This window comes from Penicillium antarcticum, assembly GCF_028974205.1.
Source record: "Penicillium antarcticum strain IBT 31339 chromosome Unknown utg000010l_segment0_segment0, whole genome shotgun sequence".
NCBI lineage: Eukaryota > Fungi > Ascomycota > Eurotiomycetes > Eurotiales > Aspergillaceae > Penicillium > Penicillium antarcticum.
In genome coordinates, this window is record NW_026695308.1 from 1 (window position 1) to 562054 (window position 562054).

The following is a 562054-nucleotide window of genomic DNA, read 5'->3' on the forward strand; positions in this document are numbered from 1 at the left end:
CTAAACCCTAAGCCCTAAGCCCTAAGCCCTAAGCCCTAAGCCCTAAGCCCTAAGCCCTCACCCTTACCCTCACCCTTATACTACTCACCCTCACCCTCACCCTTACCCTCACTCTCACCCTTACCCTTATACTACTCACCCTCACCCTCACCCTTACCCTCACTCTCACCCTTACCCTTATACTACTCACCCTCACCCTTACCCTCACTCTCACCCTCACTCTCATCCTTACCCTCACTCTCACTCTCATCCTTACCCTCACTCTCACCCTTACCCTTATACTACTCACCCTCACCCTTACCCTCACTCTCACCCTCACTCTCATCCTTACCCTCACTCTCACTCTCATCCTTACCCTCACTCTCACCCTTACCCTTATACTACTCACCCTCACCCTCACCCTTATCTTCCCCCTCTATTCTACCGACTCGATCTTCTCTATTACCCTCGACCTTATCCGTATTATCTACTCCCCTTATCCATCATTTTATATTCCCTACCTTATTCGTAACACAAATCTTGCTTATATTCCTTCTTACCTACCAATCTTATCCCAATTTGAATCACCGATATAATCCTTTCCGATCCGATATTCAATCTACATATATATCCTCGAATTGCAATTTGGAATATGTATTCAACCGTATAATATATAACTGAATCGAATTACACGAATATATATCTCCGACTATACCCTCGAATATCCTCGAATTTTCTACCTCGCGATCTACCGAATTGTCCAATCTAATCGTTCTGAAACCTTGACTACTATATCCCGATTTACCTCTACTATATCTACTACCCTTGTTATGTCTTTCCTATACCTCGGACTATAATTATACCCTTAATTCTATCAATCCCCCTTATCGACTTATAATCCTATTTATACCCCTCCTAATCTATGAAATAATCACTAACCTATATCTAACTACTAATCTTATATCTCTTATCTCCTTACTATCTACCTAATCTCTTTATTACTTATATTATACCTATACCCTATGTACTAACTAAACCTCTTCCCTATCTTACTATTTTAAACCCTCCCCCCTCTTATTATTATAAACCCTTCCCCTTATCACTATTATACACCCTTCCCCCTCTTACGTATTGAAACCCTCCCCCCTTGTATTATTATAAACCCTTCCCCTTATCACTATTATACACCCTTCCCCCTCTGACGTATTTAAACCCTCCCCCCTTGTATTATTATAAACCCTTCCCCTTATCACTATTTTAAATATTTCCCTTATCACTATTGCAAACCCTTCCCTTATCACTATTGCAAACCCTTCCCCTCTTACTATTATAAACCCTCCCCCCTCTTACTATTATAAGCCCTCCCCCCTCTTACTATTCTAACCCTTCCTTCGATCTATTCGGAATTCCTTCTACCTTATATATTGAATCCTTTATTATAATACTATGCTTAATACCCACCTTATATTATACCTTTTACCTCTATTATACTCCCTTCCCTTATTTATCTCACCCTAATACAATATATCCCTGGAATATATACCAATACTCTCGCTATAAACCCCTTACCTCGACTTATTACTCTTATCCTCTCCGAATTCAAAACTCCTCCCTTATTATAATACTAACCCTACCCTCTAACCGCTATTTGAATCCAATTCGCTTTACTAACTTATATATACTATGATATAAATTGACTATTACGGCTTGATAATACCACTTACCGCTATATCAATACAAAATATTCAAATCCCAATATTTGATATATCTATAACAAATATATATCTTACTGCTTCACCTATTACACCGTGATATATATTTCCGCCAACCTACAAAATACTCCGGAAAAAACCTCAATGTAAAACCTAAATATAAATGACTGATGGCGAAATCCGAACTTTTGACACTGGGCCTGCCTACCGCAAACCTCCGACTATACTATCCTATATGATGGGACTAACCCCGTACACCAAGCCGGTGCTATACGCTAAAATGGATAAAATCACTACTTAACCGATATATATTGGCGCTGTACTAGTTTTATACGCCCCCCCTTACGGGCTTCTACCCCGAAATATCTAACCTACGTACTTAAATACTCTACCTATCCCCTCTCCCAGCCTTTTCACACCTTATACGTCTCCTACTTCCTTACTATTACTTCTCTGCCTATTACTCTCTTACTATTACTTCTTACTATTACTTCTTACTATGACTTCTCCGCTTACTATACTCCCTACTCCTATTTTCTGACGGCCGTCACAATTTATGCTTTTTTTGACCTATCTATATAACGCAAATCCTATAACACTATATCCCTTACGTTCTACACTACTAACCCTGACCGTTCACACCGCTAATCCTTACCCTTCCACTACTATAACCCTTACCCTCTACACCACTAACCCTTACCCTCTATATTATCACTTCCAAGTCCACTATACTCTCTCTTGGAATCTTATATACGCCTTTTGTAAACCTCCTACACTCACTACCATTTTCTGACGGCCGTCACCTTTTATGCCTTTTTTGACCTACCTACAATAACCCTTACTCTCTATACTATTAACCCTCACCCTCTACACTATTTACCCTCACCCCTTAACTACTTATACGTGTACTATACTCTCTTATATTCTATATACACCTCTCCTAAACCGCCTACACTTACTACTATATTCTGATGGCCGTCATATTTTATGCCTTTCTTGACCTACCTATAATAACCCTTCCCCTTTTTATTAAAACCCTTACCTTCTACACTAAAACCCTCACCCTCTATACTAAAACCCTCACCCTCTATACTAAAACCCTCACCCTCTATACTAAAACCCTCACCCTCTATACTAAAACCCTCACCCTTTTACTACTTATACGTCTATTATACTCTCTCCTATTCTATATACACCTTTTCTAAACCTCCTACACTCACTACTAAATCCGGACTACTAGTATATTTCATACCTTTTGTGACCTATCTACAATAACCCTTACCCTTACCTTTCACTATTAAGCCTACCCTTTTACTACTTCGGATACGTCTACTATACCTTCTCGTTAATCCTTATAGCCGTCACTATTTCTATACAAATCCCCGATTCTTACTACTCCTTTTTGATTGCTATCACTACGATAACCCTCACCCTCTATACTATGATTTCTATATCTATTATACTCTCTCGTTAAATCCTATATACGCCTTTTCCAAATATCCTACACTAAACCTACCCTCTAAACCACTAAACCTTACCCTCTATACTACTAATCCTCACCCTCTACACCACTAGCCCTCACCCTCTACACTACTAACCTTACCCTTTATACTTATAACCCTTATCCTCTAAACCACTGATCCTTACCTTCTACACTCCTAACCCTCACCCTTTTACTACTACTTATACTCACTACTAAATTCTAACAGCCGTTACCCTTTATTACTTTTTTGACCTATTTATAATAACTCTCACTCTCTTCCGTTTACTACCCTATTACTACTTCTTATATAGCTACTATACTCTCTCTTTTATACCTTATAGCCGTCACTAGTTCTTTACTAATATTACTCCTCTCTGATTGCTGTCACGATTATATATTCTTTATTGGAATCTCTACCTCTTACTTCTGTCCTCTATATCTATTCTTATCTAATCCTTACTTTTATTCTTTTGATTGCCGTCACGCATTATATATATCTCGTATTCCAATCCACTACTGCAACCCTTACCTTCTATACCGTTGACCCTTACCTGAATATCCTAAGCCCTTACCCTCTACACCGGTAACCCTCACCCTCCACCCTAGCCCTTACCCTCCACCACTAGCCCTCACCCTCTACACTCCTAACCCTCACCCTTTTACTACTACTTATGCGCTTTTTCTAAACCTCTTATACTCACTACTAAATTCTAACAGCCGTCACACTTTATTGCTTTTTTGACCTATTTATAATAACTCTTACCCTTACCCCTTGACTACTAACCCTCACCCCTTGACTACGAACCCTTACCCCTTTACTACTAACCCTCACCCCTTAACTACTAACCCTCACTATCTACACTACTACTTATTCCTAATAACTATCCCTATATCTTATATTCCAATCCTCTAATACTACTCCTTTCTAATTGCTGTCACCTATGATCTCTTCTATAATAATACCCTATTCTTACTACTTTCTAATTGCTGTCACGCATTATGTTTATCTCGTATTCCAATCCACTACTACAACCCTTACCTCTATACCGTTGACCCTTACTCTCGAAACCACTAATCCTTACCCTCTACTACTAGCCCTTACCCTCTACACTCCTAACCCTTACCCTTTTACTACTACTTATACGCTTTTTCTAAACCTCCTATACTCACTCCTAAATTCTAACAGCAGTCACACTTTATCCCTTTTTTGACCTATTCATAATAACTCTCACCCTCTTCCGTTTACTACCCTATTACTAATTCTTATATAGCTACTATACTCTCTCCTTTATACCTTATACCCGTCACTAGTTCTATACTAATACCCTATTCGTACTACTTCTTTCTGATTGCTATCACGCCTTATCTATATCTCTTATTCTAATCCTCTACTTCTACTACTTCTAACTTCTATCATATATATATATCTCGTATTCCAATCTACTACTACAACGCTTACCTTTTATACCGCTAGCCCTTACCCTCTAAACTCCTAACCCTCACCCTTTTACTACTACTTGTACACTTTTTCTAAAGCTCCTATACTCACTACTATATTCTAACAGCCGTCATAATTTATTGCTTTTTTGACCTATTGATAATAACTCTTACCCTCTCCTTTTGATTACGAACCCTCACCCTTGACTACAAACCCTTACCCTTGACTACAAACCCTCACCCTCTATACTACTAATCGCTACTAATTGTTATCTCTTCTATAATAGTTCCTTATTCTTACTACTTATTTCTAATGGCCGGTACTATTTATATATATCTTATATTCTAGTCCCCTACTTCTAGTACTTATTCCTAATAACTATCACTATATATATCTCGTATTCCAATCCTCTAATACTACTCCTTTCTAATTGCTGTCACCTATGATCTCTTCTATAATAATACCCTATTCTTACTACTTTCTAATTGCTATCACTATATATATCTCTGATTCTAAGCCTATATATCTACTACTACTACCGTCCCTTTGCTATATTCCAATCCTCTAAACTATACCCTCTCGCCACGCTCGATCCACTGCTTTCGAAGCCAAATATACTCGTGTACCAATTTCACCGTGTCTCCGTCATGCCGTGACCCCAAAAACCGTACAAGCCCATTCTCGTCATCGATATAAACCCCCTGCGTACGTAACCGGCGTGCCCATGCTTCCTTGATCTCCTCACTTCCCTCGCCGTACACCATAACAGCCAGCCCCGATAACAATAACCCCCGATAAACGCAATGCCCCTGGCTCCCTGGATTGATAAAACGGCTGCAAATCGTCTGCGGCATTCCACACCCGTAACAGCCACTAAATGCGGCAAATTTGATCTGCCGGCGTACCCGAATCCACCAGTTCTTGGCTGAATCCTGACTAGTTCGGGGCTGGATCCCACACTCGTACAAATCATGCCGGTCATCGAGTCCACGCTGCGTACAAAACCAGCATCGTTCATGCCATAACTGGGCCTGCTGTTGCAAAAACTCTAGTTCACTAGCAATGTCTTGATGGGCTTCCTGGTATACGACTCGGGCCGCCTGTCTCTCTCGGTCCTGGCGCTGGAAACGTTCAATAGCTTGTGTTGGCACGTAAGTTGACGCTGGCTGTATTGCTGCTGGCTGTATTGCTGCTGGCTGTATTGCTGCTGGCTGTATTGCTGTTGGCTGTATTGCTGTTGGCTGTATTGCTGTTGGCTGAATTGACTGTATTGCCGCTAGCTGAATTGACTGTATTGACGCTGGCTGTATTGCTGTTGGCTGAATTGGCTGTACTGCCGCTGGCTGAATTGACTGCGTTGCCACTGGCTGAATTGACTGCACTGGCTGACGGCGTATCACTGGCTGACGGCGTATCACTGGCTGACGGCGTATTACTGGCTGACGGCGTATCACTGGCTCAATACTCCGGCGATATATCGGACTAACGGATCCGACTTGGGACCGAAATCCAATGGATTCGCTGTCACTTCGCTGGCCACTCGCTTCCGAATCGGCTGGAAACTGGCTCAGTTCTTCGACACCCTGACCTCTCTCCACGGAGCTATACTGGACGTCTTCCATGGGCTCCGTACATAATGCTTGCACGGGGGTCTCCGCTGACTGATTCAAAACATGGGACAAAACCATGGGATCCGATGCTGGAAATGGCCCATTCCTGTCACTCTCACGTTCACTGGCCATTTCACTGGCCATTTCACTAGCTGTCTCACTAGCCGTCTCGCTCATCACTTCTTCATTGACTTGCCAGTTCTGATCACACTGATCACACCGCTGCTCCGTAGTATCACAATACTGCCGTACGTGGCCATCCAAATACTCATCCAATATCACCCGTCGGCAACATCCTTGATATATATATCGGTTCAGTCGGTCTTGCTCGACATCCGCCTTCACTGGGTCTTCGTGAATGGGATCCCACGTTGGCCGTTCAAACCCGTCGGGTTGGATGATAATGGCCTCACTGCGTAGCCCGTCTCGGCCAGCTCGTCCGCTTTCTTGCGCGTAATCCAATAAACTCCGGGGAAGTCCAATATGAATGATACTCCGAATATTGGGGATATCCACGCCCATTCCTAGCGCACTAGTCGCCACTACTACCCCCGTAGCATTGGCCTGAAAGCGGGCAAGTACGCCCTTGCGGTCTAACGTGCGGCTGTGATACGCTTCACTGTCAATCAGCTGGGCTAGTTGCTCCACCGTCTTGGTGGTCGGCCCGTAAATCACGACTCGGCCTGTCTGCATACGCGCGCGCGTGATACGGTCTCTGATAAAGCTGATCACGTCGGGGCTCTCGATCCAATCGTAGCTGTTACGATATCGATTCGACAGCGTGGGCTGCCAGATCCGATATGCCACGTTTGTCCGATTCGTCCGCGCTCGAAACATATGGGCCTTCTCTCGCGTCGTCCGTAATCGCTGTAAAAGCTGATCCTCCGCGGTGGGTGGCAGCGTAGCGGTCAAGTATATCATCTGAGCCTGAGCCACGATTAAACGGCCTAGCTGGGCCATGGCGGGCCGGAAATTGGCCTGATCATTGAGCACCACGTGGCATTCGTCTATCACGATCCGATCAAGCCGATGGCCGAGACGCTGTCGATTCAAAAACGTCATAAAATCCTCTGTAATGGCCGATTCGGGTGTCACGAGTACGATGGATGCCTGATCGGCCGGCCGACGGCTCTCCCACTCTACGCACGAGATGCCGAGTCGCTGGCACCGCTGGACCATGTCTCCGCGTAATGCGATTAGCGGCACGACCACCACTGTTACCCCACGGGGGCTGATCCACGCGGGTAGCATGAATAGCAAGCTTTTGCCACCCCCTGTCGGCATCACCGCCACTACCGGACTCTGGCCCTGCTGAATAGCTTCCAACGCCGGTGCTTGCACCCCCCGAAGCCGCACCGCGCGATTCCCTATCATTCGTTGCATTTCGGGCTCTATAGCCGCCTAGGTCAGTTGCCATCGACGTTCTGTACGGCCCATTTCGGCTTCTTTTTGCCACGGCGAAAACTAGCCCAGTCCTAATGCGCTCTCGGCACCCCCGTCATCCGTGGACACAAACCCTAAAAACCGATGCCAATCGGTGCTGCTAAGCCGAAACATCTCTCGCCGGTGGGCCGTCGTACCGGGCTGTTCGGTGATCCCACGGCCGTAAATCATGCCGGCCACGTGGGATGAATGGGCCGCTTGCAGATCGGCAATGTGGCCCATCCATTGCTCCGCATTCATGCTCTCTTCGTCATCCTCTTGGGATGCCTCCGCTCGTACGTCCTGACGCGTGTTGTTCGGGAATACGCTGGATGGCCGCATAAACCGACGGCTAATGCCAATAGCAATATCACGATACGCGTTCAAATTGATGGCGTGCCCATTGAGTCCAATGGTGGTTTCACGCTTCAGCACTTCACGGAGTCTTTCGGATGACCAATCCCGGCCGGTACTGGGGTCGGGGGGCCATAAAAACGCCTGTCTCTGATGACTGATTGGAATTAGCATCGAAACGTGATATAACGGATCAGTGGCTAGTTGCCTAGTAATTCCGATATATAATGGAAACCCAGCAATTCCGATATATAATGGAAACCCAGTAATTCCGATATATAACACTTCAGTGGCCAATGGACCACATGACTTACACTTCAATTTCAGAATGGCCCATCCTCCGTACCTTCTCCACGTACGCCTCCAATCTCTCGACAAACGGCAGTACTAGCCACAAATACCAGACCACTAATTCACCGACTTCCCGGGGTAAATACCGATGAATCACCTTGGTGTCATTCGATGCGTAAAACCCTTTGTGATACTGCGTCACAAATGCCACTAGCCCATCCTCGATGAAAATATTGCGATGGCCGCCGCTATTCGTATTATAATGTCGAATACTTAATAGCTCTGGGGCACGTGCTGGCTGGCCCCCACTGACATGAACAGCAATAGCAAGCTTCTCCCGAAAATGGGCCACCCGTTGAAGATACACGTCAATCGCTGCAATTCGTAGCCGGCCTGTATTGCGTTCAATAAAACGATGCCGTAACAGCCCTTCTTGCCGTACTCGATTCATCATCCATTCACTGCCAGCCACGGGCCACGGCGTACGGGTGTCATTCAAAAAACTCCATCCCTGGGCCGTCTCTGTGGGATCATCGCAGATATCCCGCCACGGAATCGCGGGAACTGACCCAGTCTCCGTGCTCAATAATAGCTCGTCACGGAGTATTTGCCGTGTCGAACTAATCAGCCCGTGGACGAAACCCCGGAAGTCCCCCATGGAAAAGTTGTATTGCTGATACAATAGCTGGTCTTGATTCATCCAGCCAACGTGGCCTGTTGTCGTGCTGTTATAATGGATCTTCAAGCCGTAAGTACGGAGATCCAACAGCCATTGCATCGGGCTATTCGTTCCACGGACCATAAATTGACTGACCATCTCAGCCACCCACTCATGAAATGACCGCTGGCCCTGCTGAGCCTGGCTGAATTGGACAAAATGGGATGACTGGGTCGATACTGGAACTGGGCCAGTCTCGAAATTGTAAAAGTCATCGTTGGATGTCGGCGTCGGCGGCGTCAAAAATGCGAATTCAGGTGAATCTAGTGGACTTTCGGTATCCCATTCGCCCGCCATTTGATGCTCTGTAAGCTGAGACAGCATTATCTCCGCTGTCGGATCTAGCTTCAACGCCTTGTGGACCACCATGAACCGTGCGATCTTAATAAGCTTCGATAAAATGGGTGGATAGCTCTGCGCGGTACGCTAGCCAGCCTCGCCCTGACCAAGCACTGCCGTGGCACAAATCAGCGCACTTTCGTAGTCTTCCACCTTGGTCCGATGGTTCAGAAGCTCAATACAAAAGTCTAGACACGCGGTGTCAATGGGCGCTAGTTGAAACGGCGAATTGCTATTGATGCGTCGATTCGCTATTGATTCGCTGGCGATTCGCTGACTACTGTCATCTAAACTGGCCCTATCGAAACTAGCTCTATTGGGACTGGCCCTGTCGGAACTAGCACTGACTGGACTAACTGGACTGGCTGGACTGGCTGGCGCGCTGAATCCCGGCTGGGCCAGTTTCCAAAGCGTATTCCACGCTAAACGCTGCCGTTTCGAAAACCGGTAATATGGACTGGCCCATTCATGCGATGCCTGCGTGCGCACGAAAAACATCAAGATTTGCTGCCATGGGATCGTATGTCTCTCGATATTCTCGGCATCCATGTACGCTTGCAATGGCTGATGCGGCAATCGGTCCCGCTCCGTACGGACGGCCTCGGTGCGAATGGAATGGCTAGTTTTTGTACAAATTAACTGGCTGATTCGGGCTACTGTAGCCATCGAATCCCAAATAGCGGAAGTAGCTAATTCGGTCGGATCGGCCGATTCGGTATCGGGTGCCATGACGCTGTCTCGTAAGTCTTGGGGGTCGATTCCACGTAGATACACGGCCCACTGGGTCCGTCGAAGCCATGGATTCGCGTCGTCACGCTGACTAGCCTCGATCAACTGGGGCTGTTCTTGTTTCTCGAGGAATGCTTGTTCGATCTGGTCCAAAACCTGATCACTACGTACGGTCGGTGCTAATTCGGCTTCGGGGTCTACCTCTGCTCCGACCGTACGTACGCGGGTATAATGAGATCCGACCCCCTGGCGAAACACGCGCTGGCAGAATACTATACTCGTAAACTGCTGAATCTGTTGCTCGGCGGCTGAGAGACCTGGCTGCTTCTTATAGCCGCCACGGTTTATTGGTGCGACCCAATCATGATACTCACGCCAGTGGTATCGCATCGTGCCAATTGACCGAGCAGTAAATTCGCAGGACTGGCCCTTCCCGCATAATATACCGTCCGAATAAAGCGGTAAATTGGGGATTGGGTCTGTTACCACGGTCGGAGTTTGCCATTCGTCACACTCTTGGGCCCGCTGCCAGGTCTGAATAGCTTCGCTGATCTGCCGAGCAATTGGCTTCCCAATTCGGTGATTGGGGCCTTGAAGGTGTCGAAAAACCTCTCTTGGCCGAACTGCGTACTGGCATCGCTTACAGACAATAACTGGGTCTGTTGATGGCTGGTGAAAAAGTTCAAGTTCCATTCTGACGGCTGCAAGTGCGATATCTATTAATGTTGTTATAAAACGTCAAGTTCTATACCAAGAAACGTCAAGTTCTATAGCAAACATGAAATAAACCCCTGAATCAGTCGAACCCCGCTTTACGAATATGGTCCAAAACCCTACTAATGATGCCTAAGGCACCGATCGTACGTTAACCGGGCGCACCCCATCAAAACATCTTCGATTTTCAACCGCGAATTTCTCGCCACATGAATAACTCCTGGCTCTAAAATTGAAATGGGATATAAATTAGATAGTCTATTATAACGTCCTAAATTTATAGACCGATCGGCCATGAAACAGAACCTGGAGTCAGGCGATTGAAGTCAGGCGTGCGACCCACTTTTCCTGCCATAGTTAAGGAATAACCACAACCTGGAGTCTGCCAGACTCCACCACCCCCCGTGGGATAGGGTTATGGCTGAGACCTCCCCCGACATGCTGCCAAGTCTTACGTAGCTGGGGATCTAGTGCTAAGGTGTCGAGGGCCGGGTTTGTAAATGGGTATACGTCCCCTGCCGCAAAAACCTCCTTCACACTTGAATAAAGCTGCGTGTAGAGAAGGCCTGCCTGCCGCTGCGGGGCGGATCGATGCGTCTCTAATGTGAGGCTGCCAGAGTCGTGGAGGAGGCTGATCGGATAAAACTGCCGTTTTGGGCGTGGAGACTCCGGAGGATACTGCTGCCCAATCCACTCAGCATACGATTCTAAGCAGCATCGCCGCCAGAGGATGGTCTGTGGCACTAGTTGGTTTGCACCAGGCTCCCTGTCCGAACGGTGCCTGGATGCGAGGAGTCCAACGCCACCAACCTGTGAGGCCCCGGTAGGACAGGTCTCTTTCCCGATATCGATGTAGAATTGATCGGATAGATAAGACTCGTCGATCGTGTTCCCCCAGTGCTGGGCAAACTCCTGCATCATACCGTCCCACGTATTTGCTTTGGTCAATGTCTTGAGGTTTTTCCCTTGGACGAGGATGGTCACGTCCGAGAATTGCTGTAGTCCAGCGCTCTGGATGGTCTCTAAAATACTTGCCCACACAAGCGAGAGGGCATTTGGTGGGAGAAAATAGAATAGAAGCTGCTCCCGAGCGACCGGATCCGCTCGCTGCGAGCGTATCTCAACACCTCGGGCCGTAGCGTTCAGCCGGCTGTGGTCAAAGCTCGAAGGATAATGCTGGACGAGTGAGCTGTCGTGATGGCGGTAAATTGCAGGAAGAAGTATCTGGTCTATCCAGATCCGAAAGTCGTCATCACGGAGGCGACTAGATTGCTGCTCTTCTCGGTAGAGGCGCGGGAATAAGAAGTAAAGTGAGATATCCTCAAACCCAACCAACCGCCCAAACGTATAATGTGGGATCTTATGCACCGGCCGTCGGACATGATGAGCGCGACCATTGCTTCCAATATAGTGTACAGGAATAGGATTCAGATGTAGGCTTGAACGAAGGTCAGAGACAGGCATCTGAGTCGAGTTCCACCGCACTCCAAGTTTGGCCACTGCTAGACTATGCGCGAAGCCAACAATACTGTCGATATCAAAAGTCACCGCTGTCGGGCGTTCTGGCTGGTGGTCGGCTGCAAGGCAGAGGTGGACTGGACGAGTGTTAGGCGTGACTGAACTAATCCCGGTATAGATCTCGCGTTTTCGGGTTGCGCTAGTCTTTCCTGCCAGGTTTTCCTCGCGTCTAGCTATTGTTGCGGCACTAAGAACATCGGGGTATCCTCCATCTGCCTGGATCTGGTCTAGATACTCTCCTAGACCGAGATGCTCCGTATGCTGTATCTCATGTTCACTCTCCTGCTGCGTATGGCACTGGCGGCAGCAGCCATGGTGTTGTTGGAGCTGGTCAGTAAGAAGCTGGGCTAATTGAGAGATAGCCGTATTAGTTGTTGCGTCTTCGGTTTGATCAGGAGGTGGAACCACAAACGGCCCAGTCGCTTGAACCGGAATTTCAGTTACCCCTGGTATAAGACTGGCTTGGGTGGTCTCTTCTTGTGCACTCTCTGGAGAGATTGCTTGAGTAGGACTATTGGCTATATCACTCATGGATTCTAGTAGTACCCCGTTATCTATCGGCGGAATATTAGGTATCGATGAGTCCCACGGTAGAAGGTCCGGGCTGAGAGCTGGTAGAAGTTGCTCAACCTCGGTCGCGATGGAAAGTTCCCCCGGAGGAAAATAGCTTAACGATGGTTCATTGATATCAGTGGATAGGGGTATTGTGGCGGAATAGTGCTGGTCGAATTGCTGGTCACGATATACAGCGCGGGTAAACTGTCGCCGGTTCCGCCGTTGCGTGGCATTTGATATTTGTTTTGCCTGAGCAGACGTGTATATTCGCGGTCGTCCTCGTTTTCGTGTTGGAGCGTCTGATAGTTGTGCCATAATAAGCTAGTGGGGGTATTCTCGATGCGAACTTCTGCGGCGAGAAAGGCCTCTATTTTTTCAATGATACGAATAGGGGCCCCGAGAAAATCCAGTCAGCATAGCAATCGAACCTAAAATCGAATCTATCAGATAAAAGTAAGTTGTGTTCCGAAAGAGGTTTAGTTTTGACCACGAAATTCAAAAAGGGTTTAGTTTTGACCACGAAATTCGAAAAGGGTTTAGTTTTGACCACGAAATTCAAATAGGTTTAGTGTATGCTTATATCAGCGCATTGGCCTCAAATATGATCAGATTCAAACGACCATAACTCTATGAATATTCAAGTTATCAAAATAAACGTTGAACATTCGGCATGCCAAGGTAATTCTCTATAAGCAAAATATATATTTAAGCTCTTTTAATGCATGGTTGCGGTAAGTCGTGGTCATGATTTCGTATATGGTGATCTGCGAATTACATGCTGCAAATGGCTGGGGTGCTACGACTATTAAGAAGCAGCGCTTTCCCGACATTCCACGCTCAACCATCCAATATACGCTTACCCAAGAAGCAAAGCGTCAAAAGCATGAAAGCCTTCCACGCTCAGGCCAGCCGAGGAATAGACTTCCGCAAAACCCAATTTGGGTCGAAGACTTGGACCCAAAACCCAGTCATCTCAAAATATATAACCCAGTTTTTTGCATAAAAATACATAAAAATACCAAGACTTTCCTAATTAGTATCATTTATACGTGTTTATGCATAAAACTGGGTCGAAACTGGGTTACTGGGTTCTTGGCAATGCCAAGAATTGGGTCGAAAACTGGGTTCTGCGGAAGTCTACCGAGGAAGATTACTGAAGAGGATCGTGACCATATCTACGATATTATACAAGAAAAGCCTTCAATTTTGATCGAGGATCTACTTGGAGAGGTTGATTTTAAAGTCCACCGTATGTCAATTTGGCGTCTAACCCACGAAATGGGCCTTCGAAAATGGAGGAAGATGCAGCGGCCGGCATTGACGCCTATACACGCCGAGAAACGTCTTCGCTGGGCTCTTCAATATCAGCATTTTATATCAGAGGATTGGGCCCGCGTCTATTGGTCTGACGAATGTACGGTTGAACGTGGCATTGGCCAGCGTCAAGAATGGACTTTTACGCGTCCGAAAGATCAGCTTTTTCAGCATTCGGAAGAAGGCCATCAGGTTCAAATGGTTCTAGCGCGGGGGAAGCAAATTAAGCAGATGTTTTGGGCTGCTTTTTCCGGACTTTCACGTCGATCAGGCCTTATTCCCCTATTCGGAGATCCCCTATCTCGAAGAGGTGGCGTCTCTTCACGTACGATCGAAGAGCTCTATCGGCGCGTCTTACCTACGCTCCTTAATAGCATTGATTCTAATGCTATTTTTCAGCAAGATAACGCGCCTGTTCACACGGCATATATCGTACGGGACGCTTTAAATGAGCTCCAATGCGATATCATGGAATGGCCTCCCTATTCGCCTGATTTGAACCCGATCGAGAACCTCTGGGCGCTGCTTAAAGCGGAAATCCTGAAGCGTCACCCAGAGCTCATGCAGCTTCCTAATAATGAACCTACGCTAGAATTACTACTAGAAGCTGCGCAGGAAGCATGGGAAGCGCTAGATATCGATCTCTTTAAGCATCTATCGGAGACAATGCCTCATAGGGTAGCTGATGTCATTAAGTATGGCGGGTGGCATACTAGCTATTAAATTGAATTGAATTCCGAGGTTTCTGCCAGGCAGTATAACAAAGTGGGTCCTAGGCCGAAGTACCGGAGGTCAAATACTAATGTTACACCACTGTAAGCTTCGGCGTGTTACAACACCGTACTTCCGAATGTGCCCGGAATACCGTACAAATACTAGGGGGAATTGGGTGAACGATGAATAAGCCTGTCCCAAAGGGTCCTAGTGGTATTTGACCACTCTCTCAGTTCGTCACATGAGTAGTGCGTATCAGGGTGACAGGACAATATCATCGGTACAGGGGATCCAACAGACTGATTAGTAAAGCCTAGCGTAGGATCTTCCCGGATCCAGGGGCTGAAGGTTACGAGGTCCCACCCAATTCCATGGGTCCATCAATCGAGCCGCACCAATAGTAATCCTATTTCAACTTTATTTAGTTAGCCAAATCTGAGCCTGGAACGTTTAATAATCACTCCGATCGGACATACCTCATAATCCAGGTGAGACAGTTGAATATGTCATCAAGCCGAAAGGAGGCGATTTGTTCAGTAATTGAGCGAAATTTGTTCTTATATCTTGTGCGTGATATTGCTACTCTCCCACCGGCAACTCCAGTTGTCTATTCTCCAGCATTTTTTGTCCATTTGAAGTTCTTCTACTGTCAACGTCTGGCAAATCAGCGAATTCGAAGAACTACAACATGGAGGTCAATCGCGACCCCGAGAAAGCGATGTACCAGGCGAGTTCGCTCGGAAAGCCCTCCGGACGATCACCCTCCCCACTGGCGGACCCTATCGTCAACTCCAGCGCGGAGCAGCCAGACGACGAATCCGGCCAAAAGACCGACCCCCGAGACATCTCACAATGGCCCATCACTCCAGATATAGTACAAATACGACAACGTAACGAGACTAACGGTGGGAAATCGAAGAAGCTGGGTGTGACATGGCAGAACCTCACAGTAAAGGGCATCAGCAGTGATGCCCTTTACAACGAAAATGTTCTCTCTCAATTCAACCCATTCGGGAAGGGCAGTAAAAGCCCGCCCCTGAAGACCATTATCGACAACTCTTCTGGATGTGTCAAGCCCGGTGAGATGTTGCTTGTTCTTGGAAATCCAGGAGCCGGTTGCACGACACTGCTTAGCGTTCTATCAAACCACAGAAATGGCTTCGCAGAAATTACTGGCGACGTCTCGTTCGGTTCCATGACCAGTCAAGAAGCCAAACAATATCGTGGTCAGATCATCATGAACACCGAAGAGGAGATCTTCTTTCCAGCTCTTTCAGTTGGCGACACCATCGACTTCGCCACACGTTTGAAGGTGCCCTTCCACCTGCCACCGGACATCGAGAACGAGGAGGAATACGCCCAAATATACAAAGAACTCCTCTTGAAGTCTCTCGGTATCACACACACAAAGGATACCAAGGTCGGAGATGAGTTCATTCGTGGTGTTTCGGGTGGCGAGCGCAAGCGAGTGTCCATTCTCGAATGCCTTGCGACTAGAGGCAGCGTCTTCTCCTGGGATAACTCCACTCGTGGTCTCGACGCAAGCACCGCGCTAGATTGGACGAAAGCCATGCGCGCCATGACAGATATCCTTGGTCTCACTACAATTGCCAGTCTGTACCAAGCTGGTAATGGCATCTACGAGCAGTTCGACAGGATTCTGATTCTCGACAACGGAAAGCAGGTCTTTTACGGGCCTCGAGATGAAGCTGTGCCATACATGGAGGATCTTGGCTTTCTATGCGACCCTGCAGCCAACAAATCAGACTTCCTCACGAACGTCTCGGCACCTGCTGTACGCACAATTGCCCCAGACTTTGAGGACCGATTTCCTCGATCAACAGAGGAGCTGCTCGCTGCTTATAACAACTCGCCCATCAAGTCAAGGATGATGGCCGAGCTCGACTACCCCAATAGCCCCGAAGCTCAGCAAAACACGGCAGACTTCAAGGAACAGGAGGCTCAAGACAAGCACATAAACCTCCCCAAAGAAAGCTGCGGAGTCCGCAGGATATTTCCGTCAGGTGCAGACGGCTACCATACGCCAATTTCAAATCCTCTGGGGCGACAAGCAAACTCTGTTCATCAAGCAAGCCACAACTATTGTTCAGGCGCTGATCGGTGGCTCACTGTTCTACAATGCTCCGGACAACACGGCGGGCTTGTTCATCAAGGGAGGCTCACTCTTCTTCTCTCTACTATATCCTACCTTCATCGCTCTCGCCGAGGTTACGGATTCGTTCGTCGGCCGACCCGTCTTAGCCAAACACCGAGACTTCGCTCTCCACCATCCATCTGCCTTTGTCTTCGCCCAGGTCATTACCGACATCCCGATCATGCTCTTCCAAATCTCGCACTTTGGAATTGTGTTGTACTTCATGACTGGATTCCAGTACACCGCGCAGGCTTTCTTCATCTTCTGGCTCATCAACTTGATCTCGGCCCTGGCTATGACACAGCTGTTCAGGTTCATCGGCGCCGCTTTCCCGAATTTCGACGCAGCAACTAAAGCTTCTGGATTCACTATCGTCGCTGCCTTCACATATGCAGGATACATGATTCCCAAGCCCGACATGCACCCTTGGTTCGTTTGGTTCTTCTGGATCGACCCCATGGCCTACGCGTTTGAAGCATTGCTCGCGAACGAGTTCCACGACCAGGTGATTGCTTGTGTGGGCCCATTCCTGGTTCCAAATGGCGAAGGATACAGCCCCGAAACAGGGGGCGGACAAGCATGTACCGGCGTCCGTGGTGCCCCTCCTGGAGCAACCAGCGTTACTGGTGACCAATACCTGGCTTCCATGTCCTTCAGCCACAGCAACCTTTGGCGCAACTTTGGCATTCTCTGCGCCTGGTACGTTTTCTTCGTGGCAATGACCGTCTTCTTCACTTCCAGGTGGAAGCAGATGGGCGAAGGTGGTCGCGGTCTCCTCATCCCCCGTGAGAAGCAGAAGAAGGTACCTAAGGCCGTGGTTGCGGATGAGGAATCCCAGGCTGTCGAGAAGCTATCCGAGAACTCCGGCTCCGGTTCCGAGAAGTCTGACGCAACCATCGACAACCAGCTCGTCAACAATACATCGGTCTTTACCTGGAAGAATCTGACTTACACCGTCAAGACGCCGCATGGCGATCGTCTTCTTCTCGACAACGTTCAAGGATTTGTCAAGCCCGGTACGCTCGGTGCTCTTATGGGATCTTCGGGTGTAAATGCACTAGCAATACGATTGACAGATGGGTATATGCTAACATTTTCACTCAGGCCGGAAAGACTACACTGCTCGACGTTCTAGCTCAACGCAAGACTGATGGTACTATTCATGGCTCCGTTTTAGTTGATGGTCGCCCGCTCCCTGTGTCCTTCCAACGATCTGCTGGCTACGTCGAACAGATGGATGTCCACGAGTCATTGTCCACGGTACGCGAGGCTTTGGAATTCTCTGCTCTTCTTCGTCAGAATCGTGAAATACCCCACGAGGAGAAGCTCCGCTATGTGGACGCGATCGTCAAGCTTCTACAGTTGGAAGATCTCGAGTACACCCTCATCGGTCGTCCTGGTGCCGGTCTTTCTGTCGAACAGCGCAAGCGTAAGTCTGAATCTATCGAACAGAGTCGAGACAGACACTAACAACTTATCAGGTCTCACAATTGGTGTTGAACTCGTAGCTAAGCCCAGTATTTTGATCTTCCTCGACGAACCTACTTCTGGTCTCGATGGCCAAGCTGCAAACAACACGGTACGCTTCTTGCGCAAACTCGCGGAAGTCGGACAAGCTGTCCTCGTCACGATTCATCAGCCATCGGCCGACCTCTTTGCCCAATTCGACACCCTCCTCCTACTGGCGAAGGGTGGCAAGACCGTATACTTTGGCGATATCGGTCACCATGCAAGAATCGTCAAGAAATACTTCGCTGATCATGGCGCACCGTGCCCCCGAGAGGCCAACCCTGCTGAGCACATGATTGAAGTCGTATCAGGAAGCCTTTCTAAGGGCAAGGACTGGAACCAAGTCTGGCTCAACTCGCCAGAACACGAGAAGATCACTCAAGAGCTTGACACTCTTGTCGCCGATGCTGCCGCCAAACCGCCTGGGAGTGTCGACGATGGTCATCAATTCGCAGCGCCCATGTGGGAGCAGGTAAAGCTTGTCACGCACCGCATGAACATCTCCTTGTTCCGCAACACCGAGTACATCAACAACAAGCTCATCTTGCATATACTCCTGTCTCTTTACAACGGGTTTTCGTTCTGGTCGATTGGTAATAGCGTCAGCGATCTCCAGCAACGCCTCTTCACGGTCTTCAGTTTCCTGTTTGTCGCCCCCGGTCTCATCTCCCAGCTTCAGCCTATCTTCATCGATCGTCGCAACGTGTATGAGACGCGCGAGAAGAAGAGTAAGACCTACCACTGGGTGCCATTCGTCACTGGCTTGATCGTTTCTGAGCTGCCCTACCTGGTCGTCTGCGGTGTGTTGTACTTTGTGTGTTGGTACTGGACTGCTGGGTTGCCAAATGATACCAAGTGGGCAGGCAGCACATTCTTCGTCGCAGTAAGTTCTCTCTTCTTTGGTTAACTCCTCGCTCCAAACTAACAGACCTTCTAGATGTTTTACGAGATGTTGTACACCGGTATTGGACAATCGATTGCCGCGTACGCTCCCAACGCAACCTTTGCATCTCTCGTCAACCCGCTGGTCATCACCACCCTCGTATCATTCTGCGGTGTCTTCGTTCCTTACTCCCAGATCACGGCGTTCTGGAGGTATTGGTAAGCCTCATATGACTATCAACACCCTCGAGATCAATGCTAATATCACATATTAGGATCTACTACCTCGATCCCTTCAACTACCTCTTCGGCGCCTTCCTCACCTTCACCACCTTCTCCGTCGACATCACTTGCGAGCGGGGCGAGCTTGCGGTCTTCAATCCTCCTGCGAACGAGACATGTGGCGACTATCTCTCCACCTATCAGCAAGGCATGGGACGTGGCACAAACCTTCTGAACCCAGGCGCTACGGAGAACTGCGAGGTGTGCCGATACACTACTGGGCAAGACTACTTGAAGACACTCAATTTGAACGAAGAGTACTACGGCTGGAGGAATGCGGGGCTGGTTGTATTGTGGGCTGGAGTGTTCTACGCCCTGGTGTTCTTGATGATGAAGTTGCGAACCAAGGCGACGAAGAGGGCGTCTGCGTAGACGCATGGTGTTTATTGAAGAGTGAAAGATTGCCAAGATACCCTACTCGAAGAAGAGTAAAGACGGAGTGCGAAGTTGGGCGCGTACGTGTTGGCTTCAGGTGTGGTATTGAAGCTGCACAAAGGAAGATTTAAATCCTAGATCATAATATTGCGCACTTGCGCCAAGCCTAGACTGTTGTAATAGTTTTATTGGGTGATTAAGACCATATTGCATTCTCGAAGCGTCCTAGCTGTGGCGACTGGTGATCTGTTGGGGCGCGAGCTACCTGGGTTCGCCACCTGTCCTTCCAGCACATCGGCAGAGCAGAACATATTTGGTATTCTAGTCTGAGAGGCTCTTGGTTGATGACTTCTCTTGCTAATACATGTCATGATCCGCGCGCTTCGCTGCTCTCTCCTCTTGCTCGGCATACTTTGCTTCATCACCTGCCCTAATAGCTTCAGGAGGTGTTTCCAACCGTTTCCGCTTTTTAACGTCCTTAGCAAGAGATTGATCGCCCAGGGCTCGCTCTAATTTTCTATCCACCGCATCTAGATAGTGACAGAGTTGTATCCCAGAGATGGAGATATCCGTATCTTCATGTCCCATCTCCTTCTGGGCCCTTGTAAGTGAAATCGCTGAGGCGAAGCCGCAGGCCGGGGTGATCGACGGCGTTTCCTTCATCGTCACGGAAAACCTGATGGGAACGTCAGAACATTGCGCACGGTGTTACGAGGATTGAACCTACCTCATCCGCGACCACTTCTACAGCTCGTAATTCAGGTCCGTCAGCAGTATCGCAAAACCGGGGTCGCCAGATCGATAGAGTTGCCCCTGGGACAAAGAAACTTTCGCGTGCTGACGAATGTCGATTGATGTAACGTATTTCACAAATGAGCGGGCCACCCAAACGAGCCGGCCACCTCTCCGAAAATCCATCCCACATTCTTTTTACACCTATTTCTGCACCAACGTTTACACCCATCCCACGAAAATAATGCTAAAAACCACGCCGAGGACGGACCTACAGCGAGAGGGAAGACTCTCACTCCCTGTAAAAGCGATAAAAACAGGTCAACTCACGAATATCCGCGAAGCGGCGCGGCTTTACGACGTGTCGAGGACAAAATTGCAATCCCGTCTTCATGGGCGCCCCGATCGAAGCAATATACGTGCAAACAACATAAAAAATTATCCGAAACGGAAGAAGTCTCGCTGAAAAAAATGGATAATTTCAATGAATCGACGCGGAACTGCCCCACGGCCCTCTACTGTGCAGATTATGATAGAGCTCTTGCTTTCGGACCGCGGCGACGACGTAGCGGTACTTAAAACGGGTAAAAATTGGGTCGCGAACTTTCTAGTTAACTCATCACGCCGTAAGGAGGTGTTTTAATGCTGAGTTATGGACAAAACTTTCTGGTTACGCGACCGGCAAAGGATTCCCTTGCTGTATTGCACCGAAGCTATGGGACAGCGTGGAATTGAGGTCTGAATGCTCTGGGTCATAAAGCTCTATAACAGGCGTGATGCCACCGATTAATGCACTCTTTGCGTGAATATTGGTTTGACACATGAAATAAGGACTATCGTGCTAGAGCGACATGGTACATGGCCCCCGAATTGCGCCAGATCCAGGAACGAGATGAAGTCGGGGGCGAGAAGCCGAAAATGCTCGGCGTAACCTGGCAGAACCTCAGTCACGGGCGTTGGTTGCGATGCCACATTCAATGAGAACGTCGTCTCCAGCTTTTTTCCTTCCATCGCAGTAACAAAGGCAGTAAGACTAAGACCATCATTGACAATCCATTCGGATACGTCAAGCCTGGGGAGATGTTGCTAATTCTTGGACGGCCCGACGCGGGTTGCACGTCGCTGCTGAACGTGCTCTCCAACAACAATGGCTGGCATATTATTCAGCTATGTCTTGGGGAGCTACTTGGCAAGATGAAAGCGGTCCCAAAGAACAAGAGCCCGGAGACAGAATGGTGTGAGGAGGAACGAATTCAGCAGTTCAGGGGGAGACAGCGAACAAAGGATATCGTTGATACCCTTCGTAAAGTTAGTTCTATATCTTTATATATTTTATTTACGTACTAATATATTATTAGGTTCGAAACTTCGCGGTTTGGATTAACGCTAGTCCCCAGCGACTAGAGTCATTCGTAAACCTACAGAGCGAAGAGCCAAAGCTTTTTCCTATTCAAGATGTTAGGACTCGTTGGAATTCAACATTCCTAATGCTTCGACGTGCGAAAAGGCTACAGTCAATTTATACCCGGTTCTGTTCTCAGTTCTGCTCTCATGCCGACCACATCCAATTCAATTTCAACAATGAGGAATGGCGACAGATTGACTACCTCCTTTCGGTGACAGAACCCTTCTTTCGGTATACAAGCTTACTTTGTAAGACTAAGGACGTGAGCATACACCTCGTCTTTAGTATCTACAATAAGCTATCCAATCATCTCATCAAAGTGGGCGCCGAGCTTAAAAATAAGCGGGTAAAATGGAAGCGTGTTATGTATGAAGCTCTCGAAGCCGCGCAGGTAAAGCTCTCACGGTATTATGCTGATACCGACAATATTCCCGGTGATCTATTTGCAATTGGCACGATCCTTGCGCCGACACAGAAGCTTCAGTTCTTTAGCACGCCAAGCTGGAAGAACGACGAGATAGACTGGCATTCGCAGTATCGTCGAAGCTTCGAAAATTTCTTTCAGCGATATAAAGCTCGAACGAATCTAAACATTAGCGACGAAGGTCGGCAGTTTATAACCGGGATATCAGAGCTTGAGCTTGAACTTCAGGCCCAAGTTGGAGACTCACAATTCTCTTCGGTCACTGTTGAATCCGACGAGCTCACGAGATATCTCGAAGGGGGTAATTATATATAGTTCTATATTGAGTTATTAGCTAATCATAATATAGGGCTCGTGCGTTCGTCTCCTCGAGTCTTCTGGAGAGAGCATCAGAATGAGTTTCCAATACTTGCAAATCTCGCACGGGATATCCTCTCGATACCTGCAACTGGGGCAGGTGTTGAGCGGCTGTTTAACTCTGCGAGAGATATATGTCATTATCGTCGTGATTCCCTGAAGTCAAAAACTATTCAGGAGCTTATGATGTATATGTGTACATCAAGGCTCGACCTTCAAGAAGACTATCGCCTTTTAATGGATGAGTATCTCACGAAAGAGGAGAGACAGGCAGCATTAGATGAGAGAAACACGGAGACAGTGAAGTTCGATCCAATTAGTGACGATGAGCAGGTTGAGGATGAAGATATCAGCACTATAACCCAGCAGACTGAGCCGGAGACACAGGAACAGAGCGCAGTAGCAAGGGGGAAAAGACGAAGGAGCGTTGGTTCCGAGGGTGATGATATAGAGATCTATGATCCTGAGAATGATGACGATGATAACGGAAGTCATCCACTACCCGCAATACAACCTAGGCCACATAGCCAGAGGGTTAGGAAGCCATCAAAATTGCTAGAAGGATTTCAAGTTAGGTTAGAATAAGACATGCTGTATATAGTATTTAAATAGCATGTTTCACACCCAATTATTCTACTACAAATAAATCTTTTTTAATATAAAAACTATATAGCAAATACCTAATATTATAGCAAAATACTTCATAAGTTATGTAGTAAGTTAGATTCACAGCAGGAGCTAGCTGTGAGCCGGAGCCTGCAGGACTGTTAATCCAATGGTCTCCTAGACGACTCTAGGGCGTGAACAAACATCCATTACCCACCACGGCCACGTTGAGGCCTCGGAGGCCGTACTCCTTGTTCCATTGGGCAGTGTGCACGACGGGACCCTCAAACCGCCCCAAGCCAGGTAGGACGGGGAACTTGGGATTTGTATAGCCCCCGACAGCAGAGATCAACACTTTGGCTTCGTGAATGAATTCTTCTCCTGTCTTCAAATCGCAGAGATAGACATGCCATTTACTTGACGCTTCTACCCACTGGGCACCTTTCCATTCGATCTGAGATCTCACATGTTTAGTGACATGGTTAGCGCGAGCGACACGTTGGATATAGGATAAAATTTCCCGCTGGGAAGGGAACAGTCTGGTGAAGTCTGGATTCGGGAACCATGATAGCGAATATAAAGCGCCAGGTATATCAACATTGCATCCTGGATCTGCTGCTTGTTAACAAGTAATATGCAGACGGAATCAAGGAACATCACAATTATTGGCTGCCCACGCTCCACCCAATTCTCGAGCGCGGTCGTAAATCACATAGTCACTAACACGTAGTTGCCGTTGGAGCTGGCATGCCATGTCGATTCCCGACAAGCCTGCTCCGATGATAATGACATCGCCGTACAACGTCTTTCGTTTGTACATAGCTGGTCTGTTGTGCGATATCCAAACCATGCGAATACTTGCAGGGTGGGCTGGTTGGTTGTGGGAACTGCATAAAGATTACCTGAAAGATCTATCTGTCTCTTTAGTGTGGTCGGCTCAGAAAGGAAAGAAAAAGGAAATAAATCGGAATAATTTAATAAACAATGTACTGCCTAAAGAACCAGCCACCGAGCCACACATTGGGGCAACGGGATACAAGGGCTAGCAAGTCGCCGAAGTTATCTGTTCATTTTCCCCCTTAAACTCATCGTGGGTATTTTTCACCTTCTGTTTATTCTCTCCTTACCCAGTGTGAGATCGGAACTGCTCCGCATCGCTGAAAAATGAGTTTCCCCTGAGTGTGGCAAAAGAATCCCAGTCAAATTCATTTCGTGGTTGTTTCTCCGTTTAGGTCCAACCCAGGCTGACAGGAAATATCCAGGACGATATTACACCATGGAAGAGTCGCCTTTCAATTTCAACACCTTCGCGTTCCACCAGACATGGAAGATACGGCATCGGCCGTTCCAGATAATCTTTCCGTTGCGTTGGTATATTGCACTAGTTCTCAGGGCCGATGTATGTTGCCCACGAAGGCAATTCCCGTCTTGATTTTAACCCAAGAAAAAGTCGAACGCAATGGTTGTATGCTCAACCCAGGCAACAACCACACTCGCACGCCGATACCCTGCAACGTCACGGGTAGTCATTGTCATCTCCCCTACTGTTCCTAGGTACAGTAGACCTCATGTTTGGTGACCTTCTAGGCCAGCGGGTTTCGGCGTGCAAACACCGCAAGCCCTCGCTTAAAAAGACAGACCAATGAATGGATGCTTTTTACGTATCTTGTTCCTAGGAATATCGACCAACCCTGACTACAAAGGACATGAGAGTAATCGCAACCAGGGAATTTTCGCACTGCTTCAACCTTCATGGCGCAGTCAGTGCTATCCGCAGAATATAAAAGCCAGCTTTGCCCTCGCAATTTTACCATGCCTCTAGTTTAATCTGCATCTCTCCTTTCGCAAAGAACCGCCCTTATTCAACATCATCATGGTGGACCAGAAAGTCGTACTTGGGCCGCAAATCCTCACTTTCCGGCTATGTATGGCTTTGGAAGGTCATCCTTTTGTTCAACCAACAGAAGAAATTAAGCCCACGCCCGATTCGTCGAGAAAGTTGTTGCTGGCATCTGCCTTGGATGGCGGCCCATTTACTGAAGACAGAAGCACGAGAGATTCCTGCGCGTCCTCGCCCGATGTAAGTCTCATATAATGCACATTCTAAGGATTGGAACTGAAAGACTCACAGCTTCCAATCAAATCTCCTTCCTCGCTTGATGCCCGACCCGACTGCAAAGAAAAGACCGGACTTGCCGTAGCATTTACAAAGGGCCTCGCTTTTTGACTTGGAACGAATGGCGATGTGCTCTTTTTGGCGAATGTGGACAGTAAAAATGCATTGTTTCTAGAAGGGTGGCCCGGGAGCTACATGAGAATATTGCAATAGTCTTAGGTACATTACGTGGTCTTGCATCTATAGAGGCCTTCCTAGCTATCAAAGGTCTAACGAGTCAAGTCCATGCTTTAACTGTTTTCCGGACAAACATTTGATTTTTTTTGAGCTATTGTACAGCATTTCATTCATCCAAACTCTTCCCACCCTTCCTAGCTATCATCGTCTGCTCGTTCGGGATCCAAACATCTCGTTGTAAGCCTTGCCGGAGAAGCCCAGTTCGAAGCCCAAACGGCTTTTTTCCTTGATACTGTAGTTGTAGAGACGCCTGTCACAACGGAACAATGAGCGGCGTGGCTGTTGATACTTTTCACCGAGCCGTCAAACGATTTCTGGACATTGGATCTCATGAACCTTGCAGTCTTCACACAATAGAAAACTGGCGATCCTTGAGATGTCCTTCCGAGTGGGTTTAGAGATATTATCCCCCAAGGCAAGTAGCTCGGTGCTAGCGAGGTTGCGACTGTCCATCGAAACGTCATTAGGGCAGACTAGCCCATTTTCACTAACCCAGATACACTGCGGACGAAGCCGGGGATCTCCTATCGCTCTAATGAAAGACAGTTTGATTTGATCAGAAAGTAGCGATGTCATATTGTGGCTAAAGAAAGCTTCTCCAGAGGCGCATGCGCAGGAGAGTAAAGATGCAATTGTGAAGTGGCAGTAAACTCTCTTTATGAATAGGGGATATGGTTCCCGTTCAATAAGGGGTAAAGGCTGTTCAAAGCCACCTTCGACAGTATCCATGATGGTTCGCCCTTCCCCTTGTAGTCTCACCAGAAAGCATTAATTGCATCCAAACTTTCGTCGTAGCATTTGATATAGATAGCCTAAAGCCACGTAGTACGTTAGGACTCATTAAATGTCTCGCCGTGCAACAAGAATTAAGCCCTTCCCTTTTACAAGCCTCTATCTACCACGTTTTCTCAATGATTCGATCATGCATGATCCACGTCTACTAGCAACCTCAAACGTTTCATCTAACAATGCCGATGGCTGTATCCCATTACAGACCACCTCACCTTTGTCCCTGCTGCCCCCGAGGAGACGCTGAGCCTGAGGAGACCCACCTCACAGATACTGCTCTGATTGTCGCGTTGCTTCGATTGGCTGAGTTTCTCTTTCGTGACGTTCATAGATCAAAAAAGCGACAAAGGATGCAATGGCCATGAATATAACCAGAGACCCATAAGCCGCCTGACCAACCCCTCCAAAGAACATGATCTTGTAATACTGAAAGTTGTCATTACCGCTAACCCTTTCAAAGGAGGTTTGAAAGCCATGCACGTGGTCGGCCAGATAACCCCCGGTTGATAGAATTACCAGGCTCAGGATGCATTGGAAGCACCCGAAGTACATCCAGGTTCTGTCTTGCCCTCGTAGCCATCGGGGGTGGCACGCAAGCACAGCTCCCACAACAGCAAACGAGGTGGATATGACGACTGCAATCAGGACGTCGACGAGGACATTGTCCATCAGATTTCTGAATGTGTTGTCTGAAATGGATTTGTTGGGAGTGATGATATCGGCTTTTGCTCGGTCCCGCAGAATAATCGCGAAGCGCGCCATAGCCGAGTTGAGACTGGCAAAGGCCAGCCCTATGATAGCGAGGAACGCAATGGCAAGGCGCATCCGAATAGTGTATTTGGTAGACATTGTGGAGCGCAAGGTCATTTGGGCAAGTTGTGTTTAAGTAATTGCTTCGATGCTCATGGAAAGAAGGACACAACAAGGAATGATAGAGGAGAAAAAAAAAAGACACATTCTTTCTGGTCAAGCTTTATTCCTTATGAGGCTGAGCTCGGTCAATTTCCTGGCTCTGTAAACTCAGGGCTCTATCAGCCAGACGGTTTTGCCACATGGCCCGCCAGAGCGAACTATGCTATGTAATTGAATGATCCTGGGAGCAATGCGTCTCAATAGTAGGCAAGCCCAGGCTTCTACGAGTTGCCCGTTCTTACAAATACTGTACGAGGGCATCTTCTTTTTTCTTCATTTCAACCCTATAGATGGAAAAGGCGTTTCCCTGTATCTATGTATCATTGCGAAAGAAGGTATCAGCGGGTGTGGAACGCGAGCAGACAAAATCTTAGTCTCCTAGGAACAACTCTAGGAAACCAAGCTTTTGAGTCTCCCAGGTACGAAAGGTAACATTGTGAGGGTCTCACGTATACAGAGAGGTGGATAGTATTTCAAGATAAACAATCAATATTAAGAACAACTATAGTTGACTCTAGATACAAGACGTAGCGCGAGGAAGCAAAAGAAAGGTAGCTTCCTCGCGTTCAGGGGAACCCATGTACACCATGTGGGTCCCGTGCGGATCATATCTCCATCCGTTCCGCATGCTTCATCTATATCCTTGACAAGCATAAGCGGGGTTTCTAGGAGCGTATGTAGACGTTAAGGCTTCTAGCAAGGAATGGATGAGCTCCTAGGCACTAATATACCTTCAACAAATTTGTTATTGCCAAGGGTTGACGCTCCTGGGAGTGAAATGTAAGAGCATGTTTGACTCCTAGGAACGAGCATATAGAAATAAGTCTCCTAGGAGCAATTAAAAACGCTCCCAGGAGTCAATATGGGTAGAATGCAACTCCTAGGAGTAGGAAATAGCCCAGACGGGCTAGGACGGATACGAAGGTCTAGAACGTTACCAGGAGCATGTTCAACCCCGTTGATTTTACAAGGCATTTAAGTGCCTGCTTCTTCTAAGAGCCTACACTTTGGGTTCCTTCGATTGACATTTACCCACCTTCTTCCTAGGATGGGGATCCAGTTCTGTCAGAGTATTATACATGAGGCATATGTGGTAAGTGGAGCCCAAACATGACCGTGGGTTACTGCACTAAAATGCCTGCCTTTTGTGCAACTATTTTGAGGTGACCTCAGGATGTCTCCACAGCAAGCATCCACATTTGACCACGTCAATTGTTTAAACAGGTCAACCACTTCAGATCACGTCAGTTGTTTAAACAGGCCAACCACTTTAGTAACTCGCCGATTGCGCCCGCGTGAAATCAAAAGTTACGAATTAACTCCTCCATTGGCCACCATCGATTGACGACCCTCAACAACTGGAGCTGGAAATTGAAGCCTGCTGTACTGTGTTACTTTGTTCATTTACTTTATGTATTTTGTTTTACGGGTTGTGGAAGGTGCATGGTCCTGGTCATTTCTTGAGTATACACAATTCGACAGATGTACGTCGTCGTGGTCGCGCGGCACTATTCTTTCAGTGTATCGCCGTGTTTGTGTATTATTATGCAGCAACATTACATTTGACTACCAAACTCGACAGGACCCAGGGTGATCAAATGGCGCCGTTTCGATTCAATAATTACACCAATCTATTCACAAAGAGAAAGGCGACATGCAAAGAGTGTAGATGAAAGCTATCCCGCTCTCTCGTTTTACCACTGCTTGGAAACTATGACAGCCAAGGTGAAGTCAAAACGGCGAATGTTCAGTCCTGATGCGCTTCAGCTGCAAAAAGGGTAAGAAGCCAAGTGATGATCTATCTATAGAGACTAGCTAAGGATAAGGATCTCTTTTGAGGCCGTCTAAGCCGTAGTTGATTAACAACTTGCCCTGCCGGCGTCCCAGTCATCAGCCGTCAATCACTAGAGACTGCAGTAATATTACCGCGTGGAGCATCATCCCTTTTGTGAAATGCTAAATAAACGGCTGTTGAAATGTATATATTGGTGACGTTTCCTGATTTTTGATTCAGACACCTCAGCTATCAATGAGCTACAGCACCCATATACCAGAACAGGACCTTGCACTCGAATTAGGAATATAACCCTCCATTCCTCAAATCAACCAAGCCACCCAATCCTCTCCCAACCGTTTCAACGAGAGTTTGCCACGATGGATGCCAATCGCCCCAAGGCCAGTAGGCCTGAAACTATGTTTTTTCCCACGAAAGCCGATTCCGGTGGCAATGATAGTGTGTCCATCACACCTGTGGAGCGGACGAAAGACGTGGCTGCACCTACCACCCACACCAAGTCCAACCCAACCACCCTCCCGAAAACCAAACCTCCGACCAAGCCGTTGGTCAAATTTCGGAAGCGAAAGCGAAACTCAGAAATATCCACTTCCAGTCTCCAGACATTGAGCGAAGATCCTTGGTCGGTATATATCAAAGGCATTGAAATCTTTCCGCGAAAGGGAATATTTCTGGCCCAGAATAGAGAGGACAAAATGGAGCTGGTCCACATTCAACAGCTCAAGGCGGAGCCAGCCTCGATACAGTCGTTGGTAAAGACTGTCAACGATCTCTCTTACCGCAGTTTCCCACGGCTCCTGTGTCATTACCAACATGAGGATCACTCGTTCCTAGTGTGGGAGCCGGTCGAATGCTCCTTGTCTCAGGTCCTGGGATCCAAGTACGTCCTAAGTGAGACCGAGATTGCCTCGATTGTGTGGCCAGTATGTCTACCTACCCGTTTCTATTGCTCTTGGAGACACAAGCCCACTTCGAGACCAATTCTGACCCTCTGTAGATTCTTATCGGGATCAGGTATCTCCGCGATTGCGATAGAGCTCTTGCCACACTAACCAACGACGAGGTCTTGTTTACAGGGTCTGGTGGGGTCAGGATCGGTAAGCCAGCTCCCATATGTATGGGGAAGTCATCGCAGTCGCTAATACCACCGCATCTCAATAGCTGGCGTGGAACGAAGTTGCCGCATCGATCCTGAGGACATGAATGCGGCTACGCTGAAGCTGACCGCATTGTCAGAGATTGTCAAAAGATTAATAAAAAAGAACGAGAAATTCGACCCTGATTTTCCGTGGAGCGCAGAGGCTCGGAATCTCCCACAAAGGCTGGATACGGTCGAACTGGACGAATTGATGCTGGTAAGTCGGCCTGACCATATGCGAAGATCAAAGCTGAGCAACCAGGACGGCTTTTTTGCTTCCCTGAAAGGTGAGGCAGAACTAAAACTTATGGTGAATATCGTAAACAAGACCTCGCACTACGATATCAACTTTCCGGCACGCAGTTGAAGCGAAGCTCGCCTCCTGTCTTTCATATATTACACATTATGAGATGAGGGGGGTAGTACAGGAGGATGACCACTGCTTTTGTCTCTTAATAGTATTTCTGCCGACTGGCACTATTTCTGGTCTGCAATCATTTATGTTCTCGTCGAACTGGACAAAGAATATATGCCACCGCAATTTCTACGTAGACACTAGTTACGATCTCAATGCATATTTCTATTCTTGGGACATGACTACTACATACGATACAGAAACTTCAAACTTATATTATGCTACAAGAATGCGACAACATGCTAAAAGCATATGCAGAAAAAGGGCTTGGTTGCAGTAGTAAACCTAAGGCTTTATTAGGCATAGTAGGATAGCTTACTAAAACATTTGCAACCTTGAGCTCAAGAACAGAAAAATAGAAAACCGCCTGGTACAGTAAAGACAAGGCAACAGCACAACTGGTGAAAAACTATTTCTCTTCTTGTACGTATGATTGGCTTCCTTCTGGAAGCTGGTGGTCCTGCAATATCTTCATAGCTTCCGTAACACCCATTCCCACGCGAACCAGCTCGCTCTCCAAATGGTTCACCAAACGCCGGCTGGCGTCGAGTTCCCCGTCAATCTCTCGATACTTTACCTCCCATTCCAGCTTTTCCTTGAGCAAATCCTCCGAGCAGGCTTTGGCACGTACAAGCTCAGCTGCAAGTTCCTTGTTTGCGTTTTCAAGTCGTTGAATAGTGACCGTGAAAGAGCCACCCCCAGAAGCTGTCTCGCGTGACTTCGAAAGCTTTGGTGGGCACGGGCGCTTTGATCTTTCAGCATTTTGACATTCCGTAAATATGGGTGGCTCACCTTGGCGCTCATCTTTTTATCAAAACCTGTGTCAAGCTCCCGCAACGTCTGCGGGCTAACAGCTTCCATCTCACACACAAGTGCATCACGTATGTCCTGGTAGAAGCCAACCGTCCCATTGCTTAAATTTGTTTTCAATAGATGTTTTTGAGAATCTGACACCGACCATGCGTAGCCGTCTGCTGCGGAGGGCTGTAATCGGACCCGACTCGGTGCGACAGTCAAACCTAATCGCTCATCTAATTATGCCGTTAGCTGTTAAACGGTTCTGGTACTTTTCTGCCTGGGCATCATACGAATGTGAGCTGCCAGAGCTTCCCGGCATTGCTGCCTGGACAGAGCACGTTTCTCGTTGCTTGTGAGTGTCATTTGGGATCCCTTCCTGACTGGTAATCATTGGTCTATAACAAAGCGTGGGCTATATGCGTATCTATTTCTACAGTTGGCTATTAACGTTTATTGTCGGTACCCTTGTATTGGAGTTTCTTCGCACCATCTAGCATGAGGCTCATAACCACCTCTGTTTAAATGCCAGAATAACCACATTAGCAGGCGCCACAGCCCAAGGCTAAGGCGAGTTGGGACTCGGAATCTCCCACATTTCTGTTACTCCATATGTGTTTGGTGAATTATTGTTGGATGCCCAGGCTCTCACCTATGGTTGCAGTAGCCATGGGGTGGTTTTTCCCGCAGCTGGATTTGGCTGCTTTATGTACGCAATTAAAATATCTCTCATTAAGGAAAATGTAGTGCATATTACTGTAATGCAAAGCCCAGCAAAGCCTGACCCTTTTTTCCGTCGCCCATTGCAATCGGATGACGATTGCCGGTCCTCATATCTCGAAACGAGGCTAGCGGCCAACGATGGTAGTTCTACGGAGATGCAGACCCAGGCTTTCTAAGTCGGACAAAGGGCCGATTGTTGGAATGGCTCTTGTCAAACCTGAGGGCGACCTTCAATTTCTCGAAAGCGAAGTTATAATTGAGGGAAAGGCCGGCTCGTAGTAGCGCTTTCCCACAAGATAAATAGTCTGAGAATCCGCTGATGGCTGGTGTGGCGCTCGCCAGAGTCATTCATCTTCTCCAGTATAAAATCCAGCATAGATGGCGCAAATCTCTCCCAGGCGACTGCGCCAGAATAGAGCCATTTCTCCGGAGAGACTCAGCCTACTGGGCCATCCGCCCAAGATGCGATCTACATCAACCACGAGGAAGAAAAGAGTTCTGGGTCATTCGCGCCGGTTGGCGGAGAGAGCCATGGGAGATATCCCCATCAGCCCATCACGTGAACGCAGCCATATTACACTACGACTGCGTCAGCAGCAGCCTCCGGGGCTTGAGTCCGCGTGGTGGACTTCTCCCGAAATCCTCGGCCAAAAGGACGATAAGAAAAAGCAAGACCAGGCCATTACTAGCGAGGCGATTCGGCAAGCCTGGCTCCAACGTCTGCGCCCCAGAGCGTCTCATCAATGCTCATCGGCCGAGTCTAATGAGAAACGGAAGCGCAAACGCGAGTGTAAGGTCTAGGATGACTAAGACGTGTAATCAATATGCCACAATTGGGTTGTTGTTATAACCAAGTGTTCTACGAAAGCGGTTATGTAGCTAACTCAATCAATACGGTCATTTCCCTCAGACCCGATTTACACATAGGCCTGTGTACAATGTAGGAATCTGCAGAAATCCGATAGAAAGAAATATTGATCCACTTGCAGGCCTCGTTGATCTTCGGCGGGCTAGTAGAGTAGATAAAGACCTCTTCTCCCTCCTGGGCCTTCTGGCTTTCCATGAAATTATCGCGTAATGTTGATTCCACGTCTACCCGTCCTTTTATGTTTCTGTGTATTGATTGCGGCGATCCCAGCCCAAGACACTATGATCAGCTACAGGGCGATGCTTCAAGTAAGTCAATCCTTCTGTCCCTGAAGGACGTTCTGGTTCTGTGGCGAGAAGCTGATCTTAACCACCTCACCAGAACAGAATGTATGAGCTCGAGGGCAACAACGAAGAAACCGTCCCATCGGACCCAGCCAGTGGTCGTCAGAGAGAACTATATATGACCCCTCGAGGGGCAGAGTATCAGGGCAAAGGGAAAGGGTGAGTAATTTTTGCATTGAACGACAATCACAGCTTACCGTTTCGCGCGCGTGTAGTTGCTACACTCTCCCTGCAGAACAACTCGTGTGGAGTCGCGTCGGCAGAGCCTGGATGCCTCAGGAGGACGACTTGGGCAACATGATCAGGGTTCGTGATGGGAAAAGCTTTATTTGCTTCGAGCTAGTTTCGGAACCCGAGCTTTTTGCGTGCGTTTCTAAAATGAAGACCAGACAAAGAGCGTTCAGCTTGACAGCACAAGCCGCGAAATCGAAAGGCAACACAGAGCCTAAGGCAGGATCTTGGACATTCACGGCAAGATAAGACGCCACCGCCTCAGGTCGTTCAGGAATGCGAGAGGCGTGCACGGAGCTTCCAATTAGGCTGTAAGGAGGTGGCCATAACACAGGTGCTTTTGGAAATTCAGTTCTTGAACAAGAAAAAAAAAACCAGTATCGGTAGGACTCGAACCCCTGCCCTGCTGATCGAAAAATCAAGCACACTGGTGGGGCGGAGACATGCCTAACTATGTACGCTAAACTGGCAACATCAGAAATTTGGGTTGTCTATGAAATTTCAGTACTTTACAGTACCGACTTTAGCACTATTCGATTACCATCCCTAGCCAGGCACGTTTTCACGACAAAGTCCTTGTCCTGTGATGCAGTCGCATCAAAGAGTGGAAAGCAAACATCAGAATTCCAGAAAAGACGCACGATTTGGTGGATGTCGTCAATCAACGTTGAAATATACTTCACAATTGTTGTGATATGAGGCTGGTGCAGATCAGGAACCAAGCCGTACCGTCGGAATTAGCTCCGAAGTGTCTATATAGACGACTAAGTTGATTTCTAATCAACTTGGCTCATTGTTGTATATATAGGCTCATGTATCCCTCGGAAATAACAACTCAATTCATACCTCTGAACTACAACAGGTTATGAGCCCGGGAGCATAATCTCGGCTGCCGTCTCTACTCATCTGAGAATCATCTCATCAATCTTGATTATATATCTACCCCGCTTTCGCAATCATCACTATGTCTGCTCTGGTCCATGACTCTCCTGACCGAGCCGTCACGGCCATCGAACCTCTGACGGGAAGCGATAACTTCGCGACCTGGAAACGTCTCATGACCTCCTACCTCAAAGCCAGGCAGGTCTGGGATGTCGTGTCGGGCGACCTTCAGCGTCCCGACTGTCTCTTCAAGTACGCCAAACCTATTACGGCGGACATCCACCCCTTGGTGGAGCCCCACCTCAATGGGGCGGTGAGGCAGCGAGCCATTGAAGCGCGCCTCGAAGTGGAGGTCCAGGCATTCGAGCGCCACCGTGAATGGTCGCGCCGCGAAGCCGAGGCCTACCACACCATCTTCCGGTACCTGTCCCCCCACATCAGCATTCATGTCGCGGGACTAGAGACGTCCCGTGACCTTTGGAATGAACTTGAAGAACGGTACCGGCGAATGGAACTCGCCACTTTCTGCGAACTGTTTGCTCAACTTCGCGAGACAACCGGCGAACGATGTGCCAGTGCGCGTGATTTTGTTGATCGCGTACGGCTGCTTGTACATCGATTGAATGCCATTGCTCCAGGATCAATCGGTGACAAGACACATATTGCAATTCTGCTCACGCAGATCGGACCGGAATACATCCTGGTTGTGGATGCGATCCAGAATGACAAGGATCCGGTCAACCCGACCACGATCGGAAATCGGCTGTCCAACGCCGAGCAGACGGTCCGACGAAAGGAGTCTCCCGTGCCCCCGCAGGGAGTCCCAGGACCGTCAATAAATGCAGTGCAGAGAAATCCCAAGAAATGTACCTACTGCAGGAAGCGCGGCCATGTGGTCGCGGAGTGCTGGAAGAAACAGCGCGAAATTCACCCGCCTAGGGACCATGCCCTGAAGGCTGAACGGAGTGCTTCCGGCTCACCAAGAAACAACATGCAAAATATACTGTCAAGCCAGAGAGAAGATCGGCAGGGCCCGCCGACTTCCAAGAGACCGAGGATCAATATCGTGAGGGCGAGGGTGACGACCCTCTATACCCACGCACCGCAACCCCGGTGGATCCTGGACTCGGCCGCCACCAGCCACATCTGCTGGGACCGGAGCTGCTTCAGCAGTCTGCGGCCCCACCGCGAGATGCTGGACACGGCGGGCGATCCAGTGGAAGCCGAAGGGATTGGTACGGTGAAGCTCACGCTCCGGGGGAAGTTCAACCAACCCCTGGTGTTAAAGAATGTATACTTCGCGCCACGCGTCGGGATGAACCTGATCAGCGTGCCGAAGCTGTTGCGAGACCGCTACTCGGTGGTGGCGCACCCACAGAACGTCTTTGTGCAACGCCGAGGACGGACCGTGGGGACTGCCTACCATGCGGAGGAGGATCTGTTGATCCTGCGGTGCCATGTGAGCAGAAGATCTCGAGAGCGAGTCCAACTGGCGAGGGCGCCGGCGACCTGTGGCCATGCAGATTCCCTGGAACCGCAGGCGGTGGCCATGGACGTCGACGACCCTCAGGAGTCAAGTGACGCAGAATGCGCAACGTCAACCTCTGAACTCGGTGGTGAAGCTGTGATACTCGAGGAAGATGCGTGCAAAGGAGTGGACCAGGCCTCCGAAGCGTTGTGGCACGCTCGGATGGGACATCTGAACCGGGGAGACTTGAGGGTGGTCCTCCGGCAGACCGGCACTCCGTACCGACCGCTAACGCAGGCGCAGCTGCTGGCAACGCCGCAGTGCCCAGCGTGTATGTCGGGTAAGCAGCATCAGAAGAGGAACTCCCGTGCAAGACGGCCACGTCTGCATTCAACGAGAATCTTTGAAATGATCCATTCGGACATCATGGAGATGCCGATCGCCAAAGATGGCTCCAGGTACGTGATCACCTTTACTGACGATTATTCTCGTGGCTCGTGGGCATATGCCATGAGATGGAAGCATGAAGCGCTCCAGAAGTTCCGACTATTTGCGGCCTGGGTGCACCGACAGTTCGGTGCCCAGATCAAGAGGTTCCTCACCGACAACGGGAGAGAATACCTGCCGATCGGAGCACACCTCGAGACCCAGGGAGTTGAGTTTGACACCTCGCCACCATACTGCAAAGGACAGAATGGTCTGGCCGAACGCACGAATCGCACTATCCGGGAGCGGATCAACACGCTCCTGTCTGATGCGAACCTTCCTCCTTCCTGGTGGACCGAGCTTGTGGACACGGTGGTCTATCTGAAGTTGCGCGCGCCAGCATCGATTTTGCAGAAGAAGACCCCGTACGAAATCATTTACGGGAAGCCGCCCTCGCTGTTGCATCTGCGACGGATTGGCTCCCGCGCATGGGTGTTGATCCCGAAAGAGCATCGAGCCAAACTTGGACCCAGATCCTCCGAGTGCCGATTGCTAGGTTACAGTGAACCGAACCAGTACAAGCTGTATGAAATTCATTCAGGTAAGACAGTATTTTCCCGTGATGTCGAGTTCGATGAGAGGACCCCAGTGGCGCCACTCATCGAGGGGGAAACAGGCAACGACCTCCCGGACAACGCTCCTCCATCACCTGTCTTTTCACCAGTGGTGCCACCTCCATCTAGCGCACTGCCTACGCCACCAGCATCGCCTCCAGGTTTGGCTGAACGACTGAAAACGCCATCTCAGCATGTGGAAACACTTCCACCGGTCAATCCAATCGAACAGGAAGCAGAGTCCACACAGGACCTCGGCTATTCCATCTATGGCCGCAGAAGAAGACCCTCACGGCGCTTACTGGAATCACTTGGCAAAGTGTACACCGCAGGCGCACTGAATACTGCATCTGCGCGCACAGTCGATCCGTCGACTTTCCACGAGGCCGTGTCGTGCCCGAATCAACTGGAATGGTGGGCAGCCATCCAGAAAGAATATGCGTCTCTTCTCGAACACGGAACATGGGAAAAGGTTCTACGAACAGACGTACCCGCCGGAGATCATGTGATCGGCTGCAAATGGGTCTTTAAGACCAAAACCAACGGAACGCGCAAAGCGCGACTGGTCATCAAAGGCTACCGGCAGAAGCACGGCATCGACTACCATGAAACATTTGCTGCGGTGTCACGGATGGACTCGGTCCGCTGCATCATCGCCAGCGCCGTGTTACGAGGATGGAAGCTTCACCAATTTGATGCGGTCACTGCATTCTTACATGGTGACGTTGACTCTTCCATCTACATGGAGTTGCCTGAAGGCTTCGAAGAACCGGGATATGTTTGCCGGCTTCGTCGTTCCTTGTATGGACTCAAGCAGGCCCCGCGGATTTGGTACCAATGCGTCCACCGCGTTCTGGCCGCTCATGGCTTCACCATGGCACAATCGGACAACTGCGTGTTCTATAAATCCAATTGCGTGATCTGCGTCTACGTCGATGACTTTCTCGTTGCTGCATCAACCTCGCACGAGATAGACCAAGTGCAACGAGCACTGGAAAAAGAATTCCGATTGAACGACCTTGGAACTCCACGTTCGTTCCTCGGGATCCAATTAGACTACCATGCCGACGGAGCCGTTTCCATTCACCAACAACAGTACATCCAAAAGGTTCTTTCCGACTTTGGCATGGAAACCTGCCAGGCGAAATCTACCCCTATGAATCCCAAGCAAGACTTGAATCGCCGCCCAGACGAAGAACCTCCGGATGAGGAAACAAAAGCACGATACGCAACCGCCATCGGTTCATTGATGTATCTGATGGTCGGAACGCGGCCGGACATTGCGTTCGCGCTGGGCACGTTGAGTCGCTTCACGTCTCAGCCGCAATCGCACCATCAGGTTGCCCTGCAGCGATTGCTTCGCTATGTCAAAGCCACGCAATGCCATCGCATTACATACCGCAGTGGTCAGTTGATCGGATACACAGATGCCGACTTCGGTGGCTCCGTCGTCACTGATGGGGCATACTCCACGTCTGGCTATGTGTTCCAACTTGCAGGCGCACCAGTCTCCTGGTCGTCCAAGAGACAGGGGGAAGTGGCCACGTCGACGACTCATGCCGAGTACATTGGACAATACAATGCCCTTCTACATCTGCAGTGGCTCCGCACCTTCCTAGCAGAAACGCAAATGTACCGGTCCCCGGTCACCAACATCATGGCTGACAACCAGTCCGCTATTGCCCTCTCGCGCAATCCCGAGTTCCACAAACGGACCAAACATTTCAACGTGAAATTCCATTATCAGCGAGCAGTGCTGAATGCTGGCGAGATTGGTCTTCAATATGTTCCTACTCAGGAACAGGCCGCTGACGGTCTCACCAAGCCGTTGGGACCTACGGCTTTTGCCAAGTTCTGTAGTCTTCTAGGAATCGAAGCCTTGGAGACTCGGAGGCAACAAACGTGACAGCGCAGGCGCTCTTTCCACTTTATTTTCCCACGAAGGTTTTTGAGTGGTTTTACCGAGGCTTGCCTACACAGCGTTAATCCAGTATCGCCTTGCCAGCAAAGCGATCCTGAAGGGGAATGTTGTGATATGAGGCTGGTGCAGATCAGGAACCAAGCCGTACCGTCGGAATTAGCTCCGAAGTGTCTATATAGACGACTAAGTTGATTTCTAATCAACTTGGCTCATTGTTGTATATATAGGCTCATGTATCCCTCGGAAATAACAACTCAATTCATACCTCTGAACTACAACAACAACTTCTTGGGCGTGCTGGAATTTTGAGCCGCGTCGCTGAAGAAACAGAGTACCACCCCAAAGACTGTCCCTCCCTTGCGTCGCCGCTCCGAGCCCGTCGCTGCCACTAATGCCACACCCGACTCTTATGTGGAGCTCGGCCAACTGCAGCTTATGACGTTCCGTGCTACATTGCCGTTTCTCAAAGGGAATAGTGAATAAAAGTATACTTGGGCAGGCTCCACAAAGCTTAGAAAACTTTTACCCTGAAACCCCTCACTTGGCACCCGGATCCGTACTAGCTGCCATTGGTTAGGTACTTTGTCACCATATGATGGATATCGCTCAGAGTATATTAAATTTCGTTTTCCGTGCAACTCAGTTAACAGAAGTTTCAATTAGCCATATTTATGTGAGAAGTCTCCCCGGCCCGGCCAGATTTCTCACGGCAAGGCATACAAATCAGGCCACCTCATACCTTGCGATATATGAGGACTACGTATCCTCATCTCACGAACTTCGTTCTGCCCACTCATACCGTACATCTTCACCTAGAACAGAATGCAAGTCTAGAATTTATTGAATATACAAGACGAATGCTCGGTCTCCGTGCTAACTGTACGCAGGCCTCAACCAACCGTCTTTGTTTCAGTGAGAAATTGGTTCTGCGGTGCAAATAACAGCATTCTTGATTATCAAGATAGACCAGCGATCGCTGGAAATACGCCATTGAATCAAGAGGCCATTACCCCCCACTTGAGCGCTATACCCTGCAAATGTTGCCGAGAGAGCAACGCACAATGTGACAGAAATATCCCAAATTGCTCGTACTGTCGGCACGAACAGCTTATTTGTTTTTATGTCGAGTCTCAAAATAAAAAGAGATACAGTGGTCGATGACTGTTTGCTGGCTACGATATTTTTGATTGGAGATTGAGACTTCTTCATCCGATCGATACATTGTCTAATATCTTCGACTCTGTCAAGGTCTAGCTCCTCGTCCACTTTGAGGTCCCTCTCAAACTCAACATCTGTTGAAACTCCACTTCCGACTTCATCTGGTTCACTCAGTTGTGATGGTTTTGTGTTAACATAAATTCGTTTCCGGGGAACTAAGAGTGCTTTCACGACGAGAGAAGGCTTGTTGAAGATTAATGTCCTGAGCTTTACTTTGTATCATTCCAGTCGCTATGATTATTTGTTTTCTTTGACATCTTTTGAATTTTAGCTGAGGTTTTCTTTTTGCTACCAAAATCAAATGTAGTCCAATTATACTTTGCTCATTAATGTCGATAGCAGACTTTCACGAGATGGTTTGGGCTCTTTTATCTGAATGTTCGCTTCACAGCGCAAGAACGAAGATAGTGGTCATGATGTAGCATCTCAAACTGTATAGTCTATGTATTCAAAGGCCGCATAACAATTCAGCGCTGTGAATTAGACTGTACTATTTAGTGCTGGTAGATTTACCAAGGCGGTTAATAACATAAAGCGTATGTGCTGTAATTTTTACTACAGGAACTGCGCAAATGAACAAGCCCCTGAGAAGCTGATCACATATGCAGGTCTAATCAATATTGTTTGTCTCAAATGGCTTCATGAGGTTATACGCTAAACAATCGGAATGTGCGATACAAGCCATCCACTATCGCGCCAGATAAATGTTCAGCTGTGATCTATGAAGGAATGCGGTCGCTTTGTTCAAGATCAAGATTTTTGCTCTGCAAAAAGGATTTGAACTATTGAGTATAAGCAACTGCTCTATTAAGGTCGCCTGAAACAGTAGCTCCGCGCAAGCTGAGATATAAGTTGGACGCCAAACCAGATCAGCGTCGATGACTTCGCTTTGGCTAAAATATCATACCCCAGAAATCAGATCTTTGTGTGAACTTTGGGTTAAAATACTGTATCACGTAAGAAGCAGAAAACTAAATGTCGGACTCTATCGTTGACAGCATCTCCTCAAAAGCAGAGTCATCGAGGCCCCAAATACACTCTATCATATCAACATCACTATCAACTATAGCAGAATAATGTTGCAGATACTCAGAAGATGGTCGAGAATCAGCTGATCCACAAAACAGCTTGTGATCGCTCCCGTTACCGTCCCTAGTCATTGACTGCGAAGACGGCTGATCGTGACCAACCAGATCTGGCAGCAGCGATGGCAATCTCGTAGATGATTCCAATGAGGTTGGCTGCTGCTTCTGCGAGTAACCAAAATTGCTCGATTGAGCAGTAGTAACAGGTACACCGGAGAGATCAAGGTCTTTGTCAATGTCAAGGGCTATGCGCTGAAGAGAGGTACTGCAAAGCTCAAAGGCCCGACGAGCGGACTCATCAGTCATGCCAAGGCAGTATAGCCAGGAAAGTGCTTTTTTCACCGAAGCCAAGACGACATCAGGCGATTCAGTTGTCCCGGGGGAACCGGCACTAATCTTAGCTGTGGCATCATTCGATGCCTGAACAGAAACCGGGCCAGTTGACAGCTGCAAGAGTAAGACCGTAGTAGATTGCACGAGGAAATGAAGTAGCCACCACCGTGGCGTGACATTATGGGCCCAGCCTATATCTGGCTGGCGTGGCAATACGCGTAATAGCGCTAGGGACGCACGGAGGCAGACCAACGCGGTGTCGTTGGTGAAATGTGAGCGCTCAACCCTGGTTCCACTCTTCTGGTCAAATTTTGGGCGAGCGAAACATGGACGATTAAGGAGGATACGGGCACTGTAATAGTGAAGAGCCAGTGAAACTTGGAAATGTGAGCGCTCAACCCTGGTTCCACTCTTCTGGTCAAATTTTGGGCGAGCGAAACATGGACGATTAAGGAGGATACGGGCACTGTAATAGTGAAGAGCCAGTGAAACTTGGCTCTGTGATCTCGTCCCCGATGGTGGATCAAGCTTATCCTCAAAGGCAAAAAAAGGGTGCAAGCCAGACACCCATTGGTCCATCTTTTCGCTATAATAGATAATGCGGCTTTCAATGTGAGCGGATCCTTTTTGGAGGACGTTGGTGCTATACACTTGATTGGTGAAAGTCTGCGTCATGAAAGTGAGATCCATTAGATAAAAGAAATAGGTCGACTCGTTGGGTTCTACAGGTCTCAACCACTTCTGTTGAAGTCGTAACTGCTCGTTCTTCAGAGAAATAGACCAGCTTATGTCGTAATGTTGGGCCGGCGAGTCATATTCGGGGTGACAAGGATCAGGCAATTGGCCATCAAGGTTTATCAAGGGAACCGGTGGACCAACGGTACAGCATCCATCTCCAAGATAGGAGACTCGGCCCGTCATAGCGGAAAGAACGTGTTCCAAGTAGTATATCGACCACCATAGCCTTTTGCGGGCCTCATTTGCTTGCAAACCAATTCCCTTGTCCTTGATTCGGAGGTTAAGACCAAGGGCAATAGCCGAGCGTATGGCGATTCCAACCATTTTCCACGACCTACAAAATTAGTTAACATCGTTCATTAGCGTTAAAGCCGTACCTGTTGATTTGCGACAAATTCAGGAGGTAAAAAGCCATAAGAGCTTCCGCCTGAATTTGCTGCAGATCTGCATGGTCAAAAAGCACATTTTCGGAAATATTCAGGGCTTTTGCTCGGGCAAAAAATAACTTCTCGTTATCGTCATTCTGGGCCACTCGCTCAGAAAGCCTGCTGATTTGACTGCCAATCGCAAATATCATGTTTAAAACAGCCAACCACTTTCTTCCAGGCCGCAGCAGGTGCCTGGAGAAAACGCGATTATACTGTTCTAGGAATAGATTTTTTCGAATAATTGGCAAGGAGGGATGAACACGATTGAGGTATGTATGAAGCAGGTGGTCAGCCAGCGCTTTCGGTGGTAACGAGAAAGCATTCTTCACGTCCAGCTCAACAAGACGGTCATGGTCGAGATGATAATTTGCTGAAGAAATAGAGTCATCGACGGCGCCTTGGTCATGTCGATAGATTTGTTGATCTTTGAAAGCAGAACCTTGTTTCGTGGCCTCTGATACAAGCCGTTGCATCCACGCGACTTCCGAGTTTTTCCCAATGTAGCCTGTTGCCCTACTTGCTTCGCTCCGGTTGAGGTCTTCGTTGACGCTGTCAATATCGTGCAGTGATCCCACAGACGAGCAGGAATCACTAGAGGGGCTATCCGGACGCGTCTTTGTGGTCGGTTCTGGAAGAGAGCCCTATAACATGTCAGTACATAACGTGTTGAAAATATGGGCCGATGCAATATACCTTCAAGACGCGAATAATACGATTTCCAATGGGCTCATCGACATCACGTAAGATGTCCCTGAGCAATTCCTCGTAGACTTCGATTTTGACCAAGGACGCATCCAGTTGCTTACGCTCTGCGATACGTTTTGACTCAGAATATATGCAGGCTGCTTGGTCCAGAGATTGACATCGAGTGCATTTTGGCTTCTTGCCATCACATTTCCATTTGCGATGTCGACAGCCGTCACAAGCCCGGATAGTACGTATTCCTCGATCTTGTAGCTTTTTTTCGTTTGGTAAACGGCCAATAGGGACCTTCCTACTACTTTCATTCATGGTCAACACCCGGAGCAGCAATGCTCCTCTCGTTTTCGAACTGGCTCAAGTGCGATGGTTTGGGTCTCGGTGGTGGGCAAGATTCAATCGATTGCCAAGTAGCTGGAAACGTACAAGAAGAGTCCGACGAAAGAAGGATAAGGCAGAGAAAGAGGGGTCAAACGGTCGCACAAAACGGGCGAAAGGTGGTGAAATGGTGGCTTGTGATAGTCCAGGGGCGATCCAGTAGTCAGCAAAAGTGAATGCAGATTATGTACTCTCGGGAGCCCACAAAAAAGCGCTGGACATCCTTCCCGCCCCCCATTCACGACCCATCGAGGTAATTGCTGACCTGGGCAGGCACGAGGCAGGGGTTAAAGTGAGCGATAATGGCTTTCAAGCATCCTGTGTATGGCCTGTGTATGATGTGCAATCATCATAGCTCCCAGGCGTAACGGACGTCATGATTGAGTGGAAATCATTTCCTACACGCCGGCAACGCCCACGCTCTCGACTTCCTGCCATATACCAAAACCGAGACACTTTCATGCCATACAGCAGTATCAAAACTCTCACTGGCTTAACGGCCAAACTAGCCATTCCCATGTCTCAGTTGTGCTTCTGGCCGGGGCATGGGGCGAACTTTGAGCTTTTGCTGCAACTCCTGCCATGATAGGAAAGTTTTGTCCCAAACAGTGACCAGTGCTTCAGCTCTCTCTGCACAAGGTACATTCCTGTACTATACCGCTTCACAAAACAGTACGGCTAACCTTTCTGGAAATAACTTGTTGCGAGATGTTGATGAGATGACTAACATCCATAAGCCATGGTTGTTCGTTCGGTCGCCACAGTGATACCCTCCCCAACCGCGAACGCTCATCCATAATCCGTATCGACACTAGACTGTTCAAGAAGCAAGTGGCGCTATGGTAGCTCTCTTCCCGCTTCTTTCGCATCCTTGCGTCACACAACCCTGCCAAATGGCAGCCAGAACATCACCTGATCCGTCACGCATTCTTGCAATATCTGAAGCTTCTCGCTTTTGCTAGACAGCCTCAGCATCTGACCGTACAGATCTTGTAACACCCCCTTCCAGCAAGGAGCATTGCGATATGGGGCCAGGTTGATTTGGATCTCTAGCAGCGGAATCAGTTCGCCAACCTCTTCTCTGTGACTTTTCCATACAGTTTACCCGACATAGGCGGCTAAAACGTTTCTTCGCGTTTGTTGTTGTTGCTCTCGCAGAAAATCATTGCTCGAAACGAACGTGTTATGACCGATGCGCAGAATAGCAGCACAAGTTCAAGTCCATTCCGCACTTTCTATGGACCGAAGAGCCATACATCGACCGAATCTGCGGGTCATCTATTCGGGTATGGTCTGTATCCAGCATCACAGACATGAAACAGGTTAGCAAAATAACGTGCTGCTTAAACTATCCGCTCTTTCGTAACAGCTTGTCTGATTCGCTCAATTGCAAGTCCAAACACCACTTCGTTTTTGTCGTCTAGGAGGCAACATAGTCCGGGAGGCAATATGATCCCTACTTGATATACCCAAAGACGTCTTTTCCAGCGGACATCATTGGATCAACGGCATTCTCTATGCAAACATGGCTTCTCTACTCGAGCAATGGTGCATCGAGGCTTTCAAAGCTAATTCGGAACGATGGCGTGTCAGCTTGGTCGATAATACTCCCATTTTATGACAATGAAAGCGTTCATACATTGCGCCAACAGACTCAAGTAGGCCAAGTCGACCAGCTCCGTATCTTACACTGTCAACGGCGCATCGCCTGTTGCGTCCAGCTGCTTTGTGATGATTGGCTCTTTCGGATATGGACAGTCTCACGTTGCTGAGCGATGTTCACTAACTTGAATCGGTGAGAACGAGTACTCAACACAATAGCTGAAGAGAAGATCGCCACTCTCCAGCATTGTGTAACCGTGTGTTTTTCCACACCATGGGACCTCTAAAGAGACTCAATTCCAACGCAATCTCTTCGCCGTTCGTGTCGCGTTATCCCATTTCCTGGAAAGTATACGGCGTTTCGTCGATTCGCCGGCTCGAAAGGGATGTGGTTGGACGGAGGGACGATGATGACAAGTTAGCGAAATGTCACAAGGGGATGCGCCATTGTGAGCATCATCTGAAAAGTAAGCATATGACCTCGCTATTCAAGGCCGCGAAAGCGGCCGATAGGGGCGTGATGGACCGCTCAGAAGTACACCCCAGCTTTCGGACAAAAAACCCTGCGAGCCATTCATGGCATCGGACAGGAAAAAACCTGATAAATTTCTGCTGTGTTTGAGTCTGTCAGCCTTAGCCAGTACAGATGGGCAGGGTAGGAACGGATGGAGGAGGGGACACCAGCGCACGGGAAGAGTGCCATAACTTACTGGAGTTGCCTCGAGACTTTTCGCGGCCGGAAAAGGCGAAACGTGGGAACCTGCCGAGGAACCTGCCGACCAGTCCCCTATCAGCAAACAATTCGTCGCTGGAAACTCCGGTTCTAATCTCATTTCACCTTGCTGGCATCTTGCTGGTCCAAACGATGCTCCTTTCAAATGCCTTGGGCTCATGGAAAGTATTCGGCGAACTTTGTGGCATTTTCAGCCGTCTTGAATAAACCGTTCACATATCAGTAGTTGTATGCCTCCAATTCATCAATCCGAGGAATTCGCAGGACTGGTGGATTTCTGGCAGTTCGAGAATACGAAGATGCTCGACTGTTACATGCGATATCAAGATCGCAGACAGTACGCTTAAAAACCGCAGCGGAGGTGGCAAAACTCCACGGCAGATTCGTCCGCCATTCGCAGCACCCCTTCCATACATGCAAGCGAAACACCGAGTAAGAGGGCTACCTGCGCGGTACTGTTTGCTTGGTTAATTTCTGAAAGTATAAAATATTCGAAGACACATTTCTCACAGTTACCGTCTCGTCTCTACAACCCCGATTATAGCTGCTTTATTGGCTAGCGTCCCACCTTGTTCATCCGAACCACCAGTATTCTCGCACTATGAGTGAGAGCTCACATTTCCTGTCCCATTCAGCACATCGATCAGAGCCTGCATTTGACACATTGGAAGCATCTAATTACGACGGGCCCGTTCTAAATCCAGCCTGCCCTTTGCCCTCAAGCTCTTCAATTAGCACAACTTCACTTCAGGTCAACCCCGACCGATCGGTATGCAATCAGCACCATCCTTTCAGAGCGAAGGTTCCGATTCCCCGAGCAGCACAATCCGACTTTCATACTGGTCTCCATCGGGTCAGTCGAGCGTGTGGAAACTGCCGCCTGCATAAGGTCAAATGTAGCGGGGGTCATCCAGCTTGCCATCGTTGTCAAAATACGGGCGTTCCGTGTTCCTATGGTGAACACAAGAGAGAAAAATCTATTAGGTCAGTACTACCCTACGGCAAATTGACGCGCCATTGATTGAAATTTAGACAACTCAATGAGTTGAAGAACCACGTCGAAACACTCGAAAGCTTGCTGAGCGACCTCTACCCCACACTAGGCATCGCATTGGCCCAGCATGTCGACCAAACGCTTCACCAACTACGCAGGAACCACACGCACACCGAGTATGATGTTGCCATTTTCGACACTCAGCTTCCAAATAATGGCCTTCAGCTCTCTGGTCGCTTTTTGCCCTGCAATAACGACACTCTTGCGGTGTCAACGACAGAAAACAACCGTCATGGTGCTATATTCGATGTGACAGACCAATCAACTATCGGAGAACACTCAGAAGTTTTCTGGTTATACAGACTTAAATGCAACCTTGATCAAGATACTGCTAGCGTATCGAGAGAACTACCTCGAATTTTCGCAATATCACCATTTAACTATCTTCAGGATGAATCAGATGTTTTGCTTTGTTGTGATGTGAATGTCGCACAATTGCCAACACGACAAGTTGCGGATAGGCTTGTTGGTTGTTTCTTCCGCGCGGTTGGTGGTATGTTTCCGCTTCTTGAGAAACAACAGTTTTCAAGTCAATACCGGACAATATACTCTACAACGAGCTCAAAGGTGGAACAGAGATGGGTGGCAATGCTGAATCTGGTGTTTGCCATTGCGACGAGGCATACAATGCTTACAGGTCAGCATTCAGAAATCGAAGGCGAGCATCATGAGTTTTTTTCGCGTGCGTGGAAGCTAGGCGTACAAAATGCTATGCTCGCAGACCATATAGATTTACAACAAGTTCAAATCGAGGGATTAGTTTCGCTCTATCTGCTTTGCGTTGGCCAGGTTAGTCGGTGAGTTCTCTCCAGTTGTATTGAGTCACATGCCTCCTACTGACTCTTTTTTTCACACTCTAGGGCTTGGAGATACATTGGTTGCGCCATACGGTCAGCAATTGCTTTGGGTTTAAACTTGAAGACCGAAAGCGAAAGCAACTCTCATGCATATAAAGAACACGGTAATAGAGTGTAGTGGGCGCTCTTAATACTTGATAGCACGCTGTGTTCTATGACTGGTCGCTCACCTGGCATAAGTGATGTTTGCTGTACGACCACTCTTCCTATGCCAAACGGTGATGATGGTGTTTGGGATACGCGTGTTCTCCCAATTGCTGAGGACCAAAATCTTTACAGTTCACCCTCGTTCGCTTTGTTCTTCAACAGCCCAACTGTTTCACTTAAAAATGCTCTTCTCTGTTCTCATTTACCACAGCCTATATTGAAAGACAGTATGCTGAGTGCAGAATATTCGCAAACATTGTCCGAGCCGCTGACACTCAAAGTCTCGGCATCTTTCCCTTATGCCGTGGATTTATCTCTTCTGCTGAGGGGAGTGGTTGGCACTTTATATGCTCCGGGGACGATGCATAGGCCTTGGCTTGAGATGGAACTTATAATTTCCTCTCTGAACACAAGCGCAGATAATTGGCTGTCTCGAGTTCCTGTCGAGCTCGATTTTACTACGTCTAAAACGAACGACTCATTCGTCGACCAGCGCACTGGCCTTGCTTTCCAATTTTACACGACCAAACTTGTCATCTTACAACCGTGCCTTTGCCGTCTCGCTGAATGGCCACCCTCAAGATTGCATCTGAGTGATTTATGCAAGCGACTGGCAACAGAATGTGTTCAGGCAGCGGGTCACGTCATTAATCTTTTGCCAGAAGACGTTGGCGCAGTGCGGTTGAACAATATCGGACTATGGTGCTTTACCTTGCATCATATCATGCGTTCCACTGCCGTGCTATTGGTTGAGCTCCTAACTCGCACTCAGCCTGGTACTAGTGAAGCTGCCGCGCTTACGAAGAAGCTCAGAATCTCCCTTCGATTACTCAAAGACCGGTCGGAGGTAGACAATGCTTCGCAAAAAGCCTGGCACATATGTAGTAGTATTCTTTCCCGGCACGGTTCGATATTTGGCTTTGGCGACGATGAGTTCTAGATACTGAGTCCTCAGCGTGACATTTTGCAGTAGCTTGACGAAACGCGTCTCTGGCTAACATAATCACGTGTGAAGAAAGATCCTGTCTATTTCTCCGTAGAGCGTGACAGAACTTACATTTGGTCTATGTTGTTGTTGGCTGAGCTATCCCCCGGTCGGAAACAAAACTGCTGTGATTGCACAATTCGTGCTACTTTTCTCCATTTACTCCCTTGCTACCGAACTTCGGCTAATAGAAGCCTGCGCCACCCGAAATGGTGCTTTGTTTTCGTGATTGGGAGATGAGGAAGTGAATGGGAAGGGCTAGTAGAGGTTTAAAGACGGTGTTTGCTAGAGACTTGAACGTATTGGTGGAAGAAAATCAGCCGATTTAGGGCTCTTTGAAAATATACAGGGGATGTTACTAACGACGCAATTCTCAAAGGGGGCTGAGATGACAAGGAACAGGCGGTTATAGAATATGCACGGCAGGCCTGGTATTTTGTCAGTCAAGAATCCGCCCTGTCCTCATATGAACGAAGGCGCTCAGTAATCCTCACATAGTTTACATAGTACAGCCATTGAAATGGTACATGAAGAAAGAAGACAGATTGCCAGATCATTCTAGACACGTATCTGTTTGAAGTTTGCCTTGTTCGCAGCGGATCTTGTGGGATTCTTGATGTAACTTTATAACTATAGATGTCAGTACGGTGGAATTCCAGTAGGTTTAAGGAAAGAGCTTATCAATTGCCTCAAATCGAAAGCTAGCTGGACTTTGCGCAGCAAGTGACAGTATCCTAGAACATACTCTTGGGGGGAGAGGACGTATTTATAGGTATCTCGGCTCCTGTCGCATATGTGCTCTGCTAAGGAGCAAACGTTGGACACGATGCCTATCCTAAGTGAGACCTGTTGCAACCCATGCCTCGTCTTACCGCAACTATTTGCAGTGAAAGTCTAGTGTCATTCTAGATGCCCAGCGAGAAAAGGGAGCTAGAGTCGTGTTGTGAATGGGTCAAAGTGAGTCGGTCAAGAAACGTTGGCTCACTATCGAATCTACAGTCTTAATATTGAGGCAATGGAGACTGTTCATTCTTTGGTTTTACGAAGACGGCTCACATTTTCATCCAAGCGTCACAATACTGTTCTAGCCTCACTCGAGTGTTGATTGCCTGAGCTGTGTGTGGTTCTGTCCGTCTAGGCTGCGGAAAGCGTCAGGCCGCCGTCGCGGGTACTCGACACGTCAACCCGTTGAAGCTAGGCTTGGCCTTCAAGTGGACTTGAGTCAACTTTTGAACACGTGACCATCGTTCAGATAGATACCTTGCTCTTTGAATTTCCTTTTACAGTACTGTAAATTTCTGAGGCTTTCAACGAGTATGAACAAGTGTTATGATCAAATGTATAACATTATCTCCCGGATCTTACATCACAAATGAGCTAGCCGCTGGATATGACGCACACCCAACCATCAACACCGCGAGATTGGTCACCATCACCATCATTGAATGCGTTGCTAACAGAGCACTGAAAGCCTTTATATCCTGTTCGAAACCGCGTTGATTGAGTTCGCTGTAATATTAAGAGTGCGTAAATAACCAGCAATGTCAGTAGAGGTAGTCTATCAAAGTATCCGAGGGTTGATGGAGGTTGCATTACCTAGACCCTCGACTTTTTCTTATGGACAAAATGGATGTCCCTAACAGCAATTCAGACTAGGCGAAAGAAGGGAAACAGTAGCCGAGTGAATTGCCAATCCTTTGTGAAAAGACAATTCACGGGAAGCTCCTGGTCATGGCTCTCTATTGTTAAGTGAAATTAGTCAGCTTCCAATGCTCTTGCTAACCATCGCAGCTCTCTCTTTCGCAGCAGGCAGCAGAAAAACACATAACTTGGCGACCGAGCCCTTTCAACCCATCTTGCAGGTGCTAGCAGACCTCGAACGCGACGATCCTAAGTTCGCCTTTCACGCAGGCTAACTTGGCGAACTCTATTGACGCCTATGAGAGTCGTGCGTATTCAAACATATCGATGGCCAGAAGCTAGATCAGACTAATCGTATCTTGAAAGAGGCTAGTAGATACCTGATTAAAGAGAGGGATGGACTTCAGCTACGCTACGACAAGCAGCTATCTCGGCTGCGCTTCTCTGAGCAGGCACTGGAAACATCTCACGGTCGACTGACGATCTTTATGGCTGGAACCACCCTTTGAACTGAATCTCGTAGGTCGGCTAGAAATGTGAAGGACAAGTTAAATGATTACATAGTCTTGATTGCCCATGAGCTGCTTTTACAACATGGAAATACTACGAGACCGTTGCAATTGAAAGAGAATTACCGAATGTAAACCGGTTTATGTCTTTCCGAGTCACTGTGAATGGTGAAACAAGCCTACCCGCTAATTGAGAGAGGTAAATGGATATAAGGACGAAAGCCGTGAGCTTGTAATTAAAGACTCTATACATGTAAACTAACCTCAACGGTTGAGCCACCGGTAACCATGGTGGTCGGGATATCTGATATTTCAGCAATCATATCCTGTCCATCTGGGATCCGCTGAACAAAATCATCATCTATAGTGGTTTTCATCCCATTTTGGAATTGGAATAGGTGTAATCTATGAACCTGGTTAAAGCGTTTCTTGTGGGAGATTTTCACCTGTAGTTCCTTCGCAGTACGCTCTGTTAAATACACCGCTGTGTAGTAATTATCTCGATGTGCGCTCTGTTTCTGAAAGCAGAGGTAGAAACATGCAACTGCTTATGGATGATAAGCCAGGCTCAAAATTTATCCGAGTTAGGAAGACAAGCTTACCTGGTGCTTTGGCCTTCGTATTCATAGTTGCCCACAAGGCTTGTGGGGACTGATCCAACTTTGACTTGTCTCGGTATTGGCGCAGACTAGGTGAGCAGTGTTCCGTGGAACTAACGGAGAAGTTACTCGACACACTGCCTAATTTTGAGGGTGGAGTCAAGGGTTGCAGCGTCGAGTGGTCCACTCGGTCAATCCTTCGCGTCTCGTCATCTTCCATGGTAACCGGGAACAAACCAGGGTCATCTTTCAAACTACCGCGAAGACAGAAGTAGGTAACAGGTCGATTCGAATGGACTAGTTTTTGCATGACGGCCAATTCATTGTTCAGGTTTCTTTGCAGCTCATTCTTCCGCTCGTCTTCAAGCTTTTTGTTCCTCTTGTAAATGACTGTGTGTCTTCCCCGTTTTCGCTTTCCGAGATTCTCACATCCATTTTCGGCTTTGATGAGATCTTGCCTGCATCTCTCAATGGCTCGCTTCAGCTGAGAAACGTCATTGAACATTTTCCGTTCAGCCCCGTGTTCGCGGAAAAGTTTCACTTTGCAATAACTTATCTCGCCCCTAGTTGAGGTAAGACTTTCAGTTTTAGCACAAAGCTTAATAGGAGCTCCTTTCACTCCTTTTGCGTGGCTAAAATCGGTTGATAAAAAGTGAAAGCGGACCCCCATTGAGCAGTGTTGGTTCCCCGTAGTCGGGTCTGAGAGCCAGGTGACACAAAATCCGTCTAGAGAGATTCTTTCTAGCTGGATGTGACACGTTTGGCCTTCATTCTCTTGGGATAAATCAACAAACTCAATAGCATTTATGTTTCTCTCTTTCCGATAAGCCTCATGTCTCCGAGCGTTTCTCCACAGAGCCCAGGCAGCGGCAGGATTTGAAGCCTGTTCATCATCCTCGAATGTAACGCGGATCCAGGTACGATACAAAGCAGCTTCGTTCGTCACCGGCTGCGCCGTATCAACAATTGATAGAGAGTACGTTTGAGCTTTGTTGAGATAAGTTGTAGGTGGGTGTCTTGGATCTTTCATCATGGCTGTCGGTGTATTCAGTGTCACTTGATACCGAAACCTAGAAACTCGTTAGCTCGGGGCCCTACTGCGAAACAGAAAGGTCTTACTGGTTATCGCCGTGGCTTCGGTATTCCCTTTCTGGTGAGTCGCTGTCTTGGGAGGTAAGAAGCTGGTGGGGGCTCAAGTTCTGAGGATTGGCGTCGTCAGCCAGAAAGACTGCTTTGCTTGACCCGTTGACAGCATCATCAGCTAAGTGGGAGTGAACGAATGCGGTAGGTTGACATGAAACGTTCAGAATGCTGGGAGCTATAGTTTGGGGCTCGTGTGCAGAGTATTGCATTTTCGAATTATCCTGGAATGGGTCGATATTATTTCTATGTAGAGGAGTGACGGCGAATTGCTCAAGAAGCGTTCTTGGTGTCATCAAGTTTGGCTCCGGTTGTGGTGTATGCAAGTCCCCGGCCGGCTCATGGAAGACTGTGTTCAGACTGCCAGTATCGTGATACTGACGAGGGTTATGTGGATCTGGGGCAGGAATTGTATGATAATCAAGAAATGGCGTGAATCGGAGACCAGATTGGTCGCCGAACAACGGCGTGAAGCGAAGACCAGAGCTGTCCAGGGTAGACAGATAGTTCAGGTCATATTTAGTCGCTAGTCTGTGAGACGCTATATCAGCTGAGACCTATGGATCAAGCCCAGCAGCGTGGTATGATGAGGAGCATGGACGTCGCGAGCGTCACGGACGTCACGGTAAAGCGTGAGACATACCTAGAGGTATCGTATTTGGTAGACCGGACGACATCAGGAAAAGTTGCCCGGAACTTATTAATCAGACCGTCGTCAGGCTTCTGAGAGTTCCGTCTACATCGCAGCCCAATTAGCATACAGATTCATGGTCCACAGATAACAGCGGATTATGTCACCTGTTGTCAAACATCGAGAAAAAGTTTATAAGGTCAACGATTGAAGGAAATTGATAATGTTGCGAAGGAGATACAGTGGGGTATTTTCTGAGCTCAAAGGCGAACCACCTATGCAGATACTTGCAACTTTATCTTTCGAGAACGTCGGTTGTCTCACCCACCAACGATAGCATGGTGTGTATCGCCCTGCCTTGCATTGCGTTATCAACGGCGACGGCTCATTTCCACTAGTCGATCCACTGTGGCTCGATTCTCCAAATGCCCTCTCAACATGACATCAGTAGATGGTTGGCTAGCAACTGAAGATCTTGAAGGACTATCTGACTTATTGCCAATTGTTTGCTTTCATGATGTCATCTATTATTCAGGGTCGAAGGGGTATTCAGACATTGTATGTTGTATGTAGCAATAGGAGCTGACAGCATACCAGACGAGACCAGATATCCCCCATTCTAACGGATTCCAACTCGTCATACGTAAATTACAGTTCCGCATTCATCTGCTGGCAAGCGTGATGGGGCTGACCTCTGTTTGGTTTTTTTATATCGAGCCCATGATGTCCTTACGCGTAAATTGGGTCAGCGATGGACCCGTTGCATACGGGAAGCGATCGAAATCTAACATGCTCAAAGACAGTTGACTTCACACTACAGTATTCTAAAAGTGGTTTGAAAGGGTCTGTCAGAGTGATATGGTTACTTTTACCACCATGGTGCTATACACTAACATATATTAAAGCGGCAGGAAAGGACTCCGTTGGCTACGAACAACATGATTGCTCAGTCAAGATGTGGCAAACGTCTGTGATTCAACCATCACAGTCAGCGAAGAGTACCGCACCGCACAGTCTCAAAGCCAATGACGTATTCCACTGCGAGAACCCGGAATACCTGCGGGTATTCATTGCGCCCCACTCCGCAGATCACCTTACATTATTGGTGGTTGATACATCCGAACTAGTCGAGACCCCACGTCCCCTCTATGCGTCCCTTTGACAGCGGCAAGAGGTTGAGCGATAAGTAGGTACTTGATCTCTCGATTTTCAGGTTGACAGAACGCGTGTCTCGGTAGCCTAAGTCAGCAAAGATTCAAGGATGTAGACACGGGCCATTTTTGCATCAATCAAGCTAGGGAACTTTGTAAATGACTACTATCCTATTTAGTGCGTCATAAAGTGAATGGATATATACTCCTAATTATACTATTAAACGAGAGCCACATTACATGTTCGCTAGATTAATATAACAATCAAAGCTTTCGTTGCTAGTCACAGTGTCATGGTCAACAGACGCTAGCGAGGCTGTAGACAGGTCGGTGCTTCATCGTCTCGGGCCTTTCCAAAGTAGGAAACTGCAAAAAACCCCGATTTGAAGATATTTTGCGTCATTTTTGTGAGTTGTAGGTTGATCCGGTGATCCCCTCATTCTGCGTGCGCAAGGACCCCGTTTTTGAGCACCCAGACTTCTTCTTTCAGTTTTTTTACCTTAGCTAGGAGTTTGTCCCGTTTGATCGTCTCTTGGTGTAGGATATGCTGGATTTCCTCGCTCTCTTGTTTTTTCTTTAGGCGGCATCTGTTTGCCGCGACCCGATTCCGTTCGAGATACCGGGCTCTCTCTAGGCTGACAGCTTCTTGAGGGTGCTTGATTTTTGAGCCACGTCGCTTCTTTTTGTGTCCCACAGGTGGGCTCGATGTTTGATCGAATGGATGATCGGCTCTCGTTTTGCTACCTTGTTTGGTTTCCAAGGCATCGGAGAGAAAGTCACCTTTATCGCAGATACTGGGTGAATATTTCAACCACACTGTAGCTGCCGGATTCACACATTGCGTGTCTGTTTCCAAAGAATTGATGTTGAGTGAGGGCTGAAGCAGTGTAGTCATCATGCGACGTGTCCTCCAAAAAAATGAATGCAATTCAGGTGGTCGAAAAATCATAGATTAGGAGCTCAACAGCGTTGAAAGCAGCGGGGAAGTAAGAGGGTTGAATGAGGCATTGATTCATAGCTCTCACATGAATCACGGACCCGCGGTCTACAAGTTATGTTCAAGGTTCAGGGCCTGAACAACCAGAATCCGGATTTGGATCATAGTAGCTCAAAAGCCCAGCAGACTCAAATTTTCATAATCTGATGCAGAGCGTCGCCATTGTGGACCGCCGGGACCTTGTAGTCATCGCAGATCACACGTCAACAGGCGGAGATCAAGAACCGCCCGATACTTGCACTGGAGACATTTGCCAAGGGCGGCTCGCACGGGATACCACCAATACACAATCAGAGCATTTAGGATTGATGGACAGCGCCCAGACTATTCAACAGAATCTAGCCCGTCGGTCAAACGGAAAGAGAGTAGTCCGAGGTCTTAATCATAACCAGCGGTACATGGTATGGTCAGATTGAACTCAGCTACCAAGCCAGTTAATTTGAGTTCTTTATATCATGAAAGTTAGAATTTTGCGTGGAAGAGCGTGGTGATGACATGTTTCCTGAAAGGGATCAACGATATACCAGACAACATGCATAGACTAATCTGAACCATCTACACAACCAAATTCGCACACATCAGCCACGAACCGAGACTCACCCGACTTTATCGTCGAAAACGGCAAAGCACCGCCTGCAGTTTTACAGGTAGCAGGCCATGAAGCACAATCCCGACCAAATCCAGCGAGGAATAAATTGCAATGTACATGCTGCATTGCCGTTTCTCAAAAGGAATAAAAGTCTGTGTGGGGAGGCTCCACTACGTTTGGAAAATGTTCACCCTAAATCCTTTCGCTTGGCACGCGGATCCGTGCCAGCTGCCATTGGTTAGGTACTTTGTCACCATATTATAGATATCGCTCACGGTATATAAAATCCGGTTTTCCGTGCAGATCAGTTCGTACATGTTTCAATCAGCCAAATTAATGTGAGACAGTCTCCCGGACCCCGCCAGATTCTCCGCAGCAAGGCATACATATCAGGCCTTCACCAACCGTGTTTGCTTCAGTGAGAAACTGGTTCTTCGGTGCAAACAACAGCCATCTTAACCATGAAGATCGATCGGCGATCGATAGAAATAAGCCGTCGAACCGGGAGACCATCGCTCTCCGCTTGAGCACTATACCTTGCAAATTTTGCCGAGAGAGCAACGCCCAATGCGATAGAACCATCCTAAACTGTTCGTACTGTCAGCACGGACAGATTTTTTGTTTTTATGTCGAATCTCGATATAAAAGTAGATACAGTGGTCGACACCTATAAGCTGGCTATGACGTTTTTAACTTAGAGGTTTAGAATTGAAACAGATAACCCGAGTGGTATTACCTTGTAGTTATAGTTGACAGATGTAGAACCTCATGAGTACATGAACGTGGAGTTTCACCCCCTTAAGGCATCGTAATGGGGAGACTAGCCGTTTTGAGTTACTAGGCAATACCCGACCATATCCACAATTTAGCCAGAAATGCTCAAGGTTCTTAAAACATCACCATCTAGCTAGGCTGAGTAGGAGCACTAAATTTCTGCGCAGTGAGAGCTAGTAATTGTGAAGGCCACCTACGAATGTATCTGCTATGATGTATCTCGTGCCATCCATGCTATCACTCCGGGGTGTTGAAGTTACGATGTAAAACTTGTAGATGTGTGAAAGCTGTATGGCATAGAATGAGGTTGTTTAAGTCTACTCCCATCAAGGAAGTATCTTTACTGCTAATTATACTAGTAAAAGTACAATAGACGAGGGTCTAATGGGGATTTCCCATGTTTGTGCAGTGGGTAAATCTCCACAATAGCCCTATCAGGTGATGGTTGCATGAACCTCGTAAATTGAGGCATTGCTTGTACACCAAATGGTCTCATATCTCAACAAAAGAAACTCTATGTAAATGGAAGGATTTCCCCTGGACTATACTCTTTTTGAGGGAGGATTCACGCTGACTGATTCATGCCTGATATACCTGGTATACACTGTTGAAATATGAGGCCATTTGCCGTACGGGCAATGCATCAATTTCCGAGGTTCATGCAACCATCGCCTGATCGAATTATAGTGGGAATTCGCCTATGCCAATAACATGGGAAATAACCACCGTGTCCTCTTCAAAAGTACTTTTACTAGTATAAATAGCTAGAGAGTGACCTCTTGGAGGGACAGAGACTTAAACAACCTCATTCAATGCCAGGCATCTTTTGCACATCTATCCTTTTTACATCGTAACTTCAACATACACCATCTAGTCATGCAGGAATCTCAACAACATACTATTTTATGTAGTTGTGTGTACGTGCATGTATAAAATGGGATACTGTATCAAGAGATATATTGTGACGCCGAATGAAGTAAGTAGGGGAACCAAGGCGGCGGGCGGTATTAATGCTATTCCATATTATTTGTCCCAATAAAATCTTTGAAAGCTTGTGTCAACTTAGTGGCTTACTCGTAGGATTGCTTGTAGACGCGTTCCATTCCGTTAAGTTGAAGTATCCAATCATGATGCGCATGTGGATCAGGTTTTGCGGTTCGCTCCCGTCCAGTTTTCTGCGATGTTATCAATTTCTAAGATGCAGTTCGATTTCTTCCATGTTACAGCACCGATAGCAATAGTAGTAGAAATAGTAGAATTTTTTTTATCCTAACTCCTCGCAAAGGAATACGGATAATAACGAATGTGTATAAATACATCATTGTCTGATACATTAATGTTTATCTAGTTTCCTCAACGGTGATCGTTTAGTATTGCGGGTCACTTATCATCTGAAACCGCATCCATGGTTAGTATGTTGAAATATGAGGCCATTTGCCGTACGGGCAATGCCTCAATTCACGAGGTTCATGCAACCATCACCTGATAGGGCTATTGTGGAGATTTACCCACTGCACAAACATGGGAAATCCCCATTAGACCCTCGTCTATTGTACTTTTACTAGTATAATTAGCAGTAAAGATACTTCCTTGATGGGAGTAGACTTAAACAACCTCATTCTATGCCATACAGCTTTCACATATCTATCAGTTTTACATCGTAACTTCAACATAGTAGGATTGATGCTTGTCTTGTTTCAAAACCTCACTGACTTTGTTTTTCTCTTCATGCTTCTCACCAGTATAATGTGAGAACCCATTATTGCAGGCGAAGGATAAATGCTGATTGTGATGGTTTCTGGGGTATTCTGGCATGTTCTGCTTTCCATGTATTCCTCCCTGAATCTCAGATATTGGCTTTGCAGTCCCTTCTTTATAGACCTCGTTAGTACACGAAAGCCTCCAAAATGTTCGTAGAAGGAACGCACTGTTCTTCTCGTCAGGATGTGTACCATTTTGACGAGCTTTTTCCGAATTTTGGCGTTCTTTGATAGAATGAGTGTCGTGCTCATCACTTCGTCCCCTCGGGTCTAACTTGGTCAAATGGATAATAGGTGGCATGTTGGTCAGTCCGTATACAGATTGAAACATGTGGTACAAGAATAATTATGTCTACACCAGAATCTACTTGAGTAGAAGTCAACGTAATTATGACGTAAAGCTTCCAGTACTGATTAATCGTACGATTTTCGTGAAATTGAAATACGGCAGTTAGTCCTCCGGGATCACATCAGCAAGGTCTTCGCTCACAGCCAACAAGCTCTGGCGCGATACCGGAAATTTCCATGCTAAACCACTCGACGACTTGTACCAACTACTCCCCGGATCTGCCATATCACCACACGGGAGGGGAATGGCGGATGTTCGTCAGCATGATATCACAGGCTATCATACACAATTTATATACCCCTTTTCTTTCAAGCTCACCTTTGAGTATTCTTTTGCGCCGAAAATTTTCCAGCACAACTCCGTACTTTTCTACTCCTACAGTATCACCGATATGTCTACCTTTGTGAGACAGACGGAGAATGCGACGACGAGCAAGCAGCCGGGAAGGGGTAGCTCCTCCAATCATGAACCTCATGCTGCAGATTTAGATCCAGATAATAAGGCTGATACAACCGTAATGACGAGTACAGGTGTGACAGCCCTTTATCCTTCGATAAATGCAGCGCCTATAGTTGGGTTGCTAGAACTTCGTGGATCTAGTTCCAGAAGAACTCCAGACGATAATGGTCTTGATTCAGCCACCGGCCAGGAAAGCGACGACACCACTGGGCTGCATGACTCTTAAGCTCATCAATAAGCTCGACCCTCGGGTTGACACCAGCAAAGATGAGAACGTTCGGTAGCAGTCTTCCAACGGCAAATCCCTGGTTGGATGATCGCGTGAATGCTGGTGTTAGTGGGCATAGAAAAGCCGTGACAGGTATACTTGGGAGATTGGGTTTGCTGTCTTGCCACTGTACTGTTTGTGCTTCGCGGTCCCAGATGGTGGAGGTTGTCTTGGCTATGGATTTTGCCAAAGCATCGCAACGGTTTCAAAGCCGCGCTCTACTGCATGAGGGCAGCATGAACTAAACAACTGCACTGTCTCCCATGCAGAACCATTTTTAACGCGGTAATAAGACGGTTGCTGAGGACCTGTCGGGGATGATAAGCGCGGGAAGCGAGCTTTGGTAGACCCAAACAGGATGTGGACTTGCATTTATTACAGATGGTGGAGACGATGGAGAAATGGGACTGGTCTTTTAGAAGATAATCACTTACAGAAATTAATGTAATGGCACTGAATATGGTACTTTAGTATTAGCGAAATCTCCTTCCTCGACGACTGCTTTTCTTCCTAGGGCCCCACTGCCAAGGCCTTCATTGATCAGACCGCGCTAAATTGAGGGCCGCCGTAAAATGCTCCTTATGCTGGGGATATGTTTTCGGCCGACAACACGTCCACCAATTCATGGGAAAGCACTGCGTGGCGGGGCCCATTCTGGGAGAAGCTGTCAAATAAGGCGTTGTCACCCCGGCCGGCCGAGTCCTTTGCTGTACGTTACATGTACCATACTGTATACGACAGGATCTTTTTTGGTTTTTTTTTCCCCCACATAATATTTGCTCTTGGAGACCGAATTTTGACCGATTTGTTTTGGCCGTTTCCTTTTCTATCGACAAACGGGCTGTGGGGCCAATTAACCCGGATGAAATTTCGTGATGTCATTTCACTTTCGCTCCTTACAAGAAAACGTCACAAGACAGCCTCGAACTATTTATTATAGACTGCACCAGCTGGGTGCTTAAGTTCTTTGTATTGATACTAGAATTGACCCTTTGGCCTGTATGATCCACTTATGTCTCGGCCGTCCCTTGAGCTAAATGTCTTTGCCCTCTGGTCAGCTCAACAAAATGAATGTTAAACCTCAGCCTTGTACGCGAGAACAACTCTTTGACTCGACGGCAACTATTCTAGATACCATAGACAGCTTCAGGTCCACTGATGTGGCTGTTCTCGGCACGCTTGCGGATGGTTTAAGGTCACTACAGGATACATTATTGGGGTCCGGAAACATACCCTCTCCAATGTTCTATCCGTTCCCCGAGCTCTGTTTGCAACTTTGTGAGGGCTTTGGTGAGAAGCTTTCAGAAACTCATGGCGATGCTTCAAGGTTAGCAAACATTGCAATGTCCGGCTACAACCTGTGCCAGCTCCAGAAAGCGCTTTTGGCTATATTCCATGCATTTGCAACTTACCTCAACCTCATACGCTGGTATGTGCAAGCACCAATACTTGAAGTCTTCATTCTGAAGAAGGAAATAGTAGCACGGCAAAATTAGGAACAGCGGCCAGAAAAAGATGCATGGCTTGTGTTGCTTGTGCAATACGTGATCTTCATGATCATCTAACCCATCTGGAGCATATCGGCAAGCCCGAATTTGTATTATTCCAATATCATCTCACGAGGGATTGTCTTTTGATGTACTGTGAACAACTTCAGGACCTTGGCATTGAGTCTTACCCGCAAACATACTGTGACTGCATTAAGCAGAGAAGTAATCACGTGACTCGTTGCCAGGACGATATTGTTATCATCCGAGTTGGACAAGATGCGATGGAACACGTCTCTGGGATCAGCGCTCAAATTTTGGAGAACATAGCTCGGAGAAAAAGGCTTGGGGACAAGAAGGGGTACGAAGACTTTTCCAACAGGTATGAGGACGGAGAAGAGCGTCTCCGCACTGTTATCAGCCATCTCCGGAGGTGGCTGGTGGTCGAAGTGGTCGGCCGTCGGTTTGCGCCAAAGAGAGGTCTGGCGGATTGGGGTCCTGCCCACCTCTATATCAAGGCGTAGTAGGTTCGAATCCTATAGCCGCCAAATTCTTATCCTTCCGGGGGTAAGGATGACCACGTCGGAGGAGGGGAGGCTTAGATATCGCCCAGTGTATGGGAGAGTTTAGGGGGGTAATGGAGCATAGTTCTCATTCATGCCTCTCCCTTCGCATACTCTATGCTAAGTGTGGCACTGAATTTCCTAAGGTTTTTGAAACTTTTCCTTAGGGCCCGCGTTACCCCGGTGGAGCGGTACGGAATTGTGATTAGTGCGATCCCACACATAAGGAGAGCACCGCCTGTATCTAAGCCGGAGAAAGTCTGCATAGCGCCTAACAAGACAAGAGGGAAGCTCCACCAGACTATAATAGATCACATCATCATCATCAGCCATCTCCGGCATGACAAAGTTTTAGTGTCTTTTGAAATCTTGACTAGAGGGTATCGACTCGAGTTTAGTGATATGACTAGTGAGGCTGTGGAGCAGCTTGGATGGTGTTGAATAAGCCCGAATACTCAGTCCACTGCCAAGAAATAATCCGCAACTTTGTTGAAATATGAGGCCATTTGCCGTATGGGCAATGCATCAATTTCTGAGGTTCATGTAACTATCACCTGGTAAAATTATAGTGGGAATTTGCCTATGCCAACAACATGGGCAATAACGACCGTGTCCTCTTCAAAAGTACCTTTACTAGTATAAATAGCGATAAAGTGACTTCCTGGACGGATAGAGACTTGAACAACCGCGTTCAATGCCAGGCATCTTTCGCACATCTATCCTCTATACATCGTAACTTCAACACAATTTGTTAGATTACCCTGATAGGATATCTGTTTTGCATTTGCAGCCCGTAATCGCTTGATTTCCTCATCCTGAAAAATAAGCTTATGAATGATCTTGAGGGTCATATTATGATACCGCTTAAGATCACGCTTAGTAGGACTAGATATCTTATTTGACCCATCACTCAGTACAGCATCAATCCTAGCTTTGCGCTTTGCTAGTTGCCTAGTGTTCTGAGGTATACCAGTCGAGATATTGCTATTTGACGTTGAGCCTTGCGAACTAGGCCGATCTAGTAGGGGCAGGGATTGAAGACGAATATTGAGCTTAGATAGTACTCGATCAGGTTTAAATGGGACTAAGCCGGTAGCCGCAAAAGTACTATAAATAATAGTGTCTTTAAAAGCATCCGTACGAGCTATAGGGAATATATCGATAAAGTCATCTTTTTCGATAGAATTGATGCCTAATCAGGTATATTCTGCAACCCGGCTTCTATAAGACCTCTTCAAAACCGCAAAACAGCCTATATCAAGGGGCTGTAAAAGATGAGATGCATATGCAGGTATATAGATTGGTATGATATAGTTTTCCTCGCAAATCCTATCAAATTGAGCCGTCAGGTGACTGTTGTGACCGGCGAGAACCAAAAGACGATATTTTCCCTTCGTACGGCTTGTAGTATGCGGTATAAAGTGTTTTTGTAGCCAATCAACACGAATCTCATCATTCGTCTATCCATTAGGGCTATGCTTTATAGCCCATTGGTGAGGGAGGTCGTCGAATCATCTTTCCATGAAATTTTTCCCCTTGAAATAATGTACGGCGGTAACGCATATGTAGATGCATTAATAGCCTCGATTACAATAACCCATTCACGATTCCCAGCTTGTAAAATCCCTCTTCGACCGGTATAAAATCATTGGGTAATCACTTTAGTCGTCGCAATAATCCCCATCGCAAAGCCTGATTCATCAAAGTTGTAAATATCATCCGATAATACCCCATACTTGATAACAGATTTTTGAAAGAGATCGAACCACTCCATGATAACCTTTGGATCTTCCATGAAGGCCCTCTGATAGCTATATTTGCGAGAAAACCGGCTCGTAAACCCAGGATGTCGTTTAAGATATTGGGTTGGCCAGTTTTTACCAACAGTCTGGGGGGTATCATCACCCCGGCGCTGAAGTAATAAATTGGCCATATCTCGTAAAATTTCGATCGTAAGAGCTGCACCTCCCGAATCCATAGAGTATTAGCCAATACTAAATTGATTCCTCCTCATTTTGGTTAAATTTTTGGCCGTTTGGTCGAACATCAGACCGATTCGTTCGGTCGGTCAGACGGGCCCGTAAGGGGGAACGAGGGACGTCGAAAGAGCGTGCAGCAGCTGCGACCGAAGGAATTTGGCCATTTTGAATAGCTTAAATAGCTAATAAGATCCTGCCCTCTTGTTTGATGAATTTTTGGGCTTTTTCGGTGCGTTTTGGGGTATAGTGGATGATTGAAAACATAGGTTGCTCAGGAGATGGGAAATTTGGAGTGGGGTGGCCGCTCGGCAAGGAGTCACGTTAAATAGCGTGAACTAGGGGTAATTCAATATAGAGTCATCAATATCTCCAATCGGTTGGGTACTATACGAGAGTTGACAAAAATGGAGTATAAACTACCCAAAGCAACTTCTAAGTTGCCAACGCGGGGATAAACTGAAAAATGACATGCGAGGTGATGGTATAGTTGCCAGATCAAATATACATTTCTCACTCCACACAGTCCTGTAACGATCACTCCGACCAGAATCTATTTAAGTTACGACGTAAAGCTGATAGACATGTAAAAGGTGCCTGGCATTGAAAGAGAGTATTTAAGTCTACTCCCATGAAGGAATATCTTTACTGCTATTTATACTAGTAAAAGTACATTAGATGAAGATCTGATGGCGATTTCCCATATTTGTGCAGGGAAAATTTCCACAATAGCCCTATCAGGTGATGGTTGGTTGCATGAACCTCGTACATTTAGGCATCCCTTATACAGCAAATGGCCTCATATTTCAACAGAATCAACCACCAAGAGCCTGAACTTACTCTACTTAGGGAAACCTACAGTTTTCAATGCTGGACTATATGAAGGTAAAGTACATCAAACTTCGTGAGTATTGTCGCTCCATTCAACATTCAGTCATCTATCGCCCAAAACAGTGTTAAATGACAACGAAGTATTGAGGTGAGCAATCAATTTATCCATCCGAAAAAGGAAGACCTTGGCAAAATTATGCAATCGCGGCTCTATGAGGTTCGAACCGCAACAGAATCGCGCAGGACCGCACCATTTCGAGATCTACACAAAGTAGACATGTCATGTCTTGTTCGACCTACTGTCATCCTTTAACGTTAAACGTTACTGTAACTGTGTTTTTGATAGGTTCATCTACACGGAAATACTCTCCACGTCAAACTTGAACATGACGTCACTGACTTCATTTCTTAACATATAAGGGGTTCTAGTGTTTGCAGGATAGAGCCTGTCAACTAGGTAGGACGAAGATGTCTCAGGAACAGATGTATATTATAGAGGATACAGCGACTGATTCTTGGGAAACTCTCCGGTCCCCAAGGACGGACTATTTAACAAGGCCTGGAGCGGGGTAGAGAAGCGATCAAGGTACACTGCAAGGTCGACAGTAATACGCTTGTTGTGAACTGACTCATCTGCAGGACTCTGCAAGTCCAGGACTCACTCCGTTACAATTTTTTCATTTGATACATAAAAGAGATTACCGGTTCGAGACACTTCTTCGAACAATACTCAAGAAAAACAAAGACCCAACTTGCCACTATTCGAGCAGGGATGTCAATACTGTATCCCTTGCGGACGATCTACTTTGATGTCATTGATCTGGCATCCTTACTATCCTTGTTTCGCCCTACATTAAAGCTCTGATTTCTGTCTTCTCCTCTTTTTTTCTCTCATTTACTCATAAAATACGCAATAATCATGGCGGAAATGGGCATTGGAACGACAAAGGACCCTCTTCACCGTCCACCATTTACCAACAGACCCCCAGAAAACACCCTCAAAGACGAACAATGGAAATACCGTTCTCCATACCACAATCAGAGCGAGGAGGAATATGGACCCGCCAATTGGCGAGCCGAATGCTTCTGCGGAAAGAATATTTACCTTCTTAAACAAGGTAAACCTCTGAACACCAAATATTGTCATTGCCGTGGATGTCAGATCACCCATGGTACACCCTTCCAATGGGCTTGTATCTTCCATAAACATGATATGCTGTTTACCAGTGACCCTGGTGGATTGGTCTTATATTCTTCTACCCATAAATCTCAGGAATATGGTCTGCCAGCCAAGGTATACTGTTCCAATTGTCGCACGCCCATCATGGATGAAATGCGCAATGTCTGTCTCATCTTCCCTCAATTGATCGTACTTGAGGGAACGGATGATGAGCAGAGAGAGAAAAGAGAAGCGTTCAAACCAACGTATTAATATTGCCATTGTGTTGTCTACAACTTTTAACAACCTTGATAGATGTCATATTTTCTACGAACACCGCATGCTAGACATACCAGATAGTCTCCCTCAATGGAGCGGCATGGAGAATGAAAGCCATCTACTCGATGATCATGGAAAGCTGATCATGAAAGCGAAATGAAACAAGACGAATGAGACGAAGGCGTTGATGTATTGATGTATGGTTCAAAAACGGATAGCCTTGTTTGCATTTCAGTGTATGGATTGAACAAATTACGTGCCTCTACATCTCTATAAAGCATCACAGACACTAGGCTGTGCAGAAGGAGGGTTACTACTCGCTTTCTCCCAGTCTACAGGTCCAATGGCTTTATCAGCGTCCGTACTATCATCGGCTCGGATCTGTGTCATCAGTATAATCATCCAATGAACCTAGAGGTGGCACATACATAGTATTGAGGAGCGAGGAGCAACGAAATACCACCACTTCTGACTGCTAAAAATCTCCAACGACTGACTCGCGGGGTTATTCCATTCTGTCTTGCGCGTGCCGAAGTTGGCATGCTTAGGCCACGACACATACACCTTCGGGTGATCATTGTTCTTCACACCGTTCTGGTCCTTCGCGTCTTCTGCATTGGCTTCGTCGGCTGTCAATGTATTCTGGGTATCAACCTAGGCAAGGTTATTGTAACCAATGTGCGCAGAGAGAAGTGCACGCGATTGGCTTCACATATCATTGCTATCCTTCGAGTGGATGGCCACCAGACGCTCCCAGTCACTTTTTCGTGTGAGAATTGGACATTCACCCTTCTGGAAGCTGAAATCTGGACTTAATAGTCATGTCCGGTATTAATCTCTCTAAATTGCGCCCCATACTTCTCATAGAAGAGGTTTTACACAACGCGCACTTCATGATCGTTGCACTGCTGGTACATATATTAAACAGGGAAAGCAAGGCCAGTATTTCCAGTAGCAACACCCGAATTTTGGCAGTTACATCCGACACCGGGGTAGTCGCACTGCGCTGTTGCAGGCGTCTTGTGCGCATCGTCGTATAATCATTTATTGTTGGTGAGCCACCAAATGCCCAGGTTGGGTAGCAGGGTGGTTGGTTCTTGACTTGACCGAAGAACCATATTGACGCATACCGATCTGCTAGGTCTAATTCTCCTGCGTTGAGGAGGGATTGCATTTCATTATTGGTTATTTGGGTGACTACTGCCACCTGGCTGGCCAGGATCAAATCACCTGATTTTCATTGACTACATTACTTACTTATCCACATAAAATCAATGCTTGCTCCGCAAAGGCCACCAGACGAAAGTGGACCTCGATTCAAATCACATCATCTTGACGTACGAGACTTACGTCCAGTAAATTGGTGCTAAGAACGGGAAATTCAGCGAGGCCGAACCCGTTCATCAACCCGGGCTACTACCTCTAAAGATGAGGGGCATATGGATAGCGGTGCTTTGGCAAGTCGAAAGCTGGATTACTCGCTTCAAAGTCTACCGCCAAACTCACCACTCACACGCTCGGCAAAAAACGTTGGAAGCGGTAATGGCCCTGTAGCTGACCTGTCGCTATGTAGCCGGTGCCTATTCTTGGCTATCTTGTGATCTAAATTGATTCCAATGCCGGCAGTACATTCTGGACCATCAAACTTCTTTACAAGCACTGACGTCACATCTAGGTCAAAGTGCGTCTGCTACAGTAACTATCAATGCATGGCAATGCTGAGCTAAGCGCTATTACGTCAAGGTGAGGAAATTGTGAACGGCAAAACTTGAAAAAGTCATGGTCAAATGTCGGCTAATTTAGAGGAGAAAAGGCCACTTCTGCCGTCGAACCAATTGCATTTAACCTGCTTCTCATCAGGAATGTTTGATGCTCTCTCGTCATTTTGTCATTATAGCTAGTTGATACCAATCATGTTTCTCTACAGGGCCAAAACGTGTAGCAAAAGAGAGTGAAATCCCGCCCGCTTGTTCTTCGCTGCACTATAACTTTTCTCCCACGATAACTTCTTCCTCGCATCAAACCCCACCATGCCAGCGAGTCGTGCATCACACACATCGGAGAACTCATATCTCAACAGCAACGTCCGCAAGAGAGTATACCAGGCGTGCGATCGGTGTCGGCTCAAGAAATCTAAGGTGAATAGACCAGAGAAGAGCAATTGCCCCACAACGGGCTGACTTCAGACAGTGCGATGGATTCAGCCCCTGTTCGCGATGTCGAGCTGACAATGGCATCTGCGTTTTTGGAAGGCGGAAGCAAGCGTGTGATAAAGTGTATCCCAAGAGGTAAGCTCACTTAGTGGTTCTCTGTTAAAAGGTCGGGACTGATTATACTGAACTTTCTTTTTGTTCAGATACGTTGAAAAGCTCGAAAAGCAACAAAATTTGCTAGTTCACGGCCTCCAGGAACTCTATCGGCGCAGCGTGAAAGGCGAAGACTGTCCTAGCGGCCGCTTGGAGACTCAATGTAATGGCCAACCAATCATCCAAGACCTACTCGTGCGCCTCGGCGTCCTTGATGAGACCAAGGGCGAGCAATTTTCAGAAAATGAGGGCCTGCAGCAGGATCTCTCGCGCACCAACGCCGACACGCAGCGTCAACCGTCACCTATCGCCAGCTCGCGTTTCTCTTGTGATGCGCTCCATCGACAACACACCTCGCCCATGCTGCGAATGTATGGCTCGTTATTGGGTACTCGAATCAATCCCGAGCCCCAGATGCTCAAAGCTCCGCAATCGGCCGCGCCATCATCCATGCAAGGCGCGATCAATCCGTTGGAACTTCATTGCGGGCAACAACGGGCCAGCAACGGGTTCAATAATTTCAATCCGCTGGATAATATGTCTATGCCAGACTACTATAATATCTCCTTGGGTGATTCATACATACTTGATCGATTGGTTCCCATGAAGTGCACGGCCCAAGGGCTGTATCAAGATGTAAATGATGATCGCGGAGATTACGGAGACTGCGGAGACTTTAATCAATATCTTCATCCGAATACGACAAAATCGGCTTTGTCTGGGCTTGAGGGAGCATTTTCGATTCCTACCTTGTAATGAATTGGTCCTCGTCAGAAGGAATCATGGTTGGTATTTGCACTTCGAGTGGCTCTCAGTTGAAATAGAGCAACGTAGATTTGGATCGATGACAATTTACATCGTAGTCAAGCAGTTTTTTCTTGGCTGTAGAGCCCTACTTGCTGTGGCTTGCTGGGGGCTTGGGTTGGAAACTTAAATCTTCGCGAATAAGGTAGATTCCTAACGATCCTGTTTACATCCACTGCGTACAAAATATCATGTTTCAAGAGTGGTTCTGAATCTGAGCATAATTGCACTGCGCTAGTGTGGCTTTTCACTCGGTTGAATTGGTCCATATCTAAGTAGTTTTTGGCGCTATAAACAACCCTACCAATGTGCATGATCCTCGGTGAAGAAGTCTGCCACGGTACACATTGTAAGCCAAGGCCCCTTGCATGATTTGATTGTGATATTGAGCAGGCACGGCGCATTGTACGAACAATACAGTATGCGTGTGTGATTCATTTACGCTGACCTCTCGTCGAAGTTGAGTTCCCAGCTAAACTAATATACGACCCTGTACCCAACCTAGTGGGATATGGTTTAGGATCTAACTGTCGGAACGGAAATCATTTTCGAATTCTACTGTAACAGCAGAAAGAATTGGGAGGAGACATTGTGGCTGATACTATTGCAATACAACGTTATCGTTGTGTGCCGACCGGGAGCTAACGCCAGACAGATGGCAGACCCACCCACGTGGCTCCCGAGCCCCCTGCCACCACAAATGCCCGAAAAGGCATGGGGATCGACGTATGGGAGAACATTGCGCCTACGACCACGGTCCGGACCGGCAGGCATGCACGAGTGGAAAGCGAGCAGACCCACGCGGACTCCGAACCCGTGGAGCTGGGCAATACCGGAACCAGCACTGGTCGAGCGACAACCAAAGAAATTTGGCAGATTATCGTACACCTGCAACACACCATTGAAGAACAAACCACGCTCATTCATGCCACCCGGAGCGCACCGAGAGAAGTAAAAGATTAAAACAACAAGCTCCAACCCCAGAATGAGAAGCTACACGAAGAGATCCTAGCGCTGCGGTCGCAGGTAGGGGGACTGAACGCACCAGCCCGACACACTCGTGGGCGACTGTCGCAGCCGGCACAGATAATCCTCATCCGCGGAACACCCGGTGAAAAATGACAAAGACAAGATTTGCGTTCAAATCAGCACTGCTGATAACCCCATCCACCTAGGCCGCACAGGTTGCGAGCATTGGTACCACTAAGACTAGATATGTGATCCGGTTCAAGAACAACCCGGCATTAGCCGAGACTGCCCGTAACAACAAAGAGTGGCTGACCGATCTGGGCAACCACACTACCCTGGTGAAGCCACGTTTCGGATTAGCTGTCCACCATGTCCCGGCCTTTTGGCTGGACCTCGAAAACAGGGCAATTGAAGCCATGGAAATGATCACAAACGAGATGACCTCACAGACCACGGCTTTCGGATCGAGGAGCGGATTCACACCTTCTCTGTCCGATTCGTCGATCTACATCCCCGGCCATCGTAGCCACAGATAATCAGTAGCGCTCAGCCCTCGCAAAGCGGTAAGCCACCAGAGAACGGTGTCGCCTCGTATTTACCTTTTTTCTCTTTCACAGAAAGTGGCAGTCGGTTTGACCCAATTATGAGCCTCGATCTGCGGAAAGCTTGAACATCGTCCATTGTGTGCTCGGACGGTTGTTGGTTGGTTTTTTACTTTCAAAACCTAAAGCACGCCTGGAGAAGGTACTCAATCCAAGATGACCATTGCTCTCTACAAAATTCATTTCATCTATTTAAGCTCGGTAGGACTGGGTCTATTCGTCCGATATTCCTCATGCTCTATTACTAGGCGTGGGAGTATTAAGTTGCCCTTCGTCTCTATTGATATCGACCCGTCTGGCATGCCAGACCGCCATCGAGCATCCCCCATTTCATTATCTATCAGCATTACATCGTAACTTCGATACAATAAAGTCCAATGCAACATGTTATTCAAGGGGCAACTTGAATTTTGCATTACTGGTAATCCTTGGCCAAATCCTTACCAAATTCTACGTAACATTTTATGCATGTCTTCAATAGTCAATTCGTGACCTCTTCTCTGCATATCATGACGGATAGTTTAGCAACTACTATACTCTTAGTCTTTTTCCTCCTTATTTGCGAAAACTTCTAGCAGAGCCCCTTCTATTCGTTTCCGAAGAAAGTATAATCTAAGAAAATATAGAATTTACTTTCTACTTAGCGTACGCAGCGTTTGGAATTATAATCGGCAAGCGCCACGCCATCACTCCATTGGCAGGATCAGTCACATCTTTAACCAGATGGAAGCCAGCAACTAATTTGTGGAAGTAGCCGGACTCTTGATATATCAAGAATTTCCGGCGGTATCTAATCTTCATGGCCATGTGTCTTTCATTTGGATGAAATTCAGGAGTTGCTGAAAGTCGTGCAGGTAAATTACAGTTGAGATCAGAAGCATGCGTATCATACTGTAACGTACCGTTTGATGGCGGACAACAACTGTGAAATTATTAAATTATGCTGTAACAAGATCTTGTGTCCCGCGCGGTCTTTAGAATGTTTGTCGTTCAACAAACATCGTCATCCTTGTCTGATCTTCAAAAAATCGTCCATGCCTAGTTCATGAATAATCAGGATAGCTACGGTACTTAATTAAACAACGCTTTGTGTATCTTCAATGACTTTAACAACCCCGGTTTCGCCGAAGACCGCCGATGCGGGTATCATACGCAGTAAACTAAGATTAACTTCTAGAATTACCGCAGCAGAAAATGACAATTATGCGAGTAGGCTTCATTTAAATGAACGGCCTATCTCTGTGCGCAAGATTTGCTATCGTTAGAGCTACCAGCTGCCGGTGAATTGCCATCTCTAACCTTGGCGGACGATGTTGTGTCACAGTATAATATTCATGTTGTTAAACGCAAGTACGTATTATGAGGCAGTGCAAGTACGTGGATGATTCTCTCTTACTGTGTTAAGTTACCGGTCGAGACAGGATTTACTGGCAAACGTGGGTCATGTTACAGATTCGGTATAGGTACAACGAGGTCTACTGATGTAAGAGTACATATTATGTTGCAAATCCGAAGAAAATCCTTTTTATTATCACAGTTGAAACCTCGAACTAAAACGGGACGTATTCTTCCAGGCTAATAAACGTTTCTGACCGAAATTCTACAATTCGGTATATGAGCTCCTGCTTAGCATGCCTTTAATTTTATTGGAGCATCAGATTTTGACGTATGTTCCGTCATCCTGATATTTCCGTCATCCTGATATGTAGCACTGAAGCATTCGGCGTCAGACCTGTGTCCAACTGGATTGTGGTGCACTCCGTCACGTTTCATTAATTTAGTACCAATCAATGGCCTGTATGCCATGAAGGTATAGACGTCACCTATACGTCATAAAACCAACTACTTACACGAAGTGATATAATATATAAATCTTGCTGTTTACACAAGAACAGAGGATCCCAAGTATATCATGGTGAAACTGCCGGGCACTGATTTCATAATGTCTAATCAGTCGAGCAACGACGGCCCTCACAAATTCAAGCTTGCCAACATACTTGACCCTCGAGTCGACAGCAACAGACGTAAATCATTTCCCTTCTATTTACTTCTTCATTGGTCTGCATATTCACAAAATCTAATCAGGGTTTTAGGGAATCAGAAGGCTCCCGATGCCCATTTAGGATACGCACGGAATTACGGCAAAGGTGGTCTTCACGATAATGGGATTCTTAACAAGCTGGACCCTAGAGTCAATCTAGACCAGGATAAAAGTACTCTGGATGACTTCGCTGCTGGTAGCAACGCGCTCAGGGATAAAAAGCCTCGAAGCGGAGAAGCCTGATGAGGGGGTTGCATGAGATGGATTACAGCCACTCGAGTTCTTTGGCTGGAAACTGGAGCGTTCGCTGTGGACTTTCACTCATAATCCAAGTACTGCCACTGCAGACGCCTATGGCAATGCCAAGCAGGGGGTATCCACAACAGCACCTATTTACTTGAGCAGACATTGCTACACGGAGACATCTCATCTCAATTTGTATTTTGTGCCAGCTCTCTCGCTTTCCACACTCTGATCGTTATCCTTGGTCAAGCCAGCGAGTCATGGACAATGCTTCCAAGAAGGTGTAGGTGTCTTGTGGCTTGGAATGCGGATTGCAACTGGTTGTCTGACCTGGAGCATTGTATAATAACGTATTTCACTACCGAGCTGGCCACCCCACCAAACATGGTACCATGAAATTGAAAAAAAAAGCACAACAACGCCTGATAATTAATAATGAAGCTAGCCAGACCTCCCCTGGGTATCTATTTCTTTTATGTCCAAGCGTTTTACAAATACTGCATCGCTGTAGTCTCCTGTTGTTGGCCTGATTCGGCGTCGGTGATGAACCGCTATCACCACCTTGGCCTACTTCATCGGCTATACCTAGACCTGATACTATCTCCATAGCCTCCGAAACTGACATGCCACCTTTGTGAGCTATACGCTTCCTCATACGCTTCTCCTTTTGGGTGGTTCTCGCATTAGCGGCGCGTAATTCCTGGTTTTCCTGAGTAAAATGGCCGCGCCGTGTATAGCTTAATAGGCGCCTTTCACGATCTGCTCAAACGCTTCATCCGCGCGCGACGGGTTCTCTTCTTGCAATTTATTAATAGAAGAAGCCTGCCGGCGAACGTCCTTCACAGTACGCGGCGTCTTCGGCGTGAAATTGAGGCTTGATTCGCCTCACCTTCTCCTTGCACGCCGACTTAGACTCACAGCCTGCTCGCCGACGAAAGTAGGGCTCGTCCGCCATGAGCCAGACTGAAACATGAGCTCATCCCGGTACCGGTCGAGCTGCCAGGCATCGAAAGACGTGAGATGCGATCGAGGATAATGAGGATCACCCATCGGACATCAACTCTGCTCGGAACATCTGCCATTATCGTTGAGGGTCATTAAATGCCTCTACTATCCAAGAACTCATGATGTTCATGTGTACGTCGAAGTTCGATGTTGCAGAGGAGCAGTTTACCTTCATAAAGGAGTACCGTTCAATCCAAGAGATCGAAGCAGCCAACGAGGAGAGAGACACGCATACTCAGGATGATCTCGACCCAATCAGTGACAACGAGGAAGATGATCAAGTTGATGAAGTTGATCGACTCGGAGTGGCTATCCATGAACACCCTCCTACACAGCCACCGCTCGCACTTACCCAAGGTAGAGGACCAAGGATTTCCTTCGTAGGGAGGAAGAGAAGTGCTCAAGAAATGAATGGATCCGAGGATGAAGCTGAACCTCCTCTGCCTGCTCCAGGAGACAGCACCCAGGTGACCCGCTACTCAACGCGAGTTTCTAAGCGTCGCGAAGAGGATAGTGATTTTGAATACTATAACTAGATTTAATTATTTAATTCCAACATTCTAGATATCAACTTGCTTGGATGTAAATTCTCCTACATTCAGCATGAAAAGCCAAAAATATATAGTCGCAGGTTATCCAGCCTGTAACCTAATTACTTCAAAATTACAGCCAAAAAACGCATAAAATATCCAGGTCTCAGGCTCCCAGTTGTTTGACCTATTTGTCAAACCGCGGGTAACCCGCGGTTAACCATATGCGGTTTCCGACAGCGGCATAACCAACCGCAGTCAGGGGAATTCCTAACCCCAACAGCATTTTTGCGGTTACCTAACCGCACCGCAGCGGTCAGACCGCGGTTGATGCCGAGCTCTACCCGTGACACTGTTGTCTGTCACAGGTTCTACCGCTACAATCAGTTTTCAAAAATCTGTACGTGAATCATGATTAATTGATTGAATAAAGACATTGTGGAATTAATAATCTCGAACAGACGACCGACCTAAAGAGTCTAGAAGTGCTTGTACTTACAACAGAATTAAGCGGCCAAAATAGCAACCTACATTCGTGGCTTACATGCACACACTAGATTGAGATGCGTCGGAATATCTGAGAATGACCGTTTACTCGATTTCGATCTTCTTGGTAGCAGTAACATTTTCTTTAGGAACCTGGATTGACAAAATCCCATGGTTGAGGCTGGCCTTGACATGGTCTTTCTCAACTCGAGCCGGGAAGGAGAAGGTGCGCTGGAACTCGCCTACCGAACGCTCGCTAGCCCAAAAATGATGATTGGGCTCGTTCTTGGACTCGGTCTTGGTCTGTTCCTCTTCCTTATCCGGGCCCTTCACCTCAGTTTGGTAATTGGAAGAGTTGTATTCACGCTCAAGGCATCCCTTTACGACCAGTGTATGTGGGTCGGAGAACTCGATGTCAATATTCTTTTGGGAAACGCCGGGAAGCTCGCCATCAAGATGATAGGCACTCTCGCTCTCACGAACGTCAAAACGAGGAGAAAACGAGTGAGTAGCGCACTGGCTGCGACCAGACCGGTGGGTATCATAGTCGTCCAAGAGGCGGAAAAGAGGCACGAAGTCCCCAGAGCTTGGGGAGCTAGCGCGGAAAAGAGACATCTTAGATGGAGAATTGTTGGAAAGACTCGTGTTATGAGTTCAAGGAAGTAAAATAGCTCTAAAGATAGCCTTAGAAGATAAGGATGATGAGCAGCAGCTGGACAGACAGCAGCCTTATATAATTCATTCTGTCCCTAGGGATCTGCATTTTGTCTCTGATATCTAGAAGATACGACCGTATCCCTAAAGTAACACGAGGCACCATTTCTTGCTCGTAGCTTCTAAAACATGATGAATGCTTCTCCACGTTTCCACCACATGATATCGAATGTCGCGAACGTGCGATTATAAACCCGATAAGACTGCCTGCAAATACACTTGTTGGTGACACCCACAGCCCTTTTTTTCCTTTTTTTCCTTTCATCCCTAATTTGAGACTACTGAAATACCGTAATACTTTGACAGCAGTTCATACTCGTGTTGGAAACCCGGTAATTTTGCGCATGGCTGACGCAAGAACGAACACACCCGAATGCGTCTCATGATGAGCATTTAAAATGAGGGTTTCAGAAAAGGTGTCCCCGCTGTACTTTCCGGAAAGTTTACGCCTCTTTTTCTTTTTCTTTTCCCTCTTACGCCACATATCTCGTGCTGACGCATTCATGGAGTTACGAAATTGCCATATCGTGATAAAGGCTGATGAATTTATTTTAGGGAACCAAAATAAAACGGTCTTCTAGCGAGGCCAAGTTCCGCTGGAGAAACGCTTCATTTATGACGCGAAATTATATCAATTTATGTTCATGAGAGTGACACAGGTACTTTAGTGCATTGAAAGCAATCATACTGCTATTTCTTTTGGCTCGAGGTTAAAAATGGCATCGATGGACTGGTATGGACCGTAGAAAGGTTAACGGACTTCCTGGGCGAGCTCTGCCAAGCCCGAACGGAAACAAACTGGCGCGAGCGAGACTGAAACAGACGTTGCCAAGATGTGCATCGTCGCCAAACTGTGCCATGAAATCCGCGAGCGTCTTTCTTAACATTTCCACCGTAGTTTACAAATCCAGGCGCAGTGGATAATTAATCATATTTATCTGTATTTTAATACTGTCTTCAGCGTTACCATGTCACAGCAGTGTACGGCAAACCAGAGCGCATCTCTACAGTACATTACGCGAGTGAGGAGAACTGACCTGCGCGACCGCGATATGACATTGTCGTGATGCGTGCCGAGCGGCAGTAAATGCCAGACAAATGGCGCACCCACCCGCGGGGAAGGGGCATGTGGATTCCTGACATGTGACGCGGTTGCATTACAGGGAAAGATTGCTAGAAGTTGCAGAAATCAAGGCGGGTTCGGCTGCATTGCGATATCGAAAACAGAGTACTGCAAGTGAACGTCTAGTTGGCACAGTACATCTCTAGATTGTCAGTATGCTTGCTTGCGTCAGCGCACTAGTAATCATCCAATTAGGCTTGCTTATCCACTTTCTTCGTGGTACACTTACAATTTGCTGTTCTACGTCAGTATAAATTATCGTCGACCTCATGGTCTAACATCGGATTTGGGTGGATATTTGTCGGATGCATCTTAGTATGCCCGGTGAAATCGCTTACCACAATTGTGGAGTTATTTCCCTGCATGGCCTAAATTTTCACATTTCCTTGGTTACATGTCATGAAATCTGACGCGCAGCCAATCTAGTCAAATGCACCTTCAAGTCTGAGATCTCCCACCCGCCGCGAACTGTAGTCCGCCATATAAGTCCATGAAGTGTGTAAAATGGAAGCACTTTCAAGATGGAATAAAGTGTTTCGACACCAATTTATATCTTGCTTCTGCTTCCTACTGTTAGAGAGGGATTGCGGTACTGTGGTCAGAAAAATCACGTGAAACCAAAGCTTCCTTGAAGTCATTTTTCTTCACCACAACGAGCATTTTTGTTTCACGAGGCTGCTGCTATCTTCTCTCTATTGAACGAGAAAGATTCTGAAAGCGCTCATTCTGCCTGTGAGACAAATCCTAGATCTGCACATTGCCGTCTCAATCAATCTTGGGTGTCGTTCATAGACTGTGCAGAGACAGGTGACTATGGACAGAGTTCTACGATCATCGTAGTAAATAATAAATGTAGTAGGGTTTGGCTAGAATTTGTCAATTCTTTAGCGGGCGATCGGGTAGTCCACACGACATTCTGAAAGGTTTCAATGAGTCGGTAAGAACAATCCGATCGGGCCCACGTTGTTGTGGGTTAGATCATAGTATCAAAATCTTGATCTTGTGGACCATGGCAATCTGACAGTTGTCAAAGATCATTGATCCATCCGTGCTATTCGTGCTACCCCCGATACAGTAATCGTGTGGCGACATTCTCCACAGCATAATGAGGGCTCGGCTTTCAGCAGGGCTTACTTAAACGCCTTTAGCCGCTGCTGGAATTATCAGGCTGAAAAGAAACATTGTAAGTTTTGCAGCTTCCACAGATGTTTTGCAGGTCACAGTACGGAAAATACGGGATGAACCGCCACTCAGACGACTTTTTGTGTAGATGAAAGCTAATAAACAGGCAAAAGCGGAGTAACGATGCTGAAAACAAGATCAAGGTGTTGAACCCGTAGTTTTTGAACCTATTTATGACCCCCGTAACTTATTCAAGCTGTGTTGTCCGTCTATTTGTTTCTCATCCTATAGTTATACGCTATATCATTCCATTATGATAAGTTGGATGGAACTTATCGGCCTCAGTTGCAATCTGGTACATACGCTGGATACCAATAACTTGACGACACGGCGACCCTTTGAGTCCGATGTGATAGGCGTCACGCAAGTTATTACCACGGAACCTGTGAGAACTAACTCGACCAACCCATAAACCGCAAATATCATCTGCCGGGAATGTTGAGCCATGCTGACGAAACCAGAATCAATCTCATTCAATGAAAATGACCCTGCGCGGGGGAGGAGAAGGGGCAGAAATTTGCTGTGGGTTGTAAGTATTGTTCCAGTCACAGGCAACTAGGATACAGAAGGTAACAGATCTAGGTGCGCCGGCCTTGCTTGCTATGAATTCTGTGAATGCTGCTGTTGCTGCTGTTAGTTGCCACCCGTACATGTGGGGGTATAAACTGCATGACAAAATTGCTAGGTGGTCAGATCCAAGGCCAAACTGGATTGTCTCTTTACTTAGTAAGGGAAGATACTCATGAAACGTAAAAAGACATGCACGACGATACAGTACATAACTCATTTCTCGTAACTGTATAGGCAGATAATGGTAGCGAGATCTTTCGATGGAAATGCTAAGATTTCAGAAATGTCGAGCTAGAATTGATACCAGACTGTTGATAGCCATGCTTATCGTAGTTCATGGCTAGTCAGCCATCATTTTATCCTCGTGTTTTGCGATCTGTGTTGCCAAGAAAGCCCCATATTTAGCCGATAAATCCACTTAGTAAGGAAAACCCTATCTTACGTCCGTAGCTTCATTAGTAAACCTAGTTTCCAATACCGAGTAACGATCATATAATATTGATAGAGCCGAAAATGCACAATGAATCAATGGATAACGTATCAACTCCCCCGGACCTGAGTTTAAGCGGAATCAAATACCCAAGAGCTGTATATAAAATAATGATCATCTGTATGCGGGATCCGGTGCGACCAGATCTTTGTCCAACCCAAATTTCGACCCGTGCCGTGCAAGGATATCCTTGCAGACTAGCCATGCCCTTTGTGAGGCGGGATCTTTGACAGACATCTTTTTCAGCCATCCAATGGCTTTCTTGACCAAGTCTATAATTTTGGCAGCCTTAGGGGTGCCCGGATGAGTGCGGGCGAAGAGCTCGACTAGTAGGACAGTGGTCGATTGCATTACGTTGTGGAGGATGCACCACCATGGAGCGAGATGGTCCAGCCAAAGCTGATCTGTGTTCTCAGGTAGGAGGACGAGCACTTGACTTGCCGCTTTGACGCAAATTGCTGCCAGGTTGTCGCACCTTGCTCCGAGAGATCTTGCTTCGGATGACTGCACAGAGAGAGAGCGGAGAGAAGGTTGCGTGATTATCAGCCGAGTGGCGTAGAATTGAAAGCCAAGATTGGCACGTTGCTGTGCGAATCTATGGCTTGTATTTGGCGTTGTGAAATCGAAATCAGTCGGGAGGTGAGATAGCCAGTCGTCAGCACGGTTGTTCAGCGTGGTGATTGCGGGTTCGATCTCGTCCCACGATTGCTGTGCCACTCTAGAAGCATACAGATTTTCGATTGCCTCTCGTAAGAGGTGGGCTAAATCCACTGCGTACAAGAAGTATAGCGATGTGTTGATTCTCGGACTGTTACGCGTAACCGAGGTAGTCCGTTCCTGCATATTCAATATTCCGAGTTGACGTTGTGTTAAATGATTTCGACTTATACGCTCCCGTTATGAGTTTTTGGCGCTGTTCGGAAGTAAAGAATTGCAAAATGCATCCCGAGTGTTATGGTCGGCGATAAGCTGCACAACCCGCGCATCCCAGAAATGCTCTTCTTCGAATGGTAATGGAAGTGGTGTAGAGCAGAATGTCTCTCACATGCTGAATGCACGGCCAGTCATCTCACATAGAACAGTCTCCAGCATGAAAAGAGCCCACCACAACCGATACCGAAGCTCTTTTGAAAAGTGCGGCACGCTCTCGCTCTGGCTTCGAAAATTTAGACCCATGGTCATCGCTGATCGGATCGCAGCACCAATCATTTTCCAGGACCTATAAATAATTATTTCATTGAATCAGAAAACTGATTTTGTACACTATACAATTCCCTTGCAGGATACTTACCTATTGACTTGACCAACAGAGAGAAGATACAAAGCGGCCAAGCCCTCGACCTGCACCTGCTGTAGGTTTGAGTGATCTAAGAACGCAACGTTCCCAATCCCTAGCTTCCATGCCCGTGCGAAAAATGACCGATGGTCATCGCCGTCTATATGGGACTGATCAGTAAGATACATATGCCTGGCCGCAATAGAAAACACCAGGTTGAGTAAGGCCAGCCATGTTCTGTGAGGTCGCGAGTTTGTTTTCGAATAGAAGGTCCGATACTGGTCCAGGAAGATGGTCTTGCCAATTATAGGGAACGTAGGGTGTACGGCGTGGAAGTAAGCGTCAACAAGTACGTCAGCGATGTGTTGCGAGGGCCAGCATGAGAGATCGACATAATCGAGTATCGAAAGCTCCTGGTTGTCTTGGAAGTAGTCGGCGGAAGAGATTGCAGGGCTTCCGGGTGCCTGTTTGATTTCTGTGGAGCTGTGTTGATCAAGATCGCGTTTGAGTCGGTACAACCACGCTATTTCCGAAAATTCGCCCACATATCCTGTCGCTTGTACTTTTTTATCACGATTGAAGTCTTCCTCAGTGTAGTCTACACCCCTCAAAGGGAAAACCCTTGAAAGTTGGGTATGGCTTGGGGGAACAGTCGACGCGTTTGGATTGCGAAAATAAGCTTCGGGGAACGGACTGCGAGGGCTCATTCCCATTAACGTCCGGTCCACTAGTTGGGCTGACGACAAGTCAAGCTTGGGATAAAGACCGCGCAGTAATGATTCAAGGGTATCAATATGTGTGGTGAGATCGTCCAACTGGCTGAAGTACTTCATTAAAATTGTTCGGAAATGTTGTCGGCGTGTGGCACTCACTCCATCATCTTTTTCCCTTTCCGCTCGCCATAAAAACACCTAACGCCGGCTTTCTGACACCGGCGGCATGCTGGACGGTGTCCACTGCATTTTGCCTTTTGCACCTGACAATTTCGGCAAGCCTGGCTGACTCGGCCCCTAGAAATACAACTGTTGGACTGAGAACTTCGTGGGATAGGAACTTTATCGTTGACCCGATCGTCTTTGTAGGGTGTGAACAAATCTTCGCGGAAAGTGTTGGCGTTGGCGTTGGCAGAGGATTCAATCAGATTTTTTTGTGGGGAGCTGGACAGAGCCAAGTCATAATTGACAATTGCCGAGTTATCCACGAGTTCAGAATATTTGGAAGTGGAAGAGATACTATTACTTTCACTCATTATCAGGCATAAGTTATCTACACAAGTGAGACAGTATTCAAAGCTACACAGTAGGGAATATTCCAAGCCTCACCACGGGCGGATCACCCGTCCCTTCCTCCGGGTGTAAAACGATCTTAGCCAAAATGAGGCCCGTGTACTAATCCTACTGATACAGGTGGGGCTTTAATTTACGTTTAATACCCTGTGATAGGGTGGGAGTGGCTCCCGGTCTCCGGCGGCAGAAGCTGTCTTGTCGACTCAACGTGAAGGGTACTTTTGACACGGAAGATGTTCTCAAATTCCATGATGGATAGGCAAAATCCGACACGCTTGGCTCGTGCGTATTTCCCATGCGAGCTGGCCACCCAAGCGAGCTGGCCCTCCTCCCTTTCATTGTTCGCCAATTCCTGATACTTTACACATCACACCGTCTTCACTAAGACTTCCAGTTTAAAGGATATGGTCCCAAGGCTTTCCGTTTCATATCTTGGCCTCATCTTTAATATGTTAGAGTCAATCGTTTACCACGTCTCATATGGCCGCTGAGGCTGGATGCAACATAGTTGCGATCATTAATATTATGTTATGACTATTTTCGGGACATGACGGGGCCCTTCATCATGTGATTTTTCCTTGAAGTATATTTTTGTTACAGTAGATGATTAACAAGCTAGGCCATTAAAAGGCTAGGACGTTGTTTTAGAGCCGAGTTTGCGATGAACTAAGAGATAAAAGGGGGTGTAACTGAGTTCGAAGAACCCTTTACAGTAAATTTCCTTGCTTTCATCCTGCTTATACTTATCATACTGCCGATCCCCCGCCATCTGTCTCCAACATGCATTGCTCCACTGAGTACGATGTTCATTCAGCATCTCGTGGCAGTCAAAATTATCTCAGCAAATTTAAACCCAACGTCCACGCCGACGAAGACTGGACTCAAATCACCGATCTCGCAGAGCGTCGTCGCATTCAGAACCGCATAGCTCAACGTAACTATCGTGAGTACCGTTTTTGACTTGACAGCCTTGTACATGTTTCTCACTTGCTATGATCTTACAGGAAAGAAGCTAAAGCGCCGGTCGGAGGATCTGGAGCGACGAGCTCCATTTTCTACTACTCCAGAACAATCACACACAGAGCAAATTTTATCAAAGTCATCTCCCACCGCGACTCGAAGAGCGTCCGAGTCTGTTGCAGATGTCAAGCCTCACCTGGATTCGTCTGGCCGACTTGCGTCTTGTAAATACTACGCGATTTCCAATGATCGCCAAAGCGTTTTCGCTCAACAGTGCACTCCCCAGCTATCGGCATTCCACACACAAGCCCTTTACTATCCTTTCATGGCCCCCTGTGACGCCTACTGGCAATCAGACTACAACCATTCTCCTCTCTTCCACGCTATACCAAAGAATGTCAACTTGGTTGCCGCTTACCAGACGGAATACAGCGATTCAGTCATCTCAGTAGTCCCTGGGCTCCTTCCAATACACACGGCGGGCAAGATCGCCTACGACGAGGATCTCATCGGTCCGTTCAGCATGTGCTACCCAGTAATGGCTGGCAATGAACTATTTCAACAGCAGCAAGAAGCATATCCCCGGAGTGATCTGCCCAATGGATATCAGGTATTAATTCCTCGCTGAGGTTTCAGTGCTTATTTACACAAGTACAGGTGCCAAACTATCGCACAAGCCAGCTAACCGGGACTTTGTCTGCGCTTTCCCAGGTACCTTCGCTTGCATACAGCTACACAGAGAACCACCAGCGAGGACCTCTGACATCATCAGATGCATCCATCACATTCCCGCTCACGCTGTAATACGCCCAACGTTCAATGTGTGCCGTGCAGACCTGTACAAGCACGCTCTACTGCCGGACGTGCAGATCCAAAGGAAAGGAGACGCAAGAGCCTAAGCGATCTGCTTGCCCTGAGATACATCCACCCCATCTATGCCCTATTACGGACTCGAAGGGCATCGATCGGTCTTATTCCATCCGGTACTTGGTTTCCTACTGGAATTCTCTTTACTTTGTGATTGAGCCATTGAGGTCTCCTTTCTGCTTCCATCACGATTTTCTTACATAGTTTCTTGCTTTAGCCAGCGCAGATACCGTATGGACATGCGTGGAGAGACACAGTGGAGAATGATGGATTGTTGACTCCGACCCCTTGCTAAGGTTGGAAGCTAGTTGAAGATCCTGCCCGCTCTACAAAACACATATGGATGGTTCAATGTAATATCACGGTACCATAACAATGACCTATTGATGGTATTACTACCATTACTATAACAGTTCTGCCGCGATTTAAACTAAAACGGCTCAGCGCAGGTTACTGTAAAAATTGACATCTCAGTTCTGAATCGAGCAAACAAAATCGAGGACGGCCGAATCAAAGAGAAGCCCTATGACCCGAGAACCACGTCTGATAGAGTCCTCCTGATTACTCTTCCTCTCCGCGTTGCTGAGCTTGTCGACACGTGCGAGCGAGCGGGAACGGATCATTCGGACATACACATAACTGCATGCTATCGTGAGTGCTTATATGCTTCCCTGTTTGATAGAAGGCCGGTGAATGTGGCTCCTAAGCCTTCCTTTTTCCGTCCAAGCTCATACACGTTGAAGTTCACTGCAGCTCCCGGTGAGCCAAGCTATCATGCGCAAGCGGTCTTGCTAGCATTTCACCGACCGATTTACCTCTCGAAATCACTGTCCTTTGAGCATCGATGGTATTCCCTTGCCGCCTGTGCGTGGGGTCAGGGCCCCCGGGCTCTCGCTCCCGCCGTAGCTCTAGCCAGCGGTGACTCTTCTTAGTCCTGCGGATACATCCCACCTAAGGCATTCACAGGTTCCCAGCCGGCACCACGAGGAGGTGAGAGTCGTCGCCAGCCATCCCTGTCAACAAAAGGGGTCAAGAACGGTGTATTTTAAATGTACGGAAAACCAAGACTAAATAAAAAGAGTGGATATAGATACACGTGACAGAAGCAGATAGCAGGACTCGGCCTTTCTCTCCTTCCCTTCTCTTCCTCTGCCCAGCTTAGTGTCTCTGATGAAGGGACTTCTTTCGAAACTGCCAACTCACAAGCAATACAGAAAGACTTTCCATTTTATAGCCCTTATTCCAATAATAGCTAGTCTGAACAGCATCCATGTTCACGTAATATGTAACCAGCTAAATTCAGACCGTGGTATGTACCGCGGCTTGGGTTCCGCTAACTTGCATAAAAGCGACTCATTGTATCCATCATCACATTGTGGATGACCACATAATGCATCATATATTATCAAAACGACTATCTGCAAGAAACTTCTGCCCTAGTGAATACCAGCTATATGAGGGTTAGCTGCTGCTTCTTATGTACAAGGAGGGCCATCTGCTGGCCCCCATTGGTGCTTGATTTGACGTCGAACTTACAACTACAAAGTAGATGATGTTTCAGGCATTGCAAAGAATTATGTGTATTGTATCTTCAATGCTGGATGAAATGTAATTTGATATACGCGTCATACTCGGGATTGAGGGAGGATGGCTCCTAGTCACAGCTCATCAAAAGATTGACTTGGTGGCACGCCTAGTGAACTTAGTAACTCGCTCAACATGGAATCGGTTCGGTGTTGAATGTAACCTGACATATCAGAGTCACCAATCACTCCGAAGGGATACTGCAGATCGTCGAGAGCCACTCCTGGTACTTCTGACCATTGGCGAAATGCACTACTATTTTTCTTCTCAATCTGCGCATCCTCATTTTGGGGGGTAGGGCAAAAAGTTTCGAGGCCCTGAGAACTCGATTTGTCACTCAAGTCCCCTGAAATGCCGGATTGTGCATGAAGAGGGACAATAGTTGTCGTCCTATATGCATCTTTTAGATAAAAGCCATTCATATATAAGCCCTTCTGTGATTTGATGCGTTCGACGCAATCATTCAACCGCTCAAAAGCCCGTTTTGCCGCTTCGTCTGTCCTTTTAAGACAGTGCAGCCAATTCATAGCTCTTTCAGATGCTGTGATCACATCTGCAAGTATGGCGGTGTATTTGGAAGAGCCCTCGCTGGGTTGCGCAGTTTTGAAGTCCTCTACTGACAAATGCAATAGAAGTATTGTGGTGGCTTGAACAAGAAAATGTAAAAAGGCCCACCAAGGGGCAACATGATAGGCCCAGTCGACATCTGGCGAATTAGGAAGAAGAAAGACTATTGCTAACGAGGAGCGTAAGCAGAGCAAAGCAGTATTCCGCTCTAAGTGAGAGCGGAAGGATCTGATGCCGGTCTTTTCATTCGCCTTTGGCAGAGTAAAACAGGGTCGGTTCAGGACTATACGGATGCTGTAATAGTGAAGTGACAAAGAGACCTGGTATGGATCACTGGTAGTGGATGCCCTGTGGTCATCTCGAAAATGCATGCAGTCAGGCAAGCCAGAATGCCACTGGTCAAGCTTCTTGTTGTAGCGGTCAATATGCCTTCGCACTTGTTTCGTCTGAATGTGGACGTTGTTATAAACGTGGTCAAGTGATGTTTGTGAGATGAAGATCAAATCAACGAGACAAAAGAAGAAGAGAGAGTGGTTGGGAGCCATAGTCTTCAGCATTTCCTGTTGGGCTTTAGGCTGTTGCAGAAGAATTGTCCATTGTACGGAGCTGTTTTTGATCAAGCGTTCGTGACTTGATCCGCCAATCGCATTTGGGGAATATTCTAGGCCTTCGGATGGAGCAGGGGGAGGGACAGATGAATTTTTTCCGACACAAGAGACCCGGCCAGTCATTGTAGAAAGGGTGTGCTCTAATATAAAAATAGACCACCATAACCTTGCTCGGGACCCTAGGGATTCAAGATCGAATTGCTCGTGTGTGACTCGAAGGTGGATCCCTAAAGCTATGGCTGAACGGCTTGCAATTCCTATCATTTTCCAAGCTCTTTATCGAAGTCAGAAGATAGACACCAAGAAAAATGACGAAACTGTCGCCAATTGATAATGCTCAGACTCTTACCTGTTGACTCGCGCTGAAGCTAAGAAATAAAATGCAGTTAGAGTCTCCACCTGCACCTGCTGAAGATCCTCGTGATCATTCAGAATGCATTCAGATATATTGAGGGACTGCGCACGAGCAAAAAATATGTCACAAGGTTCCTGAACATCTTGTCCCCTCAAAGAGCAGTATTTACTGCCTATGGCAAGTATCAAATTGAATACTGCAAGCCACTTTTCCCCTGGATTTATTGAGTGCGTCGAATAGAGCCGGTAAAATTGGTTAAGAAAAAGATCTTGTCGAATGATGGGAAAGGAAGGGTAGACGTTCTTGAAGAAGAGGCTAATCAAACAGTGGGCAAGTTCTTTCGATGGTAGCGCATAAGGATTGCTTATTTCCAGTTTCGATACATCGATAGAGTCGAGATGGTAGTTCAAGGAGGAAACAGGCACCTTGGCAGATTCCTGGTACGGTCGGTTACCTTCCGAGAAAGGCCCTTTACCTCCTTGAATTTTAGTCTCCGAATCCAGCCTTTGCATCCAGGCCACTTCAGAGCTTTTTCCAATATACCCAGTGGCCCTGCTCTCTTTGTTTTGGTTGACATCTTCGTCCACGACGTCTATCCCATCTAACGAGTCGAGAGACGAGGATGAAGAGGCACTAGAAAGTCTTCTCCTGGTGGCTTTCTGCGAATGGAAGTGCTTTGTCCGTTAGCACGATCATGATAGGATATGTCTTGTGTTGCGAAGAGCACTACTCACCTGCAAAACGTCTTCAATTTTCCTGGAGGTAGATGCATCGACTTTCGAAGACAGTTCCCGAAGCACGTCTTCGCAGAGAACGAGTCTCTCTTTCGTTAACTCCAATTCCTTCCTCTCCCTCACGAGTTTGTGTTCAGAATAAATACATGACTCCAGCGAATGGGCTTTGCACTGCGCACATATCGGCTTATTACCGTCACATTTCCATTTACGCTGTCGACATGAGTTGCATGCCCTCATAGTGCGTGTGCCAGTGGATTTGCGGCGTTCGTTTCTCAGGCGTGGAATAGGAACTCTGCTAGACATTCTGAGACTCTCTGACGTGGTTTTCTCGCAACAAGACTAATCACGTTGATAGCCAGATAATTGCGGATGAGAAGTTGCAATCAGCCCTCTAATTTCGATCTAACGTCCAATTCAAGTGGACCGATCAAATGCTGTTCAGTTGGCCCTCGTTTCTAGACAATTTTTCGGCAACATGGATAATCACTTCACCTCTCGTTATTATCCGGTCTATGAGATTGTAGATAAGCTTGAATTGAATACAAGAGTAGTTAGGCCATGGAAAAAAGAAAAAGGACGCACATTATGGATGGTGCAACTGTTGGGTGTCCTTTTAAGATAGGTGCGGGGACGATCTCGTCTCTAATTCAACGATATTGTGGACCACTGGCTACGTCAATGGCTGCCAAAGCCCTCAGTGGCAAACCAGGGGCGTATTAGGTGCCTTTTGTTTCAAATTAGGCGATGGCCAATCACTTTTTCGAACGTTTGTACAATGATAGATGTCCACTTGGGTATGTGCAGATGTAGATGAAGGTAGATAGATCTTTATCGCCCAGTCCATTCCCGGAAAAGGTTTCCGCTATTCTCTCATTTGACGAGAAATATTCCCTCAAGTGGGCCAAGGTAAGGTGGGGAAACCAAAGAGATATCTCTCGGCTAGGCACGATAGCGCACAAGGTATTAAGTAATTTATATAAGAGGGCTCTATAAAACTCCAGAGTAGTGGAAACCGTGACTTATGCTTCCAGAGTTGGTCTGGCATTACTTCACGAATTGATCGCCCTGGGCCTGAGTTCGCTTATGCTCCTGGTTTGTCTTGCTTTACTACAGACGCATAAGACAACCAAGAGAGCCAAGTGCACAATGTAGGTGCGATGATCGATGTACTTAGAAGATTTTCTTTTCAAGTCTATTTTTCCATGGGTCTATTCATAAGACTTTTCAGAACGCGAACGACGTCCTATGTGTGAATATGCCGAGTAACGCAGCTGCGGAATCTGTGAATGGTTATCAATGCCTATCTAGCCCACTACTTTCACCTACGTTCTACGCTATTGCATCCCAGTCTCAAACCGTCCTGTTCCCCGCTGCTCCCAGTTTGGTGGGTCTGCTGAGAACATATCCCTGCCAAATGAGCACGCTGCGGAAAAGGTTTCCTGGTATGACGTAGTCGAGTGAATGAACCGCCTGCGTCCATTCTGAAATCTCACGTAGGACAAGTCCCAGCTCACTAATAATAGACGAGTGCTAGAAAACCTTGTGTACCCGAAATGCTGGACACAATGTTTCCGAACCCATGAGACTTCACTTGAATAACTTCAAACGTCTTTCAAGCTTACCAAGGGCAAATAACGCCTCTTCGGATCACCAAGGTATTTCTTAGCAAACAGTTGACGTAGCCTTTTCTGCGGCCAACGATATTGAGAGTACCGTCAATTTCGCGGACGAGGTGGAGTATAAGGAGTTTTCGTTTGAATCAGGTTCACATCCCTGAAAAGTTATGTGACAGTCACATCTCCGATTCACGTGGCACAAATCAGCACACCGCGAGCCATGCAGTCGTCTTTACACTAGCGTACGAGTAACAAAGCAATGGGAGTACTTGAGGGTCATTTTTCCACATTGCACATTGCTCTCTGGGCAAGACTTGGATGGTATAGTGCTCATGCGCAGAGTGATATCGGCCCAATGCCAAGAAATCGGATCTGCGACTGACGTTGGAGTGCGTGTGTGCACATGTACGCATGCACAAATGCTCATTGAGACATTAGGACTTGTTAAACCCTAAGAACTAGTGAGCCTATTGGCTCAAGGCCAATAAATAGACAGGGGTTCGGTATATTCGGACTCAGCATTGAGGTCGATCTTGATCGATGCCCTTGGATCATCAGTGAAGGAAGTCATCTAGGGAACTCGTCAATGAAGTACCGCAACTACTTCTAATTGCCAAGTCATGGTTTATGAAATGCCTAGCAGCTCAATCTATAATGAATCGCATCTAGAAACTGGAATCACGTCTTTGTAAACATGAAGTAAGTTTACTAAGGCTCCAGTGATCTTTTACCAAAAGCAAGTGGTAGCCTACTCACCTTTACCGAACTTTGGATTATAGTGTTACGCACGGCTCATCTGGTCGGCGCTATTTTCAGAAGGTTCCTGGGTTATACTTGCGTAATGCTTTTCTGTTTCCAATTTCCACGATCTGTCCCTCAACCGTACCGTTGCCTGACTAGCATTATACGGGCTAGACACTGTTGATTATAAGCATTCAACATCAGTATGTCGAAACTCGTGCAAAAGATAGAGAGGGCGATTACGAGCAAGCAGCCACAAGGGAAAGATCCTACAATCATCAATCTCGCAATCCAAATCCTAGTAATGAAACCGACACCTGTGATGAGTGAAAGAGTTGTGATAGCCTCTTACACAGAGATCGCTGGAGCTGGACAGATTGACATGTCTAGAACACCATGTGTCCAAGATCAGCAGATTTGTTGGCAATAATTATCACGGTTCAGCCGGGCCCTATGATAGTGACAAAGCTACTGGTCCCCATAGCTCTAGAGTCATAAACAGGCTCGACCTAAGGGTTGATTCTAGTCAAGATTACAACCCTTAGCAACGGGACTATAATGGCAAGTTCCTAGTTAGATGATCGCCTGAGTGCTAGCATTGATGGTACGAGACACATCATAGCATATACAGTGGTAGGCGGACTTCGCAATCACCAGCTCTCACTGAACTGAAATTAAGCGGCCAAGCTTTAGCCTACTAAGATAGTGAAGTTTTATAAATCTTGAACATTTGCAACAAAAATTCGATATAGTCTTGTATTGCCTAGTAACTCAAAACGGCTAATCTCCTCCTTTAGATGGTCCAAAGTTGTGAAATCATGTACATCAGAGTAATATGTCAGTCTATATTGGTCTTGGTGTGACTACCTGCTCAACTGACAGAATATGGACACGCCCAGCCTCGATTCTGGATTGGACGGTGACTGGACAATGCTCGATTGACTTGATGCCATGGCAAGCGATGTATTGTTTGTCGTTGCATTGGGGTCTTCGTATCCTACCTATGCTTCCCTTAGCTGTGCAGACGGAAAACTATGATTGGTATATGAGCTATGCCGAGATGGCTCTCTTGAAAAGACGGGCTATAGTCGCGAGCCACTATATGTTATCGAGTAGATCAAATATATCATTGATTCTGTAATTGCAGCTGATTCGTATTGCCTGGCCCACTATGCTTGCACCCGGTCTGTAGAGTGAGGAAGTTTTCAAGAAAGCTAAACTACAGTAGTGCTCAAGAATCGCACAAATGTAACAACCGATCAAAGATGGGTTGCGGGTATTGAAATACGATCCTTAGCGGTTGATACTCGCACGGCAGTGCCACATCTATCGACTTGCGATATCTCACTCAACGATAAACTGCGATTTTGGATTGAATTATATAGGAATACTACGGCAGGCTTTGGCTGAATGCCGAGAAGAAATGATGACTGTAATGCGCAAGAGAAGCGCGGGCTTTTCCACGAAACCCATAGCACAGATATTGCAATATTGGGTTAGAGCATTAGAAATGCGTTTCCTTTACGGCATAGGGAGCCTACGTTAGTAACCAATCCACAGGCCCGCGTGGCAAGGCCCTTTTTCTCCTCTATAGCGTATCTGACCGTTTCGGCCTTGAGAGGTGTGATGTTGAATACTGTATCGAGGCGCAGGTGCTTGCGAGTGCTCAACCTACAAAAGCACGTAGCCCTGCCCCTGAGGAAAATTAATAGAGTTTACAATACACACGGTTTGTCACGGGACATATATAGTACAAATGTAGCAAAATGGTTCTTCAGGAACTATCTACGCGTCAACTACATCGCAAAGGCCGTCTTCTGCAAGAAAGTGAGGACTCACTCAGAGCAGCGCACTATAACTGTCAGACAAAAGATTCATCTCAGTTGGTGGTAGGTAGTTCATGTTTAGTACCAAGCGGGACATTGTCATTGTTCGATTGGAAGATGCTGGGGAGCAAACTGTGGCCAGGCATGCCCGCGCCGCCCCGATCGGGCCAGTCTGCCTGAATCATTCCGGAGCCTGGCAAATACGATGCCAGTCATCTGTTCTGGAGGGCGTCGATTGCATTCCAGAATCGAGTGGTCGCGGAAACCGGTTTCGCGTGTGCCTGATCCAACACTAGCTGCACATCATTGCACGGGACTTGATCTTGCAGCGCGGTGTTCATGATTTCCAGCTGCTGCTGCAATTGGCAAATCTCCTGCTGAAGTTTCTCGTGCTCGGCTAATGCAGTATCTCTTGCCGTGACAGCGATTTGCACTTCCGAATTCTTTTGCGCTTTCTCGGCTTTGATCTGGTCCAGAGACTGAGGAAGATCGTGGTTCCCTCCTCAAGCATCTCTTGAAGCTCCTCCTCAATATTGCTCATCACCCGGAGATACTTTCTATGCGTCGCTTTGTGGTTTTTCCTTTTGGACTTCTTCGTAATGTATGATTTCTAGCATAGTCATTCAAGAGTACATTGAAATAAAAGGGATGCCACCGGGTGTGTTCTGACCATAGCGTAGTACGATCCAAAAAGGTGAGCATTGGCGTACCGAATATCTAAGTGACTTCGTCTCTGGTCTGCGTGACTTTCGTCTATGCTTGGTCTCGGAACCAGTAGAACAAACGGAATAAAATGATGGAACAGCACGTCGCTGACCAAGGTTTATCGAGGATAAAACTACTGGTCAAACCTCTACCATGTACGAGGAGAATATTTCCATTTCTGAAAGAAGTTTTGCTCCGATCAACCCCTTGGATCATACAATGAATCTTGATATCGATATGTTGCCGAAATGTCATGGTAAATATTCTGACTGTTATCGATACAAGGTTATATATGTGACTTTCCGGTCACATCATTGGCTAGAGCAAAAGCTGGAGAAGCTTTGTTTTATTTATATCTCCGTATATTCCGTCACAGTGAGGTAAGCTTTATTGAAAACCCCGTGATCTTCGATTGATTATAGAAACTTTGATTGATGGATTCAGAGATAATAGAGCTCCGATACGCAAAGGATTCCCGGTAGCTCGTTGACTACATGATAATCTTCTGATCATACATTATAGACGGTGAAATTATCAAATCGATCTGTTTGCGAAAGACGGAATTGAAGCACACTATTCGCAGTTTTGACGAAACCCAGCGATTTGAACCGTCGTTTCATAATATCATTGTCAGATATCCAATCCAGATAATCAGCTGGATACAAAAGAGTCAGATTGGATAATTTATTTTCGTCTCCAAATGCAGTCTCTCTGGAGGAATAGGCATTTTCTGTTTCTGTTCGCTAGGCCCGTTAAAACAAGGGTATGTCGACCAGGGGTAAGAGACCCTGGAGTGGCTATACCACCACGAAAGCTCCTGGCTTACATTTCCATATTTCAGCAGATCAATGCCTTCAGCACGGCAACCTAGACTAGCTAAGACTTTTTGGAGGCGACGAACGGCAAGGAGGCCTTGAATGCTGTCCAACGTGAGGAATTTGACTGCATACTCATGGATCACGGTGTTATCCATGTAGCGATAGTAGACCGTTGAAGTTACAGGACTAGTCATATGTCGTCATCTGCGGTTGGGAAACAGTAAACGTATGCAAAGCGATATCAGTTCCATGAATACAGAAGTTAGGCAATTATATCCCCCCTACTAGAGTTCTGATAGCCGTAAATAACGCATACATTGACAATTCATATAGGGCTTTGTCATTGCTAGAAAGTTGCCTGAAGTATGGGATAGCTAGATTCAAATCATGACCCAAGTTCAGTGATCCTTATAGACTCACTGCTTGACTTCATGTTTGTAAAAAACATCTATAACCATCAGAACATTCAATAAAGGTACTTCTCGGCCCACTTACTAGGGATTTTGGGCATCCAGCTTGAACGATCCTTGCAAAAGAATTCACCCTTCGGGGGAAGGCCTCAGGGTCATCCAATGAGCCAATACAAATGTAGCGAAAGTCATTCTTGACAGCGTCCTACCATTCTTGTCAGCCTATTCTCAACCGGTTCTAGAGGCATAGCATATACTCCATATTCCAGAATGAAGCTGCCACATATATCACAAAACTCCCGGTGGATGATGATGCCAGATCCGTTATCTGCGGCATGCTCCTTTGGCCTGCCTTTGTTGAGATGGAAGGCATCTTTTGGAACCTTGGCTGTCAACCCGTAGTTTGTTCCAAATGCTTTCTGTTTCGGGCCAAATCAAGTCAGAATTTTCCAGTTCAAAAACCCCAATAATGAATGATACCTTGCAATTGCGACAGTGACAGATAGAAGTTCTCGCGTCATCAGCCAATTCAAGCTGCAACTCGTACTCGATATTGTGGCAGAAGCAAGAACCTGTGAATGCAGGCATTGTTATTTATTCAACAAAGATTTAAATTGTATTGTGTGACCGATATGTGAAGCTCATGCGATGACGTCATTGGGAAATGAAGGAGAACAGCGTTGTGTCATCGGTGAACAGGATAACTGTGTTCTTCAATTTTCCCCAACGAAATACGTGGTGTCATTTCCCTTCCACTGACCGGTTGTCAGTGGTTCTAGTTTGACTCGTGCCAATCAACTATTGAAATGGGGATGGCACGATGGCAGTCTGGCATAGCAGACGGGTCAATATCAATAGAGAGAACAAGCAACCAATCACTCCCTTGACAGCAATAGTAGACAGCGGCGCATATACTTTAAGATTTCTTCATAATAAAAGGGCTCGAAAAGAAAAGAGTAAAATTGTATGATGCTAACCCCGTCCTCGGCTGGAACTCAACAAGGAGGAATGCTATCTGATTGAACACGTGACCCATAGCCCGCCCATATTTCTACCATGTCACCGGTTCCACCACTACAGTAACTATATTTGACAATGAACAGCCAGAAATAGGGGTAATATTTGAGACTTTTGCATGAATAGATAGTGTTGAAACAAAACTATTCCAGTAATTTATCTGACCAATTGAAGATGTTCACGACTCTGAGTTGTATTACCCCTATTTACGAGGGTTTTAAGTGCATAAGCTAATTACTAAGCTGTATTATACCGGGAGTACGTTCCTCCGGTTTTCATGCAGTATTCGCATGGGGATGCCAATATTATGCAACACCACTGTACGTTCAAATCCAGTGTATTGCCACGGTGACTGGTCTGCTCAACGCCGGAACCGGTAATTACGGTAACTATGGAGATCTATCCGGAATACATTAAAAAGATATTGCGAGGCTTTCCTTGATCTAATTCGGTCTAGTGCAATCAAAGTGGGGCTCTGGGAAAGAAAGCGTCAGTGTCCAAGGGGTAATCTGTTTTCGAATTCTACTGTACCATTGGGGTGGTCTATGCGTCTGTAATGAAAAGAGGGACTGACTGTTTCTTGAGCACTGCGATATAACATTATTGTGTTGTGTGCCGAGCGGGAACTAACACCAGACGGATGGCGGACCCACCCACGGGGGCTCCCGCGCCCCTTGCCACCACAACCACGCGAAGAGGCACAGGGATCGACGCACCGGAAAACCGTGCACCAACGACCACGGTCCGCACCAGGAGACATACACGAGTGGAAAGCGAGCAGACCCACGCGGCCCCGGAACCCGTGGAGCTCACCAATACCGGAACCGGCACTGGACGAGTGACAACCAGAGAGATTTGGCAGATCATTGTACGCCTGCAACACACCATTGAAGAACAAACCACGCTCATTCACGCCACCCGGAGCGAACTGAGAGAAGTGAAAGATAACCAGAACGAGCTTCAAACTCAGAATGAGAAGCTACAGGAGGAGATCCTAGCGCTACGGTCGCAGGTAGACGGGCTGAACACACCATCCCCGACACGATCATGGGCGGCCGTTGCAGCCGCCACAGACAACTCGCAACCCCGGGAGGCCCGGCGACAAACTGACAAAGACAAGAATTGCGTCCGAATCAGCACTCAGCGATCTGTCACTGAAGCGCTGGGCGCAGAGAATAACGGAGACGCGTTCGGTCGCTACCTCCCCACCCCGGCTGCGAATACCCACATCAGGACGGCACTGTTGAAGACGCCATCTACCCAGGACGCACAGGTTGCAGGGATTGGTACTACCAAGACCGGATATGTGATCCGATTCAAAAACCAGACGTCGGCCGAAATGGCCCGCAACAACACTGAGTGGCTGACCGAGCTGGGCAACGACACTAGACTGGTGAAACCACGTTTCGGAGTAGCTGTCCACCATATCCCGACCTTTGGGTTGGACCTCGAAAACAGGAAAACCGAAGCCATTGAAAAGATCGCAAACGAGAACGACCTCACAGACCACGGCTTTCGAATTGAGGACATTGCCTGGCTGAAGAAAAGAGACAAAGAGTTGGGAACGTTCGCCTCGATGGGAATCTGGTTTGATTCATTAGAGGCAGCGGAGTGGATGCTGAACAATGGCCTGTTGATCGATCAACGGTACATTGGAAGAGTGGAAAAGTGTGAGATCAAAAAGAAACGGTGCTTCCGATGCCAAGGATTCGGCCATCTAGCGTGGTCGTGCAAAGAGACGCCTCGATGCGGCCACTGTGGCGGCCAACATGAGCGAGAAAGATGTCCTCCGGGAATCAGAGCGCGCTGCCTGGAATGCAGCGGGGAACATCCGACTGGAGACTTGCTGTGCCCGACGCCAGCCACGGCACCCCCATCGCAATGTTAGAGAACAACCTCCGAATTCTACAACTAAACACCATGAAGTCGAAGGCGGGCATGGAAGCTCTCATCAACGACCATCAAAGCCAGAAACTGGACGTGCTCCTAATCCAGGAACCGTCGATTACTGCCTACCGAACACACGTGAACCACAGCGCGTGGCGACTATACCAACCTACAGTAGAGAGCGATTCGGTTCGATTCCGTAGCCTTATCTATGTCAATCGCAAACTCTCAACCTCCTCTCACCGACAAGTGAGGTGCAATCACCCGGATCTGACGGCGGTCAAGATCTGGACGGCCGACTCCCAGATCCTGATCTTCTCAGTCTACATTCCGCCCGTACCGATGCACACGCCTGATGGGGCATCGGCGGAGGCTACCTTATCGGCAATCCACGACACGATTCAAAACGTCATACGAGACGATAGCAGAACCTTTAGCCTTATTTTGGCCGGGGACTTCAATCGCCACCACCCAGCGTGGGGGAGCAACCACATTCAACCTCGATTCATCGAGGACGCCGGCGAACTGATCAATTTCTTTCATGATCATGGCCTCCAGAGCTGTCTCCCTCGGGGAACTGCGACCTTCTGGTCGTTGAGCCACCCGGGAAGAAATTCTACGATCGACCAGACAGTGACAAACAGACCAGATCTACTCATCAAATGCCATCTCTACCACGACAACTATGGCTCGGACCACCGAGGCACTTATTCAGAATGGTACCTCCAAGCGCGGCGCAACCTCACCACTAAACCGAGAAAAGCGTACGACCGAGCGGACTGGGAGAAGATTGGAAAGGAAATCCAGGATCTCTTCGAGCGACCCGGAGAGCTAGACTCAACCAAGGCGCTAGACACGGTCGTAGATAGACTTACAAGAACGACCGCAAGGGCAGTTGACAAGCACACGCCCGATCTGAGACCGTCCCCGTACTCCAAGCGGTGGTTCACTGCCGACCTTAAAGCCCAACAGAATGATGTGAACCGCCTACGACGCAAGTGGCAAGAGAGCTGCGCTGAAGTCGGACGAGCCGACTCCCGCACCATGGCCATGTTCGAGGACATGCGCCAGTCACGGCGGGCATGGACTCGAACCATTGAGAAGGCCAAGACATCCCATTGGAAGCAGTTCCTAGACGAAGCAGGTGAAGGGAAACTGTGGAAGGCAGCGACGTACATGAAACCACGAGACTCCTGGGGATGCATTCCCGCCCTCAAGGTTGGCGACAGGGAGCTAGTTGACAACGCGGAGAAAGCTCAGGCGTTCATGGGATCGTTCTTCCCATCGATGGTGCCTGCGCAAGAGGAAGCACCCACTCACGCCCCAACCGAGATCCGATGGCATCCAATCTCCGAGGTTGAAGTCTACCGATCGCTCAAGGCTGCCAAAGGCACAACAGCGCCAGGCGAGGACGGTCTACCCACGTTGATCTGGAAACGTCTCTGGAAATACCTCGGAAACATCATCACTCGGATTTTCACGGCGTCGATCGAACTAGGATACCACTCACAGCGATGGAGAAGCGCGCGAATCGTAGTCCTGCGGAAGCCCGGGAAACCAGACTACTCGCTACCGGGAGCGTACCGCCCAATCTCGCTACTTAACACACTCGGAAAATTGCTGGAAGCAGTGATGGCCCGGCGGCTGTCCTTCTTCGCGGAGCATTACGGGCTTCTACCGGATACCCAGTTCGGAGGGCGCCCGGGACGAACAACCGAGCAAGCCCTCCTGATGCTTGCTAACGCAATCGACCGGGCATGGTACAGGCAGAAGGTCGTCACACTGGTGGCCTTTGACCTGAAGGGAGCCTTTAATGGGGTTAATAAGACAAGCCTGGATATTCGCCTCCAGTCCAAGGGTATCCCCTCGGTGGCCCGAAGGTGGATCGCGAGCTTCATGAGCGGGCGCCAGGCTAGCATTGGGTTCGACGATTACCAAACCGAGGTGGTACCGCTAGAAAATGCCGGGCTCGCACAAGGCTCTCCGCTGTCACCTATCCTCTTTGCATTCTTCAACTGCGATCTAGTCGACCAGCCGGTCGATTTTCACGGTGGGGCGTCCGCCTTCATTGATGACTACTTCCGCTGGCGAGTTGGCTGGAGTGCCGCAGAGAATCTGGCCAAAATCCAGTCCGAAGACATACCCCGGATTGAAGCCTGGGCTCAGAGAACTGGGTCCTGCTTCGCTGCAGAAAAGACCGAACTCATTCACATTACCCGAAAAAGAAAAGAACAGAGCCAGGGCCAGCTTATCATGAATGGCAATGTCATCAAGCCATCTACAACGGCCAAGCTCTTAGGGGTAATCTTCGATCATGAGCTTCGGTGGAAGGAACACGTACAGCAAGCCGTTAAACGAGCCACTAAGGTCAACATCGCGCTTGGCGGATTGCGACAGCTCCGCCCAGAGCAGATGCGACAGCTCTACGAAGCGTGCGTCACACCGGTTGTCGACTACGCCTCAACCGTCTGGCATGATCCACTTCGAGATAAGACCCATCTACGTCACCTCCGCACCGTGCAACGAGCGGCTCTCATCCGGGTCCTATCAGCCTTTCGAACAGTGGCAACAACCACACTCGACGTAGAAGCACATGTACTGCCAACTCATCTCCGTCTGCGCTACCGCGCACAAAATACCATCACTAGACTGCATACCCTACCACAAAAACACCCTATGTGGAGCGCCCTACGTCGGGCCCAGAGAAGACGCAACAATCGTGGATCATTCGCCCGGTTCCCACTATCAGAAGCCTTAAAAACAATGAACCTGGAGAGACTAAAGGAAATCGAAATGATTGACCCAACCCCGCTACCACCGTGGCGAATAGAAGCCTTCTCAGAAATCGAGATTGAATCGGACAGAGAGACCGCGCTAGAAAGAGCCGAGGCTGCACGGTCAACCGCGGACATCGTGGTGTACTCGGACGCCTCGGGACGAGAAGGTCACCTAGGTGCCGCAGCTACCGTGCTCGATGAATCGCTGGAAACAACCGACAGCATGCAAGTTCAGGTTGGACCTATGGAGCGATGGTCGGTTCACGCCGCCGAGCTCATTGGGATCCTGTACGCCATCAACATCATCAACAAGATTGCTCTCCGTCACTGGAGGACCTCCCATACGCGGGTGCGAATTGCCACTATTCTCAGTGACAGCAAGTCGGCCCTGCAAGCAGTTCAGAACCCCGGGAACAAGTCGGGACAACAGATCATCCACGCCATTCTACAAGCAGCCAGGAACACCAAGACTCACGGCACATCGATTCGACTACAGTAGATCCCCGGACATTGCGAAATACCTGGGAACGACACTGCAGATCAGTTAGCCAAAGAGGCGGCTATACCGGGAAAAACACACCCATTCTGCTCTTTGCTGTCACGCGAGAGAGCACGCATTAGGCAAGGGATCCACACCCAATGGAAGAAGGAATGGAGCGAGTCAGGCACCGGCGTCCATCTCCGCCAGATCGACAACACACTGCCGGCCAAGTACACCAGACGCCTCTACGGATCTCTGCCTAGAAACCGAGCGTACCTGCTGACACAGCTGCGAACTGGACACAGCTGGTTGTCAACATACGCCAAGGCGTTCCGATTCCGAGATGATGACCAGTGCGTCTGTGGCGAACGGGAGAGTGTCCACCACGTGTTGTTGGATTGTCCAGGACTGGGAGGATTAAGGAAAAAGCTTCGAGAAAAGGTTGGTGACGCGTTTAACAGCATCTCGACTCTGTTAGGAGGACCTGGTGAGGAAGGAAGAGGTAAGATTGATAGTGCTTCGCGGTCCAAAACAGTGGAGGCCGTCTTGGATTTTGCTGAAGCATCGCAACGGTTTCAAAGCCGCGCGCCATGAGGGCAGCATGAATATAATGACGGCACAGAGGCCACGGCAGGCCTCGGCGAGGCTCAAAGTTCGCTTAGGAAGTGGTACACGGTCTATGTACATAGGAAGATATATATAGTAGTGGTAGGCTGCATATCGTTCGCGAGGGGTCAGCGTAAATGAAATCATCCATCCATCCATCCTACTGTACTGTACCGGGGGTGGATGGCGCAGTGGTTAGCGTCGCCGTCATGGAGGTTTCTGAAACTACAATTTCTCAAATTCTGGGTTCGAATCCCAGCACCCTCACCCTCCTTAACTGTGTTGTCGGTAGCAGGGCAAATGGTTTCCGCCCTGTAACCTGCAGAAAAGTGGTCCTGATACAGGAGATGTGGAGTCGGCCCCTGCGCATCTTCTGGGGTTCTCGGGTTCGAATCCCAGTGCCGGCAACTCTATAAACCAACCATGTCTCTTTTGCGGGACACTATCACACGGGGTAATGGAGTATCCCAAGCCTTGTTCACAGGTTGAAGGTGGAAACAAACACAGGCCACGGCGAGGCACCAAGTTCGTCTAAGAAGTGGTACAATCTCAGTGGAGACAATCATGTATTTAAATCATAGTGGTAGGCTGCATATCGTTTCGACGAGGGGTCAGCGTAAATGAATTACACACACACACATACTGTACCACCTGTTATTGCCTTCCATATCTAGAGACACACATATACTCTTTCAAAACCTAATCACATGATACAGTAAAATAACACGTTTTGTACCTACCCGTAATAATACCAGTTCCTTTTCACGATACTGGTAAGAAAGATACAATAGTCTATATTCTATTTCTTTATTCCTTAGCTCGTTCGTCTATAATTCGACGCCTGAGTTAACCGGCTCGGCCGTGGATAAATTTACCTGTGCTTATAGCTTCTGTCGCTGAATTTCCTTATATTGGGAATACGACGAAATGAGTCAATGCGCTTGGCATTCTCCTGTTGATTTGTAAAATACGAGGTATATCCACGCTGATTTCCAAGCAAGTCTTGGCTGCCAAGCATACAGATACTAACATATGTCGATATAGAACGGACCTCATATATAAATCAAGTCGGGATTTCTGAGTGTATGTATCAATCAGCAGCTAGGTCAGCCCTCCTTCTGAAAGTCTTATTAGAATGTCATCTGTTAGTATTCTTGGTCTTGGAGCTATGGGGACAGCCCTGGCCTCTCGGTTTCTTATACTGTAGAGAAATACAGAGTCGCTGTATGGAATCGATCTCCACAAAGAGCAGTCCCTTTACTCAGCAAGGGCGCAAATCTTGCCCAAACAGCGGTAGATGGCATCAATGCAAGTGATCTGATCATTATCTGCCTCCTCAACAACGCTGCTGTCCAAACAACCCTCGCTGGCGCTCTTGACCAAGTCCAAGGCAAGACCATTGTCAACCTAACAAACGGAACACCTGACCAAGCTCGCAAGCTATCGGACTTGGTCGTTGGCCACGGTGCTCGATACATCCACGGCGGAATTATGGCCACCCCTTCCATGATTGGTTCACCTCATGCTCTGATACTGTACAGCGGGTCACAACAAGCATTCAAGGCCGACGAACCCTATCTGTTGGTGCTGGCTAAGTGTATCTTCCTCAGTGAGGATGCGGGCGCTGCTTCCCTGCATGACCTGGCTCTACTTAGCGGCATGTATGGTCTCTGCTCAGGCTTCCTGCATGCAACTGCGCTCGTGAGGTCGAGCACACCCGCCGTTAAGTTCACGGACCTCTTGGTTCCCTGGCTGGGAGCAATGACCGAGTACACTAAAGTGATAGCAAAGCAGATTGACGAGGGAAAGTATGCTAGTGAGGGATCAAATATGGCCATGCAATTAGTTGCTATCCAGAATATTATTGACACCAGTGCGGCCCAGCAAGTCTCCGCTGATTTCATTCGTCCGATAAAGCAATTGATGGAGAAGGCAGCTGCGGCTGGTCATAGCGGTGATGATATCTCTGCTTTGATTGATTTTGCGAAGGCATCATGACTTCATCCTGTATGTAATACTTCTTGCCCTTGCCGGAAATTTGGAACTGCCGAGCAACCGCATGTACTTGTGTATGTTAATCGAACGCTGGCTACACCTTACCAGTTTGGCCATGTAGTCAGGCCTTTCTTGCTGCTTATCATGTGTGCAATCATGTGACTCTTCTAGGAATTCAGGTTTCACGCCATTTTGTAACGGTTGAAGGATTGGTTCTTTATCTAAGTTCGGATGTTTAAGTTGGGACAACGCATAGCGGGCATAGGTATTTTTAGATCGGTAATAATACATAGCATTACAGGTCTCGTGCGTTTGTATTTTACCATTCAAAACGGAAACATGATCTAAAGTACAGGAGTAACCATATCTGGATTTATGGGATCATGTGATTAGGGTTCGAGAGAGCATGTCTGTGTTTCTGACATAGAAGGCGATGTCGGGCACAACTGTACCGCAACGCACATCCCTCTGCATTCTCGAGTTTCATTCTTCCGATCCTCGCAACCCCAGCTCTTCGGAAAGCGTTTGGGTGAGGCCTAAGCGGACGCCATGAGTTGAACGGGGTAATGAGAAGCATGCCACTTTGTTACACTCCTGACCCTCTACTTCATGGTTGTTGAACTGTACCTGACCCACATTGCTTCAGTGACCAACCCAACCCCTCGAATTTCCCTCTGGTCAACATTTACTGCGTAGGCAATTGTACCATCAAACCCCACCTGGGTGAAACCCTTTGGAGCTTCCGCACGAATCGACCGTTTTTTACCATATTTGTCTTCAGTTACCATCAGAGAATTATGAGTCTACTAAGAAATGAAGGCCCCCGCCCATATGGAGCTTATGATTTCCAAATCTCCTCTTCAGACAATTCGACATCACGTCGGGCTTGCGGAGTAATTTATAAGATATCGGGTACAAGAGACTGCAGCGATGATTTGTAGTCTTCGAAACGCTTCTGAACAGCTTTCCGTTTTCGGATCGCGGCATTCTGAGCCGAGGATATAGCTTTGCAGGCTAGCTCCATCCTGAGAAGCCCATTCAAACATGGCCTGGCAATGTGGGAGGCAGTTTCGGCATTGGTCACTCCCAATCATGCCGTGCAGTCAGCTAGAGGCTTCCGCATGCAGGCGCCCATAGCTCAAGGCCCCCCCATGCGTGTCTCACTGGCGAGGACTTGTTGTTGTGGCCCGGCCTTGTCCTTTTCAGCTTGCCTCCATCCTCAAACAGTTGGATGCAGCAAGTATGAATCTATCTGGAGGTTGTTAGGTAATAGCGCTAGTCCTGTATGGCAACTGACAAGGTTTGCGCCCTTTGTCTGACAGTGATACACCCGCCTATCTGGCAGCCTAGTGCGCTTCCTTCCGCATCACCGCATCCCACAACAACCTCGACAGCCCAGACTACTATAAATCGCCTGGTTCGCCACTCTTCCCATTGAGCTGGCCCTGCAGAAGCGATGCTCGATGAGGAACATGCAGCTCCAAGGGGTTTCACCAGACCCCAAACGGACGCGAACGTTTATATGTGGGGTCGCGTGGGAGAGCAAAACACCGTTATTGCCTCTCTCACTTCTGGAGTCTACGGGACCACCTCGACTGCGACCACGGCCTCGAGCCTGCTTGCCTCTTTGCCATCCATTCGTGTTGGTCCTTTCGTTGGCATAGGCGGCGGCATCGCTCGACCGGACGACGACCAAGGTATCCGGCTAGGTGACGTTTTCGTGAACCAGCCCTTTGGGACCACGGGCGGTGTCTGTCAGTACGACTTCATCAAGGCAAAGTCTGGTGACAAGCGTGAGCGCAAAGGCTTCCTCGGACGGCCTCTGACGGTCCTCAATGCGCTTCGCAGAATCCAGGCCTACCACAAGCGGAAAGACTCCATGGTTCCCTTCTTCCTTTGAGAAAAGAACTGCTGGCGAATAACCCGAAGATGGGCAAGAGATCCGAGCAAAAATCCTTCTATACTCACTAGGGCTTCGACAACGACCGCCTCTTCAAAGCTCCATGCGACCACATCCCCGGCCCGGACTGTCGGGGCTGTGACATGGCTGATGAGATTCAACGCGATACTCGAGACACCATCGATCCCGATATCCACTATGGGACCATCGTATCCGCCAACACACTCGCCAAAGACGCTGCTGCTCGCGATCGGATTGTTGCTGACCTCGACGAGGATTGCATCTGCTTTGAGATGGAAGCAGCCGGGCTGATGAACCACTTTCCCTGTCTTGTGGTCCGAGGGATTTGCGACTACACTGATTTTTACAAGAACGATCGATGGCAACGCTACGCCTCGGCGACCGCCGCTGCGTATACAAAGGAACTTCTGGCGTACGTGCCGGCTGCAGAGGTCAAAGAGACCAAGAGGGCACTGGAAGTGCTTCAGCTAGGTTAGATCTTGTTTCATTCACTAGCTAGACTAGCAAGTACACGAGACCGCATTACATTGAGATTGGCATACGTCCTGACTGTGAGTAGTTAAAACGACAGATTAATAGCGTGCAGCAGACGACAGTTGCAACGAAAGCTATAACTGATTCCATCAGGTCTGATCTTCGCACCGATGTGATCGGGCGCTGGCTTTTGTCACCCGGATCCGTCTATAAATGCCAACCACGCGAGGACACTCCGCTATGAGGGGACTGGCGCGGTGGATCCTGGAAAATCCCGTCTTCAAGTCGTGGCACTCGCGGTCGCGTCGACATTTATGGCTGCACGGGCTTGCGGGATGTGGAAAGACGGTTCTCAGTTCGACCGTGCTTGATCATGTCGCGAAGGAAACCAACGGTCTAATCATCAGCTTCTTTTTTGACTTTAGCAACTCTGCAAAGCAGACATTGGATGGCATGCTGCGGTCGCTTGCTTTCCAGCTTTACCAAGGCGGGGTCGGCTCTGCCATTCATCTTGACGCATTATTTGTAGCTTATGGTCATGTATCGATACGGTGTTGTTGTTGGGTTTGAAAAATTGAGGCGATCATACGCAGCAGTCAGGAAATGGCGACTGGGAATTCAAGCTCTAGATTGATCGCACGCTAGTAACAAGGTGGGTCGTGAACAAACCCCAGTTACCGAACCTGTGAGGTCTCGGCGGTAGTTTTCTGGGCCATCAATTTTAGCGAGGCAAGGTGGACAGTGCATTTGTGCTGTATCCCGCGGCCGTCCCCCAGCTGCTCACGCAGGCTGCGTAGACATCTCGTCTGCAGTCAATTTGGTGGCCTTCAATTATGACAAGCCATTCAAGAGGTTCGGGCCCGCTTGCACCCTTCGTCATCTTCTTGCTCATGTGCTCGTTTAACGTTTTGGTTGATAATATTATGTCTATTTGAAACACGAGGCGGGATATTTTTAACTGACAGTTCAGCCAAAATTCGTTCCTGGAAGGTCTCGAAGGGTCTGAACGGGATTTGCCTGCGTTCGATGGTAGGGAAATTTGTTTGGATTGTGGCAGCCGCTGGGTTGTCAAGCATTCTTAAAAAGTCGGAGGTGATTTGAGCCTCGTAAAGATGAATAAATTCTCGATCCATCGGGCTTGCTATGAGAAGACGGGACTTGTGTATGTGAGCCAGGGAAACAAAACGGTGAAACCTATGACAATTTCGACGGCAAGGAGGACTAACCAAATGACTTGTTGGCCTCGATGGCTTCAGACGGTGCTCCTGAAGTTGGGCAAGAGATAGCAGGACACACACAAAGTACGGATCTTCTTTCCATTCCTTTGGGGTGACACGAGCAAGCTTCTTCTTGGAAAGTGGCGAAACAGCGTAATCAACGCCTCCGTCATGATGGCGAGGCTGAAATTTGTGCCAACGAGTACCACTGACATTTGTGTAGTTCAAATAGCCAATCACCGGTAGTGGTTCTTGAGAGACAGATCGGTCGGGTTGGTCGCGGCGATAAAACACGGTGTAGTGAGGTCGATGAACAGGATGACCCGCGAAATTGAAGCAAGGCCCTTTGCTATTCCCGTAATTTGTTAACGATATATAATAGAAGCTATCCGTGATCACCAAGTCGTATCTCACCTGCGTTTGTCCAAGATGCTTCCCTTGGATAGCAGAATGTTTGTGAGAGCGTTTAATTTCCCTTGGAGCGAGAAATTCCTGGCAAGTGACCGCGCTTCAGACTCCCCTTCATTAGGTTTCCCCTCTAAGGGCTGTTGGTCGTCGCGAGTGTCCTCCCTCGAAGGGGCATTGTAAACATGTTGAAATCGACATCCCATCAATTCCAAATGGCGGGGGGTCCAGTACAAAGGTTTAACCAAAAGTTCCTGATGACGGTGCATAAGGTCAGCGAGCGATATCACACCGTCGCTGGCTGACATGTTGGAACAAGTCATGGCATGGTGGAACGAAAGTAAAGGGGTGGCATCCTTTATAACGCTGACGCCTTATGAGCGCGTTATGACCGCCCGTCCTGACCGCCTTCCGGTTGTAAATTTGCACGGCTTGTGGGGTTTCTTTGGCACCACTTGTCTCCCCATTCGACACTCGCGAACGCGCAATTCATGCTAGTTTGGTTGAGTCTACTGGGTCTTACAGTATTACAAGAGAAACAGAGCGCTGTATTCTTAATGTCGGACTAAGGATTCTTCTACTACTGAGTCTGCCATCCCAACCTGTCGTGATTTGCCAAACCGCTCTTCACTACCTGTTGCAGTAGTGAACTTTGTAATTAGCGTTTCCTCCACTTCATGCGCTAATTGATCACCCTCACCGAAAAACAAACTATCCCAAGTAGGATGAGGCTCTTAGGCACCTACAATAACCAACCCCACCCACCCCTCTCCCTCTCCTTCTTTCCCCCGCCGAACTTTGTAATTTCACCACTCTTCAAGCTCGGAAGAGGTAGGCAGGCACCTGCAAAATGACCACCTCGTACTTTAGCACTATCACCAACGAATCGGCCTTTAAGGCACACTTTCAACAGGATCTTGGGAAAGTTTTTTCCGACGTCAATCTCGTCGCCGCGAGTGAATGGGGGCGTGATCATCTGTTCGCATGTCGTGTAATCCGGCGAGAGACGCAGCGCTCTGTTCTTCCGATTTTGTCTGAGTATACAAGGCCATCAGATTTGAAGTCCTCATCCGAAATCATCAACTTTGTGAACGGTCCGCCGGACCCGATGTACATGGCTCAAAGCGAGCACCGACTCGTGCGGAAGTTTGACTACGGGATGTCTCTTGGACAGATCTGGGCGGCGTTGGCAATGTTCAAAAGTGGCCAAGGGCGTCGCGGAAAAGAAATCCTCGCCGGCTCTGATGACGAAACGGATGAAGGAGAAGAAAGAGCAAAGCGGCCCAGACGAAGCACCCTCCAAGAAGATTACATGGATTCACGCACAATTCAAGTTGGCTCCAGCAGTCCACAGGAGATAAGCTCCCAAGAGACATCTTCTGTCGGTTATGTCGATCCCGAATCACACAGGCTCCTGGCCTCACCGGAAGACGAAACCTTACGGCTTGCATCGTGCGTAATTCGACATATCTTGTACTTTGGTGCCCCTCAGGATTCTGTGGATTTGCGAACCGTTGTCGAATTCCGGGATGCGAAAGTGAGAATGGCTGCATATACTCCCATACTGAAGCGGAAGATAGTAGCTATCGATGACGGAGGCCTCTGCTTAAGGAAGGAATTAAACGGTTGTTTTTCACTCTTCAAAAATCACCTGGCGATTTTGGAGGGCAAAAGACAATTTCAATGTCTTGAGAATGGCCGGCCGGTCATATCGGATAACTGTCTCGCCCAGATGACTTGCGAAGCTCTGGTAGTCAGCATCGTCGATCCGTTCAACGAGTTGCAGCCAAATGGGTATTACTTTCTTCTCTTATAACATCTAACCCTTTTGGAATCAAGGTAATACGCATACTGACAACATGACGAAGAGTTATAGTAATTAATGCTACGCAGCACTATATGTGCTTCGTCCACTTCGAGATCAGTGAGGAATATCTTTTGGATCTTGAATCGCCTTCGCCCAGCGCCTTTCTATATGTGAATTCCACACCTTGGTTTGACCTTGATTCTCCGTCTGGGAGGAGGCAGGTGGTCTCCAACCTTTGTAGTTTGATGCGCAGGGAACTCTATGCTTGATTGTTGCCTATTTTACTCTCTCATTGTGATTCTCACCTCCATATATCGTTCTAGCTATAACCAAACCCGCCTTTATATATTACTGCAGATTAAACACAAGCACAATGTAATACGGCTGCTCTGGTCAAGAGCAACAATTCAACATGACTGAAAGGTGGAAAAGTAAGAGTTGCGGGCAGAAAATGCTGAGGGGCTGGTAGTCAAAAATGTTTATTAACCAAATTGCATGGGTGGGAGGACGGTGGTGATTCAATTTAGTTTATAGACAAACAAATATTTTTTTCCCTCGGTTCGGCCTGACAATTCGATGTACCTATTCATATTTGAGATGCGATCCTCTTTGGGGTTCAAATTGAGCAAATACCAACAATCGTTTGTTTCAAACCCTAATTGAGCAGATTGTTCATCAGGGCTATTGTACATTTATGAAGCTTCTGCGTAGCAGAGTCGAAGATGATTAGGCGAACTAGGTCCACGGAGAGAGCATTTAATGATTTGTCAAAATTCTTCTCTAATCACCTTGAGACGCTTTTGGGGTGTTTTGTGTCTACCCCAACCAGAGCAAGTAGGAGCTTGTTAGAACATAGTTATTAAATCAATTTCTTTCCTCCGATAAAACCATCTCCTCCTAAGCCCCAACCTTGCATCCAGCCTGTTGGTGTCTTCCTTGTTTCCCTGATCTTCCAGAACAACGAGCCCTAGCAATTGTTAGCCAAGCCATGTCCCTCGGCAGTTCGGACAGATTTCCATACATCATAAACCGCTCGTAGATCTTCTCTGTATGCTTTATTGTCCTTTTGTATCAAAAGCCAAGTTGTTCCCCATTCAAAAAAGGCTGCAAACCACTGCATACAGTAATTGTTAGTGTCAGTCAAAATTTACCGCCCATATTGAAAACTTACTCCAAAAGGATCAGCGGCGCATCTATGGCCGTGCATTAGCTGGAAAAGCTCTCGAAGTGTTAAAGTCCCATCGTCATCATTATCCCATTTTGAGAACAAATTTTCGAAGAGTTGCGGTACGAAACGGCCCTCTGGATCGTAGACGCCACTGTCCGAACCATGCTGATATAGGCGTTAGCTTCACTGTAACCTCTAATATTCTGCGCTCTGCGAGATATTCACCTTAGCTTTATGAATGCTTGTTATATAAACACGGAACCATGGGTCAGGCAACCACGAGTATGCTAGGCGTGTGGGATAGGAGAAGTTGACGTTGATTATGAAAGTCGCAAGTATCGAGAAAAAAATGTTAAAGCCTAGCTCCCGAAACCCAGTGTAGGTATCCCAAGGGTAGATCATCCCGTCGCCATCGCGATCCCAGAAGAGGATGTGCTGCTGAAGGGGCGTCTATACATCATCAACATCAGCATAAGGGCGATAGATCTTGAGGAAACCATAGTCCCCATACATACATAACCGTCACATTTTCTGGCCCATTCAAGGTCGCCCTCAGGCATTTCCACGGATACCGCTGCGTTAGCTCGTGCAACACCAGGGTTTTCTATGGCGTCGGCGAGGGAGACTGCTGGGAGCCGCTTGCTGGTGATGTAGCTCTTCTCAGCAACTACCACAGTCTCATTGTTCTCTTCCACTGCCTTGATATATCGCTTCCTCTCGCGGGTTTCTCTGGTATGTGTGGAAATTGATTCAGGCATCACGATGAGTTGAAATATGTAATACAGATGATCAATAAAATCGAACTGATTAATGAGATGGCCCTCTTGAAATGCAGTGGACGCCTAATATAATTACGTGGCTCGCATGTGAAACTAGTTGGCTGGTTGAGCATGTTGCAAGGATGCTTACACTACGTGACGTCATTGTGCTAAGTCATTCGACCAAGCAGAAGCCAGGGATTACCTATATATATGAAAGCGATTATGATTTCAAGTCCAGGGTGGATAAGGTCACAGCGAGCGTTCACGGGTGCCCGAAGATTGCCTCTACCAGAACCCCTGGAGTTCGATATACAGCCCCATAATTTTCAAGCTGAACCCTATGAGTTTTATAAAGCGTGGTGGTATGTGCCTGTTCTGTTATTTCTTTCCCCAATTGTGAAGGATACGGAACAAGACCTGGCATATGGTATACCGATCCCATAGATAAATTACAAATAAGTTCTATGAGAAATATATTGGTGAATTTCAGTACCTAAAGCCCTAATCCTGAGTATTTACACCACTGTACAGTGACGCAGCAAATGTTTTAACACCCTTGGACAGACCGCTTTGGCACCACTTATTGCAAGCGAAAAGCAAGTTTATGACATCTTACTTTTAAAATATTCTTGTTTCAGTAGGTATTTTTCATAGAAGGTATGATTTAATTCAATACACAAAGGCCAAGTACTTTATTAAGAAACAAAGTAAACAATGTTGAAAAAATCATGTTTTTGACCGGCAGAATCTAAAAATTCAGAGGGGTGTTAAAACATTGGCTGCGTCACTGTAGTCAACAGCGATCTGTTGCCTCATTTGTTACGAGGTGAATGAATCCCGAAGATTGATCGATAAGGGTGTTCGTCACTACAGTCGAAAAATCGTTCCCGCTCGTGTTGGCCAGCGCAACGTTTTCGTGTACGTGCACGAATATATGTCTTCACCATCTTGCTTCGCATGTTTGATCGGTGTAAACTCTGAATGGAAGAATAAAGGCTTAAGTTGCAGATTATTTCTTGGCAGTGAACTGAGTATTCGGGCTTATTCAAGACCATCCAAGCTGCTCCACAGCCTCACTAGTCATATCACTAAACTCGAGTCGATACCCTCTGGTCAAGATTTCAAAAGACACTAAAACTTTGTCATGCCGGAGATGGCTGATAACAGTGCGGAGACGCTCTTCTCCGTCCTCATACCTGTTGGAAAAGTCTTCGTACCCCTTCTTGTCCCCAAGCCTTTTTCTCCGAGCTATGTTCTCCAAAAGTTGAACGCTGATCCCAGAGAAGTGTTCCATCGCATCTTGTCCAACTCGGATGATAACAATATCGTCCTGGCAACGAGTCACGTGATTACTTCCCTGCTTAATGCAGTCACAGTATGTTTGCGGGTAAGACTCAATGCCAAGGTCCTGAAGTTGTTCACAGTACATCAAAAGACAATCCTTCGTGAGATGATATTGGAATAATACGAATTCGGGCTTGCCGATATGCTCCAGATGGGTTAGATGATCCTGAAGATCACGTATTGCACAAGCAACACAAGCCATGCATCTTTTTCTGGCCGCTGTTCCTAATTTTGCCGTGCTACTATTTCGTTCTTCAGAATGAAGACTTCAAGTATTGGTGCTTGCACATACCAGCGTATGAGGTTGAGGTAAGTTGCAAATGCATGGAATATAGCCAAAAGCGCTTTCTGGAGTTGGCACAGGTTGTAGCCGGACATTGCAATGTTTGCACACCTTGAAGCATCGCCATGAATTTCTGAAAGCTTCTCACTAAAGCCCTCACAAAGTTGCAAGCAGAGCTCGGGGAACGGATAGAACACTAGAGAAGGTATGTTTCCGGACCCCAATAATGTATCCTGTAGTGACCTTAAACCATCCCCAAGCGTGCCGAGAATAGCCGCATCAGTGGACCTGAAGCTGTCTATGGCATCTATAATAGTTGTCGTCGAGTCAAAGAGTTGTTCTCGCGTACAAGGCTGAGGTTTAACATTCATTTTGTTGAGCTGACCAGAGGGCAAAGGTATTTAGCTCAAGGGACGGCCGAGACAGAAGTGGATCATACAGGCCAAAGGATCAATTCTAGTATCAATACAAAGAATCCAAGCACCCAGCTGGTGCAGTCTATAATAAATAGTTCGAGGCTATCTTGTGACATTTTCTTGTAAAGAGCGAAAGTGAAATGACATCACGAAATCTCATCCAGGTTAATTGGCCCCACAGCCCGCCTGTCGATAGGGAAGGAAACGGCCAAAACAAATCGGTCAAAATTCGGTCTCCATGAGCAAATATTATGTGGGAAAAAAAAAAAAAAAGCAAAAAAGATCCTGTCGTATACAGTACGGTACATGTAACGTACAGCAAAGGACTCGGCCGGTCGGGGTGACAACGCCTTATTTGACAGCTTCTCCCAGAATGGCCCCCGCCACGCAGTGCTTTCCCCATGAATTGGTGGACTGTTGTCGGCCGAAAACATATTCCCAGGATAAGGTGCATTTTACGGCGGCCCTCAATTTAGCGCGGTCCGATCAATGAAGGCCTTGGCAGTGGGGCCCTAGAGAAGAAAAGCAGTCGTCGAGGAAGGAGATTTCGCTAATACTAAAGTACCATATTCAATGCCATTACATTAATTTCTGTAAGTGATTATCTTCTAAAAGACCAGTCACATTTCTCCATCGTCTCCACCATCTGTAATAAATGCAAGTCCACATCCTGTATGGGTCTACCAAAGCTCGCTTTCCGCGCTTATCATCCCCGACAGGTCCTCAGAACCGTCTTTATTACCGCGTTAAAAACGGTTCTGCATGACAGACAGAGCAGTTGTTATATTCATGCTGCCCTCATACAGTAGAGCGCGGCTTTGAAACCGTTGCGATGCTTTGGCAAAATCCATAGCCAAGACAATCTCCACCATCTTGGACCGCGAAGCACAAACAGTACAGTGGCAAGACAGCAAACCCCAAGCTCCCAAGTATACCTGTCACGATTTCTTTCTGCCCACTAACACCAGTATTCACGCGATCATCCAACCAGGGATTTTGCCGTTGAAAGACTGCTGCCGAAGGTTCTCATCTTTGCTGGTGTCAACCCGAGGGTCGAGCTTATTGATGAGCTTAGAGTCATGCGGCCCAGCGGTGTCGCCGCTTTCCTGGCCGCTGGCTGAATCAAGACGATTATCGTCTGGAGTTCTTCCGGAACTGGATTCACGGTTTTCTAGACAATTCAACTATAGGCGCTGAATTTATCGAAGGATTAAGGGCTGTCACACCTGTACTCGTCATCACGTTTGTATCAGCCTTGTTGCCTGGATCTATAACTGCAGCATGAGGTTCATGATTGTAGGAGCTACCCCTTTCCCGCTGCTTGCTCGTCATCACATTCTCTGCCTGTCTCACAAATGTAGACATATCGGTGATAGAAGTAGAAAAGTACGAAATTGTGCCTGGACAATTTTTCGGCCCAAAAGAGTACTCAATGTCAGCTTGAAAGTAAAAGGGTATATAAATGGTGTATAATCGCCGGTGATGTCATGCTGACGAAAATCCACTATTCCCCATCTGTACGATTATACGGCAGATTTGGGGAGTAGTTGGTACAAGCGATCTAGTGGTTTAGCACAGGAAATTCCGGTATTGCGTCAGAGCTTGATGCCGGAGGACTACCGTATTTCAATTCCACGGAACTTTTACGATTAATCAGTAATGGAAGCTTTACGTCATAATTACGTAGACTTCTACTCAAGTAGGGTTTCAGGTGTAGACATAATTATTCTTGTACCAAATAGTTCAATCTGTGTTCGGATTGACCACCATGCCGCCTATTATACATATGACCAAGCCAGACCCGAGGGGACGAAGAGATGAGCATGACACTCATTCTATTAAAAAACGTCAAAATTCGGAAAAGTCTCGTCAAAATGGCACACATCCTGACGAGAAGAACAGTGCGTTCCTTCTACGAACCTTTTGGGGGTTTTCGTGTACTAACGAGGTCTATAAAGAAGGAACCGCAAAGCCAATATCTGAGCTTCAGGGAGGATAACATGGGAAGCAGAACATGCCAGAAATTTCTAGAAACCATCAAAATCTGCATATATTCTTCTCCCGCAATAACGAGTTCTCTCAGTATACCGCATGAGAACCCCGAAGAAAACAACAGAGTCAGTGAGTTTTTCAGACAAGAAAAGCATCAAGCATCAATCCTACTGACCATTGATTCGGTTTCAGACGATAGGAGACCTGCAATACTAAACGATCACCGTTCAGGAAGCTTGAATCAACATTAGGAATCAGACAGTCATGAATTTATACATTTGCTATTATCTATATTCCTTGCAAGGAGTCAGGATAACTGAATTCCACTATTTCTACTAGTACTACTACCCTTGCTGCTGCTGTGACGTGGAAGACACCGAAATGCACCTTAGAAGTCGATAAAATCGCAGAAGACTGGACAGGAGCGAACCGCACAACCCGGTCCACATGCGCATCATGATCGGATACTTCGACCTAATGAAATGGACCCCGCCTACAAAAAGTCCTACGAGTAAGCCCCTAATTTGACACAAGCCTCCGAAATATCTTTAGCGACCTCCCCCAGGCGGCTGGATCGAGCAATTTGAAGCAATCCATATGTCGAATGGGACTATGGTACTACCGGTTAATAACATACTGCCCGCCTGGGAGGGCTGAAGGTTTATTGGGGCAAATTACATAATAGCTATGGCCAAAGAGGGTTTATTAGTGCCGGTGGCTTCCTTAGAGTCTGACTTGGAATAAGAAAAGTGGCCTTCCCCTTAACTCCCAAAGCCCCCACAAGCCAGTACAACTTCTCGAGAACCTCCGCGCAAGCGATGAACAGAAACCAAAAAGACTATAACAATAATCCACGAGGGCACTTCATTGGCTTCCCTTAAATCACCCTACTGAATGACGCACCTAAGGTGCCCCTATGAAATTTTGTATGACTCCAAACGCAGGTAATTTGGGCTAAATGCGTGATTCAAAGCCTAAATATGGCCACAATGGGACTGTCAAGAACATTATCAACAGCCTCTGCATAATACCAGTGGCTATCATCAGATAGATACCTCGCGAACAGAGAACACCTTTCCGTGTGTTGAGATTATAAATTGTTGCATGATTCGATATCAGGCAAATACATATCGTGTAAGTGCATTGCCATGCTAAAAAACGATCGTTCTATATCGAAGCAGGTAGGATTCAACAATATAAACCTTCAATAACAAAGTGAGTAGCATCTTCACGCCCAAGAGTACCAGGAAAAGCAAATGCCGGTATCCATAAAGATGACTGAAGTTGAACTGCCAGTGTTACTAGCGTGAACTTTCTTCAAAACCCTAGTTCAGTCCAGGTTAGTCATCCTATGCGCTGCCACATCCGGGCCGATTCTCGTTTATTGACGGCGTCTTTGTGAATTCTCCATCGTCATCAATACGAGTAGCTGGTGTCCCCATGGGAATATCGGAATATTCGGTGGCTTCAGCATCAATGATGGTTTGTATTTGACTGCATGTGTGAAAGACCATCGCGCTGTGGTACCCGTGTAAGTTCCGCAGAATTGATGGAGCGACCGACACTGGGGACTTTGCTTCGGCTTTCATATTGAGCGGTATCTTGTATCAGTTTCGGGGAGGCTTGTAATAGATTATGGTGATGTGTAGAGCATTATGAACAAAAGAGTGCGAGTTTGAAAGCATTAGTTGAGAAGTAGCTGGGTGGGTAACCAGGATTTAGTCGAATTGCGGGGACGCCACTGTATTATTGATTGGCCAAGGGCTACGCAAGCGGCAAGCATCGCGTCAACCTAGCGGTGGAAGTGTATTTCATGCGGGGCATCAGACAGGCAAGCTAACCAAAGTCAAACTTTGCTTTGGAGGCTATTGGACGGAAAAAGCAGCCGTCTGCAGGGCCTGCTTCGGGCTCTGTTAACATCTCTGTTTCTGTCGATCAAATGATACCGAAAATCGGCAATACGCCACTAAAGTGAGAGATCGGCTTACGGAGCTCTTTTCCGGCCAATTAGAAACAAGTGGAATCTCCAATTGAAATAGCCATCATCGGTGAGTATGCAAGGGAATTTTTCTGAGTTTGTTGATCTCACAAGTACTATAAAGAAGTTTGAATTGATTCAATATACAGTACTAGACGCGGCATTCAACTGAGTACTGGGAAGCGATACCTAATTCGCTCACAAATCTCGATCAAAGATGGAGAATAGGGAAGCGGCCACACATTTATCCAAAAGATCTTGGCGTAGCATTTGTCCTATTTTCTCCAACTCGAGGCTTGCCAATCCTCTATCCTTTATCGCCGATGCACTCCACAATCTTGGTCAAGTCATCCCGCTGGGTGATATGGTACTGTAAGGTTGTGAAATTACATATTCTTCCCCGCGCCCCTCTCTTGCTTCAGGCGTCTGCACTCAGACTCCCGTGCTCCGTTTTGAGCTGACTGCATTTGTTGGAACGCCAAGATAAACAGCTGAATACGCGCCAGTAACAACGCTTTCATTACGCTTTGCAGATAACTCAGTGGCACATGGCCATGGCATCCAAACCATATACGTCAATGTGTCATTCAAGAATTAGTCGAATAAACGAGCCCTTGCAATACTAGTTTGCTTGAGTCATACAGCATCCATTTGCTTACCCATTTGCTACCTTATAACGTTAGATGGCTGCTTGCCAAGCTATTTTACGCTTGGTAGGTACACATTGGTCAATATTCGCAGCACTAGTTATTTCTCGTGTGCTCTTCATTGATATCGACCCGTCTGCCTTTCCAGAGTGCCATCTTATCAATCCAATTTCAATATGTTGAAATTACGATGTAATAAGGATAGATGTGCAAAAGATGCCTGGTATTGAACGAGGTTGTTTAAGTCTGTCCCCCCCCTTTCCCCCAGAAGGAGGTCACTTTATAGCTATTTATACTAGTAAAGTACTTTAGAAGAGGACACGGTGGCGATTTCCCATGTTAGTGGTATAGGCAAATTCTCACTATAATTCGATCGGGTAATGGTTGCATGAACCTCGGAAATTGAAGCATTGCCCGTACGGCAAATGGCCTCATATTTCAACACAATATTTAGATCCCTAATCTCAGTCTGTCACTTATTATTTCCTATTATTCTCGTAGCCATGACGTAAAATCAGTTGCCTGGAATTGTCCAAGGCATCCTACAATGAATATATTTTCACATCAAGAATATCTCTTACAAATCGTGACATTTCTTTAAAGACATTAGTTCCCAAAAATACACTAAACGTGTGAACCAAGAAACACCCCTATAAAACACACCCCCTCAAAGTCGATGAACTCCTCAAAAAGCTCCATCCCACTCCCACAGTCACTTTCATTATAGATCTCATTCCTCCTCTCATTCCCATCTCCATCACTCCAATTGCCGGCTCCGTTCGCATTCCCACTAAACTTTTGACTCCTCATTTCTTTCAAATCACCAACAAACTCACTTCCATCAGGCCAATCCCTCAAATCAATCCCTAGCCCAGGCGCAATTCTCTTTATGACATTCTCACACAAGAGAAATGCCCTCCGCGATGCCATATCTACCTGCGAGGTCGCGTGGATCCACCTCATAGCCTTCCTGGCCGTTGCAATGGCCGTGCCGAGATCTGATTCTGGGAGTGGTGAGTATGCTGCTCCCAGTGATGGTGCGGAGGAGTTAGGCGTATTGAGCGTGAGGGGGTCAGATGACTTGAATTGTGATTGTGATTCTGGTTTGGTATTATAGGGTCGGTAGGATAGACCAAGAAGGAGGGCTGTTGTTGCTTGCATTATGAAATGAAGGACACTCCACCAGGGTGATGTGCGCGCTAGCCAAGGAAAGCTAGGGGATTCCGGAAGGATAGCGATTAATGCGCAGGCGGCTTGAAGGCAGTGAGTTGCCATTTCGTTGCGAAGTTTTGTGCACGATGTCTTGTCGGGATCTGGACTTGAGCCTGGAGAGTCACGGGATGGTTGGGTGTTTGTGTCGATGTGCGTGAGACAGGGTCTGCAGAGGGTAATTCGGGCGGAGTAATAGTTCATAGCTAGACAGACACGTTCGCGAACGAATGGCGCGCCGAGATCGTCAAGTTGGGGGTGGTTGAGGTGCCAGGGACCGGCGTCAGGAAGGGTGAATTGGTAGCAGGGAGAGAGTTTCGCAAGCCAGCGATCCAATTTCAGGCCGAATTTATTGACGTGGTATTCGATTCTAGAAGGGCCTTGACGGAGACCTTCAACGCTGTAGACTTTAGTCATGAGGGCTTGGGTGATGAGGGTTAAGTCAACGAGATGATGGAAGAAGAGGGACGGACAGGGCGGGCAAGCTGTAGACCATGCTTGGGACCGCTGCCGGCTGGGGGCTTCGAAGAGTGTTGGGCGGAGGTGTGTTTCGCGAAGAGATGAGTTTTGGAAGAGACGCTTTGCTTCAGGTTGGTCGAATGTTTCTTCTGCGCAGGGGAATGGGAGTGGTATGGCGCAGATGCTCTCCGTTACGCCAGAGGGGCGGCCGGTCACTGATGTTACGAGGTGTTCGAGAGAGTATATGGACCACCAGAGACGGACGCGGGCTTCTTTTGATGCTTCTGAGATTTGATTTTCCGTGAGACGGAGATTGATGCCGAGGGATAGGGCTGAGCGGAGAGCCATGCTGGAAAACTTGGATGCCCTGGTAATAGGTTTAATGATAGAGCTTCACGGGTATCTAAAGCAGCAAACGAGGCTTACCTGTTGACCTGTCCTAGACAAAGGAGGTATATTGCCATCAGGGATTCTAGTTGGATCTGTTGGAGATCGCTGTGCTCAAACAGAACGCCGAAATCAAAGCCCAGCAGCCGCGCCCGGCTCAGGAAGACCAGGTCCTCTTCGCTCATCCTGTGGTCATTGTCCATGAGTCGACAGTGTCGATAGCCAATGGCGAACATCATGTTCAGAATGGCGAGCCATTTCCGCGACTGCCGCGTTACCGACATATTCTCAAAAAACTTCTGGTACTGTGAAATGAAGGTTTCTTTTCGAATGACAGCAAAAGTCGGATGGACATATGTCATGTAGGTGTCAAAATACCGGTCTGCTAGTTCTTGCGGTGGAAAAGCAAAAGGGTCGCATGATTCGATAAACGGGATTTCTAGATTGTTAAGATGATAGTCCATAATGGACGTAGAAAGAACGCTTCCGGGACTCTGTCGCTGCTGAACAGATGCATCCTGATGACTATCCGGATGGGAAGAGTTCAGCGTACTCTTTGTTGCATTTCCTGACGGGCTAGTCACCCTCAATCCGCTCGCCAGTTTGCAAATCCAATTGACCTCCGAATTCTTCCCAAAGAATCCCGCAGCACGACTACTGTCATCCCGGTTTAGGTCTTCATCCACCTCATCGATCCCATCGAGCGAGCCTAGGGATGCCGAGGAGTCATCGGAAGTGTCACCGTTTCTTTGCGAGGATTTAAAATCCTTAGTCTTTGCAAAATATAGTCAGAAACCTGTATTCGAGTCTCAGAGCGTGAGACCCGGTCTCAAACGAGGCTACGGTCTCGTCTGATAGACTTACCTGCAATGCTTTCCTGATCTGTCGCGCCGTAGGCAAATCAACCTCCCCCTCCAGTTCTCGTAATAGTGCCTCGTACGCGTCGACGCGCTTGGCTAACGTACCCAATCGTTTTTGATCACGAACGCGCTTGACATCCTCGTAGGAACACAGCTGACTATAATAAACGCATTGTCTACACGACGGTCTCTGTCCGTCGCATTTGATCTTGCGTTGGCGACAAGGCTCGCAAGCACGAGCGGAGCGGCGGCGCCCGCCAAAACCAGCTTCGGAGCCCGCAAGCCGCGGAATAGCCACCTTCTGCGCGGACCCAAACGCTGAGCCTGGCGCAGAGGATGAAGATGACGTAGCAGAGGGGTAAGGCTGCGAGTAAGATTGCGCAGGCGCAGTAGGGGTTTGAAACGATGGTGAAAGCGAGTTCGGCGTTGGATAGGAACGAGCGTCAGCGCCAGGGCTCATGGACAGCGTCCAGCTCCAAGGTGCGATGCTAGATGGATCAAGACCCGGTCGATTCTCCATAGTTAGTCGGGAGTGAGGGTGTCACATAGCCTCGCGGGCAGGATTTGTAGACTCGGAACAGCTTCAGCGCGTCATTTGTGGAGAAAGGAGCAGCTCTTAAGATCATGATTAATTAGTCAAACTAGGACTCATTTCCCGTGAGGTATTGCGAGAGGCGGTGGTTGCCATTGGTGGGTCGTTGATCTGTGGCCCTATTTGACGTCAGACGGCATTTCGACCAATTGGCTTCATCCCATATTTCCTCTACCGCGACAAAAGCTCATATTATAGTTTCAAGGTTGACGTATCGATCGCCCCGGATAAAGTTACCAGTTCATTGGAATTGAACGTGGCTGAATGCAGATCGAGCGTACGAACGCAGCTGCGCATTGGACATTTTTGGCTGTCAACATATGCCAAGGCTTTTCCGTTCCGCGATGACGAGCTATGCGTCTGTGGCGAACGGAAAAGCGTGCACCATGTTTTGCTAGATTGCCTAAGATTGGGAGGATTAAGGAAAAATCTTCTAAGTAAGGCTGGCGACGCTTTAAACAGGATATCAACCCTGTTGGGGAGACCAGGAGAAGAAGGTAGAGGTAAGATTGACAGTTATTCACGGACCAAGACAGTGGAGACTATCGTGGTCTTCGTTGAAGCATCACAACTTTTTCAAATCCGCGCGCCATGAGGGCAGCATGAATACAACGACGGCACCGAGGCCATGGCAGGCCTCGGTGAGGCTTTAAGTTCGTTTAGGAAATGGTACACGATACATGTACGTAGGAAGATAAAGTTAACGTATTCAGTAAGCGAGTGGTGCACCCCGCGTCATTCTCGCGTTTTAGTTTAAACCTCTTTCTTCAACTACCCACCATGCCCCAATTCGCTCTCGAAGTTCCAAAAGCATATATAGCAAGAGGGGAGGATCTTATTAGCTATTTAGGCTTTTCCAAATGAAAAAAAAAAAAAAAAAAAAAAAAAAAAAACATCCAAATTCGTCGGTTGGCACGCAAGTTTGAAGGATCGGCTACAACGCTTACTCGATGTCTTACCGGTGTCAAATATGTCCTGGCACCTGACTGACGTGCAAGGCCGACCATCCTTTCTCCCACCAGCTTAGACTGACCGTAGCCTATCAGCGCGCTGTTAAGATCGACAGCTTCCTCTTCGATCGTGGCCGACGAGGCACCCAGCGCCGTAGCGGTGGAAGAGCAAAAGAACATAACCGCAGGTTTAAGTCTTCGGACCGAAAGTGAAAACAGGATGAGGTTGTATAGAGTTCGGAGGTGTGGCTCGAATCGAGCGAGGGGAAGGTTGAAGTTGACTGGCCATGCAGTATGGATGACGAGAGACACGGACTCTAGCATACGTTTAGAGGTCTTCCCCACTGGGTCCAGACAAAAGTCAGGGCGGTCCAGTGCACCATTTAGTGCCACAACCTTTGATGTCTGTTTTGGCGAAAGCAACAGACCCCTTTCGAACAGGCTGCCGCGCACCGCCTTTGACGGAGATGCCCTCCGTGTGAGACAGTAAACCGTCGACACCGAGTCATCGTTCAGCAATTCGAACAACACGTGTGCGCCCATTGAGCCAGTAGCTCCTGTCAACAGCTTTGCGATGTCAGGTTGATGATTCGGTGTCAAAATTGCATGCACTTACAACGCTCCTTGTCCTCCGTGGAGTTTCCGGGAAAGGCAAGTGTTTCCGAAATGAGGAGTATTTCTTGACCAAGTTGTTCATCAGTAAGGTACTGTCTTCGGCCGTCGATAGCCTATCTCCGCCCTGCAGCGCGCAGATAAAGAGGGCTAGCTGCGAGAAAGTGCCCATTTCAAACACAGAGTTGGGACTCGGAGAGTGGCAGGGGTCAAACCTGAACTGCTGCAGAATCAAGCGGCGGAGGTGCACTGCTTTTAGGCTGCCGACAGTCTTGAGATCGGCATCTATCCCGAGTCCATGCCAACACAGCTGAAGAAGGTGAGACTGCGTCTCGGCCAAGCCTAATTGGACACCCCCTTACGTCGCGCTTCCGTGGTGTATAGGGCCTCGATCAACCCAGCATATTGCTAATAGACTTGTGCTCATATCATAGAGCCTTTGTCTGTTCGCGGAAACTTTGCAGTATAAAACAGGATCGTCATCGTGTCTCGTGAAATCTGAGCAAAGGTCTCTGCCTGGTAATTAGCCTCTTCGACCGACGGCCAGATAGCATTGAGGTATTCCTCATCCGGCAAAGAATCAGACTCGGCTTTCTACGAGCGCAAGACCAGAAGCCCTGGAGTGGCTCTGCCCACTCCCACCACGACGGCTTCGTGGACCAGCGAATGTTGCTTGATGTGGCCTTCCATAGAAAGTGGCAAAACGTTTTCACCATTGACGAGGGTAACGCGGTCATCCAGTCTCCACAGGTACTTCCAGTGCCTGATTATCGTAGGATGAGGAGCAAATACATCCTTAGAATGGAAAGACCCGGGTGGATCGTCCGAATTTGAGGTGGTCAAAGCCGGATGACCGGCCAGGTAAACGCATTCATAGAGAGGTTCAGTTTCGCTGATGGGTTTCATCCAAATATATGGTCGTACGCTACCAGTCCTCATAAAAATGCCTATCACAACATTCAGCGTGTCAGCCGAGGTTGTTCCACTTGACGCTATGTGGCAACCTATAGCGGAGAGCTTACACAACCATGTTAATATATCCCTCAGCAGCATCTTCTACAGTATCCTGGGAGGCCGACTAAAGCTCATTTAACAGTATTGATTGTTGAAATATAAGGTCATTTGCTGTACGGGCAATGCCTCAATTTACGAGGTTCATGCAACCATCACCTGATAGGGCTTTTGTGGAGATTTACCCACTGCATAAACATGGGATATCTCCATTAGACCCTCGTCTATTGTACTTTTACTAGTATAAATAGCAGTAAAGATACTTCCTCCATGGGAGTAGACTTGAACAACCTCATTCTATGCCATACAGCTTTCACATATCTATCAGTTTTACATCGTAACTTCAACATTGATACGTACTAGGTTGGACTGTCTGATCCTTGGTAACGGACTCCTTCGTATGTCCCGGTTACTTAGACTGTAATAAAAACCATCAGTAATCTCTCCTTGGTCCGATCTGGAGAAATCACTTGGTAGATGTTCACCTTCCTCGCCCTATCCCTCAAGCCTTTACTACTGACCTAAAGGATACGATACATAGAACTAGAAGCGATCTGCTTTTACTTGGCAAGCTCGACTTTCAAATCGAGAGAAGTGCATTCCGCTAGGTATATTGCATAGTAGTTGCCCTGTAGCTGTTTCCCGCTTTGAGTGAATGGGACGTAAAAGCATGCAACATTGTACCTTTCGAAAGAGAAACGATCAGTTGCTCGGAGCAGACAAGATCCGTGAGTACACCTATATTTTGGAGTACTTTATGGTAAGGGGTCGCAGCGATGCATAGTTTTCCTTTCATATGTCCCAATACAAAGGTCAATGTGACTTGGTAGTCAATTCAATTATAGTTATAAACAGAATTCGAGGCAAAAGGAAGCTAGGCCATACCAATATCTTAGAAAAACGAGCCAATGCCGATCTTAGGAAGAGCTATCAGGCGTGATACAATCAATCAAAGGGTCTGACTGAAGCTGTTTAAGGATTGAATCTGTTATACAGACACTAGAACGCAAATTAGTGAAAAATACGATGAAACGCTCTAGTAGCCAAAGCACATACCTGAAGCCTCTAGTGATCATATCTGGGAATCTATTGATTATGGTTCCCCCGCCACCTTCAATCTGTTGGATAAGGGTATTGATCTGCTCGGTAGTGGCCGAGTCTTTAAAGGTTACCTGTCCTTGTTAGTGAGAATCGTAGAGAATAGGAAGAAGCCCAGTTACAATATAAGTCGTAGCCATCTTGTCGGGCATCTATAATTGATGTTGACTGCGCTGAACGGAAGAATAAAAACTTAAGGTTGCAGATTATTTCTTGACATCACTCACTAAACCTCACTATCGTTCTACCAAGAAAACAAAATGACGTCACCCACAGGGAGCCCCGCTATGGGTACCAGGCTATACATGCCAATCCGATTAGAGAGATGTCACCTGCCTATAAACATGGGTTTGTATATCATGCAGGAGCCGATAATGCTGAGCTCTGGAGAGTATTGTTGCTAAACTAGCGCAGTTCGTGCGTCATGAATCCTTTGAGGATGGCGATTTTTTTTGTACACAAAGCCCTGTGGGGATTATGGACCAAGATCGGTATTTCCTGAACCATGAGTTGGAAACCTTGGAAATTAGTTCTGCGAGACAACAACGAGTGCATGGCTCACAATGTACACGTTTTTGTGTTCAAGGTACAGTATGCAACAATGTGCCAAGCCCTTCTCGATCCAGAATCTCGAAGGTTGCCCTTTTGGTTCGAGGCTGAGGCTGTCATCATTAAGCCTAGCCATTGAGAAGACAAAGAACTCAACTCATGCAGTGGACTCTAAATGGGCTGTGGTATGATTTTTGTTCCTTAAATCGATTGAGGGAAAATGTTATTCCGTGCCAAGAGAGTAGACCTGGCTACGACCCTCCGCATGGGTCCCTACCCCGGACCCTCGAACCTCCCCTCAACCTACCCTGAGGGTCGTTGAGGTTCACTATGCGGACCCTCGGCGACCCTCAACAACCCGCATTTGCATAAATTTTCGACGCCTTACCTCTTTCGGTTGGATAAAATTGATGATTCATCTCTGTTTTTTACGGCTGTTCCTTTAATTTGCAGATATTTCACTGAATACTCTATCAATATAATGAACTATAAAAAAATATTCATGTAAAAGTACACTGTAGGTATGGTTACCTACATATTACAAGTAATATTCGATGATATTGATATGGTGGGTGGTCAATACTGTAGCGGTTGTCGATGTTGAAGTTACGATGTAAAAAGGATAGATGTGCAAAAGATGCCTGGCATTGAATGAGGTTGTTTAAGTCTCTGTCCCTCCAAGAGGTCACTCTCTAGCTATTTATACTAGTAAAAGTACCTTTGAAGAGGACACGGTGGTTATTTCCCACTATAATTCGATCAGGCGATGGTTGCATGAACCTCGGAAATTGATGCATTGCCCGTACGGCAAATGGCCTCATATTTCAACAGTCGACAAAACCGCATGTAAAGTTGTAGATATATATGTTGTAGATACTGTAACCTATATGTATCTTTATTTGTAGAACTACTGTTTTCAAGAAAACTATAAAGACGTAGTTCAAATGCCCTTTTTTTACAACATTTGAACTGTTATATCTTCTTCTATCAATCTGTCTTTAAGAATTCAAGATAAATGATCTAGGTATGTCGTAAATCTGGTTCAAAGGTTGCAATTATTGGACTTGGCCGTTCTGATCAATACTATTTTCTCAACTTGAGGGTCTCTTTGAGGGTCCCTTTAAGGGTCGCTGCGGGTAAGTGAGGGTCTGTTTGAGGTTCGTTGAGGTTCGTTGAGGTTCGTTGAGGTTCATTTATCAGGTTATCCACTATACTATCCAATCAGATCTAGCGATATGGATACAAAAGACGATAGATCAATTCTAGCATATAGAACAGGGACAAATGGATGCCCCAAGAATATCGCGCATCTTTTTATACAAACTGATCAGTAAGTTCCTTATTACAGTATCTTCCTCCTTAGTCAGGGTACTGTCTTCTAGTTACTGAATCTATCATGTCTCAGCTCTCTGATATCTACGTATCATTCAGCTTCGACGGGGTGCAATTAGACGCGCTATAATACCTTATTCCTGACGATTCTATGTCCTAACGCGAAAGCCAGAGTCAACAACTATCCGAAAGCCAAGTTGGATCAGTTCTAGACCTTCCAGACCTTCCAACCCATCGATCGCGTGTGGCACCTTAGGCCCTAGACACTCTTACGCGAATCAAACCAGACTATATCAACGAGTACATTATCTTCACAACTACAATGACTGCAGAATTTATTCAGTGGTGGCTTGAGACCGACTTTGGTAAGAAGAAGCGAATCAACTGGAATATGAACCGTCGTGCAGAGTGCTGGAAAGGGTTTCAACAAGTTGCAAATGCCAAAGATGGGAAGCTAGGCGTTATATGCAAACGGTGCCGTACAATCCTTGAGCATCCAAGTACTAACCATACTGGAACCTTATCGATGTAGAAATATCTCAGTAGGCTAAGGTGCCGACAGCGAATACCGAAGAAGGGTAATATCTAGCAACTACTTAGTGATGCGGTATACTTAAACTAGCCTATATTTGATATTAATACTAATACTGAATTCACTATTATTTAGGCCGAGAGAAGACTAGCGCCTACCTTTACCCAGCAAATATGGGAGTAGAAGATCCTGAACCTGATCACTGTATCGCATTTACCCTTCCTATTTGTTGAGCATTAAGAATTCCATGACCTCCTTTCCTACGCACGACTAGCACCTATACCACTAAGCGTTCCATCAAGAAAGGTGATTCGCGACCGCCTTTAGGGTTTTGTTATAGAATATTAACAGGAGATACTATAACAGCTTCCATCTAGTACAAAAATGTCGATTGCGCTTGACTGTTGGACTTCTCCATTCCAGCAAGCATTCATGGCTATCATAGGATACTTCCTAGACTAGGAATGGGAGTATCGCGAGGTTCTCCTTGGGTTTAAGCCAATTTCTGGATCTTATACCGGAGTGAACCTCGGTAGGGTTGTTCTCTAGACCCTATAGAAGCACTAGATCGCTGACCGTATACTAGCGATAACAACGGATAATGCGTCTAATGATAAGACACTTATTGCAGCGGTGAATGATTCGACTAAGACGCTACAGCTTGAGACAGATTCTACGATTGTCTAAGTACCCTGCCTTGTATATGTTATTCAATTAAGTCTAATTGATTTACTTGGTAAAATCATAACGCCGAGATAGAATGGTCCGAAGATCGTGTACGTTCACTTCGTGCGCGCCAGCAGAAACATGAGATCGCCGATACTTTAAATAAGGTAAGCTCAAGGCTTCTATTTACGAATCATGATTGATTTTATAACGCTAATCATCCTTATAGGTCCGCGGTCTTGCAGTAAATATCAACGGAAGCCCTTAACGCAAAGAAGCCTTCCTGAATCTTCAATCTAACAATGCTGGGAAAAGGCTTCTCACAATCCAGGATGTTCGTATACGATGGAATCCGACATTCCTAATGTTCCGGCGGGCGAAAAGACTTCATGATACATTCGACAAGTACTGCGAAGACTATACCCAACCCCATTTTGCATTGAGTATAGAGGGGTGGCGATAGATTGACTATCTACTTTGCATTCTCCAGCCCTTTTTTACGCTTACTACGCTGGTTTGTCGTACTAAAGACTCGAGTATCTACCTCATCTTTAGGATTTACAACAAGCTCTTTGATCATCTTGAAAGATTAATACGTCAGCTTCGTCGAAAGAAAGTTCCCTGGAAACAGCTGATGTTTTCCTCCCTTGAGGCTGCAAAGGAGAAATTGAAGAAATACTACAGTGCAACAGATGATATTGAAGGTAATCTCTATGCAATTGGGACGATCCTAGCGCCGTCGAGCAAGATGGAGTTCTTTTCAACAAGTGATTGGGACGTGGATCCTGAGATAGGAAGGGACTATAGAAAGGAATACCGCGAGAGTCTTTAGTCTCTTTTCGGAAGATATAGCCAACGTACACTACTAGATATGATACAGCCTGATAGCCAGTTATCAACAACTGAATTAGAGCTTGAGAAGGCCCTTGACGGCGACTCTTTACCACAATCAATTGCTCCGCAGTACGACGAGCTTACCAAATATCTCTAGAGTGGTAAGTAAGTAAGCCTATTTATAAATCATATAACTAACCCTTTGCCTGATTAGATACTATCAAAGGATCCATTCGGATCTTCTGGAAAGATCATCAGAGAAGATTCCCTGTTCTTGCAAGCGTTGCCCGTGATATCATGTCAATTCCAGCGACTAGTGCCGGAGTTGAGCGTCTGTTTAACTCTACTCGGGATATATGCCACTACCGCCGGGGGTCTTTAAACCTAGAGACTATTCGTGATATCATGTTGTACATATGTATAACAAGATTCGATATCAAGGAGGAGCAGCGGCTGATTCTCCAAGAGTATCTTTCAGACTATGAGATAACAGCTTCGGCAGAAGCACTTGATTTCCAGACGTATACTTTTGAGGCCATCAGTGATGATGAGGAGGAGGATGTTGAGATCCGTCTCAATACACCGGCTGCTATGTCAATTACGCAAGCAACCCTGGACGCACCGCCACTCTCAGCAGTCGCCGCTGGAAAGCCCCCTGCAGTCAATTCTGGTGATGAGGAAGATTCTGATGCCGATGGGTTTGTGGATCTGGAGGAGAACTTATCATTATCCTTCCCTGATACGCAGCATCGTGTATCGGGTAGGATACGGAAGAAGTCGAGACTATTAGATGGGTATATAGTTTGACTCTTAGCTCATCAGAACCATGACTAGACACTATGCTACAGGTGCAATATAAACCATTCATAATTGAAACCCCTATTCGAGAATGAACCTATGGTATGCACTAAGGAGTGTATATGTAGTATCCTTCTGTAAGGCCATACAGTAATGAAGGTTTAGTTTACAATTACAATGGAATACAGCCTGTTTCTACATAATTATGCAATTGACGTCCAGTCACGGTTTTTACCTGTTTGTCATGTTTGACGACCCTCCCCGCGGGTCCAGGGCTCGGGCCCTGACCCTCCGCATGGTGAGGTGAGGGTCAGGGTCATGGTGGGTACCCGCGGGTCCTAGCCAGGTCTACAAGAGAGACAAGATCATTGACATCATTTCGCGCTGGACGCCTATCCAAGGCGTAACTCTCTGTCGTTCATTCTCTGGTATGAACGAAACAAAACGTTGAAGTACTTAAAACAATTATTTCGGAGGTATATTGGATTACCTCTCAGCTGTTAGCCAAGGCATGTGCTTATCGACCCGATGATAGTCCTACTTTCGACAACGGACGTATATCATAAAAGGTACATACCAGAAAAAGATGGCTACTATTTTCGATGGGGACGTCTCTGCACAGGAGCTTGCAGATATGCTACCGACCGGCATTGCAATTCTCAACCATGATGACGAATCAATCATGGTGAACCGCCGCTTCCGCGAGCTCATGACCTGTTGCACCGCTAGATCATTCGAATGCTGGTCGCAATCCATCCACCTGGAAGGTTATGACAGGGTAGCCACTGCCTATCGAGAGGCCTCACGCTCTAAGCTTGCCCTGTGCACCGAGTTTCGCACCCGTAGCTAGATCCCTCTGTGGCGTGTTCTGATGTTGGCTCCATTAGATGAGGCTGATCTGCAGCGGCTTAATTTAAGCTATGGTGGCTTCATCTGCACTATGGCAGACATTACACAAGAAAGGACGGCTGAGCTGCTGCAAGTAGAAATTGCGCGAGAGGCGCAAGAGCGCAAGCAACAGCAGGAACGCTTTATTGACATGATCAGTCATAAAGTTCAAAACCCTCCCTCTGCTATCCTTCATTGTACAGAGGATATACTTGAAGCAGTAAAGGACAAGCAAAGTAGTGGGGTACCTGTGTCAGACATTGCACAAGCCGCAGAAACAATCAGCTTCTGCATTGCACATCGAAAAAAAATTGTCGATGATGTCCTTACATTCTCGAAGCTAGACGCGTCAATGTTGACATTGTCGCCGCGAAGAGATCAACCAGAACGACAGTTGGCGCGGACATTGTCTATATTTCGGCCGGAACTTCGGAAGCAACACATTCAATTTGAGTTCAAACTTGGCCATTCTTACGCAGGTTGCGGGATCGAATGGGTATTATCCGATTTCAGCCGGATGGGTCAGGTTCTTATCAACCTAGTTTCCAATGCTATCAAGTTCACTGCAAAAGCGGACAGTAAGAGAGAGATCAGAGTGTCCATGGGCGCCTCCACAAAGCGGCCGCCATCTTATCCTCCCAATGTTGTGTTTTTTGAAACTGACAAGAATGCACTTCGCTTGGATTCCACCACCACGCCTGAGTGGGGAGAGGGCCAAGTCGCGTATGTGATGGTTGCTGTGAAGGATACTGGGATAGGCATTGGTGACCAAGCTCAAAAGCGACTTTTTGAGCGCTTCAACCAAGCAGCGCCTAGAACTGAAAGCGTTTACGGTGGTTCTGGTCTTGGTCTCAATGTGAGCAGAAAGCTCTGCCACCTTCACGGTGGAGAAATCGGTGCAAGCTCAAAGGAAGGGGAAGGGAGCACATTTGATTTCTTCTTTAAGGTCCGGCGGGAGATTGAGCCATCTGATCTCTATCTGCCTAATTATGAAAATTCGGGAATTGATCAATTATGTGGTGGGATCCACGAGCTGAGCAACACGGTCACCGGGGTCAATGACCGGACAAAATCCCCTGAAATCTTGGAGAATCCGATGATAACTCACGTTGCAAAAATATCACCCGTGGCTGTGGGCGATGACAGATATAGGCATACATTGGAACTAGCCCATCAGGCTAAGCCAGATGAGCCTTTTGCGAGCGACCGCCCAAATTTGCACCCTCCTCTCGACGTGTGGGAACCCAACCCTATAGCATTCGGCACGACTGCCATGAGTTATGATGAGGGATCTCGACATATTCTCGTGGTAGAGGATAATATAATCAATCGGCAAATTGTTTGTCGGAAGCTGCGATCCTTGGGATTCCATGTTTCGGAGGCGCCGAATGGCCAAAAGGCCTTGGAGGCTGTTCAGCATGATCGAATTGACTGCATTCTCATGGACCAAGAAATGCCTATTCTGGATGGAAAGTCCGCAACTATGGCAATCCGCAACCTTGGTAGAGACAGTACGGCAAATATCCCTATCATTGGGGTCACTGCAAATGTGAGGGCGGCTCAACAAATAGAGATGTTGGACGCTGGTATGGACGATATTATCCATAAACCTTATCGAACGAATGACTTGTTTGAGAAGATAAATCAAATGATAACTCTCAGATCGAAGAAATGAAAAGTCAGACTGGCTGCCATATATCGCTTTTGAATTACCTAGTGGCTGGAGAAAGCCAAACGTAGCATACTTTGGACACAAATATCAGCAAAAACTTAAGAGTGTCAACAACGGTCCCTAAATTGATGCGCTTGCGACATTCCTGAGGACGACCATCTGATTTTCTTGTGACTTCTTATCTATAGCCTGAATCGACCAGGTTCTCGACCCCCGCTGCCGGACGAATATGTGTATGACCAAATGTACTCCAAGGATGCGTTATAACAGTGCTAGATAGTTAAACACTGTATGAATGACCCTTGCGTTGTCTGTTTCGGGAGTCGCCGTTTACGGCTAGTTGGTAGAGATGTCTGAAGTGATCCCGGGCCTCTTGAAATATGACGTCATAGCTGTATATGATCGGCAATGAGAGGGATAAACATCCACAGATGTTTATTGGCCCTTCCGCCCCCTACCAACCCCAAAATGTCCATATCTAGGAGAAATTTCGAGAAAGGTAAGCCACAGTGGATCCGGAGTGAGGAAGCATGTCGCCGAAGCTAGCGCAATTGGACCTTTCTTAGCAAGGGGTAAGAGCGCCCCACCATATTGTGACTGGCGGATGAGAAAACTGGGTATACTGGGCTCTGAAAGTGAAAGCCGCTGCTTCTGCTGCCCCTCTTGTTGCTCGCTGCACAACAACTTTGGAATCGTTGACCTTACAACCTTGTCATTTCACTGCCACAAATGTTTGGCAACAGGTATGAGAAACCGCTGGACCTTGCGGACCGTTGATTGTGTGTTCTAATTAGAGCTCAATACAGACCGAACGCCCAGAAGCCCGGCGAGGGCCTTATCACTAAGTTCCAGGCTACTTTTTCAGACATTGTTCGGCCTACCAAATGCGATCCTCCTGGGTATGTTTCATGCCTTCCCGCGATATCTACGATCCATCTTCTCTTCATACCGTCCTCCTGGGCTTGAGCCATGGGCATTAGCTAATCTGTCGGCTCACAGACCCACGAGCTACAATAAGCTGGACCGAGGTACTCCTGGCCTTCGCTTCACGCCCTTGCTGAATGACCGGTCTGGTCTACGATTTACGTCCTTCATCGATGATCAGTCGATCCCCACGCCAAGTCTAAATTTATCCCCTCAAAACTCCAACTACAATCCTGGTGGATTGAATACAGTCTTCCATGGTCCGGCCGGAGACTTGCACACCCCACTCGTGAAGTCAACTTTAATGACACCCAACACGCTCCTTGAACAATTCGCGGTCAGCCCTATACAGAGAAATAATATCGACCCATTTCATGATCTTGCAGACGTGCAACACTGGACGTGGGAGCCGCAAAATAAAGGTTCTGGCAATCATAACGCTGGATACCCTCCCGGTGCATTTGTGCAATCCCATTTAGCTGATGGTGCTGCCGATGGAACGAGCGAAGCAACCTTTCTGAGCGACGTCGATAACCAAGGGAAACTGTACTCCCAGTACATTCATTCACCGGGAAATAAATCCTCTAGCCGCGATGATGATCAGTAAAGATTTCCCTGTCTTGCAATGAGGAAGAGAAGAGCTAAGGGCTTTCTAGGTTCAGGTTTCGGGTGACACTGAACACACCGACAGCCATGCTTCATGATACCAAACTCCCACCTATCACATATCTTAACAAAGCTCAAATATACCCTTTGTCAATTGTCGATGCAAGGCAGCCAGTAAGCAACGACATTGTCAGATATCGAACCTGCATCCGGGTCACCTTCGAAGATTATGAACAGTCTTCAAAACCTGCGGCTTCTTGGGCTCTGTGGAAGGACACTCGGGGACATGAGGCATATCAGAAAGATGGCAATCTATATGCTATTGAGTTGGTTGGTCTATTTCAGGAGAATCAAGGTCAAGCCTGTGATCAAATCCAGCTAGAATCTCGCTTGACGGATTTTGTGTGACCTGGTACTCAGACCCAACCACCGGAAGACGAGGCTGTTTAATGGGCGTTCGCTTCCACTTCCTTTCAACTGATTTCAGCCACACCAAGGGTGTGAAAGGAGCTCCTATCAAGTTATGCGCCAAAACTGAAACCGTCGGTTCAAGTCCTTCCGAAATAAGCTGTTGCAAAGTTAAATTGTTCCGTGAACATGGGGCTGAACGAAAAATGTTCAACGATGTCTCCCAGCTGAAGCGGGCAATTGAGAGACGCAGACATGATTATGTGAAGGCCAAAAGCGGAGGTAGTCACCTTGGCAAACGAAAACGCGGTAGTCGCTTTGTCCTTAACAAAAGCGAAAAGGAGCTCGAAGAAGAAAGGAGGGAGCAGCTCCAAAAAAGCTTGGATGATGAATTGGCAATGATGCAAAACAGATTCAATTCTAACCGACCTGTGACCAACTTCTGTCTTCCCGGTAGTGAAAAGGATGATCCGGACCTGTTCCCAATGAAAATGGTAGATGAAGAAACACAAAAAATTGGCAATTCGGACCAACCAAACTTGCAAGTTATGACGCCGCCATCGACATCACGCAGCGCGTCGAGAAATTTGCCATTAAATCCAGCAGACCACCGCACACCTAGGTCCCAAAAAGACCCTATTACACCAATTCCGCCCTGGCCTACGGGACAACCTGGAGTGAAACCCACCAACTCAAACCCCAAAGTACCAGGTAAGTTCTTGTCCCCGATTCTACATGGACTAGAGTTTTAACTTCTGCAAAACAAGTTGCATGTTTTTATCTCCGCTTTCAAAAAAGTGATGCGCAGCAAGATATTTACCATACAGCGATTTATCTGACAGAGCGCACCACGACTGAGCTGATCGCAAAGATATCCCATAAACAACGCTTCAGCCAGGCCCATATAGTGCAGCTGTTCCATGTCAAAAATGGCATGAAAATCATCATTGATGATGATGTAGTCCAGCGGATCCCGGATGGTCAGGACATGATCGCTGAGGTGTCTGAGATTTCAAGCAACAGAGCCACCGGTGGTGGCTCAACTATCGAGGTTAGTTTAGACTTCTAGATGTCCCCAATACAAATGCACCAGCTGGTCGGCCTTCAAATTTCGGTCTGTTATTTAGCGCATTGTATTGCTTCTTCAATTTCAGTGATCATTTTGCATGCAGCGATGATGGGTAAGCAAGCCTGAGACGAGAACCCGCCAACATGCATCCACTACCGTATAGAGTGGCGAGCGACAGTCAACAACAGAGAGGTATCTAAGGACACGGAGGAAGATGTCGTATTGGCACCTAGCGCCTTCTGGCAGCTGCCCTTGGGAAAGAAGTTAGAATTACGACGCAAAACTGCTCGCCATCGCCAAGTGAGACCAGATGATACCGTCGTAGTCGCATCAACAACCGATCGTACCAAGAGAAACCTGACCAAACGATTTGACGATACCGATATATCCTGGACCGCTATCGAAAAGCAGCTTCTGATATGGCCTGAATTTTTACTCCGTGGTAAAGAGTTGACGTTGAAAATCAGTTTCAACTATGTAGACGATCGTCATTCTTCTCTATCTGCTGGGCGAATAGGAGAGAAAAGAGGGAAGTCATCTGTCACACAAAGAATGCTCGGTGAGAGGGACGCACAGCTGGACGCGGAGGAAAGCTCTTCTGGCGGGAAACCAATTTGGCGCAGCGTCTATAGTCTAATGTGATGTGACTCGTTGACGTGTCAGCATGGCCCCCACGGCTGGGTAGATCCAATGGGAAAAACCACTACCCACTTAAATCTCATCACATGAAACGCCTAATAAGCCACGTTGAGAAGGTCGGTGTTCTGGAAGGTTACATTCCTGATCTTAGAGATGTAGCTGTTAAGGAATACGGCGAGTGGCAGGTGTCGAATGTTGAGAACAATTCCCTCACAATTGCATTTCAAAAAGTGTGCAATGTAATGCTCGAAAATAGTCTTAACCTTAAGCAAATGTACAGGGATCAAGATCCTAACTTCTTCATTGCAAAAGGTATCAAGATAGGTATCGCTCGACGTTCCGTAGAGGATATTGGGAGTGGGTTCAGAACGTGAAAAACGCGATACCTGTCGTTGAAATTCTTTAGTCTATACTGGTCTTCATTTGGGCGCCTGTGCACCATCTGGCGGTGTGTTTGAAAATCTCTTAAGAAAACTGGCAACTGGGGGCATCTTGGCATGAAACCCGCCACTTTCGGAATCTAGTGTAACGTGTATGCTGTGATTCGCCGAGAACGCTGACCTAATACAGAGTTCTTAGCGAGATAGTACTGGTATGTTCAAGGCGTAACTTCTTAGCGCTTGATGCGGGATACCCAAAACCTTGTTGGGAGGATGGGCTTCACAAGGTTCATAAATGATACTGTGGAAACCCTGGAATATATACCAGGCAGTAAAATTGTGAGCCAGCAACTTTGCCTGTTTCTTGGCATCATTCGATACTCCACGCTCTACCCCTCAATTATGAGGACTGTTGCTTCCTCACCCACGGCTTTGATGCACTAAAGTCGCTCATGTTCTCACTCATCCCACCCATGCATGGAGAAACAAAGATGCGGCTCCCCTCTTTCCTGAGGCCTGCAGTTTTGTCCGTCACCGTCAGGAGCAGTATAACAAGCGGAATTAAGAGAAGTATTCAGTCCTCTTTATCCGAAGGGTACTATATTTCCTACATGCAATACCATATAGATTACCGTAATGAATTACGTCATGGCTCGTTCAATGCATGTTTGTAAATTGAGTCAGATCATAACCGAACTTAGTATAGTCGGTTCACAGTTCTCGGCAACTGGTGGTTAACTTATAGTTTCACAGTATAATGTAGCTTCCCGGTATTTTAATACAGCCACTTGCTGCCGAGACGATGTATCACACATCATAATCTATCGATTATAGCCCTTCTGATCGCACTTTCTTTCAGCCCCTTGCTTTACCCTCTCGACAGGATGCCTTCATGTGGCTCCGCCATCTACTTTTGAGGGATTCCTTCAAATATTCTTTTGACGTGAAAAGGAGCTCTTCGGTCAAACCTAGTCTTCAAATGACATGTCACTAGATCTTAATTGAGATTTATGTGGTATGATTTGTCTCCTGTCCTCGGCCATCAAGGAATCGTGACTGGGTAAGGTCAGCAAGCATGTCGAGGAATTGTGTGCACAAAGAAATGTATCCTCGACATTTTGCCCTTATATATATAGACCGCGATGGAAACCTTCGCCATCAGATATCCCCTTCCCTCTACGGTAACCGCGCGAATATTCTGACCGCTCAAGTTACGGCGAGGTTTTTAAAAGTGGTGGCAGAATCAGAGGAACGCTCCCATTTATCAAGGCCTGCCCATTCCCTTGCCGACAAACACTTGAGTCATGCCTCTTGTCATGCAAGCTTTCCAACGCTTCGAGGAACTGAGGGAAACGGGGAAATGGCCGTTGTGCCAGAATGCGTTACACAGCCTGCGTCAGCCAGAACAAGAGCAACTGTACAGTGCAGGGAAAGGGTAGAGGTTCAGGATCTCAGTACGGACCCTCACTCAGCCTCGATCCCTCTCCGTGACAGCAAATTCCTTCGTCAATACTATGAAAAAGTCTTCAAAAATTTGCAGCAAACGAACTGCCGCGTTATTGCCAAAGTCTACGTGAAAATAGTCGAGCCGCGCAAGCAAGTTCAATACCCTTACAACGGACGCAGGACTGTGGGAGGTATAACATACCAAATGAGTCCCGAAGAAACCAAGCCACCGTGGTGGCCACCTGGTGTGAGCCATCGAGAGCCTGACCATCTCTCTAAAGCTGGTAGGAAGACTTCTCTCCACTCCGAACTTGACTGATTTTCCAATAGAGCGTATCGCACTTCTTGTTCATATTCTTTGTGACCTACGCCTCAGCCATGGAATCACAGCGCAAAAACTGAAAGTCGCAGAACAGCCCAGCAGACGGTTCATTTATCCAATAGGGCGATCAAGACTTTTAGATGAGCTATACACTGTCAGGGATGCGGAAGAAAAGTATCTGGAGGGGTTAGCTGGTAGGTTCTTACAATTGACCGTATTACCACAACTAATCATATTTCAGATAGGAAAACAACAATTCTTGTTTCGAAGGCCAATTTACCCGACTCCTGCAGCGCAGTGAACAGGCAACACCATAAGAGCAATGGACATTCTCCAGGCGACACGAGGCCTTTTCATGACCGGATAAGCCAGAACTCATCAATGAGCAAAATACCCTGTCAAGTATGGCCCGCAAGAGATATGAACAACCAGCATTCGACCACGATTTCGCCTTATTATCAGGAATCTCATTTCTATCTTAGCGCTCCTTCATCACAGTTGGTTTCGCCTCAGGGACTTCCGTATCTTGCTCCCGCGACAGTGCGTATTCCCCTGGACTTCAGCTCCTTTGGCTCCATTCCCTTCCAGTTCTCATTATCAGGGACTTTGGGCGACCTGAGTGACATTGCGTAAGTGTGAAGTCGAGCCTACGATCACCATGACACAGATATAAGTTAATTCACAATTACGTGGAGACTTGCATGTTTGAGAGCGCCTCTTGTTTTCTCTACGAGGAAGATGAAAATGAAAACCAGATTTACGGCGCACATCAATGCAGCAGAAATGTGTAAGAAGTACTAGCTCATGTTGACCCGCCAAAAGGGCGATCTAAATACCACAAGCAAAGCTAGACCTCGCATCATGGTCAGGGCCTCCCTCTACTTACATCATGTATATCTAAATCAAAATACAAACCTCCTTGCGCTATTAGCCACGTAAGGCTCCTATTTCAATGTCTGTTTCAACATCTCCATTCAAGCCGGCATGGTGAAAATGTCCTCTGGCACTTTCTTCTTTTGCACCAACCCCAGTGATACACCATTGGAGGAAGGCATCGAAACCTTGACCAGGGTCTCTTTCATAGTAATCCCAATTCCGCCGGATGAAATTTTTAGGCTCAGCAGAGAACTCCTCAATTGGATTTAAATCCGGCGAATAAGGCGGCAAATAAACCAATTTCACCCCAGCGTCTACACACATATGTGCAAGACGCTCTGAATGGTGGAACGACGCGTTGTCCATTAACCGGGCCTTCGAACCCGACACCCCTGCGGTGGTCCGGGTTCCCGGGCGTAGTGGTTATTTTCCCACAACAACCATTTCAAAAATCCACCACTCCATTAATTCTTCATATTATGGCTTCAAACTTGGAAGATCGCATAAAAAGTGCTATATCTGCCTACAATTTGCAGGAAAAGCCGAATATCCGCGTGGTTGCAGAGCAATTTGACCTTAAATATAATACACTGCGAGGTCGGATCCACGGTCGCAACCCTCGAAACCAACGTATCCCTACCAACAAAGCTCTTGAACCAGAGCAAGAAAAGGCCCTTATTCTATGGATCGATACCTTGGATCAGGCCTATTCTCCGCCCTCTGCAGCCCAAATCCGTGGCTGTGCACAGGAAATTGTACGGCGCCATGAACCCGCCCGTATACTAGGTAAAAACTGGGGATACAGTTTTTGCAAGCGCCTACCGCCTGAATACAATTATTTGACCCAAAAGCCTATCGAAAAGGCTCGATATGCACCTGTTGATCCTGGATATTTAAGTTTTTGGTACGATCGCCTACAAATTACGTTGAAAACGTACGATATTCTACCAAAAAATCTATACAATTTCGACGAAACTGGCTATCGAATTGGCGAAGGCAAGCCCCAAAAGGTCGTCTCACGCCGGGGCAATGCAACCAATAATACAGGCGGCCAAAGCGAATCTTTAACGGGAATTGAGTGTGTATCGGCCGATGGCTGGGTGATGCCACCTTGGTTCTTGGTCAAAGGGCAATTCCATATGGAGAGCTGGTTTTCAGGCATCAATTTGCCTGATAACTATACAATTTGCCCGACGCCGAATGGATGGACCGATGAAATTGTCAGTTTTGCCTGGGTCCAGATCTTCGATGAATTCACATCTCTACGTACGAAAAAGGGCGAATTTCGGCTACTTTTGATGGATAATCATGGTTCACATATGACCTATGACATTATTGAATTCTGCTGGAAACGACGTATTATTCCATACTGTTTCATTCCACATACAGCACATGGTTGCCAGCCTCTCGATGATACGCCTTTTTCCAATTTGAAGAACTACTATCGTCAATTGAACAACTCTTTCTTGGCAAAAACGTTTTCTTGAAATATCCAGCCAATCAGAGGTCTCGCGGCCTCGTGAATTAGTTCATCGTAATCGTAACCTCAAGCGCTACGGCCTGATACCCTTTTCATAGGGGAGATGGCAGCGATGGTTGGGACGGGTGCGAACGCACAGATTTTGCCCCCTGACAGGAGAGGAACACCAAAAAGCACGGCCCTCACGGATCCGCCCCGATCCATGGATGACATCGCGGAAGGGGCCCGCCGGGTGCTTAACCACATCGAGAACAATGGCACGGAGGACCGGTACGTCACTGGATATATTCGTGCCGTCCGCCAGTACGCACTAAACGCCCAACGGGGAGACGGTCAGGAGATGGCCAAGGTGCTTGAGGCGCTGACCAAGATCAACGCCGGCACCGAACGCCTGAACCAGCGAATTAATACCATTGAAAAGACAACCAACACATTATCGACGGCACTATCTACCCCCGCGGCGAACTCTGCAGCAGCGTGGCGCAACTTCCGGGCCAAAGAATGGCAGCGCGACTTGGCTACGGCTGCGGCTCCTATCACCCGGAGCGGCGGCACATCGTCTCCAGGAGTACCGGAAATGGAACTTCGCGAGGACCGAGAGGTCATCGTCAAGGTCGGAATGAACCGCGAGCAAATCCGTGGATTGACACCAAAAGATCTGGTCGAGAGGGCTGAACGACAGAGGGTAACAAATGCCCGTCAGAAGAATTCAGGGGTACTGGCCGGACAGGCTTTCTTTGTCGCCGCTCGAAAATTGCCGTCGGGGGATGTGGCAATGATCGCCAACAGTGCGGCAGGGGCAGAGGTCCTCCGCAAACATGCTGCGTGGCTGAGAGCCTTTGGACCAGGCTCGGTGGTCCAAGAACCGTCATGGGGAGTGGTGGCGTACCATATTCCCGTGAGGTCGATGAAGGTTACTCCGGAGACGATGGCTGACGTTGCGGCTGAGCTGCTCAGGCAGAACAACTGGGGCGAAGGCGCTAAGATTCAGTATCTAGGATGGATGACCCGTCCGGGTGAGAGGGCGGAGGGCTCCATCCTGATCGAGTTCACCAGCCCAGTCGTGGCTAATCGCGCGATCATCTCGGGAATCGTGTGGGGGAAGCAAATTCACAATGCATCACGATTCTGTCGTGAGGGGCGGATAAAGCTATGCAGAAAATGCCAAAAGCCGGGGCATATCCAGTCACACTGTTCCAACTTCTTCAAATGCGGTCACTGCGCCAACGGACACCCGACCTGGGAGTGTCCGTCGACGAAGGGGCAAGCGATACCAGTCAAGTGCGCCAATTGTGGCGAAGGGCATCGCCCTACAAGTCGGGAATGTCCGGTGAAGGTTGCAGCGATGAACGAAGCCAAGCAAGCGCTGGCCAACTGCCCTGCATATCACCGCGTTCCTATGCACCTCCAAGTGACGGCAAGCACCGGCAACGAAGCACCTTCGACTAGGGCAGACCCCATGATTGCGAATGGACTCGAAGCGTCGATACACGCTCCGGAGGGGCAGCGGGGGGAAGAGCCCCCATGGAACCCCCAGGATGCTGTAATCGACGTGGAGACTGCAGCGATAGAAGTAGAAACATTACCAGAGGAGGTCACTGAACCGACTCAGCCTACTCAGCTCAAAAGGGGCCCTGGCCGCCCAAAGGGCTCAAGAACGAGGTCAAAGAATCCCAAACCAACAGTGATACCGCTGGCATGCCAAGGGTCCACAAGGCTCCAAGCGGCCTCGAAAAGGCGCCGCACAGGCGAGCCGGACGACACCATGGACGAGCAACCAGACGACAATGAATGGCTCAGCATTCAACCCACTCCGGCCAGTCTCCCTCAACCTGACACTCGGCAAGATAGCCTAGAACACCGACTTACCCAATTCATCAACGAGGTCACCACTGTCAATGAGGCCGGTAACACGTCCGGGCCTGATGACGAGGGGGAATTGGACCCGGAGAGCCCCGAATACCGCAAATTGGTGATTCTGAAATACACACAGCGGCAAGCGATACCGATTGGATCATCTCCGCCGCTCTTTCCGACGGATGCACCAACAATCGAAGACCCAAATGACGAAGTATGGCACGAGGCCAGCGAACGAAGCGATGACGAACAAACTCATCAATGAAATCGTTTGAGATTCTTCAATACAACGTACACAAATCGTGGCCAGTGATGGCAACGTTCCTCAGAGATAGAAATGTCCTCGCGGCGGACGTCGTCGCGGTGCAGGAGCCATGGAAGAACGAAATGCAACACACAACGCACCAACCAGCGACGGCAACTTTCCAGCTAATCTACCCACCAAAAGGAGCTGCTGACGGATCAACCCAAGGCCAGGATGATCAAGTCCAAGCCTCGGATCTCTCCCAACCGGGAGTATGCCTGTTTGTCTCTAAAAGGCTTGACCCGAGCCATTGGTCGTGTCAACTCGTCTCACAGGACTACCAGTTACTGAAACTTAGAAAGGCTCATCAAGGCAGAGACTGGACAGATCTCTTCATACACAACATATACAATAGGCCGGGCAGCAATACCCTTAGACATCTAAGAAATGAGCTGTCAAAACGACCTCATGGAGAACACATCGTCCTTGGAGATATGAACGCGCATCACCCGAGATGGGGAGGAACAGGGACCAGGGCCGATCAGGAGGCCAAGCAACTCCTAGAAATCGCCAATGAATGGGAACTCGAGTTGACGACCCAACAAGGCAGACCTACCTGGTCTCGAAACGATCAGTCATCGGTGATTGACCTCACCTTCATCACATCTAACCTTGTCAACAGGCTGATCCATTGCGAGAGAGCTGATGACATCGAACATGCATCCGACCATTTCCCGATCAGGACTGTGCTTGATATTATTACACCCATTGCTGTACAACAGAAGAGAAGAAACTGGAACGCAACTGATGATCAAAAACTCATCCAGAAGATCGAAGGAGGTCTACAGGCAGGGGGCCTATACGAGGCAGATCCGCAGAGGATAGAAGCCAAATGCCAGGAGCTAATGGGTGTGATCCAGTCAGCAATCGAGGAATCAACCCCATGGGCAAAACCATCCGCGTGGTCGAACCCCGACTTTGACGACGAGTGTAAAGTTGCGGTCAAAGAAGTTCGTCGCCTCCGTCGCAAACACACGAGGACCAAAGACCCCTACGACTGGATGTGCTACTCGGAAGCACGCAACAAGAAAACGCGACTCGTCAAGAAAACGTTGTCAAGAGCGCACCGGCGCCGAGTCCAGCAGGTCGTTGAAGATGGCCCACAGGGTATGTGGCGATTGGCTAAATGGGCAAGAAACCGAGACGGGGCATATGAGAAGGGCATCACCCCTTCGCTGAAAATACAAGATCCCCAAATGCCTGGAACTCTCGCGGAAACAGTTGAGCAAAAGGCAGAGGCATTCCGGACTGCCTTCTTCCCAAAACCACCACCAGCCGATCTATCCGACACAGATTCATTCCTGTACCCACAGCAAATTGAGTTTCCAGCAGTCACCGCTCAAGAGATACAGGAGGCGGTGCGAGGAGCGAAAGCAGGGAAAGCACCCGGAGAAGACGGTATACCAAACTCTCTCTGGCACAAGCTTATCGAGATACCGGTGATTCTAGAAACAGTGGTCCAGTTATTCAACGCATGCATAAACACGGGGTACAACCCGTCACATTTCCAGCGCTCAATCACGGTGGTGCTCCGGAAGCAAGGTAAAAGTGACTACCAGCTCGCAAAATCCTACAGACCCGTGGCGTTGCTGAACACGCTCGGAAAGTTTCTGGAGGCAGTTGTCGCGCGACGGATCAGCTACGCAGCAGAAACCAACGGTTTACTCCCACGAACCCATCTAGGCGGGCGAAAGGGCATATCCACCGATCATGCTATCCACATTATCATCGACCGAATCAAAACCGCATGGGGAAAAGGCAAGCCAGTGGTATCCCTGCTAATGCTGGACGTGTCTGGAGCGTACGACAATGTCTCCCATGAACGTCTACTACACAACATCAAGAAACGACGTCTGGGACACTTCGTTCCCTGGGTGAGGGCCTTCCTGAGCAATCGAAGCACACGGATCCGCATGCCCGAGGGCACATCTGATCGAATCCCGACACCTACAGGCATCCCTCAAGGATCACCGATCTCACCCATTCTATATCCCATCTACAACGCAGACCTCATAGAGAACTGCGGTAACGGTGTGACTAGCAACGGGTGGGTCGACGATGTTTGCTTCATGACAAACGGGGACAGCGAACGCGAAACCATCAAGAAACTAAGAGCGGCATGCCGCAAAGCGGACCAATGGGCCGAGAAACATGCATCGGTTTTTGACCCGAAGAAGTATGCACTGGTGCACTTTGTAAACACCAGGGAACTCGACCCACAATACACATCGCTGTCTCTACGAGGTCACACCGTGACAGCCACAAGGACAGCTGAGCGATACCTCGGCTACTGGCTGGATCCAGGCCTGGAATTCCGCCATCACCGCGAGAAAGCGGTGGCCAAGGCTGGCGTCTCCCTTGGAGCACTACGAAGCCTGGCAGGGTCAACGTGGGGGGCCTCACTCTATGCAATGCGAAAAATTTACCAGGCGGTGATCATCCCGCAGATGCTCTTCGGGGTTTCCGCGTGGTATCAACCTATAATCATCAGTAATTCCAAGGCACGCATAATCAGTCGGCCTTTCGTGGCAATCCAGAAGCAGGCAGCATGTCTCATCAGTGGAGCTTTCAGAACCACGGCAGCAGAGGCACTGAATGCAGAGCTTTACCTACCGCCTATTTCTGTTCACATGAATCGACTGGTGAAAGAAACGGCCCTTCGACTACGGACAGGACCAGAGTTCGCTGTCCCGCCCACGATGTTACGTCGCCGACCGGCAGATGAGAGAGACTGGGCTGGATGGACACCAATGGAGGCACAAGCGTGGAAGGCGGGCGGATGTCTTACGGCTCCCCCGGATACTTCGACGAGAAGATGGGAGAGTCGAAAGGCATTTGTCCTGGCACCATGGCAAGCACCACCAGAGGTGATCATCGCGGACAGAGAAGCTGCGGTCAACAATCACAACCAGATCCGGATGAAAGACCCAGAAGAAAGACCCTTGATTCTGTACACCGACGGGAGCGGAATTGATGGAAGGATCGGAGCGGCAGCGGTCGTGGACCTTGAGGATCAACATGCTCATAGCCACATGGGAGATGATGATACGTCCACCGTGTATGCGGCAGAACTTCGAGCCATTGAGATGGCACTTGAAATGGTTCTGGAAAGCACAGAGTCATGGGCTAAGCAGGCGAAGAACGGGGTAGTCATCTTTGTGGACAGCCAAGCAGCGCTGAAGGCGCTAAGGCGACCGCGGATGCCGTCAGGACAGGTCTATCTAGCAGGATGCCTCGGCCTGATCCAGCGGCTTGCTGGCAGATGCGTCCGGATAGAGCTCAGATGGATTCCTGCGCACCAAGGGGTCATTGGCAATGAGATTGTAGACCAACACGCAAAACAAGCAGCCCAAGAACCGGACGGCCTACAGAACCCTCGCAACCGAGGTATATGCCTCGCAGCCGCAGCGAAACGGCGAATTCGCAGAGAAGCGAAGCTGGAGTGGGACAGGACGTGGGCCAAGGAAACGACCAGCCGCCCGACGAGACGCCTGATTGAAGCACCAACCAAGAAGACGCTAGAATACTGGTCGGGCCTGTGCAAAGCGACGACATCGATTCTGATGCAGCTTCGTACTGGGCGAATTGGCCTAGGGGCTTACCTGAACCGTATCAACCGACGCGAAACAGCGCGGTGTGGTTGCGACCTTGGCAACCAAACAATGATCCACGTCCTGTTGGAGTGCCCCTTGCACCAGGATGAGCGAGACTGGATGAGAAGCGCCCTTTCCGACAAGGGAACTACTCTTAGTCGAGACGAACTCCTGACACGACCGGAGGCTCGCACGGCTGTGGCTGAATTTATGGTCAAGACCGGCCTCCTAGGCCAATTTCAGACAGTCGACCCTACGGCTCTGGGCGAGGAAGAGAACGACGAAGGAGCGGAGATAAAGACCCCTTAGACAGTGTGACGGAAGAAGAAGGATGGCGCCCATTAGGAGTGCAGTGCCAGGTCCACAGTACTCCCTTGATCCAAGCGAGCACGCAAGCGGCAGCCGACAAGACTGGACGGTTGGAGAGAAGAGGGCGTGGGAATGGTGTGTGTTGAAGTGGGGCCCGGGTCCTACCCTCGATCAGGGGTAAATGACGTTCGTTCATTTTGGCTTTGTGTTTACCATGTTTGCATCCGTGCATTTCTTTTGTTTAGTCTACATCTTTCCATTCGAGGGCGATTGATCAGAAATTCGCAAGACGAGTTCCTTGACGATCGCCTAGTGGGCTGGCGACCACCTTGCAGCTGTCGGCAGGCCTGACAGCACTCCCGCATAGCAGCATATATATAGAGCGAGCTACATCGGGCAAATGAGTTCATCATCATCATCATACTATCGTCAATTCAACAATGCCATTTCCTTTTGGGGCGGTGATCCAAAGGATAAGGCTATATTTTTCGACGGAATTCATAGCGTACGAATGAAAGCATTAACCCAGCGTTCAATTCGGCATGGATTTCGAGAGACTGGCATTTGGCCGATTGATTCAACCAAAGGCCTTACAAAATGAGGCCTTAATAACGACGACAACGATCTACCTGAGATGCCTGGATTTGTTATCCACGACGTGATCCAAAGGGGTGAAACACCGCCGCCAGTATCTAGTTCACTGCCGAATTCACCACCTAATACTGTTGAAAAGCTCCGAAAATGCAGTACAAAGGTGTTCAAGCATATCCACAATGATACTTCTCTATCTCCGAAGATCAAAGATGGTTTGATTCGAATTCTAGAGGGTGGTTTAACGCTTGCAGAGGTCGGCGCGCAATTTGCCGCGGATAATGTACGGATTTTACGCCGCAAAAAGCAAGCTGGGACCCAAAAGACGAAGCGTAGGCTTTCCAATTTAGGCCCTAAGCTAGTTAAGGACTGCAAAAAGCATATTGCTGACCGCGTGGATCGAGAGAGGCTACAGCAATTCAAGCGTGATAAAAAGTCTTGGCGTTTGGCCGCAATTCAAAAAGCTATTGAAGACGGCGATACCGAGGCCACCGGGCAAAATGAGGCTGAAATTGAGGCTGGAATGGATGAAGAATTAGGTCTTGAATGGATAGATGGCCTTTTTTGTATTGATACTCAGGGTGATCCTCTATTTAAATAGATTTTGGTGGAAGGTATAGATGACGACAAGCAATTTGAGGTTGGTTTACAAAGCCATTGTACGGCCATCATGCGTATATTTGATTAAAAAACTGCAACATCAGGTATATGAATAGACGTAGAGTCGAGTATGCATATTAATTTAATTAATTTAGATAGGTATGGTGGTTGAATCCAATAAATTGTGAAAAAATAACCACTGCGCCCGGAAAACCATTACGCCCGGGAACCCGGACCACCGCAGGGGTGTCGGGTTCGAAGGCCCGGTTACGAAGACTAATATAGGTTCTAGCCATCTTCCGCAATGCTGAAGAAGCTCGGCTATGAAGTCATCAAATACGATGGCATCCGTAGAGCCTCGGAAGACACACAACAGGACGATTCCATCTTGGGCATACGCAGGCAGTATTTGATATCGCTGGTGGCGGTGGAACAGTGTTACCTGCAGTGAAGCTTTGCCAAGCGGCGCCCAACCTGTCTGCCTGAATCCAACACGCTTATCACATCCGGATTCATCAACATACACCAAGTGATATGAATGAAATTCTGATAGTTTATGCAGATAGTAGTCCCGCAGATCAGCATTTCGCTCCCTTGCGCGTTGTCGCGCAGTCTTTTAGACCAACTGCCTATTTCCTGGCTGTAGAAGAGCTCGCCGACCGTATGATGTTCGAGTCACTACTTTGGTAGTAGCAATTAGGCCGAGAGCGAAGCCAGTCTCGTCGAATTGTAGATATCTTCATCGAGGATACCGTATTCTGCGACCGTACTTTCAACAGATTTGAACCACGTTGTAATCGTAAGCCCTTGAGAATCGGTTTAAGAGGTCTGAATGCCGTTAGACATAATTGTACTGTATTTCCATTTTCGCCGACCGTTTCGGTCGAGTAAATCCCGTGACCCTCAAGTTTGCATAGTGGATTGTGGTGGCTCCACGCCGCTTCGCCATCCGACGAGGACAGAGATAGTATCGCGCATTCTGGGAATTCACCCGCTGACCACCGAGAGAAAGTGAGCTTTTTGGCCCCTGCTAGTTTCCCTGCTGGTCCAACGGTAGCCTCAGATAGCGATAGGAGCCCGAATCTCAATGTCTACAGCATAGACTTACGCGCATGTGTCAGTAGCATCAGCACATAACAATAGCCAACATCTAGACGAGAAGACGGATGTTATCCGCTAGTTCGCCCGACAATGTAGCAGCTTAGGATCCTTGCCAGCAGCGGTTGCACACTACCTCGGCGGTATCCAGACCGACATCTCGACTATAAACACAAAGTGGTAACACTAATTGCATTCGACCTCAAGGGTGCCTTTAACGGGGTGAACTCGGTGAGCCTAGACGCCGCGCTACAAGCGAGAGGGATCCCGATAGCGGCAAGGAAATGGATCGCGAGTTTCATGAGCGACCGACACGCCAATATTGGATTTGATGACTTCCGTACTGAGACAAAGCCCCTAGCCAATGCAGGACTAGCGCAAGGGTCGCCACTCTCTCCTATCTTGTTTGTTTTCTTCTACGTCGATCTGGTCGACCAGCCCGTCAACTCCCACGGAGGCGCGTCGGCATTCATTGACGACTACTTCCGATGGCGAGTGGGCCGCTCGGCCGAGGAAAACTTGGCCAAAATACAGTCCGAGGATTTCCCTCGGATTGAAGAGTGGGCGCGGCGAACGGGATCCTGCTTCGCGGCGGAGAAAACCGAGCTCATCCACCTCACCAGAAAGAGGGGAGAGCACTTAGGGGGGACAAATCACCTTCAATGGAGCCGAAGTCAAGCCGTCACCTACAGCCAAACTGCTGGGGGTAGTGCTCGACCAGGGACTTCGTTGGAAGGAACACGTTCAGCAGGCCATCAAACGGGTTACCAAGACGACTATCGCGCTAAGTGGACTAGGACACTTACGCCCAGAACAAATGCGACAGCTCTACCAAGCGTGTGTCACACCCGTCATAGACTATGCATCCACAGTCTGGCATGACCCGCTCCGGGATAAGACTCACCTACGACACTTGAACACAGTACAGAGAACTGCGTTGATCCGGATTTTATCGGCATTCCGGACAGTAGCCACCACAACGCTAGAAGTGGAAGCTCAAATACTCCCTACGCATCTTCGTCTTCGCCACCGCGCACATCGCACCATCGCGAGACTACACACCCTACCGCGTGACCACCCCATTTGGGGCGCACTATCACGTGCACAGAATCGGAGAAACAATATAGGGTCGTACGCGCGCTTCCCCTCTAGCAGAAGCGTTGAAAACAATGGATGTCGACAGGCTCAACGAACTGGAGACGATTGATCCACGCCCGCTACCACCGTAGCGAAAGAACGCCTTCACGGAGATTGAGATTGAACCAGACCGAGAAACAGCGAGAGAACGAGCAGTTTCCGCAAAGGACACGTCAGACATAATCGTCTACTCGGACGCCTCCGGGCGGAAGGGCCATCTGGGGGCCGCCATCGTTACACTCAACGACAATGAAGAGGTGATAGAATCCCAACAGGTCCAGGTGGGCCCCATGGAACGTTGGTCGGTCCACGTTGCAGAGCTCATTGGCATCTTCTACGCGGTCGACATGGTGTTCAAGCTGGCCCATCAGCGTACGAATGTCGAGGACGGAGTGCAGTCAACGGCAACAATTTTATGTGATAGCAGGTCGGCCTTGCAAGCAATCCAGAACGTCAAAAATCGATCGGGACAGCGTATCATCCATGCGATCCTCCAAGCAGCCGCTGAGGTCCAGGGAGTGAACGTTAGGCTCCGCCGTAATGGATGCCAGGACATTGTGAAATCCCAGGGAACGACGCTGCAGACCGATTGGCCTAAGAAGCTGCGTAACCGGGTAAATCCCACCCCTTCCGGCCGCTACTATCGAGGGAGAATACATTTGTCCGCGGAAACATTTATACTCAGTGGGGGCGAGAGTGGAAGTCAAGCACCAAAGGCGCTTACTTACGGAAAGTTGACGGCGCCCTACCGGCGCGATAAACCAGGAAACTATACGGGAATTTACCCAGGAACCGCGCGTACCTGCTAACACAGCTACGCATGGGCCACAACTGGCTATCCAGCTAACCGGAAGGAAATGGGATACAGCGAGCACGATCGGTGCGAGTGCGGCGCGCAGGAGACAGTTGCCCACGTATTGATAGAATGCTCAAGGCTCCGAGAGCTGAGGACGGAATTGAGAAGAAAAGTCGGGGACAGTGTTAGTGTTGCTTTCAACGGCTCACGAGTGTTCACCAACGAAAGCCGACGGGGTTGTATGGCAACGAAAGAGAGCTTTTTATAAAAACGCTGGAACAATTTCGAATTTAGCGGGTTGAATACCTGAAGGTCTATTATACAGCATAGCGCTCTCCTGTAGATTGCTTTGAACCTTTTGTGCACCATAACCCCGTTGGAGCGCCTTGGGCAATCCTTTGCTTGCGCCACCTTTCATCATTACTTTCAGGAGTAAGTGTGCTTCCAGAAAGCACAGAGGGGCAATCAGATAAATCCCGATGCCCTTCGCGAGCCTTCATCTGGCCGGAGCACTCTGCGGCTTGCGTGGAAAGTTCATTCAGCCACTCAAACGAAGGCTCTAGATATAGACTGAACAACCGCAGATCCTCGCTCGTTATTGGACGAGCGGTGTCTAGCACTGCTTCACGGATGAATGGGCCAGCACATACTGATGCCGAATTTGTTAGCCATGTAAACGTAAAAAGGAATGTCGTTTGATAAAAAAAAGAAAGAAAAAAAGGCCACAGGCATACCAGAAAGGGAAAGAGAGGCAAGCGTTCTGGAATACACCTACCTGTAACAACCATCTTCCCGCTTTGACTTTCCATGTAGCTTGTTAACTCTTCCCTTGGCCTGATAGGTTCGAAATAATACTGAATGCGAGTGCTGTTGGGGTAAAGGGATATGTCACTCGGCCGGGGGGCCAAGGCAATAAATTCGGAAATTTAAGATCTGTACCATTGTAAGCACAGCAATGTAGAAACGTGAGAGCGCAGCCATGCATGGAACCCTCCCCGGTCACGATTGTCGAGTCTGAGGATGTGCTGGATCCGACTACGAACCCAGCCTTGCTGAGCTGTAGTCCTCAAGTTAGTAGAAAGCCATGTGGGGTTACCGAAAAAGTCGATAAACATGCTTAGTTACGCCAGGAATTCGGCGCCATCTATCTTGACAAAGGACACGGAACAGCAGATGAACTCTAGAGAGACTTGTACTGTACCTTTAGCCCTCCCGTCGATTAATTGGATACGACAAGCAATGAAACGCCTGCTTCCAGTGTTCAATCATAGCTTAACAAGCGCCCAAACACCCTCGAGTCAAACGTGATCAGCGCGTTGTCCGAGAGACCAAGCCAGCCTCTCACAGGAAGCCATGTTTCGCCGCTCCCGGTTGAAAAAATTGCCATCCCACGAGAACCAAAGTACTGTTGACGATATTTGTTGAAATATCCCGGTTATTGAGATAATAATGGGGCTGGAATCACGTGCATACATATATACCTGTTTACCAGCCTACTTGTATCTGTTGAGTATCGCGGTGGTCAAAGCTTATGGCGGGACTAGCGATGGACGTTTAAGTAGATGGGATTCCCACTTTTGATAGTAACCTCAACAAGAACATTACAACTACTTATCTCAACAGAATGATTGTTCATTTCGTGGATATACACTCCAGTCTCTCTGCCATCACTTGATTGCCTGATCATTACTATAGCGCCCTCAACTATTTCCTGCCATCCACTATGGTAGTGCGTTCAGAATGCCATCAATTTATCGCGTTATAATGTTGGATTGAGCCCACGATTCGTATTTTCGAGCGACACCTCGTCACATAGCTCTACACCCTTGGGTCTGATCTTGAGCATACAGTGTATTGCGTGTGCATAGTTAAATCATGTTTGTAATCGATCATCTCAATCAAGTTGGAGGCTGTACGCCAACTTCGAGTGACAAAGGGTCAAAAATGCCTTGCGGAATAGACACAATGCAGATTGATGCATCTCAACACTCACGAGATGCAGACTCACGAGGCAGCGGGATAGGTTCATGTTAGAAAAAAGTGATGCTGAGTCGGTTAAGGAACCTTGGACGACGATCAACTCCTCCCCGGTCTTGTTTATTTGAGACACAGAAGGCTATTCAATCTTCGACGATTCATATTTGACCATCTCATCTATTGATAACCCAACGTGGATTTCCAAAGAGTGCCTACACTTCATCACTAGGAATCGTGGACAATGTTTCCCACCTCGCTTTACTGTGGGTTGCGTTGGGCTGCTTCTCAGTCCGTCAGATTGTGGAATGGTATAATACAAAAGACCCAATAGCGAGAAGCAGTATTGTCACACATCCAAAATACGAACCACACATTAAGCATCAACTTCTCAGCATTCTACAGTACCATTAAGAATGCCTGGAAAGCATTATCATGGCAGGTGCTCCTGAACATTACACGGGAAATCCTCTCTGCCGTATCAAAGAGAACAGGGCATTCGCTCCATCACCTGCACCCACATATTTGAAATCGCAAAAAGCCCTAGGTAGTTCCGCGCATCCCAGGGATGCGTGGGGCTCATAAGTGCTAGGTCGAAATTACGCAACAGCTGTATCCGGTCGGCGGTTAGTTAGCGTGCCATCGAGATGAAAGAGGACTAAAGTAGACATGCGGAGCTTTTCTACTCATCTCGAATACCGTCTTTCCGATTCGATTTGTGCCACTGCCTTCCCTAAACACTGGAATCTGCCGTGGCCGAAAATGAGTTCGTTGGTCCGAACCATGACAGCCAGCTTGGCAGGGTCCGACTCGAGCCACCGCTCTGGTCGAAAAGCCTTTGCATCCTTGCCATAGATCTTCTCGCTTTGGTGCATAGCGCATGCGGAATACCCGATGCAGGCGCCGCCTGGTAAGAATACGCTCTCCCCGTCGACGGTAAGAGCGTCGCCACCTGGCGGGATATCACGCGGGAAGATGTTCGTAACAGGCGGGCAGACTCGCAGAGCTTCGCGAATCACTGCCTGGAGGTACGGAAGATTTCCAGCCTGGGCGGCAGTAATAATGCCTTCGCCCTTGCTCGGAGCAAGGCCACGGCGCGTGGCATCGTCAATTTTGTGCTGTAGCTTGAGGTAGACGCGGGGGTTCGTTATGAGGTACAAAAGGGTGCCACGGATGGCGCGCCAGCAGTGGTGTCAGAGCCCGCAATTATTTGCTCTAAGGCTTCAGTGCGCAGCTCGTCACCTGCTAGACCGTGGCGCATGAAGGAGGCTAACATATTGGATTTTTCGTTGGTCGAGCCCGTAGCGCGCTCTTCGACAAGGCGGAAGCATGCGGCCATCATCTTACCGAAGCCGTTGCTATCTTTGGGCGATGGTGCAATAAACCTGCCGATGAAGGGCATTTGGGTGATCCAGCTGAAGCCTACGCAGGTATGAATGGGTGGGGATAGACTCGGAGAGAAGTACGAGGCAGCTATCATACCCCTGGAGCCATCTGCTTCCTCCGCTGCTCGTGTTTCGTGTTATCCGTCTGACTGAAGACATTGTCCCTTCGGTACTCGATTCGTGCGGCTTTGTAGTACCAATTGGAGCGTTTGTAGCCAGGCTTGTTGTTCACGTGCATCCAAACTTCGGGAGACGACGTGACCAGCACTTGAGGCGCGACACGGGCGATCGGACCTGGCTCAGTCGAACATGTTAGCTATAATACATGCGGCTCCCCGGATGCGAAGCATAAGAGATGTCTAGGAAATCCCTCGCACCATGTTTCTTGTTGACTTCTGCATACCACTCGTGGCAATTGCCTCGAAGCATCGCCATGCTATGAGGCCAGTTCGAAATGCCGGTTCCCGAGGGCCCCCGGAACTGCATCAACTTAGCATATGTCGTAATAATCCTGAAGACATAGAGGCTCATGAGGCAGCAGAAGAGCGTCACAGCCTGACCTGATAAGTCGGCTACCGCCATAGCGGAAGAAACAACCGGGCAGAATTGAGGCGCGCGGCCCTTGGGGAGTCTGCGGGCCCTGTTATATACTAGGGCCACTATTGGACATGGGAAACGAGTGACATCGTTTGACTTCACGAAGATGGGGCTGGTTACATTAATGCAGCGGTTGCTATTCGTGGCCTCTCCCGTGTGCGAGAGATCCACTTTCAAGTGCCGACTAGCGTGCAGAGAGAGCAGCTCCACATCCGGGCCGTCTGAGATGGAGAAAATAATAATATACGCGCATATGATGGATTTTCTAGGCGGGGGCCTAATCCCTCCATAGCCTCGGAGATCTTTCAGTAGCTAGGATATACATATTTACTCTCAAATTACGCTAAATTTGTACGGATATTCCTAACGGTAAGTTTGAGATATTCGACTTTCTTCAGACACCAGGTAATTCAAAAGTGATCCTGTATGTAGCATCCAGCCTAGCATTTTATTCCTTCGACCTGAGTACTATCAGTTGATTTATCTTCTCAAACAAGTCATTTGTCCGATACGGCTTATGGATAATATCGTCCATACCAGCGTGCAACATCTCTTTTTGTTGACTCGCCCTCACATTTGCAGTGACCCCAAGGATAGGGGTATCCGCTGCACGATCAAGATTGCGGATTGCCACAGTCGCGGACTTTCCATCCATGACTGGCATTTCTTGATCCATGAGGATGCAGTCAAATTCCTCGCGTTGGACAGCATTCAAGGCCTGTTGGCCGTTCGTCGCCTCCGAGATATGAAATCCCAAGGATTGCAGTTTTCTAGAAACGATTTGTCGATTTATTATATTATCTTCCACCACGAGGACACGTCGAAGGTTCGTGTTAGCTTTCCCGCCAATTGCGGCGGACCCTTTTGAGCTTTTCGAAGTTCTGTCCACATTGGGATCATCGTGCAGGACTTCGTGCTCGCTCGCAGAAGGCTCATTAGTCTTGGCTTGGTGAGCTATCTCCAACGTATGCATGTATTTGTCGTCACTCGCAGCCCCTGGTGCTATTTCCGCGATGTGAGTGACAACGGGATTCTCTGGTATTTCAGGAGACTTCGTCCGGTCATTGTCCCCGATAACCTTGTTGCTCAGCGCTTGGATCCCACCACATAACTGATCAATTTCGGATTTGTCGTAATTAGGTAGAACGGGATTATATGGCTCATCATCCCGCCGGACTCTGAAGAAGAAACCAAACGTGCTGCCCTCAGCTTCCTTTGAGCTTGCGCCGATTTCTCCACCATGAAGGTGGCAAAGTTTTCTGCTCACATTTAGGCCAAGACCAGAGCCACCATAAACGCTTTCAGTTCTGGGTGTCGCTTGGTTAAAGCGCTCAAATAGTCGCTTTTGATCTTGGTCACTAATACCAATCCCGGTATCCTTCACGGCAACCATCACATACGCGACTTGGCCCTCTCCCCACTCAGGTGCGCTAGTGGCATCTAGGCGAAGTGCACTTTCGCTAGGTTCAAAGAATACAACATTAGGAGGGTAAGATGGCGGCCGCTTCGTGGAGGCGCCCATGGAGACTCTGATCTCTCTCTTACTATCCGCTTTTGCAGTGAACTTGATAGCATTGGAAACCAGGTTGATAAGAACCTGGCCCATCCGGCTTAAATCGGCTAACACCCACTCAATCCCGCATTCTGAGTAAGAATTGTCAAGTTTGAACTCAAACTGAATGTCTTGCTTCCGAAGCTCCGGCCGAAATATAGACAATGTTCGTGCAAAGTGTCGTTTCGGTTGATCTCTTCGCGGTGACAAGGTCAACATCGATGCGTCTAGCTTCGAAAATGTAAGAACATCGTCGACGATCTTCTTTTGATGTGCAACGCAGAAGCTTATTGTTTCTGCTGCTTGTGCAATGTCTGCCACAGGTAATCCACTGCTTCCTTTGTTCTGTACAGCCTCAAGTATATCCTCTGTGCAATGAAGAATAGCAGAAAGCGGATTTCGGACTTCATGACTGATCATATCAATGAAACGTTCCTGTTGTTGCTTGCGTTCTTGTGCTTCTCGTGCAATTTCCACTTGCAAAAGTTCGGCTGTCTTTTCGTGGGTAATATCTGCTATAGTGCATATAAAGCCACCATTGCTTAAATTGAGCCGGTGCATATCAACTTCATCTAACGGAGCCAATGCCAGAACTCGCCACAAAGGTTTTCGGCTGTGAGTACGAAACTCGATGCGAAGGGCACGCTTAGAGCGTGTGGTCTCAAAATACGCAGAGGCTATTCGGTCAAAATCATCTGGGTGAATTGACTGTGACCAGCACTCGAATGACCTAGCGCTTGAGCAGGTCATAAGTTCTCGGAAGCGCCGATTCACCATGATTGACTCGTCATTTTGATCTAGAATTGCAACGCCGGTCGGTAGCATATCAGCAAACTCCTGTGCAGAAATATTGAAATCAAAAGCAACAGACATCTTGTGTGTCGTTGAAAGTGAAAAGCTCGTTTTCGAAAAGAGAAGAAGTATCAAGTCGGTCAGCTTACGACTTAGCTATCAGCCGAACGGTAAGCTGGTTCAGTGAGTCGATCACGGTAACAAGGATATGATTTGAGAAGTGTGGTTTCAATTATAGGTGTCTCGACGACCCGCTCCTCTCTCGATGGAAAACCCATCCTCTTGCGGCGACCGGAATTTGCGTTCATAGCAGAATGATGTCATCGATGTCATCTCCTAGCGCGGAAAAACAATTTTCATTGATGGCTCCCCCACGTGTCTTATTACAAGCTGTCGAAAGTGCTGACGCTGGTCCGACTTCAAAGAAACAAAAGTAGAACAGCACAAACCAGTTTGATTCCTCTAGACGGATTCAAGTCCACTTAATTGGCTGAGCGGGATGAAGATAAGCCCCACAACGAATCCAACATAAAGGAAACCACACCTAGGCTGATCGTTGCATAGCTTGAACAAAGAAACGCGGACACTATAAGTGATGCATCCGACTTTCACTCGCGGATGTGTTTTCTACGGTTTCTATCAGATAACTCGGGAAAACCCAACCCCCGATTTCGAATTACTAACCCACAGAGCCTATTGTGGGGAGAAAGACAGACTGTGCTACATTAACGATTTTCTTCAGATTAAATTTAAGGCACATATATGCATAGTATTGTTTCGATGGGCAGTAGTAACATATTTCCAATGGTGTTGGCCACGTGTAGTCTACCACCAGATGAAAGGATTCGTTTCCCTTGTATTGACGTCATTTTTAGTAATAGCCGCCGGGTCCCGTCAAGGAATAATCTGCAACCTATGTTATTAATTTTTTCCTTCAACGAAAAGTCGAAGCAAATTGAACAAGCCCGACAAGATGAACTCGAATTATATTGTAAACAAATTTCTATTCGCCTTCTATGCTCTCCCTAACCAAGACAGGTCACCTTTAAAGACTCGGCCACCACGGAGCAGATCAATACCTACATTCAGCAGATCAATGAAGACGGTGGAACTGTAATCAACAGATTCCCAGACATGGTCGCGAGAGGCTTCACGTGTGTGCTCTTTCTGCTACAACGCTTCATAGAATATTTACCTAAAGTGCGTTCCAGTGCCTCTATGACAGATTCCATCCTCGAAAAGCTTCAGTTAGACCCTCTGATTGATCGTATCACACATGATAGCTCCTCCTAGGCTCTGCGTTCGATCGGCCCTTCTGAGAGACCCGCATAGCTTAGCATACTTTTGCTTCGCACTCCTTGTATACGAAGGTCTACCCAATGAAAATGTTAGCGTGGTACTTCCACCCTTAGCATATGACTAATACATTCTTCAACCGCCTACCTAATTTAGACTAGTATAATACCTAACTATTTCAGTCCTTCCTCCCCTTAAATTTCCCCTCCTATACTACGTACGACCTACCTATACTAGCTATGGCGACCTCCTACCAGAACTCCGACCAGACCTCCGATCAGACCTCTCAGGCTCCACAAACACCTGGGCACCAGGCCTCCCGTGATCAACATGTCGCAGCGCGTACACTACGAGCTCAGGGCTATACCTATTCCCAAATTTCACTAGAATTAGGTATTACACAGCGCCAGGTCCAAAAAGCCTGTACGGATAAGAGGCCTACACCACGTAAGGCCCCTGGCCGCGCTCGGAAGTTATCGGAAGAACAGCTAGATGAGATAATAGATTTTATCACATCTTCGAAGGAGACACGATGAATGCCTTACAACCTGGTTATTCAAGAATTACAACTTACCGTTGGCACTGAGACCTTACGAAGGGCTCTTGCTAGACGTGGATATCACCGATGTAAGGCCCTTCGAAAGCCTCCGTTATCTGATCATACACGAGCCCTACGTCTAACCTGGGCATTGGAGCATGTTAATTGGACCCGTGAGCAGTGGAATAAGGTATTATGGACTGATGAAACCTGGGTTACATCAATCTATCATCGACGTATATATGTGACACGCCGCGCCGGTGAAGAATTTGATGATACTTGTACACGCGAGCGTATCTCTCGTACGCCTGGTTGGATGTTTTGGGGGTCGTTCTATGGCAATCAAAAGGGCCTATGTCTATTCTGGGAAAAGGAATGGAAGACTATCAATAACGAACGATATACCGAACGAATTGTGCCGCTAATTGATGGTATGGTCACGATGGCTCGTAATACAAATATTTATCTTATTGTGATGCAAGACGGCGCGCCGTCTCATCGAAACCTTCTCACAATTGAGGAGCTAGCGTGGGATATATCCTATTGATTGGCCGCCATATTCGCCTGATCTTAATCCTATTGAACAGCTTTGGGGGCGGATAAAGGATTGGATTGGCGATCGATATTTGAAAGCCTATGATCGTAAGCTATCCTATGATCAGTTACGCGAGGTTATAAGAGCTGCCTGGGATGCGATACCTACAAGCTTTCTAGACCAACAAATCGATCTAATGCAGGCACGCTGCCAGGCTGTTATCGAGGCACAAGGAGGTCATACGCCTTATTAGAAGGGAGATGTATTAACGTAATTCACAAGCAAATGGCGCACACAAGAAAGTGGCGCACCCCAACTAACTCAGTAATTTCAAATGCATTTTTCTCAACCAAAACTCCATTAAATTGAATAAGCTAAAGACGATTCTTACTAGGACATGTGGTAAACCTATGACCCTTAATTCCACAAACGCTGCACGTCGGTAAGGCCCTTGTACGTGGCTGAGAAGGCCCTGGAGCTGGCCCTACCTCGCGGGGTATTGGCGTCAAATTTGCTTGCCCTAACTGCGCTATCAAGGTAGTGGCCTCTAAAACTGTAAGACCTTCTTCGGAAGGTATTTGCCTTGTAGATCTAGCCATTTTTTGCTTCTTCTTCTCGTTTTCAGCGCGTAAATCGCTTACTTCTTTCTCGAGAATAGCTGCTGACTGCATTGTGATTTGACAGGCTTTTAAAACCTGATTGATTGCTGAATTTAGCGGACTCGGTGGGCTTTTTGAGCGCTGTTTTAAGAAGGCTTTTATCGAAGAAGCTTGTTTTTGTAATTGGATATAATTTGAGGGGGTTTTTGGCTCCCACTCACTACCCCGGCTCGAGGGGGGGGGTCGGGGTTCGAACATGAATATCAAGGTTCGAGAGTACTCGATCAGGGTTGTAAGGCACTAAACCGGCGGCGGCAAAGCTATTTTTGATAGTCTCCGATTTAAACGTTTCAATTCGGGCGAGAGAGTAGGCTTCGAGGAAGTCTAGCTTTTTAACGAGATTGATCTTCAGCCGCATTTTTGACTCAACAAGTAAACCGTATTGGCGCTTTAAAACCGCAAAACAACCGATATCGAGAGGCTGTAAAAGGTGAGACGAGTGCGGAGGCATACAAATTGCGATGATATTGTTTTCCTCGCAGATTTGATCGAATTTCGGCGTTAAGTGACTCCCGTGGCCATCGAGTATCAAGAGTCTATACTTCCCCTTCGTACGTGAAGAAGTAGACGGAATAAAGAGCTTTTTAAGCCATCGAAGGCTAATTTGATCAGAGGTCCAGCCGTTCGGGCTTACTTCGAATCGCCAATCATTCGGAAAATTATCGAACCAACCTTCGATAAAGACCTTGCCTTTGAGAATAATGCATGGAGGAAGCGCCCAACCCGATGCACTAATACATTCAATTGCGGTCACCCACTCGCGATTTCCAGGCTGTAAAAGCGATCGCCGACCATAGTATTCAGCCCTCGTAATAATCTTTGCGGTCGCAATCAAGCCCATCGCAAAACCAGTCTCGTCAAAGTTATAAACGTCGTCGGGATTAATACCGTATTGAGATATAGTTTTTTGAACAAGGTTAAACCATTCAATCATGATTTTCGGGTCTTCGTATTTAGCTCGCCGATAATCGTAGCGTCTCGAGAAACGGGAGGAAAGTTCAGGATGCCTTTTAACGGAATTTGTAACCCAATTTTGGCCGACTGTAAGAGGGGGGTAGATCCACGCGCCGCGAGTAGTAAATCTGCCATTTCTCGTACAATAGAAGGCCGAGGGGCTGCTCCGCGAGAATCTAGAGAGAGTATCCATTTTTGAAGAGATTCTTCCTCAATTTCTGTCAATTTGAGATTTTTTGCGCTAGAAAACGCGTGATTTGTAGAGCTTTTAAGGCGGCGGCGTAACGTAGTCTCCGGTACCTCAAATATACGCGCTGCTTCGCGAACAGCGCGTATATCTTGCTTCTGAATAGCATCAATAGCTAATAAGATCCTACCCTCCTGCTCCGTACGTTTTTGAGAAGACTGAGTACGAATTGGTGGCATGGTGGGTGGTTAAAGAAGAGAGGTCTAATAAATTGACGCGGTTTTGGTGGGGTGCGCCACTTTCTTGTGTGCGCCATTTGCTTGTGAATTACGTTATAGTGGTTTAATTACATGAGCTTGTAAAAAATAACTGGCAGAATATTAGTCATGAAAGTGGAGTTTAAGTACCACACTAACATTTTCATTGAGGTAGACCTTCGTACAGTACCACTAAAACAATGTTATGATTCGTGGCTGCCTTCATATGCATAGAGGAAAATCATTCATCGGTTGGATTCCATGTCCCAAAATTGATTTACAAATTCTCATTGTTCTGATTGATCGTGTCTGCTCCGAGCGATTTTCAGCATTGATTTCAAAGGTAACGAATGGAATAACGTGAACGATAAGCTATTGTTCCGAGACATCATCCAGAAATCAAACTCTGCTCTCGGAACTAGCCTCTTGAGTCTTATGCAGTGCTTGGCGAAGGTAGATTTTAGATACCGCCGAGGGCACACAGCCATGATGACAGTATCTGACCTCTCCAACATTCCTGTTTATTCTAGGTTTACCTTACATGTACAGTGGGTTTGCATAAGTATTTGACCTCCGATACTTCCTTCGGCTTAGGACCCACTTTCTAGTACTAACTGGCAGAAACCTCGGAACTTCCGATTCGATTGTATAGCTAGTTCACAGATATTAGTTCTCGTTTGGTAAGAAAGACCTAGAGCCCTTTTACCGCGGAGGAGGTAACATTAAGGCAAGAAATTCTGCCAAAACGCGTTGAAGTATAGCGTACATGGTTGCCCGTTGGAACGCGGCATACTAATTTAGTAGGCGGTATACAAAGCGGTCAGGAGAAAAGTGAATCCTGAGAGGCCCTGAGGTCAAATACTTATGCAACACCACTGTAGTAGTAGTAGTAGATTTCATTTACCCCGACCTCTCGCAAAGCGATATACAGGATACAGCAACTGTATATATCTATGTACGTACAAGTGTAATGTCCCACTTCCTGAAAACGAACTTGGAGCCTCGTCAAGGCCTATCGTGGCCCAGGTGCCGTTCAAGTTATTAGGCTGCCCTCATGGCGCGCGGCTTTTGAATCTTTGTGACGCCTCAGCGAAGTCTAGTACGGCTTTGACCGTCCTAGCCCGCGAGACGGTGTCTGGTTTACCTCTCTCACCTTCAGTTGAGCCTCCCAGCAGACTCGATACACTGTTAAACGCATCCCCAACTTCGCTCCTTAGCTTCCGTCGGATTTCCCTCAGGTTTGGGCAGTCCACCAGCACGTGGGTGACTGTTTCTTGCGCGCCGCACACGCACTGATTATTGTCGCGGAAGCCGAAGGTCTTGGCATAGGTGGATAACCAATTATGGCTCGTGCGTAGCTGCGTCAGCAGGTACGCCCGACCCCTGGGCAGGTTCCCGTATAGCTTCCTGGTGTAGGCCGCTGGGAGCGTGCTATCGAGTTTTCGTAGGTGACCGCCTTTGGTAGATGCTTTCCATTCCCGCTCCCACTGAGCGCGGATGGTGTCTCTGATGAGCGCCCTCTTCCTTGTCAGCAACGGGCGGAAGGGGTGTGTTTTGCCGGGGCTTGCCGCGTCTTTAGCCAGCCGATCTGCTGCGTCGTTCCCTGCGTTGTCGCAGTGTCCAGGTATCCATTGGAGACGGAGCGAGATTCCCTTTGCTTGAACCTCTGTGGCTGCCTGGAGGATCGCGTGGGTGATGCGCTGTCCTGATTTGTTTCCAGGGTTCTGGATTGCTTGCAGCGCTGATCTGCTGTCGCAGAGGATCGTTGCCGTTGTTGTTCCACTATGTTCCGTTCTTGGCTGCTGATGGCTGATCTTGAACACTATACTGACAGCGTAGAAAATGCCTATCAGCTCTGCTACGTGAACCGACCACCGGTCCATCGGTCCCACCTGGGCCTGTTGGGATTCGATAACCTGTAGGGTATTGTCGAGTGCTACGGCAGCGGCGCCTAGGTGGCCCTCACGTCCTGAGGCATCGGAATAGACCACGATAGCGGATGTGGACCGCACGGACTCAGCCCGTTCTCTTGCCGTCTCTCGGTCTGACCCGATCTCGATCTCCGTGAAGGACTCGACTCGCCACGGTGGCAGCGGTCGTGGGTCGATCGTCTCTAGTTCATCTAGTCTTTCTAGGTTCGTGGTCTTCAGGGCTTCCGCCAGTGGGAAACGAGCGTGCGACCCGATATTGTTCCTACGTTTCTGGGCTCGCCGTAGTGTATCCCAAATAGGATGATCGCGCGGCAGAGTGTGAAGGCTTGCAATGGTGTTCTGCGCTCGGCGGCGGGGGCGGAGGTGTGTTGGCAAAATATGTGCTTCTACTTCCAGAGTCGTGGTGGCCACTGTTCTGAAAGCTGATAGGATACGGACTAATGCGGTTCTCTGGACTGTGTTCAAGTGTCGTAGGTGAGTTTTGTCTCGTAGCGGGTCGTGCCAGACCGTCGACGCGTGGTCCATGACTGGTGTTACGCAGGCTTGGTAGAGCTGTCGCATCTGTTCTGGGCGTAGCTGTCGCAGCCCGCCCAGAGCAATACTGACTTTGGTTGCGCGTTTGATCGCTTGCTGGACGTGTTCTTTCCAGCGAAGCTCCTGGTCGAACACCACCCCCAGTAGCTTGGCAGTGGGAGACGGCTCGATTGTCTTCCCGTTCATAACCACTTGCCCCTGGAGCTGTTCGCGTCTTTTCCTGGTGATATGAATCAGTTCGGTTTTCTCGGCTGCAAAGCAGGACCCAGTTCGACAGGCCCATGCCTCAATGCGGGGAATATCTTCCGATTGAATCTTGGCTAGGTTCTCTTCGGCTGTGCGTCCCACACGCCAGCGAAAGTAGTCATCGATAAAGGCGGATGCACCGCCGTGAGAGTTGACAGGTTGGTCGACCAGGTCGGAGTTGAAGAATGCGAACAGGATAGGGGAGCAACACCACTGTACGTCCCAGAACTGGTGTCATCAGCTGTACTTTTCTCGAACCCTAATTGACACACTATTCTATATTACGAGTATTCCTTACGCGCATTCCAGGAATATCTTTGCTAGGGGTGCCTGTATTGCTTCTTACTCAGAGTGACTAGAACACGAGCTTTATTTCCACCTCAGAGTAACCTGTGCTAGAGGGAGCCATGCCTGTGTACGGGAGTTCACAAATATCTGCAATCATGATCCGCGCCTCTGGAAGTTGCTGGATCATGTCGTCATCCACCACGACCTTCAAGCCTTTACTGTTGACATGAATGACACGAGTGATAAGACATGGGTCGATCTGCAGTTTCTCCGCAAGCTTGCTTTTCAAATCGAGAGCAGTTCGATTCATAAGGTATATCGCATAATGGTTGCCCTCAGGATGCTTCCCATTTTGAGTGAACTGGACATAAAAGCATGCAACTGCGACAAGGTAAGCAAATGAAGAACAAAGGTTGCTTTACAATAGTACGGACCATACTTAGAGTGATTTGCAGGTGGAGAGACCATTTGAGAATCCATAGTGGAAATTTTTGGCATTTTGGGCGGACGTTCTTGGCAGCTAGGGCTTTGGAGATCCAATCGTTCGTCAGCATTGTTTGACAAACAAGCCGCTCCTTCGTAGGCTAAGTTTATAGCGCGCATGCTATATTTATCATCCAAGTCACCAGCTTTCGTTAAGGTGCTTGATCCATGTGATAAACAGATAGAATATAGATCAGGATCATCCTTCTCGTTACCACAAAGACCAAGTACACTGACTGGCCGTGCCGATGAAAAGACCTCAGCCATTGTAGCTAACTCGGCGTGAAGGTCTTTATCTGACGCAGGGCCTTTGCGCGAACTTATGGACCACTTGCGTTTCTTCTGAGGCCGAATGTCAAATTCTCTATCGTTCGTTAGAGTGTTTCTGCGACTTCGTCCATCAAAATCCTCCCCTGTCCTTTTACCAAGGATTTCTTTGTTGAGCTTTTCAATCCTTTTCTTAGCATATATCTTGTCGTTCGATAGTTTCCGTTCGGCACCGTGATCACGATAGAGCTTCACCAGACAGTAACAATTCTCTGGCTTGTCGTCAATGGTCTCGGTTTCGTCGTCTGACCGCAACATTTGCGTTTTTACACAAAGCCTGACTGGTACCCCTTTCACCCCTTTTGAGCGGCTGAAATCAGTAGATAGAAAATTAAACTTTAGCAAAATCGCAGCTTTATGAATGTTCGCGCTTGGATCAGCTGTCCAAGTGACACAAAACCCATCAACAAAAGCTTTTTCAAGCCGTATCTGGCGAAGTCCCTGATTTCTAACATCGTCCTGGGAAGAAACGACATACTCGATAGCTGAAACCTTGCCTTTGCGCTCATGGGCTTCTTTCGAGCCTCGACCTTGTTTCCATAGCTGCCAAGATGCAACCGAATTATATCTTTGAGCTTCTGATTCGAAGGACACATGCACGAACGTTCTATATTCAAGAAGACCGGCCTTCTTTATGGATAGCGCAGAATCTGCCACCGTGAGGCTGTATATTTGACCTTTGTCGAGGTATGTCACTGGACTTTCATTGGCATGCCGAAGAATTGCCGTCGGGGCTTGCAGTATCACATGGTAACGAAATCTATGTAGAAAATTAGCAAATTCAAATAACATGCGCAGCATGTCGTCAATCAGCCATACTTTTCTCCGTCGCTATATTGCCAATGTTCGTTGACGTGGCCCTCCGATGTAGCTAAGACTGAGTTTAAGTCTGGTTGTTCACTGAGACTATCGGCCAAAATATCCTGATCGGCTCCATCCAATGTAGTGTATCCAGAATCATGGTGCACAAGAGTCCTCGAGATATCATCTGTATGTCCAAAATATGTATGGTCATATAGCCAACGTTGAGACTCAGCCAGCGGAGTGAAGCCATCGGGCCCATTCCAAGAAATCTGCTGGACGTGCTGAATTGATTCATCAAGGAATGGCGAGATCTTTGTGTTCCACCGTATCATTGGAGAGTGGATGTCTCCTGCCTTGTTGTGAAAGATCGCTCCCGACCCCAGTAGATTGCGATCGTGGAATGTCTCGTGCTGTTTAGCACTTTTCATCGGAGAGATCGAACCGAGTGCATGAAAATTGCGTGGTTTCGGGGAACCCTTCTCTAGTCTCAATGTTCGAGCAGTGTTCGCCTCGTCTGCGCACATAACATCGACGGGCTCATCTTCCTTGGCATGGCTAGCAGAGAACATTGAACCACCCACGTCAACATGAGCGTCTGTCCTTCCTCTTTCGCCATGGCAGCTCAAGAGAAGGTCCCCAAATCTCTCCCTGAACTGGTTGATGAACTCGTCATCTGGTCTGTGCATGGTTTTTGATGGGGCCGCTGGCTATTTGTAAAAAACAAGAACGGATTCAGATAGAGAGCAAAGTTGGCAGAATTCGAGAATTTCAGAAACACAAATCAAGCTGACAGTGCCGCCGCTCTGTAGACGGGTGTACATGGCAGTTTTCTGCGAATGTGAGTGACTCCGAATTGAAGCTAAGCTGAGCTCTACGTCAGTATTCGGTCATTATGCTCTCATTGCCAGAACCACTATCCACTATATTCTCCTGAAGACGGCCCGCGGTATGTGGGTATGGCCCACCCAGATGAGTCACTCGAGATTAGTCACTAGTGCGTTTGAGGTGGGGCCTTGGGGCCTCGGGAAATTGGAGGTAAAACTGGTTTCGAATATCGCTTTACTGTAAAAGAGTTATTCTCCATGCTCACCCCTGCTCACCCCTTTGTTTAGTGATTGGATGAAATTCGTTTGCCAGAAGATCCGGTGGATGCTGATTTATTGGGAACTCCACGTGACTCGGTGGTGTCGAACTCCTGGGAGCACCGTGGCCTCTAAAAGCTGCGGACCTCAAGAATTGCGCACCGCTCGCCATGAAAGTTCCCCTCTCCTACGCCAGATACTGTAGTATAGAGAAATGGGAGGGATGTGAGGAGAGTGGGAGAACCCATCCAGCGAAGGCTTTGCTCGCACTGCTTATGCTCGCGTACTTTGTTGAGGTCCGAGGACGGGGTATAGATGAGGAAGAAACATTGTTTAGAACTTCATTGAACTACAAACAAACAAACAATTCATTAACGCCCGGCGGCTGATCCGAAAGGGCAACTATCAATGATCTACTGTACATGTCCATCTGTATATGCTGTGTCTCCTGAAAGCCCATACATAAAACCTTATAGCGTATGACATTTCCAGAAAGCAGTGTCGCAGCGAGTTTCTCGTGAGTTAGTAAGTGGGTAAGTAGACTGGCTTGAAGGCGCTTCTTCAAGTGTTCAGCATCCTATCTTCGGCAGTTGAAGCGCGTCTACCGTTTGTGGCACGAGGTGGTGGGTGAGCAGGGTCGGAAGAAGGGGGTGGGGGTGATGTTCGTCAATGTGTTCAAGTGGCCTCGAGGCGGCCCGTTGCGATGGCGAAACGTATGGAGGCCCGTACTGCCTCTAGGTTTGGCGTCCAGTTCTGATCGTCAGAAGGCTGTTTTCCCCCCAAGGCGAAGGATATGTTTCCTCGGTGAGCCTGGGTGCATTGTAACAGTTCCGTCCGGTGTGCAGTCCACTTCCGACAGCGGAAGAGGAAGTGCTGCAGGGTCTCTCTTGCTTGTCCGCAATCACATTGATCGGTCTCTGCTACATTAATTTGATTGAGGTATCCATTGAGTCTGGCCATGCCGGTTCGGAGTTGGGCCAGTACGGTCGCTTCTTTCCACGTCAGGCGATCATATAACAGCCGGGTGTGTTTGCCTGGCAGTGCGGCATCTACTCGTTTTGCGTGTCTTCCTATGTTCTCTGGTAGCTGACTGCAGGGGACTGCTTGGGACCGTGCGATATTCAATGTGGTCGACTTCATCCTCGGGACGCGTTCCTGTTGGAGAGCGTCTTCTTGTGTTGCAGTTCTGGCTTGTTCTTTAGCCAGACTTGACAGCTTGTTGTCTTCGCTGGTGCGGATCCAGTGGATTTTGATTCGGTTTCCATTCCTCCGCAACCTTCTCATCAACTTGTATATCTGACAAACCAGCTCCTGGCCAGACTGTCGTCGAGGGTTCCTTAGCGTGAGCGCCGCCGCCTTGTTGCTTGTGAGCAACGTAATTCTGTAGTCTTTGATTCCAACTACCATCTTCAATGCATGTGCCATCGCTGCTAGCTCCGCAGATAACGGATTTTGCTCTGCTCTTGCACCCAATGTGACGGAGAGGGTCTTCAGTCTCAGTTTTCGATACCGAGGTGGTTGTTTCTCGATCGCCACCCCGAATCCGACCAGCTCGTTCCGAGCCGAGCTGCTGACCGCGATCTGCATATACAGGCCTGCTCTGGTCTGGACATCCTGTGGTTGGTCCATATCGGGTTGCATGCGTTCTTCCCACGGAGCTAACGTAAATGGATTAATTGTTTCCAGTGTTTCCATGTCGATATGCTTCAGCGCATCGGCTACCCGGTACAGCGGCGAGCGATGGTATCTTCTGAACTTCCTGATCCGGTCTGTACCCCTGCGGAGGGGGTTGGTTTCAGGCAGGGTATGCATGTCCGTCCACATCTTCACGGCCCGTCTCCAGAATCGTTGTCGTGCGGTGGCAATGTGGGCCTCCGCCTCCGCTACGCTGGTCGCGACGGTGAGGAATGTCCCCACAATGGCTTGTGCTCCAACTCTTTGGACCCGATTGATCGGCCCCATGGCCTTATCCTTACACGCGTGCATCCAGACATTGGAGGCGTAGTCCACGACCGGTGCCACCGTCGAGGTGAACAGCTGCCGCGCGGTTGCTGGAGATAAGCCACGGAGTCGCCGAAGCTCCATCGCCGCTTCAAGACCCTTGGACGCTGCCCTCGCGATATGTTCCTTGTACTTAAGCCTCGTGTCCATCAAGACACCCAGGATCTTGACGTGGTTTCCGGGCACAACCGTTTGTCCCTTGATGATAAACGCCTCATGGTCCGATTTACGCATCTTGGGCGCAAAATGTATGATAGCTGTCTTTTCCGCTTCAAAGGTCGCTCCGCTTCTCCTTTCCCAGTCGAGAGCTCCATTAATAATTGCTTCAATTCCTTCCCGGTTGCTCTGCGCGGTTGATCCGGTCACCCATGCGGTGAAATCATCCACAAAAGCGACTGCTCCTCCCTGGCTGTCGATCTGCCTTTGCACGAGGTCTGCGTTGAAGAAGAGGAATAGGATCGGGGACAGGGGCGAGCCCTGCGGTAGCCCAGCCTGTGGCAGACTTTGGACCTCCGACACTTGCCCATTGATCTGGATGTTCGCCGTTCGTTCCGAGCAGAACGCTTCAATCCACCGGAGCAGACCCTCCGGGATGCCTCGTGCTTTCATCCTTTGGAGTAATCGTTCTTTGCACACTCCGTTGTAGGCTCCTTTGACATCGAAGCTGATCAGGCTCAATACCCGCCGGCCCCGCCACGCCGTGTAGATCTGTTCTTGCAAGAGCAGGAGTGCTTGCTCCGCGGATCGCTGTTTCCGGGCTCCAAAGTGGCTGGTCGGGAGCAAGCCGTGGGTCTCCACCACGTGTGAGATCCTTTCTGCAACCACTGACTCCAGTATCTTGCCCAGTGTCGCTAGGAGGGAGATTGGTCTCCATGCTTTTGCAATGGTGTAATTTTCTTTATTCGGTTTTTTGAGCGGTATGATCTTCGCGTGTCTCCACTGTCTTGGCAACGAGCCTTCTGCCAGCGACGCTTGAAATAGTTCAAGGACCCTGTACTTGACCGTGGGCCACGTCATCTTCCACACTATCGCCGGCAGGCCGTCCTCTCCCGGCGCCTTCCACGATTTCGCTGCAAGAAGCTGTCGTTCTACCTCCTCCAGGTTGATGGCCGGCATCTCCACTGGCTCTCTTTGTGGTCTGGCCCCTTCATCTTCAATGTTGTCCGGCAGTGGCGGGAAGAATTTAGATAGCAACTCCTCTGCTTGCTCCATATGGTCAGCGGTGGTTGTCCCATCTGCTCTGACGAGCTGCGGTAATTTCCCAAATGCCGCATCCTCCCCGGACTTCAGATACGTCGCTGCTTTCCAAATGTTGTCGTTGTCTGCGAGAAATTCATTCCAGTGCTTCTTCTTTTGCTTGCGGATGGCATCATGGTATTGTTTCGCCGCATCCTGAGCCATCTTTTCGAGCCGAGGTACTTTTCCCCTCGCCCGTCGCTCCGAACGAGCGTGATTTCGCCAATAGGTATATATGTGACGTAGTTGTGTGAGGTCAGTTGTCCACCATCGCTTCGCGTGTGGCGACGGCTTCGCTCTCGGAGTTAGGTTGTGCACCGCGTCCGAGACCGCGGACATTAGTCGATCGGTTTTCTGCTGTACTGTGCCCTCTGACGGAGTGGCGGCCAGGGTGCTCGCAATTCTAGCATTAATCTCGTTCCACGGTGCGTTCTTCAGAAGAAGTCGTTCCTGATGCTCCGGGGCTGACCACGATGCATCGAACACAGTCTCGATCGTCCGGTGATCCGAGCCATGTTCAACCCCGTGTATTACACATTTGGTCATTAGGTCTGTCAAATTGTCAGAGGCTAGGACGAGGTCGATGGTCGACTCGCAGTCCCCGCTCTGTCCCCCACCGTGCCATGTTTTTGTACCTCGTTTGAGCAAGCTGCTAAGAGCGAATTCGATCATGAGGTCAATGATTGGGTCCGCTTCGCCCTGTCTTCCCAGGGACACCTCGTCTCCGCCCCAGAGTTGGTCATGGCGGTTGAAGTCTCCCATAATCATGATATCCACCACAGCGCCCGTGTCTCGTCGCACCTTTAAGATTGCCTTTCTTAGGTGATCGCATGCGTCTTCTAGCGCCGAGGCCTCTCCGCCTTCGACGTAGACCGATGCCATGAAGATCAGCCGTTCGGGTAGCCGGACGATCGCCGCTGTCAGATCCGGGGATTCTATAGCCACTTGCTCCGCTTCTATGTCTTTATTCACCCAAAGCATGCTTCGGATCGCCCACCTGCCTTCCCTCCAAGTGGAGGGGACCATCTTCGTCCATTTGTGGTGTCCCATCGGGGTGGTCAAGAGCCGGCCCTGGATCCTCCTCGCCTGGGGTTCCTGAATCGCTAACGCCACTGCGTCCTTGGTTTCCTCGTCGTTCATTAAGCTTTCCAGCACTGCACCCTGCTTCCTCACATTCAATTGAATTATTCGAAGTGGTTTATTCATGACGTGATGGGTAGAGCTTCCGGCAGTTCTTGCTAAACGATTCATGTGGCCCACCGCACGGAACGCACTTTGGAACCGCTTGATCGCAGCGACTGTGGTGATGGCCCTCCGTGGCGCATTTTGCGCACTTCTGGATCTTCTTGCATTGGAATGCCTTGTGACCAACCTCCTGGCAGTTGTAACATTGCATCGGTCGTGGTCGATGCTCAAAGACGCTGGTTGTCCCGGATTCCCCTCCAGCGTGGAAGTATCCGTCAACCAAGAGCCTCCGCGCGTCAGTGCCCTTGGTGAGGTACACGACCATTGATCCATATGGCTTCACGGTTTCCTTGCTGCTAAGCCATGTCATCTTGGCGATAGTAGTTTCATTCTCCTCACCAAGGGCGGCCGCCGCTCCTGTCAGGATGCCATGGTTTTCATCCAGTACCGCAGCCCTCTTGACGCTGTCGACCTTGATCGGGTAGAGCTCGTCCCGGAGCACCCGGGCTCCCGTTCCGATCTTTTCTTCCGCTACTTTCTTGACCAGCTGGTGCTCGGCTTCATCGCGACACGCGATCCTGATTCGGTTGGGGTCTCTTGGACTGACAGTCACCGCGCGACAGCGCCAGTGAGTGTGATCATCCATCGTTCGGATTTCTTTCTCGATTGTGGCCCTGATTGAGCCTGCAGATTTCTTCTCGTTTTCACTTTCGGTCATCTTCGCGGTATCTACCGTGCAGTATAACGTGTCGGTGAAGTTGGATGGTGTTGTGTTCAGCGTTGAGAGGGTCCGTACGTTGCTTGGGTGACTGGTCGGAGGAGTGCGCGCGATATCTGCATAGGAAGGGGATCTGATGGGGGCGGGGGCGCTGATTTCCTCGCGTAAGGACTGAATCTCGCGCAAAATCTCATCATTCTGAGAGCATGGCTCGAGATGGGGTTGCGGTGTCGCGGGTCTATTCTTCTTTGAGGGCGCCGAATTCTTCTTTGACCCTTTGAAGCTCTTCCTTGTGTGATTCGTCTCGCTGTCTGATCTCCTTCCTGAGTTTGACCAGTTCCTTCAACAGTTCCGACGCGTTCGGGTCCTCGCTCTCTGTAGATGATTCCGAGACGACCGTTTCACGTTGGTCTACTGGCTTGCCCTGGGTCTTCCTCTTCCGCTGAGAATGCGCATTGCCTTGTTCGTTATCGAATTCTTGCTGCTGGGCATAATTGTTAGGCGGTCTGGTGGAGCGTCTCGGCCCAAAAGACATTAAGTAGCTTCGACAGGTCTACTTGCATAGACCACTACCCCAGTTTTTCACCCGATAAATGAGGCTTCTGGTCTTTTGAGGTTCACCACACCTCTCACCCTGGGTGTCTCTCAGTTTGCTCCTTAAGCATACATCACGGGCGAGCCAACTAGGACGACACCGCTTCAACCGACCAATGTCGATCTCAGGCCCCCAGTGCGAGTGGGGTAGTTGACTCCCGGCTTTTTGTACACCGACACGCGCATCCGTCCTCTCGGGCTATACAGACAGTCTCTTGGCAGGCCCCGACCCTGCCGCAGTGGCTGCCATTGTACACCACGCCCCGCGAGAGCTTTCACTCTCGTTTCGCGTTACCTGAGGAGGTCTCCCTCCGCCAGGCCGACCGTGTCTTGCAGAAAGTCCTCTATACGCTCCATCCGGCAGTATATGTCGGTTGCTCTCCACTAACCAAGCTTGGTCCCCGGTGTCTGAACAGGATCGACGGGTTGCCCGTGGCGAAGCCTTAACGAGTCCTGCCGACTGCCACCAGTCAAATACCAATATTTTCCAGATTGCCCGTGTGTCTCCCAAGAGGGTGCCCGTGTCTCGGTGGTGCCCGTGTCCCGAAGAGCACTCGCCCTGAAGCTTGCCCGTGGCTGAGCCTTAACGAGGTCTCCAGCGAGCGCTCTCTCCGAGCCTTAACGAGTTCGAGTCTTAACGAGGCCTCTGGGCCTTGAACGAGGTCTGTCCGATATCAGCTTGACTGCCTGTGTCACCGGTTCACTACCGCCTCGCCGCATCTCGCACGATGCGATCCCAGACCGTATGCAAGCTCAGGGGTGTCCTGTCTTCTCCTTAGGCGACACCACTTCCACTGGTAATGCAAGACCAGTATCGGGCCCGAGTGCGAGTCAGGTAAGGAGAAGTCGGATGGTTTTCATATGCCGTTATCCCCTGATTTTGGTGTGGTTGTGCGGTCGCTTCCCGCACCGGGCCGGACCGCACAACCACGGCGGATTCAATTCGGTCTCCCCCAACGGGGATATACACCGGACACCACGAGAAGGTAAGAATCCATCGTCCCAGCAGCCTGGCAAGGACTGCTGCCCAGTGCGAGCTCACTGGGGGCTCATTGAACTACAGTAGTTCCGGAAATTGGTGTCACCACCTACACTCTTTCATTATTTCTCGAACCCTGATGCCAAGAAGAACTAACCTATTTCCGCGTAGTCTCAAAATACAGGGAGGATCGAAATTAGTTTCACCACTTGCACACGGAGAATCTATCTCGAACCCTCTCTTGAAACACGCTATACTTATTACAATTACTCTTCCCCTGAACCCCTATCTTGGCAGTAATTCAATACACGTGTAAATAACAGCATAAAAATAGCTTCTGTATTAGACCTGTATGGTTCTTAGGGTTTCTAGAACGTTGACTCTGCAAACAGGCCAAACACAAGGGTTGTCTGCTCTTCTCGTCTGGAGATGTGGCAGGAATTCAAATCCCACTCCCGTCAACCGCGCACCGCTACACCGAGCGCGGTGTATAGAGACAGTACTAGTGGGTAATATTTATTTGCTTTGTGTGGCAAGCTTGACCTTCTAATGGAAGACCAGCATTTGCTTGACTGACTGCTTGTGATCATGCTGATGTTGGATTCTTTGGAGCGTTCAGACGAAGACGATGACTACTGATTCATATCCCGATGAACGTGATTTTCAACCGCATGCACTTGAACCTGGAGACCAGATTCGCAATATGCTCCCACTCCAGGATACTACGGTCGCACACCTGCGTCAAGCTGTGGGCTCAGCCCTTCCCCCGACTATCACTCCGAGCACGATCTAGAAGACCTGTGCCAACACGAGCCCGAAAGACCCAGACTGCTTCAGCTATCTGAGTGGCACGATGGGATGCTAAGTGACGAGCTTCCGGCAAACTGCATCCAATATACGATAGAATGGAAAGTTACAGTGAATAAGAAGGTGCTCTCGCAAGACACTGAAGAGGATGTAGTCCTGACTCCGAGTGCTTATTGGCCGAAGACCCTGAAGGGTAAGCTTGAGAGGTTGTTAGAAGGGAAAATCCCCCGTAAAGGAAGGGTAAGGTCGGACGACACTTCGATCGCTGTATTGGTGAATGATCGATCCCAACGCGACCTGATGAAACGGTTTGACCATCTCGACATCGATTGGACTGCTGTTGAAAAGCAGCTGCTGAAGTGGGGCGAACTGTTTCGTCGAGGCAAGAAACTGAGGCTAAGTATCGCCTTCAAATATATTGAGGACGACTCTCTCCACAAAATTACCTCGGGTAGGGTCGAGAAAAGAGGAAGGTCATCGGTCACTAAACGAATGCTCAACGAGCGAGACGCTCAACTGGATGCCGAAGAAAACGTGTCCGGGCAAGAATCGATATGGCGGGGTGTTTACAATCTAATACGTTGCCCATCCTCCTCATGCCACCTTGGCCCACATTGCTGGCAAGACCCCCACGGAAAGAAGCACTATAAATTGAGGAGCCATCAATTAAAGCGTTTGATTGCCTTTGTGGAGAAAGGCGGCGCCTTGCTATCTCATGAAGATGTCCCGGATAATTTCCGTGAAGAACTATATATGGAAGAGCGGCATAGACTGGAGAGCCAACAATCTCAGAAGAACAAGATGGTAGGCACCCCAGGAAGCTGTCAGCCTATCAATATCAACTTCAATGGGATGCAATCTTCCCCGCAACAAGACACGTCCAACCCAACCACAGCCTTAGCCATGGTTCTGCCACCCAATGACCAAGTCATAGAAGACCTCAATCTTACTAGACTAAGAGACGAAGCTGTCAAAGATTACGGCGCATGGCATGAATCGAATGTTGGTGACGAAAATCTGAAAGCACAGTTTCGGCAAGCATGCAATGTGGCGTTAGCCAATGGTCTTGATCTTAGACTGATTCACGAGGACCAAGATCCCTCATTCTTCATCGACAAAGGGATTGTGGTGGGTATTGCACGCCAATTCGTGAGAGATATTGGCCAATAGGTTAAGTGCGTAAGAAATGTCACGCTAGACGACCAAGCTACGTAGGCCGCAGCTTGAACCCATATGAAGGCGTAAGAAGCACTCGGATACACACTAGATTGGCTTAGAATTACTCTGTTTTATGCAAATCCTTAAGTTAATGATTAAACCACACCTTTATACACAAAAGTAGAGCTAACAGAGAATTGAGTAACTTTTGTAGCCGGTTGTATATATATATTATGTCATTATAAGGCCTAACGCCAGATCGCCTCTAACGCTACCAACTAGCCATGGGTGTCAATGACCACCCCAGAATGTCGGAAATGACCCAAGGCACTCTGTTTTCGAGATCCAAAAACCTTAATGCACCGCTCGAGGAAAGTTTGAAATCCTTGTTCTGGGTGTTCTTCATACCGCACAAAGTTCCGTCTAATATATGCCTTTAACTCAGAGAAAAACTCCTCGATAGGATTCAAGTCGGGTGAGTAAGGTGGTAGATACACGAGCTTTACCCCTGCTTCGATGCACATTTCCTCAATACGATCAGAATGGTGGAAAGATGCGTTATCCATAACTAGAACGGACTTAGGTTCAGGCCATCTCCTACAATGCCGAAGAAGCTGACCAACGAAGTCCTCGAAGACTGCAGCATCCGTGGAGCCCTGGAATACACGAGAGAGCAAAATTGCATCTTGGCAATATGCGAGTAGTATCTGGTACCGCTGGTCACGATGGAAGTTGGCTACCTGCAATGGCGCCGTGCCTAACGGAGACCAGCCAGTCCTTCGGAACCCGATTCGCTTATCACACCCAGACTCATCCACGTAGACCAAATGGTACGAGCGAAATTCTGACAGGTTATGTATATAGAAATCTCGTAAATCCGCATTCTATTCCTTGGCTCTCTGTCGAGCAACTTTCTTCGACCAACCCACCGAAGCAAGAGCCCGTTTGAGACTCGAATTTGTGACCCTGGATGCGGAACTCGTCCCATAAAAAGATCGCCATCTCGTCCACATATAGCCCAGGCTTTTCGAGGAGGCGATCGCATAGTGCTTCTATCATCGGAGGTGTTACGGTCCGTCGTCGACCTACTCGAGTTGGGGGTGCTCTGACATTTCCAAACCGGGAAAGGTTGTTGCTAATGTTGATAATTGAACGCTTACTACATTAGCAGCTTTGGCCATTTGCGAGGCAGTTAGTGATTTGCTCGATACCATGTCCTGGATCATTTCGAGCTTTGAGAGAGGGAGTCTTGGCGCCATGTTGTGAGAAGTCTGGTTGTTAATTGAGGAGAGCGTTGGCAGACGCAGTGGTCCGGTACCGTTGAGGGGCACAGGGAGCGACTCCGTCTGCTCACCCTTGCTCACCCCTCTGCTCAGTGAGCAGGTAAAATGAATTTGGGTGAAAAGTCTGGGGGATGCTGGCTATTAGGGAATACACGTGACATTGGCGATCTCGCAGTTCCTGGGAGCTTAGGGCCCATCTCAAAGCTGCGGACCTCAAAAAAGTGGTTGCTAGGCTGGAAACCATACGTTAGTTTCACCCTAGCAACAACAAAATGCGATCTCAAAGTGTCCATCGTGTACTTGAAAAAGCCGGCAACAATAAGCTCTCGAAGTGGTACCCTCAAAGCATGCTTTTCACCCCGCGGGACCGGGCTGATTATCGCTTGCTGCGCTTGGTCTTAATGTTCTGGGTCGGGTCGATCCGGTTCCTAGGAAGGTGCTAATCCTGCCCCACGGCTCGACGCGGGTGACCTGCAAATCTGGTCTCCTGTCTTAGCGCCGCGGAGCCGAGTCACCTGATGATGTACCCCTCCTTCAGTTGAGATCCAGAGAAGAGCTTGTAATGAACTACAGACAGGCACATTTATACGATCATGGCGTCAACAAGTCACTCTGGTGTCAACTATGGATCCCAGGTGGGAATCAATTATGGCACATTCATGGCAGACTTTCATCTGCCTCCGGGTAAGTCAGGAACGGAACCGAACAGGTCAAGGCTGACTGAGTAATTGCCGCTTCCCTCTAGAGCGAGCAGAAACTCCGCCCAGCCCTTTGTCAACTGTGCCATTCGCGCGCGATCCAGACTTTGTCCGTCGGGACAAACTGCTTAATCAGATCTATAGTAAGAACTCGGTCGCGGGGTCGAGGATAGCGCTGATTGGCCTCGGCGGTGTTGGGTAAGGGTATTGCGGCTCTTACGTGGTTTATTGCTGACAACTCGAAGAAAATCGCAACTTGCGATCGAATACTCCTACCAAGTCCGATCCAGATCACCGGCAACATGGGTCTTCTGGGTCCATGCGAGTAATGAAGCCCGATTTGAGCAAAGTTTCCGGGACATCGCGGACCGGGTAAAAATCCCGGGCCGTCAAGATGCTAAAGTTGACATATTCAAACTGGTCGAAAACTGGCTCCGGGATGAAAAGATAGGAAATTGGGTTTGTATCCTTGATAATGTCGATGACGATCAGCTTCTTTGCTCGATTCCGGTGGCAGGCAAAAGAGATCCGTTGAGAGGCCCAACGAACGCGTCGGCAAAACCACTATTAGCATATATCCCTACAAGCCAGACTGGATCTATCATCATCACGAGTCGGACCAGAGAGGTTGCGTTGAAGATAGTCGATCATAAGGGCATTGTTGAGGTTAAACCCATGGAAAAGTCCGAAGCACTAGAGCTTCTTCAGAGAAAACTTGAACAACCAGGGGAAAGCCAAGAAAGTCAACAGTTAGTGAACGAGTTGGAATTCATGCCGCTAGCGATAGTACAGGCCGCTTGCTATATTCGAATTCGGGCGCCTCGCTATTTGATATCGCAATACTTGAAGGATTTCCAAAGGAGTGATCGTGAAGCAGTAAAGCTTCTGAAAAAAGAAGCCGGTCATATTTACCGGGACTGGGAGGCTAAGAATTCAATTTTGGTGACGTGGCAAATGTCATTCAATTATCTACGCCAGACAAAGCAATCTGCGGTGGAATTGCTTTCTCTTATGAGCTTTTTCGATCGGCAAGGGATTCCAGAGAAACTTATCCGGCATCAGCCTAAGGCCAACTACATATCAAGTTCAGAACTTCCAAGTGACTGGAGCGACGGGGCAATATCTGAATCAGACCTAGGTCCCGATTTTGAAGATGACCTTGCAACACTGAGGGACTATTCATTTATATCTGTCAATGAGAACAGCACTTCCTTTACGATGCATAGGCTGGTGCAACTGACTACGCGCGCGTGGTTGAAATCTCATAGACAAATAGACCAATGGAGAGATAAATTCATTAGTATCCTCTACGACGAGTTTCCCACTGGTGAATACGAAAACTGGGAGAGGTGCAGGCCACTTTTCCCTCATGTCAAATCTGCAATGTCACAGCGACCAACATCACCTCAGTCTCTACAACAATGGGCTACATTGCTTTATAGAGGTGCATGGTATGCGTCGCAAAGCGGCAACATCGTGGATGTAAGACAATTGGCAGCAAAGTCAAGAGAGCAAAGAATGATATTGTTTGATGAGAATCAAGAAGACGTCCTTGATAGTACAGACATGCTTGCAACAGCATACTGGCTTGAAGGCCAGTGGGAGAAGGCCGAGCAGCTCCAGGTGCAGATGATGAAGACTCGCAAGACAAAGCTCGGCAAGAACCATCCCGACACGCTGAACAGTATGACCAACCTGGCGTCAACGTACAGGAACCAGGGCCGGTGGGAGGAGGCCGAGCAGCTCCACATGCAGGTGATGAGGGCTCGCAAGACGATATTCGGCGAGGACCATCCTGACACACTAAACAATATGGCCAACCTAGCGACAACATACAGGAACCAGGGCCGGTGGGAAGAGGCCGAGCAGCTCCAGGTGCAGGTGATGAAGACTCGCAAGACGATATTTGGCAAGGACCATCCCGACACGCTGACTAGTATAGCCAACATAGCATCAACGTATAGAAACCAAGGCCGGTGGGAAGAGGCCGAGCAGCTTGAGGTGCAAGTGTTGAAGACTCGCAAGACAAAGCTCGGCGAGGACTATCCCGACACGCTGAACAGTATGGCCAATCTAGCGTCGACATTTTGGAACCAGGGCCGGTGGGAAGAGGCCGAGCAGCTCCAGGTGCAGGTGATGAAGACTCGCAAGACAAAGCTCGGCGAGGGGCATCCCGACACGCTAAACAGTATGGCCAACCTGGCAGCAACGTATTGGAGCCAAGGCCGGTGGGAGGAGGCCGAGCAGCTCGAGGTGCAGGTGATGAGGACGAGCAAGACAAAGCTCGGCGAGGACCATCCTGACACGCTGAACAGCATGGCCAACCTAGCATCGACATTTTTGAACCAGGGCCGGTGGGAAGAGGCCGAGCAGCTCCAGTTGCAGGTGATGAAGACTCGCAAGACGAAGCTCGGCGAGGGTCATCCCTACACGCTAAATAGCATGGCTAATCTAGCAGCAACGTTTTGGAGCCAAGGCCGACTGGATGAGGCCGAGAATCTCTTCATGCAGGTGATGAAGACGAGCAAGACAAAGCTCGGCGAGGACCATCCTGACACGCTAAACAGTATGGCTAATCTCGCTGTTACCTGGAAATCTTCAGCTCACGATGCCGAAGCCACCAAGTTGCTACGAGTTTGCTTAAGCAAGCAGAAGCAAACACTCGGCCCGTACCATCCCACTACTTTATCGAATTCACAAACATTGTTAGAATGGGAAACGCAGCTCTTAGATATGCATTCCTAGGTACGCTGGATACTTGAATATAACGTGTTTACCCAGCCATTACTGCTTCTTATGTTGACTTCCCAAAGCAATATTTCTCATAACATATTGCCTTAAAACTATCTATTTGAACTGGAATTGGAGTTACGACTTTAGTGAAGATCGCTGCTAATCGATCGAGGGAAAGCAGAAGGAAAGCGCCTACGAGCTGCCGGTATTTTTGCAAAAGCACTGATTACAAGTAATTTAAGGAACAACATATCACGTGATACTCAATTTCAATACGTTTCAATATTTGAAACCGAGCCAATCCTGAAATGGATTGGCGTGTTTTGGATTAGGGTTCGAGAAGGATTCTACGAGAGCAAAGTGGTGAAACTGATTTCGATCCATCCTGTACCCGTAACTTATGGGAATGGTGGAAGACATCTGCCCCTCCCCAGCCTGCTTTACTCAGAGTCAGCCACCGGAAAATCTTTTTTTTACGAAATATGCCCAAACGTCTGAAAAAGTTATTTCCTTCATTTCACAGGCACAAGGATATTGAGAATGCGGAAGCCCAGATCAATCAAGCAGAAGACCAAAAAGACGGCACGAACATCGCTAGACCGCCGCCTTCCAGCCAGCCAGCAATCCAACTACTTCAGTCAATCGAAACCTTCCAGTCGAAAGACCTGTGGCAAGCTGCGTATGACCAGCTCGATGAGAAGCAGCAGCAGATTTTGTTACGCACACAAAGCTCTCCCGAATCAAAGGATAAGAAAGCTGGCTCGAGAGAGCTGATCGACGAGATCATCCACGTGACAGAATTGCAATACGAGGCATATCAGCAGAAGTCAGATAATACACTCCGGAAAACTTCGCGGAAGATCATCGATGCGTTACTTTCCTATAAGGACATCATTAGTACAGTTGCTGGACTTGATCCCACACAACATGCAGCCAGTGCTTGGGCGGTCGTCTCGCTTGGTTTGAAAGTATGTATTGCTAGAAATTTAGGACAAGCCAGTTGCTTATTGTCTGACTGGTATCGTAGATTCCCCAAAACCACCATGATGCACGAAATGCATTGTTTGAATCATCGGAGTACCTGGCCGATGTTATTACACAATGCGCCTTTATTGAACAGAGATTCAAGCTTGACAGCGATTCAGATATTCGAGGCCATGTGGAAACTGCAATAATCAAACTCTATAAGGCTATTCTGATCTATTCAGGACAGATTCGGAATTCCCAAGAGCATGGCGTCGGAAGAAACCTCTCGGACTGTTTCACTGCCATTACTGGGCACCCACTTACGGAGCTCAAGACCTTAGTCGAAAAAGAAAGAGACAATTTGCGCCGGTGGACCGAGCTTGGTGGATACTTGCGCCATGAAAAGGAAGCAGAATATATTCTTCTCAAAATCGAGGAGCTTAGTGAATCCCTGAAGCTTCTTTTGGAACAGTCTAGCCTTATGCATCTACATGTTGTGGAGGGGGCATTATATGACTCTCATGTTCATGAACATGAGGATTTTTGCCTTCCAGGGACCAGAACCGAGCTTCTTACCCGTATTACGGATTGGGTGAAGTCCGATGATAAATTCGTTTTTTGGTTGAATGGGATGGCGGGAACGGGGAAGTCTACCATTGCACGCACAGTTGCACAAGGGTTCAAAGAACAAGGACTGCTTGGTGCCAGCTTCTTTTTCAAGCGGGGCGAAGCCGAGCGTGGTACTGTATCATACTTGATAACCAGTATCGTGGGACAGCTGGTAACTAGACACAGGCAACTGGTGCCTGAAGTCTTGAGTGCCATCAAGACTGATCCGCGGATTACATCGAAGTTTCTGAGAGATCAATTTCACCAGCTTCTCTATCAGCCTCTTCTGAAGCTGCAACCGGACCAATCAACCACGATTGTGGTCGTTATTGACGCCTTGGATGAATGTGATGGGGATGATAATATAAAACTCGTACTTCATCTCTTGTTCAGATTACAAGAAATTCAGTCTGTGCGCTTGCGAGTAGTCTTGACAAGCAGACCTGAACTTCCGATCCGTCTGGGTTTCATGAAGGAAGACAACTATCAGGACCTAGTTCTCCATGAACTTCCTGCTCCAGTAATCGAACACGATATTCGCGTGTTTCTAGAATACAAGCTTTCAGCAATACAACGCGAACACTCACTTCCCTCTGACTGGCCTGGGAATAAAAGACTTGAGCAACTGGTGCAGATGGCTCTACCTTTGTTCATCTTTGCAGCCACCCTTTGCCGCTTTGTTGGGGATGAAGATTGGTTTCCGGAAGAGCGTCTTACGGCCGTTCTTCAAGATGAAGCAACAAAATCGACATCAGATATGGATCGGACATATCTACCAGTACTGCGCCAACTCCTTATCGCGAAAAATAAGAAGGATTTTGAGCGACTCTTACAAGAGTTTCAGGATGTTATCGGCGTGATTGTTCTTTTGGCCGTCCCTCTCTCAGTTGTCACTCTTGCGCAATTCACTGGGATGCCCGAGAATAAAATTGTCAATCGATTAAAGAGATTTCACTCTGTTCTAAGTGTCCCAGCGGATCTCGAAGCACCGGTTCGCATTCTGCATCTTTCATTTCGAGACTTTTTAATCCATACAGAAGGTGATTTTCATATCAATGAAAAGAATACACATCGACAAATAGCATTACACTGTCTACGCGTCATGGAAACTCGGCTCAGGCACAATATCTGTGACCTAGCAAGTTACGGAATACAGTGCCAGGATATCGACCCTCAGGTCATGCAGCAGCGCCTCCCTGCTGGTTTGCAATACTCCTGCTGTTATTGGGTACATCATCTGAAGCAGAGCCAGGGTGGTATCCCTGAATCTGAAATTCTCTCTTTTCTTCAAAAGCGGCTCCTTCACTGGTTGGAGGTGCTAGCTTTAATAGGGAAAGTATCCGAGGCGGCAGGAATGATAAAGATATTAGAGTCAAGCATACGGGTAAGTATCGAGAATTTGCGGTTAGATAACAGCTGATAGATATCACAGAAGAAAGACAATCCTGCTCTTTCAGGGTTTTTATATGATGCAAGAAGATTTACTCTTCAAAATTCGTATATAGCTGGCATTGCTCCGCTGCAACTCTACTGTTCCGGGCTAGCATTTGCACCAGCACAAAGTGTCATCAAGGAGACATTTCTTAGCGAATTGTCAAAACAAATACAGCTTCTACCAGCGGTAATGGATTCCTGGAGCACAACTCTACAGACATTAGAGGGCCATTCAGATTGGGTTAGATCAGTGGCCTTCTCTCCTGATGGGCTCACCTTGGCATCGGGCTCAGACGACCACACCATCAAGCTCTGGGATATGGCGACAGGCACGATCCGGCAGACGCTAGAGGGCCATTCAAAATGGGTTAGATCAGTGGCCTTCTCTCCTGATGGGCTCACCCTGGCATCGGGCTCGGACGATCACACCATCAAGCTCTGGGATCCGGCGACCGGCACGGATCCGGCGACTTGCACGAAGTGGCAGACGTTAGAGGGCCATTCAACTTGGGTTAGTTCAGTTGCCTTCTCTCCCGATGGACTCACCCTGGTATCAGGCTCGGAAGACAACACCATTAAGCTCTGGGATACGGCGACCGGCACGCAGCGGCAGACGTTAGAGGGCCTTTCAAGTTTGGTTAGTTCGGTGGCCTTCTCTCCCGATGGGGTTACCCTAGCATCGGGCTTGGGCGACCACACCATCAAGCTCTGGGATACGGTGACCGGCACACAGCGGCAGACGCTAGAGGGCCATTCACATGTGGTTAATTCGGTAGCCTTCTCTCCCGATGGGCTCATCCTAGCATCAGGCTCGAGTGATAACACTATCAAGCTCTGGGATACGGCGACCGGCACACAACGGCAGACGTTAGAGGGCCATTCAGGTTGGGTTTGTTCGGTGGCCTTCTCTCCCGATGGACTCACCCTAGCATCGGGCTCGGATGACCGCACCATTAAGCTCTGGGATACGGCGACCGGCACGCAGCGGCGGACGTTAGAGGGCCATTCAAATTGGGCTAGTTCAATCGCCTTCTCTCCCGATGGACTCACCCTGACATCGGGCTCGGAAGACAACACCATCAAGCTCTGGGATACGGCGACCGGCACGCAGCTAGAGGGCCATTCACATGTGGTTAATTCGGGGGCCTTTTCTCCTGATGGACTCACGCCAACTCTCGAAAAAGGTCTTGACGATTGCCAGATATCATTATCGAATAACTGGGTTAGTTTGGGAGGTGAGAATGTACTATGGCTCCCGGCTGAGTATCGTTCATTTGTGTGCCAGGCTGTCAAGGATGCCACACTTGCCCTCGGGTACGCGGATGGGCGGGTCTTGGTTACAAGATTCCTTACGCATATCATATAAACTACGTTTTTCGTGTTCTTCCACTCAGGTCTCTTATTTTCAAATCTCTGTACAAAAGGAGAGCTTGGGACAGCTGGAGTTTACTACTTGTCTTCATACTAAAAACTCCGTCTCGGGAATTATTGCGAGAAGTAGAAGGCGGTATTTTAGGTAGGTCATTAGTTCGGCATGAGAGTTACAGGGGGGAAAGAGCATACTGCCAGATCTTCCAGACACGCTCCGGCTCTAAGTGTTTGATCTAATTGCACTTCAACGGATAGTTCCAGCTACAATACCCATACAGATCAAGACATAATACATGACTATCTATTTTCCGCTCCTGTTCTTGATCGAGACTAGTTGATCTTGGCATTAGGTTTAGGAAAGTATGAAAGAGTGTAGGTGGTGACACCGATTTCCGGAAATACTGTAGATTATGCAGTGAGACTAATGAAGGAAGCCACGGACCACGCACAGAACCCAGATAACCAGTCGACCGAGAGAAGGTGGGTGGCGCATGGGTATTATCAGTGAAAGAAGTAGGGTGTCTGTTGAATATTATTGGCTAGACAACAGTCTCCACTCTAAATTACGCGCATTTCCTACCTAATAGCCAGACACCCCCAAGTCTGATGCAGGAATTATATCACCTAGGTCACGATAAGTGGGCCTTGCGTGCTGGAATTGGCTCGTACCGTTGATTATGTGCATGATTTCAACAATGAAGTAGACATCGAACACGTGCAGTTCTCTTATTTCAGGTTTTGTACGTATCTACATGAACAGACATGGTAGGGATTGTGAAAAATGAAAAAACAGCGGTCCTGAATTACAGTAACACAACTAAATGATTGCTCAATTCAACTTCATCAATTTGCCATCGCGGGCCCTCATGTAAATATGGTCGTGTAAGACGGTGTTTATAAAGCCGTAAAGAAAGGTTATGACTCAATGTGAGGCGAACGCCTAAATGCACAGCTAGCTTCGAAAAGGTTATAATAATTGGACAAAAGCACACTGTGAAATGGCTACTCTGGTCAAGAGAAACATTTCAATGTGGCTGGGAAGCAGAAAAGTAAGTTTCGCGGGCAGAAAATGTTGGGGGTTGGTAATAACATAGAAATCCGTGCAAAAGACAGAGGAGTGTTGGTTCGACGGGCTAGTTAACCTGGTCAACTATTTTCTAGGCATATAATTATTGGCCACAGTCATTCAAACCCGATTTGAACAGATTGTTCATGTCTACACGCCCTTCCTTGCCATTAATTAATTGCCTGTTTATTACTATAGTGCCCTCAAGCAGTGTCTATCATACTATAAACTTAGACGTCCAAGTTGCCATCAAATATCGCAGTTAGATATGGCAGAGCTTTGAGTTATCCATGATTTACCGTGCAATAAAATTGTGTAATTCTAGCCCTCCGCATTTTCCTACCAAAAATTATTTTCCGGCCTCCTGGTCACATTTTTGACCAGAGACGAGGCTAGCCATGCTTTTGTTCTGGTTTTATCTCAGTGTATTTTGTCAATTGAGGCGTGTTACCCATGCACATTGGGCGGCTTCTACTGTATTGAAACAACTGTCTTCTAAGATCATATGGACGAAAGTGACTGCTGGAATGCGGCCCTGTGTCAAATTGAGGGTGGAAGCTTGAATGAGATCAGTTGGCCCATTCGCCCAACAATGTAGTGACGATTTGGAGCCAGTTTGTCCTTTGATTATCAGCGTTGCACAGTGATTGGAAGAATCACGGCTAGCAAATAAGCTACCGGTTTTGCAGAGACACAAGAAGCAAAGCTTGTAAGCCTTGTGCCTCTTTAGTAAACTCTCCTATGAGCCCCGCGACCATGCAGGTCAAATTTGATCCACTCTTAGAAGGTAAGCCCCAGCCGGCACCATCAAATTTCGCAACTTGCTATACTAACCCTGTATACCTCTGAACGGTCCTCTGCGGCAACTATGTTCCCGTTAGCTGTCTCCAAGCCACTGAAAAACGTTTCTGCGCATACCAGGTGTATCCTTCACAGTAGGTCTTCTATCTGGTTGAAGACGCCCTTAGAGTTCATACTGTGGTACATACCACAGCATGAACTCTTTGATCATGGTAGTATTGGGAACAGAAGATCCCTCCTCCAGCTTATAGCCGACTGGAACACTCCCGCTGTCAACAAGAAACTTGAGGAATCAGTAAACAAGGAAACCGAGAAAGTATATTGTGGCTACTTAACCAACCCAAAGCTCAACGTGACTCCGGTGAATCGTTTTGACACTGGCAGTACGCGGATTTTGTCTCTTACTTGCTGAATCGAAAGTCCGAAGATGAATTCCCAAATATCAAGATTGGAATTGACGCGGGATGAATATGAGTACTCGAGGCAAAAAGAGTAAAATAAAGAGTCGGTTTGTTATAATTGCGATTTCCGGTAGAAAATTTGATACTTCATCATCCATGGGGATTCAACCAGATTTTATAGCTCGTCTTTGGAATTTGGAACTGGCTTACAGTAGCCAGTGGTTTTGGGGCAAAACCGTGACGTATACCCTAGTTCACCAGGTCCAACGCGCACATAATCCTACGACATATGCAATCCGTCCTAGGAGCAATATGCACGATGTGCAGCCAGTTTACAACCCTGCTTCCATGAAACGCTTCATGGTGGCTATTATTATTTCTAGGAACAAACCAAGGGTGCTTCCGGGAGCTGATGAACAGGCCAGAATGGGGTCATAGTTTGCTCCCAGGAACCGACTCTTGAATACCCCCACTAGAAAATATCTTAAACCTGCCATTGGGCACCTATAAGCAAATATGACCTGCCCTGAAAGTATCAAAAATTATTCGAAACAGGCTGGCACTGGCCGATATGTTTTTGTCGGATCTTGGATAAGAAGCTTTCCTCTAGCTCCTCTGATTCTATGATAGTAACCGCGGGGATCTGGAAGGAAATATTTTTACTTGGATAATGCAGCTACTGATATGGCTAAGTAAAAATGATGACGACGACGACTTTTCGGTTTACGTGGTCCCGGTCAATCAAAAATATCAAAGAATAAGAAAGCTCCGAGGCAGTAAGTAGATCACGCCCAAGGTTATGTCGTATCATACAAACAAAAACATAACAATTACGCTACATTACATCCGGTAAGTACCTACTGAGCATAGCCCTGTGAAATGTGGCGGTGCAACCGTGTAATAGTAATGTAACGGTATTTTGATTTGTGACAAGCCGGCTGTAATCGGTTTTCGTCAAAAAAAATTGCGTTCAGACTCGCTATCGTAAAACGATTCTACACAGTGAACCTCTCCAGACTTAAATTTAGCACGAATGACGGCTAACATCCCGATAGAAGAGTTTCTTAGAAATGTTAGCTCTGGAGAATGTTACAAGATCTTTCATCCATTATTTCGCTGCAGCGAGAGTGCCTGTCGCTGGAGTCTTGGGTAGTGACATTATAACATTGAAGGCAGATGGATGTTTGTTAATAAATTATGTACAAATAGACTATGATTGACACACGACATTGCGCTCGACTTGTATGAACGACTTAGCGAGCATACCTCTGACGGGCCATCCGATTAGCCCCGGATCTGGTGCATCGCTGGGGAAGCTCTAAATCCTGCCAGGCCTGTCGCAGAAACGCCGTATCTATGTCTGCGAAGCGGGGTCCAATCTGCCTTAAGGTCAGATTCTGGCTCTTGAATTCAAGCATCTTTCTTCTCTCCTTTGCATAGAGTTTCTGTCGCAGTTTTTGAGGGCTCGGTTCAGCCAAATGATGCCGAGGCTGTTGTGATCTCGTCTTGGTGAGATGAATTGGAATATGACAGCGCGGTTTTCGATCGCTTGCCTTCTCTTGGAGACTGCCTTCATATTCTCCCTCATCGTTTTTGGCCCCATCTTTTTCTGGAAAAATTTCTAAAATGTCCACAACGTTAGGAGGCTCTGAAGTGGGCGGTTCCTTTCGGGAGGACTTCTTGCTTTGTCTTGCTTCGTCGTCAATGTCACAACCAGGCTGCTCGGAGGCAAGGTCTGAGGCAGGTGAATTCGATCTCATTGTGTAAGTAAGCGACATCTTTTTGGTGTCGAAATCGGTGGTAGAGAGACTTAGTGAGTTCAACCCGGCGGCGGCTTCATCACAAGCCTGTTGCTCAATTCCATTGCCGGAGCCAATGGGCTCAAGAATTTTTGGATCGATCGCCTCAAGCCCAGGGGTCGTTGGCCGAGAGCTTAGAGGAGAATTGACCGCGGAGAATCCCGATTTAAAGCTGCTTCGGCTACTCGAGCAGAGACTGTTGGGCCTTTTGGACAAATCCTTTTGAGGGTCCTCTGTGGCAAATGACTCAGAATGCGGGGCAGGCAAGAATTTCTCGCTGAATATTTGGTCATCAAACTGCTGAGTTGGAAATGAATAGGAACAAAAGCGGAGTTTCTTAGGCTGCTCCTCAATTGGCTCCGTTAAATAAGTTTCCTCTATAGTCCTGCTGGAGCGCTTCCTCTTTCTCGGTAGTTTTGGGGATTTCCAAATAGCTTGGTGAAGTCCGTGCTTGTCGTGCAAGTGATATCGCAACTGGCGTTCACTGTCAAATGTTTGGATACATCCACATAATGGTTTTGAAAGGGGCCAATCAATATTTGGAATATGTTGACTCTCGATATGTTCTCTCAGGTTACAACTTCGCGGCCAATAATCCAAGCGTTTGTCGGCTGGAAGATCTGAGTCCGACAAACAGAAGGGGCAGTATCCAGGACGAATGACGGTATGACGATATTTGATTACTTCACAGTGTCGGGTTTGCCATGACTGGAGATGTTCGGCGCAATGATCTCGCCACTGATGGGACAAGTACCATTCCATGCACTCATAACAGTATCTCATTCGTGCTTCTGAGACTTGTAAATCAATCGCTTTCTCGCGCCGTATGCATTTATGAGTGTGAGCGCTTCGTTCACATTTCTTCAAGCTATAAAGTGTGTTGGTACCTGTAATCTGATTTGTAAAGAAGACCACTTACCTTTCAATATTGACCTGACAATGTTTTGAAGGGCAGAGCCCTTCAATAGGCTCTTCATTTGGTAAATAGACAACATCAAAATCGCGGGAACACTGAGTCTGTAGGTCTTGGACAAAGAGAAGTTTCTCTTTAAAGGAAAGCTCAGTAGTGAGGGCCATAGCTGTTGCAATTCGCCCTACCTCCGGCATTATTAGGCTCTGAGCTCGTGTGAAAATGTCATTTTCCAATAAGACCGGTTTGTCTTTGCCGCGACTAAGGATTTTCTGGTCTCTTCTCCATTGTACCCATTGACTTTGATACTGCTTGAGCTCAAATCGACGCTTTCGTACCATTGATTCACGTAAATTCAACTTCTCTGCCCGAAGTGAAACTTCATCGTTGCAGCTTTCAAAGTTTTCAATCCGATTTTGTATTTCCACCATTTCCGGTTGCATCAAAATACTTTCTTTGATGTGCGCTGGCAGTTCAAGGGGCAAGCCGGGTTCACAAAATTGCCCATAGCCCTGGAAGTACTCAATGTGTTGCGATTGTGGTTCCTCATTTAGTATGGCCGACACAGTGTCTATAGAAGAACAATGGGCCTGATAATGTTCGGGAAATGTGTTTGGATCACGATGTGCAAGAATCTGCGAAACTGGAGCAGAGCCATACCTTTCTGCCTAGGGCGTCAGTCCGCAGATCTTACAGTCAAGTTGAAAGCACTTACGTTCAACCTCCTTTGCCAGATTTCGACGCAAACAATGTATTGTGGGGTGCTTGGTATACCCAGCTGCGACGAAGATTTGGTGCAGGTAATTAGTGAACCTCCCTTGCGTTAGAGGGATGTCTTGAGGTCCGTCGGCTGTAACGTTGCGGAAAATTGGTTTTGACAAATAATCTTTCTTCCATCGCAGTGGAATTTCCCCATTTGACAGGTCGTATTGTGCCAGATCCGCTACAGATTCAATCCCAAAAAGAGCGCCGTGTTCCAGTGCAAGGCTGAGGAGGACCTCGCCAGATGCGAACTGCGGTTTGCTGCTATCTCGGATACCAATTCCGAACCTTGAAACATATTAGTGCAATCAAGTGATAATCAAGGAATTTCCAGCCTTACACTGTATATTCTGAATCTCGATTATTCTTCAGCCAAACCTGGTTGACCCTCCATCCCACTTCCCAAGGATCGGTGCGCGAAGGAAACAGAACCAAGTCGATGTGCTAATATCAGGCGTTAGAACAGAATAATCGTTAGGAATGGTAGTTCACCAACTTCGTATCGAAGGCCTCTCTGGTGTTTGTTCTCATCCGAGGGCATAAAACTTCCAACCCTTGCTCCAGTGAAAAGATATAGTTGAAGAGCAAATAGTATGTCAACTTTGATCAGCCCAGGAATGAATTTCTTATGATCAATTTGCCATATCGAGGAGACGACTTTCAAAAAGTCGTCCTTTGTAAAGTTGTATTTCTGCTTTTTCTTATTCACAACAACTTTATCTAGCGTCAAGGTATTCCTGATCCACTATTTCCCGTTCGATAAAAAATTAATTCCGTCCATTGATTACTTCAGAAGAAAACACGGATGGACTTACTTGGTAGACTTCCGTTCGATCCTCTGGAATGACTTCGGTTTTGGTAAATTCAGCGAAACCACCGAAGAACTGCTCAGCCCACGCCTGAGCAGACCTCACAGTTGGCTCTTTGCCCTCGGTAAGTCGACCTAATGTAGATTTTGCAAGCCACCGAATGAATTGTTTCACCATGTCATGGCTCGGAGCCTCACACCCCTCAAAGGTTTTGTAATCCTGATATCCATTTTCGGGATCTGCCGTGAAGCTAGGAAAAAGTCAGCAACGATTTGGCGGCATTTTTCTCAACATACTCGAGCCAAAGACCGAATTTCTCTTGATGCAACCTCTTTGTCTTGGGAAGTTTTTTGTTTTTGTTTCGAATGGAATCTTCCTCCTTGTGTGCTCCGGGGACGAAGCCATTCTTCTCTCTAAGGAGTCGACGCTTCTCTTTCGCCTTTTCATCGCGCTCGGAGAGAAATAGCTGTCTGCCCATTATCGAAGACGCTGTCTGATCTAAGCTTGGAGGCACTGCTCGAGGAAAGCGATCTGAATTCGAAAGGAGTCATGAGATATCTAGAGTTGGACATGATCCCCTTTTGTACCTGACATTTTGAGCTCGAGCCACCTCTAGAAATTGTAGACTTTGACATTATCGCCCGGTAATGCATGACTATTTCCATTTTATTCCCTGCACGACAGATATGACGCAAATCACTGATGGGGTAGGGTAGTCAGAAAACGAGGGCAGCCCAAACATGACCGACGGACTAGCCATTACGGAATAAATGGCCCTGTGGGTCCGTCTATTTTGAGTATGGTCGATTTTTTGTGCTGGCCAAATCAGAGGGTGCTCACTTGAGGCTTAGTAAGGAATCACCTAGTACGCCTGAGCACTCACTGAGCACTCACTGAGCCGACATTGAGCACGACTGAGCAATCACTGAGCAATCACTGAGCAATCCCTGAGCACAACTGAGCAATCACTGAGCACAACTGAGCAATCACTGAGCAATCACTGAGCATTAGTCATCGGTCACGTGATGGGACTGAGCATGATCACTGAGTCTGAGCCCGTACTGACGTTTACTCAGTGATCCTGAGCATGAGCGCCCTCATAAAGCGGCGGCAGCCTAGATAGGAAAGGCCCCACCCGGCAGACTTTATCCTGTCTATATAACTGCATATGAAGGTGGAGAGGATCGACTTTACAGGAAGAGGACCCAACGAAACTACAAAGCGCATGCGGAATTTGAGAGATGAGATATCACGGTTAGCTGATGGTTCAGCGAACAAAAGAGATACGAATGACTGTCAGTACTTCGGGGAACGATTTAGCATCGGAAGGGACATCTGATGGAAGAATACAGGAAAGACGGAAGGAGGGGCTGCTGTAGAGATAATTATACCGCACATATGATGTGCCCTTCCGACCGAAGAAGGCCCCAACCATGCCTGTATGAACAAGTTTATTTGCATGAAAATCAGCAAGACCATGTATAGTTCTGTTAAAAATTTTTGTGCTGGTGAACCTGCGGAGAACATACTCCTAAAGCAAGTAATTGCTGATATATCCAAGGGATAAGCTCAAGCGTTTCAACAGACCCATTCTTTGCTAGAGTAAAAGGTAATCGGATAGAAGCCGAAATAAACTATATGATTGCAAATTGGCTACCGACTAGCAATGTTTCTCACGACTAGATGAAATATGGTTGACCTCTCAAAAGCCGTTAAGATGGACCAGTATGGCTTTCACTTTCCCGGGACATTTTACACTTTATAGCAAGCTCGGATCCGTGAACAAGCTCACTATCTCTTGCTCCCTTCTTGCTTTTTTTTTCTCTTTCCATACTTCAACCCATCGTCCCTCATTGGCCCGGAAAGGTCCAAAGAGAAGAAATGGAAGAAACTTGTTTCGAGCGCGTCTGTATCTCAATGATTATCGATGGCTTTCATAGCAAAGGGAAAACAAAAAATTTGTTATCTCCATGCAATCATGCCTTGACGTAAAAAAAATAACCTAGGAAGGGTAGCTGCCATTGTAGCGCGATTTGCGTACCGATCTGCGCGGTCTCGACCGCCGAGGCCGTGTGTTTACCAAACGGGCTTGTTGCCTCGTAGCCAGCGATGTTTTTGGCGGCGACCTCGAGGCTTGGGAGAGGCGATGCTGTATGGTGATTTGCTCTTCAGATTCTGAAGCTTTAGTAGCTTTTTCAATTGTGCTCAAGCAGCGTTGGTAGCGTTCCATATTTGTAAATTCCTCCGTCACCTCCTCAGATGAACAATGAAAGGCATCAAATTGTTGATCGACTTGATACGTCCGGCTGTAATTTGATTAGCTTAATACCTCGCCATATAGAAGGGAAGGATCGACCAAGATGGCCTTTTATGCATACCATATTGGGCACATGTGGGTAGTCTGACTATCGCGCCGAGAAACCCACTCTTCGAAGCACGTTAAGTGCATGAGCTGGGTACAGCTAGTGCACTGTAGATCGACCAATCCATCCTGCCTTTCATCCAGGCAAAGTATACATCCCTTTCTGAGAGAGCTGGGCCTTCTAGTCAACGAGCGGAGCTTGGCACATTGATTAGAGTGGTTTCTCTTCTTTATTATCACCACAATTCCCTGCGTAGGTAAGGACGCAAAACATTCCGGACTCCTCTTGATATCGATGGTATTTATGAGAGCATAGACCGGACTAGTTGGAAGCTGCGTGGGAGAAGAGGTAGTCGAGATGGTGAGATCGACAAGAGGGACGAAAGATTGAACGGCTGATCCCGTTGTGCCATGATCGTTATTGCTGAATCCGGATGCATTGCCTTGCCCAGCACCGGACAGATCTAGAATGATGGTGTCTTCATCGCTGTCGTCGACGGAGGTGCGAGCATACTCTGTCCGTTGCATGGTGGCATCAAGCGCACTTGACGCCGTGCTATGAGGAAGGATGGGTTGACTTGAGGCTGGGCTCTTAATTGAGGTGTGAATACCGGCAACTTTCCACAGGCTTTGAAGGATCGGTAATGAAAGTAAGTGTGTTTTACGCAATCAACGGCGGCACAAAGCCCTTTTATATCTGATTCCTGCTTGATCAACAACACAAAAATCTCCGAGAAAGGTGACGAAAATAACCTAATCTCCTAGGAGGCTATTTCATATTGGCTTCGGTACATAATCCTGCACCCCCTGAGCAGACCAATGTGGTCATTCTAAATACAGTTTCAGGCCACGGGGCTCGGTAGAGCGTAAAATTGCTCCGCAGCTCATCTCGTATAAGCTCATCGTAGCAAACTCGAAGACTCTTGGAATTATTCTGTGACGCTGCTCGGAGCAAGGACCAAAGATAGTTTAGTTCTTGCAGTACTCAGTTTACTGGGGAAGGGACTGTAGCTTCAACATAGCTAATTTTTTTTGCGATCCCAAATGGAGAACCCCAATCGTGTACAACACATGTCGCACAATTCTGTGCCCTGTACAACTCCCATGGGACCATTTATTACCCCATTCCTAGGAGCTAAGGCGAGCAGAACTTTTTGCGCTCTATTGGTTCCTAGGAATCTTTGTCCATTCTGAACTACTACTGTACCTCGAATAACCCGTGGGCAGAATTACTCACAAAGCAGGGATCCGGATACCCAACTCTCGCTTCCTAGGAATCTCTACCTTTCCAGGCAATTTGTCAATGACTCTTTATTCTGCCTATAAGAACAACGTTATCCCGCGTTTTAAATTCAAACGTAGTGTCACAATGAGTTTCGGATGATATATATAAAATAGTACACCATTTCCTTCCTTCTCTCAGCTATCGATATAAGTCAATGTGAGTATACCTGGTGCTACTATGTACGGCATGACCACGTGCATAAGCTAATAAACGTATAGATGTTTCTCCTTGGTCTTCCTCTTGAAGTTCTTCTTTGCATAGCAGACAGTCTGAACAAAGCCAAGGATTTACTTGCACTGGCGTGCCTCAATCGAGCAACCAACGCTCTTTTCCTTCCCTACCTGTGCAATTTCAACGTGCGCCGACAACGCAGCTCTGCCTTACTTTGGGGTGTTGTCCGAGGCGATCCAAAATTTGTAGGAAAGATGTTGGGCAATTACCAAGCGGACGCCAACACTACAGATGAAAAATCTCGCACACCCATCTTTCATGCGATTCGCGCTGAGAACGAGACGATTATTCACATGCTCCTCTCCGATAAGAGAGCGGATATCAATTGGCAAGATCAATACAAGCAGACTCCACTGGTATACGCCATGAGCAGGAATCTTTTGTCTGCCGCCTCACTTCTACTGGATTTCAAGCCATGTCTGGATAAAAAGGATGGCAAGCAGCGGTCTGCTGTCTGGTATGCCATTGCACATTGCGATGAGAATCTGGTGCAAGTCCTTCTGAAAAAGGGTAGCGATATACGAACGCCAGACTACAAACGAATTTCACCAATTAGCCTTGCTATTGCCAACAAAAGCGTGAATATTACCCGAATGTTACTCCTCCATTCAGCGCCTAGCTCAGGGAAGTCCTTACTGCAGGATGGCAATCTCAGGGACCGTCTGCTCCACCGAGCTGTACAGGCGGGCCTCCAAGATATCGTCTCGCTACTGGTTGCCAATGGTGCAAATCCCAATTCGAGGAATAGGCACGGCCAAAACCTGTTGCATCAAGCCACAGAAAAAGGTTACAAAGAGGTAGTTCGAGAGTTACTTACTTATAAAAAGACCTGCGTCAACGCGAGAGACAGTTACGGTCGCACCGCCTTCCACATCGCAGCAGAATATGGCCACAAGTCAATTACAAGGCTTCTGTTGAGTTCTAGTGATGTGGATATCAACACCCTAGATGTTAATGGAGCAACAGCACTCTGTTTAGCTGTGCAGGCAAAACATACGGCCTTAGCCTTGCAGATTCTTGCAGAAGACCACGTAAATATCAACGTGGCAGGCCAAAATGGCAGGACAGTTCTTCATTATGCGGTGAGAACGGGAAATATAGCAATTTAGGTGTCCTTCTTGACCATGAGGATCTAGATCCTAATATTCGTGATGACGATGAATGGGCGCCTCTCACCTACGCTGCTTCCAATGGTGATTTACGCATGTTGGAGCTATTTCTCGCAAGGAGAGATATACAAGTGAACGTGCAACAGGCCCCTCCCCTTTTCCATGCCGCCAAAAAAGGCCATCTGGAAGTTGTACGTCGATTACTTTGTTTTGATACCATCGATGTCAATCAACAATTTTGGAACACCTCGCCTCTCTGTATTGCCTCCGAGATGGGCCACCTTGAAGTTACAAGGCTACTCCTTGAACATACAACGCCACCCGACATCAATCTCAAAACTTACATGGGAGACACTGCGCTTTCCTTGGCCGCTTACCATGGACACTTGGCTATTATAGATCTCTTGCTTGCAGAAAAAGAACTGGATGTTACTGCTACTGATAGATTTGGGGAGACGGCATTGTGCAAAGCAGCTCGGAATGGACATGAACAGGTCGTCAAGCGTCTTTACAAGGACCCTCGGGCAAAAGATGGCAGTGACGTGAGAGGCGCCATTGAAGCAGCTTCCAATTGTAGAATCGCACTTTACCTTGAAGGTCACTTGAATGAGGAGGGCAACTTTCGCACTTGGCCTTGAATTAGCCCAAAATTACATAGGCTGTTTGATTTATTCGAAAAAAACCCTTTACTGTACAAATACGACTAGTCTATGCGATAGAGTGTTATTGTTGGGTATTGTTGGTCCAAAAATCATGAAATAGGGTGCAAAAGGTTTCAATTGCAGTGTTCGGCTCATGACACTGACCGACACCTTTTCGCCCGCCGATTATGCTCTCATTCAACATGCCCTCCCGAGAACGGGATGCTTATACCACGGACTGTGGGCTTGGCTGAATAGATTCGAGAATTCTGAGATGTGTTCAAAAGGAATATAGGTGTTTAGTTGGAGTAGTTCAGTTATGTCACAGGCAAACGTTAGTGAACTAAAAAGAAAAAGCCTTAATAAAGTAATGGCAGCTTATCATTGCATCCATTGAGTCGGAGGTAAGAGACGGGGGTTGTCAAATTTGCGTTGGGGTCCGTAGTCCTGTTGATATTAAAATCGACCCTATAACCCTCTCGCGAAGCCAAACAAAATGAATTTGTCCAAAATGCCCCACTTATACTAAGGCTTTGAAACACAAAATTGGAAAGTGGAATAGAAACTTGGTGAAAGTTCAAGATTCTTGTTCAGATGCAACGTAAAAAGAAATACCACCAAGCTCTTCTGGGGTTTGTAACCTTGAGAAAACAATAGCACAAATTAGGGGTAGCGCAAGCTTCATGTAGCCCGAGCCGTATCACTATTGTTATAAACCGACATCGCCAGGTCTCACGCAAATACTTCGGCCTTTGCTCCGGAATGACTGGAATGTCCTTAAGAAGCCGCATGTTAATATGTGCCGTATTGAACCCTATATGGAAGTTTGAACCAGATAAGCCTTCAATTCCCCCGCTAAACAGAGCATCTATTTAGAAAGGGAAGCAGAAAAAGGAGCCAGACATAAAAAGGCATCTGTTTCCATTCAGCCTCGTCGAATCTCAGACCATGAGCAAGGAAGTACCTTACTTCAGGAAGTCAGGCTGTGCTTGGAAACAGCGGAGCAGCTGAATGTCTTTTTCCCGAAAAATAGGTACAGCGAGAGCAGTTTGCACCTCCAGCTCAAATTCTGTACTATTTGCCTACAAAAGAGGTCAGAGACTCCGACCAATCCCGGTGGGCAACGCTATCCCATGGGAGTACCTCATATATGTGGCATCAGCAACCCTAGGCACATGGACAATTAGATGCGTCGTATTGTAAGAGTTGATCTTTGTCAACGAGGCCATGACAACGCCAGAGTCTCCGAACTCCGACGTATGGATGATGGTCGCTACATTATCGTTTACATGTGGCTGTATACGAGATAGGAAATCGCACAAGAACTCCAAGTGAATGGTAGGATGTCCCCGAATGCGGAAGCTCATATAAAGTGGTCATTGTGACTGGTGCAGGCACGGGAATTGGTGCAGATACTGCGGTGCTCCTTGCCGAAAGAGGCGCCAGAGTGGTCATTGTCGGCAGAACAGAAGGTCCGCTCCGTGAGGTCGAGGAAAAGATCCAAAGCTTGGGTGGGGATGTTCTTGTTGCAGTAGCAGATGTCTCCGACCTACATATGGTCGAGAAAGTCGTGGAAGATACTCTGAACAAGTTCGGTGCACTCCACTACGCCGTCAATAATGCCGGTGTCTCCGGCCAGAACTGTGAAATCCCCGACCTCCCCAAGGAGGTTTGGGACCAAACCATTGCTATCAACCTATCATCACTCTTCTACTGCATGAAGGCCCAGCTTGCAGCCATCGACAAAGCGGGCGGCGGAGCTATCGTCAACGTGTCAAGCGTCTTCGCCGACCGTGGTATACCTCAACGTGCTGCTTACTCGGCGAGCAAGCATGCCATTCGTGGTCTGACCCGTGTTGCTGCTATAGACTGGGCAACTCGAAACATTAGAGTCAACGAACTCCAACCCGGTGTTATAGAAACTCCAATGACGAAAACCAACCCCGAAGAAACTGCGCAGGTTGCAGCCACAATCGCAGCGCAACGTATGGGTAGGGGAAGGGAGTGCGCAACCGCCATCGCGTTTCTTCTTTCTGATGATGCTTCCTACATCACGGGTACTCGGCTTGCCGTGGATGGGGGATTCCTTGCATAGCGTATTGATTTGAATATTCCTTCGATATAATGATATTGAGTCAGCTCTGGACTAGCGTCACGTCTAGGTTAAAAGAAATACATTATGGCCACTGCACTTCTTTATATTAAGTGGTGTGAAACCTTTTGAATGATTATGTGTCAATGTATCCTTGAAACCTCAATATGATAAAGTCTGATATTAAGGGATCAATAGTAGGCAGATCTCAAAAATTTTGCGTGGATATAGAAATGTTCTGGGATGACACCTACACTCGCACTAATAAGGGCGGAGAAACTCCCGACCGTTGTTAGCAAATTTCTTGAATCACTAACCAAAAATCGAAAAAGAAAAAGCCCTAAAAAGTCTTATTTGTTGTTACCTTAAAGCTCTATAACGCGGCTAACTACAAGTTTAGGACAGTATATCGAAAGGTGGAGAGGTGATCAGCAGTCGGCACCACCCAGCATGAAAGTCATCTAATAGTGCTGTTACTTTCGGAGATTACCGGGCATTTCGATTTTATCGGCGTTAGGACAGAAAATCCGGCTACCGTGCATATTTTCTATAAGTGGGCCGATCGTGACTTTTTCGGCAGAAGTAGAACGCTGTCTATAACTATTCACATAGAGTTAAAATTTAGATGGAGATGATGACAAGGCGCTAACTAAATAGGGTTAGTACAATTGATCGGACTTGCAGCCGCTCAAGAGGGAGCCGACTTAGTGGCCCATAGACGAAAACCACCCTGCGCCCGCACGCGTGGACCACGTCATCGGTCTATTAACGCCGAACATCTATAAAGTCTTGCTATAACTATTTTTTTTTATGTTCAGATTATTACTATCCCTTCAAACTTCAACGTCGAGAATCTGGTCCATTCTTTTTCTCTTTCCCCCACGCCTATCTCTTATCATGGCAAAAATCTGGTTTATCACTGGGTCCTCCCGCGGTCTTGGCCTTGCCATCACCGAAGCTGCTCTCAACAACGGAGACTCTGTTATCGCTACCGCTCGCAAACCGGAACAGCTCGGCCACCTGGTCGAGAAATTTGGCATCGAGCGCGTCCTCCCAGTCGCTCTCGACGTGACCGACAACGACCAAGTCGTCCAAGCCGTCAAGTCCGGATTCGAGAGATTTGGACGAATCGACGTCGTTATCAATAACGCAGGATACGCCAATACTGCCGCCGTCGAAGATATCGATGTCGAGGACTTTTGCGCTCAGGTCAATGCCAATCTCATGGGCGTAGTCTACGTTTCCAAGGCCGTGCTCCCTATCTTGCGTCAGCAGAAGTCAGGCCATATTTTCCAGGTCTCCTCGCTTGGGGGACGTATCGGTGCCCCTGGCCTTTCGGCCTACCAGTGTGCTAAGTGGGCCGTCGGTGGATTCTCCACGGTTTTGTCTCAAGAAGTGGCTCCCTTTGGTATTAAGATCACTGTTCTTGAGCCCGGTGGTATCAGGACCGATTGGGCTGGCTCGTCCATGCAGGTTCCCCCGGTGAGCGAGCCCTACCGGGGAACAGTCGGTGCCTTTGCCGAGTACCTTCGCAAGTCATCTGGAAGCGAGGCGTCTATCCCGAGCAAGATTGCAGATATTGTGCTGAAGCTCTTGGATGAAAAGGAGCCTCCTTTGCGCCTTCTTGTTGGCCCTGATGCAGTTGACTATGCTGGGAAGGCTGCCGAGGCACTCAGTGCATCCGACAAGAAGTGGCGCGAACTTAGCATTTCTTCAGCTTAAGACAAGCTGTTGAAATTAAGGCTGTTCTGAAAAGTTTGCTCTTGTAACGTGTCCGGTGTCGGTTAGAGTATAATCGTGTGGTGTCATTAGGGGTGCGCTCGATTAATGACTTCATAAATATACCATCTGTACCATAATACTGCTAGACAAGAGCTGGTTCAATAGCAACCATATGTATATGCCTGGTGTCATTTCGGTTATGGCTGGAGAAACAAACTGTGGGGTGATCGGTTTTCTGATTCTATTAATGGCCACTAGGTGTTTCGGCAAGTATGGTCCGCCCAATGCCGGGAACTGTAATTACGGTAATTTTGGTGATCTACCGGAAGTACATCAAGAAAAGATGGTGGGGACTTTCCTTGACTGAATTCAGTTTAGCGTGATAGGAGTGGGGCGCTGAGAAAGAAAGCGTGAGTGTCCAAAGGGTAATCTGTTTTCGAATTCTACTGTAGGAAATGGAGCGCAGGGACGACTCACTGACTTGGGGACTGTTTTTTGGGACTGTTTCTTGAGCACTGCGATATAACATTATTGTGTTGTGTGCCGAGCGGGAACTAACACCAGACGGATGGCGGACCCACCCATGGGGGCTCCCGCGCCCCTTGCCACCACAACCACGCGAAGAGGCACAGGGATCGACGCACCGGAAAACCGTACACCAACGACCACGGTCCGCACCAGGAGACATACACGAGTGGAAAGCGAGCAGACCCACGCGGCCCCGGAACCCGTGGAGCTCACCAATACCGGAACCGGCACTGGACGAGTGACAACCAGAGAGATTTGGCAGATCATTGTACGCCTGCAACACACCATTGAAGAACAAACCACGCTCATTCACGCCACCCGGAGCGAACTGAGAGAAGTGAAAGATAACCAGAACGAGCTTCAAACTCAGAATGAGAAGCTACAGGAGGAGATCCTAGCGCTACGGTCGCAGGTAGACGGGCTGAACACACCATCCCCGACACGATCATGGGCGGCCGTTGCAGCCGCCACAGACAACTCGCAACCCCGGGAGACCCGGCGACAAACTGACAAAGACAAGAATTGCGTCCGAATCAGCACTCAGCGATCTGTCACTGAAGCGCTGGGCGCAGAGAATAACGGAGACGCGTTCGGTCGCTACCTCCCCACCCCGGCTGCGAATACCCACATCAGGACGGCACTGTTGAAGACGCCATCTACCCAGGACGCACAGGTTGCAGGGATTGGTACTACCAAGACCGGATATGTGATCCGATTCAAAAACCAGACGTCGGCCGAAATGGCCCGCAACAACACTGAGTGGCTGACCGAGCTGGGCAACGACACTAGATTGGTGAAACCACGTTTCGGAGTAGCTGTCCACCATATCCCGACCTTTGGGTTGGACCTCGAAAACAGGAAAACCGAAGCCATTGAAAAGATCGCAAACGAGAACGACCTCACAGACCACGGCTTCCGAATTGAGGACATTGCCTGGCTGAAGAAAAGAGACAAAGAGTTGGGAACGTTCGCCTCGATGGGAATCTGGTTTGATTCATTAGAGGCAGCAGAGTGGATGCTGAACAATGGCCTGTTGATCGATCAACGGTACATTGGAAGAGTGGAAAAGTGTGAGATCAAAAAGAAACGGTGCTTCCGATGCCAAGGATTCGGCCATCTAGCGTGGTCGTGCAAAGAGACGCCTCGATGCGGCCACTGTGGCGGCCAACATGAGCGAGAAAGATGTCCTCCGGGAATCAGAGCGCGCTGCCTGGAATGCAGCGGGGAACATCCGACTGGAGACTTGCTGTGCCCGACGCCAGCCACGGCACCCCCATCGCAATGTTAGAGAACAACCTCCGAATTCTACAACTAAACACCATGAAATCGAAGGCGGGCATGGAAGCTCTCATCAACGACCATCAAAGCCAGAAACTGGACGTGCTCCTAATCCAGGAACCGTCGATTACTGCCTACCGAACACACGTGAACCACAGCGCGTGGCGACTATACCAACCTACAGTAGAGAGCGATTTGGTTCGATTCCGTAGCCTTATCTATGTCAATCGCAAACTCTCAACCTCCTCTCACCGACAAGTGAGGTGCAATCATCCGGATCTGACGGCGGTCAAGATCTGGACGGCCGACTCCCAGATCCTGATCTTCTCAGTCTACATTCCGCCCGTACCGATGCACACGCCTGATGGGGCATCGGCGGAGGCTACCTTATCGGCAATCCACGACACGATTCAAAACGTCATACGAGACGATAGCAGAACCTTTAGCCTTATTTTGGCCGGGGACTTCAATCGCCACCACCCAGCGTGGGGGAGCAACCACATTCAACCTCGATTCATCGAGGACGCCGGCGAACTGATCAATTTCTTTCATGATCATGGCCTCCAGAGCTGTCTCCCTCGGGGAACTGCGACCTTCTGGTCGTTGAGCCACCCGGGAAGAAATTCTACGATCGACCAGACAGTGACAAACAGACCAGATCTACTCATCAAATGCCATCTCTACCACGACAACTATGGCTCGGACCATCGAGGCACTTATTCAGAATGGTACCTCCAAGCGCGGCGCAACCTCACCACTAAGCCGAGAAAGGCGTACGACCGAGCGGACTGGGAGAAGATCGGAAAGGAGGTCCAGGATCTCTTGGAGCGACCCGGAGAACTAAACTCACCCGAGGCGCTAGACACAGTTGTAGAGAGACTTACGAGAACGACCGCGAATGCAGTCGGCAAACACACACCCGACCTGAGACCTTCCCCGTACTCTAAGCGGTGGTTCACGGCCGACCTTAAAGCCCAACAACATGACGTGAACCGCCTACGACGCAAGTGGCAAGAGAGCTGCGCTGAGATCGGACGAGCAGACCCCCGCACCAAGGCTATGTTCGAGGACATGCGCCAGTCACGGCGGGCATGGACTCGGACCATTGAGAAGGCCAAGACATCCCATTGGAAGCAGTTCCTAGACGAAGCAGGTGAAGGGAAATTATGGAAGGCAGCGACGTACATGAAACCACGAGACTCCTGGGGCTGCGTCCCCGCCCTCAAAGTTGGCGACAGGGAGCTAGTGGACAACGCGGAGAAAGCTCAGGCGTTCATGGGCTCGTTCTTCCCGTCGATGGCGCCTGCACAAGAGGAAGCACCCGCTCACGGCCCTACCGAGATCCGATGGCATCCAATCTCCGAGATTGAAATCTATCGATCGCTCAAGGCTGCTAAAGGCACAACAGCACCAGGCGAAGACGGTCTGCCCACGTTGGTCTGGAAACGTCTCTGGAAATATCTCGGAACCATCATCACTCGGATTTTCACGTCGTCGATTAAACTAGGATACCACCCACAGCGATGGAGAAACGCGCGAATCGTAGTCCTGCGGAAGCCCGGGAAACCAGACTACTCGCTACCGGGAGCGTACCGCCCAATCTCGCTACTTAACACACTCGGAAAATTGCTGGAAGCAGTGATGGCCCGGCGGCTGTCCTTCTTCGCGGAGCATTACGGGCTTCTACCGGATACCCAGTTCGGAGGGCGCCCGGGACGAACAACCGAGCAAGCCCTCCTGATGCTTGCTAACGCAATCGATCGAGCCTGGTATAGGCAGAAGGTCGTCACACTGGTGGCTTTTGACCTGAAGGGAGCTTTCAACGGGGTGAACAAGACAAGCCTGGATGTTCGCCTCCAATCTAAGGGTATCCCCTCGGTGGCGCGAAGGTGGATCGCGAGCTTCATGAGCGGGCGCCAGGCTAGCATTGGGTTCGACGATTATCAAACCGAGGTAGTGCCGCTAGACAATGCCGGGCTCGCGCAAGGCTCTCCGCTGTCACCTATCCTCTTTGCATTCTTCAACTGCGATCTAGTCGACCAGCCGGTCGATTTTCACGGTGGGGCATCCGCCTTCATCGATGACTACTTCCGCTGGCAAGTTGGCTGGAGCGCCGAAGGAAACTTGGCCAAAATCCAGTCCGAAGACATACCCCGGATCGAAGCCTGGGCCGAGAGAACTGGGTCTTGCTTCGCGGCAGAAAAGACCGAACTCATTCACATTACCCGGAAGAGGAAAGAACAGAACCAGGGCCAGCTTATCATGAATGGCAATGTCATCAAGCCATCTACAACGGCCAAGCTCTTAGGGGTAATCTTCGATCATGAGCTTCGATGGAAGGAACACGTACAGCAAGCCGTCAAACGAGCCACCAAGGTCAATATCGCGCTTGGGGGATTGCGACAGCTTCGCCCAGAGCAAATGCGACAGCTTTACGAAGCGTGCGTCACACCAGTTGTGGACTACGCCTCGACCGTCTGGCATGATCCACTTCGAGACAAGACCCATCTACGACATCTCCGTACCGTGCAACGAGCGGCTCTCATCCGCGTCTTATCTGCCTTCCGAACGGTGGCAACAACTGCACTTGACGTAGAAGCACACGTGCTGCCAACTCACCTTCGTCTGCGCTACCGTGCACAAAATACCATCACCAGACTTCATACCCTACCCCAAAAACATCCTATATGGAGCGCCCTACGCCGGGCGCAGAGAAGACGCAACAATCGTGGATCGTTCGCTCGGTTCCCGCTATCAGAAGCCTTGAAAACCATGAACCTGGAGAGACTGCAGGAAATCGAAATGATTGACCCAACCCCGCTACCACCATGGCGAAAAGAAGCTTTCTCAGAAATCGAGATTGAATCGGACAGAGAGATCGCGCTAGAAAGAGCCGAGGTTGCACGGTCAACCGCGGACATCGTGGTGTACTCGGACGCCTCGGGACGAGAAGGTCACCTAGGTGCCGCAGCTACCGTGCTTGATGAATCCCTGGAAACAACCGACAGTATACAAGTTCAGGTCGGACCTATGGAGCGATGGTCGGTTCACGCCGCCGAGCTCATTGGGATCCTGTACGCCATTAACATCATCAACAAGATTGCTCTCCGACACTGGAGAACATCCCATATACGGGTGCGATCTGCCACTATTCTCAGTGACAGCAAGTCGGCCCTGCAAGCAGTTCAGAACCCCGGGAACAAGTCGGGACAACAGATCATCCATGCCATTTTACAAGCAGCGAGGAACACCAAGACTCACGGCACATCGATTCGACTACAGTGGATACCCGGACATTGCGAAATACCTGGGAACGACGCTGCCGATTCACTGGCCAAGGACACAGCTGTACCGGGAAAAACACACCCGTTTTGCTTTCTGCTGTCACGCGAAAGGGCACACATCAGGCAAGGGATCCATGCCCAATGGAAGAAAGAATGGAACGAGTCGAACACCGGCGCCCATCTGCGACAGATCGACGACACACTACCGGCCAAGTACACCAGACGGCTCTACGGCTCTCTGCCTAGAAATCGGGCGTACTTATTAACGCAGTTGCGAACCGGACACTGCTGGTTGTCAACATACGCAAAGGCTTTCCGATTCCGAGACGACGATTTGTGCGTTTGTGGTGAACGGGAAAGCGTTCACCACGTGTTGCTAGATTGTGAACGATTGAGAGAACTGAGGAGGGAGCTGCGATTTAAGGTTGGTGAGGCGTTCAACAGCATATCAACACTTTTAGGAGGACCTGGTGAGGAAGGAAGAGGTAAGATTGATAGTGCTTCGCGGTCCAAAACGGTGGAGGCCGTCTTGGATTTTGCTGAAGCATCGCAACGGTTTCAAAGCCGCGCGCCATGAGGGCAGCATAAATATAATGACGGCACAGAGGCCACGGCAGGCCTCGGCGAGGCTCAAAGTTCGCTTAGGAAGTGGTACACGGTCTATGTACATAGGAAGATATATATAGTAGTTGTAGGCTGTATATCGTTTCGACGAGAGGTCAGCGTAAATGAATTACACACACACACATACTGTATAGTGTATATTTCTCGATGTTATCATGGATTGACTACTCTGATACGGTAGGGCTCTCGGTACATATTGCCAACTTTGGGTTTTCGGCAGCTTGACTTTGCCAGGGGCCTCGTTTCTGAGATGCCAATATTTATGGTCTAAAGGCCCGGATCGGGAAAGCTTTCATCCGTGCGACCGGATTGCTCTCACATGAATACGTCCGAGTTAAGCTCTGATCTTTTTCCGCTGATAGGGTCTTCAAAAGTGGCAGCCCGGAGGGGCTTCACCCTATGTAGGACAAGCCTAGTCTCTTGGAGAATGTCAGCTCCGAAAGAAGGGTAGGCGTCAATCTCTTTGCTGAACTTGTGATCTGGGCTTCGAAGGAAGCCTTCAACAAATGCTGCAGCCAAAACACTTCGGACGGGATGCTCTCGAGGCAACAAGGTTGCTGAGGCAATATGATCATGTGTGAGATAGTACGTGTTGCTATCAACATGTCGCCAATAATTGTGGCTCTGTGGATGAGGGTTGGATTTCAAGATGTTCTTGATGTATTGGGCCATTGTAGTTTCCAAGCTAACAATATCGTACTTGTCTGCAAGCCTTGCGAGCTCCAGTGCGGCCGAAATATGCTCTCCTGGGTCTTCTATCTCAAACCTGACAGTGTGTCGGTAAAGCCATTGAAAGAGTGCTTCAAGGCTACGCACCGAGACATCGTCATCGGTCTCTTCTAGAGTGGCTGTCTGCTGCTGTGACTCTAGAAATTTACCGTTGAACATATTTGAGAAGACCGGCGATTCCGCGCAGAGAAGGCTTTTGGAAATTATATATTCCTTGTTGCTAGGCTGTACTCGAAGTTTGACAGAAGGGCCTTGATAGAGTGGAAGGATACTAGAGGATAAAGTGGTCAGATTACTACTTGCCAAAGACGTCTCGTACTTACTTGGCTACGAAGTGCTCAGCACTTGCGTCGGATGCGTTGGTCATTATTTTGAAATGAGGAGTTCACCTGCTGATATAAAATGTAGAACAATATGGAGATGGCAAGCACTAGATAGGCCAATGGTGAGAATGTCGTATCTGCTCATGAGTACACATACGTAACTCTAGAGCGTGCAATAATGCTGTGGCAGACAGAAAGAGGGGAACAAAGCAAAACGCACTAGCATTGTACAGCCGATTTCGTGTAAAATACACCCAGTGGTGTCTTACAACTGTATTGTAAGATACACCTACCAGTCCAGCAAGCGGTCTGAAAAGCTGAGCCTTACCGCCTGTCCAATCAGAACTTACGAATATCGGATCTCTTATCCGGGAATCAAGTCGCAAGAGTGCGGAGATATAACTGAATTCGAATACTACTGTATCCTTGTAGTGAAGGAAGTCCAATTGTTCATGGCCTTCATACTCAATCAACAAGGCTGCCGGACACCGGTAGCACCAAACAAACATGTGACTACGTGTCAAGTCCAGATGTTCCTTTGCAGATAATAAGCGGAGTTCAAAATGCATCAACCAAACTTTTGACTCACATAATTTACCCTCATGCATGCCACATCGTCATGTTGGGCACTTCTGACCGTTGCTTCAGACTGTGGTGTATCAAGGACAAATCCACTTGAGTTATCGTCCTCGTAGGGGCCTTCTAATAAATCTTTGGAATCTGAAATCCCTGACCCAATAGCCTCACTTGATTGAATAGGGTATTCAACTTCAGCTTCGATGGCCTCAGGTGATTCAACATTGTTTTCAACATGCTCTGGCCCGGGTTCGGGTTCGGGTGCGAAGCTGGTAGATGGTTTTGCCTTGCGCGAAAGGCACTTTGAACAAGTATTTTTCTTTCCTCCCATGATTTCAATAACTGAAGAGGGTGGGTATATCTTCACTGAATTGAAGTGTAAGAATCTGCGGAGGTTGATTATTTTATTCTCCAAGGGCTACAACTCTGTTCACTGTATCGATTACGACACTACTTGATGCCTAACCAATTAACAATTGGCATGAAGCAGACTTTCGGGGAATTACTCTGTTTAAAGTATAACATTTGGTCCTTTGCATCATTAACTTAGTCCTAAGTCATAATAATTATCCACTGCAGAGTTCCGACCAGGGTGGATACATGCGCGATGTTTGAGTTACTCACCGCAAGCATCCACATGTAAGCGTGATAGGACTAGACCTCGACAGAAGTCGCGATTTCCCAGGCCTGGTTCACGTGAATCTACTATAGGGTTTGAATATCAGTGTACGGTTGGGAACCGACCCAGAGCAACGACGTCATTCAATATTATTGGTGGCGATCAGTGGGCTGGGTGGAGATTCAGGACTCCCAAGTCAAAATAGGAAGGCGGGGTCACCCAGCTGACCTCAGCCAGCTGGCAAATATCACGCTTTCACAATGCCATTAAAGATTGGTTTCAATATAAGAGACGTACCTTCGGAGACCTCCGAGAGTAGACTTCTGTTTTGCAATTCTTAGTCGCTCTTCGTTCCAAAAGCATGGCTGGACAGTTCACCAGTCTTGTTAATTCAATCGGAGGATTGAGTCTCACTGATAGGACGACTGAATTGATTGGATCAGCCTCTAATTTCCCAAGACTAACTCAGCAAGCTCTGGTGGAGGCTATTCGGATACTGATACAGTCCTGCGAAGCTACTTTAGCACACGCGGAGCGGGTCCAGACCTTAGTTGAGAGTACACATACTCCAAGCGACCAGGGCATTGTGGAACTGAGCTCCCTGAGAAGAAGAGTCACCGATCTTGCTGGTATCACAGAAACGTTCAACGATGCAACCGAGCGCTATATCATAGCTTACATCACATCGCTTGCTAGTCCAAGGACACTGGTGCAGAAAATGCTGTCGCATTTTTCTAACGAATTGAGGAGCATCGCTCGCGATGTTCTTAATAGCACCAGCGATGATAAGAACGTTCTGCGGGAGACTTTAGAGATGTGCTACGGTCAGACTCTTTATGCTTCTGGGACTCTGCACTCCGATAACTACTTTATTCCACTGGGTGAAGCTGATCTTGGATGGCCCTACGATCCCGACTTCGAGAGCGAGGACTACTACGAGCATGAAGATCGCATAGTCATGGACGATGGCTATGCCGAGGCCTTTCGTGTGCGCTGCGAACGCAAATCCGAGAAGGAACGGCAGCAAAGGGAACAATGGACCGAGTTTTGGGTTCAGGCGCTGAGTAAATGTCCCGACGGACCCACACTATTCTATTCGCCAGCAAGTTATCTTCCTTATTATCAATTTGCAGATGTCCCGCGATATTTGTTTAGAGCGTTCGACTATGAAAGCTCTGGCAGAAGCGACCACTATGTCGTAGCTTCCGCTGAGAGCATTTCCGCAACATCATGTCGCAGCAGAGACGATCTCCTCTCAAGGACGGCAAAGGAAATCACACGAATGCTTTATGGTCACCTTACTAAATCATGTTTTGGTGGGGAAGCTACCGACAACCTAGTGTCGTGGAGTAGTTCTCTACTGTTTGTGATGCAATATGCGATTTGGAGATGCCATCAACGTCACCGTGACCCCGCTGAGATCGAAATATGCATGGTCGACACAAGAAAGTTTCCTCGCGGGCAGTTCGTTCGGGACATGTCATTGCTTCGGGCTTATCGTGAAGCTCCAGAAGTCGAGAAAAAAATGCGGAGCTTTTTCAATTTTCGTCTAGAGAACGCATATTATGACAATGGAGAGTATCTGTCACAGGGGGTTTTGCATCATATTGGGAGGTCTAGTGTGGTATCTCTAGCACAGCTCATCCAGGCGGGGTTACATGATCTTTATCCTCAATTTGCGGATCCCGCTGCGATGGATTCGTGGACAAAACGTGTTGGGTTTCTTCGTTCAGAATGGTCTATTGAGCATACAACAACCCAGCTCGACATACAAAAAGCGATTGAAATGGCCAGAACATGCTTCAAAAGTTTCGATGCGCCCGATGTAGCGTTGCTGCTATTATCATTCAAAAACCGCAAGCTTCGCGTCCCAGCGACAAAAGGTACGTTTCTTAAAATTTCTAGGTAGCAATTGCTAAGCGAAGCTTCCCAAAGTAAAAGAGCGTCAAAGGTACTCCAATGACTGCGGTCCAGATGAGGTTCAACGATACATGACCATCGCAGAAACAATGGTGTCAAAAGACCGAGACGGTTGGGTTGCTTTGAGATGGTTAACGTCCGACAGTCAGCTTCTTGAAAATGTTTTTGAATGCTCATAGTGAAATTCATTATTCGACGAGCGTTAATGTACAGTAGCACTCAAATTTGCAGCCCACTAGAGCAGACAGGGCAAAGGAACCCTGAGTGCCGCTCGTAGGTTGATAAAGGTTCTAGAGTACTATAAATCACACATGCCTCCAAGGCGAAGGTATGTACAGTAGTGTTTCAATAGCCTACTGAGTGAAGTTCTGAGCTCCGTGATTGGCAGGGACACTTTGATGGAGTATATGGAGATCCAAATGCTCGCCGTGGTAAGAAGATTCGGCGCAGGGAATGCTATAACTTGTCGATCGTGGTATTGCTCTGATTTTATTACTATGACTCGTTATTAGACATTTTGGCTACGAGTGGTCATCAACGCATTTCCTCAAAATCAAGAATTGCGCAATCTGATGTTTGCATATTGTACATGCTTGACCTCGCTTTGTGGGACACATTTAAGAGAGAAACAAGAAACATCGAATATTCAAGGAAGGGCTAGGCCAAGAGCTGGTAAAGGTAGGCAGGAGACAGTTCCATGCATTCTTTGCGCATGGTTCAGGAGTCCCGATTTTGACATCAGCTTTTCCCCGCAAATGTTGCACTCGCAGTGCATGTCATTCGGGAATGGCTTGATATGTTTGTTGACGAAGTGTCGGCTGAGGGACCCGGGGTTCTTGTACATTTTCAGGCGTTCGCGTTCTGGCAGTCTGGTATTACCAAGACAAATAAAGCAGATCGTTGGTCTCTCTCCTGGACATTTGACGCAAACAGAAGCGATCGCTTGAGAGAAAGTATCGCCACTCTCATCTGAGGAGATAGACTTCTGCCTCTTAGGTAGGGGGGGCAGCAGGTGGCAAATCGGCAGTATCGGCGGTGCGTTTTTGCGGGACACGAGGCCGCGAGGGAGCACCCTCTTCCGCATCACAGACCGCAATCACTGCATTGATTGCAGCAATTCGACGCTCATATTCTTTCTCGACTGTTGTACCCGGCAGAGTCAGAACACTGTCGATAAGTGTCATATGCTGCGGTGTCATATAGCCGGTACGCTGCAACGCCCCCATAACTTCTTCGTCAACAACTTTTCCGGAAAGTTGCCGCTCACTGTCGATCACCGGCTGCTCATTTTTGTACCGCTCCAGATTTTCACGAACCAATCGGTGCTTTTGCCATCCCTTCTCGTTTCGTAATTGCTTCACTGCGCGATCATACTGCTCGTCTGCATGATCAAATTTCTGGCGTAGCTTTTTGACACCTTTCTCTTGAGCCTTCCACCGCTTGCGGATTATTCGGGAATGAGCGCCACTCTGCGGTGGGTTATCGCCGAACTCCTGCTGTAGTGTAGCCTGGGCATCTTCATAGGCGCGCTTCTTAGCGTCTCGAATCCGCTTTCTCGCCTGCTTCCTGTCTTCCAGGGTACACACGCGGGGAATATCATTGATACAGCTTGAATCCTCAAGCCGATAGGGTCTGCGAGGATCAATCGACCGACTCATCGAGCAGGCAAACCGCATAAGCTGTTTCTGAGCGGGCATGCCCCGTACAATTGCCTGGGCATCTACGTGGATACCCACACTGTAGTGCCGGACAAAAGTATCAATGCTGGCGTGCTGCAGCATCACGTTCTGCAGTTCATTCGATACATCCGCTGGCAGAGAAGAACGCATTAGCCAAAAGGTCATATATGCACAATGCGTCACTCACGACTATCGTTGAACGCTTTTGCTGCGCCTTATCGGAGACAATATGGCTTCGCGACTTCCGCGAAGCCAGTAATCTCACCACCTCGTTTCATTCTGTAACGCAGCCATGACCCAGTAAGTTCCTTTTCTAGTGCGATTCGAATGCCATCAGCTTCTCGTAATGCTTGGCAAAACATATGCTGATCGAGAATTTCGTCCTTCAGCTTTAATTCCTGCTCACCAAGTCCATCTAGGATCCGAAGACGGTACAATTTCTCAGGACAGTCCATCACAGGACCATCTTTGGATAGACTTTTAAATGCGCCAATTCTAAATAGCATGCCTAGCAGGAAAACATGAGGACTGAGGACCAACGTGGGATCAAAGATGATTTCCGGAATCGGGAACGTGTTTCTGATTGAAAATGATAAGCAAAAGGGTGCTGAGAAGCATGTGACTGAAGGAAAGGCAAGCGTAAGGAATGGCTTAGTAAGGGAATATTCTTACGACTCTTTTTCGCCAAGAAATGTTTTTGTGAATTCCGGTCTCAAGTAGATAAAAAATCGAGGACGTCCTCCATTCGGATCCCGAACTAATGTCAACTTGAGATCCTGGAAGCGAAGTTTCAGTAGCGCCCCGGGACGGCTACCGGTGATGGCGGCCAGCTGGCAGAAAAGGAGGAGTTGTATCCGGTACCAGCCACAAGGAAAAGTCATCTCTGTCGTGGACAGGATTACTCGGGCAAACTCGGCCACATCCTCGACATACATGGTCGCTTTCGGTCGACCTTTAAGGGAAAGTTTCTTTTCTGTGGCAACTATCGCGAGCACCTATAGAATGTCAGTCCCGTACAATCCATGCCGATATCGATACTCAATCGGGATCTCACATCGCGGATCTTAACTTGGATATCTTTGCTGAGCTCATGTCCAACCTCGGCCTTATAGATCAGATGCCACCACTTCCAGAATAAGTCGAGCGAGCTTTTAGTCTTCACTCCTGGGGTGCGACGTCCATCCTTTCCACGTCGCTGGTCACACCGCCAGGAGAAGAGAGCCTTGAGAAAGCGAACCGTCTCCTCCGTATCAGAGAGCCAGGACAAACATTCCACCGGACCGCGCTTTGTGCCATTACAGAACCTAGAACAATCAGTGAACCCAGAAATAGAAGCGGGATGTTCAATGATGTCTCACCTATCCCAAAAATCTTGCGTCTCATCCAATCTCTCCTGAGTCTTCGGGCTGTAGCGTTTCTGTCGGAGATGGGAGACATCAAGAGACTCGGCCTCCTGGAGATAGTATTCTGGTGGAAGTTGCTCCTCTTCATCTTCCGAAGCCAGCTCATCTTCGGACTCATCTTCAGACTCGGATTCAGATTCGCTGCTCGAGTCGAAGACGCTAGGTGCGGTGGAGGAATCAGAGTCGGAAGCGTTGTTCGAGAAGATCTCAGGCAGGCGTGAGCTAGTGTCGCTCTCACCGTCAGACAGAGCAGGCCACGGAGAAGGCATGGCAGCGGAACACAGTATGGGATTGAAGAGGGGCAGCGAAGACGAATAGGAGCATGAGAGAATGGTCGTGAGTGATATTATTCCACTTTGAGCAAGTCACCCGTTGGAAACCCAGACCTGAGGCTGGAGGAGTTGCTGGAGAGCGAGGGAGGACTGTCGGTCGGGAGCCATGGTGGTCGATATTTATGGAAACTCAGGGAAGCAGAACGGTCAACGGAGGAGCCATTTCTGGCTCCCCTCCGCCAGGAGGGTGACTGAGGGTGAACGAGGATGGGGCCCTGCGGCGGCTGCGGCACGAATGGACATCGGTCGATCAATGGGCCCAGGCACCAGGCACGGCCAACCCGAAGCACAGGTGGCAGTAAATGGGTTTGTCCGTGGGCTTTGGTCCACGTGACGCCAAGACCGACCACGGTGAGCGAGCGGCCTAAAACGGCGTCAAAAGCGGCCGTTTCTGGCCTCCCATTCACCGTGTCATCCTTAATTGTAGTTTGAATTGTGGAATTCTTAGGATTAGTCACTCACCAAGTCGCAATGAATGATTGTCGAGCTTTTCTTCACTTGTAAGGCTAAGCTTTCTCGTTCTCTGGCAGCCGCAGCGAAATTAGCGACGAATATAGGGTCTCTGAGCCAGTGCTGCAAAGGATAATATGGTCTTGCATTGTATAGGATATGTTCATAGTCTGGTTTTGACCCACGCTAAACTAGCACTTCCCACAGTCATCGCAGCACCCCTCAATTGTGCAGCTCCATTGACGATCACGAGGCCACTTCCTCCTGCACCAGAGCTCTGTCCTATGGCCATCGCGCTCCCCGCTGCAATATTTCCCATCAAACCATGAGCGGCTGCTGCTGCGGAACTTAGACATGAATGGTTATTCGAGCTTCGGGGCGCGGGAAACAAGAATTAGTATGTTAATTCCTGCGACTTTGCACATGCCTGCGTGAATTCGCCGGTTGTGAATCCCATACTCGATAGAACTGGGGCCGTTGCGAGGCTGGGAGCAGCGAAAACCACTGCACCGCTAGCGCCCACGACCACACATGCGGCTAGAACAGGGTTCTGAGTGGTCCATCCTGCCGCCTATTATAGTTTAGCATAGAGAAACTCTCTATAGGTAAGGAATTGTATATTAACCTGAACAGTCACGTTAACGGATTTTTCGAGGGCGGGCTTTCCATAAGCAACGGGCGAGCTTTCCGCCCTCCAGCCCTGCTTGGAGAATTCCAGTGCCTCCGGAGATGACATCCCCGGGTAATTGATTTAGAATGAGCATAGCCAGGTGGGTGCACTATTCACTTCCAGCGATTAAATTCTGCAATCCACGAGAGAGAATTATAATATTGGAAAAAAAAAAAACACTGAGTACATAAATGGAAATAGGAATCATGGAAGAAGTGAAAGCTGAGGGCGATTTTCCAGGTGCAAGGAGCCTATCTCCTTGGGCCTAATATCCCCCAGCCACAGGACTCTACATTTCAACTTTAAGCAGGAGTTGATAAGAGAGTCACGAATATAAATTTGTAAGCACTTGTTCCCATAAATAGAAAGTCTAGCGACAGATTGGAGTGGTGAACATTTCTGTGGCGCACTTTATGTTACAATTACTCCAGCTTAATCACATTCCTGGCATTTCGGAATTAACCGGCCCCTCTTTTTCTTTTACAATTGGACGGGGTAGCTAACCTGGTCAGTCAATTCCCATGCAAACAATTAATTTTTACAGTTGTTCAACCGGCCTTGGCCCCACAATTTGGTTCATAAGTTGAGATCTTAGAATTGTGTTGGTGTGCAAAACGAGTAACTACAAACAACTGTTTACTTCAAACCCCGGCTGAGCATATTGTTCATTTCACCAAATCTACGCTCCATGTTACGCCAACCATACAATGAGGTATAGGGCATGTGGAGGAGGTGCCTATGCACCACCGGAGCTGTCTGTTGATTCATCACCTCGCTTACCTGCTTGCATAAGCAGGGGGGAATCCCCTAAGAAATGAGGGGCTGGATCCTCTTAGGAGGACCAGCGATTAGTCTGAATATCATCTTACCCATATCAGGCACATCTCACATTCCTTACTCGTATCCAAATCGTATCAGGACACCCCCAGGGGGCTGTCCTAACACTCCATTCTCCCTGCCATCACTTAATTGCCTGTTTATTACTATAGTTCTCTCAACTAACTAGTTGCTCCATGCAATAAAATTGTGTAATTGACTTAACCAGCTCTCCGCATTTTCCATACCAAAAATTATATTTTCTGACTTCCCAGCCACTTTCTTGACCAGAGCAGTAGCTAGCCCTGCTTTTGTGTTTTTATTCATTTATCTCCGGCTTTCTTGATTGACGAACAAAGCCCTTGCACGAATTTGTTGTGTTTAATTTGATTTGCAGAGATATCGGCAGCTTGAACGTCCAGTATGGAAACACTTTGGCCCGGTCCGTCACAAAAGCAATAGTACACATTTAATAAACGGTACATGTCCTGATAGGTCACCCCCTCAAATATGCCGGGCCTGAGGATGAGTGGGCAACGTAGAGAATGAACGCGTTAGTATCGTTTCTTAAACTTGTCTCTGTCGAATCCTATGGTTCTTTAAAGCATTTTATATCATACTCTATGTATCATCAACAGGGCTGCCCGTGTCAAAATATGTAAATCTACTTATGGTTGGGCTTCCTTTGATCCTGCGCTTCCGCAACGGCGCTAACGATTGGCCTGATTTGATATCTTGAGTCTGTGGGAGTTTGTAGTAGATATTTGGCATTGTGGCAGGCGACTGGGTGACTGGGTACGTGCATGGGGATCTTCTAATTGGGCTGTCAGTAAGGTTGCCTACAAGTCCCAACGTAGTACAGATAATTTACTTCTGACGGTGAAATTTGTTACTGCCCTTGAATTATTGCTATAAAAATACGCGCCTCCTTCTAGTCTTCAGTGCCTTCTTCAGCATGCTTGCATGGTTCGTCTCTTTCTTGGTCAATATCTAGAGTGCTCGTATAATTCTAATTTCCGAGGTCAAGCCATCCCTTCGCTATGGAAGAAATTTTTGAGCTCGAATCGTTCCTACGACATTGGCGTGAGGAAACCCCCCGTCGGTCAAATTCCGAGAGGTCTCCTGCAGCGGTTGCCCAACCTCCGGCTAAGAAAAAAAAGCCTATCGCGACATTTTCTATGTATCAATCTCTTCACGGTGAGGTATCTGATTTGCTTGCCGCTGCAGATCTTCATTTCAAATTCTGCGAGGATGATGATGAGACGAATTGCACTCGAGTGCGTAACACAAACATCATGGGCCGTTTCGTGTGCCACAATAGAGCATGCCGCTCTAACGGATGGCCGAGCAACATGATCGCAACCAGGATACGCCTATACCCTGGGCACAAATACAATGCGAGGGTATACCACCAACGCTGCAAAGTTTGCAGCTGGCTTAGTCGACCGGTGTTGGATCAGTCATATGCCGAGAGAATCGTTTACTGGATTAAACGATGGAGCGGGGTCCCGGTAGACAGACCTCCGATACCTCACGAAAGTAGAGGTCCCCATAACCGTCAACTCTGTGAAGGCTGTAAAGCTGGACACTGCTCTCAATCAGGGGACGACTGGGTTACTCGATTAGACAGGTTTGACCATCCCAGACAACAAAAATAGCTTGCTTACTAATGGATTCTCAGATTGACTCTGTAACTAGCGAGTCGAAGATTTATTGCTGATTCAAGTTAAGCAAACAAAGAAGCGGTAATATTATCACGATAATCCAGGCTCGTAGAGCCACACAGAAAATGGGTTATAAAGAAGACCGTTGGATGGCGCTATCTATGATTCTTCCTGGTATGGGACACCGTTTTGGAGAACGCGTGGGGCACCAAAGCTTTGAGGTCCCATGGATCACAAAAGCTCCCATTTTTTCCTCCTGGATATGTTATGCCGGTAGATATTACTGATAGGCTACTCCTATCTCGAAATTGGTTCAATGCAAATGTCCGATTATTGAGATAAGAAAATCTATAGAATGGTCTAGAACACAACTTCAGCGCAATCTTGCGGGGCAATAAGGCACTCATTCCGGTCTAAGGTTTTGTAGAAATTGATTTGTGTTGGGGAATCTCAGCTCGTATCCAAATACCCACTTAACCAATATTGATAATCTTGGACATCAAATAAAGTCTATATCCATACAGTACATGCCTCATCTTGCGTAAAAGGATTTTAGGGGTTGACATAAATTTCAATGTGCGGTACAGTAAAGAGACATGTTTTCTGGCTGTAGCCCCTAAAAGTCCACGAATGTTATGAAACAGATGGGCCCCTCGCCATTGGCCCGTTGTTAGCTTCATTCTACAAGTAGGTCAACGTATCTCCAACGTACAGGAAGATGCTTTGATCTTTCTATTGCATTAGTGAAGTAGATAATTGAAATTCTGAGCTTTTTTACTACCGAGTGGGATAAAATTTTTGATTGCTTGTTTCGGTCACCAAGACAAGTACCTACCGAGCGGGAATTGATTGGTCCATAGCTGCACCAAGGGGTCAAGTTGCGGTGAATGTTTGGGCCGTTTCTTCTAGTACACACCAACATTGTATTCTAACAACCTCCATTGCTTTATACTGAGATCACCTACCATATACCATTCAAATCGCCACGATGGATTGTATTCTAGAGGTGGATCAGTTTACAGCCGAGCTGATTGTCCAGATACAACTCGAAGACGCCTTCTTTTATTCAGAAACCTCCAAAGGGAAATCTCGAGATCCTACAGACGAAGAATTGGCTTTCCAATTACAGAAGGAGCAGTTGGAAGCAGTCTCACACACTCTCAAGGATAGGCGAATGGCCATGAGCTTTGCAGCAGCGGTTCAAGCTGATGGTCGCATCCTGGCTGAGACTCAGGTGGAAGAAGGGAGCGCGTCCAAAGACCGAATTATTGCGCGTCAATGGATGGATGATGAACATCTTATGCCACCCGATGATATTGAGCCAGACACAGCGGGTTTGGATGACGAGACTCTGGCGAAACTTCAGATCTTGTATGTATCCGGTTTGGAAGAGTACCACAGCATGGAGGATGGGGACACAACCGGCACTGAAACTGAACACGCCGAATCATCTGTTTGGGCAGCTCGACGATCCCGTCAATCAAAATTACGAATTGCTCAATGTGTAGCTTGTGGAGATGATACAGAATTTTTCAACGTGGCGCGTGTCCCCTGTCAACATGAGTATTGTCGTTCTTGTTTGGAAGCTCTATTCAAAGCTTCAACAACAGACGAGTCGCTATTCCCTCCAAGGTGCTGCCGACAACCCATCAATTTGAGCACGGCTCGTATATTTCTCAAGTCTGATCTCGTCCAGCTGTACAAGAAAAAGAAGGTTGAGTTTGAAACGGCAAACAGAACGTACTGCTACTCCACTGGGTGTTCTTCCTTCATTGAGCAATCCCATATCGATGGTGAAGTAGCCACATGTCCGGATTGCCAGCACACGACTTGTACAAATTGCAAAGGGCGAGCACATACAGGCGATTGTCCAAATGACTCTGCTATGCAGCAACTGTTACTAGCCGCACAAGAAAATGGATGGCAACGCTGTTTTTCGTGCTGGCGACTAGTGGAACTGGATCATGGTTGTAATCATATGACGTCTGTGTCCCTATTTTCCTCTCACCACTCTGGTTTCTGACATTGAATGATAATAGCTGCCGCTGTGGTGCCCAATTCTGTTACAATTGTGGGGCGCAGTGGAAAAGTTGTGGATGTGAACAATGGAACGAACATCGTCTCCTTGCGCGTGCATACCAAATCGTCGATCGAGAAGAGGGTCATCCGCTTGTTGCCACTCCCCCGCTAAATACCCATGAATCTCGACCGGGAGAACCGATTGCACCAGATATTGGCGAAAATCATATTCAAATTCCGGAGCCACAAGAAGTGTCGTCTTCAGTTGCTCCGGTACTATCTTTTACGCAGAGTCTTCGTGATACTTTAGTTGCAAGAACAGTTCAGGAGCTTCGAGACAACCACGAGTGCGTGCATGATCGGTGGAAATTTGTACGAGGGCCACATCGATGTGAAGAATGTTCCCATCATCTACGAGAATATGTATTTGAGTGTCGTCAATGCAGGCTTCAAGCTTGCAACCGCTGCAGAAGAAACAGACTTTAGTTATAGTGAATGGACGATTTTTGCTACTCGATTCTTCAGTTACACTGCTAGAGCATAAGATTGAACGCACTCTCCATCGTGTCAGGGCTTGCATGGCCGCAATTTATAATATTAGAACTCAGCGTCGCCCAATTTCATCAATGTTAATGTAGTAGAGATTTTGGCTTTTAAGTCTTTCGAGTTACGAATATTGTTGAAGATTATGTATCCAGAGAGTTTGACACAGCAACGTAGCCTTCAATAAGTTGAGTCCTCCTGCGGAGGGTTTAGTATTTTGATCACTCGCCCCAATAAAGCCAAATGGGCAGGACTCAGCTAAGATTGGTTCCTGTGTTGATGGTTCCAGGCTAGCAGAGCCTACTGACTGGATAGCTAGAATCTGATAAGCAAAATATTGACATCAATTATCCTGTCCTATTACTAACTTCAAGTTCGTGACAGAATCGCTACGGCCGCATCGGCAGCTCGCACAAACGCTTCATTCCTTGATGAACAGTGATTGATGGACACCACTTCTTCGCCCTTCAGCCAAACAGAGATATCGTGCAGACCATCCTCGGTTTCTTTGGCACGGAATTCGGCCTTATGAGTAGCCGTAATACGATCGAGAGCACTTTTTGGGTGCTCTAACTGTACATCTTGTTTCACAAAATGCTCAAGGTAAACCATCAAGTGGATACGTTCTAAAAAGCGCTCGCACGCATCCAGATCGCCTTCACTTTCAATAAAAATCGCCCCAATAGTGCTCTCAATAATATCTGAGTAGAACTTAGGTGCGCCTAGGCGGGCAAGCGAGGCCCAAGGATATGAGTGCCCACTTTTTAGATCTTCCTTGAGTCGATCACCAAGCATGCTATAGATCTCATTGCACGATGTCTGCATCCTAACAATATCCGAAGCGTCATGTCGCATAAACATCCATAATGCGGTATCTCTAAGCTCAACGGTCGACTTGAAATTCCCTGCCGTCATCTCCCTTCCGTAGAAAAATTCTTCAGTGAGAGCGAAATCCATGCAGAGGAATGCCAAAAACTCGGTATTTACCAAGGCGGCTCGAATCTCTGTCATTCGACCTTCTGCAATCTTTGGACGTTGGGAATGTAGTCTTTTTGCAACGAGAAAATCCAAAACCGCATCTCCCAGAAATTCAAGTCGTTGGTAAGACCCAGTGGTTTGGTCTCTCTGCCATGATGGGTGGGTGAGTGCCTCCCAGATCAGATTTCGATTCTTAAATTTAAAATCAAGAAGCTGATCAAGTTTTGCTTCTAGGTGGATTGGGAATCGACATTTTTGTTTTTGTGGTTGCCGAGATGTTGGAGTGAAATCGGAAATCTCCGGTAGAAACTTGCCAACACACTTCCGCGCGAGTGACATCCCACCATGTTCATAGGCAGCTGCGATCAGAGCTTCAACCACATCAGCATGAATCTTTCTAGAAATCTCTTGCTTGGTGCCTCGGACTCTCTTCTGCGAGAAGATTGGATGTTTTCGCGTGATGAAATCGGCGCAGATGAAGTTTCCCAAATGAGCACGATGGGCCGCGTTTGTTAGTCTGTCGTTCGAGACTAGCAGATCTTTCAGCTTTGACAGGTAGCCTTCATGCCATTGTGGATAAGTGTGAAAGGCATGTATCGATATAAAGAATTTAATGAGCGAGTCGCCCAAAAACTCTAGTCGCTGGTAATTGATTGGCCATTGAGAAGAAGGCGATGTGAGTGCCTCCGCGAGAGAACTCAATCCGATCTCTGGCACACCTCCAAAAAGTTCAAGTTGTACAGATTGCGCCATTAGGTGCTGATATAGTAGTTGTATGATTGGTGGGATCAGGAGACTGGCCCGGCTCCACTCCCAAGGCAGGAAATCGATGGTGCATTTGGCAGCAGATATAAAGACTTTTTTGGTGGTAGACTGGCCTAGTTTCGCTTGCTGTAGGATATTCCGCCTTTTCTCAAATGGTTTACATTCAATCATAAGTCCCTTCGCATCCAAGTTTTGAATCCACCTCACAAAAATATGGGGAGCGGAATGCAGCATAGGGCTTCGGATGAACCCATCAGGGCAAAGGATAGGGACATGAGTTTGCTCACTTTGAACGGAAAGAGACCCTTGATTGATGTTAAGCCAGCACTGAAGCTCTTCTAGTGGGAGATCTGGAGTAAAAAATGGAAGAAACTCCGGATAATCTTCCTGTTGCGATTTTGAACGTGTCGAGTGAAACAATAAGGTCGTGATCTTCCGGATCACATGCCTCTGAAGCAGTGATAGCGCACTCTCAACATTGGACGGCTGCAAAGTTGCCGTAAACGTTGTTTGATGGTCCCAGAATAACTCCAGGCTCGCATCCAATGGTAGCTTCGCTGGTGTAAAAAGAGCCATGGTCAAATCGGGTCGAAAGTTTCCATTCTCAGAAAGCTCAAGACGGGATCTGTAGATGGGCCGCTCTGTCCAATGACCTGAAATTCCTTTCCAAAAGCTGTAAGGATCCACCACATGAACTAGTTCGGCAGCCACTGCGCTTTGCCGACTCAATTCAGCCCAGGAATCATCATGAAACAAGGGAAGCAAATGGTCATTGATGAGACCTTGCCGATGTAAAGCATGGACGGCCTGAAAAGCTGCGTCCTGTCGCGCTGACTGCTTTCTGGCCCACCAATGGCGCCCCTTCGCTATCCGTAACGAACAATCAACTCCACTCGGCAGATGGGCTGTAGATCGGAAGTAGCCTTCCTCATTACTCTCATATGAGAAACAAGGAGAATCTCCACATGGTGTGCCACTTCGCAAAGTTGTGCAGAAGTGGTATAGATGAGATATGGCATTCTCTGTTGTCAGCAGCGCCCTAGGGGAGGAATCACCTTATGTTAGCCAATCGGTCAGAGATCATGAGAGAGGAGACAAACCCTGTGTGTAAAAGTAACTGGAGAACTATTTCTTTGTGTTTCCCATCATCTACCTCCAATATTTGACGGTCTTCATGATGATCTAAACATATCTCCCCCATTTTCTTTTCAAGCTCATTCCATTGACGTGAAGCTAGGGAAAGACCATCACCTTCTTCCATAACGACGAATTCCGAAACATTCTGTCGTGCTCGACCCCGGCGTTGGATATAGGATGTAATGTTGTCTGGAACTTCGAATGAAACGACAAGATGACATGCTGGAAGATCAATGCCTTCTTCGAGCACATTGGTGGCGATAATCAAATTGATTTTGCCGCAGCGGAGCTCATTGACTGCTTCCTCACTCTTTTTGGAGATCAGAGAGTCATGTGTCGCCCAGGGCTCAGAGCGGGTCGAGCTGCTAACACAAGGCAAGCATCGAAACAGACCGCAGGTCAGCGGATGCTTATTAAGCAACACCGATAGAACGTAAGCAGTTGCTCTTTCTCGAACAAAAATGATTCCTGAGAAGTCTTCACAGGCTTTTCTGAACAAGAACAACAAGAGTTTCTCAACCTTATCGGACACATTACCGGGCGTTTGCAGTTGGACTTCAGGGATGTTTCTGAGCATCGTCATCAAATTTAAATATCTATGACTTGGCCACCAAGGTGAGAACGAATTCTCCTGGCCAGCAATTTGCCTGGAAATGTGATGCATATTGCTAGTGAGGAAGTAGCTAGAAGCCCACTTGCCTAATTGAACCCAAATCATTCGGGCCTTTGTAGGGAGACTGGAAACCTCATCGGGGATGCCACGGTCCCCGGATTCGCTGTCTTCACGCAGTTCCATGACAACGTCTTCCAAACGCCGGAAATGTGAAGGTAACTCTGCTGGGTCATCGTGATTTCGAGAATAGACAACCCTGGTTAGGTTCTGACGAGAACTATGCTCCGCCAACTCCTGCCGCTGAACCAAGGGGGCGCGGCAAATTGCATCCAAATTCTGTTCAAGTTCCCTTTGAGCCTCATCAGTATGCTTTATATATCAAGATTATCCTTTTTGTTCCTTATTCGCTCACCGGACTTTCTTTGGATCAACCGAAGCTGTCAAGCCAAGAATGCTTGGAACGTGAGCAATGCCGTTCTCAGATTTAACTCTGTGATAGAAATCACGCATGATACGGTTCCCCGGATGAAATTTCATGCAATGATGAGCTACACTATCGTCAGTTTTGTTAGGTAGCAGTTCGATTTTATTCTCACCTTCATCAAAGACCAGCAAAGCCAGGCTTTGCAATTGAATAAAGCCATGAGTGAGCGCATCGGCAAGGACAGCATGTGTAGAGAAGACAACCTTCGATCCTTGAAGAGCGGTGTCCCAAACTTCTTGATTGCTCCAGCCGTCGACTCCGTCGTCCCCTGTCAGCATTCTCATACTGACTGCGGGCATGTGACGCGAAACATGTGTCAATTGCTGACTACACAACACTTTCGTTGGGACTAAAAACCAGACCATCTAAGGCAGCTGATGTTTAATGGCAGCTATCTTTTGAACTTGAAACATTTGCTTACCTGATTCTCAGGGCATCGTTCTAGTTCCGCCATGATCCGCATGCTAGCTCTAAATGTCGTTATTATCTCTTCTGTTGCCTGGTAGGGTGCCGTTCAGATCATACATGTATGTCTTTCCACAACCCGTCGGCATCTGAATGTTGAAAAATCAATGTGGGGCTCGATGAATCTCTTTAATGGGCTTAAAAACAAGTCTTACCACAGCTATGATGTTTTTTCCCATGCTCATTTCGAACATTTCCAGTTGATAGCTACGTGGCTGAAGATCGCCCATATTTGAGAAAACGTGAGTAAGTCCGATATGTGTTAACAGGAGTGATTCAATGCCACGGACTGCTGAGAGTTACGCCTCTTTAACCTTCTACGCTCGAGTATTGTTTGTTCTCCATGATCTGCTTTTCGCGCGACATGTGTCCACGATGCATATGATACGTCGAATCTGCACTCCCATTGCCAAAGTTTCTCAGTCTAACGCCAATCACGTTATGCGACGTGGATATGCGCTCTTGTATGCAAGAGAGTGTCCAGTCGGCCAGACGCACGGTTTGCTGGAGACGCCACATTTCCTTTCGCGAGCATGGCAATCTTTCTATAAATACTTAACAACTGATGCCAAACCTCGCCTTGCCGAAATTTACAATCGCTGCATCTGACACCTTATCGCTACCGTCTTCTTTGTCTTATTGTTCGTACATTCGACATGAGCAAGGATTCTGTGGAATTCATTCGAAAGCTAGTCGCATGTCCAGAGTTAACCGAGTCGGACATAGACGTTGCGCTTACCGCTGCTGGAGTAGACGAACTTTTGCCGGATGGAAACAGAATATTAGCCCAGTTGGGCTTGGCGGCCACCGGGTTCTTGATTGATTCCAGCATTGCCTTTATTGCGTTATCTCGAGGTATATATTGGCATTCTACTGCGAGCCTTTCCGAACTGACACCCTCGAGACTTTACATCGAAGCTCAAATCCCGTGTCAACGGTATCCAACACCGTGCAGACATTGCAAAGCGTACTGGCATTGACAGGCACTTGAAGTTTGATTCTCGGCCTGGCGCTCGCTCCTCCGGGGTTCTTGCCGTAGCAACAAGTGCCCTTATCGGAGCTATATACCTCAGAAAAAAGAAGTGTTTCATGTCTGTGGCCAAGGGTCTTTATTCCCTGGGGTAGGTCTACTCTGGTAAGTCCAAGAATATGCCGAATCGATCTCTAATTCGCATAGTGTCCTGGACGAGGATGTTGACCGATTTAACTTGATGGAATTATTCAAAGATGAGCAGAGCGATCTGCTGCTTACGCCTTCCTTGGTGGGGAATGACCCTGCCCAGACTAGCGAAGTCGATGTTTGGAGTCAAGAGATGCCCCCTTTACCGGATTTTCCGACCACTCCAGATCTAGGGGGTTTGTTTAACTTTGAGAGCCTTTACAATGAGAATGGACTGTTGAAAGATATCCTTCCAGATGGGCGTTCTTTCACCGGCCCGCGTTCGCAGTCTCATTTAACCGAAGACTCAGGTCGACCGGCGTTGGAGAGGCAGGTGCTTGAGGTTTGTCATCCTTCTGCGCATCAAGAAATGCATAATAGAAGACTTGAGGTGGATATTCCGCCTGGACAAGGTGAAAGGCATGCTCTTCCTCCCAGAGTACACGATAATCTCTCAGTTAATATTGAGTTATGTCAGCCGGATGGCTTCTCAGGCCAGCCCGCGAACCAACAATCCGCAAGTCGGCGTTTCCCATGCAAGCGGAAAGACGATAGCGGTATGGAGATACAAAATAGAAAAACTAAATGTGTTGGTGTTGACTTCAGGTCATCATTGTGTCGAGAAGCTGAAATGAGTCGGGCTCTGGGTTTGCCACCCCCTGAAGACAGTTATTTCAGGCCCAAAATTGAGAACATGCTACTAAATCTGGGTCGCGGAATGTTTTCCAGTCTATGTACAGTTCTGATTCTGGTCGGTGGATCTCAATCACTTGTTGCTCTTCGGGCGGCCCTGAAATACACGAGAGAGCTGGGGGCCCAAAGGCACAGCGTTCAAAGCCGAAGATGGGTATCACGTGACCTAACCATTCACGAACGCTTCGAAATCATCGGTGAAATCCAAGACAACACGGCATTTCTCCAGATCTTGCGATGCAACCATATCCTGCACCTCTACCGATGCACCGGCAGTCCTGTGGGGCGCACCTCGAAGTTCGTTATAGAGGCAGCGTCACACGATGAGCTTATTGGTCAGCCGAGAGCAAGAGGCAATCCGAGGAAGATTGAAGTGGCTACAGCAGTCAACAAAATGATGAGGAATATTTTCCCGGATCTGGAGCCGGACTCAGTTCTCTACAGGAGGAAGCGCCGTGCAGTCTTAGAAATTCGCAAATTTGGACAACGTCTACACAGTTTAGCCGAACGCTTCGGGGATGCTGTTCTAAGCTTACTTCATTTCGATCGGTCCGGTGCCGTGGCGGGCCCCATGATTATCGAAAAACTGTGAGTCGGGCTCACTCATTATGATTATGGCGAAATGTGGACTGACTGTCAAGTATCCTTTCTCCGACGGATGAGACATTTGAAAGGTTTGTGGAGATTCTGGAGGAATCGCAGGGAAAACCTTCTTCGGGAGATCAGCTGGGCGGCGAAATCTGCTTTTGAGCACCTCCTTTATGAAGATACGAGGCGGCAGGATCTTTTTAATTTAGAAGAGATGGCACCTGAGGATATCATGAAATTGCCAAAAGGCTCGCAGGAACTCCGAAATCTCTTGCATTAGCCAACTTGTCTTTGAAGGGGCAAGTAAATCCATAATATGCGTTTTTTTGTTTTCCAAATGCGGCGAACCGAGTTCGTTCCATAGCCAATCTGCAGATCTATTTCCGAAATGAATTAAAACAGTAGTCTGTTTATAAGACCGAAAAAGGGAAAGCGTACACTGGGAGATCTTCAATAGCCGATCGACAACTACTGACGAATGAAAAATCATGTCAATCAAAGTTGGCAATGAATTGGTTTTTACAGTAACAGCAAACATTCCTTCCTGATTATAAGGCAAGGAGACCACGCCCTCTTACCTACGCAATTGGAACGGCTACCCCACCTCCTCATGGTACAGGCCACAGTGTTTGAGATGAATCACGCCAAAGAATGGATTTTGTAACGTCAAGAGTTAATAGGTGAGACAACATGGAGCTATCAAGTAAGGGCATCAAAACAAATGTGGTGGCGCGTTGATATGGTATGCGACGTAACAGTGGTACGAAGGTATCTGCGGTATAAGAGGTTTTGGAAAGGGATGGGCGGTCTTTGAACCAAAATTACTCAACAATATAAATATACGGGTCTCGAAAGCTGCCCTCATATAAGTTAAAACTTTCAGTCAATATTTCAACGACATCGACCACTCCATACTCGTTCTGAAACATCAGCTTCGCCATGAATTTGACACAATTCAAGACAGAGGCACTCGAAAGCTTATGCACTCAAGAGCAGCTAGATCTTTTGGACTCCATCGACACACTCCGATCGCAGGGCATCAGCCACTATGTCTCCCTCCCGCAGATAATTGTCTGTGGAGACCAATCTTCCGGAAAAAGTTCCGTTCTTGAAGCTATTTCCGGCGTCTCATTTCCAGTGAAAAGTAATCTATGCACTAGATTTCCAACCGAATTGGTTCTGCGAAAGAACTCGCAAGTGGGAGTTCGAGTTTCCATTGTCCCTCATCAATCCCGCAGTGAGGCAGAACAGCATTCGCTTGGCAGCTTCTGCGAACAACTTGATGGATTCGACGGCCTTGCGGGTTTGATAGAGAATGCAAAAGCGGCAATGGGCATATCTACCCATGGAAAAGCATTTTCGAATGACCTACTGCGGGTTGAAGTCTCAGGCCCGGATCGGCCACATCTCACGATTGTCGATCTTCCGGGCCTCATCCACTCGGAAACACGGCAACAGTCGGCAGCCGATGTTCAGTTAGTTCAAGATGTGGTTCAATCGTATATGAGAGAACCACGAAGTGTCATCCTTGCTGTCGTCTCCGCAAAAAATGACTTTGCGAACCAGATCGTCCTACGTTTAGCGCGGGATGCTGATCCTTTTGGAATTCGGACTCTAGGCGTTATCTCCAAGCCAGATGTACTGGTACCTGGATCTGAGAGTGAGGCTTCGTTTGTGTCGCTTGCCAAGAATCAAGAGGTGGAGTTCCGTCTTGGGTGGCATGTTTTGAAAAATATGGATTCGGAGAAAGGCCAGTCAAGTTTACTTGACCGGAACATCCAGGAATGCGAGTTCTTCTCCCAAGGAATTTGGGAAGAGCTTCCACGATCACTTGTGGGGGTGGACTCGTTGAGAATGCGTCTTAGTGGCCTGCTGCTTGGTCAGATTGCAAGTGAACTGCCTAGCCTCATCGACGAGATAAATGCAAAGGTCAATTCTTGCCGGTCGCAGTTGCAGAAACTCGGCGACCCTCGTGCAACTTTGGATGAACAAAGGTCGTATCTTTTGCAGATCAGCCAAGCATTCCAATCTCTTGTCAAAGCAGCCGTGGACGGCACTTACAACGAGTCTTTTTTTGGAGATGCGAAAACCAACATTGGCTACCAAAAGCGTATCCGAGCAGTCACTCAGAACCTCAATGAGCAATTCACGAAGAAGATTTCTCTGCGCGGCAATTCACGCCACGTCCTCGAGAACGAAGATCAAAGACCAATCTCCAAGCATCAAATTCCTATCACACGAGACGAATATGTTCGGCAGATTGAAAATCTTCTCAAAAGGACAAGGGGTCGAGAATTGCCTGGAACCTTTAATCCTATGATTGTGAAAGATTTATTCCAAGAACAATGCACCCCTTGGGAAGACATAACACAAAGCCATATTGCTGCGTCTTGGGGGGCTGCAAGGGATTTCCTTCAACATGCAGTCTACCATGTGGCAGATGGGGCTACTTCGAAAACCATTTTCAACAAGGTGATTTTGCCAGCTCTGGGAAGTTTACGGCATGAACTGGAAAAAGGGAGTAAAGATTTTCTCCTGTCGCACCAACGAGGTCATCCAATTACCTACAATCACTACTTCACTGAAACACTCCAAGACACTCGGGCTGATCGCCAAAAAGAAGCGTTTCGCGAGGCTCTACAATCATATTTTGGCGTTGATACACTTTCAACCTCCCACATTGTGGAAAACACCATCAATCTCCGAGGTCTTTACAATTCTCTTCTTCAGAAGACCATACCAGATATGACACGGTTTGCTTCAGAGGAGGCACTGGACTGCATGCTTGCGTACTACAAAGTAAGACCCGCGACTCTCATACTTTTCCAAGTATCCTATTAATTTGGGTACTGCCAAATATAGGTTGCACTGAAACGTTTTGTTGACGACATTGCCACCGAAGTGATCGAAACAAAGCTTCTCAGCGCACTGCCGGCACTCTTTACACCTATAACTGCGTTCGAGATGCCTGAAGACTTAGTCACTGAAATTGCTGGAGAATCGGAGGAAAGTCAAAGTCTCAGGGAGCAATTGAATAAAAAATTGTGGATCCTCACGAAGGGTTCTGAAACTTGTCGGCGCTTCGTTGGTATCCGAGGGCCCGGTAAGGGAAACGAATCCACGGTAGATTGTTACACACACTGACCAGCCCATCAGAGTCGGACGACGACGTTGGGGCTAAGATACAACAAAATCAAGATGCATTGTCGGAGAGCTCATTTAGTTCAGTTGGGCCGCCTGAAGAAGCTGTTGCGAGTGTCTCTGAGTCAGAAAACGAACAGCCCAGATCACCCAGTCCTGCGTCACCAAACCAAGTTGCCAAAACCGAGTATGCCATTCAGCAGTATAGTACAGAGCCGGAGCTGCCTAAAGCTACTGTCTCATCCACGAGCGCCAAGAAGAAGAAGAAGAAAGGAAAGGTATCCTCCAAGCATCAAATGTCCTTCGATACCTCTTGTGAGCATCCTGTGGAGTGAGTTTGAAGACATCGGAGAGACTTTTACAGTTTATCTATGAACATAGGCAAATAGTAATGCGTATCCTGAGGGTCTTTGTTTTTCTATGTCTCACAAATCCCACATATTCAAGAAAGCAGATTTATCTATTGGTTTAATCCCTTTGAAGATCGTCTGAAAATTTGAATGACCTGTCTCCGCAGATCTGGTGCAGTTCGTGCGATGCAGTGCGGTGACTGCTGTTTGGTTAAGAGATCAAGGTTAAATGTGGCCCGTTCAATGGTTCGTTTGCGCTAGGTTGTTCGATTCCGCGATGGCGAGCTATTCATCTGCGGTGAACGGGGAAGCATTCAACTCGTGCTTTTAGGTTACCCAGGATGGAGAGTACTAAGTAAGGAGCTTTGAAGAAAGAATTGCGACGCGTTCATTAACATGTCAACTGTGTTAGGGGGGCCCGGACAGTGCTTCACGGAGCAAGACGGTGGAGGCTATCTTAGACTTCGATGAAGTATCTCAACGGTTTCAAATCAGCGCGCCATGGGAGCAGGGTCAACGTAACTCTGGCACAGAGGCCACGATAGGCCTCGGCAATGGTCTGAATTTGCTCAGAAAGTACTCCCTTCGCTTTCAGAACATTAGAGATTTTTGGAACCCTGATGCTTGCCATATCTGCCCCTCGTTAGAAGACTATACGATTTAACCACGAGCGGCTACAATACCGGCTGTTGAACCTGTGTCTCGTAAGGAATGGCTAACGACATGTCTCATACCCGTGTGCCCAACCTCATCTACTGGCACGGCCGTATAGATGTACAAGTATACATTATGACTGCTAATTTTCCTAAAGAAACCAAACACGACAAAATCTTCATTTGGGCGTCAGTGCATTATCTGGCGGTGTGTTTGATGATTCCTACAACTATAATAGCATCTGATTGTTGCCACAAAGAACCGCCATGTCATATTTCTAGTTCAATGTAATACAACACGCAAAATTAGAAGACGGTTCTGGTTATAAAAAATTCAGCATCATAAAATAAGGACGCAATGGGGAGATAAAGTGAGCTTCGCAAGGCAAATAATTGATGGGTGGTGAGGAAAAATGCTACGGGCAATCACAACTTGCGGGGCCGAGCTACATTAGTTATTTGACTTGCTACCGGTGATCGATTTACGGTGTGTGTGGTTCCACTCTTTTACAGCCACGACTGAGATGACCCGATTTGCTACTTAATCTACAGTAGAGAGTCGCCATTTCTTTTCTGAGACCGATACTTTTCCTCCCATCATCTACTGCTGCTTTGGTCCTGCTCCCGGCACACAAGTCACAAACCTCCTCAGCGTTGAAAGGGCTTGTTGATAGATTGCCTGGTCAAGAACCTCCATGTTGCCGAGTAGGCATCTATTCGCTCAGCTAGTTTAGGTGCCTGGTTCTAGACCGTGTATCTGCCATACTGGTATGGTCAGCTTCTCGTATATCCCTGAAACGAACGAAGTGAGAGAAAGGGTTTTTCGAACTGAAGGGGTGGTATTTTACCACTCAGTGGATATAGGAGTGGAACGAAAGCAATGTGCACAGCTTCAAAAAGTATCGGAGCGGACAGAAGATAGAATGTATGACAGGCCAAAGATAAGGGCCTTATAACCGTCCCTAGAGGCTTGCATGGCCCTCATATTATATAGAGCAGGCTACTTGGTGAGCAGATAGTAAGGCTGGATAAGGGCTTGGGAAATAGGAGGCAGATTGCGAAAGATGTGCAGCAGGTGCTCTACTTACAGTACAGTTCCGTTGTGGGACCACGGCACAAAGCTCAGCAAGGAGCACTGCCGTCTCTTGACTGTGATCGATCACCACCGCGCTTGACACAAACGACGGAAATAACCCTAGTAGCCCATAGACCTTGTCCTGTGGGAGTAAGCAGCTGGCTCGTTGGGCGAGTAGGCTAAGTTCCCTGGCAGTGATATCATTCAAGCATTCTGTTACACCCGACGTAGCCTCCAGTGTTCTCCATGTAGTTATGAATGTCAAGAGGCTCAATTTGGGCTTCAGTCCCTCCAAATATTGACCAGACATGGAAGTGGTAAGCATAATGTCACTCACAGCCTGGAGAGTCGATAGGTCAATTGTCGAGTCTCCCCAGTGCACCTTCGATATCGTGAGACTAACCGCCAGCTCCTGGATAACCCACAATCGCGACCAATACTCTTTCTGAAATAACATCCACAATTCTGCGCAGACTAAATCCGGTAAGTGCAGCCCACCAAATCCAAACTCATCTTCATCATCAGAATCTGCTCAGTGACACTGGTCAAACACTAAGTCATCGGTATCCTCCACGACTTCCATGACTTGCTCATCCTCTGCCACTGCCCTTCCCCAGTTACGATCTCGAACCCCAAGAAGCTCTTCCAGAACCTGCCTACCATATAGTTTCATATCATAGAGAAGAAGCCTTTCTACGGGTGGTTGAAGACCATGACCCCGAAAATCATCGTTTTCATTGATCCAAATTGTGACAGAGGAAGCCCCACTAATTATACCCTTCACACGCAGGACCTGGTTTTCAGGTCAACAATATCGGCTTGATTAATAAATAGAGCGTCGGCCCAGACTTTCATGCCAAGTTGGCACTCGAAGCTCGATCGCAGGTCTCGCAGAGCTGCTTCTAGATGCTTGCTCACAGCTGTTGCGACGCCGTCTAGAAAGAGTGTGGCCTTCTCCATTTTGTGATCTCCCCATGTATAGCTCAAGCATATATAGTCACCCCCAATAAACCTTGCGGTGGCTTCGTAGATCTCGCGTTGGGGCGTGTCAAGAGTGAATTTGACTTTTTCCCTCCAGGCTTCAGAGAGCTGTGAGCTATCATTCGACGTATTCTGGCCGCAAAACGCAATATATTCGGGCATCAAATCGTTCAGGGATACGCATTGTAGACTGAGCCGTACAGAGGTATCTTCGGAAGTGGTATCAAAGGAAAGTAAACGGATCTCGTTTTTAGGGATGTCGAGGGGACGGTATTTCTCCTCTGTCCTCGTACTTTGCTCATCAGCGACAGACATCGTGTGAATGAGGATAGATTGGCGTGTTTTGACTTTGCTAGCGGGCCAGGCCGTGCCTCGAAAGATGCTTTCAGTTCCTTCAACTTCGGAAATGAAATGGCCGAGGTAGATACCCCCCGAAAGGAAATTCATGGTGCTTATGTGTTACTGTACTGTGTCAATTAATTATAATGTCAAGTCACAGTAAAACGAGATGCACGCTACACATCCATAGATCTCTACTGGGAACAGATCATGGCTTCCCTCGCCGCTCAACGCCGCGGATCGCGTCCAGCTCTGATAGGAGAATCACATGCATGCACTAGACGCATTCAGCTTACTCGCACTTGGAGAAAGCCCCGCCAAAGTAGAAGAACGCACCGTTACTTTCTTCTTATTTGCACCAACTGTGAAGATGAGCAAAGGCTAAAAAAGGCACCTTGGAAGGTTAGGCCCAGATCATGACAAGGCAACCATAGAACACACACCTTCCAAAGGCACCCTCCATTTGGGAGTGCTTAACCACAACTTAGACGTCGATTATTTAGTTTTTGGCTGGGTAGGGCTTTTATCTTACCTCGAAGATCTAGAAAGTGGTAACTGCATGTGACACGCGACTAAGATGGTCTCTCTGTGGTTGTAGGTGGCCCAACTGTAAGTACATGAGTAGATAGTAGAATGGTAGACGAAGACTACCTGTCGGCTGTCGAACCATCTACTACCTGCATACTCACATGTCCCCGTGGTCCCCAAGATGGCAATCCTTAGTGCGTCTGTTATCCGGTGTGTATAGCAACCTCTATACGTCGTTGAATTGACAGATCTAGGTGTGGTAAAAAAAATTGTTTTCCAATAGATAGTTTACCGGACTTCATGGAGTGCTAGTTATCTAAATGGTGTTTGAGTTATTGATGGGGTGCTAGCTCTCTAGGGATGTCTGCTTGCTTGGTACTGTACTGTAGCAGTGACAAAGCTGTGCAGGTTGATACGCTGGAAGACAAGATCACCTTGTTATAGCCATGTTCCTGTAGGCGGGCTTTGGCTTTTATAATCTTCGGACTGCGAGGATCGACAAAGATCATTTATCCAGTGAGACTAGCGCAGCACCGCGTTCTTCAGCCGGCCGAGTCTTCCTGTCGATATTCTATTATTTTGTTTGCTCGTCCCAATGGAAACTAGCGGAGTGAACTCCGCTGAGGCAGAAATGTTGATGTTTCGAGGTCAGATTCATTTGTGGTGGACGAGAATACTGGAGCTATGAAAAAGCGGTTATACGGGTCTCGACTCTGACGTTTATCGTGTTAGTATGACCCAGCAAGTACTGTACTCGAGATTATTTCTACAGGACTGTTTGTCGAATGTTGATCATTAATCTAACATCAATCGGGATAAAATAAAGGTGGTGCCATTTGGTGTTGGTAGGCCAGCCCCACTTACCAGCCCTTTCAAACCTCGCTGTCATTCTGCCCTCAAAAAGCAAGTAGACCAATGTAAATGTTCTTTCGCCGTGTCCCCTTGTATAGACCTTAAAGCATCTATTCATTTCTATTCCTAAACTAGGCGTCTTTTGGCGAACTTATTATCGCCAGTGACTCCGACCGTGGTTTATCATCCAATTGCCCGGCCCGTGTCCGTTGAGAACGCCTCAGGTTACATTCCCTGTATAATTGTCACAAAATCTACACTGATATACTTGGCTCATGCCTTTATCTTTCCCGGAAACTGGAGAAAGGCTCCGCGCGAGATCTAACCGAGCAAATTTTGGACAACGCCGAGGGGTTTATGCTGATAATGCTACTGCCCTGATCAAAGAGTAGGGCTGGTGTGTCTGAATCTTGGAAATAAGATTGGTAAAGGAATTTGAAGGGCTGGTAAAGTGGATCCAACAATGGTGTTTGATGACTTACTCCACAACCGCGTACGACATTGTTGAGTTTTAGGCCTCACGCCTTGCCTCTCTGGCATAAATATTTTCGGCCTGTTCATGAGCTCCTGGGAGTACCCTTGGTGTGTTCCTAGGAGCGCTCTTTGGAGTTTGGTCTTGTATCAGGTAGACACATCAACCAGAACAACTCTTTCTTGGCAAAAACGTTTTCTTGAAATATCCAGCCAATCAGAGGTCTCGCGGCCTCGTGTATTAGTTCATCGTAATCGTAACCTCAAGCGCTACGGCCTGATACCCTTTTCATAGGGGAGATGGCAGCGATGGTTGGGACGGGTGCGAACGCACAGATTTTGCCCCCTGACAGGAGAGGAACACCAAAAAGCACGGCCCTCGCGGATCCGCCCCGATCCATGGATGACATCGCGGAAGGGGCCCGCCGGGTGCTTAACCACATCGAGAACAATGGCACGGAGGACCGGTACGTCACTGGATATATTCGTGCCGTCCGCCAGTACGCACTAAACGCCCAACGGGGAGACGGTCAGGAGATGGCCAAGGTGCTTGAGGCGCTGACCAAGATCAACGCCGGCACCGAACGCCTGAACCAGCGAATTAATACCATTGAAAAGACAACCAACACATTATCGACGGCACTATCTACCCCCGCGGCGAACTCTGCGGCAGCGTGGCGCAACTTCCGGGCCAAAGAATGGCAGCGCGACTTGGCTACGGCTGCGGCTCCTATCACCCGGAGCGGCGGCACATCGTCTCCAGGAGTACCGGAAATGGAACTTCGCGAGGACCGAGAGGTCATCGTCAAGGTCGGAATGAACCGCGAGCAAATCCGTGGATTGACACCAAAAGATCTGGTCGAGAGGGCTGAACGACAGAGGGTAACAAATGCCCGTCAGAAGAATTCAGGGGTACTGGCCGGACAGGCTTTCTTTGTCGCCGCTCGAAAATTGCCGTCGGGGGATGTGGCAATGATCGCCAACAGTGCGGCAGGGGCAGAGGTCCTCCGCAAACATGCTGCGTGGCTGAGAGCCTTTGGACCAGGCTCGGTGGTCCAAGAACCGTCATGGGGAGTGGTGGCGTACCATATTCCCGTGAGGTCGATGGAGGTTACTCCGGAGACGATGGCTGACGTTGCGGCTGAGCTGCTCAGGCAGAACAACTGGGGCGAAGGCGCTAAGATTCAGTATCTAGGATGGATGACCCGTCCGGGTGAGAGGGCGGAGGGCTCCATCCTGATCGAGTTCACCAGCCCAGTCGTGGCTAATCGCGCGATCATCTCGGGAATCGTGTGGGGGAAGCAAATTCACAATGCATCACGATTCTGTCGTGAGGGGCGGATAAAGCTATGCAGAAAATGCCAAAAGCCGGGGCATATCCAGTCACACTGTTCCAACTTCTTCAAATGCGGTCACTGCGCCAACGGACACCCGACCTGGGAGTGTCCGTCGACGAAGGGGCAAGCGATACCAGTCAAGTGCGCCAATTGTGGCGAAGGGCATCGCCCTACAAGTCGGGAATGTCCGGTGAAGGTTGCAGCGATGAACGAAGCCAAACAAGCGCTGGCCAACTGCCCTGCATATCACCGCGTTCCTATGCACCTCCAAGTGACGGCAAGCACCGGCAACGAAGCACCTTCGATTAGGGCAGACCCCATGGTTGCGAATGGACTCGAAGCGTCGATACACGCTCCGGAGGGGCAACGGGAAGAAGAGCCCCCATGGAACCCCCAGGATGCTGTAATCGACGTGGAGACCGCAGCGATAGAATTAGAAACATTACCAGAGGAGGTCACTGAACCGACTCAGCCTACTCAGCTCAAAAGAGGCCCTGGCCGCCCAAAGGGCTCAAGAACGAGGCCAAAGAATCCCAAACCAACAGTGATACCACTAGCATGCCAAGGGTCAACAAGGCTCCAAGCGGCCTCGAAAAGGCGCCGCACAGGCGAGCCGGACGACACCATGAACGAGCAACCAGACGACAATGAATGGCTCAGCATTCAACCCACTCCGGCCAGTCTGCCTCAATCTGACACTCGGCAAGATAGCCTAGAACACCGACTTACCCAATTCATCAACGAGGTCACCACTGTCAACGAGGCCGGTAACACGTCCGGCCCTGATGACGAGGGGGAACTGGACCCGGAGAGCCCCGAATACCGCAAATTGGTGATTCTGAAATACACGCAGCGGCAAGCGATACCGATTGGATCATCTCCGCCGCATTTTCCGACGGATGCACCAACAATCGAAGACCCAAATGATGAAGTATGGCACGAGGCCAGCGAACGAAGCGATGACGAACAAACTCATCAATGAAATCGTTTGAGATTCTTCAATACAACGTACACAAATCGTGGCCAGTGATGGCAACGTTCCTCAGAGACAGAAATGTCCTCGCGGCGGACGTCGTCGCGGTGCAGGAGCCATGGAAGAACGAAATGCAACACACAACACACCAACCAGCGACGGCAACATTCCAGCTAATTTACCCACCAAAAGCAGCTGCCGACGGAACAACCCAAGGCCAGGACAATCAAGTCCAAGCCTCGGATCTCTCCCAACCGGGCGTATGCCTGTTTGTGTCTAAAAGGCTTGACCCGAGCACTTGGTCGTGTCAACTCGTCTCACAGGACTACCAGTTACTGAAACTTAGAAAGGCTCATCAGGGCAGAGACTGGACAGATCTCTTCATACACAACATATACAATAGGCCGGGCAGCAATACTCTTAGACATCTAAGAAATGAGCTGTCAAAACGACCTCTTGGAGAACACATCATCCTTGGAGATATGAACGCGCATCACCCGAGATGGGGAAGAACAGGGACCAGGCCCGATCAGGAGGCCGAGCAACTCCTAGAAATCGCCAATGAATGGGGACTCGAGTTGACGACCCAACAAGGCAGACCTACCTGGTCTCGAAACGATCAGTCGTCGGTGATTGACCTCACCTTCATCACATCCAACCTGGTCAACAGGCTTATCAATTGCGAGAGGGCGGATGACATCGAACACGCATCCGACCATTTCCCGATCAGGACTGTGCTTGATATTATTACACCCATTGCAGTACAACAGAAGAGAAGAAACTGGAACGCAACCGATGATCAGAAACTCACCCAGAAGATCGAAGGAGGTCTACGGACAGGAGGCCTATACCGGGCAAATCCGCAAAGGATAGAAGCCAAATGCCAGGAGCTGATGGGAGCGATCCAAACAGCAATCGAGGAATCAACCCCATGGGCAAAACCATCCGCGTGGTCGAACCCCGACTTTGACGACGAGTGTAAAGTTGCGGTCAAAGAGGTTCGTCGCCTCCGTCGCAAACATACGAGAACTCAAGACCCCTACGACTGGATGTGCTACTCTGAAGCACGCAACAGAAAAACACGACTCGTCAAGAGAACCTTGTCAAGGGCGCACCGGCGCCGAGTCCAGCAGGTCATTGAAGATGGTCCACAGGGTATGTGGCGATTGGCTAAATGGGCAAGAAACCGAGATGGGGCCTACGAGAAGGGTATCACCCCTTCGCTGAAAATACAGGATCCCCAAATGCCTGGAACTCTCGCAGAAACAGTTGATCAAAAGGCAGAGGCATTCCGGATTGCCTTCTTCCCCAAACCGCCGCCAGCCGATCTATCCGACACGGACTCATTCCAGTACCCACAGCAAATCGAGTTTCCAGCAGTCACCGCTCAAGAGATACAGGAGGCGGTGCGAGGAGCGAAAGCAGGGAAAGCACCCGGAGAAGACGGTATACCAAACTCTCTCTGGCACAAGCTTATCGAGATACCGGTGGTTCTAGAAACAGTGGTCCAGTTATTCAACGCATGCATAAACACGGGATACAACCCGTCACATTTCCAGCGCTCAATCACGGTGGTGCTCCGGAAGCAAGGCAAAAGCGACTACCAGCTCGCGAAATCCTACAGACCAGTCGCGTTGCTGAACACGCTCGGAAAGTTGCTGGAGGCAGTTGTCGCGCGACGGATCAGCTACGCAGCAGAAACCAACGGTTTACTCCCACGAACCCATCTAGGCGGGCGAAAGGGCATATCCACCGATCATGCTATCCACATTATCATCGACCGAATCAAAACCGCATGGGGAAAGGGCAAGCCAGTGGTATCTCTGCTAATGCTGGACGTGTCCGGAGCGTACGACAATGTCTCCCATGAACGTCTACTACACAACCTCAAGAAACGTCGCTTGGGAAGTTTCGTTCCCTGGGTGAGGGCCTTCTTGACCAATCGAAGCACAAAGATCCGCATGCCCGAGGGCACATCCGATCGAATCCCGACACCTACAGGCATCCCTCAAGGATCACCGATCTCACCCATCCTATATCTCATTTACAACGCAGACCTCGTTGAGAACTGCAGTAACGGTGTGACAAGCAACGGGTGGGTCGACGATGTTTGCTTCATGACGAAGGGAGACAGCGAACGCGAAACCATCAAGAAACTCAGAACGGCATGCCGCAAAGCCGACCAATGGGCCGAGAAACATGCATCAGTTTTTGACCCGAAGAAGTATGCACTCGTGCATTTTGTAAACACCAGGGAAGTCGACCCACAATACACATCGCTTTCTCTACAAGGACACACGGTGACAGCGACGAGGACGGCTGAGCGGTACCTAGGCTATTGGCTAGATCCGGGTCTGGAATTCCACCATCACCGCGAGAAAGCGGTGGCCAAGGCCGGTGTCTCTCTCCACGCACTACGAAGCCTGGCAGGGTCAACGTGGGGAGCCTCACTCTATGCAATGCGAAAGATCTACCAAGCGGTGATCATCCCGCAGATGCTCTTTGGGGTTTCCGCGTGGTATCAACCTATGCTCATCAGTCATTCCAAGGCACGCATAATCAGTCGGCCTTTCGTGGCAATCCAGAAGCAGGCAGCATGTCTCATCAGTGGAGCTTTCAGAACCACGGCAGCAGAGGCACTGAATGCAGAGCTTTACCTACCGCCTATTTCTGTTCACATGAATCGACTGGTGAAAGAAACGGCCCTTCGACTACGGACAGGACCAAAGTTCGCTGTCCCGCCAACGATGTTACGTCGACGACCGGCAGATGAGAAAGACTGGGCTGGATGGTCACCAATGGAGGCGCAAGCTTGGAAGGCGGACGGATGTCTTATGGCTCCCCCGGATACTTTGACGAGAAAATGGGAGAGTCGAAAGGCATTCGTCCTGGCACCATGGCAAGCGCCACCAGAGGTAATCATCGAGGACAGAGAAGCTGCGGTGAACAATCACAACCAGATCCTGACGAAAGACCCAAGAGAAAGACCCTTGATTCTGTACACCGACGGGAGCGGAATTGATGGAAGGATCGGAGCGGCAGCGGTCGTGGACCTTGAGGATCAACATGCTCATAGCCAGATGGGAGATGATAATACGTCCACCGTATATGCGGCAGAGCTTCGAGTCATTGAGATGGCACTTGAAATGGTTCTGGAAAGCACAGAGCCATGGGCTAAGCAGGCGAAGAACGGGGTAGTCATCTTTGTAGACAGCCAAGCAGCGCTGAAGGCGCTGAGGCGACCGCGGATGCCGTCAGGACAGGTCTATCTAGCAGGATGCCTCGGCCTGATCCAGCGGCTTGCTGGCAGATGCGTCCGGATAGAGCTCAGATGGATTCCTGCGCACCAAGGGGTCATTGGCAATGAGATTGTAGACCAACACGCAAAACAAGCAGCCCAAGAACCGGACGGCCTACAGAACCCTCGCAACCGAGGTATATGCCTCGCAGCCGCAGCGAAACGGCGAATTCGCAGAGAAGCGAAGCTGGAGTGGGACAGGACGTGGGCCAAGGAAACGACCAGCCGCCCGACGAGACGCCTGATTGAAGCACCAACCAAGAAGACGCTAGAATACTGGTCGGGCCTGTGCAAAGCGACGACATCGATTCTGATGCAGCTTCGTACTGGGCGAATTGGCCTAGGGGCTTACCTGAACCGTATCAACCGACGCGAAACAGCGCGGTGTGGTTGCGACCTTGGCAACCAAACAATGATCCACGTCCTGTTGGAGTGCCCCTTGCACCAGGATGAGCGAGACTGGATGAGAAGCGCCCTTTCCGACAAGGGAACTACTCTTAGTCGAGACGAACTCCTGACACGACCGGAGGCTCGCACGGCTGTGGCTGAATTTATGGTCAAGACCGGCCTCCTAGGCCAATTTCAGACAGTCGACCCTACGGCTCTGGGCGAGGAAGAGAACGACGAAGGAGCGGAGATAAAGACCCCTTAGACAGTGTGACGGAAGAAGAAGGATGGCGCCCATTAGGAGTGCAGTGCCAGGTCCACAGTACTCCCTTGATCCAAGCGAGCACGCAAGCGGCAGCCGACAAGACTGGACGGTTGGAGAGAAGAGGGCGTGGGAATGGTGTGTGTTGAAGTGGGGCCCGGGTCCTACCCTCGATCAGGGGTAAATGACGTTCGTTCATTTTGGCTTTGTGTTTACCATGTTTGCATCCGTGCATTTCTTTTGTTTAGTCTACATCTTTCCATTCGAGGGCGATTGATCAGAAATTCGCAAGACGAGTTCCTTGACGATCGCCTAGTGGGCTGGCGACCACCTTGCAGCTGTCGGCAGGCCTGACAGCACTCCCGCATAGCAGCATATATATAGAGCGAGCTACATCGGGCAAATGAGTTCATCATCATCATCATCATCATCATCAAAAGTCTATACTTCCCTTTCGTACGCGAAAAAGTAGACGGAATAAACTGCTTTTGAAGCCACCGAAGGCTAATTTCGTCGGAAGTCCACCCGTTCGAACTAACATCGAGTCTCCAATCAAGCGGAAGGCCGTCGAGCCAAGATTCAATAAGGACTTTACCCTTAAAAATGATATACGGAGGAAGCGCCCACCCTGACGCGTTTATACACTCGATTGTAGTCACCCACGCGCGATTTCCAGGCTGTAAAAGCGATCTCCGACCGTAGAATTCCTTTCTCGTAATAACTTTTGCGGTCGCAATTAAGCCCATTGCAAACCCGGTCTCGTCAAAGTTATAGATATCGTCGAGATCGATACCGTACGTTAGAATCGTTTTTTGAACGAGAGAGAACCATTCAGAAATGATTTTCGGGTCTTCGCATTTTGCTCGCTGATAATCGTAGCGTCTCGAGAATCGGGCCGATAGGTCAGAATGCCTTTTAACGAAATTCGTAACCCAATTTTGGCCGACCGAAGGAGGAGGGATAGATCCACGCGCCGCGAGTAGTAAGTCTGCTATTTCTCGTACAGTAGAAGGCCGAGGGGCTGCTCCACGAGAATCCATTGAGAGAATCCATTTTCGAAGCGATTCCTCCTCAATTTCAGTCAATTTGTATGAATTTGCGCGAGATTCAACGCGGTTTTTAACCCCATTAAGGCGTGTAGCGAGAGTTGAATTCGGTACTTTGAATTGGCGTGCTGCTTCACGAATAGAGGTAAATTCTTGCTTCCGAATAGCCTGAATAGCTAATAAGATCCTACCCTCTTGCTCCGTACGTTTTTGAGAGGATTGAGTACGAATTGGTGGCATAGTGGGTGGTTAAAGAAGAGAGATCTAATTAACTAACGCGTTTTTGGTGGGGTGTCCAGCTCGCTTGTGTGTCCAGCTCGCATGTGAATTACGTTACCTGGAACCAGCCAGTTTGACTCGATCTGGCAGGGTTCCCGGACATTGCAAGAAGATGGCGAGGGTTGCCCATCCAGAATTATCCTGTGCCCTAGATTTTAGAAATATTACGGTGATGAATCTCCTCACGGTGGGAGCACTGAAAGACAGGGGAGTGTTAAACGCCGAGTCGAAAAAGGTGTAATAAGAGTAACAAATTCAGATGAATCAGCCAAATATGCTTAACAATGAAACAGAGAGTAAAATGTCAAGTGCCATGGATCGAACCCAAACAGTGTCCTGCTGAGCTTACAGAAAATTAAGAGTATATGTGGTGGCGGCCAGAATGATGATTGTCCCTCATGTTATTTAGGTGGGACCGCTAAGTAAGCTTTTCATTGACTCTTGTTCAGAAGTTACAATATGTCGAAAGTTTACCAATGCCAGATATAAGAGTATGATGGCGCGCAATCTGCTGACCCCGACAGTGGGTTCTTAGTCCATGAAAGGTCATGCAACTCAAATGGGAGCAGCCGACTGGTTTGAACCTAAGGTAGATCGAGAGCCAAAAGTTTGTGTATACCGCCTCCCTCGCTTTTGAGCAACAGAACAGTGATTGTCTACTGAATATTCTTTTCTCCTCCGTCTGGTATTTGAATAATGTCGTGTTATGGTATAGAAATTAAAGGGAGCGGTTATAACCCTGCATGTGTCGATTAAGCCCGAAGGTGCCTCCCAATGTACATAAAAAAATGGCCGCAAATATTTGCACTTTCTTTACCGCCTTCTTCACCCAAAGCCCCTCGGTGTGTTTAGCCTGTGCCTTAGTGGGTGGATGGGTGGACCAAAAAAAAAAGTTGGATTTTGACGGTTAGAACATTGTCATGCATAGCCCAGTGGAGAATGATGGAAGGGTGCAAGTAGGCAGCATAGATCAACCGGCACATCAAAAAATCGAGAATGATATAGCAAACGAGTCTGCACAGAAACCCAGCCTTTCCAATATAAGCTCTCATCCGCTGATACAAATAGAAAATCGAAATGATATAAAGGAACTTTATAATATGGTGTCGAACTGAGGGAGGGTTATTCATCAAGTACCCATTCTGCCTTTGTCTTTGTATGGTAAACCGAGTATTCTCAGATTACTAGCGTCGTAACACGCTAGGAACGGATCCTGGGATCTGATTACGCTTCAACAGCGGGATCCAGCCAGAACAACATCAATGCATCTCAATCCGACACCTCAATACTAGCACATACCAGTATCCGTCAATCCGACATATTGACCCAAGTGAATAAATACCGAGGACCTGCATTGAGGGATTAGTGTGTGTATTGCTCGTGCAGATTATGGAAGAGCAGCTGTTTGTACTCGCGGTAGCTTACATTTGGGTATCAGGCTTTTCAGCGGTTGCATTAAAAAGACCTCTCTTCAATTCTGTTCTCATGTTGCGTGGCCGAGTTGAGGGTTTCTGCGGTCAGACTGTCAGCCAGAATCTTTTGCCATCTCTTGCCGCAATAGAGCTCAGTATCGAAGAACCACTTACATATAACCAAAGGCATCTTCATTATTTCTTGCCTTGTTTGCGAGCCTTGCGCTCTCTGCGATCCTTGCGTTCCTCGGGAGATGATTTTGGTCGTTTGGAATCAACACTGGTCACGCAACAACACACCAAAGCTGCCAAAAATTCTAGGGGGAATACATCCATGTCGTGAAAATGAGACAATATGATCGATTTTCGGAATGAAGCTGAAAGCGCTTGATGGATGGAACCCGAAGTGACAGTTAGATGTAAGATTCTTATCCAGAAGACAGATCACAAGCTTACGCTAGGCACAGATAAGCACTCGATATGACGTCGAGCCAGGGACAAACTTGTTTGAACGAGAAGGCTGTGCTAACTGATGCGCGATGCGCCTAAGGGATATAAGATCAAAACTTTGTCTCAGTACTCTGTTCCCGCCAGGAATTTCCCAGTGCAGATTTGGGGCTATGCACGAAGAATCGGAAAGGGGGGAAGGGGCTCATATCTTGGTCGCCGAGAAAAAAACTCGAGAATCACCGCCCAGGAGTACGTGATTGAAGGATATCATGAACTGATTCCCCACCCAATTCCCCACAGTCACAGCCTTGTCATGTACACCGTGGTTGTAAAAGCCGAACATTCTAGGAAAGTTTCATGAGCCGAGTCCCGAAAATCCCTGGTCTCATTCCCCCTTTCCGTTGATGATGTGTGCCTTCCCCGATCGTTGAACCGTTATGTTTATGTAGAAGGCTGTGAGCCATTTTTATCGCGGCAGTAGCTCGATACGCAGACATCTCGAGTCAAGAAGCGGGTCGAGCCGCCTCATAACGAATTTCCCTATTCGTATGCCGTGGAGCATCCATGTACTTATCCCCATCGCGTAGAACCAGGGAGGCTCACGGAGATATCCATATACATTTTTGGTTGCCATAATACGTAGTTTGAATCATTGGATACAACCTCCTGGTGTATCCGAATGCGAGTCATAGAAGAAAATGATAAATGTCTCCTCAGTCCTGACAGTCCATTAAACTCATGCAGGGCATGGAGGAGAGGATCCACATTCCCACTCCGCCAAGGGAGGCTGTGGCATGTGGTAATTTGAACATATATTCTTTGGGGCATTTTCCCGAAATGGTTAGTGTGTCATCGAGAGATTTGCGGAGTCTTCCCGAGATCCTGGCCCTACATGCTTGCCCAAATAAGAGGCAGCATCTGGCAAAACTACTTCAAGTCGTTGTCTATTGTTCCCTGGTGATATAGTGAGGTTCCTCTTTGGAGCTGTTGGTAAATGAGACCAGGAAAGCTTTTTAAAAACACTCTTTTTCCCTCGATAGGTTCATTTGACGGGTTTCGTTGGCGGGCTAGACGCCGAAGTACCAAGGCATCCTTGCATAGATCCATCCTTACATGAACGAATGATAGACCAGCATGCAATTCTCAATAAAATCCAAGACAAGATAAACGTATTTTTGAGTGCAAGGCTGAATTGGCTATGACATGGATACAACGTAGGCGATCGGCGCCAACACCGCCTCGTCGCGCGATATAAGTAGGTTGGTCAGAACATATCTCAACACCCTGAGCCATCTAGTAAAGCACTTGCATCTTATATTCAATCTTGTTCTTTTCTATTGATCTCATTCTTGTCCCAAACATCCTTCTGCCTACCAAGCGCCGCTATTTCAATCCCCTGCTGGCCTCTCCCCGCAATCATCATGGGATTCATCATTCGCGACTTGTGGACTGCAGAGACACCGGGGCCGAGGACAGCTGTTCGAGCTTTTAATGCTCTTATTGCTTTGATTGGTATCGTTTGTATAGCAATGGGAACCTACTACCCAGCGTCTGGAGTGATCTATTACATTATCGTATGCAGCCCCCAGCTTGAAAGGCCAAGTCAAAGCACGTCTGACTGATTGACATTGAGCAGCTCGCGGTGACAACCATTTGGTCTGCCCTGGTTTCGATCTTCTCTCTCACCGAGCGTACCATTCATCCAGGGTTCGTCACCGCCTTGGATTTTGCTCTTGCAGTAGTGCACTTCTTTTTCGGAATCCTCAACGCCAGAGCTGCAAGTGGCTATTCGTATGGGCGCGGGAATGACATTGTTGCAATCTTCTTACTTGTAGCTGGGTACATGATTTTCGACGGTCAATATACTAAAACTATTGCTGACCTTGCTTCAGAATTCTTCACCTCCTGTTCTTTGTCTTGGCCTGCCGAGACACCCACGTTCGACGAAGGTCGACAATTACAGATACTGCGAAGGAAGATTTCCGTAGTGCTCCCGACTATTACGAGACTGCACAGGGGAATGCGCATGAGATTGCGAGCGAGCCCAGCGCACGACATTTCCAGGGCCACGAAGGATGATTTCAAGACTGCCACCGTTTATAGCACATGACTCATATTTGTGACAACCGATTTGACTATGAGGTGCTTTTTGAGTAATGGCTTCCATTAACAAGGCGCAGCGAGAAAGGTCTCATTGCTGGAGGGTTGTTGGGGATTGCTCATCGCAAATTCACACCACAATCAGTCTCTTGATTTTCAGTTCAGCGGAATCTTTTTTAACATCCTTGAGCGTCCATCAAATTGCCATATATGTACTGTGTCTGTTCAGTCCGGGCCATTTTACTCGCTATTGTTTGCGAGGTTTGTCGGCGTCGGTCATTTTCTTGCACTCCCAAACGAATTGTCATAATCAAGGGAAATAAAACCAAGTATCTAGGAGATATGGCAAGGCCGAATATCTTTGCTCATTCTGTCTTAATGGAATACCAGCGCTGAGGATAGGGGGCTCTGTCATCGTAATACATGTATTAATACAGATATCTAACCTTTTTAGTTTTGTTGACTAATAATGGGCTAGTCCGCCTTAGGAAAATCCCCCACGCAAACCAGGCATCCGGATTCCATGGTTCCGACATTTGGCCGCTCTGCCCCCTTCGTATCCAACCCCGCCGGTGCGGAAATATTTCTGTCAGCCACCTATTGTTGTAGGTCGGAAACGATAAAAAATCAATGCCCGAAAAGGGCACAAGCAAGTCGCTATCAATATGTGCAGTTACGATTGCTCGGTGCACCCGACTGATATCAACGAAGATAATGACATCACAGGGATCGGAGTGAGTATAGCCAATTGCGAATTCACCTTGCGAGTCGAAACGCTTACCTTCCTTCGAAGGTTTTGATAGGATACTGTGCAACTGCGGGCATCGCGGTGTTCATTATTGTGTTTCACTACTTGTCTTCCTATGAACCTCGTCTGGACCCTTTTCGAGACAAGCAGGCCAATCCTCTACTATGTGTACGGCCACGACCGAACCCAATTGATGAAATAGTGCTTCGAGGCCCACGAGAACTCTTTTTCAAGGCATTTGGCACAATGAGTAGAGGGCGGAAAAATCATACCCGGCTCGAAAAGTCGCTCGTCAAGGTATGTTACAGCAATGAGCTCCTAGATTGATCAATGCTCAGCAATACTCAAACGAAAACACAGTGCATTCTCTCTATGAGTGATATTCAAATCATTACCGGCATCTCTATCATTGTCAGCGGTGCGGCACAGCTCAAATGCGGAATCTCGACATACCAATGGCAGGTGCTTGTCTACCTAGCATGGTTCTCTAGCCTGACCCATCTCTCATGTCTGACTCTTCTCCGAAACTACCTACATCAGCGGCCGGCAGAACGAATCTGGCGGCTCATCTGTATGTTTGTATTAGTTGTACTACTGATCTTGGCATTCCTTCCAACGGCCAACTACAGATGGCAATATGGATATTCTGCAAAAAGCACCGGTCGTCCTGCACCTCAGGACTATGCCATCTGCTACCTAATACCAGTACAACGCCCTGATCCAGCTCCGAATTATATGTATGTTTCGGTTGATAACGGTCATGTCTTAAGTGACTCTTCTATGATGGCTATGTCTATATCAGTCGTTTTGGTGTTTGTTGGCTTTGTGTGCAGAGTGTTAAAATTGCACCAGAGTCTGTCAAGTTTTCTTGCTCGGACTATCCGCGGGAGAATCAGCCATATGCTACGCAAACCCCTTCGAACGATTGAAGGCTGGTGTGTTACTCCAAGCTTCCTTCATAGTCTGCAAAGGCTTCTGTTGTATCGGCCCCTTTTGGCCCTTTTCCTCACTCTACGTATCCTAGTAGATACCTGGGATTCAATGTTTTTTGAGGTGGGTTCATCAATGATTCAATTTAACCCAAGCTTACTGAGAACCCAGGTCTGGTGGCTCATTATCAGCTTCATTTGGGGTGTTCAGCGTTTGTTCAACACCGTGCGTCTCTTTCTCAATAAAGAAGACATGGAGTGGAGCTTCGGTCAGGTCATGTCTATTGCACTTCTTGCTGTTCCTTTGGTAACTGCCTTTGAATTTTTCTATCCGGGTGAGTTCAAAGTATATCTGTAATTGGGCTCTTCCAGTAGTTGCTGACACATCTCAAGAATCTAAGACTCAAGAAGTGGAGGAGCCTCAGGGCCAACTGTGCTCTGTTTCGGTCGACCGCAGTGAGCACGCCTCTGAACTGCCGGCCTACAGCGAGCTCCACTTGCCGGTTGTGCGAGATTTGGCCCGTCGGACCTTCAATGACCATCCTGACTACGAGCTTTACTACGCATCCGGCTCTCTGACCGCTCCCGCTGTAACGCTGGTTCTCTCTGTCGTTTCTCTTTCTCTTTGGTGTCTCATACGGGCATGCACGTTTAACGGCCTGGAAGGCCTGGGGTTTTTGCAGATCTCCTTTTACCCCTGGGGTTTAACACCTTTGGTATTGGCTTTTTGCATCTTCTATGGTATCCTTTTCTCCTTCCTGGTCGCTACTATGGGATCGAAAAATCGACGTAAGGGAGAGGGTCATAGCTTGCTTGTGCGATCACTACCTGTGATAAAAATCATTTGCTTGACTGGTGCCGCTTTTGTGATGTTTGCCTTTGGGGTTTCCGGGCCTTACCCCGGTTGGGCCGCCCTTGGCGTGGCTGGTTTGTACTTCCTTTGCTCTTTGTTTGCTTCAGCCAGTGATTGGTATACAAGAGTTCACCTCGCCGAAGTATAATAGACTCTTGCCTTGGTGACATATTCTAGAAATTGGAATGCCATTGCATTATTTGCAGCAGTTTGCCAAACCTTGGAATTATATTTTATCCTTGTCGAGTAGTGATGGAAGTCCGACGTAGAGACAAATGGGGACTTGGGTATAAATAGACTCAATGTCTCTCGGTACAGTACTTCCAAGATTGAAAGACTTGGCCTCTTGATATCTATAGGTCCCCTAATCAGAAGCCGCATAGAGCACCCGGCTGGATGAAATATGATCAATTCGTTAGCATGAATCGGTGCCCCACAGAGAACATCAGTGATTTAACTAATTTGGAAACGTTTACCTGTAAAAAAAAAGGAACAGTATGGAGACGGAAGTCGCAATACAACTGTGAACTGACACTCCATGCCCGTGGGATCTCTGAGAGTCCCGCGCCCGGAGCCCGCGGACACCGACAAGATTCTGGAGATGGGGCCAGGGCCTGACTCGGTCGTAATTCCAGCGCTTTCATTGGCGCCAAGCATAAGGGCTCTCCAGGGCTCCATCTTCTATCTGGCGCCAAGTATATGGTCGCGTTGATAGCTACACCGGATGAGACTCGTTCCGTATCGCGCCATTTTCAGAAATGCTAATGAAAGGGTCTGTCGGATTGACAGATACTGGTATGTGCTAGTATTGAGGTGTCCCATTGAGATGCATTGATGTTGTTCTATCTGGATCTTGCTGTTGAAGCGTTAACAGATCTCAGGAGTCGTTCCTAGCGTGTTACGACGCTGGTATGCTGAGCGTACCCCGTTTACCATACAGAGACAGAGACAGAATGGGTACTTGATGAATATCCCTGTTCTTAGTGGTAAAATACCACCCCTCAGTTCGACACATTGTGCCACTTGGTGTCTGATCGTTTCTGCCATCTTGTACTGCCCCCTTCCAATTTTGCCCTGGATCTCTGGCTCTGTCAAAGAGTATGTCGTCATCACCTACCTTGAAGTCATCGCCTACCTTGGTGTCCTTACCATTCGACATTCTCTTTCACATAGCAGCCTACCTCGACATTCGAGACTATATGCACCTCAGTCGCTCAAGCCGCTCAATGTTTAGCTTAATGAAAAATAGCATCATTGCACGGGCTATTGTCAAGGTGAGAATAACGAAACAAACGTTTTCTACCCGCTATGGACCAACACACCATGCTGAAACTTATCTTAGAATATTCTGCTTTACAGCAAAGAAGGATAAGTAGCTTGGGCCACTAAGACCGGCTATTATCAGGCCATCCAACATCGCTTTGATGTTCATGAAGCGGTCTCCACTGCGTCCCCATATTCTGTTTCAGTGCTGGCTTATGCCGCAGACTTCTTGTACCACCAAGGCTTTCTGTGCTACCGAGTCAAAAGCCAAATTCGTTTACTGGATGTACACAATGCCGGCCAAAAAGAGCGTGTTTTGGACCTCGACCATATGACCCGTCATATCATCGGAATTGAATACGAACAAACCACCCTTCTACGGTTCAGTTGCGATATATTGATCCTTCTGTTCAGCCAAGGCTATCGATTTGAACGTCCAACTTCCAAGAACCTTTCCAACTCACCTTAACTTGATTATGGGCCAATACTGGACTCTTTCTTGTTACAGCCCAAGACAAAGACTCTGCTCCAGCCAATCGCTGGAGCTTGCATCAACCTTGGTGGTGAGGAATTGAACACTACCGACCCATTGATATACTTGTTCTTTGCAAATGGTGGCAAACCATAAGCCCTCGCACTGATTTCAAAGCTTGCTTCATACTGACAGATAGGATCGAACGATGCCAGACAATTAATAACGCTGGTCCAATTATATCCCACCAAGCCCCCACAAGTCTCAGACCGGGATCTATTTAGCTAGTAGGGAGCACGACAGGGTACGTATGGTGAACGATCTCGTCTCTAGTTGTGTACATATCTATCTAACATGATATGGAACAGTTGGGGCATACTGCCGGACAACAAACCCGCCAAGGTGTAAGACCGCCTGATATTCGAACTAGTGCCTTGCTCACCAACTCAGCCGCACAGAAGTATTGTAAAAGGACCAAAATTGAGCCCAGGTAACAATTGCCCAGATCAATAGAGGCCAGTGTATGGCTTTGTCGAGGGCCACTGGCAAGAATGATTTCTCATAGTTCGGCAATCAATTTCTTTCACCTATTCCCACTGTACGCGCGCTGTTTTGGAATTTAATCAGCGGCCGCATAGAAGGTGACAGGAAGAACTTGGATTGGCTCATTTCCTATTGTCGTCAGAAACTTTCGGCAATTCAGAAATGAGTCATCTACTAAATGAGGAGGATTTATTCGAATACCTTTCAAGGGACAAGAAACTTTTGATTATATGAATATTGGGCACAGTCTTTGTCTCTATATTGTGTAATCCAGTATCCTGAGGAACGGAGTCATACTCATCTCTTCCTCATTTTGTCTGACGACCTGCATGTCCACATCGCCGAGCAGAGGCTCGTCCTTTTCATGAAAAAAATTGGTGAAGCGTTTCCGTTCCCTTTCAAGTACGAAATGGCCATCTTTTATTTTCCCCTTTTCGTCTGCCTGTTACCTGCAACTGGCAGTCAGCGCGGCAGTGTCTCACTGGATGTTTATTCTTCAGTCCCAAAAAAGACTTCACCCACCCCCCCCCACTTTTCTGCTTTTGATCCTATTGCCCTCAGCCTGTGTAAAAAATACGTAGAATTGAGCTTAGGAATGGATCCACTTAACATCCACCACTTGTCATCGGCGGATTACATGTTGTTTTGAACACCCCGTCATGAATTTGTCTCTGGGGAATATTAATCATGAACAAATCAACGATATTTAGTTCTGAACAAATTTGAAATAGCAAAGCATGCGATGATGGTCGTGCAAGGTTTTGACCATTTTATTATAGGCCAAAATTCCGGGGTTGGGGTTTTCACGACCGACTGACTCGCAAAAGGGTTGCTTTTCGCTTATCGACCTCTAAAATCCAGACGCGTTTGCTCGCAGTGTACCTCGTGTAAGCTTTTTCCAGGGCTGGCAAACCTCTTCATGAATGCTCAAAATCACTAGGGACGGAAATGTTTCGTTCCGACAAATGAAGTACGGAGCAGAGTAGTGATGGGAGAGAAATAAAGACAAGAGCACTAGAGCAACCTTTTATGACTTGGGCGGAAACAATACATGAGCCATGAACTATGGGGACATTGAGCCGACTATTCGGTCTCCTTCCAGATTCCGAAATGGAACGGAGGCTATACAAGATAACAGAGACATGTTTTGCTAATCAAAGTGTAAACTGCAGTGTGGTAAAGATGTAGTGCGGGTAGGCACGTATGCAGACTGTGTGCAGTTGCTGCGAGGGCCGAGCTAAAAAATGGAGACGCTCACTGGAGATCGATGCACATTCCGGATTGAAGTGCCAGCGAGACCAGGAGCCCAAATCGAATTTCTGTTCTTGATCGATGGTGGTGGACATCCTCGTATTCGAGACTTCACAATATACGTCTTCAGGTAGCATCTTCCTAAAACTACAGCCTGAACAGAGCTGTAGCACCTTAAGGCTCACTAGATCCGAAGAATCAAGTCCACATCCACAGCCCGGAGTCACTCCATTCCTTGGCATTCGAACATCTAGCTATTCAAATGCATCCCCAGAAAAAAGCCAAAGGCTTCTGCCATTTGGGACAAGGAACCTTCTCCCTGAACTTTGCAATTGCTGATTCAAAGTGGTTTCTGGTAGCTCCCGTCATTAGAAGATTTTCCAATGCGTCAAGTCTGCCAGGAGCCCACATAAAATTTTGATGCTCGTTCGGATCCATGACGACGGGGTAAGATCCACAGCGATAAGACTTTAGAGACCTTCGAGACTTCTTGGCCTGAACCAGGAAATGAATTTGTTCAATCCATCTCCTGCTTTTTGGTGTATGAAACACGTCGTTGTCGCCCACTTGATCATATATGCAAGTAAGTATCAGGCCGGTCTCCTTGAAGAATTCCCGAATCAAAGCTTCTAATATCTTTTCTCCGGGATCAACTTTCCCCCCCCATGCCTCGTACATATTTGGCGAAGAGTCATGCTTAGCACGCTGTCCCAGGGAGGCCCGTATTTCGCCCCTCTGCCATCTGCAGAGCCAACCTCTCACGCTGATTCCAGATACTTTGCAAATATTTTCCAGGGAGTCACACTCCTCTTTCCGCTTCTCTAGGTATTCTTCCCATGGGACGTAAAATTGTCGGAGGCTCTCTGCAACACGGCAGATGCCGAATTTGGTTTTTATGAGAAAAAACCCGTTGTTCATCTTTCTTGATCACACTGGTAATGAACTGGGTCACTAAATATTGCGAGTTAGAATTTCCTGCGAATAAAATTCATGGTAAGACAAGAAATCGAACCTTGAGAAAATGACAAATGCCAAAGTAATCAGCGGAATAGACCCGGGAATGAAACTGACAAGAAGTTCCGTTCCTGTCAATCTAAGCCTTTGGTTCAAGAACACCGTAGTGTAGGCCAGAAACATCACATAAGCAGATAATATGACTCACGGTCTGAAACAGACACTAGCACACCGTCTGATATGACGCCTACCCCCTGTATACACGCCAAGGGTGAGCTGATTGGATCTCACTGTATCAAAAGCCACAGTTGCCAGACTAATAATGTGATTGCTTCGTTTCTATGCGCAGCGGAGGTCATCCGGAGCGACTCGGAGTCTCCTGCTTACTTCGGACATCGTGACTGCAGTGATGAGTGCACGGTTCACTTTAATTAGACTTGGTGATTGAATAGGTAGCGGTCTATTAGTGACTAGTAGCTCTAGCTATCGGCGTTGTTATCACTGCTGCTGCGGGTTAGATCACATCCAAGGCTTGGGGACAAACAGGGAGACCCAGCTCAGTGTGGATCAGTTCGCATTCTTTGAGTTGGTACACAGCACAGTAAAGATTCTGATCCTCGGACACTGGGCGCCACTGTGGATGACGGTTAGGGCATTTACGGCTTATTCGTCACTTCACGGGTTAAAGACAATGTGAGCACCTTTATTGGGTCCCGGATCATCCACCTCAGGGTGATTAGGGTCCCGCAAGAGAGGAACGAGCCTCTATAATCCCAGACTGTTAGAAACAGCAAATGGGGCTGTTGAGATTTCGTCCGTGATTACCTAGCCATTGGTGAACTGAAGGCACTCCCTTTCCAATCAGTAACAAGACAACTCTTGGCCACTGTAGATCTATTTGCTTTCTGGTCTAAATGAGCTGCTCTCACCGCATGGTGGCTGCACTAGAGTTGAGGGTACGCTCGGAAATTGTGCAAAACAACTCGCCACTGAGAGTCTCGATGGCCCACAGGCAGACCAGTTGTATAGCCAAAGGCCATTATTATCGCCATTCCTTTTTTGCTTCTTCTTGTCCGGCCCGTTGATGCAACAAGTGAAATAAAATATCAATAGGCCCCTAGCAAAACCACGAAATCAACTTTCCCAGCTAACCTTATCTGATTGTGGGCCAAATTTGGATCCCCTGTTGCAGTCCAGGGCGGAGGCTTTGCCCCAGCCGATTGCCGGAGCATGCATCAACCTTTGTAATGTAGCGTGTGAAAATCCGCAACTGAGAACGAAAACATACAAATCGATTTTTTTTGTTGGACGAAAGGAGCTAATCCCATATCGTACCATGCCAGGTACGTCCGACTCAAGCAACCAATTGGAGCGAATCACTGTAGCAATGCAGGTTTGGTATTACAATGACAAATATGTCCAGCCAATTGCTGTGCGGCATGATAGACGCTCATCCCGTTACTTTTTGCTAAGGCCTACACTTTTCCCCCGCCATCATTTTTCCATCTATTTTAATGACTCTGGTGTCCCATAATACTGTAGCACAAAATTCCCTCATAGAAAAACTCCACTCAAAATGCAATAATCTTCCAACGATTTGCCCCAGCCCCACTGTCCTCTCGTGTGAGATCGGGACCCAGCGGGTCACCAAAATATACTTCTTCCAGCCATTCCTGCAAGTTGGGCCCGGTCCTTTCTATGGCCATGACGTCCCCTGTGTTCATCGTATTCCATTTATCTTGCCATCTTTCAGGTAGTTCACCAGTTGCCATCTCTCGCATTTGGCCAACAAGGATTGTGGGCGTTATTAAGGATGTGTCGAAAGGTGGTTGGCCCACGAACAGTTCAAAGAGCTGCCAACCTATTAGCTTGGGTTTTTATAGATTACCCGAGTATGATTTCACCTATCATGCAGCTCATCATGCTCCATAAATCGACACGATAATCAATGTAATCTTGAAATATAACTTCCGGTGCCCGAAGAAACAAAGGTGTATGTAGTTTTCAGGAACAGCAGTGCGCAAAAATGACTCTCTCCGAAGTGGTTATTTTGACATCCTGAGCCAGATTCCAAGAATGATTCCCGTAAGGGGCAGGTTTTACAATATATTCGGGCACGCCAGCTTCCAGGCAGTTCGCATCGCGTTTTTGGACAAAGCCAAGTTCTGGTTTTTCTAACATCTCAGTAAACCTTTCTTCTGCCACTTGTTTTGAGCCTCCCAGCAAAGTCGACACACTATTGAACGCGTCCTTTACTTCTCTCCTTAGCTTCCTCCGCAACTCCACCAACCTTGGACAGTCCACAAGCACGTGGATATCTGTTTCTTGCGCGCCGCAGTCGCAGTGGTCGTCGTCGCCATAACCGATCTTCTTGCGATAGTTGGACAGCCAATTGTGGCCCGTGCGCAGCTGCGTCAGCAGGTAGTCCCGCCCCTAAGGAGTCTTCCGTACAGCTTCCTACTGTGCGTCGCCGGTAGAGTATCATCGATCAGGGAGGATCGAAATCAGTTTCACCACATGCACACAGAGATTCTTTCTAGAATGTCGGATTGACAGATACTGGTATGTGCTAGTATTGAGGTGTCCCATTGAGATGCATTGATGTTGTTCTATCTGGATCTTGCTGTTGAAGCGTTAACAGATCTCAGGAGTCGTTCCTAGCGTGTTACGACGCTGGTATGCCGAGCGTACCCCGTTTACCATACAGAGACAGAGACAGAATGGGTACTTGATGAATATCCCTGTTCTTAGTGGTAAAATACCACCCCTCAGTTCGACACACCCCCTCAGCGAGTGCCCTTTCTGCTCTTGCAGATGTGTGCGTTAGACCTCGCCCACCACCAGATGTTGCCGTATATTTTCCATACCCATCGATTGCATGAATTCGAGATGCTTTTGGCGGGGTAGTAGCTTTGTGAGACCATCAGCTACCATATCGGCGGTTTTCACCCAGTGTACGGTGATGCGCTTGCTCTGAACCTCCTGCCGGAGCCAGTGCTGGTGTATGTCAACATGACGGAGCTTCGTGCGCAGTTGAGGTGTTTCTTTTTCGAGGATCCCGATAGTCTGCTGATTGTCGCATTTGATGTTTAGCTCATGCTCAGGATCAAAGCGTATTGCTTTGAATAGCCGTTTCCACATGGCCACGGTCCTGGCAGCTTCTGAAACCGCAAGGAGCTCAGCTTCGGTTGTACTGGTAGTCACCGTACGCTGCTTGCCAGCTTTCCAATCGACAGGTCCTCCAAACATCATACATGTGTATCCTTCAGAGCTTTTTCGATCGGGATTATCAGCGAATGAGGCGTCACTAAAGAACTGAACGGCCTCCGGTATCTGACAATTTTTCTGTGATCGATCACGCGCTCTGTACGCGATCGCCGATGTCCGAGTGCTGTCAAGGTACGAGATGACTCTATTGATTGCATCAAGGTGCTGAGGACCGGGATTTGTGAGGAATTGAGCCAGTGTAGCCGTCGCTTTCGCTGAGTCCGGTCTAGTGATCGTCGTTGCATATTGAGCTGAGCCAACCTTCTCCTGGTACTCGTGAATCTGTTGAGGCGTCGCCTGGCCGTCAAATGGCTTGAGTGGGGTACTAGGGAGTGGTGTATCATATCTGCGAGATCCAGTAAGATGGTAACGGTGAGCCATCGAGGATATATATGAATCCTGACAGAGCCATAGGGCCATCTGTTGTCTGTCACGGATAATGCGTATCCCGAGGAACCACTGCGCCTCTCCCATATCTCGAAGCTCCCAGTGTCTGTTGAGCTCTTCTCTCAGATGTTTGGCTGCTGCATGCTTTGAAGAATGATTTACAATGATGATATCGTCAACATAGAAGAACACCATGATGCCGTCCGCTGCGAAGAGGCAAATATCTTCCTGCACTACCTGCAAGCCTAGAGATGTGAAGATCTTAGACGCTTCTCGTTGCCATAGGCGTGGAGATTTTCGTAGGCCGTATAGAGCTCTAAGAAGCTTCCAGCACTTGGCCTTACCATCTTTCTCAAACCCTGGTGGTAATGAGACGTATACAACCTCATCTAGTAGGCTATTGAGGAATGCGTTGACAGCATCATATTGATATGTGTCCAGATCGAATGCAGCAACTAGGGCGAATACAGCACGCGCGGTTCGCGCTGCGAGAGTCGCTGAGTACTTTTCTTCTGCCGTCATCCGCTGGAGATCTCCTCGCACGCATAGTCTCGCTTTCAGCTTGCTCAGGAACCCATTGCTATCAAACTTGTAGGTGAAGACCCATTTGAGAGGTAGGATCTGAATACTGCGGTCCGTTGGACGCTGTACTACCTCGAAGGTGTTTTTACGAGTGAGTGTGTCAATTTCAAGGCCTGCAGCCGCAAGAAATCCCTTGTGATATTGATGATTGATCATTTCCTTCCAGTTCTGAGGCTCTGAAGGCAGATCATCGCGGTGCACGAGGTTATGAAGGTGAGGAGCGTTTAGTCCTGTTGCGAACGCTGCTAACACACCTTCATGATAGTCCTCTGGCTCTTCTAGCGCGGCGGTAAATGCCTGGTCCACTGGTTTCCTCTTCCGTGCTCCAGAGACGATGTTTTGGTCCGATACATCTCCCACAATATCTCTTGGTGCTCTTGGACGTGCTGTCGCATGTTGTGCGGGCCCTCGATCCCCGGGAAATGCTCCTTGAGATGGTTGCTGCGCCTGAGGCGCCGGCAGAAGCTGTGGCTCTGCCGAGGGTGTTAGAGACGGCGTGACCGTCTGCTGAGGTTGGCCTGGTGATTTCGGTGGTTCAAAGGCATTTTCTTGGCGTTGAACGTCCGGTATAGCTTCTGGTGACTGCTGAGTGCTTTCACTAGCTGGCTCGTTTGTTTCTGGCTGGCTGACACGCTGTGTGAGCTGCTCGATGTCCTCATGCTCATCTTCACCGATTTCCCATGGCATAGCTTCGATTACGTCGCTAATGGGTGGCTTTACTAGTTCTTTGGGGTCATATCGTAGATTCTCGTCGAATACTACGTCCCTGACTTCTCGCACGGCTCCTCTGTGCGGAAACCACACTCGCCAGATGTTCGAGGCTGTGTAGCCTACTAGATATCCGATATCCGCGCGCGGCTCCATCTTGTGGCTCTTTGGAATATCTTGGCGGCGCACGTAAGCGCGGCATCCGTATAACCGCAGATTTGAGAGGTTGATGCGTTGTTTTGGCTGCATGTGATCGATTCCTGTTGCCTCAGCGTACGGAATAATCCACTGACCGTTTGGAAGCTTAGTGGGCGATCTGTTGATGATGTATACAGCTGCTTTAACAGCTTCTGGCCAGAGAGCCTTCGGCAAGCCTGCTTCCAACAGTAAGGCTCGTGCCCTCGCAATTATCACCCCCCAGATCGTTCACCGAAGCTGTTCATCTCTGGTGTGCCCACCACACTGTGTTCCACGATGAAGCCACATTCACGGAGGAAGTCTTCTACCGTGCGGCCGGCAGCGCGCTCGTTGTCATAGCGGAAGGCTCGAATTGGCAACTTCAATTGTGTTATTGCAAACGCGACAAAATTCTTGACTGCATCCTGACAACCACTCTTCTTCTGGTGTGTTGAGGCGGCATGTAGGCGTATCCCTTCGAGGTAGAAGTGTGTCATCCACTTATCATCGTTGTATGCTGTCTCTATCTGCACAAGGTCAAAGTGAATTCGACCATATCTGCCGTACTTGGTTCCATGAGCTCTTCTCGAGATTTGGCGCTTTGCGCTAGTCATTTGACAGACTTCACATCTCTCAGGATTGCCGGCAGCATCATCGACATGCTGACCAATGATCTTGATTCCATCAACGAGTTCTGCAAGTTTCTCGATACGCTGATCATACATATGACCTAGGCGTTGATGCCAACGCTCGGCGGTGGCTGAGGATATTAATGGTTTTTCTGAATGCTTGATTGTAGCGAATCCAGCCGGAATTGGCCGGTATTCGAGTACGTATAGCCCACATTTCTCCTCTAGCTTTGCAATAGGCTGACCGCGGCGAACGAGTGCCAGTAACTCGATATTCATGATGAATCCCTTGCTCTTCAGTCTCGACGCCGAAAGTAGGTTCGTGTGGAATCCTGGCGAATACCGTACGTCCGAGACCTCTCCGATAGAGATCTTTCCGGTCTTGGGGTCTGTGAGGTTCAGTCTGACCGTTCCAAAGCCCTGGATTCTTGTAGAAGCGTCTCCGGTGATGACAGTGTAGTCAGCAGGAGTGAATGAGATGAATCTGTCACGATCGTTGCTGATGTGAGTATTCGCGCCAGTATCGACGATCCAGCTATCCTTTAGCGGAAACTCATCACCCTCTTGTGCCGCTTGTACCGCAAGATTATGCGAAAACATAGAGATAATCTGTTCGGACGACTGCTGATCTTCTGAGGCTGCAAACTGAGCTGATTCGACCTTGGTAAGCTTTGCGATGGCTTCCTGGTCCTGGGGGCTCATCCTCTTGATGAATTCAGGGATCTTCTTCTCTACAGCTTCGTTCGGGTTCCAGCCTTCTGGCCTCTGCGATTTGTTGAGATAATAGCACTGCTGATACGTATGGGCACCATTACCACACGGGCACCGTGTACGGTACGTTTTCTCCGCTGGCTTTGACTTATTTTGACCAGGTTTAGCCTCATGCTGACCATCTAGCGTGGCAAGTGCAACCTTCGACGATCCCTTCTTCGCTGACTGTCCAAGAGCCTTACGGCGTGTTCGGTATGCGGAGATAACGTCGTGGAAGGATATATCGTGTATGAGGATTTTCTCCTGCCACGTGGTACAGAATACGTCATCTATAGGCTGAATAGCGCGCAGGAAGTCTCGAATAGCGTATTTGACACTGTATACCACATCAGGCACATCTGCACACTTTGCTTCCTCATATAGACTCGTCCACTGAGTGAGCCAGTGATCTGTATTGACGTTATTCGTTGGTTGTTTGATCATGGCCCTCCACGCAGCTCGAAGCTCTTCGGTCCGGGTCTCTGGCTTTGGCTTGAATTCACGAGCTAGCCTGACAAGCTTCTGATACGGCGAAACCTCATCGACTGTGAGATAGTGATACTCGGTTGCGAGAGAACGTGTGATTAGGCTGTTCATGCGTGCCATCACCTTCAGCAGGCGCACCCGTTGAGCCTCACGCCTATCATAGGCTTGAATGCGTCGAGTCCACTGGGTAAATTCCTTCTCTGTGAGTTCAAACTCATCCTCCACATCTTCGCGAATACTGCTAGGTTGAGGCTCTCGGGCGGCCTCGGGAACCTGTCGTACGCTCTCTTCTGCAAGATCTGGATTCAGATAGTCCCACACATCTTCAGAGATAGCTGCTGAGCGTATGTGGCCGATCCAGACTCTCCATTGACTTTCCGACCGTAGTCGCTGGTCCTGAGGCACTGCCCTCAGTTCTTCTGAGTAGAGGCCTTCTGACATCCTTATACTGCTTTCCCTTATTGTACTTTATCGTCCTGTTCGCAATCGGTCGTTGGCAACGCTCGCATGTGCCGTTCAGGGGTAACCGGGCGATTCAGAGGTATCCGAGCTATTCAGGGGTATCCGGCACTGCGGAATATTATACACGTCGCTAAGATACAGAGCAGAGAGGTCTGATATATCTTAATGGATATTGCAACGGGCAACCGGGCTCATAACTGTCGGATTGACAGATACTGGTATGTGCTAGTATTAAGGTGTCCCATTGAGATGCATTGATGTTGTTCTATCTGGATCTTGCTGTTGAAGCGTTAACAGATCTCAGGAGTCGTTCCTAGCGTGTTACGACGCTGGTATGCCGAGCGTACCCCGTTTACCATACAGAGACAGAGACAGAATGGGTACTTGATGAATATCCCTGTTCTTAGTGGTAAAATACCACCCCTCAGTTCGACAGATTTCACAATGCCATCACTTCATCAGCAACGCTGGACTATGAATTTCCGTTGCGAATATATGCTGGAAGGTACAACCTGCTTTTGTAGGGTTGACCAGCTTGATGTACCGTAGTGGATCTTTTTGAGACATGATACTCATTCACATGGGTCTTGTCCATAGAAACTTGACACCGGCCACGAAGATCCGTGAAGATTATATATATCTGTCAACCTAATTGCGAATCATCTTAGGCAATTAATTGAATAGATTTTCTCAGTTCTCTGATTCCATTCCAATCCATTTCAAACTTGGGGCACAAAGTAGCCCTGAGAAATGGCACGTAAAAACGCGTTTGCCTCACGACCCAGAGCCTCCAATGACCCTGGCTGCATTTGTTTACGTTCAGAATCGTAAATATCGCGTTGCAGAAAACAGAAAAGAGATCTATCAACTTTTCACGTCAAGAAGGGCATATAAAGCGCGAACATGACTGGGCCTGTCAACCATCATCCTATCCTCAAGTCCCCTATCAGTTTCTAACCCCAGCCCAGGTAGCTCAAGGTACGTTATGCATCACCGTCGATACCCTTTTGATATACTGATACCAGGAAACAGTAGCATGGCATCTACACCTAATCCGTCCCTGCGGAGGACGCGTGGTCTTCCACGTCGAGACTATAATGCTCTACACAATGGCCTGGTTTCGTCACCTTCGGAGCAGTCTGAGGAATCTATCTGTGAAACAGGACGCCCTTACTCTCCTGAGCCCTCCCCATCTAGGAACACCGAAGACACGCCTCAGACGAAGCAGACTTATTCTTTGCCTAGCTCTTCGCCCTCCCCACTTGATCCTGCCTTTTCGGAAAGCAGGAGCAATACGAGTAGTCCGCACCCGTATAAAAGACGAAAAACCAAGTCGTACTCTAGTTGGACCATTGAGCACTTTTGGACCACAGATCTGGATAGCACTTGGTGTCGGCAGGGTGGCCCACTGAAAAAAGACCGACTACTGATTTGCAAACATTGCAGCTGGTCCTCCAGAGATTCGGCGCGCTATGGTTCCACTTCGAATTTGTTGGTGCATCTCCAGACCAAGCATCGTATCAAGTCTGGGGCCGACTCCATCTTCTTACCCACGGCCGCAGGAAGCCTCGACCGGTTCTTGGAGTCGCCGAGAAAGAAGGCTGGCGTTGAAGAAATGCTAGTCCGATGGGTCATTCAAACTAGACAGCCTTTCACAGTGGTGGAGCATCCGGCTTTCAAGGCACTTATTGAAGCAACGGGGGCTTCTTTGCCCATCAAGACTGCTGATACTCTTTTTAACCGAATCAAGGAGGAATTCCATTCAAGTAGGGCTTACGTGAAAGAGGAGCTTGCTAGGAGCAGCCGCACACTCGCTTTGTCTCTCGACGTTTGGACGTCGGAAAATCAGATTGCGATAATGGGTATCATTGGTCATTGGATCACCCCCGATTTTGAAAAGCGAGATGACCTTCTCGAGTTCACCGAGATCAATGGACCGCATTCTGGAGAGAATCTAGCGGAAGTTGTGTTGAAGATGCTCGCCGAACTGGACATCGCGCCAAAGCTCCTGACCATCACAGGGGACAATGCAGGCAATAACGGGACGCTTTGCGATAGCCTGCATGACCAGCTCCTTAAGAAGTATGATAATGACGATGACCGCTTTCGCATTAGGCCTCTAATGCGATTCCGCGGACGACAGAGTTTCATTCCTTGCCTTGCCCATATCCTCAATCTGATTTGCAAAGATGTGTTAGCTTCTTTAAGGGCTGGTTCGGCTCGAGAAGCAAAGGCGATACTGGACGACATGGCCATTCATACTAGCCCAGCATTCAACTCCCTTCACAGCATGAAAGGAGCAATCATGAAAATACGACTTCTGACGCTGTGGATCGCCCGTAGCCCACAGCGCCGCCAAGATTGGAAAGAAGTATCACCTGGAAAACAAGTCAGTTATGATGTTGACACCCGATGGAACTCGACGTATATCATGATTCAAGATGCCCTTCGGCTACAAACTGAGCTGGGACAGTTTGTGCGGATACATCCAGAAGTTCAGGCCCTCCAGCTTGCCGACGACGAATGGTCGACACTTCAGCAAGTAGCCAAGATCCTCAAGCCGTTCTGGGACCACACAAACTCCGTTTCAAAGGCATGCCCAACAATTGTGGAAAGTCTACCGATTTACTGGAGTTTGGACGATTTGTTAAATGACGTTCGAAATGCGGAGGGAGATTTTGAAGACGTGAACATTGAAATTCGCGATGCGGTGGAAAGAGGCATTCGGAAGATGAACAAGTTTGCTAGAAAAATGGACGACAACCTTCTCTACTATGTGGCTTCCGTGTTGGATCCGCGCATCAAATCGTCTTTGATTGTGTCTCAAATGAGCGAGCAAGATTCGGGGCTTATCGTCTCGCAAGTGCGGGAATTTCTTAAGAAAGAATACCCTCCAGAGCCATTTGTGTCGTGTGAAGTTGACCATCCACGTCCAGCGGGGATGTCGGAAACAATGTGGAGAACTCTGCGCAAAGTCCAGCCATCCAAAGAGGCATCTTTGTCGGATATTGATAAGTACTTGGATTCCCCGCCGGTCAACTGGTCCCACCACATGATCGGCGATGCGGACGCACAATGGGTCCTAAAGTGGTGGAAGGCTAACGCGTTTAATTTTCCACTCATGGCAAAAGCCGCTCGCGATTATCTACCCATCCCTTCGGCAGAGGTCGGGATTGAACGCGAGTTCAGCAATGCTCGAGATGTCTTGGGCCTCCGAAGGCACCGTCTGAACGCGGAGACTATGCGATGGCTGATGCTATTGAGAGGAAAGTCTCAGACTTAAATTTCCAGTGGTGCATGCATGTAATTTTCAGTGCTTCGAAATTAAAGACAGGCACATAATTCGCTATGGAACAAAGTGTCTGAGCATGATTGATGTATTCGGATGTAATGAAACGAATGGTAATGTATGGTATCTTATTATATGAATAAATATGAATTAATCATATATTCATGAATATTGCGAATATGAATAAAGGGCTTATTCATATTCATATTATTCAATTCATATTATTCATATTCGCAAATATTCAGGAATATTCATGAATAATCATATTCCTTTCGGATCCCTACTTTTGACAGGCAGTTCAAACTTGCACGCATGTGGGAAAGACAAATATCAGAAACATGCGCCCGGCAACTCTAATCAAAGATCTAGAGATTGATCCAAAACGTGTCGGTCGCCCAAGGCTTGACCCATACCAGAGGCTTCTCGGCCGATTTTACGAGCAACTGTTTCTTTTGAATGCACTTGGACAGACACGTGGTAACCACAAAACTTCATCTTTCGAGCTTGATGCTGCCCGGGCACGACGCAGACGATTTCTGCAAAATCTTTGTTTCGTTTGTGATTTCAGAAAGGGAGGCAGTACATGCACTGCAATTGGGCTTGAGGAGCTCGATACGCGCTACAACTTCTTTGTTGCTTCGAATAACGAAATCGATAAAATCGCTGCGTTTCTCCAAAACGTCCTCAACGTTTTGCGGGCCGTAGCCCATCAAGCTGGCACAAATGATGCTTGCACAGAATCAGAGTTCTTTCAGCTATGCATTGGATTTGCTGCTGAGCGCATCAAAGAGGAAGGCAATTGTCTTCGCAGAAACGCTAAAGTCTGACTTTCCAAGCTGAACAGACAAAATGCTGGCTCCGGTGTGCCCATCCCTTTCATCTATCAATACAGGGCCTCCTCTAATATGTTAATCGACGCAAAGGTTCACGATTGGTTGAATGGCTGCAAACAGTTATTGGCTTCGACGACCACTTCAGACTTTGCAAATTCGCGCACGACAACCGCCATTGCGATTCTATGAATGAGATTTCGAGTCGGGGGTTGGAAGAGGAGAGACGGTCAGGTCCTACCAGCAGGCGCTCATCTTTTGCCCTCGTACAACATTACATAGGGCGGCTTGCTCACCATATACGGGCTATTCAACAACTACTTAGGGATACCTCGGACCTGAGTCCTCTTCTTGATAACCACGCTGTCTGCAAGATTTATCCACTATCCGCAGTACCTCCACCCATTCGTGACTCGCATACCAATCTTCGGGGTATTCTGAACCGGATGTTTACGAACAAGGATAGTGAAAGAAAAATGCTCGAGGATGGTCTTCTCCACTTGAACAAGGTGGCCGAGATTTTTAAAACATTTCTGCATCCATATTATAGCTCCTTGCTCGAGGTCTATGCAGAGGTCCAAGTGCTGGATTACTTCTACAAGATGCAAATGGCATTCGCGGGTGCCGATCGTTTCATCGCTTGTAGTAAGCCAGCTTGCCTCTGCTGCGAAATGTATTTGAAATATCACCCAGCCCGTGTGATGGTGCATTCTTCTCACCGCAAAATTTGGACGAAGTGGAGTCCCCTATGTGTGCAACAATTTGACGACAAAAACCCTGCCGCCAGGCAACAAAAGGATATTCTGAACAAGATGACGCAAGACCTTCGCGAACAAGTGACTACCCATGTTTTGCAGCGCTTACCATCAAACCGCTGGCATCCAGATTCAAACACAAACATTACGGATATCCGGGAATTTGGCATCAACTCTGAATCGCTCGAGGTATCCGGTGCAGAAACTCCCGAGACTCTCTCAAGTACGTGTTCACAAAGTCATCAAAGCACGTCCAACAGTCCACCCAGCACAGACCTTTTGGATTGTCCAGACGCAGGAACGGATCTTGGTGAAGACTCTGGCTCGGAAAATGGGGGAGTTCCTCTTTTTAACAGCACTTGAACAAACTCAAATACGTGCCGAATCTTATTCTATGCATCTCTAGGTACACGAATCTACATTAACGAGAACAGATTTAGTTGCAAGATTGAATTGTATTTATACCATGTATTTCCATTTAGTGGCTTCGTGATGCCAGTCGAGTAGCAGAAATTTTTCCCAAAACCAGTATGGCTGGTTTGTATAGAGGTGCCTTACTCCTTGCCTCCCGTCGCCATTCTGTATTAGTCGTCTTCTGATGCACAAATATTGTAGGTAAACAAGGAATTGATATTATGCCCCGTGGCAAAATGTGGACTACAAGGCCAGATTGCGGTCCACGAGCGAAGACATGAAAGGTTGAAGTGTCAGACGCTCCTGTGCACAATTCTCATGGGAAGGTAACTCATATACTTATATCCTATAGTGAATGCGCAGTGTTGAATTGCAAAGCACTCCCGGTCTCACCCGCTCATCGGTCTTTCAAGAAATAACGACTATATAATGATATGCCAATTGCATATAAAGTTGAGCACGGTGAAAGCAAATGACACGTTTGTTGTTCAGTAGTTCGATCAAGCTAACATGTTACGCTTGTCGCATGAAAGGGGCATTGCGAAGCGCGTCCACCTGAATTTTCCAGATAGGTTCCGCTAGTCTGAGAAACTGAAGGTCAAACTCGTTTATCATAATTTGCAAGGAGACATCATCGACTCGTACAGACTTAATAGGCTAAATTGAATTTCCTGGAATTGTTTGAATGTCAGGTATCGCCACAGACTTTTCCAATAATCCATGGAATGTCTGGCAGTATGGTGTTCCAGGTTAACTCTTCTTGCGACCAGATAAAATGATGATTTAATAGCATGTGCCTTGGCATGTTTATAGAGCCGAATATCGGAGAACTTGTTGAAAGCATGAAGGATGCATACCGTATCCCAAGACTCGATGCGATGAAGAAGCAGCATAATGGAGCCACCAGGCTTCAGACAATGCATTGCAAATACTAGTTGGGAGACCATTAAACGTTGAGACTCACAGTGGCTGCGATATTTTTCTCTGGGATGATCTCTGCCTACGGCTTCTCCGCAAATTGCTATATCGTATTGGTTGTCAAGGAACGGCAGGCATAGTTCGAAACTGCTGGAATCAGGATGTGCCGTTGGAATACTTTCTTGACACACCATTTTCATGAGATACATCGTGATGTCTGTATATATGATATTTTGGCAAATATCCTTGGCCATTACTTCATAGCCACCAATTTCGGCTGGGAGAGTAACCGCATCAATGAATAACCCTGGAGCTTCCTTGGCGGCCGTCGTAGTAAACCCAACAGGTGCCATGCAGAGGTCAAGCATGCGAGGACAAACAGAGTCCAGTCTAAATATGCTCGTTTCCAATGCCATCCCTCTCCCCACCTGCTTTGTCATTTCATAGAACGAAGCTTTTCCTTTTTGTTTCGGTCTAGTTGCTTTCTTTCTTCGGTTCTCGAAAAAAGTATCACCGCCTTTGTCTGATCATTCCTGAATTATAAACTTAGTCTTCAACGTAAAAACGGAGAATTATTGACGAACACTTCTCTTCAAATCTTTCAAATCTTGAAAAGTCGGATGGAAAGATAGGTGATTCATCCACAGTTTGGTTGATCCACCCACAATCTCTTCAGCCATCGTCTCTTCGCGTTTAAGATGTTTGGTATAAGTAATAAACGCATTTTTGGGGAGTTCAGTTTCTCCAATAAGTTGACGTCAGCTGCGCACGGAAGAGTATTATATGAACAATGCGTAGGATAGTGATGCCGATGATGCCGATGTCGAAAAATGACGATTCTTCCAATGGTAGCGACAACGTACCAATAAAGGCTTCCACGTCCCATCTATTGCACATTGGGCACTTCTCAATGGCCTTGTTCCATACGAGTAACTTACATAGTTATCCTCCCGCGTGGTGGCCTCCCGCATGGTGGCCTCCCGCATGTTTTGAATGCATCACCAATCACATATTTGCAGTTCTAGCAGCAATCGTATCCGTACAAGTTATACCTCTCTTGTCTTCATTTAAGTGTATATACAAGCTCATCCCAGAGATTCAATAATGCAGTATGTATCTCCCTTGAGTCCATAGCCCATTTGTGCATTTCAGATTTGAAAAATCTCTTGATCATGCATACTAGAGAGAAACCGGGAAACGTTTGAAGTCCCACCGTAGCTCTGCAGCCGGTGGGCCTCACTACATGAACAGACTGTATCGCTTGCAGGTCATGTGTCAAAAGAGCGCAAGCCCAGTCCCAAAAAAGAAAAGGTCAAATAGTACATCTCGTGCCCACCCTCGGCCCAAGATAAGAAATAACGTGACTTTTTATTTCATGACATACTTTTTTTTAAAAAAAAGCAAAGGATTCCTGAAAAAAAAATTGATTCAACGAACATTTAGAAATTGTAGAGCAAAATACTAATCGAATTTAGCGGGCATTGTGTTCTTGTTGAGAGAATTTCTGTCGATCCTTGTACACAGACTTAGAAAATCCACTCCCTGTCATCGACATCTAGAAGCTCTCACTGAGCCGAAAGATTATCATAGCCAGGCTGTGAAGATATGTGAGTCTACTTATCAGACTTGGAAACTGGCAGACTTCATGAACACGTTCACCTGGGGATAATCACGCATTGCTCTCCGGCCAGTATCCGGACCCTGACACAAGTAGGTAGATATAGCTAGGCTTCCCAAAACTGAAGCCGTTCCAATGACTGTTTGGAGAGGATATTTGTGTTTCCGAGAAGGAGTTTAATCCCGACTTACACTATATTAGAAGCTCCAAATAATGCAAGCCACCAACGAGAACAAAGAATGATGCAATAAACAATGAGCATGGTATTCAGGATATTCTAGCATAGCCATTTCGATGGTGCATCTACCGATGATGCTTTAATTTGTAGTGCTTTTGAGCGTTGTCTTTCCGTGTGAATTTCGTCTTGCATACAGGGCAGACAAACAGCTCCTTGGGACCCCAAATTCTTTCAGCTAGATTCCTGTGACTAACTTTGACGTGCCGAGCAACGTCCTTTTTTGCAGCTGCTTTGTATGGGCACTCGGCACATTTGAAAAGTACAGTGTGTACTCGAACACGTTTCCTGAGATTCATTAGAAGATGAGCAAAGGTATAATCGATTTTGGAACATACTTCAACTGACAGTCAAGACCATAGCCTTCTAGCCTTTGACATTCTTCGAATTGATACAAGTACAGTTCATCACGTGGCGAAGAGGCGACCACTTCATCTGAAGGCATCTCAGCTTCTTCAGATTTCCAGTCGCACATTGCTACCGCGTCATGATCCACAGACTCATAATTGATATTTATCATTGGGCCAGTCAAGTTCGTAAAAGAAGAACTACCAGACGTGTCGCTTTCGTTGTTCAGGAATTCGTCGCATACAGTACTCTACAGAGACTCATTTGCATCGACGATTTCCTGTAGAGCAGGAGACGATATTCCAGTTGGATATAGAAAGGCAGGCCCTGTGGTGGGATTTTCAGGATTTTTATCTTCTTCGGTGATGTTTGACTCGAACATCGTGGAAATTGCATCGGTCGGAGGACAGCTTGAAGACGCATTCCCCGCCCTGGGTGGTAGGTTGACGGAGAATGAACTCGGAAGATGGGCCGTATAGGCCCCTGGGTCATCATTTCCCCGTGACCAAAGCTCCATGGCTGGCGTTGTCAGATGGTGGCCAAATGGGAGGTGAATAGTGCAACATCGTGAGCCGAAGCCAGATATAAATAGTCCATGCCAGCCGAGAGACCGACCCTCCCCCGGTGGGTCCAAAGACAATTTCCAGGCAACAGAAAGATAAGACGATTGTGAAATCCACTTTATCTAAATTTGCTTATCAGTGCAGATTGGGTAGCCATGCATGTATGTAATCTGTATTAGCCATTCTTCGTTTCAACACTGGCCTCCCCTCACCGTCTAATTTACTTGTATGCGTTTGTGGAATTCCGAACGCTGGAAAAGAGGTGCATCTCATGTCCCGTACCAAGTGTCTTTCACACTGAAATTCGCTTTGGCCACGTCACAGCGGCAGGCGGAGAATCGCTTTGATGCACTACTCTCTGTCAAGTAAATGACTCACAAATAATATGCGTGCATTTGATTGATTCCAAGCCGGTTAATCGGTAGCACTCACGTGGGGCCCTGTCATAGTATCCAGAGTCATTGTTTGTCCACTGAGCCTAAATTTGGGGTTTCGCTATAAAGGTTAAGATCAACTTGGGCGAGGAGGTATTCGGCTTCTTCGGACTGAAAGTTAACTTAGTGAATCAATCCGAGGACCCCAAGTAAGGTAGTGGAAGTGCTTCAATGTTCCTAGTAAATTGCAAAGACATATGTCTCGCTCGTAGTTCCTGGAGGGTGTATGATGTAGTCTTAGGATTTATGCGACCATCCAGTGATGCTACCTCAGACGATCTCCGAAATATTTCCACGCTATCCCACAAGAGCAAAGGAGTGTCGGGAGCCCCAATCGATCAAGATCAATGTTTTTGAAGAACCCCCCATAGTCCCGGGTCGCTACTATTTTCTGAGCTCCATGCTGCTCGTTCGTCTCCCCTCAAGCAGGCAAGACTCGATTTTGCTTTTCCCACCTTGCCTCTCTATTCTGTATATAAAAGGCACTGCAATACAGACCACTTGTCGCAGACAGTCCCTAACTGACGTTACGGTCAAAAAAACCGCGGCGACAAATGAAGTCACTCTCTTTGTTCCTATCGACTGCGTCAGAACACCAATGAATAATCCATCAAGCCATCTTAATTTGTTGTTGCAAGAATACGTTTCCTATGGAATGTTAAAATACGCTTGGTTGAGAGAGATGAAATTCTACATGATTCAAGCAATGCGTGATCTGATAAAGCGAAGAAAATTGCTCAACGAGCTGTTTTCCGCCAAAAGGTTGCCACAGTAGCCGCTCTCTGCATGTTGCAGAAGGCCACTCATGAACGCGAACGGTGTTTGGCAGCGTGAGCACTGAAAATCGAACGAAGTATCATCACATCTATAATGCTGTGCCTGATAGAACTCAAATGCTAGCTGATTTATCTCCTCAAGGCCAATTCCAGAGACACATGTTTCAGCCTCCAAATGCAATATTAACGCCGAGTGCGTCACGAATTTTCGTGAACACCCTGGGCAGATGATATTCTTTTCGACATGGGTAATCATATGCTAGTTTGAGGCGTTAGAAAGAAAGTTGGGGTATCATAATTGGGCCGGGTAACGAACGTTGTTCCGATTTTCTGAATTGTTGAAGTACCGGCGACATGTGTTACACATATTATGTTTCGCAACGTCGTGTTGGACAAGCTGGTTCGGAGCCTTGAATTGTTTATCGTAAGGTGCACATATATAATGCACCCTTTCTAGATGATCATCTAATTCACGTTCTGTTGCGTAATCAAGCGGCGAAGAGCAGTGATGGCAGATATTGTGGTTCGGGGAGTCTTTAATATGCTGCTGCCGCGCATCAGTCGAGGAGAAGCCTCTCTCACAACGGGTACAGTAGCGGGTCGTTGACGCCATGTTGACAAGCAACTTCAGTTAGTATTTTGAGACGTCAAGGTCAGCTATGACAAGAGTTGTGTAACTGCTTGGTGCGGGGCTTCAGGAGGAAATATATATTATGTCCACCGGAGAGGGAATATCTTTTATTCCGAAAGTCGCCTCTCGTAGAATATACCTTCTCTATGTGTGATGCTTCTTTATGATCCTCCTTTTTATTTCTATAGCCTATCAAGTCTCCACGTCGAAATTAACGTTCATTGGTCTTTTCCAATTCCCTAGATTATTTTCGGAAGTTCAGTGTATATTAATTCGATGCTGTAAATCACTTCGGTCTCGCAAAATGTAATCAACTTTTGATAGAAGATGCCTCTCATTATTCCCAGCCCGCAACAGGAACTAAATGCGTAAGCACGCCACGTATGTCTGTTTAACGAGATGGATCTATAAACCATTTACTAGAGATGACTTCTCTTGAGTACGGAAGACTTCCATTTTCGCAGTCAGGTTTATGACAAATATGCTAATGCCGCATCGGCACCTCGCACAACCCCCTCGCTTTTTGTTAGACAATTGTCGATAGATGCGATCTTCGCACCCTCTAGCCAGACAGAGATATTGTAAAGCCCGTCAACATTTTGTGCCAATTGGAAATCTGGTCTCTGGGTACCAAGAATGCGGTCCAGAGCGTTCCTGGGGTGCTCGAGGTGTACCGCCTGCCCCACAAAACGCTCAAGATAAGCTATCAGATTCATTCTTTCCAAGAACTTCTCGCATGCATCTATACAACCTCCGCTATCTATATAGATAGCTCCAAGAGTACTCTCAATAAGATCGGAATAGAACTTGGGTGGTGCCAACTGAGCGAGCGTGGCCCAAGGATATGAAACCTCCTTTTCTAAATTTCTTCTGATCTTATCGCCGAGTCTTCGATACCGCTCGCTGCATGAAGCCTGAATCCTGATTAATTCTGGAGCATCGTGACGCATGAACATCCACAAAGGAGTAGTTTTGGACAGGGTGCTCGGTTCGCAATCTTCTGGTATCGAACTTGGCTTGTAACAAAATGGCTCGGTCAAGGTGAGCTCCATGCAGAGAAATGCTAAGAAGTCGGCGTTGACTAAAGCAGCTCGAAGCTCCGTCATTCGACCTTCAGCAAGCTTGGGATGCTGATTGTACAGATTCTTCGAAACAAGAAAGTCAAGAATCGCATCTCCCAGAAATTCGAGCCGCTGATAAGACCCAGTTGTGTTGTCTCTTTGCCATGATGGGTGTGTGAGTGCTTCCCAAATCAGGGCCCGGTCCTGGAATTTGAAGGCAAGCAGTAGGTCGACTTTCTCTTCTAAGTGGACCAAAAACGTGTGGTCTTTGTCTCGCGTACGTTGTAGTTTGGTTGAGATGTTAGAAAGTTCCGGGAGAAATATGCCAAGAAGCTGCTGGGAGAGCGGTATTCCACCACATTCATAGGCTGCTGCTGTGAGCGCTTCGACCACATCCGCGAAAACCTTTCTAGGAAGTGTCCTATTCTGCAATTGATCCACAACCGGTGAGAAGACTGGGTGTTTTCGTGTGATGAAATCAGCACAGATAAACCTTTCTAGATGAGCATTGGCCGCTGCGCACGTCAACCTCTCATTCGAGATGAGCAGGTCCTTGAACTTTGACAGATAGCCTTCATGCCACAAAGGATATTTGGAAAAGGCATGTAAGGCGACCACAAACTTGAGGATGGAATCACCCAAAAATTCCAAGCGCTGGTAATTGCTTGGCCATTGAGAAGAAGGCGCTGTGATTGCTTCTTGGAGATAGCTTGAGTCGATCACAGGTAGATCTTTAAACATCTTGGTTTGTATTTCATTTGCCATGAGATGTCGATGCAGAAGTTGTATGATTGGCGGAATCGCGAGGCTGGCTTGACCCAGTTCCCAGGGCAGGGAGTCAAGGATGCATTCCGCGGCCGCTACGCGGGTTGTTTTGGAGGATTCGGCTTCGTTCAAGGTTCTGGAAGATAACGGAGCTCGCTGAAGGAGGTTCTTTCTCTTTCTAAATTTGCGGCACTCAACAAACAGCTCCTTGGGATCTAGCCCTTGAATCCATCTCACAAAAATGTGTGGGACAAAATAAAGGCTAGGGCTGCGGATAAAGCCGGAGGGGGCAAGAATCGGAACTTTAGTTTGGCCCCCACCAATGGTGATAGACCCTTGATTGACACTGAGCCAGTTTTTCAAATCTTGCAAAGGAAGATCCGGGGTGAAAAAAGGCAAAAACTCTGGATACTGTTCCTGTGCAAGACTTGCGCGCGTCGATTGGAAGAGTAGCGTCGTGACCTCCCGCAGAAGGTATCTGGAGGACGGTGAAATAGCAGTCTCGGTATTGAGAGGCTGCAAGGTAACGGTGAATGGGGTTTGTTTATCCCAGTAAAGATCTAGGTCGCTATTCACAGGTAGCTTGACAGGCGTAAAGAGCGCCATTGCAAGTTCTGGCCGGTCCTCCCCGTTTGTGGCGAAGTTGATGCGGCACTTGTACAGTTTTCTCTCTGTCCAAAGCCCCGGAATGCCTTTCCAGAAGTTAATCAGACTTTCTCCATCGGGAAGCTCCGCGAGAATATCATTTTCTTGAATCTCACTGGTCCATGGGTCGTCCGAAAACAAAGGAAGAAGATGATCATCTATGAGTTTGTGACCATGCAAGGCACGCACGGCCTGAAAGGCGGCATCCTCTCGGGCTGACTGCTTGGTTCCCCACCAATGGTGGCCATTCACAATCCGTAAAGAACGGTCGATGCCGCTCGGCAGATAAACTGTTGATCGTGTCCGTCCCTCACTGTTCTTCTTGTACGAGAACGTGGGATGGGTTTCGCTAGGCGGTTCACCTCGCAGGGTTGCGCAGAAATGATACAGATGGGATATGGCGTTTTCGCTGGTCAACAGGGCACTGCAGAAGGTTGACATGGGTCAGCTAGCTTATAGGCAATCTTGAGACAGGAGAAGCAAACCCCGTGTCCAATCGCAGTTGGAGAAAGACCTCGTCTAATTGTTTGTCGTTTATCTCTGGCACCTGATAGCTTCGCTGGTGGTCCAGACATATATCTTGCATTTGCCTTTCAAGGTCGCCATATTGCTTTGAAGACGCGGTAATGAACTCATCATCTGCTGCTTTCATCACAACAAATTCCGAAACGCCCTGTCGTGCTCGACCTCGGCGCTGGATAAAAGATGTGATATTGTCTGGAGGGTCAAAAGAAATGACAAGGTGGCACGCTGGGAGATCAATACCTTCTTCTAGCACGCTGGTAGCAATGATCAGATTTTTCAAGCCACTCCGGAAATTCAGCACCACGTCCTCATTCATTTCAACAGATGAAGCGTCTTGTTTGGCCCAAGATTCAGATCGGACAGAGCTGCTGACACAGGGCGCGCATCGGAACGTATTTCGAGTCCATGGGTGAGCACCAAGTAGCGCGGATAGAAGATGAGCGGTTACCCTTTCTCGAACGAAAACGATACCCGAAAAGTCCGAGTGATTCTTTTCTTTCAGAAATGATAGGAGTTGTGACACTTTATTCGAAATGCTGCTAGGCAACTGTAGGCTGATAACGGGCCCGTCCACAATACTGTTCAGTACGGTTCTCAAAGCCGTAAATCTGTGATTATATGACCGAACAGACGAAACAGTTTGGTGTTTAGTAATGTGCTGGACGAACTGTTGAAGGGTTTTTGTCAAGAAGTGTTGTAAAGCCCATGCTCCTAAGTGATGCCAAATAGCCCGCGCTTTCGAGGGGACCTTGAAAAGTTCGCTAGGGATATAGACTTCGCTTTTGCTGTGTTCACGCAACTCCATGACCACCTTTTCCAGTGTGTCCAGAAAAGCTGGAGAGCTTACCATGCCATCGCAAATTTGGTTGTAGGAAATTCTAGTGAGATTCCGGTGAGGGACATACTCCGTCAGTTCTTCACGCTGTAGTGATGGCGCTCGACAGGCTGCGTCCAGGTTTTGTTCAAGCTTCCTTGAAATTTGTTAGTTGCATTTCTGTTCAGCATGGCACGGCTTCACACACGGAATTTTAGCCACATCAACTGAGGCTGTGAGGCCGAGGATACTGGGAAGGGTCGAGTTTTCTAGCTTGGCCACATGATAGAAATCGCGCATGATGCGGTTTCCTGGATGTGATTTCATACAATGATGGGCTTGTATATCGTCAGCTTGATAAAGGCAAGGATCCGGTCTTCTCAGTTCGCACCCTCATCAAACACTATCAAAGCAAGTTGGTGCAGTGATATAAAGCCGTGAGTGAGTGCATCGGCGAGCACGGCATGGGTAGAAAACACGACTTTCATTCCCCGAAGAGCCGTGTCCCAAATACGTTGATTGCGCCAACAGTCAACTTCATCATCTCCTGTCAGCATTCTCATGCTGACTGCGGGCATAAATCGTGACAGATATTCTAACTGTTGGCTGCACAAGACCTTGGTCGGGACCAAGAACCACACCATCTAAAGAGAATAATGTCTAGTAGTGCTTCGTGGTCAGCGACGGGGAATTTGTCTACCTGATGTTCCTGGCAGCGTTCCAGTTCCGCCATAATTCGCATGCTAGCTCTACTGAAACATCAATGCTAGGTCATCTGATATCCAATCACGCAATACGCACATATAAGTTTTTCCGCTTCCCGTTGGCAACTATTGATTCGCTTTCAGTCTTGGGCATACCGCGGACCTATTGAAGCTTGAATCTTACCACAGCTATTATGTTGTTCTTCATGCTCATGTCAAACATTTCAAGTTGGTAGGCGCGGGGCTTCACGTTGCTCATCTTGGCGGTCAATGTGGTAAGAAAATTGGACAAAATCAAGGAAGCTTGATATCATACACAACCGAGAGATACGATTTCAACTTGACGCATATGCTTGAAGTTTATCTCTTTCTTATACTTAGATGGGCATCATCCTACCTGCGTGAAGAAGTGCATATGATGTATCAAACAAGGGTGACCATTGCGGAATCTCTCGCGCCAATCACACCGTGCGACGTGTACGTGAAACAATATGCAGAATCGTGAGTCAGTTCAAATGCACGGTCCTCCGCAGTAAGTATTCCTAGACCCTATCTGGCAGGTTTAATTTTTGTTTTACTTATCCAGAATGTTTGCCATTCATTCCATACGTCATCATTCGTATTTCCACGGGCGCCATTTTTGCTTCTTCATCTCGTCATTAGCATCGGCGAAACTTCCAAAGAGTGCATTGAAAACTTAGTATATTCCAAGAACCATTGAGCTCAAAAATCAGACTTTCGCTTTACTGCGTGGGAGCAGACGAACCTGAGCCCTATGGAAATAGGGAGACAGTCCACCTAGTGATAGAAAGTTCGGGCATTCTGATTGGTTTCAGTTGGGCTTTTGTGGGACTGTCTCGATTCTAGAGCTAATCATTGTCATATACTCGAGAATCTTATTCAGCTGATGATACTGTGCTCAACTAAGTATACCGCTAGTCACCCTTTAGGACAAAATGGGTCAGCGCGCACCCGACCCATCCTATTTGTGGGGAAATGACATAGTTCATTCAATCAGTCAATGAACTGGCTGGTGATTTGATTACCTCAGTACTAACTAGGAATGTCATGCGACGCTAAATTTTGCTTTAGAGCTCCAACGTGATATTAAACATGCCACATACCGTGTGAACTTAGCAAAGTGCGCAGGAGTTCACCGGAATGTAAGATTTGATCCTAGGCCCTGTGAACGCTCGCCAGGGGTTCTTCACTTGGCCAGAAGCGCCCTCCTTAGAGCTATATACTCGAAGTAAAAAGCCCCTAGTATTTTCTTGAGAGCACTGATGCTTTAGAGTGAGTACACAGGCCACGTAGGTGCATTGAGTCTTTTATATGGTCACTCAATCATGTAGAGTCAGAACCATATTTTCTCGCGGAGATTTACTCTCATTGCTTGTTTCCTGTGTGTGTTGTATTCCCTACCTTCAATAGAATAGACAGGTTGTAGTCATAAAGCGTCGTGTCTAGACATGGTCCTGCGTAGTTGAAGTTTGATAAAAATCTTAAAAGATTAATCATTTCTGATAAGTGGTAACACAGGCCATTTGCAATGAGGTGGAATCGTTTAATGGCTAGCTCATCTTGCTCATCTTGCACTCCTAAGACGATGTAACACTTTTTCCACCATCTTCCGTCAATCTTTTTCGGATCTTGATGACTAAATATCCAGCACCTAGTCTACTCAAGCCTGGAGAGCTAGGTGTTTCTGCCGCAGAGCACAATGCCGCGGCAGGGGAGAACAGCAAGGCCTCACCCACCCGAAGATTGACAATTCGGTAGAACAATGAGAACTTACCTGATATTTCGGGCGCTGCTAAGTCTTCTTCAGTGGCGGCCGTTGTTTCCCTATTGGGTTGTGTCCCCAAAGCTGCCGCCGCCACGTGCCCTTGTAATGCATGTAACCATGCTGGCGAGGAGAATCTGTGGACAATGGTGACCGAGCATAGACTGAGGAGATCGCTTGAAATTGTTGGCTCTTGGGTGGAAATAAGGATGCGGGCCCCAAGGTGGCGTTGCAACCTGACAGTTGAAAGAAGGGTGTCTGTAAAGTTGCGCGCTTCGACTGAATCTTTCATATACTACACAGAGCGCGTCAACGGCTATCGGCATGAGATTCTATTTGAGAGTGACGAACCTTGTGGGCCTCGTCGAGTGCAACTACTCGGCCAATTTTCGTGTCCTGTTCCATGAATATTTCAAAGCAAATATTGAACAGGGAACACGCCGTATCAGGAGAAATACACGGACAGGAAAGATCAATGATCGTCAATTGTGATGGCTGGCGAAGTTAAATTAGTTTTTCGTTGCGATACTAGGGCTGACTGTCAGAGTCTGACCTTTGGTGCCCAGCTCGAGCCTGTGCGTTGACATTTTCCCTTTTTTTTGTTTAGCCCACTCGGTGGCTTTGCTTGCTGGGAAGGCATAAAGCTCTCAAGCGTCTCTAGGCGCTGTTTCAATGGCTCAAGTTGACCAGGGAGAAGATCAGAATCAAGAACCCGCCTTTTGAATTCTTGGTAATCGAATTGGGATGCGTGCTCTTGCTGCAGAAGGCGCATCTCTCGTAGAATACGCTGGACGGTATGCATGTACAAAGGTACTGGCCCTTTATCTTGGCCCACAGCCATAAGATCGAGCATGCGCTTGGTATTCAAGTTGGCTTGATCTATCTGTAAAGGCTCCACCTTGATATTGAACCTTGCGTAGGTCCTCTAAGATATATGTTAGAGGCAGTAACATTTCGAGAGTAAATTTATATTACCTGGATAGTTCTAATGTTTGTTGGAGCACACAGAACTCTGACATTGATCTGAGAATGAGACGCGAGGAATGCAGCCTCACAAGGAGAGCCGCCATTATCGCAAATGAAAGTGTCATAGTGAAAAACGACAGCTGTCAAGGGATTTGAAAGTCTACCAGCCTCGGAGGGAATCAAACAGCCCTCCAGTATGCAGGATAGCGTATGGCTTTTACCCGAGCCCTGAGAGCCGCAGATGAAGGTGCTTGATGGCGATGAAACATTGAAAAATAGTCGCGGGTCTTTTTCAAAAAGCTGTTGGCGAAAACTTGGAAAGCCAGGTGCTTCTAGCTTCTTCAATCCTCCCAATAGGCCAAACTGGGATGGGGTGTGATCGGATTGATTGAGAACTGGGCCCGTGAAGATGGGAGCTAGCACGATGTCGTCGTCGCGGTCATCAGAATCATCAATCTTCAAGAGACTCAGGTGATATGCTAGATTCGGATCTAAATCCGTGATCAGCCTCGTGGTCACCTGTAGAAAAAACGCAATCTTTTTTGAGAAAGATCATCGAGGTAGATAGTAACGAACCACTCTGATGTTCTCTGTTTTTGGAGCTCGACATCTTCAAAATCTTTATTCTGGAATTTCGGTCTGGTCTTAGATACTGGATATCTCTTATTTATGGCCTAGACCTAATGTCCCTATTCGGTGTACCGCCATATCCTGAGATAACAGCGGTGTAAAAAACTTTTCGATGTGCGCTTTTGCTCCGGATTACAAGAGCTATTAGCTCTAACGATGTATCCCTGGGGCCATTGCTTGGTATCTATGCAGAGAGACGATAGGACAGATAACTTGGTAGATAGATAGGAGACCTAGGATTGAATCGCGTCGCTAAACGACTTTCGATAGCGTAAGTCAGTAAGGAAGATATCCACTTTACTGACTTTGACTTTTTCTGCATGAGCGGCCTCCTGCATTGGTGGCCTCCCACATTGGTGGCCTCCCGCATTGGCGGCCTCCCGCATTGGCAGCTCTGGAAAATTAGCCTGCAGTTCGTATTTTACCAGTCGAGCCTGCTGCAGGATACAAAAAGCTTGTTGTGAGCCGATCTTACAGCTAGTCTGGTCTTGATCATGCGGAACGCACGTCTTTTTTGTGAGCTCCCGCATCCGTGCTCCTGTGATATCCGGCTTGTAACATTTGTACGGCTAAAAATGCCCACGAAAGTTGAACGAGGGCAGAATTAATGTTTCGTTTAAGTTACTGAAAGACAAAGAAATCGTGACCAACTCCGTACTCCCAACAGCACCACCTCAATCCAAATTGGATCTGAAAGCAATAGCAGTCAAGAAGGGGTCCATAGGAAAGGGGGCGGAAGCAGTGAACGAAAGCTTTTCGAAGCTGGCCATAAATATTGAATATCTACCTAGCGCCTTCACTATGAGTATCGTCTCATCCGAACCGTTTATATATAGATAGATAGAATTTGATGTCCACTCTTGAGCAACTGGGTTTTATCTTGATTTCTTGTTTTACCGTTGGAATAACTTGTTTAACGAAGTAAGGGAGCACGTGTATTGCTGTACTAAATATCTCATTGAAATCACATCCTCAAGTGGTCTAGCTGCCATGCTCTCATGTCTCCATTAAATCAGGCGGTAATACACCAGTGATATCCCCTCCCTGCTCTCGTAACTCAAGCTCTTCGCCAACATTCTCCCGAACAATCTCAAACTTCCCCATACTCCTTGCAAATGCCACCAACCTCCTCAAACGGGCCGCAAACTCTGCCAAGGCTTTTTGATATTCCTCCTCCCATGCTTGAATAGCATCTTTTGTATCAATGATCTTGATCGATGTGAAGACTCCGGATTCATGATGTGCTAGCATGAAGTTTGGGATCTGAGCAACCCACAACCTGGGCATCTCTTCTGACGCTGTATCAGCATCTATCTTTGTCCTTGATCGAGATTTTAAATCGAACACTGTAGATTGAGGGATGCGCCGTTCCCTTTTCTCAATACGAAGAGACTTTGTCTGCTCTGTCGATTTAGTTGGGTATGCAGCCGAGTCTGCAGTATTGGCCATCGACTCGAGCAACTCTTCATCCATCGTATCCCTAGGAATAGACCTAGTATCCGAGTACGACTGAGAATTTGAAGAAAGCCCGGAAGGCGGCGCCTTCGGTCTGTCCCCATGACCTGGAACACGCTCTGGCAAAAAGCCGTCTCCTTCAAATCTAATCAAAGCCTTCATACCCGCAAACTCGTACTCTAATATGCGCTGGTATGACTCCGAACCCCGCATGTCGTATGCCCAGGCTGTATATGCCTCCGGAAACGAGTGTCCATACCCATAAACACCTGGGATAGTCTCGAAGGGCGACTTCTCACGTCGCAGAAAGAATACTGTGTCCCCGACAGCCTCGACGAGGATCCTGAATGTTTTGTCTGAGCCTCGAGCGAAGAGGAGCAGATTACCCATTAAACTGCCACAAGCAACGATGGTCTGTTTTCTGCAGCTGGATTTGAACGGCTCATTGGCTCCAGTGGATAGGTTGGGTGGCGGGAGGCATTTTGGTTGCGGTAGTATGTACCGGAGCCTTCGCGAAATTTTGTGGGTTTATCTGGCTTTTTGAATTGGGGCGGCTCGCCTGCACTAATGGGTAAGCTGGGGTTTGGGACTGGACATTCTATGAGTACCTACCTGGAGCAACAATGGTGCAGTTTGCTCGATCAAGCCAGTTGTAGGACGCTAGGTATTGGCTATTCATGATTCGAGCTGGGCTGGTTTTTTCATGGCTAGGTCATGTAAATCTTTAAGATCTATCATTTGGGTTTGAGCCTCGTTGGTTTTGGAAGCCTTTCCATCTTCCCGTCTTGCTGCGACCTCTTTGTGACTGGAGATGCGACCTAGACATACTGGGTACGAAGTTTTGGATTGGCGAGATAGATGAAATAGGACGGAGATGAAACAAGCCAGGTATTGATGGAAAACAATCAAAGTACCTGAAAATGGGAAATATTCACTGTGATAAATAAGCGAATTACTTCGAGGTTTCATGATGCATGGTCGGCCCGCCATCCCCGACTGCTTTGAGTGCGCGTGGCTTGGCCCTGACCCTTGTCGACACGTCACAGTGAGCCTTGCTGCCCAGTCATCCGTCAGCCACTGACATCCTGCATATTCAATATAAGGGTGATGCGCCAAGCAGTAAAAGCAACAATAAGTGCGACAGTACAGTACACGCATTGCTGCCCAGTCTTGATGCATGAGCCATCGTTCCGTTTGGCCAACGATCCTTCACTACTCCTCACTCTTCTTTCTGCTGCCGATTTTAGTCAATCGTAGTCCGCTCAGCAGTATTGGGAAAGTTGTATCTCACACGTTAGATCACTGAAAGGTTTTACGGGTTTCATAGTGATTATGGCTCCTGCATCAAATGTCCGGTCGGAGCGACAAGCCAAATTCTACAGAGATGTTCTCTTCGAAAAAAGTCGATAACGTGAACGATGTATATACAAGCAATAATGCAAGTAGTTTACAGCAAGAACAGTTCAACGGTCTTGCAATTGTCTTTAACTTATGATGCCCAGTCGACGGCAGAGTTTTCTTGCCGCCAAATGTCCAGCAATCTTTTTTTTGGGCCCAATTCCTGATGCATGCGCGGTTCCAAATCGTATTGTCACTTTAAACTGCGGAGGATCTGAATCCAGCTTTAAAACCGTACGTTCTACTGTTTTCTTTTCTTCTTGTCCTTTTTCATTCAAAGCCGAGGTGTATTTGCCTAGGTTTTCCTCATTGCGTGTTTCAGACCGTAGGGTTGCTTCGCTTGTGGGATTGCTCTGTCGAGGCTCCTGCGGTCGGTGGTCGGTGAATGAACCCAAAGTATCAATCCGAGGTTCTGTGGTGCGCCATCTATGACTAAATCGAAGTAGGCTGTCTAGCAGAGCATGTGCCTCTGGCCTTGGTAGCGAGCTGTAAGCAAAGCCGAGGGCTTGAAAGACAGCTACCTTCGGGTTACTGTCGCGATCGTGAAAGGGAAAACCACGCGCTGATTCCAGGTAACGAATTCCTGCAACATAGTCATATGACTCAATGAAATGACTAGTATCCGCCTGTTACTAAGTCAATATCGCTGGGAAGCTTGCTTCCAGGTTAAAGAGTAAGGCGACTTACCAGTAAATTTTGGGGTTCGCTAAACCGCGCTAGGGCTAATATGACATTTGCGCGGAACATTTCTTCTCCCACGAGCGGGTCTGAAACTGTATTAGAAAGCCATATATAATAGAATATAAGCAAAGCAGGGGACTTGCAGCTCCGAGAATAATGATAAGTTGACGATTGACAAGTGGCCATAGTGATATACTCCAAGTCAGCAAGCAACCGAAATAGTCTTGGGTCTGGAGAGATAGAGCCGGATAGACGTGGTTTCAGCACTTTGATAAAAGACTCAAGAGCGAAGTGACACATTTGTACTCCAAGAGCGAAGAGCGTCAGACCTCACTCGTGAATGATGCGTTGGCTCAAGGTCCGAGCGTTATCAAAAAAAAAAAAAAAGAAAGGAATTTACATGGCGGCTACTACGAACCTTTTCCCACCAGGATGCTCAGAAAATTGTTACGCATCTCGTACTTTGTCGACCCAACGTTCACTGTGTGCCCCAAAGACTTCGATGAACACCGAGAGAAATATGATTCACGCAAGTCAATTTGCAATAGGCGCCACTATTCGTAGCTTCGAGTGTCCAACGAATCAACAGCTTTACACTGAGCGAAGGCTTATCATGATGCTTAAGGTTGAAAAAGATGCTTGAGAACGAGCGGTGAAAGAGTAGCAAACATGTGGACAAACTTCATTGGCCACTTTCGAAGAGTGATTTGGGCTCCACGCTGTTGACCAGTGAGTTTTCACGGCTCGTACGGGCTACCCTAAGAATGAAGTAGGAGTTTTCGAAGCCATGCAAGCAATCTGTGCAGGAATTAATCAGCCAGAAAACCAGTACTCGCGTCTTTCTTCAGTATAAAGCCTCCTCATTCTACAGTGCGGTGTCTTCTTATGCGTACTCACCATTAGCCATGGACAACACAGTCTCTTGCCAAGACGCGGACGATAAAGATGAAGGTGGAGGCCCAAACGTTTTTCTTGATCTGTTGCCTGAACAAATCTTTTACCTTCCCGAACTGGTGACAATTGATCCGATGCCTCCCAGCGCGACAGGTGGTGCCGCACCCCCTGCAGGCTCCTCATTCGAAGTCTATCAATCGATGGATGGTACTTCCGGCTTCATGGACGCAGCTTTCCTGAATTTCCCAGAGTCTACAGAGAACTACATGGATCATTCATCTCTCTAGAGACTGGAACCAGAAGTATTCCCTGATGGAGGAGAGGATTTTCAAGAAAACTCTGAAAGACTGGCATCGACTGAGGATACCAGCCCACGAAGTGCTCAAGAGGAAAGCGTGCCAGAGCCGCTGGCCTCGGCGCCTCGAAATGTGGTCAAATTTGAACAGGCTGAGATGCCTTCAATAGACCATATGACATTGTTTTCTGATGGAGTGTATCGCTGTCGGTATGTGAATTGTGAATGGAAAACAGGTAAAGATAAGAAATATCTTTGGAGGTATTTTCTCTGTCCATAACACACGCAATGCTGTATCTAATATGCTACAGGAAACACGCTCGGATACACTTAAAACCTGTCAAATGTCCACAGCCTTTTTGTCTTCATCGTGCAGCTGAACAAACGGATATGCGCCGGCATGTCGTAACACACCAGCCAGGGCCTAAAAGACAGTTTACTTGTGACGATTGTGGCTCGTCTTTTACACGCAACGATAACCTTCAAAAACACCAGAGGAACACGTGTAAAGGGTAGTGCAGAGATAAATAACACTTATGCTTTGTTATTCCAATTTCACATTCATCCTGCTTAGAAAAGAGAGCGGTAAAAAACTATATAATATGGTGTAAGCCAAAGACACCGTCCGCTTTAAACAAGCGATGTTGTAGTTGTCCTCAATGCATCCAGGCATGAATGGAAACGCCTCCGCCCTCACTGTCCGAGTCTTCGTTGTTATCGGTCAATAATTCGGGGCTAATCGATGGTCCCCTGGCTTCATTTTCCAATTCTTGATTTTCAACGGGCGCATCTTTGCTTATAGCTATTGAACTCTTTTTCGAAACGTTGATAGGTACTGGGCCGTAGCCGAGGAATTGGAGATCTGTAATTTCTGTTTTTGAATCAGGACGTCTCTGGCCGACCGAGGATTGTCCAATGGCTTGGCTGATGACAAGATCACGAATCTCTTGAATCATTTTGTTCAGTATATGTAACTGCTGTTTTCCTGCGGAAGAGTTCGAGAAATTCCCTATCATAGGCGGTCCCCAATTTGTCCACACATTTCGATGCGATTCAGGGACAACCATTCGTGCTGGGTGGTGTTTGAAATACATTTCGCAACATAGGCAGGCTGCCTTACTGCAAGCGACAAAGCGATCATTCTCGATGAATTGTATTCGATGTCGCTGAAAATGCTCAAGTATTTGAACCTCTGCATGGACTCGTGGCTTTAAATTCCGATATTCGTCCGGAAATCTTCCGTAGAGGTGATTCGCAGCGTTAATTTTTGACAGTCCATGTTCAATGTTGAGTCGCTCGTCGTGTCCCTTCCCTACCATACGGTTGAGAATTCCGTCAAGATTCGTATGTCTGTCGGGCGCGGGAGGCGGCACAGACGTTATGTGATCCACAGCGGAAACTTCGCAACTTTCTAGTATTTGGCTCATATCAGTGACAGCTTTGACAAGCTCTTTTGATGCTCGGATATGATGGGCTAGCCGTCCGAGGAAATGTCTCACAAGCCCAAAAGGATCGCATTTTATGTCTGGGCTGAGTAAATTTTTTTGCCGTATAGACTGCAACTGTGAGTGATATGGAGAATGCCGGGATTCGTATGCAAACGTGCAAAGTGTGAGATTATTGTCGTGGCTCAAGAGCGATCTTAACCACTCGCCTAATTCTTCGGCTAGCAAGACATTAGCGTCGGCAATCTTGCAACGCTTTACTAGAGTTGCACACCTTCAATTGTAGCTGAATGTGAAAGCTTTCGGCTACAAGCATCCACGGCCCTGAATAAGCAGCTTTTTTCCTTTCTGACGCGCTTTTCCGCAAATTCAACACAAAACTTCACAAACTCCGCTTCTTTTTGAGGTAGCTCCGGTCCTTGCAACTTATTTAAATCGTGCAGTAGCTCAAGAACCGCCGTAAGAAACTCAGCGATTTCAGCATGTCCTTTATTTGAAGCGAAATATACTTGATAGCATGTGCCGAGGTCTGCAAGTCCAATCGCGGTGCAGGTATCTCCGCCTTTTTCAAAGTCACAAATGTAGGACAGGTTCCGCAAGAAATCCCGGCGCGTAGCTTGGCCTGTATTTACATCGTGCGGTTTCGGCTGGTGATTCCCGCGGCTCTTTCCGAGCAATTGCAACAGCACCAGTGGTTCATAGAACCTACTGAGAACCTTGTGATACGGGTCAAACCTCGGGCGGCCGACAATTTTGGGTTTGAGTTCAAATGCTGATGAAAAGGTGCTATGCCCCGTCGATCTGGCTTCGCGAGGGAACATTGTAATCGGATTATCGCAATATGCTGTCCTCGAAGTAAAAAATCCGAAAAATCATTAAACTCGAAATTGGAAAAGTGAGTGCTGACACAAAGGTCGTTTTAATTCCGTAATTATGGATAAGACCGCAAGCCGCTCGTAACTTGAGATCAGAGCGACGGCACGCGGAAGGCTGTACGTAATTGATTCGAGTGGGGTACTTTTAACTCGGCCAACGCATGAGTCGAAGTCCATGACGGACTAAAAGACAGGGCCGGTAAGCATCGTGCGGGAGGCGGAATGGACCATGCGGGAGGCAGACTAGGCCATGCGGGAGGCAGACTAGACCATGCGGGAGGCAGACTAGGCCATGCGGGAGGCAGACCAGTCCATATGCCATCAGTCGGAAAGACCTTATTGCAGGTTCATGCATCTACTAAAAAAGACCTTTCAAAAAACTTGGGAATTAATTACGGAGAACATTAGGGACACTTGCATACGAGCTTGCATATATGGCTTGCAACGCAAGGTGTACAAGCAAAGGCTATAGTATGCATGTTGTTCCAAACTAGAATCGTCGGGTTCAGAATACGTATTCTCAGCATATAGTCCAAGCATTCGTAATATTGTTAAGGATAGGTGGGACTAGGTAAAAGACAAGATGATGAGGCACGACAACAACAGTGGTATGACCGAATAGTACTGAACTAATCCTTGAGGAAGCAAGCTCAACTGGATACATATATCTTCCTTCTGTACAATTGTGGGATCACGTGGCGCTCACTTCCATGCATATTGTCTGCGGGTTGCCGGACGGAGATCGGGACTTTACTTGTCACGTCCCAATGCGGATGTTGAATACCTTCATGTTGTAGATGTACCGTAACAAATATGATCACGCATTCGAGAGTTCATATTTGTATAAGAATCTTTTCAAAAAATAATATAAAACTCCCCACACGTTACTTGTTACACAAATATAACGTCGTTTCATTCGATTAAATATATCCGTTATGTCTGAGTCAAGAATCCACATTATTGATCCTCAAACTACACTTTCGAAAAATCCACCGGAATACTATATCGTAAACATGTTCCAAATTCACAACCCCGACACTGGTATAGATTGGCTTAATGTGATTAAGCCGTCAAATGTTCGGAACCTACGCAGACTTTGGATCTCTGTTCATGCTGTATACAATCCGGGGCCGTACCCAGACTTCCTAACAAACAATCCTCCCAATGGCCCGCGATGGCGCAAGCTTCTCGGAAATCTGCTTACAGAAGTAGAATCTCTTGAAGAAATGGTGTTATACCTTGATTCAGAATCGACTGTCAACCATTGGGGTCCAGCTGTGGATGTTGATTTTGTGCGAACACTTGGAAATTTTTCAAATCTACAAAAACTGGAAATTAAAGGATATTTTCCGAAGGAATGGCCGGGCTATTTGGAGAATAGAACAGGACTGCGGGTTTGGCAGGAGGAGAGGCAGACAGAGCAGTATTTATCATCGCTGTGGGAGTTTCAAGGGCTTTTGAAAGATCAAACCCTTTGAATATGAGCAATGCTCATCTTTGCTCAATGCTATACTCGCTAAATCTAGAATTCATATGCCGCGTAACAAGTCCACCTTCCCAAGCCGTAGCGTGTTTGATCTTTAGATCTATGCTTCAGTTTCCAACCCTAGCTTCCTATACTAGCGTGAGGCCTGTTAACCTGCATCTTGGCTTTCGCCCCTATTGATTCACTCTTTCTCCTATCGGCTCATTTGAGTGGCGTCTTGATGATTTCTTGATTTGCACTTGACATTCAGTTATCATGACGCAAGAATTGCAGTTTGAAATATAGCATTTGTAACCTGCATGGCCCTGGTCTCGACATAAAGAAGCTTGTGTATGTCACTGAACCGGAAGCAATCATTAGTACCACATGATCAAAGTTACCATTGTCCGAGTCCCTCTAATACCTACGAAAAACATTCAATCAGCTATTGTACTACATCTTGGTGAGTTTGCACCTTATGGTGCGATTGAGGCTGACTCCTTGATTATTCAAAGGCGGAGATGAATTTGTTGTTAATGCAGTAGGCCCATGATGCGGGAGGCTTATTATGCACTATGCAGGAGGCCCGTGATGCAAGAACTTTATCATGTAAGGAAAACCAATGATTGTACGGCAATATGTGCTCTGCCCATGCTGTGTCTCGCTCCTTTTTGATCGAGCCAGGAAACAATGATAGGTTTTTATCTTCAATTCAAGGTCCGTGGAGTCACTACGTTAAGTGGGGCTTCATGGCCCGGATCATATGTTGAGAAACTTGTTGTAGAAGCAGTATGGAACACTTCCAATGCCATATGAGCGTTGCTTTGAAGTTTAATTTACATATAATGGAAACTATGGGATGACCACATTTTTTATCATAGATCGACAATGGTCGATACAACAGCGGTGAGTCAGAAAAGTCTCTATAGGGGGGTTTGCTTAGCCCCTTCTATCATTGTGATGAGTTCCACATATAGGAGAGCTGAGACGGAATGATAAGCGCCCCTCACATTGTACGTTATTCAATCCTCTGCCCGTGCAAACCGTGATAGACCGCATCATGCAAAGAGCCTGTTCTGTGAAAATCAAAGGCTATACTGTTTGTTACAAGGAGGATTCAGCTCCTTGATATTTAAAGATGCTCCCATGTTCATGAGCGGCTCTTTGGCGTCTCCTCGCGACCTAACGAAGCATACATTGGTCCCAAAGCTCGGTTCCATTGTATTCAATTAAATTTCCACGGCATTTGTCCTCTCTCAACCACTACTTCGTCATGAAGGGTTCTCCTGCATCCAAGTCAATGACTTTAGAGCAGACATTGTACCTGTTCCACCACATATTTCTCCCGCCAAAGGTTCCCCAAGCAGAAGATTACAATGCGCAACAAGAACATCATCTCCTCGATAGCGTCGTTGATGCTCTCCTCAGTTTCAGCGATTACGTTCCGACCGCAGATACTATTATCGTGCGTAAGGCCACTGAGATGATCTCTCGCCTCAGAAAAGCATACAGTCCTCACGGCAGCGTTGATGAAAAGCAGCTCGAGATGAGTCTGGCAGAGCTACCTATTCGAGGTAAGCATTGCAACCCGCAAATAATTGTGGTCGATTCTAACCAGGCTGTAGGCGGATTCCTCCCAATTCACGTTCGCGAGCAAAACGCAGGCATCCTCCTATACTGGCACAATGACGCAATATGTATCGAATCTTTTGAGTTGTCAGCTCGCAATGAAGCCGTTACAACGACAGTGGGACGGCTGCGCCGTGCTTTCCCGGGTCCGACCATGGCTATGACCAGGGCAGCTTTTGAGGAACCCGAATTTCGAGCGCTCATGGCGCAAACGATTTCGAGAATGAGTCACCAGCCCGTTGCTGGAACCAAACCAAGAGTAAAGAAGGCCAAACAGGAGCACGATGAGACCAGGGACACCACACATCCCAAAATGGTGACAGAGCTTCTCATGTCGACTCTTCGTCCTCGATGCACCGACGTCACGTCTGTACAGATTGAGAAGAACACTCGGGAGGAAGTATTGTGGCTTAATTGCAAATCGCCGTGGCACCGATCTGCATTGTGGCTCCTGGTGCGCGTGGTACTGCAGCTAGTCTTTCGCAGACTGCCTGCAGAAGGGAGCTTGGATGATCTGTACAAACAATTCATGGTCTTCTTCATGACCTCGATCACTGATAGGGCTTCAATTGCAATGCCCTCTGAGAGTTTCTTTCTCATGAATGCCAAGATTGTTCGCAGGCTGCTGAAGCTTGACTTGGCAGATGAGCCGGCTTGGTTCCCCTCAGTTCGGGAAATTTTGAGTCGTACAAGCAGCGCAGTTCAAGGCCAGTGGACGCAGATTAGAAGCAAAAATACCCATACCATCAACATGGCACTGCTACGTGATTTGAAGTTCCGTCAAGATATTCAATGTGCGCTTCCTTGCCTTGACCGCTACCTCGAGAGCATAGAAAATCGAAGCAACAAACGCCTGTGCAGAGAATATTCCCAGCCGCAATCCAAGTTGATCAAATACCAACGAACAGAGCTTCCACATTACCTCGATTCGCACGATTCTGATTACCAAGCGTATAACCTTGCTGCTTTTGAGGATTGGGTTGCTTCGGATCTCAATGCGTGGCTGGAGGTTCATCAGAGCGAGGAGGCAACCTGTGGTCAACTTGGTGCTTTGATGATTCGATATTTCGAGAAAGCGTCTTCGTTGTATGCAGACAACCCTGAAGCCACATCACTCATGCTCCTTACCCTCTTAGAGCTGTGGATTGCCTGCGACAAATCCGCCATTCACCGACATGAGACCTTGAGAGACTATGACGCATGCATACCAGTTGACTGCTTTCAATCACTTTTGCTGCCATTTCGATCGCACATGGAGAGGTTGGCGTGTGCTGAAAAGTACCTGAGTCGACGTCAGGCGCACCTTCGCTACCATGGCCCGAAGATTTTCCAGGAATTCGGGACTTCCACTTGTTTCGCTGTTCGATACTTCGAGCAGTCTCACACACATCAGCAATTGCTTGCAGCCATCGAAGAAAATGCCACTCAGGAGAGGACGACGAAAAAGGCCGAGCTTCGGAAAAAGCAGCAACAATACCGGGCATTGATGGCATTATCATCCGAGACGCCATGTGAGTATGTCGACATCACTGTGGATAGGAGACTGGGGCTTAGGGATCGAGCCCACAGCAGTGATTGCCCTCGAGAACGTTATCAGAGGCAGGCCGAGTCAATCGAAATCAATGTACATGAGTGGCCTCTGCCGACCAATCGTACAAGGGCCAAAGCCACTGTTTTCGAACTTCGAGTACCCGAGCCCTTTGGAAGCTGGCGTGATACCACGTTGTTTTTCCTGCATCGATGTTTAAATATGAAGTACGCGGTGGAGGAAGGACCCAGAGCAGAGCATCGTCCACACACATATCAAGGGCTCTCTTCGTTCTTTACCAACCACGGGCGTGACCAGCGGATCAGTCTTCTTTCTCAGGATAAGCCTCACGGGAGAACTCATCGACGCGACAGGCTAATTCTCAATGTGACGGAAAATGATGTCTGCCTCAACAATGGACTTTACTTTCAATACTTTGACAATGTTCTCGGATGTTTTGTGAGCGGCTTTGACTGGACTCATCAAACAGAGACATTCTGCACCTATCAGCTTCCGGCACACAGTTCAACACTGCAGCAATTCCTGTTTCGACCTGCCTTGAATCCACATGGACCGTCACCAAATACTGTCATTGCGACACAGTGCGATGCCCCTGCTGGCATGTCACTGGAAGAATACAAGGCCCTTGCAACCATGCCCCTGGGACTGGAGATCCAATGGCAAAATATTCTGCTGGAACTGTCAATGCCATCGGTGGACATGAAAAAAATCGAAACCATGATCTTTGTGCTCCAGATAATCAATCAAGCGGGCCCACCTAAAGCAGACGCGACGTTGAGACAAGGACACGCCATTTTGTGCGACGACCTATTCACAGTCGAGCTACTATCGCGGATTGGAGAGACAATGGAGAGGATCCAGCAAAATTGGGAGACCATACATGGGCTCAATAGCCTTATTCGGCTAGTTTTAAGGATTTTGTCTTTGTCTCCTTCTGAGAAAGTCCGTGCGATGTGCCTTGAGTCTCTAAATGAGCTTCGCCGGTCTGCTTTCCACTGGGTTAATCTTGTCAGAATGAGAGCCAGTGAGACTACCGATGATACACAAAAGATCAATTTAGTTGCAAAGAGCGTTCATATCGCTTTAGTCTGCGCAGAGACATTCAATGCAGAAACCATTGCGCCTATGTCCGCCGCCTCGGCGGATGTTTCGATCTTTCTGCAGTGCTGTTCAGTCATTTGGAACGGGAGGAACTCTGTGACAATAGAACCAGGCTCATTGCTTCAGATGCTGTATCATCGGTGGCAAGTTCTGAGTTATCGCAGCCATATGATTCTTGCAGACCGTATCGTTGAATGCAAGAACCCAGGACTAGATCTGGCCATCGACGCAGCCTGGGCTGCCTATGATAAGACCTCAAAGTGGTCCAGAGTGTCTAACGACGTGACATATTGGTTGTTTACTCGGATTGCCGGCCAGTCCGGGTCTAGCGAAGACATGTTGGTGCACTACAACCTCTTGACTGGAGAGCTCCTTGTGGATGGCCTCCCGCTTGCACGTTTGCCTTCTGAGTATGAGTCTCATCCAACATATCGCAGCTTATTCGGAAAATCTCAATTGGAAGTTATGCCCAGCAACACACTGGGGATGCGATTTTCGTGTCAAAAGCAGTATTCGGGCTACACATTACACCTCGGAAAAGAGACCGTGCCAGAGTCCACTGATTCTGATATGATAGTCAAAGCGGTGAAGGATGACGAGCAAGTCTGGCAACTGGTTCCGTCTAGAATTTTTGCTGGCTTTTTTCCAGATGAGTTTGTGGAAGGTTATGCGCACTGGTACTCGGTCTCAAGAGACCTGGTGGAATTCCGACCCATGGGAGCGCCATGGCTGTCATCCAGTCAAAACTGGCAGCTCCAGAGAAGCTCTTGTCAAACTTCCTGGAGCCTCAAGAGGAACGGAACAATTTTGGTCAGCACCATGTGCCGAACGGCCCAGTTACTATCCAATGTTTTCCGGCCAATTGAAAAGGCTTTGAAGGTGCATTGTATTTTCCACGAGGCCTCTTCCAGTCTACATGTTGAGCTGCCGCGCCTTCGATTGGAATTTATCCTCAAGTCAGAGACTTCTGCAATCCAATCTCGACAATATCCCGGCATGTCAGTCGATAGCAACCAAGCCCTTGACTCATTGGTTGGGCTACGCAACACTCTCCTGCTTACGAACCGTGACTCTGGCGATCAAGTGGTCCTCATACCTGAAGGAGCTTTATCTTGGGCCAGAGATGGCAATCACGTTCGGATCGAGATCGGTTGGCAACCTGCGACCACCATCCATGCGTATCCCATTGATCGCCAGCTCGGACGACTTTTGGACAATAGCAGCCTACAGAGCAAGCTATATCTCACGTACTTGCATGCTGTTACGTCTTTCTGCCTGCCAGATCCACTCACCAAGAAGACCGGTACCGAGCAGGCTCTGTCTATTCTTCGGTCCGCGTCCCTGAGGTCTTTTGATCGCCTGCAAACAGAACACATTGAACTCCTCAAGAGCATCGCATCTCTTACTCCTGCCAGAAAATTTTATCCTGAAGATGAGCGAGTGATGCAGAGCATCTACTGGCGGCAAGGCCTAGGCTGCCTCTCTCAGCACCATGGCTTTCGCGAGGAAGTCACAAATATACTGGATCAAAACCGTCGCATGAGCATTTTTCAACTTCGGACAGAGCTGAACCACCCGTCACTTCCACATGTGGAGCCAGCGCTGTTTCTGCGGGAGCGAATCCGCACATCTTCATTCCGCGCCGAAGGATTCGGCGCCGACGATCACACGCAGGAGTACGACAGTATGTACGACAGCCTCGACAAGAATCGGATATCTTGCGCAGCGTCTCGAAGCTTTGCCGTTTGCAAGATGCTTTACGAAGGGATCCCTTCTGTCCGCAAGCTTCAACCCGAACAGTTGACCTCGCATCTTTGGCAATTCCTCTCTTTACCCATCGGGGTTCATGGCCCTGATACTTCATTGGACACGAAAAGGCTGAGGTACGATGCTGAGTGGATACTGGAATCGAGAGAATTTCTTATCAGTAATTGGTGCAGTATACACCACCTCGCGCGCTCACAATCCCGCCGCCTCGGTGACTTCCAGCTCATGATCTGGCTTGCAGCTCTTGCTTTCTCCAAAGAAGCTAACATGATTGCCCTTGAGACAATTGTTTCACTTTTTCTGGTTCCAGAGCTGGCTTCAATCCATCTGCCAACCAGTGCGTTGTTTTTGCCAACAGAGGGAACTGAGATGATTAATAATGCAATTCGCCGTGAAATCGAGTCGGAACAGCGTAAAGTCACTCCAGAGTCAAGACTTGCGCCCGAAGCAAATGAGACAATTTCAAATCTCATGTCGCGCAGGGATAGACTCCGGAACAAAAATCGAGGATCGATGATGGAAAATTTGTTGCTCCACTTCCAACGCGAGTGGCCCACCCGATCACCCTCTTCGCTATTAAATCCACGAGTGAATGACTACTTTGATGCACAAGAGATGATTGTTAAAGTATCGAAATTGTTCATTATCTGGTTCGACAATCGAGATCTGAAGAGATACATCACGGACATTGCGAATGTCATTTGCCATCAACCGATCGAAGAGGTCGAGATTCAACCCTACCAGCTACCACAGCCACCTGAAGGTGTACCGAAGAAACGTGGTTTTGTGCTCTTTAATGATCTACTTGGCCCGCAGCCAATCATCGACATGGAAGAGCCGCAATTAAGGAACCTTTTCACTACATCATCGACAGCACAACCTCCAGCTCCCACATTATTGGCTTTGCTACACTATTTGGGCATACAAGCTAAGTCCATATACGAGAAAAACTATGTCGAACAGTTACAAAACAGCGTTACTTCGTTGAACGATGGCAGACAAGCAAAGCACATCAATTTGGCCCAAGGAGATCTGGAAACATCTATCTTGAACTATCTTGCATCGTGTCAAGCATATGTCGGTAGGGTGCATCGAGCTCTTGTGTCTGAGCTCTGCCCTCGTGAGAAGAGCACCTGGTCAGGGATGATGCATCCTTTCAAGGCAAAGGTGATCGAACTAGCCCTGGAACTGCAGCAGTACCCAAGGCTGTCACCAGTCCTTTTTTTGGAGCAACTGTCGCGCCATCGATGGGGTCCTCTAGGCCTAGAGTGGAAAAAATGTTTCATTGCTTACGGGTGCTCGATCACTAAATTGCAGCGAGCGAAACGACTTGCTGGCCTTCTCAATCACCCGGATGAACTCCTGAAAGAACTCGAAAATTCAGGACATACGAACTGGCAGCCAATCCACTTTCCAGAGACCCTTCTGCTAGAGATAGAGAACGGAATCCTGATAAGAGGCATTCAGGAGGAAATTGCAGCGACAATGAGGCACTTCGTCTCTGGAAAGAATGCCGTCATGCAATTGAATATGGGTGAAGGGAAATCTTCAGTTATCGTTCCTATGGTGGTAGCGGATCTTGCGAATGGAGTTTGTCTAACCCGCGTGCTTGTGGCCAAGCCACAATCACGACAGATGTTTCAAATGCTGGTCGCGAAGTTGGGTGGTCTCTTGGGTCGGCGTGTATATCACATGCCCATTACACGCTCTCTGAAACTTGGAAAAGCCGAAGCGGAGGAGATTGAACGCATGTGCTTAGAGTGCATGTCGCAGGGCGGTGTCTTGCTCGTCCAACCCGAACATATACTATCGTTGAAACTGATGAGCCTTGAGTGTTTTATTGCTGGTAAATGCGCCGTGGGCCGTTCTCTACTTCGCACATTGCAATTCTTCCAACACAACTCCCGGGACATTGTGGACGAAAGCGATGAAAACTTTAGCGTCAAATTTGAATTGATCTATACCATGGGATCTCAACGCCCCGTCGAGCTCAGCCCACAACGATGGATCGTGGTACAAGAACTGCTACAACTGGTTCGAGCTTATGCTGGTCGCGTTCACTCCGAATTCCCCGACTCCATTGATGTGAGCGAGCAGCCATGCGGCGGTTTTCCACGGATACGATTGCTCAAACAGGATGCTGAGAAAGCTTTGGTTCAATACGTCGGAAGGCACATATGTGAGAATGGTATTGGCTCTCTGTCAATCTCGAGGCAGACTCAGCCCATTCGAGATGCCGTCTACACCTACATTATGAAACCTGAACCTACGGTGAAGGAAACCGCAGCAGTGGAGTGCGACGATTCCGCAGGATTTTGGGGGGAAAGCACACGGGCATCTCTCCTGTTGATACGCGGTCTGCTGGCGGGGGGAATTCTAGCCTTCTGCTTGGGTCAAAAACGATGGCGCGTCAATTATGGGCCTGATAGGAGCCGTAAGCCGCCGACAAGACTTTGTGTGCCATATCGAGCCAAGGATAGCCCTTCACTTCGTTCGGAATTCAGCCATCCCGATGTCGTGATTCTGTTGACATGTCTGAATTACTATTATGCCGGACTTGGTGATGACGATATATTTCTTGCTTTCAATCATCTGGTCGGGTCTGACCAAGCCAGTGCAGAGTATCAAGAGTGGACGAAAGACGCTTCTAAACTTTCACCCGCCTACCAGCAACTGGTGGGAGTGAATCTGGATGACCGGTCTCATTGTACCGATCATGTGTTCCCCGCTCTACGGTTCTGCAAAGCTACTGTAGACTACTTTTTGACACACGTCGTATTTCCGAAAGAAATGAAGGAATTTCCTGACAAGTTGTCTGCGTCGGGCTGGGATATTGGGGAGATCAAAACACATCCTACAGTAGGGTTTAGTGGGACGAATGATTCACGAGAAACCCTACCGCTGAGCGTCTCACAACTTGACCTGCCGGAGCAAAACCACACGAATGCGTTGGTCCTGGAATATTTGTTGCGGCCAGAAAATTCCGTGGCTTGCATTCCGCAGCAAGTCCAGCCATGCAAGTTAGACGCCGAGATCATATTGGAACTGGTATTGGGTCTGAATCCACCGGCTCAGGTAATTCTTGATGTGGGCGCACAGATTCTGGAGCTCAGTAATCATGGCCTGGCAGCGCACTGGCTACAAATGCTCCCAAAAGAAGGACCAGTCCAAGCGGTGGTATTTGTAAACGACAAAGACGACATCTGCGTCCTGGATCGAACTGGGCGGGTTGAACTATTGCAAATTTCACCATTTGCAAGACAAATGGAAGCATGCTTTGTTTTCCTGGACGAAGCACATACCAGAGGAATCGATTTGAAGCTCCCGTCTAATTATCGTGCGGCGGTCACGCTGGGTCCGGGTATTACGAAGGACAAATTGGTTCAAGGTACGAAATGAGGAATTTTCATATCAGGCAAAGGCAGGACTGACTGTGCCCCAGCGTGCATGAGGATGAGGAAATTGGGCAACGGACAGTCTGTCGTCTTTTGCGTTCCAGAGGAGGTCAAGTTCAACATCCTGACCTTGAGTGGCAAGGACAAGAGTTCTCGGATCACAGTCTCAGACGTGCTTCTCTGGGCCATTTCCGAGACCTGGATTGACAGCTGCTACAGTATACCCCTTTGGGCGGTCCAGGGTATTCGATTCGAGCGCCAACGGGAACTGTGGCAAGCTAACCGCCAAAATGATTGCCTTGATCTGACGCCGAGACAAGCCCAGGAATTCCTCGAGCCCGAATGCCAAACTCTTGAACAGCGATACCGACCTGGTCACCAAGCGCGGCCATCATTTCACTGTCCTTCGGTTACTAGCTCGAACCTGAATTTAATTTGGAAGCGCTGCCGCAAGTTTGAAGGTCTCGACACTTCGTCCTCGCTTCAAGAGGAACAGGAGCGCGAGCTCGCACCAGAAGTTGAAAGCGAACGCCAGATCCAGAGGCCTCCAAGTGCTACACCCGAAACACACCATATCCATCCACACATATCTTCATTTGTCACCACAGGCATTCTTGTGAGGTCTTCCGAGGCCTATGAGCCAGCATACCTCACGCTGCGCAATACCTCCGCCGCGTGCTTTCTGGACGTATCTCAATTCCCATCCAGTCTACTGGCTTCCAAGGACTTTGTTGAGACCATCAAGACTCCCGCGGGCTCACACTTTGTTGCTGATGCTTTCCAACGTCCTGTCAGATGGGTCCTGACAAGTCGAAACCGTGCTGTCGATGATGGAACACCTCAGTTGCGCATGATGATCATTAGCCCTTACGAGGCCAATGGTTTGATGTCCAAGATACGAGAATCACGTGTCGTGACTCTTCATTTGTATGCCCCACGCCAAAGCCGAGGATTCCCTTCGTTGGATAGACTTACGCTATACACGGTCCCCGACGATGTTGTCCAAAACGAAATACCTGATATATTCCGTATGTTGCTCAACCTGTTTTCCGGGCAGCTGTATCTTGAATCATATTCCGAGTACAAAGACCTTTGTGAATTTTTGGGAGTGGCATCGATGAAAACGCCTCCCGGTATTGTTGTCGCAGCGGATGGGTTCATCAAGCGAGGTTTCCCGGGGATGAAGACCGACTTCAGTCAGAGCCCTCTCAAATTCCTTGAGATTCTGATGTCACAGATTAGGAAAGATTGCCAGCGAATTGGACGGACGCACATTGGTAAAATTATCAGTGGTCAGTTGCTTTTCCCGCTCGACTTTGAAGAATCAGCAACAGCATCCATAGAAGCCGGTCTTCAAATGACTAGTCTCGGTCCATAAGCAGGCCCTTTCTACAACCAAGGCCTGGAATTCTAGCACCTTTTTATTTTGAAATATCTTTTTGCTCAATCCAACGGATTGAAGAAACACGTGGTGTGACAGAACCGTTGAAAACCCCGAATTGAACACAAAAAGGTCACCCATCTCTGGGATACTTCTTCTAGAAGGCTTAAATAATTGCGACACCCAGCTTGGGTGTTGATCTCAATCAATTCCGGTTGTTGCTTTTTCCTGGATAACTTTGCATATTTGGCAGCGGGCCTTTTTGCATATTTTGATATAGCTTCATCGTAGTGGATTCTATTCGCATCTTCATGTTTTTGATCCTTGTTTTAGCTATCCCACAACTTGTTAGATTTCAGACATGGCCCTTAGCACATCTTATCACGCTATCGCGTTGATTGTAACTGTGAGAAGACTAGTTTTGTCTCTTCTCGACCTGCTTCGAGGTTCCAAGATGGAGAACAATATCATGGGAGCATACTCCGAAAGATTTCTGATACAGCCCTTGGAGACATTCGATGAGCTGCTCTCTTCTCTGAAAAAAATTATGATGTATGACGAGCCCAAGGTTTGATTCCAATCGGTTCTATACGTTGGAATTTGGCAAAGTTCGCGAATACAGCTCGAGATTCCGTGCTAAGCAAATATTTCGGATCTGTACCGTCGTCAAACATATAACGTTCGCGGTCCGAAAAGATCTTAAGTTGCACTTTGTTGTTTCATCACTCGACCTCGAAATATTTTTATCCTCATCTGCTATGACACGGCATGTTGTCCGGGTGTTCGGGACCATGTGGTTCCTGGGATCATGTTAGACCCAAAGAACCAAGGTACGCATCAGCTTGACTGAGACAACATTGGTTTGAGACTGCTTTTCATGCGAGTCTGTTTTTCGACAAATAACAGTTACTCCGAAAATTCCAATCGTCTCCTGTCGTACCTTGCGGGGCTGAGTACAGTGCATAGTTAACGTAGCCGTACGGCCTTTTCATATGGAAACTCAGAGTCATGCCGGCTCAAATATCGCAATCTTGATGGTTGACCCGCATTGCGGCTTGCAGTAAAACAACGATCGCCCATCGCACGCGCGCCATAGAGCAGCCTCGCGGATCGCGTCACTGCACTCTTGGATGAACCCGATACCTTGGCTTGGGGCCTGCTTCGCTCAACTAGATTAAACGCGAAACCCGCCCACGTTGCGATAAATTCGATAAAGCTGATTTATTGGGAATAATCACGTAACCTCACAGGTCTAAGGTAGGTAAGATTTTCCTGAACGTGACCGTCGGACATGACGAGCATGTAAAGTGCGGGAGCTTTGAAGACTCACCGCATCATGACACAATTGGATGGATTTTTCTCCTTTTGAGTAGGTGGAGAAAGTTACTGAACAGCTCTCCCAAATATAATTCTCGTACAATCACATTAATGTGCTAAAGATGGAGCATAGACACGTCTTAATCGGCCAAGACGGAAGGGTTGTCCGACGCAAGGCGTGGAGCCTCGTATGCGCTTCCAGAATGCTAATGCGCGAAAGACAGAGAGGTCGCCGATGCCTGCATATCTCGGATGATCGCTGAAGACGCATGTGGAATCTTTAAACTTTCTCCCGCACTCCTCTTCTATTAGTGTCAGAGTGTACCGAGAGCAAGAATGGTGGCTATGAAACTGGTTGAATAGTAACTCGAGGCGCAAGACAATAAATGGGATTCAAACAAAAAGAGACCATATAACCCTCGTCTCATCAAAAACCATATATACAGTCGATAATTGTCTATAACATATCAAAAGCCCATTTTAAGACTAAGTGCGAAAGTTGCCCTCCGCATTCAAGCGGCCCTGAAGATAAAGCGAGATTTTACTAGTCAGAGATGTTTCAATGGCAACTTTCATATCATTGCCATCCTTTGCGCGAGGATCCTTGAAGAGACGTTGAACGACATGCTCATGTCCGTTACGAGCTGCTTTGCATATTGCAGTGTCCCCGAGCTTATCACTAGCAGTGACATCCAGACCTTTTTCTTTCAGCAAGAGATCTATGATCGATAGTTGACCATGGCAAGCCGCCAGAGAGAGTGCAGTGTCTCCCATGTAAGTTTTGAGATTAAGGTCGGGTGGCGGTCTGTGCTTAAGAAGTAGTCTCGTAATCTCAAGGTGTCCCATCTCGGATGCAACACAGAGCGGCGAAAAATCCCAAAATTTCTGATTGATATCGATGGTATCAAGGCAGAGTAATCGACGTACGACGTCTCGATGGTCCTCTCTCGCAGCATGGAATAGAGGAGAAGCCTGTGGCACGTTCACTTGTATATCTGTCCTTGCGAGCAATAGTTCCACCATGCATAAGTCACCCCTAGAAGCAGCGCAGGTGAGAGGAGTCCATTCCTCATCGTCACGAATGTTCGGATCTAGATCATGATTGTTGAGAAGAACAGCCGCGATTGGTACATTTCCCCTTTTCGCCGCGGAATGAAGAGCTGTACTGCCATTTTGGCCTTTCACGTTGAGATCGACATGGTCTTCTGCAAGAATCTGTAAGGCGATCGCGGTACGTTCTGCCTGAACAGCTAAACAGAGCGCTGTTGCTCCATTATTGTCCAAGGCATTGATATCCACTGCGCTACAGGTCAAGAGAAGACGTGCTATTGACTTCTGGCCGTGTTCTGCTGCGATGTGGAAGGCGGTGCGACCGAACCTGTCTCTGGCGTCGGCGGATGTCTGTTCATAGGTAAGCAAGTGTTGAAGTACCTCTTTGTCACCACGTTCTGCGGCTTGGTGCAAGAGGCTCTGGCCATTCCTATTTCGTGTATTCGGATTCGCACCATGGGTAACGAGTAGCGCGATGATATCATGGAATCCCACCTTTACAGCCCGGTGCAGCAAATGGTCTCTGACATTGTCATCTTCCAGTAAGCACTTTCCTGTATCAGACTCTCGATGGTGTAGCAACATGCGGGTGACCTCCGCGCTCTTTTTGACAATGGCCAGACCAACTGATGAGATGTTTCTGTAATCCGACATTCGTATAACACTACCCCTTCCCAGAAGAACCTGAACCAGGCCCTCATGGCAATGTGCAACGGCATACCAGATAGCAGACCGCTTCTTTTCATCTCTCCTATTCAGACGTGGCTTGAAATCCAGTAGAAGTGAGTCTGCAGACAAAGCGTTCCTGGCAATGGTGTATATCAATGGCGTCTGCTTGTGTTTATCTTGCCAATCGATATCCGTTCTCGGGTCGGAAAGAAGCATGCGAATGATCGTCTGATTTTGAGCGCGAAGGGCATAAAAGATGGGTGTGCGAGATTTATCATCGGTAGTGTTGACGTCTGCTTGGTAACCACGCAGCATTTTTTCCACGAATTCTGCATTTCCCTTGAGGACGCCCCAAAACAATGCTGAACTGCGTTGTCGTCTCACATTGAATTGGTACAGAGAGGGAAGGAGAGAAGCATTCGCTGCTTTATTGAGGCACACCAGCGCAAGTAGATCCTGGGCTCCGTCCAGATTGTCTGCTACCCAAAACAGAAGTTCAAGAGGAAGATCCAGGAGAGACATCTTTTCGTTGATTAGCTGGTGCCCGAGATCATGTGGTAGGTACACAGCGACACAGGAAATGCTTACGTTAACATATGTCGATAATTTAGACAAGGAAGAAGATGCTGTGCTGGTTGGCATATATCACACGATCAATATGATGATACTATGTCTAAGTTTTGAATTCAGGGTCGCCTTAGTTCTTTATAGGCCAGATAATATGTATCCCACGGAAGTCGGCACAGCCGCTCAGGTCAAAACTCTATCGTCAGTCGAAGTCAGCCCTGGTTGCAGTTTTTCGGGCTCTTATTCGTCCCTTGTGCTTCGAGGCATGCGCCTGCGGGGCTGTGTCTCGTAGACTGCTTGCCCATCGCTGTTGTGGCCTATTGACCGTCCCTGTACTGTGCTGGTTGGTCTATCAAATGAATCAAAAGCTGGCAAATATACTGTCAGACATTATTTTCGGATATAAGGATGAAAATATATAAAGCCACCGTGGGTTGGTGCGTAGTTTTAGTTTATACTTAGATGGCCAGACTTTTCTCTCTACTAGCGCTTATTTGATTTTCGGTCTTTAGACATCTCCGCCAATTCGAAAACAGACCGACAATCATTGGCCACCTGTCTTTAACGCTTGAGCAACGCCTACGGAACTTCGTTTTCTGTACAGTATATGAAGAAATCTCGTTGGGTGGTAATGATTGCAGAGTAGCCACGAATTCAGCGAGACGAATGTCGTATACAAACAGATAGGTCGGCAAATTCACATGACGAAACAGATATCTTTTGGTTAGTCGTTCCTTAACGGCTTTGATTCGGGCTCTACGAGCTTAGTATCTGTCAGCTATGAGTCCCTCCTCGTTATACTCGTCATTCATGATATCAAGAATGCACTGTTTGTACCAGCATTCCTGCTTCATGCCGTGATCATTCGCCGTCCATACCAGCAGTCAAGCTCTGACAAAGTTCTGCCACGGCACAGAGGGTGCTGTAAATTTTGTTTTCCATATTACAGTACCCTCCTAGAATTTTAGTATCGTCTTAAATATGGATATACCAACCTGGTGTTAATCAACCAGCACGGATTGTTCTGGAGAGCCTTTCCTAGTCACAAACCTAAGCAAGAAGCATCTTGGTACCCACCCCCGTTGTTTTCCAATGCATTCTATTGACATCATAGTACAGACGTAGGCTAGACACTAATTGAGCCCTACATCTAATGAGATCGTGTTTTATCACTCCTTCATTGACGACAGGTTCCTAAGCTCAGTGGAACTGGATCTTGATGAGCAAATTCAAGGCTCACTTTAGCCTTTCATGTGCAACCAAGTGCCGAGATTTCCGCCGTGACGTATCATGCCGGAACTTGATGCTCCGTTGCTCCTGCGTCCCACTTATGTGTGAAGTGTCCTTCTCTAAGCATAGACAAACACCCCAACGTAGCCTAGAGCATTAAAGAGCACGGCACGGTCATCGCGTCTATATTATAGACGATGTTCGCGATGATTGCATGATGGATCTGACTATACCTCTCTCTTTCTTGGGGCAAATCCCCATTCTCCCTTGATGTCTACGAGACAGCCCAAGAGTGGCGGGTAACGCCTCTTTACCCGTTAATGCGCGTGACTTATCACTTTACAGTTAGGCAATCTCAACACAGCACAATGTGGTATGTAAGCCACAAACCTCGTACTTCCACCAAAAAGGCCAAGGCTTGTCAAACCCTTCCAAATTACCATTGTATCTACCCTTCAATTTTTACCTGAGTGAGAGCATTGGGGAAGGCGATATTGTACTCAGTGACGTCGAATAGCTTTCTTTCCATGTTTGCTAGGCCTCTATGGAGACGCTTTGTTCTCAGCTATAACCATGTCGCCGCTTTGCTGTGTTCCACGGAATACCAATTTAGTCCAGTACGGCCGGCCAAATGTGCAAATTTGGACAGCTCCAAATTTAGTATTCCACCCAATCCAGCGTGAGCGGAGCCTTTCCCGTCCTGGCACATATTACGCTGAATGTCTCCCATGAGGATATTCAGACTTTCGCAGTTAACATCAATGAAACTTACCAAGAAACGTTATTGTAATGGTCGTCGCAATGGGAAGTCAAAGATAATGCGCGTCTCTCCAGCGATGCTAGCGAAAATGGACGATACTGCGATAGGCCTAGTGATCGGCAAGATTTCCCTTCCACGGGCGAAGCTCAAGGAAATCACACGCAAAAGCTCCGTTTAGGCACTGTCCACCTCGCACAGTTGATAAAAAAAGCCATAGAGAAGATACTCGAAGAAAATGATTCATTCAATACAGAGCAAAGAATTTTACAAATGTCTTGTCTGAAGAAGTCAATTTCCCAATCTGAGTGGTTGCATAGACAGCTTCAAAGCTACATTCGGATCTATCATTGCGATAGTCCTTTCAGAATTGCCGAGTCCGAGCATCCTTCCGGTCTAGAATCAGAGGCCGTCGTTTTCGACAAGGGCTCCTTTCAGAAAGGACAGATTACTGTGTTTTCAGCAGAGTCTGTGTATCTCCGACGAAGAAGAAATAGTTGGTATTAAAGAGATCAGAAAAGTCTTCAGTCTTCTTCTATTCTCTCGGTCTCAAGCAGCAGGGATGTTTCGAGGACCTGCTCGATTTGTGGACCATGGCTGAAAGGGAAATTCAGAAATTGTACGGGCCGAGAGATCGAGAGCCCATATTGTGGCACTGAAAGAGATAGATGAAGGGGAAGAAATTACGGTTTTCTATGAGAACACTATGTGGAAAGAACAATTACGAGTGTTTATGTCGGTCTTGCACAACACGAATTGCAGAGTCCTAGAAATATATCACTAGTTCTCAGTGACCATTGTCATGTTCTGCGTGTCACCGCTGTAGTCAAGATTATCGTGAATTGGAAGGCCGTTGGGGTAGAGCCAAACACTACGCAGCGATTAAATACAAAACCATGAGATCCCTCAAGATTACCACCAATCTCATCACGCCCGATACTGTATTGATTGAGGAATTCGATTGTCGATTTACACGCCATGCTATTTGTGAGTCGACAGAACGTCTGGTCTCTGGCTAAGCATGCATCACTTAGCTGAGTGTCAGTCCTGGAGTTATTACACAACTACTGTACCCTAAGCGCCAAATTGAAACCCAGACAAGATCTTCTTCCAATAGCCACGGTGTACAGAATAATTAGTACTGCATGTATTGTTATATGGCTATGCTACGTGCTTCTTCCGAGAGACAAAAAGTTCTGTTGATGAACCTCCGCTGCATATATAACCATGAACCAACCGATCGCATAACAATGAAGCGATTCTGACAGTTAATTCAGGCTACGGCCAAGCGTATCGAGTAGGCCATTTAGACTTGCTTAGTTTCACCAGGAATGTCTACTTATCTCAAGTACCACGTAGAGGTCCAATCCTTACTTGAGGCTCGCATACAGAGCTTGTGCGACTGAGCAGGGCAATGGGATAAGCCAGGGGCTTTGAAAATTTAGGGACAGGGAAAAGAGGGAATCTGATAAGGGGTCGGCGAAAATAAGTTTCGCGTTGCTTGTAGGGTTTTTCCTGGCCTCATCAGTATCTATACATTGATGCACAATGCTTGACCTGTTGTCCAATCTTTTCGAAAGGGCTTCCTTTCTAAATGTTCCCCCAACAGAGGATCTGGTTAGAAGTTGCCATTATATATATATATAGACAACAGGGCAAGCCTCTAGCTATTCTTGGGATGGCCCTGGAATGAAAATTTCCAAACTAGAAACTCCCTCTGTTCGATTGCTTATATTTCTGGAACTTAGGAGCTTTTTTTTAGCGAAGCTTGATGTGTATTCTCTCCCCAATCGCTTCTCGCCATCATCGCTTATAGTAAAACTATTCTCAGGCATTTGAGACACCCTGAAATCTTCATCTGATCATATCGCATTAATCCAAACGCTCACCATCATATACCAGTACCGACGTTGTTGATACCACTCAATGTAGTCCGCATTTTAATCCCTTGGAAACTCTTTCTTTATAGGAGATCCTCCATTGAATATATCCAAGTCTAAAGCAACTGGGCACGTGGTTGGCCTACAGGGTCCGGGTCAGAGCCGTCACACACCATGAATTGGAACTTGACTTCTTCCTGACGCTTTCGCGATAGACATAAGTGCCAATGTCCCTGCCGATTATGGCTCAATAGTAATTGTACCCTTCTTAGCCAAAGGAAATGAGTGACAAAATATAGCGCACCATCAAAATCCAACCCCGCATGACTGTAGGAGTATGTGCAAGTTAAGTATACCCAAGTTGTTCAATGATTTAGACTTTTAAGTAAGAACGAAGATAGCCAGTTGCTATCTGTCACGATTATGAAGAGGGCATGAAGCGATCAGGAGCAATTTCCCACTTGGCGATTTTGTCCTTTAATCTGGAACGTAAAGCAAAAATAGCTTATGATGTAGCTTGATAGTGTTGAAATGCCCTGTTTCATGCCAACTAGAAAGCCTGTGAGAAATAGAATTTATACGTGAAAACTCGCTTTGAACCGCTCTATTGCCCACCATCTGTCATGTACCTGGACTTGGCATAAATCGGCTGGAAATAATTCAAATGAAAGGTTCTGACAGGACAGACTGACTACCAATCAAATGTTTGGAAGATCCTTGCTAGACCGAACGCTGACCGTCAAAATCGACTCGACTACGATAATTTAAGAAACGAAAACAACGATATTTATGAGAAATTACAGACGGATAAGCCAGATATTCATGCAATTTGACCCAAGTGAGAATGCAACTGCCAGGTATAAGGCAGTTATAGTGTTTGCGCCAAGGCTGGCTCGAGCACCATACTGTCCTAGAACCTCCTGGATGTGTTGACCATAGAAATTGTAGAAGCATACCACCCAGGCAGTTGCAACAGTAAGCAGAATAATTGTAGCCTTTATTAATTAGCTTTTTTCACGTGTAGCTTGCCTCCATACCCACGCAGTCTTCCCTAAAATTAGGAGGAGCTGGATTCTCTTAGGAGAAGCAACATCAGTGTAAATACCACCATACCTATATCGGGCATATCTTAAAATCTTCACTCTTGTTATCATCGTTCCAGGTCTCCTCCCGTGGACTACCCTTGCAACTATTCAAAAACACTTAAATCTGAATTTCCTACTAAATTGTTGATTCTGAAAGTAACATTCACCCTAGAAAAAGGTACTGTTACCGATAGACCTCGGATAATTCTGTAGCTTGGAAGGGCTCGGAGGCAAAGCATGAAGTTGGTGAGATTAATTTTTTTTTTCATACTTCATTTTTCGTTTTTCATTTTTTTGATTTTTGATTTTGATTTTTAATTTAATTCATTTTTTTTATTACAATATCATTACTAAGATGTTATTTATTTATTATTTATTTATTACTCAGGCGTTTCACGACCTTAGGTCGTATGTAGCCCCCTAGCTAGTGTGCACTGCTCCGTAGAGTATGTACATTTGATAGCGTCACCAATTCAGATCTTCCTCACGCTTCATTAGCCAACCGTCCCGTCTCCACTGCAAACGCGATAACGGTTTTGACAATCTTGATATCAGGTTTCCATGTTCTTCCACTCGGTTCACTCGCATCCTCTACAGTCCCAGGTTTACCTCCTAGCATCTGCGACAGACTACCGAAGTTCGGACCTGCGGCTTCAATCAGCGCGCGACGTTGTTCATTCCACCGTGTGCATCGAAGCAAGAAATGCGGGACTGTTTCACGCTCAATGCCACATTCGCACAAATCACTTTCGGCTTTGCCGATTCGGTCAAGATATCCATTCAGCCGGGCATGTCCCGTGCGGAGTTGAGCTAGTATCGTACTATGATGTTATGCTCAATCACGGGAGAATTTTAAGCATCTCGTATCAAGACGCACGGGCCGCCATTAGATCACGTAAAGGCTAGGCAACTCTCACAATCCTTTGTATATAAGCTCAATACTCAAAGAAGTAGTGCAAAATTCTACGCTATAATTCCGTCATAAATTATGGGGTGATGCGTTACTGTTCAAGTTCTATCGTAGGCAGTCAGTGCCGGCCCTCGATGAGCTCCTTCTAACTTTTGTCACATGGTCATCCAGGTACTCTGACTTCGAAATGCATCAATTGAGCAGCCTGTCTCTACCAAGCCATGACCCCGCATGAAACATCGATTTTTTAAATTTTAAATCTATCTTTTTCTTTTATTCATTTAATAATTCTTTTCTTTTCTATTTTCAGTTTTTAATTCTTACCTTATAACAATATTATTATTCTATCACGAGGAAACTTTTAAGAATCACGTATCATGATGCGCAGGCTGCCATTATATCACATAAAAGCTGAGCCACACTCGTAATCCTCTTTAACGATGTCGATGTCGAAAGAACAGTGCAAAAGTGTGCGCTATACTTCCGTCATCAATCATTCAATGATGCGTGACTGTTCGAAGCTCTGTCGTATGCAGTCTGTATCGGTCTTCGGTAAACCCCCTTTGGCTCTTGTAACATGCGTCATCAGACTTCGAAGGCCGCCTCGACCCACAATCAATTGATATTCGCAATGTAAAAATGACTCGTAAGCTACTTCCTCCTTTACGTTAGTCACGTGATACACACGGGCCCTAATCCAAGAGATTCCGCGAGTCTGCAATGGCTGGTGTGGCTATTGTTCTACAATCAGTAAGAATTCTCGAGAGCCCGAAAGGAAATATTAACTTCTTTAGTAACCTTGCTTATTGGTTCTGGATTAGGTAGCCTTTTCCAAGAACAACATGATTACGTTGTACAGGCACAGTGACCACCTGGGATTCATGCTACAGCTTGCGAGTAAAAGTGCAGCTGGCCAGCATCCTTGGCTCTAAAAATGTCAATGATGGATGTGTAGCAAACACATAGACGTAATATTTGACACGAAGCTGGGGGCGTTCCCGGAAGGTTTCATGCAGTGAGATTTTTCACGAGATTCCACCCGTTTTAATTACAAATAATTCTAAATTTAGTGCACGACGACTAGGTTTAGCGACTAGATTTGGCCTTGCCATTGTTGGGAAAGTACTCCATAGCGGTCGTCATTTAAGTGGAACCAACATCACGGGCGCGGGCAGCTAATCCTACTGCCAACTTACGCTATGGAGCCGTGGTTCTTCCATCTCACGTCTATGCCACTAAATATCCAAGCAGTGATACATTATCGTTCTGCGTTTCGTAAAGCTCCGCTGTGGATTAGGCTAGCTTTTCTAGCTTGTGTTCACTACGCTTTGCCTTGGGTGATACGCAAGGCAACTTTCATCTTGTTCGCTTACGAGATTGCTCCGTACTGCTTAGGAACCTACAGCCGACTTTCACCTAGCCAAGAAGAGGGTAACATCAATCTCTTCACCCAACGTCTACTATGAACACAAAAATTCCTTGCAACCGCCTTCTGCCCATTCACGCACAGGTTGGCGCGATGAAGCTTCTCGTATATTAACCTACTTTAACATTTGGTCACGTATTGGGTAGCTCCATGTGCGTAGAAATTCGTGCATAGCGTCTCAAAAGCTGTTCCACTGGTCAGGTGGCAAATCATAAACAATGACAATTAGCACAGCGTTCGGCGCACTCGCCTCGTCGCTTGAATTAAAAAGTTTTACACAATATTTGCAAATTCTACCAAACAATTTCTCTTTGGCTGTGGGAAACGGACAATCAGCAGTCTAATACGGGACTGATGAGGGGAATGTAGATCCACAAACTCAGGCATTTTGGCTACTCTCATGATCAGTGTTGAAGGGTAGCCGTAAGGCGGACTCGTGTTTGCTGCTGTAAACAGGTTTATCCGATCGAGTGATCATGGCGGCAGAACAATCGAAGAGCATTCTTTCCATGCTCATTCACGTTAGGTCGCTCACAGTGGCATCATATAATGCGTGGCAGATGAACGGTGACAGGTCTTGTCGCCGCAATTTTGAAGCATTGGGTATTTATTAGATGAGACTGCCTCTAAAATGAGAAAGAATGAATATGGGAGTAGAATCAATATAGGAGCCACTGGCACAAGACATTGATATAGGAGGATGAAGAAATACAGAAGCAATTTCTGCGCCTAGTAGGGCTACTGTGAGGCTGTAACGGCACGTCGTTTCTGTCGAGCGAGGGGAAAATGACAAGTCTACGGATTAATCTTGAATCTAGGCCATCGAGACGAACAGGGTATACAGAAATTTATGTTTTATACATACCCGTACTGGAGATAGATGGGCCGTGAATAACATGTTTTTGTCAAAAAGACATATCTTCCAAGATCTGACGCAGTGCGAACATGGACCATCTTGTGCTACAGAACCCATACGTCCATAGACCAACTGCATCGGCTTTATATTTTTTTTTATTCATCCATGTTTTCACGTTTTCTTCATTCTTGATGAAAGTTAATGGACCTCTCAGCTATGTGGGCGCTGCTGATAATCACATGTTTCGCCCTTGTTATCATGTTCAAGTAGCGCTAACCCTTTCCCTTAAAGCCTTGAGGATGGTCTGATATAATTCAAAAATTAGGTGGAGATCATTCGGGTGACTGCCTTGAAGTGATTGAAAAATAAGACGGCAAAGACACCAGATCCAACGAACCTACAGATGAGGCCAGAAAAAAAAAACATACAACAGCAGGAGTTCGCTGGTGGTCACCCACCCAACTACTGACCTACCGGCGTGTGGCTTAAGTGCGGCTGAGCGGACGGGAAGCCCTGTTCTCCACACCCTATGGTCGTATGTAGTTGATAGCAGGCACATGTAAATAATACATCTCGCATGCCATCGTGTTTACCGTCTCCTTGGTAAGACGACGGTGACAATACAGCAGGTAGACGCTTGGGTGAGGCAAGATGAGTGCCACTTTAGCCGTGGGAAATCAGTGTGAAATGGCTGAATGCACAACAGTGACTGTGTGAATCTTTGGAGACGGCGCGATAAATGCATAGTTCATTTAGGCTATGTACAGCGATATCATTGGATGTGACCCCTGAGCGAAAACTCACAACTATGCAGAACCCACGTCGCCTGGACTCACGGAAATATCATATTACCCCTAAAGATTTGTACGATGTCACGCGAAGATGAACAGAATGGACTTTTCGGTACGGTTAGGGGTACGATATCGACAATTTACCCTCGTTTTTCGCGTCACCTACACCTACTAGTGACATGTCGCTAGCTGGATCCTAATATTTCTTCCCACATTTTCTATTGAGTGATTCGAGTTCTTGGGTTTCACGTAATTTTTATGTGAGTTGTGAATTAGCCCCCGCAAGTCCTCTGACCCCACCTATCCCTTTCAGTATCTCTGCTAGTGGGGAGTCGAAATAAGTGGTATTGTCGTAGCTTCAGTCATTCCTGCCTCCAGCAGATATCACACAAGATAGCTTCACGAATTACAAGTTACTAGCAACCCAACCTGCTAAGTCTTGAGGTGATATCCCGTGTTATATACGATATATCGTAACGTGGTTTTCAAACAACTAGAAAAGTCTAAGAGATAAAACGTGTCATTCATAGCTATAGTATTAGTTCTAACGTGGAAGCTGTATCTGTCACAATTACGTTCTGAGGATCTGGACAGGAATTACATTGAAATAACGGATTTTTCAGGCGGGTCGCCAGTTTCAAGATCTATGGTGAATATGATAAATAACACATTCTACGTCACCAACCACGCATAATTTATTAATTTATATTTGATAGTAAATGCGGCTATAGCTATTTGAAGCGAATAAAAGGCTATAGACGCTGGTACACATAATACATATAGACTTTTCGTCATGGTCAATGTAGTATTTGGTGATGGAATATAATATCGCTTAGCTAACCTCTCTTTGATACGAGCACTGATCCGAGTATTAATCCATAGCACTGGATCAAGACCTCGGTTGAAACTACTGATCTTAGTTCGGTCTCGAAATTGTGTATTGTATGGGATTGGGGGATGGCGGCCCGCTTGGGATGGCGATCCGTTTGATAATGCGTTATTCACAACTCACACAAGAATTACGTGACCCTCACGATCATGAATGATAAAGCAGTTAATTCCCCTTGGTGGCCCCCTCTACATGAAGGCGGTTTTTCTTGAAGAAACAGACATATACATTGTCCATTGATAATCCCTGACGCAATGAATTAATTGAATCTGGCCAATTCCAATGGCATCCCTGCGATAAAAACCTATGACTGACGAGTGCAAGTCTCAAATAGAGCATCATTTCGGCAAAGTGAGGCTGGGACCATTTCCTTATTGTATCTTATTTGACTTTAACTTTTTTTTCTATTCTTATCTTTTGCTTTTATTTCTATTGGCTTTATTCCCATTGTTTTTTTTTTGTTTGAAGCCCATTCCTTTTGATGACATTCTGGTGTCTAGTAATTTATAATATTGTGATATTTTTAATTTTTATTGTTTTAATATTAATCGTTCAATGTTTGTTTTATTCTTTATTTTTTACCTTATCTTTTCTATTTTATTTTTCCATTTTTCTAGAAGCCCATTTGCGAGTCAATCGAGCATTATGTTTAACGTTATCGACCCCTGCTTCCATTTTCATCCTGAGGACTAGGAAACACAGTGGCCACGTCTACATTGCGCATCGCGCATCGTTTTTCCTAGAGAGACTTAATGTCGCTATACTTAGCCCAGTGTCAAGACCGTCAGTCTTCTTCCGTCAAGAGGAGTCCCGGTAAAATCTCAATAGGAACTTCGGAAATTGTTTTCACTTGCGTGGTACGCGGCGTGCGTGAAACACTACATTGTAATTGTGCCGTCACAGCCTAGAATATATTATCTCAGTGGTCTAGCATCTCATCTTATTGTCGCACCTTTACCATTAAGTGGAATTGTTGGATTTATGGCAACAACCCTGGATCATTAGCAAAGAGCCATTGGTAGCAGACTTTGTTTCACTCGATGGCGTGAGGCACAACCGGAAGCTGCAGTGCCAATTGAACCCCCTTCTGAAGTGTCTGCTGACCATCGAAGATTACATTGACTGACGGATTACGGCATCCTAACCAATGTGGGCGCTTGGGAAATACAAAGGTACCCGTGGGAAAGGCGATCGTGGTACTTTGTATAGAAAGACTTCAGAAATTCTCTTTACCTCGTAATGAGTGTCAATGTGAGATAGATCAAGAAGCGTAACTGTATTCGTTGAATTTTGAAGGACAGGGCCTAGACGCAATGGACTGACCCCTCATGGCATTATTTGCTGGAGAAATTGGACAAAGACCTCAAATTAACGTAACATAATTTTCTGATATTGGCTCAGTCGAACCCATACGTATTTTGGTTATAGACCCCACCGATGAAAACCGATGCCAAGTCCAGTCCTTTGTTTGGACATATCTATAGCCTGGAAACTGGTCCTTCGTGTTCCCTTCGCCCCCAACAAATTACGGAACACACCACAATTACCTGATACCCTGATAAGCAGCTCCGCCATGACCTCATGTCGGCCCGGGAGCGAATGCCCTTTTTGGACCGACCCGGCCTGCTGATGTCAAGCACACTCTCGGATCGAAAGACGATTCTAAAAACACACGCATTACAGACTTAATGATGGATCCTATTCTTCATTGCTCGACATTTGCATGAAGTTTCCGAGATCCGTCCTGCGGACTTCGGAAATACGATGAGCTAATACAGCGAAAGGACTAAAAATAATTACGTGATGGGAACAATTAGCGACCAGCAAGACATATCCACAGAGAACCTTCTCTTGAATGGAGAGGAATGTTGCCATCAAAATTGTCGCAACCGGCGTCCTCTTTGATCCCAATTTGAGCGACCAATCTGGTCGTTTCAATGGAAGTACGAATGCTCCTGCTAAGTCAACTAAATAAAATTATCTCGTCAAGTGTGTAATTTACATTAGATGGCCGTCTTGTTCACCAACACTTGCGTAAACTCGCGCTCCGCGGAGTTGGACGAAATATATCTCTTGTAAAAATCCTGCTGACTCCTACGCTCTGGAGGAGGGCTGTCCTTATTTCTCAGCCTTCGTGATCCTGAGGTCTCAATAAGAGTGGTGCTATCGCATTCTGGCGAAAAGTTTTTCAGTGCATTCTAGTGAGCTTCGTCGGAAAAAGATATAGGGACAATATTCCGCGTTCTTCCGGCCAGTACCTCTGTAGATATCGTCAGCTCCGGAAGACCTTGACCGCTACAGTATTTGTGAGTTACCCTGGCCTGGCTTGCTATCCTCCCTATTTTCTGTTAGATAATGTAGAAATCCGCCATGAGTATGAGTAACGAGGACATTCTCCTTCTCAGAGCGGGCCCGTAACCACTGGCGCACACGTCCTGCGCGGTTGTTTATTGCTGTTGAATTAGAAGCGTAGTTGTCAATATAATTTCACGGCGGCGTTAGTGGTTTTACATGCGCAATATATCACCTTCCATACTCGCCTTATTGTTCCATCCTTCATGCATGAGGCTCAAATCGACATTTTTACCACCAAACCCGTCGTGGAGATATATCCAACCCATTCGTGTCACACGGCATGTCGGAGATCACCTGAGCATCGGGGAAAAGGATAAGTCTCATTCTGTATTGCACTTCAACCTCAGATACAAAGCTCTCTAGTGCGGTGTGGATGGTGCGACGTAGAGATGATGCGGCCGATATGGGCGTGACGCCCGAAGCTATCTTTCAGTTCATCGCATTGATGATGGCCAAGGTCCGTTAGCATGGGGTCGTGAATTTCTTGATTTTTGGGCCACAGATTATGGAGGCCCTATTACTAGGTATTAGCTCGACTAAATGGGCGCGCGGGAATGCGGTTAGTAGATTCTTAAAGCGTGATTACACCGGGTGGTGTAGGACTGTCGGTGGTGCAGCATGCAATATACCTGGGAGTGGCTGACGCAATGGATAAATGAAGCAGAAGGCGCGGTTGGCTCTTCTGATGACTTGTCGCGATAAACAGAGACAGGAGACGCCTTTGCACGGGAAGTGTGACTCGGATTAAGAATGACAGAATGGGATTTGCAGACGTTGCCTATGAGTTGGACTGATTTGGTTTTAAGCACCCAGGGGAATCATGTGCTCGAACGTGGAGGGTAACTACGCCTGTAAGAATTATGCTGCATTTAAGCCCGTTGAGAGTCATAGCAAACTGTCGAAGAGATGACTGAAACTAGTGGAGATGTAAGGGGAGCATTAAAGGATGAAGAGAAAATCGTGTAGACTATGACATTGCGTTGTTGAACGGTGATCTTAACTATTACGTCAAATCAGCTGGGCTTGCATTAAATGTTATGCCATATCACAATCGGATTCTCATACTGCGTACATTTCAAGCCCGGGGGAGCGTAACGTGCTTTGGCATACGCAAAAACGCTAGGAGTAGCCTACTGTTAAATTGACGCTGCGCCAATTTCCACCAGTCACATGGTGCCTGTCGCACGACACATCAAGCATGCTGGTAATTCCTGGATACGAAGTGATGTCATGCGCCCCACGATCAAAGACAAATCTCTGACATTCACAATTAATTTAGTGTTAAGCACTGAGTTCATGATCATAGTAAAAAGATTTTAATGCGGTCGGTAACTTAACTTGTCTGCCACAACGTTACCGTAAAAGCGATCACCACAGGATCGCAGCTTAACAACTATAGATCTTCATAGAAAAAGATTCTAGGCTTATTTTCATACGGAGTCTAAATTGTTTTGTGAGTCTCGGATGTTTTTAGGAAGTAGGGATTAGAACATGTATCCCTGAATAAAAAGTGGCTAAATTACCATTTATTCTTGGTATATGTTGTTACACTGGAAGCGAGCTAACTTACAGCCTTAAAATAGATTCCGCATGCGCTAAACAAGTAATGGGCGAAACATGGATATAATAATTTAGTGGCAAGGATTACGTGAGACTGACGACCATGAACTACACGATAGTGACTGCTTTTGAAATGCCCCTTTACATGAAGGGTTCTCTGCTTTAACCAGACAAATCCACAGTTTGTATTCGATTTATGATGCAACAAAGTGGATCTGGTTATTTCAAATAGCCTTCCTATGATGGAAACCTACGATTGGCAAGGGAAGTCTAAAACAGCGCGTCATATCGGCAATTGAGGCTAAGCCTAACCAGCTCGCCAGTCCCTGCTACTTGAACTGGTTTTGTTTTATTTTATTGTATTATTTTTTATTTTTTTTCTCTTCTTTAATACTTTCCAAGCTTCCACCAGGCATGTTTTTAACAAAATGCCAATAAGCTCTGGAAAGGGCTCAAAATATTTCAATTGGGTTTAAATTAGGTGAGTGTGCGGGTCAATCATCAACATATACTTCCCACGTTTTAAACCACTCTTTCGTCAACTCTGCTAGTGAATCTTCGTTTTACCTTACACCTAGGGTTGTAAGTTGATAGCAAGCCTTATTTGAGCGTTTTGACATACGATTGTGTAGTATGCCCCCACCCCCAAAAAGAAGGTGAGTCTATGTTCTATTGCATAACGATTAATCCTATCCGACCACTATGCCAGATTCTAGCGTAAACATTTTGCAAAATATACTTTACGTGTATCTTTGCATTTACAAGGTTCTTTCGAAGGCCTTCCGAGGTCTTACGGAAGCGCTCTCTGGTCCAAACTTCGAGGTTCGTTGCACCGAACACTCGTCCTAGAAGATCCAGGATTGAAAGCTTTCATGTCGCCATTTTCTTGCAAATTTTAGCCGTTATCTTGCAAGAGAAGGCTTGATTGGTATATTGCGTTTTGATCGGCGTTTTGATAAACTGAAATGCTTTAAAAGCCGCCGTATAATTGACCGAGAAGGATGCCCGGGTGTCGCAGCACTTAGCTGTTTATAGGTCCAAAACGGTGTATCGGCGCGCTTGCAAAACGAGAAAATGGCAAGCTCGAGAGTCTAGCCTAGCGGGACGGCCGGTTCGAGGAAGTGATTTGAAGGTTTGATGCTCTTTATAGCGTTGAAGCGTATTAAAGATAGTCTTGCGCGTACAGCCGAGATCATTAGCAAGTTTAGTCTGCGAAACGCCTACCTTATTAGCGTAGATAATAGCCAACCTTTCCTCAGGAGCTAATTCAGCTTTTTCTCTACTTTTTGGTTTGATTTTCACTGAAAACGAATACGTACGGGTGGTGTAGGAAGAAAAAAAATAAAAGGTGGGTGGTTGGGGGGGGGGGGGGGGGGGGTGCAATTTTTCGGTGGGGCAGTGGGTAATAGTTTCGACCTATATCTGTATTTCATTGTATTTCACTCTCTTTATCTGTCTTTGCATATGTTTTTGATTTTTGTTTCTAATTTACTCCGTACTTTGTACCCATTCTGAATAACTCATTGCCCGAGCGCGCTTTGACAGAGGTAGAGAAGATCAGATATTAAGTTGTAAAACCTATGGCTTTATGTAGTGCCTAAAGTTTTGATACAACCGGTCAAGGTAGTCATTTTATTGCCATCCCCTTATACTTCTTGATCAAAGGGTCGTAAAACAACCTCTACTCACGGTTCAACTTCTTTCTCGTAGCTTTTTGCTCATGACCACCCACCCCAGCCCTAGTCCGAATAATGGGTCCCCTGGGCCGACCATAGCTTGGTAAAGACAGACTGACCAGGAATGATTTTCAGCTACAGAGGATCTGAATAACAATGCAAGTACAACAGTTAGAATGAGCTCACTGAGGACCGACACAGACCGCCTACGATAGACATTCGAACCACCACGCATCATTGCATGATTGATGGCGGAAGTGTCGCGTAAATGTTTGCAGTACATCTTTTAATATTGACATCTGATGATATGTGAAAGATTACGAATGTGATCCAGCCTTTACGTGGTATAATAGCGGTCTGTGCATCCGGATGTGCGATGCTGGAAAATGACGCTGTGATATAGGATAATTATAATAAATCGTAATAAGGCGAATAATAAATATTAAGTACCAAAAAAATAAAATAGTTAAGAATAAAAATAAAATCAAAAATCGAAAAATAAATTCCAATTATCAGAACTAAAAATAGTACATTCGATGAGAACGCAGTAACTTTACGCGGTTCGTCGGTGCCGGAGGACATTATTTACAATGCCGGAATGTTCCCAAAGTTATCCTCCGCTTGAGAAAACAATCCTTTGTTTTTTTGCCCTGCTGCTCAGAAAAAAATACAGAAATCGTCCGATAGCCTAGAATCATGAACGAAGACGATATCGGGCTTTGGGTGACAGCCGAAACGTAGAGACGCCGTCAGTAGGTATCTACTGAAACAAACATCCATTTTGAGTGAGGGAAGCAGATGCGTGATTCCGATTTCCCCAGAAAACAAGCAATCAAAACCCACAGTTCTTGAAAGCGCTCGTTGGCAGGTCGATAAATAAAAAAAGAAAAAAAAAAAGAAAAAAGGAGAAAGTGAAAAAGGAGAAAAAGAAAGCCAAAAAAGACGTTACCGAAACTAACATTAGAATAGACAGAACCTTCCGCTGCATTGCTCGTTTGCGGAAGTTGAATGACATTGCAATAAAGATGGCTAGATGACAGTCTGGGGAGCCAGACTGGGCGACAACAAGTAGGAGAACATAAAGAACCACTCCCAGACTGTGCAAGAGCGGGTATATGCTACTTTGAACGAGGAACCCCTGAACTACGAGCTCCTTTCGATGGTGTATCATGGCTTAGAGAATGAAAGGACAAAAAAGTTAACTTTGAAGAGACTGAGCCTTACCCAAGATTTATCAAAAAAAGGTTTGAAAGATTAAAGTTTTTTATGTATTATAAACAAATGCTTTATATAAATAAAGCACATATGCTTTCGGCAGTTGAGCTTGACGGGACAAGGACGTTCTTGTAGATAAACGGTAAGAAAGAACCTGGGTCAGCATTTCCGAGACATAAGGAGGCCACTTTCTCCATAATCTACGAGCGGCCAGCTGTGGGAAGTCTTCATGACTCTACTTCCCCACATCGAAATTGGCAGAAATTGGCATACGTTGAAATTCACCGGTCTCCTGACATCTGAGCCTGAGGCCAAAGAAACGGCGTTGGTCCATCATTAGCACACACTCCAAACTTTGGTAATATGTGTTTTCTGATATTTGCGCCTATCACTGACGAACACCTGAAATATATTCAATGGTACTGGGATGGAACATGCACGGCAAGTACTCTCCCGTTGAGAAACGCTCATTAGGTCATTGCGCTTTTTGCGTAATGCACTGCTTACGAGTAAGTTACTGATCAAAAACCCCCACACCTAAAGGTAGTAATTTTACACAATTTTACACACATCCTGCAGGTTATTGAAATGTATTTATGTGCTTTGACGACAATTCAGTCATTTCAAGTTGCCGGTTAGGGCTTCATGGTCACCTGGTATATCGCCCACGTCCGACGGAAGCCATGCGTTTTATGTTTCACAGCGTCCTTAGATGGCTATCCCAGGTATTTAGTATGTATTTTTGAATGGTAGCATACTCATAGTAACATAATTCCAAGGGATGCATGTTTCACGGCCACTGACTGCCAAATGCGCATTTAGCGACATGTTGCTGTCGGAGTCTGACATGATATCATGACTTGATAAAACCGCAGCACATTTCCCCAAATTTTTCTGAATTGGTTTATGGTACATAGAAGGTTAATTATCCGCTCTGGGCAAGACATTGAGCACTTAGTCAATATACAAGACTCATACACGGCACCTTTGGAACCGGAAAACCACAAATTCCCACGATGCACACCATAGATACCATGCCAGAATCGGGCCTTCTTGAAATTGTGTGGCGCCTTGTCACTGCCGGTCACGGCCTTGAGGGCATTACCACTCGCTATAACACAACCCACCTGGAAGGTACAGCTACCTCCTTCCTTGCTAAATAACTGTGCATCCTCATCCGGGTCATCCACCGTGTAACCTTCATCCAAAACAAAGTGGCTAAGCTCATGTACTTCACATCGATCAAATTTTTTGTCTATCAATGAAAAAAAAAAAAAAGAAAACACTTTTGGCATTATACTGTGACCCAAATATCCAACCCTTGCCTGTATTCAAGATCTCGTAATCTCGCAGCATCGAATTGAACCTTGTCATATCGGAAAAGTGATTACCAAACAAACCCCGGACAGCCCGATATTTCCGACAGCATAGCGGCAGTTATTGAGGGATATATAAAGCCAGCTATCAAATGAAAGCCGGAAAAGAGAAGGAAAGGCTTAGTGGAGACTTAGAGAAGTTGGGGTCAAAGTTTTGGACCGTGGAAAGTTGAAATACATGGACTCAACGTACCCTGGGCTAGGACTGAATGATGCTCCCCTGGTGCTAATTTAACCCTTGAGGTTTTGGAGGTATCTTGGGGATAGTCCTCGTTTCGCTCCTTTTTCCGAAGTCCGACCATGGTCACAATCACATAACGTGGAGCTTCAAATATGCCTAACTTCTACAGCAGTAAATGTTCATATTGGTCAACCCTTGTTGGAGGCCCCTAGTTCGAGGATAATCGGTGTATATAAGTTAGTAACGGATGTCGTCCTAATCCAGGATAGCTCGTATACTGTATTCCTACTGTTCACAGGCCAATCATTAATGAACGAGCTGTGCCCTTCGACAAGAGCCTGTGGATAATAGCACATGTGGGTGGATAATAGCACATTCGGGCGAATTATCGGCATATTGCAGGGCTCACAAACTGTATTTAGCTCCCTCTTTTCCTTTCTCTGATACTTTGACGACAATCAATCAAGTACTCGCGTTGTTACCATCTCCAACGTACACACGCCTTATACTGTCATTCCTATCGTTACCGCCGCATGACACTAGGGTACGGTAGGGGAGAGATCGGCCCCTATTGGCATAAGAATTTAGGTTACCGGCTTGAAAATCGACACGCTTCTCGAAAGTCACAGTTAGTGCCTTTTCTCTGCCCGTGAGTCCATCATCAGCAATGGCAGCTCAGATCCCCAAAGTTATACATCTGCTTATATTCTCGATATTGCTGCAGACGGCGCATCAATATAGTGCTATCGAACGCCGTAACCAGACCATCGGTCACTTGGCTTCAAAGCTGCAACGAACCTGATCCCAAAAACAGGAGGGAGACAGAATGTGCAGTCGTATAATCTCATCGCATGATTTATTGTGTACTGACAGCACGAGAAAGCGCCCCCAACATTGATAATAATCTTTCCCCGAGGTAATATGCCATACCAGTGTATTTCAGCATCTGGGTGAGGCCAAAGACCGTGATACCGTAGATAAGAGGCGCAAATCCTGATAGATCAGTAACGACTAAAACGCAAATACGGAAGGTACGCCAACGGAGACCTTGACACTTTGGACGAACTCGACTGAAAATTGCCGCGAGCGTGACTATCTGTATAGAAGTCTCGTTATTGCTCCTCTTTCGATGAAAAGCGACTATCACAAACCATGGCCCAGTATATCTTTTGTAAACCAGGCTCACGGTAGGAAACCATGGAAATCCCAGATACAAAATCCCCCAGACTTAAAACAATAATTCCCACGAAATGAAGCCGTAGCCATATACCTGAGACGTGCGCGGAATGGTTTATAAAGTGTGGTACATGGCCAACATACCCAGGCATATTACTGCCGTTAAAAGGAAGAAGGCAAATACAGCATAATCGCTCGTTGTAGCATTGGGATATCGGACATGAAGGCATTGGTACATCACACCATTGGCCATTAGGAACAGAGTTCCGGGTAGTAAATGCGAATACATATTGACTGTTTCATTGCGCAGGTATACCCAACTAGCGAAGCTCACACGAACAGAGTTTATCACAGACGATAGCCATGGAAGATGAAGGGGGTTCTCTTGGTATCATTCTAGTATATAATTATAGGATAGAAGATCTGAATAACCTTCTCCAAGATAGCCTTCACAGATGTTTCTGGCTTTTCCATGCCTGCTATCCCGACCGGAGCAGGTGGTTTGCGCTGACGCGGCAATGCCATTATAGAAAAGCCTTGTGTGATAGATTGACCGCTACCTTCAAAGAGTTAGGTAATTGAAGTGGAAATATCTGACTGCTCCAGAGGTTGAAAATACATTGGGGAAAATACAACTTTAACAACTGTCTAGCGGCTCGAAAGGAGGTCAACATCAGGATGCGTACTGCAACTGCTAAGTCTTAGGTGCTAAGATCTTGAATTTTTCCCGGAACATTTTAACTTGCGCATAGGCCAAAACATCTAATTTTGCTTATTAGACACTTTGCCATCACTTGTACTTATGGAGATGAATTGTAGATGTACTAACTCAAAGTTTACTTTTCTCTTTGTCCGTAAATATACAGGCCTAGCCGTCCGTCCTCCGCATTTGAGAGTTACCGGGAGTGGGCTCCGTTACTTGGCGAGGAAGACTCCAAATGTATCAAGCAATACTTCAAAATGGCTTTTATTTGCTAGTGCCTACAGGTCGGTAATGTTCATCGAATAGATACTGCATATGCTGAAACAGCGCTCTATGGGCTCTGAATAATCTGCATATATCTGGGAGAAGCGAAACCAATGTCCAAGGCAAGCAGACTTCAAAAATTTCAGAGATGTTTTCACAGTGTTACTGTGAGCAAACGCATAACCTGAACTTATCGGCATCACTTTATCGACACCCACCACACGAACAACACGCGTACTACTGTCAGTCGGATTGGCAGCAACGGTAACGCCGAAACCCATTCATATCAGCTTCCATGCACCCCTCAGAAGATACACACAAGACGCGTTTGGTGATCTACTTGGCTGTCAGCTAACCCTCGAATTTGAGGAGCCACGATTGAACAAACTTCTCGCCACATCGACGTTGTGTCAAACCTGCAGCCCCCAAAATGTTGGCTTTGCTAAGCTCTCTACGTATGCAAGCCAGGTTTAACTATGGGTGACGGTATGTTGTACAGCTAGAAAGCACATTTGCATCATTGATAGACGCGAGACAGGAAACCCGCATCGAATTGTCCTCTAGGGGGTTTGGGGCAGCTATTTTTGACTACCTCGCCTCGTGTTTTGAATACTTCGACCAAATGTCTCAGGCCCTTGTGACTCAAAGTATATCCCTCCACTGAAGCGGCCGACTGGTCAAGGGCGATAAATGCTTCCACACGTCTATCACCAGCTTGTGGGGGTGAATCTGGATGGTCGACCTCATTGTATCGGTCAAATCTCCACCGCTCTGCGATCCTCAGAGGCTACTACAGACTAAGTTTTGACATATGCCGTCTTTCAGAAAGAGATGAAGGAGTTTCTTGACAAATTGTCTGCGTCTAGCTGGGATATCGGGGAACAACCCCCACAGTAGGATTCAGCGGGACCAACGATTCCCGAGAGACTCTGCCACTGAGCATCTCTCAGCTCGATCTACCGGAGCAAAACCACACGAATGCGTTGGCCCTCGTATATTTGTTGCGGTAAGAAACCTCGGTAGCCTACATCGCACAGCAACTCCAACCATCCAAATAAGATGCTCAGATTATATTAGAACTTGTGATGGATTGAGATCCTCCGGCTCAGGTCCCTTGACGTGAGTACACAGACGCTGAAGCTCAATAATCAAGATGAGAATGCTTCCAAATCAAGGGCCAATTCAAGCGGTTGTTTTCGTGAACGATAAAGACGACATCTGTGTCCTTGATCGAAGTGGACGTGTGGGACTCTTGCAAATCTCACCCTTTGCGCGGCAGATGGGGGCATACTTTACTTTCCTTAACGAAGCACATTCCAGAAAGATTGATTTAAAGTTGCCGACTAACTATCGCGCGGAAGTCACCCTTGGTCCCGGTATCACACAAGGCAAGTTAGTTCAAAATATGATATTGCATATTCAATATAAGGCACTGCACAGGGCGGACGGCACCATAGCTTGCCTGAGAATGAGAAAATTAAATCCCTAAGCTCTGGGCAGTTTCCGAGACTTGGAGTTATATTAGACGCAGCATCTCGCGTTGGGCAGTCCAGCGCACCCGATTCGAGCACCAACGTGCATTGTGGCAAGTTTGTCGCCAAATCGAGTGCCTCGACATGAGTTCGACTCACGCCAAGAATTCCTCGAGCCTGAATGCCAAACCGTTGAGAAGCGATACCGACCTGGTCACCTAGGGAGGCGTTTTACTTCCCTCCGGATGAAAACCAAACTTTGAAGTTGATAAGGGAGCTCTGCCGGAAGATTGGCGGTCTCAATGCTGCGTCATACATCCTTCAAGAGGAACAGGAGCGCGGACTTGCACTCGAGATTGAAAGCGAGCGTCAGGTTCAGAGGCCTGCAGTTGCCACCCCCGAATTACACCAAATTCACTCACATCTCCTCATTTGTCGCCACTGGAGACCTTGTGAGGTCTTCTGAAGCCTACCAGCCGGCGTACCACACGCTGCGCGACATCTCAGCTTCGTTTCTTGACGTGTCTGAATTTCCGTCCGGTCCCTTGGCTAGAAAAGACTTCTTCACGACGATCAAAATCCCCTCTGGTTCGCCGTTTATTGCTGGTTCTTTGCAAAGGCCTGTCAGGTGGGCCCTGATGACTGCAAATCGTGTGGCGTGTGATGGAAGCCTCGCGGTGTGCATGATGATCATCAACCCTTTCGAGGCCAATCGTATGAAGCCGGAGAGGCTAAAATAAGGCTTCGTCAGGCTTCACTTATACGCACCAGCCGAAGCCGAGAACTCCCCTCGCTGGATAAACTCACGCTATACAATGTCCCTAAATCCATTGGCAGGGGTGAAATACTTGATATCGTTCGGATCAGCTCAACCTTTTCTCTGGACAGTTGTACCGATTCATACTCTGAGTACAAAGACCTTTGTGCGTTTTTAGGTGTAGCACATGTTTAGAACACCAGCCGATTTGGATGTTTGCTGCGGATGGTTTCATTAAGTGTGGTACCCAACGAACGAACAACACCTTCAGCCAAAGTCCTCTCAAGTATCTCGAGTGCTTACGCCCCAGATTAGAAAAGATTGTTAGGAAATTGGACGCACACATGTTGGCCAAATCGTCAGTGGCAAATTGCTATTTCCGCTCGACTTTGTGGAATCGGCGAAAGCCTTCGTAGAGGCAAGTTTCCAGAGACTGAAAATATGATTTTCATAGCAACTCATCCTCGATATTATGGTCCTTCTTGAAAGATGATCCAGGTTAAAAGAAACTGTGACACAATTCTACAAAATCTAGCACTATGAATAATCAAGGATCTCGTGCCATTTATACAATTTTGAATATAGAATATTTTGGCGAGACCTGTGTTCAGAGCTGGCTCAGTCAGGTGAGCTGAGACAGAGACTTCCAGTTCTGTAGTGGTAAAGGTCGTGCATATTCTTCCGAAAGGTAGCGCCAATTAAATGACTGGTCCTGGGCAAGGGGGGTGGTACGCCCAATGGGGATAGGTAACATGTTTGTTTCCGCTATTCGATGGAATCTTTCCCCTGGTTGAATATTTTCAAAAAGCATGTTCTGCTTTTCGTCGACGTGGATTTTCTGCTAATGATCATGAAAAACCCATTTACTGGCGGGGGAAGGGAGAAGAACCGCTACACCGTCTCGTTTCGTCGCCTCGCATATACGTTAGTCAAATACCCCTCGGGACGAATGGAACTGATATTTCCAGTGTCGGTTCATGAGATGGGCCCTCTAATTTAATATTGTAATATTGGATGTTCGAAGTTCCTGCCAACTGGTGGACTGGTCCTAGTTTGACTTCTCGAGCTGGTTCCTTCCTCTAGCCTTTCAACTTTGAACGGTTACTCGCTTGTTCTCGATGATAAAGTCTGAGCATACGAGTATCTTCTAGGTAGAAGAGCAATTTAGTTTTTACAATTATGTACCCAAGAATGGTTATTTGTTTTTTGGCATTCGTGCTCCGTCGGCCTGTGAGATGAAGAAATAATTTGAGCAGTGTGAATTTGAACGGAACTTTTCCCTTTCTTTTCCCTTTCTTTTCTTTTTTTTTTGTGTGTGTTTACTGAATAAAACGAAAATTCACACGTAGCCAGGCAGCTATACCCATGAAGAAGGAACCTTCCAGACACAAGGTTGTGCAAATTAATTTTGACAATCAAGTAACAAAATCGATTAGTCGATAAACCTATAAAATATCAACACCAAATCAATCAAGTATTGAACCTTCCACACAGAATAATGGAACCACATACCAAGCAGCCATGGCAATAATCAGATACATCATGATAAGTAGGACGCCCTCAAGCCAGTGAGACTTGCCATCCGCAATGAGGTAGTTAACGAGCAGGACAGTGACAAAGAGGACAATAATCTGGAAAGCTTCGAAGTTGAGAGTCTGTTTGTCGTTAAAATCAATTCTTACATCCAAGTAGACTTATCAAGATTTATCAAGATGAGACACCGAATTCGAGGTGAGAACGTACCATGTTCTCAACTCCCATAGCCCAGCCAATAACAACAACCAAAGGCAGAACTAGCAGCACTATTTGCATACTTGAGCCCACGGCTACTCCGATCGCAAGATCCATTTTGTCCTTACAAGCGACTGTCACTGCAGTAGCGTGTTCTGCTGCGTTGCCGACGATAGGAAGGAGAATTAGCCCAACGAATGTCTCAGTGATACTACCAGTAGCGGTCAGTGCATCGATGGAGTTGACCATGAATTCTGCACAGATGGCCACAAGCGTGGTAGAAATGCATAGCGTAATTAATGCGACCGAGAGAGTCAGCTGCGGCTGCTCTGGCTTGTTATCCGGGTCCTGCATCTGGATTTGTCGCACGTTTCCACCCATGGGTGCGGCGGAAATTTTCGCTATCTGAGCGATTTTGCGCTGGGTATCGCTGGGGCCAATCCTTTGGTGGCGTCTTTCGGCCTTGCGGCTAGGGCAATTGTAAATGTCGACGTGAGATTTTAGTTGGAAGAATAGGTAGCAACCGTACGTGATTAGGAGGAGGATGCTGGTTCCTCTAGAAAGATCGGCAGTTTTGTCCGCGTTGGCGGTGGTAGTCCACGTGTGGAAGGCAGTGGGGATGATCAAGCTACTCACAGCAAGTGCGAGCAAACTGGCTGCAGTCTGCGCGACTGTGACATTAAAATGCTGCTCGACACGATCGATACCACCAAAGAAGAAACACATCCCCATAACGAGAAGCAGGTTCGACAGCATACTTCCACTCAGTGAAGTCTGCACGATCAGAACATTCTTCTTGGCCAGCGCTATGATCGCAACGATCAGCTCCACCGCATTTCCAAAGGAGGCATTCAACAATCCGCCGATCGTCTCGCCCGTCCGCAGAGCAATCTCTTCCGTCGCATAACTCAACATCGCAGCCAGCGGAATAATCGCAATGAAGTTCACAACGAAGATGGCAATCGGATTTGCCTTGACTACGTGCAACGAAAAGCCGGCCGGCGCAGCGAGAATAAGCACATTGATCCAGGAATTCAAGACCGTAGCCCGCAACTGACTCGCAACAGTAAACGTTGGCCGCTTTTTTGCATTATCAACTTTCATCGCCGGGTGTGTACCGTTACGCCTAAGCCTGAAAAGATGGTCTCTGTTGCGTGACTTATTTGCAATTGTCCCTGTCTATGTATCATGCGGCACGTTGGTCTCCTGGCTTAGAGTTGACCGACCACCATGGGTGTACTCCTCACTGCCCGCAGGCTTGTGAGGAAATGCTTCTCCGTAATCAGGGCCCGTGAAGTCGTCGGCGAAATTGCGTATTCCGTGAGGAGGGCCATTGTTCTGGAACTCGACATCGACGGGACCGGTGCGCGAAGTTTCATGGCGGTAGGTATCTGCTATGGTGCGAGTATTAGAATCATAAGTAGCATGTTATAGATTGCCTCATGAGAGGGGATATTGCAGGGGACTAACGCAACATTGCAGATGGTTTGGCGTTGTTGTTGGAATGGAAAAGAATGGTCGGGATACCAGTGAGTATTTAAAAGCTATATGGGGGCGCAGTAGGGCTCAAGTGTTAGGCAAACCCAGAGACAGCCGTCCGATCGGGCGCCCGCGCCTCTTTTCTTCGTAGCAACTGTGCAGAGACGCGAACAGTGACACGGATAGACCAGGTAAATGTGGGGACAAGGTGAGAACCGTAGCGGTGGACACAGCCGCAGGTCTGTAAAGGTCCGAGAGCCTGCCCCGGAGGCTCAACACAGGAGTCGAGCTGGCGAGAAGGCAATTCATAGACCAGCAACCGGCCGGTGATGGGTGCTAACACTACAGCCACAATTCGGTTTGATTTACATATCGCCATAAAATGATGTTCTTCTGGGAGACTTATACTTTTCTACTCGAGGAACTCCGGTGGCCGTGGGAATTGGAAGCCCAAAGCTAGACCATCATTCTTGTTTCCAGTGTTGTGGCTAGTTTGACTCCACGCAGCCCAGCCCTTGGGACTACCGGCCTTCGTGGTGTGGGACAGGTCACAAGATGGGTTCAACAGGAGACTAGAACAAGGCAGTCTCAACACAGCCTCGATTGTGAGGTATGCCTGAGTAAAGGTAATCACGCGAGATAGAATTCATTAATCCAAATACGGTGGCCGGTATCACAAGCCGCGTGGCAGATGAAATTGAATGGCGTACGCCTTCCACGGGGTAACCAAAGTAGCTTCGAGACCAGAATTCCGCTGATTGACTCTGCCTCGCAGGCAGCAACGGAGTTAGTGCAGCACCAAACGGAGCAATGGGCCAATTACACATCGATAACGGTCTGTTCTTGACTCGCAGCGATCTTTCCCAAAGTGGAGGTCGAGTCTCACATAATCATCCAAATACTGGGCTATAGCCCGGTTGAAAAATAGACACAGCGCGGACTGAGAATATTCTGCATGCCAGACTGGTGCTGTGCATTTCAGACAGAAGTTTTGACACCCGCGACCGCGTTTTGTACCTGTCCATTAGAGTAAAAAAAGATCGTAGCATAGTGTATTATGAGCGTATCAAGTGGTTGGAATTCCAAAACTCTTTTCTCGAAAATCTTGATGGTTCGCATCTATGCTGGTCCGTGGAGCCACCGGTCGGCCTCTGTCATCGGAGGTAGGATGGGCTAAATTTAGCCCATCGCCTTAATCAGGCACCACAATGTACTTTTTCCTTTACACTTGGCATACGTCGATGAGAATGGCGAGAGTAACACCGTAGTACCTTGCAACCCCAAGAGGTCGGTGACGAGTCAGCATTTTCTGGGTGCGATTAGAAATGTGGAAGTCAGACCATAGATTTGGGAATGTAATGTGATGTGAAATACTAAGTTGGTCAAGATTTATCTCTAGCTGCTACTTCCACAAAATGTTAAAGGCATATCGCCTGGCTCATTACGTGAATTGACAAGGACGTCGCGCGGGATATGGGAATTTGTCTAGATCTTTTGCCAGAGTCAGTGCACTACTGTCTCATTTGTCTGGCGCTACGTAGCTTGGTGCTTCTTTACTAACAGGCTGGAAAAGTCTGCCGAAATTTCCACGCTATTCCGTTGCTATCGAGAGGTAGGTGTCCTTGTTACTACTCATCCCATGTACTGTAGTATTTCTCTGCTCGCCATTTTTGTCTAGCTTGGGGAGGTGTCGAGGGCCGAACTTTCTCTGGCAATTCCCACTACTCCTTGTCCCCAACGCGGAACTTCCCAGGCAATTTGCCCTATAATCCACTACTGCTAGACATTACGTACCGTAGAGATGCAGGCCACATCTGAAATCGTCATATCTCACCCCAATATCTGGAGAAACACCGCATGATATCGCGCAAATCCAGAGCCATCGGTTTTTGACAGCGGCATGGATCGCTATCATATGTGATCTGTTTGTGTCCTCGGAGAGCTAAGTGTATTTTGCTGCATCGAACCTGAGGGGCCGTCCCAACCATGACATCAAGCTTTTGATGCGCCGCACCGTTCCTCGGAATTTCAGTTTAGTCAAGTTAGAGAAAAATGCCTTTCCTGCTCGCAACTGTTTCCCAACCTTGGCGCCGGAACTTTTACAAGATGAATTTCAATGGACCTTAACGAATTTTTCTTAGGGCCAATCAATATTCTATTAATGGATTAAACTAGGAGCGTACAGTGTGTCTTTTGCATATCAATCTACTTTTGAGCAATGTACTTGTGAGACTCTGCATCCCTTGGCTATACGTCTCAGTGTTATTTAACCCAGATTACTTCCGCTGCCGATCGGGCTGTTGAGCGCTGCCACAAGCTACCCATGCCAAGATTTACACGATTTCTAAAGCATCGATGCAGGTTATACAAGATACCCCATCTCCCATCCGTATCCAAAAAACTACGAAAGAGACGGGCAAATATGGCGATAAAGCTATTATACGCCAGTAGTGATGATATTTCTCCCGCGCATGTCGCCCACTTTATGGTTCAGATCATGTTCACTTTGTATACGGAAACAAGTGAGCTTCGCATCTGTCCTGAAAAAGTGAGTGTTGGAACACACGGAGGCTGGGATCTTGGGCTCTTCAAGGCTAGTCCAGAGAAACAGCCACAGCCTCAATCTAGATCAAGTCTTATTGAGGAATTGGAGTCTGAAGCGACGCTTCAGTGGAATTTGCGCGTGCTCCAAGACCTTCTCAAAGGATACATTCAACGTTCACGCCTCCGGCTTCGGCGAAGGCGAACATCATATAAGAACCTTTTTTGGCTGATTTGCCTCATAGAAATGGGTTCATCTATCCGCTGGTCTAATGGTTGCTTAGAGGATTGTCTTAAAGACCTACACTGGTTACAATTAGAATGGTCCCAGGTCGACTGAAGTGCACAAAGTCATGCGATTATTGGGTGGCATTAACTCGAAATAGGACAGCCCCGTCGGTTCTTCGCTGATTTTTAAAAACAGTTTCAAAACATAGCTAGCCTAGATTTAAACATATTTAAACAGCTTAAAATTGAATGCTGGAAAGAATGTGTCTTCACTATTTCACTTGCACTGGGGAGCGTGTAACAAAAGAAAAAGAGAAAAAAAGCCCGACCTGTTGGAAAGCGAGAAAGTTATAGAAGGACCGACGGAAAAGATATTGGAAATTGAGGGATGCATGCAGAAAGCAAAGAAGCCAGTTTGAATAAATTCTAGCCGAGCGATCGAGACCAACCCTTCTACTTGAGCCGTACGTAAATTTGAATCTATATAGTGATTAAGCGAAGCCATAGTGCGGCACACACAATGTAATTGCCTTGAGTTCAGCCACAGTGCGTAGCTAGGATGATCTGTATTCTTTGGTAGTACAGATTAGATATTGGCAATTTGATTAGGATGAGTACCTACAGTCGCTACCGGGTGGGATAAAGATACAGATTGACAATACGACTCCGTTTCTTTTTGCCTATTTTGCCCATTCAGCTGAGATATTTCTACATTCCAGCCTAAAACCCAATCTTCGCGAGGCCTTGAGAATTGTGAGCGAGATCATCAGCTCTGTTGGCTGTGCTTTCGGGCGTTGTCCCCGAACAGTATTCTACGTAAATGTACATATTGGTACTGAGAGGCACTTTATTAAGTATCATAGGACATCACTCCGCCTCAACATTTTCAGCGCGAGTGACATAAGCCATTGCCCAAATAGATATTTTAGCCATAAGAGGTCGGGATTTTTTTCACCATCATCCTCAACTCTTGAACCACCATATGCTACCACTATTATGCGTATCCCATTTTTCCTTGTTTCCTTGTTCCTGATAAGTTTACAAAGGCAATCATTTGCCGTACGATTGCGAGGGCCTTCCTATGACAATATTAAGGACAAACCATCAAGTTATAGGAGTGCTTAACAGGCTAGGACAGTATTACTCTCTTACTTCTCATACTAAGTCAAACAGGACGGGCAATGCACAGGTGCCACAAACCAAATTTTACCTCTCTCGTCTAATCAATGTACCATTTCACGCCATGTATGTTGCCTTGGTCCGCATCTGCAAGCTGGTTGAACAAGTGTCGTGAGACATCAATGGAGTTTTTATCGCACCCCATACACTTATCAACGACTATGCCTTGGGCAAAAATCCCATGGTACTCGACAGTGACCTGTTTCCCACAATGCTCATCAGTCATAACATGTTGAGATAATGCCAAAACATCCGAACTACCGCCATTGTTGACGGTACCACATGAACTGGGGTGGGAAGGCGTGTCGGCTGTATCATAAAATGTCATACTACCAATACACGGATTACCTGCCTCACAAGAACTGTGAATCGTGTTCTCGGGGGAGGCAGTTTTCATCTCGAATGCAGAGCTCAATGAAGCAGCTCCCTGTGAAGTCGATACCGATGCAGATTCGGTCATGAAGGAATTGACTGGCGCAGAGGTGTCAAAAGACGAGCCGGCAACGACTGCCCTGGTATCACTCATGCATATGTTCACGTAAGCTTTTGTGAGCGTAATTGTCCACAAAACGGCTAGAATCGGCTTCCTCGGCATAGAAGTCTGTTATATCACTTCGGGGAAGGAAAGATGGGTTGAGCAGCTTGACCATCACAGCAAAGACAGAGGAATATAACTTTTCGTGCATCTGAGCTGCTTCAATTTAGATCCTGTTCCACTGCATATTTTTAGAGCCACTTTCGGATACAAGACCGCGTAATGATTAACTATTAAGGACTATATTGAAGCGGGCCGAAAGACCGGATTTTGATGGGTCAGGATATGAGTTCTGGAATAGAACCGCGATAGTATGCAGCAAAGAATACCGATATATTATAAGATATTTTGTTTGCTTACCCTAATTATACGTTAGGTTCGGTCTCGCTAACGTAGTGTTTTGACATTAAAAAATAGAAATAAAAATAGAAACAAGAAAGAAATGAAAAAGGAAAATAGTTAACCTATCACTCATTGAGCGGGCGCGGTGGAAAAGGTTGCATGGGAATGATCAGCCATTATTAACCCAGCCCAACCGACATCCTCCCCACGTACCTTTCACGAAAGCCATTGCTATTGCTTCTACCGCGATGACAGATCCCTTTTGCGTAGCACTTCCCTCTCCTCAAGAACTTGGCATTGGCCGGCTTATCCCTCACGATACGCTGGCACGTCAAAACTTGACCAACCCTAAGTTGGGTGAAAGTCCCACAATCACCATTTGCAATTCGTGCAAGTCGTTTCCATCTCAATCACGAACCACAAAATGAAACTTACCGCCGACATATTTCAAGCGTACAGGGTAAAGTTTTGAATTCTTACCGCCACATCATTGCCCAGGAATACACAGGCAAAGGATATGTGATCGTCGGACACCACAAAGCCTCAATCCCCACTTTAAGCTCAAAAATGAAAATGGCTTCGTCACATCCAAACAAGATGGTGATATTGTTACGCCTATGAATACATTTGAACTACACGCCCGCTGCCCCCACTTTTGAGAAAGAGGTTCGGCCATCCAAGGACGGTCATTCTGGGATTTTTGGACCATCTATCAAGATGAAGCGAAAATAACCGTCTATAATACCGAGCACAAAGACTTGTAGGCTCAACTAAGGCTTACAGGTGCCACCTTGTTATCGGTTGCTATAATTGGTGGTAGCAGGATATTGCCTCTTCGGCTTTGAGTGTGGCCGGGTTCCACCAATAACAAGAGCACCGATAGCGGATTCATTAGAGAGGATAAGCTAGCAGCATTTATCTGAGTGTTTTATTTTTGTTTGAAGGCGAGAGAAGCATAAGCCGTTCAGATATCTAGAGATCCCAGTCTCGATACAAAATTTACCAAGTCGCATTCTCCTCTCCAGCTTTCCCTCCTCTCTCTAACTTCCTTTACAGCTGTTCCAAGGGGCTAAGTAGCATATGGTCCAAGGGATATCCTCTACTAGAAAGTAATGACCAAGATTGAGTTAATAGCTCGTTTGGCGTTTGCATGAACTAGGATGACTTGTTCGACAGAGTATCGGGTCAAAATCAGGCCACGAGCCGCATACTGCTGGATAAGAAAAGATTGCATGCGCCCGATTGCCGAAGCCTTGAGATTGGTGTATTTACAGGATTTGCATATGTAGCGACATGGCCAAGAAAGGTAATGCAGATCAAAATGGTGGAATGGAGGGTAAGCCAATCTAGGCTTCGCCTGCCCGCGTTTCCGCCATTATCTGGCAATTGGTCGTATTTGATTGTCCCATCCTCGACGGAATCAGTCACCTGTGGAAGCTATTATTCCAACTCGGACCATCCTTTCCCACCCCAAAGAAGTAGCGTAAACTCTGAACTCTTTATGTATTCTCCGTGAACAAGACTGCTAGTCACGTGGTACTATAAGCCCTACTTATGATGCTTTGTCAATTTGAGACAGCTTCAACGCGTACTTTTCAAATGCGAGGCGCCAGAAGCCCACTGGAACAAAAACCCTCTTGTAACTCCACCTCTGGGCTGAGACACCTGCCCTCCTACTGACCTCGTCCACTTCCTGGGGCTTGACAAAGGAAGCATGCTATTAAAGCTTGCACTCGACAGCTTCAACACGGCATCCTTCTTCCTCCTAAGCCTTCTCACAACGTCATATAGTATTTATGATCAGTCTATTACAACACTTATTCCACCCCCGGAGAATTTCACGGGACGCATCTCCCACCCCTTCCTCCGGAAAACCTCAATGCCGGGTAGCTGTAATCACTAAACGAATTGAGACAAGCTTCACCGAGACGGGAAGAACGATTTTGCAACCATATATATATGAATCGATTAATGAACGGGGCCATCAGTCGACGAAACTGAAGTTCCCTCGGTTTCCTCGGTCACCCAGGCCTTCATCAAACCAGGACCACATAGATCACCTGGTTGGAATTGTATAAGCTCATATCAAACCCCGCCGGAATAAACCAATCGAGCGCGAAATTGCAGGGCGCAGTCAAACAGAAGGGCTAGCTTGAGTTCAGTCTTCCTAAATTCTCGACAATTTTGGAAGTCTGGTGACGAGCGAAGGTACCGTAGAAAAGCGTTATTGAGGCTTTGTATCCGTGCACTACCCCAGGAAGTAAAGCTGGAGTAGACCACATGGCTACGCACAAAGTCAAACAGACGAGCACGTAGTTGGAGTTCAAGAGACGTTTCCTGTCCAGCCACCTCCGCGGTGCTCTCCTCTGCTAATTGCTTCGCGGCTTGATTAATAGCATATTCCATGGCAGCCAGGCCATTGGCAAGCTCAAATTCGCATTTCTCAGAGCCTAGTCGAGGTTTTGGCACAATGATTGAGCCGAAAGTGCTCGCAGTTTGATGATTCCATTCAACGACACTAATCGCATTTTGTATGGCGTGAACGCAATGTGCCATGGCACAGTCTCGCCCTAGCTGATTTTGAACTGGGTTTGACATCTTTCCCTCTTGTCTGTTTGTGTTGGTGGAGTTTCGAATATTGTCAGGTGCCTTAACGTCCAATTGCCTCAAATCAACCTGGTACCTTGGGACCGGAGACGCGAGCTGAATGATAATCAGTAATTAGCTTGGAATGATGAAGCTCAGTTAGACTCGCTTACTTGCAGGGGCCTCGTGTTGTCCAAAGACGCCTTTGTGTGGCTTTCTCCCGAGCATTCATCGCGCGTTTTGAGTGTTCTGCCGTGTCGAAGCAAGCGCCTTGTTCGTGAATTCTCCACGGGAAGACGAGAATATGGACACGCCATGACGGGTTAATGGAGCGTCAATGGGGCTGCACCTGAGCAATTACTGAGAGGGACTGATCTGGCTGAAGTTTTGCTATTTTGTGTTCCCACAAAATAACAAGTTCTGACAGAGTGGTGTGCTGCCGTATACATAGGATGATCAGCTGCTAGGCCTTTGGAAATGAAAAAGGGGCTGGATCAAACCAGGATGACAGCAGGCTAGTGGGGGCGTAGGGTTGGGTGGGTGAGTCAGCGTCGCTTTGATCCACGAACCAAAACAGGTGATATTCACTGACCAGCCATCTTACCTTCACCTGCACCCATGATCCAAAAAGGTGTGATAGCATGACTCGGACTTAATAAGGGGGGTCCATAGCTTATTTTGAGGTCACATACGAGTTTCAGGATGTCCCTTGCATAATTCAATTATCCATCTTTGTGCATGACTGTAAAGCTCTGTCGTGCTCACGGTTTGCATAATGGCTAAACAAAGACCCGCTGTGGTACTTCTTGAAATGCAAAAAGAACTAGGATTTCAAGTCAATCTCCCAAATGTTGAGACTCGAAAGGAAGAGCGTTTCTACGCGGATCTGTCACCTGTGGCCGACAATATTCTGGGTAGAACTGAAAAGGAACTGCAAGAACATCGAAGGCAGAGAAACCAGAAATGCCACACTGCCCTTGAAACTCCGCTTCCTACGTTAGGGGAGACTCATGTAAGTCCGCCCCATCCGTTCAGTCTATTTCCGATATCTGGCGTGCTTTTTGCCTAACTTAAGCACAGTCGCTTGACACCGAAGAAGCCAAAATTTCCCTGAAGCGTTGCAGTGATGTTGGATACCACGTTTTTTCGTTAGACGTTCAATTTTCGTTTGGATTGTGCCTACCTCTCCTTTTGACTGAATTCGAGGCGTCCCAGGTCAAAATGAATGCAAAGGTCTGACAGCCCTTTTTGGATTGGAAGTTCATCAGCTCAACAGCATGCAGCCTAAAAGCAAATCTATCAGAAGGGAATACGACAATACGATGAAACTCCCGCACGAACTTCGGCTAAGCATTATCGAATTCGCCATCCAAAGGCAGGAGTGGGAACAAACAGATCCGTCAGAGCTCCTTGAGGAAATCTTTCCAGGATCAATTGGCGACTCAAGCGGGTTTGGATTTCCGTTAAGCCGGAGAATCGGCATTCTGCTTGTCAATAGCGGGATGCGTCAGGAGGCACTACCCTTTGCGTATCGATCGATCCATTTCAAGTTCGATGATATTGATGATTTCATCAAATTTGCAGTTTCAATTGGTCGAATAGGGCGCAGCAATGTGGAATGCTTGGAATTCTGCTGGCACAGCATCAGCGAAATGGAAGCCACGCCGAACCGGAAAGATACTGGTTTGCGTTTACCTTTGCTTCACGTTTTGAGGTGCGTGCAACTATTGAAGCAGTTCAAAAGTCTTAAACAATTTCGTCTTGGTTTTGATGAAGAACTCTTATCAACAATTCCGTGTGAGGATTTCAAACTTGATTTAGGCATCCGAGAACTTTCTTCCATGCGGGGTCTACAAATGGTCGATGTTTGGGGATTGAATAGAGAGTCTCTGTGCGTCAGGTCTAACTCTGCTGGGTGGTTGAAGCAAATGATGGAAGAAATAATTTGAGCAGATACACAGTGAAATAAAAAAACAGGGAGCTCCGCAATTTTGCGGGATGTGTGTATGCCGATCTTTGGTATGAGTATAGTGCCCCATTCCTCCTATCGACCCTGGAGCAAGTCCAAAAATCTCTCCGTTTATTTGCAACATGTCCCGAAATTTACCCACCACAGCCAACGGATTAGCAATCAAATAAACCAACGTCCGCTGATTCCAAAGTTGACCATGATGTGTTGATTAAATATTAGAAGGATGCTCCTGCTACGTCCAGCGGTATGTTAGCCATGCTAGACAACTTCTCCTAGTATACATTGATGGCCCAAGGCTTTTTTGGCCAAAGTCCGACGATTAATTTCTAACCTTGACCACCCAAATTTTGACCTTGGTGCCAACCGCGAGTTGTTCAACGTGGCGCAGGGTACTTTAAGTGGTGCCTTTAAGGTGGTGTACGTTGTGGAAAGGGAAGAAATCTTTATCCAGGATTCCAAGAAAGGATGTGAGATCCAGGATAACGGAGGACATAAACTGACTATGTGTAGCCTCAACCAACAGGCACACCTATAATGCCGCGATTCCAGCACTGGCCGAGGTTGGTCATCAGACAAAATCCGAGAGGTGTTGAGGTGAGAAACCATCATCGGGCTGAACGGGCAAGCCATGAATATGAATGCATACAGTGGTATTGATATTAGTACCAGCTGTCAATTCATGCGACCATCCAGCGTATTCCCCAATAACACACGGAAGGACGTACGAAATGAGGCATCCAAGTGGGCGAGGAAAGGAGCATGAATGCCGCGCAATGGATAGGCCATATAGCCGATCTCCAAGGGCCACCTTCATCCAATGTGGCCGGCATGATTTGTGGCCGTGGGATCGCCGAGCAGCCCGGAACAACAGCGCACCGGCAGGAGATGCTTCGGCTTAGCAGCACCGGGTAAATCAGCTTTTGGGTTTTGTGTCCACGAATGATGGGGGGAGCCGAAAGTGCATTAGGACTAGGACAGTGTCCGCCATGGCAAAAAGAGGCGGAAGGGAACTGAAATTGGCAGTACGGAGCGTCAATGACAGCCGAAGCACACGGCCGTTGAGCCCGAAATGCAACTGATGGTGGATAATAGCGAGATGCGACTGCGAGGGAATCGGCGCCGGCATTGAAGGATACTCAACAGGGCCAGCCCGGTGACGCCGACTGAGGGAGGTAAAAGCTTGCTGTTTTTGCTTCTCGCGTGGATCAACACCAGTGATGATCATGCCAAATATTGCATCACGCGGGGACAGGTCGACCGATGCCAGCAGTTCGGCATGTTGGGTAGGAGAGCCGTCGGCCGACATACCAAGCATCGATTGTACTTGTGATTCCCGAATCGGTACGCGAACAACTACGACCGGACTAGAGGCCCGCAACTGTGAGATTCATCAGAGACTATAAAGCGCGCGCGTTTGCAGATTGGCGGAGCGGTTATTTCAGGGCTCATTATAAAAATTGTGGAGCAACTGGCCCAGTTGATTGACAGTGAAGCATAACACAGTTGTACGCTTGATCGCAAGGGCCAGTGCCACCGGACTAGTCGTATTCGGGGCAACCAGTGCGGTCGGTATGGGGGCTGATACACGCAACATTTGCGTTATCATCCATATCGAGATTTCCCGTTTTTCATTGGACTACGTACAAGAGCTTGGGCAAGCTGGCCAAGACGAGTTTCGCAGGAAGAGGATCGGACCATTCCCAAGATTCATTCCCGGCGTCCGACCCCATGGTTCTCATGCTTTGAAGCAGCTAGCAACAGACTGTGAAACAACTGGCTTTATTTCATTTGGTAGTGCTACATTTTCCTCGGTACCACTAATTGGATTAAATGCCTCCCGAGGGCCAGAAACCTGTGGTACAGCTGCGATATCCGGATAGAGGATATATTCTAGTAGCGTGAGCTGCTTCTGCTCTTGTGGGTCGAAATTTGCCGTCCATATGTAAAGCATGGTTTTTCGAACAGACTTTGGCCTGAGCGACCCTCGTCGATGATCGCAGAGGTCTCGAGCAGAGTTGAATGAACGATTTGCCCCTGCATTAAAACCATAGCCCGCTTCACTTATGTAGCGCTCAGTTTGGCGCCCAGTTTCAATCTGTTCAGCTATTGTAAACTCATCGAGAGATCTTTTGGGAGTTGGCAGATTCCTTTGATCAAAAGATCTGCAATCGTTCATAGAATCAAGGATCCAGACCCTGGAAAAAATGTACATCTGGCAGGGACATTTCAATAGATGCAGGCCCCTCTAGGTTAAGATCGAATGAACTTCCATCTAAGGTAGTTCTTGTTACAGGTAGAGGTGGACTGACAGCCTCTTGTACACATGCCCAAAGGACAGTTCGGTTTTAAAAGGTTACCAAGACAGACACTGAAAGCAAATTCTATCCGCTTTAATGGCGAATGGCCGTCAATCATTGAGTTGCGCGGCGGATGGCGTCTATTAGTCCCCAGCTCATAGATAAAATATTCTGCCCTCCTTGCAACCAAATATAGTAATCCAAACCCTCTTTGAAGAACTGAAAAATGAACCCGCGAAAAGATGATAACCTGACAGACCTTACTGACGCCATACCCTTATCTTGACAGAATCCAATAAATATGAGGAAGATTCTCCGAGAAATACATAGTCTCATGTGATCAGGCCATCGAATCTGTCAACTGCAAACAAAAGAAACCAGGTTTGAAGCGTAAAATACGGACGCAATCAGGGAGCATAGGTGCATCAACGAATGCCCCGACACAGCATAGGGCTTGGGTGAACGTTGACTTAGTATTAGAACAGACCCACGGAAGTAGAACCACCCTCCGATGCCGTTTACAAAAGCCATAAACGTATAAGATGCCATCAGTCGAGATATACTCCCAAGTACAGCGCTGTAGAGCGAGATGCTGCACAAGACCAAAGCTCCAAACCCTCCAATAATCAGCACTCGTTCTCTGGTTTCTGATGGCCAGGTTACCAAATGGGCACAGACCACCCCACCCAGCGTGACTCCTAGGACAATGAAATTGTTTTCCCCGCTGTAAGTTGCCTCTAAAAGCAAGACCGATACGGATGTCCCCCATATGTGTAGAATAATTCCAACGTAGTCCAGCAGGAAGTAGAAGGAAGGAAGCTGCTTTCCCGAGCCAAGCATGTAGTGACAGAAAGTAGAAATCCCAAAACAAAAGAGGTTGGTAAAGAGAGGAATCAAAGCTGGGATTGTACTGCTTATAGATGAAGGGCACTGAGACATATGGTAGATAAAACAGAGCAGGATGATGCTTCCACAAAAATGGAATTTCGGATTGACGTTGGTGTGGATGACTGTGTCTTGGGGCTTCGAAAGGCGGTAGCTGGCTTCCATGTCGACGGAATATGTCATCACTAAAAGCCTTTATGGGATGGATGATTTAGGGCAATCCAGTTAGACAGAAGGTTTTTCGAAATAGATGGGTTACAAGGTCTGTCTTTAAAATGGTGGCAGAGCCCGCGCAAAGAAGACCTTTTCTTAGGAGGCATATCTTTATTTCCTTATCACCCAAAGGTATTGAAACTTCTTAGTTTAGACGCTATTGCTACGAAAATGGGAATCCATTTGTGCTTAGAACGTAATCATGCTCCACTAATTGACTTTGGCTTCCGCTTCCATTAAGTTAGATCCGAAACATACTACGCGAAGGCATTGGGGTCAGTCTGCTGGATTGCAACCACCAGTCTCAGTGGTCGTCGGTGATAGCAGTTTTTACCTAAGCCATATCTATCTGCGACCAGGGGTAAATGTGGTTCACTTGGGCATTCTTTTATTTATGTTTAGTTGCATCTCTTATGTTTCAGGACGACCGATCGGAAAATGCTCTAGTAAGTCTCCTAAAACACTCGCCCAGTGGGCTGGCAACAACTTTTTAGCTGCCGTGTTTGGATTCTATCTATTGAGTGAACATTTATATTCCTTGTAGTGTTTCCGGACGTTATCTCTTGGTGCGGATTTTGTCTTACGTATGTCACAAAGAAATGGCTCCGTATGCCCCCAATGTGAGTCAGCCAGTTTCCTGTGAGCAGCTTTAAATTGTCGATAAACGTACTTCCCAGCCGCTGCGTACGGGCATTCGGATAACCTGGAAGGTAGAAACGTACCCGGATAAATTCCCTGAAATTCATAAGAAGGCAAGAAAAGCTGGAATGGAAAGTGAAACCTACCTCAAATCACATTTAAAGGCATAAGCCCTAAGCCGTTTACACCTTTCTTATAGACAACAGAGCCTTCCCCATGAGCTGAAGTTCGATGACTTATATGGAGCTATACAACTTCTGTGGAGCTTCATCGAAAAGACATACAATACAACAAGCAAACTCGGTGGTGGTCTCGAGAGATTTTCCGGTCGCGTTGCAGCTTGTCAAGCAGGTCCTGGGGATGGGCTAGAAGGGTTTGCAATTGCGGGAGCAGTCGAGAATACCATGACAAAATTCTCCAAACGACAGTCGAATCCAATTCCATGGCAGAGATGAGAAGGAACTGCCTAGACATGTACAGGAGCTGGTACGCCAAGAAGCTTCAACAACTTAGAGATACGTACCAGTCCAGTTGTTCCTTTTCAGGTCCTCCAATAGCTTTTAGAATTCCAATAAGCGTTGAATTGATGCTTCACACTAAGTCGGCCTCGAAAAAAGTCTTAAAATATCAGCACAATAAGCTTCCTGCGGTTCATAGCCAGTAACAAGAAGCAAGTGCTAGACTATGTCACATATGTAAGGACTGTGACTCCTTTTCCGGTCAAACTTGCGACAAGAATTGCAACGACCGCATCTGCACCCTGCACAGCCGCCTCGTCCTTTATTAACCCATTTTAGATGGATAAATTCTTCTCGCCCGGCAACAAAGCTTTTTTAGAATGCCTCCGACAAAATAGCGTCCAAAGGGAGTTGGCGTCCGCCATGGACCGTGATTTTATTCTAACGTTATCTGTTTTTCATTCTTTCTTTTTTTTTTCCCTTTTTTTGTCTTTCTTTTCTCTGTGCGTGTTGGGGATTTTCTTTGCAAATATATCTACACACTTCTTAGTACAAAACATTGCTAGTAAGGGTATGGGGCTATAGCTGATTTCGAATATTACTATATTTAACGATACATTCGACACTAATCACGTAGCCTTAATCTACTCATGATTTCAACACACCTGGCTGACAAGATTCGTTACCTAGATGTATTGCAAGGAGTTGATGCGGTAGCTCCGCTGTCATCAACGCTCAAGCCCATGATCCCAGTTGCCTCCAGCTCGTCGTCCACAATCGAGGTGTACCGCTTTGCGTTCTCAAAATGGGCAAAACTTCAAACGATAAATCCATCCTTCAAAATGGCAAAAAACGCGTCTCCCAAGCTCATGCCACACCTGGATAAACAATTGGGTCTACCTCGGATAATAGGGGCTCGACGGTGGGCTCAACAAAATCGTATGTCTTTCCATCTAAATAAGACTTGGCCAACTTTTGCCGTATTGTGTGCATAATAGGTTTCCAGCCACTCGTCCTTAATAGAATTACATAATGCAACAAGGCCCTAGAGGCTGAAAGAACCCTCTGACCACACCGAAACAGTTCAACTGGTTCAAACGATGGAATGCTGCCGCTTTTTTTACCAATAGCGATGCTTGGTTTCGCTTATTACCTTCCTTGAGAAGCCCAAGTAGGACGACCGTCGGTTGTGTCATGTTGATTGCGATAAAGCTGTTGAAAGTTGCCCTAGCAGGATCGTGTACATATGGGAGTTGATCAACATAAGGGTCGGGCATTTAAGTACATTTCTTACCGGTTGGCTCAGAGGAATAGTTGCAAGAGTTCCTGGAATAGATTTTCCAAGATTGAAATGCTTCTTTCGGCGGTGAGTGGCGCAAGCAGTAATTTAAGGATTTACTCAAACTGCTAGCTGGGGACCTAGCAAGGAACGTAAGGGCTACGGGTTCGAATCCTGTCACCGTCACAACTGTTACCCTGAGGTACCTGCCGAAGAAATCCTACGCTCTGGTTGACTTAGCTAGAGTCTGGATGGTAGACCCAGGGTAGGGGTAGCTTGCTGTGGACGCATAGACGGCGGGCGGGGGAAACTGTCGCCTATCTTAGCCTTTCAGCTCACCTAGAAGTACTAAAGTTAACCATTAAATTCGGGCCGCTAGGAAAAGGATGTCCCCTTTATGGAAGCTAGATTGGTGTAACCGTTTGATATGTGACAACAAAATATAATCCGAGTTCCGGGGAGCGCCCTGGATGGTCACAGAGGTGAAAATACAACATACTGAACAATCGGTCACTCGGTCGCTTCGAAGCACTAAGACTATTCACTCGTTATTGCGTCTGATCTTCCGGCATTAGGGAAAGGCTCCTTGTGGTGTAAACCCGAGTGCACCGACCTGCACAGCATTGCCGTACGCTTAGGCTAGCTAGCTCCAACAGGTATAAGAAATATCATCATCACCATCATCAATATACTTCTTTCGTACCGTTACATATTCAACAATTTCAACCGACGGCAAAGTCCTGTAACCTAGAACCTATTGCAAATAAACATGTAGAATCTCTCGGGAATATTGTGTCATCTCGATGGGCTCGGAACCAGCCATTCCAGCAAAATAATTTCCATGTGACTAAATTTTAGTATCCATGAACTTCCATCTTGAGGACTTTCGTGGACGTATCTACGAAAGCCACCTGTAAATGGATTGTTGAAGTGAACGAAGACAGTTTCAGTAGCTACCAGTCACGACCTACTGCGGACGCCATAGGTATAAAGAACTGCGTTTCCTCGGGACTAGAAGGCCCTCCCTCGCTCATGCCATCACGAGGTCTCCAGGGCCGGTGCCGAGTCAAGAATGTTTCACGGTCACGGGGTCGATAGTCATAAATTTTTAAAAACGGATTCTCCGCTTATTGTATACTGGAGACCTTCACATTGGGAAATTGACTTTGGATTGGAGAGTTGCGTTGTTTTCCTTTCTCCGTTTCCTGAGTAGTTGCTTCGAGTTGACACAGGCATCCGGAAATATAGTATACCATACTCGGTGTGGGCGTTTTCTAAAGTTGTAAGTAGTGATTATTTCGGAGTTCCTTCTCTTCAAGCATGGCTAAATGGGGCGCCTGACGGCCGGTATTGGGTTCCTTCAGGAAGCGCTAGTGAAAGTGTCATGCGCGCCGGTAATGACAATTGGATAATTGTAGGTTTTCCTAGGGACAGGGCTCACTGCCTGTGATTAGGCCTTTACGATAGTTGGACCACAGGGCCAACCGCCTAGGGAGAGAAAACAGCCAGAAAGCGCATTGGGGAGGTATGGGAGAGCGAGACAAATGTCGTAAATTGGACCGGTCATATTCCATTAGGCCGGTGGCTATGTAGGGGGAGGAGGGCAGAAAATCATTCCCCGTCGGCCTCCATGGGCAGGGGCCCGGACTGCTTAACAAGGCAGATTGCGAGGCGTCTCGTTGTCAACGACAAGGGTGCTATTCGATTCGCATGCGATCACAGGCGAGCCTGGGCCTGCCCACAATTCATGTATGGAAAAGACAAGTTGGTGCTGCTCATTTGCACCCAGGTGACTCACTCGCTCTAGCGCCTCCTCTTTTCCTCCTTTTCGGTCGTATTCCCACTGCCTTTTTAAAGTGGACCGACAATAGAAGCGGTGATGGTTGTTCTAGATTCTACGATGAATTCTTCTCAGCATTATTCCAAACCATCGAAAAGGTGGCGACGAGGGAATGTAGCGAGGAGACTTGGAGTTCGGGGTATGGCCATCATCTCCTATCTCCTATGAGTGCCATGGGTATTTCGTACACATCTTTCAGAGAGCTGAGTTACAAATTAGAGACGCTGTAGCGTATATAAATCGCTTGCTCAATAGCTCTGAATCATACAATATACAAGGGAAAAGATAACGTTCTGGGATATTAAAAGCGGTCTAGTATCTCATTCAAGAGTCTCGGTCAGTATGGGCTCCGGATATTAGTGCACGCTACTATTATGCACAAAAGGCTCAGAGCCAAGACTCTTGCGTACATGATGGGAAAAGAGCGTATTCTGTGGTAATTGGACGCTGATGGGATTGTAGTCCGGTGACGTGGCTACCGGGCCCAAATTATTCCCCAACGCCTGTCAGCCAAAGGTTAGGCGCCCACTACAGTATTAAGCTTGATGGTCAGTGCAAGGCACGTATCCTTCGCTCAGCTACCCAATACGCCGAGGCGAATTCCGCTTTCCCAATCCGTCAAAAATTTTCATCCTGTGATATAAATAACCGTTCTGTTCCGAATTTGATTCTCTTCCCTCAAACCTCTCTACTTTTCATTGCAATATAACGAACCGATTCTTTTCGCCATGACCACTATACCACGCGTCCCTGTTCATACTCACAAATCCGTTAGAGAAACCGTTCTCATCCCGCTGGAGGAAGTGAAATCCGCTGGCATTAAACTTTGTAACGGACGTTTGGAACCGCGAGAGAGGCCCTCCGGTGATCGGTCCATCAATGTCGTTTACATTGTCGCTACTTTAAATAAGGGCAAGTTGGCCAATATGGATGAAGATATGCGGAAAAAGCTCCACACGATTCGCTTCGGCAAGTCGGCAGCTTCGATCAACTTCCTCGGCACTTATGGTCTGCCGGTCTCCTCCGGTCAACCTGCCCAGCCGAAAGGCTTTTTTCAAGGCGTAAGTGGCGCCGCCGGGAAGACGGGTCGCATTGGGAACGCTTTTACGGCCGTTCAAAATTTCCAACTTCAGACAACCCCACGAATGGCCATAGGCAACGAGCTGGCCTCCGCGATCACCAACGCGGACGTGCATATTTTTGGTGGGCAGGAAGCGTGCCCGGACATGGAGACTGAACCGGCATATGAACCAAATTATATTGCCTACTTTTATGCTACCCAATCTCCTGTGGAACAGAGCAAGCGCTACTGCATCGCGAAGACCCCCGGACTTATGGTGGTCAAAGAGGCAGTTGACGAGGCCATAAAAAGAAATGAGCATCGTCACCGGGAACGCGACGACTGGACTGGTGGCAAAGTTCTTCAAGAGCTGGGAATTGTCGAGAGCGACTCCAATTGGCACCCAGAGCTTGGCCCCGCGAACCAGGACCGATTTTTCTATTCCGATCAGGGTTATAAAAAGCTGGACTTGCCTCAAGCGTGGTTTGAAATTGTCACCGCTGAGCACGCCCCCACTTCGTCGCTCGACGGCCACTCCTCCGAGGAGGTTTGATGCGCTTGTTGGTCAAGCCCCTCGTGGAGGAGCTTGCTTGCGATCTATCAGCTCCTCCCGTTTCTGATTTGTATGAGATTCTTCCTGTTCAGTGCTCCTCTCTGGCTCCTATCAATCCTCCTCCGTATGGCTGTCGCCTTTTCGCGTTTCTTTGATAGGTTATTCCTCGCAAACACATGCCAGCACAGACCGCCAAAACCTCAGAATGTGGCCGGATCTCAGATAGAGTCAGTAGCTTCAAATACTTTTCTTCTCATGATTGTTACGCGAATAGTACGTAGCCCCTTTTGAGTATACCGAAGAAGGCAGGAGACTGGAAGGAAAATTCCCTCCGAGAGGGGAACTGAAAGCAGCTCTTTCCTCGTCGTTAGCTCTTATTTCCCTACCGTAGCTCTTGGACGATACTTGGAAGAAGCACAGATACCGTACAATGTCTTTCATAATGTAATGGGTAGGTGTTCTCTGGCGCGCGGTCATTCACTCTCTGTGAGGCCAGTCCCTTCCCGTCGTCCGATAATCGGCAAGACGCAACCTACGTAGGTGTTTCATGGAGAATAAGGCTTTTATCGTGCCTCATATGGATAATAATCTCGCACTGTCATAGATTGGTGTCACCTGCCGATTTTCGGTGGTTCATGATGTTTGATGCGTGAACAAGGCCACCGCAATCCGAATGATGTCAATGAAGGTGTATGTCATATTTGGACTCAACATGCGCAAAAGCACGTGACTAAAGGTCAAATTTGGACTTTTTTGGGGACAGATCTGTTACAGGATCGTCCGTTTTGTAATTTTACATATCGCATTAGTACAGTAAATAATGTGTCCCCAGAGTTTCACGAGCGAGCGTATATCCAGTTCTTTCACACGCAAGGAGGGATCAAATTTTTCGTGGACTGTGTTGTGATTCATCCATCTACGAAAGGGACGAGTTCTTATTACTCCGAAGGATAGGTGGTTATGAGCCATGTTGGGTTTAACCGAACTATAAGAGATATGTCGGAACAGACGTTAGCAGTTCTCGCTATGAAATATACACAAAAGCCAACGTAGTTTTGGATAAAATTAGAGGATGTCGATAGGTGAGTAGTATGAGACAATATAACTTTGCTTTATCACAATTATTACCCGCATTAGTCACTTTGTGGGTGTTTGGTTCCAAAGTATCTTGAGGTTGAGCGGGTGCGGCGGGAAGCGGTAGCAGAGGGATGGACATTACCTTATTTATTTTGGAAGGGGCATATGAGAGTGAAAAGGGAGTCACGAGAGTCAATATTAATTTAACTGCAAGCGAACATCTCATGCTTCTCCCAGTATACACCCTCTAGTGCGTTCTGCCCACATCATTGGTGGCGATTCAAATAGATTGTACGAGGACTCGTCTTTCAACGTCGATCCTTTTGTGACGTTAGTTATTTTATCACGCTCGCACATTTCAATATTACCAGAGCTGACACAAATACCAAGTATTCTAGACGTATAGTGCTGTTATACGTACTCGGATAATCGCGAAGGGGATTCGGAAATTTCTCAAGGTCTTCAGCATGAAGACTAGCTGAAATGTGAAAATCAAGCCTCTCGTTCTTTTTTGTGGTCACCCCGAAGATATTCACAGCCGGCGTGTGAAAAGCTTCCTGCTTTAGCCCCCCTGGCTCCGATGTGAAGGAGAACCCTGATCGATCCTTAAAGCTTTTTAAACAACACTTCAGGGCGTAATCTGCTCGATCATCTCCTTGCCCACGGTAATGATGGCTTTTGCATAAAAGAACTTCCGATCTCCTTCGACCATATGGCACACAATTTGGTACGTACACCTTCCAGAAGTAGGCCATGACATACCCATGTTCCTCAGTCCCAGCCTCGGTGGGGTCATAGTGTAGGTAATGAGTCCTGACGGGTTCAAACCGAACTGTTCTAATCTGGCCGGTCGGAAGCTGAAAAATATTTATAGAACCAGAAGGCTAGGGAGCAGTGGTCCTCTGCATATGAAGCTGTTGAGCAGACTTCGAAGATGACGCGAGAAATCATGCATCAGATCGCCCTCTTATTTCTGAGAATCCTTCGAGATAAGAGTGATATACTTAGACGAGGTGGGAGGGCTAAAAAGCCATATGTCCGACAAAGAGGAATATAGCTCTAGGTGAAAAACTGGGTTTACAGGTTGAAAATGAGGCAGATTCCCAAATATAGAAGAAAACGCAGCATCGTCGTGGTCGCGAACCAACAACAGAAACAAGGCAATGGTTGTAGGGCGTCTGCAGTAAGCCCGGGCATAACGAAGCAAAGCATCAGGTAGTAGCACAGACATCTGAAGCAGACTAATCACATTGATTTCAATTGGTTCTAGACGTTGTGATTGATTTCTTGATTGAAAGCATTAGGTAGTCGTGGCGGGGTGGCCAACTCCCTTTTCCGGCCAACTCTTATCAAATACGTGTTCCTAGATAATCGAAGAGGAGAGATTCTAAAGATCTGGGACTGCCTGAATTGACAGTGAGCTATGACAAACTGCAATATCCGCTGCTATATAACTCCACGCGTAAGACTTCATGGCGTAAGCGAATTGCTTCAATATAGGCGCCCACAACCCGGTCCAATGGGCCTACTTTTTCCACTCGCCGAAATCGAGACTGAAGGTCTTACAAGAGAAGGCAATCAATCTGGTCGCTTGCCGTGGATTGATAAACAATTTCTGTCGTGGAGTTCGAAGGCTTCTAGAGCTAGATCTTTGCCGTCCTGTGAAATATAAGACATTCTCTCCCACTCCTTGTCCTTTGGTATAGCCTCCAATCCGTTCATTGATAGCGATACAAGCTCGCCTTCAACCACATTCATATTCTTCAGCTGAGCTTTAGAAGCCCGATAAAATGCTTGATACCCCATTGGACTCAATATGATGTTTTTCAGGTCGGTATTGCCGCTTTTAACGCTGGCGAGGAACAATATTCTGAGATTTCTTTTCCTTCATAGCATTCAGAGGGCCTGAAAAATTTACTTGCCGACTCAAGCGCCAAGTCTTGCGAGTTTGACATTAGCCACTTCCTCTTAAATTACACTGCGCGGAGTGCAGAATTGTCTCAGTGGATACCAGCCGACCGCACCCCCAGTGGTCTCCCACTTTCCTCCTGCACTCAGTAGCCAAGCCTTGCTCTGAACGTGTAGTATCTCTGACTCGTTATCGACGTTTCGAAATTTGACGAAACTTGCTGATACGCGCTGTGGAACCGTGCCCAGAGTGAAGCGTTGGAGAAATCCATGCAGAGGCACATTTTATTGATTGATGTTATCAGAGGCTATATCTCATACGAGAAATCAAGCAAATGTGAGCAATATCCCGTACAAAGAGCAGTGTTGCTCAAGAGGCGTCCAGTATCGAGCTCGAATACAGCAACATCTCATTCATTTTCTTTAAGAATTAACCCGTTCGCTAGAGATGTTTCATTGTAGAAGTTTGCATATATCCAAACGAGCCAATTGCAAGGAATTTTTGACCTCTCAAGAACTCAGTCAGTTGAACGTGAGCTAAGGTACTATCTGCCGTACGCCACAAGACCTACGACCGGTCCAGGGCTGCTATTGGTATGAAAATTGGGCGTAACAGAACACCTTCATCCAGTAACCACCTTATTGGTATGTGAATACGACGGGAGAATGCAATCCTTGTAAGAGTGGGCCAGGGAGGGAGACCAGCAAGATTCTTTCGGCGCTTCGTATTTAGAGTGAAAGTGGAGGAAGACTTTCTAAGAATCCCAGATGCCATAATGATAAGACGAGAGGCTCACATAAAGCCGCGTTGCCTAGACAATAAATTACGTGACGATCTTCGATCTCGTAGGAATTACGAGATTTCAATCAACCGATGTAATACCCCCTCCCTTGGTAGGAAGGTGCCCACCCTTTGAAAAAATAAGACCACTCAACAACTAGGCACTGTCCTTGCCTACAATGGGACCACAAAAACACCGCGTTTATAAGCGGGCTGGTGAGCTCGCTGGGGACTTTGGTCACCTCGAACCATGCCTCGAGCTGTCGGTCACTTGATTGAGTTGGAGTATCTTGGAGGTAGCCTAGTTCGACGGCTTAGCCCTAGTAGTAGATGATTCGCGGCCAGATACCTGTTGGGAAGAAGAGAACTTGTACCTGGATCCACCTCAAGAGATTTGTCAGGAGACTGGGACGGATAATGCAGGGAAATGAAAGGAGTGGACGGATGCAAGGTGGCGATACATACTTGGCAAATTGTGGTATTTCGTTGGATCTAAGAGCACGCTGAGAAGGCGACGTACACGGCATGACCCCGTGGGGCGAAGACATTATCACTGTATGCACCGGCGTAGTTACCTGCGGGTGAATAGTTGCAGACAGTGAAGGGGAGAGAGCCGATAGGGTCGATTTTTCCGAGGCCGTCGCACACCACGGTAGCGCAGCCAACGTGGGTGGTGCCCTTCCAAATGATCTGGGAGAAGTGACCCCACCTCTCGAATTTGGTCATGCTGGGGTCAGATTGCCCGTAGGGGGTGGGGAAGTATTCTATCTCGTCGTTGTACATCACGTTGGTGAGCATGACACCGATCTGGCTTGCCTCGACACCATAGCCGATGTTCTGGCCGTAACCACCGCCATTAATGGAGCTGGGATAATGTTACATTGGCTTTAATATTGGAGGGTGAAAGTGGGAACTTACGTGTCGTGTTCGTAAACACACTTGCTGGCGAGAGCGCGGGCGCTCGTCTCAAGATCGACAGACCAGCCGACGGGAGGGGCGGAGTGGTTGCTACGGTGAATGTTGTGATTGTACAGCACAGCTTGCTGGTAGGCGTTGGCGGCGACGGCAGTGGTGGCGGCAGAAGTCGAAATAGCGGGGGTGGACGTAGCGGATGTGGTAGATTCGGGCTCGATGGTAAAAGCCCATGCAGTTGACCAGTAGGAAGTGGACTCGCCGGCGGCTTGGACCTCTCCGGCACTGGTGATAGGCGCAGAGGTGGGCATGGAGGTAGCGGGCGCACTCTCCAAAATAGAGATAGAAGACATGACCGACTCGGAAAAAAATTACCGTGGACTGCTTGGGGAGATTGAAGCGCTCGCAGTCGATAGCGGCCGCAGACAAAGTGGTGGTATCGTACCCCACCTGAGCCTGGTTGGCGGGAGGAATGATTTCGGTGACGGTGGACGCCGTGACAGCCTTGGTGGCAGTGATAGTGGTCCAATCAATTATGTAAACGCTCTTCTCGTAGGCGTTTACCGCACCAGCTGCCAGAGCAACAAACAAGAATGTCGCACGCATGGTGTTACCAGATCAAGTCGCGATCAAATAGTATCGGAAGTGCGGTATTCCTCCAAGAAGTAGAATATAATGCAAATCGATTGTTGGAGTGAAGATGTGAAACATGGCACTATTCAAAAATACACAGATGAACACTTTGTTGAAAAAAGGGCCGACCCAATATTGACACACAAGATGCCGATGTCCCACGCTGTTATATTGGGCTTCGAAGTATCAAAATCACACCACAGTAGGACTGCTAATAGAGTGTGGCGCCTCAGCACGAGCTGGATTCTACGATTATTTTTGTGTTCTTCTTTTGCCATCATTAATGTATATCTTATCGTGTGATCTACTATGTCCTAGTCTATTGAGAGATTAAATGCCCCAGACGATTTTGTTGCTCTTCTCAAGAAATGCTTGGCACTTGTGCCATATTTAGCAAATTAGCTCCCACTTGCTCTCCATATAGTAGCAACATTTTATGACCTATATACTGCTCATTAAATTTGCAGACTGCTTAATAACAGGATTTTCGAATTTGTGCTTGATATTTTGTATAATAACTCCATAGCCATCGGTACAGCTTCTAAACGTCTGCCCATACTCAAGGTTAGGGTATCTAGCTTCGACTGATCTATTGCGTTCCAAGCTTCCACCAGGAATTTTTTATTTAAAAAATGCCAATCAGTCTCCTTTCTTCCCATGCCAAAAAGCTCTAGAAAGAGGTCAAAATGTTTCAGTGGTAAGTAGCGCTATCCCGGTTCAATTGGGTATAAATTAGGTGACTGCGCGGGTCAATCCTCAACAAATACTCCCCGCGTTTTAAACCACTCTTTCGTCAACTCTGCTAGGTGAATCTTCGCTTTATCATAATAAAATACTATCCTAGGGGTATATATTGATAGCAAGCCTTATTCCAGCGTTTCGATATACGATTTTCTAGTGTACCCCCCCTTTTCTCCCTAAGGATGGCGAGTCTACGTTCTATTGCATAGCTATCAATCCTATCCGGCCACTAAGCCAGATTCTAGCCTAAACAATTTGCGAAGTATTCTCTACCTGTATCTTTGCATTTACAAGGTCCTTTCGAAAGCCTTCGGAGGTCCTACGGAAGCACCCTCTGGTCCAAACTTCGAGGGAACTTACGTTGCACCGGATACTCGTCCGAAAAAATCCACGACTAAACGCTTTCACGCCGCCATTTTCTTGCAAGATTTAGCCGTTACTTTGCAAGAGAAGGTTTGATTAGTATATAATCTTGCGTTTCGACCGGCGTTTGGTAAACCGAATAACTCCAAAACTGCCGTGTAGTGGACCGAGGAGGATGACCGGGTGTCGCAGCACTTAACGTTAGCTATCTATAGGTCCAAACCAAAACGAGTGTCGGCACGCTTGCAAAACAGGAAATAGTAAGCCCAAAAGCTAGCTTAGCGGGACGGCCGGTCGAGGAAGTCATTTGGAGGTTTTATGCTGTTTATAGCGTTTAAGCTTATTAATAATAGCTTTGCCCGTAACGTGATTCCCAAGCGAGCGGGCATCCCAAGCGAGCTGCCATCGAAACAACTTTCCATTGCGAAGCGCCACCAACGCTTCCCCCGACAGACCGCTTCTCATTCCGCGAAGCTCCATGGGCCGATATCAACAGGGAGTTAAGAGACCTAGAGACGGAAATCATCGATATCACAGACTCTCTGGAGCTGGACGCGACTGTGGGGCGCTTGACTGGTCGGATAAGCGCAGCAATTCGCCAACTGGCCCCGGTTGCACGGCCATCTCCATACGGCAAACGATGGTGGACTCCGGAGTTGACGGCATTGCGAGACACATACACATGGGCTCGAAATCGGCGCACGCAAGCTCGCCGGTATGGAGTCGATCTTGCTGCACTAGATGACACCGCATCGTACCTACGGAAACAGTACCACCGAGCAATCCGTGACGCCAAGCGACGGCATTGGAGAGAGTTCCTCGATAATACTGACAACATTTGGAAAGCGGCACGATACCTCCAGCCGGGATCCCTATCCATGGGGATAGTCCCCACACTGCGCTCGGGTGAGCAGACGATCAATGACGACCAGGGAAAGGCCCATGCACTCCTTGAGACCTTCTTCCCCCCGCTGCCCAATGTCCAGGACGAGCCCCCCAGAGACAGGTTGCTGCCAGACGCCCTCCCGATGGAAACGATCACTAAACACGAGATTGAAGTGGCTCTGATGAGAATGGCATCGTGGAAAGCCCCCGGACCAGACGCGCTGCCGGTGGTGGTGTGGCAACAAATGTGGCCTACCGTGAAGCACTGGGTCGTCGAAATCTTTCAAGCGTCACTCCGACTCGGCTACTTTCCTCGCGCTTGGAAGGTTGCTAAGATCGTGGTGATACCCAAAGGTGGACGTGACTCATCGTTGCCGAAATCATACCGCCCTATCTCGCTGTTGGCGACGCTTGGAAAGGTACTAGAAGCAGTCGTCGCCAACAGAATCTCCGCCCTTGTCGAAAAACACCAGCTACTGCCGCTGAATCATTTTGGGGCTCGTCGGAGGCGATCATGCGAACAAGCACTTAACATATTAATAGAAAAGATACACGATGCGTGGCGCGAGGGCAAAGTCCTCAGTCTCGTGAGCTTCGATGTCAAGGGTGCCTATAACGGTGTGGATCGGAATGTCCTATTGCGGAGGCTGCGAGAACGAAGGGTCCCGGAGGTCCTGATCCGATGGGTTGATAGTTTCTGCTCCTCGCGACGGGCGTCGATTGTCGTGAACACGTACCAGTCCGAGGAAATGGCCATCGAGCACGCGGGCCTGCCGCAAGGCTCGCCGCTCTCTCCTATTCTCTTCCTGTTCCTGAACGCAAATCTGGTGGATGTGTCCATCACTAGAAGAAAGGGAGCAATCGCTTTCGTCGACGATTATACACGATGGACGGTGGGCTCGTCTGCTGAGGCGAATACCACCGTACTGCAGCGGAAGGTCATCCCACGAGCGTTAGAATGGGCGGCGCAGTCTGGCGCGGCTTTTGAGGCAGAGAAGACATCGTTCACCCACTTCACGAGGAACCAGCGGCAGCGCCAACTTCCCGCGGTCCCGCTACACGTGAATGGAGCGACTGTCACCCCGGCGCCTGAAATCAAGATTCTCGGCGTGATAATTGACCAGGGGTTACGGTTCAAATCACACATCGGAAAGGCTGCAAACAAAGGGATGAAAGCCGTCCTTGCACTGAGACGACTGCTCGGTTTACCCCCTTCAGTAGCTCGCCAGCTCTTCACCTCCACGGTCGCATCGAAGATTGACTACGCAGCATCGGTATGGTGCCCTATACGACAGGATGCTATTGTTGCGGCGGGAATCGCACGGCCGTTCGAAGTCATCCAGCGAGTCGCGTCTCAGGCGATCGTGGGCGTGTTCCGAAGCACAGCCCTCGCCATCGCCGAGGCAGAGGCGGGGATTGAACCAACTGTCGTACGCCTTCGAGCACGCATCTTGAAGCATTGGATTGTCTGCCACACCTTACCAAAGGATCACCCCTTCTGGTCCTGTCGAGCGGCGGCCGCCATGCAGGATGGGAGGTATCTATCACCGTTCAAAATACTGGCGAAGCACGGACCCCAATGCTTGTCTGACATGGAGGTCATTCGACCCTTCCCTCTAGATCCGCGGCAACGGTCTCTTGGGGAGTTGATTGCCACCGTCGGATCCGACATGCAAGAGTTGCACGAAGCCGGCCATGCCCGTCTCTGGTTGTTCACCAGTGTCAGCGTCCGCAATGGTCTGGTCGGAACGGGGCTAGTAGTTCGTGTTAATCAAGTGGACATAGTCTCGTCAAATCGGACCGTCGGCACTGAAGACGCACTCAATGCCCACTTCGCACAGCTGGGGGTGGTGTCAGAGGCTGTCGCGTATGTTAAAACGATGCTCCCTCGTATCCAGATGTCACCGTGGAAAGTCCAGGTTACGATCGTTGTGAACAACCCCGCCGTCCTGCTGTCGCTTGCAAAGCCACGTCTCCAAGGCGGACAGGCTCTGATCACTCAGATCACGGAAGCACTCAACCAGCTGTTGGAGATGGGGGCTAAGGTCAGCCTGAAGCCACCAACAGATAAAGACTGTGAGAAAACTACACGAGCACATACCCTCGCACGCAAAGCAGCAGAAGTGAACAGCGAGGTTAATCCCCCGCCGTGGGCGCGAGTCCAGCTCCGGGCGTCGGCGTTGCGATGGGCTCGGGCGAATGTTAAACAGCATCGGAAGGACAACTTCCAACTGTGGACAACCGGGCAGTTCACACGCCAGCTGGATTCAGCTCTCCCAGGACCCCACACGAAGATGCTGTATGATAGCCTCGATCGAGAGAAAGCATCGATACTAGCTCAGCTCCGCACGGGACATGCCAGACTGAATGGATATCTTCATCGAATCGGCAAGACTGATAGTGATTTGTGCGAATGTGGCGTCGAGCGCGAAACAGTCCCACATTTCTTGCTTCGATGTACACGGTGGAATGAACAGCGTCGCGCACTGATTGAAGCCGTGGGTCCGAACCTCGGCAGTTTGTCGCAGATGTTAGGAGGTAAACCTGAGATTGTAGGGGATGCGAGTGAACCGAATGATAGAGCATGGAAACCCGACGTCAGGATTGTCAGAGCCGTCATCGCGTTTGCAATGGAGACGGGACGGCTGGCTCCTGAAGGGTGAGGAGGAAGATCTGAACGAGAAATTACGCATGTGGTTACGCTATAAAATGTACATATCATACGGAGCAGCGCACACTAGCTAGGGGGCTACATACGACCTAAGGTCGTGAACAGCCTGAGGAATATTATTATTATTATTATTATTATCCCAAGCGAGCGGGCACCCCATCAATAATTTCAATTTTTAAACACCATTTAAACAACCATAACAGAATATATTTAACTTAACTATGCTTTAAAGCATTTATTAAAAGAATGCCCTTTCTGATTACATCCAGAACAGGTAATTTGACGACGTACAGGGGGTAAAACAGGCAAGAGGGGCTCCTCCGGGAGTGATGGACCAGGTGGTGTATTAGATATATATATCTGATCACCACTACCACCACTCACTTTAGCGACCGTATCACTTGTCAGGCTACCCTGGTAGGATAGCTGCTTTGTGGATTTGGCCCTTTTTTTCATTTGTTTTGCATTCGCTGCCCGTAATCTCTTGATCTCATCACCCTGTAAAACGACCGTATGCAGCATCTTAACTGTCATTTTGTGATATTGCGCAAGTTCACGTTTTGTAGGGCTAGATAGCTTATTTGACCCCCCACTCAATTGCGAATCAATCCTAGCTTTGCGTTTTGCTAGTTGGTTGGAGTTCTGAGGGATACCAGTTGAGATATTGCTATCTGAGGTTGACCCCTGTGACAATGGACGATCCGGGAGCGTAGGTGATGCAAGCTGAATATTGAGATGAGACAACACCCGATCAGGGTCAAATGGCACAAGACCAGTAGCAGCGAAAGCGCTATGAATAATAGTCTTTTTAAATGCATCGCCACGGGCTTTAGGGAAGATATCAATGAAGTCATCTTTTTCAATAGAATTGATGCCTAATCGGGTATATCCTGCAACCCGACTCCCATAAGATCGCTTCAAAACAGCAAAACAACCAACATCAAGAGGCTGCAAAAGATGGGAAGTATGCGCAGGCATACAGATAGGTACGATGTTGTTTTGAGCGCAAATTTGATCAAATTGAGGTGTGAGATGACTGTTATGCCCATCAAGGACCAAAAGACGATATTTTCCTTTGGTTTGATTTGTTGTATGCGGAATGAAGTGTTTTTGGAGCCAATCAACACCTATTTCATCACTCGTCCATCCGTTTGGACTATGATTGATAGCCCAGTGTTTTGGAAGGTCATCAAACCATCGTAACATGAAGTTTTTTCCCTTGAAGATTATGTATGGTGGAAGCGCGTGTCCAGAGGCGCCAATTGATTCAACCACAGTCACCCATTCACGATTTCCAGGTTGTAAAACACCTCTCCGACCAGTATACACTGACTGAGTAATGATCTTAGTCGTCGCACTGATTCCCATCGCAAACCCTGACTCATCAAAGTTATAGATATCATCTGATAATATTCCATACTTGATGATAGTGTTTTGAAAGAGGTTAAACCACTCCGTGATGACCTTTGGGTCCTCCATCAGAGCACGTTTATAGTCATATTTGCGAGAGAATCGACTAGTAAGCTCGGAGTGCCGATTTAGATAGTTTGTTGGCCAATTTTTGCCCACTCTCTGAACCGGGGTCTCTCCGCGCTCTTTTAGCAATAAATTGGCCATATCTGCTAGCATACTGATCGTAAGAGCAGCACCTCGTTGATCCATGCTTATTAGCCAGCTCTTAATTGATTCTTCTTCAATTTTAGTGAGTTTATAGCCATTAGCCCGTGTATCAGACCGATTGGTTCTCCCATTGATCCGGGCTTGGAGAGTAGAGCGGGGCACCTCAAAAGAGCGTGCTGCTGCAGCAATCGTGGTAATTTGACCATTTTGAATAGATTTTATAGCCAGTAGGATCTTGCCCTCTTGCTCAAGCAATTTTTGAGCTTTTTGAGTTCGTTTTGGGGGCATGATGCGTGATTGAAAACAGTGGGTTGCTCGGGGGATGGAAATTTAAGGTGGGGTGCCCGCTCGCTTGGGATGCCCGCTCGCTTGGGAATCACGTTACAGCCAAAATCATTAGCAAGTTTAGACTACGAAACGCCTGCTTTATTAGTGTAGGCGATGTTCGATATGCGGTTAACATGACTGTCGCCGCATTACAAGAGGACTTTTCAGCTCCCGGACTATCTACTATCAGCGCCGCGCTTATTGATTTGACTGGACGACCTATCTTCTCGATGACTGGAAATGCTGTCAGTTGTGGCCGGATGCTGTCTTTGGCAAATTGTCTTGGCTTGAACCGTGATCCTAGCAACAGGGCTTAATTCAGCATTTCTTTTCTACGATTTGGTCCAATTTCCATTGAAAACCAGTACGTAGGGGTCGGTAGAAAGAAATAAAAGGTGGGCGGTTGGAAGGGGGGTGGGGGGATTTATCAGTGGGAAGTGGGTAAATATTTCTGACCTACATCTGTATTATAGGATTGATCCAGACATTGATGGATCAGAGCTGGACGTGAATACGCAAGAACGGTGGCTCAACCATAGTCCGTAGGCTGTGACTCAGTTCAAAATCGATGATTTGTCTTTTCGCCTTCTTGGACCGGATTTTTGACCGCCATTGTAATAGAGGATGGCAAGTCCGGTTACCTTTCGTAGGCTTTTCCGGCTCGGTGAGGCAGCCAAAGCCCGCTCAGACGTGTTTTGTCCATGATCTAAGCTCCGCCGTCCCCAGTGCTCCTAGTGGTGCTCTTCTCCTTTCGCGTTGACCGCAAGGCTATGGAATTAAAGAGACGTAGAGGAAGCCTTCTCTATGCTACCTTTGGTATTGTGGCAAGCATATTCGATAAGAACGCTAAACTCAACGTACACCAATTATAGGACGAACTGCGGAAAGTTCCCTTTTTCCATGGACTGTCCGCCTAGGTAGCTACGTTTAGACCGGCGGCGGAACAAGAGAAGTCGACAATTTTGCTTCGCCTCCGCAGCCATCGCAGCGGGAAGGAAAGACCATAGTACGTACAAAAGTAATTAATTTGAAGATATCATAGAGAATCATTTGGAAACAAATGTAGTGAATTGCCTTTGAACTCGCCCAGCATCGTCCCTGATGTTTTTCTTCTTGTTAACCTTTGCTGATCGCCGTTGGACTATATCCAGGGTTGGATTGAACCACTTGAAAAGCCTCCGATTTTGAGACTCGATCATGGTGTAAATTACACTTGAGTAGAGGGCTTGGAAATTTTTCGTAAGTCCAATTGATGGCTCACGACGCCTTCAGATTCAGCAACGGGCAAATTAACAGAAATCCACCTGTTTTAATGAATGAGGAGCTTTGCTATCCGAGTAAAGCCACCCTGTACAGCAGCATCGAGTGGAAGGAGTAAAGTCCATTGCTGGTAAAGGCTCTCATGCAAGGAGCCATCCTGCACAAGAAGCTTATTCTTGTAAGAGCCAATAGACTGGCCAGCTTTGTGGTTGAGCAGAAGAGACACGATTTCAAGGTCGCCATCGCTTTAGGTATGTGGGTCACCCCTTTCTTGACGGCATTCAGGTAACGACAGGGACAGTGGCCAAAATCTACAAAAACTTACCCTTGTCATCGTATAAGCAGAGTGGGATGCCGCGCTGGGCGCCGTAGTGTGTGTGAGTGAAAGTTTTAGTGATTGGAGATTGTAAGTGCCACATCAGACAAAGAACATGATAAATGAAGACAGTGTGTTTTCTCTGCTGTCCAGCTATCTAGATTCTAGCAGTAAGAAGAAGGCTGAATGCTTGCCGAGACATCCGAGGCCTGAGATTTTCTACATTCGTCACCGGATTCCACATTGCAACATATATCACTTAGACTTAGTACTGTCCCTTTGTCCACAATCCTATAATCAAATTGACATGACGCTTATTATTGACATTCACATTATTGCGTTCCTCCGACCTATCAATTGTTGCGAATGATTTACACCCTCAGCATTGCTTGCCCCGAAGAAAAGACCTCTTACACAGTGTAGTTCTGCGATAAGCATGACACGAACTGAGGTATTTTGGGCTCATTCTCCTCTACCCAGTACCTTCACTTCACACAACTTCAAGCCTGCTCAATCCACGTCCTGCTTTGCACGCAGTTATGCAATGTAGAATGTACGTAGTTATATCATCCGCGCCGATTACTTTGCTGTGTGAAGCTAAGCCGATTGAGCACTAGACTTTGCTAATAAGACCATGAGTAGTTGCCAGTGAAAGGAGATAGTAGGTCACAAGATCAAGAATGGGCACAGGCTAATTGTCACAGCGAATAAGCTTTATGTATGCCAAGCGCTTGGGTAGCACACCAACCGAAAGGATACAGATAGGACAGTATAGTAATCTTTACGAGTTCACATATTCCTAGACAGCTAGCTGCTGAGTTGGGACTGTACTTTGAGCCAACCACCTCAAACGCGGCGGGCGAACCCGAATAATCACTTGGACGTAAGGTGTATTGTAGACCATATTGCGGTGCAAGATCCCATCCCGCAGGGTCCCCAGACCATCGCACCCCACTGTATGCGAGCAAATGTCCTCGTGAAAAGCATCGACTTGTCCCCAGACAGGCCGTGGTGGGAAATGTGACGGGGAGAACCCAGTGGTATGAAGTTCCACCCACTCCATCCAAAACACACCTAATTGCTCCCTGATATACTCAAAAATATCTGTTATCCCTGTTGAGACACCCATGACATTTGGACCCTCCCATTTGACCAACGGAGATGCTGGGGAGGTGGCCACGAGAATAAAATGCTTTGCTGTGCGTAAGCGATACGGTTCTGTTCAATGGGTCTGACCACGTACACCAGGAATGGGATCTTGACCTCCCCCACCTCCCCCCTGTTTTGAAGCCATTTTGGGATGAAGGACTGCACGTCTTCGGCCGAGGCCCTACGAGTGGGACTCGTTCGGGTCAAATTTGTTTCCCCTGGCTCTGCTTTGATTATCGGCCGCTGGGCGAGATCTGGTGAGGACGCAAAGTCGGCTGGTGGCCTGCTGGTGAAGATGTCATTTCTCCAGCATGTCTCCGTCTCCGAAACCTCACATGGGAAAGCGCTGGTGGTTGGAATGGCCGGGTGGCATTTGGAGCGTTTGGGCGACATCTTGGACCTGTCCGTTCTTCGGCCTTCGCTGAGGATCCCTATGTACAAGTACACATGCGTATGCAGGGGTAGGCCCAAGGAGATGTAGTAGCAAGTATTTTGAATGTTATGGGGAGCACATCACATGTTTACATACGTCTTTCCGTGTCACTGACTCAATACCGTTGATCACCCACCAACGCAAAGATTGTACGTGGATTTGCTGGACATGTCTCAAATGCGGTCAGACCCACAGGCAGCTGGCCGGCCGGCTCAATGGGTAACGCGCATCCCAGGAATAATTTGAAAAAGTTGACAACAAGGACGATACCCACGCAGCAATTTTGATTAACCGCCAGATACCTTCAGGTTTATCGGTTCCTGCGATAACTCGTCTGGTGCTGATATGTACTCAGATAGCCGGCCGGTCAAGCGTAACTCATCTGCTGGGCCTGTAGTTCAATACATCATCTTGTCGTTGGGGCCACCGGGTATTTGCTAGGCCTATATCGGACGAGTTGAACAGCAAACCAGCATATTTATAACGCAATCGTACTATAGCTCATAAGTGTTTGTTGCTTAGTTCTCGTTGAGCCAACCACGCCTGCGTGATCTACATGTTGGCCACTCTTATGCGCATGCCGCGCTGGGTACAGTACCCCTCACTCAGACGCCCTGACTCTTACTTAAGATTGCCTCATAATCATGATACTCTGATGCACGATATACATAATTGCAAGCCATGTATGTCTGTCTGACATGTGTCAAGAGCGCATATGCATTACTTCTATCCATACACCGCCATCAAGCTCATTACAGCGAGAACGCACGGCGATTCTGACCTTCCCAACCCTGTACCCCAACACATATGCTGACTGTACTACCGACCCCTAAGACATGTTGCACCCAAGCTGAGGGAAGCGTACCATCTTGCATACCATGCATGCGTGATAATTTGGCAAGAACAAGAGCTGATCGAAAATAGGCAAAGAAAGGAAGCAGATGATTATTGCAACATCCACGAGAGACATTGCAACATCTACGAGAGACATTCGTTCTTGGCTTGCGCAAGGGGAGTGCACCTCACCACCTTTCTTGCCCTCCTCAGCCCAGTAGAACACAATAATTAGAGGCGGCCAATAATGGGTTGGGCATCCTGGGGAGCGTAGCTTGGATGATGACCCATCAACGACTCTGACAGGCCACTTATCAGTGCTCTCTAGAATCCGTGGAATTATCCCCCTCTTCAGTCCAGCCATTCTCGCGGCGGAGCTTCTCCTCTTGCTCTGGAGTGAAGTCATTGTGAATGTTGGATATTTCCCGGATCTCATTGGTACTTTTACTCCTTGGTCATGTTCGAGATGGGCGCGCAGCCGATGTCTAAGAGCTCTTTGACATACAAGAAATTTGCAGCCTTACCGTCAACTGAACGGAGTTGTTTCGGAATAGGGGAACAACCACCTACCACAATAATATCGAACAGCGTTTCCCGGTCGGGTTTCATGAAATGCTGGTCTCGTTCGCCAACTTTGGTGCTCTTGTAACGTAAGTCATCGTTGTAGAGTCCGAGGTCGTTATTTCTTTGATAACAGCACCATTCCGTCGCGTTTTCGAGAAGATCCTTAGTAACCGAGGTTTGGTGGACAAAGCCAATGCCGCTTACATTTGGAATGGGAATAGCGTAGTTAGATGGGCCGAGATCATTTAGTAAATCCTTGATCAACATAGAGCGCTCAGCAATAACGCGTTGTAGCTTGTGCTAGTTGTTACCAACCACTATGCTCCGAAAGGTGTTGCCTTGGCCATACCGACAGCGATAGCAAATCAGTCCAAGCTCGTAAGCGTTATTGTATCCGAGGCTTCCATTGTGGCTAATGAGATCGGAGGGATTGGACGTTGTGATGTCTGATTCTAGATGAAGTCTGAGGTTGTGGGGGACGGCAGGAAAATTGATGAAGAGGAAGGAGAAGAGATCCTATAGCGGAGGCAGAGGAGCACAAGGAGATTGACATATCACCCTTCCGAGACCTAGTGTGGCTTCTCTTAAATCACACAGTCGCGAGCAAACATTTGGAGCAGGACTGGTCATCATACCTCGATCCGTGGGCAGTCCTTCCCAATGATGACCTTGCGAACATGTGCAAGTGTCAATTTATTCCATGCGCCTATATCCTGCAGTGTTTAATGTGGACTATGCACCACTACAGCTCCAAGTACTAGAAAACCGAGGCGAAAGGTTAACGAATTCAATCTTTCAGGTACTTTGGCCATGACCGTGTTATATTGAAGCCATTATATTATGTATGAAAATAATCGAAGAAGTCAACGTGAGCTGAAACCCACTTCCCTGTTTGCTAACATAATGGTATGAAGTATGCGGATGAAGTGCGCTACAATGGGTCATGCCAGACTGGTCGTCCAATTTGCGAGGTTTAACCGATGAAGACTGTGACCTTCCTAGGATTCAAAGTCCTTGGGTTCTGCAAGCCCGGCCGTCACTAACACGAACTTTGCGCTCTGTATATTCTGATATATTGCCCAACCAATGTGGTTGTACAGGAACTTGAGCAGCGCTTCATCATATGTAGATGCGGCATTATCTGTCCGATTGAGCCAAACATTGATCCTGAGGCAAGCGTCTCGCAATTCGATTATGAATGGGTTACTGCTCCTCAGCTTCAGTCTTCGTCCCAGGCAATTAAGCACACGACCAAGAAGCCTGGTGTTGTTCATGTATGCAGGAACCTTGTCCGTTCTTGATGTGCCTATATCGTGGTGGATGTGATCGGCCAAGTCAAGAAGGAACCCAATGTCTTGCACTTGAGTATATAACTGGTAAAGGCACTTGGTATGGCGCGTAAGAGCGTCATATCTGTGGTTCGTTTGCATTTGTCGGCGTTCTCTCATCACAACCAGTCGTTCCTTCATCGATACTAGAATGGTTGACTTGAAGCCAGTAAGAATGGTGTATGTATTAAATGGTAGTCTGGAGGATCCGGAGCTTACACATTTTGTCTTGTTACTCTTGAACGAAACTGGCTGCTGCGGTGCTCGCGATAGCCGCCGAAGGAACAGTTTTAATTGCCAAAGTGACACTTCAGGCTCCATCTTATTTGGATATGATTTCCCCGGGCAGAAAGCACTTTCCGTCGTAGTACATATATGCTGTTCTGGTTGACAGACGAAATCCAAGAGCTATTCTGGGATGCAGTGCGCCCTATATTTAGATTAGGCTTTCGAAACAACACTACCTGACAACGCTTACGTCTTTGGACTCCTATGCCCGACACTCCAATCAACCATAGTATCGAAATCATTGCAGGCAATCTGTGCTTGCCTGACTATCCACATTGGAATATCTTTTATCGCCATCTCAGGTCTGGAAAACTGGCAGGTTATGTGACTCAAATCCTAACGTGGCCAGCAGACAAAGACAGGGTGGATTATTAGGTCACTGGCTATCGAAAGATCGTGAGATTGAGGCAAAATTGAATTTTCATGTTGCTCCTGGTTTCATGTGAGACCCTTCCGTAAAATTCCCGTAAAATTCGAGATCCCTAAGCATACCTCACTACTGATCCCCACCCGGTTACTTTCCTTTTTTTCCTTTTTTTTTTTTTTTTTTTTTTTATAATTTCCTAGCTGCTTCGCCGTCCCGCGACAGATGGAATACTGGCGGTTTTCTTTGGATATCTATTTTGGGACTTTTCTGAGCAGATGGATGAAGTTGAGCAGCAAGAATTGAAAAAGCTCGTCGAGGCCTTGCACGCGGCACTTTGCGCAGGCCCATACCATGATGTTGCCGTCGATGCGATCATCCATCTTTACTTGATGAACCTCAAGTTTTGGAACCGCCGTTTCGCTCTTCATTGCCAGTCGCTGGAGCAAATGAGAAACTGCAACGCACAATCTCTGGACAAGAGATGCACAGCCAGTAGACAGGATAAGGGGAAACAACGGAGACATCAAATGTCGCACATCGCTGCAATCAACAGAGAATGTGAAGCTGGTAATGAGATCCGCCCCTGCCACTTTGTTTATTCGCACTGAGTATCACAGCAGGAAGATTGTTGCGCATCATGGATGGCGCTCTGGGAACACGCGCACAACTCCTTTACCATCGAGGCTTCCCGTTATCCTTTCACGTTGGTGGGGGTGACTGCAGCAAAGCACCTGATACGAGAGGTTTAGTGAAAGGTATACAGAGGCATCTGGCTCATTGGGAGCCATGGTGGATGGCTTTGGAGGACTATTTGAAGTTCATCCGCAGAGATTTGGATTTAGAGATGGATTTCTTTCGATGCCTTTGGGGCCCTTCTAGTACTCCCAGCAATCGCTCCGGGATCAAAAGTTGGTTTGGGTCCTTCCCACCTGCAATCCATTCCTTCACCCAGGCTGACAGGCTCATGCACTATTCCCTTAGTCATCGGCATTCTCGACCGGCGGTTAAAGCGTTTATTGGAAGTACAACCAGATGGACTGGAGGCCCTGAAGGAGGCATGCTACCCTGAAGATGCACGCCTCACACATATACAGAAGTGTACGTCAAGCATTCCGTTTCTTGGCTCAAGGTTCGGTTGAAAATTGTAGCTAATTGCGCAACAAAGTGCTGCCTGGCCGTCTTCAGGCACTGCAAGACCTGATACAGTCGCTGCGCCTCTTGCACGAAGCGCTACATCCTGGAAGTCCCCCGGAAAGGGTACTACGAAAAAGGAAAAGGAGCACGTGAATTTACGACGCTATACTGTATATATGCTTTAGCCATCTTTAAGCTTAATCTCTCCGAGCCTTGAATTCCATCGCAAGAATTCTTCCATTGCATACACCAGCTCCGGTAGTACCTGGTATGGGCGTGGCCCTCATCTATTCGCTTGTAAGTTTTTCATCTAGCCATTCTTCCGGCGAGTAGGATTCTGGGGCTAGGGTAAGCGAATCGTCATGGACTGAAACAATGGTATCCGGTGTGGTCTGTGTCGGGGCTTACATGTCCTACGCGGTGCCTCTCGCAGGTTCGCGCGGAACAGAAGTGACAGCTAGGGAGATTGAATACTGTATAGGCTTCCCGATATGGTATAGCTTTGGCCCCGACAGCCTATACCGTGAACAAATGAGATGATGTAGAGTTGGCAGTATCACCAAAGAGTATGTTTTCGTCGCGTTGCCCTGTATGCTCACCCGCATCGCAAGGCAGTTGGTGGCGCACTCACCATATGGACCGGTGGTCAAATAAGGTCTCCAAGATGACATTGGAACAGCCATTCTGACAGTGTTCGCAATGAGACCTTACAGTCTACTCATTTTGACCGCTCGACGCTAGGTGCGAATCAACATTCAATATAGTCCAATATCACGGAACACTGAGACTCTAGAGATGAAGGGAGCACTTTACAAGCCAGGTTCACTCAATTCCGTCGTTCGCGTTGAAGAGTAAAATCTAACAATATAAACAGTGCGCTGAGCGGTTTCTTAGAACGTTTGTTGGAACTATGCAGACCCATGTATGTTTAATGAGGAAAGGTGGAGCTGGGCATGTTTTTTTTTATGGACAAATATTCATGGCGTGTGATACTTTGAGAGCAAGGCGTGCAACATAGGTTGTTTAATCATAATACACGATGTAAAGAGTAAATCAAAGCTCATGCTTATCCCAATGGACCATGGCTGCACAGGTCAATGGAAAATATGATCGGAGCAAAGTAAAGGTGTTGAGTTATCATAAACAGGTGGCTAATGTGCTGAAACATGGGCTTTGTTCATCATCCTGTTGCGCATACAGGTGACCATAATTATCTGGTCCGAAGCTTGCCAAACCTATGCTGGTTGGGCATGGCCCACCTGATGCTGGTGAATCATCCTTTAAAAAATAATTGGAGTTGCCTTGGTCACTTCGCTTTTCTACAGTCGCGAATATAGTGATTTCGCGGGCCAGCATTGCTGAGTGTGGTTTGTCATACGAACCCCTATGCCACGTATATACATATATATATATATATATTGGCCCCTGTGGAGATTCCCACGTTTCTCTTACCGCAAGTTTTAATTTCAAGGAACTACCCACCCAAAACATATAACCACCACGGGACCACTTTCGATTTCAAGTCATTCTATGGGGGTAAAAAAGGACTTGATCCTGATAGGCCGACGCTGAAACCAACTTGGGCCTTTCCTGTTTTCGAGACAACCGCCAAAGCTCAACAAAAGAGATCTAGATGAGCGGGTGAGTAGGAGCCTCGGAGCATGCTCGATAGCCTTGCTAATAAAAGAGAGACCAAAACCCCTAGGACAAGATAACAGTAGCCTTGACCCTGACTTCGAGGCCGAGGGATACGTGGAGTTTCAGAGAGCACAACAGCGCTATATAGACTTTATCATTCTGGCCATTCTCATCAGCATCCTAGCTGGGGGCACTCTGACACTGAGTGGGGTTGATTCATTTTGCTGATCTGGGACAGCCAGTTGTTTGAAGGCAAATTCTTCACCAGTGCCGGCATTTGCGTTGCAAGGTATTGTGCCGCTTATACCTCGTCGTACACCCGTGGACGCCTTTGCTACCACGCGGCGGCTCTAGTAAGCAATCACTGGTTGATATGGGCTCCAGCACCGGGAAAACCAGCGGTGGAAGAACGGGGATAAGCCACAGTAGCTGGTAGGGCTTTCTGTCTACATTGTCCTCTGGGGGTGGATGATGTGAAAGTAGCTTGTGATGAACCAAGTGAAATATTGGAAGAAAGAATGGACAGATACATATGTGGAAGAGCGATACACTAGTCCTTTACTGTAATAAGCACAGTTCGGAGGATATCCTAAGCTACAAGCACTGTCCCGAGGCGGAAAGATTACTAGTTGCGAACTATGAGTTACCTAACATAGCGCCACCTCTGGCGTCCTCAACGACCCATTCTGTTTGTACCAGTTCCTCTATGGCATCACGTAAGTAAAGGTTATCCGCTCTCTACCGAAGTCTCCCCGTGTGCGAGGATAGAGAAGCTACACGTTTAGATGACAAGACTCAGGTTCGCAAGGTAAAGCCAAACCAGTCTTGGTTGGTTGTTGATTACATAGAGCTGTAGGTTTACCTGCTTATAAGAGAGGCAAATCCAAGCCAACGACCATGCCTTCTAGTTCTTGTTGCTTCAATGCCAACGTATCTCGTTCGGCAGCCTGGTTTGTACTGAGCCAACACATGATCCCAAAGACCCTGGCCTGAATGTTTTTCTTTTGTTCGTCGGGCATGGGCGGCTTGCCCTCAGTGACGGCGCTGTTGAGAGCGTAGGCGCGGGACTCGAGGCTACTTCTGGCTTGGATACGGGCAATCTCAGCATCGTCGTCCTCCTTGTACTTCTTAGCCTCCAGAAGCATACGCTCAATATCCATCTCATTGAGACGGCCTTTGTCGTAAGCCACAGTGACTTGAGAGGGCTTATCGGGGCCTTTCTCGATCGCGGAGATCCCCGTAATACCGTTGGCATCCACGGTAAAGGTGACTCGAATCTGGGGCACACCCAGTGGAGCTTTGGTTGTTCTACAAAGTTCAATCTTGCCAAGCAGTTTGCTGTCTTCGGCGCCAGATCGCTCGCTCTCAAAAACCTGGATCAAAATACTGGACTGGTTGTCGGAGTAGATTGAGAAAACCCCGGATTTCGTAGTGGGAATGGTAGTGTTGCGCTTGATCAGCGAGGCCTTGCCACCGTCCACTGTTTCAATCCAGAGGGATAATGGAGCAACTTCAAGAAGCAGAATGTCCCTGATGGATTTCGAGGAGGTGTCGCCCGACAAAACCGCAGCCTGGATAGCGGCACCATGTGCGACGGCCTCATCAGGGTTCACAGACTGGTTTGCCTCTTTTTGGAAGAAGTCCGAAATGAGCGCCTGTATCTTGGGGATCCGCGTGCAGCCGCCAACCAGAACAATCTCATGGACGGAGGGCTTGTCAGTCTCTGCGTCCCGGAGAACCTGCTCGACAAGCTCCATGATGCGGCGGAAGAGATCGTGGCAGAGATCTTCAAATTGGTCGCGTGTGATGGAGATGTTAAACTCAATCCCCTCAAGAAGCGAGTCGATCTCGATGGATGCCTGGGTGGCAGATGACAGCGTTCGTTTGGCGTGCTCACAGGCCGTCTGGAGGCGCCAGAGGGCCCGGGCATCGGTAGTCAGGTCTTTGTTGTGCTTGCGTTGGAACTCGGCCGCAAAGTGATTGACGAGGCGAGTGTCAAAATTCTCGCCACCAAGATGGGTATCACCAGCGGTAGCTTCGACTGCAAAGATCCCGTCTTCGATCGCTAAGAGCGACACGTCGAACGTTCCACCGCCCATGTCGACAACCAGAACACGGTGCTCCCCTGGTATCTTTTTGCAGAGGCCATAGGCCACGGCGGCGGCAGTCGGCTCGTTCAGGATTCGGAGGATGTTGAGGCCAGCAATGAGCCCGGCGTCCTTGGTGGCCTGCCGCTGGGAGTCACCGAAAGACGCAGGGACTGTGATCACAGCGTCGGTGACAGTCTCGCCCAGATAAGCCTCCGCGGTCTCACGAAGCTTGGCAAGGATCATGGACGAGATTTCTTCGGGCGTGAAATGCTTGGTCGCGCCTTTGAAGCCGACTTCCACAACGGCCTTCGAGTCTTGGTCGATGACCTTAAAAGGCCAGCGCTGCTTATCAACCTGCACCTCGGGGTCATGAAAGCGTCGGCCGATGAGACGCTTAGCATTGAAAATGGTGTTCTGCGCGTTCACCGGAAATAGGCCATTGGCAGCGTTCCCAATCAGGCGCTGTCTGTCGGTGAAGGCGACTAATGAAGGGGTATTACGGGTTCCCTGGTCATTCGCGATGTTTTCAAACCGATCATTGCGGAAAACCCCTACGCGGGAGTAGGTGGTACCCAAGTCAATTCCAACTGCACGCCCCATGATGTCGTATTCTTATAGTGAAAGTAGGTATCATTCGTGCAGACAAATTCGTCGAGTGGGTTATTAGAAAATGAAAAGGCTGATACACAAGGGCCAAACCAGAGCAGTAATGCGGGAAAGGAGAAGTTAACGTCGGTCGGGTCTCTTTGGTTCTGGCGCTTGGTTTTATAAGGGTGCGGTCGCGCCACTAACACCGGCAGGAGCAAGTGATCTCGCCGGCTTACGTACCTGCTCGAGGATTCGAAAGAATCGATTACTTGCAGTTTGCCTTTCTACCTTCCTGCCGCCTCTTTCTATCCGAAATTATGCAGCAAGTCATTAGGTAATGGTAGCTGCTGGCTGCGAACCCTGGGTCTGCCAAAGTACTTGAATCCACCGTGTATGATGTTGCAGTATATGGTTCAGCATTACACAGATAATTGCACGACATTAGCGTACAGTTGAGTACGTCTCATACATCAGTATAGATACACTAGCCCCCAGCCCAAGTGTACGTGAAGATTCACTCGAGGTTCGTCATTGCTAAGGGCCCGTACCGAGTTACAGGTAGCTGCCCACCTAAATCTTAGCAACAGTCTTTGGAAGTCGGCAATTCGGAATTGGCACAACAGATTGAGCTCACCAGTGCAGGAATGAAACGTTAGCTGTCGGAGCTGCTACCGTCGTGTCGCGATAACTCTAGCCTTCCGTATCAAAACGCTAACGTTGCAAATAAACAACCACTAACGCTACAATATGGCCCTATTGGCGGGGGGTGGCCGCTGGTACAGGGAGCATGGAGGTGTTGATCACTAATAAAAAAAAATTATGGAAGGTTCCCTCATCAACCTAACGCCTTTTCTCGGGTTTACGGGACAATCTCGGCCCAATAGTTGACCATGTTTATCAACATATACCTTCCGTTATCGCGGCCATAATCGTAGCCTCCGTAAGACATCAGAGCTTGCTGCGCAGTCTGCGTTTTCCTAATTTCATCGTCATCTATACATTTCCGGATCCCTCTTGTGGCTACCGATGGCAATGTTGCTAGTGTCAGATGGCGTAGGGGCGCACTGTCGATTCATTCGCAGGCTAGTAACCATCAAGTCGAGGGCACCACCGCTTGGGAATCCTGTAGAAGACGGCATCATATGTTTGAACAAGCCAAGATTGGAAGCCATGTGGCTGCTTGGATTTTTTATGTTGTGATTGACTCCAGAGATTCAAATGATGCCCTAAACAGCACGTAAAATGGCCGTCAATGCTCCATAAACATAGGGCCAAAGAATGAGAAATACGTAGTTAGCGCGTCATGGCCTAAGAAGCTTCAGATAGAGGGCCGCATGCGCCGGAATGTACATGTATTGTCAAGTCCCTAATGGCTATCGGAATTTTACCGTCCGGAAGTCCACCCTGTATGGCACGCAGATTGTGTGGTAACCCACAACCCACTAGAAACACATGAATTGCGCACAAGTCGAGTATAAGACCTCCTCTCATCACCAACCATTCTCTGGATCACTGGCTAATTTCCAGAGATCGATTCCCAGACACCAAAATCAATCAGCAACCATGAGTCTGAACCTCAGCCTCATCACTCAAGGCCAAGTGACTAGTCCTGCCTCAAGCCATGAGCCGATCTCACAAGCGCAAACGCCAATTAGCCCAACATCTTCGATGCAGTCGACTCCATCCCCGTCGGCTCCATCCCCGAAAGCATTATCATTCCCGGATTTTCTTCGCCAATTCTACAGCATTGAAGGTTGCAAATCTGCGCTATCGCCCCGCCATGCAACTTGTCCACGACAGGGCACGCCCCAGGAGACTCCGCCGGAGCAATCGGTGAATTTCCACAGATAACACTAGCTCACAATTGAGGTCCGTCGAATTTCACTATCCTTCTGGCTATTGTTCACGTCGGAGCGTCTCCATACTGTCCTCAACTTTTCGATGCATCATGTTCAATACACAGTACATGTATCTCCTTGCCAGGAGCTCTACGGCGTTGATCACTATAGTTGCCTGGCTTCACATATTGCTCCTAGCTTTCCTCATCTACGCACCTGCAATGATAATTAAGGTTCATCAGTGATTGTCCTATTGATCTTCAAGTATTTGTCGAAGACTCCCTTTGTAAGCAGCCGCTTTCAATGTGTTTATCAGCTGTAGCAGGTTAGTTGAATGCAAAGGAGCAACACCTCAAATTCCGACCACATTGAGCTACCCAGTGAGGCAGATCAATCTACATGCAATCCTCGTGGGGGACCAACAGTCTTTCGCAGTATCCATGGCCTTTTACAGTCCCATGGGTGCTTTTGCTTGAAGTAAAGGAGCGGATATAGATTGATATGTTCTACTTTCAGGCTTGGCCATGGTGAATCCGCTACTATAGCCTCAGACTTCTCTACGGCTGTATGGAAATATTAACCATCTGTATATAATACAGATTCGGACGGGGTTCCTTTCTCATCCGATACAGGTTACTGCTTCCACTTTACGATTTATACCTGTCAATATCACCTGAATATTACTCCGACACTAGTTCATACCTGGCTTGGGGAGGTCTGTTTATTCTAACCTTCAAAGCGCGGACGGTGTTGAAAAGCGACCTGACTGGACTCCATCATGTAGACTGGTGTCCTCAGGCAGGCAAGCACAAACTCCAATGCCGAAACGCAGACCTCAGCCCTGATTATCCGTAATTAGTACTCGGAAGATGTTTGCCGTCATTGCACTATATACTAGGGAGAACTGGGTCCCGAAATGCCGCCCGGCCTACGGAGCCAAAATACGGCGTGACTGGGTGCGGACAAAGGGGGCACAAGAACGAAAAAACTTAGTGCATGGTTGCTAATCATTGTTTGTTTTAGCTGCAGCCACTGTATCTATGAAATCTTTCGCTACAGTACAATTTGCTACATTCAGAATACAGAATCCCCCTTGCTATTGCTCTGGGAAAACAAAATGCCAATTTTAGCAGCACTATGACGGGTAACATTAGGCGATATTTGGATTCAGCGAAGCTTAATGTACGGAAAATTCGAAGATATCCGATTTTCAGCCCGTTCTCTCTGGGTCGGTACAGTGATGTTTGGTCTTCTATTTTAACATGACTACACCCAGTTAACCCAATCTTGAGTAGGAGGAGGCTACCCACGCGTATCCATTCTCTCATTACAAAACCGCCCCTGTTGCGTCTGTCACATGTGTGAGCAAATAGTACAGGGCTACGATTTTCCATAGCAGCTCATGTGGTTAGCTTTTTCAAGCTGGCCTGGGATTGTGTCTCTCCTTGCGTATGACAGTTAAAAGGAGTGATTGTTAAGAAGCCTGCTGATGATCCAAAAGCTGGTCTCACGGGCATAGCAATATAGTACAGACGTGTACAGCAGGAATAGAGCCTTGGTGTCGTTTCCGCCATCTGGTCAGATATACCCGCAGTTCATACGTAAGCATAGCATAAGAAATGAGGAAATGGGCAAATTGTGTTGGTCCCAGGCGTGGTTTGGTATTGGGGGACCAGAAGCCGATCACACATTATGTTTGGCAAACAGCGCGGAAACTACGGAGACGCTTTCCAGGTGCTGATTTTACACCGACTTAAAAAACACGACTACAGCTTCTCGAACACATTGGCAGGCCTACATTAGTTTGATTTGCAAATGCATGAGACCGACCATGATCACGTACGTATCAGAAACTCATCTGTTTCGGTGGGGCGGTTCGTTATCACTGAGTAAAGATCACATTATGTGATGGCCTTGCTATCCTACCACGCTGCGTTGACCATGTACATAAATAGGCAGGCCAAGCAAGTCTTAGGTCAGTTGTGCCGTCCCCTGATTGCATCACAGGATCGACGTTTGCGTTCCTAGTAATTATTGCTGTATCATAACGTCAAAGAGCGTATTTGCCTATCCAACGGCCTTTCCGTACTTCTTTAAAAATGTCAGTGGAAATACTCTTTATTCTACTGTGGGATTTATTCCTTCGTCATCTAGGAGCGGTTCGACAACATCCGGCTTTCTCCCGGGGGACTCCTCAAGTGTTCCACTGTTGTTGTCAAGGGTTGGATTTGCGATGATGGTAGACTTCTGACCTGCAATCTCAGTCTCAGCCCTTTCATAGTTGATTGTATGCGCATTGAGTTATGACCTCGGTGACACGACAAAAGATTACATGATGATAGTCGCCATGCCGAATCAAAAGTGGAGCTTTGACCTGAACTCTGGCTTTCAGTTTCACTACAATTCTACTCCGTTATACTATGCTTTTGTTGGTTTATTAAGGATCTAAATATCAATGTAAACAAAGACAAACGTTCGCCTCGCCGCTGCAAACAGCGCTCCAGCGAGCGGCTGGCCAAACCCATGTTTTTCAGCACAATACTTACAATACGAACCTCCAGCACATCCTGTATTCAGACTTTTCGGACCTTCTTCTAAGCAGCCAGCCCCTTTTTTATCCGACATAGGCTAGACCCGCTGTATTAGACCTCCACGAGTACTTGTTGCGTTTCTTCGCAGCTGCCGCAGAGTTACAGGACAACAGGAACAACCGGAACGGGAATCTACAAGTTTTGGATTCAAGAGGTTCTATAAAACAGGCGAGCCAGGATCATATTGCCGTTGATAAGTGCCTTGTGATTTTATGTGGTTTAGAACGAGAACGCCAAATGACTCGATGTCTCTAGATAACTCTAAATGCGTTATTTCAAGCAGCCAAAGCATACTGCACAAAATCTCTACCAAACCATCATTCTTTGAGTCAGTCAATGAAATATCTTCCTTTTTTTTTATTTTTTTTTTTTTTTTTTCTTGAAAGCCGTTACTGGTAGGAGATGTAGAAACAGAGAAAACAGTGGATTGCGAAGTGTTCAATGAGACATGCAGTCAGCCCAGCGTGAAGATTTTGCTTTGAAGTCATGATCTTTTTATACTGTAGAATCGTGAACTCGCTTCGAATAAGAATTTACTTCTCATCCATCCCGATTTGTTTGTGTTGCATACTGAGCCGTCGTAGAATGATATAGCATTCCAGATAGCCAACTGTGGAGGCTCTTGCCCCAATGATAAAAGTATCGATAAACCCATCGATGACGGATTTCATACACTGAAGACAAACCATCTGCGTTAGATACTTGCGTTGTAGCAATTTCCCTCTTACCGCCTGGTTGAACCAGCGGAAGTAGTTCTCAAGGAAGCTACTAAGAGCTAGGAAATTCCAGTGCACAACTGTATAATGCTGAGCCTCACCGAGCTTTGGGAAATAAAATATTCTCTGCATGTTTTCATATGGCCGATGTAACGAGAGCCCGAGGTCGAATCCTTCATCCTCCAGTTTAATTCTCTCTGGATATATCCATAATTGGCTATGGTGTCGGTAATTCAGGTCTTCTATGGAAGTGACAATGAAGTTTAGTACTAATGACGGATGCCAGGTACACTCTTTTGCCATCCATAAATCTATGGCTAAAGTTGAAGCCCTTTTAGGATTCCTGCTACCATGCCCACGGAGGGCGAGAAGAGATACGGCCTTGTATCGAATTTGTCTCATTTTATTGGCGAGCATGGCGCATCGGCTATACAAAAGTGGGAGCAAAATGATGAGTCTATTGACAAGATACAACTTCTATGCTTATATGCCCACTTCTCTCATCAGCTACTTCCAACTCTTAAATAACACATCTAGACTTAGATAATGGTAAATGCTCGAAATGAACGACGTGAGAATAAGAATAAATGATTGTTGTTTTTGGAGCAGTATTCCTGCACCTATGCACAAAAGTATTAAAGGAATATTGAAATCAATATCGGTGACCTGTTTCCTGACTGGCACAGCACAAACACCATCATCCCCAAATGGCCTTGGTGGATTCTGCCTTCAATATGGGCCTATATATCACTATTATCAGCAATTATCCGAAGTAAAGACGGGCAGTGAACGCAGGTACCTGACAGAGAGGCCACGAATGCCTTTCTCTAAGGGAAATGTGCTATGGAAGCTCATTCCAATTAAATATGACAACAAAAAGCGAGCTGCGAAAGTTGAAGCGGCTTGTTTTCTCTCTAATCAAAATTTGACATTATTCCTCCTAAGATCCAAGTTAGACACGCCCAAATTGACGCCCCTTCCTGAGCTAGCAACAGCTGTTGCTTTTTAGCTTGGTTTATTTTTTTCCCTCTTTCTTTTCTTTTCTTTTATTTATTTGTATTTTTTTTTGAGGTTGGAATAAGAAATAACGCAAAGACTGGAGAGAGAAATACCCATAAGCGTTAGGTGTAGCATTGTAGCATAGATTAGAAGGGCGTTACTCGTTAGCTATTTTGTCAGGTAAAGCTTAGCCTAAAGTGTGGCAGCGTACCGAAATACGCCAAATTGATCATCTTTTGATAATTTATGTGCGCCATAATGCCTGACCCAGGGATTATTTCCATCACCTTTCGCCAAACGAGGAAATAAGATGGTAAGTTAGAGGCCTGAAGTACGTAATGCATGCTCAAGAGAACTTTACAGTTTAATTACCATTGCACACTCCCGTATCTACCCTACTCCAACAACAAGAGCCGCAAAAGTGAGATACGTGCAAACTGCTTAGCCGAGAATAAATGACTTAAAATACATGATGATGATGATGACGATGAGCTCATTTATCTATGTTGCATGTGAGTGTGCTATATAATGTAGTTAATTCGTAGTATTTGTAGAGGGTGTCATTAAACCAATCCAAACAAAGACAAACAAAGACAAGAGAAGACAGAAAATGTAACAAGCCTGCAGCTGCTTCAAAATTATAGGATCTCTCAGAGCGGTAATTGTGGTTGTGCTGCTGTCCTTGGAGAGTACTATACTAAAAGCCCGCCTTGCTTAATATGTACTTGGATTTGTAGTTTGATTATTCTCTTGTCTAACAATTCATTCCCTACTCATGGTTACTTTCCGACCTACTTTTCCGCATTCAAGGTATAAATTCTTGTAGTACTGTACCCCGCCTTTTTATTTTTGTTCTGATCCCCCGGAAAAAAACTTCCTTCAACTAGTTGTTCCCTAAAAACTTTTGCCTGATCAAAATTTCTGTATCTGAATCTTGTATGATTGCTTTTCCAAACTGATTCAACTAATATCTGGAGATAAGCCACTGAAATCCTAGACATGGCTTTTTTACCTTCCCTTCAGATATACACCACTTCCATTCCCACTACCACGTAACAAAGCAATGATGTCACTACCTCACCAATCGCAAGTGTCAAACTAGTAGCTCCGATCCTAAATACTGGCAAAGCCGCGTCATGATGAGTACCTTGGGCCTTCTTCTGAGCGAGGCTAGGAGCCCAAGCCTCGATGTGAAGGTAAAATATGCTAACATTGGGTAGCCTCAGAAGGGTATTTTTACACCATGAGCCGACATGCACGGGAGAATTCATGGATAACCTTTCAGAAAGGTAATACTGGTGGGGTGCCATTGCAGAGACTTGCGATGCCTTTCGCTGAGCTAGTGTTAGAAACATTTGTTTATCGTTGTTGTCACAATGCCTCAGGTCATTATGGATAAGGCTTCAGCATCTAGCGGCTTGGGAACATGCGCCGTGAATTTTACGTAGAGGCGAGGTGGCCAACCCGGACGGTGTACTAAAATTCCACGGTGGTACTTCTTCTAAACACAAATTCAACGAGTGCTGTCCTGATGGTACCAAGCTATGCTGCATCACTCGTGTTCTATAGTCTACGGTACCGCGTCTAAGTCGAGCCCTGGTACGGACAACTAATTCCAGATGGAGTTGAAACAACCCCTCGGGCCTGTCAACTTTACTGTAGGCAAAATATACTTGAATTTGGGGTTTTATCTCATGAGTTCAGGATTTAGGCCAGCCATCAAGGTTTCCAAACCACCGCGACCGGTAGATCTTATCGCCGATACTTAACTTGTGTTTCTTGTCATGAGTAACCAAAGGCGTATGAGAACGGCTCGATTTAACCCGCAAGTCCTGCACATAGACAAAACTGCCATCGGGTGCAATATTGAAACTCTTCAGGCCTGACTGCGGCAGCGCCCATATCTCCCCACCAGTATACCCATGACAGTCATCGTTTGTTACCTCCTAACCTAGTGATCCTGATTGGTGACGTTCTCATAATGCTCCGTGAGCTGGCCAGTTCCAATATCGAACGCGTGTAGTCCACGGTCTTCCGACACAAGGGATTTCCGCTGGCGAGGGTTAGGCGTCAGGCCGTGTAATTCAGCCCACCACGGTTATCCCTTACCCCATTCAACCTCAGTTATGTTTGCCTCAGGCAGTTTGTAGACATAACGGTCTTTAGATAAGGGTTCTGTCCTAGAGCTCCAGGATATACTACAATGGTTCCATAAGCAGGGACTGGATCGGTGCCGTCTGCTGCGGCGTCCGTTCCAACAGCACACAGAATTTGTCCTTGCTCATCCCAGATCAAGCCATGTATAGCACGTAGGCCGGTAATATTTTGGAAAATTAGAAGGCTTGCAACGAGGGCGTTGGCAGCGCTACCGTTATAGACAAAGAGTACCGTCCCAGGCTCGCTGACCAGTAGTACCTACGGCAAGTAAATTACCTGGTAGGAACAGTAGTCGTCGAGTGACCCGAGGAAGAAGGAAATCCATCTAAGCAAATCCTCCAGCATTGGGAGAGATTGTAGACTACTTAGGAGCACCGCTCGATGAAGATTGGGGTTTATTTCTCTCAATAAACCTGGCTTCAAACCTTTGCCGAGTGAAGAATGACGAACTGAGAGAGTGGTCAAATACCACTAGGACCCTTTGGGACAGGCTTATTCATCGTTCACCCAATTCCTCCTAGTATTTGTACGGTATTCCGGGCACATTCGGAAGTACGGTATAGACCCCTGAGATCGTTCAACCGATCTTGAACACCTACAATCAATCACCTGATTCTATTGGACATGTTCAGTACCAGCCAGTACATCAATTCCTCATCCTGACAAAGAATACAACGATCAAACCCTATGTCTAATACTGTCAGTACATTACCGCCGCGCACCATTTAGTGCTCTCTGTTTGCTTTTCTTTGTCCCAGATGGTACACGTACTTTACCTGACGTGGTAGGCAATAAAGGTTGACTATTACGAGTCTGGCGGAATGCATGGCGAAATCAACACTGATGGATTTCTCCACACCCCCATCCCTCCTATATTCAGCAACGACTGAAGCAGTGAATACCCACATGGCAGGAATTATCACGGTCTCTGTTATTAATAGGGTGTCATCGAAAAACGAGAAGCGTGAGCGACCTATCTTGTTGACAATCTTTGGTCAATGAGCGATACACTTAGGCAAGACATTTGCTCGGTCATTCTTTCGCAGTGTATAAATTGTAGAAAAAAGAGTATCTACGGTCATGATGCCCCAAATTCCGCAATGGGATAGGGACGGACTTGCCAATATTGGCTGCGGCCTTGTTCATTTCTTTCGTTCCATGGTGGGACCCGCCAACGTTCGGGGAAGGCTTTGTCGAGTGAAGTTTCATATACATCATTGCGGTAGCGCCAAACCCACGCTTCCTCGGGGGTCATTGCTTGGCTCATTTGCCCTTTTTATAATGATAAAAGAACATATAGGCCGTGCCCGAGAACCTCACAATCTCTCGCAAGACAAGAACTTAGAATGCACACTGGGATCACCGCAATAAGGTAGGAAAAACAATGGTTTGCGAAGGAATATCATAATAAGTTGTTAGAGCGTAGTTTCCATGGGAGTAAATCACCCCAAAACACCGTAGACGAAACTGCTACAATTTGATACCTCCTAAACTTCCTTGCGAACCCTTGCAAGGAATACTTCTTGCTTACTTTTTTATAAACATAGATTTGAAATGGGTTTTGTTTCTTTTGGCTCCGTATACATGAGAAGAAATGGTCAGTCACTTGTCTTTCCAGAGCCTTTCTATATGCCATCGCTAGAAGCAATGAATGCTGTCGAAATAGTTGACTACGTAAGCTTGTTCAACTCAACAGAAGACAAGGAGCTATACTGCAGTGTAGTGGAAAGCTAAGATAGAGGTGGTGACGAATTCAGAGGCGGCAACACTCGACTTTTGGGGGTAGCTTTGCGTCTGTTCTTAAAGCGCGGTGGTTGAGTGGCCGTACTTTCCAAATCACTACAGCTGGTGGAGCCAGTGGGGCTTTGTGGTCTTCCAGTGCTCCGCCGATATCCACCTAACAGTGTCGTGTGAGAAATCTCGCTGGGTGGAATGCAACCAAATCCGGGCCCCCGCTTCTTTAACGCGGGGTTTAGATTTGCCCTCTGGGAGGTTGAGGCTCTGAATGTTCTACCCATCTGCGATGGCTGATAAGTCTCATCCGGCTGATTTACCCCCGATGAAGGTCTGGTTCGAGTAGGCTGATGCTCTGGAATGGGTTGTTGCTCTGAGGCTGTGCGTCCTACTGAGTGTGTCTGTCTTGCTGAGCCAGGGTCAGAAACCGGGGCATTGCCCTGTTGTGCTTCATGTCGACGCTGTGTGTAGCCTGTGTTCTTTCGAACTGGGGGTCCATCTTTTTCAGGCTGACCGTGATCAGATCGGTAGCCTTGGTGGACCGTCGGGCTACGATCCCTGTAGGGTTTCTGGTTGCTGGGTGAACGGGAACGCCCAGGGCTCTGCCTTCTCCCGAAGGTTTGGGGTTGGGTAGAATCGCGTACGAATTTCCGCTGATATGATCTCTGGGTGTTTGAGGCTCCGGGTGCTTGACTTGTCTGTGATGGCTCATCAGTTTTGTCTAGCCGATTTATCCCAGAATTCTCTGACGGAGTCCTAGTTCGAGTAGGCTGATTTTTTGTAACAGGTCGTCGCTCTGGTACTTGCCCTTCTCGTCGATCGTGCTCTTCTGGTCGACTATGCCTTTCCCAGGGCCTTGGAGGGGCGTGAAATGGGGCATGGCCCTGTTGTGCTTTATGTCGACCCTGCGGGTAGCCTGTAGCATTTTGAATGGGGGGCTCACCTTCCTCAGGTTGACCGCCAGGGCTTTGGTAGAGCATCGAGCTAAAAATTCCTTTATTGTAAAACCCGTGGGCCCGCTGGCGGAAGTTTTTTCTCATATACGGGTGCTGATTTGGATCTGGACACCGTGGCCCCTCATTCATTTCGGCTTTTCGAATGGGGGGCTTACCTTCCTCAGGTTGACCGCCAGGTCTTTGATAGGGCATCGAGCTAAAAGTTCCTTTATTGTAAAACCCGTGGCCCCACTGGCGGAATCTTTCTCTCATATACGCGTGCTGGTTTGGATTTGGCAACCGTGGCCCCTCATTCACTTCGGCTTTGGAGAAGTATGATTCTTTGCTGCCTGTTGAGTAGTACGTTCCCTTTGGATGTGTAGCCGGCTTATTAGGTCGCCCATTACTAGATGGCTCACGCTGGGAAGGCGCCGCCGGGGTAGGATGTCTGCGGCCCCTTTTCGAATCATCTTCAGCACGCTTTTTCAACTCATCTTCAGCACGCTTGTTCAACTCATCTTCAGCACGCTTGTTCAACCCATCTTTAGCACGTTTTTTCAAATTATATTCAGCACGCTTTTGTGGATCTTTTAAAGTTTCATATGCATTGCTGATAGCCGCAAACTTTTCATTGCTCTTTGAGGCGTCACTTTGGCGGTTCTTGTCAGGATGGCATTTGAGAGCTAAAAGTCAAGGTCTGCTTTCAATGAATCATTCATCTGTTTGCTTACCATTTTTACGGTAAGCCTTCTTTATATCTTCGCCATCTGCATCATCTCTTAAGCCAAGAAGAGTATAAAAATCCTCCATTCTTTCTTCTTGCGGAGAGCTCACTCCAGATGAGGCTCCTTGGACTCAGTTGGCCTCCTCGGAAAAAGTACAGACTTCCATTATTGAGAGAATACTTATTACTTTGTTTGAGGATATATTGAAGGCCCATTTCGGGATTTTCTTTTCAAAAATGGCCTGCTCGGGTGGATCGTGCGTTCTATATTAGAGCAACGAGTCACGGAAATAGACGCAAATCCCTAATTATTTGTTTGCCCTATGTTAGCCCCAAGGCAGTACACGTGGCTCAGAGCATTCCCTGCATTTTCGCGAGAGGAACGTCATTTGAAAAAAGTAATTGCAGCCTCTCCGCGAGGCTGGCAGGACTTTCTGATTAATGTCCAGCATGAAGTTCCCTAAATGCGATTGTACGAAAATTCCGTCCAATTATGCCGCTTCATAACCTCAGATAAACGAAGAACACAGATGGCTTGATTTGCTAGCATAGAAGAAACGAGGAATTTTTTCGGCCCCTCTAACAATGACACCCAGTCAAAGAGAGTGCATGGTCCTCGAAAAAAAATTACTTTGAAGAGCTGGATACTGCCAAGGTGCTTACCTGTCATTTTCTCCTTCCATGTATGCAGCTGACGGGATGAAGTAGCCACATGGTAAATGTTTCGACGAGCAAAGTCGAGGCAGGACATCAAAGCAATTGAAGCAAAGGGGAAGAATGATGCGATCGACGGTATAGCACATAACCATCGCAAATGGGTACAAAGTTAGTAATGGGTCCCACTACCCCTTTCATGTCTAAACAAATATTTTAAATGTAGTACAGTAGTAGGGATGCCGGTCTCGCTGGGATTAACCCCGGGCGCATAGCACGTAAGCTAACTTAGTAAGTAACTTAGGAATTTCGTGCTAAACATTCTGAGAACATACCAGGTTGTAAATGAGGTCGCAGTAATAATTGTACGGGTATTCTGGCTCGCTTACTTCATATTGAAAAAGCTATCAATGGAGGTATTTTTGATTGTTTGTTTAAGTATTTTATTAATACACTGAAGCCAACCTGTCAAAATAGGTAATGCGTTATCATCGTGAGAATGGACCGCCTAAGATGATGAAGATGATGAAGATGATGGATGATGATGAAGATGATGATATTTCTTATACCTAGCCTATGCAGGCCGGTGCACTCGGGCTTACACCACAAGAAACCGTTTTCTAATATCGGAAGGCCAGACCCAGTGATGAGTGGATAGCACCTACAGGATTGAAAAGATAGCTCGCACCATTAATCAAGTTTACTAGGCATTTCGAGATCCCAAGCTATGTGCGACTGTGGACTCAAAGGACAATCTCCTTTTACCAGGGATAACTATTCCTAAGCCTTTGCCTCATGTTAGCCCAATCTATATAAAAGATTGTATATCCAATCCTTTCCATCAGACCCTTTGCCCGCCTACCTGGGTTGGCTCTTGAGACTTTTTGTTCCGATAATCTGCATCAGAGCCTTAATGGATTTTTGTCTGTCTCGGATTTACATCTGAAAGCATGGCACTTGCCTTTCTCTCACAGTAATATTAGAACGAACGAAATAAATCTCCAAAGATTGCCACTCCAGCAGCCACACTACCCGCTACGATACCAATAGTCGTCGTGGCATGTCTGTGATCCGGCTTCCCATACTTTCTAGGAATACCGAAGCTCCTTCACGGTACGATATTGGCACCCCGTATTCACTATCCACCCACTTGTAACAAACAAGGCTTGCCATTGTAGAAGTATTGTATCTCCTGCGAGGAAGAAGAACGGCTTGATGAATCTGAACAGCAGAGCTTCCTCGCCCGGCGCTGATGCTTTCAATCCTAGCTATATAGTCCTGTATTCCTTGGTTTACACCAGTTACGTTCCACTAATAATAGTTCAGCCTTTCTTCAAGCGGGAAAAAGCAGGGAAATGGAACGAAATACTATTCTCCTCGACGGCAACCAGAGCCCGTCCATTAGTTGCAGGACGGAGGATTCTATGAGCAAAAACAAACCATCTCCAACGTAGGTGGCCGGTCTATTTTTTCCGAATATTGCTACATCTTTGTCGCTGTCAGAACGTGGGAAAGTACTAACGGCAGCTTATTGGTAGTGCTCACTTTTCCTTAGGGGGAACAATGGCTCCACAGACTATGGAAGTGCCTATGACCGCTACATCCTCCATGGATTGGGTTGCCCTTTGTCTCTGTTATTCCGACCAAGCGCTTTCCTCCGACCGCTGGCTCTCGGACTTCCGCGGCAGGAAGAATCGTGAGGAAGTAGGCATCAATAAGTGTAGCTGTCAGCCAAAAGATCTACCGCCATCCGCCAGCTTCCACAACGGAATGTCCAATGATTGGTCCGACGATTGGGACAGCGATATTTCCAAGCCTATAGAACATGAATACTGGAGCCGTCTTACCGGCTTAGTACAACTTCCGTAGATCGTTTCGGACTTCCACAAATATGGCCACCAATGGAGAACTCAATTTCCCGAAATGACACAGGCAACGGTTAGAGCCCGGAAGCTGGCTCTGTAGCACCGACGTTAGTGAAAACGAGGTGAAGAAACAGAGAGCATTTAATGATCCACTTCTCCGACAACGCCAAGGAGAGGAAAGGAACAATCACCTGTAATGCATAAGGCAAAAAGGGTCGTAGCGAATGTAGACTAAACTGAAACTCTGCTCTAATGTTAGGAATGCTGTCAAGGCCGGCTCTTGACCACCCCAATGGGGCATCACAAGTGGACAAAGATGGTGCCCTCCACCTGGAGGGAAGGGAGATGGGCGATCCGGAGCATGCTCTGGGTCAACAAAGAAGTCGAAGCAGAGCAAGTCCCTATGGATTCTCCAGACATCACAGCAGCGGTGATTAGGCTCCCCGAGCGAGTGGTCTTCACGGCATCAGTCTACGTAGAAGGGGGCAATGTCTCCGCTTTGGACGATGCGTGCAGTCGTTTACGCGGTGCGATCACGAAGGTACGACGGGACACCGGTGCGGTGGTCGATATTTTGATCATGGGGGACTTCAACCGACACGATCAACTTTGGGGTGGAGATGAGGTGTCGCTGGGAAGACAAGGGGAAGCGGATCCGATCATCGACCTCATGAATGAGTTCGCGCTCAGTAGCTTGCTCAAACGCGGCACCAAGACATGGCATGGCGGCGGACAAAGTGGAGACTGCGAGTCTACCATCGATCTAGTCCTAGCTTCAGAGAATTTGACGGAATCCATGACGAAATGTGCTTTACTCGAGACAGACCACGGCTCTGATCACTGCGCCATTGAGTCCGTGTTCGACACCCAGTGGTCGGGCCCAAAGCACCAAGAGCGACTTTTACTGAAGAATGCACCATGGAAGGAGATTAACGCCAGGATTCAAATGGCTCTAGCCACCCTTCCGTCGGAGTGCACTGTACAGCAGAAAACGGATCGGCTGATGGCGGCAGTTTCGGAAGCGGTGCACGCTTTAACACCGAGAGCGAAAGCATCACCCCATGCGAAGCGATGGTGGACAACTGACCTCACTCAACTCCGTCACATATACACGTACTGGAGAAACCGCGCTCGCTCCGAGCGACGGGTAGGTCGAAGAGTACCTCGGCTTGAAATGATGGCCCAGGATGCGGCCAAACAATACCACGATGCCATCCGCAAACAAAAGAAGAAGCACTGGAACGATTTTCTCGCAGACAACGACAACATCTGGAAAGCCGCCAAGTACCTCAAGTCGGGGGACGACGCCGCGTTCGGGAAGATTCCGCAGCTCCTCAGAGCAGATGGAACTACTACCAACGATCACAAGGAGCAAGCGGAGGAACTGCTATCCAAGTTCTTCCCGCCTTTGCCAGAGAACATCGACGAGGAAGGAGTGAGACCACAAAGAGCGCCTGTAGACATGCCAGCCGTGACTATGGAGGAGATAGAGCGGCAGCTGTCAGCGGCCAAGTCGTGGAAGGCACCTGGTGAAGACGGCCTACCGGCGATCGTTTGGAAGATGACGTGGCCCACAGTCAAGTACAGGGTCCTCGATCTCTTTCAAGCCTCGTTGCAAGAGGGCACAGTGCCAAGACAGTGGAGACACGCGAAGATCATACCGCTCAAGAAGCCGAACAAAGATGATTACACCATTGCAAAGGCATGGAGGCCTATCTCACTCCTTGCGACACTCGGAAAGATACTCGAATCGGTGGTCGCAGAGAGGATCTCGCACGCGGTGGAGACGCATGGACTGCTCCCGACGAGCCATTTTGGGGCCCGAAAGCAGCGGTCCGCAGAGCAAGCACTGGTGTTCCTGCAGGAGCAAATCTATGCGGCGTGGCGCGGCCGGCGAGTGCTGAGCTTGATCAGCTTCGATGTCAAAGGAGCCTACAACGGAGTATGCAAAGAACGACTGCTCCAGAGGATGAAAGCCCGAGGCATACCACAGATCCTGCTTCGTTGGGTTGAGGCCTTCTGCTCGGAACGAACGGCGAACATCCTGATCAACGGGCAAGTATCTGAAACTGAAAGCTTGCCACAAGCCGGGCTGCCGCAGGGCTCGCCCCTGTCTCCGATTCTATTTCTTTTCTTCAACGCAGACCTCGTGCAAAGACAGATCGACAGCCAGGGAGGAGCAGTCGCTTTCGTGGATGGTTTTACCGCGTGGGTGACCGGTCCGACCGCGCAGAGTAACCGGGAAGGAATTGAAGCCATCATCAACGAGGCGCTCAACTGGGAAAAGAGAAGTGGAGCGACCTTTGAAGCGGACAAGACGGCTATCATACACTTTGCTCCCAAGATGCGCAAATCGGACCATGAGCCGTTCACCATCAAGGGGCAGACGGTGGTACCAACAGACCACGTCAAGATCCTGGGTGTCGTGATGGACACAAGACTCAAGTACAAGGAACATATTGCGAGGGCAGCGTCCAAGGGTCTTGAAGCAACGATGGAGCTTCGGCGACTCCGTGGTCTATCCGCAGCGACTGCGCGGCAGCTCTTCACGTCAACGGTGGCACCGGTCGTAGACTACGCCTCCAATGTCTGGATGCACGCATGCAAGGATAAGGGCATGGGACCAATCCACCGAGTCCAGAGAGTAGGCGCACAAGCCATTGTGGGGACATTTCTTACGGTCGCGACTAGTGTCGCAGAGGCGGAGGCTCACATAGCTACTGCGCGGCGTCGATTCTGGAAACGATCCGTGAAAATGTGGACAGACATCCACACCTTGCCGGGAACCAACCCTCTCCGCCGGTGTACAGATCAGATCAGAAAGTTCAGAAGATACCACCGCTCACCGCTGTATCATGTAGCCGATGCGCTTAAGCACATCGACATGGAGACTTTGGAGACGATTAACCCCTTCACGCTTGCCCCGTGGGCGGAACGCGTGCAGACCGATGGTGGTGAACAGCTTGAGGGCCCGGCCGAAGCGGGCGGGTGCATGCAGGTCGCGGGTAGCAGTTCGGCACGGAACGAGCTGGTGGGTTTTGGAGTGGCCCTCGAGAAGCGACCACCTCGAAATCGAAAGCTCAAACACAAAACGCTATCCATCACCTTGGCCGCAAGAGCAGAGCAGAATCCATTCTCTGCGGAACTGGCAGCCATGGCACACGTATTGAGCACGGTGCCAGGGCTGAAAGACTACAGGATCACACTGCTCACAAGCAACAAAGCGGCGGTTCTCACACTCAGAAACCCTCGACAGCAATCTGGCCAGGAATTTGTCTGTCGGATATACAAGTTGATTAAAAGGTTGCAGAGAAACCGAACCCATGTTCAATTTCGCTGGGTTTCTGCCAGTGAAGACAACAAGCTGCTAGGCCTGGCTAAAGTACAGGCTAGAGCCGCGACACAAGAAGACGCCCTCCTACAAGAAAGCGCCCCAAGGATGAAATCGACCACACTGAATCTCGCACGGTCTCAAGCAGTCCCCAGAAATACCTTGCCAGCGGACGTCGGAAAGCACGCCAAACGAGTAGATGCAGCACTTCCAGGAAAACACACGCGACTGCTGTATGATCGCTTGTCATGGAAGGAAGCGACCGTGCTAGCCCAACTCCGGACGGGCATGGCGAGACTGAATAGATACCTCTATCGAATCAACGCGGCCGCCACTGATCAGTGTGCATGCGGACAGGCCAAGGAAACTGTGGAGCACTTCCTCTTTCGATGTCGGAAGTGGACCGCACATCGGACGGAGATGCTACAATGTACCGACATCCACCGAGGGAATCTATCCTTCTACCTGGGAGGGAAGTCGCCCTCCGACGATCAAAGGTGGACGCCAAACTTAGAGGCAGTACGGGCCTCAATACGATTCGCCATAGCCACAGGCCGCCTCGAGGCCACTTAACCCCGCCGACGAACATAAATCACCCCTTTCATTCTAACCTAACCCACCAACCACCTCGTGCTACTCATGGTGGACGCGCTTCAACTGCCGAAGATAGGATGTTGAACACTTGGAGAAGCGCCTTCAAGCCAGTCTACTAACCGCATTACTAACCCACGAGCATCCGCTGCGACACTGCATGCTGAGAATGACAAATACGCCAAGGTCTTGTGAATGGGCTCCAATGAGTCACAGAATTGTATATACTAAGACATGTATAGTAGTTTAGCGATAGTTGCCCTTTCGGCTCAGCCGCCGGGCGTTAATGAATTGTGTGTGTGTGTGTGTTAGGAATGCTGGAAATGTAGATCAAATTTGGCGGGGCGCTCTATTAAATCTTAGCCAAAGCTCCAATAGCTAATATCTGAACCTACATAACGAGGCTATTGCAATGATAAGGATCAAATTCTTTATAGCACTACTACACCGGCCAGCACTATAGTTGGCAGGTGACTTTCGTGAAATGTGTAATGCCGCTATCCCAGAGAGCGGTGTCACTAAAGCTGAGGGTCGAGCTGGGCGGCGTGGCTTCTGCTGTCTCCTAATTCATCATGTTCTCCAATCCTGATCAGGGTCAGGGCTATTAAATGGCAGCTGCTGGGGTGTATCCATATTGGAAAACAAGTAGTGGTGGTTGAACAAGATATACAGCCCATGATGGATAGTTGGAAGAATACGCTGCCGACAGGCTAGGGTCCAGCACGAATATTCAATATTCTAAGCGGGGAGCCCGTAGCGACAAGACAGCATGGAGATATCTTTGAGTGATTTACCAAGAAATGTGAACTTGTCTCGTCATACCCCTGCACATGTTATTCATCCGGGCCACCCACAACGAGTAATGGCCGATAAAGGCCTAGGCCTCATTGAGGGTTATTCAGTTATTCAACCATACTATTTGCAGTCTATAATGCAGGTATTTAGGAAGAGATAAAAAGCTTAGCGACAATGGCCATGATCGCTACATTTTATAACATTTTTCGGTATGCTGTGCGTGATGAAACCATTTGTTCTAGCCCCACGTAGGGCCTTGGGTGTAGGACTTTGTCTCTGATCTTCGTCATTGACGCCGGTCTCGCTCCAAACCTTCATATGTTTCGTCTGACTTTCAAATGTCACATCTAGATCCCCAGACTTGACTGTCATTAAGTTTCCATAGTGCCACTCTGCTGGCGTGGTGGACAATGACAGACGGGGATGGTAGAGCGACGCAGGTGTGATTGACTGAGCGGTGGTATCCCGCACTTTAGTGTCTTTTTCTACCTCGTACCACTGCGCTGCCTTGATCCCGGATCTCGGATGGGGTCAAGTTGAAATCATGAAACACTTGAAACAATCCTTGATGCCATTGGAAGCGATTAAGTTACATACGATGCAGTCGGTACAAGTAGTCTAGCTAGCCCGGGGTATCGCGCTTCGATACAGTGTGATGGACCATAGAATCGTAATTTCTCCCGTGTGCGGGAGAGGAGGCAAACGTGGCGTTAAAAATGGCCTCGGCTAACGAGGATTTTTGAATATTTGCGGAGAAAGATGAAAGCTGAAAGGAGCGTCGGGGCTAAACGTAAAAAGTAACTTTGAAGGCTATTTATGTAGGCTATTTATGTCGGCTATTTATGTAATTGGCGGATGTTCTATTTGCTTTACCAATATACCCCCCGCGGTGGGGGGTTTCTCTCGAAATAGATCTGAGTCAAAGACCTTTCGCGAGACTGATTGGGTGTAGCTGTCTGAGTGTTGTGGGTAAAGGCACTCGGTGGGTTTGGATATCTGTTCAGAATAGATCAAGTCCCATGCAACTTTCGAACCTTTGACATAGAGCCCATTTAAACAGCAGAGACAACCAAAAATACAGTACATATGAGTTGATATGTAAGGCATGTGCTGTAGAACTTTACGGCTACATAGTATTATGGTTGTTTAGTACGCCCAGGCTCAGGTACCCAATATTGACCTCGGAGAAATTGTATACGTCAATGCTAAGTCAAGGTTGGCGAAATAAAATACGCCGTCAATATCATGGAACCCCTTCTCCCACATTCACGTAAGGTGGGCAAGAAGATAGTTCCTAATCTTGCCGACTTCCATCATCGGGCCCTGAAGCCATTATTAACATCGGAGACAGTGTTGTCATGAGAACCACTGATTCCGGATATATCTGCTCAAATATCGCCACTAATTGCGTATATAGCAAGTAACTTAGAAGTAACATCACATAAAGCTTAGGTATCAATAGATTGACAGATGAGCATGAGTTGTGTGCGAGGAATTTTCCTTAAATTAGCACTCAGCTGGGTTCTCTTTGCAGTGAAAGAAAAAAAGAAATTCCTTACAATATAAAGGTAACTTGTACAAGAAACACAAAAGTCAAGGAAATAACCATACGAGATCCCGTTTGAAACTTCGAGCGCGAAGACTAACATTACACAATACCACACCATCAAAGTAACGCAATCTCCCTACATGATTTGTGACACATTCACGTAAAGCACATAGTTTGGGGCAGAATCATGTGTTGATCTATTTTGTCGAGTCAGACAAACGCCTTAAGCCCCCACCAGCAAGTTGCGAATCCGCGCAGCGTACCCGTGAGGCACTGGCTCCTAGCTGTTGCAAATTTTATGATTTCTTCAGCACGTGACCTAACCCTAGTTCCCGCGTACGAGGTTTAAATAGATCTTTCATGTGTTGTTCTTCGTCACGTCGCAGCATGCCGATGATGATAGGGCGAGCCCAAGGCAACGTACCATACTTTTGGTTACATGTGATAGCACGCAACTGTAATGCCATGCTGTACTATATTGTCACTCCGTCGCCCACCAGAACTACCTCATCGCTGTCTTGATCCTCACTATCGTCACAAGTGCTGTCATTCTCACATTGGGTCTCAGAAAGTCGTCGACGACAAAGCGGGCAGATACCACCTACTCTGCGCCATTGGTTGATACACTCAAGGTGGAACGCATGCGAGCAGGCAAGGATCGCAACTTCTTTGCCTGATTGGACCGGATCCCAGCAAATAGAACAGCATTCAGGGTTATCGGACTCACAGCGTAACATTTGCAAAGCTAACTTACTCAAGATCTCGATGCTACACCGTCTGGAGCCCATCAATACTTAACGCATTCATTATATACCACTTTTTGGGAATCTTCAAATCTGCCCTGTTCAAATTTTGGTCTGGACCTAAATGATCATGCTGCCATGAACAGTTGAGAGTTAAGTGAACATGTGGAAGGTAAATGGCAACACGACGAAGGCCATTTCGGCAGAAAGCACCGAGACCCCTTTAGTCCTCGGCTAGTCTTGGAACTTCATCGAATTTCCTATAGTCTTACCGTTCTGCAGTAGGTCTTAGGTCTTCCGGTATTGACCGCTTTGTCAAATACTTTCCCTAGAACAAAGTAACATATACTTAGGACAAATCCTATTGACAAAGCAAGGCCATGTTTATGGGCTAATTCGTTATAATTGCTCTACAAGGACACGAAGAAAGTATGATGGACAAGCCAAGTTTGGCTGCCGTTCTTTTGCGACCTTCGGCCGAGACGACGCATGACCATCGTATGTTGGCATTACGAAATTGCTAAGTATGATAGAAATGACTATATATCATGCACTTGCACAAATTTTCTCAAAACGGGGTCAAAATGCCGAGGGAGTTTCGAAAAAGATCATGCATTCGCAATATATGCTAGGTTATTAGATGAACACAGCCAAACAGTTGAACCAGAAACCTAGACCAAGTTTTACGTGAATCGAGCGCAATGATTGATAAACTTGGGGCTTTTTTATGCCATAGGAGTTATAGATAGAGTTCAAATAACATATAGTTTTGATTATTATTTTTTAGCATGCACAATGGCGGTCCGTGGTATTCATGCTTGATTGACAAATATATATTTGGGCTTGCTGCGCCCTTACCGGTAATGCCAGAGATTTCGATTGTCAAATTCTATAGTTTGCTCGTTCACGTATTCCGTGAGATACCACCCCTGTGACATTAAAGCGCAAATCCTCAAGCTGTCTTTTCGTGAAAACACGGAGCACCAGCGTCTGCCAATTTCGCTTAGGTATTTCATCGCTCATATTTGGAGAAAAAACGATCTCGACCGATTGGCCGCGCTGAGCCAAAACGCACTCTACACCACTGTTAGACACCGATAAGATTTATGAATAACTAAGCGATGGCATTTTGCTTAGAGAGGACTAACTTAAATTGCAACCTTTCCGGGCACGACCCTTTGTGAGCGTTATGGAGACTCCGTTGCAGCTTTCACTATAATGACGACACGAAGGGTAACAGACGACTCTAGGGCAAGACATTATTGTATCTTTCTTAGTGATGCTTTTATATGTAGTGTGAAGCAGAAGCATTAGGCCACACCTATCATTTCCTTAAAAAATCAGACGCGAAATTTGGTTAGGAAACGAACCAAAAGGCGTAGATAGCTCTTTATCGTGTACTGTGGTCTATTCCAGACATTGAGAGCGTCACATTTTTGAGACTCACACAAAGCCATATATCCCATCAGAATACCTTTTATAAGGCCTTAGTTAAGCCTGGTCTGAAGTGGCATCGGGTTTAGATGCGGGCCAGTTTTTGAATTTTTCTTTTACTTTTTTTTTTCTTCTTCTTCCGAGCTGTTCCGCCTGGTAAGCTCCGCAGTGCCCGAAGAGAGACGATTGCCCTCGCAGCCGCTTTCTCACGGTAATGGTAGAATTCCAGACCTGATCCAGCCCACGTTGCCGCAACTCTCAATGAGGTCTTTGTGGTGGATGGGATAGGGATTCGGTGAGATCGGCGGCCCCTGAGGGTCGCTCATGGAAATCAGACTCGATCGGACATACCTTCGGGCATACGAACTCTGGAGCTTCGATTGATTAGGAAAGCCCTCACCTAAGGCACGAAGTACCTCAGGCGTCGTTTCTCGTGAGCTACAGACACTTCCAGCATTAACAGGGATACCACAGGTTTGCCTTTCCCCCATAATGTTTCGCTTCGACCTAGTATGGTGTGGACAGCATGATCATGGAGTATGCATATTCGGCTCCTAGATGGGTAAGTGGGGGTAGACCGTTGGTTTCTACCGCATAGCTGATTAGCCGTGCAATAATTGCCTCGAAGAACTTTCCTTTGGGTGTGTTCAACAACGCAAGTTAAGTTGTCTGTAGGATTTGCTAGTCGGTGGTCGCTTTTGCCTTGTTTTCGAAGCATAAATCGAGCGCTGGAGATGTGACGAATCGTGGCTAGTACTTTAGCAGGCGTGGAATAACTGTACTAGTGTTTCCAGAATCACCGGTATCTCGATAGGCTTGTGTCAGAGAGAGTTCGGTATGCCGCCTTCTTCCGGTACTTTGCCTGCTTCATTCCTCGCACTGCTTCCTGTAACTCTTGAGCCGTTATGGAAATTCGATCTGCTATTGGTACTGGAATCGAGTCTGTACCGGACATATCGGCTAGCGATGGTTGTAGAAAGAAAGCATTCTTGAAAGCTTCTGCCTTTTGTCCCCGGCGAGATTTCCAGACGCTTGATAATCTTGGAGAGCGGTGTCCTTTTATTGTAGGCCCCATTGTGCCCGTCGCCACATGCCTCATGGACCCGGTGCCCCCCTCCCATAATAGATTTGGCTGTAGAACACCGCCTCCGTCGTTGACTCACAGGTCGCTTGTCCGCCGTGCCCTACGTTTATCAAATACTTTCGCGTATGTAGAGCGTTACTTTCTTGATTATGGTATCTCCGTTGTATTGTGTACCAAATGGGTTTTATGGAAAAATTTGAAACCTAAACAACGTAAGGAAAAGGAAGGCGGAGCTCAAGAGCGGATAATAAAAAGTCGAAATTATCAATAGACAAACCATGAATAGCAGACATAGTCTTATTTTATCTAGTATTAAAGGAAGGGGGTGGTCATAAAAGCGGGCCTCGCTACCATCGACGCTCTCCAAAGACCGAGTTCACCTGTCCATTAGGGATAAGTCAATTCCAGAAGAAGACCGCAAAAGAACGAAGATGTAGTATGAAACACTTGCTGATAAATGATTTAATTGAGTATGGCCCTAGATCGTGCAATAAATGCCGTTTCTATCGATTCTAAAGCAGCAAGGCATGTTTTCGGTATGTGCTTTATCACTAGACGATTGCGTTTGCTTTTGTTGCTGTTTGTGAAGGAACCCATGGAAAAGCAGGGCCCAAGGTCTACGAGATGTAACATAATAAAGGCTCCTACAAACATCTTGCTGAGGCAAACAGGTACACTGTTGTTTTGGGATCGCTAAAACGACGGCATGACCATACCATAGAGGCGTAGATACCTGATGAGTACATGTAAACTATAGTAGTAAGCTGAAAGTATTAATACGTCACGGATAGTGCCGGTGATCTTGCGGAGAGTAAAAATACACATTAATTTAATATATGGAGCATGTCGCGGCTATAATCATTTCTCTGCTAGTGATATTCATTTCTTTCAGTCGAAAAAGAGCAATCTTCACAAATTAAAGATCGAACTGTTTTTCATCTGATCAACTTGAGAACATTCGGTTTTTCCAATCTCATGGTAGTGTTTTCATATCAATCAGTAACACCTACATGGCTGCTACAGATTATGGTACGACAAGTCCGTGGTTCTGATATATGCAATACCTACCGGCAGAATCGATTTAATATAACAGAGCACTGGCACTCGTCAGGCAATTCAAACCTTTGATGGCTATGCACGTTCTGCCATAAGAACGCGAAAAGAAAAAAAGAAAGAAAAGAAAAAAAGAAAGAACACAAGAAAAGTCAGTTCTAGGCGGCAGTAAGTTCATTGCCCAGGATCATGCAACAACCAACTTTGGCTGTCATATCAATTCTTTGGCCCTCGCGATAAATGGACCGTTGTTCGAGGTAGTCCGGGCTTTTCGTAACAGTCAAACTCAGTCAGAGGTTATGGACAACTACAGCATCATAGTCGTTTATCGTTATACACTGCAGCAATGAACGGGATTATGACAATGTATAACTTCTACTCGAACACCAATAGTATATGCTTTATCGCCTTGAAGGTTTGAATTCTCGTCTCTTCTTTTGGCGTTGGGTACAGTACTACTGAGTTGAAGGAAAGCATATGTGCTTGGCTTTGAGTTATCCTGTTATCTACAGTATTTGGCTTTCTATGAGAGACAGACAGCCTGCCGTAGTCACGAGCGGTATAGTAAATTTGTTCATGGCTGTTAGCACCTGTTGGAACTGGATACATGGAGGCGGATAGCTATTTCATTGTGATAGTCTTAAGAAAGCCTTCCGGAGAGAGTCCCAGTCTTTTGGTCAAGCATGATAAACCATGATGTCGCTGACGGGTATAAAACACGCAACCAGATCACCTTGAGCAGAGGGTAAATCAAAACCAACATAGCTTTGCCGACTATATAGAAGGATCCCGGGGATTGATACAGAAATCCAGCCGGGATGGCGACACCGATCATCTCAACTATTGCAAGATGAAAGAAGATAGCAGATGCCGCTTCGAGAAAGATTTTCGATTCAGGAACCCAACCGGAGATGTGACCTAACACAGCACTAAGTAAAACACTTAGTTCAATATTGATCAGAAGAAACTTTCGTCAAACCAAGCTTGATTTCTCGAAATAGTATAGTCGGCGTCCCCTAACAAGCCAGTTAAACTGATGATGAGTCCAAAAAGTGCTTTATCAGACATTGTAATATGTAACATAGGGCTTAGCGATCATGTGCGTTAGACGGAACCGGCACTCTCTAGAAGTCTACGATGGTGCTCCTTAGTAAGTTGGAAGGTGACAAACGCCAAAAACGTACTTCGTACTAATCTGAGCATGAGCCTGGAAATGATCACAATTCGTACAGTATGTCTACATGTTAGAGTAATGTATGTGCGACTCACGGATATCCCCGGTTGTGGCCATAATAGACGATTCATTTTATTCCCAGCTGATCACTACGTAGCGAAAATTGTCTATTTCGGTGCCCTTGTCTATTAATGATTACTTGGTCAAAGGTGCATCCGATACTGTTTTGTAATTATGTTGATATTCGGGTCACAGTGACAGCATCCATTCTTCTAAAAGATATTCCCTTACTATGCCGGCTTTTTCAATGAGCCGGGGCAAAAAGGCCTTACCTGACGCAGGATGATATTATAGATTCCTATGGAACCAGTTGCAGATTGAATGGGTGTATGTGAAAATAGCTACAGAATAACCACAGTTTAATTCTTAAAGAAGCCTCGAGCTTCCCTGAGATTATCCATGGCTTAGATGCAATCGGCATTACCGCGCTGCTCTTGAGGCACGGAGCTTCCATAGGAAGAGGCCACCCACACTGCAATAGCGTTCTTGGGTCATTTTGTTGTTCTCTTATGTAACTTGGTCTCTAGTTTTGACAAGACTGAGGAATTTACGTTCTAAACTCACAACATTTCCTCCTAGCTGCCATGGCATGTCCTTCAAATAGAGTCAGCCCCACAAGGGTTGGCCATTGTTTCTAACAGAGGCGGCGGTCTTCAGCTTGCAACTAGTGTGTTTCTAGTTATCTAAAAGCCACTAGAGAGGCGCTCATTTCAATCAACACGTAGGTTGGACTCTTTGTTCAGGACACCTTGGGATTGATTAGCATATACGGTCAATACTATGCTCTCATGCGACGACAAAAACCACATTCATCGCTTCTTTCATTCTCTTAACTACCACTACGGTCGTTGTTGTCTGCTTTGGCAGGAAAAAGGTTTATATTGAGTTCTTTCTTAGAAGTGAATGATGTGAATGAATTCAAATAGGCGAGTAGGAGGTGCGCTGCACCGAGAAACCGATATCCCGGTAGGAAAAACCTTTGAGATTTGTCATTGACAAACAAAGGACAAAGGATAACAAAGAGTAAAGTTTCAGCTTATGAGAGATAGTTCCGTAATATTCTGATAAAGCCTTTATACATGTGCCCCACAATTAGTGATTAAAGGAGGCCATACTCTGCATATATCTCGTCGGACTTGACGTTATGCAGCTACCAGTTATACTTGGTATTGAGATCAACAATCTTCCGGGCAATGTTCGATGTTTCCAGAAAGAATGGCAAGGGACTTGGAGGGTCATAAATCTAATATCGCTATATTGTAAAGCGATGTTGACAATATCACGAAGCGAAGGACAAATGAGCCGACATGTCGTCATCGCTCACATTCATATGTGGTATAAAAGGGCAGGCCCAGGTGCTATAAGCCCGTTCTGGGCCACTGGCTTCTAGAAAAATGGTAATCAAATCTGGCAGTCCGTTAAACCGAATTCCGGTCGAGGTCTGGCTCCTCATAGCAGAAAAGCTCTCGGTTAGGGATCTTCAGGTGATGGGTGCCACCGATAAACACGTGCGGAGTATTATAATGCCGCTACTTCGTGGATGCAAACTTCTCCAAATGATCACCCGTGAACCTGAAAGCTCGTCGGTGGAGTTCCTTATAAAGTCGGAATATGTCGATATCCGAGTTAAAGACGCTCACCATATGACGGCCCTGCACTACGCGGCTATGAAGAACTACAAAAGATTAATCCGGTTCCTTACGACGAATTCGCAGCACAAGACATTGCTGAATGCGCCAGAGAACCGACGAGGTGATACTCCCTTGATAATTGCTGTTCGATGTCAAAACGAAGAAGTTATGCGACTATTGTTGGACGCAGGCGCAGATGCCAACGTGCTAAACGCTCACGGTGAAAGCGTTCTCTTCTGGACGATCAAGCGCCAACAGCCAAATCTAGCACGCATGCTGCTGAACAGAGGAGCAGACCCAAACCAGATTGTTCGGCATGGCCTCACCCTACTGATTTTGGCCATCATGTCGGGCTGTCTCGGCTCGGTGGCAGCATTGCTAGAACAAGGATGCGATGTGGAGCAACCTGATGGCCAGGGCCATCGGCCTCTCGCCTGGGCCGTTGTTTCGGACGATATTGCAACTGCACGGCTCCTGATCTCATATAATACAAAGATTTCTGTTTATTCGAGTGGAGATAGAGAAGAGCGCTCACCGCTTGTTTGGGCTGTGATGATGGGTAACGTGGATATGGTCCGTTTGCTGCTCAGCCAAGGCGCTGATACCGAACATACACAACTGGACCGCCGGGCCCCACTCATATGGGCCGTCATCCATCGTGATAAGTCCGTGGCTGAAGTGCTTCTTCAGAGTGGAGCGCGCCCTAACGAAACCGACGGTAATGGTCAAACAGCTCTTGCGTGGGCCATATTGAATAGCGACAAAGAAATGGTAGAACTTCTTCTCGAGTATGGGGCTGATGCCGAAGGAATTCGAAGAAATGAGTGGCTCGCAGCCTTTGTCCCTGGCGTTGAGCGTGAAAGAACAGTTTTAACTCATTAATAAATTTGAAGGAGATTAAAATTGGAAGATAATGGCCCATTAATGTTCATCCATCATAAACTGCAGAACCCTCATAGCCTCCAATTCACATCCCGATGCCGCCGTCGTCGGACTATTCAAACACTTTCCAAAAGTACTATAATATCATAGTATGGTGTCTGAGCTGTGGAATACTATATTTCGACTTGTTACCGCTGATACTAATTTTGTACGTCAGTCTATTGAGCCCCGTATTCGATCAATTATGTGATTCCAGGCTCCTAACAGCCCAACCGCATTGACTCTGCGAGGGTTGAAGTACGGCAAGAGAATACTGCATGCCGAAATTTTCGTGAACTCATGCTCCTGCGCCACCTGTGTATCTACGACCAAACCCTGTTCCTTGGGACCAATGAACACTACTGGCAGGAAACAGCCTTGTAAGGATCGGATTCATCATGGAGCATAGTGTATGCCCTAAGCCTATCAAATAATTTTTTTTGCAGATACTCATATGAGTATGCAGGATTCAGCCTTGTTCTGAGGAAGGCGAAGGTATGGGGCCGAATTTAGACGCGACAAATTGAAGGCTGCTCAACTAATTTCGGGTGGAACCATATCACGGATACATGTGGCACATCAGCATATCTTTTTACCCAAAACTTTATGCCTAGAAAGCAAAACCATCAATTTTACATCCAACCCTGAGATGCGGTAGCCTTTTGAAAGTTCCAATGACGTGCTCATAGTCAGCGTTGGAGATCACAGACCGGTATCATGCCTACGTAGGTCCGAGACCTACAAGCAAATCCATATGCCTCCTTTTTTGTAGCATACTAGGTCTAAATATTCGCGATGGATCTTGTGTAAAACGTGTAGAGACAGCGACATGAAGACACCGTAGGGACGCGCTCCTGGCAAATTGTCTCAAATATTTAGCAGCCGAACCTGGGAGTATTGTTCAGAAATATATGCCATGGCCGGAATTTCGAATCTTCCATGTGTTCAACATCATCTCTCTTTTTTCCTAGGAGTAGGTGACAGTGATGGTAGTGAATATCACGTCGAAACAGATTCAGGCATTAATCTCTAGGACGGTAAGCGACACGACACCTATTGACTGGTACCGGTCTATTGCTCAACCTGGTAGCTTCATTAATCACAACTAGATATAATGAACGGAATGCTTATGCTGCCTATTTTTTGTCGGTGCTTCCTTCACTCATATTCAGGAAATACATGTAGCTACAAGCAAGGGTTTAGCTCTAGGCACGGTCATATCAGGGCCTACAACTTTATAAGCAAGAAGGTGTGTCAACCAAAGCAAGAAGTTCAAGATCGGATCCACTAGCTGGGACTAGACGCCAATAGGCGCCGATTGTCTACGAGGTGAAAATGGATTAAGTGAGTACTCCACAGATGTAGCAAACATTGGCAATTCAACCTTCTAAACCTTCAGGAAGAGCTCCCGCGGTTTACTCTCCAAGGTTGGTCACGGCTGGAACAGATTCACACAGTACTTCACAAGTTCAATGAGCTTACTTTGTTCATTTCGAAACGCAATCCACAAATCACCCTCACGGTCTCGATTTACTATGAGCTACACGAATTGCTTGATGACGTGAGGGAGGGAAATGGTGACTTCGCAAAACTTGATCGAGATATCATAGCTGCTGTGAAAGAAGGGATGAAGAAATACGAAAAGTACTACTCCATTATGGATGACTGCGACACCTACTACACTGCCCTCGTCTTGGATCCCCGCGTCAAAGGTGAAATGGTCTTACGGGAACTTCAAGATGGCGATGCAGGGACAATGATTCTGGACACTATCCGCACCAATCTCCATCAGGTATACGCGGCTAGTAGCCCGGAGCCTGATGCCGCTGAATCACAGTCGTCTTCCCTGAAGCATAGTGATGTGGAGTCTAGAATGCTGAAGAAGTTGCAGGCGCGAGATCCACCGCTCTCAGATATTGGTAAGTACTTCGACACCCCTCCGATCAGCGTCGCAGATACCACCGGCCAGAACTGGCTCTGTAATTGGTGGAAGATGCACAAGGGCGAGTATCCGCGGATGGCAGCAGCAGCGAGGGACTATCTAGCGTCTCCTGCTTCTGAAGTTGCTGTTGAGAGAGTCTTCAGTACAGCGAGGGATGTGCTAGGCATCCGCAGATAGCCTTTGAAAGGTGATACCATAAGAATGCTGATGTTGATTCGCGATGGATATAAGTGGTAGCGGTCAAGGAATTTAATTAAATTATGCCATGGCGATCTTCCGGTTTTGCACTCACAAATTGTCAAATAAAACTGCTGTTCGACGAAAGCCCGTTCGCTCTCTGGATAATTCTAAAGGAAAAATGTGCCGATGCCGATACGATATGACGATATCGTGAGTTGCGATATCGTCAAATTTGAGGCCCGCCGATATCGTACCGGCAATCGTCATCGACAAATTCAAAGGCAGCCGATATCGTACCGGCAATCGTCATCGACAAATTCAAAGGCAGCCGATATCGTATCGTCAATATCGGTATATCGGCAATATCGTCAACAGCCCTATGATGAGATTATTTTATTGGGGTTTTTTCGCGTAGTGTATTTACTGCGAGAGGTGTAGCTGTATGTGAGGAATATTTGGTGATTTGACGCTGTTTAATCTAAAATTTGTGTCTAGTCGCTGATCGATGCGGTGGGCCTACTCAATTCCGATGGCATGGAAATGATATACCCTATCTTCAAAGACGCGGAAAATATGGAAGATCCGGACTATAAGGAGAAATTCCCTACAATTCCATTTCCAAACAAGCCTCGTCGACCCAACAGTGGGAAGGAGTACAGACGTCGCTTGGAAGAGGTATTATCCTAACAAAATCTAGTATTTGGAAACAGAGGATGCTGATTATAATTATAGTCTGGATTGACAAGAGTCTATAATCCCGATGAATACCGAATTAAGATACGCGGTATTGCGGTCTGGGACACTGTAGGAAGCTTAGGCATTCCTTGCACTATGGCTCCATGTCCAACCTTTTTTTGACACTCCAGGTATCCCCAATACAAACCTAGAAAAACGATTGCACATTCCCCGCTCTGCAAAAGAATAAGTACCCTACTATCCCCAATCCCATGATCCAGGATACTTACCAAATTATACATGCCAATTCTACGACACACGCCTTTCAAACGCAACCGAATACGCCTTCCAAGCCCTAGCTCTAGACGAAGACCGCACATCCTTCGCCCCAGCAGTCTGGCGTCCTCACCTATCTCCGCCAAGTGTGGCTCTGCAGCGCACACTACTCCAATGCCGGCGGCGGTCTTCCAGACCAAGAACTTGCAAACGTCGCTATGGCCTGGATGATGCATCAACTAACATCGATTGGCATAGCATTCCATGACGACACAATCGATAAAATCTTCGAGCAGACTGTGCGCTACTTCTTTGATCACCTGCACGGCTCTGGTGCCAATGGATCATCTAACTCTGAACAGTGGGCTGATAAATGTGTTTACGATGAACACAAGCCCGTTAGACCCTGGGGTCTAGGTGAGATTGTTCAGCCTGATACGGGATTCTATCATCTCGCTGGTAAGACGACTCGGACGCCGGGGCGGTATCGGCGTATTACCCTGAGATTGGGAAAACAACTTCGAGATTCTTAGTTGATACAAATGAGAGGATCCATCGGAGTGTACGGATCCGGCTTGATCCGGGTGGGCTGGGGTTTGATGATGTTGGTTTTGTATAAATGTAAGGCGTTTTTGAAGAAGGGGCCTTGGGAGCTTGAGAGGGTGAGGGCTGTTGTTAGTCGGAAGATTCAGGATCCGGATGGCGGTATGGGGGAGGTGATTGAGAAGTTTGAGAATGATCGGTGGGGGTGCATATATGCTGGGCGTAAGGAGGATGCACCAGACTATTCTGATGAAGGAGCCGTTAGGACCGTACGAGAAATGGTTCCTTCGTCTTAGTAAAGGTGAGTATGCAAGCAGCTTGTTGAGATGGGAAGGGTTTCTAATTATTCTGTTAATCTTTACGTCGCCCATTTTACAAGACTCTTCTAGAGGAGAGTAGGAGGTATTAAGGAACAAGAATATGGTTGCGGTACATATGTATACCCTTGCACGTACTAAGCATCCGCGAGTGAAACAAGTATGAGACTACATCCAATTTGCAGAATGGGTGTCTCGTGCCTTGTCAGCTACACGGGTAGCAGCAAGTTGCTAGCCCTAAATTTCATTAATAAACTCAAGGCATCACGTTCAGGGAGTGTGGTAGGGCGAAACTGAATTTATCATTCTTACCGTTGTTTCAATGCTCGGCAATAAATGTGAGATGGACGGTAGCCAAGCGGACAGGTTACTACACGTGTATCCGCGCAGCTTGGCCGATTTCATAATACTCACAATGCTAATTCACGTAAGTTGTTGATGACGTACCTTATAGCAACAAGGCATGGGCACAAATGTCTGAAATCCCTGCAGACCAAATTCATATAGCAGAGATTGAGTTTCTCCGCTATATTGACTACAGGTTGTTTTCATCGAACGCTAGGTGGTCTAAGGCGTATGAAGCTCATACACTTTGGCCAATAATGCCGTGATTGTTATCAAATGCCAAATAAGATTGATTCCGAGACAATACGTGCTACTCTAAGTGCGCCATAGCCCAAGCACTCAGTCAGTTTCTACCATCCACCATCTTTTCTAAAATTCACTTCTCTTGTGCATTTACAAAGCTTTGGTTTCTGAAGATAGCTTTGAGAAGTATCGGGGCCGTCTTAGGGAGACACATTAGATACGCTTAATTGATAAATTCATTCCGTGCCGGCTAAGAAGGTAGTCCTTCAGGGAACTAACCACATCTTGGAGACGCCGGCGATGAAGGAAGTTCACTCTGGCTGTTGGTGAAGAAATTCCTCACATCTATTCTACAGCTGAAATGTACTTTATCGTGACAGGAGCCTTTTCACTGCTCTTGTAGATATAAATTCTAGGGACTAAGCAAGGTACATAAAGGGTCCGGGATTTAAGTTCGACTGTAGTTAGTTGGTTCGAATAGGAAAGAAAAGAAAGAAAAACCGGAGATTTGGCTGTACCCTGACCTCACTAAACCTAGTACAGAGATTGTGTTGCGATAGCAGATGTCCACATGACATTGACAGAGGATTAACCCGAGTCAGTGTCACCTGAGAAACACGTATGTGAGTCGAATACTACACGGGAATGGTGTCTTCAGCGGGCTCACTCCGAATGTGTCGGCCAGAAAATACATTTCCCTTATATCTAAGCGTTGGAAAGAATCACCTAAGTGCGACTGGAATAAATTACCTCAATGTGGCAAAATACAATGACTAGTGTACTCCCGAATAGCGTAAAGCATGACCTTACATAGTAGCTATCTAGAAAAAGAAAAAAGGGAGGTGGGGACAAACGCTTTTAAGCTGTTGTGAAGCTACAGCGTGTGCTTCTCTCGGAGAGATAATGGTTACTGCCAGCTTACCTCAAAATCCGCTCTTTGTTTGGTAGTCCGTGTTGAAACTGTCGAGAAAAATGCCAGCCCCGCCGCGTCAGGGAGCCAGTTTTGGCCAGCTTCTTTTTGCAGGGCCGGTCTGGGAAAGTGTATCATTTCACTTGTCAATCCAGGACGTTCAATTCCTTGAATACTGCTCGAAAAAAGCGTACAATCAATCCCAGAACGAACAGAACCATCTTTTGAGCGTCTTTAGAAAAGACCTGAGCCAGTGGTTTGGTCGGGTCGGTCTTTTACACGATATCCTTCGGGCCACCGACGCAATATTGTCTGGGGCCCCTGTTCATAAGTTTTTACTGCCGGGTATTGCGGAGGTTACAGAAAACATTGAAATCTACGTGAGGGATGTCGATGCTTGCAGGCTTTTCAGATACCTCCGGGAGCAAGAGCAGTATGAACACGTACATGAGCCATTTGAGTGGGACTTCCACTGCTGCAGGGTACGACTCCACACTTTTAAGGACTCCTGGTAACCAAATATAGGTCTTCCGATTTAGCAAATCCGCCGAAAAAGCGAAATCAGACTATGTGCAAGTTGTGGTGTCATACACGGGCAAGATCGAGCAACTTTATGTCGAGTTCACCGGGGTGATGATGATGATGATGATGATGAATTCATTTGCCCGATGTAGCTTGCTCTATGTAAATGCTGCTATGCGGGAGTGCTATCGAGCCTGCCGACAGCTAAAAATGGGTATCCAGCCCTGTACATGATAGAGAGAGGCTCATCGTTTGAGCATTTCTCTGACCATATCGAATGTAGAATAAACTAAGACAAAAAGAAAGCGGGCTGCAAGTGTTCAACCACAGCCACTTGGCCCGCATGAAAATGAACGTTCCTGGTCCTCACCGCTTTCGTTGGGACCCCTGGTCCACCTCTGACCCCAGCTCTCCCCTTTCTCCACCTCCTCTTCCGCTGCCAGCAGACGCTTGTGTGCACGTTCGATTCAAGGGAGTACAGTGGACCTGGCACCGCACTCCTAGCGGGCAATATTCATCTCCTTCCGTCACACTGTCCATAGGGATCATTGTTTCTCTGTTCCGAGAGCTATTGGATCCAGCCCCTGGAACTGACCCAGGAGATTGGTTCTGATCATGAACTCTGCCACCATTGTGCGCGCCTCGAGGCGCGTCAACAATTCCTCGTGACAAAGCGTGATGCCCTGCTCAGGCAGGGCATTGCGCATCTCATCGCGCTCTTCTTGATGCAACGGGCACTCAAGTAGGACGTGTGTCACAGTCTGGTTGCCCAAGTCGCAATCGCATCGTGCGGTCTCGCGCCGATTGATGTGAGCCAGATACGCATTCAGTCCGATGCGCCCGGTCCGCAATTGCATCAGGATGGAGGCAGTTGCTTTGCGTAAACCCGACCAGTATTCCAGTGTTTTCTTGTTCGGTGTCTCGATCAGCCTTCTGGTCGGACGACCGGTCTTCTCTGATGCCCATGCTCTCTCCCACTCGATCCTCGCCTCTTGGCGGAATCGACGCTTTGTCGCTGCCGCGAGGCGAATGTATCGATTGAGAGGGTCTTGTGGATCGTCGGGTTTTTGGGCCGCGTCTTTTGCGTGCTGGTCTACGATCTCGTTGCCCAGCACTCCTTGGTGCGCTGGGATCCACCTGAGTTCGGTTGTGATTCCTTTCTCCGCTAGTCGACGGATGAGGTCCAGGCATCCTACCAGGTATACTTGACCTGAGGGCATGCGAGGTCGGCGGAGCGCTTTTAGCGCAGCCTGGCTGTCGACAAAGATGACCAGTCCATTCTTTGCTTGCGCGACCCAGGGCTCTGTACTGTTCACAACTGACTCCAGTGCCATCTCGATCGCGCGTAGCTCTGCGGCATACACGGTCGTTGTGCTATCGTCGCTCATCTGGCTGTGGGCGACATGGTCTTCGAGGTCGATCACCATCGCTGCCCCCACTCTTCCTTCAATTCCACTTCCATCGGTATAAATTATCAAGGGTCGCTCCTTTGATGCCTTCACCACGATCTGTTCATGAAATGCTACTGCTGCCTCTCTGTCTTGAATGATCACCCCCGGCGGCGCTTGCCATGGTGCCAGGACGAATGCTTTTCGGTTCTCCCAGATTCCTGCCAAAGTTCCCGGGAGAGCCGTGAGGCATCCGCCCATCTTCCAGGTCTGCGCCTCCATTGGTGTCCATCCAGCCCAGACTCTCTCGTGTGCCGCTCGGCGTCGCACCATTGTTGGTGGTATACCAAGCTTCGGTCCTGTTCGTAGTCGAAGAGCCGTTTCTTTCACCAGTCGATTCATGTGGATCGAGATGGGTGGTAGGTACAGCTCTGCGTTCAGTGCCTCCGCCGCTGTGGTTCTGAAAGCTCCACTGATGAGACACGCTGCTTGTTTTTGGATGGCCGCAAAGGGCCGACAGATTGATTGGGCCTTGGTTTTGCTAACGTGCATAGGCTGATACCATGCGGAGACGCCAAAGAGCATCTGCGGTATGATTACTGCTTGATAAATCCTGCGCATGGCATACAACGAGGCTCCCCACGTCGATCCTGCTAAGCTTCGTAACGCTTTGAGAGAGATGCTAGCCTTTGCCACGGCTTTCTCCCGGTGATGATGAAATTCCAGGCTCGGATCTAACCAATATCCCAGATATCTCTCGGCTGTCTCCGTGGCTCGCACAGTGTGTTCTTGTAGACGTAGTGGGAGGTATTGTGGGTCGACTTCTTTGGTATTGACGAAGTGTATGAGGGCGTACTTTTTGGGGTCGAAGACTGATGCATGTTTCTCAGCCCACTGGTCGGCTTTGCGACATGCAGTCTTGAGCTTCTCAATGGTCTCGCGTTCACTGTCCCCTTTGGCCATAAAACAGACATCGTCTACCCAACCACTGCTAATAATTCCTGTCCCGCAGTTCTCAATGAGGTCTGCATTGTAGATCAAGTAAAGGATTGGTGATATCGGCGACCCTTGCGGGATGCCTGTAGGTGTTGGGATTATACCGGATATGCCTTCAGGCATGCGGATTCTTGTGCTGCGGTTGGACAAAAACGCCTTGACCCAGGGAACGAAGTGCCCCAGGCGTCGTTTTCTGAGGTTATGGAGGAGGCGAGCATGGGAAACATTGTCATACGCCCCAGAGACATCTAACATCAACAGGGACACCACTGGCTTGCCTTTTCCCCATGCAGTTTTGATGCGGTCAATGATGATGTGAATAGCATGATCTGTGGATATACCGCGTCGACCACCCAGGTGAGTTCGAGGGCGTAGTCCCTCCGACTCTACTGCGTAGCTGATCCTTCGCGCAACTATCGATTCCAAGAATTTTCCGAGCGTGTTTAGCAGTGCAACCGGTCTGTATGATTTGGCAAGCTGATAGTCACTTTTGCCCTGTTTCCTGAGGACAACTGTGATTGAGCGCTGGAAGTGCGATGGGTTGTATCCAGTGCGTATGCAGGCGTTGAACAGTTGGACAAGCGCGTCCAGGATGACTGGTATCTCGATAAGTTTGTGCCACAGAGAGTTCGGAATGCCGTCTTCTCCTGGCGCTTTCCCTGCTTTCGCTCCCTTCACTGCTTCCTGTATCTCTTGAGCCGTAATTGGTGGGAATTCGATCGGCTGCGGGTATTGAAATGATTCCGTGTCAGAGAGGTCAGCTGGGGGCGGTTGTGGGAAGAAGGCAGTCCGGAAGGCCTCTGCTTTCTGCTCGATTGTTTCCGCCAAAGTCCCTGGTGATTGGGAATCTTGTATCTTCAGCGAGGGCGTGATGCCCTTTTCGTAGGCTCCATCTCGGTTTCGCGCCCATTTCGCTAGCCGCCACATGCCTTGCGGCCCGTCCTCAATGACCTGCTGGACTCGGCGTCGGTGTGCTCGTGACAGTTTCTTTTTGATCAGACGTGCTTTTCGGTTGCGCGCTATGGAATAGCACATCCAATCGAAGGGATCCTGCGTTTTTGTGTGTCGGCGTCGGAGACGACGAACCTCCTTCACTGCCGCCTTGCACTCATCATCGAAATCGGAATTTGACCAGGTCGATGGTTTCGCCCACGGGGTTGAGTCTTCAATTGATGATTGTACGCTTTCCAGTAGTTCTTGGTATTGGGCCTCTATTTGTTGTGTGTCTGCCTGGGACAAATCCTTCACTTGCACATTTTCCTCAATCTTCTGGACCAGTTTTTTGATGTCAAGTGCCGTCCTGATCGGGAAATGGTCCGAGGAGTGCTCGACGTCGTCTGCCCTCTCGCATTGGATAAGCCTGTCAACCAGGCTTGAGGAGACAAAGGTAAGATCGATCACTGATGTTTGATCATTGCGAGTCCAGGTAGGTTTTCCTTCCTCATTCGCCAGTTCAAGCCCCCATTCGTTGGTGATTTCGAGAAGTTTTTCGGCCTCTGTGTCCGCTTTTGTTCCTACACCTCCCCACAACGAGTGGTGCGCATTCATGTCCCCTAACACCACGTGTTCTCCATGCGGCCGTCTTGCTAGTTCACACCTCAGTCGTTCTAGTGTGTCGCTGCCTGGTCTGTTGTATATGTTGTGTATGAAGAGGTCTGTCCAGTCGCTGTCTCGGTAGGTCTTCCTGAGCTTCAGTAGCTGATAGTCCTGTGAAATGAGTTGGCATGACCAAGTGCTTGGGTCAAGCTTTTTGGATACAAAGAGACACACTCCTGGTGGGGGAGGATCTGATTCCTGGTTCTGCTCCTGTCTTACACCTTTTGTCGGGTACAACAATTGGAACGATGCAGTTGCAGGTTGGTGGCTTGTGTGTTGTAGTTGGTTCTTCCATGGCTCTTGCACCGCAATAACGTCCGCTGCTAGAACCTTCTCATCTCTGAGAAACGTAGCCATTACTGGCCATGCCTTGTGTACGTTATATTGAAGAATTTCGAAAGGCTTCATTGGTGGCGTTGTTCGTCATCGCTTCGCTCGCTAGCTTCGTGCCATACTTCGTCGCTCGTGTCTTCGATCGTCGGTGCATCAGTTCCAAAGGCTGGAGGAGAGGATTCAGTCGGTACCACCTGTCGTTGTCTGTATTTCAAGACAACGAGCTTGCGGTACTCGGGGCTCTCTGGGTCCAGCTCCTCGCTGGCAGGTTCTGGAGTGCTGCCTGGATCGTTGACAGTGGTTACTTCGGTGATGAATTGAGAAAGTCTTTGTTCATGGCTATCTTGCTGGGAGTTGGTTTGGGGAAAGTCAGCTGGGTTGAGTTGGATGTTAAACCAGTCATTGTCATCTGGTTGCTCATCCATGACATCTTCCGGCTCCCCTGTGCGTCGTCTTTTGGAGTTGGCTTCTTCCTGCGTCGCTTTCTGGGAGGCAACCTGGAACCTCGTCGACCGCTGGCACGCCAGTGGTATCACCGGTGGTTTGGGGGCCTTTGCTTTAGTCCTGGAGCCTTTTGGGCGACCCGGGCCTTTTCTGGGTTGCGTGACCTCAGTGAGCTCCTCCACTGGCGTCTCGATTACCGCTGGTGTTGCGTCTAAATCGATCACAGCTCCTGAAAGGCTCACCGAGGGATCCTCTTCTTCTTGACTCTCAGAGGCATGCATCGACGCCTCCATCCCCTCTCTGGTCGTGTTGGAGCTACTCGAGGTCGTCACCTTCTCGGAGCTTGTCACAGTCCGGAAGTGTAGGGGAATGCGGTGGTATGTAGGGCATTCAGCCAACGCTTGCTTGGCCTCATTCATTGCCGCCATCTTCACCGGACATTCGCGGCTTGTCGGCCGATGTCCTTCGCCACAGTTGGCGCATTTGACTGGTATCGCTTGCCCCTTTGTCGACGGGCACTCCCAGGTCGGGTGCCCGCCAGCGCAGTGGCCGCATTTGAACATGTTGGAACAGTGTGACTGGATATGCCCCGGCTTCTGGCATTTCCTGCAAAGCTTCATCCGTCCCTCGCGACAGAACCTTGTGACGTTATGGATCTGCTTTCCCCACACGACCCCGGTGATGATCGCGCGATTGGCCACGACTGGGCTGGTGAACTCGATCAGGATCGAGCCCTCCGCCCTTTCACCCGGGCGTGTGAGCCATCCCAGATATTGGATATTCGCCCCTTCGCCCCAGTTGTTCTGCCTGAGCAATTCACCTGCGACGTCGGCCATTGTCTCCGGGGTGAGCTTCATCGACCTCACCGGGATATGATATGCCACCACTCCCCAGGATGGCTCCTGAATCACCGAGCCCGGTCCGAACGCCCTCAGCCACACACGATGCTTGCGAAGGACCTCTGCACCGGCGGCACTGTTGGTGATCATCGCCACATCACCCGAGGGTAGCTTTCGGGCTGCCACAAACGAGGCCTGTCCAGCCAGTACCCCCGAATTTTTGTGTCGGGCAATCGTAGTTCTCTGCCGTTCTGCCCGTTCAACCAGGTCCTTCGGCGTCAGTCCCCGGATTTGATCACGGTTTGAGCCCACCTTGACGATGATCTCGCGGTCTTCGCGGAGCTCGATTTCTGGCACTCCTGGGGACGATGTGCCGTTGCTCCGGATGTTGGGTGCCGCAGCCTTGGCCAGGTCGCGCTGCCATTCTCGGGCTCGGAAGGTGCGCCATGTCGCCGCAGAGTTCGCCGCGGGGGTGGACAAAGTTGTCGATAAGGCGCTCGTGGCTTTCTCAATGGTGTCCATTCGCCGGTTCAGACGGTCAGTGTCGAGGTTGATCTTGGTCAACGCCTCCAGCACCTTGGCCATCCCCTGGCCATCGCCCCGTTGGGCGTTGAGTGCGTACTGGCGGACAGCACGAATATATCCAGTGACATATCGGTCCTCTGAGCCATTGTTTTCGATGTGGTTCAGTACCCTGCGGGCCCCTTCCGCGATGTCGTCCATGGATCGGGGCGGGTCCGCGAGGGCCGTGTTTTTTGATGTTCCTCTCCTGATAGGGGGCAAATTCTGTGCATTCGCACCAGTCGCCATCAGTGCTGCCATTGCCCTTACAAAAAGGGTATCAGATGGTAGCGCTTGAAGTTACGACTACGGTTTCAAAATTTCAGGTCTTTTTAGTTCACCGGGGTCTCAGCGCTGATGAACTTCTGGAAAAATGACCATATAGTCTCCTTATACCCTGAGGACCTGTTTGGGCGTCTAACGAGGTGTGCCTCTACAAAATCGCCACCGGGGAGCTTCGATGCATTTAGTCACGCTACATGGAAGGCGCTCGAAGGCAAGGGATTTAGGGCGCAGCACACGACACTGGAAGATTTACTGGTACGCAGAGTTGGTGACTCTTCAAATGTGTGTCGTCGTGCGCATCTTGTCCCAAAATATTGTTCGCGGAATCTGGATTTCAACCCATTGGAGATCAGAATAGCTGGTGGAACAGAGCGTGGGAAAGCGTCCAAGTGCCACGGTTTTACCAATGGCGTCTGTGATAAAAATTGTGGCAGCAGCATAGCTATGTGGCATTGCCCTTTCTTAGGATAGTGTATTCAGCGCAGCCCTCACGCGCTGGAATCACTATTTTCCAGCGTCCACGGCCTATACATTCTACTCGGCGATGTCTGGTTTTAAATTTTTACGTGTGAGCCCTCAAGTTATATTAAGAAACTGATTCTCGTCGAGCGTCAAAATAGTAACGTATGTACAAATTTCATGATATCTGCAAAATAAACACAATGAAGCTCCCTATTCTCTAGTCTAACACTTGAAATAAGCTGTCGAAGGCATTATGCACTGCGAAATATGGCTAGTAGGAGAAACGGGTCTGGGTTTTGGCAAAGAAAGAGGCAGTACAGTTGTACGAGATTGAGTAGGATGTGAAAGGGTGACATGAACGAGCAAAGAACTGAACCCGGCTACAAAGTTCTTTGCGTGCCTGCCATCCGCTGCCAGATACAAACTAATTTTTCGGATTCCCCAAGACTTGAGTAACTGATCCTGATCATTCAGACTCTATCGGGACGACATGGCTACTCTCAAATCTTCGAAAGAAGCTCTGAAGCGAGCTACAGAGCCGGTTTTCTCCCAAAAGAAGCCATTATCGGACAAACAATATAGCGCTAGCGCTAGCTTGAATATTTTACTGGGAGGCTCGGGATGGGTGACGTACCGAGACTCCCTCATTCCTCAATCATCTCATCTCTTAGCACCTTTCGCCAGATCGCGTGACGGTTCCTCGGTACTAAAATCATGACCCGGCCCGAAAAGCCTACTAAGTGGTTTGCCCATCTATTAGAAGCAAAGGTAGCGAGATACGCTACATTTGAGCCCTAGCAATTGTCTACCGCAAGATTAGGACAATGTCTTTGCTCTACCTCAGAGACGGGATCCTCGCTGTCCGGGTTGGTATGCTCGCCCGACATTTATAGGAAGCCAATCATGCTGCATGAAGACACAGAAAGCGACACATGTAGTTGAAAAGCACTTGACAACAAGAGATTTGATACCATCCTATTCTGCCACAGTATGTATCGCATTATGTCTAATGCATCCTTCCAGAGCGGAGACTATCACCAAAGGGGCACTTGACTATGTCGAAAACCCAGTCAAAGAGGAAACAGTGGCTCCGGTAGACCTTTGCCTGATTTACTCGAGGATCGCTTCCCCACGTGGAAGGCCACTCGGAGAGGACCGGGTGTAAGAAGCCATCGCCTGGGTGATTGTGCGGGTACGATGTCCTTCTATGTATTTTGCAAACGTGACTATGCAGTACTAACCGTGTTAGGGTCAAGCCGCAGGGCCAGATAGTTGAGTGGAACTTATCAAAACTGACTATGGGGCGGGTTCGGAGCCTGCAAATGATATCATTTGGTCCAAAGGTGTCACGGCAAGTGATAAATTCGATCGGAACCGAATCGAACCGAACACAAGGAACGAACTGGAACTGTCCAACAACATATCCAACTCCGCTCCATCAATCGTACCATTGAGGCCAGGATTCCACATAATGAATTATTTCTCCATGGAAGTAGCCACAAGAAAGTGGAACCGCGATCAATTATACCCAAGGGCCATCTTCTCGAAGCCGTGGTCCATCTGAGGCATGACAACAATCCTCCGTTGAAGATTGGAACGAAGCTTGTGGGCGCAGCAAGTTGGGTTCCTAGGTCAGCAGTTGCCGTCGAAACGGAACGCCACGATGGGCATCGTGTGTTACCCCTTTCTATTCAAGAGTCAGGAAAAGGGGCGTGAAGCGAATACGGGGAAACGAATTTCGCTTGGTAGGAAAACCCACTATGATTCTCCTGTACCGCGATAAGGAAAGTCAACTCCATTTCAGAGCATTATCAAAGGCGTGTTTGAATATAGAGAAGCGGATCTGTTTCTGGCCAGCGGAGAGATTTGGATTATCAAAGGAGTTGGCACGATCAGCGGCGAATTGATCGATGATATCGCGAGAGTGTTTGAAGTTTGGGTCGAGGCTGTAGGTTTTGTGCTGAGAGGTTGTAGTTGGGAAACCATAACAACCAGCAAGCTTTGAGGCTGAATTCTCGATGGTGGTGATAAAATCAGGAGCACAGTTGATGTTGCTAACTAGTCCGGAGCGGCGGGTTGAAGCCATGGTGATACGTGACGCGGGGAGATGCAAGGAGGGTGGTTCTGGTAGGTCAAATGATGGAACGGCGCTGGTGTTGGTAGTCAGGATGCTGTTGTTGCAAAAAAGGAAGCTAGACGGTGTTAGCGATGATTCATAAAAAGCCTTGAAATTTGACGGCCGTTAAAAATGTAGGCTGAGGGATATCAAAGGTAGGTGGGTAGAAACAGCCTCGAATTCTGACGGACGTCACTTACAGTAGTGACGAGGGTGGAAAAAATAGAAGAGAAGGTTTGAAAAGGGGGAAGTTCCCTAATCTAGCACTTGTGAGGTTATTGACCTCTACAAGCTTACTTTCTGACGGACGCCAGAAAGTCTAGGTACGGGATGTTAGTCGATGTATGTCTTTAGTATAGTCTCTACACAAGAATATGCATACAGATATTATTCACTAACGTAGTTCATTCAAGTTGGCTGCAGTGTGGTATGATCTAAAGATAGTGACAACATTAAAGACAACGTGTTAACAGTGCCACCGGTGGCTCACCGTTGAACTTGACCCCGACGATGACTGTGAAGTCTAGACCATGGAAGTTGATCTAGCAGTTCTTGCCCTGGATCTCATCAACACGGAGCTTGACCTTGTGGAAAGCATGATCCTCGTCGTTCTGGAGATCGGCCAGGAGCCGCCGGTGTGGTTGACCAGAGACTTGCCCCTAGCGGCTCCTGCTGAATTATAAACAAGTGAGAATTGGAGTTAGTGATGCATTGGCCAATTTATATCGTAAGTGATATAATGGTATTAGAATGCTCATAAAAGCTTCACTTTCTGAATTAAATTGAAGTTTCTTTCGCATGGATATCTCTGATTTAACCCTCACTTTCTAAGTTACGTTAGAAAGTGTGATAAGATAGGATTAAGGTGACGAATGCTCACATTAGATGATACTGAAGATATACTCAATAATCACAAAACTATGGTCGGAATTTATCAAACGTAATGAATACTTGGTTGGTCTTGATACTCACTGAAACACCTATAATTTACCACATTTTATCATGACAACTCAGCGATCTATCCATCATTATTATGAAAATAATGTATAGATGGGAAATTTCAAGGTCTATTGATGCCGATGCTGTTCGTGTTTCGCGCCTCTAACTGCTGAGCTTTCAGCATTGATTGTAGTGGCGATACCGGTGACAGTAGCTTACTAGCGGCCTGAGCTGTTTAAAAAGCTTCGGAAAGTAGACTGCTGGATTTGCTGTTCGGCGGCCGATAATCCTAGCTGCTTCCTACGACCGCCATAGCTAGTCGGTGGAATCCCGTCATGCTGGTCAAGCAAACTTGGCGCATATTCTTGAAGAACGTGAGATATATCGGCAAAATGTCTCTTTTGCGCATAAAACTCCAAAATAAATTGGAATGCTAGAGTATATTTAAAATGAGTTGCTTCAGCGTGTTGGTGTTAACCAATACTAGAACCTTGCCCTGCGCAGCCCTTTCCTCACCCCAAAATAAATGTCTACTGTGGGGCTTTGTCTATCACAAGGGCATTTAAAAGCCCAAAAATGGTTCCATTATGCCGAAAACGACGTATCAAGTGATTATAATAAGTCTTTAACTAAAGCCTGAGCTTGACCTGGTATCGACTGTAATTTTTTTGATCTGTTGCCCTTCAAGTCAATTGTACGTATTCGGAAGATGTCCAATGCCAGGCCCTGAATTGCAACGATGCCAAACCGGCCGGCTAACACGAAATTCGTCATCCACAATAGAAAGCCTGTTTTAATGAGAAGCATTCGGAGTGATAATTAATAATTGTGCATGTGCAAGGAAGTTTTGGCCGCCCATTGGCAAGAAGCAATTAGTCTGCAACCCTCTCAAAAGATCAGTATCCAATCAATCATCTATCCAATGTAATCATTGGATAGTAGGACAACATATTAAACGGCTATAGCAATAATCAGTCAGCGAAATGCCCTCAAGTCAGTGGGATTTGCCATCCGTAATAATGTAGTTGACAAGAAGGACGTCGACAAAAAGGACAATAAGCTGAAATGCTTCGAAGTCGAGAATCTAATAGTACTCAGTAATAATTTGCACAATTTAAATAAACCTTGCGGGAAATCAAGTCGGAAATCAGTATTTATACATACCAGGCCCTCTGCCCATAGCCCAGCCAGGTACGACGATCCAAGGAAGAACCTCCAGCGCGATTTGTATATCAGAGCCCACGGCTATACCAATGGCAATGTCCATTTCATCTTTGCAGGCGACAGTGACTGCGGTGGCGTGTTTGGCGGGGTTGCCGACGATACGTACGTAGGAGGACGGGACCGACGAACGTCCTGCCGATGTCGCCGGTTGCGGGGAGTGCGTCGATGGAGCTGACCATGAACTCCGCATAGACAGCTACAATGGCAGGTAGAACGTCCCGTGTGATTAATGCGACCAGGATGGTCAGCTGCAGCTGCTCAGGCTCGTCATCGCGGTCTTGCATCTGAGCTTGTTGCGCGTTTACCTCCATGGATGCAGCGGCCATTTTGGCTATCTGATCGTTCCTGCACTTGGAATCGCCTTTGGCGATCCTTTGGCAGCGTTTGCCAGTCTTCGGACTTGGGCGGTTGTATATCTCGACGCGGGCCTTTAGCTGGAAGAGCAGGTAGCAGCCGTAGGTGATCAGGAGGAAGACACTGGTACCTCGGGAGAGAGAGGAGGCTTTGCCCCCATCGGTGGTGGGAGTCAACTGGTAGAAGGCCATCGGAATGATTAAACTACCCCCAGCCGGCGCCGGCAAACTAGCCGTAGTCTGGGCAGCAGTGACGTTAAAATGCTGCTCCACTCGACCAATACCGCCAAAGAAGCAACACATCCCCAGAACGAGCAAAAAGTTCAAAAAATTACTTCTAAGCAACGAAGACTGCACAACCAAAACCTCCTTCTTTGCCAGCTCGATGACTGCAACGATCAATTCAACTGAATGTCCAAACACTCAATAATCCACCGACCACTTCAGCAGTCCGTAGCGCAATTTCCTACGTCGCGTCACTCAGCTTCGTGGCCAGTGAAATAATTGCAATTAAGTTCACAGTAAAGACCGCAATCTTCTTTGCCTTCACAACATGCAGTGTGATCCTGGCTGGCGCAGCATAAAAAAGCACAATGGCCCAAGAATTCAAGGTCGTGGCGCGCAACTGCGGCGCCACAGTGACTTTCGATTCATCTAGCGATGTGTTCTCATCAACTTTGCGTCAGAATCACCATATCGATTGGGGCTTTTTACACGTCCCGGCACAGCTACGGGCTTGTATCTCAGCATCAACGGCTCCTCCGACCACAATCGAGGCTGTGTAACATAGCCTTGATTGCGAGTCATGCTGGGCAATAGTGATCCATGCGGTCGCTCTTTTCAGCCATGGCGCCTGACTATTGCAAACTATGCGGTTAGTCATTAGCTTGGCTTTCTTAGATATAGAACCTTGCCTTGCACGCAAAACAAGTTGCCTAAGTCTGGTATCATTCGGTCCAGATGTCTCGATCGCTTGTACTGCTTAACTGATGCCGCCTTTTAGGCGGTATTAGCGCCGGTGCAGCGGCTAGCTACTGACCAACCCCGAATTGTTTACTCGGAGAGGATCTAGGCAGAGTTCAGCACTCCGTTCCATAATTGATGTCGATACATGTACACCCCTACGTCTTGTAGATGGGAAAACAAATGGTACATATCACATGGGCCATGCTTTTCTGTATTGTATTCACACTCCATAACGGTTAAAAGCAAGTCAGTAATTGGAACTCGCGCGGGATGCCAAGTATACCTGGCATGTTAGTAAAAGTACCGCGGCTATGGTGATACTATGTCGATATTCCTGGTTTCCGGCTAACCACGCATACTCTACTAGCAGGCCGCATACTTCAGAGTTATCACAAGCGAGAGTGCCTTTGTGTTTTATGGCCAGAGTTTACCGGCATCAGCAGTTTTGTAAGCGAGGCATTGTTGAAACACAATAGGCCATGGAGGGCGTGACGGTATAGATTGAGCTAACATAACACACTAAATCTACGGCTTTAGAACCTACATTGCCAGTGGAGGAGATCACAGCCAAGTGACAATCAAATCACAGTTAACTTCATTATGAGTCTGCATTCGTTGTCCAGTAAATTTAGGCCCAGACATATCTTGGTTAAGATAATCTCATATCCAGAATGTGTTGTGTACTTTGAATGCATGATTTATAGAAGAGGAAGTAATTTGTCGGCACTAGATGTGTTCTGGACAACTCGATCTTGTCCGTGGAGGACGCTGGCTAGTTAAACGCGACTGAATATAAAATACAAAACCAAGAAGAAACTCAGGATGCTCTCTTTTCATGCGCGAGGAGACAATTGCATGCCCACTGCCTTGAATCTTGAAACCATGAAGCCTGGGCTACAATTTGCCTCCCAATCCTCATCGAAATCTGACTTCGGGCCGTGAAGATTGGATGGATACTCCTCTTCCTGGAATGGCATGCAAATGCTGCAGGGACCGCCGTTCTCTAGACCCAATGATCTCCCATCCTTATTCAATCCACACGAACAGGTCGGGGTTAACATCACTCCTGATGTGGTGCAAGGGCAAGAGCCTAACAAGAAATTGCATGGGACGCACTTGTAGTAAGCGCGGCTGATACCTTCGTCGGAGTTATCGAGGGGTGTAGATAAGCGAATGCCAGGCAGTCCGCATTGTTGGCATTTCCTCTGGGATGGACACTTCGTATATTGTATCATTGCTGGCAAGTGACGACTTTTGAAAGTGGTCTAGTATATGATATAATCAATAGCTAGTGATGTGGAGAACTTGTCCAATTTCATAATCGCAAAGTTAAGCTACAGAAGGAATCATCCCGATTTATAACACTTTTTCTTGGGGATGGGGGAATGATTGTTACATATCCTTTGGACAGGCAGCATATTGCCAAATCACGTAAACTTCTGAAGATTTTCAGACTAAATTAAGACGTAAGCAAAGCCAAGACCGGATGAGTGAGGTTAGATGAAAACGTTGTAGCGACGGACAACTGGATTTGTCGGGTGTTCTTACAATTCCCCCGCATGAGCCAAATCACCCATGATATTTGAAATATTATACAATGGGTTCATTATCACTGCCAATCTCCTTGTTGCTGACGCACTTCCCTACAAAGGCCAGAAGACTCGGAATAGCCGCGATGAAAGTACTGTTACCGAGCGTAGCGGCATCTACCACTGTGAGATGAGTGCCCGATATGCTGAGACCCCATCGTTTTCTCGTTAATTTCTCATTTCGATTTTCATTCTCTGACAGAAATTTTTTCGTTGCGAAGCAATGATCTTCCGTTCGATAAGCGCTTTTAGGTATACCCGTCGAAACTTTAGTAAGTTACCTTATTTTCCTAGGTGGCTGGTGGTCGAAGTGGTCGGCCGTCGGTTTGCGCCAAAGAGAGGTCTGGCGGATTGGGGTCCTGCCCACCTCTATATCAAGGCGTAGTAGGTTCGAATCCTATAGCCGCCAAATTCTTATCCTTCCGGGGGTAAGGATGACCACGTCGGAGGAGGGGAGGCTTAGATATCGCTCAGTGTATGGGAGAGTTTAGGGGGGTAATGGAGCATAGTTCTCATTCATGCCTCTCCCTTCGCATACTCTATGCTAAGTGTGGCACTGAATTTCCTAAGGTTTTTGAAACTTTTCCTTAGGGCCCGCGTTACCCCGGTGGAGCGGTACGGAATTGTGATTAGTGCGATCCCACACATAAGGAGAGCACCGCCTGTATCTAAGCCGGAGAAAGTCTGCATAGCGCCTAACAAGACAAGAGGGAAGCTCCACCAGACTATAATAGATCACATCATCATCATCACCTTATTTTCCTAACTAGGTTATGTTCATCATTATTTCGGTACCTGTGTGATTTACGCAGAAATACATCATGACCTGCCAGCCGCTCGCCATCATATCACGTAGAATCTCGAACCGCCCTGTCATTCTTCTGTACATCGCGTCAGTATTTGAAGAGCGTTGCAAAGTACTACATTAATCTAGCCACACAACTCACTGATTGATGCATAAATGATGGCTTACTATTCTAATAGGTGTTCCCAGACCAAAAGAGTGGGCAGATCTGAAATAGCCAGGTTTGGAGTGGAGGGCTTATGGTTAGGCCTAAGCCTAAATCTACCACCTTTTGGGCGGTGGAGTGGCTGAAAGACAAATACGGCTACCTAGTGATCTCAAATTTCGTCATCTTTGTCAGAAAAGATATCCAAAGAGCTAATTAAACTGACCCTCCTCCATTGTCATATTTGAATTTGATGGGCTGCTACCATGCAGTTAACATATCGAGAACAGGGCTGTGCAGGTTGCAAAAATTATGTTAAGCCCTAATGATTCTATCGTCCTTCTGCATAATCCGATCGCCAAATACCAGGGTAACTGATGCGGCATGAATTGATGCAAGTCAGTCAACTCATAGCTCTGATCAGTTTCAGAGCCCGACATATACGAATCGGAATTGTGTGCAATAGTGACCCTTGTTCCCTAACATTCTCTGGCAGCTTTTCTTGTACAGCCTAGAGAACGGACCGTTGCTCACCTAATTGACTTCGAAGGTGATTATTTCGCGGTTCGTCAGGGAGAATGAGAGTTAGTTTTCTTCAAATCTTCAATCTCTACAGCTTGGTCTTATCATGCTTTTTCACAGCGCGGCTGGTCAAAGTTAACCAACCAGCTTCGTAAAAGCACCAGCTTCGTAAAAGCACCAGTTTCGTAAAAGCACCAGCTTCGTAAAAGCGTTTCACCATCAATTAAAGATGTAGCCTATGACTCCGATATAAATTCGACAAATGAAATACTGGGTTGAATCAAGCAAATAACATCCCTCCCAAGAGCCATAATCCCAAGATATACACGCCGACTTGCCCCGCCACCACAATTAATCCTATAGTCTCCACTGGCCGAAATCGCAGTTGATCACGCCGCATCTTGGCTTCTTGCTTGGTGAACTTTTGCAGACGTGGCACATGTTTGAATTCAAACTTTCTTCCATGTAGGAGGTGTGTGCTCATCATGGTTGATAACACCAATTGTTTAGATTTCTGTTATGGTAGATGAACCTAATCAGCATGTTCAAGGCAATATTCCTTTTAATGGACAGCAACTCACCCGGATCATCAGTCGATCAAAAGCAGGAATCCACTGCTGCAACGTAGATATCACTACGAGCAAGGTACAACAGCCTCGAAACGCAATTCGAGATACTGCGCTCGGCCGCGAGAATCCCATTGTATCGGCTAGCTTATCCCCGCTCAAAGCTCGACAGCCCGTCTCGATGAAACCTCTGGAGACGTTGATACCGGGATAATCCTGGATGGTAGAAATAAAATTCATACCAATCGCCTTAGATGCTTGTGTTGGCTCTGGCTCACAGAGCATAACACTCTCCATCATCGCTTTGGCTCTATTGATTCCATCGAAGTATTCATGCGGTGTGCCCATAAGGTACGCGATGTATCGAAACAAGGCTAAAAAGTCTGCCGACTCATCCGCGCCAGGCTGAATACCAATGGCAGGAAGCTGGCGGAAGAGGGGCATGCAAGAAAAGATGCACGTTGCGTGAATTGCATCTCTGAGGTTGACCGGTGTCCCATACTGAACTTGGTCAAAATAGCTCGGGTCTTGCTTCATCAGCTCCAGGATGCGGTGGCGCACCGTCACATGCAGCAGGCGCACGCGCACCGTGGAGATAAACCCTTCACCATTTGGTTTGATCGAATCGAGCGAGCTCGTCACCTGTAGCAGCCAGAGGAACGTCTCAAGGAATCGCCTTTGAAGCACGTTGACGGAAAAGCCGCCCGTCCGCACGAGCACTTCGGTTCCTCCAGCGATGGTCTAGACCGGTCAGCAGCCATACATTATACAAGATGTATAGAGGGAGAGGGCCTACCGCAGTACCACCCAAAAACCCCTGTAGTGCAAGTCCGGCAAGGTTGGGTGCTAAATAGCGATAGAGGAATTTCTGACCCCGCTCAATTTGTACCCAGTCTACCCATTCTGGAACCGTATGTATCTCCTCCCAGAAACCCCGAAGAGTCTCATCGTTCTCATGGTTTACCTTTAACATACCGTACAGGTCACGGCGGCACAGCAGGCCCAGAGCTTGCAAATGCTCTACCACAGCCACCGCAACATCATCAGCCTGCTCTCGCAATGGCTTCAGCTCCTCGGCTGTCAGATGATTTTCAGTCCATTTGAAGGTATGATTCCAGACAGTCTTTTTGTCGCCATGGGCTGGAGCGTGCGGGTTCATATTCGGGAGTATGATTAGTTGTTGGATGGTTTGTTCAATGTCAGACGGAGACACGCTTTGGCTGAGAGTCCTTTTCATACTTCTGTGCTTGCTGCTAACAGCGGGTTATATAGCTTGTGAGGCTTTGTAGATAACGCAATAGTTATCAAACTTAGTACGCACCTATGACTTAATTTCGGGTCATACTTGAGAACACGTTTACGCGCACGACACGCTATGGTGGAGTAGCCGGGGATTCTGGCCCCATATGATGCTACGTAGATATGGGAGCCACCAAAGCAGACTTGACTACATGTATCACGGGATATTTTCTCCACTGATTGGGTCAGAGCTATATTAAGCGGCCGAAGTCCTCTTCACCGAGACCATTCCACTAATATTTTTGTCTGACTACAGCATGTCCGTGTCACCCTCTTCATTAGTCCGTCAATTGATCGGACGCTGCATTGGCCAGCAAATCAAAATTCCATTCTTGTCCAAACTTTTCCCTGGATGGCATGCTCGTTTCAATCATAACGATGACGCAGGCATACAATATGATCTGGACCAGTTCCAGCAAGTGTAAGTATCATACCACACCTTTTACTGCCGTGGTGGGAACTCACTTTCTCCAGTTGGATAAAAAGTCCCGTCGCTCTTGAACGAAACCGACGGACCGATTCTGTCTTTTTTGCCCGGAGCGTTTTCCCTGAGGCTGCGACTGAAGACCTGAAAATTGCGGTCATATGGATTTCCTGGGTATGTCCGAAGGTCTTTCTGTATGACTTGGGAGAGACATCTTGCTCACCAAATTGCTTCTGAAGCTATACTTCTGGGACGATGGTAGGAATGCATGGTCGCTTTTCAAAATGGGCGCTAATATCCACTCGAAAAGCTCTTGACTTTAATGAGTTAGACAGAACGTTGGACCAGATCAGCAGCTACCGAGAAGAGATTCTTTTGTGCATACAGCACAGCCTACTGCCCGGTGATCAGAAAGAAGACGTAGATCCGGTGCATATTGCACCAAATTGCCCGGCTGCCCAGGCCTGGTACAAGATTGGGGTCCAGATCCGGCGTAAGGTCACGGCAGGTAAATTGTAGATTTAATAATTGGAAGCAAGTTGCTTTTTTAACATGGTACAATCCTCTGACAATCTGGCCCTCCAGCGTCCTCCCAGAAATTCATGCATGACTGTTTACGTGAATATGTCACCGCTACAATCGAACTCCAGATGCATTGCGACAATTTTGAGATTATGGATATTGATTCGTACCTGGCAATTCGAATGAAAACATCCGGCGTCTATCCAACAATCTCAATGTACCTGTACAGACCCCAGAGGTTTTTTCCGGAAATTACCAATGCTAATAGGACTGCGAAGGTTAGCATCCCGGTCTGAGCCACCCGAGTGGTTCTTTTCCCATCAATTGGTTAAAGGTGCACTCCTAGAAATGAATCGAATTGTTTCAGTGTGAGTGCTTGACGATGAAATCCAACTCATGTCAAGTTACTCATAGTTTCTTCGCACAGTTACAACGATATTGTCTCTGCCCATCACGAGATAGTAGGTGCCCATACTCGGCACGCAAGCCTTAAACTGGTGATTGGAGGCTGATTGCTGCAGGCGTCCGGACATATCGACAATATCATCCCGTTACTGATGCACCACTATGGCCTTTCCGCACAAGGCGCAGTGAACGAGGCAGTTCGTATAATCAAAGACTCCTTCGCCGGCTTTCACTGTTTTGAAGCCGAGATTATTGCCCTTGGGAAAGAGCATGATATCACCCGGGAAGTTTCGGCATTCTTGAAGGGCTGCATTGACCTTTGTATGGGTGCTATTCAATGGACGTCAGTATTCGCAACCCGAATCATCCTTCGCTGATCCATCAATGCAAGCAACTGATGATTGAGGTGTTAGATATCATATCAAAAGATACTTTGATTATTCACCGAGTATGGGCTCTGTCGAAATGTCAGTCGTTCTCGGCCCCCCTTAGAGCCGGTGATTTGATACGGAACGCCCAGAAACCGGGCAAGCCCCATCATGGGGCCTACAATCAAGCGAGGTATAAGTTTCTGAAATATCTGGAACACGAGGGTCCGCCGGAAGTGAAGGGCTTGATGATTTCAATTACGAGTTACTAGAAGACAATAGATCGTCTGTATCTGCAAGTCGAGGACTTTCAACATTCACGCTATAATATATGGACCAAAGTGCGACTGGTTAGCAGATTCTGGTTGTGAGAAAGACCAAAGGCGTACCGTAAATGCGCTCGTCTGGAGAAAACAAGCCTTACAACATTGGCGCTGTATGTCTCATGCAAATTCTATACGGCTTCGTACCATCGCTGCTAATTGGTATGGGGATGCATTACGTGGGCAGTATCCTAGTTTTCCCGTCTCACTGTGAATACTACCTCGCAATATTTTGATTTTAGTCTGACGCTGCTCTTCAAAAACAAAACTCGGTGAAGGTAGGTACTGTAGCAAAACCCACAAACTCATAAACCAATATTAGGGCAGGAGTTATCCAAGCTGCGGACCACGAAATAGCTGAATGCTCTTCTGTGGTCACGTAGATCCTTTTTTTTTTTGGCTTTGAAGTCCCTTTTTCCGTTTCTTCGCAGCTAGAGCCCCCTCTTTCTCCACTTTCCAAGTCTAGGCAATGTAGAATCCCTAATTGTAGCTACCCCAAATGTAGATTGTTCAAATATAGATAATCTTGATGATATATAAGGGGGCAAAGTGATTTTTCACCCCTGTTCCTTCCGATAGGGTAGCTGCGAGAATAAGTCTCTACAAACCTCGGTTTGTATCATATGATGTGATTTTGTGGTAAACAGTGGGCGAAGGCAAAGGCGTTGCCCGGACAGGCCAAAAGAGAATTCTGATGGATGATAAGTAAGATCGCAACAAATCGTTAACTGCGACGTCGTAGTGCATGATATGATCGTAATATTTGCCTCGGGCGATGTATTATGTTGTAAACCTGCAGAAGCATGACATTACTCTGACCTTTGTAAAACTTGAGGATACCAGTCGATAAGATTGCGTTGTCTTAGGTTAGATATTATTGTGTAAATTCAGCAAATCGCCCTATTTCGCCAACTTAAATTAAACAGTCCCACAAACACATCTGTATACGTAGCACATGCATTCGAGGCCACCATCCCCTTCCTGCTGCTTCTAGCCATATTAAACAAATTGACCATGCGAAATGTCGGGTTGCACGCTCCCCCTCAGTTGCAAGCTTGGAAGGCTGTCCATGAAAATTCAACTTCCTCCTTCTCAGTCAGCATCTAGATAGCTGACGGTAATACTTACCTTCGTAATATGCTATTAAGGTTGAAAAAGACATTGCGAAAAAGGTGTTGTTTACAGTTGATTCGCTGGAGACGTCACTTGTCACTATGATTAGGCGCGCGATTTATGTGATATCTTGCGGTTTCCAACAAAATTGAACTAGATTCAAGCAATTGTATCTGCCAGTACGATACCGTGAGGAATGGCGAAGTTGGACGGGTATATCCATCGATCCGACGCCTGTTAATCCTCACACAACGGGTGAGAAAGAAACACAGGTTAATTTCAACAGCAAGCCACATGGACTGTTATAGAAAGATTTAGCCCTGTATTGCTAGCTCAGACGTGGGATAGAAGCAACAGTGGCGCGATTTTTGGTAGATTGGAGGATAAAGAAATTGTATTATGATACAGTAAGAAAGAATAATCAATCCCTTTAATTTAGGTACAGTGGCTGCAGCTAAAACAAACAATGATTAGCAACCATGCACTAAGTTTTTTCGTTCTTGTGCCCCCTTTGTCCGCACCCAGTCACGCCGTATTTTGGCTCCGTAGGCCGGGCGGCATTTCGGGACCCAGTTCTCCCTAGTATATAGTGCAATGACGGCAAACATCTTCCGAGTACTAATTACGGATAATCAGGGCTGAGGTCTGCGTTTCGGCATTGGAGTTTGTGCTTGCCTGCCTGAGGACACCAGTCTACATGATGGAGTCCAGTCAGGTCGCTTTTCAACACCGTCCGCGCTTTGAAGGTTAGAATAAACAGACCTCCCCAAGCCAGGTATGAACTAGTGTCGGAGTAATATTCAGGTGATATTGACAGGTATAAATCGTAAAGTGGAAGCAGTAACCTGTATCGGATGAGAAAGGAACCCCGTCCGAATCTGTATTATATACAGATGGTTAATATTTCCATACAGCCGTAGAGAAGTCTGAGGCTATAGTAGCGGATTCACCATGGCCAAGCCTGAAAGTAGAACATATCAATCTATATCCGCTCCTTTACTTCAAGCAAAAGCACCCATGGGACTGTAAAAGGCCATGGATACTGCGAAAGACTGTTGGTCCCCCACGAGGATTGCATGTAGATTGATCTGCCTCACTGGGTAGCTCAATGTGGTCGGAATTTGAGGTGTTGCTCCTTTGCATTCAACTAACCTGCTACAGCTGATAAACACATTGAAAGCGGCTGCTTACAAAGGGAGTCTTCGACAAATACTTGAAGATCAATAGGACAATCACTGATGAACCTTAATTATCATTGCAGGTGCGTAGATGAGGAAAGCTAGGAGCAATATGTGAAGCCAGGCAACTATAGTGATCAACGCCGTAGAGCTCCTGGCAAGGAGATACATGTACTGTGTATTGAACATGATGCATCGAAAAGTTGAGGACAGTATGGAGACGCTCCGACGTGAACAATAGCCAGAAGGATAGTGAAATTCGACGGACCTCAATTGTGAGCTAGTGTTATCTGTGGAAATTCACCGATTGCTCCGGCGGAGTCTCCTGGGGCGTGCCCTGTCGTGGACAAGTTGCATGGCGGGGCGATAGCGCAGATTTGCAACCTTCAATGCTGTAGAATTGGCGAAGAAAATCCGGGAATGATAATGCTTTCGGGGATGGAGCCGACGGGGATGGAGTCGACTGCATCGAAGATGTTGGGCTAATTGGCGTTTGCGCTTGTGAGATCGGCTCATGGCTTGAGGCAGGACTAGTCACTTGGCCTTGAGTGATGAGGCTGAGGTTCAGACTCATGGTTGCTGATTGATTTTGGTGTCTGGGAATCGATCTCTGGAAATTAGCCAGTGATCCAGAGAATGGTTGGTGATGAGAGGAGGTCTTATACTCGACTTGTGCGCAATTCATGTGTTTCTAGTGGGTTGTGGGTTACCACACAATCTGCGTGCCATACAGGGTGGACTTCCGGACGGTAAAATTCCGATAGCCATTAGGGACTTGACAATACATGTACATTCCGGCGCATGCGGCCCTCTATCTGAAGCTTCTTAGGCCATGACGCGCTAACTACGTATTTCTCATTCTTTGGCCCTATGTTTATGGAGCATTGACGGCCATTTTACGTGCTGTTTAGGGCATCATTTGAATCTCTGGAGTCAATCACAACATAAAAAATCCAAGCAGCCACATGGCTTCCAATCTTGGCTTGTTCAAACATATGATGCCGTCTTCTACAGGATTCCCAAGCGGTGGTGCCCTCGACTTGATGGTTACTAGCCTGCGAATGAATCGACAGTGCGCCCCTACGCCATCTGACACTAGCAACATTGCCATCGGTAGCCACAAGAGGGATCCGGAAATGTATAGATGACGATGAAATTAGGAAAACGCAGACTGCGCAGCAAGCTCTGATGTCTTACGGAGGCTACGATTATGGCCGCGATAACGGAAGGTATATGTTGATAAACATGGTCAACTATTGGGCCGAGATTGTCCCGTAAACCCGAGAAAAGGCGTTAGGTTGATGAGGGAACCTTCCATAATTTTTTTTTATTAGTGATCAACACCTCCATGCTCCCTGTACCAGCGGCCACCCCCCGCCAATAGGGCCATATTGTAGCGTTAGTGGTTGTTTATTTGCAACGTTAGCGTTTTGATACGGAAGGCTAGAGTTATCGCGACACGACGGTAGCAGCTCCGACAGCTAACGTTTCATTCCTGCACTGGTGAGCTCAATCTGTTGTGCCAATTCCGAATTGCCGACTTCCAAAGACTGTTGCTAAGATTTAGGTGGGCAGCTACCTGTAACTCGGTACGGGCCCTTAGCAATGACGAACCTCGAGTGAATCTTCACGTACACTTGGGCTGGGGGCTAGTGTATCTATACTGATGTATGAGACGTACTCAACTGTACGCTAATGTCGTGCAATTATCTGTGTAATGCTGAACCATATACTGCAACATCATACACGGTGGATTCAAGTACTTTGGCAGACCCAGGGTTCGCAGCCAGCAGCTACCATTACCTAATGACTTGCTGCATAATTTCGGATAGAAAGAGGCGGCAGGAAGGTAGAAAGGCAAACTGCAAGTAATCGATTCTTTCGAATCCTCGAGCAGGTACGTAAGCCGGCGAGATCACTTGCTCCTGCCGGTGTTAGTGGCGCGACCGCACCCTTATAAAACCAAGCGCCAGAACCAAAGAGACCCGACCGACGTTAACTTCTCCTTTCCCGCATTACTGCTCTGGTTTGGCCCTTGTGTATCAGCCTTTTCATTTTCTAATAACCCACTCGACGAATTTGTCTGCACGAATGATACCTACTTTCACTATAAGAATACGACATCATGGGGCGTGCAGTTGGAATTGACTTGGGTACCACCTACTCCCGCGTAGGGGTTTTCCGCAATGATCGGTTTGAAAACATCGCGAATGACCAGGGAACCCGTAATACCCCTTCATTAGTCGCCTTCACCGACAGACAGCGCCTGATTGGGAACGCTGCCAATGGCCTATTTCCGGTGAACGCGCAGAACACCATTTTCAATGCTAAGCGTCTCATCGGCCGACGCTTTCATGACCCCGAGGTGCAGGTTGATAAGCAGCGCTGGCCTTTTAAGGTCATCGACCAAGACTCGAAGGCCGTTGTGGAAGTCGGCTTCAAAGGCGCGACCAAGCATTTCACGCCCGAAGAAATCTCGTCCATGATCCTTGCCAAGCTTCGTGAGACCGCGGAGGCTTATCTGGGCGAGACTGTCACCGACGCTGTGATCACAGTCCCTGCGTCTTTCGGTGACTCCCAGCGGCAGGCCACCAAGGACGCCGGGCTCATTGCTGGCCTCAACATCCTCCGAATCCTGAACGAGCCGACTGCCGCCGCCGTGGCCTATGGCCTCTGCAAAAAGATACCAGGGGAGCACCGTGTTCTGGTTGTCGACATGGGCGGTGGAACGTTCGACGTGTCGCTCTTAGCGATCGAAGACGGGATCTTTGCAGTCGAAGCTACCGCTGGTGATACCCATCTTGGTGGCGAGAATTTTGACACTCGCCTCGTCAATCACTTTGCGGCCGAGTTCCAACGCAAGCACAACAAAGACCTGACTACCGATGCCCGGGCCCTCTGGCGCCTCCAGACGGCCTGTGAGCACGCCAAACGAACGCTGTCATCTGCCACCCAGGCATCCATCGAGATCGACTCGCTTCTTGAGGGGATTGAGTTTAACATCTCCATCACACGCGACCAATTTGAAGATCTCTGCCACGATCTCTTCCGCCGCATCATGGAGCTTGTCGAGCAGGTTCTCCGGGACGCAGAGACTGACAAGCCCTCCGTCCATGAGATTGTTCTGGTTGGCGGCTGCACGCGGATCCCCAAGATACAGGCGCTCATTTCGGACTTCTTCCAAAAAGAGGCAAACCAGTCTGTGAACCCTGATGAGGCCGTCGCACATGGTGCCGCTATCCAGGCTGCGGTTTTGTCGGGCGACACCTCCTCGAAATCCATCAGGGACATTCTGCTTCTTGAAGTTGCTCCATTATCCCTCTGGATTGAAACAGTGGACGGTGGCAAGGCCTCGCTGATCAAGCGCAACACTACCATTCCCACTACGAAATCCGGGGTTTTCTCAATCTACTCCGACAACCAGTCCAGTATTTTGATCCAGGTTTTTGAGAGCGAGCGATCTGGCGCCGAAGACAGCAAACTGCTTGGCAAGATTGAACTTTGTAGAACAACCAAAGCTCCACTGGGTGTGCCCCAGATTCGAGTCACCTTTACCGTGGATGCCAACGGTATTACGGGGATCTCCGCGATCGAGAAAGGCCCCGATAAGCCCTCTCAAGTCACTGTGGCTTACGACAAAGGCCGTCTCAATGAGATGGATATTGAGCGTATGCTTCTGGAGGCTAAGAAGTACAAGGAGGACGACGATGCTGAGATTGCCCGTATCCAAGCCAGAAGTAGCCTCGAGTCCCGCGCCTACGCTCTCAACAGCGCCGTCACTGAGGGCAAGCCGCCCATGCCCGACGAACAAAAGAAAAACATTCAGGCCAGGGTCTTTGGGATCATGTGTTGGCTCAGTACAAACCAGGCTGCCGAACGAGATACGTTGGCATTGAAGCAACAAGAACTAGAAGGCATGGTCGTTGGCTTGGATTTGCCTCTCTTATAAGCAGGTAAACCTACAGCTCTATGTAATCAACAACCAACCAAGACTGGTTTGGCTTTACCTTGCGAACCTGAGTCTTGTCATCTAAACGTGTAGCTTCTCTATCCTCGCACACGGGGAGACTTCGGTAGAGAGCGGATAACCTTTACTTACGTGATGCCATAGAGGAACTGGTACAAACAGAATGGGTCGTTGAGGACGCCAGAGGTGGCGCTATGTTAGGTAACTCATAGTTCGCAACTAGTAATCTTTCCGCCTCGGGACAGTGCTTGTAGCTTAGGATATCCTCCGAACTGTGCTTATTACAGTAAAGGACTAGTGTATCGCTCTTCCACATATGTATCTGTCCATTCTTTCTTCCAATATTTCACTTGGTTCATCACAAGCTACTTTCACATCATCCACCCCCAGAGGACAATGTAGACAGAAAGCCCTACCAGCTACTGTGGCTTATCCCCGTTCTTCCACCGCTGGTTTTCCCGGTGCTGGAGCCCATATCAACCAGTGATTGCTTACTAGAGCCGCCGCGTGGTAGCAAAGGCGTCCACGGGTGTACGACGAGGTATAAGCGGCACAATACCTTGCAACGCAAATGCCGGCACTGGTGAAGAATTTGCCTTCAAACAACTGGCTGTCCCAGATCAGCAAAATGAATCAACCCCACTCAGTGTCAGAGTGCCCCCAGCTAGGATGCTGATGAGAATGGCCAGAATGATAAAGTCTATATAGCGCTGTTGTGCTCTCTGAAATTCCACGTATCCCTCGGCCTCGAAGTCAGGGTCAAGGCTACTGTTATCTTGTCCTAGGGGTTTTGGTCTCTCTTTTATTAGCAAGGCTATCGAGCATGCTCCGAGGCTCCTACTCACCCGCTCATCTAGATCTCTTTTGTTGAGCTTTGGCGGTTGTCTCGAAAACAGGAAAGGCCCAAGTTGGTTTCAGCGTCGGCCTATCAGGATCAAGTCCTTTTTTACCCCCATAGAATGACTTGAAATCGAAAGTGGTCCCGTGGTGGTTATATGTTTTGGGTGGGTAGTTCCTTGAAATTAAAACTTGCGGTAAGAGAAACGTGGGAATCTCCACAGGGGCCAATATATATATATATATATGTATATACGTGGCATAGGGGTTCGTATGACAAACCACACTCAGCAATGCTGGCCCGCGAAATCACTATATTCGCGACTGTAGAAAAGCGAAGTGACCAAGGCAACTCCAATTATTTTTTAAAGGATGATTCACCAGCATCAGGTGGGCCATGCCCAACCAGCATAGGTTTGGCAAGCTTCGGACCAGATAATTATGGTCACCTGTATGCGCAACAGGATGATGAACAAAGCCCATGTTTCAGCACATTAGCCACCTGTTTATGATAACTCAACACCTTTACTTTGCTCCGATCATATTTTCCATTGACCTGTGCAGCCATGGTCCATTGGGATAAGCATGAGCTTTGATTTACTCTTTACATCGTGTATTATGATTAAACAACCTATGTTGCACGCCTTGCTCTCAAAGTATCACACGCCATGAATATTTGTCCATAAAAAAAAACATGCCCAGCTCCACCTTTCCTCATTAAACATACATGGGTCTGCATAGTTCCAACAAACGTTCTAAGAAACCGCTCAGCGCACTGTTTATATTGTTAGATTTTACTCTTCAACGCGAACGACGGAATTGAGTGAACCTGGCTTGTAAAGTGCTCCCTTCATCTCTAGAGTCTCAGTGTTCCGTGATATTGGACTATATTGAATGTTGATTCGCACCTAGCGTCGAGCGGTCAAAATGAGTAGACTGTAAGGTCTCATTGCGAACACTGTCAGAATGGCTGTTCCAATGTCATCTTGGAGACCTTATTTGACCACCGGTCCATATGGTGAGTGCGCCACCAACTGCCTTGCGATGCGGGTGAGCATACAGGGCAACGCGACGAAAACATACTCTTTGGTGATACTGCCAACTCTACATCATCTCATTTGTTCACGGTATAGGCTGTCGGGGCCAAAGCTATACCATATCGGGAAGCCTATACAGTATTCAATCTCCCTAGCTGTCACTTCTGTTCCGCGCGAACCTGCGAGAGGCACCGCGTAGGACATGTAAGCCCCGACACAGACCACACCGGATACCATTGTTTCAGTCCATGACGATTCGCTTACCCTAGCCCCAGAATCCTACTCGCCGGAAGAATGGCTAGATGAAAAACTTACAAGCGAATAGATGAGGGCCACGCCCATACCAGGTACTACCGGAGCTGGTGTATGCAATGGAAGAATTCTTGCGATGGAATTCAAGGCTCGGAGAGATTAAGCTTAAAGATGGCTAAAGCATATATACAGTATAGCGTCGTAAATTCACGTGCTCCTTTTCCTTTTTCGTAGTACCCTTTCCGGGGGACTTCCAGGATGTAGCGCTTCGTGCAAGAGGCGCAGCGACTGTATCAGGTCTTGCAGTGCCTGAAGACGGCCAGGCAGCACTTTGTTGCGCAATTAGCTACAATTTTCAACCGAACCTTGAGCCAAGAAACGGAATGCTTGACGTACACTTCTGTATATGTGTGAGGCGTGCATCTTCAGGGTAGCATGCCTCCTTCAGGGCCTCCAGTCCATCTGGTTGTACTTCCAATAAACGCTTTAACCGCCGGTCGAGAATGCCGATGACTAAGGGAATAGTGCATGAGCCTGTCAGCCTGGGTGAAGGAATGGATTGCAGGTGGGAAGGACCCAAACCAACTTTTGATCCCGGAGCGATTGCTGGGAGTACTAGAAGGGCCCCAAAGGCATCGAAAGAAATCCATCTCTAAATCCAAATCTCTGCGGATGAACTTCAAATAGTCCTCCAAAGCCATCCACCATGGCTCCCAATGAGCCAGATGCCTCTGTATACCTTTCACTAAACCTCTCGTATCAGGTGCTTTGCTGCAGTCACCCCCACCAACGTGAAAGGATAACGGGAAGCCTCGATGGTAAAGGAGTTGTGCGCGTGTTCCCAGAGCGCCATCCATGATGCGCAACAATCTTCCTGCTGTGATACTCAGTGCGAATAAACAAAGTGGCAGGGGCGGATCTCATTACCAGCTTCACATTCTCTGTTGATTGCAGCGATGTGCGACATTTGATGTCTCCGTTGTTTCCCCTTATCCTGTCTACTGGCTGTGCATCTCTTGTCCAGAGATTGTGCGTTGCAGTTTCTCATTTGCTCCAGCGACTGGCAATGAAGAGCGAAACGGCGGTTCCAAAACTTGAGGTTCATCAAGTAAAGATGGATGATCGCATCGACGGCAACATCATGGTATGGGCCTGCGCAAAGTGCCGCGTGCAAGGCCTCGACGAGCTTTTTCAATTCTTGCTGCTCAACTTCATCCATCTGCTCAGAAAAGTCCCAAAATAGATATCCAAAGAAAACCGCCAGTATTCCATCTGTCGCGGGACGGCGAAGCAGCTAGGAAATTATAAAAAAAAAAAAAAAAAAAAAAAAGGAAAAAAAGGAAAGTAACCGGGTGGGGATCAGTAGTGAGGTATGCTTAGGGATCTCGAATTTTACGGGAATTTTACGGAAGGGTCTCACATGAAACCAGGAGCAACATGAAAATTCAATTTTGCCTCAATCTCACGATCTTTCGATAGCCAGTGACCTAATAATCCACCCTGTCTTTGTCTGCTGGCCACGTTAGGATTTGAGTCACATAACCTGCCAGTTTTCCAGACCTGAGATGGCGATAAAAGATATTCCAATGTGGATAGTCAGGCAAGCACAGATTGCCTGCAATGATTTCGATACTATGGTTGATTGGAGTGTCGGGCATAGGAGTCCAAAGACGTAAGCGTTGTCAGGTAGTGTTGTTTCGAAAGCCTAATCTAAATATAGGGCGCACTGCATCCCAGAATAGCTCTTGGATTTCGTCTGTCAACCAGAACAGCATATATGTACTACGACGGAAAGTGCTTTCTGCCCGGGGAAATCATATCCAAATAAGATGGAGCCTGAAGTGTCACTTTGGCAATTAAAACTGTTCCTTCGGCGGCTATCGCGAGCACCGCAGCAGCCAGTTTCGTTCAAGAGTAACAAGACAAAATGTGTAAGCTCCGGATCCTCCAGACTACCATTTAATACATACACCATTCTTACTGGCTTCAAGTCAACCATTCTAGTATCGATGAAGGAACGACTGGTTGTGATGAGAGAACGCCGACAAATGCAAACGAACCACAGATATGACGCTCTTACGCGCCATACCAAGTGCCTTTACCAGTTATATACTCAAGTGCAAGACATTGGGTTCCTTCTTGACTTGGCCGATCACATCCACCACGATATAGGCACATCAAGAACGGACAAGGTTCCTGCATACATGAACAACACCAGGCTTCTTGGTCGTGTGCTTAATTGCCTGGGACGAAGACTGAAGCTGAGGAGCAGTAACCCATTCATAATCGAATTGCGAGACGCTTGCCTCAGGATCAATGTTTGGCTCAATCGGACAGATAATGCCGCATCTACATATGATGAAGCGCTGCTCAAGTTCCTGTACAACCACATTGGTTGGGCAATATATCAGAATATACAGAGCGCAAAGTTCGTGTTAGTGACGGCCGGGCTTGCAGAACCCAAGGACTTTGAATCCTAGGAAGGTCACAGTCTTCATCGGTTAAACCTCGCAAATTGGACGACCAGTCTGGCATGACCCATTGTAGCGCACTTCATCCGCATACTTCATACCATTATGTTAGCAAACAGGGAAGTGGGTTTCAGCTCACGTTGACTTCTTCGATTATTTTCATACATAATATAATGGCTTCAATATAACACGGTCATGGCCAAAGTACCTGAAAGATTGAATTCGTTAACCTTTCGCCTCGGTTTTCTAGTACTTGGAGCTGTAGTGGTGCATAGTCCACATTAAACACTGCAGGATATAGGCGCATGGAATAAATTGACACTTGCACATGTTCGCAAGGTCATCATTGGGAAGGACTGCCCACGGATCGAGGTATGATGACCAGTCCTGCTCCAAATGTTTGCTCGCGACTGTGTGATTTAAGAGAAGCCACACTAGGTCTCGGAAGGGTGATATGTCAATCTCCTTGTGCTCCTCTGCCTCCGCTATAGGATCTCTTCTCCTTCCTCTTCATCAATTTTCCTGCCGTCCCCCACAACCTCAGACTTCATCTAGAATCAGACATCACAACGTCCAATCCCTCCGATCTCATTAGCCACAATGGAAGCCTCGGATACAATAACGCTTACGAGCTTGGACTGATTTGCTATCGCTGTCGGTATGGCCAAGGCAACACCTTTCGGAGCATAGTGGTTGGTAACAACTAGCACAAGCTACAACGCGTTATTGCTGAGCGCTCTATGTTGATCAAGGATTTACTAAATGATCTCGGCCCATCTAACTACGCTATTCCCATTCCAAATGTAAGCGGCATTGGCTTTGTCCACCAAACCTCGGTTACTAAGGATCTTCTCGAAAACGCGACGGAATGGTGCTGTTATCAAAGAAATAACGACCTCGGACTCTACAACGATGACTTACGTTACAAGAGCACCAAAGTTGGCGAACGAGACCAGCATTTCATGAAACCCGACCGGGAAACGCTGTTCGATATTATTGTGGTAGGTGGTTGTTCCCCTATTCCGAAACAACTCCGTTCAGTTGACGGTAAGGCTGCAAATTTCTTGTATGTCAAAGAGCTCTTAGACATCGGCTGCGCGCCCATCTCGAACATGACCAAGGAGTAAAAGTACCAATGAGATCCGGGAAATATCCAACATTCACAATGACTTCACTCCAGAGCAAGAGGAGAAGCTCCGCCGCGAGAATGGCTGGACTGAAGAGGGGGATAATTCCACGGATTCTAGAGAGCACTGATAAGTGGCCTGTCAGAGTCGTTGATGGGTCATCATCCAAGCTACGCTCCCCAGGATGCCCAACCCATTATTGGCCGCCTCTAATTATTGTGTTCTACTGGGCTGAGGAGGGCAAGAAAGGTGGTGAGGTGCACTCCCCTTGCGCAAGCCAAGAACGAATGTCTCTCGTAGATGTTGCAATGTCTCTCGTGGATGTTGCAATAATCATCTGCTTCCTTTCTTTGCCTATTTTCGATCAGCTCTTGTTCTTGCCAAATTATCACGCATGCATGGTATGCAAGATGGTACGCTTCCCTCAGCTTGGGTGCAACATGTCTTAGGGGTCGGTAGTACAGTCAGCATATGTGTTGGGGTACAGGGTTGGGAAGGTCAGAATCGCCGTGCGTTCTCGCTGTAATGAGCTTGATGGCGGTGTATGGATAGAAGTAATGCATATGCGCTCTTGACACATGTCAGACAGACATACATGGCTTGCAATTATGTATATCGTGCATCAGAGTATCATGATTATGAGGCAATCTTAAGTAAGAGTCAGGGCGTCTGAGTGAGGGGTACTGTACCCAGCGCGGCATGCGCATAAGAGTGGCCAACATGTAGATCACGCAGGCGTGGTTGGCTCAACGAGAACTAAGCAACAAACACTTATGAGCTATAGTACGATTGCGTTATAAATATGCTGGTTTGCTGTTCAACTCGTCCGATATAGGCCTAGCAAATACCCGGTGGCCCCAACGACAAGATGATGTATTGAACTACAGGCCCAGCAGATGAGTTACGCTTGACCGGCCGGCTATCTGAGTACATATCAGCACCAGACGAGTTATCGCAGGAACCGATAAACCTGAAGGTATCTGGCGGTTAATCAAAATTGCTGCGTGGGTATCGTCCTTGTTGTCAACTTTTTCAAATTATTCCTGGGATGCGCGTTACCCATTGAGCCGGCCGGCCAGCTGCCTGTGGGTCTGACCGCATTTGAGACATGTCCAGCAAATCCACGTACAATCTTTGCGTTGGTGGGTGATCAACGGTATTGAGTCAGTGACACGGAAAGACGTATGTAAACATGTGATGTGCTCCCCATAACATTCAAAATACTTGCTACTACATCTCCTTGGGCCTACCCCTGCATACGCATGTGTACTTGTACATAGGGATCCTCAGCGAAGGCCGAAGAACGGACAGGTCCAAGATGTCGCCCAAACGCTCCAAATGCCACCCGGCCATTCCAACCACCAGCGCTTTCCCATGTGAGGTTTCGGAGACGGAGACATGCTGGAGAAATGACATCTTCACCAGCAGGCCACCAGCCGACTTTGCGTCCTCACCAGATCTCGCCCAGCGGCCGATAATCAAAGCAGAGCCAGGGGAAACAAATTTGACCCGAACGAGTCCCACTCGTAGGGCCTCGGCCGAAGACGTGCAGTCCTTCATCCCAAAATGGCTTCAAAACAGGGGGGAGGTGGGGGAGGTCAAGATCCCATTCCTGGTGTACGTGGTCAGACCCATTGAACAGAACCGTATCGCTTACGCACAGCAAAGCATTTTATTCTCGTGGCCACCTCCCCAGCATCTCCGTTGGTCAAATGGGAGGGTCCAAATGTCATGGGTGTCTCAACAGGGATAACAGATATTTTTGAGTATATCAGGGAGCAATTAGGTGTGTTTTGGATGGAGTGGGTGGAACTTCATACCACTGGGTTCTCCCCGTCACATTTCCCACCACGGCCTGTCTGGGGACAAGTCGATGCTTTTCACGAGGACATTTGCTCGCATACAGTGGGGTGCGATGGTCTGGGGACCCTGCGGGATGGGATCTTGCACCGCAATATGGTCTACAATACACCTTACGTCCAAGTGATTATTCGGGTTCGCCCGCCGCGTTTGAGGTGGTTGGCTCAAAGTACAGTCCCAACTCAGCAGCTAGCTGTCTAGGAATATGTGAACTCGTAAAGATTACTATACTGTCCTATCTGTATCCTTTCGGTTGGTGTGCTACCCAAGCGCTTGGCATACATAAAGCTTATTCGGTGTGAAGAATATGGTTTTCGAAGAAGATAGACTAATATGACTTCGGTCACCATATTCTTCCCAACTACCGGACTCCGCTTAACTTACTACACCAGGTTCAATTTCTTTCTCGTAGTTAATGAACTCTCAGTTAACTAACAGTGTAAAGATCGGCTGTACGAAATGTGACTGAAGATAACAAATAATGTCGTAGGCTAAATATGCTTCAGTGAAAGAAAGTCCCACCATAGTTGCACCCCCTGCAGTGTCAAACGGAGTTGAAGATCTATTCCAGAGGAACATCTTTGACGCAGCTTATCCTTCGCTTTCTTACTCCACATGCTAGTGTTAAGGGTGTCACTTCTTCGGCTTTCGACAACGGCGATTGGTTTTTCAACCTTATCTGTTTCCACGGGAAAACCGGCTAGGTAACTTACTTATGCTAAAGCGGCTCTCAGTACCTGAGGGCTCGACGGCCTGCGTCTTCCTATTTTGGAACGCTAATAGCAAAGGCCAAGCTCAAATATTTACTGGTGGAATGATATCTTTGCCCAAACCCTCCAAGTCTCGAAACCTCTAAGCGCTTATTTTGCAAATGATTTCAATCCAAAAGTGGTGGCTCGAGGTAAGATATCATCAATCGGTGACTGTGATTGAATTTTTACATCAGACACTTTACACAAGGATTGTCAGAGAGTATACGCTGCCAAATAGATTATGTCAGGTGAAGCTGGAAATTAAATGAAAAATGAGAAAATTATGGACTTTGAACAGTTCCCCGGTGGGAATACCACCAATGCCGAGGTCAATCGTCAGGCTTTTACGCATTTTGTTCTCCGTATCGCAACAGTCCTTTCGGAGAAGTAACTAGTTTGATACCGGAGCGACCGGGAATATTGAGTTCAGTTGTCAAGAGCGCATAGTATATTTGACAGAGCCCGCCCCTCATTATCTGGGCCGGATCAAAATGCCTTCCTTTTGACAGCAGATACCGTAATGCCTCCCAGACCTGCAACATACATTGACCCTTTTGGAAAGACATCTTTTGTGCCTTGATTTAAGTTAGTGTCGATGCTTTGTTGAGATGGTGTACAAAAGGCAGAATTTACCTGAAGCCACGCTGTTTGGACCCTGAACCCCGAGAGATCCAGCTGTCTGTACTCCAGTTCGTTGCAAAATTGGTGAATGAGCCCAAATCCCTGATATATTTCCCAATCCGTATTTGGGGACTTGGAATAGGTCTCTGGATCCTCATCAAAGAAAATCCTTCTGCTATTGCTATGACGGAAAACCCATTCCGCCAATCTTGTGCAAACTTTGACCAGGTTTCTATCGTTATCTTTGCCATCGCTATGCTCTACCGGAATTGGCTTTGACCGTAAATAATCTTTGATGTAGGGGATCTCATCGTTAGCCGGGAAAAGCCCAGAAAGCGATGGCGGAAGTGGCACCAGGCCGAAGAATCTTTTCAGCAACATCCAGAAATCATGTTCGCCAATATACCTTGTCTCTGAAGTGTGGTAAAGTTGATCATATCCCCAAAACAACTTCCTGATACCCTGCGTCATGCGAAAGGATGAGAATAAGATAGAAGAGCCGATATTGCGCCGCGATTGTCCTAGGATTGTGGCCCTTGCCTTGCAGTAGTATGTTCGCATTGATGCCTCGCTGTATCGAGACGAGATGCGGTGGCCTTTGGTCTTGTATTTGACTGCCGTTACAAGTAGCGGCCGACTCTCAGACTCGTTTCCAGCACCGTAGCATTCTAGAGGCGCTTCCGTACCTGATAAACATTGTTGGCGTAGATCTTGGAGCTCGATCTCATCTGTAAAACTGGTGTGAGTATCATCTGCTGAAATACTAGAACGCCCAGGTGTGGGGAAATTCCGTTTGTCGTTCTGAAAATGGAATGGATGTAAAGGCCATGCGGAATGTGGTATGAGTGGCAGAGGCTTGTCTCGGCGGCCCTCCTTTATACTGAGATTCTCCGCGCCGAAATTCAGCTTACTACCCGATTCGTATTGGGCACTCGGACGCTTGGATGGTTTATCGGGATGGAAGCCGTCGCTTTTCCTTTGGTGGAGAATGGAATGTGATGAAGCGAACGATTCCTTAGATGCCATCATTGTGGCAAAAGTTTATGTTAACAGATTATTGCCAATATTATCCGCTGATAGATTGTAAGATGTATTTGTGCAGATTTCTTATCGTATTAATATCCTTAGAATCCTAACCCCAAGCCGCGAATAAAAGCCAGGATGCCTTGGTTTATTAAATCGTCAGATACACTAGTCTGTGGCCCTCGCTGCAACATCATCCTTTCTGTATTTTGGGGTTTCTAAATATGGCGCACGGTACTGGCAAAAAATAGGTCCGCCAAAAAAGGGCTCAATCTCAAGCAAGCACGGAAGGTGAGAAGCTGAGATCTAATTGAGCTGACATAGTTGATCCGGGGTAAAACTTGGTGCCTGTGGACGTCAGTATGGCTATAAGTGGCAATTAGGCCTGAAGTCAAATTCTATCATCATTGTGAAAAAGCAGCACCCCTGAAGGCCTTCCGGTCAAAACCCAGCCGTTAAAGCAGAATTGGTTTCACACCCGCCCCTTGTAGGTTTGGCGATGGATATAAGAAAATGTTACGTACTCGCGGGCAGACCAGGCTAGTATCAAGGTCCAACAAATAATGAAACCCAGACCAATGCCTGCGATGAAAGGTACCAAGAGTCACCTGCCAACCCGAAAAAGTCGTGAGCAGCCAGGTAGCGTACGAGGGAATTGAACTTGACGCATGACACCAGGAATCGTACAGTGCGGCCTGCCACGCTAGCGAGCCAATTACCATTCTCGACGAGGGAAACACAAACCCGAAGATGATGTATAGGGAAGCAAGAGACCCAATGTCTTTGGACATGGAGAGCACAGATCCAATGTTCCAGCATTTATATCGAGCGGTTTATAAACTTGATGATCCTTTTTACAGCTTTATAATATCAATGATCCGGTTCCTGACTGAGCGCAGAGCACCGTATGATTGGAGCTTGCGAGGGTCAGGCGAAGGCAGTAGCATGACTGTAGTACTTTGAAGATATTTCTAAGAATAGGTATCTCTTGTTTGAAGCGTGGAAGACAGTAGGCTCGCGCGAAAGACTGTTTGCATAATGTCATTTCTAGGAAACGCGGAAAAACCTGAATAGGAGACTGCCGTCATCCAATCGCGCATCTTCCACTAGCCTACCTTAGATCACGACCTCAAGTAGGCCGTTAGATGGAACATCGTATATGGGTTAGGTGACGTCGAGAATGCAGATGTATGACGGTTTGGCTATATGGGAATAATTCATACTGTAACCGGACCTATAACAGAATATTACTTTGGAAATTCTGTCTCCCCTTTGACCCAGTTACCTTGCCATCCTACCCAAGCTGCCTCAAAAAACCCGCAAATACTTAATCCATCCCAGAACGGACCCCGTGTATCATTTAGCCCCGTTAAAAATTGCTGAACTTCTCCCAATCCACGCTTCATAAAACCAACGACAGTTTTCTCCATGTGAATATTTAGATTACGGCTGCGATGAGTGTACGTGATGATAGTCCATACCGGTATGCTTTTTCGGCCCTCGCCTCCGTGCCTGCCTCAGGGCAGAATGCTGTACCAGTAAAGATTTTAGAACATTCCAGATCTGGAGTATATGCTCTGTTTCCGCCGGTTGCATACTTTAAAGTAAGAGAGCCATCCGTGTTAGTCAAGGAACCCACAACAATGACAAATATGCAGAAAACCAACCGGAGAGACTGAACAGGCAAAAACTATGTTACACTTACCCGACGCTGGGTATCGGGTCTCTGTGCCACAGGCATCTACAAAGTCCCACAAAAGCCCGAATCCCCGGTGTATTTTGTGACTGAAATTATCGTCTAGCCTCAGGCCACGTAGTCGCCCTCGATCCATATTTAACCTATATGGAGAAGCTACAATGAAATTCCTCAACCAAGCACATGAGGCCATTTAGTGTCTCTCGTCATTGATCATTGTATCCGGGTGAGGCTGTGATGCCAAATATCGTTGTCGCACCCGATGCATCTTGGCATTATTGAGAGGATAGAATTGACCCATCAAATCAAACCCAAAGAACGTGGACAATAATTTCTACTCAGATGACTCGCCCATACCTAACGTTCTAGGCTGACGCCAGAGCCTGGAAGAGAGGGAAATGGCGTTCTTAGAGGCGCTTTCATGCTTTGCTGTGGCTAAACTTGAACGAGACGGTCTTCGTCGATTGACCTGTTCGCCAATGTTGTCAATGCTGCGGTCCGCATTTGCCGGCCCAAATAAACCCTGTCGTTGAGTATCAGAATTGTAGAATGGTTATAGGGGAAATGGCTTGATTTTGCGATCTTGATCTTTATCGACATTGGACTCTACCCAACCTCTGAAGCATGGATTAATTCTACAATTGGGTTGAGGGTCCAAAGGAGACACCGGGTTAGACTTGGAATGGTTGGCACGCGAGAGTTGAAGGTCTCCAAATACGGGATAACTGCCCTTGTTGGGATGAAGGGGCCGTGGTGGAAGTGGTTTCCAGTCGTACGTATCCAACACGGCAATTCCGGGACTCCTGGCCCAGCTGAAGCGAGTGACACAAAAAGGGAAGGATACTGTACTAACTTGAAGTCGATGTATGAGCATTTCAAAAGCTTTGGCTATTTTGCCTCATCCAAGGAAATCATAAATTCCATAGCCGCCTGACCCATCTGTCTGATGTTGTCTAATATCCCCACTTGCCTCACATATCCGGTCCTGCCGTTGTCTACACTCGCGGTTCAATCCGAAAAGCCCCTAACATTACATGATTTCGAAATGATAAGTAGGTATCATCTTGCTTTATATCTTCAAATGAGCTTGAAGTCTTGATAATTCTCCACCAACTCGACGCTTCCATGATTGATGTTGAAGCTGCGGATGAGTTATAATACTTACTACGATCCAGGATTAACTATCAAGCGTTTCCCTTCGCAGTGCCGTGCTACTGTACAATATCACTGATATAGTACTAATCAATATTCAAAAGTCAATGTTTTTCGTTTTTATGGAATTTACGAAGTGCCCACCACAAAGAAAATATCATAATCCTTACCGCACGCGGGTCCAGGTATGTGCCTTTTTCTGGGAAGTCTAGAGCTAGTTTAATCTGGCGTTGTAGAAGTATAACGTATTTGGTATGCGAGTGGGCCAACCAATTGAGATGGACCCAGCAAAACATCCACTTGAATGGCTAAGTCTATAGTTATCTGATATGTGAGGTAATGCCTAAATAAACACGTGATGCAGAGTGCCGGTGATAGAAAGAGGGAGCAGGAAATTGTATGTTACGGTATTCATTTCATAAAGCCTAGCACGGCCATATACACATCCTTGGGCTCAGTGAACATTATTCCATCGTTTACTCCCAAAATGAGCACCCTCCACACGCTACCATTCGAGCTCTTCTACCTCATAACAACAAGCCTAGGGCCATACGATGTTTTCAATTTATTGGTTGTGTTTCCGTACCGTGGCTCTTATCACCAGCTCCGACATGCCTGCTACAGATCAACGCACGAGAAGTTCGTGGCGCTGATATATGCGATCAATGCTAGAAAGCTTGAACTAGTACAGGAGATTCCCGATATACCTCAGATTCTCAAGGGTTTTGATGCTTCATGTCATAGCACTGGTGACAAGCATGAAATGATACTCGGCGACAACCAATTCCTAGCCTCGAAGTTTGCAATAACCAACTTTGGCGGTTATATAAATCCATTGATGCTTGCTATAAACGGACGGTCACCGGAGATAGTCCGAATCCTACTAAACAGTGGGGCACAATCAGACGTCCCGGATATGTTCCATGGGTTTATGCCGGTGTATGTTGCGACGATAAACGGCGACCTCCGCACTGTACATCTTCTCCTTGAACATGATGCCTCCCCGAACGGCGTGACCGACCAGCAGCAAAAACTGCCTCTTAACGTTGCATTGGAGCAGAACAATAACGGACTGTTGAAACTACTGTGTGCTCATGGGGGTTGTCTGTCGTCCCACTAGCTTGTTCGTGAAGCTACGTTATACTACTTGATCATGAGCACACTTGGCACGGATCATACAGTTCGGCATAACGTTGAAGACACAGAGGGAAATAAATTGCAGTGCGTGATGTCAGACCAATGCGATGATGAATGCAAAATGCACTTTTTTCTTCATTTCAAATGAGCTATTTTAAACTTGTTACGTATCAAGTCAGGTACAGTGCATGGCATGCGTTCTGGCATAAGTGTCTAGCTAAACCCGAGGGTTATTAGGGTGCTACCAATGCTTACTAAGAGTTTACGCGATTGGCATCGAGTGATTCTGCAAAAGCTAATGATTTATAATCCGAACGTTTGGAACTCACTTGCACTGGAGACAAATGCTATATCTGGTCTGGCAAGTTAGCTCCTCACTCTAATTGGTGGTGTAAAAGGACAACAATCCCTCAGGCCAAATTGCTGGTCCACCGGGCTTTTAAAAAAACACTGGAATTCTGCGATCGAATTTCGTCGGTAAAAGAAGAGTCACGTACAATGGAGGTGCGGGTCCCAATCAAATTATATTGGATGTCTATTTTGCTATCTGAACTGCTACAGTCTACCAATAATCTATAATTTCCCGCTGCAGGATCATATTATCATTGTTAGACATTAACTGGCTGGCATTCAATTGCAGGGTGAGAACTAATCTGCGCGAAGATTTTCATCCTAGCAACTAGTCACTATACTGCCGAGGGATGATAAAAAGCGCAGAGGCTGTGACCACTGTGGTCATATCACCGGTGTCTTTATCCAGTGCCCTGATCGACCCTTCCATCTCAATTTTCCGCCCATTGACTTTTTTTGGCCAGGCTTCTAGGAATAGCTCCGCGTCGGGTGATACCGGTCGTTGATAGCTGAGCGTCAGGCTTGCGGTAACCGCAGGCTTACAACAGTCGGCAAAAAGCTGGTCAATGAGGAACGCTTGGTATCCCCCATGGAGTTTCCCTGGGTAGTAACAAACTCCTTGGCTAGGAGACAACGCAATTGCGGCGCGGGCCCTGTTCCCAGTTTCACTCAGTTGGAGTGTTGGAGTGTATCCTTGGAGAAGCACATTCTCGATTGTGTGGCCACCGGCGGGGTTATCAAGGCGGTAATCGAGGCTATCGCGATGAAATTGTATCTGGGACCAATGCCACCCATGAGCTCATCAAATACCAGACCTTGTGGGCTTGGAGATTACTCACCTTCTTTCCTATGCCCAAGAAGAGGCCCTTCCGAGCGCTGAGTTGAATGCGTGATCCGTCCCATAGCATATAAAAAAGGCGCTGGACCTTTTCTACCCCTCCTCTCAATGCAGAACAGGGATGGGGATACATGCCAATGGCCAGGAGCTTTTCGATTCAGATGGATTTTTCTCATGGGTAAAACAAAAGTGTTCCGGCTGATCCATATAAAGCGACATCCTACGCCTATGATCCAGTGTGTGTGTGGGGCCATGCCGAGAGGCGCTCGTTCAAGCAACCGGACATACTGCCGTATCCTCCCTAGTCTATAACATCACGTCCAGTTAGAACGGGTGAACTTGATGACCTTGAACATGGTGGTTACTTATACTACCAGTGCTAACAGATTCCACTCTGGTCTAGGCCCTGATCAGTCTTGTGCGCTGATAGACAGTCACCTAGCTATCTGGAATAGCCACCTTGCTTGGCTATGTTACGTACACATCTCTTAGGATGGTCTAGGCATGGGTTATGCCTTGTCAGCTTATTGCCAGTAGTATTTAATAGACTTCATGTCCAGGCTCACATTACTTGATTCGCACGCTTCTCGCAAAAAAACGGTATATCTTATTGGATATTTGATTAGTCTATCACCAATAATTTACTGTTAACTATGGCAGTGCACTCCAAGCTTCCCTTGAATAAGACAGAAACTGACCAAAAACTTGAAGTCTCAGTTCAGGAGGAACCAGGGACTCCATCATCTAGCACCACTCTGGCTTCTAGTGACCCCTTTCTCTGGGATGCTCACATTCCACCACGCGAAACCAAAGCTGCCTCACCACCTGCGGACTATAGCGCGCGCCAGTGGAGTAGTGCCAAAAAGACCTTTGTTTCACTCGTTGCTGTTGCGTCATTTTTTGTCATGTAAGTTCAGGTGATTGCTATGAGGACTTCCGCTAAAGATTTCATGTAGAGCCCTCACGACTTCAGTCTACATTGCTGGTATTCCAGAGATTAGAGCCGAGTTTCACATTGGGTCTACACTAGCTATATCACCCGTTACCCTATACGCTGCTGGGTTTATCATTGGGCCCCTCCTCTCGTCGACATTGTCGGAGGAGTTCGGAAGACAATGGGGCTCAAATGCTCTCTGCTTTTACATCTGGTCTTCACCCCGTCGTTGGTGCAACGGCCTCAAACTTTCGAACGCTGGCGGTTTCTCGTGCCCTCTGCGGACTTCTTGGCTCTTCACCAGTTACCATCTTCGCGGGAGTTCTGAATGGCATATGGAAAATGCCTGAAGACCGTCTGACAGTCCCGGTTTTCTTACTGTATGGGCTTGGAGGTATTGCTGCACAAATCGTTGGACCAATCACCGGAGAGTCCATTGTAGAGGTCGGTGGATGGCGGTGGACCTTTTGGTTGATAGCCGTACTGGTCAGTGCCTGTTTCCTCGCCACACTTTGGATCGGAGAGACCTACGAGCCAGAGGTGCGAAGAAAGGCACTTGGACTCTCCCGACGTGGCTGGCGCAAGTTCATAGATCCCGCTTTCCTACGCCCATTCCATATGCTCTGAGTTGAGCCTATAATCTTCCCCACGACTTTTATTACCGTTGCGGGCCAAACCGTACTTTTCGTTCTTTACGCAGCGTTCCCGATCATGTTGAAAGAGGTCTACGGATTTTAATCCTACCAGACAGGGTTAGCCTTCTTACCCCAACTGGTAGCATGCTTCATGGCGTTCCTTCTTTTGGCATTCATCGAAAAGAAAGGACGAGCCTCGCTGAAAAATGAGCCGGAATTTGTTCTTGCTGGGGCCAAGTTGGCGGGTACTGCCATGTGGACTTCACTTATAACGATAAGCTTTGGATAGTTCTTTTCCTTGCCTAGCCCGGATGCTTGAATTGAGAATGATGCAAGACCTCGTAATTTGCAACGCAACATATGCTGACATGCTGATAGTCTGGCCGGGCTGCCACGTCACAATGTTCATTGGGCCTGGGTTCTTCTAGCGTCCGCGGTTTTCGGTTTTGGTTTTGCGTTATCACAGGTACAGTATTACTTCCACATCTTGAATAGCCACTATTGATCCACTGTGGGAATAGCTAGCCTATGCTCGCTACAAAAATGAGATATATGGTGCCAAACACGGAGCTTCCGTTCTCGCGATTGACGTATCCATGCGATACGGGGTGTCGTCTGTATTTCCGCTGTTCACTATTCAGCTTTTGGGCCGTGTCGGATTTCACTGGCTGATGCCTCTATTCGCGGCTGTTTACCTGACTTGATGGACTGTTCCGTGGGCTTTACAAAAGCACGGTGTCGCGCTCCGTGAGAATAGCCGCTATATAAACTGCCACTCTCCTCCAGCCAGGAAGTCTGGTTGCTTGAAAGCTTGGGCTTGATGGCGGTTCAGGATTCTTTGTGCACAAAATTGGATGTTGTTACCAGCTCCGAGGTCGACTTAGTAGGTAGGGCTGGCCTTAGGAAGCCTATCAATTATTATATTTGAATTGCTGTCTAGTTGAGGACATTTGCATGCAGGTTAGCTAAATTACGTTTGACTTAAGATGGTTCGATGAGCAGCCTTCACACACGTGGCGCAAAACTGCTAGTTTGTCGACGTATGGCTCGTCCCCGCAAGGCGTTCTTTCGCTCTTAGCTAGTATGTATCGGCCTTTCTAGCTTGAATTCAAAATGGACCATGTTTGTACTAGTACTAAGTCTTTCGCGGTAGCCTTTAATGTAGCGGCCATATTCTGGGTTAGAGATTGATGAAAAAGGGCTCCTTCGCCAGTAACCAGCTAAAATCATTCATTGCTTATAGTTTCTATACCAAGTATAGTTGAGAGTTTGTTTCGCTCCATAGACGCTACAGCAAAATATAGGCTTGCTTGACTTGAGAGTACTCGAGCCCGGGCCGAGCATTTCTCCCGGAGATTGTCAGGCTTAACTATCATTTGACTCTGAGATGTATACAAGAGAGGAATGAAAAAAAGGAAATAAAGGCAGAAAAAATAGAAAACTATTAAAGGGGAATTTTGGGCATGATCGCAAAACCAAAAATTATCGTGATTAGTGCACCAGTCTTAGCTGTGAGTTCTTGTCGCACATCCTATACTCGTCATGATTGTATAAGCAATGTGGAAATTGGGGTCATCCGGTAGTTGCTGCTTCTAGCAAATGCAATAGTATGTCACAAAAGCTACGCTGGTTGACTTCTCAATTTAATTAACTTATACGTAAATGTGTAGTATCGGAACCAGACTGTGTCCATATCTAAAACGGCTTTGTCCTTTATCTTGATCCCGCAAGCAATATGCCATGTGCTACGAGACTAGATAATTGTCCCACGGTGACCATCATCACTGATTTCTTCTTCACCTACCCTGAGTCTCTTGGGACTACGGGGTAGTCTATTACGTCACTCTCGCATTAAAATCCAGAAAAAGTCTCAATATGATATAGTTGTGCCAGAACTGCATCGGATAATATACATTGCAGTGGTGAATCCGTTGACGAATGTAGGAACCCCAGGCCTCGCATGTCTTGGCAAGCATTCGATCTTCTTATTGCTAGAGCCTAGAAAGCTGAACAGCAGAGAATACAGACCACTTGACTTACTAGATTCTTTTCCCACGAAGTAACAGCAAGGTGAATGTGCCTGATGTTTTCAAGAGCTACTCGCATGGCATGGGTTGGGAATGTTTTGTGGTCCTCCTTCTATTATGCCATACTGCCATCGAGCCGTCCCCATTTCAAAATAAAAGTTTTCTTTCAACGGGATAGATTAGTTTATAGGTCCTTGATGGATATTATGGGGGAGTTCTTACAATGCACGCGACCCATTACCATCTTGAAGCTCAAGAACTTTCGTATTGTAGTTGTTGGTACTACAGCCTCTTTTTACTTGGTGGAGGCGTGTTAAATCGGGTCGTTTTTCGGCGCTGCTCTTGGTAATTTCTTCCTGAGTGTTATCCAGAAGGGGTCTACAGACGAACGATAATAATGCTACCGCAATCGTATTGAATTAAGAATGTCAAGGTAGGTTGCAAAGGAAGTGGATTCATAAGCTCCGTTGGAATTCTGTCTTTTCTTCTTCTTGACTCCTTGTATCTTCACTCCCTTCGCGCTAATTCATGATACCAAGCGAGCATGGTAAGAAAGTTGGCGAGGTCTGATGCTTTGAACATGAAAATGTTTGAGCCTGTTGCGTCACGCAAAGAAAAAGCGTCTTGTCACAAAATACTCCTAACCCGTGTACTCTTCGCATCTGTCATCGTGTTTTCTTTTAAATATGACTCTGGATTTGACAGTTTTCATTGTCTTGGGAAAGAGTTCCCCTTTTTCGAGGATATTGCTTGGTCAAAACTGGACACAAAAGCCTAAATAACAGATCAGTTTGGGATGACGCCAAAAATGGGGGACTCTATTTTGGGATTTCTTAGTTTGTCTGGCCTTAAAGTGGCAACACCGGGCATGTGACTTTGAAAAAGTCAATATGATTGAAGCAGCACAAAAATACCCATGCTCTGAGTGTCAGAGCTGTAGGCAGTGCCGTTGAGGTACTAGGAGCCGTTCAAAAAAGACACGCATGGATCTCGTGCTGCCTGGTACTACGGAGACTGGATATAGCAAAGGAACAACCAATTGCCATCCGCGACACTTCCAAACTGTTGCTTGCTAGTCTAATACAGTAGCCTGCACGTTATTGAAACAGTTCTGGCACAGTAAAAAAGCCCGTACGATAAGGTCAAAACATTGAAAGTGTAGATAGCAGTGGCATGGAAGTCTCTACTATGGCCATGACATAAGCCTGCTAAGATGGAGTGTTCACAGATCATCATTAGGAGTAGCTTCATGGTAAACTTTGTGACATGGTAAAGTACAATATTGGCATGAAGCTTTTGGGCATCTACGTAATAGGAGACTGTGATTTGGTCGGGTCCCTCGTTGCTTTCACTTTTCAACATAGGTCCCACATTTCGGAAATTCAATGACTTCTCTTCAGCCTATATGACAATGCTATTTGAATTTTATCGTGAAATTGCCTCCTTCTGCCTCGCTGCTGTCTGCAAAGTGTGGTTGGCTGATAGATTCACATTTCCACTTTCGAAGGTAGATGTTCAGCCAGCAAACAGGCCACTAAAAGATACGTGAGGACTAATCACGGGTGCGGAAAAAGCAACGATCTGATTCCAATGAAAAGATCAGAACAGCCGTGGCAGCCCCAAATACGTAATAGTCACCGACAACTCCCAGACAGCTGTCCTTCATGCCCCACATGATCCCAGCATGAGAGATAGATCATTGGCTGTGCCGTGCCGTGAGAACTCTGGACGTCTGGTCTGACAGAGTGCGTTATCTATACCATTTTCTATTTACTCAAGAAAGTTTCGGTGCTGGTCGGACTCTGCCCGCAAGGCTTCTACCCATTTCCCAACATTCGTTAACGCAGCTCTTGGCATGTGTCTGTGTTGCAAAAGATATGATATTATCTGGGCCGGGCTAAGCTGCTCTTCTGGAACCCTGCGCGCAAACTCGATGGCTTGCCTTTCAATGGAAGGGTCGTCTTTCGCGTGAGAAGTCTTCTTGGAAGACTGCTCTGTTGGCTGACCAAAGATAAACTTGTATATTTGCATGGTGACTTCCCTGTCAGCAAGCTGGAATTTGACCTTTTTGTCAACTCGGCCGGGTCGGATGAGCGCTGGGTCCAATTTATCGATATGATTCGTGGTCATGATCAGAACTCTGTCTTCCTGTGAAGCAACGCCGTCAAGTACGTTCAATAGCCCAGAAAGAGTGACTCCCTTCTTTTCTTTCCCCGGTTCGAGATCATTATTGGGTCTTTCAAGTTCGCGGCAATAGACCGACCCAACGGCATCAATGTCTTCCAGTAAAACAACACATGTATCTGGGAGTTCTTCGAAGAGGGTTTTTAGCGATTCATCGTCCACACTGGGGATGCTAACGACATAAATGTTCATACCCAGCTCCCCAGCAATTGAGAAGCTAAAGCTAGACTTCCCTGTCCCAGGTGGACCGTGCAAGAGGTAGCCGCGTCGATAGGGAATGGAGTGCTCAGAATACCAACTTCTCGTCTGTGGTTCGAGAAAGTCTTTCATATCTTGGATAAGGGAGTTTTTCTCATTTTCCCTCAGAATAACAGTTGACAATGGCCTCGTTCTTTTTGCCTTCTCCTTCTTCCACTGAGCCCCAGAGTGGCCAAATATGGTTGTACTGTTTTCAATATGACTGAGGTATTCCTCCTGACACTCTTTCAAGAGGTCTTTCAGAATGACTGAAGATCTGCCTAGACAGGTGACCGAAATTTTCTCGTTGTAGTAACCAGGGCCTTCCTGATTGATCTTACAGAGAAGCGGTTGCTTATTATACCAGATCCAGAAACATGCATTAAAAGGCAAGTAATTCAGAGGTTTTTTGACTGCCCTGCATCTATCTTGAGCCACCCCCCGTGTGGTATTTACCTTTGCAAGGAAGGACCTCGCGGCATTTTCTAGACCGCGTGATGTGATCCAGGATGCCAACATATCATAAGTTTCGTTTGAGGATTGAATATGAACAGTCGAAGCTGCTCCGGGTTAGCATAGAGCAACGGGCATCGATATGGGAACTAACTGAAGTACTTTTGTAACCAACAAGTCATGTTGATAGCAACCGGTTTCGTCGCGGTAAGGATGCCGATAAGGTACACGAGGTAAGTAAAAGTCGTTCCTTTACCTTTCAGAAGCTGCTGCGCAAATGTAGCCATGTTTGTAGCCCCCGGGATGAGGGATTCAAGGATAGACCGTTGGGGACTGAGAACCAGCTGCCGCAGAAGCGACGTTGCACTAGTGGGTGTTTTCATTGTGTCTGCGATCGGTAACTTTAGAAACAATGCGAAGGACCTTCGGTTTTGAAGATAGCTTGTAGGCAAGTTAGCAGAGGCCTTATGTAGTTGACCATGGCACAGCAATGTTTCAAGTATGACTATACTTTATTCTTGTCTCACATTGGTTCTTGTAGTCTAACTTAGTACATGTTATTCTAAACTTAGGTCTATCGCAGTCACTAGGTCATGGGGTGTGAAGGAGGGAAGTCTCGACATGTATTTAATTCACAATTGTTTCGGCATCCTGTTACTGCATATCACCAAACACCTGGCTTCACCTGTCCTAAAATAATATTAACGTTACATTTTTGCTCACTGACTGATGTGGACTGGAAACTTTCCACTCCACTCACCGTCTGGGGCAAACTTTACTGGAAAATTTCTGGTTAGGTTAATATGTGTTGAACAAAAAGGGGGCGCCCCGTGTTATAGACACGGTCAAACAGCGGTATGAGGTGCAGGACTATTCAGGTGCTCCAACAATATGACATTCTATAAATCTGCATGCCTGACTTCAAAGTCCAGTGCTCTCAAAATTGGTGGCAGTTCAAAAGATTTAGCCTTGTCTCAACATGTCGTAAGAGATGAAAACCCTAGAAAAATTACTATCGTCCAGTACTGTGGCGTGGCAGTCGATGGCATGGTCGTAGATAAGCTCAATTGATGTATCACGACGATTTCGTTTTAGCAAGATGGTCCATTTGAGCAAAGGTATTCTGAGCAAAGGTATCCATCTCCGGAGCCTCCTGACCCATAGAGCTTGGTACTATTCTGAACTTATGAAAAATGAAAATGAATAAGAAAAAGAAAAGAAAAAAAAACCCCGTCACTAAGCGTAGGTCCACCGCAGTCGCTTCTATATGTCACCATCCTTAATCATGGTTTATGGCATCTAACGTTAATTGGTTGTATATATTCCATCCAATTCTTTCCGTTTTCTCCGCCACTTCTGGGTTTATTTTATCTTCATATGCCAGACAAATGAGTGCCCCTACTTGACTCAATCCTACCCATTTCAACCGCACAAACACCAGAATCTGTTTCTATGACGTGTATAATCAAGACTTGGTGACCTCAAATGCCCTTCAAGTTGAAAGTAAAAAAATATTGTTATCCAAAAATAGACATTTAATAAACAAACCCCAAAATACAAAACTACAAAAAAAATCTAGAGGCCCTGTCTATTAATAGACTTTTAGACTGGTAGATTCAAGCATAACCCTGCCTTCCATAATGTACTAATGTGATGGCAAGACTTGTCTTTTTGCTAACCATGTTCTGATAGTTCTCCCACTGGATAACATATGACCGGACTCGACATTTTACCTCAATCATACTCAATCAAATTTGCGCCAATTGCTCAAGCTACTGAGTACCTCAGTTGGAATCTTCACTCGACACTTGCATCTACTACCAGAACTTGGCCGGGGGCTTTAAACGTGGTCAGGCTGGCGGCTACTCAAAGTCCATTTTGTCTATCCGGTCTCACCATATTTCTTACGTATTATGCTTGAAAATAGATGTTGATAACAGGGGGATTTGCTTTAATATTTGCCAGTGAAAGGAATGCTTGAAGTGACTTTCTTTTGCTTTGAGCTTTTCTGCGCCTTCTTCTGCCCTTAGTATGACTTGCCTCCTAAACATGTGGTTTCAAAAGCTTGATGGGGGCCGTACCGCAGAAAGAAATTCCAGCGTGAAAAGGCTTACTTCTCAAAGTTTGTGGAATGGAAACAGCGCGATCGACAATTAAAATAGTATTTCGATACCTCAAGATTTCCACACCTATAAGCACTATGTAATTGCAATCCGTCTCCTCTGGGTCTTATCAGACAGCTCTCTGCCTAAGCCAGTTTCCAGGTGGCTTGCTGGCTTGATTTGGAGTGCCGCCACTATGGCTATTCCACATTGTTGTTGTTCCAAATCAAGGATGGAGCCCCGGTTCTCGGATAGATCTCTATACAATCTCAATCCGTTTGGTCTTATGCCCCTGGAAGACTGCCAGTGCAGCAAGGCTGCAGGCTCGTGCACAATCGCTATGCCATATAGACATGAAAGATATCATATCAGATTAAAATCATTTTCTTCGTCAGAGAAGCGCAGGTCATGCTGACAGTACTGGAGAGCACGGCCGGGTCCGTGACAATGAGCATTCCATCTCCCACATTAGCATCCAAAATAGCTATCTTCTGTTGCCTTTTGTCGCTGGCCATGATTAAAATTCGTCCAATAGGTGTGCTCCCCGCTGTCATGTCAGTTAAGTCTACAGCTGTGCTGATAGGTAGCTGCCATTGATTTCCTCTTCCCTTTTCATGCCTTTGATTAGGTATACAGTTCGTTTTTAGCCTTACTGTTTCGCGAGTATGCTACATTTGCCGGCCCTCAAGTCTGGCGATAGGGAATCAATTGGCAATTTGGAGGAATTTCAAGCCTTCATAAACACGTGTTTCCCCTCGATAGTGGCGGCGCGAGAGGAACTATTCGCCCACGTTCTAGCCGCGATCCAATACCTTCCAATGGCTTTCAGCCTCGGACATTGCTTTAGATAGATCGCTCAAGGCCGCTAAACGCACAACAGCACCAGGCGACGACGGCCTTCCCACTTTGGTCTGGGAACGTCTATAGAATAACATCGGAAACATCATCGCTCGGATTGCCTCGTCGTCAATCGAGCTAGAATATCACCCACAGCGATGAAGGGGCGCGCGAATTGGCGGCTGTGTTCTTCCCGTAACCGCCGTGTAATTCTACCGGTCACTCAAACTGATGGATGCTCGGAAAAAAAGCATCCAGTATCAGAGCCATATTACAGGAGAGAGAATGCCACACGCCAAGTAGTGCTTTTCAGTAAGTATCAATATGGCCCCAAGCTTCAGCTATATACCAGTGGTACTTGATTTCTATCTATCTTGAAAAGCTTGTTTACTAAAGAAGGAAAGGGCCAGGGTTAACGTGAAAGTTACCTATCTTAATAAAACCTACCGAAGGCCAAAATTGGTAGTCAGGCAGAAAAGCTTCCGTTCATCCGCTCCTCAAAGCTACGGGAACATCGCAGATTCCACAGAAGGAGTAGAGAACAAAGCCTCAAGTAGAAAGCGATGTGTGCGCGCACACTGACCGGTGAGTCACGAGCATAACGGAGAAGCCCTGGGGTTAGCTCATTATCAACGAACTTTGTCACAGTTGCCATTTTCTGCCAGCACAGGTCGTTACAACGACGAGAATAGTTGTGCGCACGAGCCCGTCCTGTATATCTAAATTCGGTTGAAATGAGAGCCAAAGTCTATGGTAATGCCCTAATGGCGTATGATGTGAGCTAGACAAGCAGCATAACCTGATTCAGTTTAAAAAAATCAGCGGAGTGTTATGTAAGAGCTTCATTAGTGAGATTGAACCCGTACAGAAGCATTATTTAATACATGCAGATTTTTCCGCACGCTTTTGACCCCTTGCTCCACTGCGTTTCCTTTCCGCTGAGCTTGCACTTAGCATAATTTGAATAGAGCAAACTACTTCGCCTCCCGGAGCTTATTTTGGCTACATTGTGAGAGCAGATACAAGAGGAATAGGAAGTGCTCTTTTAATTGACCTTCTTCATGATCCTCTGACGAAGGCAATAAGGCTCGCAAGCCTTTCAATATCTTCAATGTCGAGTAGCTTTTTTTACGTTAACGGTCTCCATACATGCGCTTTTCTTCTGTGGCTTCGTCGCCCTACAAAAGAAACGCTTCCACTTAAAGTAGCCTACGTAACACTCTTGATGGCTTTGTTTCTGATTTTGTAGCCAGTCAGGGATCTACAGCGGACCGACGCCAGATAAAATCTTGGTGCTCAGGAAATGTTCAGGGCATGTCAGAGGGGCGCCAGGCAGCCAGACTTCTACCCAATCTCTATAGGACAATCTTGCATTATTCAATTGTGCCTCGGCAAGTCCAGGCGTGTCATTTATGTGATAGCCGACTTCCATGGAAACCCCAATCTGATTCACCTTGAGCCTCCTAGGAAGTCGTCCATGTGACTAGGTAGACCCAGTGGCCTCTGTCAGATTTGGTTGGCGAAAGCCTAAGTGGAGCTGTTTTTTTGGTTCGTTAACGTTACCACAAAGTGTTCCGGCGTTTGCCGCATGCGGGATAAGAGTACGTACTGGATTCACCCTCAACCCCCCGCGTCAAATACCACAAGTGAGCGAAACGGTGAGTCGCGGCACTTTGGTTGGTCGAAATCGTCCATTGGAAAAATACCAGAGAGTCGACGTTTACCCGAGTGCTTCTGTGAAGGGTGGAGCATGCCGTGTGAAACAGAGCCACGCAAGGTTCGTGAGATGATTGTTGGACAGCAGTGTGATCTGTTACCCACTGCTTTACCAGCGACGTCAAGGCCGGCGCTCAGCTTAATAGTCTTGCTAGCATGCTTGTTGTTTGCTCCCGCTGCGCTTCTTGGTATCGACGGACTTTTTATAGGTGATTCTGGCGCTCTCAGACCAAAACTGGGCTTGGTTGGTCGAGTCCCCAGCTTGAAATTGGCCCCCTCTTCATGAATTGCGGACTTGATGGGTGAGTTTTCAACCATGGTAGCGAGAACAGGTACTGGGGCGTGTGAAAAACGGAAGACGGATAGAGATGCAATGATTTGGGAAAGTACGTGGTGTGAAAAGAATTGATTTGGTCGGCCTCTTATATATTCTTGAAGGGCTGTGTTCGACACGATTTCTTTAGGCTGGATAGTTGCCATTGTTGTTGGGATAGAGACGAATTATTTGATTCCAGCCCCACCGCACGATCCTCATTCTTCGTAGTTCTGCAGGACCATACCCTTTATGTATCAACCAGTTAGACATAGCCCGTCTAGTAATTATATCAAAATTAAAGGTAGTCCTTTACTAGTTATGGGCTCAGCTTTCGGCAAAGGGATGGCAAATATTGCCCTATATGGTGTATTGGACCAGTCCTTGTCGGCGACTCACGCCTATTTTTTTTTTTTTTTTTTTTTTTTTTGTTGGGATTATCAGCAACAAACAACGACAGGCTAGATACCCTTTTACCCACCCGACAGCTCCACTGAAGCTTATAAGCTTATGTAGTTAAATATCTATGTATATATGCTCTGGGATACAGCCTGGGGTCCCATCTCAACATTGGGATTATATTGGATCGTCCGCTGGTTGCTTCGGGCGCAAATTGTGAGCATAAAATTTCTTGAGGTGCAGGTTACTCTTACGCCTCCGTCGGACTCATTCCTTTGCCCTGCATGAAATTTGGTCGGCTGCAGTGCCCAAAAGACATCGACTCGCTATGTCAGGTACTCATCCAGGAAGACGTATCATAACTGGAGAAGATCGATAGGTCATCGCCTGCGTTTGATTGACCATATATTAGGAGATTAGTTGTGGTGGGAATCACGTTCTAACGAATCACTCCCCAGGAGCTTGATGTGTAATCCCAGAACAGGCCAGTTCTCGTAAAGGCCACCGGGCCATTGCAACAGTTTTGCGTAAAAGCATGGCGGTAGCACGGCGCCAAGTCCTTCTCCGGTCTACATTATGTGGTGTCTAGGCTAAGCTAGTATGTAAGTTAGTAAAAATTAGTCGAGTGCCGTTTCATCACTTGAGCACTTTCAGCATTCAGGAAGTGGCTTGGCAATGAGAAGCAACTTTATGACATGATATCGAATTGATAGTTATGCGATACCAATCAGGAAATTAGCAGTATTGCAATGGGCCTTTAAAGTGTTCGTTCCAGCGATAGGGTCTCATAGTCGATACGGACTCATTTTGGTTACACGTTGCTTTGTGTATCCGGCCTGAATCTTTGTTATCACAGACAAAACTCACATGGACAATCCCAGCATCGCCATTAGTAATGCCACTAACAACGCAGCTATCTCCTTAGCCTCCCAACTTGAGGCCCTCGGCCTGTGCCTTGCATTAAGCAACTGGGGCGTCGCCCAGAGGGGCACAGTGCCTTTGGGCGCCATTGCGTATTTTTCCTGGCGAAGTTAGCTTACATCCTGGGCTTCTGCATGCCATATTATTGATCCATATCTCTGACTCGTAGCACACAAGCTCAATCAGTAATTCTCTTTCCGGCAACCTCGAGCCCGTCATGCTCTGTCCTACTGTCCGCTGTCGGTACTCTGTGCACTTCAGCGTGCTACATTTTGACTTTACGAAAAGAGGACATTTGGCACGGGACTCCCGCCTGCCATTCAGTGTTGAGCTATATCGGGTCTTGTGATATTCTGTTGGCGACTAACTCTGCTGATTCCTCAATACCCTGTGACAAACACCCGGGGATGGACGAGGAATTTCTCTGCTCGCAGCGCTAAGGGCAACGAGGGGTTGTAATGCCAAAGACTGGTCCTGCAATAGGAGAGACCGCTGTTGTCGCCGATGTCTGGCAATGCTCATTTTAACTAACAGCGATCTTCGTCGGGCATGATGTGTTGCACGCAGCGCTGTCTGTCCCGAAGACATTGAAATCTGAAGTCCTCTGAAAGAGACTGAAGCTTACCCGGTGCCACACGTGCGAAGCGCTTGCACCTACATCCCTGCACTCAGACCATCCGCTCTGGCCCGCGTCCAATGTACTGCCGACCGCCACCGTGGGATTCCTCTGGAAAAGAGAAACAGCATCGTAGTAAATCCGCCATCCGGTACTGCACAGGCCCCATTCAAGATATGGCGGAGGGAATCGCAGCCACAATAACGGAGGAAGGCTCAAAATATACAGTTGCAATCAGTTATACTAGCCAAGTCAGCACGGTATCTTTGTTTGTAATGATACCATGTGATGGGCGGCGGATAAGCCCAAATCTTTCTGTCAGGATGAGGAATTGATGTACTGGCTGGTACTGAACATGTCCAATAGAATCAGGTGATTGATTGTAGGTGTTTAAGATCGGTTGAACGATCTCAGGGGTCTATACAAATAAGCTTCGGCGTGTTACAACACCGTACTTCCGAATGTGCCCGGAATACCGTACAAATACTAGGGGGAATTGGGTGAACGATGAATAAGCCTGTCCCAAAGGGTCCTAGTGGTATTTGACCACTCTCTCAGTTCGTCACTTTCCAATGATCCAACTGTGATGAAGTTCTTCCTGAAGCATTGATCGAAACATGCGCCCTTTCCATGGCGATAAGGATCCTAATCTCGCAATCATGCGTTTGAAGTGCGACCTCTCTAGGCAAATATGGTCCCGCGCCACTCTGACAGCCAACTCCTTCAGCTCCCCCATGAGAGCGAACCTTGGATTTTGAAATAGCATGCGGATGACTCGCAAAGAGATGATTCCCCAATTCTTGTATGTCCTTTTAACGAAATGGCGTCGGGCGTGGATCAATAGTGCAGTATCTCTACGTCGTAGTCCATACCAATACATCTCAATATCCAACTCGACCCGTCGATGTACATGGCCTCTGAATGCATCAGAAAAGTAACACCGGGAAGTCTTGTATAGATCGGAATAAATGGTATGATCCTTAATTCCTTTCTTGCGGCTCCGACATTTCCTTTCCTTCCGGTTCCGTTTGTTCGCGCGAACTGCCATGACCCCAGCATTTCGCACTGAACTTCATGGATTTGGACTCTGTATTGACTGATTTTTCTGCATCAATGAAAGTCAACTTGCCAAATTTGAAAAGCTGGACGTAAACAGCTTCTTTTCCTATGCTTTATGCTGTCTAACCCTCGCGCTAAGCTTACTGGTCAACTTGAGTTATTGACTCTCTGGCTTTCTCAATGATCGTAACTCTCCTAAATAAAGCATGTCTTATACTCGCGCGTCTATCTTGCAAAACTCATTGCGCTGCTTCCTTGGGAAATCTCCCGCAGGACTGCAGCCGGAGCTTCAATTACGGCAGATCGGACGGATTATGAGCTTCAATAATGGAATAACTTTATTATGTAAATTATATTGTTAGTATGTTCATGCACTGATCGCGAGTGAATTCCGGATCTGGGAGAAGCCAAGTCTGGGAGAAGCCAAGTCTGGGAGAAGCCAAGTCTGGGAGAAGCCAAGTCTGGGAGAAGCCAAGTCTGGGAGAAAGACCTGTGGACAAATACAGGTCAGGTTATGGTCAGGTTATGCTGTAGAAAGAAACCATTTATTAAAGTAGCATTTCTACTGCCATACGGCTAGTGGATAATATGGTCCTTCTTTGCCAACGATCGCTCAAAATTACATACAAGATCAATAACGAGATGTAAGATGGAAAATAGAAGAAAGGAAAGGAAAGGAGGAAGAAGCGGCCACAAAGCAAAAGAAAGCCAAATTTAGAACATCACAGCTCAGGAGTTATCTCACTCAGGCTTCAAGCCACCACAACACGTTGACCTCACCAGAACATGTATACGCAACGTTTCCCTATGCCTCATAATCCACACTCGTCCCTTCCGACTCCTCTAATGCATCATCCACGGCGGACGTGTATAGTTTGGCATTCGCAAAGTGCATAACGCCATCCCACATCAGGCGATACGGTGAACCCCTGAAATAGCAAATCAGTGTCTCCCACTTCCATGCCGCGAATGGATCGCACCCTCCTGCCTCCGAAAATAGCGGCTCCGCGATAGGCTCAACATGCTCGTACGTTCTACCGTCCAAACAGGATGCGGCCAGATGTTGTCGCAATGCCTCCACAGCAGGATCTCCTATCACGGATCCTTCGTAGAACACCATGATGCACCAGTGGTTCATTGGCTCAAAAAAGCCCCCAACTACACGGAAAGAGCCTTTTGCCTTTAATCCGTGGAATGCTGCTGATTGTTCTACCAATAGTGGGACTCTGTCTCGTTCGTTTCCCTCCGCGAGGAAGCCAACCAAGACGACCGTGGATTGAATCATGAGAAGGAAAGGCAGGGATCTAAAAGCCGCACAGCTTCATAAGTGTAGTCGGTGCGATTTCAGTGCCGGGTTCGACTAAATGGTCTTTCCTCTGCTTCACGCAAGCAACACATGGAGTCTAACGGGGACCTATCGAAAGGCGCTCTTTATAAGGTACATCTGCACATTCTTCCGCAATCCATGACAAATTCTGTACTGTACTACGGGTCATGATGCAGATGTATGAAAAAGAGATATAAATACGGGCGCTAACCAACTGTGGTAGGCAAGATAGCTCGACCGAATTTGAATTAGCGCGGATTGGACTTACACTGTCCACCACAATTCATTGTGGCATTATTTTGCACGGTCCATCAAATTAGTGAACTGAAATCTTCCGTTCCATCAAATTTCTCTTTTCTTGCATGGTTTTTGGTGTAATGCGCAGGATAGTATCACGGCAAGTAGGCTATGTAGCGGGCTAGTAAAGCGACGTTACACCTCGGAGCATATCGAGAGGTAGTGCTGACCTCAAAGGAAGGGGTCCTGCCCGTAGAAAACCTCATTGAAGCCAACAAGTAGAATTGCTGGGCCACTAAAAAAAATGAAAGACTCGTTGGATTACATGTATCTCGTTTACGTGTTCAGACTACCTAGGGGCTAAGTGCAACCACTTGGCCCTTCGGGATTTTGTGGGTGGCGCTCATCACACAGGTCCTATTTTAGTTCATGAATAGATCTCAATGGCTGTACTCATTCAATTTTATCGGGACTTCGGGTGGTAGAATAAAAACGACACCAGGTATCCGGATTGAACTAGAGACCAGTAGTCTATGTCAATCGAGTGAATCCAAACGCCAGCCCTAGTACAATTAGATCATACTTCGTATCCAGTGATATATTGATTGTTGCCAAACAGCGCGACGATTTTCGGTGAGCATTAACGTGACCTTGATGATACAAACATGACAACAGGGATTGAATTAGGAGCCAGTCCCCTTTTTTCTTTTTCCTTGTTGCTTTTGATCCTGGTTATCCAAAACATAGCTTGGTAAGGCCAGCTAGCCGACTTTATGCTTTGGTCCGTAGCATGATTCATTTAACTTGCTGTTCTATGATTTGGGACAGCCCTGGTGGTGTCCGAGGCCAGGTCACTTTTCGAAATAAACATTTCCAAGCCGGATTTGGCTAGGAAACTCAGCAACCAAGACGTATGAGCGGGTTGTGCGCCCCCCCCCCCCCCCCCCCGGCCTCCCCCGCGCCTCTAGAAATCGACCACAGAAACCACTCGATACATGTTACCGTCAAATGGAATTTTGGGCCAATCTCATTTTTTTTTCTTAGACTAATAGCCAATAATTCTTTATCCAAAAATGCCACTATATTGATTTTGGGAAGATTTTGGCGTCACCGATGATTGATTAGCGAGCCTGGTAGATGGTTACCTGACTGTGGACATGAGTTATTCCTAGTCATCCGAGTAAATCATGTTGTCGTCGAACATCCCAGCCCAGCTTCATAACGGATACGTTGTATCCCACTAGAAGTCCGCGTGGGCTGGCCCCTGAGTCTCCGGTAACATGTTATCCACGGGGCTATTCTAGGCCTTGGCGGATGTCCAAATCACCTTGTATCAGTAATGGCAAAACTAATAAAAGCAATTTTCAATGGTCCATGTTGGGTTGAGGGCATCTTTGGGATATCCTTTCCAGTCAATATTCGACAAGTGGCCACCCAGCCATAAGATCACCGGCTTTGAACCGTTGCTTTATCTACTTGAAGTGGAATGCGCCCGTCCATATGGTTGGGGGAATCAAGATGTCTATCATGAGAGCCAGTTCGCGCACAAGGCTAAACAGGATTGTTCCCATCGCAGCATTATCATTTCCCGTAGCCGTGCTGATTTGTCTCGCTATTGTATTTGCCGGGTGCACGTCGCCATTCACGCCATTTAACTTATACTTTATGAAGGTACTCACTCTCACCCTTCCGTCAATTGGAGAAAACGCGCTAACTCCGATCTCAAGGTGGATCTGAGCAACTTCCCACGGATCGATGATGCCATCGCTCGACGCTCACTGGATACTGTCGGGACGCGTCTATTGAATCACACGAATTCAATGCAACTGGCTGCTAGAAGTGCGGGAGGAGAGGCACAAAAGCATTTGGCGAGGGGGGCAGGGTCCGCCGTTGGCCAAGTCAGTAATGATCTTGGAACATTGCTCAATAACATCAAAGCAGATCTGCCCGCGTACTACCACGTTGGCCTTCTGAGTTACTGTCAAGGCCGAGACGGTATCTTAAATAAATGCTCAGATACAAGCACTTCGTTCTCGTTCAACCTTTGGGGGATCTTCAAGTCCCTTGCCTCAGAGATGAACGGGCTATCGGCCAGTGATGGTGAGGTCTATATTACAGGAAATCTACACAGCTCACGAGCCATTATCTGCCTATATATATCTGCCTATGTCGCAGCATTTCTGACATTGGTTTTTGGCGTCAAAAGGGTTTTCGTTTCTCATGGAAGTGCATTACTGGTGGTTTCATCCATTGTAAGTACCCCTCCCCCAATGGGCTATGCACGGACTCTGATAATTGGCGCAGACTTCAACGATTCTGCTCACTGTTGCAACATCATGGTCCATTAGCCTGTACTATGTCTACACGCAGCACATTGAGGAAGTCTTAGGGAAGTACGGTGCTAAAGCTAGCCTCGGAACTCACACAATAGTTTCCACATGTATGGCGGTCGGCTTTTCTCTTGTCACAATTGGAATGAACATCTGGATCGCTCAGTTACAATGAGGGTGGGATTCTAACCGAAATCCATTCAAGAGCAGAGCGCAAGCAACAGTGGCCGAACCTGACCCTTCAGACATATGACTACATCTGCTACACTGAGGGTCAAAACTATTGGAATATCATCAAAGCATATTGAGAAGATTAATGGTGCCATATAAGACGTGTAATAAGATATAGACTAGCAAGGAGAATGTCGGGGACATCGATTACAATATGACATCAAACATAGGCTTCCATTTTCCGCCGTACGTCTTTCATTATTGTGTTTAGTTGCAAGCATGCAACGCCCGTTTCGAGGGGGAGCTTGTCCACATGCGGATTGGTTATTTGCATGTGGAGCTTTAACATTACTACCCAAGTTGCGCTGCATGATATTTCAAGTAAAGCCCAAATCAGTGGAGCACATTCCGCTCTTGTCGTACAGTACTGTATCGCTTACTATCACATAAGATTTGCAGTAAGCCATGGAACAGACTAGCTGTTGTCATCTCGCATACCTCCCCTGCCTTTTACCCTTGGCTGGGAGCGCTGCCTGCCGGCTACCTCATGGTTCTATCAGGAGAGCTCTTAAACAAGAGGCATGGCTCGATGACCATTTTGACGCAGGAGTAGAGGCAACGTGATGATCCATCGAGGCGATTCCATTAATTACAGTCGCAACTGAAAGCACAGTCTAGTGCCCTGTTAGCATGCTTTCCACACCACAGTATAGAAGTTTGGATTGTGCGAGCATGCTCAAGTGATCTCGTAGCGTGATCGTCTAATTTTTAATACTCCCGAGACATAATTACCTTTTCAACTTGGAATTTCCGGGATCGCATCCCTTAGTAAAGAGACATCGCGTCCTTAGTAAATAGACGTGCCGCACATTCTCTACGGTACCGGATCCAGGCCAAACCCACCTTCATGCTGCATTTATTTTTTTTTGAATAATCATTTGGGCCCTAGCATTTCATCGCATAACGATATTTTCCCCCTACTACTAAGCTCAAATAACGAGGCATGCTTGGCTCACGCATAGTCAAGCCCGTCTGGTCAGGCTTTGGGAGCCAGTGTCTATCGTGCTTGTCTGGTCGCCGCAGCTGTGGTAGCTACTATGCCGAGTTTTTCGAGATAGAATTTCACAAAATCAAAGGAGAGTCAAATTTGTAGAGCGGATCCGCTAGAGTAAGGGCTCACGATGTTATGGATCCAATGGGGTGCACAGGAGAATCCATGAAGCATAAGAGGAAAACAACGCCTGAAAGAGGATTATTTCCTGGTCGAGATTATTTCTTGGTCCAGTCCGCTCACGTGATATTACCAGCCCTAACATGGAGGTGCTTGGACATGGGGAATAGACATCATAGCAGTACCAGCACACCTCGAAGAGTACAAATGCCCTGGAAGGAAATGAATGTGCTCTGCAATCTGCCACCACATCCTTATCGAAAGATCAAAGTCATCCACTGCCCGCAATACAACCTGAGCCACATGGGAAGACAGTTAGGAAGCCATCAAAAGCACTGAAAGGCTTTGAATCGGGTTAGAATAGGAGATCTTGATTGTAAGACAGCTATTATTTCTTCGCGAGGAATTACCTCCGTCTTGCTTTCTCGATTTGGTGACCCGCACCAGTGTTGCAAGACAGTGAAAGGCCGTCCCTAAGCATTCGAGGATGATAGCTGTTTTGCAGCCTTGGAACACTTGTTTGACACCCCCACATGGCGAAGTCCGCCGAGTTTTGTATCTGCGACAGAACGTTTTCGACGAAGAGTGATCGTGGTAAATTCCCTTCTGTCTGTCATGGAATTCGCGGCGGGCCTCAGAGATCTTAAACTATCCGACCAGAGTGGTTAAAGTTGTAACGGACATATGCGCGTAATGTTAACCTCGTGCCTGCCACAGTGATCTTGATGGGCATAGCAGTCCCCGGCCTGAGCACCAACGCAGTACAGTTCACTGATATTTAACAACCAATGTCATCGGCGTCGCCGATAATTGCTCTGTTTGATCCGTGCTAGTGGTTCATGGGGTGGGAGCCTCGCAAGCTCAGATATATATTAAGGATCCAGGCTGGCCCGACATTAGCTATCATTGAGCAACTAAGACCAAACCTACACTCAGTTCTCGAGATGCTCTCCGGTTATATCCTCCGATATTTTTTCCGACACTTTTCAGTTACCGCAAGCCCGAAGGGTTGTCGAAAATATTCATTATACACGGTCGGCGATTGACGCCTTGTCCCCATAGTGCGACGCTGACCAAATATATCAGAACAGGAGCAATGCACCAGAACTTTCTTGCGCAACACATAAAAAAAAAATCCAGACGACATTCATCAAATCTGCTAATGGCAAAGATATCGCCTTTAAATTTCAATATCTGTCAAGCATAATATCAGCCTACCTTTACACAGATGAAGAAAGCGACCAATTGGTCTGGGGATATAGCGACCTCAATGATGGCGAGATCAAACGGATACAGCTCTCTATTGAACATGTACTCGATCCTCTCGGTCGCGGTGGGCCCGCTGTTGGCCTTGTCAAAGTTTTGGACAATCTGCCATGGCAGCGATCGCTGCAGCCTTGCATCATTGCTCGAGAAAACGCAGAATACCTGCGACATGGAATGGACGGACATCGGTCTCTCAGTATAATCTCCCTTTACATGAGCAAATGAGAGAAATTGACTAGCTGTCCGCGTCCGGGCTCACCATCCAAGTCCTGGCTTTCCTATTTGTCTGGGTGTGCTTACTACTGTATCAACAGATCAATATATCTCTTATTTCTACTCTGAATGTCAACAGATGCCGGTCCAATGCATCTTTGTCCGTCGATGATGGCTGTGCCTGTTGCATGGATGAGGCGGGGGTAGACCTGAGCTTTGTTATTCCCGATGAAATGAGAAAGGGGCAGCCTGTGACAAAAAGCCATACAGCCATATCTTGGAAGACAAGCCTGTGGACGGGAGTACTTATGGCTTCGACAGTGACCGGGGGCTCTTGCTGTGCCTAATCTCAGAACCCATGCCATGGAATATAGCGAAGTTGAGATCATGGCTTTTTTTTTTGTCGCAGAAGGATTATCCTGACGACTTTGTATGATTGGACAAAATTAAATTACCTGAGAGCTATATTTTATATAGAATAATAAGTTGGGTCCGCATATATCCTCGAAATTGTGGATGGGAGACTTGCGCCATGTCCATTTCTATCTCGGCAAGTTAGTTTCGGGGTGGAGGAGAGATTTAGCCAAAAGAACCTTCATGGCGCACTGAAAGCTTCGTGAACAGAGAACATCACCCAAGGAAGCTTGACTACAGACTCTGCCTGCGAGACTACGTTAGATTCAAGTCTTTACAATAAGAGTACTGGGATAATATATCCGAAATTGGGCCATTCAGGGTATTTCAGTGCAAGTACATTTCTCAGTGGGACGTTGGTATTGTTTCTTCCATGATGTGCCAAACATTTGTGATTCGCTATCAGTGAGCCTCCACGAAGGAACGGCCGTCATATCCAAATTTGTTGTCCGTCGAGATTGCTGGGTGTCTTCTTGGGCGCCTCATCTCTCATTTGTAAGTTGCTTAGATGCCGTCCAGGGCGATCACGGTGGGAATACATGGAGAATTCGACTTGTTTTCCGAAAGAGCCGCGAGAGCGTAGCCAAATGACGGCGGTATAGCAAACAATCTGTGACACTGCCAAAGCTAGGGCAGCCACCACCATTTTGCTTGTTGTAAGGTCGTATGCGAGATGTATCGCAACGTTCAATGCCCCAAGGAGGCCCGCCGTGAGACATAGTCTGATAGCCAAAGTCAGCAACCACAAATAATACATTTCCGAGGCAGCCGACCGTACTTATTCCCTAGAAGTGACATTCGTGACCTGAGTCCTGTGAACGGGAGCAGTGACAAAGGCAGAAAACCACATGCGGCAAGTGCAAAGGCAGCACCGATGCTGGCGTTTTTCTTGCTCAGGTCATGGGACGAAGGGCCTTGCAACACAGGCGGAAAGAGGAGGAAACTACGTCACAGTAAGTCGTGAAGGGGGACGAGGTCGATGTGTCACTTACCTTGTGAGAATCATCCCTGGTGGTAGGAAATTGACCGTATTCCAGAACCACCGGCCACAAGCCGCGCGCATTCTGTGTCCTTGCTCGATACTTTTGACCATCTTGTCGGTGTCTGAAACTGCGTACCAGGTGTCCATCGTGGGTGATTGCGTTTTCTTGATGGGTCCACCACATTAAGAACGATAGGGATAAAGAAGGAGCTACTATTTTCTATATCAGAAACAGCAAAGTATGAGTGGGATTTCTAAGCCACCTTTGTGGCTCTTGTGACAAGTTTAGCTCTATATTGTCAGGACCGACCTTCACGTCCTAATTCTTCCGAGAATGGCTCAAATTTGGCTGTGTGGATCTCCAACTGATGGCAAAGTACTCCTGGGTTCACATCTTGTTGGGTAATCCTCAACTGTACTCAAGGCACCGTTGAAGGTAATGTTGCAGTGAGGGAAAAGTGACACTAAGAGTGGACTCACATACAATATACGGATCTGTTGGGCCTGACAGCTAAGTAGTCTCGACATCATCCCATGGCCGGATTTCCGGTATTCCACATACATGCCATTAGCAATGAGCGTGATAATTTTGTGGAAAGATTCGTGGACAGTTTCGTGGAAAGGCTCTTTGAGGCAAGTAGAGACGTGGCTAGACTTATCGATTTAATCGTGTTTCCTCCGTCAGAGTACAGCCTCCGTATGATCCCCCCTACGCGGCAGTCTCATAATCGCCTTGGCTTTTGCTCAGAATATGCCCATTTTTCCGAGATATGCTTGGGGGTCAGGCTAGATACATTATACTACGAAGCTGTTGCAGTTTCTTTGCTTTGGTGGTATTGTTCATCCGAACCAGTCTCGTATTTACCGGGTTGTTCTGGTCTAGTATTCCTGCCCCGGCTGCAGAGGTTTCCCAAAATGCCATCGATTCGGACCAGTGCAATAAGTTCCAGTTTAGAGCGACAAAGCTTTCAGTACTCTAATTTATGGAATGCGGCCGAGCGCCTCTGGATCAGGTCGATCGGGTACGGCGTGGGAGACCATGGGGTCGCATTTGACCTAGAGATCATTCCATAGCTCGGGATCTGGCTGAAGGCTGGCCTGGCACCAAAGCCCTAATATCAGATACAATCCCGTCAAGTCTAGAACACAGAGTCCGGTGTGCAGTTTCTCTGTCGCCTGCAAGGATAGACTGGTCTGTCGAAGCAGTGGCGACCGTACGATCCGTGGTACTGAATGAAACAGGGATCACCGCCAGTATTGGCAGCCTGAGGTGCAGCTCATGAGCAACCGACAGGCCCGATCAACTACAAAAATGCAAAGCAACACCACTTTCGCTCCCCCGGTCAGAAAAGGCAGCCTAGGATTCCCCGGCATATAACTCGAGGGCCGCCACTGGGCTATATGGCCCATTTAGTGGTCTGTTGGACGGATATCCAACTGAGCGGGCTCACCATGTCGGCCTTTGAGCGAGAGGAGGTGAACCAGCATGCTCACGGCAGGGAGCGGAAGCAGATTCTGCACAGCGGGTGTAGGCCACCGCGCACGGTAGAGAACCACAGCTTCTTGACCACTACAAGGCTTGTAACTAGCAGATATCGCGTCCACCGGCAAGCCTGAGGGGCCACGACCCCGAGGCTCCTGTGCATGCAAGCCGGTCTGGGTAGGATCTTTAAGCTGCTACCAAGCCCCACACCAATCATTCAGTTTCACCTAGGCCATTCTGGCATGGGAGGAAATCAAAAGGGGATAGCACGCGCCATTATACGGGTTGTAACTACGGAGGTAAGTTTACCACGAGACCGTTCGTGGGCTTTGGCAGAGCAAACCAGGCTAGTTCATGAATGGGCCCGAAAGACAGGAGACCCGAAAGCACTAGGTCAAAATGGAGAAACATAGATTACTCAACGCTCCGTCTAGGGGACTTCCACTCTGTCTGAACAACCCGAGAGAGTGGAATGCCGTGGCACAGATAGGCAGATTGTGGTAGAGAAAGGGACTTAATTGTACATGTATGATACTGAGGCCCAAGGGCGCTACTTGACTTTCTTCCGATCCCCATAAAAAAAAAACAGTTGGGCCGTTGGATCCATGTGCACATACCGGGCAGCTTCACATGACAAGTGAACATAACACCCGGCGTAGGCCGTTATAATCAGGTTCCTGGCCGAACACAAGCCGCTTCACTGAGCGGAAAAATTTGCACAGAGGTTCTAACCCACCGCAAAGGCCTTCAATGGTGATGGTAGATTTCTTTACAGCAATCAGGTCTTTGGCCTTCGCAGAGAGGTGTTGCCAGGGGAGTTGTCCGCGAACAAGATACACCAGGACATAACCTAGGGATTCCATATCGTCACGCTGCGATACTGTGTGACCGCGATGACTGTTGCGGCTGGCGAAAATAGGCGATCCGACCATTCTAGCGGCTTGCCAGGGTAGGTGCCCGTGGGTCGTGGGATTTCGATACTTTTCGGCGACGGCATAATCGATCAGCAACACTCGCTCTCGAGATCTGTCGTACACAATATTCTTAGGTTGAACATCCCGGTGTATAAAATTCCTGTTGTGTATAAGTTGCAGCGCAGAGATCAACTGCTCTCCAATGCTCACAACCTCCTCCAGGGAGAAGAAAAGTCCGCTACTTGCCAGTCGCGGTCTTCCCAATCTGTGCTGCATGGTTTTGTAGAGACTTGGACCCAACTGCTCCATGACCAAGTAGCATCGATATCTACGCTCACCTCTGTATCTGTACCTTTCGCGGCAGTAGTCGTACACAGTTGGGATGCCTTCACCTCGGCCCAGCTCTTGGTAAACACCGTATTCATGGCGAAGCATGCTCCCCTTAGAACCAGAGGACCAGCGGAGGCGCTGCTTTTTGATCGCGATTCTCTCTTGGGTGTAGTGGTTTGTTCCTAGTGATGCTCAGGATGGGTGAACGTATGGACGGAAAGCCGCTATGCCTACCTAGATACACATCGGCAACGCTTCCTTTCCCTAGTTCCCGCCCAGGTGAGCAGTCGAAAGACCACTGGGCGTTCAGTCTTTTGGCCTGCACGTGTGTCAGCTGAGTGCCTTCTCGAGATGATGCCTCCCGTGTTTACCAAAATTGGGCCGACCTCTATTGACGGAGACATTGCGTAGAGTCCAAGTAAAGTTGAATGTAGACGGCGCGCAGTCACGATGGCTGGGGTTTCGAGCACGCGGGCGGGAACCGACGAGGGGACTGAGCACTAGTGGAAAAAAAAATTTGAAGACCTGGTATACCTGGCTCAGATAAATCGCACTGAGTGGTTGCGACCGTAGATTAGGTTTTGGAGGATTGAGTTATGATTCTTGTAGCATGTGTATATTAGTTGTATTATTATGGAGTTCTGTGGGTCACGACCCAGTATTGTAGATACAGGTCTAACCCTAATGCATGAGTAGTGCGTATCAGGGTGACAGGACAATACCATCAGTACAGGGGATCCAACACTCCCACTCAGCCTGACTACGCGCTACTCTTCACATGGACAGGATCTCCCACTCGTAGTCTGGCTTCCCTTGCGAGCCTCATTAAAAACCTTGGTCGTGTGGAAACATCTCTCATCGAGAGTAAAATCACCGATCAGGACAAAAAGAGTGCTCGCCCTCAGGCAAATCCTTTCCGTAGGCCCATTGACGAAATATGTTTCTCATGCAGTTCACGAGGAAGGGCCTTGGTCAAAATATCTGCTGTCATTTCACTTGTACGAATGTATTCAAGTCGAAGAATGCCGTTGGAAAGTGCTTCTCTTGTGATATGGTATCTGATGTCGATGTGTTTTGATCGAGGGGAAATATCTTGGCCTGACTGTGCTGTTTTGATCGCACTTTGGTTGTCGGCATAAAGGGTTGTTGGATGAGTCGGATGGCAGTCCGGATCGATGTCTGCAAGCAAGCGTCGAAGATAGCTTGTTTCATAGCTCGCATTTGCCATTGCGATATATTCAGCTTGATGAGTGGATCGAGCAATAAGTGACTGTTGTTTCGATTGCCAATGAACGCAGGCGCCGTTGAGGAGGAACACATATCCACTTGTCGATCTTCGATTGTCCACGTCCGCAGCGAAGTCGGAATCGGTGTAACCGTACAGCTCGGTGTCTCTTCCGCCGTAGACTAGACCCATGTCGCTTGTGTATTTAACGTATCGCAGAGCATGCTTTGCGGCTTCCATGTGTTTGGTTGTTGGCTTTGCGTTGAATTTAGAGAGACGTGACAGCGTGAATGCAAGATCTGGACGAGTTGCCGTCATCAGATACATGAGACCTCCCACTATCGCTTGGTACTGTTTTATGTCGTCGTGTTCGAGAAGCTTGTCGTGGTCGCGGGCTTCATGAAGATCGGTTTTGATGGAGAGTGGTGTCATGATGCCGTGACTGCTTGACATGTTGAAACGCTCCAATAGCTTGTCGATATAACGCTTTTGATGGATTCGAATCCGATAAGGATCTCTTTCGATCTGCATGCCCAGAAAGAGGGATATTTTTCCAAGATCTTTCATGTGATACAGCTTCATGAGATTCTGTTTGATCTGCGAGACGTGTTCTTGTGGACCAGCAAGAAGGATATCATCCACGTAGAGAAGTAAAATGCACTGAACGAGTGTGGAGACATAAATGTTGGGATCCTCGGTTGACCGACGGAACCCAAGAGTCATCAGCTTCTTGTGTATATCAGAGTACCATTCATAAGGGGATTGTTTCAAACCGTAGAGCGTCCGACACAGACGTAGAGCTTTTCCAGCTTCAATTTCCATGCCTTCTGGCGGCTCAATGTATATCTCCTCTGACAAGTGAGGGTTCAAGAAAGCAGTGATCACGTCAAGCTGCTCTATCTCCCACTGAAACCAGGCAGCGAGAGCCAGCAGGAGCCTCACGGACGTCAACCTTGCGACAGGTGCGTATGTCTCTCGATAATGTATTCCATATTCTTGCTCAAAGCCTTTTGCAACCAGGCGAGCTTTATAATGCATGTCCCCTTGCGCATTGTACTTTGTCTTGAACACCCATTTGCAGCCAATCGCAGTCTTATCCAAGGGCAAGGGGATAATTTCATATGTCTGATTCTTCCGGTGCGCGGAAAACTCTTCGCGTATGGCACGAGACCAATTGACGGGATCCACCTGCATCGCAGTGTGAAAATCCAGTGGATCGCCTGCTACGTCCACTCGGAGCCTACCAGCTGGCTTTTTCACTGAGCGCGGCTCCGCGCCGCCCTTGGATAGATCCTCCCTACTCCGCCGAGCCGCGAGAGCAGTTGCGCGTGGAGGTAAGATGGGGTCGCATAAAAAACTGTCATGTGGTGGCTCAATTCCACAGATCTTGAAGTTCAACAGTTCCGGTTCTTGTTCAATAACCTCAACGTGAAGGTCTCGGAAACTGGCTTGCACAATATTGGCCACAGCACTTGGGCCTTCAACTTGCCAGGATGGATGGCATTGCAGGGTTTGGGATTCAACAGGGATTCCTGGAAACTGTTCTTCATCAAATATCACTTGCCCAGAATTGAAAGTTCGCTTTGCTTCAATGTCATATACCTTCCAAACCTTTGTGGTGTTGTGAATGTAGCCCATAAACAAGGATCTTCTTGTACGTGATTGCCACGTTGAACGCTTTGCGGGTGGAACGAGAACGTAGGCCAAACAGCCAAATGGTTTGAGATGATCATACCTAGGGGTCAAGTTTGGATAAAGGCCAATGAGTGGCACCTTGCCATTGAATGCATGAGAGGGGGATAAATTGCGTGTGTACGTGGCAGTCGCCACAGCTTCACCCCAGAATTCTTCACGATCTTGCAGTTTCGCTCCTGCAAGCATGGTTCTCGCCATCTCTTTGAGTGTGCGAATTGTTCTTTCGCTCACACCGTTCATGTGTGGAGCATGAGCAGGGCTGAACTCATGTTGGATGCCTTCTTTGATCATATAGTCGTGCCAGTACTGATTGGCAAATTCTCCAGTGCCATTATCAGTGCGGATTCTGCGAACGGTCGCACCGAACTGAGTCTTGATCCACGCGTGATAGGCACGAAAGGCTTCGATGGTTTCGGTCATGCTTTTGCCCTTCAGAAAATACGTGTGGGTGTATCGCGTGAAGTCATCCACGAAGACGAGAAAGTATCGATAGCCACCTAGTGATGTAGGCAGTAAGCCACTGAGATCAGAGTGTATGAACTCAAATGGTTTCGTCGCTCTTTGTTGAGGGTTTCGGTTAAACACGGCGTGCTGCTTTCCTGCCATGCACGAGGCACATCGAGATAGTTGTTTTGGCAGTTGAATTCGTGTAATCCTTGACACGTCCTTGAGGTTGAGATGTCCAAGCCGTTGATGCCAAATTGTGATCGGGTGGTAATTGTTAAATTTGGCATTGAATGCAGAGGCAGGTAGGTTAAGCTGGTAGAGATTCGACCGGATTTGGCTTGCGGTAGCAAGAAGCTTTTCGTCGCGTCGTATCTTGCATTGGCCACCAGCAAAGATAACTTCTAGTCCCATGTCGTCCAAGGAACGCACAGATATCAGATTGGTACTGAGCTGAGGTACCCACCAGACTTCCTTCAGATCAATGGAAGCCAGGTTTGTCCGAATATGAAGGATGCCGCTTCCGAGTGCTTTCACGTACGAGCCGTCGCCAATCGTGACCTGACGTGATTGGTGAAATCGTTTGAAGTGTGTGAGATTCGACTTTGTGTTAGTCATTGTATGACTGGCTCCAGAGTCGAGTATCCATTCATTTTTGGAAGATGTACCATGGCTTGCCATATGAGCAAATCCGTCTTCCATATAGTTCGTATCGGATTGCGATAGTGCTTGAGTTGGGTTTGTTGATGTAGTTGCACCATCCTCCGCCTTATAATTCGTGCCGCGAGATATTCGGGATAGCCGTGCTTGGTTTTGTTTGTCTTCCTCTTCACGTCGTTGAAGTTCCCAGCACTTTGACTTAGTGTGACCTCTTCGTCCACAGTGGTAGCAGTATACTGTCTGCCGAGGATTTTCGGCTCGATGTTCTCGACGGTATGGCTCAGAGGCTCTATAGCGATAGCCTCTTCCTCGTCGTGATTGGAATGGTCTTCGAGGCCGATTTTGAGTGATCAATGCTGTTCCAGAGCCATTCGCAGCGCCAACCGGTAACTGGTTCTCGAAGTCGAGGAGCTGCTGTAGAGCAGTCTGGTAATCAAGATTGGGAATTCGTTGAATGTGAGAGACTGTGATTTCGAAGCGTTTGGGGAGTGTACTGAGCAATTTGGCGATTCTCTCTAGCTCGGAGAGCTCAGATCCGGTCCCGATAAGGCGTTGGTTGTATGTATCGAGACGAGCAGACCAAGTCTGAATGGTGTCGTTTTCCTTGAATGATTCACTCCCAAGTTGTTGTCGTACAGCCCAGATATTGTAGTTGTTTCTTCCTCCTAGTCGCCGTTCCAGTTCGAGCCACATAGCTTGCGGGTCTCGACGGACAGCTGCAACGATGCTGTGGAAGTCGCTGTGGATATGATTCCAGATCCATTGTATGGCCTTTTCTCGAGCTTGTCGGTAGTCTTTAACATTCTGGCTATAGTTTGTGACTTCAGCTGCTCGTGTGGTGGAGGGGACTTCGGGAACAGGCTCGGTGCCTTCGACGATGCCTAGTGCTCCGAGACCAGTGAGCTGAACTTCGGCGTCCAGTCTCCAAGAGTGGTAATTTGTTCGGATGAGTTTTGGGTGTCCCGATTCACTATCCATGATGAGCAATGAGGGCTCATAACCTCTTGTAGCATGTGTATATTAGTTGTATTATTATGGAGTTCTGTGGGTCACGACCCAGTATTGTAGATACAGGTCTAACCCTAATGCATGAGTAGTGCGTATCAGGGTGACAGGACAATACCATCAGTACAGGGGATCCAACAATGATCACGCTATTTTCTTAGTTCCCTGTTAGCACCCGATCGCGGAATTGTCAGGTCATAAAGTAGGAGATAAATGGGAAGCTGCAACACGGCCCTTTTTTCCTGCTTTATGATCTCTGCTTGAGAATTAAAGTCCCACCATCAGCCCATTGAATGGAAGTTTTCTTTCAATTAGGGGTGGCTCAGAGACCGAGCATCTGGGCTTTCACAAGAGGCGCAAGTCGGCTCCGGAAATGCCATGTCTTGTGCTCAGACCGCTTCACGGTCGTTTGTTGATAGTGACACCGATATGACATCAGAATGAGACAGGGCACTCTGCAGACGTAGGCACCAAAGGAACAAAGCGGCACCGATTAGGGACTCTGCAGGACGCATATGACAGAAGAGCTACGGTGGCAGGTGCCTTAACAGCGTCATACAGCGTGGCCTGTGTAGTTTCTGACAAACAAACTAGTCTCGTTGGGGAGTTGAGGCTAGCCCTGGACAGGAATATCAATGAAGCTCCGGAGCTACAGTATATATCTTCTTCCACAGGCTTCATCATGTTCAGCTTTTTTGATTATAATCTCTCATAGGGCTTTTAGAATGGGGCACTTAGAATACTATCATACAGAACCAATATAAAGGTCCAGCTGATATAGAACGATGCCATTTGCAAAGCCAAGAATGAACGAGGTTCTACGGCGTGGCGGTTCCAATACTACTCTGAAATTTGTGAAGATAATAGATACCTAAATTGGTTGGACCCTTTATCTTAAGTTATCCGCATATAAACCAGATCTGGGACTAGTTTAATACGAGAACTCATTAGGCTCACACAGGGTTACCCCATTCTGGCCGTTCCTTCACAGCGAGACAAACGTTTCGCCGCCAAATGAAATGTCTACTATTGCAGCGCGGAGCCAGTGCTACTTTCTATTCATCATAGCCAATGCTAGCAGTTAAACGAACGGGACCAGCGGGGAGATTGCCACCAATTCCACCAACATCCGCTTTGGAGCTTGTATAAGCGTTGTGGACAATAACAGCCCTCCACGTGATATACGAGCAGAGGTCGTCATGGAGCATGGAGCAAATCCTCATACCTTGGACCTCTAATTGTGCATTCTGGGCCTGGATCGCGGACACATCAAAGCCTGACCAGCCATTATGTGCGGTGTTGCCAAAGTCAAACTCACCCCAAGTGCCGGCGTAGCTGCCTAATTGGTTAGTGGGGATGGATGTAGTATTGGTGGCAACCCAGCCACCCTGCGAATTTGTGGCGAAGGCAATGTATTTTGCTTCATCGGCAGCAAGAGTGAATTGGCAGCAGGCGTTCCCATACCACCCATCCAGCTTACCACCAGGTCCCACTTTGTTCCAGATGGCTACTCTCCAGCCACCAGCACTAGGCCCTACAAACTTTACAATATACTGAAATCGGTTCGCATCAGAGGCGGCAACTTCCATAATATTACTGCCATAAGGGCGACCGACATTGCCAACATAGGCATCGCCAGATCCGACCGGGTCAGTTGATCCGCCAAAGCCAGCAGTAGAATAGCTTTCGCCGGGAGAGACATCGGTCCAGGCCTTGTCCGATCGGGTGAGGAGAGGCAGCAAGGCACTTCGGCTGCCATCCCCGGATAGAGTATTGGCTCTCACATTCAGGACCAATATTAAAAATTTCCAGAGCATTTGCGTTGGCATTGTGATTGTGAATTTGGCTATGGAGCAGACAGTAGGCTTTTGAAACACAGAGTATGTCTCTGGCTCTCTTGGCTTAGGCCTACGGAACAATTAAGTAAAATCAATAATGAGATGGAAAGTACCCAACCTTATACTGCATGGCATGAGAAGGGAGAGAAGAAGATTGCCTCAAATGCTTATATTGGCCATTTCTGCGACCAGTGGACAGGTCATATTTGCCGCTGTCACATACCAAGACCAAAAGTCACCGGCGTTCATGATCCTCAGAGTGTCTATGCCGAGTACTACTTGATCTCCGTACTGTATGCACACTTTCCCTGATTTCTTCTAACGTGGAACAACTAAATGTTTCCTATGCATTATGAGAATATATAACAAGTGGTTTGTATCTTGCAATGGGCCTTTATCGTTGGGTCTTCCCCTTGATCTGATCATATCCTTGACAGCAGTACGACACACTACAGCATGCACGTATTACCTTGCGGCTCAATTGGTTACCAAGTACTAACTTACCGACAAGACCTTCCACGTCTTTGTTCGTTCTTGCTCTAGTAGAACCTCCTAGGCCACAATGCCGTAAATATAGCCTCAAACTTGAAACAAGTATCGATTCCAGTATGTTGGACATTATATGTGGAGACCCGGTACATTCGTAAACTCAGCCTTTTACTGTTTACTTGGCGCAGAGCCACAAAGAGTTACATGACGCAGAAAAAGAAAAAGGTAAAAAAAAAGAAAAAAATGGCGTCTCAATAGGGTCGCAGGTTTTAGAATCAAAGAATCTTCAGTTATCAGACTCAATCTTATTTAGAATACAGAGTAGTATATCCCGGCTATGGATTGTTAGGTTTATTCATGGGAAGTTCAGATAAACACACAGGCTTATACCCGATAAGAATTATTCAATAAGACTTATTGGGCAGGAACATGGTTGGTTTCAGCAATGGTCGGGATAGGGTGGACTTGGGGCAACAAGCACGTCTGTAGATTCAAGCAGTTCCACAATATACCACGCACATTCTCCTATCTCATCTAGCAAACTCTGAAGGCTCATCGTAGGTGCGGCAATGCTTTGATGCCCAATGCGCTCTGTCTCTGGGAAGGGACCGGGAAGTGGTTCACGAAACAGCATACGTTGCAGCCTATGGAATTCACGAAGTGCCGATTGCAAGTTGAGCGCATTCCGGAGAGCGTCGGTAAAGCCGGATTTATCCTCACAGATATAAGCCCTGAGCCTTGCGCAAGCATCGCGCGAGCCTTTGAGCGTGTAATCCTCATCTAGGCGCTGCGGATAGTTGATTTCAATTTCCGAGCTCGAAGATCGACAGAACCTCTCTAGGAGGCCTAATGCATCCTGGGATACCATTTTCTAATACTGCTCGAGCTGGCGCCGCGGAGCTCGAACATGGGCTCACATCGTCGAAGTAATATGTGTCCTTCCCAAGTGATTCACTTTTGTCCATCGTTGTAGTAAATATGGAATGTCAACCACTAGCCCACCTGGGACCAAATGTAGATTCAGCAAGACGTGTACGGATGCAAAAACATAGTGGAGCTCGGCCGACACGTTATAACGAAAGGTGTTGGATACAATTTGGCATACGTCAGTCATATTACATATTAAGGCCCCGTTGGTCTTATCTCATGCAATAACCTAGGTAGCGATAGAAATAACACAAGGTCCGACCCTATATTTGACAACGAAAGGCTGTTCTGTTGCAGCCATGACAAAACTACCTGCACACAGTATTCAGTAGGCCTTTCTAAATATACTCGAGATCCTCGACCCCCAAGTTTCGTGTAATCTTGACCTGCTTAGTGGTAGATTGCGTGACGGGTTTCGCGGAACCTGAGAGTTCTCTGATGGAGACACTACGTGAGCTGACGAGAGTTCTACTTCCTTGTCCGGATGGCACAAGAATCCGATCAGCTACGTTACTCAAAGTTGTTGGAGGGCTACACGAACCCCCTTTGCCAGCCTGGTCAGGCAGCCCCCGCGACTGATCACGGCTTGGTCCGTTCTCGCGGAGACTTTGACCTTTCAAAAAAGACAGAAATCTAGGAATGGCCGATTGACGCTCTCTATATGCTCATCCCAAGACTTAATAGAAATACACGCAGCAGCTGTCCAGCACAACTAACTTGAAGCTATTCCTATGCCGCGGGGTTCCTGATTTGGGTTGCAGATGCTTGATGATTCAGACGCTGGCTGCCAAGCATGAAGTTAGGGTTCCGATGTGAGAAGGTGTAGTTCCGCAAACTTCTTGCAACGGCGTCATCATAGCCGTCTTCCTTCTGTAACCTTGACCCATGGTCCTTTGTTTCCCGTTCCCGCAGCTTTCTCTGACAAGCCTCTAGTAAAAATGCGTGGCTCCTTTTTTGTCTTAGGATCACGGGCCGTGAGGTCCATTGTAGATTCTGGGCTACTTGGAGAGGGTGTTCTCTGTGAGTGGCCAAGAGATGTCTGGTAGCGGCCAATCCAAGGCTTAATAGCGAATCAACCAGGGTATCTGTGACTTTCCAGCCAGTCGCAGTCTTCTCAATCAGCGTCGAGCTGGCCTGCGTGTGGTCTCGCCGTAGAGGCTCTGGTAGAGGATCTCTTTGAAGTCGTGCCCGTAACATCCATTGGAGACAAATCCAGATGAACATCATATCTTTCAACTCCTCCGGCATGAGCCCTCCCTGGTTACCAGAGCCGAAGGATTCTGGAGGATTGTCGAGGACCTCGCTCTGAAGGCTCCCAGGGTAAATGCCGAAGCCACCTCCGTCATCACTGTGGATGGCATGGCCTTCGAGCCAGGCGCGCTGGCCCTGCCAATCTTCTTCGCGCCCTTTGTTGGAACCGAAAACCCTGCAAAAGGTCCAGATCCGCCACAAAGCTCGATGCATCCCGTCCCATCGGGGGTCTTGGTAGTCATTCAGGGCCAGCTGCAACACTGACCATCGCTTCGCGTCTAATGTCGTTGCCACTGCTTCACATTGCATCATAATAGCTCCAGTTATATATGCGCACGTGAGGATTTCGTATTCATGGTGATCACAATAGTCTCGAGCGCTCAAACAAAGAGGCCTTTCCCGGTGCGGTGACACCAGATGGTGGAAATACTCCCGTGACCCAGGCTGAATTACCTTCCCTGCGGGTGTGACAGGCAACCCCATTTCTCGCAATTCCCATTGCTCCGGGTGTGACCGCCGGAGGACAGATCGGATCAAAGGGAGGCCTAGGGGAACATCCTCCAGTTGAACCCCGTGGCGTCTAGCCAAGTCAAACAGGTCACCTAAAGAAGCAGCGTTTTGCAACGCAATCACCGTTTTCCTATTATGATGGGGTCCAGCGGAAGCATGTCTTGTTCCTTTCCAGCCCAGAGTTGGTCCGGGCCTACCTGGCTCACTCCATGGGCGATATGAAGGTTCACCTCCCAATGAAGGCCCCCTGCATTGACTTCGTCCTGCATTATGTTGGATTCTTATCCCCAAAAGAAGCTCAATACTCTCAAATAACTCCCGCTGATTTGGAGATTTGGAGTCCATCGGACTCACCCAGCACTGGTCTTTACATGCCCGCGATGCGGCCTGGGACGTACTCAAAGATCCTTCGAGCGGTTTCAGCCGATTGACATGGTGGTCAAACAAACCCGAGCCAGAAGGTGGCGGTGGTTGCTGATACTGGTTTGACATTGTAGGTGAATACCTGCAATCGGTTTCCCCATGAGATGGAGGGGCTCGACACTCTGATTTATCTTCTGGGCCAATCTTCACCCTTCGTGGCATAATTAATGTACACGCCCATTGAGGTCCCGAGGCACCGGGATGTTCAAGATTTGTCTGTGGACCACGCTTAGGAAGTAAATCACACGGAAGCCGGATCTAGAAACCTTCTCAACACGGAGCTATTTTTTTGCGACACAGAAAAAAAGGGTGCTTAGGAAGAAGTATATTATATCTGAATTGCTATTTTTGAATCCAGGATAAAAATAGGCTTGGTTGCCGGAAATGTCTCGCTGGCTTGAGAGCATTACAGGAGATATGCTGTTACTCGCGCTTCTACGGAATATGGGCCGTTGTTTCTCGGCTATCGCATGTGTAGCGCTCATTCTTGTGGTTGCGGTCAGTGTTCATGCGCGTCAGTGATGGGCGAGACCTCCGGGATGCTTTCTAGAGCACGGGGTCAGTTAGGAGCGGCGAGCCGGGAAAGCCGCTGATATATAGAAGCGTGTCAACAAATTTATAGGGGCATTTATCTGAGACTGTTCATCCGAGGTGATTCCTTTTGATATTTACTGAAGGCCCAAAAACAAATTCGTTTTCCTCAAAGATTGCCAAACTATTCCCAGCTCAACGGCTCGAACAAAATCCTTACATCTCCCGACCCGCCTTGATCTCCGCCCTCTGACCACTGATAGGATCCTTGAATGCGACCTTGCTGGTGGACTTGATCTCATCCAAAGCCATGCCGACCTCCCAGAGGAGATCGGCTCCAAATGATGGATATTCTTGGGTCTCCTCGGCAAACTTGTGGTTTTGATCCCGAAGGTATCCTTCGACGGAAGCTGCAGCCAAGATGCGACGGACCGGGTGCTTCTGAGGTAGAAGTGATGCCGCCGCAATGTGCTGTGAGGTCAGGCAATAAGTGTTGGTGTCCACGTGTCTCCAAAAATGGTTGGATTGAGGGTTCGGATTTGCAATCAGGATCTTTTTGATATACCGAGCCATTTGAGGCTCCAGTCCGCTCACATTGCACATGTCAGCGAGCCTTACAAGCTCTATGGCAGCTGAGATCTGATCCCCAGGGTCTTCTATATCAAATATCACCATACGAAGGTACAACCATTGAATCAGGGCTTCGACGCTTTGTCCTGAGACAATGCCTTCCACTCTGTCAAGAGTCGCGGTCTGCTGCTGGGATCCGGGACAATGCTTTTCGAGAATTGCTGAGAAATAGGACGATTCTGCACAGAGAAGCCCTTTAGAGACTGTATACTCCTGATCGCTGAAGTCGATCCGAATTCTTACGTGCGGGCCACAGTAGAGCGGGAGAATGCTAAAGCAGGATTGTTTCAGACATGCCAACTTGCAGCAGTGGTGGTTTACTTACGTTGTTGCAAACTCCTTCGCACTTTTTCTGGATAACTCAGTCATGCCGTGGGTTCTGCAAAGTCAGTACGTGGGATGGCAAGGAGAGAGGGCGTTTGAGAAAGGGTACAACGATGAGGCTAAGGGGAATATATAGTCATGTCAAACGTCCTTGAAACGTACATTAATTACCAATGTCTATGGGCAAAACCAGTACATACCATTGTTCAATCAGTGCCAAATTCAGATCCGAGACGCAGTGCGCCCGTGTGTTGCGAGACGGATCAACCCCCCAAACTAGGCGAAAACTCCATAACGTCACGCTAGTCGATCGGAAGGCTGGGAGGGCATGACACTACCTCGTTTAGGGGGATTGTTGAATCCGTTGACGATGACAACTCTTGCGTCATCTTCGCTGAATTGTCAGATGTTATGAGCAACGGCCCGCAACAAAGCAGTTTGAAATTGTCAATGGCAGCTATTGCATTCCATATATAGATCAATAGGTGGTGGTGAGACCGAAGTTCTGCGGAAAATCTACTGGGTAAAACTTGTAGCCTAATGCGCTTCATCACCGGGATCTGGGTACGACTTTCGGATAGGTGCGCCTTTCTGGTATTACTCTACAATTCCAGCTTTCTTAATTCTTTCTAGTTGCGCGCACCATGGAACAAGACAGCCCGTCGTTGATACGGATCCCTGGGGAGGCCTGATAATAGAAGAAGCCTTACAGCCTCCCCCGTACTCCAGCTTCCCTGGCCACTGGTTAAACGGCCTACGATGTACATATTGCGGCAAACGACGGTCCCGCGCCTACTGCCGATGGCATGCGATAGAGCCATCCAGGTTTCCTCGAGATGGTCTTTGCTCTCGGCCACTTTGTATCTCGTCAAGACCCTCACGCTTTCACGCTCCATACGATCTGATAGCTGAGTTGCCTCCATGATATGTTTCGTTCCCGCTTCTTTGTTTGATTATTGTGATCATTAGCCAAAGAATGACACAGCCAGTGGAGGATTCTTCCAACTTCGATCGTTGTTCCTATCGGGATTGGCTTGGTGAACCTGGGTGAAGTCGGAGGATCTTTGTATACAATAGTACGCAAGTAATGAAATCGGTGTTTGCCCCCTCGGAAAAATAGACATCTAGATTCCTTGCCTAGTCTCTGAAAAGTACTCATCCTTATCTAGCCATATCGCCTGCCACGAAGATATCTCACCAGTGCTGTTATATATACAAATGACTTTTGAAAGAATTGACTGATGTGTCCGCACTTTCTGTCTTTCTCTCAGCCCCATGGGACTCAAAACTACAAGATCCTTGACAGTGTGGGATACTTGGGATCTGCCGCCCGTTAATGCGTGCGCCTTGATACGCGGATCATTTGTATATCTCTCTGTAAAGAGTGGCTGACCGAAGTTTTTCCTACCAGCTCCATGGCCTATCTGAGTGAAAGAGAGGGCGGGGTTGGACTGAGCACAAAGATGGAGTGTTGGCAAAATTGACTTTACGGGCATTGAAGGGCCCCGTAAACGTCATCATCTTGCCGCCTTGTTCAAGTGTAATGGAGACCTTCGTTCCTATTAGTGAAGTACTGAAACATCACTTGATGTGACAACTGTTTCGGTGCGTCAAACTTGGGCTAGATGTTTGTACGAAACGAGTCAGGGGTTCATACAGCCATTATACGATTTCAATGCAAACATCTTTGCGGTGGCTGATAAATGGTTGCGTCGTTCCTTCTACGTCTGGTACCCTGCAAGCTCGATATATATCATTCCACGATTTGTAACTCTTCGTAGATTTGCCAATCTGCCCACAATGTTTATTGACCGCATCTTGTCGCATCATTATATTTCAGAAATCAAGAGAAGTACCATATTGCTCACCTTCTTGCAGCACTGGAAAGTGTTACCCGTTTGCCCCTCTGGCCTTCCTTGTTATCGCCTACCACCTCGTAGTGTTATTTGGCCAGTATCCATCTCACCGGCGAGGCTCAAACTTCATCGCAAGAGTTCTAAAACAATCCCTTTGAGACAATCATGTATTTGTATTTTAGTGGTAAATTATATATCACCAAAAGAGTTGGACTCTAAACCACTACCCGCCGGACTAGGCACGAGTTCGTATTCTAGCTTAGTTGGGAAATGAACTTAAAGCGAGGGTCAGGGTAAATGACCCATCCATCCGTTTCATTGTACCGCCACAAATTAATCTAGTCATAGGGCCCATGTACCTATACCATGTCAATTTGTTGTTGATAAAGTAAGCCGAACCCTAGCTCTTGAATCAGCTTCCACCTTTGCTTCGAGCAGTTCAGCTTCCAGTCGATTTCTGGATCCTGGTCGCCATCAAATTCTCAGTGTTTTGGACCCAAGCAGCATAGGCTGGATGCTGGATACTTTCGACATCCCTGGTCGTGATTTTCTCCGCTTGTGTAGTCCCGGCTGTTCTCGACTGTTCGCAATGTCGGCACGAGCGCGCCATATATTGTCGTTGAGGTACAGGCTTGGAATGTGCCGCCAACCTTTGTCGAGCAAGTAGCTTTTTCTCGCCAAGATTCTCTGTGTCGGGTTGTAAAAGTTTTCCACAAGATGCGCCCGTTCAGAAAATACGTACTCCGGGGTGGGTAGCTGCATTACAACCCTTAAAATTGGTTTCACCGAGAAGGAGCTTGATTTGTCTATTACCAGGCTTCTCCCGACCGAACGAATACTCACTTCCACCAATATCGTTCGAAGACAGCGATGCCTTCCAAGGCCATTGGTTTGAAATTTGGAAGCCATCCAAGCTTGCGAAAATTTCTTAGTCCGGTTCGAGTTTCCTGGCAAAGAATGGGATCGGTCCAGTATTGGTACTCACCAGCCAGACCCGGAGGTTTGGGCACAGGTGCCATGAGAACGGTCCGATACCGAGACTTAGATGCGGATTCGGGTAGGAACATCAAGGTTGACCTGGAGCGAGGGCAATGGAACGAAGAGCTAGAATGGAAGAGTGTAACGACACCGGAAGAGAGGGAAGAGGAAGCATCTAAGAGGCACTCGACTGGGTTGGGCGAAGTGGCAGAGAACTTGGATTTGGCGGCCGATGGGAGCCATCCATGTTCGGCATAATGACCAGTCCTTAACCTCCTATATTCCACGTCCCCGTAATGCCACCGTACTGCTAACGTGATTCCTCAATCCCTCTACGAAAACTTCCGTAGGGGTTCAAGAGACCAATCCGGTATAGCGACATTCTGGGACCGGCTTATTGATTCCAAATGATTCTGCAAGCACAAGATCGCGTAAACAAAACAGGTATGTTACAGGTGGCTTGCTATATTACCGTACACGCAAGAAGAGCCCATGCGGGACATGAGCTATAGTAATAATATAGACACTGACCGGACGTTTGCTAAGCGGCAGCCTTCGTTTCCACCATGGCAGTGACATAATTAGATAAGACATTGTGTCTTGAATTCCGGATTGTTATTATGTAGTTACGGGGCCCGGTTATCGATCCACAGATGCTTCAATGGCATGTTTAAACCCTGCCTGTCATGTTCAGACCATTTCTGAAACAATCTTTTCATCTTAAAAAACGTCTGCATCAAAGGGAATTGAAGGATAACTGATGCATGCCGCTGCACGACCACAGAATCTCTCCAAATGCATTTCTAGATCAAACTTTCTGGACTTTATGCGAGTGTATTCCCGCTGTTCGGGCCTTGCTTCCTGCCTTCTGAGGTCAAGAACAAACTCATCATATTGGCTCGGTCATCGAGAGACGAGCGAGTAATTAAAGTTTACTCTATCACCCCCAAAACATACGCAGGGAATCCTATCGGTACTGAATATAAAGTAACGACTGGATAGTGTAGGGTGCTCTATATTTCGAAAGAATATCATAGTTGGGTTCACCATATGGTGGCCGGGCGAGAAAGTCATATCCATGGAATACAACCAAGGGTGTACTTGTCTGTCAGCTGGGACACTCTTTGAGACCAAACACATCCCCGTTCAATGACCGTTGGTATCAGAGGCCGCCGCAGAATAATTATGATTATATGGCACACTAAATCACCTGATCACTATTCACGCAATCCTGATTGACCGTTCATTCACGTAATACACTCTTATCCTGTAACTAGTACGCTCAATTCACGTAATATTAATGTCGATGGCCCCTAACCTAATCGATAGAGGTAGAGAAGCAAGCTTCGCGTTGCTTGGGGGGTGACTAAAAGAATTGGACATTTAACCTGCGATGAATGGCATTGGAAGCTACGAACCATCCACAGCACGATCACGAGCAAGGAGACCTTCACCTGCTGCAGCCTACCATGAATCTTGCCAAAATTCACGCATGGGACCTTGTTGGTGCCGTACTGGCAGCCTTGGTTCTGCGTGCTTTCTACCGGCTCTATCTCCATCCCCTTGCGAGAATCCCGGGGCCCAAAATGACGGCCATTACCTCTCTGTATGAGCTCTACTACAATGTCGTCTGCGATGGACGGTTTATTTTTCGGATTGAGGAAATGCACAAGAAATACGGTCAGCATTGGACGAACTAGATGCCCCGGCCGTAACTGATTCCGCCGCACAAGACCCATTGTACGTATTAATCCACGCGAAGTCCATATCATAGACCCCGATTTCTACGACGAGATTTACACTTCATCGGTCCGAAAGCGCGATAAGGAGCCCACCTTCGTCCCTACGTTCGGTGTCCCCTATGCGGCAGTTGCGACCGTCAAGCATGACGTCCACCGCTATCGACGCAGCCTCTTGTATGAGTTCTTCTCCAGGAGGTCAGTGTCAAGATTATCGCCCGTGATTGAAGAACGGGTAGGGAAGCTCATGAGTCGGTTGGTGGAGTTCCACGTCGGGGGAGAGGTTGTTGATCTCTGCGGCGCTTTCGGTGCACTCACGTCAGACGTAATCACCTTCTGCTGCTATGGCAAAAGCTGGGGCTTCCTGGAAGACCCGGACTTCCGCAGCGATATCCGCACGGCGGCCAACGACTTTGCGGGCGTTTAGCCATATCAACCGTTTTTTTCCCCGTTCCTAACCGGACTCTTACACAAGGTACCGCCGCAGGTGATGGCAGTTCTGATGCCCGGCAAATCGGCCTTGTTCGAGTTTCAACGGTCCATTTTCGAGCATTTCTCAGCCGTCGTCGCCGGCCAGCGCATCACGCTCACCGGGGGGGGGGGAATAACTATCATCAAGCGATTGACAAGCGAGGCAATCCCTCCGAGCGAGAGGACTTTGAGTCGTCTCCAAGATGAAGGCTTCACTCTCATCGTGGCGGGGACGGAGACGACAATGCGCTCTTTCGCCTTTGCCGCGAATTACGTCTTCCAAGGTTATATGGTCCGGGAGAGACTACGGGCAGAGCTCAGGCAGGTTCTGCCCACACCAACGAGCACCGCTACGTGGGAGGAACTGGAGAAGCTTCCGTATTTGGTGCGTCTCTGCCCACTCACATTGACCTCGATCGAAGCTAATCGTCCAGACCGCCGTGGACAATGAGTCGTTGCGCTTGTCCAACGCAGCGGTTATTCGGTTGCCGCGCGTGGCACCAAATGAAGTCCTACTATAATGAGCATGTCATTCCTCCCGGGGTACACGAGAAGTATATATCAAGGAGCAGAGTGGAAAAGATTGTCTGTGCTAATAGTACGAACCCTCGTTGCAGACCCCAATGAGCACCTCTATCTACTTTGTCCACCACAATCCGGTTATATCCCCGGATCCACACAACTTCAACCCTGAACGGTGGTTCAAGGCATCGGAGGATTTCAACCTCAGAAAGTACCTGGTGCCCTTTACAAAGGGCAGTCGCAAGTGTGTTGGCGTGAAGTAAGCACCCGTTCCCTTTCGTTCAGTTAGCTCGAAATCATTACTTACCGATGGGTCCCGACAAGTCTGGTAATCATGGAAATTTATCTGACAGTTGCGACCTATGTTCGTCGCTTTGTCTTGGAAATCCAGAGTGTGGATCCGGGGAACATCCGTGTCGCGCGCGATCGAGTGGTTGGCTTCCCGGAGACTGGCACCCTTCAGATTTGCGCCAAGGTGAAGAGCACCATACAAGTCTGAGAATCCAGTTTGTGATAGCGTTCCCTACTCAATCCGAGAAGCCTTTGAAGCCCATTGGCGGAAGAGAAACTGAGTAAAGTGGCCAACTTCATACCAGAGGAAAGGCGAGATATTGGCAGGAAACGTATGTGGATTTGCTCAAATATTTCAGCGCACAGGACAGAACTCCGACCATACATAAATTCACTCTGGGAATCAAGGTCCTGGCTACAGATACAGTAGCTTACCGCGTAGGACGGCGTCCTAGCGCCGCATAACCTTTCGGAGAAAATGGGGCTAGGAGGAGGGATTCAATGAATATAGTACATCAAAGGTTGAGTAAAGATTCCACTATCAAAATAGAAATATTGTAAATTGTTTATATTAAATTCAATACTTCCATTAAAACTATGTCTTCCCAAACTAATTTGGAGCTTGCATGCTATTCATTGTCTAGTCTTCCGTACCCAGGGTTGGTTATGCAACCATTTAGTCAACCTTCTGCCTGCCGCGCTTCGTGTAAAGTCCTCTACAGAGATCGGGATACTCTAGAACATCAAGATATATACAAAAGCTAGCGCCACTCTCACACGAAGATTGAATTATGACTACCAGGTGAAAGCATGAGACCTACAATCTTGATCTTGACACTATTATCCGGTGACCCTGACATAGACTGTTGATTCATTATTTTGGCAAATGGCGACGGTAGCAAGTGCATCCAGACACGTAACAAAGACTTCGTTCCATCAAAGGAATCATTGCCAGCAAATAATTATTGAATCCTCGGGCCTTGGAACACGTCAAGCAGCATCAATTACATCCCGGAAAATTACAGAACGCATTTAGTCCTTCATGGCTGGGCATCCCGTGACCAGGTAGTCGGTTCCAAAGCCATTTCGCGTCAGCCACTTGCATGTTGGGCAATACAGCGACGTTTGTTGCAACCATCGGCCAAATGGGAGCCGCCCCGCTTGCGTGTAGCCAAGTGAGACCAGCATGGCGGATGTTGCAGGTATATCAGCTGCGTCAGAGACAGCGGGGCCCCGCTAATAGGGCATGATGTTATTCCGTCAAGGGTGAGACTTATTTCAACAGGCACATCCAAAGCGCTCACGTAAATCGTGCAGTACAAAGGAATCGTGTAAGGGCGCGCCAGGGTACCCACAATAAAAGATGCATGTTCTAGTTTCTCACCGAGTGACTGACGTATGTCCCCATCTTCAGGCCATCGGGACAGAACTGCTAAGCGGGCGCAGTATTGTCCCACGTTGGAGTCAAACGCTGGCGGTGACAGCAAAGCAGCATAGAAGCAAGACGCAAGCATTGCCAGCTGTAAGTGAAGAGTACTTTGCTGGACATTTGGGGATTTCATGTAAAGTTCCGTCTCCGTGGTGAGGTCTGTAAGGAAGGCCGGGTCATCGAGGGCAATCGGCACTGTTCTAAACGAAGGCTCCACGCGATAATGTTTACCATCTCTTTCGGCCCTATTGAGGGCGCTAGAGAACTTTCCGTACATAGAGTCGGCGTCCACGACGCTGCCTAAACCACAACCCAGCCTGGAGACCCATTCTGGAACGAGATGCTTCAACCAGCTCCGAGAACGGCTCCTGTCTGGACTCAGAAATTGACCAGTCCCAAAGCTTACTGAAAAGTCTAGCAGACGGCTGCCTAGCATAGAAAGCTCGTTCACCTCCATCATTGCCACCCATGCGGGACAATTGGCAGCAAATGCCCCATCCTGAAGTCCATTTACCGGCTCAAAGACCAGGGGGGCAGCGCAGCTGGTGGCAATACTAAGCAGAAAACAGAGAAGATCAGCACACCGTGTTCTGGACCAAATCAAGGCCAAAAGCATCAAACCAAAGGGTGACGTACGCTTGCCACAGGGGAAGATCGAAAAGGCTCTCTGGTTTGTAGTTTCCGCGTTCTGCCTCGCGAAGTACGTCACCATAGGAACGGAACAAGCATAGTCGGGAATCGAAAGTTGCCGACGTGATGGCTACACGCACGACATCTTGTTTCGTTTTTACTATGCTCTGTCGCATCAGATGATTCCCGAAAGCATTTCTGAGTACGTGACAAAACACATTCATGTCATAGCGCGCGCCGGTCTTGTGGAGACGAAGCAATCTTCGCACAAGTGCTCCAATTCCACGTTTCTTAATGAACACATCGTTTGCCGTGGAGCAAAACATCTCGATGCAGTACGATAATGGCCATTGCATAAGACCAAGCGCAGCGCTTATAATTGAACCTATTTCTCTGACCGTCAATTGGACGTACATTCCATACTCAAGACCCGGACAACATACCTGTACTTGTACCGACTATCAGGTCAAAAAAGTGGTGGGCGGATAGTGCCCTCGGAAGACCCTCGGTAATAGTTCGTAGGGCAATGAGCGAGACTATTCCTAAGACCCCACCTCCATCGAAGGTAGCGACTCGATAACCGGCTTGTAACGGACGAAGCCGTAACTTCAAGTCCACCGGCGCATGGCATGCCGGGCAGGCTTTAAAATGGGATAGAGTCGGATGTTCAGCATCATTGGGCTGGATCCCAGAATAACGCCAAGCATCGCGCTCGCATATGCCGTGACCGCAGGGGAAAACAGCCCATGGCTGCATGTTCCATGGACACATGCAGCACAACGGCTTTCCTCTGACTTTCTGTAGCCCTAACTGCGCATTGTGCCAGAGATCTGGGACCTGGTGCCCCATTCTCGAGACTACGGCATCCAAAAAGCTTCCAAGTCCCTTGTGAGTTATCCAGTCGCAATCCCGAACGGCATGGTGCCATGCTTGTCTGCACAAGGGCCCGTATATGCTAGCAAAGAGCTCTGTGGGAAGGAAACCTAAACGCACCAGCATGGTTAGATAAGCCCAGCGTAGACTCTCTCGGTACTCTTTCGGTGGGATATCACATACCGTGCGGGAGGAGATCTGCATCTTCCAGAAACATCTTCGCAAAGACCGGGGCCAAAGCGCCGTTCAAATCGCTGTCTTGGTCAATAGCCTGGAACCACTTGGATAAGCCGTTGTGTTCTTGTATCTCTTTCCCAGGCCAGATCCGCTTTCTAAACGCCATTGGATACCAGGTAGCCCCCTGCCCTGGGTTGACCAAGCTCGGCAGCCTTTGGTGATATGCTCTCAAGGGTATTTTGATGATGAGGTACTGCTCAAATAGGTAATTGAGCTCTCCAAGTGTCCATAGGTGGCTCCTTTTCTCGCGTCTTTTTCTCATTACGGTAGTATACATTTGGATATCCGTCAAAAGTTCGGGCACATTGGTTCTTTGCGGGCCATGAGATCGCACGATTAAATGCTGCAACAGTCGCGAAGTCCACTGGGAGGAATTCCCTTTTTTGGCCAAACAGGCTTCGAGGTGTTTCTTTACATCTGTCTCATCTACTGTGGTCCGTGGTGGAATCATTTCAAACAGGATAATCAACTGTGGCTCTGTATGGGCTCTAAGCTCGGTGCAGTCTCTAAACTGTAGAAATATGCGAACCGCCTCGTCCACGGTTCGTACATTGATACATATAACGTCACTAAACTCCAGGCATAGGCTATGAAAGAATTTAGCAGTGAGCCCCGCATCCATAGAAACAGACTGTTTGGCATAGAGTGGTCGCGACTCGAGGCTACAGGCTGCAGAAAGCTGCAAAAAGTTGCAAAGGGTTTGTTCGCCTTGAACATCGTGTAATGATGTGTAGAGACCAGGACCGTATGCCCGTGGCTGGTCACCGTGAATGATGGTCACGCTGGCTGGCCGGCACTTCCACAGCACACTATCTGTGTAGGGCTCATATAACTGGACTAACGTGCTCAGGCTGTCCACACGACGGCGTGGAAGAAGAGCCCATGGTAAGACGGGAGGGACCATTGAGAGTCACCACTCGGAGAATTTTCGAGAACTGTTTTGACCCTGAACATCAAACTGACACCTACTTTATACCACCTTTTCAATAGCCTTTGGTCCAAAATAGACGCCTGCACTTTCCGACAACGAGAATATACACCCAGAAATGCCTTGGTGGAGGGGACACTTGGGAAAATACCCTCGCTCACCTTTCCCAGCAAGGCGTGCCAGATAGGGGTGCGGTCGGCATTGGGCCATATTTAAGGACAAAGCAATTATGGTAAAAGTCTGCCGGTGGTACATACTTACCAAATCAGAGACGCCGAATAGTGGTGCAACGGGGCCGCGGCCCGCGGCATGGTCAAATTTAGTTGCACATTGCCCCACGCAGCGGAGCATGCATGTTTCCTACAATAGACATAACGGCGAATGAGTTTCGTTCCGCCCCCTTCTGTGCGGACGCTACAAAAGATAAGAAGCCGACCATGCCAAGTGCCCTAGATGTCAAACACCATGCCCGCCGACACTACCCCTTGTCTTTGCGCCCGTGTCTATGAGCTCAGAGGAGAGGAACGAGTACCAACAGTGCTTCCAACCAAGCCTTGCCTGGAACGACCGTCGAAGCCCAAAGTAACCAGCGACAAGTCTCTCTACCACCCACTTAAGACCCAAACGCTCAGTCCCGTATATGTACATTAAAACGTACGATGTGCCACGATGCGATTCAACCAAGTTTTGTATACGCATTGGGTACAGGTATTCATAAGGACCCAATCCTATTGAAGCCCTCGGTTAGCATCTCAAGATCTGCAGGTGGGGTGGAGCAGACCTCTCGGGAAGCCTTTGTGGTCTGCCATCATAGTAGTGGAATGAAGCGGCGCACTTACAAGACTGTATACAAGAAATGATGTTGCGCTTTTCGGCAGGCAAAGGCCAACATTAGTGCTTTTAACACGGCAGTTCTGCGCAGGCTACAGTACCATAGAATACGGATCAATGACAAAGCGTTGGGTGCAACAAGAATCGGCTGGTAATGGTGCTGTATTCTTCCATGGCTACATGGTTCCGCCATTTGTCGTCGACTCGAACTGTTACTTATTTTCCGTAGTCGCAACCATCATAAAGCCGCCTTTAGCAATGAGTAAGGGTCACAGCCGTAGGACCATAGTACACCGCAGCGGTGGAACTAGCGGCATGAAGTTACCTCCCCGCCTTGAATATCTAGTCTATTATTTTTCTTCAAACCTAGGCTTCGTCAAACTTCCATGGTACTTGGGGTTCAAATCCACAAACCGTTAGGTAGAGATACCTCTAATAATGAATGTCAGGAATTGCAAGAATCGACCCATCTGAAGTTTACGCTATTCAGAGACTATACTATGCGCTTGGGTCTTCATTTTCGTTCTTCTCGCATTTGAGCAAAATATACAATCTCCACAGACTTGTCTAATTATAATGGAGCAGGTACACGGCAAATACACGGCATTATTACGCTGTTCACCTAGAAGCTCTCTTTTGACAAACGAAGCCGTCATAGATTATACAACATTAATTCCTTTTTTATGGCCACCGGTTCTAGCATAGTTGACATTACGTGAGAATGTCGTCCAAGTGCCAAATGTGGGACTGAACTTGTTCAAGTTTAAGCGTTCTTGAATGAGGCTACACCTAAAATACAGAGCTCATGAGATATTATCCGAAACATTTGGGTGAGTCTAGCTTCCGAGTCAGACTGACTATCGCGAATCAGTTCCCAACGTACTCCCCCTGTCATCCAGGGTGCCCGATAGCTGGGCATCAAAGGGGCTTCCATTTCTTTTCCTCTTTATTTTCGTTTCTTTCGAGGATCGGACTCCATGCGTCGTAAAGGAGAGCCGTGCTAGAGGTACAGAGACTACACAGTATATCGTGTTGAGATACATGCGACATGTTTAAAAGACAAGGTTGAGAGACGGCCCTTCGAGCGTATACTGGAACTTCAAGATTCCACAACTTTGCTCTCTTGGCGTCCAGTGAGGCTCAGTCGCCAGTATCTATGCAAGCAGTTGGGCAGTCGCCCGAAATGCCAACCTAACTAGGGAAAATAAAGCAAAGTAGATATGGTGCATAATGATCTCAAATGAAAACAGTCTAAAATCCATTGCCCTGATAATCCGTGACTCTGCTAATTCTCATATCTAGAAAACGCACAATTCACTTTCAGGGACACTTAAACCGTAGTGTAACATTAAGCCTTTGTATCCAATAGTGTGCCTAGAAAATGCCCCTTCAGCTGTTCTACTTTTCAATTTCTCGTCCTCTGGCCGCACTCGATTCGAAAAAAGATTCAAGTATAAGAGCATTGCGCCTGTTACATCTAACCAAAAACCGGTCAAGAAAGGTTCCGCAAAAAGGAACAAAGCCAATGATAAGACTGATGACTATATTGGCCACCATTCTGTTGTATAGCGACTTAGGGAGGTCTGGACCCAACGTTCTATAACCATGGAGTAGCCTCATCGCAAGGGCAGTATTGACGATATCACCGATGCTATAGATACAGTTAGTAAGATGACACTCCGTGGAAGAGGCAAAGCAAAACACACACTGGAACGAGTCCAATAAACAGACCCCATTTATCGAGGCGTTGGGCCCGGTGTTGGATCGTATTGAGTTGTTGGGCGTCCACCTTCGATGTTTTCTCTGGACCAATGGACCCGTCAACGTTAGTCAATGCCTTGGAAGACGACACAGGATACCGATCATAATTCTCAGCCATTATGGGCCATCCTTGAACCGAGGGAGTATCTACATTAATGTAAGTGGGGCTTTTCTTCCACTCCAGATGAGCAAATAGACGGTTAAGCTTGCGCAACATCTTTGAATAATGCCCACGTAGGATGTAGCCAGTAAAGAGTATACCACACAAGAAACTTCAGGATAATAACAGCAGGCACAATCTAGGCTAAACTTAGGCACCGGGGCCATAAAGGACGATTTGCTTCCTGGATTTCGACATCAGGAGGGGGGGGGGGAGGAACCCATTTGGACATACTCGGTGCCATCTCAACAGCGCTTATAGTCCGATCGTGGAGATTCTGAAATGATGTGCGAACAAGAGCTGATATATATGGACACTTTGCGGTTGGGTAGCAAACTGATAGCCCTGCAATTGGCCAGGTCTATTATAGCCTACTGGTTTTGCTATGCTTAATTTGAGGACTGCAATTTGACAATGGGCTCCGTGCCCATATATCACTAGCCTGCAAAACTACTGTACCGTGGGAGGTAGAGTCTGCACTAAACCTAACTGTCTGCTACACTATCTCAGATCCCCATGGATTTAGACAACCTTCGAGATCATATGGTAGATGTATGAGTACCCCGGCCCACGTGAGTTGAATGAAGCTCACAGTGTGTGAGGACATCGTCGAGACGTTCTTTGAATACTTAGGTCATCCGGAGACAACAAGGTCGCAAAAGGAGTATAAAAAACGAGAGGGAAGAGAGTTCTTTAGGGCAATTCTTCCTGCTATGGATCGAACGACGACCACCATGTTATCATATGCTACAGATATATTTTCTCGGTTTCTGCAATCGTTAGCAAGCACTCAACCTGATAGCTGTCTATATGAATGCCGAGCGCTGGCACTTACTTGTTTCTTCCTATCCCAGAAAGGTGAGAAGGCGCTGACGCTAAACAAGAGACTTAGACGGGCTGATAGCTTCTATCACCAGTACTCCACCGGGATTGGCCCTGCACCGACGAGCCAGCATCGCACAACAACTTCCGGCAAGGCACTTCCCAGCAAGTGAATATTCTCATGCGCGCGAGAAATTCTGCTACTATAGTGCAAACGGAGCAAGAAGTCCTCCGACTCCTGAAATATGACCTGAAAGCTTCGGAATGGCTCAACCGGGTGGAGAATTGGTCCTGGTTTCTCCCAAAGAAGGGGCGACAGCAAGCAGAAGAGACAAAAGCCAGCGAGGCGCATTTGGCTTATCCTTATTCCCTTGTGCGCGATCTGGAATCGGAGATAAGTGAACTTGAGAAGATCTTTAGTGTAGACAAACGAGTATTGAAGAGGAAACAGCGCATATTGGATGCCATAGATATGGCAAAGCCCCAGTTGTATGGATCTCGGCTAGCAAGACTCAACATGGTAGAAGAACTAGCCCGACATATCAGTTTCGCAAGAGGAAGCGGAGGCCAAGGGACCTCGGTATCTCGAAACGGCATGAGCCTCCTTCAACACGGACGCAACAATGCTGGATCTGAACACATTCTTAGAAGAAGCTACAGGCTACGAGAGCTTCAAGATTATGCCCTGTCCAGGGTCTAGATATGAAGCAAATGAGGAAGATCGAGGCACTGTTGCGCGCTCAATCATCTAACAAAAGAGCATGAGCATTTCTACCTTGGGTGTCTCTGGTAATTCACAAATATAGGTAGTCATCGAGGTGTCCTCGCTTGCTGCTTTGAGGTATATAGAAAGCCGTGTTCATCTTGGATGACCTAATGCCTAGTAGACCTACGAATGGGAGATTTTGTTGTTCCTTCAAAGCTGGGTCTGACAATACAGAAGCAAGCAAACGATACGATGACTGAGTTCTGGAGCCAAGTCATGGTGCACTCATGCAGATACTGAAATCAACAAATTCCAAAATGATAGAGTACATATCCGCGACAATCCAGTGTATGTAAATGGCACCTGACAGGCGTGATTTATTAGTGTGAAAGATTGATGTACGATAGACCGATAACGTACAAAATACGGTGCATTTGAACGAGAGTGTTCAAGTATATTCCCTCGCGACCTCTATGGCCCTAGAGGTTACCCGAGCCTCATTCTGACGGTTTATCTTTGACTCCCATTACGGGGACACCAGCCGATATGACATGTCCAGACTCTAGCTGCTTGGTCTTCTTTGTCTGTCTGCTTTTTCACTATCTCGCCAATTCTACTTTGCGGAATTTTGGCTATTGTTGGGACCGGATGGAGACGCTGGGGGGGGGGGAGGGTTGTTGCGTGCAGGTGATTCATTACCATCTTGAGGTTCAGGAGCTTACATATTTACATATTGTAGCTGTGGGCACTATGGCTTCTCTGTTCACTCGGTCGACGCGTGATAAATAGGATCATCAGTGGGTGCTGCTCCTGGCACGCCCGTCTCTCTAAGTGTTATCCGTAAAAGGCCTACAGATAAACGGTACTGTAACAATGCTTCCACAGTCTCATCAAACCAAGAATGTCATGACGGGTTGCAAAGGAAGTGGCTTTACAACTTTTAGGTCAATGGAATGGACAATGGAATCCTCCGTCTCATTCTTCTTCGGTCTTCATTTCCTTTGCGCCGATTCATGATACCAAGCGAGCATGGTAAGAGAGTTCGGGACATGTAATCTCAAGGCCAGTCCAAGTCAATGGGACCGAAAGTCATCAAAAGAACTGGAAAGCGTATAAATTGTTCAAATCGTCAAAGGCGCCAAGTACATCATTTATAGTGGAAAGAATTGATCCCACCCACACTTTCTTCAGGCTGAGCAACAAATGTGGGCAGCTGCCCTCCCCCAGTCCCTATCCCCCCAACATCTTTGATTTCCTCTTCTTCCTTTTACCCTGCTGACTGTTTCAGGGGTTTATCTCATGTCTGGAAATCACTACCCTCATTGCCGACGCTGTTGCTGTTACTGGCTCCACCGCTCTGGCCCATGCCCATTTCAGCCCGGAAATATGATGACAAGAGGCCGATCAGTGTCGCTTTTGCCTGTTCATCTTCCAGCCTTTTTCTCATGTTAGGCTTATATCATATTAGCGTCTAGAAGCGTACGTTCGAAGAGGGTTCATACGTATAATTCATTGGCACAGCTGATGAGGAATCCTTCTAGGACTTCGTCAAAGAGCTGGGAGCTGGTCGGATGATGGCCTTGGTCAAGCATGGGTCTGGCCGGAAATGCAGAAGTGTCATAGATAGGGCCCTGAGGGAACATGCTATCTATGTCACCAAACCCGTCAGGCATAAGTTCATCCGGACTGCCCGGCCGTGCATTCTGTTCTTGGGTGGAATGTCGCGCCGTGTATGGCGGAGACAGTCCTTGCTGTTGGGCTTGCCTTGGTGTCTGCCTGTCAGTGTGCTCGTACTGCGGCTGTTGATTTCCATCTCCCGCTGCCCGTGTTTGTCGTCCAGCCATTGCGGTGCTTTATGTTATAAAGAGGTGATAAGTAAAATTTTGGTCCATGCCAACGTCGCTTTATAGTACCTCATTCACTTTGTGGCCCCGTCCCAACAGACACGAAGCCTTCCGAGTGGGTAAGTCAGGGTGTGATTTGGCCGGTGCTAAAAGTGATTTGGCGCATATCCTGCATTAGCTCCAGGACAGGGGTGTTTGGCGGAGACCTGGATGACATCAAAACTTGATAAGGCGAGTTCTAGGCGCGCTCTTACCAAGGAAGTCTCGCATAATCGGAAGCTTGATGGCATGCATCGATTTCCAATTGCCCTACCACGATAGCGTCATCGCTTTGGTGAAAATTGATCAATGTCCTGGCCTGCCGTGTCGCAGACCCCTCGCACCAGGCAAACGATGGAAACGACAAAATCGGGACCCCTTTTTCCTTTTTTTTTTTTTTTTTTTTTTTTTTCTTTTCTTTTTCTTCTGGGTATATAGCTAATCAGCCAGTGACAACCTCAACAGTGCGTTGATTATTCTGCTACTACGGGGCTCAGGGACTGAAATCAGGACTGCTTCTTTGTTTAGCCGTGGCCCCGGCCCCGCTAACAGCCTGTGTTCCAGTTCTCCCATTGATGAGATATGGTGGCGAACCGGTTGGGTCTAAATTCAAGCTATGTCATGACATGTACTTTTGTCTGCACATCTGATTTTCCGCAATATCTTACCCATAGTTTACCGGTGCTCTCCTCCGCTTGCTCTACTATTGAAGGCACTAGAGACAGAATGTGCTCGGGCGTCTGAGGGCTGGGTGGTAAAAAAAATAATAAAAAATAAAAAAAAAAACAAAAGGAGTGAAAGAAAAATGAATGAATGAAAAATGAATGAATGAAAAATGAATGAATGAAAAATCAATGAATGAAAAATCAATGAATGAAAAATCAATGAAAGAAAAATCAATGAAAGAATAAGAAAGCATAGGGAAAACTTACCCCTGACACGAAGTGAGCCAATGACTTGACTTGGGTGGGGCATTTTATAGTTGGAAAACCAGAGCGCAACCTTGGCGGCGCAGTCAATATGCAGTAGGGGTTCGCTTGAATCGTGGGGGCCAAGGTCCTCGACCTTCTAATTGGGTCACGGATGTAGTCGGATATCTGACAGCGTTTGTCGTATAAGGAACCTGAGGCAAGGATAAGAAACGCCGCGTTTTGCTTTGGGGATATCAGATCATCGTTTGCAGGTGGGCCTGCTCAAGCCCCCGATCACAAGCAGGTGACGCGGCAACAAAATGGACTTTGTAAGGTGAGATCTTGTTGAGTTCCCCTGCATAGGAACTGTGGTGCGAATACCATGTTTTCGTGAAAGGTCGCCCGACAGTCACAATTGCAAAGAGCAGCATTTACATTACTGTACTAATTCCACATGAAGTTCCAACGAGGTCGGGCACGGTGGGAATATCGGATTCTCCATGAAGCGCAATTCGCACCTGTGCCCGAGGGTTGTGCACAGACCCAACCCTGCGCGTCTAATTCCAAACAAGATCCTCGGCTTCGGCCAATATGACATGACATTAGTACCACACATGGAAGAAGCAGCTTAGACGAGCTACCTGGCGGTCCGATTGGCTAGCCCAAATGATCGATCTGCAGCAGGTACACCGTTTGTGGATCCAACCCCCCGAGATTACAGCATGATCTACGCCCCGCCGCTCATGTAACCTGTGAACGTAAGAGTCGATTGTGGAGCGACCATAGCGAATCAAGAACTGCCCTTTGAGCACTAGCTGCGTAGCGACTACCGGGTCTCCAATATGGCCAAGATCTGTGCTGTGGCTTTTGCTACGGAAGGTCTCCGAGCTCAAGCCCCGGTAACCATGCGCTGGTTTCCCACCCGCGGCTCCATTTTTGGTACTTTGTCATCTCGAGCCCAATGGGTATTTGTCTCGCCCGCTTGATTTCCTACTTAAGGTAGAAATGGCTGTTTGCCTCATGGGCTACTCAGGTATGAGAGGTACAGTTGAGTAGACCTTGACATAGCCCAGGGTCCGGGGGTGACCCGCCGCCCGCCGCCCGTCAAGCCTGTCCGCCAAGGTATTGATTACAGCAATATAGAGATCAATATTTCTTATATATATTGAATAGTATAGGGTGTAATAAATTACTGTAATTAATGACTTGGCCGGGCTATGTCAAGGTCTACAGTTGAGAATGTATGTAGGACGAACTGGTTGTTTTCCAAAAGATCGAAGATCATTGTGGCTGGCCCATGCACCCCACAGTTCCATAGCCCCACATCCTCGTTATGCTCGACTTGTTGTATCGGCCAGGGCAAATCCAAATAAAGGGTTGATTCTTAGATTATGAGGAGAGAGACTTCAGGTTATCGGAAGAGTGCCTGCGAAGTTCCTGCTCCATATCCGATTCAGTATATCAGAATCATTTCGGCTGAGGTCTCCTTCGGCTGGCGGACAGAGCCCCAAAACCCTAAGGTTTGGGACTTAGGGCTTAGGGTCTGATTGGGGTTGCGAATGGGATGCACCGAAGGATGAGGCAAGTCTTCGCAGAATCTTTACGTGGTTTGCGGATATCTAGAGACTGATCGTCCACTTTTACGCAATTTTATCGGCCTACAATCGAATGAGATTGAACGGCAGAACGCATACGGCAGATGGCCCAGATTACTTTTTTTTTTTTTTTTCTTTTTTTTTTCATGCAGCGTTTATGTACGCTTTTTTTTTTTTTGTCAACAAATAAGCGATGCAACCCCATATCCGTCTCACCATCCTACAGAACATTTGCGGCTCAAATAAAGCTACTTTTCACATTCAGTTTCAAGCCAGACCTTGGTACTTTATCAGTGGACAGCTATGTATTCGGTGCAGGCAGTGGCAGCCGTGTATCCGCGCAAAAATTCCGGAGGGCCCCAGACAAATAGCCTACGAGGAAGTCGGTTCTAGAGTGGTTTTTTCTTGGCCGTGATGCCACGTGCCAGACGAGCGTATTATTGGGTCATCGCGTCGGCCAGGCCTTTTGCCTGAGATATGCTGGGTGAGATGGTCGACTAGAGATAGATCTTGAACGACGATTAGCATTGGGAGCAAGTCAAAGAAGCGACAAATTGCACATACTGGTATTCAGTGCCTTTTGGGCTTCTCGCTGTATAAGTTGAGAGACTCCTCGGAGGCCGCATGAAGCAATTTGCTGTAAAATGACAGTCAAAAGAGAAGGAGTAGGCAATTCCCTACTTTTCGGGTCATTGGCTTTCGGATCCCTGCTTATCATGTCCTTGCCCTTCATATCCCGGCTGTCTGTCCTGACTTCCGACAAGCGCATGATCGATTGCCTTCGGTGTTGGCGGAGACATCTGCTTTTGGGATTGCACCGAGGGCCCAAAGCGATGAGGACTCGATAGCTACCTCTTCTGTTTATTCGCTTCAGTCGCCACTGACCCTTGGAAGCTTGCAATAGCACCACACCTGCCATCCTTGATCACATTCTGGACCCCGGAAGTTATCGGGGCTTTATAACTTCGTCCGCGGCACGTCATTGTGTGCCAAATTTTGAGCATGGTGGTTATTGGATTTGGGGACCGGTCTAAATCTAGCTTAGCCTTTTTCCGAAAATAGTGTCCACCGACTCTCGACATCAATCCTTTGCATCACCTAGCCATCATAGCCCTAGTGTGGTTCACTCTGGATGGTTGGTTTCTGAATAAGCTCTGAACAGCCCGCTGTCTTGAATATGGTTTTCACATATGTGGGCCTGACATGCAGACAGTAACGAACAACCGATTGTTGGAATGTCCATGCGAAAAATCGGCAAATAAGCTACCGGACAAATATTTACCAAGGGAGGCACATGAATTCGCCCATAGTAACGCTACAAATGATAACATTGTAGCGAGTAGGCTCGATCTCATGAACCACATTGGTGGATGACATCATAATGACTGGCACAGCTCAAGGGCTCCAGGTCAGGGCCTGGTCGTTTTTGTGGGACGCGTCACATCACTTCACGTCGCGTATACGTGAGCTTAACCCCACGGAGACAAATCGTGCAGTGATGTCCATCACGTGACCATCCACGGATTGAGTTTCTCTCGGGGCCGGGAGAGAGGGGAGGGGGCGGGAGAGGGTCGGTTCGTGGCTGGCAACGCCTCCACTTTACCTAACAATCACGGTCTTCTCACGCCTTGATGGCTCCCGCGCGCAGTGAAGAAGCGCCTCAGGAAGTGTTGATTACGATCGATATCGGAACAACCACGGTCAAAGCCTTCGTCTCCGAGAATCCCGACTCCCCCGATTCGATCGACTACCCCTTGGAGTTCCGTTTGAGCGATGACGCGGACAGGAAGAAAACGACCACAGAACTCGATACCACCATAGCCCTCTCTGAAGATGGCCAACACTGCGTGTTCGGTCCCGATGGCTTGTCGTTCTCTGGGTTTCACATCTTCAGGGATTGGAAACTCGGCGCCATGGGCTTCGAACCGTATGCCCACTCGCTCGCAAGATCCTGTGAGCTGCTTGAAGCATCCGCTCCCCAAATAGGGCCTGTCAACCCTGCCAGCCTATACCGGAAGCTTCTCTCGCATATCTCGGAGACAGCCAAAGAACATCTCCACCGGAAGTACGGTGGCAACTTTGACGCGATAAAATGCTATCTCACATACCCGGTCAGCTGCAGTGAGTCGTTGAGGCTCCTTCTTCTTCAAGAGCCTTCCGCTGTCGGAATGGAAGTCACCGGGGCTGTTTCGGAGGCCATGGCGGCTGCCTACTATTTTGTCAAATACAAAAGAAGCCTCGGTCTGCCACGCGGCGCGAAATTATTCATTGACTTCGGTGGCGCCACTGTTGTAGGGTCTTCTCGACCAGCCCCCCTCTTGACGTATTCTTTCTAACCCCTTGTCCAGGACGGCGTGGCTGTATATGAGGATAGCACGGATCAGATAAAGCAGGCTTGCCCAACCCATGGTCTGCGCCCTCATCCACGAAGTTCAAGCCGGCTGGATTGCTGAACGTCAAATAGGGTTTCCCGGTGGAGGACAAATGATCAACCAATTTGCACGCAACTGGCTCACGAAACAATGCCCCGATTGGACTGCACTGGATTGCGATGTTCACTGGACTCTGAACATCTCTTCCCAAATCGATCGATGCAAACGCAACTTTAATGGCCAATCGAGTCACATTCTCCATGATGGAAATGGCCGCCCCATCACTTTACCCTCGTAAGTACTCGTCCCCATTTGAGACACCAATGCCTTCAATGCCTTCCTGTGTCATGAATTGGGTTCATTATCAGCCAAGCTCATGGTTGTTGTTTGTGTCTCATATAGGCATGTTATGAAATCCTTCTTCGAGCCTTTGATTGCCGGAGGCGTGGGGCTAGCCAAAAAACTGTACGAGAGTGCGATGTCTGCTGGGCATCTCGTCAATGCTGTGGTGGTCTGCGGTGGAGTAGGGGAAAATGGGTGGTTCTTCGAGGAGCTATCTCGGAGAATACTCGATGAAACTGGTGTCGCAATATGCAGGCGAATGTCAGAGTAGGTTCACCATGCTCTGCGCTCATCGGAAAACTGCTAACACTGCCTTGCCACTTCTTCAGGCCCGGGGCTATAGCGCATGGAGCGCTGTGCTACGCTCGCAGCCCTATCGTTGAAGAGTGTGTTATAACACGACATCTGGGCCTGTCCTACGATGGGGACTATACAAGAAATGGGAAGCCTTTGAAGCTTGGAGCGTGGCACAGGGGCATAGGATGGATCCTTCGCGAGGTGGGTTGGCAGTTTCGAACAAAGGCACGTTGTCGGTGTTTTGGCTGATTGTACGCAGGGTCAAGATCCTAACCAGTTACCCGGTTGTCTGCGATTTACGAAAAAAATCCAACCTGATTCGACGGATAAAGGTGATCTCATCATCGAGACGGAGATGTACGTTACCCCCGCCAACTTGAAAACATTTGGCAAGTACATTCGGAAGAACAGACTCATCGAATGGGACTGCGATATAACATATCCGGCCACGGAGCGGATCCTCGCCCGGTTGTCTCGCCTGGGAAAATTCTCCGGGATGCTTCCCCACAAAGAAATGTTTCCGCTTGGGATTGAGACGAAGGAAGTCGAATTTGAATTTCAACTTACCCTAGAGGCTGATAAACAGCTGTTGAAGGCCTCCTTTTCTGTCAAGCTCAGGGACGGGCGTTTCTGCCCCCTGGAAGACGTGCGTTATATTCCTCTGCCGTTAGTACCCAGATCAGAGTTTATGAACCCGTGTGTTCGATATGGTCAAGATTTCGCAAATCGAAGCGAGGAGAAGGAACAAACACCAAACCGTGGGCCGCAGAGCCTCGCCTCCGTTGCGTCTCTCCCGGCCTCCCTGGAGAGTCGTGGCCCATCAACGACGCGGGCACACAGCGGACCTGCCATTGTCGTACCGCAGAGTCCCGTGCAGTCTGAACGTGCTACGTCTACCACGCGCGAATGGAGTTTGCCTCCTCGTCGACACGTAATCCGGCGGCATGACTGGGGACGGTATTCGCGAATCTGGAAGCCACCAGAGCTCTTGCCGAGCGACTATGCGAATGCGAAGGAAACCGCTGTACGGCTGAATAGAAAGTACGGTCGGTCCCGACAGGGCAGCCCACGCCTTGTGCCGTATTCATCATGAGAAACACACCCTTTGCGTCAAGATGGAGCGTCGTGCGTAATTGATCTCGGCACCACTTGGCTGATCTGACGGGTCGGGCTCAACCCACAGCGAGGAAGGTCATGGCCATCCTTCTTCCATCCGGCCAGGCAGGACCATGTGAGCATAATGCAGGGGTAAATCCACACGATGGATAGCACGGGAACCAAATGCAATGCTTGCAAGAACCACTGCCAATGCAGATAGATATCTTCTTATTCGAATCGCATGTCAGCAATCGCTGCCTTAGAGAGTGGGGGCTTGGCTTTGTTTTACGTGAAGGCCAACTGATATCACCGAATATGTAACATTACGTTATGAGCATACTGTTCAGCCCTTCCTATAAGTGCCATCGCCCTGGCCAGGGCCCCGTCCTTTAATCAATTCTGGAAAAGACTCGAAAAATGCCACATACCCCTTTCGCATGGAAGTGGCTGGTTGGTTCACTTCTTTCTCTCCCTGTAATAGCTGCACCGCCATGGACGACCCAAATCAATACCACGATGTGCAACTGGAACGGGTTTCGTGGTAAGTCACACCACATGAAGCATACGAATCGCACGAGCTCGGTGTTGATCGGACAAAGGCTTCCAACTTCGGCAAACTATCATACTGAACGGCGGTTCGTTATGGTGGCAGAGGTCCGTCATCCTGCGCCCGTGTGACCCAACACTGACCCTTCCCAAGCGGATACTCCGATGGTTCCTACGGCATACCAACAAATGACGGTAAGCAACCGACAGCTGCTACGACGGTCCGTGGGGAACAGAAGCTGATCGTTCCGGCTAGGTAACTCTGGGGGCACGTTCTATAGCCTGTCACTTGCTGATCGATTCAACATTGAAACGACCAACTCCTCTAGTCTTTTCTCGAAGGGGCCCAACCCAGCCGTAGCCCAGCCGAACTTCGAAGATGGCGCAATGTTTGGAAACGACCGAGAAATCATTCTCTATGGGTGGGCACTATCATTCCGCTCCCTTCTCACGGGCCTTGTTCTGATAGTATCCTACCAGGGGACTAACCAGGCCAACGGACAGCCAAGATGTTCCCAACGCCACGGAGGCTCTTGGATATCGATTCTCGGATGCAGGCTCAGATCATGATGAGGGATCATTCTTTAACTCGTCACTACCAGGCAATATGACTCGCTACGTCACAAATGGGGGTCCAGTATCGGTGCCAAGCGAGGACCTGGCTTTTTATTTCGGTGGCATGCGAGGTCGAGACTGGGGTCCTATCACCTCGGACGATGCATCAGCAAACACATCGGCGAACACACTGATTGCAGTCAATATGGCAGCCAATGGCGATCAACCAATCTGGCGGAACTTGACGCTGCCAAACTATGTCGCGAGCCGAGCAAACCCGCAACTGGTGTGGATACCCGTTTCCCAGCAAGGCGTTCTAGCAGTTATTGGCGGAGTGAAAACCCCAGAAGAGATATATCCCTCCGGTCTTTCATCCACGCAGCAAAAGCTGAATGTGAGGCTCGCCCCGGCTCTTCGGGCCCAAAGAGGAACCTTGGTTAACCCAGCGCAGTCCTTGACCGACCCGGATTTCATGACTATTATTCCAATTTACGATATTGCGCTTGATACATGGTATGTACCCCCGTCGACTTCCCCGAACCGAATGCAAGCTCACTTGTTGTCACATCCTCAAGGTATCTCCAAAACGCCACAGGCGATGTTCCCTCGGGCGGTCGTTCCTCCTTCTGCTCCACTGTTGCTTCTGCATTGGATGGCAGTTCTCACAACATTTACATCTACGGCGGCTATAATGGGGAAGATTCCACCACTGCCCCTTATGACGACGTGTACATCCTCTCCTTGCCATCCTTCATCTGGATCAGAGCCTACACCGGGAAATCTCGTCATGGTCGCAGCGGACATCAATGCTTCGGTGTCCTACCGAGCCACATGTTAGTGGTGGGGGGCCTATACAAGGATCCGTCCATTTGTCTCGATGGCGGCATCCTGCAGACATTCAGTCTCAATGATTTGAAATTTCAAACGACATACTCTCCCGAGGCTGTCGAGGAATACCGTGTACCAAGTGTGGTGTCTCAGAAAATTGGAGGAACGTGGGTCATTCATCTTGTCTGATGAGTCTGTGATCTTCGATAGCTGATAGGGACTAGAACAACAGGGAACGCCAGTCGAACTGCGCCCGAATCGTGGGGAGACCCTCAACTCAAGTCCCTGTTTGATACCCCGTACACGAAGACGGTCACAACCTGGTACCCATATACCACATCGGGAAAGCCGCTGCAACCAAAGACTACGGCGGTCCGAGCATCCATGCCTCAGAAAAAGGGCTGGATCATGCCTGTTGCTGTCGGTGTGTCTGTCCCTACGGTTGGGGCAGCTTGCGTTATCATGATATGGCTGGCTATCAAGCGTAAGCGTCATTTGCAACATGGTCTATGCCACTGTAGCCCCAGGAGACGTCATTGGCTACATTTGCTCTGTCTCAAGTCCGATCGGTCTCGACCAAATGAGGCAGATGGGGTCCCGGTCGAGCCGCAACCCGCGGTACGCTCTGTCCGCGTTGTGGGCAGTGAATGCAATGAGCTGCCAGCTCACGTTCCCCCATCAACAAAGTCTAATAGGTCTTCTATCGCGGAAACACCGACGCATATGTATCTGCGAGGACTGGAGACTCCAGGGGTAGCACAATCCTTGGAGAAGATGCATCCGTCGCTACACAAGAGAGGTCTCTGATTGATAAGCATTGTTGGCGAACGCATACCATAGAGGACTTAGAGTATCGATATTTAAGAGCTTCTTATCCACTTGCCGCGAGTACGGAAAGAAATGTCTTGATGGTTGGCACGAAAGCTACGCACAATAATGTAGCTAGATATCAACTTCACCCAATTGCACAACATTTCGAAGCGAGCATTGGTCACTATACTAACGAGAATACGTTATGCAGCCATGGCATCCAGAATTCAAATAAGCTGATTTTGCAGGTCAGAAACAAAATACGAAGATCGGAAACCGCATCGCATGGATATGATGGGTATTATAATAGGCCGTGTAGGATTCCGGCTTATCCTCGAGATATTGTTTAGCTCGATGCGACGATCTGGCGAGGCGGAGCGTTCCGCTCATTGGGCGATATTACCGCATATTAGTCAAACTTGACACGAAGACTTGAGCTTGGTCTTTTTTTATAGATGACTCAAAACTCCGCCTTCTTGGGCAGACGCTAGTGAGATATGGCAAACTCGTGCCTCGTAGTGAGACGACCTATCTTCTCAAGTGGGTCACGGCCTAGCCTTTTAAATACCTTGTTCAAATACCCAAATGATCTACTAACCTTGCTATCCGCTCTCTAGCTTTTTTGACGTGGTCTTTTTTTTTTTTTTTTTTTTTTTTTTTTTTTTTGGCTAGGTCAAGCCTGACAATTGCTGTACAAATTCACCCATTTTCTTTTGTCAGAAATCATCAGTTTGGCACCAGTTAGAACCTCATTTCACAGCCCCTTTCATGAACAGATCGGTTCAGTGTCCTCTTCCTTCACCTTGCTTACTGACCAGAAACATAGGCATAGCCTCGATGGCGCGCCACAAAATAGTGCAGAAACCTCAGTCACCCAACGAGCTTGCTCCTCCGATTGTCAGAAGTATTCTTTGTCGACCACTGAGCGACATCCTGAGCGATGAGGTGAGCGTTCCAGTGAGAGACATGCACAGCTGGGTACATCGATCTTGCGCCGATCGCATGGAAGAAGCCAGGAAGAAAGGGAAGATCACGCGCCCGATGAATGCATTCATGCTCTACCGGTTTGCCTACAATGGGCTTGTCAAGGAATATTTGCGGCAAAGCAACCACCGCAACGACGGCAAGGCCATCTCTAAGGCTATTGGTCTAGGGTGGCGGAATGAAAGTACGATCATCCGTTGCATCTTCCAAGACCTGGCAAACACTGAGCGACATCAGCACTCTACAATACACGCCAGCATCGGCGATCCCGCCAACAAGACGCTCCAACTGCCCATAAAGCGGACATCACCGTCCCCAATCACTCCAGATACTGAAAGACGCAGTGGCTTTGCATCCGGTCAAAGCAGCCCAAGCAATATCGTGGACACCATTTCGCTAGTTCTTGAACAACCAGAACCGCATTTGGCGCAATCTGGTGGCCTACAGTGGCCTGCGGTAACTGAAATAATTACGCATAGCTCGCCGGTGGCGTCGGAAAATACCTCTGACCCTTGGCTGGGTAATATTCCGTACGAGTATGGCGACTTGGAAAGTGGCGGCGGTCAAGACAATGTCTCAAACAAGCTTTGGCTTGAGTTGCATGAGGAACCAAAGTGCATGGGTTATATTGATCCTGGGCTCCTGCTCCGGTAGAACAGGCTAGCAGCGCTCTCTGTACATAGCAAAATGGTCATGACAATCGGGCGCGATTTTGCTGCCGGTGACTCCAGTTGAAGAAGAAGAGGTGGAGGAGAGGAGAAGCAGGAGAGCAAGAGGAAAAGGAAAGATAATAATGTACGTCTTGGCACTGTAAAGCGGTTGTTAAAGCAAATACAAAGGGGCACAAGGTCTTTCCAGGTCATGTAGTTAAGTCGGATTTTTAAGGCCCTATTCCCTTTGATCTCTTGCATTCAACCAACCCGTTTTGCTTATGTAGATAAGTGAAGTCCTGTTGCACCAATTTCCTCAACATCGCTTTAATCCGTGAACAAGGGCATTGTGAAATTCCAGTGACTTTTTAAGTCTTCAATATAGACAAAACCTAGCAGGTATGGCGGGCTTTCATATCTCCCATGTTCTCTGTCAACACTGGCTGCTAGTAATCAAACACGTTCTAGTGCTCAAGCTTTTAAATCCCACATACCGGATGGAACTGGACATGGCTGTTTACTTGAGCGCCATGGAGGCAAGCAAATGAAGACTATACTTGCGTCCTCTGTCCTCCGTAAAACCCCGAATTAAATCAAAGCACTCCATTTCAGACCAGTGCGCCACTTTGACTCCGCCGCAGCTTCTACTACCGAGCATGGAAGCAACCCAATTAAAGGCAATGACGGGAACCGATCACGGCCACTAGACGCCATTATTGGAGCACACTGATTTTTGACAAGCCTTGCCTGAGATTCTTTTGTCGCACGGTTGGACCGAGTCATTATCCTTTGGGGGTAACCTAATACAACATGTGCCTTCTACTTCTGCAGAGTAGTTCCCTCTGACTGTTGCTCTGGAAGCATGCTTACAAGTTACGCAGGGGTCTCGTAGCTTCCTAACACAAGAGCTGTTGGCCAAGTATGATGACGTTGCTCTGGACGTCCTAGCTGGCAGAATATATTCGTACCCAAATCACCAATGTTGTCTACTTCAATTGATGAAGCCTGATGTTCTACCGTGAGAGTTGACGGGTTGGGTGACCAGGTCAAAGTCCAAGAGCGCAGGCAGAATAATACCATGCCGAGAGTCGGGTACGAACCCAGCATTTTCCGGCGGCGCTATATCGGTTGGCCTGGGGTCCGCTCGTGAATCTCGCGGTCCATCGCCATCGCGGGGGTTCCTTTGGCCAGGGATGAGGGTCGAAGCTTGACTTGTTCACCCCATTATTCAACCTATTAAAAATGCCGTTGGGTCTAAGGTCAATAATGTCACGACTTTCTGTCTGTACCGCTTCAAGCAACCAGTCGTGATCAATCACGCTGGCAAGTATCAGCAGGGCCCACTCTATCGTTCATCCTGGGCGTGTCCATCTGAGCCTCTGGCAGAAGTTCATAACCCCCAACAGGATAGGACATCCGCCAGACCATCGTCGCTTTTAGCAGCTTTCCGCGGAAGTACCGCTCGGACGCTTTGCCATCGTTGTAACGGTGGTCTGGAGCATCAAGGCCATTAGGGCAAAATTTGAGCCGAGGGGGAGAATTGCTCTTCAGCGCCCCCTTTGACAAGTCCAGCTAGGGCGGCAGCTAATGAGGGGTCTTATATTTAGACCGAGGCTACGGCAGACGAGGGTTTATCAAAATGCTACGCAAGCACAATTAATAGGCTACAAACAAAAAAAAAAAAAATCCCCAATTGGTTTATGCATGTAGAAAGGTGCAGAGTCTCAAACCAGTAATTATCCTTCATGAAGAGTGCAACCTAGCCGGGCCTGCCAATAGTTGTGGAAAAGGCCTGGTCTGAGCCGAAATTCTATTTGTAGGTATGCGCGACGAAGTGGCTTTACGAACTCGGTTCTGGCTCCGGCTGGCTTATGTTTGTTATATGTTTGCGGACGCCGAACGTTGTTTCCATCTTGGATGAGCCTGCGCCATCCCCTTGGCCTCTTTTCCTCGCTGTCTCGCAGCGGAATTGAGATCATAGTTGCATTACTATCGGTGGGCCATGACTTAGGACTCACCTCACGATAGGCCTTTCCAGAAGCGAATTTAGCGATAGTGCCTAGTTTTACAATGTTCGCTGGGCCAATAAAGCCCAACCAGGATTGTGTTAGAAGCGGTTGTCAACCCAGGTCGTATTGGTACGTGCATGTCGGGCCTTCAACATGTCTTCTCCTATGATACCACTCTGGACATCAGAGGGCTTCTCGGCGAGATAGCGGGTGACATCCAACGCGGGTGACATCCAACGCTGCCGCAAAAGAATCCAAACGAGCAAGCATCGATGTGCCCTCGTAGCATCCATGATAACCATCACCCTCACAGGACGTATCGCTGCAGCGGAAGCATGACCCCTTGGACTCTCCAATCAAGCTCACACTGAGGTAGAGCAGTGCTTCATCTGTCCTGGCCCAGCCTTGAGAATTCTATTGCCCGATATGATGGATGCCCCTGGTCTAGCATGAGCATAGAACTTGTCAAATGTTGGTCCCAGTAGCGTACTAATTTTTACTACGCCACTGTTTGCTATTAGAATGTTTCCTAGATCGAGCTTGGTATACTGCAGGCCTCGTGATGATATTCCGGTCAGGACCTGTTCCACGTCAGCCATGTAGACATTCTAAATCTACGCCTTCAAGAGTATCTGCTTGACAACCGACCAGATCTCCTCGTGACACAGTATATTCGGCCATTACTTCACACCGAGGACTATATTTGATGGAACAAAAGGGACATAATCCAATATGACTCTCTCGATCATCGTGGAAGGGAATGTGACCGTAGCCACCTCGCAGCAATCCAGGAAAATGGAATGATTACAGTCAGCAAAGGCAGCATGCCACTTCGGGGGTGCCTCATCCTTGCCCCCCGCGCGCTTCTTTCGTTCATCATTCTCCTAGTTTCGCCGCGCCAGATATGAGACTCCGACCGGATTCTTCAGAAGTATGTTTTTAGACCTGTGGTGGTCAGATGGATCAAGTAGAGCAACAAGAATTAACGAAGTGCGTCGAGGCCCTGCACGCGGCCGCTGTTCACAGGCTCATATCATGATATTGCCGCGGATGCGATCGTTTACCTTTACTTGATAAACATCCAGCTTTGGGACCGTCGATTCGCGCTTCTTTGCCAGTCGCTGGAAGAAATGAGAAGCTGTCATGTACAATTTCTGGGCAAGGGATACACGGCCAGTAAGCAGGATACGGAGAAACAACGGAAACATCAATTGTCGCACATCGCTGCAAGGAATGCGAAGCTGGTGGCAAAATATGTCTCTGCCATTTTGAGTGTCACAGCAGAAACACCCGCACAGCTCCTTATCGGTCGAGATTTTACTTTATCCTTCCGCGACGCGCCCGGTACGAGAGATAGAGGTATCCAAACGCACCTGGCTCATTGGAAGCCCTAGTGAATGGCGTTGGAGAACTATTTGCAATTCATCCATGAAGATTCGGGTGTAGAGGTGGATTTCTTTCGATGCGTCACCTGCTAACCATTCCTGTGCCCATGCTGACAGGCTTGTGTACTACCCCATTGGCCATTGGCATTCTCGCCGGCAAATAAAGCGTCCGTTTGAAGTACAAGCAAACGGCCTGGAGGCCCTGAAGCAGGCATGCTACCCTGGCGAAGTACGACTCACGCATATACAAAACTGTATGCCAGGCGCACCACTTCTCGGCTCGAGGGCCACGTAGGAACTATATCTGACCGCTCTACAAAGTGCTGCCCGCTGTCTTTAGGCCCTGTAAGAACCGGTACAGCCGCTGCGCCTTGGTCCTGGGAAAGAACTCAGAAAAAGGAAAAGCAACACGTGAATGTCCGACGCTGCACATGTGCTTTAGCCATCTTTAAGCTCGTCTATCCGAACCCAAGCACCATCGCAAAGATTTCCCTTTCGCATATACGAGCTCCCAGTACATAGTATGGATGTAAACCCTCGTCTATTTTTACGTAGGTGCCTCATCCAGCTTTTTTTCTAGCAATTAAAATTCCGGTCATGCACTGCAACAGCGGCACCTGCTGTGGTCTACCTTGGGATTTTATACCTCTTTCTTTTCATGAATATATTAACAAATTGTACTTTTGTAAATAATGATTTGCTTAAACTTAATTATTCACTAGATACTAATCTCTAAGCTAGAAGTCATCTACATTCAGTATCAATAAACCTATCATAAATTTTATAATTGAAATGTTAAGATAAACCACCAGATCACCCTGTGCAATAATTCACATATGGTATAGATAAATCGTTATAAATCAGACAGTGAAACAAGATTATAGTACCTACCCTTGAATACAGAATAGTTGTATCATGTCTATGGGGCAATGGGTTAGATAATGATAAACAGAAAATGGATGATAAAAGCATATCTGGTTTTAGAATATATATATTACATACATATATATATATATATATATCTATTCAAATTAAGCATTATAAATGATCATATTATTTATTAGATGATAAATCATTATTCAATAAAGTAAAAAAAGTAGGTATAAATAACACGAATAAATTAAAATCGTGCCTGTACGCGCCATATTGAGTGTCTTTTATCAATTGTTTACTCAAGTCCAGGACATTGCTTTCTATCTTGACTTGCACACCACAACGACCGCGATGAAGTGCTGCTCAAGTTCATGTACAATCACATTGGTTGGCCAATTCACCATAATATACAGAGTGCGGATTTCGTGTTAGCCGAGGCCAGGTTCGCGGAACCCAAGAAGTTTGAATGCTAGGACGGTCACAGTCCCTATCGTTTGAACTTTCCAGACTGGACAAACAGTCTGATATGACCCATTGTAGCGCACTTCACCGGGACAATTCTTGCAATCATGCCAGGCAACGAGAAAAGAGTTTAGGTTCTCGTGTCAGCGAATTCTGATATCTTATTCATCATAACTCCAATGCAATACATTCATGGCCAAAATACGTAAAATGTGGAACTCTTTAGCCTGGTTGCCCAGTGCGACTGCAACGTCCTTGGTCAATGGAGTCCACTTTTAGGGCGAGAAAGAAGGGACGACAATGCGCCCGTCGGTCCTCTACGTTAGGGGGCTAATTATTTGGGTCGCCTAGACGTTCTATGAGGTGAGGCTAAAGAAGTCTTTTTAACCCAAAGGTCAACCAGATACCCATTGTAGTTTACCGTCCTTCAGAAGAACTGTCGGGGCTCGTGTTGCCGTGACCTCTGGCGGTGAGCCATTCGGTTGGTGTGCATAGAGGGCTCAAGACAATAGGGTGCCCGTAAGCCCTCATTATGAAATGAGCTCGATGACAGTAAATGGATAGAAGAATGATACGCTTTTCACATATCTCAGACAGATGTGGGCTTGCGATTTTATCTGTCATCGGTAACATACTCGTGGTGAGGCCCCATCATTATGAGTCAATTTTGGCGAAAGATCGGGCATCTAGATCGGAAGCACCTTGTGTAACATTTGCATAACGGTGGCCGACGTGTCGATTGCGCAGGTGTGGCAGGCTCAATGGAATTTGACCTTCAAAGCCCTCATGATTCTCAGTACAAGTGCATGATGTTATCTGCTGACTTCCTTCTCAGCTCGTCTAATGTGGGCCTAACATGCATCCAAATGACGAGGTTGCCATGTGACCCGAATGTGGCCCGAAACGAAGTGGACCTTTTTCTCACACGGCGCTAGGAGCTGAGTTTTGTTCGATCGGATTTGGGCTAGGACCCCAGAGTATTGTGTGAGCATGTTGTGATGGTGGACCACGCGGCCAGGTGGCACACGGGGGGTCACCGGTGATCAGAGTACATATTAGGGCTAGGCGAGCGCTCGCAGGGGTTGACAAATCGTACGTTATCTGGGGGGCTTCATTGAACATGTGCCATAGGTATCTTCCGCGATCTCAATCAACATTATCAAAGTATTTCGGGAGATTACTGTCAGCGGCTTGGAAAGGTGTAACTTATCTAAACATGTGATGATTCCCCATGAAGCTCGAAAAATTTCCTGCTATTATGGCTCCTTGGGTATGTCTGTATATACTTGTGCGTAAAGGTCCTCATTGAAGGACGAGAAACGGGCAAGCCCCAGACGCCGTCCAAACAATCCAAATAGCCACGAGCCCATTTCCACTGCTCTCGATTTCTCAAGTGAGAATTCCGAGGCATGCTGGAGAAACGAAATGACATCTTCACCAGCCGGTCACAAGTCGATCCTGCGTCCTCGCCAGGCCCCACTCAGCGGTCGATAATCAAAAATGAGCCAGTCGAAACAAAAATAGTCAGAACGTAACCAACTCATGGGGAATCTGTTGGAGAGATACCGTCGTATATCCCGAAACAGGTTCAGAGCTGTGGGGAAGGAGCCGAGAGAGAGCCCCTTCCTAGTGTACGTGGTCGGACCCATTGAATAATCCCATACCGCTTACGCTCAGTAAAGCATTTTATTCTAGTGGCCACTTCCCCAACATCTCCGGTATTCAAATGAGAGGGCCAAATGTCATGGGTGTCTCGACGGGGATAACAGATATCGTTGAGTATATAAGGGAGCAGTTAGGTGTATTCTGGATGGCGTGGGTGGAGCTTTATATTACTGGGTTCTCCCCTTTTCATTTTCCACCGCGGCCGATCTGGGGACGAGTCGATACTTTTCACGAGGACAATATATCGCATTTGTCGGGGCGTGACGGCCTTGTGGCCCTGCGGGATAGGATTTCGCACCGCAATACGGTCCACAATACACCTTATACCCAAGTGATTATACGCGTTCACCCGCCACATTTGAAGTGGCTAGCTCAAAGGGAGTTCCAAATCAGCGACAGGCTGTCTAGATACATATGGACACTTGCAAGTTTTTTTATCTCATCTGTATGTACAGTACTCTTCGGTTCGTTTACCGTCCAAGAGCTTGACAGACATGGAGCTCATTCGCTATGGCAATTAGAGTGGATTTGTCTATTTTCACTGCCCCCCAGACTTGCTCTACCTTTGAGTTACATTAATAAAGCCTAAGTTAGTGCGCAATCGGCAAAGTTTCACACAATTGGGACTGCTTCATCGGTACGAATTCTATAAGTACTAGAGTCTGCATGGTACAATAACGTACAAGGCAGGAGGTAAAGTCGATAGACTTGAAGTTCAGGGAGATGTATTGAGAGTGCCTTGGCTCACATTATGCCAGCCCCGGGGCTGCACGGAGTGAGAAGCATTTTTACTTCAAAGAATCCTGCAGAAAGCGTAGATATCTATAGAACAAGAACAGAAGGTAATTTTTGCTTGAAAAAAAAAAAAAAATGTTTACCTGCACTTTTAGCCATTTCGTGAAATTGGGAGATGAGCGCGTGAGTGTACGAAACTGGCCAGTTGGTTGGGCTTGCAAACCCCGCCTCCGAAACCAGGATTTTAATAAATTGCGGCTTTGAAGTGTGATACTGAGAAGAGATCCTTTTCATATAGAGTCAAACACTATTCAAGGTTGTTTTGCAGTAGGGAGATGGAGATGTGAATGTACAGAACTGGCCAGTTGGCTGAATTTGTAAACTTGCCCACGTCGGAAAACCAAGATTTGATTAAGCAGCGGCTTTGAAGAGTGATACTGGAGATAAATCCTATTTGATAAATTTAAACACTAGTCAAAGTTGTTCTGTGCAATAGGGAGGTGGAAGTGTAGATGTACACAACTGGCCTCGCATCGCAAACCAGGATTTAGGTAAACTGCAGCGCATGTCATGAGTCTTCAAATTGCTGGCTAGTCTAAGGATTTGGCTCAGGATCTTGTTTATGTCTTTCAGACACGGGCACAGATCAAGTACTGTACGTATCACCCAATGCACCGTAATCTCTATCCGGTCGCTCTGTGGGTTTTCGTCATCTAGTACAAGTGTCGCACCCATGGCCCAAAGCGAGAGAGCCAGGAGCCTCTTGCTATTCTACGTGCGGCCCATCTTCTTCGGCAATCTCCAAAGAGACGTGAAGACTCTGTAGGCTCCCTTTCTTTGATTGCGCACGCGATACATGGCCTGGGCCGAGGGCAAACAATCTCCAAAACCAGGCGTTCAGGATCAGGACTTGTAACCACAACATACGGAACCCCATTGTCGGGGAATGCCATCAAGATAGACATTCTATGCCAGGAGTGTGTAGGGAAGGAAAGGTATTGGAAGTGCCTAAACGTTGCCCTCGAGTTTGTAAGTCCCCGTAGACATGATGGTTGTAAGGAGTGAGCGCTGTGCACGCATCGGCGTTTGCCTGACAACCACACGGACCGTCCAAAGATGGTATCCGAGGAGATACTTCTACTTTTGGCCTAATACAGTTCTCGATTGCCGCTAGTTAGTTGCGTTGTACGGATGTCACAGACAGGGGAGGCATTTCTGGATATCCTCACCAGCCCGCCAAAGTTGAGTCAATTCCAATGTGCCAGAGACGGTGAGATTTTAGAAGCGTAGACCCCCTCTATTCACGTACTGTGATAGTCACACGCTGCGAAGAAACCCATTCTGAATATTTGCATTGGGATGACGCAGCCAAGACAAGATGGCTCTCTGTGTTTGAGAGCTCGATGAGGTGTCTTCCAAACATGGGACGGTTATGAGAAAGGCCCAGCCCAAACCTATATTGGTGAGAGGAGAAGATAGCGTCGAGCGTGAACACCACTCTGTACCCCAGGCATATAGGCACCGCGTGAACGGTCGCGAATAGGCCAAAATTCGTCAAAATCACCGACATGGTAGCGTGTTGGGTGGCTTCAATTAGACGGCGAAAGGTGTGACTTAGATTAAGGAAACGCCACTGTAGAAGCCTGGAGGGCTGGAAGGTTCAAGGCTACCGTTGGCACAAGAACTCTCATCTGCACCTCGCATTTGTTTCGTTGTAAAGAGCCTGGCGTTTTCCTGGGTACCATCTAAGCTTAAGTTGATAGGCAAGGCTCGACAGTAAGGTGTCTTTCGTTATCTCCACCATTGCCTATCATTCTGCGACTTCGGGTTCTTTCTATGCTTTGAGATGAATGATGCCAAGGAAATAGAACGAGAAATCAGCGCCGACCGGGAAGCAGCACATCTATTGAACAATTTCAAGCCCACACTCCGCGCGTATCTTCCAACTTGAAATTTCGACCGCGAGCTACCAATCCGCGAGGTCTGAAATGGACCCTGGGAGAATGGGAGCCCTCATTCACAATAGGGGTCTTAAGCTTCCCTGGCATCATTGTTTGATGATCTATCATATATTATTTACAAGCCTGTCACTGCATAGCAAAAGGAGAGCCCTCAAAGCAACACACGACTCGAGAGTAGCTGTCGGAACAAAAGTCTTCGGGGAACGCTCCACGACAATTTAGAGAATGAAGTTTTAACAACTTATGCCACAAAGTGCCAAAATGTTCAGATCGAATACAACCCATCAGCGCAGCGGCAGATGGCCCATGTTCACTTGAAAATCACATCAAAGAGAAGGATAAAGCAAGGCTAATTACATGTGTTTTGGTTGATAAATGTAGGATTCTTTCGGATGCTGCCTACAGTTTGGTCCCAAGTTCATGGGAACTGGATGGGGCAGGCGTAGTTTATTTTTAGAGCCGTAACTATACATGAGTAGGTAACTCATGATGGCTTCTTACCTGTTTCGTATTATACAATCCAACCTCGGACGACTCTCGACTCTTTAAAAACGGGAACAATCACATCAAGAATAGCGTATCATGTGATTATGGTTTGAGAGAGCGTCTCTATGTCTCTGACATGGGAAGGCAATAATGATTGCCACTGTACTGCGCCACTTAGGAGGTGCCGTCAATTCAGAGGTCAATGGTCAGGTATTTTCGCACATGGCTCACCTACCCGAGACAGACCTTGAGGAGAGAGATGGCTAGATTGATAGCGGAGCGGCCCTGGGTGTAGAGCTTAGACGTCAAAAGCGGTGGCATGTTTGACATCAGAATGCCTTGCTTTCGACCCCAATTGCGCAACACAAGGTGACCTTTCCGAAAAGGAACGTCCTGTATCTTGATTTACGTGAGTACCGATGCTTTGTCGACATGGTGTACGGAAGGCAGAATTTACCTGAAGCCAACTCTGTTTGGACCTTGAAATCCGAGGGATCTAACTCTCTAAAGCAGTGCTTCAAGTCAGGATTCCTGGGATGGCTTCCCTTCCTCTTCGAGCCCCTTGCCGACTATATTCCTCCCATCCAACCACCAAAAGATCTACCGCCGGAGAAGTGACCGTGGCAACAGATCATCACCGGCGTGTATGGCCACCCACCCACCCGTCTTGAAGATTCATGATCGCGACGGAGTCGTGAACTGGAGATTCCGACGCGACAATGTTACGCAACCTCTGCCAGACGATATTCACAAATGTCCCTATGCGCACGCCAACGATGCGACCGAGCTCAAATATATGAATAACGGAACTAGTGTTGATGCCATCTATACTGTAGTGACCTTGCCCTCGTTATCAACCATCCCGGGCCCCCGACAATCCAGCCACCGACAAGCTTACTACGTTTGCACTTTGCAAAAGAAACGACGTTCTATGGTATTCGCACACTCCTGAGCCCCTACCGAGTAATCTACTTGCTGTGGGTACCACTGGTCAGCGAGCCTGGGATGGTAGTCTTGTCTATAACGCCCGCGCCGCCAACGCCCTTTTTGCAAACCCTCTAATTCTTCAAAATATGACCGGCCTACGTGCTATACATCGCTTGGTCTGGGATGAACAAGGACAAATGCTATGGGCTACTGGCATGGATGCCGCAGCGGACGGCACCGATCAAGCCCCTGCTTTTGGGACTATTGTGGGATACCTGGGAGTTTAGAACGGGTCTACTTTTGAAGGACGATCGCTACATCTATAAACTACTCAAGGCATATCTAATCGAAGCTGAATGAGGTATGGGATATCCCTGGTGGGCTGGATTGCATGATCTAGTACCTCTCCCAGGCCAACGGAAATTCCTTGTATCAGAAGACCGCGGTCTGCATGCGTTCGATACCGAAGCGGGTCAACTCACAGAGCATTATGAGAACGTCACCCATAAATATCTACCAGGGTTGGAAGTCACAACCGGTGATCGCCATGGGTATGCTGGTAACGGGAAATGGGAGGAGCTGCCCCAGTCGGACCTCAAGAGTTTTAACATTGCCCCCGATGGTAGTTTTGTCTACGCACAGTCTGTACAGTCCTTGTGGATTAAGATTCGTGGGTTTCACACGAGTCTGGTTGTTGACAGCAGGAGGCGAAAGATGATTATTGGCGATGAGATCTACCGGCCGCGGTGGTTTGGAGAACTTGATGGTTGGTCTAAACCTTGAACATTGTGACAATTGCTTCCGGCCACATCTGGAATGAATGACTGCGTATGGTTAGTGCGCTCCAAAAGCTCTGGAATCAAGGCTGGCAGATGTCTTGGAATCCATTCGCCTCTAGTTAAGCAAATCATTAGATACATTGTTCACCACTTATCCACCGTAAGTACGCATGGCATCCACTGCGTGGAACGAATCAGCAAAGGTGACACAGCAGCAAGGGAATTAAACAGTTTTTCCGACGCCTTTCATACCATCTTATGCTAATGCTGAGACACGAGTGCGCTTTCCCAGCACAGGTAGTTACGTTTCAAGATCCACTAATAAGAAAAAAGAATACCTTTATCGCGACCAAGCCTTTGAGCTGTACTAATGATTATTTGAATTGCGTGTGGAATACCCTCACTATCATTCAGTATTCGCCGTCCTGTCAACGCCTCTTCGCTTGTTGCAAATGGGCACTCGAGTTGACCATCTGGTTTCTAGTGAACAAGCTCTTGCTCGAAGGAGATTCATTCAGATGATAGGAATTTGCTCTGAAGTATTTGGCCATTGCGTAGGAAGTTCGTACGATCTCCGTTGTACACTCCATGGGATCCAAAGCGAAGCGCTGCGGGGCCAATATCTTAACATTTCAAGGAGCTTGACGGAGCTATATCAAAAAAAAAAAAAAAAAAAAAAAAAAAAAAAGGATAGAATAACCCAACTCCTGCGCCAGTGGTCGGTGCAACAACCAAATTGGAGTTTTTCCGCAAGACTCGCTCAGCTGACGCACTGCTTGGCCCTCGATTACCCGATCATTCGATAATCAATGACCGAATGATCCAACATGCCCTTGTCTGCTGGTCACGCTACTATTTGAGCTACATAGCCTGCTGATACTCCAACCCTGAGATGGGGAAGTAATATATCCCAAACAGGTCTCGCAGGAAACGACAGATAGTGTCTCCAGTGATTCTTACATTACGCGATCAGGCACGTTTCCAACGAAGACACATGAATTGCGCTATAGGTCCATCATTCGAGGAAGGCGTACCAACCACTCGGCGGTAGCCTTTGAGCACAAGTCCAGTATACATATAAGACCGCTCCCCGTCACCGATCGTTCTGTGACCCCGTCTAATTTCCAGTCAGATTCCCGACTCCAACTTGAAGCTGCAACCATGAGTCCGAGGCTCACCCTCGTCGCTCAAGGTCAAGCGACTAGACCCGCCTCAAGACATGAGTCGAATTCACCAGGTCAATCACCAACCAGCTCGTCTTCAACACAGTCGTCTCCATTCCCGAAAGCATTATCATTCCAGGATTTCCTCCGCCAATTCTACAGCACCGGAAGGTGCAGATCTGTGACATCGCCCCGGCATGCAACTCCGCCAAAACTAGACACGCTCCAGGAGTCTCCGCTGGAGCATTCGATGGATTTCCACAGACAACCCTAGCTCACAATGGAGGGTCCGTCGAAACGCACTATTTTTTCTGACTATTGTTCACTTTGGGGCGTCTCCGCACTGCCTTCGAATTTTTGATACATCGTGCTTAACATGCAGTACGGGTATCTCTGCAGCGTTGACCATGATATTTGCCTGGGCACAGTATATGGCTCTTGGGCTTGCTTGTCTACGCACCTGCAGTAAACAGCAAGGGCCATGATTGGATGTTGTACTAGTCTCCAAAAGTTCGTCGCATGCTATGTTGGAAAGTAACGTGCTTTCAATATATTTATAAGCTGTAGCATGTTAGAAGATTGGCCAGGAGCAACGCCCCCATTCCCAACCAAAAAGGAAGAAATGCAGGTAGCACTCCGGACCACCCACTAAGACAGACTAATTTGCATGTCGTTGTGGAGCAGCCATAATAGTTAACACCATCCATGCCTTGATATAGCCTCATGACTGCTTCTATTCTAAAAACCCAGGAAGCGGATGAACATTGGCCTTGAGTTCTGCTGTACTTTTGAGGCATGCCTCGGTACATTTGCTACTTTGACCCCAGTTTTCTCAAGGTGTATGGACATTTTCAATATGTATATCTAACCGACTCGGGCTATATATGACTGTTCCATTGGAACCGGCCGCCTCAGAATTTCCTAATCCGAGCGAACCGTTCGACTGATGCAGTCCGATAAAAGAAGATTTGCGGCAGGCTATTAGGTGGTTCTGCCTGATTCGTGCTCACCTGCAGCCCCTACAGTTCTGTATTGCAAGGACGTTTTATAATCCGCAGAGTCTGGGTCGCTAGCTCGAGAGAGAATAATCATAGGGGGACTAAAGAGCCTGTCGGTAGAAGAGCTATCATCGGAAAAAATAAAGTCTGGCTCGAAAGGCAATAGCCAGGGAAACCTTGATTTGTTTGCGCGACTAGTCACGGCAAATCTGGCACTCATGTTCGATGCGGTCAGGTCATCCAGTTGTAGACACGAAGGCCCCAGGCGCTGAGCTTCGTCGACAGAACATTGTACAGGAGACGGATAGCCCATAGGTGCATCGGTACCGGAAACCCGTGGATCGTGCGGTTCAATTATATCCCTGGTGGGGGCTCAACGCGAAGACAGTCCATATGATCTTTGAACACCTCATGCAATCCCTTTGCAGAGTCTCGGGTGGAACAATTGTTCGCCTCATTGTTTCCTAATAATTTCCATACTTCATTCAATATGCCTACGAGGATCATATCTTCCAGGTACGATGAGTGAATCTGTGGTCAACGCTGAGGCCCCCTCCTATAGACGATGCTATTTCTGGGCTAGTTCGGAGTTCAACCAAGTCGAATCCAGTTTTGGTTGGTGGCGAGATCATAATCAAATTGGTCTCTTCATGGGTGACTTATGTGTCGACGTCCGATTTGCATGCCAGTCACAGTCACATTGGCCTTTTGACCCTCATAGTCTTCCGTGCCTATCATTCTTCTCCTGCTATTCATCCACGTTATCTGACTTTCGTCTTTCGTCTTTCCTGCCCCGCTTGCTCGCTCATCAGAACGCGATTGACAGCAGAACGGAATCAACCATCGCCTTTGCAATGGGGAAGTACCGGAAAATCGGAAAACTCGGAGAAGGTATGGGTTTCTGACAGGGTTAGTGACACTGACACCATTCCAACTTACGCCCTAGGCGCCTACGGTACCGTCTACAAAGCCCGTAAGATTGGTCGTACAAGTCAAGTCGTTGCTCTGAAGAAGATCCAGCTGAGATGTGAGGATGAGGGTGTTCCTAGCACCACCCTCCGCGAACTGATCCTCCTCAAGGAAATGCATGACCCCAATATTGTCCAACTCCTGGACGTCGTCCACATCGATGACCACAGGCTCTACCTCGTCCTCGAATTTGTGGATATGGACCTGAAGAGGTACATGGAGTCCATGTTGACGGCAAACCCGAACCGGGACGATGCAACGATCAAAAAGCTTATGGCACACCTGGTAGAGGGTGTCCGATATTGCCACGGTCACCGGATCCTCCACCGCGATTTGAAGCCCCAGAATTTGCTGGTTGACCGCCAGGGTAACCTGAAGCTGGCCGACTTTGGCTTGGCACGAGCATTCGGTGGCCCACTGCGCACTTACACCCACGAGGTAAGGTCCCAGCTCTGGCGACCGACACCATCTCGACGTCCTAACAGCTTCATCACAGGTGGTTACGCTATGGTACCGTTCTCCTGAGATCCTACTGGGAGATCTCCAGTACTCGACTGGGGTCGATATGTGGTCAGTAGGCGCTATCTTTGCTGAGATGTGCACTCGCAGGCCGTTATTTCCAGGGTATTCGGAGATTGATGAGATTTTCAAGATCTTTCGGTATGTGTATCGTCTTTGCTAGATTATGTCCATACACTGATCGCTTTCTCTTCGCAGCGTACTCGGTACCCCAGATGAAGAGGTTTGGCCGGGAATTACCTCGTTCCCTGAATACGAAGTCAGCTTCCCCAAGTGGAAGCGACCCAGTACGCCCATCGTGTCCAGCCTGGGGCCACACGGTTTGGAGCTGCTGGAGGCTCTGCTGGAGTACGACCCCGCGCATCGGCTTTCTGCGAAACAGGCCAGCATGCATCCTTACTTCGGAAACGGCAGCTCGTACTACACAGGCCATTCTCAGCGCAATGCATATCACTAATTTTGTATTCTTGGGGTTTTATCGTGTTTATTGGTGGGTAGCAATTTCTGTTCTGAGCCAGCGTAGCCCTCCTTTGGCCTCTGTTTCTGTGTATTCTGGCCATTCCTATTGGAACATCAGATAGTTACGGCGATATAAAAAAGGGCTCAAGATTTACGTTCCGCATCGCGTTTCACAGGTTTGACATACCTACACTCATTTACCGTACCGTCGCAACACTCAGATGTGCCTGTATTTTGACTTTCGCCGGTGGCCCGTTATAATCAATGCGACAGCAAATTCCACAAGTTGGTGGATGCCAGCAGATGGCAAACTATTGAAATAGCCCTCCAATAGCCCTCCTGAAACCCCTTCGGGAGGGATTTCATTACTACATGGAGATGAACCCATCGTTGGTAAAATGTAGAGGGAAATTCAGCCGTAGCTACTAGCAGGCCCGGTTAGGTCAACTCTCACCGCTTTTTGCAAAGAGCTCACGACGATTGAACAGTTGATACGTGCCTAGCTGCCTCAAATACAGTTTTAAGAGTTTCAATCAATATGTTTGTCAGGACCATGTACGGTAGGTGCCGAGTCATGTTTCATGTAGCCGTACCTCATTTTTCCGGCACCCGACAGAAAGGACCAGCGATTTCAGTTTCGCACTCAGAGTCTCACCACGATTTATGATGCGTAATTGATAGTGACTGATCTCTAGGGTGCGTTTCTGGCTGCCTCACGTAGCATGGTCAGTTCAGGTTAGCGGCGGGGCAGTGGTGGCAGAGAAATGCCATATTGCGTGACGATGAAGCGATAGGGATGTTTTGCCGAAGAAAAAAATCTTAATATATAAGCCGACGTCGTCCCTCAGTTTCTTTCCAGTGGGAGAAAAAATCCCCAACTATCACACAATGAATATGCCTGGAAGAGGCCATTATTCAAATCCCAAGCACCCCGGTGCTCCAGCGTCAGCCCAAGTGACTCGCGCCTTTCCTCTTACATGGGGAACATCAACGAAAGCCCCAGCAAAACTGGATCGGCCATTACTACTGAACAAATCACCAAAGTATGTCCCAGGGACTTGGTATCGAGGGCTTTCAGGTTCTAACCTTCCAAGCGTGGTCAGTGTTGAAAAGCGACCAGGGTGGACTCCATCATGTCGATTAGTGACCTCAGGCGGCCAAGTACAAACTCCAATACCAAACCGAAATCTCAGGCCTTATTGTCCGCAATCAGTGCCGGAAAAACGTCTGCCGTCATTGCGAGATATACTAGGAAACTGGGTCCCCGAACACAGCCCAACCTACGGAGCCAGAATACGGCGTGGCTGGGTGCGAACAAACAATGCACCATCAGGATACAAAACAGAGCGCATGGTTGGAAATCCGTCGCCGTTAAGGAATGGCAGTCACTGTGACTAGCGGGAAGGCTTCCGGATGTTTATCACTATATGATCTCTTTCTCTGCCAATCTACCAACGGCCCTATATCATTTCCGACGATCCAGATCAGGCCATAGGAAGCTACGTAGTATTGACAGTCGGCCCAAGTTATAAGCTCTTGATCAGAGCTTTCTCATCCGTCTATGTAGGGAGTTTTCTCCTGATCAAATTGTTTGCGCTATTTCTTTTATTTTTTTTATTTTTATTTTTATTTTTCATATTTAGTGAAAGCTTTCACTACGTCGCAATTTGCCATATCCAGAATACATAATGCCCCTTGCGATTACTCTGATAAAACGCAATAACTATCTTGGTAGAATCATGACGTGTGGTGATGGTCATGTTCAACTCAATGAAGTCAAGGTACGATGATGGCTTGGCTGTCCGACTGGGACGCATTAATCATGCATATCAACCGGCTTACCAAACGATTTTCACGTCAGTGGGATCATGGCCTGATGGTACTACGGTGCCAAAATACTGCGTTATGCGTTGCCAATCATTACAGTAATTCCTGCTAGACCGTAACACCAAAGTGCGTATCACCCTATCTGACGGCCTTCTCATGGATGACGCCTCTATCCTACTATGAGGCCGATAAAAGGAACTCTTCCTAGTCGCTCTAAATCGTCTGTCCATCGCGTAAAAATTCGTCAACGACTGGCTTTTCCTGACTGCTGGCTTCCGTTTTGCTCCTCTTGCTCCTCTGGAGCCACCATAGACTTTGCCTACCAGGACCTCCACAGCGCTAGAGACACTCGGTATGACTTCTGTTTAATCCATGTTATACACATTGGCTAGGTCGGCGGCAGAGTCGTGGAGTTTCGGCCCGCTTATAAAGGACCATTTCTCAACTTTGCTGTGAATATTGTAACGATGCCGTTTCCGGTCGACAATTCATTGTAGTTAAACCACCAGGTTCTTCTCCTATGAGTATGGTTGCTTTCTCTTCTTGCATGTCAACGGCCACTCGTCGCATCTGCCGAATAGGTGGCAACAAGAGTAGTCTAAAGGAAAAAAGTTGTGTCATCGCTGAACTGCGCCAACTGCGACTCCTCGATTGGCTTGTTGGATTAAGCTTGTGATGTGCTGGCTTGCGCTTGACGGTTGGGTTTTGGACCCAGCTAATCATATAGTCTGTATTTACGTTATGCGTAGAAAAGGTTTGCAATCCACAAGGATTATCAGATTATTAAAATCGATCCGGCGAGTAGCTTCGAACCCGGGTGCAACAGCGATGGCGGGCCATTTTTTTTCTTAACCTTCGATCTGTCAGATTCATCGCCGGTTACTACAGCCCTTTGATCATCCCCAAGCGCAACCTGCCACGATACCGTCCATTGGGTATACTTCATGGTCGATCAACTCTGGATGGCCTGGTACGGTAGATCCCATAGGAGAGGAAGAGGACGTGGCCCGGAGCAGCGAAGCAGTCCCTAAGGCTTAGGGCTTGTGGCTCTATGATACAGTGCGCAAAGTCCGGGATAACTTTCCCCCTCCCTTTATGGTCTCTGCAAGCAAACTTCTGTATATACGCCTTGCTTCTCATGACAACCCAGGTACAGTGGGCGACAGAAACTAGCGCGGTTCTTTATGTATATATACACTTCCAGTTAAAATCATTCTCGCGTCATATTTCTAAATTTTCTGACAAGAGCTTGATCCGAAGCTCTGGGTATTGACTGTATTTTGATTCTGGAATTTTCCACAATGCTTTTTTGTCCCCACAAACGAAAGGTGTTTCCCATGAGTCAAGGGATTGACGAAGAAATAACCATTCTCGCCCCAGCTTTCCAAGAAGCGTGAGCGTACCGACCCTTTCACAACTATCACTCAAGACCAGGAAACCCGTCACCGAGCCCTGACAGCTGGCAAAGGTCGAAAGCATTAAGATCGGTTGGGGGATTTGAGTTGGACACCACCGTTGGATCTATGTGATTGGGATTCTTTTCTAGGAGTGAATTCAGTTGCTCACACCTATGAAAACATAAGTCGGCGAAGTGTGCTGTGAGGTGATCATGCATACTCACATGAGCGCGAGCTTGTTACACGTTTCTTGGAGCGCATTTTGCACTTTCTGCATATTGTTGCCAGTGTCGCTGTTCAAGCCTAGTACAGATTCAATTGCCTTTAAACGGGCTTCGATTCTGTCGGATTCATCTGACCCGTGGGCTTGGTGACAAGGATTCATGATACGTCCTTGTGGTCTCGGCCGAGTCACTCTTGGGTCATTCGGTCGGTTTGGGGCAAGCCCTAAACGGGATGAGAATGGAAGCCGGGGCGAGCTCCCCTTATTGTAAGTTGGCAAGGAGTTTAAATTCAATGTTCCATTCATCTCGAGCTGTGATTTAGATCGTGAGAATAGAGACGGTCCATGGAGATCTCCGTGGTTTGCTTTAATAGATGTAACACATTTGGAGCCTTTGCTCCAAATTTAGGACGCACAAAACAGGAGTGCAGTAGTGGCTCTAAATTTAGCAAGCCCCGAGTTTTTATTTTGGGGACCAATCGAGGGTACAATAATAGGTCACAAGACGGTACCGCTTTGTATATGTGCGTGATGTATGTGGAGACCAAGTAGTGAACCCAGAAACCACTGAAGCCCTTGAACATAGCCACTCGCCGGTTAGTATGCACTATTCGCCGCAAAGACGTTTTAGATTTGCGGACCCATACTTTGGCTACCTGGGTGAAGATGCTTTGGAAGGACTTCCAGACGCATGTCGGTCTCCGAAGACCCTCTTACTTTGAGCTCCGAGACCAATATGGCCTAACAATGGCAGCAAGGCTGTTGAGACAAGGAGTGTTGCATTTGCCATGAAACCCTAAATGGACAGACAGGTCAAGATCGTAATAGTTACAGCAGCTACCCAAAGAGACCAGATATGTTAATTATATATACCAAAAGCTATGGGTTCTACAAGATGACTTTGTCTTGCTGTAACTACGGCGGATCGGTTCGAAGGAAGACACGTTCTCCAGCTCAGGTGTGACAAGAACCTAATTCCCCTTTACAAGCCCTCACCATGGCTAGACAGCAAATATTGAGGGCTCTTCCAAGCAAGTCGGAGGCTACGTTAGATGAGGGTCTGGCGCCGGTTGCTGAGCCCAAATAGGAGGCTAGAAGTAAATATATACTGGATTAGGATCCCGGCGGCCGGTTGGCCAGGGCACTGTGTGAATCATTCCCCCGCTGTCACGTCTTGCTCTGAACCAAAGCCCACTTAGCTTCACGCGCGGCATCCAACGTTGGACTATGATCTCGCTGGTAGGATTCTATCATCCCCTGCTCTGTCTTTGGCTGATCCGTGGTTGATTTGTCTTTGCGAAGCAGCCATTTCTTTCCTCCGCCATAAAACCTTCTACGACGAACACTCTTTCGACCTGAAACGAGCTTGTGGTATTCCCCCGGCCTCTTTTTCTCGCCATGTCTCGGCGGAGATGAGGTTGTAATTCCATGACGGTCGGTAGTCCTCAACACGGGCATCACCTCACGGTAGACCTTGCCGGAGGCGAATTCAGCAATAGGGCCGAGACGTGAGCCTTTTGCATGGTCAATAAAGCCCAGCTAGATGTGCGTTAGAAGCGGTTTCACAACCCAGGTGGCTTCGGTACGCACTTCAAGAGCCGTCAAAATGGCCTTGCCTGTGACACCGCTCTGAAAGTCCGTGGTCCCCTCGGTGAGACAGCGGGTGATATCCAATGCTGTCGCAAGAGAGTCAACACGAGCAAGCATCGATGTGCTGTCGCAGCATCCACGGTCGCCGTCTTTCTCGCAGAATGTATCGGTGCAGTCCGAGCATGGCCCTTTGGATTTTTCGATCAAACCCACAGCGAGCTGGACCAGTGCTTCACTTGTTTTGGCCCAGCCTTCGGGAGTTTCGTGCTCGATATGATGAATCGCCCCTGGAATAGCATGAGTACGGAACTGTTCATAGCTTGACCCGGCCACCCACCAATCTTCACAACCCCATGGTTTGTTATTAATATGTTTCGTAGGTTGAGCACGGTATGTTGTAGCCCTCGCGATGCCAAAAATCCAGTTCCGGTCAGGACCTGTCCCAAGTCAGTCTTGTAGGCTTTGTGAAGGGATGCCTTTAAGAGTACCTGCTTGACAACCGACCAGATCTCATCGTGACAGAGCATGCTTGGCCATTGCTTCGTGCCCAGGACTACGTCCGCCAGAGTCATAAATGCGTGCTCAGACACGGTATAGAAAGATCTCTGATCCACATGGAGGAAGGCTTGAATCGGCATAAGCAGATGCTGCATTTGGTGTTGATCCAAATTCCAGCGATGGAATTCCTTCATCAGCTTCTCAATTGCGTGAGATGACCTCCCCATGACTTGCGCTGGGTATTTTCGGATTCCATACAGCTTTGTGTCATCCTGGGTTGCATAGTGTCTGGCCGTTACCTGGTTTGTCGCCGTTCGCAAACTGACTGTGGTCATCACATCTAAGCGGGAGTTAAATATGGGGCGATAATGGACGACCGGGTTTCCCCAGGAGACCTTCGGCCGATATGTTGCATGTTGATAAACTGGCTGTAGCTGGCGTTTGGAAAGAACCAAAGGTCGTAAAGTGGCCGGAGGATCCGGCATATTGTTCGTAGGCGTAGAACGTAAGAAACTGTGAGTGTGGTATAGTATCAATACGTGAATTCCAGCCAGAGAGATAGAGAGTTTCCAGCAATAGCGCCCAAAATTAGCTGTAAAGAAAATAATGAAAAAGAGAAAAAAGAAAAAAAGAAAAAAAAGAAAAAAAGACAAAAAGGCAAAAAGAAAAAAAAAATTCTAATACCAAAATTAATCAGCCATCTGGCTGGAGTACCTGGGAAATGCATATTACAGATTACCATGTCTTTGACAGTTGACGACTATGGGATATCAATGAGATCGAACGAAACGGAATTAAATACGGAATATGCCATCAAATCGCACCGAGCTAGCGATAGCTCTCTCCTGTCTGTCGAGACTCTGACCACCCAAAAAGACCACAGGGCTTTTGTGGCATCATTGAATGCCAGACCCTTACCATGACCAACAATCGACCAAATCTCCCCGATCCGTGTGACAAAGCATTACGAATGGCCACAACGAGGGCATGCATGCCATATGAAGTAAAGAGCGAATAGGCACTCACATTGGGCAGCCCTAGACTTCTGGTGTCATAACCGCCAGTCGTAAAATCCCCGGGGGACTATGCAAGCTCGTCTGAGGGCGGCTGGACTGATAAGGATAGGGAAACTGGGGAATCCTCGAGATGAAGGGGCTTTTGTCCTTAGAAGTGCTATCCATCAGATAGTTTGCAACATCTTTTGATCAATGTCTCAATAAACACTCTTTGTTCTATCATGACCAAGCTTAATATTGGCTATTACCATAGCAGATGAGTTGGTTTACGTATAATTGGACTCGTGCTGAACTCAGCCTCCGGGCCTCTACTGCAACATCTTCCAAGCCGGTACCGCGCGTGACAGGTCGATGGGAGATAGCCTTTCGAGTGCTGAAAGAAACAAAGAAGTTCAGGAATCCAATTGCAAAATGGAAATACAGCCCCGAGCCTCACAGAGAAGCCAGCGCTATAGGAAATGGAGATGGAGCACACCCGAAGGCCAAACGGCCATGTTTTCCCATGTATTTTCCACCGCCTTGCCAAAGCCTCAGGATATCCAAAGCAGATTTGGGTCTGTCCCTCGTCGTTTTTGTCACTCCCCGCAATAAAATTAGCGATCATTCTTTCAATATAGAATAAACAGCGCACATACTATCATCTCTGGAACCATCGATTGCCACCGAGCATTTAGAGATAGCATTTAGTCGCCAAAATTGGCCACTTTGGTCTTGGGACCACTTGCTTGGTCTTGAGACCACTATTTTGGTCTTGGGACCACTTGGTGGTATGGATCTGGGGGGGGGGGGATTTGAGGAAGCCTGAAAGTACATATTTCGCGATCGGCCATTAGCCATAAATAGATCCACCGTGACCGTTGTTGTAAATATCTAACCATTTCCTCTGGAGCTTCAAGTGTTCTTGGTATGCGGTTTGGTAAAGTCAAGATGGCACCGAGTCTGTATCCCACATTCTGTTTGATGTTACTCGTCCTGATTCGATACGCCTTCGCACGTCCGCTCTCCTCGGTTGGAAGCATAGGCGTTGTAAATAATTGCAAAACGCCAATCTCCTTCAAGGTCACAAGACAGGGGGATTACCCAACGAGCATTTTAGAGCCTGGACAGGCGTACCGGGAGACGTATCAGTTTCCCGCACATGGCGGGACGTCCATGAAACTGGCAAAAGACACTGACAGCTTACAGAAAGGAGAAAATGAAGTACAGCTCGAATATACCTGCACTGACCAATGCTACGTAGACTTTTCCCTAATCAATGATGTGGCTAAGTTTCCAGGGAAAAATACTACACTATCTTTAAGACCAAGCGATCCAAGGTGTGACACACTAATCTGTACTACAGGTGATACAACCTGTCGAAACGCGTATTATACCCCAACCGACGACTACGCCGTTCGTGCGTGCTCCCTAGAGGCTAGCTGGACTTTCACACTATGTGCTAGGCCCTCGGCACGATAAAACAAAGCCATTTACGTCTCAGAGGCCGAGATGAAGGAGCTCGCTCTCCGTGCAGTGTTAGTCGCGTCCAATCCTGAAATAAGGGAACCCCGGCTGACCGTCTATCTCAAAAAGAAAGAATCTACGAGAATCATGTGCAATGGCGTTATGACGGGCATTGGGGGGAAACAGAAACAAATGCCTACTAGATACCGATTGAATATATACTACTGAAGATGGTTGTAGGAGAGAGTAGAGGCGACCATCTACTCAAGCATCGTCTAATTTCCGGCCGCTCATTCATCAAAGCTAGTGGCGTAAAGTGGAAGAAATAGTATCGAGTGCACTCCGCCAGTAAGCAGCAGACCTTTCTTCCATCTTCTCTATTGGCTGGTTGCTTTCAAGGTGGTATCATTAAGAATCATCCGTCCAACACCAGCCCACTGCACCAGCCCCGCTTCAAAAACCAGCCTTCGAGTCGTGCGGAATCAAGTGGTTAGCTCAGGAATGGGGACGCTCTTATAAGGCCGCGGGACGGATGGAAAGGACAGAGACTTGTCCACCAGTATCTGATACTGGCCCCGCTTGGGTGTTTTAGTGCTCGAACATGTCCAGGGATTAGACTGTCCCAGTAGTCAAAGGGCTGTCGACCAGCTAGGCTGGATTTTTCGTTCCACGCTTCAAGCTCCTGACCGACGCCTTTTCGCAAAAAGGGTAAGATTTGATCGCCAAACCCCCTGTTGAAGCCGACTTCGTAGGAGTCATCCTCCTCTAGGATCTTCTTCATGTAACGTGGGCCATCTAAAGCTATGGTCAGCTCTCACGTAATTTGATGTCAGAAGCCGATGGAAATGCCTTGTTGTGCTCCAGCTCCACGGGCCCGAAAGTAGTACAAGGTTCCGAAACAGTGAGCAAGCTCAAAACACTCTGGTAGCTGGGCCACTATACTCAAATTGGGTCAACTGGGGATTCGGAGGCCATCGGTACTCCCATTATACGAACTTTCACGAAGGCCGAGAATAATGACCCACCGGGGCCTTTCCCAGCAAGGATAGAACGACACGCCCATCTTCCCTGTGCTATGGTATAGGGTCTGGGTACGACTTGACTCTCCACGGGCTCCAGCGTTCCCCTCAGTAGTATTCGGCTGCCCATAATTGACGTGTACGTCTCCCATAATCAAAGCTCCTGCAGCGAGGGCTTCGGGAGGGGGTAGGGGAATCTGACCTAGAGCCCTTTCGTCCAGCAGCCAGCAAGGTATCGGGCTGCCGTCTCCACTCTGAAGATGTGGCCTTGCCTCGCGCAGCCGCCAGGAGCATCCTCATTGGTGCCGACGATCACAAACCCGGTATAAAATCCATTGGGGATCAGCAGCTGCGAACCGACAGTTGCGAGCCAACAGTCCTGGGCCCAGATCTGGGAGCGACTGCCTATAATCACCGCGCTAGATCGGGGTGTGCATATGATGCGAAGAGCCAGCGCTGAGACAAAGTGCCCATCATTCTTTGAACAGAATCTTAGTTGTGACATCTCAGCGACAATCCACCTGGCAATGCGACGAATCTGGGCTGGTGCGTAATCTGTCTTTCCGAAATGGTATGCAATCAATGGCGAGCGAGTCCGCTGGCTAACGCCGTCCGGTTCTAAGCATTGAAAGTCTTTTGCAACGAGCGCTTCCTTGCTTTCCTTTGCAAGATAGTAAAAGTGGCCCTTGCAATAGAGAGACCATTCAGAATGGAGCTTTCCCTTTAAGAGACGAGACCACCTCTCTGGTGTACCGACCAAATAGACATCATGCAGACTCTCCTGTCTCATGGCATTAGAAATGAGCTCGGGATCCTTCAAAAGCCCATGGATTTGGAGATGGCGCTTTCCAAGTAGGGTGAGATTGGAGACACGGAACAAGGAATTGGGCAAGTGGCGAAGGTGCCCTACGCCTGGGAGCGTAGCAAGCCCACTCATCGGCATCTGGTAGATGTGCCTGTTGGTAGGTTCAACGTTTTCATCTAGGATGTCGGTGTTTGAGGGGCCAGTGAATATCCGGTCCATAAGTGAGCGAGGACGTTTGAAGAACATCCTTGTCTCTTTCAATCAATGAGAGTTCAACCGAGAGGATACTGAAGTTTGGAGCCGAACCGCGTCGAGCGACGTATCAGCGATCCGTGTAAGATTGCTCAGATCCACTTGAGACCGAAGATTATTTATGTGAGAAGGTCCTGTTCGTATTCACGGCCACTGATTCCTCTGCTCCGGTAGCCTGGGATACGACTTCGTTTTGCTTTTATTGGGTTTTATTTTAGAAAAAGACGAAAGGCAGGAGATATGTTAAGACGTGTAGAACCTTCTCATTGAGTAAGGTGCATCCATCCGTACCATGGGAACCGTGCCAAAATTCGCTCATCTTTCCCATCTCCCTTCAGATAATTGCCTTCAACCTAAATGATAACATCATCGTTTGTAATATTTCTCACGTCCTCTTATATGCAAAATGACGTTTCATTTTGTCTATATTTCACCGGCGAAAACCTTCCCCGCAGGGCGCTGGGCTCGTAGCGGCAGATTATGTGTTTCCATCGTGGACTACCACCAGCCATTATCTGAGCCATTGACAGGTGTGGCTTCCGCCAAAAATCTGCTTAGATCAAAGCAAATTCGGAACTGGTCACGAAGCAGGCATGTTACACATGAGAATCCGTCGGTGGCACAGACTTGCATGAAATGTGATCGCCTCAGGGCTTGCTAACCACCGTTAGAGGAACGGCATAGTCACAGGCAGAGATGTGAAAACCTTGCCCAACTCTTCCTCGAACCACTGCTAATGATACTATAGAGATTAAGTTTTATAACACTAAAGGATGCTTCTCATTTGAGATTTCTTTGATAACAAATCGATGCTACCTCACCAGAATGGATCGTCCTATAGTACAAGGCACAGAATATATACGTAACGGATCCAATTGATACGCCCATGTCATCAAATTCCAACAAGTGATGTGAAGCAGCGCGGAAACTGCTTTCAAAGGGGCTCAATGATGGTGTGGTTTACGTGCGCTCTTTGCTCAGGGTCCGAAGAAACCCTCGCTATTTGGATTCCGGGGTGACAGAGACACGAGGGGCGGAAACCTCTTGCTGACCACTATTCAAATCGAAGTGATAAAACAGCCTCCAGCATTCGGCGCCAACCCAGACCATGTTGGTAGACGTATACACGTTTCTCTTATGCTGGGACTCATTCCTTGGCGGAAGTGTTATGCTGACATAGTTTCCGTAGCGGTGAATATTCTTCTTTCGTTCTAGCGCTGCTGCTGCTTTACGATCCTTTTGTTTGGTATTTGCATATTAGGGTATGAGTTGTTCCTTGGACGCTCGGCCCTTTGGCTCACGCGGTCTCTAAAGAGAAGCAATGTATCCTGATCGCAGAATATACCAAACGCGTGTATGTTTGCACCACACCATCATGCCATTTTTTGAACTTGAGCTTTCTGTCTCCGGAATTGATGATCTCTGTGGTCTTGTGAGCTACCTTTCCTGTTCTTGTGGGTTGTGCTCATCAACTTTTTAGCCAGGAAAGTACTCTCTACTCTATAACTCGCTTGAGATGGTGATTGTTGTCATTAAGGTACACTAGAGATATCTATTCCCGGGTAGCGACATCCTTTCGTTCTTTTTTTTTTTTTTTTTTTTTTTTTTAGAACTCCATTGCCTCACGCCAGCGCGTTCCCCGTGAGATGAAAATAGCCATCCAGACCTGCTCTCATGATTGTGAAAAGCTCTGCCGTCCTTGAGGCGCACTCACCTAGGATGAGAGCTCTTCATTTTGCACTAAACGTATTCTGATTATGTTTGATCTCCTGGTGCTCGCTTTGTTCTTGGAACGGAGGATTTCCAAGCCAAGAGACCCTTCGCAGGAGCAGATCTAGTCGATCGGGCCGCTTTGGTCTCGTCTTGTGAAGTCGATTTGCCTTTAATAGCGAGTGCTCGCAGCGACCGATCGCTTCGCTGGACAGGTGCGTGAAAACCATGGAATACACGTATGGACAAACAGTACATCGAATTGATTAAGTTCTGTTCAGGTTCTTCTCCGGTGTCTCCCCCTCATTCCGAATTCGATGTTGCTCTGATAATTATTGACCCCGGATACTGAAGCTAGAACATTTGGTAATGACAGTGAATCAAATCCCAGAAGTGTCTGTAGATACGATTCCGGCACTTGCGGCCGGCCTCCAACACTCATAAGCTGGGACACTGCTGGAAGAAGACAGCTCTACCTAATTGATTGTGCTTTCTAGACTTCCACATCAAAGCATGACGATCATGAACCGCATTTGGGGCAGACTTGCTACTAGTGTCTCGAGTAGAAATCACAGATACGCTTACTCTGGACAGAAAATGTGAAAGAGTAGGCCAGTGAAGCTAGCTTTGCATTTCTCTGTAGAAATTGAAGCCACTCGGAAGGTTGGAGATCGGTTCCTTCACCGCACTCAGGTTGATCTCGAGGGGTAGTGCCAGTGATTTTTATCTGTAGGGATCATCAAGCTTCACGATCCCATCTACTTAGGAGACCTTGCAGCGTAGGGAAAATTCATGAGTCAGTTCTGTCCCACTCCACCCATTCCACAGAATGCAAATTGCCCTACCGCGTCACGTAAGTTTGAACCATCACTAAGCCTTGTTGGTTACAATTGCGTAAATAGCGCGGACTGTTTCTGTACAAATCCTCAACGCTCATGCCAAAAGTGTGACGGAATCTTGGGACAGGGTGGTTTGGGTTTGGAAGCCCCAATCGTCACGCACAGCTGAAGCTGGGGTGCCCTGGAGGATCTCCCCATGCTCCTTATGACCTGAAGCATCACTCATTTTCACGAAAGTCCCCATCTGCACTAGTAGCGTAAGACTAGATACCGCAGAGATAAAGAAGCCCGAGCCCGCAACAAGTTTCCAGCTTGACGCCCTCCCTTCGTATCGTCCTGTCCCCCTTCTTTGTATCTCCTGCCGCCTCAGGCACGACTACAATGTGGAGTTTGGCCTCCCCACTAGTCCTACTTTGCATCCAAGGTCTTTGTTTGTTGGTCGCCTCGGAGCTGTCAGTCTCACTTCCTAGTCAGACTGGGTCCTCCTGCCAGACAAGACGGGTCGGCGTGACAACTGAGCGGGTTGTATCCCGCCTGGCCAGGGACATAATTACAATCACACTGACCTCAACCTCAACGGACACAACAGACTGTACATGTACGGAGACAGCACCTAGCACAACAGCTAATACCGAAGAGACCCAAACGACAAGCTCGCTTCTGGCAAGCTCATCTCTACAGGCCACAGCGTCGCGGACTAGCACTGACGTCCAGTCCAACTCGACAGACACCACAATTACAAGCACTGTCCCCGCTTCTACCAAGACAACTCTCCATGATATCTCCACCGTGACAGACTGGAGGGCTACCACGGTGGTGAGCTTTCGTACTGTCACTGCCGACTCGCCTACTCCCTTGCCCAGTAAATCTTTCACTTCAGATATAAGCACCGGCTTGGCGGTTAGTACGACAAGTGACCCCACGCAGGACCTTAGCGTGTCAACCCGATACACCACGGTCACGGTCCATGATACTAGCTATTCAACACAATGGGAGACCACAGCACTTACAGACGCAACACCAACCAGCCAGTCCGTTTGGTTGCCATCTAGCGATGCGTCCACTATGTCAGAGAGTGGAGCCCTCCTACCATCCTCAGCAGGCTATGGCCAAAGTTCGACAGCCACGACGTCGACATCGACAGCGCTGGTATTAGATACGAGTGCGATCGATGCTTCGCAAGTGGAAACATCGGCGACAGGTAAATCGAGTCCGTCGAGTGAGTCCGCGCCATATGAAAGCACCGGCTCCGTCACTAGCACAGAGGAAGTTCCCACTTTGGATCCAAGTGCGTCAATTCTATACCCCACGGTCACAGTCCACGATACCAGCTCCGCGACAATTTGGACAACGGCCACACGGTCAAGCGACACGACGGTCATCCAATCAACTTGGACATTTTCTAGCGATTCATCCACATCGCCAGGTGGTCAAGTCACACTTTCATCGAGCATGAGCTCTGTCGGGAGTCCAGCACCCGTGGTGTCAACCACCACCACCACCACCGTAGTACGTACGGGCGCAACCGAGAGCCCACGGGAGGTTTTATCGACGACGATTGTAGCCACTACCACGGGCGATGCGGTATCTTCACCATCTCATCAGCTATCTACACACCCCAGCGACCGCTCAGCCGACCCCACAGAGGGAGGACTTGACTCTGCCCCAGTTGGCACCACGTTCACTCTCAGCGATACAACATACACAACCGCCGTCAGTGCTCACACCGTCCCCCAGTCTAATGCAGACGGCTCCGGGGGATTTACTGATCAAAGTTCAATCGATCGCCCGACTGAGTCGACAATAAGTTCGAGGGCCCGGTCGTCGCCCGAGCCGATCGTCACTCTGGTCAATCCTGTCTCTATATCCGCAGACTCCAGCGAAGGGCAGGCTCAAACTGATGGCAGAAGTGACACAGCAACGACTTCCTCCCGTAAGTGTGGATCTAGGGAGGATGAGACTGCGGTGATTAACGTGATTAGGGCTATCGCTTTCGATCTGTCCGACCAGAATCAGCAATCCAACGTACACGCCGACATCCCTACCACCTCGCGACTACACCTGGGGCTGCCCGCCACACTTTCTGTGTCGTCCGTCTAGGAAAACGGCCCACGGGGAATGCAACTTCGAGGCTGGACCCCCGGCCGATAGCTATTATTGTGCGCCCGAGGAGTGTATCCCAAGTCCTCCTATACCCCATACTTCATCCCAGGGCTCGACGACGTCTTCCGGTCAAATACGATACACTGTGGCCCCAGGGTTTATCAACTTAAGCCCTCTCCAGTTCGGCCTAGGGTACGAAATTTTCGAGTTCCTCCAGTCGCGTGCAAAGACTCTGCGAAAACGGGCTGTGAAAATCCCAGGAAAGTGCTATGACTCGTGTAATAATGCGATGGAGGCGGCCGAATCAATCACCAAGACCCAGGAGCTATGCTCGCCGGGTTCTCCATTCCAGGTGTCCCATCGCGCATGCAGATCCTGCGTCGAGTCCGGCTCGGGGGTCCGCACTTCAAGTTCAGCTCTCCCCGAATTCCAACAATTCCTCTTCTACTGTGAGGAATCAGCCAATGTCACGTTAACGAAACAATCCCCCTCAGCAGCGTATAGCAGAGGGAAAAGCTCTTCGTCACCGTCTTCGACAACAAGTACGAGAGGTACGGCATACCCGAGTCCCACGCAAACCGTCCGCATGGGGACGTATACTCTCTCTGATGTAAATTCCGCGTCTACCTCACGCATCGAGGCAGCTTCGTCACGTCTTCCGGCGTCGACAACATCCCACCGGATTTACACGGGTGGAGCCTCCTGGCGCTGCCCGGCACGTTTCCTTTGGGTAACCACGAGTGTATTCCTACTCGGTCTTTGGTGGACCCTCTAAGCCTCGAATGCCTCTAAACCTCGAATGCCTCTAAACCTCGAATGCCTCTAAACCTCGAATGGTTTTTAGCATCAGTTCATTGTCCGGAACCAAGGCCCACCCTTTTACTCCCTATGTATAAGCCTGACTTCATGATCCTCTGTAGTTCTTCTACGTCAATAAAAGGGCTATAATGCAGTGCATGCCATCAATCACCCTGTATGGACGTGACATTCATGCTGAGATAGGAGTCTAGCATATCAACCGAATCGGTTAGAGTTGGCAACATACGCCATTGTTTCCCCCCTTTCTTTTACTATTGTTTTTTAATATCCGTTTTCTTTCTCTATTTCCTTTTTCCATCTTCAGTCTTCTATTTACTGTAACTTATTACGTCTTTAATCTCCTATTTTCTTTTCACATTTTCGGATTCGCTTACTATGTCCGTTCTAAGTATCCTATTTTGCTCATCCATTTTCCGTCAACCTTCTTTCTCATTGAACGGTCATGCCTTCTTCATTCTGTTAAATTGTCGGTGAAAATCCTCGGCTTCGGCCTCTAGATCGTTTCTTAAACCGGTAGTGAAGTATGTTATTCCATTAGATGGTCCGCGAGAAACCTTACCACGGCTTGTATAGCAAATGGTAAAAGATTGTTAGAAGTGCTGCATGGCTGTCTTTAGTCAATGTCGTGGGACTTTATTATTCTCTTTGATTAACGAAACTCCTCGCTCTATTTATTTTTATAAAAGTAGTTGACGAGAACATTGGACTAGATAATAGGCTTTTAAGACAGGCCATTTTGGCCTAAATGCTGCGGGCTATATAGACATGCCACATACGCCTTTGCAAGATACTATATTGTGAAATGGACCTGATTCCTGAAAGAGGGAGTAAGATGGGTGGTGGTCTGTAACGCGACTACATGAAGAAAGAAACACTAGTAATGGTGAATCTCTAACGTCTATAAATTAATGGTAGACAGTTTTACCTTTGAAGTAACGTGAGTTTGATCCAAATTCAACTAGCCATGCATATATAAATACATAAGTCGGGTTAATAAATCAATTGGTCAAGAGGTTTCTTGCCGAGAAATTGAAGCCAATCTAACTCGTGTATATATATATATATCTAAATCGAAGGAAAAGCTGCCATTGGTGGGGTAAGATGTTTGATGTATTATATACACTGAATGGATCAAGACAAGTATATAAAGAATCTTATGGATGGTGAGCGTTATATTTCGAGATATTTTTATGTAGTCTATGAGCAAATTAGGAATCATACAGCAGTCTAATAAGGCAAAGTGAATCGACAGTTTTATTATCATATGGCGCTAATGCAAATGCTGTACTATAACCAATATATTATAAAATCCACATATTATCTTGCTGATCTTTAGTCAGAGCTCTCTCCTCTCAAGATTAGGCTATCCAATTACACGCGGGGGACGTTTTCACGTTCGTCATAGACGCACAGGTCGTCATTTCGGAATCGGAAAGCCACGGCGCATGTTCACAACTAACAGAGTCCGGCTCGTGGCTGTGCTGGTAAGTACGTTCGATTTCTAGTCAGAGATCTGTAGAGCCCCGTATAACTGGCTAGAGTGTGTGGTCGATTTGACGCAGAGGGGCGCCGGTCCTCGACTCTTTCCGTTCTACCTGCCACTGGTCATGGATCCCCTTTTCTAGTGCGCAATCCTTGCGTGATATTAAAATGCAGAATGGGTGCGTTTCCCCTGTATGGCTCCATTTTCCACCAAATCGGCTGTGTCATTCCCAGGCTGCCCGTAGAATGGAATAACTCACGTGCTGCCTAGGCTTGTTCGCTAGATTCCGAATTGCTTGCCGTGCGGACTAGCTTTAGCTGTCACTGAGGATAGTGGAGATTTCACTCCGTGCGTGGGAAGTTATCCCGTGGGTCTGTTCGGTGCTGCATATTACCGTCATATGTGATACATAACTATAATTGAGTACTTCATCTCCAACGTTTATGATATACAGCAGGAAATACCGTAAGCGTTGCACATACCTATCATAACATAACCGTCTTCTAATCGCATTTACATTTCTTTGTAAAATACACGAACGTCCCTCTTCATACTGAATAGAACTATATAAATGCCAACTCAATCGTATTTCGCACTATTGGGAAGACCCGGATCTCCAAAATTGAAGGCTCCCACATCTCCTCCCTCCGTCCCCATCGCTCTGAGCTTAAACGAGCTATTCGGATGCGGCAAAATGCCACGCCGGAGCCAAGATTCTACAACGTTTGGCCGAAACAAAAGATCACTTCTGACCCTACCGCGCTGGAAATTGCGAATGATCTACGATATGGTTGTCAGCAAAAAGCTGACGGTGGCGGATATGGCGGAAGCGGCAAAATGCAGCAAGGAATCCATAAACCAAATATGCCAGTTGCTTCAAATCCTAGCCTTTCAGGAGGATGAAAATCCTCCCCCGCCATCTCCGACAGTCAATATCAGTATCTTACCAGCGGGGTCCTCTACCCCTCCATCAGTCACAATTTCGGCGACATCTACCGCTGTGGACATTTACCTGACAAGAAACATCACGGTTTCTGTCCCTCAACCGGGCGCCATCGGAAAACAAGAAGCATGACCGACATGAATGCGAAGAAGATAACCTTTGAGCAAGCTCCATGATCGCTTGCAACAAATAGTGCGCCAAAGCCAATACGTCTCATACTGTAGAACTATCTTGATTGTTTTGCTTGCTGGCTGGGATACAGCGCATGCTGTTGCCCTTGAACATTGTATATAGAGCGTAGACAGATCTTTTTATCCTGCTTATAGCCGACTTTGCTTTCCGGTCCTTAGTCGACTAACTATCTGTCGTGCGCATGTGGTGGAATGCCCGCGTTGAGAGATAGCTTCTGTCATGGAAAGCGGCTCACACCAGGTTAGAAATAGATCGGAAGAATACCATATCGTGCCTGTTTTATTAACGAAAGTGAGCTCAATCGATTTGTGTGATTGCGACTTAGGGAGTGACCGGGACTTAAGCTTGTCAGTCATTTGACCCGTAAATAAATGAAACAGATAACGCCGAAAGGCTTCGAACCTAGCATAAACTGATAGTGAGATGATAGCTAGGAATTGAGTAAATCTCAAAACTATGGTGTATATGGTCCAAGAATATCTTTCTTTCTTTCTTTCTTTTTTTTTTTTTTTTCCATTTTTTTCCAAACGACTTGGATGTCTTTCTCGCAGGGAGATGACTAGCACCATTGTTCGTTATTACCATGACACATATCGAGGTACAAGCTCTAGTGAAGAATCCGGAAACGGTTTGTGGATGATTGGACAATTAGGGTACTTGCTTTCCCCTATCCGCATTGTGGGTAGGCTTGGTTTCGTGTTTCTAAAATAGCCTTACGTTGATAGCTTGGTGAACAGCTGCCTACCCGTTCTTAAGAATGTTTGTCTCCTCCTTCACTCCCTGCCTCCCTTCCCATATTGTAACGCTTGTGCCTTCTGGACGTAATGAATGCGCAACAGGTATTGCAGCGCACTTTTTCGATAGGTATGTTCGGGTATGGCTGCCTTCAATGCGGGTCAAAATCTTCATTCTGCTGCGTTGTGTCCCTCAAATATGAGACAATGTCCCTCTGACCGAGTTCCGAAGATGCGGTAGAACGTTCCGACGGAGAACAGCGGCTTGCCCACGCTGCGGCGACTAACTTCGTACGTTCCCTGAAATTATGCCATATATTTTGAGATGTGGATCTGCACGAGAAAGCCTCACTGCTATCCCCCGAGACTGACGAGTTTCTCATCTCTACCTATTGTTCTAAACAGGCCGATTACCTCACGTCGCTAGTCAAGGAACTGGACCGTGAAGACAACCCGCCGCATATCCGTGCTGCTGCTGGCATCGCATTGAAAAACGCGTTTACTTTCCGAGATCAGGCCAAGTTGCGCGAAGCGCAGCGGCGATGGGCTGTTGAGATCCCCGCGGAAACCAAGGCGCAAGTCAAGGAATCCGCGCTCAAGACGCTGCACACATCCGATCGCCGAGCCCGAAGTTGCGCAGCTCTTGTTATTGTGTCAATTGCCGCTATTGAGCTACCGCGAAGTGAGTGGCCTGAACTAATGCAGACCCTCGTGCAAAATGTGGCGAGCGGGACCGACGCCCTGAAGCACTCATCGCTGACCACCATTGGCTTCATTTGCGAGTCTCAAGATGTCGACCTCCGCGCCAGCTTGCCGACACATTATCAAGCCATCTTGACCGCGGTTCTGCAGGGAGCTCGCCGTGAGGAGCTCAACACGGAGGTCCGTTGTGCTGCCATCGCCGCTCTGGGTGATACCGTGGATTTTATGCGCCCCAGCATCGACAATGAGGGCGAGCGGAACTACATCATGCACATCGTGTCTGAGGCCACTCTGACTGAGGATACTCGTATCCAGACCGGTGCGTTCGGCTGCTTGAGTCGTATTATGGGTGCCTTTTACGATAGAATGCCCTTTTGTATGGAAAACGGTCTACTTGACCTGAGCATCGTAGGCATGAAGAACAGGAATGACGACGTTGCAAAGCTGGCCATCGAGTTCTGGAGTACAGTGTGCGAGGAAGAGATCACCATCGGCAATGACAATACGGTGGCCTATCATGAAGGTTTAGAGCCTCGCCAGCTTGCCGGGTTTGCCCGTAATGCTACTCGTAAGGCAGTCCCCGTGTTACTAGAGGCTATGTGTCGACAGAACGAGGAAATTGGCGGTGATGAGTATGACGTGTCGCATGCCGCATATCAGGCTCTTCAATTGTATGCTCAGTGTGTTCGGGACGATATCGTCTTGCCTGTGGTCACGTTTGTGGGGGAAAATTGCCGTAACGAGGACTGGCGCCGACGAGATGCCGCGGTGGCTGCATTTGGAGCTATCATGGAGGGCCCCGAGCCCAGTGTGCTGGAGCCTTTGATTAAGCAAGCCTTGTCCTTGCCTACTGGCCTTCTTGGGATGATGAATGATAGCGCTCTCCAAGTGAGAGATTCTGCTGCCTACGCCCTGGGTCGGGTGTGCGACAGCTGCCCCGAGGCATTGGACCCTGATCTTCACCTGCAGCCTTTGATCGCTGGCCTCTTGAACGGCATTTCTAGCGACCCCAGGATGGTTGACTCCTGCTGCTGGGCTCTGATAAACGTTGTCGACCGCTTTTCGGGAGATGCTGGTTCTGGAACTAACCCTCTTTCTAAGCATTTCAAGGACAGTGTCAGAACCTTGCTTGCGGTGACTGAACCTCCGCACGCTGATGGCCTCCGCACCGCTAGTTACGAGGTACTTATCTCTCTCGTCCTAAACTCGGCCACTGAAAACCTCGCCGAAGTTTCTGCTCTCTTGGACGTTATCATTCAGCGCCTGGAGCAAACCATCCCCTTGCAACAGCAGGCCGTCAACACCGAGAACCGGGGTCTCCTCGAAGGCAGGCAGACATCTTTGATTAGCGTTATCCTGGCTATTGTTCAGTGTCTAGGGATTAAGATCACCCCTCAGGCCGATCGAATCATGTATGTCCTGCTTCAGGTCCTGTCAACTCACCAAATACAGTCAGGCATTTCCGATGTTGCTTTCACTACCATTGGTGCTGTTGCTAGCGCCCTTAAAGAGGGTTTTGGTGGATATATAGTTCCCCTCGAGCCTTTCATGGTCAACGCATTCCACCATTCAACTGATCCTAGTTTCTGCTCTATAACCATCGACCTTATCAGTGATGTTGTTTGTGCTTTGAACGAGACAGTCAGGCCCTTATGCCATAATTTCTTAAAAGTTCTTGTGGATGTCCTGCCCAACTCTCCCAAACAACTCATACCTGTCATTTTACAAACCTTTGGCGACATTGCCCAGGCTATGGGCTCTACCTTCAAGACTCACCTGCCCGTTGTCGGTCGAGAGCTTCAGGGATTTACCTCGATGGTCACCAAGCCTCAACTGCCTCTTGAAATGGGGGAACACATTATCGCTATTCGCACGGGTATCCTGGATGCTTGGGATGGTATCATTCTTTCGTACAAGGGTGACTCCGACGTCGATCAACTCCACCCCTTCATTGAGTCTATTTTCCAACTTCTGCATATCGTCTCCCAAGGAAGCAATCGTGAGGAGGGTCTGATGCGGTCTTCGATGAGTGTGATAAGGTAAGTTCATGGGCATCACCCACCATCTCCATCCGCTGTTAACGGAGACGCAGTAACCTTGCAGAGGCATTCCCCAAAGGAGAGCTTGCGGCCTGTTTTCGTAACCTCTGGATCACAATCCTGATTCGAGAAATTTGCACAGCCCGCCAGTATAGCCAGCAGACCATTGACATTGCTCGCTCGAGTCGTGTGCAGGTCAAGCACCAGATTAACATGAGTGCAGATGCCGCTTGATATTGGTGCTTACCGGCTGTCCATCATACCGGCCGTGTGTGAGCGGGTTACATCTCGCCAAAATTTCAATTCTTGCCGGTGAAATTCGAATAGACGGTCCGTCAGTTATGCCAGCATCATTATCACTAGCCAGACTCTGGGTTACTTAAGCTGCTGCTTCACTCGGTGTAACATTAGTTCATAGATAGGATAGCAATAAACTCCTTACAGAGCGTGGAGGACCCCATACATCTCCACCACGCTGGCCCTTCCTTCCCCAGCAATCAGTTGTTGATACTTGGTTGTTTCCAGTTTTCTCCGCCTTGGTCTTAGCAACCTCGGCCCTCTAAAGAAATTGCGGTATTATATATCCATGTACGAACTACACGGTCGGCAAGGTTTTACGTCGATTTCCTTGCAGGCTAATTTTTGATTCTAGATTCTGGTGATGACGATCTTCCGATTATTTCCTCGTGATCTGCCACGTCGTTCAAATATTCTTTCTTGGCTATTGATTATGACGGGGCTATCCACAGACTCTGTACTATTGATGTCCATACAATAGATGTAGTATAAGGAACAATTGCTGGCAAATTCCTTTGGTCATGTCCTCAAGCATTGTTTCGGAGAAGAAATAAGACTGCATCAATAATAGAGCTGGTTTAGATCCAAGCTTGATTACATCACAGATCGTACACAGATCGTACACAGAGCCGTCCACTGTGTGAGCGACCGTTTTAATTAATTCATACTCCGATATGAATCGTCACAGATTAGTTATCAGCAGTCAGCGGATTGGGCAGGCCCGCCCGGTCTCTACACGCTAAGTTAGAACCCGCTTTGGACAGGCGGTGGAAATGTAAAGGAAGACAGAATCTATATTATACATGGGTGAAACTCGAGGCTGCGGAATTTCCAAAGGATTCCTGGTAAAAAGCAGCAGGTCGGCTTCGTCTGGCGATGGTGTCGAGAGGCTGCATAGGTGCTCCGCCCTATATCTATACTCTCTAGGTTTCTCGGCATTGAGCTGCTGCACGTAGGTGGGTGTTGTCTCGTCGCTTATACACCCGAGATCCAACAACGGGGTATCAGAAGCCCCGGGAAGGACGCATGAAAAAAAAATATAAAATATAAAAAAAAATTCTGATCTACGGGATTCCCTCTGCTGTTATGTTTAGGATAAATACGTACATATATATATATTTACTGAGTAAGTTGACCGGGCGAATAGTAGTGCAAAAGGTGTCTTGTGAGGTTTGCTTTGACATGACACATTTAGGGTGAGAGACACTGAGCATCATTCTACGCGGGGACTCGTAAAGTTAATGATCATGTGGCTTCATCCTAAATGAAGAGGCACAACGTACTTGACGTTAATTCTCAATCCTGTCACATATGAATTGCAATTTCCCTCGGACTCGGGATTAACGGCGATAACGCGAAGAGCGTCTCAAGGGGGTCTTGACTGAGCTAGACCTCCCGGCTGGTATAGACGTCTCGGCCGAATTGTTTTCGTGGACTGTATTGGGTCTGATGGATGACGCAGACAAGAATTTTTTTTGACGTAAATATAGCTGCAACCAGAGAATCATGAAAAATGTGGATGTTCCCATGAAGCATGCCTCCATATTTTCGTGAAGCATAGGAATTTTTTTGATAATGAACGCCTCTCAAAATTGCTTCGCAGAGGTAGGTCTCCCACATATATGACCTGGCTCGGATGGGGAAAACCAAAAATTGGCTTATCGTCTAAATTTAGTTGCGAGGTTCAAATGTAAGCATTTGATAACGAACCCTTAGCGTCACAGAGTTAGATAGAGTTGCTCAGAGACCACAATATAATTTGCTCTGACTAGGAGCTGATAGTGATACAAGTCTCGAGAGCAAGGACATGACCATTTGTGGAAGTGCTTAAGACAAACAATGGATCCGCAAATCGTCGATCTTACGTCTCAAAGCGTTCTAAAATCCGAGGACATCAAAGGTCGAGCGACTGCGATTTTCTAAGGTCAACAACCACCAACCAAAATCCTAAGAGTAGGTCATGATGACGAGAGAGAGAGTTCGCTACACAACTCAGAGCCTTGACAAGAAGTTTATCAGGAAACGCAGGCCCCCTGTTTATTAGTGCAGACAAATCTGCGACTCCACCCAGAATTCATTCGGTGTCGGCGTCAAATCAAATTTACTCCCAGTCCAGAGATACTGTAGAATGGCCAACATACGAAGATGATTGAAATAACAATATGATACAATATACGATAGCTTCGGATATCTCTGTTCTTTTTGCTGACTGACAGGTATCTCAAGCGTGAGTGCACCGATAATATGCTGCTTTTTTTCCCCCGGTCAATACTGGGCACCCAGACGAACAGAATATAAATAACAAATAAATAACAAATATATTGACTTGGTGATTCCTGAAGAGTATTTGTAGTTCCAAAAGCTAGCGCGCTCGGTGCTCCTCTGATTACCAGCTCTACGCTCCTGAACAGCACAAATAGTGGCACGATTCAGCACATGGAATTCCCCAACACGGTTTGTTCTGACCCGCCCAAGGCTGAAGAGCTGCTTTTTTCACCATGTAACTAGGACCTTATTGAAGCCACGTGGAGATCAAGGTGGAAGGAAATTTAATGCGCGTTGATACTGTAGGAGTCAAATTACGAGATTCGTGCAAGATGTGTGATCTTCACAAGTTATGCATCAATGACATAAACGCCCTGTAGCGGCTTTTTTCCTTTCTCTCTTTTTCTCTTTTTTTTTTTTTTTTTTTTTTTTTTTTCTTTTGCCTTATCAATTACTAACCCTAATATCAGGACGCCCTGATAGCAGTGATTTCTCTGGGCCTGTGACGCTCAGTATTGCAGCAGATTGCTACAACTGAAGCGTAGCCTGGTAAGGGTGAGCAGCTCGCAACGCATATCTCCCTCCCCCATTACGGAATACCATAGCGGCACCGACTAGAGCGTAATCTAGTGTATAATCGGCAAACATGAAACGTGGGACAAAGGCAACTCGGGATCTCCACGCTTTGACGGCAATTGACTTACAGTCATTGTATCGTAAATTCTGCGTGATTATCGCGCGGTAGGTTTATTACTATGAGGATACAACTAATTACATAAGCCTCGTCTCATTCCATAAAGCATGCGAACACTTCCGCAGATGTTGTTCCATATTTCTCCCATGTCCTGATTCCCTTTCGTCCCAAATTATAATCTTGAGGATCAAACAGGAACCCACTACGAATGGACTACCTCGTATCGGAAGAAGAGGCAGCAAATGACATGGAGTTCTGTCCGTTTCCCAAATCAACAGACGAAGATCATCTTGTGGAGCGAAGTAACGTCAGCCAACTTACATTGCCATCCCCATCCCGTGCGCCCGTCGTGGAACCACAGGCTACACAGAAATCCTTCAATTCCAGGCTAGCGCAAAGGCAGGCACAGCGAAACTTTCGACAAAGGCAAAAAGAGCAAAGAATGCGGGAGCAGGCCAGAATTGAGGAACAAAGCAGAGAACTCGAAAAGGAACAGCATACTAGGAAAGGTTTGGAGGAGCAAGTCCAACAGCTCAAGGCCGAGATTGTACAACTCAATTTCAGTGCTGAAAGATGGAAGGAGAACTCCACGGTCCTGCAAGGAAGCGTGAAGGCCTTACAAAAGAGCCTCGATCTTCTTCATCGAGGGTCTACCGCCCTATGCCATGACGCCAATCAACCAAGGGCAAGAAGCAAAACCCCCCCTTAGTCCCTCCTCCAGTCAGCCCAGTCCAGGGAATCATGTCCCTCCCCGCAACTTGTCCCATCTTCCAAAGTTTCTCGGTAAGTAGCGCCTGCGTTACCTGTATCTACACGACATGAGTCTGACCGTTATAGGGAAAGCAAAACTGCGGCCGATGATATCGCCCATTTCACCCATGCTCGTGACCCAAAAGGGGGCACGTCTCCCCCTCGCTCCTCCCCGTCCCTGATTCGTTTCCAGTCTGCTCCTAGGCAGGAGCGATAAAGAAGAACCGGAATGATCAGCCGAAGATAGCGCAGATTTTAGCCGGGAACATTGCCCGGTCGGGTGGTGCGGTGTGGTTGTAAAGATGGGGCCACCGGGCAACAAACGGGAAGAAAGCAGTCTCGGTTTGGACCAGGCCCCAGAATCGTGGTACACGACGTTCACAAATCTTCCTAGAATTGAGTAATTGAGCACATGGCCGTACTACGATGCTAGCATGACTACAAGCAACGCACGCTTGTTCAATATATTATCTATAATTGAAAACATGATAACTCTCCTGACAGAGCCCTAAAATCACGTGGGGTGATCGGTCTCAAGATCAGAATTCCTAAATTTTCGTAGCTCAAGATGATGCGAAAAATGTATGCCTTCTTCATTGAGGAGGCAATATTCTAAACAGACCCCCGTCTTCGCTTCCTTGATTGCAGAACATGCTGTTCACCAAGATCGTGTGGGCGTAGGGCGAATTGAACATTCTGAGGGCGATTGTCATTCTGGGCACGTGTCAGCAAATCCTCGGTGCATTGTATGGCACGGCAATCATTGCATACGCTATCCATGCAAGTTCTCTGGGGGTCTTGCCGGCTTTTGTGTGATGGCCAATCACGGATGAGAGTGCTTTTGAAATAGATCTTCCATCGTGCCATACTTCCTTTGTTTTCCGGTCCTGTTTTTAATATATTTTATTTTTCTGGTCACTGAGTCCCATTCTCAACCCTATAAAGACTGAAAAACTAAATCTAAATTAGTCCCACAGCCAAATTGATCCATTGCTAGAATTAGAATATATTTACTCCATCTTGGTCCTGGGATCTAGGGGTCCTCTGGAAAGCCCCACTGGCTCAGCTAAGATGGTGATGGTGCCCTAACAAGTTAGATATTGTAGCTCTGCTATGACTTTAATCGTAAACGTGATCACAATAGCCTCCGTAGCGGACTGGTACGGTGGAGAACATCATGGTCAACCAGCCAAATATCTGACCAGTCCCGTCTCTGAACGGGCCAAAACTAAGATTAAGAAGGTGGGATCCACATTTTGCCTGATCAATCTACCAGGATGACACTGCTCAACTGAAAACGATGAGCCCCTACACAATTATGGAATCAACCTACATGGTTTGTCTTGTCCTACGTATGACGCACGCACCGGCAGAGTGGAGTGAAGCGGTCATGACGCACTTCCTAAAATAGAAGGATAGAAGAAGAAACGGAAGCATGTCGCTGTCCAGAAGCAAACTGGCCCCGTAGCCCAAAATAGATGCTTCTATCTTAAGCGCAAGGACAGGCTGAGACGACGTTTCTTATATAGTCCATTTTCTCCGTCCAAAAAAAAAAAATTGATTGCCATACTGACCAAAATGGGGAAAGTCGCCCGCAAGATTACTCAGATTATCAATCCCAGAGACAGAAAAGTCACATTCAAGAAAAGGCATGATGGTGTGATGAAAAAGGTACACGAGTTGGGCATACTTTGCAATCAGGACACATTTCTTTTCGTTCGAGACCGTGTAACCCAACGGGTCCGAATGTTTTCATCACTCGAGGAACATTTTATACCCCACTACGCAAATATCAAACAAGAGGATCGCCAAGGTCCTAGTGATATGCAACGGCACTATAACAAAACGAGGAAAATAGCCGCCGCTCCAAATACCCTGTCATCCCCTCCGCCAAGGAATGAAACCCAGCATGAGAATGAGAGAATCGTGTATTCATCGCTACTCCAACAAGGCCAGGCTTGCCACAGGATACTGAACAGTATATTATCACTTCAGTTCCAATAACGGTCCGAAACGGCTACTCTGTCCCTCGTCGTTTTTGTCACTCCCCGCAATAAAATTAGCGATCATTCTTTCAATATAGAATAAACAGCGGCACATACTATCATCTCTGGAACCATCGATAGCCACCGAGCATTTAGAGATAGCATTTACTGGATAACAGAACAGATGAGTAATTCGCCAAAATTGGCCAAAATTGGCCAAAATTGGCCACTTTGGTCTTGGGACCACTTGCTTGGTCTTGGGACCACTTGCTTGGTCTTGAGACCACTTTGCTTGGTCTTGAGACCACTTGCTTAGTCTTGAGACCAATCTTTTGGTCTTGGGCCCACTTGCTAGGTTTAGATGGATGGATGATTTATTTGCCCGCTTATCATCGCCTCCACCCAATTTCGTGACCTGCTAGAATGAGTCTATTTTCGTACTGGAGCCCACTTTCCAACCACACTACATATTGCTTTTGTTCCTCGTGTTCCTCATTCTCAACAACGGTAGAGCATTATGATCCTAAAAAGCTTCTTGCGTCGGTGGTTGCTCAACATGTCCCTTTTTTGTTCAGTGATTCATGCTCATTTGATCATGACCTCGCCTGAGCCCTATAGTCTAGGTACACTAAATAACTCTCCATTAGCCGGTGATGGTAGCGACTTTCCTTGCAAACTGCGCGCTAACGCGTTCGAGGCCCCTCGGACTGAAACAACGATTGGAGTGGGCCAATCGCATCAGCTGATATTCAAGGGAAGTGTCACGCATGGAGGAGGCTCATGCCAGATCAGTCTGACCAAGGATCTTGAGCCATCTAAGAGCTCAGAGTGGATGGTAATTACGTCCTTTATTGGTGGATGTCCGGCCAATGTGGATGGTAATCTCCCCAGTGACCCCTCTCGGATCGAGAAATACCCATCCAACTTCACCATTCCTCACAATATCACGCCCGGCAAATACACACTGGCCTGGACCTGGTTTAACCGCCTTGGAAACCGCGAGATGTACATGAATTGTGCACCTATCACGGTAACAAGTGACACCTCCAGGGGGGCGCTGTTAAGTCCATCGAGCGCTCATCCACCCTCCCTGCCATGTTCGTGGCGAACGTGAACGGCTGTACCACCACCGCAGGCATTGATATCAAATTCCCTGAACCTGGCGAAAGTGTCGAATTTAATGGACAGCCTGCTAACCTTGCATCTGATGAACAGCCTGCCTGTACTGGCGTCTCGACATTTGGCGTCCGTCCTTAGATCATCTACTACAGCTGAAGCATAAGTCGAAGGTGAGATCTTGCACGCTGGAAGGTTCGGGAGTAAGGTGATTGTGGCCCTGGAGTATGAGGTTGCTTCCTAGCTAGTAGAACAGATCCTGTCCTCCAGTCGCTCGCGTGCCTAGGTCTTGTGAATCTTGTGCCTCTCCTTGCACTCACCTTGCCTTGCTCTCACCTTGCTCTCACCTTGCTCTCACCGCACGGCGGCAAATCCGATCGTAGAGTCAACCAATATCGGAAACTGATCCAATAATCAAATAACTCTGATTTTTAAACAAACACTTCCAACTGGTAGTCCTGCAACCTTAAAGCATCAACATACATAGGGCCAAGCTGCTTACCATTCCCAAGCCTCGTAAAGTTTCTTCTTCGTGTTGAACATGAATGAACACAAGGAATACCTATTTTGCAACGATTGTTTTTCGACCGTCATATCTTTGTCGATAATTCGCAACCTCACCTCAGTCTCAAAGCCCATGCAAGAGATGACAGTGGAAAGGAGCTTGTTCCGTCCCGCCGATATACCAACGCGAAACAGGGCTTGCGGCGTCATGTGCCCGTACAGTTCATCAACGGCCCATACCCTGACGCCGTCACAGATTACGTGCCAGGACGTGAGATAGAACGGCATCTAGAATAAATCAAGAAAGCTAAGGTTGATGGAACCACAACAATTGAAGAAAAGAAAAAGGGGAAAAAGGAATCTACTTGGATTTTCTTTCAATGCAGTGCAGTGTTCCTCTCCTCAGTGCGGCATGTATTCTTCAACGATACTTCGTGGATAGTCATTCTGCGAACTACTGAACTGGCTTGGATACTGTGCATGTAACTCAGTCCTCTACTGTATCGAGTAACCCTACTAGGCGCCAACAGGGACCTAGTACAAACATTCTCCGTTAACTAGGTTCATTATGATTGCGTTAGCGCTAGGACTTGGTTGCATTGAAGCCTCATTCCCGCTGTCAGATCTATTACTCGAGCGAGAATGGAAAGCATCAAGTCAGCCTCAGCTGCCGCAATAATTTTCTGAGGTAGGTCTCGGCGTTAGAACCTTGTTCGGTACAGGTAAGACGACGTTCCAGCAAATACCTTTGAGGATGGAGCTTGCTTCCGAAGATGGGACTGTTCAATTTCCGTATCCCATTCTGGTCTGGGCTTTCCTTCCGCACAAATGGACATGGAGTTCATTGGTCAGGATAGATTATCAAAGTTACTAGCTAAATCGGTTGAGGCTTGCCTGTACGTGTATGGGAAGACGGTTGTTGCTGCTTGATTATATCTGCATATCGCCGGGACCCTTGTGGTGCTCTCGGCTTATTGGTTCGTGGTCAGATATAGCCTCTCATCGCAAGGTGAGACTGCGCGGAACCTGCCGGTCGCTTGATCATGAACACAGAAAAATATGGGCATCTACGACTGCTCAGTTTTGAGGCTTCTGTCGCATTAAACAAATACAGTATAAGTTCCGCTATCATTTGACATTGCCCCACCATAACTTTCAGCTGACGAGCGCCCTCACAACATCATCATGCTAGATTGACCGACTACCAAAGCAGGGTATAGGTTCCGCAAACATCTTCCAAGCCCCATCTTCTCACGATGGGGACACAATGTCATTGCAACAGTAAAAACAAAACATGGGTTTCTCGACATGGGGACTTTGCTTTCGACATTCGAGTTCTCACATCGAAATAATACTGTTCATTTTCAGGAGTGCCGTTGGAATCAATCCATGAGTGAAAAACCAGTCGGACGTGGGATGCTAAGCTTAATATTTCCGTTAGCGTTGGTCATATCCTTGCCGGGCTCCGGGGTTTGTGCAAATACGCAGCTAATTCGGATGGCCAGGTACGAATAAGAAAATACAAAATACAAGTACGCAAATAAAGATGTGACGTGTACAACGAAATGGAGGAAAGACCAGGGATTAATTAGTTCGGGATGTTTGACAACTTCGATAAAGCAACATGACAGTCTCCAGGTAATGGGTCGGTCGATAGGTAAAGAAGCGCTTTCCTTAATATGACGTGGTACACGGAACGCCTGCGGTTGCTCAATGATGGGTTCGACCACTATTTGGGTTTGACTGAGGCTTGGCCAAAACAGAAAGCCTTACATTGAAGATTTAAGACCAAAAAAAAGTTCTATTGGTATGTCGTCCACATAATCCGGTCGGAGGGATTTTTGGACTTGTTCGTGTTTGAACCCTATATCTAAATTCAGCGCCATTGGTGAGTATGCACGAAAATGATACTGTACTTGTATTAAAGCTTTCTTCCCATGTTCAGATATCCTTCTAACTAAAAGCCACGCGCAATCTTCAATGCCCCTACTAAACTTACCTAATGAACTCTTACTACTTGTGGCGGAAGGCTGGCTGTGCAGAAGCGATATCAATGCCCTACTGCGGACGAATTCGCGCTTTTACAGTCTATTAGTCGTATATCTCTATCGATACGACGTACAGCAGTTTGGAAGCTCCGCTCTCTTCTGGGCTGCAAGGTCTGGACCAGCAGCTACAGCAAAGATGTCTTTACAGGAAACAGTTGACCTTCGTGCATTATCTAGCCTAACTCAGAGCCTCCTAGTAACAGCAGTAAAAAGCGACCAGCACTCTGTGGTGGAATTACTTCTTGGTACCAACGCAATAAATCCAAACTGTAAGAACTTCTACGGGCGCACACCTCTGCTACTGGCGGCATCCACGGGGCAAACCGCCATGGCTATGATACTCATTGATTATGGCGGGGAACTTAATCATATGGATGTAACAGGGGCGACTCCACTGGCAATCGCCGCAAAAAATGGGCATACATCTGTGGTAAGACTGTTACTTTCTATGAAGGAAGTTAATCCAAACCTAAGGGACTTTTTCGGGAGGACTCCCTTGCGCCTGGCCGCAGAAAATGGACATGTCTCAGTAGTCAAACTGCTAGTAGCGGTAAAGGCCGTTGATATCAACTGCAGGGACCTTCAGGTACGGCAGACGCCTCTGGAGGTCGCTCGAAACCGGGGTCATGAAACGGTTGTCCAGGTTCTTTGTTCCGCCCTAAATCAAAGATTGTCTTCGGTTTGGCGACTTCAAGATACATGCTAATGACCCAAGTCATAACCTTTTCGATAAGTGAGCTTACCACCCCATCAAAAACAAAAACGCGTCGGGTAATTAGACTTTGTCTATTCAACCACCCAATATGCCGCCAATTAGCTTTCAGTGCTCTCAAAAACGTGTAGGGCAAGATGGTAGAGCCTTGTTAGCTATTCAGATCAAAAACTGAGTTTTATACGTAGATCTGCAGCGGGATTTGATGCGCACCGCTCCACGCTCTCGACGCGTCTTGATTGCATTAACTATCGCGCCGAAACTCGCCATAAACCGACTGATTAAGTTGAGGAATTGCTTTACCATTGGAGAGCCGTTTTGTAATGGGTGATCGCAATTGAAGCTATTTGTGCGGGAACGTGTGTGCCACCGCCATCCGTTATTTTTAGGCAATGTCGTTAAGGATGCATGGTTGAAGCACACCAATCTCCCATTGGATTGGCGAACCGAACTGAGTTATAATGGATGGACGACCGATGAAATAGGTCTCAAATGGCTTCAAAAGCTCTTTATTTCATCGACTACATGTCAGACAAGGGGAGGCATCGTCTCTGTATCTTCACGGTCATGGGAGCCTTCTTTCCCTCAATTTGACTCGATTGCTCTCAAAACAAAACTATAACAATCTGTATGCCAGCGCATTTATCTCTCCTGCTACAGCCTCTGGGTATCGGCTGTGTTGGGGTGGTAGAACGGGCATAAGGGAAGCTAGTAGAGTCGCAAATGAAGCTTTGCATTAGTCGTGTCGATAAATCCGACTTCCTTTCGAATAGAGACATTCAAGCCGGAAACCATTCTCAATAGCTTAGCAGCTGCTGGCATAGCTCTTTTTGATCCGAATCGAGTGATTTCAAAGCTAAATGTACACCTTAATATCCCTCCGCCTCCTCTGAGTCGTGAACGCGATTCTAGCCGCACGCCAAAACCACCGCACACAGTAAAGAACGTACGCCGACAAGCTTCCTCTATCAAGAAAATGCTATAAGAGGACCGACCCCTTGCGTGTCGAAAAAGCTTTTGAGCAGATTTTAAAAGGCTGCCAATTACCCATTGCGTATCATGCGCCAGGGGAACCACGAGTTACGTGCCGCTAATGCAAAAAAAGAAAAAAAAGAAAACCACAGAAAACAAAGCGTACGAGGAGGTGAATAGTCCCTGAGGGCGGTAGGTCAGTTCTAGAGGCGATATCGATGGTCTCGGGACCGGCAATGGCCCATGAAGCCTGCTCAGGTCGAGATGGAGCTTTATCGCCGACGTCGAATCGGACCAATAAGGAGAGACCACAGCGACGCAGCCTCTGCAAAAACGTAGGACATGGGAGGAGAAATAGGTGCACGGGGGTATCTGAATAGTTTTAATCTTACTGAACTTAGGTTGTGATTGAAAAATTCAATAATAGGTGGGTGGCCAGCTCGCTTGTCAAAAACATTATTAACTCAAGCCCGCCAATTGTACCAGAGCAGTGAAGCATGAGGGATAAGCAGGAAATCATGACGCCGCAATTTGCACAAATACAGTGGACAACGAGCGGCATGGAGTCTGGGGTATGCCAAAGATTAGCGGACTTGGTTTAGACTCGACCAAACTATGCAAAATACTGTATAGATTTCACCTTTCGATCCTTCTTATTAGATGCGGCATCGATCTAAACTTCCAGTGTTTGACAGGGCGCCTCCCATTCCTATCTTTGAGATAATGGACAATGGCCTCCAGGCTCGTCATTCGCCAAACGGACTGGTCGTCGGTCTATTGAAATCTCTTACGTCCAAACCGATGGACCTTCGACTGTCTTGTTGTGTCAACCGGGATATACTTGCACTACCCAAATTCTTATCTGACATCAAATAAGGAAGGCCAGTATATTTCCGCAAAATAGTTCCTCTGCTCGACACTAGTTGCCAATCCGATGGGTATAACATGGAAGTCCCCAATTAGAGTCGTATGAAGTAATGTTTCACTTAGGCGGTAATCTCCCCACTTTCAGTAGCAGATCAAATACCGACCAGAGGACGCAGGGCCGAACTTACCATATGCATTTCATTGAAAGTGTACGCCCTATTACACTCGTCCGTGATTGTCTTTGGCCGGTGTCTGACAGGATTGTCTGCCCAGCACAATTAACAGCAAACCTGTGAGTCGCTAATTTCATTGATACTTTTTTGTCACTCAAACCGGGTAGAGCCTCGTAGACGTAGACATTGCCCCCACTGCTTATTGAGACGGTAGCGGCAAATTTCAGTAGACACCACAAAGGCGGAATCGTTCAATTGCTGCCAGCCATCTGGTCGGCCTGTACAGTAATAATAAATGGGTTCAAAAGGTCTAATCATCTGTCGTGAGGCCTGCGTCTATCAGCCTACCACAACGGTAGTCCAAAGTCCAGTTGTGGCCCACAAATCGTTAGTTCACTTAAAGGCGCCATCGTCAGTGTGCGGGGGATTCAAGGGCCCAATACAGTGACTCTCTCAATAGTCGTTCCAAGACAGAATTTAGATAAAGCGAGGACTGAGTGCGAGGAGCCCTTTCGTAAGTTCGAACGGAAAAATAAAGTTCTTTCTGTAGGATAATTTCGGCCCTAAATGTATAAAAGAACACGCAGGGATAGCTGTGAAGTGTTAGTAGGCCTTTCGGTTGCGTTCAATGTATTGGAAGCCTCACGCGCGACATACACCTTTCCTGAAAGCGTATTCAGGTTTATTCTGGCTCTGTGAGCCACAGAAACACGCTGGCCGGGGGTTGTGGCCCTTTAATCACTTTCGTTTGACGAGCTCATGCAGTCCAGAAGACCATCAGTCAACTCCAGCACGGTGCTGAAAGGCGGGGGAAAGGCGTAGGCAAAGAAGAAACATCACCACATAGCTGCGCGTAATTCACATCGAGGCACTCCTCACCAAATGATAAAGCAAATATTTCGCCACTTACATAACGATATGATGACTGTTTAGGAACCGGAGCGACCTTCACGCTAATAAGTTGATGATCTGTAGACACACAATCGTAACTATATAATTATATAATTAGCAAGCACTAACGTGGTTCCCAGCGGGTTCGTCATCCCTGCCGATCCGTCATCCCACCTCAAATCTTCTGCCCCTACCCAACCACCGATCTTTAAACGCCTATTATGCCCCCCAAACGAAGTCAAAAAGCTCAAAAATCCATCGAGCAGGAAGGCAGGATCTCGCTAGCTATCAAGGCTATTCAGAATGGCAGAATTACCACGATCGCTGCTGCTGCTCGCTCTTTTGATGTCCCCCGTACAACTCTTGCAGATCGGATGAAAGGCATTCCTAATCTGTATGAAGCAAGGGGTACAGGCCATAAATTCACGCAACTAGAAGAGGTATCAATTCAGGATTGGTTAATCTCTATGGATCAGAGAGGCGCCGCGCTTACAATCGCGATGTTGAGAGATATGGCTAATTTACTGCTTGAGCACCGCGGAGACAATGCCCCCCAGACCGTTGGCAAAAATTGGCCAACACAATATATTAAACGACATCCTGAGCTCACTACTCGATTCTCTCGCAAATATGACTACAAACGCGCCCTAATGGAAGACCCAAATACTATTATTGAGTGGTTTAACCTTGTCGAAAAAACGATTGCTCAATATGGTATCACTTCGGATGATATCTATAACTTTGATGAATCGGGGTTTGCAATGGGAATCAGTGCGACGACGAAGGTTATTACGCAGTCATTTTACACCGGTCGGAGGGGCGTTTTACAACCTGGCAATCGTGAATGGGTGACTGTTATTGAATCAATTTGTGCCTCCGGACGGGCGCTCCCACCATACGTTATCTTTAAAGGGAAACACTTTATGGTACGATGGTTTGACGACCTTCCAAAGCATTGGGCTCTTAACGTTAGTCCGAACGGCTGG

General features: G+C 47.7%; 121 protein-coding genes across 121 annotated transcripts; 64 read left to right on the forward strand and 57 right to left on the reverse strand.

Moving 5' to 3' along the window:
• Positions 1-56: 56 nt before the first annotated feature.
• On the forward strand, positions 57-575 carry N7508_011034 (uncharacterized protein; the record flags this gene model as incomplete). Its single annotated transcript, XM_058469094.1, has 1 exon — positions 57-575. A coding segment is annotated over one exon (519 nt), but the record flags the coding sequence as incomplete, so codon positions are not given.
• Positions 576-11256: 10681 nt separating this feature from the next.
• Positions 11257-13177, reverse strand: N7508_011035 (uncharacterized protein; the record flags this gene model as incomplete). Its single annotated transcript, XM_058469095.1, has 2 exons — positions 11257-11262; positions 11318-13177. The coding sequence occupies 2 exons, from the start codon at positions 13175-13177 to the stop codon at positions 11257-11259; spliced, it is 1866 nt and encodes a 621-aa protein (XP_058314073.1).
• A 2401-nt stretch (positions 13178-15578) lies between these two features.
• Positions 15579-20090, forward strand: N7508_011036 (uncharacterized protein; the record flags this gene model as incomplete). Its single annotated transcript, XM_058469096.1, has 6 exons — positions 15579-16892; positions 16915-18093; positions 18150-18474; positions 18527-19437; positions 19492-19655; positions 19712-20090. 6 exons carry the CDS (start codon positions 15579-15581, stop codon positions 20088-20090), a joined length of 4272 nt encoding a protein of 1423 aa, XP_058314074.1.
• A 360-nt stretch (positions 20091-20450) lies between these two features.
• On the reverse strand, positions 20451-20825 carry N7508_011037 (uncharacterized protein; the record flags this gene model as incomplete). Its single annotated transcript, XM_058469097.1, has 2 exons — positions 20451-20769; positions 20821-20825. 2 exons carry the CDS (start codon positions 20823-20825, stop codon positions 20451-20453), a joined length of 324 nt encoding a protein of 107 aa, XP_058314075.1.
• A 484-nt stretch (positions 20826-21309) lies between these two features.
• Positions 21310-21915, forward strand: N7508_011038 (uncharacterized protein; the record flags this gene model as incomplete). Its single annotated transcript, XM_058469098.1, has 2 exons — positions 21310-21451; positions 21773-21915. The coding sequence occupies 2 exons, from the start codon at positions 21310-21312 to the stop codon at positions 21913-21915; spliced, it is 285 nt and encodes a 94-aa protein (XP_058314076.1).
• Positions 21916-27023: 5108 nt separating this feature from the next.
• Positions 27024-27608, reverse strand: N7508_011039 (uncharacterized protein; the record flags this gene model as incomplete). Its single annotated transcript, XM_058469099.1, has 1 exon — positions 27024-27608. One exon carries the CDS (start codon positions 27606-27608, stop codon positions 27024-27026), a length of 585 nt encoding a protein of 194 aa, XP_058314077.1.
• Positions 27609-29825: 2217 nt separating this feature from the next.
• Positions 29826-30971, forward strand: N7508_011040 (uncharacterized protein; the record flags this gene model as incomplete). Its single annotated transcript, XM_058469100.1, has 3 exons — positions 29826-30389; positions 30464-30563; positions 30628-30971. The coding sequence occupies 3 exons, from the start codon at positions 29826-29828 to the stop codon at positions 30969-30971; spliced, it is 1008 nt and encodes a 335-aa protein (XP_058314078.1).
• Positions 30972-31428: 457 nt separating this feature from the next.
• N7508_011041 (uncharacterized protein) lies at positions 31429-32180 on the reverse strand (the record flags this gene model as incomplete). The annotated part of the gene is made up of 3 exons (XM_058469101.1): positions 31429-31764; positions 31812-32050; positions 32108-32180. The coding sequence occupies 3 exons, from the start codon at positions 32178-32180 to the stop codon at positions 31429-31431; spliced, it is 648 nt and encodes a 215-aa protein (XP_058314079.1).
• An 819-nt stretch (positions 32181-32999) lies between these two features.
• N7508_011042 (uncharacterized protein) lies at positions 33000-33338 on the forward strand (the record flags this gene model as incomplete). The annotated part of the gene is made up of 1 exon (XM_058469102.1): positions 33000-33338. The coding sequence occupies one exon, from the start codon at positions 33000-33002 to the stop codon at positions 33336-33338; it is 339 nt and encodes a 112-aa protein (XP_058314080.1).
• Positions 33339-34944: 1606 nt separating this feature from the next.
• N7508_011043 (uncharacterized protein) lies at positions 34945-39276 on the forward strand (the record flags this gene model as incomplete). Its single annotated transcript, XM_058469103.1, has 1 exon — positions 34945-39276. One exon carries the CDS (start codon positions 34945-34947, stop codon positions 39274-39276), a length of 4332 nt encoding a protein of 1443 aa, XP_058314081.1.
• A 2204-nt stretch (positions 39277-41480) lies between these two features.
• N7508_011044 (uncharacterized protein) lies at positions 41481-44104 on the reverse strand (the record flags this gene model as incomplete). The annotated part of the gene is made up of 3 exons (XM_058469104.1): positions 41481-42999; positions 43043-43734; positions 43787-44104. The coding sequence occupies 3 exons, from the start codon at positions 44102-44104 to the stop codon at positions 41481-41483; spliced, it is 2529 nt and encodes an 842-aa protein (XP_058314082.1).
• Positions 44105-51675: 7571 nt separating this feature from the next.
• N7508_011045 (uncharacterized protein) lies at positions 51676-54249 on the reverse strand (the record flags this gene model as incomplete). The annotated part of the gene is made up of 6 exons (XM_058469105.1): positions 51676-51717; positions 51962-52242; positions 52301-53367; positions 53417-53923; positions 54081-54173; positions 54236-54249. The coding sequence occupies 6 exons, from the start codon at positions 54247-54249 to the stop codon at positions 51676-51678; spliced, it is 2004 nt and encodes a 667-aa protein (XP_058314083.1).
• A 7937-nt stretch (positions 54250-62186) lies between these two features.
• Positions 62187-62426, forward strand: N7508_011046 (uncharacterized protein; the record flags this gene model as incomplete). The annotated part of the gene is made up of 2 exons (XM_058469106.1): positions 62187-62263; positions 62285-62426. 2 exons carry the CDS (start codon positions 62187-62189, stop codon positions 62424-62426), a joined length of 219 nt encoding a protein of 72 aa, XP_058314084.1.
• Positions 62427-66191: 3765 nt separating this feature from the next.
• N7508_011047 (uncharacterized protein) lies at positions 66192-66704 on the forward strand (the record flags this gene model as incomplete). Its single annotated transcript, XM_058469107.1, has 1 exon — positions 66192-66704. The coding sequence occupies one exon, from the start codon at positions 66192-66194 to the stop codon at positions 66702-66704; it is 513 nt and encodes a 170-aa protein (XP_058314085.1).
• A 276-nt stretch (positions 66705-66980) lies between these two features.
• N7508_011048 (uncharacterized protein) lies at positions 66981-67884 on the reverse strand (the record flags this gene model as incomplete). The annotated part of the gene is made up of 3 exons (XM_058469108.1): positions 66981-67084; positions 67139-67364; positions 67690-67884. The coding sequence occupies 3 exons, from the start codon at positions 67882-67884 to the stop codon at positions 66981-66983; spliced, it is 525 nt and encodes a 174-aa protein (XP_058314086.1).
• An 856-nt stretch (positions 67885-68740) lies between these two features.
• Positions 68741-69772, forward strand: N7508_011049 (Zn(II)2Cys6 transcription factor domain-containing protein; the record flags this gene model as incomplete). The annotated part of the gene is made up of 3 exons (XM_058469109.1): positions 68741-68848; positions 68901-68998; positions 69067-69772. 3 exons carry the CDS (start codon positions 68741-68743, stop codon positions 69770-69772), a joined length of 912 nt encoding a protein of 303 aa, XP_058314087.1.
• Positions 69773-73333: 3561 nt separating this feature from the next.
• N7508_011050 (uncharacterized protein) lies at positions 73334-73675 on the forward strand (the record flags this gene model as incomplete). Its single annotated transcript, XM_058469110.1, has 2 exons — positions 73334-73415; positions 73485-73675. 2 exons carry the CDS (start codon positions 73334-73336, stop codon positions 73673-73675), a joined length of 273 nt encoding a protein of 90 aa, XP_058314088.1.
• Positions 73676-75801: 2126 nt separating this feature from the next.
• On the reverse strand, positions 75802-76311 carry N7508_011051 (Hsp20/alpha crystallin family protein; the record flags this gene model as incomplete). The annotated part of the gene is made up of 1 exon (XM_058469111.1): positions 75802-76311. One exon carries the CDS (start codon positions 76309-76311, stop codon positions 75802-75804), a length of 510 nt encoding a protein of 169 aa, XP_058314089.1.
• Positions 76312-79889: 3578 nt separating this feature from the next.
• N7508_011052 (fungal specific transcription factor domain-containing protein) lies at positions 79890-81884 on the reverse strand (the record flags this gene model as incomplete). The annotated part of the gene is made up of 3 exons (XM_058469112.1): positions 79890-80545; positions 80849-80994; positions 81067-81884. The coding sequence occupies 3 exons, from the start codon at positions 81882-81884 to the stop codon at positions 79890-79892; spliced, it is 1620 nt and encodes a 539-aa protein (XP_058314090.1).
• Positions 81885-83117: 1233 nt separating this feature from the next.
• On the forward strand, positions 83118-84101 carry N7508_011053 (bZIP transcription factor; the record flags this gene model as incomplete). Its single annotated transcript, XM_058469113.1, has 3 exons — positions 83118-83280; positions 83342-83907; positions 83955-84101. The coding sequence occupies 3 exons, from the start codon at positions 83118-83120 to the stop codon at positions 84099-84101; spliced, it is 876 nt and encodes a 291-aa protein (XP_058314091.1).
• Positions 84102-92207: 8106 nt separating this feature from the next.
• N7508_011054 (uncharacterized protein) lies at positions 92208-92383 on the reverse strand (the record flags this gene model as incomplete). Its single annotated transcript, XM_058469114.1, has 2 exons — positions 92208-92224; positions 92284-92383. The coding sequence occupies 2 exons, from the start codon at positions 92381-92383 to the stop codon at positions 92208-92210; spliced, it is 117 nt and encodes a 38-aa protein (XP_058314092.1).
• A 27-nt stretch (positions 92384-92410) lies between these two features.
• Positions 92411-92739, reverse strand: N7508_011055 (uncharacterized protein; the record flags this gene model as incomplete). Its single annotated transcript, XM_058469115.1, has 2 exons — positions 92411-92658; positions 92679-92739. 2 exons carry the CDS (start codon positions 92737-92739, stop codon positions 92411-92413), a joined length of 309 nt encoding a protein of 102 aa, XP_058314093.1.
• Positions 92740-102034: 9295 nt separating this feature from the next.
• N7508_011056 (NAD(P)-dependent oxidoreductase) lies at positions 102035-102897 on the forward strand (the record flags this gene model as incomplete). Its single annotated transcript, XM_058469116.1, has 2 exons — positions 102035-102090; positions 102117-102897. 2 exons carry the CDS (start codon positions 102035-102037, stop codon positions 102895-102897), a joined length of 837 nt encoding a protein of 278 aa, XP_058314094.1.
• Positions 102898-104350: 1453 nt separating this feature from the next.
• Positions 104351-105291, forward strand: N7508_011057 (Ankyrin repeat protein; the record flags this gene model as incomplete). Its single annotated transcript, XM_058469117.1, has 2 exons — positions 104351-104776; positions 104866-105291. 2 exons carry the CDS (start codon positions 104351-104353, stop codon positions 105289-105291), a joined length of 852 nt encoding a protein of 283 aa, XP_058314095.1.
• A 2470-nt stretch (positions 105292-107761) lies between these two features.
• Positions 107762-108521, forward strand: N7508_011058 (uncharacterized protein; the record flags this gene model as incomplete). The annotated part of the gene is made up of 2 exons (XM_058469118.1): positions 107762-108448; positions 108495-108521. The coding sequence occupies 2 exons, from the start codon at positions 107762-107764 to the stop codon at positions 108519-108521; spliced, it is 714 nt and encodes a 237-aa protein (XP_058314096.1).
• A 1056-nt stretch (positions 108522-109577) lies between these two features.
• N7508_011059 (caleosin family protein) lies at positions 109578-110644 on the reverse strand (the record flags this gene model as incomplete). Its single annotated transcript, XM_058469119.1, has 5 exons — positions 109578-109685; positions 109740-109832; positions 109890-110051; positions 110112-110336; positions 110402-110644. The coding sequence occupies 5 exons, from the start codon at positions 110642-110644 to the stop codon at positions 109578-109580; spliced, it is 831 nt and encodes a 276-aa protein (XP_058314097.1).
• Positions 110645-113661: 3017 nt separating this feature from the next.
• N7508_011060 (uncharacterized protein) lies at positions 113662-114055 on the reverse strand (the record flags this gene model as incomplete). Its single annotated transcript, XM_058469120.1, has 2 exons — positions 113662-113861; positions 113917-114055. 2 exons carry the CDS (start codon positions 114053-114055, stop codon positions 113662-113664), a joined length of 339 nt encoding a protein of 112 aa, XP_058314098.1.
• A 3876-nt stretch (positions 114056-117931) lies between these two features.
• Positions 117932-120742, reverse strand: N7508_011061 (uncharacterized protein; the record flags this gene model as incomplete). The annotated part of the gene is made up of 3 exons (XM_058469121.1): positions 117932-119342; positions 119402-120135; positions 120227-120742. 3 exons carry the CDS (start codon positions 120740-120742, stop codon positions 117932-117934), a joined length of 2661 nt encoding a protein of 886 aa, XP_058314099.1.
• Positions 120743-121773: 1031 nt separating this feature from the next.
• N7508_011062 (uncharacterized protein) lies at positions 121774-122803 on the reverse strand (the record flags this gene model as incomplete). The annotated part of the gene is made up of 3 exons (XM_058469122.1): positions 121774-122331; positions 122381-122733; positions 122794-122803. Coding segments are annotated over 3 exons (921 nt in total), but the record flags the coding sequence as incomplete, so codon positions are not given.
• A 5892-nt stretch (positions 122804-128695) lies between these two features.
• On the forward strand, positions 128696-129205 carry N7508_011063 (uncharacterized protein; the record flags this gene model as incomplete). The annotated part of the gene is made up of 1 exon (XM_058469123.1): positions 128696-129205. One exon carries the CDS (start codon positions 128696-128698, stop codon positions 129203-129205), a length of 510 nt encoding a protein of 169 aa, XP_058314101.1.
• Positions 129206-129782: 577 nt separating this feature from the next.
• N7508_011064 (hybrid sensor histidine kinase/response regulator) lies at positions 129783-131759 on the forward strand (the record flags this gene model as incomplete). Its single annotated transcript, XM_058469124.1, has 2 exons — positions 129783-130038; positions 130084-131759. The coding sequence occupies 2 exons, from the start codon at positions 129783-129785 to the stop codon at positions 131757-131759; spliced, it is 1932 nt and encodes a 643-aa protein (XP_058314102.1).
• Positions 131760-132485: 726 nt separating this feature from the next.
• Positions 132486-133287, forward strand: N7508_011065 (uncharacterized protein; the record flags this gene model as incomplete). The annotated part of the gene is made up of 3 exons (XM_058469125.1): positions 132486-132499; positions 132563-132655; positions 132756-133287. 3 exons carry the CDS (start codon positions 132486-132488, stop codon positions 133285-133287), a joined length of 639 nt encoding a protein of 212 aa, XP_058314103.1.
• Positions 133288-133373: 86 nt separating this feature from the next.
• Positions 133374-134763, forward strand: N7508_011066 (uncharacterized protein; the record flags this gene model as incomplete). Its single annotated transcript, XM_058469126.1, has 3 exons — positions 133374-133641; positions 133665-134405; positions 134441-134763. 3 exons carry the CDS (start codon positions 133374-133376, stop codon positions 134761-134763), a joined length of 1332 nt encoding a protein of 443 aa, XP_058314104.1.
• A 108-nt stretch (positions 134764-134871) lies between these two features.
• N7508_011067 (uncharacterized protein) lies at positions 134872-135405 on the forward strand (the record flags this gene model as incomplete). The annotated part of the gene is made up of 2 exons (XM_058469127.1): positions 134872-134875; positions 134927-135405. The coding sequence occupies 2 exons, from the start codon at positions 134872-134874 to the stop codon at positions 135403-135405; spliced, it is 483 nt and encodes a 160-aa protein (XP_058314105.1).
• A 1452-nt stretch (positions 135406-136857) lies between these two features.
• Positions 136858-137851, forward strand: N7508_011068 (DUF2841 domain-containing protein; the record flags this gene model as incomplete). Its single annotated transcript, XM_058469128.1, has 2 exons — positions 136858-137512; positions 137559-137851. 2 exons carry the CDS (start codon positions 136858-136860, stop codon positions 137849-137851), a joined length of 948 nt encoding a protein of 315 aa, XP_058314106.1.
• A 1054-nt stretch (positions 137852-138905) lies between these two features.
• On the forward strand, positions 138906-142028 carry N7508_011069 (zinc knuckle domain protein; the record flags this gene model as incomplete). Its single annotated transcript, XM_058469129.1, has 2 exons — positions 138906-139692; positions 140005-142028. The coding sequence occupies 2 exons, from the start codon at positions 138906-138908 to the stop codon at positions 142026-142028; spliced, it is 2811 nt and encodes a 936-aa protein (XP_058314107.1).
• A 4575-nt stretch (positions 142029-146603) lies between these two features.
• On the forward strand, positions 146604-147161 carry N7508_011070 (uncharacterized protein; the record flags this gene model as incomplete). Its single annotated transcript, XM_058469130.1, has 1 exon — positions 146604-147161. The coding sequence occupies one exon, from the start codon at positions 146604-146606 to the stop codon at positions 147159-147161; it is 558 nt and encodes a 185-aa protein (XP_058314108.1).
• A 5690-nt stretch (positions 147162-152851) lies between these two features.
• Positions 152852-153567, reverse strand: N7508_011071 (uncharacterized protein; the record flags this gene model as incomplete). Its single annotated transcript, XM_058469131.1, has 2 exons — positions 152852-153283; positions 153337-153567. 2 exons carry the CDS (start codon positions 153565-153567, stop codon positions 152852-152854), a joined length of 663 nt encoding a protein of 220 aa, XP_058314109.1.
• Positions 153568-153641: 74 nt separating this feature from the next.
• N7508_011072 (PAS domain-containing hybrid sensor histidine kinase/response regulator) lies at positions 153642-156572 on the reverse strand (the record flags this gene model as incomplete). The annotated part of the gene is made up of 2 exons (XM_058469132.1): positions 153642-153793; positions 154685-156572. 2 exons carry the CDS (start codon positions 156570-156572, stop codon positions 153642-153644), a joined length of 2040 nt encoding a protein of 679 aa, XP_058314110.1.
• Positions 156573-158026: 1454 nt separating this feature from the next.
• Positions 158027-158323, forward strand: N7508_011073 (uncharacterized protein; the record flags this gene model as incomplete). Its single annotated transcript, XM_058469133.1, has 1 exon — positions 158027-158323. The coding sequence occupies one exon, from the start codon at positions 158027-158029 to the stop codon at positions 158321-158323; it is 297 nt and encodes a 98-aa protein (XP_058314111.1).
• Positions 158324-163983: 5660 nt separating this feature from the next.
• Positions 163984-166216, reverse strand: N7508_011074 (uncharacterized protein; the record flags this gene model as incomplete). Its single annotated transcript, XM_058469134.1, has 3 exons — positions 163984-164297; positions 164351-165486; positions 165546-166216. The coding sequence occupies 3 exons, from the start codon at positions 166214-166216 to the stop codon at positions 163984-163986; spliced, it is 2121 nt and encodes a 706-aa protein (XP_058314112.1).
• Positions 166217-167287: 1071 nt separating this feature from the next.
• N7508_011075 (uncharacterized protein) lies at positions 167288-172287 on the reverse strand (the record flags this gene model as incomplete). Its single annotated transcript, XM_058469135.1, has 3 exons — positions 167288-171071; positions 171124-171950; positions 172027-172287. 3 exons carry the CDS (start codon positions 172285-172287, stop codon positions 167288-167290), a joined length of 4872 nt encoding a protein of 1623 aa, XP_058314113.1.
• A 1666-nt stretch (positions 172288-173953) lies between these two features.
• Positions 173954-175302, forward strand: N7508_011076 (uncharacterized protein; the record flags this gene model as incomplete). The annotated part of the gene is made up of 2 exons (XM_058469136.1): positions 173954-173981; positions 174044-175302. 2 exons carry the CDS (start codon positions 173954-173956, stop codon positions 175300-175302), a joined length of 1287 nt encoding a protein of 428 aa, XP_058314114.1.
• A 1864-nt stretch (positions 175303-177166) lies between these two features.
• On the forward strand, positions 177167-180016 carry N7508_011077 (uncharacterized protein; the record flags this gene model as incomplete). The annotated part of the gene is made up of 3 exons (XM_058469137.1): positions 177167-177257; positions 177319-177469; positions 177517-180016. The coding sequence occupies 3 exons, from the start codon at positions 177167-177169 to the stop codon at positions 180014-180016; spliced, it is 2742 nt and encodes a 913-aa protein (XP_058314115.1).
• Positions 180017-180486: 470 nt separating this feature from the next.
• On the forward strand, positions 180487-182718 carry N7508_011078 (ATP-binding protein; the record flags this gene model as incomplete). Its single annotated transcript, XM_058469138.1, has 4 exons — positions 180487-180506; positions 180528-180972; positions 181032-182570; positions 182662-182718. The coding sequence occupies 4 exons, from the start codon at positions 180487-180489 to the stop codon at positions 182716-182718; spliced, it is 2061 nt and encodes a 686-aa protein (XP_058314116.1).
• A 485-nt stretch (positions 182719-183203) lies between these two features.
• Positions 183204-184379, forward strand: N7508_011079 (WD40 repeat domain-containing protein; the record flags this gene model as incomplete). The annotated part of the gene is made up of 1 exon (XM_058469139.1): positions 183204-184379. One exon carries the CDS (start codon positions 183204-183206, stop codon positions 184377-184379), a length of 1176 nt encoding a protein of 391 aa, XP_058314117.1.
• Positions 184380-187905: 3526 nt separating this feature from the next.
• On the reverse strand, positions 187906-191410 carry N7508_011080 (uncharacterized protein; the record flags this gene model as incomplete). Its single annotated transcript, XM_058469140.1, has 7 exons — positions 187906-189319; positions 189371-190004; positions 190077-190411; positions 190464-190567; positions 190620-190868; positions 190939-191182; positions 191229-191410. 7 exons carry the CDS (start codon positions 191408-191410, stop codon positions 187906-187908), a joined length of 3162 nt encoding a protein of 1053 aa, XP_058314118.1.
• Positions 191411-194797: 3387 nt separating this feature from the next.
• N7508_011081 (ankyrin repeat domain-containing protein) lies at positions 194798-196557 on the forward strand (the record flags this gene model as incomplete). Its single annotated transcript, XM_058469141.1, has 2 exons — positions 194798-195892; positions 195940-196557. The coding sequence occupies 2 exons, from the start codon at positions 194798-194800 to the stop codon at positions 196555-196557; spliced, it is 1713 nt and encodes a 570-aa protein (XP_058314119.1).
• A 1230-nt stretch (positions 196558-197787) lies between these two features.
• Positions 197788-198655, forward strand: N7508_011082 (SDR family NAD(P)-dependent oxidoreductase; the record flags this gene model as incomplete). The annotated part of the gene is made up of 2 exons (XM_058469142.1): positions 197788-197817; positions 197903-198655. 2 exons carry the CDS (start codon positions 197788-197790, stop codon positions 198653-198655), a joined length of 783 nt encoding a protein of 260 aa, XP_058314120.1.
• Positions 198656-199549: 894 nt separating this feature from the next.
• Positions 199550-200374, forward strand: N7508_011083 (Bcboa17; the record flags this gene model as incomplete). The annotated part of the gene is made up of 1 exon (XM_058469143.1): positions 199550-200374. The coding sequence occupies one exon, from the start codon at positions 199550-199552 to the stop codon at positions 200372-200374; it is 825 nt and encodes a 274-aa protein (XP_058314121.1).
• Positions 200375-206403: 6029 nt separating this feature from the next.
• Positions 206404-207184, reverse strand: N7508_011084 (uncharacterized protein; the record flags this gene model as incomplete). Its single annotated transcript, XM_058469144.1, has 2 exons — positions 206404-207088; positions 207141-207184. 2 exons carry the CDS (start codon positions 207182-207184, stop codon positions 206404-206406), a joined length of 729 nt encoding a protein of 242 aa, XP_058314122.1.
• Positions 207185-208696: 1512 nt separating this feature from the next.
• Positions 208697-210244, forward strand: N7508_011085 (uncharacterized protein; the record flags this gene model as incomplete). The annotated part of the gene is made up of 1 exon (XM_058469145.1): positions 208697-210244. One exon carries the CDS (start codon positions 208697-208699, stop codon positions 210242-210244), a length of 1548 nt encoding a protein of 515 aa, XP_058314123.1.
• A 657-nt stretch (positions 210245-210901) lies between these two features.
• On the reverse strand, positions 210902-213606 carry N7508_011086 (uncharacterized protein; the record flags this gene model as incomplete). Its single annotated transcript, XM_058469146.1, is given in 6 exon segments — positions 210902-211330; positions 211347-212065; positions 212161-212513; positions 212607-212929; positions 212989-213238; positions 213293-213606. 6 exon segments carry the CDS (start codon positions 213604-213606, stop codon positions 210902-210904), a joined length of 2388 nt encoding a protein of 795 aa, XP_058314124.1.
• Positions 213607-214513: 907 nt separating this feature from the next.
• Positions 214514-214855, reverse strand: N7508_011087 (uncharacterized protein; the record flags this gene model as incomplete). The annotated part of the gene is made up of 2 exons (XM_058469147.1): positions 214514-214690; positions 214745-214855. 2 exons carry the CDS (start codon positions 214853-214855, stop codon positions 214514-214516), a joined length of 288 nt encoding a protein of 95 aa, XP_058314125.1.
• A 3402-nt stretch (positions 214856-218257) lies between these two features.
• Positions 218258-218927, forward strand: N7508_011088 (uncharacterized protein; the record flags this gene model as incomplete). The annotated part of the gene is made up of 2 exons (XM_058469148.1): positions 218258-218722; positions 218778-218927. The coding sequence occupies 2 exons, from the start codon at positions 218258-218260 to the stop codon at positions 218925-218927; spliced, it is 615 nt and encodes a 204-aa protein (XP_058314126.1).
• A 1273-nt stretch (positions 218928-220200) lies between these two features.
• Positions 220201-224107, reverse strand: N7508_011089 (ATP-dependent helicase dcl2; the record flags this gene model as incomplete). Its single annotated transcript, XM_058469149.1, has 4 exons — positions 220201-222613; positions 222675-223673; positions 223737-223872; positions 223921-224107. The coding sequence occupies 4 exons, from the start codon at positions 224105-224107 to the stop codon at positions 220201-220203; spliced, it is 3735 nt and encodes a 1244-aa protein (XP_058314127.1).
• An 822-nt stretch (positions 224108-224929) lies between these two features.
• N7508_011090 (uncharacterized protein) lies at positions 224930-226875 on the forward strand (the record flags this gene model as incomplete). Its single annotated transcript, XM_058469150.1, has 6 exons — positions 224930-225128; positions 225178-225394; positions 225451-225775; positions 225911-225989; positions 226173-226713; positions 226767-226875. The coding sequence occupies 6 exons, from the start codon at positions 224930-224932 to the stop codon at positions 226873-226875; spliced, it is 1470 nt and encodes a 489-aa protein (XP_058314128.1).
• Positions 226876-227652: 777 nt separating this feature from the next.
• N7508_011091 (putative dynamin GTPase) lies at positions 227653-230189 on the forward strand (the record flags this gene model as incomplete). Its single annotated transcript, XM_058469151.1, has 3 exons — positions 227653-229512; positions 229576-229816; positions 229870-230189. 3 exons carry the CDS (start codon positions 227653-227655, stop codon positions 230187-230189), a joined length of 2421 nt encoding a protein of 806 aa, XP_058314129.1.
• A 2523-nt stretch (positions 230190-232712) lies between these two features.
• N7508_011092 (heterokaryon incompatibility protein-domain-containing protein) lies at positions 232713-233360 on the reverse strand (the record flags this gene model as incomplete). Its single annotated transcript, XM_058469152.1, has 1 exon — positions 232713-233360. The coding sequence occupies one exon, from the start codon at positions 233358-233360 to the stop codon at positions 232713-232715; it is 648 nt and encodes a 215-aa protein (XP_058314130.1).
• Positions 233361-245968: 12608 nt separating this feature from the next.
• N7508_011093 (uncharacterized protein) lies at positions 245969-246626 on the forward strand (the record flags this gene model as incomplete). Its single annotated transcript, XM_058469153.1, has 3 exons — positions 245969-246121; positions 246184-246386; positions 246440-246626. The coding sequence occupies 3 exons, from the start codon at positions 245969-245971 to the stop codon at positions 246624-246626; spliced, it is 543 nt and encodes a 180-aa protein (XP_058314131.1).
• Positions 246627-247312: 686 nt separating this feature from the next.
• Positions 247313-249325, forward strand: N7508_011094 (uncharacterized protein; the record flags this gene model as incomplete). The annotated part of the gene is made up of 4 exons (XM_058469154.1): positions 247313-247381; positions 247441-247692; positions 247756-248659; positions 248718-249325. The coding sequence occupies 4 exons, from the start codon at positions 247313-247315 to the stop codon at positions 249323-249325; spliced, it is 1833 nt and encodes a 610-aa protein (XP_058314132.1).
• Positions 249326-256483: 7158 nt separating this feature from the next.
• Positions 256484-261087, reverse strand: N7508_011095 (uncharacterized protein; the record flags this gene model as incomplete). Its single annotated transcript, XM_058469155.1, has 2 exons — positions 256484-258978; positions 259035-261087. The coding sequence occupies 2 exons, from the start codon at positions 261085-261087 to the stop codon at positions 256484-256486; spliced, it is 4548 nt and encodes a 1515-aa protein (XP_058314133.1).
• Positions 261088-262144: 1057 nt separating this feature from the next.
• On the forward strand, positions 262145-264391 carry N7508_011096 (uncharacterized protein; the record flags this gene model as incomplete). The annotated part of the gene is made up of 1 exon (XM_058469156.1): positions 262145-264391. The coding sequence occupies one exon, from the start codon at positions 262145-262147 to the stop codon at positions 264389-264391; it is 2247 nt and encodes a 748-aa protein (XP_058314134.1).
• A 344-nt stretch (positions 264392-264735) lies between these two features.
• Positions 264736-265224, forward strand: N7508_011097 (uncharacterized protein; the record flags this gene model as incomplete). The annotated part of the gene is made up of 1 exon (XM_058469157.1): positions 264736-265224. The coding sequence occupies one exon, from the start codon at positions 264736-264738 to the stop codon at positions 265222-265224; it is 489 nt and encodes a 162-aa protein (XP_058314135.1).
• A 479-nt stretch (positions 265225-265703) lies between these two features.
• On the forward strand, positions 265704-266345 carry N7508_011098 (uncharacterized protein; the record flags this gene model as incomplete). The annotated part of the gene is made up of 3 exons (XM_058469158.1): positions 265704-265872; positions 265921-266205; positions 266275-266345. 3 exons carry the CDS (start codon positions 265704-265706, stop codon positions 266343-266345), a joined length of 525 nt encoding a protein of 174 aa, XP_058314136.1.
• A 564-nt stretch (positions 266346-266909) lies between these two features.
• Positions 266910-267754, reverse strand: N7508_011099 (uncharacterized protein; the record flags this gene model as incomplete). Its single annotated transcript, XM_058469159.1, is given in 2 exon segments — positions 266910-267034; positions 267046-267754. The coding sequence occupies 2 exon segments, from the start codon at positions 267752-267754 to the stop codon at positions 266910-266912; spliced, it is 834 nt and encodes a 277-aa protein (XP_058314137.1).
• Positions 267755-272389: 4635 nt separating this feature from the next.
• Positions 272390-276029, reverse strand: N7508_011100 (ATP-dependent helicase dcl2; the record flags this gene model as incomplete). Its single annotated transcript, XM_058469160.1, has 3 exons — positions 272390-274814; positions 274876-275886; positions 275938-276029. The coding sequence occupies 3 exons, from the start codon at positions 276027-276029 to the stop codon at positions 272390-272392; spliced, it is 3528 nt and encodes a 1175-aa protein (XP_058314138.1).
• Positions 276030-278031: 2002 nt separating this feature from the next.
• N7508_011101 (uncharacterized protein) lies at positions 278032-279792 on the reverse strand (the record flags this gene model as incomplete). The annotated part of the gene is made up of 5 exons (XM_058469161.1): positions 278032-278511; positions 278568-278711; positions 278770-279141; positions 279192-279673; positions 279759-279792. The coding sequence occupies 5 exons, from the start codon at positions 279790-279792 to the stop codon at positions 278032-278034; spliced, it is 1512 nt and encodes a 503-aa protein (XP_058314139.1).
• Positions 279793-280808: 1016 nt separating this feature from the next.
• On the reverse strand, positions 280809-281946 carry N7508_011102 (uncharacterized protein; the record flags this gene model as incomplete). Its single annotated transcript, XM_058469162.1, has 3 exons — positions 280809-281610; positions 281676-281826; positions 281880-281946. The coding sequence occupies 3 exons, from the start codon at positions 281944-281946 to the stop codon at positions 280809-280811; spliced, it is 1020 nt and encodes a 339-aa protein (XP_058314140.1).
• Positions 281947-284251: 2305 nt separating this feature from the next.
• N7508_011103 (uncharacterized protein) lies at positions 284252-284527 on the forward strand (the record flags this gene model as incomplete). The annotated part of the gene is made up of 1 exon (XM_058469163.1): positions 284252-284527. The coding sequence occupies one exon, from the start codon at positions 284252-284254 to the stop codon at positions 284525-284527; it is 276 nt and encodes a 91-aa protein (XP_058314141.1).
• A 664-nt stretch (positions 284528-285191) lies between these two features.
• On the reverse strand, positions 285192-285491 carry N7508_011104 (uncharacterized protein; the record flags this gene model as incomplete). The annotated part of the gene is made up of 1 exon (XM_058469164.1): positions 285192-285491. The coding sequence occupies one exon, from the start codon at positions 285489-285491 to the stop codon at positions 285192-285194; it is 300 nt and encodes a 99-aa protein (XP_058314142.1).
• A 4102-nt stretch (positions 285492-289593) lies between these two features.
• On the forward strand, positions 289594-299139 carry N7508_011105 (uncharacterized protein; the record flags this gene model as incomplete). Its single annotated transcript, XM_058469165.1, has 3 exons — positions 289594-289894; positions 289946-297754; positions 297809-299139. The coding sequence occupies 3 exons, from the start codon at positions 289594-289596 to the stop codon at positions 299137-299139; spliced, it is 9441 nt and encodes a 3146-aa protein (XP_058314143.1).
• A 1806-nt stretch (positions 299140-300945) lies between these two features.
• N7508_011106 (ankyrin repeat domain-containing protein) lies at positions 300946-302700 on the reverse strand (the record flags this gene model as incomplete). The annotated part of the gene is made up of 1 exon (XM_058469166.1): positions 300946-302700. The coding sequence occupies one exon, from the start codon at positions 302698-302700 to the stop codon at positions 300946-300948; it is 1755 nt and encodes a 584-aa protein (XP_058314144.1).
• A 24036-nt stretch (positions 302701-326736) lies between these two features.
• On the reverse strand, positions 326737-328512 carry N7508_011107 (uncharacterized protein; the record flags this gene model as incomplete). Its single annotated transcript, XM_058469167.1, has 5 exons — positions 326737-326749; positions 326817-326959; positions 327048-328210; positions 328262-328429; positions 328506-328512. The coding sequence occupies 5 exons, from the start codon at positions 328510-328512 to the stop codon at positions 326737-326739; spliced, it is 1494 nt and encodes a 497-aa protein (XP_058314145.1).
• A 3990-nt stretch (positions 328513-332502) lies between these two features.
• N7508_011108 (RlpA-like double-psi beta-barrel domain-containing protein) lies at positions 332503-332988 on the reverse strand (the record flags this gene model as incomplete). Its single annotated transcript, XM_058469168.1, has 1 exon — positions 332503-332988. The coding sequence occupies one exon, from the start codon at positions 332986-332988 to the stop codon at positions 332503-332505; it is 486 nt and encodes a 161-aa protein (XP_058314146.1).
• Positions 332989-335424: 2436 nt separating this feature from the next.
• Positions 335425-336242, reverse strand: N7508_011109 (uncharacterized protein; the record flags this gene model as incomplete). The annotated part of the gene is made up of 2 exons (XM_058469169.1): positions 335425-336042; positions 336099-336242. 2 exons carry the CDS (start codon positions 336240-336242, stop codon positions 335425-335427), a joined length of 762 nt encoding a protein of 253 aa, XP_058314147.1.
• A 9994-nt stretch (positions 336243-346236) lies between these two features.
• Positions 346237-347121, forward strand: N7508_011110 (uncharacterized protein; the record flags this gene model as incomplete). Its single annotated transcript, XM_058469170.1, has 1 exon — positions 346237-347121. One exon carries the CDS (start codon positions 346237-346239, stop codon positions 347119-347121), a length of 885 nt encoding a protein of 294 aa, XP_058314148.1.
• Positions 347122-351379: 4258 nt separating this feature from the next.
• N7508_011111 (CAP domain-containing protein) lies at positions 351380-352405 on the reverse strand (the record flags this gene model as incomplete). The annotated part of the gene is made up of 3 exons (XM_058469171.1): positions 351380-351752; positions 351806-352128; positions 352175-352405. 3 exons carry the CDS (start codon positions 352403-352405, stop codon positions 351380-351382), a joined length of 927 nt encoding a protein of 308 aa, XP_058314149.1.
• A 713-nt stretch (positions 352406-353118) lies between these two features.
• On the forward strand, positions 353119-357084 carry N7508_011112 (RNA-directed DNA polymerase; the record flags this gene model as incomplete). Its single annotated transcript, XM_058469172.1, has 2 exons — positions 353119-353129; positions 353919-357084. The coding sequence occupies 2 exons, from the start codon at positions 353119-353121 to the stop codon at positions 357082-357084; spliced, it is 3177 nt and encodes a 1058-aa protein (XP_058314150.1).
• Positions 357085-361915: 4831 nt separating this feature from the next.
• N7508_011113 (uncharacterized protein) lies at positions 361916-362245 on the forward strand (the record flags this gene model as incomplete). The annotated part of the gene is made up of 1 exon (XM_058469173.1): positions 361916-362245. The coding sequence occupies one exon, from the start codon at positions 361916-361918 to the stop codon at positions 362243-362245; it is 330 nt and encodes a 109-aa protein (XP_058314151.1).
• Positions 362246-369216: 6971 nt separating this feature from the next.
• On the reverse strand, positions 369217-371040 carry N7508_011114 (heat shock protein 70; the record flags this gene model as incomplete). The annotated part of the gene is made up of 1 exon (XM_058469174.1): positions 369217-371040. The coding sequence occupies one exon, from the start codon at positions 371038-371040 to the stop codon at positions 369217-369219; it is 1824 nt and encodes a 607-aa protein (XP_058314152.1).
• A 4950-nt stretch (positions 371041-375990) lies between these two features.
• Positions 375991-376305, reverse strand: N7508_011115 (uncharacterized protein; the record flags this gene model as incomplete). The annotated part of the gene is made up of 2 exons (XM_058469175.1): positions 375991-376131; positions 376186-376305. 2 exons carry the CDS (start codon positions 376303-376305, stop codon positions 375991-375993), a joined length of 261 nt encoding a protein of 86 aa, XP_058314153.1.
• Positions 376306-378872: 2567 nt separating this feature from the next.
• On the reverse strand, positions 378873-379674 carry N7508_011116 (uncharacterized protein; the record flags this gene model as incomplete). The annotated part of the gene is given in 4 exon segments (XM_058469176.1): positions 378873-379118; positions 379145-379225; positions 379330-379587; positions 379606-379674. The coding sequence occupies 4 exon segments, from the start codon at positions 379672-379674 to the stop codon at positions 378873-378875; spliced, it is 654 nt and encodes a 217-aa protein (XP_058314154.1).
• Positions 379675-381612: 1938 nt separating this feature from the next.
• On the reverse strand, positions 381613-382808 carry N7508_011117 (J domain-containing protein; the record flags this gene model as incomplete). Its single annotated transcript, XM_058469177.1, has 4 exons — positions 381613-381761; positions 381814-382047; positions 382175-382681; positions 382730-382808. 4 exons carry the CDS (start codon positions 382806-382808, stop codon positions 381613-381615), a joined length of 969 nt encoding a protein of 322 aa, XP_058314155.1.
• Positions 382809-385533: 2725 nt separating this feature from the next.
• Positions 385534-389145, forward strand: N7508_011118 (uncharacterized protein; the record flags this gene model as incomplete). Its single annotated transcript, XM_058469178.1, has 1 exon — positions 385534-389145. One exon carries the CDS (start codon positions 385534-385536, stop codon positions 389143-389145), a length of 3612 nt encoding a protein of 1203 aa, XP_058314156.1.
• A 9466-nt stretch (positions 389146-398611) lies between these two features.
• On the forward strand, positions 398612-399568 carry N7508_011119 (ankyrin repeat domain-containing protein; the record flags this gene model as incomplete). The annotated part of the gene is made up of 1 exon (XM_058469179.1): positions 398612-399568. The coding sequence occupies one exon, from the start codon at positions 398612-398614 to the stop codon at positions 399566-399568; it is 957 nt and encodes a 318-aa protein (XP_058314157.1).
• A 1696-nt stretch (positions 399569-401264) lies between these two features.
• N7508_011120 (uncharacterized protein) lies at positions 401265-401726 on the forward strand (the record flags this gene model as incomplete). Its single annotated transcript, XM_058469180.1, has 1 exon — positions 401265-401726. One exon carries the CDS (start codon positions 401265-401267, stop codon positions 401724-401726), a length of 462 nt encoding a protein of 153 aa, XP_058314158.1.
• Positions 401727-402302: 576 nt separating this feature from the next.
• On the forward strand, positions 402303-403213 carry N7508_011121 (uncharacterized protein; the record flags this gene model as incomplete). Its single annotated transcript, XM_058469181.1, has 3 exons — positions 402303-402404; positions 402462-402533; positions 402776-403213. 3 exons carry the CDS (start codon positions 402303-402305, stop codon positions 403211-403213), a joined length of 612 nt encoding a protein of 203 aa, XP_058314159.1.
• Positions 403214-416787: 13574 nt separating this feature from the next.
• On the reverse strand, positions 416788-417903 carry N7508_011122 (uncharacterized protein; the record flags this gene model as incomplete). Its single annotated transcript, XM_058469182.1, is given in 3 exon segments — positions 416788-417503; positions 417577-417771; positions 417789-417903. The coding sequence occupies 3 exon segments, from the start codon at positions 417901-417903 to the stop codon at positions 416788-416790; spliced, it is 1026 nt and encodes a 341-aa protein (XP_058314160.1).
• A 3737-nt stretch (positions 417904-421640) lies between these two features.
• On the reverse strand, positions 421641-422848 carry N7508_011123 (oxygenase MpaB family protein; the record flags this gene model as incomplete). The annotated part of the gene is made up of 3 exons (XM_058469183.1): positions 421641-421655; positions 421705-422430; positions 422486-422848. 3 exons carry the CDS (start codon positions 422846-422848, stop codon positions 421641-421643), a joined length of 1104 nt encoding a protein of 367 aa, XP_058314161.1.
• Positions 422849-429446: 6598 nt separating this feature from the next.
• N7508_011124 (heat shock protein 70) lies at positions 429447-431270 on the forward strand (the record flags this gene model as incomplete). Its single annotated transcript, XM_058469184.1, has 1 exon — positions 429447-431270. One exon carries the CDS (start codon positions 429447-429449, stop codon positions 431268-431270), a length of 1824 nt encoding a protein of 607 aa, XP_058314162.1.
• A 6972-nt stretch (positions 431271-438242) lies between these two features.
• On the reverse strand, positions 438243-438572 carry N7508_011125 (uncharacterized protein; the record flags this gene model as incomplete). Its single annotated transcript, XM_058469185.1, has 1 exon — positions 438243-438572. The coding sequence occupies one exon, from the start codon at positions 438570-438572 to the stop codon at positions 438243-438245; it is 330 nt and encodes a 109-aa protein (XP_058314163.1).
• Positions 438573-444603: 6031 nt separating this feature from the next.
• N7508_011126 (ankyrin repeat domain-containing protein) lies at positions 444604-445236 on the forward strand (the record flags this gene model as incomplete). The annotated part of the gene is made up of 1 exon (XM_058469186.1): positions 444604-445236. One exon carries the CDS (start codon positions 444604-444606, stop codon positions 445234-445236), a length of 633 nt encoding a protein of 210 aa, XP_058314164.1.
• A 1859-nt stretch (positions 445237-447095) lies between these two features.
• Positions 447096-448003, forward strand: N7508_011127 (MFS general substrate transporter; the record flags this gene model as incomplete). Its single annotated transcript, XM_058469187.1, has 3 exons — positions 447096-447349; positions 447399-447640; positions 447681-448003. The coding sequence occupies 3 exons, from the start codon at positions 447096-447098 to the stop codon at positions 448001-448003; spliced, it is 819 nt and encodes a 272-aa protein (XP_058314165.1).
• An 84-nt stretch (positions 448004-448087) lies between these two features.
• N7508_011128 (uncharacterized protein) lies at positions 448088-448300 on the forward strand (the record flags this gene model as incomplete). The annotated part of the gene is made up of 2 exons (XM_058469188.1): positions 448088-448099; positions 448124-448300. The coding sequence occupies 2 exons, from the start codon at positions 448088-448090 to the stop codon at positions 448298-448300; spliced, it is 189 nt and encodes a 62-aa protein (XP_058314166.1).
• Positions 448301-451808: 3508 nt separating this feature from the next.
• On the reverse strand, positions 451809-453295 carry N7508_011129 (BCS1 and AAA domain-containing protein; the record flags this gene model as incomplete). Its single annotated transcript, XM_058469189.1, has 3 exons — positions 451809-452786; positions 452916-453019; positions 453067-453295. 3 exons carry the CDS (start codon positions 453293-453295, stop codon positions 451809-451811), a joined length of 1311 nt encoding a protein of 436 aa, XP_058314167.1.
• An 8385-nt stretch (positions 453296-461680) lies between these two features.
• On the reverse strand, positions 461681-461995 carry N7508_011130 (uncharacterized protein; the record flags this gene model as incomplete). The annotated part of the gene is made up of 2 exons (XM_058469190.1): positions 461681-461804; positions 461856-461995. 2 exons carry the CDS (start codon positions 461993-461995, stop codon positions 461681-461683), a joined length of 264 nt encoding a protein of 87 aa, XP_058314168.1.
• A 9100-nt stretch (positions 461996-471095) lies between these two features.
• On the reverse strand, positions 471096-472117 carry N7508_011131 (uncharacterized protein; the record flags this gene model as incomplete). The annotated part of the gene is made up of 3 exons (XM_058469191.1): positions 471096-471895; positions 471948-472032; positions 472085-472117. The coding sequence occupies 3 exons, from the start codon at positions 472115-472117 to the stop codon at positions 471096-471098; spliced, it is 918 nt and encodes a 305-aa protein (XP_058314169.1).
• A 5680-nt stretch (positions 472118-477797) lies between these two features.
• On the reverse strand, positions 477798-478571 carry N7508_011132 (uncharacterized protein; the record flags this gene model as incomplete). Its single annotated transcript, XM_058469192.1, has 1 exon — positions 477798-478571. The coding sequence occupies one exon, from the start codon at positions 478569-478571 to the stop codon at positions 477798-477800; it is 774 nt and encodes a 257-aa protein (XP_058314170.1).
• A 937-nt stretch (positions 478572-479508) lies between these two features.
• N7508_011133 (uncharacterized protein) lies at positions 479509-479937 on the reverse strand (the record flags this gene model as incomplete). Its single annotated transcript, XM_058469193.1, has 1 exon — positions 479509-479937. One exon carries the CDS (start codon positions 479935-479937, stop codon positions 479509-479511), a length of 429 nt encoding a protein of 142 aa, XP_058314171.1.
• A 788-nt stretch (positions 479938-480725) lies between these two features.
• N7508_011134 (uncharacterized protein) lies at positions 480726-482249 on the reverse strand (the record flags this gene model as incomplete). The annotated part of the gene is made up of 3 exons (XM_058469194.1): positions 480726-481827; positions 481881-482020; positions 482112-482249. 3 exons carry the CDS (start codon positions 482247-482249, stop codon positions 480726-480728), a joined length of 1380 nt encoding a protein of 459 aa, XP_058314172.1.
• Positions 482250-482927: 678 nt separating this feature from the next.
• N7508_011135 (uncharacterized protein) lies at positions 482928-483710 on the reverse strand (the record flags this gene model as incomplete). Its single annotated transcript, XM_058469195.1, has 2 exons — positions 482928-483612; positions 483667-483710. 2 exons carry the CDS (start codon positions 483708-483710, stop codon positions 482928-482930), a joined length of 729 nt encoding a protein of 242 aa, XP_058314173.1.
• Positions 483711-487926: 4216 nt separating this feature from the next.
• Positions 487927-489730, forward strand: N7508_011136 (cytochrome P450; the record flags this gene model as incomplete). The annotated part of the gene is made up of 6 exons (XM_058469196.1): positions 487927-488179; positions 488262-488659; positions 488714-489094; positions 489184-489252; positions 489309-489490; positions 489556-489730. Coding segments are annotated over 6 exons (1458 nt in total), but the record flags the coding sequence as incomplete, so codon positions are not given.
• An 824-nt stretch (positions 489731-490554) lies between these two features.
• N7508_011137 (uncharacterized protein) lies at positions 490555-492797 on the reverse strand (the record flags this gene model as incomplete). The annotated part of the gene is made up of 5 exons (XM_058469197.1): positions 490555-490758; positions 490827-491505; positions 491588-491741; positions 492025-492564; positions 492638-492797. 5 exons carry the CDS (start codon positions 492795-492797, stop codon positions 490555-490557), a joined length of 1737 nt encoding a protein of 578 aa, XP_058314175.1.
• A 3295-nt stretch (positions 492798-496092) lies between these two features.
• On the reverse strand, positions 496093-496329 carry N7508_011138 (uncharacterized protein; the record flags this gene model as incomplete). The annotated part of the gene is made up of 2 exons (XM_058469198.1): positions 496093-496101; positions 496159-496329. The coding sequence occupies 2 exons, from the start codon at positions 496327-496329 to the stop codon at positions 496093-496095; spliced, it is 180 nt and encodes a 59-aa protein (XP_058314176.1).
• Positions 496330-499196: 2867 nt separating this feature from the next.
• On the reverse strand, positions 499197-499743 carry N7508_011139 (uncharacterized protein; the record flags this gene model as incomplete). Its single annotated transcript, XM_058469199.1, has 2 exons — positions 499197-499319; positions 499402-499743. The coding sequence occupies 2 exons, from the start codon at positions 499741-499743 to the stop codon at positions 499197-499199; spliced, it is 465 nt and encodes a 154-aa protein (XP_058314177.1).
• Positions 499744-503919: 4176 nt separating this feature from the next.
• N7508_011140 (Hsp70 family protein) lies at positions 503920-506392 on the forward strand (the record flags this gene model as incomplete). Its single annotated transcript, XM_058469200.1, has 6 exons — positions 503920-504579; positions 504637-504697; positions 504753-504954; positions 505063-505269; positions 505332-505500; positions 505559-506392. The coding sequence occupies 6 exons, from the start codon at positions 503920-503922 to the stop codon at positions 506390-506392; spliced, it is 2133 nt and encodes a 710-aa protein (XP_058314178.1).
• Positions 506393-506888: 496 nt separating this feature from the next.
• N7508_011141 (Kelch repeat-containing protein) lies at positions 506889-509133 on the forward strand (the record flags this gene model as incomplete). Its single annotated transcript, XM_058469201.1, has 6 exons — positions 506889-506938; positions 507098-507199; positions 507273-507365; positions 507436-508011; positions 508074-508493; positions 508551-509133. The coding sequence occupies 6 exons, from the start codon at positions 506889-506891 to the stop codon at positions 509131-509133; spliced, it is 1824 nt and encodes a 607-aa protein (XP_058314179.1).
• An 840-nt stretch (positions 509134-509973) lies between these two features.
• On the forward strand, positions 509974-510774 carry N7508_011142 (uncharacterized protein; the record flags this gene model as incomplete). The annotated part of the gene is made up of 1 exon (XM_058469202.1): positions 509974-510774. The coding sequence occupies one exon, from the start codon at positions 509974-509976 to the stop codon at positions 510772-510774; it is 801 nt and encodes a 266-aa protein (XP_058314180.1).
• A 2103-nt stretch (positions 510775-512877) lies between these two features.
• On the reverse strand, positions 512878-513072 carry N7508_011143 (uncharacterized protein; the record flags this gene model as incomplete). The annotated part of the gene is made up of 1 exon (XM_058469203.1): positions 512878-513072. One exon carries the CDS (start codon positions 513070-513072, stop codon positions 512878-512880), a length of 195 nt encoding a protein of 64 aa, XP_058314181.1.
• A 7706-nt stretch (positions 513073-520778) lies between these two features.
• N7508_011144 (uncharacterized protein) lies at positions 520779-520964 on the forward strand (the record flags this gene model as incomplete). Its single annotated transcript, XM_058469204.1, has 1 exon — positions 520779-520964. The coding sequence occupies one exon, from the start codon at positions 520779-520781 to the stop codon at positions 520962-520964; it is 186 nt and encodes a 61-aa protein (XP_058314182.1).
• A 28-nt stretch (positions 520965-520992) lies between these two features.
• On the forward strand, positions 520993-521560 carry N7508_011145 (uncharacterized protein; the record flags this gene model as incomplete). The annotated part of the gene is given in 2 exon segments (XM_058469205.1): positions 520993-521280; positions 521300-521560. The coding sequence occupies 2 exon segments, from the start codon at positions 520993-520995 to the stop codon at positions 521558-521560; spliced, it is 549 nt and encodes a 182-aa protein (XP_058314183.1).
• A 76-nt stretch (positions 521561-521636) lies between these two features.
• Positions 521637-522056, forward strand: N7508_011146 (uncharacterized protein; the record flags this gene model as incomplete). Its single annotated transcript, XM_058469206.1, has 1 exon — positions 521637-522056. One exon carries the CDS (start codon positions 521637-521639, stop codon positions 522054-522056), a length of 420 nt encoding a protein of 139 aa, XP_058314184.1.
• Positions 522057-525067: 3011 nt separating this feature from the next.
• N7508_011147 (Cyclin-dependent kinase 1) lies at positions 525068-526158 on the forward strand (the record flags this gene model as incomplete). Its single annotated transcript, XM_058469207.1, has 4 exons — positions 525068-525104; positions 525160-525620; positions 525679-525842; positions 525900-526158. The coding sequence occupies 4 exons, from the start codon at positions 525068-525070 to the stop codon at positions 526156-526158; spliced, it is 921 nt and encodes a 306-aa protein (XP_058314185.1).
• A 4616-nt stretch (positions 526159-530774) lies between these two features.
• Positions 530775-532180, reverse strand: N7508_011148 (uncharacterized protein; the record flags this gene model as incomplete). Its single annotated transcript, XM_058469208.1, has 4 exons — positions 530775-531146; positions 531198-531484; positions 531535-531634; positions 531686-532180. The coding sequence occupies 4 exons, from the start codon at positions 532178-532180 to the stop codon at positions 530775-530777; spliced, it is 1254 nt and encodes a 417-aa protein (XP_058314186.1).
• A 3195-nt stretch (positions 532181-535375) lies between these two features.
• On the reverse strand, positions 535376-536224 carry N7508_011149 (uncharacterized protein; the record flags this gene model as incomplete). The annotated part of the gene is made up of 1 exon (XM_058469209.1): positions 535376-536224. The coding sequence occupies one exon, from the start codon at positions 536222-536224 to the stop codon at positions 535376-535378; it is 849 nt and encodes a 282-aa protein (XP_058314187.1).
• Positions 536225-539160: 2936 nt separating this feature from the next.
• N7508_011150 (uncharacterized protein) lies at positions 539161-541657 on the forward strand (the record flags this gene model as incomplete). The annotated part of the gene is made up of 2 exons (XM_058469210.1): positions 539161-540712; positions 540762-541657. The coding sequence occupies 2 exons, from the start codon at positions 539161-539163 to the stop codon at positions 541655-541657; spliced, it is 2448 nt and encodes an 815-aa protein (XP_058314188.1).
• Positions 541658-545143: 3486 nt separating this feature from the next.
• On the forward strand, positions 545144-548028 carry N7508_011151 (uncharacterized protein; the record flags this gene model as incomplete). Its single annotated transcript, XM_058469211.1, has 4 exons — positions 545144-545183; positions 545286-545344; positions 545459-547794; positions 547848-548028. 4 exons carry the CDS (start codon positions 545144-545146, stop codon positions 548026-548028), a joined length of 2616 nt encoding a protein of 871 aa, XP_058314189.1.
• Positions 548029-551258: 3230 nt separating this feature from the next.
• On the forward strand, positions 551259-552017 carry N7508_011152 (uncharacterized protein; the record flags this gene model as incomplete). The annotated part of the gene is made up of 3 exons (XM_058469212.1): positions 551259-551642; positions 551760-551833; positions 551888-552017. The coding sequence occupies 3 exons, from the start codon at positions 551259-551261 to the stop codon at positions 552015-552017; spliced, it is 588 nt and encodes a 195-aa protein (XP_058314190.1).
• Positions 552018-554380: 2363 nt separating this feature from the next.
• On the forward strand, positions 554381-555042 carry N7508_011153 (uncharacterized protein; the record flags this gene model as incomplete). The annotated part of the gene is made up of 2 exons (XM_058469213.1): positions 554381-554815; positions 554860-555042. The coding sequence occupies 2 exons, from the start codon at positions 554381-554383 to the stop codon at positions 555040-555042; spliced, it is 618 nt and encodes a 205-aa protein (XP_058314191.1).
• Positions 555043-560589: 5547 nt separating this feature from the next.
• N7508_011154 (uncharacterized protein) lies at positions 560590-561165 on the reverse strand (the record flags this gene model as incomplete). Its single annotated transcript, XM_058469214.1, has 3 exons — positions 560590-560770; positions 560835-560909; positions 560972-561165. Coding segments are annotated over 3 exons (450 nt in total), but the record flags the coding sequence as incomplete, so codon positions are not given.
• Between the last annotated feature and the right edge of the window lie 889 nt (positions 561166-562054).